This window comes from Pleurodeles waltl, chromosome 7, assembly GCF_031143425.1.
Source record: "Pleurodeles waltl isolate 20211129_DDA chromosome 7, aPleWal1.hap1.20221129, whole genome shotgun sequence".
NCBI lineage: Eukaryota > Metazoa > Chordata > Amphibia > Caudata > Salamandridae > Pleurodeles > Pleurodeles waltl.
The window spans coordinates 549,462,839-550,039,554 of record NC_090446.1 but is presented as its reverse complement, the minus strand read 5'-3'; the positions used below and the strand labels follow the sequence as shown (position 1 = coordinate 550,039,554).

General features: G+C 47.0%; 1 protein-coding gene across 1 annotated transcript; it reads right to left on the bottom strand.

The window, feature by feature from the left end:
- Nucleotides 1-95,274: 95,274 nt before the first annotated feature.
- LOC138246923 (vomeronasal type-2 receptor 26-like) lies at nt 95,275-566,737 on the bottom strand. The gene is made up of 9 exons (XM_069201670.1): nt 566,480-566,737; nt 480,962-481,798; nt 416,001-416,228; nt 382,466-382,658; nt 377,644-377,772; nt 324,291-324,802; nt 241,908-242,031; nt 104,794-105,447; nt 95,275-95,540 (listed from the first exon to the last, which is right to left on the bottom strand). Exons 1-9 carry the CDS (start codon nt 566,735-566,737, stop codon nt 95,275-95,277), a joined length of 3,201 nt encoding a protein of 1,066 aa, XP_069057771.1.
- Between the last annotated feature and the right edge of the window lie 9,979 nt (nt 566,738-576,716).

Genomic DNA, 576,716 nt, shown 5'->3' with positions numbered 1-576,716 from the left:
TGTTGTGAATGGGAAGTTTTGGGGTTATCCATCAGGCAGGGGCTGAGAAAAAGGGGGAAGGGTAAAAAAACATTTGTTTCCCATGTTAATTTTCATAGGAGTTTTGAACACAGCTGCATCCCGAACCACTGGTTGGAATCACACCAAATTTGTAGGAAAGCTAGCTTTTGGTAGGTAGATTAAGCTTATGCTTATTTGGTGTAAATCAGTTCAGTGGTTTAAGTGATATTAAAGGGAAAACAAATTTCTTTATCTAGGGCCGCAGATCCTTACCGACGACTTCGCGTATAATAAGAGCTAGTGCTCCTGATTGGCTGCCAGCCCTTCAAACCGGAAAATGTTGGCAGCCATCTTGAGATTCCGCTTCAGCCGAGTCCCACAAAAAAAAAGTAAACAAAATAAGACAAGAGGCCAGGGTAGAGTCACCCTAGCGCCTTAGTTTTGGTGCTAGGGTCCCAGAGGGACCCCGCCACGGCTAAAAAGCACTTTTTAAAAAAGAAAATTGCTTTGTTTTTGCGACGATTTTGCAAATTCACAGGAACAATTAAAAAAAATACAGGCACAGGCTGCCACGCTTGTTTTTAAGAAGCACCTGGCTGGGCCAGGCCCTGGGGTATTGACATTTTGAATGCAGTGGGCCGCCCGCAGCCCTGAGAACCGTCACCTCCCCAGGGATAAAATATTATGTGTAGGGGGGACCCCTACCACCCCACTGCCCCAGGGACCGTCCATCTCCTGAGTCACAATTTTTAAACAAATGCAGGGTAGACACCTGGCCTCCCTGCAGCCCTGGTGACCCCCACCTCCCTGGGGCACAATTTCTATATAAATGTGGGAAGTCTGCCTACCCCCCCCCCCCCACTGCCCCGGGGACTGCCACCTCCACAGGTCGCAATTTTAATAATGGAGCGGGTCAGTTACAGACCCTGAACCCTAGGGACCCCACATCTTCGGGCTTTTTAAGTTTGATTACGGCCACACGGCCCCCCTCGTAGAGACAATGATGGCCCTGGGGACCAACAACCCTCCAGGGCCGGCTCCTGCAATGTCCTGGGGTGCCCAAACCCCAGGCACAGCTGTTTGCTCTTGCATGGCAGGAGCTTTGACAGCTGCCACCAAGTCAGAGCAAACACTTCACTTTCTTTTTTTCTCTGTTTCCCTGCACGCAAATATGCATGCAGGGAAACAGATGAAAACATTGCTCCCGAAAGCAGGAAGCTGCTATTTCAAGCAGCTCCCGGCTTGTGGGAGCAATGCTAGCTCATACAGGATGCAGGACGCAGGCTATGACTGTGGGGGCCTTGAGGCTACTCCCCCAGTTTTGTGATTCTCTCTTTTCCATCCCATAATGGGATGGAAAAGAGAGAGAGAGAAAGTTATTGCAATGATATCTCCATGCAATGACTTCAAGGAATCAGATTATCAATGTTTTTGGTACCAATGTTATAGTTACATTTGGATGCAGAGCAGAACAGAGTCACTTTTGGCCTAATGGTCAAGGTCTTGTGCTGTCACTCAATAGGCTGAAGGTTCAAATTCTACTATTGCTTGAGAGTGTATCTGTTTATTGTTAATGTTTTCACTGTTAAAACATTCTTAGTGATGGAACATTGAAGTCTTTTTACCCTCAAATTCTGTAGGTTGAATGCCTTAGCCAAGTCTGGACACTGCACAGTAAGGAGTCACCTCTGGCCTAATGATTAAGGTCTCAGACATGCACCCTAAAGGTTAAGGATTCTAGTTTAGATGAGTCTTTGGTCATTTCCTGCTTTATATTCTTTCAACTATAAATATTTAAGTTACATACTGAAAGGTGATCTCATTCTTTAATGGACAAAAACAATTTTCTTTTCAATTTGTCTGCAATGATCTCATTTTAAATATATCATTCATCAAAGCTTAAATCACTGTCTCTCACTTTCTCTCTCTCTCAAGGTTGGATGGGTGGCTGCAGGCACTGCAGTGAACCCCACCGAACATGGCTAAAGGCTGTGCACGGCGTAATGTTGGGTAGTTTTAGGGGGTTGGCCACAGACCCTGCAGCCAACAGCCGCCGTGCACAGCCTTTGGCCATGCACAGAGATGGTTGCATTAATGTACAGTAATGAAAATGACTACATGTTAAAAAAACATAGTAACTGACCAAAAAGAAAACAAGCGTTACAGGGACATTATAGTTAGGGGATAGAATTAAAAAACATAGAAATTCACTTAAAAAAACAGAGGTTACAGGAACAATATGGCTAGGCTCACATTTTAAATGTACAAAACCATAGAAGATCACCTGTTATAGTTATCTCAAGTAACTATAACTTGAGCCCTAAGGTAAATATAAATCGTGCCTTCCTCATGCACTGCTAATTAGCCTACAAATTATGGCACTCATGACATCTTTGATAACATCATTGATAATATCAATGTAATATTTGCAGTAAAATTTTGACCAAAAAACTGTGCATGGCAGGGGCACGAGTTTTAGTTACCTTAGGGCATGAGTTATAGTTACTTGAGTTAAATCTAACAGGTGAATTTCTGTGGTTTTGTATGTTTAAAATGTGGGCTAAAAGCGTCCCTGTAACTTTTGATTTTTTAAGTGAATATATATATTGATGGCCAGTCGAAGGCTAGGGCCGAAATGTTTAGTGAATAAGAACAGCTCGTGCAATACTATGGTGTTACAATAATAAAACAATAGTACAGATTCTGACTTGAATTGCGCTGCCTTCATCTACAATTTTCGTGAGGCTGAAATTGGGCCACATGAGAAGCTGGAAAGGTGAATCCAAAATCATAGATACATAGATAGATAGATAGATAGATAGATAGATAGATAGATAGATAGATAGATAGATAGATAGATAGATAGATAGATAGATAGATAGATAGTGACAAGGTACATACATCTGGAGTTAAGAAAGTAAATCTGTACTTATACATATGCACTTACCTTCCAAATATATGCAGGCTAATATGATTTACTCTAAGCAGTTTGGTGATATCCTGGACACAATTTTCCATATCTGCATTTGGAACACATGCTACTAAAGCGAACAAATGCAAACATAAATGCTGGTTGGATATGTTTGGACGTTTAAGCGTATGCTTTCAGCTGTTCAAATGCTTGTTTTTTTCATTTACTTATGGTGTCTGTAATTGCTACTGTATTGAAAGGTTGCACTTTTTTGGTCTGGAGGTAACAAAAGATGATTTTTGCTTTTTCGTTTATTTAAGCAACTAAATACGCTATTAAATCGAAAAACAAATATGCATACTGTGACACTGCCAGAAGAACTAGGTTTTCATTTGGAAAAATCATATGCAGTTGCAGCAGGGACAAGAGCGAGACATGAGTTGCCATAAAAGCAAAAAGGGATCATCTTGCATGGTACAATATGGAATGCACATAATCAGGAAGAATGCAACATCGATCTTAACGGGGATGTCTGTACATGCAGAAGGTAATGTAGGTTAAACCTTTTGAACCTTTTATTTCAAAATAAGAACTGGACAAAGGACAGTGGGGCAGCAGGCTACGGTAACGACAAGTCACCATGTATATTGTACAAATAATCTAAATAATATTCTAACACACCTTTACCAAGAGTGGGAAACGGGTTTGGTTGCAACCATTTGTGTGGTTTTGCTCTTACAACTGCAGCAGAGCTCTGCACGAGGCAGGCTTTAATGTGCTGGTTGGACAGGGCCAAAGGTTCCGAACCTTTCAATAAAAAGGAACCCACCATTGCCGAAAATGTGTTCCTATTTCAAACGAAAACCTGCATTATTTGAATGCATGGAGATTCACATAGGACAACTTATTAGTGTGTTAGTTTTTTCAAGGTGCAAAGTCCTTTTTTTTCAATAGTACACAAAGCACAGCTGATACTGCAAGTCATTTTAGTACCCGCAAGCATGCATCGACATCTGTAATGGACTACGATTCGGTAAAAAGCTACATTATCTCAAAATGTTGTTTAACGAGACGATGTGAGGTTTAATGGCATCTAGTTATTTTTGGCACAACTGTGGTACTTGAAAGTTAAAGGTTTAAAATAATCCAACAGCCTCCTAGGGCAAAAGAAACAGTGAAACGTGATGTTTCTCACACAGGATCATGTGTGTGAGATGGAGACACGCACTGCACAGAACCCAATCCCCACAATGAGAACCGCATAAAGCAATGGACCTCTAAGAACAGAAAGAAAGCTGCACTGTTGGCATCCCCGAGAGTCCCTTGTGTGTGTGCTTTATTCTGGTATCAGTGCAATGCCTAATGAAAACCAAACCTCAAACTCAGGCTTTAGCAAATGAAGAACATTTTCATGTTTTATGCCACGATCCAGAGTTCTTAGATTTCTTCTTGTTTCACTGTGTGTGAGCAGGTGGGCAAAACGTTTCTGGGGTCAAAGTTAGCAATAGCCAAATGATCGAAAGGGGACCTTTTACCATCTGCTACAGGAAATCTTTAATTGTAAATCATTCTTTGAAATGATTTTATTAAGCAGGTAAACAAATAAAGCATGCGAGTAAATATAATTAGCTGTTCAACTTCATATTTTCACAAAGACACCATTTTGCAATAATCATGCTTCCACGTCACTACAGATTCACAGACAGTAATGACAAATCCCACCATCACACTTCTTCCATCACCACTGTTCTTTTACCAGGTGACACCCTCACAAAGCACGACACAAATGTGCCGAATAGGTAAGTGCTAGAGCTTAGTTATGCATTTGTTTGTTGAAGAATAAAACAGCTCTCACGTATATTCAGTAGAACATACAGATACGCAACACACACAAACATACACACAGAGGCACAAGCACACACACACACAAATACACGCACATCCACCCACTCTGGCATAGGCACAAATAAATACACACAAATGCACACACACTTTAACACAAAGAAAGGCATTTGCACGCATATTCACACACACAGTCAGGCAAACACATGCACACAGGAATACACATATGCACAAACACATGCAGCTACGCAGGCATACAAACATACGAATTCTCAAATACATAAATTCCATAGAAATTAGCTGTTACACTTGCCATAAATTCACGAATCCGATTTCCCTTTAATAATTATATGTTTTTCCCCTTAGGATCTTACATCATATTATGAAGAACATGGCAATGGACGTTCCGCTTTTCTTTGCAGTTGGCTCCATTCCATCTCTCTTTTATGCACTTGCCAAGCTCTTACTGGAGGCCTGCAAACCTCCAAAGGCCTCAGGAGTAAACGAACAATGTCCTATTCTTATTCTCATGACAATATTTAATTGCTCTAGTGGCGTGACTGTTGCAGTTAATAAAAGAGTGGTGTGCACAGAACAGTAATTACACGACAGTAGTGCAAGTTATAGCCATTATCTTTGATTTTTTTGTGCCACGCATCTTAAGGACAACCACCCTTGTCTTGTTCGAATTATATGTTAGTGCGCACAGGTGTTATTATATTTTTCCTTATCCAGAACATCCATTATCGGTTTCAAGGAAGATGTGTGAGTGGTGTAAACATTTCCTTTTGCTTGCGGCCGGAGAGTGGGGAATAAAGTAGGGTGGGCAATGTCAGTAATGTTCAGTTAATGCTAATAATGCGTACCCAGAAAGTGGCTCTTAAATACTTTAAAGTGCACTCAGTAAAATGTGACAGGTCGGAGTTAAATACTTTATACCCAAACATGAATATGTTGATATTCGTTTTGCAGACACGGCATGGTTTTAAAACTGAGAATGGCAGAAAAGCATTTACATTTTCGTATGCAGTCAGGGAGCTGCATATCCAGCTATTGTGAGCAATTCTGTGCGGTGCAGTCTCTGTGAGTCTTAAGGCTAACACATTGTGCCCTTGTCTGCAGCACAAAGTTTTGCAGACTTTCAGAAAATGTGGTTTTAGGATGTACTTTCCAGCGCAAATCCCGATTTGCTTTGGAAAGTAGCCCTGAAGCAACACAAAGTAGTGCTCCTTTGTTCTACTTTGGGTCAAGCGGGTGTTCCAGGAGTTGTACACTGACGTTCCCAGGCAACCCCCAGGGGTTAGGAGGCAAGAACAGTAAGTACACATGAACACCACGGCAGTGGTGTTCAGTGGGAACAGGCAGTTGTAAAGAAAGGGTACATAATGCAGCTTTGCAAAGGTGGGCACCTCAACCTATAGGCCTTTGAGAATTTCACTTACACGTCTCGGTTATTGACACATGATCAGGGAGGTCTTGCTCTTGATGGGCAAGGGCGGACTGGCCGTACCAGTTATCGGGCGTTTTCCCCGGGGCCTGGGCGGGTGGGGAGCGCTTTGGTTACTGGGGCCGATTTTGTAGCAGTGCAGCATTTTCAAAAGCACTGCAGAGTTCATCATGTATCCAACAGTTTTCATGCAGCAATATTAGTGCCAATATACCTCTGATGATTAATGTGCCTGCTGCTGATTTTGTCTAGTGGCAGGTTTGACGCATCTAAAGCAGAACTGAGGGTTCATATGTCTGCTGCAAAGAACGTGTACTACGCAGATCACAGAACACACTTTTGTGTGCATAACTCAGTCATATACTGTTTCAGTCACATAGCTCCTTTTGTTACTGTGCATTTCATAAACTGCAACCATGATGTAGCACAGTGAGCTATAAACTGCCATCAAAGAGCTGCATGCCAACTGCATGGTACAGGTTAACAACCTATTTTAGTTTTCTCAGCTTTTGATTATGCTAATTTTGCTAGAAAGGGGTTGCATGGGTAGAAATCATTTATTAGTAAAGTCAACCCTAACCAATGTGTTACGTTCTGAATCCTGAGTTTATCAAATCAAATCAAATCATTAACATTTATAAAGCGCGCTACTCACCCGTGCGGGTCTCAAGGCGCTAGGGGGGAAAGGGGGGGTTATCGCTGCTCGAACAGCCAAGTCTTTAGGAGTCTCCGGAAAGCGGAGTGGTCCTGGGTGGTCCTGAGGCTGGTGGGGAGGGAGTTCCAGGTCTTGGCCGCCAGGAAGGAGAAAGACTCCCACCCGCCGTGGAGCGGCGGGTGCGAGGGACGGCAGCAAGTGCGAGGCCAGAGGAGCGGAGGGGGCGGGTGGGGACGTAGAAGCTGAGGCGTCTGTTGAGGTATTCCGGTCCCTTGTTGTGGAGGGCTTTGTGTGCGTGGGTGAGAAGACGGAAGGTGATCCTTTTGCTGACTGGGAGCCAATGCAGGTGTCTCAGGTGTGCGGAGATGTGGCTGTTGCGGGGTACGTCGAGGATGAGGCGGGCCGAGGCGTTTTGGATGCGTTGCAGGCGGTTTTGGAGTTTGGCTGTGGTCCCGGCGTAGAGGGTGTTGCCGTAGTCCAGGCGGCTCGTGACGAGGGCGTGGGTCACGGTTTTTCTGGTGTCGGCGGGGATCCAGCGGAAGATCTTACGGAGCATGCGGAGAGTGAGGAAGCAGGCGGAGGACACGGCGTTGACTTGCTTGGTCATGGTGAGAAGAGGGTCCAAGATGAAGCCGAGGTTGCGGGCGTGGTCTGCGGGGGTCGGTGCGGTGCCGAGGGCCGTGGGCCACCAGGAGTCGTCCCAGGCGGACGGGGTGTTGCCGAGGATGAGGACTTCCGTTTTTTCAGAGTTCAGCTTTAGGCGGCTGAGCCTCATCCAATCTGCGACATCCTTCATACCCTCTTGTAGGTTGGTCTTGGCGCTGGCGGGGTCCTTGGTGAGGGAGAGTACAAGTTGGGTGTCGTCGGCGTAGGAGGTGATGATGATGTCGTGCTTGCGTACGATGTCGGCGAGGGGGCTCATGTAGACATTGAAGAGTGTCGGGCTGAGCGATGAGCCTTGAGGTACGCCGCAGATGATCTTGGTGGGTTCTGAGCGAAACGGAGGGAGGTAAACTCTTTGGGAGCGGTTAGCGAGGAAGGAGGCGATCCAGTCCAGGGCCTGGCCTTGGATCCCGGTGGAGCGTAGGCGGGTGATTAGGGTGCGGTGACAGACGGTGTCAAAGGCAGCCGAGAGGTCGAGGAGAATGAGGGCGACTGTTTCACCGTTGTCCATCAGGGTTCTGATGTCGTCTGTGACTGAGATGAGGGCGGTTTCCGTGCTGTGGTTGGTTCGGAATCCGGTTTGTGAAGGGTCGAGCAGGTTGTTGTCTTCCAGGAAGGTGGTCAGCTGTTTATTGACGGTCTTTTCTATTACCTTGGCTGGGAAAGGTAGAAGAGAGATGGGGCGGAAGTTTTTCAGGTCGCTTGGGTCAGCCGTAGGTTTCTTTAGTAGGGCGTTGACTTCAGCGTGCTTCCAGCATTCGGGGAAGGTAGCAGAAGAAAAAGAAGAGTTGATGACGGTCTGGAGGTGCGGGGCGATGATGTCATCGGCTTTGTTAAAGATGAAGTGCGGGCAGGGGTCCGAAGGGGCGCCGGAGTGGATAGAGTTCATGATGGATTTGGTTTCTTCCGTGTTGATGTGGGTCCAGTTGTTGAGGGTGATGTCCGGGGAAGCGGGTTCAGTGGTGTATGGTTGGGTCTGGTGTCCGAAGCTGTCGTGGAGGTCGCTGATCTTGCGATGGAAGAAAGTGGCGAGGGATTCGCACAAATCCTGTGAGGGCGTGACGGCGTTGGCGCTGGCGCTGGGGTTGGAGAACTCTTTGACGATGCTGAAGAGTTCTCTGCTGTTGTGGCTGTTTTTGTCTAGTCTGTCGGTGAAAAAGTTCCTTTTGGCAGTGCGGATCAGGTGGTGGTGTTCGCGTGTAGCGTTCTTGAGGGCGGTCATGTTGTCAGCGGTGTGGTCCTTGCGCCAGGCCTTCTCAAGGGCACGACAAGTTTTCTTTGATTCTTTGAGGGTGTCAGAGAACCAGAGAGGTTTTTTGGTGTTGGTCTGTCGATGCGTGCGTTTGAGGGGAGCAAGGTTGTCAGCGCAGTTGGAGATCCAGTTTGTGAGGTTGAGAGCTGCGTCGTTGGGGTCGGTGGTGAGGGTGGGTTGGTTGGCGGCGAGAGCGGAGAAGAGTTGCTCTTCAGGGATCTTGTTCCACTGTCGATGAGGGATGGGTTGAGTGCGGAGGTGGGAGGTCTCGCGTCGGAATGTGAAGTGGACGCAGCTGTGGTCGGTCCAGTGTAGGGCAGAGGTGTGGCTGAAGAAGACGTGTTTGCTGGCGGAGAAGATAGGGTCGAGCGTGTGTCCGGCGATGTGGGTGGCGGTGTTCACCAGTTGTTTGAGGCCGAGGTTGGCGAGGTTGTCGAGCAGGGTGGTGGTGTTGGGGTCGTTGTTTTGTTCCAGATGGAAGTTGAGGTCGCCTAGGAGGATGTAGTCCGGTGAGGCGAGGGCGTGCGGGGAGATGAAGTCGGCGATGGCGTCGCTGAAAGAGGCGCGAGGTCCGGGAGGACGGTAGACGAGGGATCCTCTGAGGGTGGTCCTTGGGTCGGTGCGAATCTGAAAATGCAGGTGTTCAGCGGCGAGGGGGGGGTCTTCGGTGGAGGTGGTGACGCTGATGGAGTCTTTGAAGATGATGGCGACACCTCCTCCTACTTGGTTGGTGCGGTCTTTTCTGGAGATCTTGTAGCCTTCGGGGATGGCGGGTAGCGATGTCTGGAGCAGAGGAGGCGTTCATCCATGTCTCCGTGATGAAGGCGACGTCCGGGGCTGTGGAGTCCAGGAGGTCCCAAAGTTCAACGGCGTGCTTGTGGACGGAACGAGCGTTGATCAGGATGCACTTGAGGTGGTTGATGGCGCGTGGGCTTGTGGTCGTGGTAGTTGCGTGGTGGAAGATGCGTTTGCAGGAGTTGCAGGCGAAGGGTCCATGGGTGCGTTTGGGGTGAGCTAGGAAGCAGGTTTTGGAGTGCCCTGGGTTGAGGGCGTGGAGGGTGGTGGGGTCGTAGCGGATCAGCGGGGCTTGGGGGAGCTGGGGACCAGGGGTCGTGGCGCTGGGCGCGGGCCAGGCGCAGACGGGTGCAGACGGGCTTGCCTCTGGCGCGCCTCTGGCGTGCCAGCGGCGTGCGCGCTGCGCGCGCCCGCTGCGCGTAGGAGGGGGGGGGAGGGGTCAGCTGGGGGCGAATGGGAGCTGGGGGGCGGGGGCGTGCAGGAGGTCGCGGTGGGAAAGCGCGAGGGAGGGGGGGGGACAGGTAGAGTGAGAGGAGCTGGGGGAGGGGGTTTAGGGTGGAGGAGGGTGAGTGTTAGGAGGTTTGGAGATTAGGGAGAGAGATAGGAGTAGGGTTGTGAAGATAGGGGAGGGGGGGTTGTAGAGGTGGGTGAGGGAGAGAGGTAGAGTGAGAGGATAGGGAGATAGGTAGTAGAGGGGGTGGTGGGAGGGGGGGAGAGATAGAGAAATAGATAGAGAAAATAGATAGAGAAGTCGATAGATAGGGAAATAGATAGATAGACAGATAGGTAGGTAGGAGGAGGTGGAGAGTGGGGGAGTTAGATAGTGAGATAGGGAGCTAGAGAGATAGGAAGATAGGAGGAGTGAGGGAGGTAGATAGCGAACGGGTTAGCTAGGGGTGAGAGAGGGGGAGGCGAGTGAGGGAGGGGGATGAGGAAGGAGCAGGAGGGCAGGCTCGGGGGAAGAAGACGGAGGAGGTAGAAGAGCCGAAGACAGGAGAACAGAAGACAGAAGAACAGAAGACAGAAGAACAGAAGACCGGAAGAGCAGAAGACAGAAGAACAGAAGAACAGAAGAACAGAAGAACAGAAGACAGAAGCACAGAAGATCGGAAGAGCAGAAGAACAGAGAAGAACAGAGAAGAACAGAGAAGAACACAGAAGAACCGAGAAGAGGAACACAGAAGCACCGAGAAGAACAGAGAAGAAGAACACAGAAGACCGGAAGAACACAGAAGAACAGAAGGGAAGAACAGAAGAACAGAAGAGAAGAACAGAAGAACACAGAAGAAGATTGCAGAGGGGGAGCGAGGAGGAAGAGACAGAGAGGAGGAAAAGAAGCAGGAGCAGGAGAGAAGGTGAGTGGCGCGGGGCAGGGTGAGGGGCTGGGAGGAGGGGGGTACTTACAGTTAGGTGGGTCTCAGGAACACAGGAACTCGGGAACTTGGAGGAGCTGCAGCGGCAGGGGGAGCGACCTACCCTTGGGTCAAGGGTCGCTACCACTGTCGCGCAGCGGCCGCCATAAGAGGTAGGAGGGGGGGGAGGGGTCAGCTGGGGGCGAATGGGAGCTGGGGGGCGGGGGCGTGCAGGAGGTCGCGGCGGGAAAGCGCGAGGGAGGGGGGGACAGGTAGAGTGAGAGGAGCTGGGGGAGGGGGTTTAGGGTGGAGGAGGGTGAGTGTTAGGAGGTTTGGAGATTAGGGAGAGAGATAGGAGTAGGGTTGTGAAGATAGGGGAGGGGGGGTTGTAGAGGTGGGGGAGGGAGAGAGGTAGAGGAGAGGAAGTTTATACTTCCCTAGATCAAGCACTATTGAAAGTGCCTACCATTATGGGTGACATGTGGATCCTACACCTTGTAATACCCTTTGTCAACATTTTCTACACACTGGTTTACACACATATGATTAATTGTCTGTGTGTGTGTGATGCAAAGTGCTCCAATCACCTACACTGGCAAGGGAGGTGCTATAAAACAAATGATATACATGTGAGAGAGGGGCTAGGGAGCGAGGAGAGGCCTGCTAGAGTGTAATGTGAGGGAATCATTGAAGAACCCCAATAAAGATTGCATGTGCATCATTTACGTGCTTTAAAAACTTATACAATCAAATATATATTGAAAAATGTGCTGTGGATGCACCATTTTTGCAATTTTTTCCCAAATTTTCTTCAAGCCCCATTGTAGCGGTCAGGCTCGCTCGCTATGTACCCTTTGGGGGTTGGTCTGGCAAAATTTGCCAGGGCTGCTTTTGGTTCCCAGTCCAGCTCGAGTTATGGGCTGGCTAGAGGCAACAGCTTTCCCATCTTTGAAGGATTATTTTTAGAGGCAGAAGGACATCCCTACAGGGCTTAAAGCAGACTCACCATCACAGTTCTCAGCATAAGTTAAGGCAGTCTCTGAGCATGCATGACAGCCTACCCTCTTTCCTTCGGGTCACAGAAATGTCAATATATCTTATTGAGTCCTCTAAATGGAGGTGAGCAACTTGGAAAAAATGGCATTGGTTCAGCCCTTTCTCTCTGCACACACCGATTTGCTAAAGTCAAAAGATGAACTCAGATTCTGAATGGAGGGGCCAGGCTATATCATGAGGTTATAGTGGTTGATGCCAGGCCATCTGGCGAATCAGACCTTATAATGCACTCAAAGGTTTTGAAAGAGTCAACCAAATTCATATTATCATTTAGTGCCCTATAAAAGATGAAGTTTCTAAAGATCTATGGTGATTAGAAATATTCCCTAACACCGGCAGGCAATATGAATTCACTCCAGGAAAGTTTCAGGCAAGTATAGACTGTTGCTGGGGCTCCAGCTCATCCTCCAGGTAGGCAGACAAGACACAAAGGATTCATATGGGGTACATAGTTTGCTCTCAGGTGAGAAATAAGCTGTGTCCAGTGTCTGTTCCTTTCTCCATGTATTACTTCTAGCTGCATACGGGCACCTGCTGGATCCTCTCTACACTGGTGGGAAAAACACAAAGTTCTCCTCAGTGCTGTTTTGTAGCATTTGTTGACCCAAATCATACACACAAAAACTTTGCTGGGTGGCGGCCATATGAGATGCACAGTGATATGAATGGGGTAAGGGAGACAGTCTTTAAAAAGGTCTACAACTTTCTTCAGTGGCAATCAACAATCTAGGGGCTACATACCTGGAGAAAAGTACTCAGAGGTACCCAAAGGTGTAAATATTCACAAAATGTATATTACATAGCTCAAGAGGCAATGAAGGATTCCAGCCATTATAGATTCTACAGTTTAATCAAAGGACAATCGTAAAGTACTCTCACTATGAAGCTTCAAATAAGTATTCTGAACTCCATTCATTCAATGAACTGCCACCAACCATCAGTCTAATCTTGACCTGGGCATGGGGACAGCAGTCATCTAGGTTGAAAGGAAATCCACATAGTGCGCAACTCCCATCTCCAGGAGGTCGTGGTATGCAGTAAGGGAGCAGCATATGTCACTGTGGAGTACCACTCCAAGGGCACATAACACCGGGTTTGTAAACAGGGAATACAGTTGAATAGCGTGGGGGTTTGTGGTGTAGATTGTAGTTGCATACAATGGAATAACGTATACTGTAGTAGTAAAGAGTGGAGTGGCGTACAACGAGGGGCATTGACTGAAGTGACGTAAAGTGCAGTGGCACACAGTGGAGTTGTGTACAGTGAATTAGCATACACTGGAATAGCATACAGTGGAGTGGTGGAGAGTCACGTGGGGTACAGTGGAGTGAGGTAGGGTGGAGTTGCTTGCAGTTCAATTGTGTACAGTGGAGTAGCATAGTTAGAACAGTGCACAAAAGAATCACATACACTGAAATAGTATAGAGAGCAGTAGCATAGAGTGTAGGGGCGTACAGTGGATAGGCATAGAGTAGAGTGGCATACAATGGAATAGCATACAGTGGAGTGGTGCACAGTTGATTTGCGTATAATGGAATAGCTTAAAGTGTATTGGCATAGAGTGTAGTGGCATACAGTGGAGAGGCATACACTGGAGTGTAGTGGTATACAGTAAAATAGGGTATAGTGGAGTAGTGTAGAGTGCAGTGGCTTCTTGTGGAGTGTGGCATAGTACAGTGGCATACAAAGGAATATAAGGTGAAGTGGCATAAAGTGCAGTGTCATAGAGTGGGGTGGTTCAGCATGGCATATCATACAATAATGAGTATATTGTATAGTGTAGAGTAGAGTGGCACAGAGTGGAGTGATGCAAAGTGTAGTGGCATACAGTGGAATAGCATAGAGTGGAGTGGAATGCAATGCAATAGAGTACAGTGGATTAGTGAACAGTGGAGTGGTGAACAGCTAAGTATGATATAGACTTGAGTGGCATAGACTAAAATAATGTAGAGCTGAATAGGGTACAGTGTAGTTGCATACAGTGGAATAGAATATAGTGGAGTGGCACAGGGTGGAGTGCTGGATCTTGAGGAGTGTAAGGTGTAACAGTGTGCATGGGAATAGTGTAGAATAGAGAAATGTAGAGTGGAGCAGCGTACAGTGGAGTGGCATCCAGTGGAATGGTGTCCACTGTTACGGTGTAGAGTGTAGAGGTATACAGTCTAATAGCTTACAGTGGAGTGGTGTAGACTGCAGTGGTTTACCGTGGAGTGTTGTATAGTGTTGTGCCATACAAAGGAATATAAGGTGGAGTGGCACAGAGTACAGTGTCATAGAGTGGGGTGGTGCAGCATGAAATATCATACAGTAGTGTGGAGTATACTGGAGTTGTGTAGAGTGGAGTGGCACAGATTGGAATGATGCAGAATTTAGTGGCATATAGTGGAATAGCATGGAGTGGTGCGGCATAGAATGTAGTGGCATACATTAGAGTGGTGTACAGTGGTATAGCGTATGCTGGAGTGGGGTAGAGTGGTGTCGAATTGAGTGGTGCAGAGTGCAGTGGCATACTGTGGATTGTGGGACAGTACAGTGGCATACAATGGAAGATCATAAGATGGAGTGGCAGAGAGTGGAGTGTGGGACAGTGCATTGGCATACAATGGAAGATCATGAGGTGGAGTGGCAGAGTGTTCAGTGTCGTAGAGTGGAGTGGTGTAAAGTGGAATAGCATACAATAGAGTAGAATATACTGTAGTGTGTAGAGCAGTGGTCTCCAAACTTTTTAATGCCGCGCCCCCCCTAGTTGAAAAATAAAAATCGTTGGGCCCCCCTCAGAATTTTTCACAATTGTTTTATAAAAATGGCAATGTTTAAATATGCCTAGACCTATTTAAACATTGCAGTTAAATACTGTTATCTTTTTAAAAATGCAATAACAAGCTTCAGCTTAAAACAAAGGCATGTTAGCTGTAAAATGTTTCTTTTGGCCAGTGTCTGGCGCCCCCCCTGGGATCACTTGAGGCCCCCCTAGGGGGGCCCGCCCCCAGTTTGAAGACCTCTGGTGTAGAGTGAAATGGCATAGAGTGGAGTCAGGTGTAGTGTAGTGGCGTACAGTGCAATAACATAAAGTGAAGTGGCAAAGAGTGTAGTTGTATACATCAGAGTGGCATACAGTGGAATAGCGTACACTAGAGTGGTGTAGAGTGCATGGCATAAATGGAATAGCGTAGAGTGGAGTGTGATACAGTGGTGTTACGTACAGTAGAATAGCACAGAGTGACAGTGGCATAGAGGAAAGTGGTATACAGTTGAGTAGCATTGACTGCAGTGGTATAGAGTGCAATCGCGTACAATGGAATAGCTTAGAGAGGAGTGGTGTATAGGGGCGTGGTGTACAGTGGAATAGCAAACAGTGGAGTGATGTAGGTGGATCGGCGCACAGTAGAATAGAGTAGTGTGGAGTGGTGTAGAGTGGAATGGCATACATTGGAGTAGGGTAGAGTGGAGTGTTGTACATAGTAAGCAAACAGTGGAGGTGCACAGAGTGGAGTAGAATAGAATGGAACAGAGTACATCAGAATAGCAGACAGTGGAGTGGTAATCAGTGGAGTGGGATATAGAGTTGAGTGGCGTAGATTCAAATAACTTAGAGTTGAGTATTGCACATTGTAGTTGCATTTAGTAGAATAGAGTATAGTGGAGTGGAATAGGGTGGAGTACTGCACTCTTGAGTAGTGCAGATTGTAACAGAGTTGACTGGAATAGTGTAGAATGGTGAAGTGCAGAGTGGAGTAGCTTACAGTGGTGTGGCATGGAGTGGAATGGCCTGGAGTGGAATAACACACAGTGGAGTAGCATCCTGCAGAGTGATGTACAGTGGAGTGGGGTAGAGTGGAGTGGCATAGAGTTGAATGGTGCAGAGATGAGTGGTGTGCAGTGTAGTTGCATACAATGAAATACCGTATACTCTAGTAGTGTAGAGTGGAGTGGCATACAGTGAAGGGGCATTGACTGAAGTCACATAGAGTGCAGTGGCAAATAGTGGAGTAGCTTACATTGGAGTGGTGTACAGTGATGTGGCATACACTGAAATAGCATATAATGGAGTGGTGGAGAGTTGCATGATGTACAGTGGAGTGGGGTAGAGTGGAGTTGCTTACAGTGGAATTGTGTACAGTGGAGTAGCATACAGGGAGTGTGTACAGTGGAGTGGCATACTGTACAATGGAATATAAGGTGAAGTGGCAAAGAACGCAGTGTCGTAGTGTAGGGTGGCATAGCATGGAATAGCATACAGTAATTTGGGGTATACTGGAGTGGTGTAGAGTGGAGTGGTAAAGAGTGGAGTGATGTATAGAGAAGAGGCATGCAGTAGAGTAGTATAGAGTGATGTGGTGTAGAATGTAGTGGCATACAGCAGAGTGGTGTAGAGTAGAATAGTGTATGCTGGAGTGGGTTAGAGTGGTGTGCACTGAAGTCACACAGAGTGGAGTGGCGTTATGAGGAGTATCATATAATGGAATAGAATACAGTGGAGTGGGATAGAGTTGTATAGAGTAGATTTGAGTGGTGTATATGTAGTTGTGTGCAGTGGAATGGAGTAGAGTGAGGTAGAGTGGAGTGGCATACATAAGAGGTATAGGCGGAGTAGCCTACAGTGTAGTGGCATAGAGTGGAGTGGCGTGGAGTGGAGTAGTGTACAGTGGAATAATGTACAGTGGAGTCACAAACAGTGGAGTGGGGTAAAGTGGAGTGGCCCAGATTTGAAAAGCGTGGAGTTGCTTGGTGCTGAGTTTATTTGGATGCAGTAGAATAGCATATAGTGGAAAGGAGTGATGTAAAGTGGAGTGGCATTGACTGGATAGGCGTACAGGAGAATAGCATACAGTGGGATGGTATAGAGTGGAGTGGCTTACAGTAGAATAATGTAGAGTGGAGTGGTGTAGAGTGGAGTGGGGTACAGTGTGGTGGAGTGGAATATCATACAAAGGAGTGACATACAGGGGAATGCCATTCAGTGGAGTGGCATACTGTAGAATAGAGAACAGTAGAGTAAAGTACACTGAAATAGTGTAGATTGCAATTGTGTATAATGGAGTGGTGTAGAAGGGAAAGGTGTAGACTGGAAAAGCTGACAGTGTATTGTAAAGTGGAAAAGTGTGGAGTAGTGACAGTGGAATAGCATACAGTGGAGTGGCGAAGAGTGTACTAGCATAGAGTGGAGTGGGGTAGTGTGTAGTGGCATAAATTGGGGTAGAGTGGAGTCACATAAAGTGGAGTGGCACAGAGTGAAACAGCATAGATTGGTGTGGTGTAGAGTGGAAATGCATACAGTTGGGTAGCATAGACTTGAGTATAGTAAAGTTGAGTGCGATATAGTGGAGTGCTCTAGAATGGAATAACATAGAGTTTAGTGCTGTAGAGTACAATAACGTTGAGTTGAGTAGCATGTAGTGGAGTATCATACAGTGGAGTGGCATAGAGTGAAGTGGCATAAAGTGGGATACCATGGAGCGGAGTGGTGTACAACGAAGTTGGTTATACTGGAACAGGTTAGAATGCAGTGGTGTAGATGATGGTGACTTACAGGGGAGTGGCATATACTGTAGTCTTAGAGTATAGTGGCATACAGTGGAGTAGTGTACAGTGGAATGATGTAAATTGCATTGGGGAAGTGGAGTGTATTACAGCGCAGTGGCATACAATGGAATATTATACAGTGGAGTGGGTGTAGAGTAGAGTGGTGTAGAGTGGAAAAGTGTACATTAGAGACACATACACTAGAGTAGTGTAGAGAGGAGTGTAGTGGCATACAGTAGAATAGTTTAGAGTGGAGTGGTGTAGAGTGGAGTAGCATACAGTGGAAAGGTGTACTCTGGATTGGGGTAGAGTAGAGTGGTATACAGCAGAATGGTGTAGAGTCGAGTTGCATACTGTGGAATATCAAAGAGTGCAGTGGCATTAAGTGGAGTGGTGTATAGTGGAGTGGCATACTGTGAAGTGAGATACAGAGTAGTGGCATACAGTTTAATAGCATTGATTAGAGTGGCATTGAATGGAGTTGCTGACGGTGGAGTAGCATAGAGTCTAATAGCGTACAGTGGAGTGGTGTACATTGGAGTGCGTAGAGTGGAGTGGCATAGAGTGGAGTGGTGGAAAGTGTAACAGGATACAATGGAGTGCTATAGAGTGGAGTGGCATGTAATGGACTGGTGTAGCATGCAGTGGTGTGCAATGAAATAGCATACAGTGGAGTGGCATACACTGGAGTGACAGAGTGGAATGGAATAGATTGGAATAGTGTAAAGTGCTGTGTGATACAATAGAGTTGCATGCAGTGGAATAGCATAGATTGGAGTAGTGTAGAGTGGCGTGCTGTATAATGGAGTGTCATAGAGTGCAATAGCCTACAGTCAAGTGGTGTAGAGTGCATTAGCATAGAGTGAAGTGATGTCGAGTAAAGTGGCATAACGTGTGATTACCTAGAGAAGAGTGGCATAGAATGGAGTGTGGTACTTGAAGCAGACAGTGCGAAAGTCGGTTACCGTATGAAGATGTAGTATGGCAGGAATGTTAATTATGAGGAGTAAATGTTAATTTTTGGTAGTGGTAGTGGTATATCATGGTAACTTCCAATCCTAACCCTGGCTACCTAATAAGACTGGTTTCTAATGACTGGATGTGCCTGTACTTGTCAGCATTTATCTTGACCTTACCTCACATGGCTGACAGTATGACTACTTCTTTGTGACAATTTTTACCCTGAAGGAGAGTTTCAAAGTGCTAAAGTGCTCACTGCCTAAAACATGGTAAAACTGGCTTACACCTGACTAGCATATTTACTTTGCTTATAAGTTCCTAGAAAAGGGGAATACCATACACCCAGTGCCTGTAAATTAAATGTTATTAGTCAACTTCAAATGCGAGAGTAACCAGGTGATGGATGGAATGCTTGAATTGATCTTAGACACTGGCAATTGCTTGGGGCTGCGTCCCAATCATCATTTTTGACCCTCTATGCCACCTCAGCTTTGACCCAGCCATATGCAAAACAGTCTTGACCTTTTTCCAGTGAGAACTGTTCGAAGCCAGGTCATCAGTGAATTGGAATTCAATGAACCTGGGACAGGTTTTACCCAGACAGGGGCTCCTCAGCCAAGCATAGCTTGATTATAGTGGCGCAGTGATCACAGGACCCATGTCTGGGCATACCCATCGCACTTAGGGCGTCAACTGCAATGCCAACAAAGTGATGGATCAAATACTTGACTTAGTCTCATCTAGTGGCAATCAGTCAGGTTACATCCCCATCCATCATTTTTCCCACCATGCCACCTCATTTTGGACCCAGCCATATGTGAATCAGTTTTAACCCTGCACCAATAGGAACAGTCTAGCCCAAACTGCCAAGCCAGGTCCTCCCTAAACTGGAATACAAACAACCTAGGACCAGCTTTGCACAGATAAGGGCAATTCTTTATTTTCTCTGCTAGTTCTCATTCTCAGGGAATAGTAGTAATTGGTTGGTTGATCTTAGGGTCTGGTGCTGGCCATTAAGGTCAGGAGGAGATAAGGCATTGGTTGAGGCGCACTAGGGAGTGAGGTGTCTATGTAAAAAGTGTATTTTCAACAAACGTTCACATCCTGAGATGATGAAAGTAGGAATACTCATCATAGCAGCTACAAGCTTTCCTACTGATAGGTCTGGCCAAGATGTTATAGTAATAGAACACTCAGTAATGAATATTTATTATGATTCAAACTGCAGCAGTAGTGATATTGGCATCGTTTTAGGTGACTGGTGGTTTGGTGGTTCAAGCACATATTGGAAGAAACAAATGATGCTTGGAATATGGCTTGAAACTGGCTTGAGTGTCTTCATTTGGAATATCTGTTAGCTCCACCAACATCACTTAGGTTTCTTGCCTTTCTAATAATGGCTATTGAAATTGGGGCTATTGGCTAACAATAAGCTATGGTGACAAGTTAGAGAATTATGTATTGAGGTAGGGGTGAAATAAATTATACTGCGGGGATATCAAATTAGGAAGAGTAGAGACAGGAGTATACCATAGGCAATAAAAAAACTCGTATTTGTAGCAGGTGATTCAACATATGTTTAGCACTAGGGAAATACACACATAATGACAATTAGTGTGGAGATTACTTTAAGAAAATTTGGCCAACAGCCACGAATACGCTAAATTAAAGGTGGGAGTTAGAGTGCTGTGATGGTCAGTATTACTCCATCAGAGACCACGGACTGAGATTTGAACTCAAACCTTGGCTATGATATGTTTTTTCAAAGTTGGGTATCATTTTCTCCCATTTGTAAGAAAAGGTACCACTGGAATCATGCAATTCTGTGGCTGCAGTTTTTAGGATAATTATGGATTTGCTGCATTTGCCATATATCCTGTAATCTGTGACATAATCTGCAGATTTTACAAAAATTGCTTCTAGTTATACAAGTCAAATGTTGCTAAAGACATTACTGCATGTGTTTATGTGTAGTGGAAGGCCCTTTGCAAAGGCTAACTGGTCACGTTTCAGTTGCTTATTTCTGTATTTGCCTTTTAAACTGGTACTCAAAAAGTGAAATCCTTGCCCAAACAGTATTGGAGTATTGTGTGTACAAATGACACAATAATGAAGCAATATTATAATGAAATGCTGCATTATGCCACATAACTTGCTGTTTCTTGCTGCATAATTTAGGGAATGCTACTGCCTTATTTAGTTTGACATGGAGTAGAACATATGAGGCGGAGTCCAGACTTATTCATATTCCTCTAAATCTTCTCCTTACCAGGGCATAATGCCTGTCTATGAAGTCAGTCTTCAGGTGTTTTCTAAACAGAAGCATTTGAGTTCTGTTCTCTTGCTGAGCTTCAGGGCATGTGGGAGTCTGCCAAACCGTGATCCATTAAAAGTTGGTATCTGCCTGGAATGTAATGTTTTGAATGAAAAATATGTAATTGGTGCCAACGCAGGCCTTGTAGAGCATGCACATCACTTTACATTTAATTCTGGTACCCACTCGAAGCCTAATTATGTCATTTAAAGCCGGTTGCATGTGGTAGTGTTTCTGGAGGAAGAAGCAGAGCTTGGCTTCGCGGTTTCACATCCATTCTTTGCAACCTGCCGGCACATGTTTTCAGTAACCTATTGTGGATCATGTGATAGTTCACAAGTCGGCCCAATACTATTGTTTTAGGGTCATCTCAATGATTTCTGCAAATTTAGTAGGATATCCCTACAAGGACACTTTTCTGTTAATCCCACTGAAGCAAAAAATTGTGGGTTTAAGAAGGGATCTTTAATGGAGATTCCCCTCACTAGGTTTTTACATTTCCGAAATGTGGTTAATAGGGGAATAAAGCCCTTCTCTCTCACACAAAAAGAGAGTTAGAGGTTCATCCAACTACATGACATGAGATCACAAACAGATGCGATGTTGCTCAAGCTGATTTACTTTTCTGTCCTCAGTGCTTGACATGCAAAAATAGATGCTTATTTCTGAGAAGTGCCGATACTCTCCAATAAAAAGTATTACGTTTTTCTTGAAAAGTGCCGGTACTCTCCCTCTCAAAATAAAACAGTGCCGGTACTCCATACCAGAGAGTACCGGCCCATTTAAAGCACTGTCTGTCCTGCAACAATAGGTTATAGAAACAGCAAATTATACATTGGATGAGGAAGCCTCACTAACACTTTTGAGGTATGCTTATTTATAAGTGACCTCATCCCATCCTGATACCATGGTACTTTTACAGTGCACTCAAAGTCTGTGGGAGGGTGGTATCAGTAAGGATTAATGGATTAATCTAGGCACCTAGACTGGACTTTGCTGGAGGCCTCTGCCTGACACCCTGTGGGCCTCTAAGTGCCTCCCAGAAGTCTTAGATGCCTTAAAGATTTTCTTCTGCACTTGATTGGGACTTAAAAGACTAAGGGCCTAATTTATATGCTGGTGATAGGGAACTCCTTCAGAACGATGTTCTCTCCCCACCAACATATTGGCCTGCCTATCTGATTTAAATGCAGGCAGAGAATAATTTGGCCACGGTAGTGACTACTCCATCACCTCATGGCCAAACTTAGGCCCATATTTATACTTTTTTAGAGCCGCATTTGCGTAATTTTTTGATGCAAAAGCAGCACAAACAAACAAAAACAATTGTATTCTGTAAGTTTGCGCTGCATTTGCGTCAAAAAGCGGCACAGATGCGGCACTAAAAAAGTATAAGTATGGGCCTTACTGTAGCCCAAGTAAGGGCATTAGCAGAACTGGCTATATGTCTTTCTGCCAATTAGGATGGGCAGACATACAGTCATTTTTTGGTAAGGGACAATAAAAAATACTACATGCCCACCTCACCATGGCAGATGGCCATCATGTTAAGGGAGGCATTAGCTCTTTTATTCTCAAAAAGGAAATCCCGTTTTAGGTTTTCCTTTTCAAAAAGAAAGTAAAGGAAACAATTTGGTGCGGGGCTCAAACATGTTGATAGAGCACTGCACCCAACTGTAAATAGCAGTGACAGGAACCGCAGTGACTGCAGTCACTGCAGTTCTGGGCAATGCTTTAGAAATTACCAGTTACATGGCGGTCATTTCTAAATTTGGCAGGTGGCATAAAATAAATTAGGCCCTAAGCCAGAATTTAAAATATTTGACAAGAACGAACCTGACTACTGTATCCGACCTGCCCTTCAAATGTATCTCCAATTAATTAATCTGTCTTTCAACACCCAGAATCGCTGTCAGTTCAAGTTAAGCCATCCGCTACTTGCACCTTCACGTTCAGCTTAATTTACCAACCCATGTGTCTGTGGCTGTTTCTTTGTTTCTTGTTTGTTAATTTGTTGGCACTGTTTTAGTTTAAAACCTATAAGTTTGTTTTACTGGGAAACATCAATAATCTGGATGAGGTATGTTAGGAATGGAGTCTTTGGTTGGCTGTCAGGTTACCCCCTGTCCAAGCAAGGACCCTCACTCTAGTCAGGGTAAGTCACACACAATCCAAATTATCCTGTGCCTACCCCCTGGTAGCTTGGCACTGAGTAATGAGGCTTAACTTAGAAGGCATTGTGTAAAGGATTTGTGCCATAAATCATACAATAACACAAAATAGCACCACAAAAATACACCACACAGTGTTTAGAAAAATATATAATATTTATCTGATAAGATGCAGGTCCAAAAGATTAAAATGCATTAAGTAGATGTTGAGATATCACTGTAAAAGTGATAAAAAGTGTCTTAAGTCTTTGAAAAACAAATAAATGTCTCTTAAAAACAATGAAGGTCTCTTGCAAGCACAAAGTACCTGGTTCGCGTTCAAAATCTCCAAAAGGGACCGCAGAGGAGGCAATGCATGGAAAACGGGGAGGTGTGCGTCGGTTTCGCCCCTTCACACACCGACTTGCGTTGTTATTTTCCACGCAGGGGAAGGCTTTGTGTCATTTTCCGGCATGCAGACTTGGTTCCTCTTCGGATTGCGGGGTTTTCTGGCACCCCAGGGATGGTGCGTGGAATCCTGGGCTTGCAGCGCGAAGTCACAAGCGCTGCGTTGATCCAGTGGGAATTGCGTGGACATTTCTCCTGCACAGCAGGCCCTGCATCAATTCCTCTCTGGAAGTCAGGCTATGTCGTCCTGGGTCGGCTGTGTGTCGATCCGGTGGGCCGTGCGTCGATGTTCCGGTCTCAGTGCAGGCTCTGTGTCAATCTTCTCTTTGCGAAGTCGGGCTCCATCATTCCGGTTCGGTGTGCAGTGAATTTCTCACCGTGGGGCAGGCTGTGCATAATTTTTAGCAGGCTGTGCTTCGAATTTTCGCCGCACAAGCAGTCCAGTTGCAGGAGTGAAGTCTTTTTGGTCCTGAGACTTCAGGGAACAGGAGGCAAGCTCTATCCAAGCCCTTGGAGAGCACTTCTCAGCACAGCCAGAGAGCCGCAAGGCAGCAGGGCAACAGCAAGGCAGCAGTCCTTCTCAGAAAAGCAATCCCAGTGAGTCCTTTGGGTAGCCAGGCAGCTCCTCTTGGCAGGTCTGGTTCAGGGATTCTTGACCAGCAGGTTTCTTGTCCAGAAGTGTGTCTGAGGTAGAGTATTTACCCCAAGAAGTCTCTAAAGTCTGTGGTTTTGGGTGCTCTTCTTATACCCATTTTGGCCTTTCAAGTAGGCTTACTTTAAAGGAAAGTCTCACTTGTTTGTGAAATCCTGCCTTGTCCAGGCAAGACCACAGACAAACACCAGGGGGTTGGAAACTGCATTGTGTGAGGATAGGCACAGCCCTTTCAGGTGCGAGTGACCACTCCTCCCCTCCCTCCTAGCACAGATGGCTCATCAAAATATGCAGGCTAAGCCCCAGCCCCCTCTGTGTCACTGTCTGGAGAGAGGTGCAAACAGCCAACTGTCAAACTAACCCAGAAAGGGAATCCACAAATAGGCAGAGTCTCAATAATGGTTAGAGCAAGAAAATGCCCACTTTCTAAAAGTGGCATTTTCAAACACACAATCGTAAAAAACAACTTTACTAAAAGATGTATTTTTAAATTGTGCATTCAGAGGTCCCAAACTCCACATGTCTATCTGCTCCCAAAGGGAGTCTATTCTTTAATCATGTTTAAAGGCAGCCCCCAAGTAAACCTATGAGAGAGATAAGCCTTGCAACAATGAAAACTTAATTTGGCAGTATTTCACTGTCAGGACATATAAAGCACATTAGTATATGTCCTACCTTAACCATACACTGCACCCTGCCCATGGGGCTACCTGGGGCCTACCTTAGGGGTGTTGTACATGTAGGAAAAGGGACGGATTAGGCCTGGCAAGTGGGTACACTTACCAAGGCGAATTTACAGTTTAAAACTGCACACACAGACACTGCAGTGGCAGGTCTGAGACATGATTACAGGGCTACTTATGTGGGTGGCACAACCAGTGCTGCAAGCCCACTAGTAGCATTTGATTTACAGGCCCTGGGCACCTCTAGTGCACTTTACTAGGGACTTACTAGTAAATAAAATATGCCAATTATGGATAACCCAATTAACAATACAATTTATACAGAGGGCATATGCACTTTAGCACTGGTTAGCAGTGGTAAAGTGCTCAGAGTTCAAAAGCCAACACAAACAGGTCAGGAAAATAGGAGGAAGGAGGCAAAAAGTTTTGGGATGACCCTTCAAAAAGGGCCAGGTCCAACAAGGTAGATGTTAATTTTGATTTGGTTCAATGTGTGTTGCACTATACTTACATGGGTGTGTCCAAATTTGTTGATTTTTACGCTGAAAGCTCCTAGCCAGCAAACACCCTAGACTATTCTCATTCCATTGGTGTGACTATGTCACAATTCTTTTTAATTAGAATGAGGGTCCCATTTGGCACCTCCCACTTTCATTCACAAATCATCAAAATGATCCTGGGCTAAACTAACAACTAACACTATAATTATGTCTTTGGCATTCTTCAGACCACCAAACTCGTGGTGGTGGTTGGACCACTACGGGACTGCCACCACCTCCAGTATCATGGATCCTGAGGGGTTGGTGATGGTCGAAGTCGTGGTCAACCACGGCGGTGCTGAGTTCAGTGCCGTCGTGCTGATCACAACTTCCCTTTCTGTATGCCTTTTCATGGCGGGGTCCCTGGCATGTAAAGGTTCATGGAAAGACAGTGCTGGGTGCCACAGTGGGGCCCCTGCACTGCCCATGACCATGTTGTGGACAGTGCAGGGACCCCCCTGCCCAGCACCCTCGGAATGCACACTGTCTGCTACAGCAGACAGTGCGCATTCCAAGGGTTTTGGGGCACCCTCTGTGCAATGGCATTGGCCTCAGCTCCCCGAAGAGCCGAGGCCAATGCTGCTGCACTGTTTCCACTGGGCTGACTGGCGTAACCGGGTCAGGGGAGACTGCCACCTCGCAGTGGTCTCATCCCCACAGGTCTGGTGGCCTGATGATCGGCCCACCAAACTGGTAATCCTGTCCTAAGTCTTTTTCAAATGCCCTTGTTGATCCACCTTCTTTGTTTTCCAATTTCTGTGCACCAACCTCAGGTTTTAACAATTGGGTTACAGCAGCCTTAAATACTGCCTCATGTTTGTAGGATAACTGGTCAGCTTAGCCGTTCAAAATTGACAAGCAGCAATGTGGGATCCCCATTGGACCTGTGTCCTCAGAAGGTTCTCAGACTCTTTCCAGGTATTATTGTGTCAGCCTTTATATGCTTGTGTAATGTATCACTCTTTCTTTGCCTTTACAAAAAGCAGTTGTAATTCAACTACTCAAAAAGGCCAATGCATTCCCCAAATAATGCTAATTTTAGTCCTATTTATTTTCTTAATTTTCCAGCCAAAACTAAAGAGGGAGGGGCATAGCTTGGGGGGAGGTGTTTGGAGTGTTATACCACCTTAATAAATGTAATTTCTAATAAATCGTTGGGTACTGGTGCTTTCAGTCGGATATGGTGAGGTGTCTGTCGGATTTCACGTGAGACTTTAACATGTACAACCAGACAAAAACATACTTGCACACTCTCTCTCTCTCTCTCTTTCTCCTCTCTGAAGTTATAAAAAATGGTTGTTTTTTTACAAAATATTTTGTGTTAAGTATGGCTGACAATCCTCACTGTCATTCCTTTGCATTGACCCTGACACTTCCATAATGCTCCACTTCCCAGGCATGTATTTTACTAGGATTTGTAAGAGTGAGTTTTTGGAAAAACTGAAGCACCCCTCTCCACCCCCCCAATCTTACTGTCCAAGCTACACCCTTGTATAGAGGCTGCTGTGTATGCTCAGCTTTCTAATTTTTGGATGCACTGTTCTCTTTTCGATTCCAACCAAGCCAGTTTCTGTCCTGGCCACCATGGAGCCCAAGGTTGGTTACTGCCCTTGAAAATAGTTGAGCCTTTGACTCAGGAGCGTTAATAATTTTGATTCTTTTGTATCTTTCTGTCACTTTTGACATCGTCTATTGCATTAGAGAAGATCCTCCTTCTGAGGGTAAGAGTTTGTGCCATTAACTGTATGCAATCATTCCTTCAGGATAGGGAGCAAGGGGTGCAAATCCTCGCTTCTGTTACTCTTTTTGATCACTTCTCTTGGGTGCACAAAGATCATTGCAGAGATTTACTTTATTGAATATACATGTGTCCTCCAGTTGTCCTCATTAGATCATCTGCATGAGATTTCATGTGGTTTGCTGAAGATACATACCTCAAAATTCATATAAGCAACTTTCACTTCACTTTGGAACAGTTCACTGAACTCCAGAACTGTATGAGTGGTATTGCAGACAGAATGGCAAAAAACTATCTAAAATGTAACTCAGATAAGCCTGAGATTCTCCTATTTGGTGCTGCCAAAACTAACTGTACTAACATATGATAGCCCTTATCTAAAGGCCTGCACTAAATCATGTCATACATGCATAAAATAATCCCTCAATTGCATGTTTCTGTAGAAAATACTGCTACTCGGGTCCTCGGGTCTCTATACTTTGTTATGGAAATGCATTTACTTGAGACTGCTAAAATGGGTGGTCAGTTCCATGCAGGCTTTCAAAACGTTGTGGCTTGACTAATGATAGGACTTCCTAGAAGAACAATTATAATCATTGCAAAGAGCCACATTGGCAGCCTATTAGGAAATTGAGGGCCAGATTTACTAAAAAGTGGTGCAACGCGGGGCTGTGCCAAAATTAGCAGCGCCGCACTGCATCACTTTAGAAATGCAGGAAAGTGCAGGGATGGGATATTTATTAGCATATAGCACACCCCTGCAATTCCCCCTGTGCTGGCACTAAATTGAGCTGCCTAGTGCCAATGCAGGCATCCTTGCAGCGTCCTGCAAGGATGTCTGTGTTGGGTGGTTTGATTGTTTATGCGCGGGAAGGTGTCCCTTCCTGCACACAAACAATCACTAATGGCGATTCAGCACTTCTGTGTGTGCTGAAGAACTGCCAAAGCGTCATTTTGAAATGATTGTTTTTGTGCAGGAAGGGACACCTTCTCACACATAAACAATCATTTCTGTCATTTTGCTCTTTGTCTGCATGTTGCAGAATGCAGCACACAAAAAAGCAAACTAATGCCTGGGATGGAGTTAGATTTTGATGCTGCCTCAGGCTTACGAAAAAAGGAAAACCAAGGTAGTGTCAAAATGCAATGGGTGTTGCTGTGGCCTGCCCACAGAAACAACCATTGTGAGGCCCTTCCACGCAAGGAGCTGCGTGTGAAGGGGCCTTATTTACAAGGTGGAGTTAAGCCACAAAAAGTGGCTTAGCGCCACCTTGTAAATACGGTGCAGGGCATGGCACGACCGGAGCATCATGAAAAGTGACGCTCCGTTGGTTCTAGGGGCTCTTAAATATACCCCCGATTGTTTCTGAAGTCTTATGCATTCGTCCTAAAGCTCAAGCTAATGTTGTTCCCCTGTTTCTTCTGTCTCTTTTTATACACCATCCATGTCTTTCAGATCGAGCTCAGCTGGTCTTTTCCACATACCTAGGTTTGACTGTGCCACACCAAGATGTCACTCTTCATGGTACATGGTTGAAACTGTATGCCCATTTCCGGTTAGAATATGAGCAATTTCTTCTCCTTTCATAAAACCTTGCTATATGACCTGTTCTAGACTATTCCAACTTTACATCAGATGCACTCTGCACAATTAAACCTCAGTTGAGGTCAACATGTGCCATATACATTTTCATTCATTCATTCATTTGTATTCATTTATGCCTCCGTCCAGTTATCCATTTATTCTTGTACCAACATCTGTTGGTACAAGGTAAAGAAAATGCTTTGTAGACGTTGCTTTCTTTAAATGCATTTTGAAAAAAAGTAGATAGATAATTTAATAAACAAAATTACACCAAGACGACAAAAATCTGATAAGGTGTGTGGGTAGGGGTGCAGAGAAATGAGTTTTCAAATGTTTGAGCAGCCATAGTGCAAAAAAGCAGAAAACTCCAATGATATTCTATGATTCCGGTTGACCTGGACCTATGGCATTTTGAGGCGGATCGCAATGCATCTCAAGACCAAAAGTTTAAGAACGAAAATTCATGAAACAGCTGGACATGACTAAGAGTATCATAAAGCCTTCTAGCCCGACATAATCTCTACTGGAGAATATACAAAAATTGTATAGATTGTTGATTCCTTTGGAAAGTGTGTGTGTGTAAGTGCTTACAAGCAAAATTAAACATGCATTTGCAAAGCAGGTTTGCATTTGTGAAAGTTAGAGCTCTTAGTGTTGAAAATGCATTTTTTTTACTTTTGCGCTTTTACTACAGCGCTATTGTGATTCGTATGACCTTGCAGCGCTGGAGAACCAGAAAGTGGGAAATAGGTTACGAGGGAAGCGGAGACAAGAGTAATATGCTGGCTGAGTAAAAAAAGTAAGTAACACCATCCTGGAAAAAGCAAACACTCATAGAGAATGCAAGATCAAGTAGAGCATGTGAAATGCAAGCAGAAACAACATGGTTACTTTAAAGGTTTTACACTTCTAATATGCTGGCTGAAAAAAACCTGCAAAATTTACAGTTGCTGGGCTGAAGAGAGCCTGCAGAGGCTCCCAGACTGCCTGGGAGCGCCCTTGATGGGTGCTCCCAGCCAATCCTGATGCTGCTCTAATCAGTGTCAGGATTGGTCTCAGGGCAGGCTGGGAGACTGTGCCTGCAGCAAGAAGAAGGAGGAGCAGAGCGGGGCGGCGCAACGGCGAGGAGGTAAGGTTTTTTTTTCTTAATTTATTTAATTTTTATTTCGCTCCCCCTCCGCACGCCGCCCTGCCACTTCTGTGCCCAACGAACCAACACTGTCGTAAGGTACCACAGAGGGTTAATATGCCTGCTGCAAAGAATGGCAGTGCAACCAGTGCCAACGCATCAGGTGTTGACTTCGGGTAAGGGCACAGTTTTTGCAAGTGTATTATAGTTTTGAAAGCACCTGCTATTGGCGTTTCTTGGCATCAGCTATTTTCAGGCAACAATAAAAATGTCAAAATAACTCTGTGATTAATGTTCTTTCTGGAGAGAGATAGGAAATCTGTCTAGTGTAAGTTTTGACTCTATTGTAAGGTAGCTCAGTGGGTTAATGTGCCTGCTGCAAAGAACAGTGGTGCGACCGCTGCCACTCTACTGGGTGTTGACTTCAGGTGGGGGGATTGTTTTCACAAGTGCATTATCATTTTAAAACCACTGGCTGTTGGCGTTTCTTGGCACCAACGTTTTTCAGGCTACAATACAAATGTCAACACAACTCCTTGATTAATGTTTTTTCTGGAGAGAGATAGGAAATCTGTCTAGTGTAAGTTTTTACTCTATCATAAGGTAGCACAGAAGGTTAATATGCCTGCTGCAAAGAATGGTGGTGCAATCTGTGCTAACACACCAGGTATTGACTTCGGGTAGGGAAGTAGTTTTTGCAACTATATTATAATTTTAAAAGCACCTGCTGTTGGCGCTTCTTGGCACCAGCTATTTTCAGGCAACAATAAAAATATCACAGTAACTCTGTGATTAATGTTCTTTGTGAAGAAAGATCGGAAATCTAACTAGTGTAAGTTTTGACTCTATCACAAGGTAGCTCAAAGGGTTAATATGCTTGCTGGAAGAAACAGAATTGCAAGTGGTGCCATCTCACTGGGTGCTGACTTCAGGTAGGGGCACAATTTTTCCAAGTGTATTATAATTTGAAAAGCACCTGCTGTTGGTGTTTCTTCCCACCAGCTATTTTCAGGCAACAATAAAAATGGCAACATAACTCTGATTAATGTTCTTTCTGGAGAGAGATTGTAAATCTGTCTAGTGGAAGTTTTGACTCTATCATAAGGGAGCACAGACAGTACTCCATAAATTATGAAATAAAGCAAATCAGAGAAAAGAAATGCACAGAAAATGATTACTGTGTTGGAACTGTGGCAATGTGAGCACTGATCAACTGGTAATTTTATCAATATAAGCATAGAATCAGAATCCCAACGAAAACAAAATGTTCCAAAACTGAAAATTAAACTGTTTCCAAATGTGTGAATTGCGTATTTAAACAAAATAAACAATACTAGTAAAACATGAGCCAGCGTTTGTAATTCTATGCAAAAGCAAACAGTCATAAAAGCAGATGGCTGAAAAAAACCTGGCACATTTACTGTTCCAATGTACAGGAAGCAGGGAAAGTTTGCAATACCACAGACTGTCCCTAGTTGTCACTTGGGGCACTTTTGGCCACATAAGGTACTGCACCCTGCAATCATGAGTTGAACACATCACCAATGGCTTTCCGATGCAATGCTGAAAAATGAAGCGCAGTGCCTATTTTGTGAAAAGTTTTACTTTGTGCCTTCAGATAATGAAGGAGGGGAGACAAGAGTAATATCCTCGGTGAAGAAAGTAAACACTCATAGAGAATGCTAAATTAAGTAAAGCATGTCAGATGTAAGTAGGTACAATGTATGGTTTCGTTAGCTGAGAGCAAGAATGCTGTGGAAATTAAAAGGTACCTCAAAGAACAGCTAAGTATGACATAGCATAATTATACAGTAGTTAGTCATTGCTCCCAAAGAGAAAAAGGAGGGAGAAAGAGGCATGACTGACCACTAGCAAGCAAGGTATTTTAAATGATACTGTAACAAACAAATGAAGTAGCTTTAAGGCCACAGAAGTATTAAAAAAGTATACAAAAAGCCGTATGCTTACACTCAAACTTCAAATGATCACTTTAAACCACTGAAGAAATAGGACAGGATGGCGGGCCTAAATTTGTAATACAATCCTAAAGATAGGTCGTTATAGAGAATGGAGATGTTCAAACTGAAAAAATACATGTATCTGCTAATGGAGAGGGTAGTTTATATAAATAATGTCTTGTTAAAAAGAAGGACTCTATAAGTAGCTGCCACAAAATATTTGTGATCTGTAAATCAGTCTGGTGGACAGATAGTATCAACAAGAATGTGAGCTGATAATTATACTTCAAAACTTTAAAATATTTCAGAACACAAGGCCGAGATGGAATACCTCAACACAGAATGTACAAATGATGGCTTATTAGCTTTTTGCTGCAGTCTGTAATGAAGGCCTCTTGTAAGGTTTGATCTATACAGATCATCAAAGGAAATTCTATGCATTCCTATTTATAAGAAAGGACCAATGACAGTCCCCAGCAACTATGGAATGATTTTACATATTATGCATAGCTCGGGAAAAGCACTTTCTAGGCATATGGATAAATACTGCTATCCAAGGCCAAACATCAGGAGATACATACAGCAGTTAAAATGAATTCACCAACATTCTGACCCGCCTCTCTCTCATTTGAGCTGCAGTATGCCACCTATGCTTTGGACCCAGAGGATATAATTAATACTTCAAAGAATGGATAGCACCACAAAGTCCAAGATTATCACTGGCTTCTGGGTGCCTTGAAGCTCCTGAACCATTTGATTAAAAGCATGAAGAGCATGAAGCCTGTGAAGGCTGCACAGGAACCCTTAAAAATATAAAATACTCATCATCAGGAGCCAGCCAGAATAAATTAGGTGAACTAGCTAACTGAAGGCAACAAGGCATTATCACTTTCTAACAAAACTATGTTTAAAAGTAAAGTAAGGGAACTTGCTGAAAATGTTTTGTAGGCTTTTTTACATCCCAGAATCATGGGATAGTAGCAAACACCTCCCTATCTACACGAAAGGGCCAAGAGGAATCCAGAGGAACTATTGTATGATTTCTATCATGGTTATCACATGAAACATATTTGCTAGGCATATAGATTAGGGGAGCTGGGATTGTGGGTATAGGACAATAATATCCTGGTGGAGTATCAGATAGACTTAAGGGCAAAAACTCTCAAATAGATGGGTGCTCAATCCTGCATCAGCTGGTAGAATTAATGCCATGAATAAAAATGTGCCACTTTAAGTGGCATTTGAACAAACTTGCCACAGCTTTTGACTAGACCCGGGAGTAGAACTATGCTCTGCTGGCAGAGTTTGCAGAATTTGGACACTCCGTGCTACACATAGTAGCACAGAAGTCCCGAATTCTGCAATTTGGTGCTGAGCGGAGTTCGTTTCTGTGCGCAAGGTTTGGTTTTGGTGCTCTCTCGCGAGTGGCACAGGCCTCTAGGGCTGCTATCGAGTACGCACAAGACTTTCCGTTCAATTGCGCTGTTTCTGGTCTGTACACGCGAGACTTCTCATTTACCCGTGTTGCTTCCGGCCACGATGGCGGCCAAACAGTCCCACTTGTGAGCGCAAATGCACCTGGAGTAGATTTGCTACTCGAGATACATCTAAATCTAGTCAAAAATAGGTTTTTGAATGGATTTTCTTTTCCAATGGGCCCTCCAAGTTGTTTTTTAATGTGAGAAGCCTTTTTTCTTTTTTTTCAAACAGGAAAGACGTGCCCTAGAGACTCCAACTTCCTGTTCCTGTCCAACAGGCTCCTCCCAGTGCTTTGTGCATCGCCTGGTTACTTTTCACCTGCATTTCAAGGTGGAAGAATCCCTCTTTTTGTCTCCTGGATATACCTTTGGAATTAAGGACTTTGTTTTAATTTGATTTTAAAATGGATAGTGGTGGGTGGCCTGGACAATGAGTATGGGCCTACTTATTTCTTTTGCATTTAATTGATTTTTTTAAATCTTTTGTAAAGGAAAATTGTTGCACAGCTCAGTACTTTTTGTAAATGTTTGTAACATTTGCAATATTATTTTACTAAATGGCCTAGTTTTCCAAATGACCATCTAGCCAGTAGGCCCATTGCTAATAGTCATCAGTGCATGAAATAATTGTTTCAGTGGTATATGTTTTCTAGACTTCATTTAGCGAAGGGGTGGCATTGGATTCAATAAAAAATGTTGGGTATTGTTTGCATTTAATTTTTTGTTGTAAAACGTGTATATGTTATGGGGTAATATTTAATGGTATAGAAGAATCTGCACTGTTGTTGTGAAACTTTTATAGCTCAGTCAATTTTACTGTTTTTCATTGCTGAATTCATGTTAGTGTTTTTTCATTGTGACCACCATGCCTCCTTATGGCCAGTGTGTGTGTTTGTCATTGTCTACCATTTGTCTTTGTTCTCAATGCCGTATGGCTAGGGGTGATTTTGTGTAGTCTATGTCCGTAGGCTTGCATGTGTTCCCAGTTCTACATGCCACCTTGTTCACAGTTGTTGTTTGACCATCTGGTTGGCAGCCATTTTCTGCATCCAACATGTGTCCCTTTGCCATTGGCTTACATGTGTTCTTTGTTTACCATGTCACCTTGCTGTTCTTTTACCATGTTGTTTTTTACAGCCATTTTGTGCATCTACCCAGTGTGGTTTTTCCACGGGCTTGCATAGGTTCATCTTTGCTCCCCAGGCCTCCTTGTTCCTTTTTGTTGTTGTTTAACCATGTGGCGGGTGGCCATTTTGTCCATCCAGCCATTGTCCCTTTGCCATAGGCTTGCATGTGTTCTTTGTTATTGTTGTTATTTTACTATGTGGCTGGCAGCTATTTTGGGCATCCAGCCAGTGTGTCTTTGCCATAGTCTTGCATGGGTTCTTCTTTGTTCCCCATGCCTCCTTGCTCCTTGTTGTTCTGTTTAATCATGTGCCTGGTGGCCATTTTGTACATCAAGCCAGTGTCCCATTGCTAAAGGCTTGCATGTGTTCTTTATTTGCCATGCCTCCTTGTTGTTAATTTACCATGTAGCTGGCAGACATTTTGTGCATTCAGCCAGTGTGTCTTTGTTAGTGGCTTGTAGACAAACATTGTAAATTACTGATCATTTGTTTATTTCAAGTTTGCGTTTTAATTTTACATGTCAATGTTTTAATTCAATTTTATTTGTTTTATTTTATTTTTTATTTTAATTAGTATTTTTATTTTAACTTTTCTGTTTTAATTTTCTTTTTAATTTCTTGTTTTTCTATTTTAATTTTGTATTTAATTTTATTTAGTTCTGCTTTTTGCCTTGATTCATCCATCCATCTATCCACATCCATCCATCCATCCATCCATCAAAGGCGCACAGCCACGCAACATCATTCGGCTTCTTTAGGTGTATAATAATTCCATTTCCTTCTGGAAACCCTGACTGCATAGCACTGTAGGCAAATCATCAGCATAATTACTTTTTTTAATGATTATTCCATTTCCCCTTGACCACCTTGCCCCCATTGGTTTTTAAGGATTATTCAATTTACCCATGCACTTCTCTCACTACCACAGGTGTCTCATTTAAAACAGGTGGAACTAAAGCAAGGAGCTATAGCTGCATGTTGTGCTGCCTGATTTGAAAATAAAGTTTATGGTGTGTTGGTGTGGTTTCGACTTTACAATGTTTGGTTAAGTTGGTATTTATTACATAAGTAACTAACCACACAAACATTGCATTTGTCTGTACTATTTCAACCTGCAACAATGCCACGTTTCAATAACTACATCTTTTTCTTGCTTGGTTGCTTTTAGGTGCACAAAAGAAGAGATGTCACATCCAACGCAGTGCTGCCAAAGAGAAGGCCTGTACAGTTAGTCCTCCAATCTCTTCTGCTTGTGCCTGAGAGTTTTAAGATGGCCCCAAAGAAAGTTACTCCCAAGAAAGTGGTTGGTGAGAAGAAACAGCCTTCCCCCAGTGGTGTGACAATGGCAACCTTTTTCAGGGAAAACGCATGCCTGCCAAACCTGCCTCCAGAGAGGAACCTGAAAGCACCTAAAGCACCACCCCAACCTAAGCCCAAGACCATGTCTGTCAGTGAGGCAGCCACTGCAATCATGGCGACTTCGACGAGCAGTGATCTTGAATTGGATTTGTCCCTTTAGCAAAGTAGTACCCATTCATTTCTGGAAACAGCGCAAAGTGGACAGCAGCCACCGCCAGCAATAGTAGATCTTCCTGAAGATGGAGCAGAACAGGAGGTCGACATTCCTGCCGAGCAAGAACCTCATCTTTTAGAATCAATGGCTCTCAGATCTCCAGCAAGAAAAAGGAAAGGTACTACTTTACCATCAGGTGGTGAAGGTGAAGAAAGACAGGAATCCCGGTGGAAGGTGAGGAAGAAGAGGGTGACAACCTCACACAAAGCATCCCTCTCTTCAGCTATGCACCAGAATCACCTGCCTCAGTGACCTAACCATGGTGCAGGAAGACTCAGAGTCAGATGAAGACACCACAGAATACGGTGACTGCACCAGGACCTACATCTCAAAAGTCGCCTGCATCAGTGGTCCAGCAAAAGCAGAAAATCCAGTCAAATATTATGGGCATGTTTAGGCAGGAGGGGACCTACGACCACAACCACCCAATGGCACGTTTGTTCAATGGGAAGCTGGGAAAAATTTTAGAAAGTTCCAAGTCAGCCCTATTTTTGCCAGAGTTGCTGTTCTAATGCTGCATCATGATGTGTTGCAATGGCTGGACAAGCTTTGCAGAAAAGTGTTGTCCGCACTAACCACCTGATGACAGTTATGTGGGCTACTTGTCAGGCTACTGATTACATGGGCATCGCTGCATACCATACTGGATCTTTTTTGTGGGATCAAGCAACAGCTATCTACAGGTCTTGGACGTGAAGAAAGTTTGAGGAACATTCGGCGGAATGCAACAGTAGCCATGTTCACCACGGAAAATCACATTTAGCTGCAAACATCTTGGGGAAATGTAATAACAAGGTGTCTGGATGGCTGCAACCTAGAGACCTCAGAACTGGATTGCTGCCACGCACAATGACAATAACATAGTCAAGACCATGGCAGACTGTGGCTATTTCAGGGTCCGGTGTTTGACAAACTGCATCAACCTGCTTGTGCAAGACTTTCACAAAAAACAAGACATAGCCTGCAACATCCTGACCACTTGCAAACCAATCTGCATTCATTTCAGCCATTCTTTTAAAGCCAAGAAGCAGTTGTGGATTATTCACCATGCTAACAGAATACCAGTTAAAGCCCTAATACAGGAGCTGGCAACACTTTGGAACTCAACCCATAATATGTTGCACTGTCTGTTTGAGCAGTACATACAGATTGATGACCATGTCAGTCGAAGAGGAGGGGATACAACTGGGAAAGCTATGACCATGGATGCGAAAAAATATGGCCTAGCCAAATGCCTGGCACAGATGTTGCTCCCTTTTGAGGTTTTCTAGTGGGAAGTTAGCAAGGAGGACAGTACAATGGGCCACGCTATCACGTTGAGGATCTGTTACAGGAACATCTAAAGAAGATGTCTGAAAGGTTTGCATTCAGAGGTGTGATGAAAAGTCAGAAGAATATGCCTTGGTTGAGAGCCTAAGCTATTGCCGGACTTGTAATGCAAGGCTGCAGAATGACATTATCAAGTCCAAAAAGTACATCTGTGACACCATCCTTGATCCACACTACAAAACAAATTCTTCCCACTTTCATTCCTTTTTCTGACGGGAATGTTTCAGAATACAAGAGTTGGATTGTTGAGCAAACCAGAAAACTGGAAGAAGAACGGCTGAACCTTAGAGTCCCACTTCGCAGTTCTGGGGTGCAGCCTTCAACTTCCAGAGAGGGCAGTCTTGCCACACAGCAGTTTAAACCAGCAACAAGAACACCGGCAATAACAGCATCAGATAAATCAGACCCAACCTCTGCATTGGCTTGGTTTAGAGTGGTAGGTCTAAAGTCCAGTGCAGAGGCGAAGGCAAAAGAGGTTGAGCAAGTGGCTTACTTCAGAGGACAATCCAGGAGCATCTGCATGACTCAAAAGAGGTGTATAAGGCTTGAAACACACTGGTGTATTGGTATGGGAAGATGTGCAAATGGTCACGTCTCAGCAGATTGGCAAAGTATCTGGCTTGTACTGAGCCAGTGTGTCTGCTGAACCTGTGTTCAGAGCAGCTAGCGCAGTTTTTACAGTGAGAAGGACCAGTCTCACCTCAAAACATGGACATATTAACCATGATCAAAATGAACAACCATTTACACCACCTGTTTACACTGTTCCTGAAACACCACAGAAGGAGGAAGAGAATGATTGGTCAGAATCAAGTGTGTTTGCTGACCAACGTCTGGATGAACCACCTGAGTTTGAATACAAATTCTTCTTCCTGGACTGAGTATGCCAGTGCCACCATAAAACTTTTAAATTATTTATTTTTAAACTTCTTTCTTTTTTTATTTCATTTAAAATAAAATAGTGGAACATTGTTTATGTCAGATTCATGTTGCCCCACCGTTTATAATAATCACATATATGGCCGGATTGGAGTTGGACCCATGTGCAGTGAAGAAGCCACCACATTCCCTTCAGAACATTCAAGACAATGCCTGCCTCCCTCATATGACATTGCCTCCTTTTTAATTTTTTACATCGTCTAGCTGTGCTAAGTCAGAAAATCATTATTTAAAAGACTGCCAGTGTCAATGCCAAACTCCAATATGTTGCTACCATCAAAGAGGAGATAATATTTTGTATCAACAACCATGGATGGATTGGAAGCGGTAACTACTATTGCACAAATGAGTGGTGATATACTGAGTGATTGTGAGTGATGATTGTTGATGTATGCGGGGGCTGACAGTGACGGAGGGAGTTCAACAAATTTGTAAACTTGATTTTTATGAGTTGCAAAGTTTTGGGACTGATGGGTGATCATTTTTTTCTGAAAGTGATTGGCCTTTCAAACTTAGTAAAATGTACCTGCAGGGTCCACTCATTTTTTCTGGTTACCAAACACAAACCTGCACAAAATACTCCAATTCTGTTTCTCTATTTGTTCTTCAAAAGCAGTGCACTACACCGGTCGACCTCGCTCCGTTTGGGACTGCGATGGAGCTACTCAGAATCAGGTGAAGGAGAAGGAGGATGGAAGGACTCAGTGTGGGACTACCTCAACAGTAAGAAGTAGAAAGTTATCGACTTCAACGAGAAACCATGATGATGGTAAATACTCTGAGGCCTAGTTCTCACTCAGCTCTGTGGACTAGAGAGAGGTGCATTGATTTGGGAAATGCTGCTGAGTGTGTGTTTGCTGCACTGCTGACTCAAAAGTGAAAATCCGTATTGTACTATGTTCTTGCTCTGCCTCCGAGTCTTCTTGGTACACCCCTGACTCCTTACAAAGCTTACCTTGCTTCAGTTTGTCCTTCTCCTTTACTCTATAATGCAGTTGCTGTTTTTCAATATGCATGCCTTCTTCTGCCTCTCGACCGCATGAAGAAAACTTGGTAAAAGCTCAAAACAGCAGCTTACTTACCAGACAGTTTCAGCCAGGCACCTAAGAGTAACGGACATTCCAAGAACAATGGAGATGCACTGTCAAATTTGTCAATAGAGTATCATTTTCCTTTTAACAATCATAATTTTTAGAACTGGGTTGGTTAACTTCAATCCTCCATAATTTGTATTTTTCAACCCTAGAAGACACAACATTTAGAGCTATACTATCTTGGGTCTCCCTGAGGCAGAATGTCTGTTTGCAATGCATTAAACTGAACTGTGTCATTCTTATCCCTTTATCATTTCCTTCCAAAGCAGATTGATGATAGTGTGCTGCTCAGTGCCCCGATGATTATTATTGTTGTGATTTCTTTTGTGTAGTGTTTGCCTTTGTCACACCTTTCCCCAAATCCCCTTTCCCATCCATACATCAAGCCCTAACCTTTTTCCCCCCGGCTGTGTGATTTATTGAGGTTTGACTACATTTTTAACCGTAAATGGATCACTCACTTGCTGGGAGTATGTGGTGAAAGTGACATCAATTCACTGCATGTCCTTCTATTACCGGAGCAATATTCTACACCTGCCCCATCAACATCATCATCAAGGCCCTGTGCTGTGTAAACGCTTAACCTTGTCGTAACGCTCCTGACTCTGAGCCCTCTATTCCTGGCTCAAGAATCTCATTTCCTAAATTTATTTTTTAAATACTAGCTACCCATTGCTCAGAAGAAAATGTTATTGCTAGTTTTTTACTATCCTATCAGGTCTTCTTTGTTGTATGTCAAGTACTGTCATTGTGGTAGTCTGGTCTCAGTCTTCCGAAAGTTATAATATATGACTCACTAACTAAGTTATATTTCAATCTAGTTGACAGTGATGGATAACCCTTTGATTAAGCCTGCAGTTGGAGTTCGCATAGGTGGGAGTGGCACCTTGGGTCTACCCTCTAAGCGCACTAGCCTGCTACTACTACTTCCACGTCCTTAAGATGCCACCTTGGAATAAACCCTGCAATAAGAAGATTGAGGTACTATTACCCCTGGTTTCATCTATTCAGGTAAGAGAAGAACTATGCATTGAAGTGAACTGGTTTAATTAGTAATTAACTTCTACTGAAGAAGATGCTGTTTGTGTGTATCTATGTTTTTGTAGGCAAAATAGGCAAGAGCAGTCATCCCCTAGTAGTCAATATAGCTACAGAGGGCAGTAGAGCAACCGTAGAATTAAATAACATACACATTTATTTACTCAGTGTCTGTTTATTGCATTTTCAAATAAGAAAATTTGCAGTCAGAAAAAAAACCAAAGTCAAAAAAATCCACATACACGAGGTACAGCATAGGAACATGAGGACTGATAACAAACACTATCATAAAATCAATGTGAGCTGACCATGCCCCATGGAGTTAATCCCAATGATGCACTGGGGGAGACGCGTGCATTTGTCATCCATTATCAAACTGTTGATGCAGTGTGGTGTGATTTACCCTGAAGATGGGTGCCTAGGGACAGAGGCCTTGATGTTGAGATACAATTAGTAAAGGGGCCCATGGATAAGAAAGGATGTGTGGGAATATTATGCCCGCAGCTTCGTAAGCCAAGGCCCCATCTCTGTGCTGTCATGGAAAAAGTTGAGAACACTAACAGTCTAACAAGAAACCGGAGGGGGAGGAGGGAAATCTGCTGTGATTAAGGCCAGAGGGAGGGCTACATCATCAGATGCTAAGATATAAGGAGCAGAGGCGAGTTCATGAGCTCGGGCCCAGAGGGAGAAAGTGACACATTGTGGGAGCCTCAGTGTCTAAGAAAAACACTAATACCAGAGCAGGGGCAGGGATTTTCAAATTTTATTGTGGTGGGCAGCCTGCATCTCAGGCCTAGTTATGGTTTTACATAGTTTTACTTACAATTTTTCTTATATAGAGGAAAAATGTTTTACAGTTCACTACATTTTCTCCATGTTTTGTTTTGTAAATTTGCAGTATTCATCTAATTCACTATGTTAATGCTAAGTGGCCTAGTCTGCTAATTGAATAAGCCTTCCAACTGTAGGCTCAGTACTAGTCATAGGTACATGCTAAGATAACTGTTTGTGGTGTCTGCTGAACTGAAACATGGACGGCATTGGATTAAATATAACAAAATGTTGTTAGGCGGAATTTCACTTTTTTTCTGCAAACAGTGTATGGTGGGATAATACTTGATACCTTTGAATGATGTGTGGTGTTGTTGTAAAAATGTTTAGCCCCTTTAATTTTCATTTTTGGAATTACTGATGTAATGCTGTTGTTTTCTCCTATACCAATGCCTTCTTTGTCTGGCAAGTGCGTGACAGTGTTTGTCACAGGCCACCATTTGACTTTGTTCCCCATGCCATGTGGCCAGGGGCCCTTTTTTGTATAGTCAATTATAGTCATATACCTATATGTATTTTTTGTTTTCTAATCATTCTTCTTGTTTGTCCATGTGGCTGGTGACCATTCTGTGTAGGCAGCTAGTAGGCCTGCATGTGTTCTTCTCTGTTGTGGTGGCTATGCCTCCTTGCAGGTTGTTGCTGTTTGACCATGTGGCTTGCGGACATTTTGTATAGGCAGCAAGTGTGCTTTTAGGCCTGCATGTGTTTTTGTTGTAGGCATGCCTCCTTACTGGTTGTTGCTGTTTGACCATGTGGCTGGTGGCCATTTTGTGTAGCCAGCCAGTGTGCTTTTAGGCCTTCATGTGTTCTTCTTTGTTGTGGGAGCCATGCCTCCATGCTGGTTGTTGTTTGACCATGTGGCTGGTGGCCTTTTTGTATAGGCAGCCAGTGAGCTTTTAGGCCTGCATGTGTTCTTCTTAGTTGTGGTGGTCATGCCTCTTTGTTGGTTTGTTGTTTGACCATATGGCTGGTGGTCATTTTGTGTATGCAGTAACTCTGCCTTTAGGCCTACATGTGTTCTTCTTTGTTGTGGTGGCCATGCCCCCTTGAATGTTGTTGTTTGACCATGTGTCTGGTGAACATTTTACGTAGGCAGTCAGTGTGCTTTTAGGCCTGCATGTGTTCTTCTTTGTTGTGGTGGCCATGCCTCCTTGCTGGTTGTTGTTTGACCATGTGGCTGGTGGCCATTTTGTGTGTTATGCTTGAGGCCTAGTACGTCAATGCTTATTGCTAAAGGTACTGTATGAACAACGTTTTATATTTTAATATATTCGTTTTTTTGCATTATTCACCTTCACCTCCCAAATCCCTGTGGTTTTTCACGGTAGTCCCATTGCCCTAATACCTCAGCAATTCAATTGTATATTTTTAAATTGCATTCTTTTAATTATTTGTTTCACATACTTTATTTTATTTAGTTTTATATTAATATTAATACAAATAATAATGGATACATATGTTATATTTTTTTCCTTGATTTTAGATCTCTTTCAAATAAATTACAATTTTTTATGTCATTTGTTTATGATTAAATTATTTTTTTTCCATTTCCCCATTATCCCTTTGTCTGCCATAGGTGTACAGCTGCACAGCATTACATTATTCAATGATTAATTCGTCATCAGCACCCCACTGTGTACCACATGCCAATTCGATGCATATAAAGCTAACAGTTACACTCTGTATGTTGTAGTTGTTTCTCTTTCATATCTTTCCTGAGTTTACATGATAATGAAAGTTAATGTTGGTGTGGTTTTACAAATGGATTACACTGTAGTATTTCATAATTATTTATAATCTAAGTAACCACTAAATTATATTGTTTCTACTGCTAATGCAACTGCAACAATGCCACATTTCACTGATATCTTTTTTGCATGTTTGCTTTTAGGTGCACGAAGAGAAAGGGACATCACCCACAGTACTTCCAGACCGAAGGCCTGTGCACCACATGACGCGTGACCACCCTCACAACAACATCTCTTTAACATATTGAGCTAAATGCTAATACCTACTGAGAGCTTCAAGATGGCCCCAAATAAAGGTGCTACCAAGAAAGCGGCCAGTGATAAGAAGGAGCTTCCCACCACTGTCATGTCACCCCAGACCTTTTATGGACAGAAACATGTGCCTGCCACACCCGCCTCTGAGGAGCGAGCTGGGAGTGGCACTCCCAAATTAGTGGTCCCACTGCAAACTAGGCCCACGCACATGTCTGACACAGAGGCAGCCTCTCTAATCACAGCAAAGCCGACAAGCAGTGACATTGAAATGGACTCATCTCTTTCTCAAAGTAGTACCCAATCATTGCCAGAAACTCAGGCCAGTGGACAACAGCCTCAGCCAGCAATAGTAGTTCCTCCTGAACTAGGAGCACATCAGAATGTGGAGCTTCATGCTGTGGAAGACGAAGAAGCCCCTTTTTCACAAGAGCCACTAATATCTCCATCTTTTTCTTAAGCCCCCCTTCTAATGATCAAGACTCCACTTCGATGACACCTCTCCTGAGACACGCCAGAGGAGGCAAGGAGTAAAAAGGAAGGTTCCTGAAAGCCTTAGAGTTATGGATGAAGAAGAGGAGGATGAAGAGTCTGGCAATAAGCCAGTCAGCATGGATTTTCACCCATCCTCAGTGGAATCTGACATTACCCCATCTTCTCAACCTGCTTCGAGGGATGTAGCACAGATACCAGCACCTCCACCTCCACCAACTTCCATATTTACAAGCCTCAGCAGTGACCTATATCCACAGCCACCTCAGTAGATACTGCAGAGAGGCAAAGGTTATCAAAGCAATACCCACCTACCACCACTTCTTTAGACATTGGCAGTGGCACCAGTGTTACATTGCCAGATTGTCCATTTGCAGAACAAGTGTTAGTCGGGGTAAGCTTGGTACAAACTATGGAACCGGAGGCCAAACAACCCATTTGAGAAAACACCACGCAGTGCATAGTATTGTTGCCCACATCTACAACATCACAATGGAACAAGAAGACTCAGAGTCAGCTTGAAAGTGAAACACCAGCGCAAGACCCCCTAAGACGTATATTGAGCCTACCACCACCTTCTGCTTTGATGGCGCCTGTATCAGTGACACCAGTAAAAAAAAAAGATCCAGGCTACTATTACTGCCATGTTTAGGCTAGAAGGGCAGCACAAACGCAGCTGCTCAACAGCACATTTGTACAATGGGAAACCTGCTAAAATGTTAACGTTTGACCTCCTCCCTTTTTCTTTTGGGGAATAAGTTGGTTTTCTAGAACTTGTGGTGGCCATTTGCCAAAATGGATTGCTCCCAGCTGGACCTATTTCACCAGAGTTGCTGTTCCAGTGCTACATCCCAATGTGCTGAAATTGGTTGGACAAGCAGCTTTGTAGCAGAGTGCTGTCCAAACAATCCACCTGATGACAGATATGTGGACCAGTTGCCAAGCCACTGATTACATGTGTATCACAGTACACTGGACCTCTTTTGTGGGGGCTAGAGAGTTGATATCTGCAGGTGTTAACACTGCTGAAATGTTTAATGGTGCTCGAAGCATGCAACTATAGCTATGTCGCCATCAAGAAATCCCATACAGCTGCAAACATCTTGGATGACTTTAACAAAAAGGTTTTTGAATGGCTGCACCCCAGAGGGCTTAACTTTGGAATTGTTGCCACGGACAATGGCAATAATATAGTGAAGACCATGTCAGATTGTGGCTGTTTCAGGGTCCTGTATTTGGCGCACTGCATAAACATTATTGTAAAGGGCTTTCTCAAAAAAGAACCCCTGAGTCAGCAAGTTACTGCACTCATTTTAGTCATTCTTTTAAAGCCCGCAAGCTGTTGAGGATTATCCAGCGTGATAATAGAATACCAGTTAAATCCCTCATACAGGAGGTGGCAACACATTGGAATTCAACTTATTACATGTTGCAACATCTGTTTGAGCAGTACAGACCGATCAATGGATCTGTCATGCAAAGAGGGGATGCAATAGTGAAAGGCATGATCATTGAGATGGACCAATGGGGCCTGGTAAAATTCATTACAGGGATGTTGCTTCCTTTTGAAATTTTCACACAGGAAGGCAACAAGGAGGACTGTACCATAGACGAAGCTATCCCATTGGTGCATGTGCTGCAGAAACAGCTAAAGGAGGTGTCTGAAATGTGTGCAAGTGTGGATGAAAAAACATATGTGCAAGAGTTAGCCGAGAGCTTAATCCTTCGCTTATTTTTTAATACAAGGCTGCAAAGAGACATTGTATCATTCAAAAATTACATCTGTGCCACAATTCTTGCCCCATGGTACAAACAATTACTGGCCACTTTCATTCTTTTTTCTGATGCAGATGTTTCAACCTACAAGACATGGATAGCTGAGCAAGCCAGCAACCTAGAAAAAGAATGGCTGGGAATTAGAGGCCAGGTTTTCTAGGGTGCAGCAAAACCCATTGGTGAATTGGTATGGGAAGAGAGGCCAATGGCCAGTGGTCAGCAGGTTGTTAATAAATTATCTAGTTTGTCCTGCAACCACTGTGTTCAGTGCAGCTGATGCGGTTGTCACAGTGAGAGAGACCGGACTCTTGCCCCAAAAGGTCGAGGGATTGACCATGATCAAAATGAATCAGCACTTTATACCCCCAAATTACAGCATACCTGAAGTACAACAGGAGGTGGACGAGGCTGATTGGTCAGACTCAGGCCATGGTATTGTGTTAACTTACCAATCTCTGGGTGAACCACCTGGGTTTGAGGACAAACTCTACTTCCCGGGCTAGACCTGGAACACCATAGAACTTTCTACTTTTTTCTATTGATGAACTGCTTTGAGAAAAAAAAAGAATATAGCTAGCTGAGGTGACACTATTATTTTATATTGTTTGTTGATGTCTAAATGACTAATGAACCACAACCATTTTAGGCACATGTATGGCTGGATTGGAGTTGGACCAGTGTGCAGTGAAGAAGCCCCCCACACCCAAAATCACTTCATGGAGATTTGAGAGACAATGTCTGCCTCCATTCTGTGCCTATCCTTCCCTTTTTTCCCTAGCAGAACTGCCCCAGATATTTGATTTACAACTTACCGGCCAATGTCTGTTTAATTTCGTGAATCAAAGAGGACCAGCAATCAATCAATCAATCAATAAATTTGTTGAGCGCACTACTCACCCAGTATGGTCTCAAGGCGCTGGGGAGAAGGGGGGCTCCTACTGCTCAAAGAGCCATGTTTTGAGGCATTGTCTGAAGGACAGGAGGTCCCAGGTCTTGCGTAGGTTAGTGGGGAGGGAGTTCCAGGTTTTGGCGGCGAGGTGGGAGAAGGACCTGCCTCCGGGCGTGGTGCGTTGGATGTGAGGGACTGTTGTGAGGGTGAGGTGGGCGGAGTGGAGCTGGCGTGTCGGGATGTGGAAGTTGAGTTGGTTGTTGAGGTAGGCCGGTGTGGTGTCATGGAGGACTTTGTGAGCGTGGGTTAGGATTTTGAAGACAATCCTTTTGTTGATGGGTAGCCAGTGTAGGGTTCTGAGGTGGGCGACGATGTGTTTGTGGCAAGGGAGGTTGAGGATGAGATGTGCTGAGGCATTCTGGATGCCCTGGAGTTTTCTCTGGAGCTTGGCTGTAATTCCCGCGTAGAGGGTGTTGCCGTAGTCCAGTCTGCTGCTGACGAGGGCGTGGGTGACCGTTCTTATGGTTTCTACGGGAATCCACCTGAAGGTCTTGCGGAGCATGCAGAGGGTGTTGAGGCAAGAGGACGATATTGCGTTGACTTTCTGGGTCATGGGGAGAGAAGAGTCTAGTACAAAGCCGCTGTTGCGTTCGTGGGTGATAGGTGTCGGGGTGGTCCCAGGGTGGCCGGCCACCGTGAGTCATTCCATGTAGACTTGTTGGGTCCAAAGATGGTGATCTCAGTTTTTCCTGAGTTCAACTTGAGGTGGCTTGCTGTCATCCAATTAGCGATGGTAAGAGGCCCAGTGTGGAGGTTGTTCTTGGCTGTTGAGGGGTTTCTCGTGAGGGAGAGGATGAGCTGGGTGTCGTCAGCGTAGGAAATAATGGTGAGGCCATGGGGTCGGACGATGCTGGTGAGCAGAGCCATGTAGATATTGAAGAGGGTGGGGCTGAGCGAGGATCCCTGGGGGACTCCGCATATGGTCTTGGTAGCTTTGGACCGGAATGGGGGAGGCGAACTCTTTGGGTTCTTTCAGAGAGGAAGGAGGTGATCCAATCCAGGGATTTGTGGTGAATTCCGGCGTTGAAGAGGTGTGTGCGAAGGGTTTGGTGACATGCAGTGTCGAAGGATGCGGAGAGGTTGAGAAGGATGAGGGCAACGGTTTCACACTTGCCGAGCCTGGTCCTGATGTCATCGGTGCAGGCGATGAGGGCGGCCTCGGTGCTGTGGTTTTTGCGGAATCCAGACTGGGAGACGTCGAGTATGTTGTTGTCCTCCAGGAAACGGGAAAGTTGGTTGTTGACTATATTCCCTATGACCTTCGTGGGGAAGGGGAGTAGAGAAATAGGTTGGTAGTTTGTGAGGTCCTCGGGGTCGGCTTTGGGTTTTTTGAGCAAGAAGTTGACTTCGGCGTGTTTCCAGATATCCGGGCAAGTGGCAGTCTCGAAGGAGCTGTTGATGACGGACCGGTTCTGGGGAGCGATGATTTGGTTGGCCTTGTTGAAGACGTGGTGGGGCCATGGGTCTGTTGGAGAGCCTGATTTGATGGTGCTCATGGTTTTGGTGGTTTCTTCATTGTTGACGGGGGTCCAGGTGCTCAGTAAGTTGGTGTGGTAGTGTGCGGCGTTGTTGACCGTGTCAGTGGTGGTGGTGGGGGACGGCGTTGTGAAGCTTTCATGTATGTCTGCTATCTTGTGGTGGAAGTAGCTGGAGAGGGAGTCGCAGAGGTCTTGTGAGTGGTGAGGGTTGATGGCGCTGAATTTGGGTTTAGTGAGTTCCTTGATGATGTTGAATAGTTCCTTGCTGCTGTGTGCGTTGTTGTGTTGCCGCTCTTTGTAGAAGGACCTTTTGGTGGTCCAGATGGGCTGGTGGTGTTTGCGTATGCCTGATTTGAGGGCGGTGTAGTTGCTCATAGATTGCGCTTGGCACCAGGCTTTCTCAGTTTTCTGGCATTCACGTTTGGAGGCTTGGAGTTCTGCGGTGAACCAGGGAGCTTTATTGTTGATGCGGGTGTTGTTGGTTATTTTGAGTGGAACAAGGGTGCTTGCACAGTTGTCGAGCCATCATTTGAGGTTGAGGGCGGCGGTGTTGGGGTCATTGGTTTTGGGTGGTGTAGATTCTGTGAGAATGGAGATCTGGTGTTCCTTGGAGATCTTGTTCCACTTTCGGTGAGGTATCGGATGTCGTTGGTGGTGGGTTTCAGGAAGGAGAAGTGAACACAATGGAGTTCGGTTGTGTGGGTGGAGGTGATGTGGCTGCTGGAGGAGAATATGGCACAAGCCTGTGTCCAGCTGAGTGGGTGGGGGAGGTGGCCAGTTGCTTGAGGCTGAGGTTTGTGAGGTTGTCCAGCAGGGCAGTGGACTTGCAATTCCTGGCGTTCTCCAGGTGGAAATGTAGGTCGCCGAGGAGCAGGTATTCCGGGGAGGTGAGGGCGTGGGAGCTGATCGTGTCAGCGATGGCATCACAGAATAGTGGTTGCGGGACTGGTGGTCTGTAAATGAGGGTTCCTCTCAGGGTGGTGTTGATGTTGATGTGTATCTGAAAATGTAGGTGATCTGTGGTGTCCAGGGTGTCGCTGGTATTGGTGGAAATCGTGATGGAACGTCTGTGTACTATGGCGATTCCTCCTCCTGGTTTGTTGACACGGTCACTTCGGGTGATTTTGTATCCCTCCGGGGCGGCTATGGCAATGTCAGGTTGAGATGAGGGGTTCATCCATGTTTCAGTGAGGAAGGGGATGTCGGGTGAGGCTGTCATGAGTAGGTCCCAGAGCTCCATGGCGTGCTTGTGGACGGAGCGGGTGTTGAGGAGGATGCAGCTAAGATGGTTTGCTGTGTCTGGTGTTGTTGTGGTGCTTGTTGGCTTGATTGCAGGGTAAGCTGCATGAGTGGCAGGCGAAAGGTACTTGGGTGTGTCTGGGATCTGCCTGGGCGCAGGCGGTGCACCATCTGGGGTTCAGAGCGTGGAGCTCTGCGGTGGTGTAGAAGCGTTTGGAGGCGTGGGAGATGTTTGGCTCGGGGGACAGGTGCTGGGCGCGGTCCAGGCACAGACGGGCGCAGACGTGCTTGACTCTGGCACACCTCCGACGCACCAGCGGCACGCCCGCTGCACACGGCTGCACGACAGCCGCCATTAAGAAGGGGAGGTGGGAGGGAAGAGCACCTGGGATGCGGAAAGGAGTGTCGAATAGGGGCTTGAGGGGGACAGGTCTCGAGGGGGGCGGGGCTGGAGGGAGGCAGGCCGCAGGGGACGCAGCGGCTGGGACGGGGAAGCCAGTAGGAACCTGAAGGCAGGAAAAATGGTCACAACAGTAAACAGAGCAAAAACGGAGCAAACAATAAAATGGGCAGGAATGCTAAATACAGGACAACAAGACTAAACACAATAAAATGCCTACCACTAGACACCAGGGATGAGGGCCTTGAACTCGCGACAGCAGCGAGTGCGGGGTCAGGAGCATGAGGGCAGTCCGGTGGAGCTGCTCATCACGCAGAGTGGTTCCTGGCCTTCAAGCAGGTCAGGGGTCACTCTGGGCAGCTCGCATCGGCCACCATTAAGAAGGGGAGGTGGGAGGGAGGAGCAGCTGGGAGGCGGGAGGGAGTGTCGAATGGGGGCTCGAGGGGTGGGGGCCGCAGGGGACAAAGAGGCTGGGATGGGGAAGCCGGTAGGAACCGGAAGGCAGGAAAAATGGTCACAACAGTAAATGGAGCAAAAGTGGAGCAAACAGAAAAATGGGAACAAAAGCAGAAATGCTAAACACAGGAAAAACAAGCAGAAATGCTAAATAGAGGACAACAAGACTAAACACGATACAATGCCTACCACTAGACACCGGGGATGAGGGTCAGGAGCACAAGGGCAGTCCGGCGAAGCTGCTCATCGCGCAGAGTAGTTCCTGGCCTTCAAGCAGGTCAGGGGTCACTCTGGGCAGTGTGCAGCGGCCACCATTAAGAAGGGGATGTGGGAAGGAGGAGCAGCTGGGAGGCGGTAGGGAGTGTCGAATGGGGGCTCGAGGGGGGCGGGCCGCAGGGGACTCAGCGGCTGGGACGGGGAAGCCGGTAGGAACCGGAAGGCAGGAAAAATGGTCACAACAGCAAAAGGGGCAAAAACTGAGCAAACTGAAAAATGGGCACAAAAGCAGAAATGCTAAACACAGGAAAAACAATTGATACATCAACTTATAGGCAGACTCCTGGTGTAGTACGCTACCGTGAGTTTTTGGAATTTCCCGCCATAGTATTTCCCACTGCTTCTGTGTGATTTCTGTGTCTGCTTCTGACTCCCACTTTCTCTGGTATGGGTATCTCGGAACCAACCCACTTTGTCTGGTATGGGTGTCTTGGAACCAAACGAGACTGTTGGAGAACACTGTAGATCTTGGAAACCAGCCCTGTGGTGCCCTTATTGAGATGGATCATGAACTCAAAAAGTTTACGTAAATGGGTCGCTCCCTCCATCATGAAGGGGTTGAGTGCCCAGTGATGGAGCTAAAAATATTGATGTCTAAGTTTTTTAGGTATATTGAGTTTGGTTTTACATTGTTCGAATGATTTGATTTGAGGGCCCTGGAATAAATCGCCTAGTGTCCTGCATCTCCCTTCTCTCATGCCAGATGGGATTCCACAGGTAGTCCAGGCGTGAACTCTGGGTATTCAGCAAGGGAAATGAGGTCAGACCATAGGGGAGTGCAGTCCTATCCTAGACCTCCACCACTGTTCTAGTGGTTGTTGCCAGATATGAACTACAGGGCGGTAGGGTTTGGCTAACCAAGCTAAGTCCTATAGAGGCCAGTAGGCTACTGCCCAATCCATATGTGATCAATGTTTTCGCTCTCTCTCTGACTACCCATTCAGAGATAAATGATAGATGTGCCGCTATGTAGTACTCAAGCAAATTGGGGCATGCTAGCCACCTCTGTCCCTAAAGAGCAGAAGTATGTTATTGGATATGTGGGGTTGTTTCCCCTTCTGTATCAAGGCATGTACGTCCTTCTATACTCTGTTGGTACAGAGGTCGGGAGGGCCTGACACAAATAGAGCATGTGGGGTAGAATGTTAATTTTAATTACATTAATAAATCCTAACCATGAAATGTGTAGAGGTTTCAACTTGCTCAGGTCTTCTAAGATAGCCTTAGAATAATGAGACCAATCAGCATGAGTCTAGATCCAAAAGGAATTAGTGATATTGAGACCCAGATAATGAATAGACTTTGTAGCCCACTGGAATGGAGCTAGACTCTACAAAGCTGGGAGGTGCTGTGCAGGTATAGTGAGGTTAAAGTCCTATGATTTTAACATGTTGATTTTGTATCGAGAGACAAGTTTGAATTTGCGGAGCGCCTGAGTAACCACTGGTAGAATTGTCTCAGGATTGGTAAGTATCAATAGTAAGTCATCCACATACACCAGCACCTTATGATTCTGTTCTACAAAGGGAATGCCTGAGACGTTAGAGGCCTAACAGAGGTGAATTGTCAAGGGTTCAACTACCAAGTCAAAGAGGGGATAGAGGACAAGCCTGGCGAGTACCCTGTCAGAGAGGAACAGAGGCGGTAGTCTGGCCATTCACTCTGACTGTGGTAATCCGGGCGGTATAAGAGGCCATGATCTTGCTAATCGTTACATGCCCTAAGCAAGTTTTAACAAGGACAGCATGTAGAAAGGTGGCGAGATTATGCTGTGGGCCTTCTCTATCAGATGTGTCAGGCATCTAATATTATCAGGGCATTGGCAGTGACGTATAAAGCCTACCTGGTCCTGGTCAATCAGGCCCAGGAGTAAGTCTTACTCTTGGCCTTACTGGTTGGCAAACACTTTAGCATATATTTTGGTATCAAAGTTCAAGAGCACTATTGGCCTATAGGAGGAGTGTGTTGCAGGATCCTTGCTAGGCTTAAGAATAAGTGAAATTTCTGCTGCTGACATCATAGGCATGAGGCCAGTCAAGTGAGTGAAGGTGTTGAATAGTTTAAGTAGATGAACTTTCAAAGAAGAGCTTATAAAAGGTAATTGGTAAGCAATCAGGGCCAGGAGTCTTCCCTATTGGCCTTCTCCAAAGTGTTTTTTTAAGTTCAGATATCTTAAAGGATGCTTCTAGGTCTCGGGCATGTTGAGTGCTCTAGGACGTCCCCGGACAATCTCTTGAATAGGTCTGGATAGCCTCTGGGTCTTCTCCTCCATTCACGTAGAGGGCGTGATAATGCTCATGAAGGGCCAGATGTAGCAAATAACCAATTTGCGACTTGCAAAGTGCGAGTCCCTACGACTCGCAATTTGCAAGTCGCAAATTGGTATGCAGTACGGTGTCTCAGACACCGTCTGCGACTCGCTATGGGGTCGCAATGTCCCACCTCATGAATATTCATGAGGTGGGTCGCAAATTGCGGCCCCATAGCGAGTCTAGGCACTCGCAAACATGGAGGCCTGCTGTAGTCAGCAGACCTCCATGTTCGTGACTGCTTTAAATAAAGCAGTTTTTTTTTTTTAAGTGTAGCCCGTTTTCCTTAAAGGAAAACGAGCTGCACTTAAAAAAAAATCCGAAACCTTTAATTTTGTTTTTTTTTCAGGGCAGGTAGTGGTCCCTTCCTGAAAAAATATTTGTGGGTCCATTCACAAAGTGGAAGGGGTCCCATGGGGACCCCTTCCAATTTGCGAGTGGGTTACCATCCACTTGAAGTGGATGGTAACTGCGACACCATTTGCGACCGCATATGCGGTCGCAAATGGTATTGCATACCACTCTGAATCGCAAATAGGAAGGGAACACCCCTTCCTATTTGCGATTCTGAATTGCATATTGCGAGTCGTTACCGACTCGCAATATGCATTTCTGCATAGGGAAACGCGAATAGGGAGTCACAAACAGCAATTTTTGCCGTTTGCGACTCGCTATTTGTTTCCTGCATCTGGCCCGAAATACCTTCAGCTTGTCAAGTTCTTTAATTGCATACCCTGAATTTGCTATCCAAATTTTGACTACGCATGTATGAGCATATTGCTGTGGTAGGCGATAGGCCAGCAGGGAGCTCACCTTCTCTCCCCCATCGTGATACTGTTGCTTGAGTGCTAAAAGCCAGTGTTCTGCCTTATTGACCCTGTGTATGTGTAGCTGTCATCACAGCAGTGCCAACTGTCGCTTAGTGTGCATGGAGAACATCCATTTGTCTATACCCTCTAGGTTCTTAATTTTGCCTGTTAACTTGGTCTCAAAAAGATGGGCATCAGGGGTGCGTGTTATGGCAATGGATATGATGACCCCATGAATCGTTGCCTTGAAGCCGTCCCAGAGCATATACAAAGGGGTGAAGGGTAAAGCGTTAGGTTCAAAGTATTCCAAAATTGTGTCATTGATAGTGAGTCTATCTATCGGGATTCGCACACGAGAGGGCCAGATTAATGCAATATGAACATGGTCAAAGATAGAAATGTCTGCTATCTGAGCTGATTCTAAATGACGCAGCAAAGAGTGTGTGACAAATACATAATTGATGCAGAAATATGTGCAATTTACATGTGAATAGAAGGAATATTCCTGAGTATCAGAGTGCAAGTAGCGCCAAGAATTAATTAGGCCTACATCTCCAATTTCCATCTTTAGTTGAGCGGACATGGCCTTCATCCCTTGGAATTGGGCAGAACTTCTATGTAGTGCTGGGTCCCAATCTGAGTTAAAGTCACCTCCCAGTAGTATCTCACCCCAGGCCAGGGTGAGTTGTTCTTTGAGAATCTTGGAGATAAAAGTATCTTGACATTGATTAGGGGCATATAGGTTAAAAAAGAATAGGGTGGTGTGTCCCTTTTCTATTATTACCAGTAGGAAGCGTCTGTCTGGGTCCCTAATCACATGTCTGTGTGGAAACGAAGCCTCGCTTGAACAGTATGCCTACCCCTGCTGTTTTGGTCTCAGTGTTTGCCCAGTGCTGCAAGGGATATCTAGGATGATACATGCGATGACAGTCTTCCCTAAGTAGGTGGGTTTCTCGCTAAAAGTTTATATCAGGGTCACATTGTAGGAGGCAACACCATATCTGTTTCCGCTTGTCGGGGGAATTGAGCCCCTTCACTATTAGAAAAAGGAGCTGAATCCTTGCCAGAGACCCCATGTTTAAGTTATACAATATAAAGCAATAGCAATATCCTAATAGCAGGGTGGGTAGTGTTCCATGTCCACTGGTGAGCAGGACTATTGTAAATGAAACCCTGACTGTTGACGACCCTCCCCAGTACCTCCTGTGTACGCAGCGGAGGGACCAAGGTAAAACCCAAAAGGAAACTAATGGGCCAACTGAGCCCAACATGATGGGGCTCTCTGTCATTGGACGGAGGAAGGAGACCTCAAAGTCTGCTGAGGGTATGCCTTGATAGGATAAGATAAGCACCCCTTTAGAAGGGGGGCAGACAGGAGACCAAAAACAGTGAAATCACAATAGAATACCATCAGAGAAATGTAACAACACAGTCTAATTTACCACTATGAATGGTGCATGGAAGTTCTGCTCCGAGACCACAGGACCTTATAAGAAAAAGAAGAGAAAGCATGCAGAATGAATAAGTGTAGTGTGGCGCTCCAGTCAGTAAATGCAGAATTGAGACATCCGGCTACAACAGCAGTAAGTCCTCTTGACAATCCGGTTGATCCACTTCCTGCTTCATATTCTGAAGGTGAGAGATTATGTCACCTTTTGCTAAGAGTAGACCCCTTTCTTTCGATTGGGGATCTCTAGACCTTTGTCCAACAGTGGTCCAGGATGTCATCTCCTTCTGCGGCCCGTGGGATACCGCGGATGTGAAGGTTATTTCTATGGCTGCAATTTTCAATGTCCTCTTGCTTAGCATGAAGCTCCGCATGTCGGTCCTCCAAAGCCATCACCCATTGCATAAGCATTTCTTGATCTTCCGTGAGGGAGTCCATTGTGTGTTTGAAATCATCAACATGCATTCCCACTACAGTTATGTCTCTCCGGGGAGCCTGTATGCAGGTTTTAAAGTCTGCCCTTAAGGAACCAATCTCCTGTTCAATATCATTGAGGATTTGAGCCATGTAGTCCTGGGTAATTAGAGGGGGACTGGATGTTTAGGAAGGTTGGTGAAGAAGAAGACCATTTCTTTGTCATGGGAAGTGAGGAAGTTTTAGACCACAGGGACACCATTGAGCTGTCCCTGGAGGATTTATCTCTTGGCATAGTGCTGCTGCAATCAGGAAATGGTAAATGTCTCCGCAAGGCTGTGAGGGCCAGTGGCAATAGAGTACAATCAACCCCAACAGCTCCAGAGGGCGGGGGGACGTGGGACGGCGATGCTGCTGTTAGCTAAAGTGCAGGAGCAGCTGCTTTTAAACAGTTGAGCACACTAAGGTGTCATTATGACATTGGCAGTGACTGTTAAAGTCACGGTAGTAACGCCAACAGGCTGGCGGTAATTACCGCCAAATTATGACCAGGGCGGTGAGAACTCCCATAGACAGCCATTGCACCACACCATCCGCCAGGGCATTAACACCATGCACCACGGTGGTAGCCATCAACAGCCAGGGAGAAGATAAGGTACCGCCCACCATATTATGACATAGCACACTGCCACGATTTCCGAGGCAGTACCAATGTCATCAAAAGCCTGGCGGAAACACATAACAGAAGCCCAAAGACTCACCAACAGAGACTCAAAGAAGCTCAACTCCGCCATGGAACCGAATCTTCAGATCTTCCCGATGCTCTAACGCCATGTCCATCTGGAACACCAACACCAACGAAGACAACGATGGTGAGTACAACCACCTAGCACACAAGGGAGCGAGGAAAAGGAGAGTGACACCCACACGTGACTAACTATGCACAAAACTGTGCAGGGGCAACATCACTGAAGTGGACAGGTAACTCAGCTGAAGTCGGAAGCTTGCCCACTGGTTCAGGAGTGGGCTCCATGCCCATTTCCCAATGCTGGGGAGTGCAAGGTCACAGTCTCTGAGGTGGGGTACTTGCCCCCCGGCTTCTGGAGGGGGCTCCATGCCCATTTCCCAATGCTGGGAAGTGCAAGGTCGCATTCTCTGAGGTGGGGAACGTGGCCACTTATCCTGGAGGGGGCTCCTTGCCCATTTCCCAATGCTAGGGAGTGCAAAGTCACAGTCTCCGTGATGGGGAACTTGCCCACTGATACTGGAGGGGGCTCCATGCCCATTTCCCAATGCTGGGGAGTGCAAGGTCATAGTCTCTGAGGTGGGGAACTTGCCCACTGCTTCTGGAGGGGGCTCCATGCCCATTTCCAAATGCTGGCGAGTGCAAGGTCACAGTCTCTGAGGTGGGGAACTTGCCAACTGATCCTGGAGGGGGCTCTTTGTACAACAGTCCTTGGGGGGGTGGCCTACATGCCCCCTGCTGGAGGTGACGGCTGCATTGTCTCTGCTGGGAGAGGTGTCTCCTGGGCAGCCTCTGCTGGAGGTGAGGGCTGCATTGTCTCTGCTGGGGGAGATGTTTCCTGGGCAGCCTCTTCTGGAGGTGAAGGCTGCATCGTCTCTGCTGGGGGAGGTGTCATCTGGGCAGCCTCTGCAGGAGGTGAGGGCTACTGTGTCCCAGATGCCTGTCATTGGTGGTTGAGTAGGAAACTTTTCTTGCATTGGTGGTTGAGTGGGAACCTTAGCCCTCCTGGCTGGTGGAGTGAGATCCTTCCCTTTCCTGCCTGGTGGAGTTAGATCCTTCAATTTCCTGGATGGTGGAGTGAGATCCTTCCCTTTCCTGGTTCGTGGATTGGGATCCTTCCCTTTCCTGGGTGGTGGAGTAGGATCCTTCCCTTTCCAGGCTGCTGGAGTGGGATCCTTGACTGTTTTGCCTCCAATACTAGGAGGTGCCTCCACTGTCCCCGTGGACTGTTTGCCTGAGGGGCTGGGCTGGGTCGTTGGGACCCTGCTCTTACAGGCAGGACGGGGGGAGGGAAGATGACAAGATGTGCAAGGAAAAGGTTCTTACGAGCATTGGGAAGGGATGTGGGAGGAGGGATGGGAGTGGATGTTGATGGAGTGGTTGTTGGAAGAATAAGTCTGCTGGACTTGGGTGCAGGTGCATGGGCAGTGTGCTGATGTGAGATGGATGGCTGTTGGGTGTCTGAGTACCTGCGTTTGTGTCCTTTAGGAGGGGGAAACAGACAGGGTGGGAGAAAACATAGGGGATACATGGATGGATGTTGTGGAGGTGTCTGATAGTAAGATGTGCGTGCTGCTTGGTGTGGTGATGCCGGTGGTGGCTGTTAAAGCAGTGCATGCAGGTGTGAGTGTGAACGTGACTGTGAGGGAGGTGGAGGAGGAGGAGGAGGGGCAGGCAGTGGAGGCAGTGGATGTGTGTGCAACTGTCTGGTGTTTGTGTGAGGGTTTGTGTACTGAAGTGCGGTGCCTGTGTTTTGCTGTGCCACTCTTGTGTGATGTCTTGTGTGTATGCTCGTCTGTACATGTGCATTGCATGGGTTGAGGAGACTGGGGTTGGGACTTGGAAGTGGTAGTTGGAGGGGGACGGTAGAAACAGGGACAATGGCTGCCATCAGAGAGGAGGCCATAGCCTAAATCGATCTCATTTGGACCACCAATCCACTGTGGATGCCCTCCAGGAGTGCATTGCATTGCTGCGTCTGGGATGCCAGCCCCGGGATGGCATTCACAATGGTTGACTCCCCTACAGAGATGGATCTCAGAAAGTCAATAGCCTCCTCACTCAGGGCAGCAGGGCTCACTGGGGCAGGGCCTGAGGTGCCTGGGCCAAAGGAGATGCCTACCCTCCTGGGTGAGCAGGCATGGGCAATTCCTTGAGGGGCTACTGGGAGGGCGGTGCTGGTACAGGGGGTGGTGGCTGTACCTGCAGCTAGGGTGGTCACAGAGGTGTCCGCCACCACAAGGCAGCTTCCATCGGAGGAGGTATCTGAGTCAGTGTTGTCACCTCCTGTTTCCGTTGAAGTGCTCCCCTCGCCCTTCGTCCCACTGGTTACCTCGGCATCAGTGGACTCTGCCTCCTGGGTCCTGTGGGATGAAGCTCGTTCTGTCGCCGGTGCCCCTGATTCTCTGGCAGATGATGGTAATGTACACATGAACAGGATGACAGAAGGAGAAAGGGGGTGGTAGGGAGAGAAAAGGAGCACTGGGTCAATTACAGCACCAACACCACAGTTGGCATCCGCAGTTCCATCACACATAGGGATCAGGAATGAGCACTATGCATTGCACTGGCATTAAATAGGCTAGATGCCACAGCAAGATGAGGGCCAACCACCACTAACTGCACCCCTCCTGGGACCCACAAAGCCCTGACTGACATATAATGCAACCGAGCTAGGTTACCTGCATTTGCTATAAATGTAGGAGGCTGGCCTGGTTTGTAGTGGGTACCTTGGGCACTTACACCTTACACCAGGACCAGTTATCCCTTATTGGTGAAGTAGTAGTGTTCTAGCAGCTTAGGCTGATAGAGGTAGCTATAGCAGAGCAGCTTAGGCTGAACTTGGAGGCATGCAAAGCTCATGCAATACCACTTATACACAAGTAAAGACAATACTCAGTGTTACCAAAAATAAAGGTAGTTTATTTGGGTGACACAGTACCAAAAATATCTTAGAGGCAATACTCCTTCTGGAGGTACGTATTATACACAATATATACACTAGACAGAAAAATAAGGCAAGTAGTAAGACATAGGATAGTGCAAACAATAGGAAATGCTATAGACTGCAATGGGAGAAAATAGGTCTAGGGGCAACACAAACCATATACTAAGAAAGTGGAATGCGAATCATGAATTCCCCCCTAGACAAGTGTAGTGTGTGTAGAATCGGTGGGAGAGTAAGAGAACAGTAAAGGTAAGTAAATTACCCTACCCCAGAGCCCAGAAAAGCAGGAGTAAAGTCCTGCAAGTTTCCTTAGGACACACTACACCTCGTGATTGGAATATTGCAGTAACCAACCAAGTCTGCAAACAACAACTGCTGGATTGCTGGACCTGAAGACCTTCAAAAGAAGGGGACCATGTCCAGAAGTTGTAAGAAGTTCCAGGAAGGACAGGAGCCCCTGCCAACCTAGAAGATTGTGCAAAAGAATAGTCCTGGTTGGACGAAGATGGCAGAAATGCACCCTAGGAAGATGCCAGTGGGTTTTTGCATGATGCAAACGATGTCCCACAACGTGAAGATGGATGCAGACGTGATTTCGTAATGGACGTCACCTACAAGCCTTGGTTACAACAAAGTTGCATTTTGCATCAAAATGGCACTGGCTGGAACTTAGGAGGGACCTCGGGGCCTCACTCTTTGTGAGGAGGAAGAGGAGGCTCTCAGCACTCCAGAGAGCCCTCAGGATGCCAGATAGCACCCATGGGAGACCCAGGACATAGGGACAAAGGAGGTGCAAAATGAGGTTGGTGCGGCACTGCAAAGAAGGGTCCCACGTCGCCAGAGGTCAACTCAATGAGTTCAGCATCACAGGATAGACTACTGGGGACCTGGGTTGGGCTGTGCACAAAGGAATTTTGCAAATAGTGCACAGACGCCTCAGGAGGTGAAGAAGACATGGTGCACAGGGGTATTGTCACTCTCAGGGAAGGCAACGTCTTACCTCCTCCAAATTGCGTCAACAGGACCTCAGGACAGTCTGTGTCAATGGGGTCTACCGTCTGGGTTCCAAGGAGCACGCTCGTCTCTGTGAGAGGAGTCCAAGAGTACTGGTTGTCCACTAAGAAGGGCCTTCGTGAGCAAGGAAGTGACTCCGTCACCCCACAGGAGATTTCTTCGGTCCTTCTGGTGCAGGGTGAAGACAGGGAGTCCTCAGAGCGTGCACCCCATGGAAACTGTTGCAGTTGCTGGCTGGAGCTGAAGTTGCAGAAGAAAAGTATCCCTTGTGGATACTTTGTTGCGGTTACAGTGGTTCCTGGAGCAGGCTGCGGTTGATCCGAGGTCAGAGGATGAAGTAGTAGTTGTAGAGGATTCCTGCTGGAAACTTGCAAGTAGAATCTGAAGAGAACCCACAGGAGAAACCCTAAATAGCCCTGAGAGGGGGATTGGCTACCTTATCAGGTAAGGACCTATTAGGAGGGATCTCTGATGTCACCTGCTGGCACTGGCCACTCAGAGCCCTCCAGAGTGCCCCCACACCTTGCAAAGCAAGATGGCTGAAGTCTGGGACACACTAGAGGAGCTCTCAGCACCACCCCTAGGGTGGTGATGGACAGGAAAATGGTCACTCCCCTTTCCTTTGTCCAGTTTCGTGCCAGAGCAGGGGACAAGGGGTCCCTGAACTGGTGTAGACTGGCTTATGCAAGGAGGGCACAGATGAGCATTTCCATAGGCTGGGGGAGGCTACAACTCCCCAGCCTGTAACACATATTTCCAAAGGGAGAGGGTGTAACACCCTGCTCTCAGAGGAAATGCTTTGTTCTGCCTTCCTGCGACTGAGCTGCTCAGACCTCAGGAGAGCAGAACCCTGTCTGTGAGGTGGCAGCAGCTGTTGCTGCAGTGCAAACCTCAGAGAGCTGGTTTGGCAGTACTGGGGGTCCATAGTGGAGCCCCCAGGATGCATGGAATTGGCTCCCCAATACCAGATTTGGAATGGGGGGACAATTCCATGATCTTAGACACCTTACATGGCCATATTCGGGGTTACCGTTGTAAAGCTACATATAGGTCTTGACCTATGTGTAGTGCACGCGTGTAATGGTGCCCCCGTACTCACAAAGTCCCGGGAAATGGCCCAGAACTATGTGGGGGCACCTTTGCTAGTGCAAGGGTGCCCTCACACTTAGTGACGTTGCACCTAACCTTCAGCAAGTGAAGGTTAGACATATAGGTGATTTAGAAGTTACTTAAGTGCAGTGGAAATGGCTGTGAAATAAGGTGGGTGTCTGCAATGGCAGGCCTGTGGAAGGGTTTTTCTGAGCTCCTTATGGGTGGCAAAAGAAATGCTGCAGCCTATATGATCTCCTGGAACCCCAGTGCCTTGGTTACCTAGGTAGCATATACTAGGGACTTATAAGGGGGGTCCAGTGTGCCAATTGAAATTGGTAAATTAAGTCACTAGCCTACAGTGACAAATTTAAAGCAGAGAGCGAATAAGCACTGAGGTTCTAATTAGCAGAGCCTCCGTGACACAGTCAAGCACTATACAGACATACACATTAGGCCATAAACTTTGAGCACTGGGGTCCTGACCAGTAGGATCCCAGTGAGACAGGCAAAAACATACTGACATACAGGTAAAAATGGGGGTAACATGACGAGGAAGAGGGTACTTTCCTACACAACCCCCCAAACGAGGGACAATAAGGCCAATCTTGCCCAGATGAGGCTTCATTGTCTAAGTGAAAATATCTGGAGAGTCCATATGCATTGGAGTGGGTATTCCCAGGTCTCTGTTCCACTGTAAAGTCCATACTCTGCAGGGAAATGGACCACCTCAACAATTTAGGGATTTCACCTTTCATTTGTTTAAACAATAATATATTTTTGTGGTCTGTCTGGACAATGAAGTGAGTCCCAAACAAGTAGGGTCGCTGCTTTTTCAGTGCCCAGACCACAGCAAAGGCCTCCCTCTCTATGGCAGACGAACGCTTTTCTCTAGGGGTCAACCTCCTGCTAAGGAAAGCAACAGGTTGATCCTGGCCCTTTGAGTTAAGTTGTGATAGTACAGCCCCTACCCCTAATTCAGAAGCATCTTTTTGAACGATGAATTTTTTGGAGTAGTTTGGGCTCTTCAAGACAGGTGCAGAGCACATTGCCTGCTTAAACTCCTCAAAAGGTTTTTGACAGCTAGCTGTCCACAATACCTTTTTAGGCATTTTCTCACTGATGAGGTCATTAAGAGGGGCGGCAACGGAGCCATAATTGTTAATGAAACTCCTGTAATACCCAGTAAGACCTAAGAAGGCTCTTACCTGGGTCTGTGTAGTAGGGGGAGCCCAGTCCATAATGGTCTGAATCTTCCCCTGTAGTGGTGCAATCTGTTCTCCACCTACCAGGTGGCCCGAATAAACCACTTTCCCCAGCCCTATCTGGCACTTTGAAGCCTTGATAGTTATGCCTGCCTTTTGTAGGGCCTCCAAAACTTTCCAGAGGTGGACCAGGTGATCATCCCAGGTGGAGATAAATACAGCAATATCATCTAAGTATGTTGCACTGAAAGCTTCCAAACCTTGGAGGACTGCATTCACCAGCCTCTCAAAAGTGGCTGCTGCATTTTTCAAACCAAAGGGCATAACTGTGAATTGATAATGCCCTCTTATGGTAGAAAATGCAGTTTTTGCTTTAGCATCTTCTGACATTTTGATCTGCCAATACCCTGCAGTCAAATCAAAAGTGCTTAGATACCTGGCAGATGCCAGTGTATACATTAGCTCATCTGCCCAGGATATAGGGTGAGCATCAGTTTTGGTTACTGTATTGAGACCCCTATAGTCCACACATCTCTCTTTCCTTCTTTGCTATGCTGTTTCGGGACACGCACCACAGGGCTGGTCCAGGGGCTATCAGAAGCCTCAATAACTCCAAGGTCTAACATTTTCTCAACTTCTGCTTTTATGCAATATCTGAGAAGGTCAGGTTGCCTGTAAATTTTACTTTTGACAGGTAAACTGTCTCCAGTGTCAATTGTATGTTCGCACGAGGTAGTTGTACCAGGTGTGAGTGAAAATAGTTCAGAAAACTGACCAAGGAGATTTTTACAGTCTTCCTTCGGCTCAGCAGTAAGGTGGTCTGCAAGAACCACTCCTTCCACTAAGCCGTCAGCTTCAGTGTTGGAGAAGAGATCAGGGAGAGGGTCACTATCTTATTCCTGTCACTCATTTGTAGCCATGAACAGGGTTAAGTCAGCCTTGTCATAGTAAGACCTTTGGCGGTTGACATGAAGCACCCTAAGGGGGCTTCTGGCAGTGCCCAGGTCCACCAGGTAGGTGACCTCACCTTTCTTTTCTACAATTAGATGGGGTCCATTTCATTTGTCATGGAGTGCTCTTGTGGCCTCGGGTTCCAATGCCCACACCTTATGTCCTGGGTGGTACTCTGTCAGGACAGCCTTTTGGTCATGCCACTGCTTTTGGAGCTCTTGGCTGGCCTGACGGTTTTTGCTGGCCTTTTACATGTACTCAGCCATTTTACTTCTCAGGCCAAGTACATAGTCCACAATGTCTTGCTTTGGAGGTTTTAAAGTTTGTTCTCAACCCTCCTTAGCAAGAGCAAGGCGATCCCTAACAGGGTGACCAAATAGGAGTTCAAAGGGGCTGTAGACCACTCTTTTTTTGGGTACCTCCCTTTAGGCGAAAAGGAGGCAAGGCAATAGGACACTGTAAGAGGCTGGCCTGGCTTGTAGTGGGTACCAGAGGTACTTACACCTTGTGCCAGGTCCAGTTATCCCTTATTAGTGTAGAAGAGGTGTTTCTAGCAGCTTAGGCTGATAGAAGGTAGCTATAGCAGAGCAGCTTAGGCTGAACTAGGAGACATGTAAAGCTCCTACTATACCACTGGTGTCATATGCACAATATCATAAGAAAACACAATACACAGACATACTAAAAATAAAGGTACTTCATTTTTATGACAATATGCCAAAAGTATCTCAGTGAGTACCCTCAGTATGAGGATGCCAAATATACACAAGATATATGTACACAATACCAAAATTATGCAGTAATAGCAAAAGGAAGTAATGCAAGCAGTGTAAATTTACAATAGATTGCAATAGGAGCACATAGGTACAGGGGCAACACAAACCATATACTCCAAAAGTGGAATGCGAACCATGAATGGACCCCAAACCTATGTGAGCTTGCAGAGGGTCGCTGGGACTGTAAGAAAACAGTGAGGGTTAGAAAAATAGCCCACCCCAATACCCTGTAAGGTAGGTGTAAAGTGCACCTACAACCCCCAGAGAGCACAGAAGTCGTGATAGGGGGATTCTGCAAGGAAAACCAACACCAACAATGCAACAACAGTGGATTTCCGGACATGAGTACCTGTAAGATAAGGGGACCAAGTCCAAGAGTCGCAACAGTGTCGAGAGTGGGCAGGAGCCCAGGAAATGCCAGCTGAGGGTACAAGGAAGCTGCCACTGGATGGAAGAAGCTTGGTGTTTTACAAGAACGAAAAGGACTAGGAACTTCCTCTTTGGAGGATGGATGTCCCACGTCGTGAAAAAGCTTGCAGAGGTTTTCCCACGCAGAAAGACTGCAAACAAGCCTTGCTAGCTGCAAGGGTCATGGTTAGGGTTTTTGGATGCTGCTGTGGCCCAGTAGAGACCAGGATGTCGCCACTTGGATGAGGAGACAGATGGGGCACCCAGCAAGTCAGGGAGCCCTCACAGAAGCAGACAGCACCCGCAGAAGTACCAGAACAGGCACTTAGAAGAGGAGTGAACCGGAGTCCACCCGTAGTCAGAAAAGGGAGTCCCACGACGCCGGAGGACAACTCAGAAGGTTGTGCACTGCAGGTTAGAGTATCAGGGACCCAGGCTTGGCTGTGCACAAAGGAAATCCTGGAAGAGTGCACAGGAGCCGGAGCAGCTGCAAATCATGCAGTACCCAGCAATGTAGTCTAGCGTGGGGAGGCAAGGACTTACCTCCACCAAAATTGTACTGAAGAGTCACTGGACTGTGGGAGTCACTTCGACAGAGTTGCTGAGTTCCAGGGACCATGCTCGTCATGCTGAGAGGGGACCCAGAGGACCGGTGATGCAGTCTTTTGTTGCCTGCGGTTGCAGGGGGAAGATTCCGTCGACCCACAGGAAATTTCTTCAGAGCTCCTGATGCAAGAAGGAGGCAGGCCACCCTCAGAGCATGCACCACCAGGAAACAGGCGAGAAAGCCAGCAGGATGAAGCGATACAAGGTTGCAGTAGACGTCTTTGCTACTTTGTTGCGGTTTTGCAGACGTCCAGAGCAGTCAGCGGTCGATCCTTTGACAGAAGGTGAAGAGGGAGATGCAGAGGAACTCTGGTGAGCTCTTGCATTCGGTATCTGAAGAATTCCCCAAAGCAGAGACCCTAAATAGCCAGAAAAGGAGGTTTGGCTAACTAGGAAGGAGGATAGGCTATCAAGAAAGGTAAGAGCCTATCAGAGGGAGTCTCTGACGTCACCTGCTGGGCACTGGCCACTCAGAGCAGTCCAGTGTGCCAGCAACACCTCTGTTTCCAAGATGGCAGAGGTCTGGGGCACACTGGAGGAGCTCTGAGCACCTCCCCTGGGAGGTGCAGGTCAGGGGAGTGGTCACTCCCCTTTCCTTTGTCCAGTTTCGCGCCAGAGCAGGGCTGGGGGATCCCTAACCAGGTGTAGACTGGCTTATGCAGAGATGGGCAGCATCTGTGCCCATCAAAGCATTTCCAGTGGCTGGGGGAGGCTACTCCTCCCCAGCCATCACACCTATTTCCAAAGGGAGAGGGTGTCACACCGTCTCTCAGAGGAAATCCTTTGTTCTGCCTTCCTGGGCCAGGGCTGCCTGGACCCCAGGAGGGCAGAAACCTGTCTGAGGGGTTGGCAGCAGCAGCAGCTGCAGTGGAGACCCCAGAAAGGCAGTTTGACAGTACCAGGGTTCTGTGCTAGAGACCCGGGGGATCATGGAATTGTCTCCCCAATGCCAGAATGGCATTGGGGTGACAATTCCATGATCTTAGACATGTTACATGGCCATTTTCGGAGTCACCATTGCGACGCTATACATAGGTAGTGACCTATGTATAGTGCACACGTGAAATGGTGTCCCTGCACTCACAAAGTCTGAGGAATTTGCCCTGAACGATGTGGGGGCACCTTGGCTAGTGCCAGGGTGCCCACACACTAAGTAACTTTGCACCCAACCTTCACCAGGTGAAGGTTAGACATATAGGTGACTTATAAGTTACTTAAGTGCAGTGGTAAATGGCTGTGAAATAACGTGGACGTTATTTCACTCAGGCTGCACTGGCAAGCCTGTGTAAGAAGTGTCAGAGCTCCCTATGGGTGGCAAAAGAAATGCTGCAGCCCAAAGGGATCTCCTGGAACCCCAATTCCCTGGGTACCTCAGTACCATATACTAGGGAATTATATGGGTGTACCAGTATGCCAATGTGAATTGGTGAAATGGTCACTAGCCTGTTAGTGACAAATTTGGAAAGCAGAGAGAGCATAACCACTGAGGTTCTGGTTAGCAGAGCCTCAGTAAGACAGTTAGTCATCACACAGGGAACACATACAGGGCACATACTTATGAGCACTGGTGCCCTGCCTGGCAGGGTCCCAGTGACACATAGACTAAAACAACATATATACAGTGAAATATGGGGGTAACATGCCAGACAAGATGGTACTTTCCTACACAACCCCCCCCCCCCAAACGAAGGACAATGAGACTAGCCATGACCTGATGAGTCTTCATTGTCTAAGTGGAAATATCTGGAGAGTCTATCTGCATTGGAGTGGGTACTCCCAGGTCTATGTTCCACTGTATAGTCCATTCCCTGTAGAGATATGGACCACCTCAACAATTTAGGGTTTTCACCTTTCATTTGTGTTTAGCCAAAGTAGAGGTTTGTGGTCTGTCTGAACAATGAAGTGAGTGCCAAACAGGTATGGCCTTAACTTCTTCAGTGCCCAGACCACAGCAAAGGCCTCCCTCTCTATGGCAGACCAACGCTTTTCTCTAAGGGTCAACCTCCTGCTGATAAAAGCAACAGGTTGATCCTGGCCCTCAGAATTGAGTTGTGATAAGACTGCCCCTACCCCTAATTCAGATGCATCAGTTTGAACAATGAATTTCTTGGAGTAACATGGGCTTTTTAGGACAGGTGCAGTGCACATGGCCTGTTTGAGCTCCTCAAAAGCTTTCTGACAGCTAGCGGTCCACAATACCTGTTAAGGCATCTTCTTGGAAGTGAGATCATTAAGTGGGGCTGCAATGGAGCCATAGTTTTTAATGAATCTCCTGTAATACCCAGTGAGGCCTAGGAAGGCTCTCACCTGGGTCTGAGTTGTAGGGGGAACCCAATCCATGATTGTTTGGATTTTCCCCTGAAGTGGTGCAATCTGCTCTCCATCTACCAGGTGTCCTAGATAACCCACTTTCCCCTGCCTTGTCTGGCACTTTGACGCCTTGATAGTGAGGCCTGCCTTTTGCAGGGCCTCTAAAACGTTCCACAGGTGGACCAGGTGATCATCCCAGGTGGGGCTAAAGACAGCTATATCGTCCAGATATGCTGCACTAAAAGCCTCCAACCCTTGCAGGACTGTATTCACCAACCTCTGAAAAGTGGCAGGGGCATTTTTCAAACCAAAGGGCATTACTGTGAATTGGTAGTGCCCTCCAATAGTCGAAAATGCAGTTTTTGCTTTAGCATACTCTGATAATTTGATCTGCCAATACCCTGCAGTCAAATCAAAGGTGCTTAGATACTTGGCAGATGCCAGTGTATCTATGAGCTCATCTGCCCTGGGTATAGGGTGAGCATCAGTTTTTGTTACTTGGTTGAGACCTCTGTAATCTACACAAAACCTCATCTCCCTTTTTCCATCTTTTGAGTGAGGCTTTGGTACAAGCACCACAGGAGAGGCCCATGGGCTTTCAGAATGTTCAACCACTCCTAGTTCAAGCATTTTCTGAACTTCTTGCTTTATGCAGCCCCTGACATGGTGAGGCTGCCTCTAGAGTTGACTTTTGACAGGCAAGCTGTCTCCAGTATCAACTGACCTAGGAGATTTATGCAGTTGTCTTTCTGTTCAGCAGTAAGACAGTCTGCCAAAACTACACCTTCCACTAAAGCATCATTTTCAGTGGAAGAGAAGAGATCAGGGAGAGGGTCACTCTCTTCTTCCTGTCCTTCATCTGTTGCCATGAGCAGGGTGAGATCAGCCCTGTCATAGTAGAGTTTTAGGTGGTTGACATGGAGCACCCTAAGGGGACTCCTGGCAGTGCCCAGGTCAACCAAGTAGGTGACCTCGCCCTTCTTTTCAACAATTAGATGGGGTCCACTCCATTTGTCTTGGAGTGCTCATGGGGCCACAGGCTCTAATACCCACACCTTCTGTCCTGGTTGGTACTGAATGAGAACAGCCTTCTGGTCATGCCATTGCTTTTGGAGCTCTTGGCTGGCCTGAAGGTTTTTACTGGCCTTTTTCATGTACTCAGCCATTCTGGATCTTAGGCCGAGTGCATAGTCCACTATGTCTTGCTTGGGAGCTTTTAAAGGTTATTCTCAACCCTCCTTCACAAGTGTTAGGGGACCTCTTACAGGGTGCCCAAAGAGGAGTTCAAAGGGGCTGAAGCCCACTCCTTTCTGGGGTACCTCCCTGTAAGCAAAAAGGAGACAAGGTAACAGGACATCCCATCTCCTCCTGAGTTTTTCAGGGAGTCCCATTATCATTCCTTTGGGAGTTTTATTAAACCTCTCTACCAGTCCATTTGTTTGTGGCTGATAAGGTGTGGTGAATTTGTATGTTACACCACATTCCTTCCACATGGCCTTCAAGTATGCAGACATAAAGTTACTACACCTGTCTGATACAACCTCTTTTGGAAAACCCACCCTGGAAAAGATTCCCAGGAGGGCTTTTGCCACTGCAGGTGCTGTAGTGGTCCTTAGAGGAATTGCTTCAGGATATCTTGTGGCATGGTCCACTACCACCAAGATAAACCTATTGCCTGAAGCAGTAGGAGGGTCAAGGCGGCCAACTATGTCAACCCCTACCCTTTCAAAGGGAACCCCAACCACAGGTAGTGGAATAAGGGGAGCCATTGGAGTGCCACCAGTCTTGCCACTGGCTTGGCAGGTCACACAAGATTTACACAAATATTTTGTGTCCTCTGACATCCTAGGCCAGTGAAACAGGGGGACAAGCCTTTCTTATGTTTTTATCTGACCCAAATGTCCAGCGAAAGGAATGGTATGTGCCAGAGGTAGGAGGAACTCTCTGTACTGCAAGGGAATGACCAATCTCCTGGCTGCTCCAGGTTTTGGATCCCTTGCCTCTGTGTACAAGAGGTTGTCCTCCCAGTAAACTCTATGTGAGTCACTGACATCCCCATTTTGCTGTTTGACAGCTTGCTGTCTGAGACCCTCTAATGTGGGACAGGTTTGCTGTGCCACACTCAGCTCTTCCCTGGCAGGCCCTCTCCACCCAAAAGCTCAGCAGTGTCTGCTGCCAGCTCATCTGGTGAAGGTTCTGCACAGGGAGGAAATTATTCTTCCTCAGAAGGAGAATCATCTGTAGAGGGAGGGATAGTGGGTAGGGATTTACCCTTGCCACCCCAAGCTTTAGGGAGCCCTTGGTGCATTGTTCCAGGATCCAAATCACCCTGTCCTTTTTGCTTTTTGGGCTGAGCCCTTCTCAAAGCAAAAATATGCCCAGGAATGCCCAGCATTGCTGCATGAGTCTCCAACTCCACTTCTGCCCAAGCTGATGTCTCTAAATCATTTCCTAGTAGACAGTCCACAGGTAAATCTGAAGCAACCACAACTTTCTTTGGACCAGTAACCCCCCCCCCCAGTTGAGATTCACAACAGCCATGGGGTGGCTAAGAGTGTTGTTATGAGCGTCTGTCACTTGGTACTGGTGACCAAGTAGGTGTTGTTCAGGGTGTACCAGTTTCTCTATTACCATGGTAACACTGGCACCTGTGTCCCTGTAGGCCTGAACCTCAACACCATTTATTAGGGGAAGTTGCTTGTACTTATCCATATTAAGGGGACAAGCAACCAAGGTGGCCAAATCAATGGCACCGTCAGAAACTAACACAGCCTCTGTGGTCTCCCTAACAAGACCAACCCCAACTAAGTTACCAAAAGTGAGCCCAGCTACTCCCTTGGATTGGCTATTAGTAGGTTTCCTCCTACCACCACTGCTATTACTAGGGGCACTAGAATTTTCAGTAGGGGTTGTGGTAGTGGGAGGTTTGGTGTTTTTCTTTGGACAACTGGCATCAGTTGTCCAATGGCCTTTTACTTTACATAAAGAACACCAAGGCTTTTTGATTTGATTTGAAGAGGATTTGGACTCCCCACCCCACCAGAGTTTTTTTGTGGGCCTGATGAAGACTCATTTTTAGATTTGTCCCCACCCTTGTCAGAAGACTTACCATCCTTCTTCTTGACATCCTTGTCACCCCCTGTATAAACTTTTCTGTTCACTCTTGTTCTGACCCATTTGTCTGCCTTCTTTCCCAATTCTTGTGGAGAGGTCAGATCTGAGTCCCCGAGATATTGGTGTAACAATTCAGACTCACAGTTATTCAGAATATGCTCTCTCAGAATTAGATTGTACAGGCTTTCATAGTCAGAAGCTTTACTGCCATGTAACCACCCCTCCAAGGCCTTCACTGAACAGTCAACAAAGTCTATCCAGTCTTGTGAGGACTCCTTTCTGGTGTCTCTGAACTTAATCCTGTATTATTCAGTGGTTAAGCCAAATCCATCAAAGAGTGCATCATTCAAAACTGCAAAATTATTGGCATCACTTTCCCTAACAGTAAGGAGCCTATCCCTATCCTTTCCATTGAAAGATAGCCATAGAATAGCAGCCCACTGCCTTTGAGGGACCCCCTGTACCATACAGGCCCTCTCAAGTGCAGCAAACCACTTGTTAATGTCATCCCCCTCCTTGTAAGGGGGAACTATCTTGTGCAGATTCCTGGACTCATGCTCTCTCACAGGATTGCTATCAGGAATACTGCTGCTGCCACCATGGGGTCCAAACCCCAATCTCTGTCTCTCCTTCTCAAGGTCTAGGGATTCCCTGTCTAGAGCCAGCTGTTGCTGTTTAAGCTTCAGTCTGGTCTCTTGCACTCTCAACTTTTTGAGTTCCCTTTCTAACATATTGGCCCTGATTCTGACCCCGGTGGCGGGAGCACCGCCGACAGGCCGGCGGTGCCCCGCAGGGCATTCTGACTGCGGCGGTTTGGCCGCGGTCAGATTTGGAAAACCGGCGGTCTCCCGCCGGTTTTCCGCTGCCCTTTAGAATCCTCCATGGCGGCGGAGCGCGCTCCGCCGCCATGGGGATTCTGACACCCCCTACCGCCATCCTGTTCCTGGCGGGAACAGGATGGCGGTAGGGGGTGCCGCGGGGCCCCTGGGGGCCCCTGCAGTGCCCATGCCAATGGCATGGGCACTGCAGGGGCCCCCGTAAGAGGGCCCCACTTTGTATTTCAGTGTCTGCTATGCAGACACTGAAATACGCGACGGGTGCCACTGCACCCGTCGCACCTTCCCACTCCGCCGGCTCAATTCTGAGCCGGCGTCCTCGTGGGAAGGATGATTTGCCCTGGGCTGGCGGGCGGCCTTTTGGCGGTCGCCCGCCAGCCCAGGGCAAATCCCAAAATACCCTCAGCGGTCTTTCGACCGCGGAGCGGTATTTTGGTGGGGGAAGTCTGGCGGGCGGCCTCCGCCGCCCGCCAGACTCAGAATCACCCCCATTGTCTTCAGGGTGGGTGGGTTGGGAATGCTTGGACACTGAGGATATGTTGAAATTAACAGAGGGAGATCTGTCCCTAACAGTTTGGACTCTAACAACCTGGCCTTCAGGAACAAAAACATCCCTACTGTGATGGTAGCTTCTATTACTACCAGCATTGCTAGGAGGTCTGCTAGGGGGCAGATTTGGAAGAGAACCCCGTACACCTCCCTCAAGGGGCTCCCCTGAGTCATTATGTGAGCTATCTACTAACTTCTGAGATGAAGTGCCAGCTAGGGACTTATCATTCTCAATGAGCATGTTAAACAGAAATTCTCTAGAAGGGTTCTTTCCTACCACTAAACCTCTATCAATGCAGAGACTCCTTAGGCTCTTAAAGTTACGATTGTCACATGTTGTATTGACCATTTTAAGTGAAGTTCCTACATCAGACATGATAGAAGAAGGTTTAGGGACAGCGAGAAGATAGAAAAAGTTTCAGGACTTTTTAAAGAACAGGAACAAAACATTTTCAAACTTTTTTTAACTTTTAGAAAGTTTAGGAGTACTTTTTAGCACTTAGCAGAAAGTGTAAGAGAAGAAAAGCAAAACTTTTTGGTTAGGTGTACATACACTGAACTTGTTTTGTATATTTTTCTCTTATGAAAAGTACAAAATGACAAAGTGGTAAGTAGTTACAAGTACTTATCCCACCGCTGCACAACCAATGTAAGAGGCTGGCCTGGCTTGTGGTGGGTACCAGAGGTACTTACACCTTGTGCCAGGTCCACTTATCCCTTATTAGTGTAGAAGAGGTGTTTCTAGCAGCTTAGGCTGATAGAAGGTAGCTATAGCAGAGCAGCTTAGGGTGAACTAGGAGACATGTAAAGCTCCTACTATACCACTGGTGTCATATGCACAATATCATAAGAAAACACAATTCACAAATATACTAAAAATAAAGGTACTTTATTTTTATGACAATATGCCAAAAGTATCTCAGTGAGTACCCTCAGTATGAGGATGCCAAATATACACAAGATATATGTACACAATACCAAAATTATGCAGTAATAGCAAAAGGAAGTAATGAAAGCAGTGTAAAGTTACAATAGATTGCAATAGGAGCACATAGGTATAGGGGCAACACAAACCATATACTCCAAAAGTGGAATGCGAACCACAAATGGACCCCAAACCTATGTGAGCTTGCAGAGGGTCGCTGGGAGTGTAAGAAAACAGTGAGGGTTACAAAAATAGCCCACCCCAAGACGCTGTGAGGTAGGTGTAAAGTGCACCTACAACCCCCAGAGAGCACATAAGTCGTGATAGGGGGATTCTGCAAGGAAAACCAACACCAACAATGCAATAACAGTGGATTTCTGGACCTGAGTACCTGTAAGATGAGGGGACCAAGTCCAAGAGTCGCGACAGTGTTGAGAGTGGGCAGGAGCCCAGGAAATGCCAGCTGAGGGTTCAAGAAAGCTGCCACCAGATGGAAGAAGCTTGGTGTTTTGCAAGAACGAAGAGGACTAGGAACTTCCTCTTTGGAGGATGGATATCCCACGTCGTGAAGAAGCTTGCAGAGGTGTTCCCATGCAGAAAGACTGCAAACAAGCCTTCCTAGCTGCAAGGGGCACGGTTAGGGTTTTTGGATGCTGCTCTGGCCCAGGACGGACCAGGATGTCGCCACTTGGATGAGGAGGCAGAGGGGGCACCCAGCAAGTCAGGGAGCCCTCACAGAAGCAGGCAGCACCCGCAGAAGTACTGGAACAGGCACTTAGAAGAGGAGTGAACTGGAGTCCACCCGAAGTCAGAAAAGGGAGTCCCACGACGCCGGAGGACAACTCAGAAGGTTGTGCACTGCAGGTTAGAGTGTCAGGGACCCAGGCTTGGCTGTGCATGAAGGAAATCCTGGAAGAGTGCACAGGAGCCGGAGCAGCTGCAAATCACGTAGTACCCAGCAATGCAGTCTAGCATGGGGAGGCAAGGACTTACCTCCACCAAACTTGGACTGAAGAGTCATTGGACTGTTGGAGTCACTTGGACAGAGTTGCTGATTTCCAGGGACCACGCTCGTCGTGCTGAGAGGGGACCCAGAGGACCGGTGATGCAGTCTTTTGTTGCCTGCGGTTGCAGGGGGAAGATTCCGTCGACCCACGGGAGATTTCTTCAGAGCTCCTGGTGCTAGAACGAGGCAGGATACCCCCAGAGCATGCACCACCAGGAAACAGGCGAGAAAGCCAGCAGGATGAAGTGATACAAGGTTGCAGTAGTCGTCTTTGCTACTTTGTTGCGGTTTTGCAGGCGTCCTGAGCAGTCAGTGGTCGATCCTTTGGCAGAAGGTGAAGAGGGAGATGCAGAGGAACTCTGGTGAGCTCTTGCATTTGGTATCTGAAGAATTCCCCAAAGCAGAGACCCTAAATAGCCAGAAAAGGAGGTTTGGCTACCTAGGAAGGAGGATAGGCTAGCAAGAAAGGTAAGAGCCTATCAGAGGGAGTCTCTGACGTCACCTGCTGGCACTGGCCACTCAGAGCAGTCCAGTGTGCCAGCAACACCTCTGTTTCCAAGATGGCAGAGGCCTGGGGCACACTGGAGGAGCTCTGGGCACCTCCCCTGGGAGGGGCAGGTCAGGGGAGTGGTCACTCCCCTTTCCTTTGTCCAGTTTCGTGCCAGAGCAGGGCTGGGGGATCCCTAAACCGGTGTAGACTGGCTTATGCAGGGAAGGGCAGCATCTGTGCCCATCAAAGCATTTCCAGAGGCTGGGGGGGGGGGCTACTCCTCCCCAGGCATCACACCTATTTCCAAAGGGAGAGGATGTCACACCCTCTCTCAGAGGAAATCCTTTGTTCTGCCTTCCTGGGCCAGGGCTGCCTGGACCCCAGGAGGGCAGAAACCTGTCTGAAGAGTTGGCAGCAGCAGCAGCTGCAGTGCAAACCTTGAAAAGGCAGTTTGGCAGTACCAGGGTTCTGTGCTAGAGACCCGGGGGATCATGGAATTGTCCCGCCAATGCCAGAATGGCATTGGGGTGACAATTCCATGATCTTAGACATGTTACACGGCCATGTTCGGAGTTACCATTGTGACGCTGTACATAGGTAGTGACCTATGTACAGTGCACGCGTGTAATGGTGTTCCCGCACTCACAAAGTCTGGGGAATTTGCCCTGAGCGATGTGGGGGCACCTTGCCTAGTGCCAGGGTGCACACACACTAAGTAACTTTGCACCCAACCTTCACCAGGTGAAGGTTAGACATATAGGTGACTTATAAGTTACATAAGTGCAGTGGTAAATGGCTGTGAAATAACGTGGACATTATTTCAGTCAGGCTGCACTGGCAGGCCTGTGTAAATATTGTCAGATCTCCCTATGGGTGGCAAAATAAATGCTGCAGCCCATAGGGATCTCCTGGAACCCCAATAACCTGGGTACTTCAGTACCATATACTAGGGAATTATAAGGGTGTTCCAGTATGCCAATGTGAATTGGTAAAATTGGTCACTAGCCTGTTAGTGACAATTTGGAAAGCAGAGAGAGCATAACCAGTGAGGTTCTGGTTAGCAGAGCCTCAGTGAGACAGTTAGGCATCACACAGGGAACACATACATATAGGCCACAAACTTATGAGCACTGGGGTCCTGGCTAGCAGGGTCCCAGTGACACATAACAAACATGCCGACAACATAGGGTTTTCACTATGAGCACTGGGCCCTGACTAGCAGGATCCCAGTGCGACAGTGAAAACATCCTGACATATACTCACAAACAGGCCAAAAGTGGGGGTAACAAGGCTAGAAAGAGGCTACTTTCTCACACTAATATCCTATGCAAATAGACAAGTGACTGAGTTTTGCTTTGTTGAATCATGTACTAGTGAGACGTTGCTAAGTTGATTCATATTAATGATGTGCCTAAATATTGAATGAATATAGTCTATGCCTTGAGTAAATATGCCATGATTATTGATTTTGCAGTGCGCCTGATGTGGTTTATTGATGTTGAGAATAGCAGACATGATATTAGATTGTTACTAATAGGGAAATAAATATCCTAACACTTTACTAAACTGGTGTGGTTATTCATGACTGAGTGGTCATGGTGTGTTCAATTATCAATTCTTCTTGATTGTTTATTAATTAAGTGATTGTAATTATTGATTGCATATTGATTTGTTGATTGTTGATACCAAGAAAATATTTCGTACTGGGAAGTCCCCAAACGTGGTCCAAAGGTTTGACGACCTGAGCGCGTCCCCTTGTAAGTTTACCTATTAAGGCTCTGACGCGCTAACAGTTTTGGTAGCAGAGGTAATGGTTTGGCCCTTTGGGGCCCCAGTACAAAGGACCACGGTTTGATAACAGTTTTGTGGCAGTGCGGTTGGTTTGGCTCTTGGGAGCCCCGGTAAGAAAGATCAACAGTTTGGTAGAGATTGATGGGGTTGGTTTGGTGGGGGTTTCCTTTTCAATGATGCAAATTGGAGGGATGATGTGTCCCTAAGTCCAAAATGACTTTCCCGGAATCTCGGAGCTTGCTGAAGAGAGTTTGAGTATGTTCTCGACGTTCTAGTGATGGTGTGAATGAAGTAGGTTTTGCGCTTACATAGCTTATGCATATCGCAGGTGAATTGTGAGGTTTGTGAGGATTTTAGGCCAGATGATAATGTTTTAGTAGGAGTTGGTGTACTCCGCAGTATTAGATTAGGGAAGTCGGCAGGCTTCATGTGAGTGTGGCGCTTTGTGCTAAAAAATTGTCCATGTGGTTGTTGGTGATGTACGGACCCTGCGTGGTCTAAGACTCCAGAGTATACTGATAAGTGTATGAGACACTTGGTTTATGTTGTAATTTGTGCCGTTTAATAGGTCCATAGTGAAATCGACGAGTCAAGTTTGAGTCAAAGTGAGTGAATAAAACTTAGATGGAGATTTGGTGAGTTCTAAAGTGCACTAGAACAATAGTCCATTGACAAGTCGAGAGTAGAATTTACTGGTCAAATTTTGCTTGCGAGTGCGGGATCTGAGAAGGAGAGATTAGCGGCCGAGGCTAAGTGAAATCTCTGTAAAGTTCTGAAGCAATTGTGTTACCCTTTCCTGTAGTAAACCGGCAAATTTTGAGTTTTATTTTGGTTGGTGCACGCAATATATTGCAGCAGTTTTGTGTGGATCGAGAGTTGGGAAAACAAGCCGCAAGACTTTGTCAGCCACAGTGCATGTGAGTGTGACGTCATTGGAGCCGCGCTGGGATAGGTTGGTTAGTGAGAAGGGTCGCGCACGGATTGGCAGCCATCCGTGAGAGGCAATTGGTTGAGAAGGTAGGCGAAGAGAATTCTGATAATTAAAGTCACTTCCTGATTTGATTATGAACAAGATAAAAGACGTAAAGATTAAATTTTTCAAGGCTTTAAAGAGCGCTTTGAGGGGAGATGTATATATTACTGCGAGTGTAGTGGAGGTTACACCACCAGAGGGTACACCGGCTTATATTGTAATGGAGGAGAAGGGTGTCTTGCCATGTCTTTGGCTAAAGCAATGGTGCAAAGCCACGGAGAAAGAGGGGTGCTTAGCGTTTCCTGAGAACTGAATGTTTAATTTGAGGGTTTTGGAGAATTTGCAGAGGGTGCTATATGATCTGAAGCCACCTCCGAGACCAGCACAGTTTGAGGATTTGGCAATTTGGGAACTTATGGCAATACGGCAACAGCAACAGAAATTTGAGAGGAGAAAAAGGAAAGCAGAAAAGACACTGGTGGAGGCTAGATGGGATAGTGCATAGAGAATTTGGAGGAGAGAGACAATAGATGGAGTTAAGCTGTTCCCAGCGATAACCCAAGAGGGTGAAGGCAAAGGGAGGAAAGCTACTTGTAAGAGTGACAAAAGTCCTTCAGAGACAAAGAGGATAGAAAGCCCTTGACAGAAATAGATGACTCAGATGATGATGAGTTCCTTAATCAGTTACTGAATGATCGTCCACCACCATATGTGGCAGACGACAATGGCCCGAGTACCAGTACATGTCCTATAGGTTCGACAGAAGAGAAGGCGACAATGAATCTGACACAGGTTAGTCCTGTCTCGACATAAGTCCAGATGCAGAGTAGTTTTGGCGTGTCCACCACCCAGGTTATGCAGACTCAGTTGCAACCGCCACAGGTTCCGAAGATTTACCCTGATGTACACATTTTAGAGACTACTACAAATCTGATGGTGCCGACAGAGCAGGTATACACGAGACCAAAGTTGATTCAGACTGAACCAACTCTTCCTTTACTTCCCCAGGTGCAGCTGCAAATGATCCCGGGATATACTTTGGTCACAGGACCGCAGTCACAGATGACACCGGTAATGAGCCAGAATATGGGAGTTAGTCTTCCACAGGTTTTGGGAAACAGAAAGACACCAGATGCCATATCTTTGCCTATTACGGTTGGTCCACCAGTACCATTGTATGCGCAGGCGAAGCCTAGTGTATGCGATCAAGGGGTAATGACACAAAATACAACAAGAGGAGGGTTTGTAGGATGCTCCTAAGGGACGACTCCAGTGGCACCGACATTTGAAGGATCTAGCTCTCTGTTAGACTTCAGTCTGATTGGGGCTCCACCAGATGTCATGAGACAGTCAGGCTCAAGACTGCTGACACCACAGATCTCGAATGCAAATTTACCACAGACGCCTTTAGTGCAGGCTGGGACTATCTCATTGCAACGTTTAACAGCACAACAGCTGACTGACTAGTTAGACAAACTTCATACTCCACTGACTGCTCCTGTAGCGTCAGGGAGAGAAGAAGGAGAAGAGTACTTGAACCATGTGAGGTTGTGCATGGAAGCCAATGAACTCGTTGAAGGAAGCATGGGTGTGAACAGGCTACAGTCATACACAGAAGCAGAATTGCGGTACTTGTGCCCAAATATAACTAGAGAAGTGAGCAGGGTGCGCCAGAGATTGGCGAATTTGGCAGATAAATACAGCGTAGATTTAGAAAATACCAAGCATTTGAAGAGAAATTACAGGTTAGATTTTGAGCCAAAAGATTTTGAACACATGAGGTCTACTGGAATGAAAGCACACCTCAAGGAGATACTGCAAAGTGCACAAGTTTGGGGAGCCTTAGAGAATTGGGAAGGCAGATGGGCGAAGAAAAAAGACAAGAGGAAGAGTGATTGCATAGAGCAGTCGTCTTAAACATTACCTGATACAAGTACGGTAAAGATGTTACCAATGAGAGAGACTGCTGGAGCGGTTCTTGTCCGTGTACCGTGGACTAGAGGTGATATCCTGTCATTCACAAATGATTTCCCCAGGCTAAGGGAGAAATCAATAGAGTGGTATCAGCAGACAGACAGGTTTGTGAAGCTTGCGAAGTGTCTGTGGGAAGACCTGAATACTCTCTTTGAGATCATAGTTCCAGCTGATTTGTGGATTGAGTGCAAAAGGAGCGTAGATTGGCCTACTGAGGAACCGGCAAGGGACAGAAACACAGGGGCAGCATCTCCTGATGTGATGAAGTATTTTTATAAGGTGATTGAATTTCTGAAAACTAGAGTTTCGCCTAAGAATATTGATTGACAAAGGGATGATCGAATGGCTCAGGAAGTCAAGGAGTCAATACATGCCTATTATGAGAGGTTGTTGAAGGTGTTTCAACATTACAGTGGCACAGAGGTTATTGAAACAAAGGACATGAACCACCTTGTGTTCAGATTCGTGGAAGGGTTGAGACCTGAGATTGGCCAGATGATTAAGAGTCATTTGATTTGCTGGCAAGCAAAGCTGATTGATGAGGTATTGCAGTATGCGAAGTACTGTAGCGATGAGATTGAATTGAAGCAGAGAAAGTTGAAGGAGAAAGCGATGTGATGCAAATTAAGGCAGCGCAGACAGGGATGCAGGGAGGCTTTCCACAGCAGATGGTGCAGCAGCTGCAGGGAAACGGGATGTTTCAGGCACAAGTGAGAAGTAGAGGTCGAGGAGGTTTTGTGAACCGCAGTCCAGACTTGAACACTGTAGTAGTTCAAAACGATGCACAGGGAATGAAGAAGCTATTACATTGTCATGCTTGTGGGGTTGTTGGACACTGGAAGCGGCAGTGCCCAATGATGCTGCAGGATTGTGTTGTTCAACAAAGCAATGATGTCAGTACATTCCAAAATGTGAGAGGACCAAGATTGAGAGGTTCAAATCCAAATTTTCAGAATAATGAGAATCAGATGCAAGGTTTTCAATCCATACAGCAGGTGTAGATGCCACGTGTACAGCCAATACAGTTACAACAAATGCAACAGCAGGTTCCCATTATGCCTACAGAGCAAATGCAAGTGCCTTTAGCTCCAATGGAACAGCAACAGGTGATGCTTCCTTAACAGGTAACAGGTCAAAGAATGAGTCAGAATCACACAGTACAACAATACCCATTGCGTGGTGAGAATGAAATAAACAATGAATGGTCGGATGAGAGTTCAGACGGAGAAGAGTGCAGGCTTGCAGCATCCTTAGAGGTAGATTAGAGAGGACCCTTTGTTCAGGGGAAGGTTATGGGTCACAAAGTTTCATTTTTGGTTGACACAGGAGCTACACTCTCCACAGTAGAAGTGCAGAGGTTCCGAAACGGCCCCTTTCGGGATGGACAGTTAAGGTAGTAGGAGTAGCAAATCAACTCCTGACTAACCCAATCACAGATCCGGTTCAGGTTCAGCTTGGCACTTTCCAAGGATTGCACAGATTTGTGGTTTGCGATTCAAGTCCTGTATCCCTATTGGGAAGAGACTTATTGTGCAAGACGAGGTGTATGATCACCTGTTCCAATGAGGGAATCGAGGTCCAGACAGACAGTGATGATGAAGGGGAGGAAAAGGGTTCAGAGCCTGAAACTGAGACCACAGATGAGGAATATCCTCTGATTAACTTCTTTCCGATGTTCACAGTGGCCGATCTTCCGGCACACTTACAGGGAACAGTTCAAGAGAAGGTGTGGGGTTTGACAGGGAAAGAAGTAGGGTTGATAAAAGGAGTAGAGCCAGTCAAAGTCAATGTGAAGCCAAACGCTGTGTTCCCCCAGATACCGCAGATCATATGGCGCAAGATGTCCTCATAAGGGTTGCGCAAATCATTACAGACTTTGTGAAACAGGGAGTCTTGAAAGAAGTGTTGAGCAGTCCATGTAACTCACCAATAATGGGACTGAGAAAGCCTTGTGGGAAGGTTCGGATTGTCCAAGATTTGAGGAAGATCAATGACATAGTGGTGAAATGTTGCCCTGTGGTGCCAAATCCGGCTGTGATTATGTTCCAGATTCCATGTGATGCACAATGGTTCACAGTAATTGATCTGTCCCAAGCATTCTTTTCTGAGCCTCTTCATGAGGACAGCCAATTTCTCTTCTGTTTTAAATGCTTGGACAAGGTCTACACTTGGTGTCGAATTCCTGAAGGGTTTTCGGAATCACCTTCCATATTCAATCAGATACTGAAGAAGAATTTGGCGTCGTTGGAGCTGCCTTTCCAATTGACTTTAGTGCAGTACATTGATGATTTGTTGATCGCATCCAAAACAAGGGACGAGTGCAAGTATGATTCGATTGCCTTACTGAATCACTTGGGAAAGTATGGGCACAAGGTGTCCCCAAAGAAATTGCAATATGGTCAGAAAGAGGAGAAGTATTTGGGTGATCAAATTGAGAAAGGGTCATGGAAGTTGTCCAGAGAAAGAATAATTGCAGTGTTACAAATGAATCCCCCAACAACACAGAGAGATGTTAGGATGTTTCTAGGAATGGTGGGATACTGTCGTCAGTGGATCCGAATTTCTCAGTCATCTCTAAGCCATTGGTGAGGTTGATGGTCAAAGAGGGGCCTGATGCTATAGTGTTGGGAGAGAAGAAAATGAAAGCGTTTACTGAGTTAAGGGAAAGCATGTGCATTTTGATCTCTTTTGTCATGAACGTGATGCATGTTCTTTGTCTGTCTTGACGCAGGTCCATCGAGGTGTAAACCGACCAGTAGCATATTTTTCAGCTACTTTGGACCCAGTTGCAGCAGCCTTACTGGGTTGTCTGCGAGCAGTGGCAGCAGTTGGACAAAGCCTCACACAGTGTGAAGGCATAGTGATGGGACATTCTTTAACAGACATGGGGGGTCATTCTGACCCTGGCGGTCATTGACCGCCAGGGTCAACGACCGCGGGAGCACCGCCAACAGGCTGGCGGTGCTCCCATGGGCATTCTGACCGCGGCGGTTTGGCCGCGGTCAGAAGCGGGAAACTGGCGGTCTCCCGCCGGTTTTCCGCTGCCCATGGGAATCCTCCATGGCGGCGCAGCTTGCTGCGCCGCCATGGGGATTCCGACCCCGTCACCGCCATCGTGTTCCTGGTGGGTTTGCCCGCCAGGAACAGGATGGCGGTGAGGGGTGTCGTGGGGCCTCTGGGGGCCCCTAAAAGATTTTCAGTGTCTGCCATGCAGACACTGAAAATCGCGACGGGTGCTACTGCACCCGTCGCACCCGTCCCCCTCCGCCGGCTCCATTCGGAGCCGGCTTCCTCGTGGGAAGGTGTTTCCCACTGGGCTGGCGGGCGGCCTTTTGGCGGTCGCCCGCCAGCCCAGTGGGAAACCCAGAATGACCGCTGCGGCGGTCTTCTGTCGGTTCCCGCTTGGCGGGCGGCTCCCGCCGCCCGCCAATGCTGGAATTACCCCCATGGTCTCTCATTCAGTTGAAATCCTGTTGACATGAACTAAAATGCAGCACATGACTAATGCAAGATTAAGCAAATATGAAACGATTATATTGGGGTCACCAAATGGAACGGTTAAAGAGATGTACAGTGTTGAACTCTGCAACTTTGCTTCCAGGTGAAAATACAGAAGTTGAGAATCTGGAAGATGTAGAACATGATTGTCTTGAGGTAACAGAATGTGCACTAAACCAAGGCCTGATATTAAGGACCCCCAATTGGAGAAAAATGACCAAATTATCTTTGTTGATGGCTCATGTTTGAGAGACCCAGTAGGAGTGCTGCGAGCCGGTTATGCTGTATGCACGATTTCTCGTATCCTGGAAAACGTCATGGCTTCAAGGAGTGTATTCCTCTCAAGTAGCTGACCTTGTAGCTCTTACCAGGGCTTTCCATTTCTCTGCTCAATTGAGAGTCACTACCTATACTGATAGTCGCTACGGATTTGAAATTGTTCATGATTTTGGCCAACTATGGTCTCAGAGGGGTTATTTGATCTCTTCTGGTTCGCCAGTGAGGGATGGTGAAAGAATTAAGGAGTTGTTGCATGCGATTCAGTTACCTCATGAAATTGCCGTGGTGAAATTCAGTACACACCTGAAGTCACAAGACTTTGTTTCAATGGGAAATGGATACGCGGATCAAGTCGCAAGGTTTTGTGCATTGAACTGTATATCGTTCAAGGATCAATGGGAATTGCTACCTGAAAAAGAAAATGAGACATGAACAGGTTATGCATTAAGGGTGATTGACACATTAGAAGAGTTGAGATTGTTGCAGGGGCGTGCCAGCAAAGATGAGAAGCGTTCTTGGGTTAGGATGCAATGCCTACAAAGACCAGATGATTTGTGTGTTTCAGACGAAGGGAAAATGGTCTTGCCAAACAGTCTTTTGTCACAGTTTGCAAGGTTTTATCATGGCCAAGCACACATTGGGAGGGATGCCATGATTAGGTTGTTCAAGATTGACTGGTTTAACCCAACGTTTAGACAAGCTGCAGAGGTGATTTGCCATCGTTGTGTCATCTGCCAAAAGATGAACGCAGGGAAAGGGACAGTGGTGAATTTGAGCCACATTGGAAGAGCTGGAGGTCCATTTAGCAGAATGCAATTGGATTTCATTGAGATGTCTGTGTGTGGAGGTTTGAGATATGTGTTGGTGACTGTGTGTATCTTTAGTCATTGGATTGAAGCGTACCCTACACGAAGAAATGACAGCCTCACAGTAGCGAAATTACTGCTTAGGGAATTGATACCACGTTTCGGATTTCCGATCTCTTTAGAATTAGATAGGGGAAGTCACTTCAACAATGAGGTGGTTAGGTTACTGTGTGCCGCATTGAACATTGAGCAGAGTTGCTTTGTAGCTACCGCCCTGAAGCATCAGGATTAGTGGAACAGATGAATGGTACCCTAAAGTCAAGAATGGCGAAAAGGTGTGCAGCCACAAATTTGAAATGGCCTGACGCATTACCTTTAGTGTTAATGTCAATGGGAAATATGCCTAACAAGAAAACAGGACTGTCTCCGCATGAGATTCTCATGGGTCGAGCTATGAGACTGCCCGCAGTGCCTGCGACTGCTCTTGTGAATATCACAGATGATATGGTGTTGGACTACTGCAAGGGTGTAGGAAGTTGGCTCTGTATGTACTATTTCAAAGTAAGAAATAGCATGCACAGAGTCCAAAGGTTCCCCTTAGAGGTAAGATAGTGGCAAAAAAGAGATAATTCTAATGCTCTATTTTGTGGTAGTGTGGCCGAACAGTAGGCTTATCAGAGGGTAGTGTTAAGCATTTGTTGTACACACACAGGCAATAAATGAGGAACACACACTCAAAGACAATTCCAGGCCAATAGGGTTTTATATAGAAACATATATTTTCTTAGTTTATTTTAAGAACCACAGGTTCAAGATTTACAGATAATACTTCAAATGAAAGGTACTTCACTTAGGTATCTTAGGGACTTTGAATCAGCAAAATAGCATGTACAGTTTTGGCAAAAATGGCAATAAGCTATTTTAAAACTAGACACAGTACAAATTTCAACAGTTCCTGTGGGAGGTAAGTATTTGTTGGTTTTGCAGGTAAGTAAACCACCTGCGGGGTTCAAAGTTGGGTCCAAGGTAGCCCACCGTTGGGGGTTCAGGGCAACACCAAAGTTACCACACCAGCAGCTCAGGGCCGGTCAGGTGCAGAGGTCAAAGTGGTGCCCAAAATGCCTAGGCTTCAATGGAGAAGGGGGTGCCCCGGTTCCAGTCTGCCAGCAGGTAGGTACCCGTGTCTTCGGAGGGCAGACCAGGGGGGTTTTGTAGGGCACCGTGGGGGACACAAGTTAGCACAAAAAGTACACCCTCGGCGGCACGGGGGCGGCCGGGTGCAGAGTACAAACAGGTGTCGGGTTTGCAATGGAGTTCAATTGGAGACCCAGGGGTCTCTTCAGCGAAGCAGGCAGGCAAGGGGGGGGGGTTCCTCGGGGTAGCCACCACCTGGGCAAGGGAGAGGGCCACCTGGGGGTCGCTTCTGCACTGGAGGTCGGATCCTTCAGGTCCTGGGGGCTGCGGGTGTAGTGTCTTTACCAGGCGTCGGGTTCTTAGAAGCAGGCAGTCACGTTCAAGGGAGCCTCTGGATTCCCTCTGCAGGCGTCGCTGGGCGGACTCAGGGGGCTCAACTCTGGCTACTCACAGGGTCGCAGTTGCTGGGGAGTCCTCCCTGTAGTGTTGTTTCTCCGCAGGTCGAGCGGGGGCGTCGGGTGCATAGTGGAAAGTCTCACGCTTCCGGCGGGAAACGTGCAGTCCTTTAAAAGTTGTTTCTTTGTTGCAAAGTTGTTTCTTCTTTGGAGCAGAGCCACTGTCCTCGGGAGTTCTTGGTCCTTTTACATGTATGGTAGTCCTCTGAGGCTTCAGAGGTCGCTGGACCCTGGGGGACGCGTCGCTGTTGCAGTTTTTCTTGAAGTGGGGAGACAGGCCGGTAGGGTTGGGGCCAAAGCAGTTGGTGTCTCCGTCTTCTCTGCAAGGCTTTCAGGTCAGCAGTCCTTCTTCATCTTCAGGTTGCAGGAATCTATCTTGCTAGGTTCTGGGAGCCCCTAAATACTCAATTTAGGGGGGTGTTTAGGTTTGGGGGGTTAGTAGCCAATGGCTACTAGCCCTGAGGGTGGCTACACCCTCTTTGTGCCTCCTCCCTGAGGGAAGGGAGGCACATCCCTAATCCTATTGGGGGAATCCTCCGTCTGCAAGATGGAGGATTTCTAAAAGTCAGAGTCACCTCAGCTCAGGACACCTTAGGGTCTGTCCTGACTGGCCAGTGACTCCTCCTTGTTTTTCTCATTATCTCCTCTGGCCTTGCCGCCAAAAGTGGGGCCGTGGCCGGAGGGGGCGGGCATCTCCACTAGCTTAGGAAAAGAACACTGGTGCTGGGGCCTGGTCAGCAGGCCTCAGCACACTTTCAAATCATACCTTGGCATCAGCAAAGGCAAAAAGTCAGGGGGTAACCATGCCAAGGAGGCATTTCCTTACAAAGGGTCTGGCTGATGTGGTCTGCTCTTTTTCTCACCAGGTGGAAGCTACCACCCTGCCACCGATTCATGATCCAGAACACAACCTGAAAGCTGGTGACTGGGTTGTCATCAAGAAACACATAAGGGAGACTTGCTTAGAGCCACGTTGGAAGGGACCCTACCAAGTGATACTAACGACTACTACTGCTGTGAAGTGTGCAGGAGTTCGGAACTGGATCCATGCCAATCACACGAAAAAGTTGACGTATCCAACTGATGAGGAAGCTGAGTTGTTGAAAGTACCAACAACAGACAATGAAGTCGCAGGGCCGGAGAGTGATCGAAGGGGAACTGAGACAGAAGGAGAGCCTGTTGAGGACGGCTTGGTCACTCCAGTAAGAGATGATGGAGAAGAAATCCAGAGGGGTGATGTTGAGCCTATCTCAACTGAGGCAGCAGGAGAGCCTAGTCAGAGGGAGGTTCTCCCAGAAGTAGACGATTATGAGAATGAGCCAGAGCACTTGACAGACCCAGAAGGCGAAGGAGTTGAGGCGGAGGCGAGTCAAAGGGTCCAGACTCCTCCTGAGCAGATTGCAGGTCAATCAAGTGAAAATACCATAGAGCAGAGAGAGAAAGAAGGGTTGCCACAGGAAAGATCAAAGGCCAGAGAGATACTGAAAGGAGACAAGTGGCCAGAGTCACAAGTAAAGAGGAGAGAGGTGGATGTCGAAGATGCAATAGAAGAAAAGTAGACACCACAAGGAGAGACAATCTAAGTGAAGGAGAGTTGCAAGGTGATCGCAAGTTGAAAAGGAAGAGAGTAGCAAATAGAAGGTACGCAGGTCCTGAATGGGCGTATGCAACTACATCTGAATGGCAACAGGATTTCTTGGCATTTTGTTTTGATCGAGAAGTCCGAGGTCAATACTTTGGCACTTAAGGCTGACTGAAGAAATTGAAATTCGTGTAAAGATTGAGCTAAATAAAATTGAAGTTGAGAAAGAGACTGAGAATCTACAGGATGAGACCTTGCAAACCTGAATTTACTTTTCAAAACCGATTTTGACAAGCTGCTAACCTGAATTGACAAATGATCCTGGGAGTGAAAGTGAAAGCTGTAAATATATTGCTGAAAGAAGATTTTGCTTGTTTGACTTTGCTGCGGGAGAGAGAGATTTTTTTTTTTAACCATCCTCTTTAGTTGTTGTTTTAAATAACCATCCACCACTTTCTGATTCTTTACACGTCATGGCTAATACTAGGCAGGAGAATAGAGGGAGTAGACGTTGTAAATACTTGGGTGTTGGTTTAGGTATTGCGTGTGTGATATTGATTGTGGTTGTGATTGTGGGTATGACACTAATGGATAAGAGTGGGACTAATAATGCTTCAGTTCCTGAAACTACTACTGCACTAACAGCGTGGGAGAGGTTTGAGTTGGATGGGAGATACTTACATAAGGGAACTAATGCAAAAGGGGACCTTTCTACTAACATGTTCTATTGCTTGCTGAATGAGTATGTTAAGACAATGGAAGTGAAAGATTGCTTTGTGTGTACACAAATTCCTGTTTCGGTACAAGAAGGGGTTACCTATCATAGCTTGCCACTAACCTATGGGATAAGTTGTAGTCGGTTACTAACAAGATTTTATAACCAGGAGGAGATTCATTACTTCTATTCAAATCATGACCTTGTGTTTTCTTATGTACCTATAATAGAGGATTTGAGTGCTGTAGCTAGATACTATAGTGTAAAGTTAGTTAAAGGATTCTTTAAGCCGACATTGACAGTTAGTACATCTTATGCTCACCGCAATAATTTGACATGCTTGCTTATACCTGTAGAGAAAGGCTTTTTAGATCACACGGATGATAGAAGGAGAGCATTAAAGGGTAAATTAGAAAAAGGATTACAGCAGCAAGCTTTTACTAGTAATGAAGGGTGTGGTGTAATGAGAGAGCAAGGGTAGTTAGCTTTAGATGCATTACACGTAAGGAAGCTTTGTATATCAAGGCTGAAATCATATTATGACAATGTGTTTGTGGGAATGAGTGAATGTAAGCATGTGTTTTTGTTTCAGAGTAAATGGATGTTCATGTTAAATGGACAGGATCCGGCAATCCCAAGGATCTACTATATATGCGGGCTTAATGCTTGTTACCATCTCCCAAAGGGTCGGTATGGGACATGTTATTTGGGGATAGTTTTCCCAAAGATATACCAACTGGATGATTTAAAGAAGTTTCCGAGATTGTCTGAATTACATCGTACTAGACAGAAGAGAGAGACCGCTGCTGGTGTAGTGGGAGACATATTTGGGGCGATAATTCCTTCAGTGGGAGTTGTCTTGAATTCAATAAAGATTCGAAAGTTGTCTACTATTGTGGATAACATGCTGACAAGTTTTTCAGGAGCTATATTTCTAACGGATACTGAACTTGCTGCAGAGAGGGCTATGACTCTTCAAAACAGGCTTGCTTTAGACATTCTTTTAACGAAAAATGGTGGAGTTTGTAGAATGTTTAATGAGCGTCTTTGTTGCACATATATACCAGATAATAGTAATGAGATTAGAAGCATGCTTACTAACTTGACTAAGGATAGTACAGACTTGAAGGAATTGAAAGAATCTGGTGTTTGGGAAAAGGTTGGAAAAGGTTTAGCATCAGTGGGGAATTGGCTTAGCAACATTTGGCATGGGATATTGTCTAAAATATTACAGGGAATATTGATTGTTATAGCTTGTCTATTTGGATTGTGGGTGGCATGTAAAAATAGCAAAAGAATAAAATTGAATAAGGTGAAAAATAACAAGAGGAGGGAAGAAAAGGAAAAGGAAAAATTGTTTAGGGAAAAAATCAAAGGGGAAGCCAATAAGAGACCAGATTGAAATGACAGAATTTTAACCTATGTAAAATGTGTGAGGAAAGGTTTGTGTGATGACAAGAGTCATCAGAGGAGGGATTGTTGGAGTGTGTCTTTTAAAAGCAATATTAATATGAAGATTTGCAATATATTGTGTAATGAAGCCACATAGAAAATAATGCACATGTTTGAAATGTGCGGGAAGTGGCTACCAATGTATACGAAGGCTAATGAAAAGGCTTATTAATTCTGAATTATTATGCAATAATGTTTTGAAATCGTATTGGTATGTCACAATTCGAGTTATGTGTTAAGAGTTTACTTTATTAATCAACTGGCTTTAAATTAGCGAGGGCTTGGGCCTAGCTGCCTGGTCTCATATTAAATTGCATTTTCTAATGTGTAGTGTGCTGTTTCTCCTGAAGGACACAAAGCTGTATTTTTCCAAGAGTTATATGTGTGTAGCCGTAGTAAATTCTTTTGCATGAGAACCGGCTTGCTCAAGGCGATGTTCTTGCTAGATGCAACAATGTAATTCGTAACAGGTGTAAAGTTAACCGTACTAGGAGAAGACAATGAAGACACTGACTGGAGCGCAAAGTGTAACATTTTCTACCTGACATTCCAACCGTTGGGGACGTCAATAACATGGACCAATCAGTGACATGGGAACTGTGAACTGTGGAAAATTCTAGCAAGGTGCTTACCGAATTATTGGACAGAGATAATGAGGCACCAAACTTTATCCATGAGGAATTAGGGGATAGTTTGATTTAACGGCATGACTCAAGAAGAAACCGCACCACTTTATCCCCTTTATTCACTTTTGCCATAGCCCATTTTGTCATCTTCCTTTTGTGCTAGGACATTTTGCCATTTCCCTCTGCCATAAGACTTTTGGCTTTTGCTATCTTTCTCGGACATTCCAAAACCCATACTTTAGTCTTTAGTTGTCCTGTCACCGTTTAACCATCCTCTACCCATCTATTGCTAGAGATTATTTTCTCCTCTATCTGAGGGAAGTAATGTTCCATAGCTATGCTATCTGGAGACTTTGCCCCATCCCATCTTTGCTGATGCGGATGAACTGATGTCCTGAGGACGAAGACTGATGCTGCTTGCTGATCTGTTGGATTGGTAACTATCTGATGCAAATTGTGATTGTCTGTATGCCTTTTCTTTCTAGGTACCAACTGCTAGTTTGATAGAGGCCTTAGCATAGATGTTTTCTAAATTTGTGTTTACTAAAATGTTTTGCATGAAGCCCAACATGCTAATGCTAATTTGAGGTTAGTTAAGGTGTTCACTAATATCCTATGAAAATAGACAATTGACTAAGTTTTGATTTGTTGAATCATGTACTAGTGAGACGTTGCTAAGTTGATTCATATTAATGATGTGCCTAAATATTGAATGAATATAGTCTATGCCTTGAGTAAATGTGCTCTGATTATTGATTAGCAGTGCTTCTGATGTGGTCTATTGATGTTGAGAATAACAGACATGATATTAGATTGTTACTAATAGGGAAATAAATATCCTAACACTTTACTAAACTGGTGTGGTTATTCATGACTGAGAGGTCATGGTGTGTTCAATTATCGATTGATTGTTTATTGATTAAGTGATTTTAATTATTGATTGCATATTGATTTGTTGATTGTTGATACCAAGAAAATATTTAGTACTGGGAAGTCCCCAAACGTGGTCCAAAGGTTTGTCGACCTGAGCGCGTCCCCTTGTAAGTTTACTTATTAAGGCTCTGACATGCTAACACTCCCGTCATAGTTATGGTCCTCCACCTGTCAAATTTGGAGATGTCAATTGCCCCAGCAGACATCTCTGCACATGGGTATGAACTGCTCTGACAGTGGTTCCTGTTGATGCGTTAAAATTTTGACAGACAGCATTATCAAAATGACAGTCCCATCTTGCAAGCTTTTAACATATTTTTTTATTTTGAAAAGAAAAACCTCAAAACAGAATTTTGATTAAGAAAATACAAAAACTATTGACCTGAGAAACCATGATTTGAGAGTCATTTTGCAGTTTTCATTGCTCCTTACCACTAGATTTTATCTGGTGGTCAGTTGCACTGAAAACTTCCATTCAACCGCTCACTCTAAGAGGCAGATTTAAGAGCCACTAGCGCCTCCTTTCGCCACATTAACATAATTTTTTTTTATGCTAATGTGTCCCAACAAGGACAAAATTGCCACACCAGATTTACAAAGTGCCAGAATGCATGCATTACGCCACTTTGTAACCATTTGCGCCACATAATGCCTTCACCAGTTAGGGAGGTCGAAAAAATAGTTCAAAGAAATCTCTAAGAGATTTCTTTGCATCATTTGTTTTTGCCAATATACTTAAATCTGGCCCTCAGTATCCATTGCTGACATGCTTAAGGTCTGTCTATTTTTAAAATAGGCAAGCAGACTTTCAGTTTGACAGAGAGGGTACTCCATCTACCATACTCTAACTCAGCCCCTTAGGGCCAGATTTAATAGAAAATTATGGTGCGTGGCTCTGTGCCTATTCAGCAGCGTCGCTCACTGTTATTTTCAAAACGCAGGGATGCACCATATTTACTAGAATATGGCGCACCCTTGTGTTTCCCCCTGCACCGGCACTAAATTTGCTGTCATGTACCAATGCAGCATCCCTTGCACCATAGTGCAAGGATGGCTGCATTGAGAGGGAGATTGTTTTGTGCAGGAAGGAATACCTCCCTGCACAAAAACAATCTTAAGTGGCGATTTGCTCTTTCTGTGCGTGCTGCAAAATGCAGCACACATAAAAAGAGCAAAAAACCCAGGAGAAATGAAAGCATTTCTCCTTGTTGCGCAATGCTAACGCCACCCCTGGGGTGACGTTAGATTTTGGTGCTGCCTCAGGTTTATGAAAACTCGTAAATCTGAGGCAGAGTCAAAATGCAATGGGTATTGCGGTGACACGCCCACAGCAACACACATTGCACACCCCTTCCATGCAAAGTGCTGCATGTGAAGGGTCTGTATTTACACTTTTTGTGGCTTAACGCCACCTTGTAAATAAGGCACAGGGCGTTGCATCACCGGAGGGCACCTTTTGTGATGCTCCAGTGACACTAAGCACTGCTCCACATTAACAAGGAGGTGTAACACCACTGTTTGTGGCGTTACGATTCCTTGTAAATATGGCCCCTCCGACGCACTTTTCTGCGTCAGAGGGGCGAGCAATGGGTGTTGCTGTGGGCGTTTCACACCAACACCCATTGCTTTTGATGCTGCCTCATATTTACGAGTTTTTGTAAACCTGAGCTGTGGCAAAAACTAATGGCACCCCAGGGGTTGCATTAGCATGACAAAACGAAAGAAATGCTTTTATTCCTCCTCAGTTTTTGCTTTTTTTATGTGTGTAGCATTCTAATGCACACATAGAAGAAGCAAAATGCCATGGACGATTGTTTACATGCTGGAAGGGACACCTTCCTGCACATAAACAAGCATTCAAATTAAAGCTTTGGTACTTCTATGTGTGGTGCATTTTGCAGCACACATAGAAGTGCCAAATCGTCATTATAGATTGTTTATGACTCAGACACCCTTGCACCATGATGCAGGGATTCCTGTGTTGGTGCTAGGCAGCCTAATTCAGCGCTGGCGCAGGGAGAAATGCAGGGGTGTGCTATATTCCTCTATATAGGGTGCACCCCTGCATTTCAAAAGTGGAGCAGCGCAGTGCTGCTATTTTTGGTGCAGTACCGTGCTGCATCAGTTTTGCATAAATCTGGGCCTTAGTGTCCATATAAAACTCAGGACCATATTTATGCTTTGTTTGCACTGAATTTCCGAATTTTTTTGACGCAAATTTGGAGCAAACGTAACTCCATATTTCTATTTTAATGCTAGACCCATCTAGCGTCAAAATATTGGAGTTAAAGTCATTTTTTGGATGCGTGTAACCACCTTGCGTCAATGATATGCAAGGTAGGCTTTCCTGTCCAAAAGATGACTCAAAGCCCCTAGCGCCTTATTTATCCTCCTGTGCAAAAATGGTGCACAGGGGGAGGCGGGCCTAAATAATGGCGCTAAGCCTGCTTAGCGCCATTATTTTACACCTGGGTCAAGGCAGGCATTAGGGGACCTGTGGACCCATTTCCATGGTCTAACACCATGGTAAGAGCCCACAGGTGCCCACCCCAAGCCACAGGAACACCTCCACCCACACCAGGGGCACACCAAAGGATGGGGGGACCCCATCCCAGGTAAGTAGGATAGGTAGAGGTAAGTACTTCAAAAACATTTTTAAGTGCCATTGGGGGACCTGAAATGCCCCCCCCCACATGACACTGGGTGCAATGGTCATGCCCAGGGGACCCTTGTCCTCTGCGCTGGCCATTGGGGTGGTGGGCATGACTCCTGTCTTTTTTAAGACAGGAATCATGTGTTATGGATGGTTTTGCATCAGGAAATGACGCTAGGCTGGTTTAAAGGCATTTTTTTTGCCTCTAACCAGCCTAGCATAATTTTTTATTGTAAAACCCCCTTCCCCTATACCGCCACTTCCACCCAGCTCATGACATTTTCTCAGACGCTAGCCCACCCTTTGCTCGAGCTTGCGGGATTCCATAAATTTGGTGCCCTGCTGGCGCTCTGGAATGACGATTTTGCGCAGTTTTGCGTCAAAAAGTATAAATATCGGCCTCAGTGATTACAACTACAGTTTAGTCAGTTGTCCTCTGTCTATTTTGATTGTTAATTGGCTCATGTGTTACAAAAATGAGTGCGTATTCTGTAACAGTGAAAAGTGTTATGCTGGTTAATCTACGATGAACTCTGTAAAACAAAAGCAGTTATTTTTGGAATTATTTCTACAACAAGCTTAAAAAGGCGAGAGTCTATAACACAAAACTGCTGTTAACAATGCATAATATCACACAAAATTAATATTCTACAGAAAATGCAAAGCAACATGTCCACATCAACAAACATAGGAAAATAAGCCGTCGTTTTGGGTTCCATTTAAACGCCCTTTTAAATACTAAGAGCATGCTCATGTGTACCCCAACACGTGAGGCTGTCTTGATTAGCTTGACAGGGATATTAAGAAGGGGATGTATCATCGATATCCTATGTGTAGGCTCTCACGCCTTTTTTCAGCTCACTTTTGGTCTGAGATGGTCAGCTTTCGTGTTGACTTTACTTGTACTGTGTAATGCAGTCTTTCAACTTTAGGGACATTAATGCTTCTGTCCCAGTCCTTTCAAAAGGTAATAAATGTTCCGTCTTCTCAGGGATCAGATTGTTCGAGCATTGGGTTGGTCACGTGATCAGATGGTAATAGCTGCAAACGGCATTTCTAGTTCCAGTGTTCCTTTTGTACAAAAGTTATAGTAATTTTTTTAAAAATTAATGGCTAGCACTTTAAATTAGACCTTTGTTTTCCTCCGTTTCTTTTTTTTAAACTAATGCACACGACTCAATGTAACAGATTCAAACGAGGAAGACCACCATCAATGTCAGCATAATATGTTTTAATTTCAGTAATGGCTCTATCAACTAATATAGTGTATCAAGAACGTACAAAATAAAATATTACCCAATGCACCCTTAAACTACTAGTTTCTATAAATTGATAAATGATGATGTGCAATGGCACACTCACAACCTAAATCTTACATATTCACCAATGTGTTGTAGATACTGCAACTCAATAGAAAACAAACAGGTGCAAATATACAATTGCAAGGGGCATATTTATACTCTGTTTGCGCCGAATGTGCGTCAAAATATTTGACGCACATTCAGCGCAAACCCTGCCCCATATTTATACTTTGACGTCCGACGCAGCGGGCGTCAAAGTTCCACCATGTGCGCCATTTTTTGGAAGGGGGAACCTGCCTTGTGTTAATTATATGCAAGGTAGGCGTTCCCTTCCAAAAAATGACTTTAAGGCCTGTGCGCCTTATTTATACTGTGACGTCATTTTGACGCACAGGAGGGGGCAGGCCTTAAAAAACGGCGCCCAGCCTGATGGGCGCCGTTTTTTAACGCCTGGGTCAGGGCAGGCGTTAAGGGATCTGTGGGCTCAGAAGGAGCCCAGGGGTGCCCTCCCATGCCCCCAGGGACACCCCCTGCCACCCCTGCCCACCCCAGGAGGACACCCAAGGATGGAGGGACCCATCCCAGGGAAGTTGAGGTAAGTTGAGGTAAGTATTTTTTTCGGTTTTTTTTGTGGCATAGGGGGGCCTGATTTGTGCCCCCCTACATGCCACTATGCCCAATGACAATGCCCAGGGGACATAAGTCCCCTGGGCATGGCCATTGGGCAAGGGGGCATGACTCCTGTCTTTGCTAACACAGGAGTCATTTCAATGGGGGTTGGGCGTAAAAAAAAATGGCGCAAATCGGGTTGAAGCCAAAATTTTGCCTCAGACCTGACTTGACCCATTTTTTGACTCCCAAGCTCCATTTTCCCCTACGCCGGCGCTGCCTGGTGTGAGTAATTTTTTTTGACGCACACGAGTCTGCAGCGCCGGCTAACGTCATTCAATAAATAAGGCGCCCGCATGGAGCTTTGGAATGGCGTTAGCCGGCGTTAAAATTTTTGACGCACAACTGCGTTGGCGCAGTTGTGCGTCAAAAAGTATAAATATGGGCCCTAGTGTTTTATTTAACTTTCGTAGTTCCCTTAGTTTGTGAAGTTAAATATTCTCGTGAATTTCTCTCTGGCCTCCAAAATATTATAAATAGTTTGGGGGCAAATATACAAAAGAGGAGACCAGCGCTTGAGGACAAAATAGCAAAAATTTCAACAGCAACCAGGTACTTTCCCTTTGTGCTCAGGTAGGCAGGAATAAATGTCAACCAGACACTGACAAACACAAGCATGCTGAAAGTGATGAACTTGGTCTCGTTGAAGCTGTCAGGTAGGTGTGAGAAGGTAGCCTCTTTCTAGCCTTGTTACCCCCACTTTTGGCCTGTTTGTGAGTGTATGTCAGGGTGTTTGTCACTGTTTTCACTGTCTCACTGGGATCCTGATAGCCAGGCCTCAGTGCTCATAGTGAAAACACTATGTTGTCAGTATGGTTGTTATGTGTCACTGGGATCCTGCTGCTCAGGACCCCAGTGCTCATAGGTTTATGGCCTATATGTATGTGTCACTGGGACCCTGTCACACAGGGCCCCAGTACTCATAGGTGTGCATGTATATGTTCCCTGTGTGGTGCCTAACTGTCTCACTGAGGCTCTGCTAACCAGAACCTCAGTGGTTATGCTCTCTCATTACTTTCAAATTGTCACTAACAGGCTAGTGACCAATTTTACCAATTTACATTGGCTTACTGGAACACCCTTATAATTCCCTAGTATATGGTACTGAGGTACCCAGGGTATTGGGGTTCCAGGAGATCCCTATGGGCTGCAGCATTTCTTTTGCCACCCATAGGGAGCTCTGACAATTCTTACACAGGCCTGCCACTGCAGCCTGAGTGAAATAACGTCCACGTTATTTCACAGCCATTTTACACTGCACTTAAGTAACTTATAAGTCACCTATATGTCTAACCTTTACCTGGTAAAGGTTAGGTGCAAAGTTACTTAGTGTGAGGGCACCCTGGCACTAGCCAAGGTGCCCCCACATTGTTCAGAGCCAATTCACTGAACTTTGTGAGTGCGGGGACACCATTACACGCGTGCACTACATATAGGTCACTACCTATATGTAGCTTCACCATGGTAACTCCGAATATGGCCATGTAACATGTCTATGATCATGGAATTGCCCCCTCTATGCCATCCTAGCATTGTTGGTACAATTCCATGATCCCAGTGGTCTGTAGCACAGACCCTGGTACTGCCAGACTGCCCTTCCTGGGGTTTCTCTGCAGCTGCTGCTGCTGCCAACCCCTCAGACAGGCATCTGCCCTCCTGGGGTCCAGCCAGGCCTGGCCCAGGATGGCAGAACAAAGAACTTCCTCTGAGAGAGGGTGTGACACCCTCTCCCTTTGGAAAATGGTGTGAAGGCAGGGGAGGAGTAGCCTCCCCCAGCCTCTGGAAATGCTTTGTTGGGCACAGAGGTGCCCAATTCTGCATAAGCCAGTCTACACCGGTTCAGGGACCCCTTAGCCCCTGCTCTGGCGCGAAACTGGACAAAGGAAAGGGGAGTGACCACTCCCCTGACCTGCACCTCCCGTGGGAGGTGTCCAGAGCTCCCCCAGTGTGCTCCAGACCTCTGCCATCTTGGAAACAGAGGTGCTGCTGGCACACTGGACTGCTCTGAGTGGCCAGTGCCACCAGGTGACGTCAGAGACTCCTGCTGATAGGCTCCTTCAGGTGTTAGTAGCCTTTCCTCTCTCCTAGGTAGCCAAACCCTCTTTTCTGGCTATTTAGGGTCTCTGTCTCTGGGGAAACTTGAGATAACGAATGCATGAGCTCAGCCGAGTTCCTCTGCATCTCCCTCTTCACCTTCTGATAAGGAATCGACCGCTGACCGCGCTGGAAGCCTGCAAACCTGCAACATAGTAGCAAAGACGACTACTGCAACTCTGTAACGCTGATCCTGCCGCCTTCTCGACTGTTTTCCTGCTTGTGCATGCTGTGGGGGTAGCCTGCCTCCTCTCTGCACCAGAAGCTCCGAAGAAATCTCCCGTGGGTCGACGGAATCTTCCCCCTGCAACCGCAGGCACCAAAAAGCTGCATCTCCGGTCCCTTGGGTCTCCTCTCAGCACGACGAGCGAGGTCCCTCGAATCCAGCGACACCGTCCAAGTGACCCCCACAGTCCAGTGACTCTTCAGCCCAAGTTTGGTGGAGGTAAGTCCTTGCCTCACCTCGCTGGGCTGCATTGCTGGGAACCGCGACTTTGCAAGCTTCTCCGGCCCCTGTGCACTTCCGGCGGAAATCCTGTGTGCACAGCCAAGCCTGGGTCCACGGCACTCTAACCTGCATTGCACGACTTTCTAAGTTGGTCTCCGGCGACGTGGGACTCCTTTGTGCAACTTCGGCGAGCACCGTTTCACGCATCCTCGTAGTGCCTGTTTCTGGCACTTCTCCGGGTGCTACCTGCTTCAGTGAGGGCTCTTTGTCTTGCTTGACGTCCCCTCTCTCTGCAGGTCCAATTTGCGACCTTCTGGTCCCTCCCGGGCCCCAGCAGCGTCCAAAAACGCCAAACGCACGATTTGCGTGTAGCAAGGCTTGTTGGCGTCCATCCGGCGGGAAAACACTTCTGCACGACTCTCCAAGGCGTGGGGGATCCATCCTCCAAAGGGGAAGTCTCTAGCCCTTGTCGTTCCTGCAGTATTCACAGTTCTTCAGCCTAGTAAGAGCTTCTTTGCACCAACCGCTGGCATTTCTTGGGCATCTGCCCATCTCCGAGCTGCTTGTGACTTTTGGACTTGGTCCCCTTGTTCCACAGGTACCTTCAGACAGGAATCCATCGTTGTTGCATTGCTGATTTGTGTTTTCCTTGCATTCTCCCTCTAACACGACTATTTTGTCCTTAGGGGAACTTTGGTGCACTTTGCACTCACTTTTCAGGGTCTTGGGGTGGGTTATTTTGCTAACTCTCACTATTTTCTAATAGTCCCAGCGACCCTCTACAAGGTCACATAGGTTTGGGGTCCATTCGTGGTTCGCATTCCACTTCTGGAGTATATGGTTTGTGTTGCCCCTATCCCTATGTTTCCCCATTGCATCCTATTGTAACTATACATTGTTTGCACTGTTTTCTAAGACTATACTGCATATTTTTGCTATTGTGTATATATATCTTGTGTATATTTCCTATCCTCTCACTGAGGGTACACTCTAAGATACTTTGGCATATTGTCATAAAAATAAAGTACCTTTATTTTTAGTATAACTGTGTATTGTGTTTTCTTATGATATTGTGCATATGACACTAAGTGGTACTGTAGTAGCTTCACACGTCTCCTAGTTCAGCCTAAGCTGCTCTGCTAAGCTACCATTATCTATCAGCCTAAGCTGCTAGACACCCTATACACTAATAAGGGATAACTGGGCCTGGTGCAAGGTGCAAGTACCCCTTGGTACTCACTACAAGCCAGTCCAGCCTCCTACATTGGTTGTGCAGTGGTGGGATAAGTGCTTGAGACTACTTACCACTCTTGTCATTGTACTTTTCATAAGAGAAAAATATACAAAACAAGGTCAGTGTATATACACATAGCCAAAAAGTTTTGCATTTCCTCTTTTCACTCTTTTCTAAGTGCTGAAAAGTACTTCTAAACTTTCAAAAAGTTCTTAAAAGTTTAAAAAGTTTTTTTTCTGTCTTTCCAAAAAGTTCTGAAAACTTTTTTCTCTTTGTCTATCACTTTAACTCTCTCTAAAAATGTCTGGCACAGGCCAAAAAGTTGAACTGTCCAAACTTGCATATGATCACCTTAGCTGGAAAGGAGCAAGGAGTCTCTGCATTGAGAGAGGTTTGAGTGTAGGGAAGAATCCTTCCTTAGAACTGTTAATTAATATGCTTAGAGTACAGGATAAGGCCATAAGTGCCCAATCTGTAGAAAAAGTAGCTAATGGTTCTCAATCTGATCCAGGGACTCCCCCAGGAAAAGGTTCAGGAAAGAAACTTCTCAGCCTGCCCATTACTAGACAGTCTAGCATAGTTGGTACAGAGGTTGAATCACATCATACTGATGATGTGCTCTCACATTATACTGGTAGCCAAGCTGTTAGGGTGCCCTCTGTAAGGGACAGGTCTCCTTCTGTTCATTCCCATCATACCTCTGTATCTAGAAATGTCCCTCCCACCCACCCTGATGACAGATTGTTGGAAAGGGAGCTCAATAGATTGAGAGTGGAACAAACCAGACTGAAGCTCAAGAAGCAACAGCTGGATTTGGATAGACAGTCTTTAGAAATAGAGAGGGAAAGACAGAAGTTGGGTTTAGATACCCATGGTGGCAGCAGCAGTATTCCCCATAGTCATCCTGCAAAAGAGCATGATTCCAGGAATCTGCACAAGATAGTTCCCCCTTATAAGGAGGGGGATGACATTAACAAGTGGTTTGCTGCACTTGAGAGGGCCTGTGCTGTACAGGATGTCCCTCAAAGGCAGTGGGCTGCTATCCTATGGCTATCATTTAGTGGAAAGGGTAGGGATAGACTCCTTACTGTGAAAGAAAGTGATGCCAATAATTTTACAGTTCTTAAGAATGCACTCCTGGATGGTTATGGCTTAACCACTGAACAGTACAGGATAAAGTTCAGAGAGACCAAAAAGGAGTCTTCACAAGACTGGGTTGATTTCATTGACCATTCAGTGAAGGCCTTGGAGGGGTGGTTACATGGCAGTAAAGTTACTGATTATGAAAGCCTGTATAACACAATCCTGAGAGAGCATATACTTAATAATTGTGTGTCTGATTTGTTGCACCAGTACCTGGTAGACTCTGATCTGACCTCTCCCCAAGAATTGGGAAAGAAGGCAGACAAATGGGTCAGAACAAGGGTGAACAGAAAAGTTCATACAGGGGGTGACAAAGATGGCAATAAGAAGAAAGATGGTGAAAAATCTCAAGATAAGCATGGGGATAAGGGTAAAACCAAAGATCCCACTTCAAATCTTAAACACTCTTCAGAGGGTGGGGATAAAACAAATTCTTCCTCTTCTTCCCAACCTGCACACATTAAAAAGCCTTGGTGCTTTGTGTGTAAAAACAGAGGCCATAGGCCAGGGGATAAGTCCTGTCCAGGTAAACCCCCTGAGCCTACCACCACTAATACATCAAGCTCTAGTGCCCCTAGCAGTAGTGATACTAGTGGTGGGACTGCTGGCAACAGTCAAGCAAAGGGTGTAGTTGGGTTCACTTATGGGTCCATAGTGGAAACTGATGTAATCAGTCCCAAGACAGTTTCTGTCACACCTAGTGGCATTGGCCTTGCCACACTGGCTGCTTGTCCCCTTACAATGGATAAGTACAGGCAGACAGTTTCAATAAATGGTGTTGAGGCCTTGGCCTACAGGGACACAGGTGCCAGTTTCACTTTGGTGACTGAAAACCTAGTGCCTCCTGAACAACACATCATTGGACAACAGTATAAGATTATTGATGTCCATAACTCCACTAAGTTTCTTCCCTTAGCTATAATTCAGTTTAGTTGGGGTGGAGTTACTGGCCCTAAGCAGGTGGTGGTATCACCTAGCTTACCTGTAGACTGTCTCTTAGGTAATGACCTAGAGGCCTCAGGTTGGGCTGATGTAGAGTTTTATGCCCATGCAGCCATGCTGGGCATCCCTGAGGAATTGTTCCCTCTCATTTCAAGTGAAATGAAAAAGCAAAGGAGAGAAGGCCTGAAAACTCAGGATCCCTCTCCAGCAACAGGTAAAAAGGGTATCACAGTATCCCCTAACCACCCTACCATTCAGGATACTATTCCTGTGGTGGGAGAAACCTCTCCTGGGGTGGCACCTGTTCCAAGGGAATCATCAGCTGGCAAAGCTGGACTCCCTGAGGTGGAAGTACCTCTCTGTGGGATAACTAACATTGGTGAGAAAAAGAGCACCATTTTAGTTAACATGGAGCATCCCTCCAACCCTCCCAGAGAAACTTTAGTGCAGAAACTCTGCACTGCCTCACAACACTTAGGACAGCATCCCTGCCCTAGTGTGGAGCTGATAGGACAGCATCCCTGCCCTGCTCCAACTCAAGAGAAACAGCATCCCTGTTCTCTCTTCCAGCCAGATGGACAAAGTTTTTGCCCAGCTATGGCTTTTCTGAGACAGCATCCCTGTCTGGCATTTCCATCACTACAAATAGGTTCAGTGGACAATTCCCACTGCTCTAAACTAAAACTTACTGATAGAAACTCTGAAAATACATCTTCACATTGTTGCTTAGCTAAAAAACTTCAAACAGGGTGGTTTACATCCCCACAGGGAAGTAACCATATAGTGGATGATAAAGGGAGTAACCAGTCTATTGCAGAGCTACTCTCTACTTATCACCACTTAGACAATAAAGTCTCAACTGGCCAAGGTTAGCCTTATTGTCCTTCGTTTGGGGGGGGGTTGTGTGAGAAGGTAGCCTCTTTCTAGCCTTGTTACCCCCACTTTTGGCCTGTTTGTGAGTGTATGTCAGGGTGTTTGTCACTGTTTTCACTGTCTCACTGGGATCCTGATAGCCAGGCCTCAGTGCTCATAGTGAAAACACTATGTTGTCAGTATGGTTGTTATGTGTCACTGGGATCCTGCTGCTCAGGACCCCAGTGCTCATAGGTTTATGGCCTATATGTATGTGTCACTGGGACCCTGTCACACAGGGCCCCAGTACTCATAGGTGTGCATGTATATGTTCCCTGTGTGGTGCCTAACTGTCTCACTGAGGCTCTGCTAACCAGAACCTCAGTGGTTATGCTCTCTCATTACTTTCAAATTGTCACTAACAGGCTAGTGACCAATTTTACCAATTTACATTGGCTTACTGGAACACCCTTATAATTCCCTAGTATATGGTACTGAGGTACCCAGGGTATTGGGGTTCCAGGAGATCCCTATGGGCTGCAGCATTTCTTTTGCCACCCATAGGGAGCTCTGACAATTCTTACACAGGCCTGCCACTGCAGCCTGAGTGAAATAACGTCCACGTTATTTCACAGCCATTTTACACTGCACTTAAGTAACTTATAAGTCACCTATATGTCTAACCTTTACCTGGTAAAGGTTAGGTGCAAAGTTACTTAGTGTGAGGGCACCCTGGCACTAGCCAAGGTGCCCCCACATTGTTCAGAGCCAATTCACTGAACTTTGTGAGTGCGGGGACACCATTACACGCGTGCACTACATATAGGTCACTACCTATATGTAGCTTCACCATGGTAACTCCGAATATGGCCATGTAACATGTCTATGATCATGGAATTGCCCCCTCTATGCCATCCTAGCATTGTTGGTACAATTCCATGATCCCAGTGGTCTGTAGCACAGACCCTGGTACTGCCAGACTGCCCTTCCTGGGGTTTCTCTGCAGCTGCTGCTGCTGCCAACCCCTCAGACAGGCATCTGCCCTCCTGGGGTCCAGCCAGGCCTGGCCCAGGATGGCAGAACAAAGAACTTCCTCTGAGAGAGGGTGTGACACCCTCTCCCTTTGGAAAATGGTGTGAAGGCAGGGGAGGAGTAGCCTCCCCCAGCCTCTGGAAATGCTTTGTTGGGCACAGAGGTGCCCAATTCTGCATAAGCCAGTCTACACCGGTTCAGGGACCCCTTAGCCCCTGCTCTGGCGCGAAACTGGACAAAGGAAAGGGGAGTGACCACTCCCCTGACCTGCACCTCCCGTGGGAGGTGTCCAGAGCTCCCCCAGTGTGCTCCAGACCTCTGCCATCTTGGAAACAGAGGTGCTGCTGGCACACTGGACTGCTCTGAGTGGCCAGTGCCACCAGGTGACGTCAGAGACTCCTGCTGATAGGCTCCTTCAGGTGTTAGTAGCCTTTCCTCTCTCCTAGGTAGCCAAACCCTCTTTTCTGGCTATTTAGGGTCTCTGTCTCTGGGGAAACTTGAGATAACGAATGCATGAGCTCAGCCGAGTTCCTCTGCATCTCCCTCTTCACCTTCTGATAAGGAATCGACCGCTGACCGCGCTGGAAGCCTGCAAACCTGCAACATAGTAGCAAAGACGACTACTGCAACTCTGTAACGCTGATCCTGCCGCCTTCTCGACTGTTTTCCTGCTTGTGCATGCTGTGGGGGTAGCCTGCCTCCTCTCTGCACCAGAAGCTCCGAAGAAATCTCCCGTGGGTCGACGGAATCTTCCCCCTGCAACCGCAGGCACCAAAAAGCTGCATCTCCGGTCCCTTGGGTCTCCTCTCAGCACGACGAGCGAGGTCCCTCGAATCCAGCGACACCGTCCAAGTGACCCCCACAGTCCAGTGACTCTTCAGCCCAAGTTTGGTGGAGGTAAGTCCTTGCCTCACCTCGCTGGGCTGCATTGCTGGGAACCGCGACTTTGCAAGCTTCTCCGGCCCCTGTGCACTTCCGGCGGAAATCCTGTGTGCACAGCCAAGCCTGGGTCCACGGCACTCTAACCTGCATTGCACGACTTTCTAAGTTGGTCTCCGGCGACGTGGGACTCCTTTGTGCAACTTCGGCGAGCACCGTTTCACGCATCCTCGTAGTGCCTGTTTCTGGCACTTCTCCGGGTGCTACCTGCTTCAGTGAGGGCTCTTTGTCTTGCTCGACGTCCCCTCTCTCTGCAGGTCCAATTTGCGACCTTCTGGTCCCTCCCGGGCCCCAGCAGCGTCCAAAAACGCCAAACGCACGATTTGCGTGTAGCAAGGCTTGTTGGCGTCCATCCGGCGGGAAAACACTTCTGCACGACTCTCCAAGGCGTGGGGGATCCATCCTCCAAAGGGGAAGTCTCTAGCCCTTGTCGTTCCTGCAGTATTCACAGTTCTTCAGCCTAGTAAGAGCTTCTTTGCACCAACCGCTGGCATTTCTTGGGCATCTGCCCATCTCCGAGCTGCTTGTGACTTTTGGACTTGGTCCCCTTGTTCCACAGGTACCTTCAGACAGGAATCCATCGTTGTTGCATTGCTGATTTGTGTTTTCCTTGCATTCTCCCTCTAACACGACTATTTTGTCCTTAGGGGAACTTTGGTGCACTTTGCACTCACTTTTCAGGGTCTTGGGGTGGGTTATTTTGCTAACTCTCACTATTTTCTAATAGTCCCAGCGACCCTCTACAAGGTCACATAGGTTTGGGGTCCATTCGTGGTTCGCATTCCACTTCTGGAGTATATGGTTTGTGTTGCCCCTATCCCTATGTTTCCCCATTGCATCCTATTGTAACTATACATTGTTTGCACTGTTTTCTAAGACTATACTGCATATTTTTGCTATTGTGTATATATATCTTGTGTATATTTCCTATCCTCTCACTGAGGGTACACTCTAAGATACTTTGGCATATTGTCATAAAAATAAAGTACCTTTATTTTTAGTATAACTGTGTATTGTGTTTTCTTATGATATTGTGCATATGACACTAAGTGGTACTGTAGTAGCTTCACACGTCTCCTAGTTCAGCCTAAGCTGCTCTGCTAAGCTACCATTATCTATCAGCCTAAGCTGCTAGACACCCTATACACTAATAAGGGATAACTGGGCCTGGTGCAAGGTGCAAGTACCCCTTGGTACTCACTACAAGCCAGTCCAGCCTCCTACAGTAGGTTCCTGGCTAAGAAGGATACAAGGAAGCTCACACTGGCCAGAAGTCCCATGAAGGCCAACATGCTGTAGAACCATACTATGGAACCCTCGTTGCATCCCAGAATTATTTCTCTCATGGCAGGGCTCGTGTTGTGTTCTGGGAATGAAGGGGATGTTGCCAGCCAGGCAACACCAATGATCACTTGGACTAAAGTGCAGGTCAGAACGAGATTGTAGGCAACTTTAGGACCTAAGAACTTCTTGAGATTGCTGTTAGGCTTTGTGGCTCTGAAAATAATGACAACGGTGAGAGTTTTAGCAAGTACACAAGAAACACACAAGGAGAAGATGACTCCAAAGATGATTTGTCGCAACATGCAGGTTACTTCCATCGGCTGGCCAATGAAATTCAAGGCACAGAGGAAGCACAGCATGAGTGAAATCAGCAGGAGGTAACTGATGCCACGATTGTTAGCTTTCACCACTGGAGTGTCCCGATACCAGAAGAAGACCCCGAAGACACAGGTAGTATTTAGGAAGAAGAATATTGATATAAACACTAATATTGAACCCAGAGGCTCCGCGAAGGACAGAAAGTCAATACTTTTTGCTATACATTGGTCTCTTAAGTCACTCGACCAGTGATCATCGGGGCACTTCATGCAGTCAGTAGAATCTAGGAAGATATTAAAACGTTAAGTCACACAAGGGCCAATAAAAGAAAAACAAAACTGTATTATGGATATCACATTGCAATGACAGAACAAAAAGAAATTCATGGGATTCAACACCTCTACGGTATACATGAAAAACTATACCATATATCTTACAACATATAAACATATATATATATATATATATATATATATATATATATATATATATATATATATACATATATATATATATATATATATGTATATTCCACACCATGCCCACATGCATGCATAAAGAAGGTGCACATAACCCATTGCATGAGCTGGTGTCTCATTTGTGAATAAACCTAAAAGCTGATATGCAGTCATGAGAGCGCATGTCTTCATTCATATTCTGGGCAACTGGAATGTATTTGTGTGGCTGAGTCCACTCCCAGCACCAAGTACCACCCTTGCTGGATGGAACAGCTGTTAGGAGACTATATATATAAATGTATGTTCACTTAAAAAAAACAAAGGTTACAGGGGCGTTATAGTTAGGCTCACATTTTAAATGAACAAAACCATAGAAATTCACCAGTTATAGTTAGAGTTACCTCAAGTGACTATAACTCGTGCCCTAAGGTAACTATAACCTGCGCCCCCTGTAACCTTTAATTTCTTCAGTGAACTTCTATTTTTTTAACGTATAGTAATTTTCATTATTATACGGTAATCTAACCACCGCCACGCACTTATCTGGGCACATGCATAGCGGCCGTTCGCCACAGCCAGGTTTTGAGGCAAATCCCCTATAAGCACCCAACCTTGCACTGTTCACGGCATTCACCCATATGCAGCAAAGGCTGCCCGCAAAACCTGGCCTGCAGCTAGACCCTGCAGCCAACCTCCCCTTCACCAATCAACCCCATGCTGTGCACAGCCCTTTGAGCGTGCGCAGCAGGAGTTAACCATGGGCTATCTGGGTGTGAGAATAAGTGTGAGAGGGTGTATCTGCGGGTGAGACTGGCTGTGAGAGTGTCTGGGTGTGAGAGTGCATACATCAGTGTTGTAGTGGGTGTATCTGTGTGTGCGCAGGTCTCTGAGTGGGTGCACAAGGCTGTTAGTGGATCTGTGAGTGGGTGTGTGAGAGTCTGAGTGGGTATGTGAGTGGGTGCGTAACTATCTGGGTGGGTCTGTTAGTGGGTGTGTGAATGTCTGACTGGGGATGTGAGTGGGTGTGGGAGAAATTGACTGCAAGAGAGTCAGAGAGATTGAAAGTGTGATAGAGAGAGATAGCAAGTTTTTTACACATTGATGTTTGATATACTTAGAATGAGATATTTCTGCACAATTTAAAGTAAAAAATTTATCTGTTATTTTAAAAAAATTAAAATAATTTACACATTAAAAAAAAATAGGAAGCTAGTCTTGAACCCCGAAAGCGTTGTGTGAAGGACTGCAACCTTCAGACTGAGCTATCACTTTTTCTTCTTTTGCTGCTGGTGTTTTTTTAACACTTTATGCAGCTCCCAGCTTGCTGAAACATTTAATCTATGTTCCCTGCATGCCTGCAGGTCTCACTGTGAAAACCTGAAAGTTTGTTGTGACTTGGCTGAAGCTGCAAAGCTGCAGTCAAGCCACAGCAACAGCTATGTCCTAGGGGTGGGCACCCTGGGACATAGCAGGGCCTTCAGATGCTCCTTGAGGGCACATAGACCCGGAGAGTTGGTGGTCCCTATGGCTAATAGAGGTCCAAAAAGGACTTTCTTTACATTATTTAGTATGTGCCCCTGGAGGGTGGTGGTCCCTGGGCTCATAATTCATTGTAGCCCCGGGAGGTTTGTGGTCCCTGGGGCTGTGGGGGAGGCAATTGGGCCTCCCCCACATTTAAAAAACGTTTTTTGCCCTGAGGTGGTGATCCCAGGGCCCAGAGGGCCACGCCCCCACTCATATTTTATTACTAATCCAGTGAAGGATGGTGGTCCCCGGGGCTGTGGGGGACCAAGAGCCCCAATCCCCACATTTGAAAAGTAAACAGTGGCCCCAGGACCTGGCCTACCCATGTGCTTTTTTAAAAACAAGCGTGGGAATACCCCACTTGTTTTTTTAAAACATTTTTTACAGTGGATTCGGACCCCGTCATGATTCCAGGGTAAACATACTTTTTAAAAGAAGCCTCTGCGTCTATATATATATATATATATATATATATATATATATATATATATACAAATTTGGATTTAGCATTCTCTTTAATTGATTAGCAACCATTGAAATAATTTACACAAAATAGCAAAATGGGATCCATCAAAACCAAGAGCTAGCTTTCTGCCAAATTAGCTGTAATTCTGTCCAGTAGTTCAGGCGCTATCGCTGTTCAAAATCCCTATGAAAATGAACATAGGAAACGCTCCTTTTTTGACCTCTCTTTTTCTCTGCCCCCTCTTGACGAATCACTCCAAAACTTTCCAGACAGCAGCTGACGTGACTTTCCAATTTTTTGGGAAAAGACAAGAAGGTTCATCCTGCAATGACAAAGATATTGGCAATTGAAAAACTGCTTTTTCTTTAGAAACTAGGTCCTAACTATAACTACCTAGTGGTATCCGCTGCTAGGTAAGTAATATGGGGCCACCCAGCCCCACAATATCCCCGGGTACCACTATCTCCCTGGGGCAATGGTCATTGGAGAGGGGCTGAGCGGCCCCCCGTGGAGCCATTGATGGCCCCGGACCACTACCCCCAGGGCCGGCTCCTGCTTTGTCCCGGGGTGCCCACTCCTGGGACATAGCTGTTTGCTTTTGCTTGATGGGAGCTTTAACAGCTCCCACCAAACAAAAACCAACACAGTCTGCTTTCTGCAAGTGAGAGCAGCCAAACAGCTCTCACTTACAGAAATCGGAGTTTTCATGTCTTCTCTGAGCGCAAATATGCATGCGGGAAAGACAGAGAAAAACATTGCTCCCACAAGCAAGAAGCTGCTATTAAAAGCAGCTCCCTGTTTGGGGGAGCATTGCTGGATAGGACTGCGGGGCCTTGAGGGTCCCACCGTGTCCTCTCTCTCTCTCTCTCTCTCTCTTTAATTTAATGGAAAGAGAGAGAGAGAGTCATTGCAATTGTCTCTCCATGCAATGACTTCTAAAAAAAAAAGTCACAGCACATTAAGGGGTCACCTGTGGCATAATAGTTAAGGTCAAAATCCCCCCCACTGAAAGATGAGGGTTCTAGTTCAGGTGTGTCTGTCACTGTTGCCTTTAATTTATTTTCAACTTAATGATTAAGTGATCTTAATCTTTTCAATTGACAAATACATTTTTCTTTTTCATTTGTCCACAAATATCTCATTTTAAGTATATCATTCACCAAAATGTGAAAACTCTCTGTCTCCTCCTCTCTCTCTTTTGCTGTCGCTCCCAATTTCTGTGTTTCAGTCTCTTTTTCCCAGTCACACACACCCACTCAGACCCTTACACACCCACTCACAGACCCACTCACTCACGCACTCACTCACAGACTCTCTCAGACCTTTGTGCACCCACTCACAGACCCACTCAAACCCTTACTTACCCATTCCCAGTCCCACTCAGACACTCAAGCATCCACTCCCAGACCCACTCAGACTCTCACACACTCAGTCACAGGCCCACTGAACACTTCATGCACCCACTCATAGACCCACACGGACAGTGATTCACCCACTAAGACACTGATGCACACACTCTCACACCCAGACAGACACTCTCACAGCTACTGATTCACAATGGTAAACATAAATGTTCATGTAAGTTTAAGATTGTTTGCTATTTACAAAGGGATTTACACCTAATATCTTTATGAGTGCAGACTCTCCTCTTTTTTTTATGTACGGAGACTATGCACTCATAAAGGTATTACTAATAAATCTCTTTGTAAATAGCAAACAATTGTGAACCTACATGTTAGAACTGGGGTCTTTGGCTGGCAGTCAGGTTACCCCCTGTCCAAGCAAGGGCCCTCACTCTACTTAGGGTAAGTCACACACAATCCAAATTATCCTGGCCCACCCTCTGGTAGCTTGGTACTGAGCAGTCAGGCATTACTTAGAAGGCAATGTGTAAAGTATTTGTACATTAAATCATGCAATAACACAGTAGAACACCACAAAAATACACCACACAGTGTTTAGAAAAATATATAATATTTATCTGTATAGATGCATGTCAAAACGATTAAAATGTGATAAGTACATTTTGGAATATCACTGTAAAAATTATTGAAAGTGTCTTTAGTCTCTTAAAAGCAATAAATGTCTTTTGTAAGCACAAAGTACCTGGTTTGCGTTCAAAATCTCTGCAAAGAACCGCAGAGGGGGAGATGCGTGGAAAACAGGGAGGTGTGTGTCGATTTCTTGGGCCGCACACGACGATGCATCATTTACTTTTCACGCAGGGAAGGCTTTGCGTCGATTTCCGACGCTCTGTCTTGGATCCTCTTTGGGTTGCGGGGTTTTTGATGTCCCCGGGATGATGCATTGAAATCTGGCGCTGACAGGGGCAGTCACAGGGGCTGCGTCGATCCGGTGGGCGATGTGTGGAAATTCCTCTCTGGAAGTCGGGCTGCATCGTTCTGGCTCAGCTGTGCGTCTATCCAGTGGGTCATGCGTCAAATTTCCAAGTCTACACTGGCGCTGCACCGATCCTCTCATTGCAAAGTCGAGCTGCGTCATTCCGGTTCGGCGTGCAGTGAATTTTTCCCTGTGATGCAGGCTGTGCGTTGTTTCTGGCAGGCTGTGTGTCGATTTCCGCCGCACAGGGAGTTCTTCTTGCAGGAATGAAGTATTTTTGGTCCTGAGACTTCAGGGAACAGGAGGCAAGCTCTCTCCAAGCCCTTGGAGAGCACTTCTCTGCACAGCCAGAGAGCAGCAAGGCAGCAGGGCAACAGCAAGGCAGCAGTCCTTCATGGAAAGCAATCAGGTGGGTCCTTTGGGCAGCCAGGCAGTTCTTCTTGGCAGGTTGCAGGTTCTATTTCAGGTTCTCTTCTTCAGGAAGTGTCTTGATGAAGTAGAGTGTCTACTTCAGAAGTGTCTGAGTTGGTAGGGCAGAGGCCCTGTTTAAATACCCAAATCTGCCTTTGAAGTGGGGGAGACTACAAAGAGTGGCTTAGAAGTATGCAAGGTCCCCTTTCAGTTCAATCCTGTCTGCCAGGGTCCCAGTAGGGTGTGTGCCAGTTCTTTGTGTGAGGGCAGGCTACTGTCCTTTGACATGGAGGCGTCAGACCTTCTACCCTCCCGGCCCAGGAAGACCCATTCAAAATGCAGATGTATGCAAGTGAGGCTGAGAATCCTGTGTTTGGGGTTTGTCTGAGTGAATGCACAAGGGAGCGGTCAGCTGAACCCAGCCAGACGTGGATTGTAAGGCACAGAAGGATTTAAGTGCAGAGAAATGCTCACTTTCTAAAAGTGGCATTTCTAAAATAGTAATATTTAATCCAACTTCACCAGTCAGCAAGATTTGGTATTATCATTCTGGCCATACTAAATATGACCTTCCTACTACTTTCAGATCAGCAGCTACCACTCAAACAGTATATGAGGGTAGCCCTAATGTTAGCCTATGAAAGGAGCAGGCCTCACAGCAGTGTAAAAATGAATTTAGGAGTTTTACAAAACCAGGACATGTAAACTACACAGGTACATGTCCTGCCTTTTGTCTACACTGCACCCTGCCCTGTGGGTTACCTAGGGACTACCTTAGAGGTGACTTATATGTAGAAAAAGGGGAGTTTTAGGCTTGGCGACTACTTTTAAATGCCAGGTCGAATTGGCAGTAAAAACTGCACACACAGGTCTTGCAATGGCAGGCCTGAGACATGGTTAAGGAGCTACTTAAGAGGGTGGCATAATCAGTGCTGCAGGCCTACTAGTAGCATTTAATCCACAGGCCTTGGACACAAATAGTTCAGTTTACTAGGGCCTTATAAGTAAATTAAACAATCCAATTGGGTGTGATCCAATGTTATCGTGTTTAAAGTGAGATAGCATATGCACTTTAGCACTGGTTAGCAGTGATAAAGTGCGCAGAGTCTTAAAAGCAGCAAAAAACAATATCCAAAAAGTGGAAGGAGGCAGTCAAAAAGTTAGGGGTGACCACCTTAAGGCTGTCAGGTCTAACACTACACAAAAGTGTAAGTTTATTTTTGTGACTGGGTCCCTATAGTGTAAAGTAGAGTGCTATACACTGGTATTGACAGGAGTACATTGCTGTACCGTTTAGTGCTTTACAGTTAAGTATGGTGTGGTACAGTGGAGGTGCATAGACTGTTGACGAGTGAAGTATAGTGTTGAGTGGAGCACAATGTAGTGACATGGAGCGTAATTGGGTAGAGTGGGTTGGCACAGAATGGGGTAGCATACAGTGCAGAAGCATACAATGGAGTGGCCTATAGTGAAGTAAACTGACTTAGAGTGGAGTAGCACACAGTGGAATGGGGTAGAGGTAAGTTACATCCAGTAGAATAGCATGCAGCACAATCTCATAAAGTGGAGAGGTGAACAATTGAGTGGCATTGAATCCAGTGGCATAGAGTGGAGTGGCATTCAGCGAAATAGCATAAAGTGGAGTGCTGTAGAGGGAAGTGGTGTACCGTGGAGCAGCATACAGTGGAGTGAGGTACAGTGTACTTGCATACAGTAGAGTGGAGTGGAGTACCATATGGTGGAATAGGGTAGAGTGGAGTAACAAAGAGTGTATTAGCATACAGTGGAGTAGCGTGGAGTAGCATGCAGTGGAGTGGCATAGAGTGGAGTGGCATAGAGTGGAGTGGCATACAGTGAAGTGGCATAGAGTGAAGTGGAGTAAAGTGGAGTGACATACAGTGTAATAGTATACAAACAGAGTGACATACAGGAGATTTGCGTAGAGTGAAGTGGCATTCAATGGAATAGCATACAGTAGATTAGCATACACTGAGATAGCATACAGTGGAGTGGCATAGAGTGGAGTTCTATACAGTAGAGTGGCATACACTGAAGTGGCATAGACTTGCATCGTGCAGATTGACATAGCATACAGTTGAGTGGCATATAATGGAGTGGGAGACAGTGGGGTAGCATACAGTGTAATAGCGTACATAAGAGTAACATACAGTGGAGTGGGACAGAGTGGAGTGGTAGAGTTAAATAGCATAGGGATCAGTGGTGTAGAGTATAGTTGTGTAACATAGAATAGTGTATAGTGGAGTGGTGTGGTGTTACACTGAAGTGACATACAGTGGAGTGGTGTACAGTGGAGCGGCGCACAGTGAAATAGTGTGCAGGAAAGTGTTGGAGAGTGCAGTTGCAAAAAGTGGAGCGGCATAGAATAGAGTGTAATAGGTTGTAATATCATACAGTGGAGTACTGTAGAGTGCAATGGCAGAGAGTGGAGTGGCGTACAGTGGAGTGAGATATAGTGTAGTGGCAAACAGTAGCATAGCATGGAGTACAGTAGTGTAGAATGGAGTGGTGTAGAATGGAATAGCGTATAGTGGAGTTGCATACAGTGGAGTGGCATAAAGTGGAGTAGCCTACAGTGGAATAGGGTACAGTGGAGTGGTGTAGAGTAAATTAGTGTATAGTAAAGAAGCCTACACTGGACTGATGTGGAGTGGTATAAAGTAAAATAGCAAAAAGTGGAGTGGTGAGAGTGGTGTTGTGTATAGTGGAAAAGCATAGAGCAGCGTAGCCAAGAGTGGAGTAGTGTACAGTGGAGTGTCCTAGACTGGAATGGCATAGAGTTGAGTGCCATAGGGTGGAGTGGCATAGAGAGGTGTGGTGTAAACTGAAGTGGGGTTGAGTAGAGTGGCATAGCGAGGGAGTGGCACACACATAAATCACACTTAGTAGAGTGGCATACAATGGAGTGTAGTAGAGTGTAGTGGCATTCATATTGGGGTAGCATACATTAGGGTGTCATACAGTAGAGTGGCATGCACTGGAATAGTGTAGAGTGGAGTGGTGTGCAGTGGCAAAGAGTGGAGTGTGGTAGAGTGGACTGGAGTACAGTGGAATACCATAGAACAAAGTGATGTAGAGTGGAATGGCATAAATAGGAGTGGTGTAAAGTTGACTGGTGTACAGTGTAGTGGCTCACAGTCGAATAACATACAGTTGAGTGGCCTACAGTTGATTGGCCTTAAAGCAGAATAACGTACACTGGAGAGGGGTAGAGTGGAGTGGCATAAAATGGAGTGGTGTAGAGTGGAGTAACATAGAGTGGAGGGGCATAGAGTGTAGTGTAGTAGAGTGGAGTGTGACAAAATGTAGTGGGGTAGATGGTGCTGACATACTTTGTAATAATGTACTGTGGAGTGGTGTAGAGTGAAGCTTTATAGAGTGGAGTGGTGTACAGTGCAAAAAGGCAGAGAGTAGTTGCCTACAGTGGAGTGGCGTAGACAGGAGTGGCATACAGTGAAGTAGCGTATAGTGGAGTGGTGTAGAGTGGAATAATGTTGAGTTTACTGGTGTACAGTCTAGTGACATAGACTGTAGTTGCAACATAGTTTAATAATGTGGAGTAGATTGCTGTACAGTGGAGTGTCATACAGTGGAATAGTGCAGAGTATATTAGCATAGAGTGTAGCGACATAGAGTTGAGTGTCATAGAGTAGAGTGCTGTACTTGGAGTTGCGTCCACTGGAATAGCATACAGTGGACCAGCTCGGACAGGGGTGTACAATGGAGTGGTGTAAAGTGTAGTGGCATACAGTGCATTAGCATAGAGTGGTGTATGGTGGAGTGATGAAGAGTGGAGTGGCATTCAGTGGAGTGGTGTAGAGTGGAATGTGGTCACTGAAACAGATGTAGCTTGAACGTGTGTGAACAGATGTGGGTGTGATGGGAGCAGTAATATACATTATGAGGTGTAAATGGTTATTTTGGTAGTACGTGTAAACAGTGTAAGCAGTGTTAAAAATGTTAGATACTTTGTTATACATTGTACTGCGGTATGCCGCTGTAAGTTGACGTTATACTGAGATACATGCAGATGAGAAGGCAGTATGGGATTGTTTAATGGCTGTGTTTACCAAAAGTAAAATGCAACCATGTAGTTTTTAGCACAGTTTGACTGTGTTCTGTGTTTGGCTATGTTCTGGGTTAGGAACTTAGAAATAGTTAAGTAGTAGGTTTCATTATTGTTTTCTACCTGTCACCACTTAATTGTAAGTGGCAATAATTTGAGAAATATATCTAAAACTTTGTATATATTATTAGAGCATTTCAGGGAAAACTGCAAAGTTTAAAAAAAAGTGTTTTAAGTACTGCAGTAATTTGTAGTTATTACTGTGCTACTCTGTAGACATTTGGGAGCATATTTAAATGTGATAAAAAGAGAAAATAGTAGGACACTATGGCCCAGATGTAGCAAAATTGAAAATTGCGACTTGCAATTTGCGAGTCCTTCCGACTCGCAAATTGCAAGTCGCAATTTGCAATGCAGAACGGTGTCTCAGACACCGTCTGCGAGTCGCTATGGGGTCGCAAAGACCCACCTCATTAATATTAATGAGGTGGGTCGCAAATTGCGGCCCCATAGCGACTATGGGCACTCGCAAACATGGAGGCCTGCTGTAGTCAGCAGACCTCCATGTTCGTGACTGCTTTTAAATAAAGCAGTTTTTTTTTTTTAAGTGTAGCCCGTTTTCCTTAAAGGAAAACGAGCTGCACTTAAAAAAAAATCAGAAACCTTTAGTTTCGGTATTTTTTCAGGGCAGGTAGTGGTCCCTTGGACCACTACCTACCCTGAAAAAATAATTTGTGGTCCATTCACAAAGGGGAAGGGGTCCATGGGGACCCCTTCCAATTTGCGAGTGGGTTACCATCCACTTCAAGTGGATGGTAACTGCGACACCATTTGCGACCCCATATGCGGTCGCAAATGGTATTGCATACCACTGCGAATCGCAAATAGGAAGGGAACACCCCTTCCTATTTGCGATTCGGAAATGCATTTTGCGAATCGGTCCCGACTCGCAAAATGCATTTCTGCATAGGAAAATGCGATTTGTGACTCGCAAACGGCAATTTTTGCCGTTTGCGACTCACAAATCCTTTCCTACATCTGGCCCTATGAGTCTTATTACGAGTGTGGCGGTCTATAGACCACCACAGCTGTGGATGCGGTCTGGACCGCTGCCAATGCAGTGGTCTGACCACCACATTACAATCCTGGCTGTCGGACCGCCAGGGAACCACCAGCTCCACCAGGATCTTGGATCAGCTAGTGCCATTAGGGTGGGTATGGTCAATTGGGCAGTAAAGATATTTTTTAGGGTTCACGTGTGGGTGAGATTATAGGATGTTAAGCGTGTTTTTTACTGTGGGTAAGGGTGTAAGGGTATATGGGTGGTAAGGATTTTTTTGGGGTTTAGGGCAGATAAGGTTATTTGAGCAGTAAAGGTTTTTTAGGGTTCAGGGTTGGTAAATGTATTGGGTTGTAAGGATGATTTTAAGGTTTAGGGATGTGTGAGGGTATTGGGTGCTAAGGGTGTGTTTAGGGTTTAGAGTGGATAAGGGTATTTAGTTGCTAAGGGTATTTTGGGATTTAGGATGGGCAAGAGTATTAGGGGTGTGTAAGGGTATTTGCTGGTAAGAGTATTTTTAGGATTTAGTGGTGAGTGAGCTTAGGGGTTGATAAAGGACATATATATAAATATATTGTAGGTAAGTACCCACACATAGCAATAGGCCACTAACCCCGCTAGGTCCAGTCAGGTCTCAATAAATTAATCCCCGCTCAGCCCTTGGTAGCTTGGCAATGAGCAGTTGGGCTTAACATAGGACACAAGTGTTTAAAACATTCAAAAATCAAAAACAGTAAATAAGTAAAACCCCAAACACAATAAAAATCCAACACCAATTTCTAACAATATATTATATTTTTATTTTTAAAATGACACCAAAATCATTAAAATAGGATATGGGGAACCAGAGATATGAAGTTTAAAGATTCAGGGGGTCATTATGACCCCGGCGGTAGGTGGTAATGTGGAAGTAGTACCGCCAACAGGCTGGCGATACATAGCGCCACATTACCACCAATTTACCACTCCTACTGCCATGGTGGTAGCAGCCCGCCGGGACGGAGATAGCAATCTCCAGCCCGGTAACCGATATAGTACCGCCGGTGGCATTTTGAGCCAGCCTACTACCATGGTTTACGTGGCGTTAGCAATGCCACGAAAACCAAGGAGGTAGGCCCTACCATTGACAGGGAATTCCTTTCCTGTCACTGGTAGGAGGCTCACCCACCTCCCCAAACACTCCCCAGATGTCCCCCGCCCACCTCTATCCACGCTCCCCCCTTCCGTTCTCCCACCCATCCATACACGCACACACTCGCAGGCCCATTTCTAACTATTGTGATTTTCACTATTTGTACTTTTTTCTGTTTTTACAGCTATTTCTGCATTCTAGTGTATGTACTGTGTATATTACTTACCTCCTAAGGGAGTATAGTTTCTAAGATATTTTTGGCATCTTTTTCACCAAAATAAAGTACTTTGTTTTTGTAACACTGAGTATTTTCTTTCATGTGTGTGAGTACTGTGTGACTACAATGGTATTACATGAGCTTTGCATGTCTCCTAGTTAGCCTTGGCTGCTCATCCACACTACCCCTAGAGAGCCTGACTTCTGGACACTGACTACATTTCACTAATAAGGGAGGGATAACTGGACCTGGTATAAGGTGTAAGTACCTTAGGTACCCACTACAAACCAGGCCAGCCTCCTACAACCTCTTCAGCATATGGAGTTGCTCCAAATGTCTCCAAACATCTGGATCTTCTTCCAGAAGTCCTTTTTGGGTCCATGAAGTGTCAACAACTTGATCCAAGGTTCCAGAAACTCTGAGTTGCTCCTTGGGAGTTAGGACTATCCCAAAATGCACCTGGCCATCTGAGAGGTCTGTGGCCAGTTTGAACACGGAAGCGAGTGGCAAAAAAGTATGGCCTCAACTTCTTCAGGGACCAGACCACAGCAAAGGCCTCTCTCTCAATGGCACTCCATCTCTTCTCTCTGGGGAGTAGTCGCCTGTTGATGAAGGCAACCAGCTGATCTTGGCCTCTTCATTAACTTGAGCTGACACTGCCCCAACCCCTTCCTCTGAAGCATCTGTTTGCACTATAAACTCATTGCTATAGTGAGGGGCCAGTAACACTGATGCTGAACACATAGGGGGTCATTCCGACCCTGGCGGTCATAGACCGCCAGGGCCGGGGACCGCGGATGCACCGCCAACAGGCTGGCGGTGCATCCAGGCCAATTCTGACCGCGGCGGTAAAGCCGCGGTTTCCCGCCGGTTTTCCCCTGGCCTGAGGAATCCTCCATGGCGGCGCTGCAGGCAGCACCGCCATGGGGATTCCGACCCCCTTCCCGCCAGCCTGGTTCTGGCGGTTTTGACCGCCAGAACCTTGCTGGCGGGAACGGGTGTCGTGGGGCCCCTGGGGGCCCCTGCAGTGCCCATGCCAATGGCATGGGCACTGCAGGGGCCCCCTAACAGGGCCCCAGAAAGATTTTCAGTGTCTGCATAGCAGACACTGAAAATCGCGACGGGTGCAACTGCACCCGTCGCACCCTTTCCACTCCGCCGGCTCCATTCGGAGCCGGCATCCTCGTGGAAGGGGGTTTCCCGCTGGGCGGGCGGGCGGCCTTCTGGCGGTCGCCCGCCGGCCCAGCGGGAAACTCAGAATTACTGCGGCGGTCTTTTGACCGCGCTGCGGTATTCTGTCGGGGGAACTTTGGCGGGCGGCCTCTGCCGCCCGCCGAAGTCAGAATGACCCCCCATGGACTTTACAAGACTGTCAAAGGCTTGTTGACACTCTGGGGTCCAAATTACTTTCTTAGACTGTTTCTTTGAGGTGAGTTCTGTCCTGTCAGAGGGCCCACTATGGTCCCATCATTCTGAAAAAAAAACACCTGTAGTACTCGGTTAGGCCAAGGAAGGCCCTCACCTGAGTCTGGGTTTTAGGAGCCTCGCAATCCAGGATAGTCTGGATCTTGGACTGAAGAGGCTGTACATTGCCTCCACCAACAAGGTGGACCAGGTAAACCACTGAACTCTGCCCTATATGGCACTTTCTTGCCTTGATATGCAGGCCTGCTTGGAGCAGGGCCTGAAACACTTCTTTCAGGTGCACCAGGTGATCCTCCCAGATAGACCTGAATACAGTTATATCATCCAGATAAGCTGCACTGAAAGATTCCAACACAGACAAGACTCTGTTCCACAACTGTTGAAAGGCGTCAGGAAGATTTTTCAGGCCAAAGGGCATCACTTTGAACTGAAAGTGGCACTCTGGAGGGCAAAATGCTGACCTCTCCTTTGCTCCTTTACTTAAGGCAATCTGCCAGCATCCTGAGGTCTGATCAAATGTACTCAGGAACGTGACAGCCCCCAGCCTATCAATGAGCTCATCAGCTCTAGGTATGGGGTGAGCATCAGTCTTGGCGACTGCATTTAGACCTCTGTAGCATACACAGAATCTTAATTCTTTTTTCCCACCTTTGGGATTGGGTTTGGGTACCAGTACCACAGGACTGGCCCAAGGAATATCAGAGGGCTCAATAACCTTGAGATCCAATATCTTAGCCACCTCTGCTTTGATATTGGTCTTGACCTGATCAGACAGCCTGTACAACTAGTTCTTGACAGGTAAGCTGTCACCGGTGTCAATATCATGGACAACCCAATTGGTGAATCTAGTCGTGAAAGAGAACAGACCAGCAAACTGCTCCAAAACTTGTCTGCAGTCTTTCTGCTCCTGGACTGTCAACTTGGGAGAGACTATCACTCCCTCCACTGACCCATCCTGAGCATTTGTGGAAAGAAGGTCTGGCAGAGGTTCACTGTCCTCCTCCTTTACCTCATCAGTGACCAAAAGCATAAGCATGGCTTCCCTGTCCTGGTAGGGTTTCAGTCTGTTTACATGCAGGATTCTATGAGGATTCCTGGGGTGCCAATGTCCACCAGGTAGGTGACCTCATCCTTTTTTCCCAAGATTGGTTAGGGCCCAGTCCATTTGGCCTGAGTGGCCCTTGGAGCCAAAGGCTCCAAACCCACACCAGCTGACGTGGGTGATACCCAGGCATGGTAGCGTTCTGGTCATGTTAGAGAATCATGAGCTCCTGGCTGGCCTCCAGGTTGCTGCTTGCCTTTTTCATATACTCAGCCATGCGTGACCGTAGGCCCAGCACATAATCCAGCACATTCTTCTTGGACTCCTTGAGAGGCTTCTCCCAAGACTCTCTCATCAAGCACAATGCGCCTCTTACAGGGTACCTAAACAGTAACTCAAAGGGACTGAATCCAACCCCATTTTGTGCACCTCCCTGTATGCAAACAGCAGCCATGGGAGGAGAACATCCCATCTCCTCCTCAGTTTCCCAGACAAACCCATGATCATGCCCTTTATGGTGTTATTAAATCTCTCCAACAAACCATTTGTCTGTGGATGATAGGGATGGTGAACTTATATGTAACACCACACTCATCCCACATTGTTTTCATACAGGCTGACATAAAGTTTGCGCACCTATGTGAGACCACCTCCTTTGGGAATCCCACTCTGGGGAGCACACCAAGTAGGGCCCTAGCCACTGTGGGAGCAGTGACTGTTCTGAGGAATATTGCCTCATTGTACCTGGTGGCATAGTCCACAACCACCAAAATGTACCTGTTGTCTGAGGCATTTTGCAGGTCTAGGGGACCAACAATGTCAATTCCCACCGTTTCAGAGGGAGTCCCAACCACTGGCAGTGGTATCAAGGGAGCCTTTGGCATGCCCCCTGCCTTGCCACTGGCCTGGCAGGTGACATAGGAGCTACAAACTCCTTGACTTTTTCTGACATGAGGGCCAGTAGCAATAGTTGACCAGCCTGTTCCAGGTCTTGGTCTGCCCCAAATGTCCAGCTAAGGGATCATGACTTAATGTTAGGAGGAACTCTCTATACTTCTGGGGGCCACTAACTCTCCTGGTTCTCCAAATTTCTGGGTCTTCTCCCAGATGTTCTTTTAAGGTTCTTTTGGGGTCCAAAGCTCACCCCAAGGGTCAAGAAGCTCTGAGATGATCCTTGGGGGGTGTGGACTACAACTCCTAGAATGCACCTGGCTCAAACTCCTTTTTGGCAACTGGGCAGTGGTCAGCTGGTTGATTTCTTCAGGAGTTGGTGCAGGGGACTCTGGTTAGCATTTTTTCACATGTAGCAAACAGAGAGTCCCTCCTTGAACCGTTTGAAGCCAGGCAAAGCCCAAGTGTGCAGCTGGTGCAGTCCTTCTGAGTGCAGGTTCCAGGTGCAGGCCAGGGGTCCATTAGGGCAGTCCTTTTTCTCCTTTGGTTCTTCCATGTTGAAATCTGAGGGGGATCTGAGGTGTGGGTGCAGGTCTGCCAGTTTATCCTTGCTCCTGGGTAAAAAACAGGGGGTCCTGATTCTCCAATCAGGTGCAGGGTCCTTCCCCCCGTGATGACCACTTCCTGGAAAATGTGGCAAAAATCAATCCCAGGAGGCAACATTCTTCAAAAATCCATCATGGCTGAAAATTATTTATGGAGGTTACATCTGGCTGAGCCCACCCACTGGTGTGCCTAAAAATCATAAACACACCCCTCTCCTGTCCTCTCCTAATCTAAGGGGGCACCTAGTTTGGAGAACTTTTGAAAAAAAAAGCTCCATAGAGGGACCGACCCGGCCGCGGCAACTCTAGCTGGCTTGCCTCAACCGCGACCCAGCCTGATTTGAAGGTTCGTCCCGGTGAAGAAAAATCTCCAAAAAAGAGACTAAGGTGGTCAGTACAACCCTGGCGGATGGTGTTAAAGTGGTGGTAAGACCGCCAACAGGCCGGCGGTAAAAATTTTGCAATTATGACCGTGGCGGAAACCGCCAACAAAGACAGCCACTTTAACACTCCGACCGTCATGAAGGTACAGACAAACAGCGCGGCGGTCACCGCCAACAGACAGGCGGGAGACAATGTACCACCCAAACTATTATGACAGGCCAATCCGCCACCTTTTCCGGGGCGGATTCACTGGGGATAAAAACACGGCGGAAACAGGCATTTCGAAGGGAAAACGCTCACCTCTACACACTCCATGAGGAACAACGACACCATGGAGCCGGAACTCCATATTCTTCCTGCGCTAGTCTTCCTGCTCCTGTACAAAGAGCACCAACGCCGGCGGCGAAGACCACGGTGAGTACTGCACCTATGACATAGGGGAGGGGGGAGGCAAAAAACAGGGACACACACACGCAACCCCCCAACCCCCACCCTCACCCACTACAACACACACACCAATGCATATCCAAACATTACAGTAACACCCCCCATCCCCCCCGGAAGAATGCAAAGACAAAAGGAAATGAGTGTAACCATTGTAATGTGTAAGCAAAAATATACGTATATACACTATTAACAAAATATACACCACGAATAGTAGTCCAGGTAATGCACCATTAATAGTCCGTGGACCACTGGGCCAAAAATGCATGGGCGAGGCCCACACAAGATACCCGAACATGATGGAGAGAACACTGCAGGGGCATCAGATGGAAACACAACAGGCACCTCAGGGGGAAGGGAAGGGGGGGCACCTCAGCCTGATGAGTGCACAACGCCAGATCCACGAAGGGGCTCCATGCCCATTGATGTATCCTGGGGAGTGCAAAGCCACAGTCTCTCAAGTCTCTACAGTGGGTGGTTTGCCCACTGTACCATCCTGGGGAGTGCAAAGCCACAGTCTCTCAAGTCTCTACAGTGGGTGGGTTGCCTACTGTACCATCCTGGGGAGTGCAAGACCACAGTCTCTCAAGTCTCTACAACTGTACCATCCTGGGGAGTGCAAAGCCACAGTCTCTCAAGTCTCTACAGTGGGTGGTTTGCCCACTGCTGCATCCTGGGGAATGCAAAGCCACAGTCTCTCAAGTCTCTACAGTGGGTGGTTTGCCCACTGTACCATCCTGGGGAGTGCAAAGCCACAGAATCTCAAGTCACTACAGTGGGTGGTTTGCCCACTGTACCATCCTGGGGAGTGCAAAGCCACAGTCTCCCAAGTAGATAACAGTCTCTACTGGTTCTGAAGGGGGACAGGTGCCCAGAGTGCCTCATCCTGTGCAGGACCGACGGAGTGGATGCATGTCTCCACTGGTTCTGTAGGGGGACTGGTGCCCAGAGTGCTTCATCCTGTGCAGGACAGACAGAGTGGATGCATGTCTCCACTGGTTCTGGAGGGTGACTGGTGCCCAGAGTGCATCGCTCACCCCGTGGCAGTCCCTGTTGCGTCACTGCCCCTGCCGCTCATGGGCTAGCGGTGCTTGACTTGGCGGTCCTTGCCCTGTTTAGCGGTGCTTGAGTTGGCGGTCCTTGCCCTGTTCAGCGGTGGTTGCCCTGTTCTGCGGTGCTTGACTTGGCGGTCCTTGCCCTGTTCAGTGGTGCTTGCCCTGTTCAGAGGTGCTTGACTTGGCGGTCCTTGCCCTGTTCAGCGGTCCTTGCCCTGTTCAGCTGCGCTTGAGTTGGCGGTCCTTGCCCTGTTCAGCGGTGCTTGCCTTGTTCAGTGGTGCTTGACTTGGCGGTCCTTGCCCTGTTCAGCGGCGCTTGAGTTGGCGGTCCTTGCCCTGTTCAGCGGTGCTTGACTTGGCGGTCCTTGCCCTGTTCAACGGTCCTTGCCCTGTTCAGCGGTGCTTGCCCTGTTCAGCGGGGCTTGACTTGGCGGTCCTTCATTGTCCAGCTGGGCTGTGGCTGACGGGGCCCTCCTGGGCAGCTGGGCTGTGGCTTGCGGGGCCCTCCTGGGCAGCTGGGCTGTGGCTGGCAGGGCCCTCCTGGGCAGCTTGGCGGTGGCCGGGCCCTCCTGGGCAGCTGGGCTGTGGCTTGCGGGGTCCTCCTGGACAGCGACAATGGGGCTGGCGGGGGCCTCCTGGCCAACGGAGATGATGGCAGTCTTCTCCACCGTGCTGGTCCTCCCAGACTTTGCGGGTTTCTTCTGCCCCTTCCCCACCTTGGGAGGAGTTACAGCTGGGTCCACACTCCCCCCGGGACCCCTGTGAGCAGCTTGGGTGGCTGGAGTCTTCCCCCTCTCCCGCCGGGCACTGGCCAACTTCTGGTCCCAGTGATTTTGTGGCTGAGGTGCTAGTACGGGACCTATGAGTTGGACGGGGGGGGTGGGAAATAGGATAAGGGTGGACATGAAAAGTTGTTTGGAGACACTGGGACGGGGAGCTGGAGGGGGTTTGGGAGTGGAGGAAGGGGTGGTGGTTGTAGGAGGTGTAACTTTTGTGGATTTGGGTGCAGGTGCATGCGCTGGAGGCTGTCGTGAGGTGGATGGCTGTTGGGTGGGTGTGTGCCTGCGTTTGTGAATCTTCGGCGGGGGCGTCACAGACACACTGGGAGAGGACACAGGGGACGTGTGAATGGTAGTGGGGCTGGTGAGTGCACATGAGCTTGGTGTGGTGGTGGGTGTGCTGGAGAGGGACGTAGTAGCTGTAGTGGTAGTGCATGCAGGTGTGAGTGTAGACGAGACTGGGAGGGAGGAGGGAGACGACGAGGAGGGGGACACAGTGGAGGCAGTGGATATTGGTGTGTCTGTATGTGTGTGATGCTTGCGTGAGTGCCTGTGGAATGTGTGGTGCTTATGTTTGCCTTAGTTACCCTTGTGTGGTGAGGTGTGTTCAGGCTGGTCTGATGGTGTGCTTGGGATAGGCAGAGGTACAGGGGATTGGGTCTGGGTGGAAGAAGTTGGAGGGGGAGGCTAGACACAGGGACAATGGCTGCCATCAGTGCTGAGGCCAGAGTTTGAACGGTTCGATGAAGGGCAGCCTGACCAGAATGAATGCCCTCCAGGAATGCATTTGTGTGTTGCAACTTCTGTTCTACACCCTGGATGGCATTCAAAATGGTAGACTGCCCAACAGTGAGGGACCTGAGGAGGTCAATGGCCTCCTCACTGAGGGCAGCAGAGGTGACAGGGGCAGGGGCTGAGGTGCCTGGGGCGAAGGTGATGCCCACCCTCCTGGGTGAGTGGGCACGGGGTGAAGGCTGAGGGGCTGCTGGGAGGGCAGTGCTGGTAGGGGGGGTGGCAGCTGTAACTGTTGAAGTGGGGAGCACAGATGTTGCCGCCACCACAAGGGAGCTCCCATCGGAGGACGAGTCCGTGTCGCTGGTTGCAGATCCTGTGACCGATGTGGTGCTCCCCTCGCCCTCTCGCCCTACTGGTGTATTCAGAGTCCATAGTGTGGGCCTCCATGCCCATGTGGGATGCAGCTCCATCGTGCTCCGGTGCCACTGCACCTCTGCCTGATGATGCTAATGCACACAAGAACAGGGAGACCACAAAAAAAAGGGGGGGGGAACAGAAGAAAGACAGGTTGAGTGCATGGATAACCGCTACCATTGGCAGACAAGACAGACACAGCAGCCCCCTGCACTACGTCGCGCTGTTGGGCTCTACAGTGCAATTCCTGGGAAATGGCCTACAAGGCTAAAGACGACATCTGCACACATAGATTACACAGGTGCATGAATATCTGTACTTGGCACTCTACAGAGGTGGGGTGGGGGGCCACAGGGCCATGCCTTACGAAGGGGCCTAGCCTACGGAACTCGCCCTGGCCTAGGGAAACCCACAGCCCTCCTCCCCCACCCAGACCCCTCCACTCCGCGCAAAGTCAGCAGAATGAGAGTGTACTCACCCCCTTGTGTCTGCTGTGATGCCCTCAAGCGCCCATCCAACTCAGGGTAGGCCACCGCCAGGATCCGGAATATCAGGGGGGTCATGGTTCGACGGGCACCCCTCCCACGTTGGGAGGCCATCCCCAGCTGAGCCTCCGCCGTCTTCTTGATCCAGCGGTGAATGCCTTCCCATCTCTTACGGCAGTGGGTTCTCCGTCTGTGGTGGACCCCCAGGGTCCGGACGTCCTTGGCGATGTCATGCCAAATATCCTTCTTCTGGTGGGCGCTGACCTACATGAAATGTACATTGGAAGAAGAGAAGTCATTAACAACTGCACCGTCAAAGTGAGTGGCCCCCATCCCTACCCTTGCCATGTGGCACATGCACCCACCGTCTTTCATGCACTCAGTACTCTGCCCCCTTCCTTCTTACAACCAGCCCTCTCCACACAGGCATAGCCCATACAGCATGCTCCCTGTGTACTTACCTGTTGGTCTGGAGGACCGTAGAGTAGCGTGTACTGGGGAAGAACCCCGTCGACAAGCTTCTCCAACTCCTCCGATGTGAAGGCAGGGGCCCTTTCCCCAGATGCATGAGCCATTGTCTCTTCCAGACCGAGGTCACAGCAGCACTTGCAGTGTAGGTCCTCTCCTGTCGAAGATCAGGTATTGAGTGATTCAACAGCTAGAAAATGGTGGTCACGTCCGCGGCGGTGCGTACCATCACCACCGGCGTACATTGTCATTGGCTCCTGGGACCCATAGGGTCCAATGTTAACCAATGCAGCTTTGCGCCGCGGTCTTCGACCGCCTACCGCAATGGTGTACAACGCCAGCGCATTGCCTCACATCCCATTGTCCCGCTTTAGAGGTCGCGGAGCCGTCATTTCAGGGGCCCAAATGGCCTAGTTACCAACTGCATCATACATACCTAGGCCTACTCTCAACACACATACAGGCCAGATTTTGTGTATGAATCGTGTTCTGTGTAGACTGTGGGTACATACCTCTGAGTTGTTTAACTCTGTGCTCACTGTTGTCCTTCCTAGGCTCCGTCCGCTGGGACATGTGAGGAGATGGCGGAATCCTCCGGTGTACCGACCGCTGGTTGACCTGTCGACAATGGAGGAAAGAAATTTGATCATCACCTACAGGTTTGACCGTGCCACAATCCAGGAACTGCGTACCCAGTTGGAGCCAGACCTGATGTCAGCAATCCGCCATCCCACAGGAATCCCCCCTCAAGTGCAGGTGCTATCAGTGCTCCATTTCCTCGCAAGTGGGTCTTTTCAAACAACTGTGGCCCTGGCATCAGGGATGTCCCAGCCTATGTTTTCCAACGTATTGTCCAGAGTGTTGTCTGCCCTGCTGAAACACATGCGGAGCTACATCATTTTCCCTCAGGTGGAGGACTTGCCTACAGTGAAAGGTGGCTTCTATGTCCTTGGACATATCCCCAATATCATAGGTGCCATTGATGGGACCCATGTGGCTTTGGTCCCCCCCCACAGGAGTGAACAGGTGTATAGGAACCGGAAGAGTTATCATTCCATGAATGTACAGATGGTATGTTTGGCAGACCAGTACATCTCCCATGTGAATGCCATGTTCCCTGGCTCAGTGCATGACGCCTACATCATGCGGAATAGCAGCATCCCTTATGTGATGGGTCAACTACAGAGGCACCGGGTGTGGCTATTAGGTGACTCTGGTTACCCCAACCTGTCATGGCTACTGACCCCAGTGAGGAATCCCAGGACCAGGGCAGAGGAACGCTACAATGAGGCCCATGGGAGGACTAGGAGGGTGATCGAACGCACCTTCGGCCTCCTGAAGGCCAGGTTTAGGTGCCTCCATATGACAGGTGGATCCCTATTCTACTCACCAAAGAAGGTGTGCCAGATCATGTTGGCCTGCTGTATGCTTCATAACTTGGCTTTGCAACGACAGGTGCCTTTTCTGCAGGAGGATGGTCCAGATGGCGGTGTTGAGGCAGCTGTGGAGCCTGTGGACAGTGATGAGGAGGAAGCAGAGGAAGAAGACATTGAGAACAGGGACTCAGTCATCCAGCAATATTTCCAGTGAAACACAGGTGAGAATACATTCCTGCCTACTACAAGTACTTTTACACTTCTACCTCTCTCCTGTTCTCCTGTCTGTCGATTTCACCTAGTGTATGGTCACTGAGTTGTCACTTTCCCTTACGGTTTCACAGGTGTGGGTCCCAACGTGTGTCATCTGCTTAGATTCCTCATGGACTAGAGGTGTGTGACATAGGTATGTTGACATTACTATTTCCTGGAAATTTTGTAACTGTAATTGCAAATACACTATTTCAAAATCACAGACAGACTCCAGATCTTTTGGTGGTTTAGGTGTGTTTATTTACGTACAAAATATTGGAGGGGGAAGTTAAATGGCGAGGGGTGATGGCGGAGGAGTGTCCATGGCAGAGTCCAGTCTATTTGTCTCATAGGTGCATTGCCCATATGGGCATAGGAAGTGGAGCTGGGGCAGTTCCAATATGGACAGGGTGACAAAGTGGGACAGTGTGTTGACAATCAGGATGGTCTCATTTCTTGGCGGGGGTCTTGGCATCGTGCTCTGTCTTGTTCCTGTATCTCAGGGACCACTTGCGGGGTGGTTCTCCATCTGCAGGGGGTGGGGTGCTGGTGTGGTGGTCCTGTGGCGGTGCCTCCTGTCCACTAGTGCCGGCAGAGGTAGTGGGCAGTTCATCATCCATGCTAGTGTCAGGGGCCCCTTGGAGTGCCACAGTGTCCCTCCTGATGTTGAGTATTTAGTTCAGCACCCCTACGATGGTGTCCGGGGCGGAGCTGATGGTCCTGAGTTCCTCCCTGAACCCCAAATACTGTTCCTTCTGCATGTGCTGGGTCTCCTGAAACTTGGCCAGGACCGTTGCCATCGTCTCCTGGGAGTGGTGGTATGCTCCCATGATGGAGGAGAGGGCCTCGTGGAGAGTGGGTTCCCTTGGCCTGTCCGCCCCCGTCGCACAGCAGCCATCCCAGTTCCCCTGTGTTCCTGGGCCTCTGCCCCCTGGACCATGTGCCCTCTGCCACTGCCCCAGGTCCCTGTTGTTGTTGGGGTGGTGGGTTGTCCTGGGTTCCCTGTAGTGGTGGACACACAGCTGATTGACATGTCCTGGGGACGGAGGTATGGGCCCACTGGGTGGGTGATGTGCTGGTGTTACCAGAGGGTGGAAGGTCTGTGGTGGCCTGTGCCTGTGTGAGGGGAACCGACTGTCCCGAGGCCCACAATGGTCCGGGCTGGTCATCTAGATCCAGTTGACAGAGCTGCTGTCATCACTGTGGGCCTCTTCTGTTGGTGGGGTGGAGATGTCTGGACCCTCCTGTTTGGTGACGTTGGGTAGTGGTCCTGCAGGGGTGGAAAAGCATGATTATTGCATCTGTGTGTGTCATGGTGTGCATTGGGTGGGTGACCGTGTACCCCAGTGCTTGCATTCTTGTGTGGGGGCTTGTGTGACAATGGTGTAGAGAGGTGTATGGGTATGTGCAGTGGGCATGCTTTAGTGATGGGTGTCCATGCTTTGGTGTTGCATGCAGGGCTTGGTGATGGGATGGGTAGTTTGTGATATTGGGACATTTGTGAGGGGTTGGAGTGATGGGGATGAGGGTGAGGGTGGGGTATGTGATGGTATGCAGGTAGGGTGGGGGATGTAATCGTTAAGATTTGTCCTACCAGAGTCCATTCCTCCACTGACTCCTGCAAGGCCCTCAAGATGCAGAATCGCCAAGACCTGCTCCTCCCATGTTGTTAGCTGTGGGTGAGGAGGTGGGGGTCTGCCGCCAGTCCTCTGAACCGCCTGGTGGTGTCTTGAGACCACGGAACGCACCTTCCCCCGTAGGTCGTTCCACCTCTTCCTGATGTCGTCCCGATTTCTTGGGTGATGTCTCACTGCGTTGACCCTGTCGACTTTTCTTTGCCATAGCTCCATCTTCCTTGCAATTGAGGTGTGCTGCACCTGTGCTCCAAATAGCTGTGGCTCTACCCACACGATTTCCTCCACCATGACCCTGAGCTCCTCCTCCGAGAACCTGGGGTGTCTTTGCCGTGCCATGGGGTGGTGTGGGTGATGTGTGGGATGGTGTGTGTGGTGATAAGTGTGGTGATATGTAGTGGTGTGTGGTGTTTTGTGCGTGGAAGTTGTGTGGGTGATGGTGTTGAGTGCCTGTGGGTGCTAGTTTGTGGATGGTGGTGTCCCTCTCTGGCCTTCTCTCTGTAATAGTGGTCATAGGGGTTTGTGGGTGATGTGGGTGTGTGTTTTATATTGTAATGGGTGTGTGGGAGTGGTGTGTGAATGTGTATCAGATGCATGTATTTCGAATTGTCCAATGTGGCGGTGTTTTGTAGAAGTGTGGGTATTTTGAGCGTGGCGGTGTGTACCGCCAATGGAATACCGCGGTTGGAAGACCGCCGCGTTGATTAGTGGGTCGTGATAGCATGGGCGTTTTTCTGTTGGCGTGACGGTGGAGGTTTTTTTCGCCAGTTTATCACTGACCTTTGGTGTGGCGGACTTGTGTGGGTGTCTGAATTTGTTCGGATTTCGAGATGTGGGTCATAATAGCTGTGGCGGAATTTGGCAGCGGCGGCGGTGTGTTGGCGGTCTTCTGCACGGCGGTAAGCAGCTTTTACCGCCAATGTTGTAATGACCCCCTCAGTCCAAACGTACGAAGTTGACCGGGATCTCCCAGCCAGAGTATCGGAGGAGGGCTCCAAGGACGTCGGATCAAGGTCCAGGTTTACCCGGGTCAAAGGATTTTCACCTCAAAGGTAAAAATCTCCACTGAGGATTTCCGTGACACGTATCCGGAGAAGAGTTCCAGGAGGTCGGATTGGACTGGCAGGTTTGTCCCGCTGAAGAAAGCCTTCCGAAAAATGACTAAGTGCGAAGGTAAACTTTTTACCGAGGCCTCCCGCGGCCTGTAGACGAGCCGGGCTCCATCGCGGTCGGCCTTAAACTTTGACTTTTCGCCCGGTCGAGGGGCAACCAGATGACCCGATTGGTGCTTTTTGTTTCTAGGTGCTAAAAAAACAATAATTCTTTAAAAATTCATATCTCCGGTTCCCCTTATCCGATTTTGTTTGTTTTTGTGTCATTTTAAAGATAAAAAATATAATCTATTTTGGATTTTTAAACTGTTTCCTGTGTTTAATTTAATTACTGTTTTGTGATATTTGAATGCTTTACACTCTGGCCCTCATTCTGACCCTGGCGGTCTTTGACCGCCAGGGCGGAGGACCGCGGGAGCACCGCCGACAGGCCGGCGGTGCTCCAATGGGGATTCCGACCGCGGCGGTAAAGCCGCGGTCGGACCGGCACCACTGGCGGGCTCCGCCAGTGTACCGCCGCCCCATTGAATCCTCCACGGCGGCGCAGCTTGCTGCACCGCCGCGGGGATTCCGACCCCCCCTACCGCCATCCAGATCCCGGCGGTCCGACCTCTGGGATCCGGATGGCGGTAGGGGGGGTCGCGGGGCCCCTGGGGGCCCCTGCAGTGCCCATGCCACTGGCATGGGCATTGCAGGGGCCCCCGTAAGAGGGCCCCTACATGTATTTCACTGTCTGCTGCGCAGACAGTGAAATACGCGACGGGTGCAACTGCACCCGTCGCACAGCTTCCACTCCGCCGGCTCGATTCCGAGCCGGCTTCATCGTGGAAGCCTCTTTCCCGCTGGGCTGGCGGGCGGTCTGAAGGCGACCGCCCGCCAGCCCAGACCGCGGAACGGTAATCTGACGGCGGGACTTTGACGGGCGGCCTCTGCCGCCCGCCAAGGTCAGAATGAGGGCCTCTGTTTCCTAAGTTAAGCCTTGTCGCTCGGTGCCAGGCTACCAAGGGTTGAGCTGGGTTTAATTTACTGAGACCTAACTGGAACTAAGTGGAGGTTAGTGGCCTATTGCTAAGTGAAGGTACCTACCTGCCCTTACCAATAACCCATTTTTCAACACTAGACTACTATCATTGTGGGTAGGCTAGCTAGATTAAGCTCCATGGTTCCCTAATTTTGTGTCAACAAAAACTTTTTGCGAAAATTGGAATCAAGAATTTAGAAAAATCACAAGATGCAATAATTGAAATTAATCCAAATTAAAAATCAAAAACTATGTTTGCACTAGGACAATTTGAAGAGTTTTTAATTTGCTTTACTTAAACCTGTAGTGTGATACTGAACACAAGTACTGGATCCCACCACTGCTCACCGAAAATGTTGGAAGGTGGTTTGTTGAAAATGGCAGGTAAATACCTACACTTAGCAATAGGCCACTAAACCCCACTAGGTCCAGTCAGGTATTAATAAATGAATTCCATCTCAACCTTTGGTAGCTTGGCATTGAGCAGTGAGGGTTAACTTAGGAGACAAGTGTGCAAAGCATTTAACAATCACAAAATGGTAAATAAGTAAAAAACAAAACACAATAAGAATCCAACACCAGTTCCTAGAAATAGATTATATGTATATCTTTAAAATGACACCAAAATGATTAAAATCATATAAGGGGAACCGGAGATATGAATTTTTAAAGAATTAATGTTTTCTAGTGCATAGAAGCAACTAGCTCTCAAAGTGTTAAAAAAGGTCACACTGGACAGGGAAAAAGTTCAGAGTTCAGGCCACCCATGAGGTAACACTGTTACACTTACTTTCAGAAGTGTTTCTTGATTCAGGAAAGTGGCCCACAGCACCAGCCAAGGGTTCAGAAGTTTTGGTTTGCCTCTTGGTCTCTGGGACTACAACTCCCACAATGCACCTCTTTAACTTATGGCATTGCTCCAAAACTCTCCAAATTTCCAGATCTTCTTCCAGAGGTCCTTTTTGGATCATTGAGGTGTCCACAACTTGACTCAAGATCCAAGGTTCCAGAAGCTCTGAGTTGCCCTTTGGGGTTGGGACTACAATTCCCAGAATGTACTTGGTCAGAATCCTCAAATAGCCACTGGACACTGATCAGCTGGGCTCTGCTTGTAGGACTTGATGCAGGGGACTCTGTGCCACTCCTTTGTATCTGTGTCAAACAGGGAGTCCCTTCTTGAAGCATTAAAAGACAGACAAACTCCTTTTAGTGGTGAAGCCCAAGTATGCAGCTGATGGAGTCCTGCAGTGTCGAGGTGCAGGTCAGGTGTCCAGCAGGGCAGTCTTTCTTCTTCTTTGTCTTGTTACTTGTAGGGATCTGAGGTGTGGGTGCAGCTCTGACATTTTTAGGGACGAGCCTGCGTTGCATGCCCTCGCGCATGCGTATCGCAGCGAGACGCTTTAGTCTTTAGAAAAGGGCTCGGAGCCCTGTCGACGTCACGTCAGTGTTTTTCATTGGTTCGTGGGCTTGCCTAATAAAATCTGCTTGCTTTCATTAGTCGAAGGCATGCATACATCATGCCTTTTCCGGTGGCTAGCCCTCCTCGAGCGCATCGACCAAGTACAGAAAACATGCGAGGCTCGCTGTTTTCTGTCCGGCTCGTGGACTACTATTTCTCTAATTTACTAGCGCGATTTCGCTTGGCAGAAGTCGAGCGCTTTACATAGTTAATTGCACTTTTTCGGGTTACGTACATAAATGCACTTTTGCCGATAGGTGAAAAGTCGGGTTAGGAGTATACAAGCTACCAGCTCTAACGTGAGCAAACGCGAGACCCGTTGCATTGCAAATGCTTGTTATTTCTTGCTCCTGGGGCGGAAAGCTATGGGGCCTGGTTGTCCAATCACAGGCAGACTCCTTCCCCCTTTGATGACCACGTCCTGAGAAGTGTGGCAAAAATCAATCTCAGAGAGCAAAATTCTTCAAAAATCAAATCTAACATGGCTGAAACTGATTTTTGGAGGTTAGATCTGGCTGAGCCCACCCACTGGTGTGGCTAAAAATCCTAAACACACCCTCTCCTGCCCTCTCCTAACCTAATCAAGAGGGCACCTAGTTATCTGGGGTTGCAGGAAATGGGGGAGGCTCTGAGCTGCTCAAAATGTCCTTCCCTGCCTTTGAAGACCAGTTTGGGTGCTCTCCACCCATCCTGTTTCACAATCTGCTGAGGGAAATCTGCTGCCCCAGGTACATCCTTTGTGTTCTGCCCAGGTGTAGGAGGCTGGCCTGGCTTGTAGTGGGTACCAGAGGTACTTACACCTTGTGCCAGGTCCAGTTATCCCTTATTAGTGTAGAAGAGGTGTTTCTAGCAGCTTAGACTGATAGAAGGTAGGTATTGTAAAGCAGCTTAGGCTGAACTAGGAGACATGTAAAGCTCCTACTATACCACTGGTGTCATATGCACAATATCATAAGAAAACACTATACACAGAGTTACTAAAAATAAAAGTACTTTATTTTTATGACAATATGCCAAAAGTATCTCAGTGAGTACCCTCAGTATGAGGATAAGGTATATACACAAGATATATGTACACAAACCAAAATTAGGTAAGTAATAGCAAGAAAAGTAATGCAAACAGTGTAGAACTACAATAGATTGCAATAGGAGCACATAGGCATAGGGGCAACACAAACCATATACTCCAAAATTGGAATGCGAACCACGAATGGACCCCCAAGCCTAAGTGAGCTTGTAGAGGGTCGCTGGGACTGTAAGAAAACAGTGAGGGTTAGAAAAATAGCCCACCCCAAGACCCTGAAAGGTAGGTGTAAAGTGCACCTACTACCCCCAGAGAGCACAGAAGTCGTGATAGGGGGATTCTGCAGGAAGAACAAACACCAGCAATGCAACAACAGTGGATTTCCAGACCTGAGTACCTGTAAGACAATGGGACCAAGTTCAATAGTCATGACAGTGTTGAGAGTGGGCAGGAGCCCAGGAAATGCCAGCTGAATATGCAAGGAAGCTGCCACCTGTTGGAAGAAGCTTGGAGTTCTGCAAGAAAGAAGAGGACTAGGGACTTCTCCTTTGGAAGACTGATGTCGCACTTCGCGATGAAGCTTGCAAAGGTGTTCCCACGCAGAAAGACCACAAACATGCCTTGCTAGCTGCAAGGGTCATAGTACAAGTTTTTGGGTGCTGCTGTGGCCAGGAGGGACCAGGATGTCGCCACTTGGAGGAGGAGACAGAGGGGGCACCCAGCAACTCAGGGAGCCCTCACAGAAGCAGGCAGCACCCGCAAAAGTACCAGAACAGGCACTTGGAAGGAAAGTGAACCGGAGTCCACACGAAGTCACAAAAGGGAGTCCCACAATGCCGGAGGACAACTCAGAAGGTTGTGCACTGCAGGAAGGAGTGCCAGGGACCCAGGCTTGGCTGTGGATGAAGGAAATCCTGGAAGAGTGCACAGGAGCCAGGGCAGCTGCAAATCACGCGGTACCCAGCAATGCAGTCTAGCGTGGGGAGGCAAGGACTTACCTCCACAGAACTTGGACTGAAGAGTCACTGGACTGTGGGAGTCACTTGGACAGAGTTACTGATTTCTAGGGACCACACTCGTCGTGCTGAGAGGGGACCCAGAGGACCGGTGATGCAGCCTTTTGTTGCCTGCGGTTGCAGGGGGAAGATTCCGTCGACCCATGGGAGATTTCTTCAGAGCTCCTGGTGCTAGAAGGAGGCAGGCTACCCCCGGAGCATGCACCACCAGGAAACAGGCGAGAAAGCCAGCAGGATGAAGTCATACAAGGTTGCAGTAGTCGTCTTGCTACTTTGTTGCGGTTTTGCAGGCGTCCTGAGCAGTCAGCGGTCGATCCTTTGGTAGAACGTGAAGAGGGAGATGCAGAGAAACTCTGGTGAGCTCTTGCATTCGTTGTCTGAAGAATTCCCCAAAGCAGAGACCCTAAATAGCCAGAAAAGGAGGTTTGGCTACCAGGTTAGGAGGGTTGGCTACCAAGAGAGGTAAGACCCTATCATAAGGAGCCTCTGATGTCACCTGCTGGCACTGGCCACTCAGAGCAGTCCAGTGTGCCCTCAACACCTCTGTTTTCAAGATGGCAGAGGTCTGGGACACACTGGAGGAGCTCTGGGCACCTCCCCTGGGAGGTGCAGGTCAGGGGAGTGGTCACTCCCCTTTCCTTTGTCCAGTTTCGCTCCAGAGCAGGGCTGGGTGATCCCTGAACCGGTGTACACTGGCTTATGCATAGATGGGCACCATCTGTGCCCATCAAAGCATTTCCAGAGGCTGGGGGAGGCTACTTTTCCCCAGCCTTCAGACCTATTTCCAAAGGGAGAGGGTGTAACACCCTCTCTCAGAGGAAATCCTTTGTTCTGCCTTCCTGGGCCAGGGCTGCCTGGACCCCAGGAGGGCAGAAACCTGTCTGAGGGGTTGGCAGCAGCAGCTGCAGTGGAGACCCCGGAAAGGCAGTTTGGCAGTACCCGGGTACTGTGCTAGAGAACCGGGAGATCATGGAATTCTGGTATTGGGGTGACAATTCCATGATCTTAGACATGTTACATGGCCATGTTCGGAGTTACCATTGTGACGCTACACATAGGTAGTGACCTATGTGTAGTGCACACGTGAAATGGTGTCCCCGCACTCACAAAGTCCGGGGAATTTGCCCTGAAGGTTAGACATATAGGTGACTTATAAGTTACTTAAGTGAAGTGGTAAATGGAGGTGAAATAACGTGGACGTTATTTAACTCAGGCTGCACTGGCATGCCTGTGTAAGAATTGACAGAGCTCCCTTTGGGTGGCAAAAGAAATGCTGCAGCCCATAGGGATCTCCTGGATCCCCAATACCCTGGGTACCTGAGTACCATATACTAGGGAATTATATGGGTGTACCAGTATGCCAATGTGAATTGGTAAATTTAGTCACTAGCCTGTTAGTGACAAATTTGGAAAGCAGAGAGAGCATAACCACTGAGGTTCTGGTTAGCAGAGCCTCAGTGAGACAGTTAGGCATCTCACAGGGAACACATACAGGGCACATACTTATGAGCACTGGGGCCCTGCCTGGCAGGGTCCCAGTGACACATAGACTAAAACAACATATGTACAGTGAAATATGGGGGTAACATGCCAGGCAAGATGGTATTTTCCTACACCAGGTCACTTCACAACTCATCAAGGCAACCTGGCCAGGCTGCCAGAGGCTAGCAAATCAGAGAAGTGCACTACAGCGCTGAAGTGGCAACTTTCAGGTAGAGTGTTAAAACTCTTTACCTGAACTGGTTATATTAATTCCAACAATGGCAAGTTGTGGGATTTATTATAACACATAGGCCCTCATTACAACATTGTCGGTAAATGGCGCTTACCGCTGTGCAGAAGACCGCCAGCACACCGCCGCGCCGCGGAATTCTGCCACAGCTATTACGACCCACAGCTCGGAATCCGCCAAAATCCAGACACCCACACAAGTCCGCCACACCAAAGGTCAGTGATAAACTGGCGATAACAAAACCTCCACCGTCACGCCAACAGGAATACGCCCACACTATCATGACCCATGAATCCATGCGGCGGTCTTTCAACCGCGGTATTCCATTGGCGGTACACACCGCTGCACTCAAAATACACACACTCTTACAAAACACAACTGCATTGGACAATTCCAAATACACACACCTTATAAACATACACACACCACTCCCACACACCCAATCCAATAGAAAACACCCACCCACATCACCCACAAACCCTTACTACCTAAAATATTGACGAAGGCCAGAGAGACAGCACAGCAAACACCACCATACAGAGGCACACAACTCCATCACACATACACACCCACGCACAAAATACCACACACCCCTAAACATCACCCCACACATCACAACACACACCACCTCACACATCACCCACACTACCCTGTGGCACCGCAAAGCCACCCCAGGTTTTCTGAGGAGGAGCTCAGGGTCATGGTGGAGGAAATCCTCCGGGTAGAGCCACAGCTGTTTGGATCACAGGTGCAGCACACCACCATAGCTAGGAAGATGGAGCTATGGCGCAGAATCGTGGACAGGGTCAAGGCAGTGGGACAGCACTCAAGAACACGGGATGACATCAGGAAGAGGTGGAAGACCTACGGGGGAAGGTGCATTCCGTGGTCTCAAGACACCACATCGCGGTTCAGAGGACTGGCGGCGGACCCCCACCTCCTCCCCCACAACTAACAACATGGGAGGAGCAGGTCTTGGCTACACTGCATCCTGAGGGGCTCACAGGAGTAGCTGGAGGAATGGACTCTGGTAAGTCAAATCTTTACTACTTCATCCCCACCCTACCTGCATGCTAGCACATACCCCCACCCTTGCCCTCACCCCCATCACTCCAACTCCTCACACATGTCCCACTATCACAATCCACACATCCCAACACCAGGCCCTGCATGCGACAACAAAGCATGGACACCCATCACCAATGCATGTCCACTGCACATACCCAAACAGACCCCTAAACAATTAGCACACAAGGTCCTACAAAGGAATACAAGCACTGGGGTACAGGGTCACCCACCCATTGCACACCATGGCACACACAGATGCAATAATCATGCCTTTACACCCCTGCAAGACCCCTACCCAACGTCACCGGACAGGAGGTTCCAGACATGTCCAATCCACCCACAGAAGAGGCCTACATTGATGACAGCAGCTCTGTCCAACTGGATCTAGATGACCAGCCCGGCCCATCTGGGACCTCGGGACAGTTGGTTCCCCTCACACTGGCACAAGCCACAACAGAGCCTCCCCCCTCTGGAAACACCAGCACAGCACCCACCCAGCGGGCCCATACCTCTGTCCCCAGGACACGTCAAGCAGCAGTGTGTACACCACTACAGGGAACCCAGTCTAACCCACCACCCCAAGAACAGCAGGGATGTGGGGGCAGTGGCAGTGGGCACACCGTTCAGGGGACAGAGGCCAAGGAACACAGGGGAACTGGGAGGGCTGTTGTGCGACAGGGGGAGGACAAGCCTATGGAACCCACTCTCCACAAGGCCCTCTCCAACATCATGGGAGCCTACCACCATTCCCAGGAGACGATGGCAACGGTACTGGCCAAGTTTCAGGAGACCCAACGGCTACAGGAGGAACAGTATTTGGGGTTCAGGGAGGAACTCAAATCCATCAATACCACCCTGGGCACCATTGTAGGGGTGCTGAAGGAACTTGTGAACACCAGGAGGGACACTGTGGCACAACAAGTGGCCCCTGACACTAACCTGGACAATGAACTGCCCACCACCTCCGCGGGCGCTAGTGGACAGGAGGCACCGCCACAGGACCACCACACCAGCACCCCAGCCCCTGCAGAGGGAGAACCACCCCGCAAACGATCCCTGAGATCCAGGACAAAGACAGAGAGCAATGCCAAGACCCCCGCCAAGAAATGAGACCACCCTGATTGCCATCCTTCTGTCCCACTTTGTTACACTGTCCATCCTTAAACTGCCATTGCTCCACTTCCTATGCCCCTTTGGACACTGCACCTGTGAAACAAATAGACTGGACTCTGAAATGGACATTCCTCCACCATCACCCCTGACCATTTTACAACTCCTCCACTATTTAGCACTTAAATAAACACCCTTAAATCACAAAACAATCTGGAATCCTTCTGTGTTTTCTCAAAAGTGTATTTGCAATAACTGAGGAAAAATGCAATATCCATTGTATTGTCAACATAACTATGTCACACAGCTCTAGTCCATGAGGTAACATAGCAGAGGTCACACAGTGGGACCCACATCTGTGAAATAGAAAGGGGAAGTGACAAATCAGGGTCCATACACTGGGTGAAAGTGACAGACAGATGAGAGGTAGAACAAGTGAATCAGATGTAGCAGGCAGTGATGTCTGTCTTCTTACCTGTGTCTCACTGAAGTATTGCTGGATAACGGTATTTCTGTTGTGGATGTCCTCTTCTTCTGCTTCCTCTTCTTCACTCTCCACAGGCTCCACAGCTGCCACAAGACCTCCTTCAGGACCATCCTCCTGCAGAAAAGGCACCTGTCTCCGCAAAGCCAAGTTGTGCATCATACAGCAGGCCACGATGATCTGGCACATCTTCTTTGGTGAGTAGAATAGGGAACCACCTGTCATATGTAGGCACCTGAACCTGTCCTTCAGGAGTTCGAAGGTCCTCTCTATAACCCTCCTAGTTCGCCCATGTGCCTCATTGTAGTGTTCCTCTGCCCTTGTCCTGGGATTTCTCACTGGGGTCAATAGCCATGACAGGTTTGGGTAACAAGAGTCACATGAAAATGTTGAGGGACAACTGTTAGACACACACTAACCCTTAGGGACAACCCCAGACCCAGACAACTATTCACACTGTATAGGGTCCATGTCCTCACCTAATAACCACGCACAGTGCCTCTGGAGTTGCCCCATCACATAAGGGATGCTGCTATTCCTCAGAATGTAAGTGTTATGCACTGAGCCAGGAAACTTGGCATTCACATGGGAGATGTACTGGTCGGCCAAGCACACCATCTGCACATTCATTGAATGATAACTCTTCCGGTTTCTGTACACCTGTTCGCTCCTGTGGGGGGAGGGGACCAAGGCCACATATGTACCATCAATTGCACCTATGATGTTGGGGATAGGTCCCAAAGCATAGAAGTCACCTTTGACACTAGGCAAATCCTCCACCTGAGGGAACACGATGTAGCTGCGCATGTGTTTCAGCAGGGCAGACAACACTCTGGACAACACGTTGGAGAACATAAGCTGGGACATCCCTGATGCTATGGCCACTGTTGTCTGAAAAGACCCACTTGCCAGGAAATGGAGTACTGACAGCACCTGCACTAGAGGGGGGATACCTGTGGGATGGCGGATAGCTGACATCAGGTCCGGCTCCAACTGGGCACACAGTTCATGGATTGTGGCACGGTCCAGTCTGTAGGTCACAATTACATGTTGCTCTTCCATTGTCGACAGGTCCACCAGCTGTCTGTACACCGGAGGATGCCACCATCCCCTCACCTGCCCCACCGGACTTGCTCTATGGAGGAGAACAGCGAGCAGAGGGTCAGCCAACACTGAGGTATGAAAACACAACTTTATTGCACATATTTTTCAATCCGCAATGTGCCTGTCTTAGTGTGTATGCAATGCCTAAATATGTGTGACACATTTAGAACTAATGCCATGTGGCCCCCTGAAATGGCGGCTGCCTGACCTGTAAGGTGGTACAAGGGGATATGAGGTAACTGCGCTGGCGTTATACACCATCGCAGTAGGCGGTCTAAGACCGCAGCGCAATCCTGCATTGGTTAACATTGGGCCCTATGGGTCCCAGGAGCCAATGGCGATGTACCCCGGCAGTGACGGTACGCACCGCCGTGGGCGTGACCGCCATTTTCTATCTGTTCACTCACTTGATACCTGATCTTCGACAGGAGAGGCCTTACACTGCAAGTACTGCTGTGACCTCAGTCTGGAAGCGACAATGGCTCATGTGTCTGGGGAAAGGGCCCCTGCCTTCACCACGGAGGAGTTGGAGAAACTTGTGGATGGGGTCCTCCCCCAGTACATGCTACTCTACGGTCCTCCAGACAAACAGCTAAGTACACTGTGAGCATGCTGTATGGGCAATGCCTGTGTGGAGTGGTGTGGATGGAAGATACAGGGGGGAGAATGAGGCGTGCATGAAACGACGGTGAGTGTATGTGTGTCATGGCAATGGTAGGAACGCAGGCCAATGACTGTGACGGTCCGGACGGTTATATCTTCTCCTTTTCCCCTGTACTATTCCTGTAGGTCAGCGCCCACCAGAAGGATATCGCCAAGGAAGTCCGGACCCTAGGGGTCCACCACAGACAGAGCACCCACTGCCGTAAAAGATGGGAGGACATTCACCGCTGGAGCAAGAAGACGGCGGTGGCCCAGCTGGGGATGGCCTCCAAACGTGGGAGGGGTGCCCATCGCACCATGACCCCCCTGATGTTCCGGATCCCGGCTGTGGCGTACCCGGAGTTGGATGGGCGCTTGAGGGCATCACAGCAGCCACAAGGGGGTGAGTACACTCTCATTCTGCTGAATCAGCGTGAATTGGAGGTGTCAGGGTGGGGGAGGTGGGCTGTGGGTACCACTAGGCCAGGGCGAGTTTTGCAGGCAATGTCCCTTCGTAAGGCAGGCCATGTGGCACCCCACCCCACCAGTGTTAAGAGCCAACTACACCTAGTCAGGCTTCTGTGACTTCCATGTGTGCAGCAATCAGGCGTAGGCCTTGTACCCCATGGCGCTGTGATTAATGAGGGAACTCTAAGTGCATGGTGTAGTGCAGAGGGCTGCTGTGTCTGTAGTGTCCGCCAACGGTAGCGGTATTGCATGCACTGAACTTGTCTTTCTTCTGTCTCCCCCCCTTTTTGTGGCCTCTCTGTTCTTGTGTGCAAAAGCATCATCAGGCGGAGGAGCAGTGGCACCGGAGCAGGAGGGAGCTGCATCCCACATGGCCCTGGTGGGCGAGACAACAGAGTCTGAAGGCACCAGTGGGACGGAGGGCAAGGGAAGTTCCACGGCAGGGACTGGAGCAGAGACCAGCGACACAACTCCTCCTCTGATGGGAGCTCCCTTGCGGTGGCGGGCCCCTCTGTGCCCCCCGCATCTACAGGTACAGCCGCCACTTCCCCTACCAGCAGCGCCCTCCCAGCAACCCCCCTCAGCGTGTGTCCTGTGGCCGCTCACCCAGGAGGGTGGGCTTCTCCTTCACCCAAGGCACCTCAACCCATGCCCCTCTCAGCCCTGCTGCCCTCAGTGAGGAGGCCATTGACCTCCTCAGATCCCTCAATGTTGGGCAGTCTACCATTCGGAATGCCATCCAGGGTATAGAGAGGGAGTTGCAACAGACGAATGCATACTTGGAAGGCATTCATTCTGGTCAGGCAGCCCAATAGCGAGCTTTTCAGACTCTGGCCTCAGCACTGATGGCAGCCATTGTCCCTGTGTCCAGCCTCCCCCTCCAACTTCCTCCACCCAGACCCAATCCTCAGTACCTCAGCCTATCCCAAGCACACCATCAGACCAGCATGCACACATCAACACACAAGGGTACCTCTGGCAAACATAAGCACAACACATCCCACAGGCACTCACACAAGCATCATACCCATGCACACATATCAACATCCACTGCCTCCACAGTGTCCCCCTCCTCCTCGTCTCCCTCCTCCCTCCCTGTCACGTCTCCACTCACACCTGCATGCACTACATCTTCAGCCACTACGTCCATCACCAGCACACCCATCACCACACCCCGCTCACTTGCACTCACCACCCCCACTACCATTCACACATCCCCTCTGTCCTCTCCCAGTGTGCCTGTGAGCCCACCTCCCAAGGTACACAAACGCAGCCACACACCCACCCAACAGCCATCCACCTCACAACAGCCTCCAGCCCATGCACCTTCACCCAAAGTCAGCAAACGTACACCTCCTACAACCACTACCTCTCCCTCCACTCCTAAACCCCCTCCTCCATCTACCCGTCCCATTGTGTCCAAAAAACATTTCCTTTCCAACCTTGACCTCTTCCCCTCACCTCCCCCACCCCTTCAGTCCCCTAGGGCCTGCCTTTCCAGGTCCCAACCCAGCACCTCAGCCACACCATCAGCGGGAACAGTGGTGCCAGCAGTAACCAGCTTCTAGAGTGCGCCAAGCAGCAGAGCAGCCAGTGTGCCAAGGAGCCAGACCACGGACAGTCCCCCACCTCAAAAGCATAAAAAGTTGGCCAGTGCCCAGCGGGAGAAAGCAAAACATCTACCACCAAAGCCTCTCCCAGGAGTACAGTTGGGAGTGGGAAGACAGCTGCGCCACCATCCAAGGTAGGGAATGGGCACAGAAAGACAGGCAAGTCGCCGAAAACCTGCATGGCGGACAAGACCGCCACAAGCACCACTGCCAAGGACACCGCCGCCACCAGCACCGCTGCCAAGGACACCGCCGCCACAAGCACCGCTGCCAAGGACACCGCCTCCACAAGCACCGGTTCACAGGACACCGCCGCCACCAGCACCGCTGTCAAGGACACCGCCGCCACCAGCACCGCTGCCAAGGACACCGCCGCCACAAGCACCGCTTCACAGGACACCACCGCCACCAACACCGCTACCAAGGACACCACCGCCACAAGCACCGCTGGCAAGGACACCGCCGCCACAAGCACCCCTTCACAGGACACCGTCGCCACCAGCACCACTGCCAAGGACACCGCCGCCACAAGCACCGCTTCACAGGACACCGCCGCCACCAGCACCGCAGGCCAATGAGCTCCGAAAACTTCAACGCTACTGAGGCCATCACGAGCATGATGAAGCACTCTGGGCACCAAGCCCCCTCCAGAACCACAGGAGAAAGACATCCACTACCTCAGTCCATGGCAGGATGAAGCACTCTGGGCCCAAAGCCCCCACCAGAACCAGTGGAGAAAGACATCCACAACCTCAGTCCTTGGTAGGATGAAGCACTCTGGGCACAAAGCCCCCTCCAGAAACAGTGGAGATTTACATCCACTAGCTCAGTCCTTGGCAGGATGAAGCACTCTGGGCACAAAGCCCCCTCCAGAACCAGTGGAGACTGTTATCCACTTGTGAGACTGTGGCTTTGCACTCCCCAGGATAAAGCAGTGGGCAACCCACACACTTGATAGACTTGAGAGACTGTGGCTTTTCACTCCCCAGGATAAAGCAGTGGGCAAACCACCCACTTGAGAGACTGTGGCTTTGCACTCCCCAGGATAAAGTAGTGGGCATGGAGCCCCCTCGTGGATCTGGCATCGTGCACTTATCCGGCTGAGGTGCCCCCCTTCCCTTCCCCCTGAGGTGCCTGTTGTATTTCTATCTGATGCCCCTGCAGTGTTCTCTCCGTTTTGATTGGGTATCTTGTGTGGGCCTCGCCCATGCATTTTTGGCCCAGTGGTCCACGGACTTTAATGGTGGAATACCTTGGACTTGTATTCTTGGTGTATATATTTGTTTATAGTGTATATATATATATATATATATATATATATATTTAGTACTGGATTTCAATAGATTACAAACGTTCAAATAATTTCCTTTTGTCTTTACATTCTTCCGGGGAGGTTGGGGGGTGTAACTGTAATGTATCATGATGTATTAGTGTGTGTTGTAGTGGGTGAGGGTGGGGGCGGGGGTGTTGCGTGTGTGTGTCACTCTTTTTTCCCTCCCCCTCCCCTGTGTCGTAGGTGCAGTACTCACCGTGGTCTTCGCCGCTGGCGTTCGTGCTCTTGGTAGAGGAGCAGGAAGACAAAGAAAGGGAGAATCTGGAGTTCCGGTTCCATGGCGTCCAGGTTCCTCGTGGGGTGTGTAGAGGTGAGTGTTTTCCCTTCCAAGTCCTGTTTCCACCATGTTTTTGATCACGGTGATTCCGCCCCAGAAAAGGTGGCGGATTGGACTGTTGTAAAACTGTGGGTGGTACATTGTCTTCCACCTGTCTGTTGGCGGTTACCGCCACAGTGTTTGTTTGCACCGCCGTGGCGGTCGGAGTGTTAAAGTTGCTGTCTATGTTGGCAGTTTCCGCCACAGTCGTGATTCCATTTTTTTTACTGCCGGCCTGTTGCCGGTTTTACCGCCGCTTTAACACCCACCGCCAGGGTTGTAATGAGGGCCTTAATCTTTAAAAGTTAGTATCTCAACTTCTACTTATTGGATTATTGTCGTTTTGGTTGTGTTTTACTCAGATAAATATTCTCTATTTTTTAAAATTGATGTAGAGTCTTTTTGTGGTGACTTTCACTGTGTTACTGTAATTAAGTGTTGCACAAATACTTTAAAAAATTGCCTCTTAAGTTAAGTCTGACTTCTCTATGCCAATCTACCAGAGAATGAGCACAGGTTAATTCAGGGTGTGTATCTGACTTACCTTGACTAGAATTGTGGTCCCTATTTAGACAAGGTGCATACCTCTGCCAACTAGAGACCCAGTTTCTAACATTGATGAAATAATTAGGGTTGAGCCCTAGTTATTTGGAGCACTGGTTCACACACCAACCACGAGCCAGGGAAGGGAAATATGGGGCAGAGTTGTTATTGAGGGAAATGCTGTCTTTAACATTAGACACTCACAGTAGCACGTACACAAGCCAACAGGGGAGAGTCCATTTCTTCACTTCCAGGGCAGTCCATAATTTCCCTGGCAGCTGATAGTGGGCCTCCTAGGCTCCTCAACCTCATGCCCTGGCAGGAGAATATTTTGTCCATACACCACACTGAAGGCATCATTGCAATCAACAGATCTATATTAATAATGTAATCACCCTCTGGAAATCCTCCGATCCCTAGTTCCTCATATAAATATCGAAACTAATGAAAACGTATTCAATGTTAGCTCTCTGATGTCCTTCACAACTAACTATATTCTACATGCATTTATTGTCTTCGACTTACTCTGGTACAACAGTCTCTTTAATGCAACAAACATAGGAAACACAATCAAAGCTGAGGTTTACATTTGGATAAGAATTTACTCCCATCATGTTTTGAAAATATCTATGAAGTTACTCATAACAATATAATTTCTACCAACTCTTATCAGATTCACAAAACTCTCTTGAGCTTATGCAATATAAATGCAATAGTTTGTGTCAGTATCACTTCAAACTGAATAATTAATGTCACCAGGACTATAGTGTTGCTGGTCAGTTGTTTTTAAATGTAAATATCACTGAATTCTGGTGTATTGTTGAATAAACACATGAATAATGTGAAAGATAAGGAATGGAAAGGTGGAGTAGTCGAGAATCTGCCCTTTATTTTCTACTAGGTAACACTGTTTTGAGACACAATGGTATCACACATATCACTTGCCCAATGAGTACTCTCTTGAGAAAAACATATGCAGGGGCTCATCTATATTGTTGTGGAAAAACAGTGATGCATATATTGATGAATCAACAACATTGAAATGTGGCCTATGTTTGCTGAACAGCGTAGTTCAGATCTCTCACTTAACCTTGGCACAACCTTTCAGAAAAATGCTGTCACAGATCGTACATAAGCTTTGACGGGTAGTGTTGCACTTCCACTGGGTATTCAGCTAATAGACGCAACTCTACAATAGGAGCTTGGTGGATTTACAGGGAAGAAGCTAACCTAGATGTCTTTGAATCACACCTGCATATTGTCAAACAGAAATTTATATATATTTTCCCTTTTTACATTTTACATACAGCACTGTTATTGGTTCCACAAGTCCAAAGGAATGATTTTTAACTTTTTTTAACCAGACTATGGTGGTCATTACAACCCTGGCGGACGGTGTTAAAGGTGCGGTAATACCGCAAACAGGCCGGCGGACAAAAAAAGGGAATTATGACCGTGGCGGAAACCACCAACAAAGACAGCCACTTTAACACTCCGACCGCCACGGCGGTACAGACAAGCAGCGCGGCAGTCACCGCCAACAGACAGGCAATGTACCGCCCATAGTATCACAACCCGCCAATCCGCCACCTTTTCCGGGGCGGATTCACCGTGGATAAAAACACGGCGGAAACAGCTTTTGCAATGGGAAAACACTCACCTTAACACATCCCACGAGGAAGGAGGACACCATGGAGCCAGAATTACAAATCCTACCTGCCCTTCTCTTCCTACACATCTACGAACACCAGCGCCGTCGGCGGCGAAGACAACGGTGAGTACTGCACCTACGACATAGGGGAGGGGGGAGGCAAAAGTCAGGGGGACACACATGCAACCCCCCCACCCCCACCCCCACCCTCGCATATTACAACACACACACCAATGCATTTACAAACATCACAGTAACAACCCCCAATCCCCCCGTAAGAATGCAAAGACAAAGCGAAATCAGTTGTAATGTATCAATATACATGTGTCAATTATATACAGATATATATAAACTCATACAAAGGTATATACAGTACGAGAAGTAGTGCAGATATGCACATCTCAATGTCCGTGCACCACTAGGCCAAAAATGCCTGGGGGAGGCCCACACAAGATACCTGTCCACAAACGGAAAGAACACTGCCGGGGCATCAGAGAGAAAAACAACAGGCACCTGTGGTTTGCCCAGTGTTCCATCCTGGGGAGTGCAAAGCCACAGTCTCACAAGTCTCTACAGTGGGTGGTTTGCCCACTGTTCCATCCTGGGGGAGTGCAAAGCCACAGTCTCACAAGTACATAACAGCCTCAACTGGTTCTGGAGGGGAACTGGTGCCCAGAGTGCTTCATCCTGTGAAGGACTGAGGTAGTGGATACATGTCTCCACTGGTTCTGGAGGGGGACTGGTGCCCAGAGTGCCTCATCCTGTGAAGGACTGAGGTAGTGGATGCATGTCTCCACTGGTTCTGGAGGGGCACTGGTGCTCAGAGTGCTTCATCCTGTGAACGACTGAGGTAGTGGATGCATGTCTCCACTGGTTCTGGAGGGGGACTGGTGCCCAGAGTGTTTCATCCTGTGAAGGACAGAGGTAGTGGATAGATCTCTCCAATGGTTCTGGAGGGGGAATGGTGCCCAGACTGGATTAGTCTCCCCGTGACAGTTCCTGTCCCGTCACAGTCCCAGCTGCACATGGGATAACGATGCTTGATGTGGCGGTCTTTTCCTTCTTCTGCGGTGCATGCCCTGTTCAGCGGTGCTTTGCCATGGCGGTCTCTGGACTGTTCAGCGGTGCTTGCCCTGTTCAGCGGTGCATGCCCTGTCCAGCGGTGCTTTGCCATGGCGGTCTCTGGACTGTTCAGCGGTGCTTGCCCTGTTCAGCGGTGCATGCCCTGTTCAGCGGTGCTTTGCCATTGCGGTCTCTGGACTGGGCATTGGTGTGTGGCATGACGGTCCCTCATTGCCCAGCGGGGCTGTGGTTGCCGGGACCCTCCTGGACAATGCCTATGGCGGTGGTCTCATGACCAGTGACGATACTTGGGCCCTCCTGGGCAATGCCTATGGCGGTGGTCTCCTGACCAGTGACGACGGAGCTGGCGGTGGCATCCCGGCCGCCGGGAAGGATGCCGCCCTTCTCCTCCGTGATGCTCACACCAGGCTGTGCAGACTTCTGGCCCTTCCCCACCTTTGGAGGAGTCACAGCTGACTCTGCAATCCCCCTGGGACCCCTGTGAGTTGTTTTGCCTCCAGGAGTCTTCAGCCAGTCCCGTCAGCCACTTTCCAACTTCAGAGCCTTTACAGGGGGTGGACTGGCAGTGCCTTGGCTCCGTGTCACACTGCCTGCCCTGGTGGCCGGTGCACTCCACACACCTTGAACACGCACCACTAGTGCTGGAGGCTTTTTGGCTGAGGCGCTACGACGGGACTGATGAATTGGAGGGGTGCGGGTGGGGGCAAAAAGGTCAACTTTGCAGAGGGACAGTTTCTGACGAACACTGGGATGGGTAGCTGGAGGGGGTCTGGGAGTGGAGGAAGAGGAGGTGGTTGTAGGAGGTGTCACTTTAGGTGTTTTGGGTGCAGGTACTGGAGGCTGTCGTGAGGTGGATGGATGTTGAGTGTGTGGGTGCCTGCGTTTGTGTACTTTGGGAGGGGGCGTCACAGACACACTGGGAGAGGACACAGGGGACGTGTAAATGGGAGTGGGGGTGGTGAGTGCAGGTGAGCGGGGTGTGGTGCTGGGTGTTCTGGTGCGAGTCCTAGTGCCTGTAGATGTAGTGCATCCAGGTGAGAGTGTAGACGACACTGGGAGGGAGACGATGAGGAGAGGGACACAGTGGAGGCAGTGGATTTTGCTGTGTCTGTATGTGTGTGAGTGCCTGTGGGATGTGTGTTGCCTATGTTTGCCTGAGCTACTTTTGTGTGTTGAGGTCTGTGCATGCTGGTCTGATGATGTGCTTGGGATGGGCTGGGGTACAGGGGATTGGGTCCAGGTGGAGGAAGTTGGAGGGGGAAGGCTAGACAGAGGGACAATGGCTGCCATCAGTGCTGAGGCCAGAGATTGCAGGGTTCGCTGAAGGGCAGCCTGACCAGAATGAATGCCCTCCAGGAATGCATTACCGTGTTGCTACTCCCTTTCTACACCCTGGATGGCATTCACAATGGTAGACTGCCCCACAGTGAGTGACCTGAGGAGGTCAATGGCCTCCTCACTGAGGGCAGCAGGGGTGACTGGGGCAGGGCCTGAGGTGCCTGGGGCGAAGGTGATGCCAACCCTCCTGGGTGAGCGGGCACGGGGCGAACGCTGACGGGCTGCTGGGAGGGCGGTGCTGGTAGGGGAGGTAGCGGCTGTACCTGTAGAAGTGGGGGGCACAGATGGTGCCGCCACCACAAGGGAGCTCCCATCGGCGGACGAGTCCGTGTCGCTGGTTGGTGATCCGGTGCCCGACGTGAAGCTCCCCTCTCCCTCCGTCCCACTGGTCCATTCTGAGTCCGTGGTGTGGCCCTCCATGGCCATGTGGAATGCAGCTCCCTCGTGCTCCGGTGCCACTGTACCTCTGCCTGATGATGCTGATGCACAAAAGAACAGGGAGAGCACAAAAAGGGGGGGACGACAGAAGAAAGACAGGTTGAGTGCATGGCATACCGCTACCGTTGGCGGACAATACAGACACAGCAGCCCCCTGCACTACGCCGTGCTCCTGGCCTCTACAGGTGCAATTCCTGGGATCTGGACTACATGGCTATGTTGGACATCTACACACATGGATGCCACAGGGGCATGTATACCTGTACTTGGCACTCTACAGCGGTGGGGTGGAGTGCCACATGGCCTGCATTACGGAGGGGCCTAGCCTATGGAAGACGCCATGGCCTAGGGAAACCCACAGCCCTCCACCCTCACCTAGACCCCTCAACTGCGCGCAAAGTCCCCAGAATGATAATGTACTCACCCCCCTTGTGTCTGCTGTGATGCCCTCAAGCGCCCATCCAACTCAGGGTAGGCCACCGGCAGGATCCGGAACATCAGGGGGGTCATGGTGCGACGGGCACCCCTCCCACGTTGGGAGGCCATCCCCAGCTGAGCCTCCACCGTCTTCTTGCTACAGCGGTGAATGTCCTCCCATCATTTCCAGCAGTGGGTGCCCCGTCTCTGGTGGGCCCCCAGGGTCCGGACTTCCTTGGCGATGGCACGCCAAATGTCCTTCTGCTGGTGGGCGCTGACCTACATGACATGCACAAGGGAAGAAGAGAAGTCATTACCAACTGCACCGTCGATGTAAGTGCCCCCCCTCCCTACCCTTGCCATGTGGCACATGCATTCACATGCATTCATGCCCCCTTCCCTCTCACAACCAGCCCTCTCCACCCAGGCCTAGCCCATACAACGTGCTCCCTGTGTACTTACATGTTGGTCTGGAGGACCGTAGAGTAGCGTGGCCTGGGGGAGGACCCCGTCTACAAGTTTCTCCAACTCCTGAGCGGTGAAAGCAGGGGCCCTTTCCCCAGACTCAGCAGCCATCGTCGCTTCCAGACCGAGGTCACAGCAGCACTTGCAGTGTAGGTCCTCTCCTGTCGAAGGTCAGGTATCGAGTGATTGAATAGATAGAAAATGGCGGTGACGTCCACGGCGGTGCGTATCATCAACGCCGGCGCACTTGTTCATTGGCTCCTGGGACCCATAGGGTCCAATGTTAAACAATGCTGCCAGCGCAGTTACCTCACAATACCATTGTCCCAGTTTAGAGGTCAGGCAGCCGCCATTTCAGGGGCCCACATGGCTTCATTTACTTTTGCGTCACACATAGCTAGGCCTACACTCAACACACATACAAGAATGGTTTTGTGTTTGGTGTCGTGTTCTGTGTATCTGTGGGTACATACCTGGAAATTTGTTGACTCTGTGGTCGCTGTTGTCCTTCCTAGGAACCGTCAGCTGGGACAATTGAGAAGATGGCGGAATCCTCCGGTGTACCGACCGCTGGTGGACCTGTTGACAATGGAGGAGCGACATTTAATCATCACCTACAGATTTGACCGTGCCACTATCCAGGAACTATGTACCCAGATGGAGCCAGACCTGATGTCACCAATCCGCCATCCCACTGGAATCCCCCCTGACGTTCAGGTGCTGTCAGTGCTCCATTTCCTTGCAAGTGGGTCTTTTCAGACAACAGTGGCCATGGCATCAGGGATGTCCCAGCCTATGTTTTCCAACGTGTTGTCCAGAGTGTTGGCTGCCCTGCTGAAACACATAAGGAGATACATCATTTTCCCTGAGGTGGAGGATTTGGCTACAGTGAAAGGTGACTTCTATGCCCTTGGACATATCCCCAACATCATAGGTGCTATTAATGGGACCCATGTAGCTCTAGTCCCCCACCACAGGAGTGAACAGGTGTACAGGAACCGGAAGAGTTATCATTCCATGAATGTACAGATAGTATGTTTGGCAGACCAGTACATCTCCCAGGTAAATGCTATGTTCCCTGGCTCAGTGCATGACGCCTACATCCTGCGCAATATCAGCATCCCTTATATGATGGGTCAACTCCAGAGGCACCGTGTGTGGCTATTTGGGGGACTCTGGTTACCCCAACCTGTCCTGGCTACTGACCCCAGTGAGGAATCCCAGGACCAGGGCAGAGGAACGCTACAATGAGGCCCATGGCGGACTAGGAGGGTGATCGAACGCACCTTCGGCCTCCTGAAGGCCAGGTTCAGGTGCCTACATATGACAGGTGGTTCCCTATTCTACTCACCGAAGAAGGTGTGCCAGATCATCATCGCCTGCTCGATGCTTCACAATCTTGCTTTGCGACGCCAGGTGCCTTTTCTGCAGGAGGATCGTCCAGATGACGGTGTTGTGGGAGCTGTGGAGCCTGTGGAGCCTGTGGACAGTGATGAGGAGGAAGCTGAGGAAGAAGACAACGACAACAGGGAGTCAGTCATACAGCAATATTTCCAGTGACACACAGGTGAGAACATTTTCATTTTTACCATTACATTCACTGTCACACGTCTTCCTCTATCCTGTGAGTAATTTCATAGCATTATTTGGTAACTGAGTTGTACCTTTCCATTACGGTTTCACAGGTGTGGTTACCAACGTGTGTTATCTGCTTGCATCCTTCAAGGACTTGTGATGTGTGACATAGATATGTTGGCTTTACAACTAGAAACACATTTTGACACTGTCATTGATAATACATTTTACCAAATCACAGACTGACTCCAGATTTTTTTGTTGTTCAAGGGTGTTTATTGAAGTGCTCAAAATTGGAGGGGGGTTGTACTATGGTGATGCGGGAAGGTGGAGGAATGTCCATGGCAGAGTCCAGTCCATTGGTCACACAGGTACACTGCCCATTTTGGCAAAGGAAGTGGAGCTGGGGCAGTTAAAGTATGGACAGGGTAACAAAGTGGGACAGTGGGAGGACAATCAGGGTGGTCTCATTTCCTGGCGGGGGTCTTGCCATCTTGCTCTGTCCTGTTCCTGGATCTCAGGGACCGCTTGCGTGGTGGTTGTCCGTCTGCAGGGGGTGGGGTGCTGGTGTGGTGGTCCTGTGGCGGGGCGTCCTGTCCACTAGCGCTGGCGGAGGTGGTGGGCAGTTCATCATCCGTGCTAGTGTCAGGGGCCCCTTGGAGTGCCACGGTGTCCCTCAAGGTCTGCTGGTTGTCCTTCAGCACCCCTTTGATGGTGCCCAGGGCAGAGCTGATGGTCCTGAGCTCCTCCCTGAACCCCAAATACTGTTCCTCCTGCAGGCGCTGGGTGTCCTGAAACTTGGCCAGGACCGTCGCCATCATCTCCTGGGAGTGATGGTATGCTCCCATGATGGAGGATAGGGCCTCGTGGAGAGTGGGTTCCCTTGGCCTGTCCGCCCCCTGTCGCACAGCAGCCCTCCCAGTTCCCCTGTGTTCCTGTGCCTCCGTCCCCTGGACCTTGTGCCCACTACCACTGCCCCCAGGTCCCTGTTGTTGTTGGGGTGGTGGGTTATCCTGGGTTCCCTGTAGTGGTGGACACATCGCTGATTGACGTTTCCTGGGTAGGGAGGTATGGGCCCGCTGGGTGGATGCTGTGCTGGTGTTACCAGAGGGTGGAAGGTCAGTGTTGGGCTGTGCCTGTGCAAGGGGAACCGACTGTCCCGAGGCCCACGATGGTCCGGGCTGGTCATCAGGATGCAGTAGGGCAGAGCTGCTATCGTCACTGTGGGCCTCTTCTGTGGGTGGAATGGAGTTGTCTGGACCCTCCGGTGTGGTGACTGTCCTTCGTGATCCTGCAGGGGCATAAGTGCATGATTATTGCATGTGTGTGTGTCATGGTGTGCAATGGGTGGCTCACTGTGTACACCAGTGGAAGCATTCCTGTGGGGGGGCTTGTGTGATGATGGTTGGGGGGTGTTATGGGTATGTGCAGTGAGCATGCTTTGGTGAGGGGTGACCATGCTTAGTTGTGTCATTGAGGGCTTGGTGTTGGGATGTGTGGTTTGTGTTATTAGTACATTAGTGAGGAGTTGGAGTGATAGGGGAGGGTGTGAGGGTGGGGGTGTGTGATAGCATGCAGGTAGGGTGGGGGATATGATAGTTAAGAATTGACTTACCAGTGTCCATTCCTCCACCGACTCCTCCGAGGCCCTCTGGATGCATGATGGTCAAGACTTGCTCCTCCCATGTTGTTCGTTGTGGGGGAGGAGGTGGGGGTCCGCCGCCAGTCCGCTGAACCGCGATGTTGTGCCTGGAGACCGCTGAACGCACCTTCCCCCGTAGGTCGTCCCACCTCTTCCTGATGTCTTCCCGATTTCTTGGATGCTGTCCCACAGCGTTGACCCTGTCCACGATTCTGTGCCATAGCTCCATCTTCCTGGCTATGGATGTGTGCTGCACCTGTGAGCCAAATAGCTGTGGCTCTATCCGTAGATTTCCTCCACCATGACCCTGAGCTCCTCCTCGGAAAACCGGGGGTGTCTTTGGCGTGACATGGGGTGGTGTACGTGATGTGTGGGGTGGTTTATGTGTCGATGAGTGTGGTGATGTGTAGTGGTGTGTGGTGTTTTGTGCGTGGATGTTGTGTGGGTGATGGTGTTGTGTGCCGGCTGTGTGGTGGGGTTGTCTATTCTGTGCTCTCTCTCTGGCCTTCGTCTCTATTTTTTGGTCGTAGGGGTTTGTTGGTGATGTGTGTGTGTGTTTTATATTGTGTTGGGTGTGTGGGAGTGTTGTTTGTATGTGTATCAGGTGTGTGTATTTCGAATTGTCCAATGTGGCGGTGTTTTGGAGATGTGTGTGTATATTGAGCGCGGCGGTGTGTACCGCCAATGGAATACCGCGGCTGAAAGACCGCCGCGTGGATTCGTGGGTCGTAATAGCATGGGCGTGTTTCTGTTGGCGTGGAGGTGGAGGTTTTGTTTTCGCCAGTTTAACACTGACCTTTGTTGTGGCGGACTTGTGTGGGTGTCTGAATTTCGGCGGATTCCGAGATGTGGGTCATAATAGCTGTGGCGGGATTCCGCAGTCGCTGCGGTGTATTGGCGGTCCTCTGCACGGCGGTAAGCGCCTTTTACCGCCAATGTTGTATTGACACCCTATATTGTCAATGTGAAAATCAAAGAGTGTTTTATCCCCTCACTAACGACTATAAGAATGCTAGAATTGTGAAGCTAGGACAGTTTAGCAGGACGAAAATTCAAATACAAGGGACTATTCTTCACAATGGGTTGCTAAGGTATATTACAATGGAGCCTGGGACAGGAGAACCAACAACCCTAAATTTTAAACCTCACACAAACTAGGCTACCACAGCTTGTAAAAATCCAAATAGCTACACTTTCCTCTGTATTACTCTTTCTGAGGACAAAAAAATCAGGATCCACAATTTAATCATTAATGTTAAAAATACTGGGACAGCTGACATTTTCAATATGAATAAAGGTGAAATATTCTAGAGTAATTAATTAGCTTAAAATTGGTATCAACTAATTTTGAATTAAACAAGTTTGTTATTTTTTAAGTCAAGGTGAAGCAGCAAGATCTGTCATCAGCCTGAACTGTATTTGCCACTCTCAGCGGCGGCGAATTGCAGAGATCTGCCATGACCTTTCAGACACTGCCCAAATTGTGACTGCGGCCACATTATAAACCCAGGTGTGGCTCCCCACTGGATAAACTAAATGTCTCTTCAGCTGTGGAGTGATCTAGGAGGGGCTGAAGGAAGAAGCACCTTCCCTGAGTAATTGCTGCAGGTAGCGACCCATCTGAGGTGATGTTGTGAGAGGATGTGTCTCTGGGAGTGCCATGGGCGTTCGTGCTCGAACTGTAACACTTAAAGAGAGTGGGGCTACTTGACTCTGCTTGGGAGCGGGTACCCATCTTGGAGAGGTATGTGTAGAAATGGTGAAGTGAACACCCCTCTCTGGAAATATTAAATGTTGCGGTGCATCGCCCCTACATGCGAAATGCTAACTAATCATGCCTTAGTGAAGTCATAAAATTTGTGAACGGACAAGCCTTAAGTGGATTACACTTTTCTTACGATTGAGATTGCTATATGCCTGGAGGCTCAACCTCCCTTAGCACGGCTATGGAGAGATTACCCTGTTGGATGTATAAGTGCTTGCTCTCTCAACTTCATTGTGGACCTTTGTTTGCCGATTCAACAGCAGTGGCACAAACGATACTCCCTGGTCCATGATGGGTGGAACACAAAAACACAGAGAGGAAACAGGCAGAAGCACTGACAATGAACCACAAGGCCAAGTTAGTGCCGTGAGTACTGTTAACTCCAAAGGAAATGAGGACAAGATGAATGCCATCCAGCCAGAGACTCCCTAGAAAATAAAATAGATTAATTTCTGGTGGACTTTGGCTTACTGTGGAACAATTTGAAGAAAATGTTTGAAAGGTTCCATAAAGTGGAAGCAGCAGTGTCGGAGCTCACCCATGCAGATGACCCTCAGAATTCTGTCAGATAGTCTGAGAACACGGGCATACTGGAAAGCAGAGTTGCATACCAAGAGGGGCGTAACAGAACGAATTAAAAAAGAGTGATAGGTTTACCAGAGAAGTACAAGTTAACTCCATGATATCCTTCCTTGAGCACTAGCTACAGAGGGTTGTTGTTTTGAGGGTCTCTCTAAATTCTACAGTCTGGAGAGAGTGCATACCATTCCAGTTCCACCATGTCCTGTGGTGATGCTCCTAATGCACATCCAGGACCTTGACTTTCTACTTCACCAGACAAGGATTCAGGGCCTCTTTACAGTCAAGAACACTAAGGTATCTATCGTCCTGGAATATACCGCTTTAGTGCAATGCCAATGGATGGCATGCATGTCTGTGAAGAAGAGGCTGTGGGAATTAGATTTGATCTGTGTTTTGCAGTTCCCAGCACAAATTAGTTTTCAAGGAGGAAAGCAAATGTTATTCTTTAATAACTCAAATGAAGCAATGACTGGATAGACAGAGTTGGGTCTGGTAGACATCCATTGCAAACCTTGGAATCCAGTTGACATGCAAGAGGCGGCACTCTAGATGTAGTGGGGTGCTTTGCCCTGTGTGACAACAAGCTGCAGCAGAGAGAGAACAAGCAGCTGCAAATGTAGCAATATTGAGCAGCCCGATAAAAAACCTTGAGGATACAATCACCAACATGGATCACTCTGGTTCAGTAGCTGAGAGCCTAACAGATTCTGACACTAGTGACATTGGGCCAGACCTGCAAGAAATTGGTGCATCACTGGGCCAAATATAGCGGTGCCAGGCAGCACCAGCTTTGAAATGCAAGGATGCACCATATTTACAAAATTTCGGCGCACCCCTGTGTTTCCACCTGCGCCAGCGCTAAATTAAGCAGCCTTCGCCAATACAGGCATCCTTGCACCATGATACAAGGGTGTCTGCGTTGATGGGAGTGATTGTTTATGTGCAGGAAGGGACACCTTCCTGCACATAAACAATCTACAATGGCGATTTGGCACTTCTATGTGTGCTGCAGAATGCCGCACACATAGAAGTACCAAATGGTCATTTTGAATGATTGTTTATATGCAGGAAGGGACACCCTCCTACACATAAACAACCATTCATGGCCTTTTGCTCTTTCTGTGTGTGCTGCAGAATAAAAGTATTCCTCCTCATTGTGCAATGCTAAGGCTACCCCAGGGCCTTCTAGTAAATCTGTTGCAGTGTCAAAAGCAGTGGGTGTTATGGAAGAACGCCCACAGCAGCACCCATTGCATGCCCTTCTGAAGCAGACAACTGTATCGGAGGGGCCCACATTTAAAAGGCAGCATTAAGCCACAAAAAGTGGCTCAGTGCCACCTTGTAAATCTGGTGCACTGCACAGTGCCACTGGGGCATCACTAAGAGCCAGATCTGCAAGAAAGTGCCACAGTGGTGTGCTGTGCCAAAAATAGCAGTGCCGCACTGTGCCAGTTTTGAAATGCAGAGATGTGGCGTATTTACAAGAATACAGCATACTCCTGCGTTTCCCCCTGCGACAGCGCTAAATTTAGCAGCCTGTGCCAACGCAATCATCCTTGAACCATGATGCAAGAATGTCTGCGTGGAGGGGAGTGATTGTTTATGTGCAGGAAGGAGTCCCTTCCTGCACATAAACAACTATTCATGGCCTTTTGCTCTTTCTATGTGTCTTACATAATGCAGCACACATGGAAAAAGAAAAAACCGAGGAGGAATAAAAATATTCCTCCTCGTTGTGCCCCTGGGATGCCGTTAGTTTTTGGCACTGCCACAGATTTATGTCTTCTAGTAAATCTTTGGCAACATCAAAAGCAATGGGTGTTGCAGTGAAACGCCCACAGCAACACCCATTGCACACCCCTTAGATGCAGAAAGCTGCATCAGAGAACCCCAATTCACAAGGCGGCATTAAGCCACAAAATGTGGCTTAGCGCCACTTTGTAAATTTGGTGCACTGTACAGCACCACTGAAGTGTCACTAAAAGTGACTCCTCGGTGGGCTAGGGCCTTGTAAATCTGGCACTAAAAGTGATGCTCCGGTGGCGCTAGGGCCTTGTAAATCTGGCCCTTTATGCCTAAAATAACTCTTGGCACGGCAGATGGAATTATATGAACACTAATTACATTTCATTAAAAAAGATGCTAAACATTTCTTTACTTAGTCATGGCCATGTTGGGCAATATCCTTTTTACCTATTTTCGTTTTTCCTGCCCATTATATTTGGAAATTGGCTTCCACGGACGGATGCTCCCATAGTTCTTACCTTTACCCCTCCCCCTCAGTGCTTCCTAGTTCGGCCTGATAATGGGTTATACTGGGAGAACAGGGATCATGGGAGAGGCGGTCTTTCCCAGAATGGGGATGAGTGATGTTGCAGGGAACTCTATATGTTGGGGGTGGTGGTGCCTTTGGATATTTAGCCTTAACCAATGTATAGTACAGTGCCAAGGATGGCACAGACTAATCAGCAGGTTGAAATACTAACCCAGAATGTTTGCAGCTTTTACTCCCCTTCCAAATGTTACAATGTACAGACCTTTGTAAAGAAGTCAGGAGTTCAGATTGCATTCCTCCAAGAAACCCAACTCGTGAGAGTGGAGGTTCAGAATGAACAGAAGAGGTGTCACAATACTGTGCATTACACAACATGCTCCGCATATATCTGCCTGAGAGTGCCTGTGCAGCTGGAAAAATGTATGTCTTGCTGCTAGCTCCACATCAGGGTCGTACTTTCTGAGCACCTCTCCAAAACATGCTTCTAAGATAATCCCCTTGTCCTGAAACTCCAAAATGTGACACCCTCAGAATGGTTATTCTTAGAAATGGGGTCTCTGGTTGGCAGTTAGTTTGTTCTTTGTCCTAGCAGGGAGATACACACTTAGAGAACCCATGCTCCCCCCTTGGTAGCTTGGCACAAGCAGTCAGGATTATCTCATAGGAAATGTGTAAAGTATTTGTACCAACACACACAGTAATACAGTGAAAACACTACAAAATGGACACCACACCAGTTTAGAATAATAGGCAAAATGTATCTAAATCAAACAAGACCAAAACGACAAAAATCCAACATACACAAGTCAAGATATGAATTTTTAAAATAAAAAAAAGTCTATGGAGTCTTACTCCATAGAAAACAATGAAAACATTGTTTTTACACAAAGTACCTGGTTTGAGTAAAAATTAGAGATGCATGCGTGAGCGTGCATAGAAAAAGTCAGCGGTAAGTCAATACCTTATTCGCAAGTGAGGCCGTGCGTCATTTCTTCTCCTGTCAGGTAGACAATGCATTGTTTTTCTCTCCGCAATAGAGCGATGGGTCGAAATCTGGACGGGGCACCTCCGATCCGTGCAGGTTCACAATGATTTTGATGCCCAGCGACAATGTGTGCGAAATCCAGCCGCACGGTGATGGAAAACTGCGCTGCGTGGGGTTTGTGTCGATTTTAACAGCCAGAAGCATATGTTGCGTTTAAATTATCCACTCACAGGTTTCTGTGTGTATATTTCCGTCCTTATTCTACCAGCTTTACTTTTCAAGGGCCCAAGGACTGGATAGGACACCGCTTGGCAGGGCAGGACTCTCAGCAGAGAGTCCAGATGCTGGCAGAGAAAATCTGTGATGGCCCGAGATGTCAAAACCGGAGGCAAGCTCAGTCCAAGCCCTTGGAATATTCTTCACAAACAGGAATATACCACAAAGTCCAGTCTTTGTCCTTTTTCAGGCAGAAGCAGCAACTGCAGGCCAATCCAGCAAAGCACAGTAACAGGCAAAGCGACAGTACTCCTCCAGCTCTTCAGTTCTTCTTCTTGGCAGAGGTTCCTCTTGGTTCTAGAAGTAATCTGAAAATCTGAGGTTTTGGGTCCACTTCTTATACCCCTTTCTGGCTTGGAAGTAGGCAAACTTCAAAGAAAAGTCTTTGTTGTTCACAAGATCCAGCCTTTCCCAGGCCTGGCTCTAGACACATGCCAGGGAGTTGGAGACTGCAATGTGTCAGGGGATGTACATCCCATTCAGGTGTAAGTGACCACTCCTCCCTCCACTCTAACCCAGGTGGCCCATCAGGATATGCATGCTACACCCCAGCTTCCTTTGTGTAACTGTCTAGAGGGGATTCACAAATAGCCTAACTATCAGTCTGACCCAGACAGGAAATACACAAGCAGGTGGAGTAACAGAATGGTTTAAGCAAGAAAATGCCTACTTCCTAAAAGTTTAATTTTCAAACTGACAATTTAAAAAAACAACTTTACCAAAAGATGTATTTTTAAATTGTGAGTTCAGAGACCCCAAACAACTGATCTCTATCTGCTCCCAAAGGGAAACTACATTTAAAAGATATTTAAAGGTAGCCCCCAAGGTAAACAATGAGAGAGATATGCCTTGCAACAGTGAAAACCGAATTTGCCAGAATTTCACTTTTAGGACATATAAAACACACCAGTACATGTCCCACCTTTAACATATACTGCACCCTGCCCATGGGGTTACCTAGGGCCTACCTTAGGGGTGCTTTACATGAATAAAAAGGGAAGTTTTGGGCCTGGAAAGTTAAGAATACACACACAGACACTGCAGTAGCAGGTCTGAGCCATGTTTACAGAACTACTCATGTGGGTGACACAATCAGTGCTGCAGGGCCACTAGTAGCATTTGATTTACAGGCTTTGGGCACCTGTAGCGCCTTTACTAGGAACTTACTAGTAAATCAAATATGCCAATCATGGAAGAGACAATTATAAATACAATTTACACAGGGAGCCCTTGCACTTTAGCACTGGTCAGCAGTAGTAAAGTGCCCAGAGTAACAAAAACAGCAAAAACAGAGTCCAGCAAACAGTCAAATGGGAAGCAGGGGAGACCACACCAAGGATGCCAGCTTTAACAGTCATCCTGACCTGGAGACTTAATACAAACTCACCAAATGACACTACTTTCAAAGGCACTCTGAGGGAAATACTAAATAATTACTTTATCGAAAATAAGCGGTCTGCCTCATCGGTGTTAGCAGAATGGTAGGCATTCAAGGTAGTGATAAGGATCCACTGTAAGTCAATAGAGTTGTGGTGAGAGCACAGATAAATGCAGTTTTAATTCAACAAGAACAATTATTGGATGGTACTGAGAGGGAACAGCTATGGATCCCACACTTATGTGTAGTAAAATAGAAGATGTTTTCTGTAGTGGAACAACTGAAGGGGTATGACTATATGTTGTATCTTGCTAGAGAACACAATGAAAGTGACTACGCTAGGAATCTTTTTTCATGGATTATTAACCACAACAAAATAACCCTCTCAATATTTTTTTCAACCTTTAAATTACTGATTGTACTCACCTAGGGAAGTAGCAGTCGATTATGAGTTAGTCAATTATGTGGTATCAATATCCTCCCCCAAAAGGGAAGTGTGAGGATACAACACTTTTTGGCGCTGGCGTAGCAGTGCAGGAGAGTTGTTCTGTGTTGAGGCTAGGGGGAAGATGCTGGGGTTAGACAGTCTAATTACCAAATTCTATGCAACTTACAGCCCCTAAGCTGGTCAATATCTTTATAGAATCCTGAACCGTAGTAATGTACTCCCTAAACTGAGAGATGGTGAGAGAGACAGTGGTTATGTTCCACCCAAAGAAAGATAGAGACAAAACACAGATGTCTGCTTATAGATCGTTCTCAATGCTTTCTGTCCTGACAAACAGACTGCTCCCCAGGATGAGCAGCCTTGTCTATCCCGATCAAAATAAATTCTGACCCAAGGGTAGCACAAAGCTGAATTTTTAGAGGATGGTTTAGTTAGTGGATGACCCCCTACATAATTGTTCCAGGACTCTTGTGGTATCCATCGACTCCCTTCACAGGCTCCTAACTTAGTCCAAATTACTGTACACAAATCCAAAGGCCTGCATTAAAACATCAAATATTGTCAGATTCTTGCCTCATTAGACAAGAATTCCTTCTCTGCCCATTCGTGTTAACTGGGCTAGTGGAACCATTAGCTATGGAAATTTGCCAGGAAAGGTACTAATCTGCTATAGACATCAGCAGAAGGCAACTGTATATTTCATTGGATGCTGACAAAATGTTTCTGTATCTGTGCGAGGAAAGGGGGAATGTGGGCTGAGAAATGCAGAACCTGGAGGCATTTGGAAGACTTTCAGGGATGAAAGTTACTTTGGAAACGTTGTGTGGGTACCTGGTTAGAACACTGATCTGACTTGACAGACCGAGGGAGACAGCGGACAATCTAAAATGGGAATCAACACAATAAATTATCTGGGCAACATATATTACCTTCTGGGCGGTCCCCAACAGGTAGTTATAGTAAGAACGTTTCTTCACAAAGTTTTCAAAACTTATATTTTGGTCAGCTCAGCTGCTGCCTTGATCAGGGTGATCTGTCAAGCGGGCCTGAGAAAAGGGAGGGGGGACAAAATGCATTTTCCCCATTTATTTTCCCACAGAGATTTTGAACACAATTACAGCCCAAACCGCTAGACGAAATTACACAGAAGACTTGCCCCTGTTCCAGAAACAGTGCTTTTTGTGATTTGCTGTAAATCTGTTTAGTAGTTCCTCCTATGGACCCCGCCAGGGCTAAAGAGCATTTTTTTATTTAAAAAAATGTCAGGAAAATCCATGGTTCCAGTTCAGCAGATTTTCACAATATTGTTTTTTTAAAAAGGGTGGTTTCCCACCCTTTTTATTTTTAAATTTTGCCCCCGGGTAGGCCAGGTCCCAGGAGGATTGGTGGATTGAAAAAGGAGGGGGGTGCACAGGGTCCCCTCCTAGGGCTTGTTTGAGTCCCAGCCCTGCCACCTCTCCTGGGTAATAACAGAGAAATACACGGGGGTTGCACGCCCCCCTTGCACCCTTGGGGAACACAACCTCCTGTGGCAAAACATTAATTTAAAAAAGGGGAGGTCTGTACGACCTCCCCCACAGCACCGAGGACCACCACCTCTCTGGGGTTAAATGTGACATGAATACGGGGGGTGCACAGCCCTGGGGACTGCCACCTCCCTGGGGCTGAAATTAAATAATTAAGGGAATCCATTGTGGATCCCTGTTCCCGGGAACTACCACCTCCCTGGGGCTATTTAGGCTGCAGCCCCCTCTCATGGAGGCAATAAAATCCCTGGGGACCACCATCCCCCAGGGCCGGCTTCTGTTATGTCCTGCAGTGCCTACTCCGGGGACATAGATGTTTGCTCTGACTTGGCAGGAGCTTTGACAGCTCCCTCCAAGTAAGAGCAAACACTCTGCTTCCAGTGAGCTAGAGCTGTCAAAGGTTTCCTCTGCTTCCTTGCCTGCAGAGATGCGGGCAAGAAAAAAGAGGAAAAAATTGCTTTTGCAAACAGGCAGCCGGATGTTTAGCAGCTCCCTGTGTGCAAAAGCAATGCTAGCTCCAACAGGAGGCGGGGAGCCGGCTGGGACCGCTAGGCCCATCAGGCTCTCCCTGCGGTCCAATTGCAAACTTGGTTCCCCGCAGGGCACCAAGGACAGATGATCGGGCCAAGGGGTCTGTGGGGCTGAAATCGGCTGGGGGAGTGGGGCTGCATGGCTTCCCTCCTCCATAGTTCTCCCTTCTATGATAATTCCCTTGTCTCTCTTTAAATTGCTAAGAATATGCAAATGTGCAGATCACCTGGAAGCTGCACCCACTAGGCCCGCACTGTTTACCTTAGTGGTATGCATATGTCTCCCCCCCCTTTTTGCTAGGATGATAGACAACTTCCCAAAGGGTCCCCGTGCGTTTTCCACTGATTTTAATTGCACGTTCTTTGCCCAGAGGAATATGAGGATGTCTCCACAAAACATAGAAGCACTTACTTTAAATAGAGAACAGAAAGGACCCTGGTTTGGTGGAGATTCATGTCTTTGTAGTCTCCTTTGCTTCTCTATAAGAGGGTTCATGTTGTCACAGAATTCTGGTGAAAGAGGCACAAGGATCAATCATATTGCCCTGTGCACACAAGGTCACTGGTAACATTTCCTTGTGCTCCATTACGCAGTTGTAGTGTAGAATACATACTAGACATTTACTCAAGGAGGCAGAAAGAACTCCACTTAGGTAGATATTTCATGCAAAGCTGTAGACTCTTGTTCAATAAAAGGGCAACTGAGGTTCCTTTGTGGCAGAGTCACTCACACAACTACTGACACACCCACACAGACATTCACACACTCACTCACAGACGCATTCAGACATTCACTCAAACATTCATGCACCCACTCACGGACTCACACACCCACTCACAGACCCTCATGCACTGACTCACACACCCACTTACACACCCACTTACACACTCACACGCCCACTCACAGACCCACTCAGAGACTTATGCGCCCACTCACTGACCCACTCAAATTCAAAGACTTATGCACCCACTCACAGACCCACTCAGACTCACAAACATATACTCACAGACACTCACAAATCCACTCACAGAGACACTCTCACACCCACTGTCACACCCAGAGACAACCTCTTACATCTACTTTCACACGCAGACAGACACTATCTCATCCACTTGCACACCCAGAGACACCTCTCACACCTATTCTCACACACAGAGAGACAGGCCCTGTGGTCAACTCCAACTGGGTTGGCTGCAGGGACTGGCTGCAGACAAGGCCCTGTGCCCAATTTCGGCTGTGCACGGTCGAAGGCCGTGTGCGGCGCAGGGGTGGTTGGTTAGAGAGGATCGGCCACAGGGCCCTGCAGCCAACCCATGCTGCACACGCCCGAAAGCCATGCGCAGTGGTGGTTGGTTTAATGTACAGCAATAAAAATTACTTTACGTAAAAAAAAACATGGAAATTCCCTGAAAAAACCAAAGGTTACAAAGACGTTATAGTTAGGAAATAGAATTTTTTTAAAGCATAGAAATTCACTTAAAAACCAAAGGTTACAGGGACATTATAGTTAGGTTCTGAATTTACTCGTACAAAACCAGCCGTTATAGCTAGTGAAGAAAAAACTGTGCATGGCGGGGGTGTGAGTTAAGTTACTTAAAATAATTATAACTATAACTGCTTAATTTCTGTGGTTTTCTGTGAGTAAGTTCAGAACCTAAATATAATGTCCTTGTAGCATTTGTTTTTTTAAGTGAATATATATATTAAAAAAACAAAGTGTCAAGTTGAGTCTCGTTGTGATTAGAAAGTTTTGAGGTGATCTGTCAAGTAGCGGCTGAGATAAAGGGGAGGGCCAATAAAAGTGTGTTTCCCATGTTAATTCCGATAGAGATTTTAGACATGTCTACAGCCCGAACCGCTGAATGGATTGGCACCAAATTTGGCATAAAGGTAGATCTTGGTCCAGAAAGTGCCCTTTCTGTTATTTGGTGTAAATACGTTTAGTAGTTCTTGAGATATTACAGGAAAACAAATGTATATTTAGAGGTACTCATCCTCCTCAGATCCTCCTCAGACCCTGACTGACTGGCTGCAACCTGACAGAAAAGTTGTGGCTACCACTTTGTGAAAAAATAGTGTAAAAGCACATATGGGGTCAGGCTACAGGTATCCTAACCCCATAGGCATATGGAGGCGTCCCTTAGTGACCTTTTATGCGCATAAAATTGCCCAGTTTTGTTTTTCCCTGATCTGCGGATCTGAGGATCCTCCATGAATCCTCCTCAGATCCAGGGGAAAAGCACAACCTTGATTGGCTGGCTGCAACCTGACAGAAATGCTAACATGTGTGTTAAGAAAAGCAGAAATTAAACGAAAAAACAAAGGTTTCAGGGACGTTATAGTTAGGTTGATGTTTTACCCAAACAAAACTATAGAAATTTAGCAGTTATAGTTATACTTATAGCTAAATTTATCTGAAGAAACTATAATTTGTGCCGGAAAGTAGCTTTGGGCAATGGATATAGTTTTTTTACATCAGTATACCTATGAGTATAACTATAACTGCTGAATTTCTAGGGCTACATATGGGACCAAAGAAATAAGGTACTTCAACCCCTTGTGCAGCTTCTATGTAGGAGTATGGACAATTGAGATAAAGAGGACACTCGGTATGTAAAAAAGTGAGAACTAGAGCATTTTCATTTTCCACAAATGAATGGTTTAATATTTAGTGTTACAAACTGTAAATTCCACAATTTTGCTCATAATTTTTGTTTATGTGTAATGTACTAAAATTTTGACTGTTGGTGTGGTTTTCCAAAGTATATGTGTTGATATGTTAAATAAGTGAAAAAAAGGTTGAATATATATCATGAAGTATTATGGTCATGCTAATTAAATTCTTTGATCACAGGTTAAGACCGCTTTCTGTTTGCCCACTGATTTCAGACAAGGTACAGTTTGTTGCTCTTGATTTTAATGTGGTCCAACCTTGCTAACTAGAATAGACCCAACCTCTTAGTTTCTAACCTTTTAAAAGTGCCATTTTCAGACGTACAATTTACAATCTGACATCACCATGAGCTGTGATTTTAAATTGTGAGTCTAGAGATGCCACACTCCTAAGTTCAACCTTTTCCTAATTGGAAGTTACTCTTAAATTGCTGCATCAAGGTAACCCCAATGTTAACATATGGGAGAGATAGGTCTTGCAGTAGCAAAAAATGAGTGTGATAGTTATTCACTACAGGACATGTTACCCTTAAAAGTACATGCCCAATGTTTTAAATACACTGCACCCTGCTAATACGGGTAACTAAGGGCTACCTTAGGGGTGACTTGTATGCAATAAAAAGGAAGGTTTTGTCCTGGCCAGTGAGCAGACTTGCCAAGTCGAAACAGCAGTTTAAAGGTGCACATGCAGGCTCTGCAGTGGCAAGCCTGAGACATGTTTAAAGGGTTACAGTAGTGAGCGGCACAATCAGTGCTGCAGGCCCAAAAGTAGCACTTAATTTACAAGCCCTAGGCAAATATAGTGTACATTACTAGGGACTTACAAGTAAATTAAATATGCCAATTGTGGTGAAGCCAATGTCAACATATTTTACAGTACAGAACACCTGCACTTTAGCACTGCTTAGCAGTAATAATGTGCACAGAATCCCAAAGCCAGCAAAAATGAAGTCAGAAAAACAGGAGGTCAGGTGGCACAAAGTCGGGGGAAACCATACCAAGGTTTGTGTCACCAATGCCCCACACCTCTCCCTTTTGTTTAGGACACAATATCTATTTCCCCAACAGAGTCCTACCTCCATTATGTACATCATTATCCCCACAGAGCACCATGTGGCCCCACACCCCCAGCATCTGTGGCCACCCCTGTCCTTTCTCCGCTGACAACCACAATCTTTACATCTGCTGTGCAATCATGTCACACTAAACATGTGGTCACCCATTCAAGATCACAGGGTTTTTTGGAAGAGGAAGGACCTGCCATGAGAAGGGAGGAGCAGCGTGCTGTCACCAGTTTAAACACCATGAATAGAGACCTGATGGATGCAGCTGCAATGTAGGGTGATCAGCACCTCATTATGCCTGCACCAGGCATAATGTATGTGAGGGGGGTGTTCTGGCATTAGGAGGCCCAGAAAAATGGCGAAGTGGAATCTATGAGATTCCACTGTGCCATTTCTAGCGTCATTTTTAAAACCTGCCAAAGGCAGGTGTTGAAATGAGTCTCCCATTGTTTTCAATGGCCATCCTTTCACTTTGCAGGATTAACGTCAATAATATTGGTGCTAATCCTGCAAAGTGCCCAACTAGAGTCAACATTTTTGACGCTAGTTCCCTAACTTGCGCCATGGTGCACCATATCAGAAATATGGTGCACACATGGTGGCATTAGGGGGGCGCAATGGGGCGCAAGAAAAGTGGTGCATTGTGACTTGATACACCACTTTACATAAATTTGACCCATAGAGTCTCACCACTCACCCAGCAGACTGTCATCACTCACTCTGCAGTCATGCAGGCACATTACTCACCAGTTAATGCTAAACCATATTTTTATTGTACCTTGTGTGCCTAAAACTTTAGTTTAATTACTATATTTAACCAGTTTTTACCTAAGAAATATGAAAAGCAGAGGGACCAGCAAGACCACCCAGCGTTAACTAATAACAGCCAAAGTTTAACTAAAAAATCAAAAATGTGTGCTGAAAGGCATTGGCTACTCATTATATTGTGTCGAAGATACAGAATAAATGTATTCTTTAAAAAATCAAAGACTCCAGATCTTAATTGCACCATAAATGTATCTCACTGAATTTGCTGCTAAGCACTGCTACTGGTAGTTAAACACTGGTGGTAAGAAAACAACAAGCTACAGACGAAATGCTGAACCATGTCAAACAGTCAACCCAAGTACAGAGATCTAGGCCTAAATTCATTGTTTTTTTGCTACCCATGCCATTTCAGGTTAGACCCAGCCATATTCAAATCAGTCTTGACCCTGCCCCCATGGGAACAGTCCAGCCCACTCTGCCAGTTCATGTCCTCCCTGGACTGGTGGTACAATGGTTTAAAAAAAAAAAATTATATATATATATATATATATATCAAAAACGAAGTTGTCCTCATGTGAAAGCACACTCCCAACAGGTTATATAAACGGGAAGAAAAAGCAAAGTCAGCAACTCACAGTGAATTCTTTAAGCAGTTTCATTATTCCAGGCCTTAAGTTATAAAATCATCTCTGGACACGTGTTTCTAGGTCAATCCTTTCTTCAGCAGAGAAAAATATAAAAGTGTTTCACCCTCGTAGGTGCAGCCAGTGCTGGAAGTGTTCCAGGCATTTCTTTCTTACTGAAAAGACCGGCATGGCTTCAGCTTGTCTAATTACAGGCACCTGATTAGTCTCTTTGAATACCAGTCCGCCCCAGTGGGCCTCTCAAGTGAGTAACAGTGCATGCTGGTTGTGGTGGTCCTGCAATTTTATCATTTTGCCCCAAGTGGGTTGCTGGAGCCAAACGAAATAATGAACCAAAGTGCAAAACCTTTGTAGGCGAATCCAAAGTAAAATTGTCAGATTTGCTGTGAATATCCCAACCTGACTGCTCTTATGTGACAATCCATTTTTAGTCACACAGACGTGCTTTGATGTGCAGTGGTGCTGCTTTCCCGACTGGACAGGCCGGTTAATTATCAAAAACGAAGTTGTCCTCATGTGAAAGCGCACTTCCAACAGGTTATATAAACGGGAAGAAGAAGCAAACCCAGCAACTCACAGTGAATTCTTTAAGCAATTTCATTATTCCAGGCCTTAAGTTATAAAATCATCTCTGGACACGAGTTTCTAGGTCAATCCTTTCTTCAGCAGAGAAAAATATAAAAGTGTTTCACCCTCGTAGGTGCAGCCAGTGCTGGAAGTGTTCCAGGCATTTCTTTCTTACTGAAAAGACCGGCATGGCTTCAGCTTGTCTAATTACAGGCACCTGATTATTCTCTTTGAATACCAGTCCGCCCCAGTGGGCCTCTCAAGTGAGTAACAGTGCATGCTGGTTCTGGTGGTCCTGCAATTTTATCATTTTGCCTCAAGTGGGTTGCTGGAGCCAAACGAAATAATGAACCAAAGTGCAAAACCTTTGTAGGCGAATCCAAAGTAAAACTGGCAGATTTGCTGTGAATATCGCAACCTGACTGCTCTTATGTGACAATCCATTTTTAGTCACACAGACCTGCTTCGAAGTGCAGTGGTGCTGCTTTCCCGACTGAACAGGACGGTTAATTATCAAAAACGAAGTTGTCCTCATGTGAAAGCGCACTCCCAACAGGTGTATATATATATTCACTTAAAAAACAAAGGTTACAAATCATAGAAACTCACCTGTTATAATTAGAGATATCTCAAGTGACTATGGTGGTCATTACAACCCTGGCGGACGGTGTTAAAGATGCGGTAATACCGCAAACAGTCAGACGGACAAAAAAAGGGAATTATGACCCTGGCGGAAACCGCCAAAAAAGACAGCCACTTTAACACACTGCCCGCCACGGCGGTACAGACAAGCAGCGCGGCGGTCACCGCCAACAGACAGGCGGAAGACAATGTACCGCCCACAGTATCACAGCAGGCCAATCCGCCACCTTTTCCGGGGCGGATTCACCGTGGATAAAAACACGGCGGAAACTGCTTTTGCTATGGGAAAACGCTCACCTTCTACACATCCCACGAGGAACGATGACTCCATGGACCCAGAACTCCAAATACTACCTGCCCTTGTCTTTCTGCTCCTTCACGACCAACAGCAACGTAGGCGTAGAAGATACCGGTGAGTACTGCATCTATGACATGGGGGAGGAGGGAGGCAAAAGTTAGGGGGACACCCACCAAACACCCCCACCCCCACCCTCGCATATTACAACATACACACCAATGCAGAAACAAAAAGAACAGTAACAATCCACAATCCCCCCGGAAGAATGCAAAGACAATGCAAATTTCGGTCAAACTTTGTAATGTGCCACTATACATGTCATACAAAAATATAAAAATATATGTATTCTAAAATCACTCATATTTACATATACAATCCGATAAGTAGTGCAGATATGTACACAACAATGTCCGTGCACAAAAAGTCTAAAAATGCATGGGCGAGGCCCACAATAGATACCTGACCAAAATCGGAGAGAACACTGCCGGGGCATCAGATAGAAACACTACAGGCACCTCACGGGGAAGGGAAGGGGGGGCACCTCAGCCATATGAATGCAAAGCCAGATCCACGACGGGGCTCCATGCCCATTGATGTATCCTGGGGAGTGCAAAGCCACAGTCTCTCAAGTCTCTACACTGGGTGGTTTGCCCACTGGACCATCCTGGGGAGTGCAAAGCCACAGTCTCACAAGTCTCTACAGTGGGTGGGTTGCCCACTGTTCAATCCTGGGGAGTGCAAAGCCACAGTCTCACAAGTCTCTACATTGGGTGGTTTGCCCACTGGACCATCCTGGGGAGTGCAAAGCCACAGTCTCACAAGTCTCTACAGTGGGTGGGTTGCCCACTGTTCAATCCTGGGGAGTGCAAAGCCACAGTCTCACAAGTCTCTACAGTGGGTGGGTTGCCCACTGTTCAATCCTGGGGAGTGCAAAGCCACAGTCTCACAAGTCTCTACAGTGGGTGGGTTGCCCACTGTTCAATCCTGGGGAGTGCAAAGCCACAGTCTCACAAGTTGATGCAGGTCCATACTGGTACTGGGGGATGACTGGTGCCCAGATTGGATGAGTCTCCCCGTGAAAGGTAGTGTCCAGTCACTGTCCCAGCTGCACATGGGATAAGGATGCCTGATGTGGTGGGCCATTCATTCCTACCCGGTGCAGTGCCCTGTTCAGCGGTGCTTTGCCATGGGGGTTCAGGACTGTTCAGCGGTGCTTTGCCATGGCGGTCTTTGCCCTGTTCAGCAGTGCTTTGACATGGCGGTTCAGGACTGTTCAGCGGTGCATAGCCCTGTTCAGCGGTGCTTTGCCATGGGGGTTCAGGACTGTTCAGCGGTGCTTTGCCATGGTGGTCTTTGCCCTGTTCAGCGGTGCTTTGACTTGGCGGTTCAGGACTGTTCAGCGGTCTTTGCCCTGTTCAGCGGTGCTTTGACATGGCGGTTCAGGACTGTTCAGCGGTCTTTGCCATGTTCAGCTGTGCTTTGCCATGGGGGTTCAGGACTGTTCAGCGGTGCTTTGACATGGGGGTTCAGGACTGTTCAGCGGTCTTTGCCCTGTTCAGCGGTGCTTTGTCATGGGGGTTCAGGACTGTTCAGCGGTGCTTTGCCATGGCGGTCTTTGCCCTGTTCAGCGGTGCTTTGACATGGCGGTTCAGGACTGTTCAGCGGTCTTTGCCCTGTTCAGCAGTGCTTTGCCATGGGGGTTCAGGACTGTTCAGCGGTGCTTTGCCATGGCGGTCTTTGCCCTGTTCAGTGGTGCTTTGACATGGAGGTTCTTGACTGTTCAGCGGTGCTTTGACATGGGGGTTCTGATATGGACATTGGTGTGTGGCACGACGATTTCCACACTGGACATTGGTGTGTGGCATGACGATCTCCATACTGGACATTGGTGTGTGGCTTGACGATTTCCACACTGGACATTGGTGTGTGGCATGACGATCTCCATACTGGACATTGGTGTGTGGCATGACGATTTCCACACTGGACATTGGTGTGTGGCATGACGTTCCATCAATGCCCAGCGGGGCTGTGGCATCCTGGCCCTGCCTGGGCTGTGACTCTGGGGGTGGTCTCTGGACCAGTGACGATACTTGAGCCCTCCTGGGCACTGACTCTGGCGGTGGTCTCTGTACCAGTGACGATACTTGGACCCTCCTGGGCACTGACTCTGGCGGTGGTCTCTGGACCAGTGACGATACTTGAGCCCTCCTGGGCACTGACTCTGGCGGTGGTCTCTGGGCCAGTGACGATACTTGAGCCCTCCTGGGCTGTGACTCTGGCGGTGGTGTCTGGACCAGTGACGATACTTGAGCCCTCCTGGGCACTGACTCTGGCGGTGGTCTCTGGACCAGTGACGACGGTGCTGGCGGTTGTGTCTCGACCGCCAGAAATGATGGCGCACTTCTCCGCCGTGACACTCACAACAGGCTGGGCAGACTTCCTCTGGACCTTCCCCACCTTTTTTGGAGTTACAGCTGACTCACCAATCGCCTTCGATCCCATTTCACTTATTGTCCCACCAGGAGTCTTGACATGGTCCCGTCGTCCACTCTCCAATTTCGGAGCCTTTACAGGGGGTGGGCTGCCGGTGCCTTGGCTCCGGGTCCTACTGCCTGCCCTGGTGGCCGGTGCACTCCAAAAACCTGGAACACGCACCACTGGTACTGGAGGCTTTTTGGCTGAGGCGCTACGACGGGACTGATGAATTGGGGGGGTGGGGGCAAAAAGGTCAATTTGACAGAGGGACAGTTTCTGACGAACACTGGGATGGGTAGCTGGAGGGGGTCTAGGAGTGGAGGAAGAGGAGGTGGTTGTAGGAGGTGTCACTTTAGCTGTTTTGGGTGCAGGTACTGGAGGCTGTCGTGAGGTGGATGGATGTTGGGTGAGTGATTGCCGGCGTTTGGGTACTTTGGGAGGGGGTGTCACAGACACACTGGGAGAGGACACAGGGGACGTGTAAATGGCAGTGGAGGTGGTGAGTGCAGGTGAGCGGCATGTGGTGCTGGGTGTCCTGGTGCGAGTCCTAGTGCCTGTAGATGTGGTGCATGCAGGTTTGTGTGTAGACGAGACTGGGAGGGAAGAGGGAGAAGAGGAGGAGGGGGACACAGTGGAGACAGTGGATGTTGCTGTGTCTGTATGGGTGTGATGCTTGTGTGAGTGCCTGTGGGATGTGTGGTGCCTATGTTTGCCTGAGCTACTTGTGTGTGTTGACTTGTGTGCATGCTGGTCTGTAGGTGTGCTTGGGATGGGCTGGGGAACAGGGGATTGGGTCTGGGTGGAGGAAGTTGGAGGGGGGAGGCTGGACACAGGGACAATTGCTGCTATTCAGTGCTGAGGCCCGAGATTGCAGGGTTCACTGAAGGGCAGCCTGACCAGAATGAATGCCCTCCAGGAATGCATTACCGTGTTGCAACGCCCTTGCTACACCCTGGGTGCTATTCACAATGGTAGACTGCCCAACAGTGAGTGACCTGAGGAGGTCAATGGCCTTCTCACTGAGGGCAGCAGGGGTGACTGGGGCAGGGCCTGAGGTGCCTGGGACGAAGGTGATGCCCACCCTCCAGGGTGAGCGGGCACGGGGCGAACGCTGAGGGGCTGCTGAGAGGGCGGTGCTGGTAGGGGGGTGGCGGCTGTACCTGTAGAAGTGGGGCGCACAGATGGTGCCGCCACCACAGGAGAGCTCACATCGGCGGACGAGTCTGTGGCGCTGGTTGGTGATCCGGTGGCCGGCGTGAAGCTCCCCTCGCCCTCCGTCCGACTGGTGTATTCAGAGTCTGTGGTATGGCCCTTCATGTCCATGAGGGATGCAGCTCCCTCGTGCTCCGGTGCCACTGTTCCTCCGCCTGTTGATGCTGATGTACAAAAGGACAGGGAGAGCAGGAAAAGGGGGGGAGACAGAGCAAAGAGAGTTTTAGTGCATGGCATATCGCTACCGTTGGCGGACAAGACAGACGCAGCAGCCCCATGCACAACGCTGCGCTCCTGCCCTCTGCACATGCAATGACATGGATATGGCCTACATGGCAATGGTGGAAATCTGCACACATGGATGCCACAGGGGCAACCATACCTCAACTTGCTAATTTTCTGAGGTGGGGTAGAGTGCCACATGGCCTACATTACGGAGGGGCCTTGCCTAACTAACTCGCCCTGGCCTACGGACACCCACAGCCCACCTCCCCCACCCAGACACCTCCACTGCACGCAAAGTCCGCAGAATGAGGTTGTACTCACCCCCTTGTGTCTGCTGTGATGTCCTTAAGCACCCATCCAACTCCGGGTAGGCCACCGCCAGGATCCAGAACATCAGGGGGGTCATGGTACGACGGGCACCCCTCCCACATTGGGAGGCCACCCCCAGCTGAGCCTCCGCCGTCTTCTTGCTGCAGAGGCGAAGGTCCTCCCATCTCTTCCGGCAGTGGGTGCCCCGTCTCTGGTGGGCCCCCAGGGTCCGGACCTCCTTGGCGATGGCACGCCAAATGTCCCTCTTCTGGTGGGCGCTGACCTACATGACATGCACAAGGGAAGAGGAACAGTCATTACCAATTGCACCATCAATGTGTGTGGCCCCCTCCATCCTCTGACCATGTGGCCCATTTATTCCCATGCTTTACTGTAGTATGACTTCTGCCCCCTTCCCTCTTCCACCCAGCCCTGTCCACCCAGGCCTAGCCCCTACAACGTGCTCCCTGTGTACTAACCTGTTGGTCTGGAGGACCGTAGAGTAGCATGTACTGGGGGAGTATCCCATCCACAAGTTTCTCCAACTCCTGTGCAGTGAAGGCAGGGGCCCTTTCTCCAGACGCAGCAGCCATTTTCGTTTCCAGACCGAGGTCACAGCAGCACTAGCAGTGTAGGTCCTCTCCTGTCGAAGGTCAGGTATCTAGTGATTCAACAGATAGAAAATGGTGGTGACGTCCGCGGCGGTGACGTCCGCGGTGGGGTGCATCATCACCGCCGGCGCACCTGTTCATTGGCTCCTGGGACCCATAGGGTCCAATGTTAACCAATGCAGCATTGCGCCGCGCTCTACGACCGCCTACGGTGTGCAACGCCAGCGCTGTTACCCCACAATCCCATTGTCCCAGTTTAGAGGTCAAGCAGCCGCCATTTCAGGGGCCCACATGGACTCATTTTCCACTGCGTCACACATACTGAGGCCTACACTCAACACACATACAGGAAGGGTTTATTGTCTGGTGTAGTCTTGTGTGTGACTGTGGGTACATACCTGGAGGAATAGTGACTGTTTCTTCGCTGTTGTCCTTCGTAGGCAGCATCAGCTGGGACATATGAGAAGATGGCGGAATCCTCCGTTGTACCGACCGCTGGTGGACCTGTTGACAATGGAAGAGAGACATTTAATCGTCACCTACAGGTTTGACCGTGCCACAATCCAGGAACTATGTACACAGTTGGAGCCAGACCTGATGTCACCAATCCGCCATCCGACTGGAATCCCCCCTGACGTGCAGGTGCTGTCAGTGCTCCATTTCCTTGCAAGTGGGTCTTTTCAGACAACAGTGGCCATGGCATCAGGGATGTCCCAGCCTATGTTTTCCAACGTCTTGTCCAAAGTGTTGTCTGCCCTGCGGAAACACGTAAGGAGATACATCATTTTCCCTGAGGTGGAGGATTTGCTTACAGTGAAAGGTGACTTATATGCCCTTGGACATATCCCCAACGTCCTAGGTGCCATTGATGGGATCCATGTAGCTCTGCCCCCCCCCCAGAGGAGTGAATAGGTGTACAGGAACAGGAATAGTTATCATTCAATGAATGTCCAGATGGTCTGTTTGGCAGACCAGTACATCTTGCAGGTAAATGCTATGTTCCCTGGCTCTGTGCATGACGCCTACATCCTGCGGAATAGCAGCATCCCTGATATGATGGGTCAACTCCAGAGGCACCGTGTATGGCTATTGGGGGACTCTGGTTACCCCAACCTTTCCTGGCTATTGACCCCAGTGAGGAATCCCAGGACCAGGGCAGAGGAACGCTACAATGAGGCACATGGGCGGACTAGGAGGGTTAACGAGTGCACCTTCGGCCTTCTTAAGGCCAGGTTCAGGTGCCTCCATATGACAGGTGGATCCCTATTCTACTCACCGAAGAAGGTGTGCGACATCATCATCGCCTGCTCCGTGCTCCATAATTTGGCATTGCGACGCCAGGTGCCTTTTCTGCAGGGTGGTGATCCAGATGACGGTGTTGTAGCAGCTGTGGAGCCTGTGGAGCCTGTGGACAGTGATGAGGATGAAGCTGAGGAAGACAAAAACGACAACAGGGAGTCAGTCATACAGCAATATTTCCAGTGAGACACAGGTGAGAACATTTTCTTTTTTACCATTACATTAACTTTCACACATCTACCTCTATCCTGTACCGACATTTCACTCACTATTTGTTAACTGAGTTGTCCCCTTCCATTTCAGTTTCACAAATGTGGTAACCTACGTGTCAACTGTTTGCATCCTTGAAGGGATTGTGATGTGTGACATAGGTATGTTAGCCTTCCAAAGGGTAACCCATTATAAAACTGTAATTGATAATACAGATTTACAAATCATAGACTGACTCCATTTTTTTTTAGTGTTTCAAGGGTGTTTATTCAAGTGCAAAAAAATGAAGGGGGGTTGTAAAATGGTGATGGGTGATGGTGGAGGAATGTCCATGGCAGAGTCCAGTCTATTAGTCTCACAGGTACATTGCACATCTGGGCATTGGAAGTGGAGCTGGGTCAGTTCCAATTTGGGCAGGGTAACAGTGGGACAGTGGGGGGACAATCAGGGTGGTCTTATTTCCTGGCGGGGGTCTTGCCATCTTGCTCTGTCCTGTTCCAGGATCTCAGGGCCCGCTTGCGTGGTGGTTGTCCGTCTGCAGGGGATGGGGTGCTGGTGTGTTGGTCCTGTGGCGGGGCATCCTGTCCACTAGCACCGGCGGAGGTGGTGGGCATTTCATCGTCGTGGCTAGTGTCAGGGGCCCCTTGGAGTGCCATGGTGTCCCTCAAGGTCTTTTGAATGTCCGTCAGAAACCCTACGATGGTGCCCAGGGCGGAGCCGATGGTCCTGAGCTCCTCCCTGAACCCCAAATATTGTTCCTCCTGCAGATGCAGGGTCTCCTGCAACTTGTCCAGGACCGTGGCCATCGTCTCCTGGGAGTAGTGGTATGCTCCCATGATGGAGGAGAGGGCCTCGTTGAGAGTTGGTTCCCTTGGCCTGTCCTCCCTCTGTCGCACAGCAGCCCTCCCAGTTCCCCTGTGTTCCTGTGCCTCCGTCCCCTGGACCGTGTGCCCACTACCACTGCCCCCAGGTCCCTGTTGTTGTTGGGGTGGTGGGTTAGCCTGGGTGCCCTGTAGTGGTGGACACACCGCTGATTGACCTGTCCTGGGTAGGGAGGTTTGGGCCCGCTGGGTGGGTGCTGTGCTGGTGTTACCCGAGGGTGTAAGCTCGGTGTTGGGCTGTGGCTGGGCAAGGGGAACCGACTGTCCTGAGGCCCACGATGGTCCGGGCTGGTCATCAAGATCCAGTGGGGCAGAGCTGCTGTTGTCACTGTGGGCCTCTTCTGGGGGTGGAGTGGTGTTGTCTGGACCCTCTGGTGTGGTGACGTTCCTTCGGGTTCCTGCGGGGGTATAAGTACATGATTATTGCATGTGTGTGTTTCATGGTGTGCAATGGTTGGGTGTGCGTGAACCCCAGTGTAGGCATTCCTGTGGGGGGGGCTTGTGTGCTGATGGTTGGGGGGTGTTCTGGGTCTGTGCAGTGGGCATGCTTTGGTGATGGGTGTCCATGCTTAGTTATGTCATGCAGGTCTTGGGGTTGGGATGGGTGGTTGGTGTCATGGGTAGATAGGTGAGGATTTGGGGTGATAGGGGAGGGTGTGATGGTGGGGGTGTGTGATATCATGCAGGTAGGGTGGGGGTTATGATGGTTAAGATTTGACTTACCAGTGTCCGTTCCTCCAACGACTCCTCCGAGGCCCTCAGGATGCAAGATGGACAAGACTTGCTCCTCCCATGTTGTTAGTTGAGGGGGAGGAGGTGGAGGTCCGCCGCCAGTCCGCTGTATCGCGATGTGGTGCCTGGATACTGTTGAACGCGCCTTCCCCCGTAGGTCGTTCCACCTCTTCCTGATGTCCTCCCTATTTTTTGGGTGCTGTCCCACAGCGTTGACCCTGTCCACTATTCTTTGCCATAGCTCCATCTTCCTGGCTATGGATGTGTGCTGTACCTGTGAGCCAAATAGCTGTGGCTCTACCCGGATGATTTCCTCCACCATGACCCTGAGCTCCTCCTCGGAGAAGCGGGGGTGTCTTTGGCGTGACATGGGGTGGTGTGTGTGATGTGTGGGGTGGTGTATGTGTTGATGAGTGTGGTGAGTGTAGTGGTATGTGGTGTTTTGTGCTTGGATGTTGCGTGGGTGATGGTGTTGTGTGCCTCTGTGTGATGGGGTTGTCTGTTCTGTGCTATCTCTCTGGCCTTCGTTCGTGAATTGTGGTCGTAGGGGTTTGTGGGTGATGTGGGTGTGTGTTTTATATTGTGTTGGGTGTGTGGGAGTGGTGTGTGTATGTGTATCAGGTGTGTGTATATGTAATTGTCCAATGTGGCGGTGTTTTGGTGCTGTGTGTGTATTTTGAGAGCAGCGGTGTGTACCGCCAATGGAATACCGCGGTTGAAAGACCGCCGCGTGGATTCGTGGGTCATAATGGCATGGGCGTGTTTCTGTTGGCGTGGAGGTGGAGGATTTGTTTCCGCATGTTTCTCGCTGACCTTTGGTGTGGCGGTATTGTGTGGGTGTCTGAATTTCGGCGTATTCCATGATGTGTGTTATAATAGCTGTGGCGGTCTACCACGGCCGGCGCGGTGTATTGGCGGTCTTCTGCATGGCGGTAAGCGCCTTATACTGCCAGTGTTGTAATGACCCCCTATATCTTGTGTCCCCACCATGCACAGTTTTATCATCAAAACATTTACTGCAAATATTACATTGATATTATCAAAGATGTAATGAGTGCCATAATTTGCAGGGTAATTAGCAGTGCATGGCGAGAGCATGAGTTATAGGTACCCTAGGCACGAGTTATAGATTTTTGAGATAACTATAGCAGGTGAATTTCTATGGTTTGGTATGTTTTAAAATTCTATTTTCTAACTATAACGTCTCTGCAACCTTTGTTTTTGTTCAGTGAATCTCTATGGTTTTTTTAATGTACAGTAATTTTCATTACTATACATTAATCCAAACACTGCGGTGCAGGGCCTTTGGCCGTGCCTGGGTGAGGTTGGCCGCAGGGCCTGGCTTGTGGTCAGTCCCTGTAGCCAACCCGCTATAATCACCGAACCTTGCACGACACACATCCCTGGGGTTGGCCATAGGGCCTGGCCTGTGGCCAGATCCTGCAGCCAACCCCCTAACCACCCAACCCTGTAAAAGAAAGAGAGCAAGCAAGAGAGTTTGAGAGAGAGAGAGAGAGAGATTTAAGCTTTGATGAATGATGTACTTAGAATGAGATATTTCTACATATATTGAAAAGAAAAATGTTTTTGTCAATTAAAAAGAGTGAGATCACCTTTCAGTATGAACCTTAAACTTTACAAGTTGAAAAGAAATTAAAGAAGGAAAATTACCATGAACACAACTGAAGTAGAACCCTCAATTTTTAGGGTGAGGGTCTGTGACCTTATCCTTTAAGCTATAGGTGACTCCTTACTGTGATGTTTCCATACATACCTATGATGGTCAACTATGCATGTGATAGGAAAGAAACGTGAATGTTCCATCACTATAAAGGTTTAACAGTCAAAACACTAGCAAATAAACAAACACATAGCCAAGTGATATTAGGATATGAACCTTCAGCCTACTAAGTGGCAGCACAAGACCTTGACCACTAGCCCAGAAGTAACTCTGTTCCGCTATGCATCCAAACATAAATATAACATTCGTACCAAACATCTTGTTAGTCTGAATCTGTGATGCCATTGTATAGAGAGACCGTTTCAATGACATTCTCTCGCTGTCTTTCTTCCATGCCTTTATAGGATGAAGACAGAGAGAGAAAGAGTGACAGGACCGTGGGGGAGACTCAAGGCCCCTGCGGTCCTAGCCAGCTCCCCATGTCCTGCAGTAGCCGGCATTGCTCCCACAAGCAGGGAGCTGCTTTAAATAGCAGCTCCCTGCTTGTGGGAGCAATGTTTTCAGACAGGTAAACAGATGTAAGCTTCACTTTCTACAAGCGAGAGCTGTTAGACAGCAGGAAAAGTTGTAATGGACCCGGCAGGGAAGTAGCGGGTAAGGCAACAACATCCCCGAATGAAGTTCGGTGGACAGGGTTATCCCGGGCATCCACCAAACTCAAAATGAGGCCATTTCTCCCCTTAGAAATGAATAAGAAATGCATAAATGTATCAAAAAATGATTAAACATGTAAATCGTGTTTAGAATGTTCTAAAAATGTTACAAATTGCAAAGCATAAATTAAAAATAGTTGTAATTTTTTTAATTTATACTGAAAAACATGTTAAAATAATGTTACAAATATGTAAATAAAATAATTTAAGCAATGCTAAAAAGTGTTAAGTAATGGCAACATTTAAAAATGTACGGCATACAATAGTATTTGCATATTGTAATTAATAATACAGTCTTTAAATATATTTTATTTTACTATATATAAATGTTTATTTTTAATTTGAAATATGTATGTTACAAAATGTAAAAATATCCATTAAATAAAGTTTAAAACATAAATAAAATATGATACATGCCTTTAGTCTATAAAAAATATAGTTAATGACATTATTGCTTGCAAACATACTACTATTATTTTGTTTACATTTCTAAACACCTACAATACTAATAAAATAACATACACTTTTTCTACTACATACAAATAAAAGTAAAACAAAGGAGTTCAGACTAAAATTATAAAATTAAATAATCACACTCTAACATAAACCATTTTTAAGAAGTTGTTGGGCTGTAAAGGGGTGATATTTACTATCCCCACACCAATCCAAGTCAATTTGGGGCCAGTGATGATCCTTAAAGAGGTGAAGTTTTATCATCCCTACTCCCATTCAGCCGTAATAGGGAAAGGTGTCTGGCATTAAAGGGGTTACATCTATTTTTCCCACACCAATCTAACCATATTTGACGAGTGAGTTGGACACTAAAGGGGTGACATTTACCATTCCTATACCAATCTAACCGTATTGGGGAAAGGTGTTGGACACTCAAGGAGTGACTTTTACTGTCCCCACTCTGATATAACCATATTGGGTGAAGGTGTCGGGCACTAAAGAGGTGACATTTACTATTCCCACTCCAATCTACACCTATTTGGTGGATGCTAAAGGTGTTCGATGCTAAAGAATATATATAAAGTAAAATTTAATCTAAAGACCCACTAACGAAAACTACAACACTATGGAGGTCATTACAACATTGGCGGTAAAAGCCGCTTACCGCCGTGCAGAAGACCGCCAACACACCGCAGCGGCAGCAGAATTCCGCCACGGTCATTAAGACCCACTGCTCGGAATCTGCCAAAATTGAGACACCCACACAAGTCTGCCACACCAAAGGTCAGTGATAAACTGGCAAAAACAAAACCTCCACCATCACGCCAACAGGAATACGCCCACACTATCACGACCCACGAATCCACATGGCGGTCTTTCAACCGTGGTATTCCATTGACGGTACACACCACCGCGCTTAAAATACACACACTCTTACAAAACACTAAAACACTGGACAATTCCAAATACACACAACTGATACACATACACACACCACTCCTACACACCCAATACAATATAAAACACGCACCCACATCACCCACAAACCCCTACTACCAAAAATTCTTAAAGAAGGCCAGAGACAGACACCACAATTTACAAACAAACATCCACAGTCACTCAACACCATCACTCATACAACATCCATGCACCTCACACAATACACCACTAAATATCACCCCACACATCACAACACACACCACCCCTCACATCGCCCACACCACCCCATGGCACGGCAGAGACGCTCCAGGTTCTCTAAGGAGGAGCTCAGGGTCATGGTGGAGGAAATCATCTGGGTAGAGCCACAGCTATTCAGATCACAGGTGCAGCACACCTCCATAGCTAGGAAGATGGAGCTATGGCGAAGAATAGTGGACAGGGTCAACGCAGTGGGACAACACCCAAGAAATAGAGATGACATCAGGAAGAGGTGGAACGACCTACGGCGGAAGGTGCGTTCCGTGGTCTCAAGACACCACGTTGCGGTTCAGAGCACTGGTGGCGGACCCCCATCTCCTCCCCCACAACTAAAAACATGGGAGGAGCAAGTCTTGGCTATTCTGCATTCTGAGGGCCCCGCAGGAGTAGCTGGAGGAATGGACTCTGGTGAGTCAAATCTTAACTATTACATCCCCCACCCTACCTGCATGCTATGACATACCCCCACCCTCGCCCTCACCCCCATCACTCCAACTCCTCACAAATGTCCCAATATCACAAACCACCCATCCCAACACCAAGCCCTGCATGCAACACCAAAGCATGGACACCCATCACCAAAGCATGGCCACTGCACATACCCATACACCCCCCAGACCATCATCACACAAGGTCCCACACAGGAATGCAAGCACTGGGGTACACGGTCATCCACCCATTGCACACCATGGCACACACAGATGCAATAATCATGCTTTTACACCCCTGCAGGACCTCTACCCAACGTCACCGGACAGGAGGGTCCAGACATGTCCACACCACCAACAGAAGAGATCCACAGTGATGACAGCAGCTCTGTCCAACTGGATCTAGACGACCAGCCCGGCCCATCTGGGACCTCGGGAGGGTCGGTTCCCCTCACACAGTCAGAGGCCACTACAGAGCTTCCCCCCTCTGGAAACACCAGCACAACACCCACCCAGTGGGCCCAAACCTCTGTCCCCAGGACACGTTAATCATCAGTGTTTCCACCACTACAGGGAACCCAGGCTAACCCACCACCCCAACAACAACAGGGACCTGGGGGCAGTGGCAGTGGGCACACGGTTCAGGAGCCAGAGGCCCAGGGAAACAGGGGAACTGAGAGGGCTACTGTGCGACAGGGGGAGGACAGGCCCAGGGAACCCACTCTCAACGAGGCCCATGGGAACCTCTCTCCACGCACATCATGGGAGCCTAGCATCATTCCCAGGAGACGATGGCAACGGTTCTTGACAAGGTTCAGGAGACCCAGCGGCTGCAGGAGGAATAGTATTTGGGCTTCAGGGAGGAACTCAGATCCATCAATTACACCCTGGGCACCATCATAGGGTGCTGAAGGAAGTCTTCAACACCAGGAGGGACACTGTGGCACAACAAGTGGCCCCTGACACTAGCCTGGACGATGAACTGCCCACCACCTCCGCCAGCGCTAGTGGACAGGAGGCACCACCACAGGACCACCACACCAGCACCCCACCCCCTGCAGATGGAGAACCACCCCGCAAACGGTCCCTGAGATCCAGGACAAAGAGAGAGAACGATGCCAAGACCCCAGCCAAGAAATGAGACCACCCTGATTGTCATCCTTTTGTCCCACCTTGTCACCCTGTCCATCCTCAAACTGCCCCAGCTCCACTTCATATGCCCCTTTGGACAATGCACCTGTGAGACTAATAGCTTGGACTCTGCCATGGCCATTCCTCCACCATCACCACTCACCATTTAACAACCCCCTCCGATATTGAGCACTTAAATAAACACCCTTAAAGCACAAAACAATCTGGAGTCTGTCTGTGATTTCGAATTAGTGAACTAGCAATTACAGTGACAAAATGCTCTTTCAATGGTAATCTCAATATACCTATGTCACACAGCTATTGTCCATGAGGAAACAAAGCAGATGTCACACAGTGGGACCCACATCTGTGAAATCGTAAGAGAAAGTGGCAACTTAGTGACCATACACTGGGTGAAAAGGACAGACAGTAGAGAGGTAGTAGTGTTAAAGTACATGTAGTAGGCAGGTTTGTCTTCTTACCTGTGTCTCACTGGAAGTATTGCAGGATCACGGAGTTCCTGTTGTCGATGTTCTCTTCTTCTGCTTCCTCGTCTTCACTGTCCACAGGCTCCACAGCTACCACAACACCTCCATCTGGACCATCCTCCTGCAGAAAAGGCACCTGTCGTCGCAAAGCCAAGTTGTGAAGCATACAGCAGGCCAAGATGATCTGGCACACCTTCTTTGGTGAGTAGAATAGGGAACCACCTGTCATATGGAGGCACTGGAACCTGGCCTTCAGGAGGCCGAAGGTCTGCTCTATAATCCTCCTAGTTCAACCATGGGCCTCATTGTAGAATTCCTCTGCCCTTGTCCTGGGATTCCTCACTGGGGTCAGTAGCCAGGACAGGTTGGGGTAACCAGAGTCACCAGCAAATGGCGAGGGACAACTGTTAGACACACACTAACTCTTAGGGATATCCCCAGACCCAGACAACTATTCCCAATGATTTGATTCCAGGTGCTCACCTAGTAGCCACACACGGTGCCTCTGTAGTTGCCCCATCACATAAGGGATGCTGCTATTCCGCACGATGTAAGCGTCATGCACTGAGCCAGGGAATTTGGCATTAACATGGGAGATGTACTGGCCTGCCAAACACACCATCTGCACATTCATCCAATGGTAACTCTTCCAGTTTCTGTAAACCTGTTCACTCCTGTAGGGGGGGACCAAGGCCACATGTGTCCCATCAATGGCACCTATGATGTTGGGGATATGTCCCACGGCATAGAAGTCACCTTTCACTGTTGGCAAATCGTCCACCTGAGGGAAAACAATGTAGTTCTGCATGTGTTTCAGCAGGGCAGACAACACTCTGGACACCACGTTGGAAAACATAGGCTGGGACATCCCTGATGCCATGGCCACTGTTTTTTTAAATGACCCACTTGCAAGGAAATGGAGTACTGACAGCACCTGCACTTGAGGGGGGATCCCTGTGGGGTGGCGGATAGCTGACATCAGGTCTGGCTCCAACTGGGCACACAGTTTCAGGATTGTGGCACGATCAAGCCTGTAGGTGATGATTACATGTCTTTCCTCCATTGTCGACAGGTCCACCAGCGGTCTGTACACCGGAGGATGCCGCCATCACCTCACATGTCCCAGCTGACAGTGCCTATGGAGGACAACAGCGAGCACAGAGTCAACCAACTCAGAGGTACGTAAACACAGTTTACTCAGAAAACTATTCATAACCCGAAATTTGCCTGTATGAGTGTTGAGCCAAGGCCTTGGTATGTGTGACGCAGTTAAAAATAAAGCCATGTGGGCCCCTGAAATGGCGGCTGCCTGAACTGTAAAGTGGGACAATAGGATATGAGGTAACTGCACTAGCGTTGTATACGTCGCGGTAGGCGGTTGAAGACCGCGGCGAAATTCTGCATTGGTTAACATTGGACCCTATGGGTCCCAGGAGCCTATGACAATGTACGCCGGCGGTGACGGTATGCACCGCCACGGACGTGACCGCCATTTTCTATCAGTTCAATCACTCGATACCTGATCTTCGACAGGAGAGGACCTACACTGCAAGTGCTGCTGTGACCTCAGTCTGGAAGAGACAATGGCTTGTGCGTCTGGGGAAAGGGCCCCTGCTTCAGCACGGAGGAGTTGGAGAAACACGTGGATGGGGTCCTCCCCTAGTACACGCTACTCTACGGTCCTCCAACAAACAGGTAAGTACACTGTGAGCATGCTGTATGGGCAATGCCTGTGTGGAGTGGGGTGGATGAAAGATGGGGGGATGAATGAGGCGCGCATGAAACGACGGTGAGTGCATGTGCCACATGGCAAGGATAGGGATGCGGGCCAATGACTGTGACGGTGCAGTTGGTAATAACTTTTCTTTTTCCCCTTTACAATTCCTGTAGGTCAGCCCCCACCAGAAGAAGGATGTTTGGCGTGCCATCGCCAAGGACGTCCGGACCCTCGGGTCTACCACAGACGGAACACCCACTGCTGTAAAAGATGGGAGGACATTCACCGCTGGAGCAAGAAGATGGCGGAGGCCCAGCTGGGGATGGCCTTCCAACGTGTGGGGGGTGCCCGTCGCACCATGACCCCCCTGATGTTCAGGATCCTGGCGGTGGCCTATCTGGAGTTGGATGGGCGCTTGAGGGCATCACAGCAGCAACAAGGGGGTGAGTACACTCTCATTCTGCTGATTCAGCGCGCAGTCGAGGTGTCTGGGTGGGGGAGGTGGGCTGTGGGTTCCCCTAGGCCAGGGCGAGTGTGCTAGTTAAGTCCCCTTTTTCAGGCAGACCCTGTGGCACCCCACCCCACCTGGGTACAGTGCCAACTACACCTAGTCAGGCTCCTGTGAAATCATGTGTGCAGATATCGGCCATAGCCTTGTAGGCTATGTCCCAGGGATTGAATAGTGGACCCCAAGTGCACAGCGTAGTGCAGGTGGCTTCTGTGTCTGTCGTGTTTGCCAACGGTAGCAGTAATGCATGCACTCAACATGTCTTTCTTCTGTCTCCCCCCTACTCTTTTTGTGGTCTCCCTGAACTTGTGTGCATTAGCATCATCAGGGGTAGGAGCAGTGGCACCAGAGCACGAGGGAGCTGCATCCCACATGGCCCCGGAGGACGAGACTACGGACTCTGATTTCACCAGTGGGACGGAGGGCGAGGGGAGCTTCACGGCGGGGACAGGACACCAGTGATACGGACTTGTCCTCTGATGGGAGCTCACTTGCGGTGGCAGGCCCATCTGTGCTCCCCGCATCTACAGGTGCAGCCGCCACAACCCCCTCCAGCACCGCCCTCCCAGCAGCCCCTCAGCCTTTGCCCCGTGCCCGCTCACCCAGGAGGGTGGGCATCACCTTCACCCCAGGCACCTCAGGCCCTGCCCCAGTCACCCCTTTTGCCCTCAGTGAGGAGGCCATTGACCTCCTCAGGTTCCTCACTGTTGGGCAGTCTACCATTTTGAATGGCATCCAGGGTGTAGAGAGGCAGTTGCAACAAACCAATGCATTCCTGGAGGGCATTCATTCTGGTTAAGCAGCCCTTCAACAAGCTTTTCAGACTCTGGCCTCGGCACTGATGGCAACCATTGTCCCTGTCTCTAGCCTCCCCCCTCCAACTTCCTCCACCCAGACCCACACCCCTGTACCTCAGCCTATCCCAAGCACACCATCGAACCAGCATGCACACACCTCAACACACAAAGGAAGCTCTGACAAACATAAGCATCACACATCCCACAGGCACTCACACAAGCATCACACACATGCAGACATACCAACATCCACTGCCTCCACTGTGTCCCCCTCCTCCTCGTCTCCCTCATCCCTCCCAGTCTCGTCTCCACTCACACCTGCATGCACTACATCTTCAGCCACTACGTCCATCACCAGCACACCCACCACCACACCCCGCTCACGTGCAGTCACCACCCCCACGACCATTCACACATCCCCTGTGTCCTCTCCCAGTGTGTCTGTGAGCCCACCTCCCAAGGTACACAAACGCAGCCACACACCCACCCAACAGCCATCCACCTCACAACAGCCTCGAGACCATGCACCTTCACCCAAAGTCAGCAAATGTACACCTCCTACGACCACTACCTCTTCCTCCACTCCCAAACCCCCTCCATCTACCCATCCCAGTGTTCCTAAGGAACTTTTCCTGGCCAGCCTTGACCTCTTTCCCTCACCTCCCCTCAGTCTCCTAGGGCACGACTCTCCAGGTCCCAACCTAGCTCCTCAGCCACAACATCGGCGGGACCAGTGGTGCCAGTAGTCACCGGATTATGGAGTGCACCAGGCAGCAGGGCAGCCAGTGTGGCAAGGAGCCACAGCACGGACAGTCCCCCACCTGTCAAGCATCAAAAGTTGGCCACTGCCCGGCAGGAGAGGGGGAAGACACCAGCCACCAAAGCCGCTCCCAGGGGTACAAGTGGGAGTGTGGAGTCAGCTGCGACACCTTCCAAGGTGGGGGAAGGGGCACAAGAAAACCGGCAAGTCTGGGAAGATCAGCACGGCGTAGAAGACTGCCTTCAGCCCCGCTGCCAAGGACTTGACCGCCAGCAGCCCCACTGCCCCAGACAGGACACCAGCAGCAGCCTTGCTGCCAAGGAGCCGACCACCAGCAGCCCCACTGCCCCAGACAGGACCGCCAGCAGCAGCCCTGCTGCCAAGGAGCTGGCCAGCAGCAGCCCCGCTGCCCAAGACAGGACCGCCAGCAGCAGCCCCACTGCCAAGGAGCCGGCCAGCAGCAGCCCCGCTGCCCAAGATAGGACCACCAGCAGTGGCCCCACTGCCCAAGGCAGGACCGCCAGCAGCAGCCCCGCTGCCAAGGAGCCGACCACCAGCAGCCCCACTGCCCAATACAGGACCGCCAGCAGCAGCCCCGCTGCCCAAGACAGGACCGCCAGCAGCAGCCCCGCTACCCAAGACAGGACCGCCAGCAGCAGCCCCGCTGCCAAGGAGCCGACCACCAGCAGCCCCACTGCCCAATACAGGACCGCCAGCAGCAGCCCCGCTGCCCAAGACAGGACCGCCAGCAGTAGCCCCGCTGCCAAGGAGCCGGGCAGCAGCAGCCCTGCTGCCCAAGACAGGACCGCTAGCAGCAGCCCTGCTGCCCAAGACAGGAGCGCCAGCAGCAGCCCCACTGCCCAAGACAGGACTGCCAGCAGCAGCCCCGCTGCCCAAGACAGGACCGCCAGCAGCAGCCCCGCTGCCAAGGAGCCGGCCAGCAGCAGCCCCGCTGCCCAAGACAGGACCGCCAGCAGCAACCCCACTGCCCAAGACAGGACTGCCAGCAGCAGCCCCGCTGCCAAGGAGCTGGCCAGCAGCAGCCCCGCTACCCAAGACAGGACCGCCAGCAGCAGCCCCGCTGCCAAGGAGCCGACTGTCAGCAACCCCACTGCCCCAGACAGGACCGCCAGCAGCAGCCCCGCTGCCCAAGACAGGACCGCCAGCAGCTGAACCGCTGCCAAAGACACCACCGCCACAAGCACCGCTGCCAAAGACACCTCCGCCACAAGCACCGCTGGCAAGGACACCGCCGCCACAAGCACCGTTGCCAAGGACACCGCTGCAACAAGCACCGCAGGCCCATGAGCCCCAAAAGCTCTGACGCTACTGAGGCCGCCACGAGCAGGATGAAGCACTCTGGGCACAAGGCCCCCTCCAGAACCAGTGGAGAAAGACATACACTACCTCAGTCCTTGGCAGGATGAAGCACTCTGGGCACAAGGCCCCCTTCAGAACCAGTGGAGACTGTTATCCACTTGAGAGACGGTGGCTTTGCACTCCCCAGGATTGAACAGTGGGCAAACCACCCACTGTAGAGACTTGAGAGACTGTGGCTTTGCACTCCACAGGATTGAACAGTGGGCAAACCACCCACTGTAGAGACTTGAGAGACTGTGGATTTGCACTCCCCAGGATTGAGCAGTGGGCAAACCACCCACTGTAGAGACTTGAGAGACTGTGGCTTTGCACTCCCCAGGATTGAACAGTGGGCATGGGGCCCCCTCATGGATTTGGTGTCGTGCACTCAACCGGCTGAGGTGCCCACCCTTTCCCTTCCCCCTGAGATGCCTGTTTTATTTCTATCTGATGCCCCTGCAGTGTTCTCTCCGTCTTGTTCAGGTATATTGTGTGAGCCTCGCCCATGCATTTTGGGCCCAGTGGTCCACAGACTTTAATGGTGGAATACCTTTGACTAATATTATTGGTGTATATATTTGTAAATAGTGTATGTATAATTTTTTAATACTGAATATTAATATATTACAATCGTTCACCTCATTTCCTTTTGTCTTTGCGTTCTTCCGGGAGGGGTTGGGGGGTGTAACTGTAATGTATCATGCTGTATTAGTGTGTGTGTTGTCGTGGGTGAGGGTGGGGGTGTTGCATGTTGCGTGTGTGTGTCACTGTTTTTTCCCTCCCCCCTCCCCTGTGTCGTAGGTGCAGTACTCACCGTGGTCTTCACCGCCATCATTTGTGCTCCTGGTAGAGGAGCAAAAAGATAAAGGCTGGAAAAATGTGGAGCTCTGGTTCCATGGTGTCCTGGTTCCTCGTGGGGTGTGCAGAGGTGAGCGTTTTCCCTTCGAAGTCCTGTTTCTGCTGTGTTTTTGTTTGCGGTGAATCCGCCCCGGAAAAGGTGGCGGATTGGTAGGTTGTAATTCTGTGGGCGGTACATTGTGTTCCGCCTGTCTGTTGGCGGTGTTTGTACAGCCGTGGCGGTCGCAGTGTTAAAGTGGCTGTCTATGTTGGCGGTTTCCGCCACGGTCGTAATTCCATTTTTTTTACCGCCTGCCTGTTGGTGGTTGTTAGAAATGGGGTCTTTGGTTGACAGTCAGGTTAACCCCTGTTCAAGCAAGGACCCTCACTCTAGTCAGGGTAAAAGAGAATCACCCTCAGCTAACCCCTGCTTACCCCCTTGGTAGCTTGGCAGAGCAGTAGGCTTAACTTCAGAGTGCTAGGTGTAAAGTATTTGTACCCACACACACAGTAACTTAAGTAAAACACTACAAAATGACACAACACCAGTCTAGTAAAATAGGAAATATTTATCTAAACAAAACAAGACCAAAACGACAAAAATCCGACATACACAAGTCAAGTTATGAATTTTTAAATATTAAACTCAAAAATAGCGCTTAGAAACAAAAATGCTTTGATGAGGTGTTAACACAGCGTCGTGACGGAGTCGTTCCCAACAAGCCGACACCAGCGGCGCCGGACACGGAGTCGCGTAGACCCCAAAGTACAGTACCTTTGGGGAAGAGTGAAAACAAGTTGATGCGCGAAGTCGGGGATCGCGGCGTCTGTGCGAAGGGTTGAATCCGCGCACTTCGAGCGGCGTCGGTCATGACGTGGTGCAGCGACTTCCACGGAGTCGCAGACTTCAGCGGGGCTGCAGCGGCGTCGGGCCTGCGAAGAGCGTCGTGTTCCAGCGAAGGTCAAGGCGTCGGGTGCAGGCGGCGTCCCTGATTCAGCAGCGGCGTCAGTCCGGAGTCGTCCGAAGTCGATTTCCTTGGATTTCCAGCAGCTTTCCTTTCAAGGGCCCAGGGACTGGATAGGGCACCACTTGTCAGAGCAGGAGTCTCTCTAGAGACTCCAGGTGCTGGCAGAGAGAAGTCTTTGCTGTCCCTGAGACTTCAAACAACAGGAGGCAAGCTCTAAATCAAGCCCTTGGAGATTTCTTCACAAGATGGAAGGCACAAAAAGTCCAGTCTTTGCCGTCTTACTCTGGCAGAAGCAGCACTGCAGAAAAGCTCCACAAAGCACAGTCACAGGCAGGGCAGCCCTTCTTCCTCGGCTATTCAGCTCTTCTCCAGGCAGAGGTTCATCTTGGTTCCAAAAGTGTTTCTAAAGTCTGTGGTTTTGGGAGCCCTTCTTATACCCAATTTCTCCTTTGAAGTAGGCCTACTTCAAAGTAAAGTCTCTTTTGAATGTCAAATCCTGCCTTGCCCAGGCCAGGCCTAAGACACTCCTCAGGGGGTCAGAGACTGCATTGTGTGAGGACAGGCACAGCCCTTTCAGGTGCAAGTGACCACTCCTCCGCACCCTCCTAGCACAGATGGCTCGTCAGGAAATGCAGACTACACCCCAGCTCCTTTTGTGTCACTGTCTAGTGTGAGGTGCAACCAGCCCAACTGTCAAACTGACCCAGACAGGGAATCCACAAACAGGCAGAGTCACAGAAATGGTATAAGCAAGAAAATGCTCACTTTCTAAAAGTGGCATTTTCAAACGCACAATCTCAAAATCAACTTTACTAAAAGATGGATTTTTAAATTGTGAGCTCAGAGACCCCAAACTCCAAATGTCCATCCGCTCCCAAAGGGAATCTACACTTTAATCAGATTTAAAGGTAGCCCCCATGTTAACCTATGAGAGGGCCAGGCCTTGCAACAGTGAAAAATGAATTTAGCAATATTTCACTGTCAGGACATATAAAACACATTACTATATGTCCTACCTTAACCATACACTGCACCCTGCCCTTAGGGCTACCTAGGGCCTACCTTAGGGATACCTTACATGTAAGAAAAGGGAAGGTTTAGGCCTGGCAAGTGGGTACACTTGCCAAGTCGAATTTACAGTGCACATTTACACACACAGACACCGCAGTGGCAGGTCTGAGACATGATTACAGGGTTACTTGTGTGGGTGGCACAACCAGTGCTGCAGGCCCACTAGTAACATTTGATTTACAGGCCCTGGGCAGCTCTAGTGCACTTTACTAGGGACTTAACAGTAAAACAAATATGCCAATCATGGAGAACCAATTACATACACATTTTAAACAGGAGCACTTGCACTTTAGCACTCGTTAGCAGTGGTAAAGTGCACAGAGTAATAAAAACTGCAAAATCAGAGTCCATCAATAACCTCGGGAACAGAGGCAAAAAGTTAAGGGAGACCACGCCAAGGATGAAAAGTCTAACAGCGGTCTTACCGCCGCTTTAACACTGACCGCCAGGGTCGTAATGACCACCTATATATTCATAGTTAAACATTGCATACTCACCCATTTTCTTATCAAGCCTACAATCTCCCTTGTGGATCACTGCCTCCAGGACCCCCCTTCACAGCAGCAAACCTGATCTAGAGGAAAACAACACTGATGGGGCAGTCATCAAGGTAAGTAGATTTCACATCTTATCACCCACTGACTGGACTGAACACATATAGGCCCTCATTACAACTCTGGCGTTAGGTGATAAAGTGGAGGTAATACCACCAACAGGCTGGTGGTAAATACTGCCAAATTATGACCATGGCGGTGAGAACTCCCATAGACAGCCACTTTACCACACCGACCGCCAAGGCAGAACAACTGCCACTATGGCGGTAGCCGCCTACAGCCAGGCAGAAGTCAATGTGCCGCCCACAGTATAATGACAATCCAATCCGCCACATTTTCCGGGGCAGTACCAATGACATCAAAACCCTGGCAGAAACACAGCACAGAAGGGAAACGACTCACCTTTGGAGACTCAGGGAAGAACCACGCTGCCATGGAGCCCGAGCTGCAGATTTTCCCTATGATCTTCTACGTCCTGCTCCACCACAAACACCAACGACGCCAAAGATGACCACGGTGAGTACAGCCACCTAGCACACAGTTGAGGGAGGGAGGAAAAAGAGAGTGACACACACATGCAACACACACACACACACCCACCCCCAGAAGTATATACACAATCAGATGCAGTAAGAAAACATATTTACCCTGTACCCCTCAGGAATAATGCAAGGACAACAGTAATATATGAAAGTGAGTGTAATAATATATCTACAGTAAAAATACGTACAACCAATCTAAAGTATATACATATGTACAAATCACGGGACACAGCCCAGTCCGCAATGTGCGTGGGCCACAGGGCCACATGACAAAGTCCAAGGCCCCACTTGTCTCCTGCAACAACACGGAGAGAACACTGCAGGGTCATAAGTTCGAAAATAGGCAGGCACCTCAGGGGGACGGGGAGTAGGGGGGCACCTCAGCCGGCAGATGGAACAACACCACTGGTCCTGGTGGGCCCAACATACCCTGTGCGCTGTCCAGGGGAGTGCAAGGCCACAGTCTCTCCAGTGGGTCATCTGCCCACTGCTTGGTCCTGGGGAGTGCAAGGCCACAGTCTCTCAAGTGGGTGAGTCACCCACTGGTCCTGGAGGAGGCATTGTGCCCTGTGATCTTCATCCCGGGGAGGATGGGGTGAATGGGTGTTTTTCCCACTGGTTCTGGAGGGGGCATCGTGCCGTGTGATCTTCATCCTGGGGAGGATGGGGTGAGTGGGTATTTTCCCCACTGGTTCTAGAGGGGGCATTGTGCCTGTGATCTTCATCTTGCGGAGGATGGGGTGAGTGGGTGCCATACCCACTGGTTTTGGAGGGGGCATTGAGCTTTGTGATGCAGATCTTGGGGAGTGCAAGGTTAAGGTCTCTCAGGTGGGTGTCATACCCACAGGATTTGCAGGGGCCAGGCCACACAACAGCCCATGAACGCAGGACTACACACTGTCTGCCGGCGGTGATGGCTGCTCGGTGGTGGTGCTGCTGGTGGTGGTGGGTCAAAGCATCTGCCCATCCCCTGCAGCCTTGGACGGCTGCCCACTGGTGGTGCTGCTGCTGCTGCTGTTGGTGGTGGTGGGGGGAAGCACATGTCCATCCCCTGCAGCCTCGGACGGATGCCCACTGGTGCTGCTGCTGGTGGTGGTGGGGGGGGAGCACCTGCTCATCCACTGCAGCCTCGGACGGCCGCACCACCATGGTTGGTGGTGGGGGTTCCGACTTAGTCCCAGCACCAGGCCCCTTGACCTTCCTTCCTGATGGTGCAGGCCCCTTGCCCTTCCTGGCAGCAGCTGGGGATGGCTCCTTGCCCTTCCGGCCAGCACTTGGGGCAGGCACCCTTTCCGTGAGGCTGCCTGGTGCCCTGGATCCTTTCCCACCACAAGTTGCTGTGGAGACTACTGTGCCCGTGGACTGGGTGGCTGAGATGCTTGCTGGGTTTTACCCACCCTGGCCAGACGGGAACGACGAAGGGGTAGGGAAGAGGTCAATTGTGGAGAGGAAAAACTTCTTAGGGACATTGGGGTGGGGAAAAGGAGAAGGTTTGGGAGTGGAGGAAGAGGGAGTGGTTGGAGGAGGTGTCTGTCTGCTATGTTTGGGTGCAAGTGCATTGGCTGGATGCTGTTGGGTGCCTGAGTGCTTGTGTTTGTGTACCTTGGGAGGGTGGGGCACAGACACAGTGGGAGAGGACATGGCTGTTGGGGTGGTGTCTGCCAGTGAGGTGTGTGTTCTGCTAGGTGTGGTGGTGATGGTGGTAGTGGATGAGGATGTAGTGCATGCAGGTGTGAGTGTAGACCCAACTGGTAGGGAGGTAGAGGACGAGGGGGACATAGTGGAGGCAGTGGATGTTGGTATGTCTGCATCTGGTTGGTGTTTGTGTGAGTGCCTGTGGGATGAAGTGTGGTGCTTGTGTTTGCCTGTGCCGCTCTTGTGTGTTGTCCTGTGTGCATGCTGGTCTGCTTGTGTGCTTGGGATAGGTTAGGGTTGAGGGGAATGGGATTAGGTAGAGGAAGTTGGAGGGGGGAGGGTTGAAACAGGGACAATGGCTGCCATGGGAGAGGAGGCCAGAGCCTGGATTGATCTCTGTTGGGCCGCCAAGCCAGTGTGAATGCCCTCCAGAAATGCATTGGTTTGTTGCATTTGGGCTGCCAGCCCCTGGATGGCATTCACAATGGTTGACTACCCCACAGAGATGGATCTCAGGAGGTCAATAGCCTCCTCACTCAGGGCAGTAGGACTGACTGGGGTAGGGCATGAGGTACCTGGGGCGAAGGAGATGCCCACCCTCCTGGGTGAGCGGGCACGGGCAACTCGATGAGGGGCTGCTGGGAGGGCAGTGCCGGTACAGGGGTGATGGCTGTACCTGTAGCTGGGGTGGTCACAGAGGTGTCCGCCACCACCAGGGAGCTTCCATCGGAGGAGGTATCTGTGTCAGAACTGTCCCCTCCAGTCTCCGCTGTGGTGCTCTCCTCGCCCTCCATCCGACTGGTGCCCTCACAGTCAGTGGACTCTGCCTCCTGGGTCCTGTGGGATGCAGCGCCCTCCATCGCCGGTGTCTCTGCTCCACCACCAGATAATGCTAATGCACATAAGGACAGGATGACAAAACAAAAAGGGGGGGAAGAGACAAAGGTAACACTTGGTCAATGGCTGCACCAACGCCACAGTTGGCATACACAGCACCCTCACAAACAGGGAACAGCCCTATGCAATATGCAATGCACTACCAGTAACAATGCTAGTCACCAGGGCATGGGGAGGGACACATACCGCCAACTGCAGCATACCTGGACCCACACAGCCCTGCCCAGTAGTGGATGCCTAGTAGTTAGGTTGGAGGAATATCAAATCAGAACCCTGCCCAACATGGAACCTACTCTGCAATGTCAGGCCTGGCCTAGGGGCACCCACAAATACACATTCCCCACCCGGATACCACCCCACCAGGTGTGAGTAGTAATGATGGGCACTGTACCCACCCCCTTGTGGCTGCTGTGATGCCCTCAAGTGCCCATCCAGCACTGGATAGCCAACTGCCATAATGTGGACCATCAGGGGGATCAGGGTTCAACGGGCACCCCTTCCTTGTTGGGAGGCCATCCCCAGCTGGGCCTCACCCGTCTTCCATGCCCAGCATCTCAGGTCCTCCCACTGTTTCCGACAGTGGGTGCTCAACCTTCCATAGACCCCTAGGGTCCACACGTCCTTGGCGATGGCACACCATATACCCATCTTTTGATGAGGTCTGACCTGCAGAGGCAATACACACAGGGAAAGCTATTAGTCAGCCCAACCTGCCTGTTCCACTCATGGCCCACCAGACCCCTTCCCATCCCAACTTGCACAGACATGGCCCAGCACACAAGCTGCACGCCGCCCAGGGGACATCCACCAACTCGCCCCACACGAGGCCTTCACACACACTACTCCATGCATTCATGCCCCATGCATTGTGCTCACAGTGTACTCACCTGTTGGTTTGGAGGCCCATACAGCAGTCCGTACTGGGGTAGGACCCCATCCGCCAGTCGCTCCAATTCCGCCGAGGTGAAGGCCGGGGCTCTCTCCCCAGTCACACGGGCCATAGTAGGTTCCAGGCACAGCTCACAGCAGCACATGCAGTGTAGTTCCTCTCCTGTTAAAGGTCAGTTAGCAAGTGAAAACAACAAGTTATGGACGGAATGCTGAATATTGTCAAACAGTCACCCCCTGTACAGTGATCTAGGCATAAATCCATCGTTTTTATGCTGCCCATGCGATTCCAGTTTGGACCCAGCCATATGCAAATCAGTCTTCACCCCGTTCCCCATGAGAACAGTCCAGCCCGAACTGCTAGGCCAGGTCTTCCCTGGACTGGAAACAAGCATCCTGGGACCGTTTTTGGGGTTTCACCCCTCATCAGCCAGGCTAGCTTGATTCCAGTGGCACAGTGAGCAAGAGACCCACGTCTGGGCATACCCTTCCCACTTAGGGCAACTTTAGCAACACAAAAGGATGATGGACGGAGTGCTGACAATGCAAACACCCCCAGTCACAGATCTGGGTTTAATCCATCATTCTTTTGCTCACCATGCCATCACAGTTTGGACCCAGCCATATGCAAATCAATCTTAACCCTGTTCCTCATGGGAACAGTCCAGCCTGAACTGCCAGGCCAGGTCCTCCTTGGACTGGAAACAAGCACCCTGGGACCGGTTTCGGGGTTTCACCCCTCATCAGTCAGGCTAGCTTGATTCCAATGGCACAGTGAGCACGGGACCTGCGTCTGGGCATACCCTTCCCACTTAGGGCAACTTTAGCAACACAAAAGGATGATGGACGAAATGCTGATAATGCAAACACTCATCCCCAGTCACAGATCTGGGTTTAATCCATCGTTCTTTTGCTCACCATGCCACCCCAGTTTGGAACCAGCCAAAGGCAAATTAATCCTGACCCTGTTCCTCATGGGAACAGTCCAGACCGAACTGCCAGGCTGTTTGTGGCTACAATGTACAGTGTATGACTGGCTCTTTTGCCCCATAGATTGCAACCATTGTGGTTGAATAGGAGATGGAGACATACCCTGCGTACAGACCCCTGGTAGACTTGGCAACAATGGAGGACAGGCACATTATCCTCACCTACCGACTTGACAGGGCCACAATCACGGATTTGTGTGCCCAACTGGAGCCTGACCTGATATCTGCTATCCGTCACCCTAATGGGATCGCCCCCTCTTGTGCAAGTGCTATCTGTGCTCCTTTTCTTGCCAACTGGTTCTTTTCAAGTGACAGTGGGCTTGGCAGTAGGAATGTCACAGCCAATGTTCTCAATAGTGTTGATCAGAGATCAGAGTGTTGTCTGCCCTGATTAAACACATGTGCAGCTACATTGTTATCCCCCAGGTGGAGGATTTGGCCACAGTGAAGGATGACTTCTATGCAATGGGACATATCCCCAACATAATTGGGGCAATTGATGGAACACATATTACATTTGTCCCCCCCCCCCAGCAAAATGAACAGGTATTCAGAATTCGAAAGAGTTTTCATTCCATGAATGGCCAGATGGTGTGCCTGGCAGACCAGTACATCTCCCATGTCAGTGCTAAGTATCCTGGGTCGGTGCATGATGCCTTTATCATGAAGAATAGCAGCATCCCAAATGTGATGGGTGAACTCCAGAGGCACAGGGTGTGGCTAATAGGTGAGCCCTGGTTCCCACCCAGTGGATGTTGGTGTATGGGTGTGGTATGGGCCATAAGGGATGGTGTGTGGCTAAATGTTGTCTCTCAATATTTGCAGGTGACTCTGGTTACCCCAACCTTTCATGGCTACTGACCCCGGTGAGGAATCCCAGGACAAGGGCAGAGGAATGTTATAATGAGGCACATGGGCAAACAAGAAGGATCATTGAACGTACCTTTGGCCTCCTGAAAGCCAGGTTTTGCTGCCTCCATCTGACAAGTGGATCCCTGTGCTAGTCACCCAAGAAGTTCTGCCAGATAATCGTGGCATGCTGCATGTTGCATAACCTTGCCTTTAGATGCCATGTGACTTTTCTGCAGGAGGAGGAGGCTGGAGATGGCCGTGTGCAGCATCAAACCCTGTGGACAGTGAAGATGAGGAGGCAAAGGATGAGGATGAGGAAAACAGAACTGCAGTGATTAGACAATACTTCCAATGAAACATAGGTAAGACAACTTCACATTTCATTGTCATTTATTTGTTTCACATTGTCACTGGCAGGCTGTGAATTCCCCCTTCTATGCCCACTCACTGTATCCCTTTGGCAACTCTTTTTGCAGATGTTGGTGCCCCACTATCGCTCCTGGTGTGTTCACTGCAGCCAACTACAGGTCTTTCCTATATGAACATTACTGTTCAGTTGAATTGCATTCTTTAAACCTTGTTAAACGGATACAGACTTAAATCATTGGACATACTCCATACTTGTGTTTTTTTTAAAGTGTGTTTACTGCAGTGGTAAGAAGAAAATGGGGATGCGCAATGGGCTGGGGTGATGATGGAGGAAAGTCCAGGGTATTGTTCGAGTCTGTTTATAGCACAGGTGCATTGTCCAAGGGGACATAGAAAGGGAGCAATGGCAGTTCAAGGTGGACAGGGTGACAGAGTGGGACACAAAGGTTACAATCAGTAGAGTCTCATTTCCTGGGGGGGTCTTGACAATAGTCTCTGGCTTCTGCCTGGATCGTAGGGAACATTTGCAGGGTGGTTCTCCTTCTGCAGGGAGAGTGCTGGTGGCCTGTTGGTCCTGTGGCGGGGCCTTCTGTCCACTAGCGGCAGCAGAGGTAGAAGGCAGTTCGGATGTCTGGCTAGTGGCAGGGGCCCGCTGTTGTAAAACTGCCTCCCTAATAATGTTTACCATGTCTGCCAGCACCCTTGCTTTGGAGACCAGGGTGGCGTTAATGGCCTTCAAGTCCTACCTGATCCTCTGGTACTGTCCCTCCTGCAGCCGCCTGTTCTTCTGCAAGTTGGCCACGATCTGGCCCAGCGTATCCTGAGAATGTTGGTATGTTCCCAGGATCTCAGTGAGGGCCTCCTGGAGAGTCGGTTTCCTGGGCCTGTCCTCCCCCTAGTGCACAGCAGTCCTCCCAGCTTCCCGATTGTCCTGTGCCTCTGTCCCCTGAACCGTGTGCCCACTGCCACTGTCCCCAGGTCCCTGATTGTCTTGGGTATGAGGTGTGCCCTGGGGTCCATGTAGTGGTGGACACACTGCTGATTGATGTGTCCTGGAGACAGAGGTATGGGTACGCTGGGCGGGTGCTGTGGTGGTGTTTCCTGAGGGGTGAGGCTCTGTGGTGGTGAGGGATTCTGCCTGGGTAACCGACTGTCCAGAGGTCCCTGGTTGGTCATCCAGATCCAGGCAAGCAGAGTCATTGTCATCACTGTGGGCCTCTGTGGGAGGGCTGGATAATGCTGGCACCTCTTCTCCGCTGACATTGGCTGGGATACCTGTGGGGATGTATATGCAATATTATTGTTTCTGTGTGTGACATATTGTGCATGGGTGGGTTGTCCTCTTTGTTTGTATTTGCCCTGGCAGCTTTCACTTGTGTATATTGGTATATGGTGTGATGATTAGTTTTCTCTAGTGTGCATGCTTTAGTGATAGATGGCCATGCAGGTCTGTGAGTGGTGTCCATGCATTGGTATAGCATGCAGGGCTTGGCATTGGGATGAGTGAGTTTTGATGATGGGGTGTGTGGGATGGAGTAGAGTGATGGGAGTGAGGGTGAAGGTGGGGGTATGTGATGGCATGCATGTAGGGGGGTGAAAATAGAGTTGACTTACCAGAGTCCAGGCCTCCTCCTACTCCGGCCAGGGCCTCAGGATGCATGATTGCCAAGACTTGCTCCTCCCATGTTGTTAGTTGTGGGGGAGCAGGTGGGGGTCCACCGCCAGTCCTCAGTAAAGTGAGTTGGAGTCTTGCTGCAATGGAACGTACCTTCCCCCGTAGGCCGTTCCACCTGTTCCTGATGTCATCCCTTGTTCTTGGGTGCTGTCCAACGGCGTTGACCCTGTCCACGATCCTCTGCCATAGCTACATCTTTCTAGAAATGGATATCTGCTTTACCTGTGCTCCAAATAGCTGAGGCTCTACCTAGATGATTTCCTCCACCATGACCATTAGCTCCTCCTCAGAGAATCTGGGGTGTCATTGTGGTGCCTTGGGTGTTGTGTGAGTAGTGTGGGTGAGGGTGTGTAGGGTGATGTTTTGGGGTGTGTGTTGTGAGGTGCGTGGTGGTGTATGGGTGATGGTGGTGTGTGGCTCTGGTCTTGTCTGTGGTGTCTATCTTGTGGCAATTGTTTGTAGTCGTAAAGGGTTGTGGGTACTGTGGGTGTGTGTTTTATAGTGGTGTGAGTGTGTGGGTGTGGTGTGTGTATGGGTGTTGGGTGTGTAGTTTGAACTGTCCAATGAGGTGCTGTTTTGTATGTGGGTGTATATTTTGAGGCGGCGGTATGTACCACCAATGGTTTACCGCCATTGACTGTCCACCGTGGTGATTCGTGGGTCATAATGTGATGGCCGTTGTTCTATTGGCGTAACGGTTTGGGTTTGGATACCGCCAGTTTATCACCGACCTTTGGTGTGGTGGACTGGCGTCTGTGGCTGAATAGTGACGGATTGGTGTGTGTGTGTCATAACATGGTGAATGGATATCCGCTGCGGCGGCTGTATGTTGGCAGCAGTCAGCATGGCGGTAAGTGGGATTTACTGCCAGTGTCATAATGAGGGCCGTAGTCTGGACTCCGGAATTGGAACAGTACTTGTACTAGGTATTTTTTATATGTGTCATGCATACGTATATATATGACACTTGTTTAGTTAGAATGTACACACATGCATTAACATATAAAAACTATCCATCAGGACCATTGCCGCAGGGCCAGCAGTTACATCATAACACGGCAGGCAGGAGACCACTGATACAGTGGTCTTCCTGGTTCTGCTTCTGTGGTACAGCGGTAAGGCTGCCAAACTCATAATCAGACTCTAAGTCAGCCCACTGTTGGCCTACTTCCTGGCTAGCTCACAGTGCAGTGTGAACTGGGGAGGAAGGTGATTATGCCATCCTAAACTTGACACCCTGACTCCCCAGGAAAGGAGTGGAAAAAGAGCTTACCCTTTTGTTGTTTTACTCATGTTGGCCATGGAGTGACATAAAAGAGATATAAGATAAGTGTCAATACATTGATTGAAACAATCTCAATCTAGCATACAGCGAGTGACCTGTCATGATTAGGCAGATGGAACAAATCAGCATTATAAACATGGAAAAGGAAATAAACAGTCCCACCTTGATGCATGTGGTTCTAGATCTTTTACGAGTTCTAGAGGTTTCTACCTTCCCTAAAACAATTTTCAAGAGCATAGTGAGGTACACTTCTTCTTGACCTGATCTGAGGGATTAGCCCCGGCCTCGTATGAGGATATTGTCAGGATTTGGCCTGTGGTGTAGACAGCAATCCTCTTGGGGATGGTAGATTAGCGGCAGCTGAACAGCATGTCAAACACTATTTGTCCCAGGTCGATCATGGCTGAAATGCCCTGAACCCTTCCCGGGTCAATGAAGCACTTATATAACAAAATCATGTTGAATAGAAAGCACAGCTCTGATGTAATGCTGTGTCTAGGTGTTAGAAGCTGTCGCCTAAGCGGGCAACACAAACCAGCATATAGTGTACCATATTCTTAGCCTTGGACAGATAGCACTGACTACATGTCATGCAAAGGCTAACTAAACAAGCAATGTGTTCTCTATATTCCTAGAATAAAAAAAGGTTCTTGCTAAAAGCAACCTTAGTAAAATGAATAAAATACGAAATGTAAATTGAAGCTAAATTAAACTAAAATAGGGGGAATCAACACAGGTCCAAGGGGTCCACATAACAGTATTATTAATTTAAAATATTTGTCACAATCATTATAAAATGTACAACTTTAATATAAAAAAATTGAATTAGCTTACTTTATTAAAATATTTTTACATATTTTCAGTTTTTTAAATATTTTCAGTTTTTTACATATTGTTATCATTTAAATATTTCAAATAATAATATGAATATATTTTATTTATTTATAAATTACAATATATTAAAATAATGTTCTGACAAAATAAACAGAATAATTGCAAAAAGTACATTTTCATAATATTAAAATATTTAACATAAAGTTTACTATAAAGTATACACTTTTTGAAAATCTCCCCACCTTTATCCACTAAAAACACAATATTCACCACTAATTTAAATTTTAGCAGTTTAATAACTAATAAATAACCCTAATAAAACACAAATAAAAAAATAAATAAACATATAGAATGAAACACTACAATTAATTACACACCAATTAACACTTAAGAATTATATTACATACAGCAATATTTTCTACATCAATATTTATTACGACAGTGTTAACCCCTTAGCTGCTGGGCCTTCCCCTTCACCCCACTGCAGAGCCCTTTTTTGGGTATTTGGGGAAGTTTAGGCTTAGGCCTTCATAACTTTTTGTCCACATAAGCTATCCATGCCAAATTTGTGTCTTTTTTTCCAACATCCTGGGGATTCTAAAGGTACTCAGAGTGTGTGGGTTCCCCTGGAGGAGACCAAGAAATTAGCCAAAATACGGCAAAAATTAATTTCTTTTTTTTTTTAAATGGGAAACAAGGGCTGCAGAAGAAGGCTTGCATATTTTTTCCCTGAAAATGCCATCAGAAAAGGGTTTGCAGTGCTAAAATCACCATCTTCCCAGCTTTCAGGAACAGGCAGACTTGAATCAGAAAACCACATTTTTCAACACAATTTTGGCATTTTATTGGGACATAACCCATTTTTACTATTTTTGTGCTTTCAGCCTCCTTCCAGTTAGTGACAGAAATGAGTGTGAACTTAATGCTGGATTTCAGAAAGCTAAACAAGGGGTCATTTGTGTAGATTGTACAAGGTAAACCTACAGACAAGAACAGCTGAATTAAAACAATATTGAAATTGAGGTAAAAAAAAAACAGCCATTTTTCTCCATGTTTTACTCTGTAACTTTCTCCTGCTATGTCAAATTTTTTAAAGCAATATACCGTTATGTCTGCTGGACTCTTCTGGTTGTGGGGATATATATGTCTTGTAGGTTCATCAAGAACCCTAGGTACTCAGAGCCAATAAATGAGCTGCGCCTTGCAATGGGTTTTCATTCTATACCGGGTATACAGCAATTAATTTGCTGAAATATAAAGAGTGAAAAATAGGTATCAAGAAAACCTTTGTATTTACAAAACGGGCACAAGATAAGGTGTTGAGAAGCCGTGGTTTTTGCACATCTCTGAATTCCGGGGTGCCCATACTAGCATGTGAATTACAGGGCATTTCTCAAATAGACGTCTTTTTTACACACTGTCTTACATTTAGAAGGAAAAAATGTAGAGAAAGACAAGGGGCAATAACACTTGTTCTGCTATTCTGTGTTCCCCCAAGTCTCCCGATAAAAATGGAACCTCACTTGTGTGGGTAGGCCTAATGCCCGCGACAGGAAACACAACATGGACACATCACATTTTTACATTGAAAACTGACGTCTTTTTTGGAAAGTGCCTCGAAAGTGCCTAGCTGTGGACTTTGATCTCTGGCTCAGCCGGCACCTAGGGAAACCTACCAAACCTGTGCATGTTTTAAAACTAGACACCCCAGGGAATCCAAGATGGGGTGACTTGTGGAGCTCTCACCAGGTTCTTTTACCCAAAATCCTTTGCAAACCTCAATATTTGGCAAAAAAACACTTTTTCCTCTCATTTCAGTGATAGAAAGTTCAGGAATCTGAGAGGAGCCATAAATGTCCTCCCTCCCAGCATTCCCCCAAGTCTCCTGATAAAAATGGTACCTCTCTTGTGTAGGTAGGCCCAGTGTCCGTGTCAGGAATAGATCTCACACTGGTCAATGTTGGTCCTTACATGAGGGAAACTGTTGACCCTGGGGTAATCCATTCCTGACGCAGGCACTAGGTACAGGCACTCAAGTGGGTAGCGTTTTTATCAGGACAGGTGGGGAAACACTGGGGGGTAGAAATTTTGTGGATCCCAGCATATTCCTGTAGATTGTGTGACAGAAATGCAAACAAAATAGAGTTTTTATTCAACATTTCAGCTTTGCAGGGTTATTCTGGGTATGAGAACGCTGGGGAATTCACATAAGTCACACTTATGTGGACTCCCCTGGATGTCTCGTTTCTAGAAATGTCTGGCTTTGGTAGGTTTCCCTATATGGCCGCCGAGCCCTGGACCAAAAACGCAGGTGCCTTCTTTACAAAACCAGTTTGGTTTGTGATAGATAATTTTGATGTCTCCACAATACGATTTGGACAACTGAACTAAACTAAATTGGGGAGCTCCAAAGAGAGCACTCTCTCTGTGCTTGCCGTCGCATGCACCTGCTCTCTGGGATGGGCTAACCTGCTATGTCCGGCTGCACAGACTGTGCTTGCGAAGGGACCTCAGGACTGTCCTAATCACCTCCCTCATAATCACTGGAAGAGGAGTTGTTGAATGGGTCTCCTCCGACTGAAAAATCACTCCAACAAGATCACTTATATATTTGGGTATGGTTTTCCTGTGGGCCGGTCGCAGCCCCCAGGGATACCACACATGTTGACAAAAGTGATCACTATATATATATATACACACACATATCTATATATAGATATATCTATCTATAGATCGATATATCTACATATATATATATATATAAAAAAAATTGTATGGTTTCCTTGGGGGCTCACGGGCGACCCCCTGTCCATTTCATTTTTTGGGTTTCAAATTAAAAAAAACATTTTTTAGACCCCACCCAGGGGTAAACCTACCTTTAAAAAAAAATGCCCTCGGGGGTTGGCCCCCTCGGAAAACAAGTGAAATCTCTGGTGTCTAGTGGGGTTTCCTGGACTGTGATAGAGGGCCAGGAAACCAGTTCAGGAAGGCCTCGTTTGAAAGGGGAGAGTCCCCCGGAGCAGGAAGCGGCCTTGCACAGGTTTTTTCATCAGAGGATTCTTTAACCCCCTACCTGGTGTCAGCCACTGGTCGTGACCCACACCAGGGAGGTAGTGTGGGCGTCGGCCCGTGGCCAACGCCTTAATGTAAGGGTTAAAAAAAACACTTGAAACAATGTTTACCTTTGATATTCCTGTAGATTATATTTTCGACATCCCAATATTCATGACATAATATTTTTGTGTCACAATATTTTTTTCTTACATTTAAACAACTCCACTTGACACTAGTAGTTCTGTCACACCTGCCCTCCTGTTACTTCTGCTGGCCCCATTCCAACCCTTAACAACATTATACACCCTGCAGCATTGAAGGCCCTGATTCTATTCCAAAGCCCACCCTAAATTATCCTTTTGACCCAAGTGCTCTACCTCTCTTTGCCAGTCCACCATTCCCCAAATATTCTCTTACCCCCAAATACTCCTATACTCCAAAACCACACAAGTCCCTCTGTCCTCTCTCCCGAGAAGCCTCATACACTGCCCATTCTCCAGCTGTTCCGGGTCAAGTGATAGATCTTTGAGGAGAATACTACTGTGACCTAGACACAAGAGAAAGGCATAAAGCCTACTGAAGATTATGAACCTGATTTATATATTGGCTGAAAGGGTACTCCATCGCAACAGCAACATAATTCCCCCCGTGACAATATAGCAGCCCACCCCCCAAATGTAATTGCAGGTGAGCCTTGGGTTTGGCCACAGTGAAGATTACTCTGTCTCCACTGTAGCCAAACTTCTATGACAGCCCTGTTGAATTAGGGCCACCTGGGAAATGGCTACATGTACAGCCACCCAATTTAGATGGGCGGGCATGTAGTCATTTCTTTACTGTTTCTCTCCAATAAAGCTAGTAGAAGTAACAAAAGTACACTGTTCCATAAAGGAAGAAAAATGCAACGATACACAAGGCTAATGATGGACTGTAGAAATAGGAGAGCCCTCACACACCCACTAGGATGTCAAGCTTCATCACTGGGCAACCTCCTCGTCAGACTGGCGTATGCAACGCCTGACAGGCCACACCTTTGTGGAGGTGATGGTACTTAGCCGTAGATCTTTTACCAAATCTGGTTGGATCTATGATGAATTCAGACCATCGGTCTATGCAGGAGTGAAGAAAAGATGAAAGGTTAAAATTGGCTCAGAACCATAGCCATCATATTTAATAGTTCAGATTTAGGTTAAGGTCAAGATTAAACAAAAACGAGGAGTGCTAATAGAGATAATGCTCAGCCGCGCTCCAATGAAGGAAACTAGGTAGTGGGACAGGAGGTTTCCCAGTGATGAAGCTGTACATCCTAGTGGGTGTGTGAGGGCTCTCCTATTTTTTTCTGACCATCATTAGCCCTGTGTATCTTTGCATTTTTCTTCCTTTATGGAACACTGTACTTTTGTTACTTCGATAGCGGTATTCCCTTCGGAGCACAGCCAAAGCACTGCTGGCACCACCACTGTAGTCAGACCGCCAAGGACGACTGAAGGCATCTGCAGGCCGGCTGAGACCATGTTTCCGCCGGACATATTACGAGGCTGCCCAACGCCAATATTTTCCACCGCGGTCACATCACCATGGAAACCCAGGTGGAAACGAACTCCATAAAAGGAGACACACCTTCAGGAAGCCATACTTGTCTGGAGCCACCAATGGAACTAGACATCATCCCGCTGCTCCTGCTCCCCGAAAGACTTTGGAATCTTCGACGATGACAGCAACCGTAAGTACACACTCTTACCTATTACTGTTGTGTATTAGTATTTTGTGTACACTTACACAAAATACGATCGGGTAGGAGGTGCGAGGGCGACACTCACACGTAGCTGTACACTGACACGCACATTCATGTACAGCCACACAGTCAACAGCACATACACAGTACACACACTGCAGCCAGCACATACACACACACACACATCAAAAACGCACACTTATGCACGGAAACACAGCACAGGCCCAGTCTCACAAAATACCACACAACACCACAACATGTCACAACAACACCACAACTGCACCAAAGTCAACACATTGGCAAACACCCATATTAGACACTACCCAAGGACAGATGACACATTCAACACAAAGTACAAACAACAGTCAACAAACACACACAATCATACAATATCATACAATATAAAATTCGACACCCACAACACACAGCACAGCACATTGTAACTATCATACCATGCACAAAACATGCACACTCACAGTCAAAGCACACAAAGCCACACAGCACAGCAACAAATACATGTCAACGCAAACACCAAACAATACCATGACAACAACATGTCTGCTACATACACATGCCTATCACACAACACACACCCTATTCCTCTAGGATAAAAGCACTGCACACACCCACAAATATCCACATCCAATACAGGAAGTACAAGCACCAAACACACGCAAATACTGACACACAACCAATGTCAGCCAGGAACAATTCTAACCTAGTAAAATAAATGTAGGACAAAGATGTAACCATGAAACCATTGTTGGTCTGAATATATTATCTGGAGAAACAAGAATTAAGTCAGTAGTCATAGGCAGTCCATTGTTCAATCAATGTGCACCAAAAGCACATACTGGTGTTCTGAACTTGACTCCTGACTGCCATGTAACCTCCACTGGAAGGGGCATCAAGGGGACAGGCAGGCACCTTTGGGATTATCTGGGCGTGTGACAGAGGTGGGGTTTGGGTTTAGGATTGGGAGGTGGGCCTCGGGATTTGGCTTGGGAGGTGAGGGGTTAGGTTTCAGCTCGGGGGAGGTGTGGGCTTCATGGGAGAGGTAGACGTCTGGGTGGATGAGGTGCATGGGTACTTGCAGGGGCGTCGGGGAGGCCTTAACGGTGGAAGTGATGGACTTGGGGAGGGAAACAGCATGTTTAAGGATTTCACTGGGTGAGGAGTAGGGAAAAGGAGTAGGGAAAACTCAAAGGAAAGATTTTTTACATACATGGGGATGGTCAGAGCGAAAGGGTTTGGGTGTGGAGGGAGAGGGAGCAGTTGTATGAGGTTTTGGTGTGGATGTCTTTGGATGTCTTTGGTGCATGTTTGTTGGAGGAATGCTTGTGGTTGGTGGGTGTCTGTTGGGTGGGTGAATAAGAGCATGTATGTGTTTTGGGCTGAGGCGGGGTGGAGGTGCTGGGACATGGCGTGGTGTGCGCGTGCCTGTCTGTTGTGGTGGTGACTGCGGGTATGGTAGATGTGCTGCATGTAGGAGTGTCAGTGGTTGTGGTGTCTATGGGTTTGATGACTGGGGTGGATGCCTGAGGGTCTGCTGTGGTGCTCTGTGGGTAGGATAGGTACAGTGGCTAGATCTGTGAATGTTGGTGTGGTGTCTGCAGGTGTGTATGGTGTGCTCTCTGTGATGCTGCGGGTTGTGTCGGTGTCAGGGCAGGTTGCTGTGTGTGCATCTGAATGTTGCTTGTGTGTATGGCAGTGGTGTGTCCTGTGGTGCTTATGTTTGTCTGAACTACCCTTGGATGTTGAGGTGGATGCATGCCTGTCTGTTTGTGTGCCTTGGCTGGGTCGAGAAAGAGGGCTTTGGGACTGGGAAGAGGGAGGTGGAGCGGGACAGAGACAAAGGGTGACTGGCTGCTGTCAGTGTGGAGGCCAGAGACTGAAAGGATCTCTGTAGGCCAGCCAATGCACTGTGAATGCCCTCCAGGAAAGCATTACTCTGTGGGATTGGAGTTGCCAGTCCCTGGATGGTATTCACAATGGTTGACTGACCCACAGAGATTGACTGCAGGAGGTCATTAGCCTTCTCACTGAGGGCAGCAGGGCTAACAGGGGGTGGGGCAAAGGTGCCTGCGGCAAAGGAGATGTCCATCCACTTGGGTGAGCAGGCACTGCCAACTGGGTGGGGAGCTAAAGGGAGGGTGGTGGTAGACAGGTGGGTGGCGAACAGAGATGGTGCTGGGGTGGTCCCAGAAGGGTCCGCCACCGCCAGGGAGTATCCACTGGAGAAGTATTGCAAAGATGATCAGATGGATCTTGTCTCTCTCGTGGCACTCCCCTCGACCTCCGGGCCATTGGTTCTCTCAGTGTCAGTGGTCTCATGACTTGAGTTCCTGTGTCCAGCAGCTTTCCCACTCAGCTGTGCCCCATCTCCTTTGCCTAGTGTTGCATATGCTGGAAAACAGAATGAGAGGTAGGGTCATCACATTCTTTTCATGCACTAACATCACAATGTATATATCATTTACATTACATCCAGTTGTACTACACCCCCAGGTAGAACCAGGTTTGTGCCAACATCATGTCACAACAAGATACAGTCTACACCCCTATATAAGAACAGTGTCACACACCAGCTAAGCCACCTATCTCACACCTACAATACCATGATACCAGTAGAGCTATCACACTAACCATTCCATGACAAGCTGACTTGGCAACATGAATATGGGTCCCTATCCACAGTAACATAGTCCACCAACAATCAAGCTATGGGATGTCGTGGTAACTTTGATTTCCACAACAAAATCTACACATACTTGCAATCTTACCTGATGTCATGTTCCAAGAAAGGAACCTTATCATATGTTGAACACAAGACAGCATGTTGCATACAAGCTCAAACCATTTCATGTCACAGAATCCACAACCTTCACAATTGAATTTTGCAAACATGCACCTACTATATTTGGCATATCCAATATTTGTAGTATGATAGAGTCCCAACACGTCACCAGCACATGTACCAATAGTGATTTGGGAAAGGATGATAGATGCTTTGTTTTCATGTGTAGAATGACTTAGATAGGTAGGTCAACAAAGTCTTGTACACTCATAGGGGCCTATCTAACCCAGAGCACTTACCCACAGACAACCACAGGTAGCATAACCACTCCTTAAATTCAATGGACACCTGTCAGGTGCATGAAGGCCACATACAGTTCTACATCTCATGATGAGTGGCAACATCAATAGCCCAATGTTTGAATGGCAACATCACTATCCACACTTCAGACATGAGCATTCTTACATCTGTACAGGAAAATGTCAATGAACAAACCACATCTGAGGATACCATGATAGAGACATACACCTTGAGGCAAGCCAAATGACTGACTACATATACCATTCCACACACATGTGAATATGAACTACCACACCTGTATCACAATGTAGTCAGTGCAAACAATAGGTTTCCATACTGAAAGCATTCAAAACATATCCATAATATCAAAATAAAGTATGTTTATGATACATTAAAATGTTTATTTATGACAGAACCTTACAATGTACACATGATGTTGGCAAAAACCAGTGAAGAATGTAACAGTTAATAAGATGTCTAAGGAAATAGCTGTGTAACCACTTACCATCCAAAGAACATGTACATTGTACTAACATGCAGAACTCTGATATAAATGTATGTGCTGCAAGGATCTTTGGGTGGCAAGGAACAACCAGCAGAGTACTTAAAACAGTATAGTGGTACACATATGACACAGTCACATGTGCATCATCATATGCTTTTGTACAGAAGGGATAACATAGGAGAGTAATATATCCCTATATACAATAGAATGTACACATCTGTGTAGCAATGTTGAGGACTGTACATCTATGTGTTCCTTGGAGATATTTGTCCCTTTGCACTTACCACATTGTCACTGCTTGGATTCTATCACTTCCTACACTGACCTGCCATAGGGATAACAATGTGTTAAGTCAGTACTTGCCCCCTTGTGGCTGCTGTTCTGCCCTCAAACGCCCATCCAACATCAGGGTAGGCCACCACCAATATGCGGACCATTAGGGGTGTCAGGATCCGACAGGCACCCCTTCCTCCTTTGGAGAACATCCCCAGCTGGGCCTCTGCAGTCTTCGGGCCCAGCGTCTCAGGTCCTCCCACCGCTTCCTACAGTGGGTGCTCCGATGGCTGTTGTCCCCCAGGATCCACACTTTCTTGGCAATAGCTTGCCAGATCCCCTTTTTCTGGTAGGCATTTACCTGCATGGAGGACACAGGCATGAGAGGAAAGTCATGTCCACATGCACCATCCTAAAACAAGAAGGGTGAAACAAACGTTAGTGCAGGTAGCCATACATACACTTCCTCCAACATCCCCTTCTATGTGGAATGACCATCTGCAGTTAGGCCATATGTGAAGTGGAGTCAGGCATACAACATGCATATTCAGTATCAGACATATTACTAGACCAAAACATGTATTTGAACATGGCACACGTGTACAATTATTTCAAACACCACCTTCAATTGTAATGTTCTACAGTTTCTAGGTGGGTGAGGGTACTTACATCCAACATTCCCTGCTTTGTATAAGGGCTCTAAACTATCTACTCATATGTGCACATGTCCATCTACCCACAGATATTGTCCCAATCCTTTATTCCACCACATTTCATCAACACCATCATAAACTCAACATTTCAAACATTGGTATTGCATTGTACTTACCTGTACCTCTGGGGCACTATAGAGCAGTCCACAAGCTTGTCCAGCTCCTCAGGGGAGAAGGCAGGGGCCCTATCTCCTGTGGGACATGGCATGATTGTTCCCAGAGGCACTACATAGGAGCTCAGGTCGTGGAGGTCTTGCTGGGAGCAGTGTCAGGAGTCAAGTGAGGCATGAAGTATGAGATGGCGGTCACATCTGCCACGTACAGGACTGTCACTGCCAGCAGACGTCGTCAACGGTCCACGTCCACCAAAGGCAGCAATGTGTTCCAATGACAATGTCCAAAATGGTTATGACCGCCTATCGCCATGACAACATCTGCCAGCGGAGTTAGTTCACTTCCTGATGTCCTGTGTAGTAGGTCAGGCAGCTGCCATTATAAGGCTCATATATGTACATTTAGCTTATGAAAGGTGCGTCAATGACTAAGAATCGTATTGATGATAATGTGTTAACTGCTGGCTTTATGCAAAAATGTAGCAATGTGCATGTAATATGTAGACAATGTGAAAATATATGTATCCTGAGTTATGTACATGAAGCAGTATATTGTCAGCAGAGTAATGACGATCAGAACATAGCATAGGTGTTCCAAACATGTTTCACACTTCCTAGTCAGTGTCAAAATACAGTGAAGCTACATCAGATTTCCACAATTTGAGGATTTGGCCCATGTAAGTTCTGTTTTTTATGCTTTGAGACACATTACACATTTGGCTGGAGCCAAAGATGGCACCCATGTAGCCTTGGTTCCCCTAAGTGCCAATGAACAGGTATATAGGAACAGGAGGAAAAACTTCCACTCCATCAACGTCCAAGAGGTCTGTTTGGCTGACCTCTATATTTCACAAGTTTGTGCAAAGTATACTGGGGAAATCCATGACTCCTTCATCATGTGGAATAGCAATATCCCACTGCTAATGACACTGTTATACACAGAGAGTGTCTGGCTGATTGGTAAGTCATATATGTCGAGTGTCTGTCCCTTTTATCTACTACCATAGATGTGGATGTCCAGGATTTATATTTGGATTGTTTTAACTATACCTTAAAGGGGACTCTGGCTACACAAACCGTCAATGGTTGTTGCCAACAGTGAGGTACGCAACCACGCCAGGTGAAGTCTGCTTCAATGAGGCACACGGAAGGACCAGGTGTGTCCTGGAGCAGACTTTTGGGCTCCTGAAGGCAAGATTTTGATGCATTGATAAGCGTGGAGGAGCCCTCCTCTACTCAACCAACGAGGTTTATCACATTATTGTTGCCTGCTGCATGCTCCACAACTTTGCCGTTAGAGGTCAGATATCATTCATACCAGATAAGGGGGAGCCAGAAAATCCTGTGGGTTGACATGCAGATTTGCCAAGTGAGGAAGAGCATGATGAGGATGAAGCTGGATACATCAGGACTGATATCACCAATCAGTATTTCAACTGACTCAAGGTATGTAATAAAAGTGAGTCAGTGGGGTATTGGTGAGGTTAGGAATGCCAGATAAGGTTCTTATAGTGTCCCTCAGATGGGTCATAAGTGGCTCCAAAGCCCATGACTCAGCTACGCATGCAGATTGTTATTTAGAGTTGTGTGCAGAACAGTTATGTACATAGCCTAATGTTTTCACAATGCACAATCAAAGTCACATATGTACATATGATTTGGCATTGTAATTTACATGTATCTATGTGGCCTACACCTTATGTCTGTCAATTACAGATGGCAGATTGACTGTTTGGCTCATCCTCATTTGGCAAAATCAGGCAGTGTCACAGGCAGATGAGATTTGCAGACAGAAATGTCTGGCATGAGATTTGTGGTGTGTGAGTTCAATGCCCAGACTGTCAGGTCAGTGGGATGGTAGTGTCCTTTTCCAATCTAGAGACCTGTTTGATATTGGAGGTGGGGCCAATGGTGCCATTTGTGTGTTTATTTGTCTCTGACACATCATGATGTGGTATCCATACCCTCTAACATCAAAATGGTTTGTGTTAGATGTGAACTAACTTGTACATAGCTGTCAGTGGGTTTCCACTTTGTAGTCCAATGTGCACGTGTCTGAAGAATAACATAGGTATGTGGCAAGCATACGGATACCTAACCATGGTAAGTGGAAGGTTTCATGAGTGGGGACATTTAGTACTGACCTCAGTCGGTTTTATGGGGTATGCTCATTTGGGAGCTATGGTATTCATATTTGATAAGGCTTTAGCTGATGATACATGGAACCAATCTGTTTGGCTCCTGGGATAATGAAAGACTGACATTTCCCTAACTTCAGAAGTCTGTGAGTTAGTATTGTATGACAACCATGCTGAAACACTGAGGTTAGCAGCAGTACTTCACTATATGGTAATTGGCATTCTCAAAAGAAATATGTGGAAAATGTATAATACAAGTGATTTGTGTCATGTATATAATACATTGCCAATGCAATATGTATCCTGGTTATACTGTACATGTGCAATGACCATGACAATTTTTTACATTAGAGATAAACATTTTGATCCAAGACTTGTCATACATGACAGTAGGATGTGGACACATGATCTGTTGTTAGGTATTTATTGAGGAGTTCACAGCAAAATGAGTGATGAGAAACAAAAATAACACAAACAAAACAGTGAAGGGTTGAGTCATGGTGGATGAAATCATCAGGGTAGCTGCTACACCAATTGGAAACACAAGTCCAGTTACCTTGCACCATAGGAAAATGGAGATAGGTCTCAGAACAGTCAAAAGGATGTATTTGTGCCACACAAGGGGAACTAATCAGTAGAGGTTCACTTCCTGGCAGTGGATTTGTTCTTGGCATCTGCTCCTCCTGGAGGTCTATGTGTATGTCCACGTTTGGGGGGAGGTTCTCCTGCTAAGGAGGGTGGGGTGTCTGAGGCGTCCCTTCCGCTGGCAGGGCCTCCATTCCTCTAGCAGCCATAGATGTAGAAGGACCTGCTGTTTCATTGGTAGTGGAAGAGGCCTGATGTTGGGTACAAAACCTACTCAGGGTCGTATTCATATCCCTCAGCACTCCAACATGAAAGACAGGATGGCATTTTGGGCCTGCAATGGCTACACGGATTCCTGGTGGTTGTCCCTCTGCCACTGTTGGATCTCCCCCATCATGGTCACTACCTGGCCCATCATGCCTTGGGAATTTTGGTAGGCTCCCATGACTTGGGAGATGGTGTCCTGGACAGTTGTGCCCATTGGAGCCCCCATCCTGTGGCCCTCACCATCCCTCCCATGCACCCTACCCCCATGTACCTGTACCCCTAACACAGTCACCCTCTCCCACCGGTGGCAGGACCATTATTGTCTGGATTTATGACAGGAGACTCAGGTTCCTGTACTGGGGGGCACAGGATAGAAGACATTGTCCTTGGGACACAGGTTTGGTGGAAAATGGTTACCTGTGATGTGGATGCAACACAGTTGTTGACTGACCAGGTATCCCTTAAGGGCCAGCTTTGTCCTCAGTGTCCAAACATCCAGGGGTGTATTCCACACTGGGACCTTCATCCCAAGGGGTAGTGGCAGTCTTTGGTGTCCTCTCTATCTTGGGAATGGCAAGGTTTCCTCTAGGAGAGGTGGAGTGTGTTGGTGTTTAGATGACTGCTGCTACTCTGACATCTTGATTGAGTAAAGACATGACAATGTACACTCCTTTCCTTGTAGATGTATGGCATCATTGATTCAACTAACAGCTGGATAATTCACAATGGTAACAGAGCTGGCAAACAGTATGGGAGTTACCATTACTCCTGGGCCTCTGTATGGATGTACTGCAAGTACATCCAGTTTCCCATATAGTTTTCCCCTCCAGGTGAGTGTGTGACATTGTTAGGAAGGTTACCTCAAAGGCCAGTTTGGTAGGGGACAGAGCTGTAGCTGTGTTTTGCTTGTAATAGTACTGGTAGTGGGCCATATCATTGCTGTCATTGCCATGAACTGTTAAACAGTTATGCATTCAGGAGTGGTTACATTTATAGTTTCACATGCAAGACATTTTAAAATTTAGTACTTCAAACCACAGTGGTTTGCACTGCCAATTGTTTTCGGCCATGGAAGAACCACTCTTGTGATTTGTGGATCATAATATGTTCGGAGGCCTGTTCGCGGGCTGTGGGTGCTGGTGGTCAAACCGCCTCTTTTCCATCCTCCAGTGTCCTGGCGGTTTTGGAAAATTGGCTGTTTTTTTGCGGACTGAGCTGTGTGACTCTTAATATGGTGGTCAGATCACCGCCAACATAGTGGTCTTTTGGCGGTTGTCACCATGGCGGTCTTGCCAGTAGATCACCAAACTCGTAATGAGGCCCAATGTGTGGCACAATTCAAGCACTATCTTTAATATGTAAGCACCCCAAAGGAAAGCCTCCTGAGCCCAGCGGGCAGGGTGCATTATATTAAAGGTGTGGACTTAAACCTGCAGGCTTATATGTCTCTATAGTGGCCTTTTCCATCACAGGCTACTATAAGTGAATGACAGTCCATAGTACAACATGGGCTGGCACCCCGGCAAACCCAAGGTTGCCAGCTCCATTATGGTACCTGTTGGAAAATGGGTTATTGGTAGGGCAGGTAGGTACCTACACCTAGCAACAAGCCACTAACCTCCACGTAGGTACAGTTAGGTCTCAGTAAATTAATCCCAGCTCAACCCTTGGTAGCTTGGCAACGAGCGTCAAGGCTTAACTTAGGAGACAAAGTGTAAAGCATTCAAATATCACAAAACAGTAATTAAATAAAACACAGGAAACAGTTTAAAAATCCAAATCCAATTTATAAAAATAGTTTATATTTTTATCTTTAAAATGACACAAAAACGATTAAAATCGGTTCAGGGGAACCGGAGATATGAATTTTTAAAGTATTATTATTTTTCTAGCGCTTAGAAACAAAAAGCGCCAATCGGGTCATCTGGTTGCACCAGGACCGGGGCAAAGTCAAACTTTCAGGCCGACCGCGATGGAGCCCTGCTCGGCTACAGGTCGCGGGAGGCCTCGGTTAAAAAGTTACCTTCTGACTTAGTCTTTATTTTGAAGTTTTTCTTCACCGGGACGAACCTGCCAGTTGAATCCGACCTCCTGGAGCCCTTGTCCAGATACGTGAAGTCGGTTTCCTCGGTGGTGATTTTTACCTTCGGACTTAGTCGTTTTTTCGAGATGAAAATCCTTCGACCGGGGTAAACCTGGATCTTGATCCGACGTCCATGGAGCCCTTCTCGGATACGATGGCTGGGAGGTCCCGGTCAACTTTTTACCTTCGGACTTAGGCCCTCATTCCGAGCCTGGCGGGCGGCGGAGGCCGCCCGCCAGGCTTCCCCCCTCCGAAATACCGCTCCGCGGTCGTAAGACCGCGGAGGGTATTCCGAGTTTTCCCCTGGGCTGGCGGGCGGTCTTCACAAGACCAACCGCCAGCCCAGGGGAAAACTCCCTTCCCACGATGACGCCGGCTCGTAATAGAGCCGGCGGAGTGGGAAGGTGCGACGGGTGCAGTTGCACCCGTCGCGTATTTCAGTGTCTGCTTTGCAGACACTGAAATACTTTTAGGGGCCCTCTTACGGGGGCCCCTGCCGTGCCCATGCCATAGGCATGGGCACGGCAGGGGCCCCCAGGGGCCCCGCGACTCCCCCTCCCGCCATCCGGTTCCCGGCGGGAGAACCGCCAGGAACTGGATGGCGGGAGGGGGAGTCGGAATCCCCATGCCGGCGCAGCATGCTGCGCCGGCTTGGAGGATTCCTTTGGGGCAGCGGGAAACCGGCGGGAGACCGCTGGTTTCCCTTCTCTGACCGCGGCTGAGCCGCCGCGGTCAGAATGCCCCGCGGGGCACCGCCGGCCTGTCGGCGGTGCCACCGCGTCCCACGGCCCTGGCGGACTTGTTCCGCCAGGGTCGTAATGACCCCCTTAGTCTCTTTTTTGGATGTTTTTCTTTACCGGGACGAACCACGAAGTCAGGCCGGGTCGCGGTTGAGGCAAGCCGGCTAGAATTTCCGCGGCGGGTCGGTCCCTCTCTGGAGCTTTTTTCCAAAAATTCTCAAATCTTTTCCAAACTTCTGGGGCTTCACCCAGATGTTCTTTTAAGGTTCTTTTGGGGTCCACAGCTCACCCCAAGGGTCCAGAAGTTCTGTGATGGTCCTTGGGGGGTGCGGACTTCAACTCCCAGAATGCACCTGGCGCAAACTCCTTTTTGGCCACTGGACAGTGGTCAGCTGGTCGCTTTCTTCAGGAGTTGGTGCAGGGGACTCTGGTTTAGCAATTTTTCACCTGTAGCAAACATGGAGTCCCTCCTTGAACCAGTTGAAGCCAGGCAAAGTCCTTCTTGTGGTGAAGCCCAAGTGTGCAGCTGGTGCAGTCCTTCTGAGTGCAGGTTCCAGGTGCAGGCCAGGGGTCCAGCAGGGCAGTCCTTCTTCTCCTTTAGTTCCTTTCTTGTTGATTTTTGGAGGGGATCTGAGGTGTGGGTGCAGGTCTGCCAGTTTTATCCTTGCTCCTGGGTGAAAAGCAGGGGGGCCCTGGTTCTCCAATCAGGCACAGGGTCGTCCCCCTGTGATGACCACTTCCTGGGAAGTGTGGCAAAAATCCATCCCAGAAGGCAACAGTCTCTAAAAATCCAACATGGATGAATCTGATTTTTGGAGGTTACATCTGGCTGAGCCCACCCACTGGTGTGGCTAAAAATCATAAACACACCCCTCTCCTGCCCTCTCCTAATCTAATCAAGGGGGCACCTAGCTGTCTGGGGTTGCAGGATGTGGGGGTGTTGCTGGGTGCTGCAAATGTCCTTCTCTGCCTTTGAAGACCAGTTTGGCAGCCCTCCCCCTTCCTGCCTCACCATCTGCTGAGGGGAGATTCTCTCCCCCAAGCACATTCCTTTGTGTGAAGTCTGGCTACTTCACACCTCATCAAGGCAGCCTGGCAGAAGCTGCTGCAGGCTGGCCAATCAGAGCACAGCAGCAAAAACAATGCAGAGCTGAAATTGGCAACTTTTTAGGTAAAGTCTAAACTTTTTACCTGGACAAGTTATATTAAATCCAACAACTGGAAGTTGTGGGATTTATTACAACAATCAATTTGATACCAAATTCTTGGTATGTAACATTTAAGGAGACTTTAAAATTTAAAATAAAGTCTGCCCATTCTAGCCTATGAAGGCCATTTACTTCAGTGAGGGAAAAACTAATTTGGCTGTTTTTACCTCACCAGGGCTTATAAATCTATTTTTATAAAGTCCCTGCTTATAGTTACATGGCACCCAGCCCTAGGGGCACATAGGGCACACCTTAGGGGTGACTTATATGTAAAAAATAAGGTAGTTTAAGACTTTGGAAGTACCTTTAATTCCAAAGTCGAATTTGCATATAACTTTAATTTAAAAGCAGCCAGCAAGGCAGGCTTGCTTTTAAAATGACACTGGGCACCTCAGCAATGCACCTAGGTGTGCACCACCTATGCTGTGGTCCCTAAACCTACATGCCCTACCATATACTAGGGACTTATAGGTAGGTTAACTTAGCCAATTATAATTAGCCTAATTTGCATATCCATTTTACACAGAGCACAGGCCCTGGGACTGGTTAGCAGTACCCAGGGCACCTTTATAGTCAGGAAAACACCAGCAAAAAGTGGAAAATGGGGGCTAAAAGTTATGGGGCCTCTGCAATCAGCCCTGTTTTCTCACACAACCCCCCCCCAGCCCACACGCCCAGGAGACTCACCCCAACCCTGGGAGAGTCTTCCTGGCTTGTTAGGCGAGGAAGACAGTGAAGAAAACTGGCTGTCCCTTTACAGGGCCTACTCTGCCTTATATCCTCCTGTCAGGGTCACTCCCTATGGGTAGTGAAGCCATCCCAACAGTAAAAGGACCCAACTCAAACTGAAACTTTCCTCTAGGGGGGTCTTCCTCCTTTCTCTCTGCCAACTTGGGTAGTGAGGTGCCCACCTCCCCTACTCCAAACTTTGCTAGGGCAACACCTAGCTTACCCAAAGAGGTCACCCAACACTTGAGCAACCCCACCATGACCAATAGAGTCAGGGGGCCTACTTTGCTATTGGCCCTGGGGTCTGCCTCCCAGGCCAAGTACAGTGCTGCCAGGAAGGCTAGCACCCAGCAGAGGCTACTGACAGCTGTCAGTACCCAGAACCACACCCTAAGCTCTCCACTGACAGGTGGCTGAGCTGCTTTAGGGGCAACTTTGAGGTCCTGGCACCCCTCTTGCTGTCTAGAGTGGGGGGCTACCACCTCCTGTGGCGGACACCCTCCTTCCACTCTCCCTTCTGTCAGTGCAGGGGCAACACCTTGCATCTGGACAGCTGCCTGACTACTCAGGACTTCCTTGGGGTCAGGTAAGGCCTCACCAGTGCCAACTCTGGGCTCCCCCCTTACTGGGGCAGAAGGCCCTTGGCTCCCTGGAACTCTCTTTAAGAGTGGACTACCCTTCCTTTTCTTCTTTCCTTTTCTTGGGGACCCCTGTCTCCTAACTGTAGGGACTGACTCCCCAGGACTTTGGGTTGGGGGGCGCCCTGGGCGACCACCCCATCTGTGACCAGACTCACCTCTGGGAGGTCATTGCCCAGGATACAATCTAGGGGAAGGTCAGCACTGACTACCACCCTAATCCAGTCAAGGATAACCTCCCTCTCTAGGGGCACTATGGCTACAGGTTTGGAGGTGACCTCCCCTGTGGCTATCCTGACTTTCTTTGTCTTTCCTGGGACATACATGTCTGGGGTCACTAACCGGTCACTCACTATAGTGTGACTGGCACCGGTGTCTCTCAGACCAGTGGTGGGGATCCCATTCACTTGAATGTGGTGGAAGTGCCTACTCCCACCCTCAGGGATCACCAGCTTACCATCTGGTCCTGTCTCCCAGCACAATGCTAGGAGGATTTCATCATCTGAGGAATCCTCCTCTATGGCTACACTGGACAGCCCAGTGCTAACCACCTTCTTTGGACAGGCTGCATCTCCTTTGAAGTGACCTGTCTGCTGACAGTCAAAGCAAGCCCTACTGTCCAAGAGCTTTTTTAACCCTGGGTCTCCCTGTCTCTGCATGTCAGAGTGGGAGTGGGATTTACTCTCCTCCTTCTTAGGGTTCTGGGGTACAGAGGGAGTCTCTGTGGTGGGCTTACCACCTCCCTCCTTAGGTTTTTGGGGACCTGTCCCCTCCTTCTTGGAGTCTCCCCCCTGGGACTTGACAACCACCCTGGTTCTCAACCACTCATCAGCTGCCTCCCCTAGCTCTCTAGGGTTGGTCTGCTTAGAGTCCACTAGATGCTGGCGTAACCTTTCTTGGGTACAATTGGTCAAGATGTGCTCTCTCATGATCAGATTGTATAACCCCTCATAAGTTTCTACTTTGTTACCAATAATCCAGCCCTCTAGTGCCTTTAGTGAAATGTCCACAAAGTCAACCCAAGACTGGGTACTGACCTTCTGGGTGTCCCTGAACTTCATTCTATATTGCTCTGGGGTAAGACCAAACTTCTTGGCTAAGCACCTCTTCATACTAGGGTATGAATCTGCCTCCTCCCCCCTTAAGGTCAGAAGCCTATCCCTCCCTGAGTTGGGGACCAACTCCCACAAAAGGGAACCCCAGTATTGAGGCCTAACCCTTCTCATTTGGAGTGCCCTCTCAAAGGCCTCCAGCCACTTATCTATGTCATCCCCCTCTACATAAGCAGGAACCACCCCCTTGGGTAATCTGGGGCAAACTCCCCCACCCATGGACACCTCAGCTTCTTTATCGCTGCTTCCATCTCTTTTTTCTTTGTATGCCCACTTTTTCTTTTCTAGGGCCAGCTTCTCTGCTTCCAAAGCTATGTATGCTAGCTGGGCCTCCAGCTCTCTTTCTCTGATGGATGGGTTCTCTCCTCCTGAAAGGACCCCCTTCCCACCACTAGCTTTGGATCTGCCCCTAGTGACTGTGTTTACTGAGGACCGTTCTTCCTCTTCCTCACTTAGGCTCGGATGCCTTCCCTCCCCTGAGTGGTTAGAGTTAGCATCTTCCCCTTTTTCTTCTCCCTCTGGAGCTTCCTCTGTGCCTAGCTCTTGGGCCTCAGCCCATGCTGTCAGGGATTTAATCAGGATTTGCTTCCTGAGATCAGTGGTTGCAGGCAACCCTCTTTCAAGACACAACCCCCTAAGCTGGACTACTGTCAGTGTGGGTAGGCTAGCCAGATCAAGCTCCATGGTTCCCTAGTTTTGTGTCAACAAAAACTTTTTGCAAAAATTGAAAATAAGAATTTAGAAAAATTACAAAAATTCAATAATTGAAATTAATCCAAATTAAAAATTAAAAACAATTTTTGCACTAGGACAATTTAAAGGATTTTTAATTTGTTTTACCCAAAACTGTAACGTGATATTGAACACAAGTACAGGATCCCGTCGCTGCTTCCAATTATGTTGGTAAATGGGTTATTGGTAGGGCAGGTAGGTACCTACACGTAGCAACAAGCCACTAACCTCCACGTAGGTACAGTTAGGTCTCAGTAAATTAATCCCAGCTCAACCCTTGGTAGCTTGGCAACGAGCGTCAAGGCTTAACTTAGGAGACAAAGTGTAAAGCATTCAAATATCACAAAACAGTAATTAAATAAAACACAGGAAACAGTTTAAAAATCCAAATCCAATTTATAAAAATAGTTTATATTTTTATCTTTAAAATGACACAAAAACGATTAACATCGGTTCAGGGGAACCGGAGATATGAATTTTTAAAGTATTATTATTTTTCTAGCGCTTAGAAACAAAAAGCGCCAATCGGGTCATCTGGTTGCACCAGGACCGGGGCAAAGTCAAACTTTCAGGCCGACCGCGATGGAGCCCTGCTCGGCTACAGGTCGCGGGAGGCCTCGGTTAAAACGTTACCTTCTGACTTAGTCTTTATTTTGAAGTTTTTCTTCACCGGGACGAACCTGCCAGTTGAATCCGACCTCCTGGAGCCCTTGTCCGGATACGCGAAGTCGGTTTCCTCGGTGGTGATTTTTACCTTCGGACTTAGTCGTTTTTTCGAGATGAAAATCCTTCGACCGGGGTAAACCTGGATCTTGATCCGACGTCCATGGAGCCCTTCTCGGATACGATGGCTGGGAGGTCCCGGTCAACTTTTTACCTTCGGACTTAGTCTCTTTTTTGGATGTTTTTCTTTACCGGGACGAACCACGAAGTCAGGCCGGGTCGCGGTTGAGGCAAGCCGGCTAGAATTTCCGCGGCGGGTCGGTCCCTCTCTGGAGCTTTTTTCCAAAAATTCTCAAATCTTTTCCAAACTTCTGGGGCTTCACCCAGATGTTCTTTTAAGGTTCTTTTGGGGTCCACAGCTCACCCCAAGGGTCCAGAAGTTCTGTGATGGTCCTTGGGGGGTGCGGACTTCAACTCCCAGAATGCACCTGGCGCAAACTCCTTTTTGGCCACTGGACAGTGGTCAGCTGGTCGCTTTCTTCAGGAGTTGGTGCAGGGGACTCTGGTTTAGCAATTTTTCACCTGTAGCAAACAGGGAGTCCCTCCTTGAACCAGTTGAAGCCAGGCAAAGTCCTTCTTGTGGTGAAGCCCAAGTGTGCAGCTGGTGCAGTCCTTCTGAGTGCAGGTTCCAGGTGCAGGCCAGGGGTCCAGCAGGGCAGTCCTTCTTCTCCTTTAGTTCCTTTCTTGTTGATTTCTGGAGGGGATCTGAGGTGTGGGTGCAGGTCTGCCAGTTTTATCCTTGCTCCTGGGTGAAAAGCAGGGGGGCCCTGGTTCTCCAATCAGGCACAGGGTCGTCCCCCTGTGATGACCACTTCCTGGGAAGTGTGGCAAAAATCCATCCCAGAAGGCAACAGTCTCTAAAAATCCAACATGGATGAATCTGATTTTTGGAGGTTACATCTGGCTGAGCCCACCCACTGGTGTGGCTAAAAATCATAAACACACCCCTCTCCTGCCCTCTCCTAATCTAATCAAGGGGGCACCTAGCTGTCTGGGGTTGCAGGATGTGGGGGTGTTGCTGGGTGCTGCAAATGTCCTTCTCTGCCTTTGAAGACCAGTTTGGCAGCCCTCCCCCTTCCTGCCTCACCATCTGCTGAGGGGAGATTCTCTCCCCCAAGCACATTCCTTTGTGTGAAGTCTGGCTACTTCACACCTCATCAAGGCAGCCTGGCAGAAGCTGCTGCAGGCTGGCGAATCAGAGCACAGCAGCAAAAACAATGCAGAGCTGAAATTGGCAACTTTTTAGGTAAAGTCTAAACTTTTTACCTGGACAAGTTATATTAAATCCAACAACTGGAAGTTGTGGGATTTATTACAACAATCAATTTGATACCAAATTCTTGGTATGTAACATTTAAGGAGACTTTAAAATTTAAAATAAAGTCTGCCCATTCTAGCCTATGAAGGCCATTTACTTCAGTGAGGGAAAAACTAATTTGGCTGTTTTTACCTCACCAGGGCTTATAAATCTATTTTTATAAAGTCCCTGCTTATAGTTACATGGCACCCAGCCCTAGGGGCACATAGGGCACACCTTAGGGGTGACTTATATGTAAAAATAAGGTAGTTTAAGACTTTGGAAGTACCTTTAATTCCAAAGTCGAATTTGCATATAACTTTAATTTAAAAGCAGCCAGCAAGGCAGGCTTGCTTTTAAAATGACACTGGGCACCTCAGCAATGCACCTAGGTGTGCACCACCTATGCTGTGGTCCCTAAACCTACATGCCCTACCATATACTAGGGACTTATAGGTAGGTTAACTTAGCCAATTATAATTAGCCTAATTTGCATATCCATTTTACACAGAGCACAGGCCCTGGGACTGGTTAGCAGTACCCAGGGCACCTTTAAAGTCAGGAAAACACCAGCAAAAAGTGGAAAATGGGGGCAAAAAGTTATGGGGCCTCTGCAATCAGCCCTGTTTTCTCACAGTACCGCTGAAGCAGGTCATGATTGGTATCGAACAACATGCTTTCTCATCCCTGACATAGATCTTGTGTTGAGGGTGAGTTGACACGGACCCAGAGAGCAACCTTAAAGGTTGCCCATTAAGTTGCCTGACTTTCCTTGTGCTCTGGCTGCCAGCTCACAAAGCTGCCGCCAAGACAGGATTCTGATCCCATGGGCAAAAAGTGTGAACACTCCCAGGAGTCAGGACAATGACCTGGACAGGAAGGAGGTCACACCTCCCTCCCTCCCAGGAAGGCTAGTGAAGTGGCACATTAAAGCTTCAAAAAGCACACTGCCTCCGATATGCAAGCAGGCTGTCCCCCACTGGAGGACAAATCAATTGCCTGCTCTGGCATATTTGCCCATGGGCAGGTAGGAAATTTAGTCAGGAGGCGTACACCCCAACCTGGTCTGTACAGCTGAGGAAGACATCTGCCATTTTGAAAAGCAACAAATAGAGCGTTCTGGGTAGACAATTTGCCACTACTCACCAGATGTGGTCACCTCAGGGGCCGTTTAACAGCTGGGGCTAGTAGCCCATTGGCTACCTGAACCCACACCCCTAACGCTCCTATAGCTAAGGTTTAAGGGGCACACCTAGCACTAGCACCTCAGTTCTGCAACAACTTGCAAAGAAAGGACACGAGAAGATCCACATCAACAACAACAGGAACCTGTACAAACCAAATGTGTGACACCTTGAACCTTTGGCAACCTTCCTGGAACTGTTCAACTGCAACCTTTCCTAGACCAAAGTTGAATTCCCCCAGCAAGAAGGACTCCTTTGTGAGCCAAAGGCAAGACCACACTTCCTTGGAATAGTGGTACTAGTCCCCTACCCTTTGCAGGTAAAAAGCATCTACTGGAACCAAAGATGCTCTGGCCATCAGGTCCTCTGAGAGATCCCCCAGAAGTGAATAGTCCAGCACATTGTGGGAAGTGTAGTCCAGCTCTACACCAAGTTACAGCTGGCTACCATTTTCCCCATGACCTTCAGAAGCAGAGATAGCTTCTTCTCCACCTTACCACTGCCATAGGCTTGTTGGATGACCAGCTCGGTCATCACCACCTTTCGCTCAACGCTGCAACATGAGGACACCCCTCAACCCCTTAATTGGATGTCATCAGTGGCTCAGTTGTTGAGTTTTTGCCTCTGTTTCTTCACCTACACCATCTCAATGTTAAAACCAGCAACTGCAGCTCCCGTTCAGAAAAACGGACAGTCAGGCACACCTCTTCACCCAAGGCACCCAAGTTAGGCAGAGTTGTTCTGCCTAATAAGCCCTGGCTCAGGGGCCCACACAAGATTAACCACCAGTGACTCCTACTAACTCAACCTTCCAGTGACCGAGTGTCACAAGTACCATTTTTCAGCAACTGCAGCTCCCAAGTGAAGCACAAAGCACAGCTTAGACACCTCCAAACCCACACTCCAACAAGCGAAGTAAAATTGGTCTGACTGTCGCAGGTTGGTGCTGGGACCCACACAACCTTAACTACAAGCGGACCTCCGAACTCACCCCTCAAATGACCGAGTGTCACAAGTGATTTTCCCATTAATCCCAATAGTAAAATAGCTTGAACTGTATTGAATTATTTTTCATTTGAAAATTCATAACTCCACTTACATGTATCTGACTTACTCTGTTTTGGTGTCTAAATTAATATACAATTTGCTTTATTTGTATAAATTAGTGTTGGATTTCTTTCAAGTCATGTCACTTACTTATCACTCATGTTGGTACCCAGTTTTTCTCTAGTAAAGCCTGACTGCTCTTTGCCACACTACCAGTAGTGAGCTAAGGTTCTATTAGTGAATCCAAAGGACCATCTTTAGGGTACTGTGAGAGTATTACACAGTAAAGCCTAGCTAGCATCACTGCATAATACTCCACTTTCCTACACCAATATGCTGCTCATGTTAACCTTTTACCTCCATTTTCAAGTCATGTGATTTCCTTTGTCATGCATTATGGAAGATGTAGTTTGTTCCTTTTCACATGTGTGTTAAGTGAGAGTTGTTGTGAGGGCCTAGTGTGTATCGCATTCATTGCAGTAGGGTGTGTGACTACATTTAAGTTCTTTTTTTTGTGATTAAATGTGTGAATTCCTTCAGATATTTCGGTTCACATAGTCAATGGCATAAAATTCATAAGTTCTTTGTTAACCCCCTCTACAAGACCCATAGCACCAGAAGTAAATTCCTTACATCAACCTGTTAGAAAACTCTTAGATTTTATCTGCAACCCATTATACAGTCAATGTCTACATTTATCAAAGACACATGTGCTTTTTTTATACTCAAGTGACAAGCAGACACTGAAATCATTAAAGACTAGTGCATATTATATAGACCATGGGTGTGAACTCTGGGCCATATATATGGCCAAGTCATGCAGCGCAGCAAGTCACCTTGCTGCACTGTGTGACAGGGAAAGGGCAGGATTGTGCCGTATTTTAGGCTATACAGCACATTCCTGTCCTTTTCCCTGCGCTGACACATAATGGGCTAACTAGCGCCAATGCAGGGACACTTGCACCATGGTCCAAGGAGCTTGCGTTGCATGCAGGATTGTATTTGTGCAGGAAGGGACACCTTCCTGCACAAAAACAATCTCCTGATGCTTTTTCATCTTTAATGTGAGCTTCAAAATCCAGCACACATAGAAAGAGAAAAAAACTAGGAGAAATAAAGATACTTCTCCTTGTTGTGCCTCATCTGGGGAGGCATATCTTTTTGGAGCATTCCCAGGTTTACCTGCTCTTGTAAATCTGAGAATGCATACAAATCCAATGGGGTTGTGTGGAAACACCAACGCAACACCCAGGGAATGTCTGCCTCGCACAGAGTAATGCAACCAGTGATTAGCGCTTTGTTTCATTACAGGAGATTTATGAAGCCACACAGAGCCACATAAGGTTGATTTGCATAGCTTCATAAAACTCATTTTTTATTTGCATCACTCTTGGACCACATTGTGTGGTGCAAGTGTGACTCAAAGGTGCACTTCCTTGACTTGCCTGAGCTTGCTGGGTGGAAAGTTGAGGGTCGGCCCACCAGAGAGGAGTTCTACAAGGCTCAGAGAGAGTACTTACTTACATATGCTTACTACCCCCTCCTGGGATTTAGGCCATCAACCAGGACTCTGCAGTCATCTCTGTTTTGGGCTTTTCGTTCAATCTGTCTTGAGGTGAAAACCATCTCCTTGCAGTCAGCCTTGAGGCCCCCACAGAAGGAGTTTTTTGCTTTCAACAGTTGGTGCCTTGTGAGTTTTGGTGCTATTTTTACCCAAATCTTTTTCACTTTCGTATCTTTGAATCTACTGGTTGGACTTTTATTGCTTTGGTCTTTTATTTATTTTTCTAAACTGGTATGGGACCCCTTATATGAGATGCTTTCATTTTTTTACTGTTCGAATTGTTGCAGAACTACTTTACACATTGCATCTAAGTTAAGCCTGGCGTCTCTGTGTCAAGCTACCAGGAGCATGAGCACAAGTCAGTTTAGGGTTTGCTTGTGACTTCATCCTGACAAAGACTGTGTTTTTGCTTGAGTAGTAGTAAATAAACAAAATGTAAGAATTTTTCACTACCAGGACATGTAAAACTTAAAAGAACATGCCCAGCATTTTAAATACACTGCACCCTGCCCTCTGGGTTCTCCAGGGCGTTCCCTTGGAGTGACTTATATTTATTAAAAAGGAAATGTTGTGCCCGGAAAAAGGTTTATTTTGCCACATCAAATTGGCAGTTTTAAAACTGCACACACAGGCTGCAGTTGCAGGCCTTACACATGCTTGAAGGCTACTTAAGGGGGTGGCAAAATGCTGCAGACCCATTAGTAGCATTTAATTTACCACCTTATGAATCACTACTTCAATAGCTACCACAACAAGGCTGTTAGGACACAAGTAACAGCCAATGCACAAGCTCTACCTACTCCGAATTGCAGTTTCCTAGACCTCTATGTATCAGTGTGATCTTGTAAATAGGTGTAAGACAAATGAGTGTAGCTTATTATTTTACAATTGGACTGTATATGTAAAGGAACTATATCACTAAAATATGCCAGGCATGTTGAAATAAAAAGAGAGATGAGGGGATCACTTGGGGCCTGATTATGAGTTCACCGTCTAACAAACTTCCGACGAGGAGGCTGCCGCCACAGTGGCTACCTCACCGCTGGATCCATTATGAGTTTCCTGTTAGGTCGGTGGGCAGATCCTTGAGTTTCTGCCTCCCGGCCTAGCTGGAAACATCCTACAGCACAGTCTCTGGCTCGTAATCGAGCAGGTGGCAATGCTGTAGGATGCAGGGTGCATCAGCACCCTTGCAATGTTTACTGTCTGCAAAGCAGACAGTGAACATTGCAATGGTGCTGGCCAGGGGGCCCCAGCACTGACCATGCCAAGTGCATGGGCAGTGCAGGGGCGCCCCTGGGACCCGCTACTCCCATTCTCTGCCAGCCTTTTTCATGACAGAGTTACCACCATGAAATTTCTGGCAGAGAATGAAGTTGTAATTCCTAGGACAGCGTTGCTTGCAGAACTGCCCTGGCCTATTAGGAACACCACAACCGCCAGACCGCCAGGACAACTAATCCTGGTGGTGCTGGCAGTCTGAAAGCGGCATGACCGCCACGGTCATATTGTGGCGCTCAGACCACAGCACTGACGAAGGTCCAAATGCCACCCTGAGACTGGCGGTCAGTAGACCGCCGGACTCATAATGAACCTCTTAATGTGGTCAATCTTCAGAGAGGGCAAAGTAAAAATAAAAATAAAAACAATAAAAATCATACCACAGTAACTCATTACATTTGTGTGTACTTTTGTTTAATTTTTTCTGATTATATAGCAGATTACGAAACTTTGAAATTAGGTATATATAACACACTTAGCACTGTAAGGTCCTCGCAGATGTTGGAGATACGTAGCTAGAAATTAGTAATTTACTGGTAATGAAATATCATCTAAATTAGAAATTCCTTTTGTTTTTCTGTCATGATGGCAGACGATGATGCACGCATACATAATTTGGCAGATTTTTTATATGTCCACAATGTCTGAACGTATGTACACTTCATTGAATTCACGTTTAGGTTCAACATAAAACACCTATTAGTTTGGTAGACATCACAATTAAAACATACATTTTAAATGTAAATGTAAAGGTTAAGATTTGCCACACTATCAACAGAATATGTTACATATGTGTACAGCCATGGTGATGGAGATTTTAACTCAATGACACACATTTAGTTGCACATGCCTACTATAACGGCACCAACATGGTGGGGCATCATCCATATTCAAGAGAAGGTATGCAGCACGTTTGAACAGAGGGATCAATGTGACTAATAAAGTAAAAGAGGTTAGCAAAGGTAGCTTACCATCTTTTATCCCCTGGAAACTGCCAGCTCAGGTGTGAAAGTTTAGCAGTCATGCGAACACCAACAGAGATCAGCATCATGATTAGGAAGGTGGAATTGTGGTGGGATCCAGCCTTCAGCCACTTCTCAGCTCTTACTATGTCAACTAAAGGAGTCTGTATGCAATAGTGACTGCAGGAGCCTGACCGTCTTTCGTCCATCAAACCAGCAACATATAAATGAGGTGGGAGAACTGTTCCAGTGGCAGACCATAGATTTTAGACGGTCCAGACAGATCCACCAAGATATAAATCAGGCCCAAAGTCCCTTTCTAAAGGTGAGTAATAGATGTTTTGAGTGACTGATCCTTCAATTTCATTGAGTATAAGTATTAGCTATTAGGAAACCTTCTGGATAATTTTAAAAAAACTATGAAGGAAGGGTACTTATTACATTTGTTGTTTCTTACCTGTAGAAAAAATGGAAATGCTAACTCTTCTTCTTTTCTGGCCCTGAAGGGTCCACGATGACCAGATTCCGGTACATCCTCAATTGTAGTTAAATCAGAAAGAAGGCACTTGTTTGGTCAAGATGACCATGGTAGACATTGATTGAATTCAGGTTTAACACTGTTTTATAGATTTTTTAACTAAGGTTCAATAAATAATATCCCAGCTACATCCACTGGCCGGTGGGGGACAAATAGGTGACAACTGCACATGTCAGAGGGCGATCAGGAAATTAGAAGACAGGGAGTTGAAGGGTAATCAGGAGGAGCAAAACAATTGCTCGACAAAGCCCTGAGAGGACCAATTAAAGCACCTAGGATGAGTATAGGAGGAAGGTATAAAAGAAGGTCACTCAATATTTCAAGCAGAAGGGGGGTTTGTCTGCATGAGGCAGAGTATGTGAAGATAGATTGGGCAGGTCAATTCCTTAAATTTACAAGATAGAAACTTTATTCAAGGAACCCAAGTTTTGTCAAAGCATGTGAATGTTTGGTTGGCCACCGCCATTAATTTCTCCATTCCTAGGAGTTCTCATAATTTGTGGAGTCAATCTAGTCTCGTTGGGACAGCTTCAGCACCACAGCGGGATAGCAGGACCTGTTTGGCTGCACTCCGGATTAGAGTAATTGCCCGCTCATGTGCAGAATTCAGAGGGTAAGTCAGTGCATTTGGAAGGCCCAGTAGAAGATAACTAGGGAATCTAGGCAATTCAGTGTTGTGTATCTCATCAATGTATGCCAAAACATCTGTCTAAAACAGTTGTATCTTGGGGCAGTGCCAGAGCAAATGTGTCAAGGTGCCTGCTTGACCGCACTGCCTCCATCAAGTAGCATCTCCACCTGGTCTCCACTGGGCCACCCTAGCAGTCGTGTAGTATGAATGATGTGCTATTTTAAGAAACATTTCTTTGCCCGATCTGCTGCAGGCTGAGGCACATGCTCAGTGCAGAATGTCATGCCAATCCCAGGGAGCGAATTTACATCCACACTCCAGCTCCCAACGCCACTGGCCTCGATTTTTGGCGGGGCGACTGGCGTGAAGAGGAAGGCGTAAATGTCCGATAGAATGCATGTATCAGATTGGCATGTCAGAAGCCATTTTTCTAAGGAGCCAGTTGGCATGAGGGTGAATGTGAGGGTGCATGACCCAATTGCGAAAGGTGAGGTATTACCAGTATGCAGTGGACAGAAGGTCATAATTATATTGAAGTTGTGTGAAGTCCATGATCCCATCCAACTCAAAGAGGTCTCCCACCCTCTTCCAATCCAGGTTGCCTAAAAGCAGAGCCAGGGGGGAAATATGGGAGGAGCAGTGTTGTTTCTCTACTCCATTCTCACATATGAGTGCACCTTCAAATATGTGAGTTCAGCATTTCTGCTGTAAATAAGATCCTCTTTTGTTTGATTAGATACACTAAGGGCCTGATTACAACTTTGGAGGAGGTATTAATCCGTCCCAAAAGTGACGGTAAAGTGATGGATATACCACCAGCCGTATTACGAGTCCATTATATCCTATGGAACTCGTAATACGGCTGGTGGTATATCCGTCACATTTGGGACGGATTAACCCCTCCTCCAAAGTTGTAATCAGGCCCTAAATGTTTGCTCTATGTATAATAAATTTAGCCCACATATAGGGTACACATAATCCATGCATGACCTGCCTCTTAGTTTACTAATAGCTTTGCCATTAGGGCAGGAGTATTTCTCAGTTTATGTTTAAACACTCACTTTTAATAAATATATTACTAAAGCATGATGTGGTAGCGCACTGTCATTTACAGACAGTAAATTTCCAAGGAATGTCCAAAAACCTTCCCACTAACTTGCACCTTTACAAATGAAACTATATAGTGTATTAAAAATAATCTGTGAAAACTGGGTTTTAGAAAACATTTATCATTTGCACATCACCAAGTAATGTGTTCTGACTTTTTTCATCCTATTAAGATATTTTTTCATCTCACAGAAGCACAAAAAACTGTCTCTCACAGCTACTGAAATATATTTTGAAATGTTTGTAAAGGTGACTTTTCACGGTGTCCCTGAGGGTACCAGTGCCACTAAAGGAGTTGTAAAGATAGGCCAAGCGGGGAGCAAGAATGGTTGCAAAAGGTTTATAGAATTCTGATGTTAACCCATCCTGCCTAGATGCTTTACCCGGCAGCAGGTATTGTATGGCTGTGAGTACTTCATCAGGTGGCATATCCTTATGCAATTTGGAAGACTCACTTTGAGGGAGTTGGGTAACAGGTGTCTGACTAAGTAGTTTTCGGCAGCACCCGTATTGAGCACTTCTGCTGTATATAAGGTGGAATAGAATTGTTCGAACTCCTGCACAATTTGTTCATCTTGAGGGATTTAATTGCCCTGTGCCCACTCAATTTTAGTGACTCTTTGCTATATAGTTTGGGCGTGAAGCCGTTAAGCTAATAAACGTGAAGCCGTTGTGCCTACCCATCATATTTCTGTTTCTGGTGCAGAAGTACATATTCCCTTCTGTCCATATCTAGGGCCGTAATTTGTTTTCTGCCTGTCAGAAGTTTTAGGGAGCCTATGCGCATATGGGCTTCCTGCAAATCCCTTAGACCCTTTTCAATTTAGGCGCGCATGTCCTGCCAATCACAATTTGAGATAGCAATGAAATGCCCCTGAACACAGCCTTCAGTGTGTCCCCCAATAAGGCAACAGGAGTGTCCTGCTTGTTGTAAGTATCCAAGAACACGCAGAGGGCTTCAGTTATCTTGGCTATATTAGAATCATATGAGAGTAGCTTGCGAGTTCTGCCTCAAGTGCACTGGTGAGAAGACAGTTAGGGCAATCGAAATGTTATAACTGGGCGAGTGTATCAGAAAGGGCCAATACCCCTATCTCTATTGCTGTTGTGGCTGTGGTGAAGTGCGGGAGGGCAAGAAAAGGTCTATCCATGCATATATCCATGTGCAGCTGAAAATAATGTGTAAGCTTTCGCTGTCGGGTTACACTGTCTCCACACGCCCACTAGCCCCATGTCTGACAGCTAGTTCTGGGTCTGCAACAAGAGAGTCCCCACTTGCCCCACCCTGTGTGCCACCCTATCCAGTAGGGTGATGATGATTATGTGAAAATCACCCTTCAGAAGTATGTCCATGTTAGTAGTGGCCACCACTAACCCTACCGCATCCTTGAGGAATGCCTCCTGATGCTAATCACAGCATATACAGTGGCAATCTTGGAAGTGTAGTCCCTCATTTCCACTCGCAGAGACAACAGCCTGCCAGGTAGCTTTGCTTGTGTCTGTAGCACCTTAACTGGTAAGTTTAAAGCTATCAATACAGTCATGCCTGCCCTGTTTCCAGGCACAGAGGAAAAGAACTGACAAACAAACCAGCGAGATGGTAGACATTTCCAATAATTACAAAGGAGGTGTCCTTCCAGGAGCAGGCAGATGTCACAGTTAGAATCTTTGAGAAAGGAAAGAAGCGCTATCCACTTTGCCAGTGCACTAAGGCCCCGGACTTTGGTGGTCATTACAACCTCGGCGGTCTTTTAAGAAGACCGTCGAGGGACCGCCGTGCGGAAGACCACCAGTAGTTGCGGTTTGCCGCGCGCCGTATTATGACCGTTGGCTGTCGTCCGTCATTTTTTCGACGGAGAGCTGCCAACAGCCATACTTGCGGGCGGCGGGGAAGTAGAGGTTGCTCCACCTCCACCGCCACGCCAACAGAACACCGCCGAGCTAATCACGTCATGTGATTCTGCGCGGTGGTGTTCTGTTGGCGGTGTGGTGTTGGCGGAGCTGCCCCCATGGCTCACGTCCCCTCCCGGAGGATCGACGGAACAGGTAAGTCGATCGTCTGTTAGGGGAGGGGGGTGGGGGGTGTTGTGTGTTGTGTGGGTGCATGGGGGTGTGCGTCTGTGTATGTAGGGGGGGTGTGTGAATGCGTGTATGCTTGCAGGGGTGATGCGTGTTTCGGAAATGTGTGCGTGTATGTCTGTATGTATGTCTGTATGGATGTGTACGTGAATGTGTGAATGTGGGTGTACGTGTCTGAGTGTGTGTGTGGATGTTGGCATGTATGTCGGTGTGTGTGCGTGTATGTGTGTTGGTGGGGCCTGCGTGCGTGTCGGGTGTGTGTCAGTAATGTTATGTCGGGGTGGGGAGGGGGGCCCTGCCTCCTTTGGGGGGTGGCAGGGGCGGTGGGGGTTGTAGGGGAGGGAGTCGGGGTGGGGGGTGGGGGAGACCCCTATCAGTGCCAGGGAAGGAATTCCCTGGCACTGATAGTGCTTACAGCCATGGATTTCATGGCGGTTCCTACCGCTGGAAATCCACGGCGGTAAGCCGGGTCACAATACCGGCGGCGGTATTGTCACGGCCGCCGGGCTGGAGACCCAGGTCTCCAGCCCAGTGGTCGTCTCTGCCCTGGCGGGCGGAACGGGAAAGCGGCGGATGGCCATGGCAGTAACCGCCATGGTCATAATACTGAAAAAAAGACCGCCAGCCTGTTGGCGGTCTTACCGCCGCTTTAACACCGTCCGCCAGGGTTGTAATGACCCCCTTTATGTTTTAGGACCCTAACCATGGAGTAAAACAGAGGGTGACTTTAAACTTTACAGGGCAAGGGGGTTTGTAACATGAAGCCTTCTGCACGTCTGCATAGGTAGATGTGTAGGATGCGTGCATGTCATCGTTAGGGCTACTGAGCAAGAATGGAGCGAGAGAAATATATAACAATAGACTGGGTAGATCCCCTCCTGGGAGCATAACAGCAAATAACCAAGGGTTCATGTCTCTGATAGGTATCGGCTCCATCAACAGGTATGGCGGGAGACAGGGAGCTCCGCCGATATTGGAATGTCTATCCGTAGGGGCGAGGTAGCAGCATGTGCGCCTTAATGTCAATTGTGCATCATGGCTTAGCCCATGGGGGAGGGGAGGTCCTCTGCAAGAGCTGAAGAACTGCAGATCTACTTTTACATTAGTCAGTGTCAGGTTTCAACACATTGTCCTATTGCTGCAATTGTCACAGGAGAGCAGCTCTTTCCCTATAACTTTTTGTGTCTGTAGGTTTGTGAACATTTTCCCTGGCAGGAGGAGAAGAACCATGTGGCCACAGATGGCTTTGCAGAGGATCTTGGTGAAGGAGCGCATTCCTTGTCTGGAATTGTGTCTATTGCCAGCAACTATCAGGCCTCTTGTAAGGTGCAGACACTGACTCTCCTTGCTCCATACGAAGATTAGTCTGAAAGGGTGTCCCTACATGTATAAAAGTTCCCTGTCCACTCAGGAATTCTGTGATAGGATGAAGTGTTCTGCGGTGCTGAAGAGTGACGGGGGAGAAATCTTGGTACAGCCAAATTTTTGTACCCTCACATTTTACTGCAATCTGTCACGCACTACCGCCATCATGGCTTCCTTTACCGATATGAGTGAAGGCAGGTGAGTATTTCCTGTGGGATGCCGGGGATTTGGCTTGTGTACCTACCCTCTATGTACGGTCCAGGACCATCTCTTTCTCCGTAAGGTCAGACACTGCATAACAAACTAAGCGGGTGACATGGTCCCCAAGTTTTCAGAATTCTGCTTGTATCAGAACCCCTTTAATTTGGATGTTAAAGCACCGGGACCTGTTTTCTAAATCTCCAAGTTGAGAGAGGACCTCCATATTTTTGTTCCTTAGTTCTATCACCTCCCAAATGTGTTCTTCTAGTTCCTCTTTTGGAGAATCACCTATGTGCTTCAGGGCGTTAACTCTCTGATTAAGCTCGCCAATTTATTTCTTCAGGTCTTTGACATCAGCTTACCAGCTTGAAGGCAGCTAGGTCTTCCCCTAAGGCATCAAACAGATTTTCAAAGAATGACTGCGTCACTGGGGCATCATCTTCTTGAGACCCTGTGTCCGGTGGTGATGTAAGAGGAGCATGGCTGAGGAAGAGTCCCCACTATGATTAGGTTTCTTAGAATGAGGTTTGGTGAACATGTCTTTGAGGGTACTCTCATTTTTGCCACTGTGTTTTGAAGACATAAGGGGTTATGGCAACTTTGGAGGTGGTGTTAATCTGTCCCAAAAGTGACGGTAAAGTGACGGATATACCACCAGCCGTATTACGAGTCCATTATATCCTATGGAACTCGTAATACGGCTGGTGGTATATCCGTCACTTTACCGTCACTTTTGGGATGGATTAACACCTCCTCCAAAGTTATAATAACCCCCATAGTGTTACAAGAGGTTGTTGCAGAGCCGGTTGAACATGTACACTCATTTTTCAATGGAGCTTCCCTTGTGTACCCAGAGGATGCACCAGACCTCTGAGCTGGTCAAAAGACACCGCACCGCAAGTGGGAGGAACAGAACCAGCAGGTCAGGGCGATGGTGACTGTTCTCTCCTATCAGCCATCGAGGTGTGGGACACTTCTACCTTGTAGGCTGCTTGGCAAGGCTGTGCTAGAAGGTCTACGGGCAACAACCTTGTGCACTTCGGAGCTGAGTGCTTGTATCAAAACTGGATTCCAGCTGATGAGATTGGCCCCTCTGCTTGGAGATGAGATGAAGTGCTGTCCCCAAAGCATGGGAAAAGAGTTTGCCGTTGTCAAGGAATGGAGCTTGGTAGGCTGTGTCCCTAGTGAATAAAGTCATGAAATCACAGTGACACCCAGTGGCTCCTCAATCAACAGCAGAGCACAGCACCCCAAAAATATGCACACTGTCATGGGGACTAAACCGTGAGGTGGCATAACCTCTCAGGGCTTTACTCCATTCCAAGGCCCACATATAGCTTATCTGCAGGCCTCCCCTGGGTATAGGTGCCAGGGGTGCTCAGAGGCAGATATATGGAGCCACCCTGAGTCCCCACGTTGCTGGTAGCAAGCAGGCAAAGTCTTTTAAGGAGTGTGGCACTTACAACAAGAGAGCACAGTATGCCTGGACATGTAGTTGGAAGTGTACCTTGTGGGAACTGATACAGGGCCAAGCCCTTACAGCCCCTGGAGAGACCAGTACCTTGTCTCTACCGCTGGCAGTTGTGGGGCCTCTCCTTTGGTGGATGCTTAGCAAATTGTGCTGCACTTGGTGTGACCTTTCCAGCACTCAGCGCCGCTTGGTGTGAGCTTTACAGCACTCAGCACCAATCTCCCCCAGGCCGCCAGTCACTCTGCACCATGTGGTCACCTAGGCCTGGTCCTGCAATAAGGGCTACTGCACTGCCATCAGAAGGTGAGCCACTGGTCAATTTCCCAGGGTGCCACTGGTGTGTGCCAATTGCCTCTACAGATCCCCGGTATTATAGTCTCTGCCAGCTCATTTCCAAACTTTTCCTTGGAGTGACAGCTCAAAGGGGATGGCACCGGGTCACCAATGATCACTGGTGGGGTCAAGATCCAATGGGCCAGGGGACCTATTGTAGGGCCCATGGCATTCTACCTCTACCCCATTGAGAGCACAACAAACAGAGCTCCGGCAAGACATGTCTACACTGGTGCCATGTTCGACATGTCCCCATTGATTGAATTTAGAGCAATGAGAGTAAACTGTTGAAATAAGTGCTCCAGAGGTCCAAACACTCCCCTGCCATCATTTATTTCCCGTATATGATATAGGGAGTGGGTCACCAAATGAGGTTTGGACCATTTATTCCTCAAATTGTTGCTTATACTACAAAAAGTTAGATGAGACCACCCAAAAGTTAAATGTTCAGGTTCTTCTTAGGCAATGCGCTGAAAGTTAAACTGTGTTGCCTTATTGAAGAGATGCCAACACAGAGGACAAGACCTTTCCTAAAGAAGTACACTTTAATGCTGATTTCAGTTATGCTAGGTTATATATTATGGACACATCTTCTGTTTACTATGGACCTTTCAATGAACCCTTCTTTAGAATTGCCTGGCTTCCTAGGAATAAATAGCGATTTTATGTGCCAAGCAGTATATATGTAAGACATCCTCACCACAATGATTTGTTGGGTTATTGTTGGTAGAAAATTGTCATGAGTCATTAGTGGGCATAACTATTGTAATTGCAAGGGACATATAAACATATTAAACTCCAGAAATGATTTCAATATATTCAATTAGAATTGTGGATTGAAAAGAATATCCAAGAAAAACATGTACAAGTGAGTAACTAGACCATTTGTTTCTATTAATTTACACTAATGTCTACTCATTCATTCAACCAAATCTCTACGAGAGGCATGTATAAGCCAGGGCTTAGTGGTGGCCATCTAAATAATCAATCCTATAGCTCACTCATAATTATTCATAGGTGGTCAGAAGAAGTGTTAATAATTTGATTTGTTAATATATGTCATTATAGTTTGTATCAACTGATATCGAGAAATATTTCATTTCAGCACTGAGGGCCTGAAGCCAAAGATATCCAGAGAAGAAGTGTGCTTGAATTGAGAACACCGTCTCTTCCAAAGATCTACAGGGTGCTCCGAATCCTTGGAAAAGGCCTATTAACCCACTGAAATATCCTGCCAGAAACACAGAAAGATAAGTGATATTTTGAATGTTTATATAGTAGACACCATGTACTTTAAACGGAAGCTGTCAAATTAACACACCTCCGTGTTCTTTCTATTATTGACTTCAGAATTATTCAAGAGTGAATCACCTCTGCCTGCTTTTGAGCCGTTAACCTAAAGGTATCCCCAGCCTTTTCATGGCAAGGACCACGCCAAGAAAAGGCTGGCAGAAACCAAGTGCTGGAATACACACTGTCAGCCACCTCTGTGCTACGAGATAGCACTCGGCTTCTTTCAGTGAGCCAAGTGCTGTCTCGTAGCACTGTTCCTGCCAGTGTGACCGGCGGTAATTCTCTATTTCAAGGTTTCTGGTGGGGGGGTTGCCACCGCCATGGTGGTGGAGACCTCCCTGTGAGTTTGGCAGTCCAGTGGTGAGACTGCCAAACTCCTAATAGGACCCTATGGGTATGATTTAGGTCTTGTCGGAGGAAAATAGTCTGTCACAAATGTGATGGATATCCCGTCCGCCTAATTACGATCCCATTATTTTCTATGGAAATCGTAATACAGCGGACGGGATATCCGTCATGTTTGTAAGGGAGTATTCCCTCCATCAAGACTAAAATCAGGCCCTATGTCAGACATATTTCACACTGTCTCTCAGTCCTTCACTATGGGAGTTATTGGTACTAGTTTTATTAAAAAAGAAGAATGAGAGGCTGAGTACTCCTTGCCAGGTGCAAATTTAGACCTCCAAGTCACGAACAGAAATGCTGCTGTAGGTGTACAAACCTACTAAGATATCTTAAAGGTATTAGATGATCCAGTTACCTGAGGTAGTGCATGGTCGAGTGAACAAGTGCCACAACTGTTTACCTTTCTTACTAAGACTGAAGGATTGACCCGCAAGAGCAACAAAAATGATCTGAGCTTCCCTTCTGACATAAAGAGACTCCAATGAATGGTCCTACTTCTATGTGTGTTGTTTAATCCCTTGTAATGAGAAGCCCTTTTGGTCTAGCTACCAAAAAACAAGAAATGTAATGACTGAGAAGGGTACTGTCTAGCATCCTGGTGTCAATCTGACTCAATGAGCAACAGATAAACGCACCAATGTCAATCTCTCAGCCGAAATTACTTCTTTTCCACTGTGCATCTCAATGGCCTGCACTGATTCCATGTGCCGTTACCAACAGTAACATGCACTTGTAAAGCCGGTAGGTATGGCCTTCGCAATGTAGTGAAATAGTGATTCATTCAATTTATCGTTGCAATATTGGGCGACAAAATAAAATTTAAAAAAAACATGCAGCGTACTAGGGGCCATATTTATACTTTTTGACGCAAAACTGCGCTATCGCAGTTTTGCGCCAAAAAGATTAGCGCCGGCTAACGCCATTCTGAAGCGCCATGCGGGCGCCGTATTTATTGAATGGCGTTAGCCGGCGCTAGCAGACCGGCGCTGCCTGGTGTGCGTGGAAAAAAAACACATACACCAGGCAGCGCCGGCGTTGGGGAAAATGGCGTTAGGGCGTCTTAAAATGGGGCAAGTCAGGTAGAGGCAAAAAAATCGCCTCCACCCGATTTGCGCCATTTTTAACGACGCCCAGACGCCATTTACATGACTCCTGTCTTAGTAAAGACAGGAGTCATGCCCCCTTGCCCAATGGCCATGCCCAGGGGACTTATGTCCCCTGGGCATGGTCATTGGGCATTGTGGCATGTAGGGGGGCACAAATCAGGCCCCCCTATGCCAATTTTTTTTTTAAAAAACAATTTTTTTATACTTACCTGAATGTCCCTGGGATGGGTCCCTCCATCCTTGGGTGTCCTCCTGGGGTGGGCAAGGATGGCAGGGGGGGTCCCTGGGGGCATGGGAGGGCAGCTGTGGGCTAATTTTGAGCCCACAGGTCCCTTAACGCCTGCCCTGACCCAGGCGTTAAAAAGAGGCGCAAATGCGGGGTTTTTTGCCCCGCCCACTCCCGGGCGTGATTTTTGCCCGGGAGTATAAATACGACGCATTTGCGTAGCAGTAATTTTTTTAGACGGGAACGCCTACCTTGCATCTCATTAACGCAAGGAAGGCGTTCACGCAAAAAAATGACGCTCATTCCTCATACTTTGGCGCTAGACGCGTCTAACGCCAAAGTATAAATATGGCGTTAGTTTTGCGACGAATTTGCGTCGAAAAAAACGACGCAAATTCGGCGCAAACGGAGTATAAATATGCCCCTAGGAGCGGCACCATATTCTTGCAATAAACATTTGTACATAGAAAGTATTCACTGATATGGTCATTTTATTAATTGTATTGAATAATACGCCTTTGCGTTGTGCCATGCATTTTATACGTTTTTGTGAAGGAGATAAGAATGAATCACAACATAACCAAGCACTCATATTGCAGATAGGCGTAATGTTACATTGTCATGTATTCACTTTATGATAGAAAATGTAAAAAGATGGGCAATAAATCACCTCCTAAGAGGGCATTCAATGTGGAGACAAAGTGCATTGCTATTATTTAAAGTTAATATACAAATTAAAGTAAAACACATTTTGAAGCAGATTTGTCAATCCAGGAGAGGGGCTATTTCCACACCAACGTAAAAAATGCTGAAGTTAAATGTTCTGCATGCAGTTATTCCTTAAACATCTTAAATATTTTAATGTGACCCACCTGTTTGGTTGCTAATGTGCCCTTCTGAACATAGGATGCATTCAAAGCAACATCTAGGTTTCCCATCTATAGCTGCCTTTCTATAACCTGGACGACACGGCTTACTGCAAACGGAGACAGGTACCTAAAGATCAACGAAATGGGTAGTTGTGAAACGAAGAATATGAAAAACTGTCAAATCGATGTACATCTGTAATGCCAAAAGCAGCGGAGTTTCAACTGTAGTAAATCCAAGTTAAACATTTTCTTACATCTGTGTGCTATATATGGGAATGCAACTTTGTGGACATCTACCAATAGTGCCCCATACTTGCTAACTTACTTTTTTGTAGAATTATAAACCCAACTCACAGTTTCAACCAATGCCTTGCTTCTTACGATCCCAGGCCCTGCCTTTGAGACTTATGAGCTCAGAAGTGGCAACATGAGAGCCAGGAACACAGGGGAAGCTTTGCTCTGTAATGGGTGTAAGGTCTCTACTATCTTTTTTGTGCCCATTTTAATTATTTTATTAGTAAAATTGAATTTTAGTTTAATAAACGCAAGAGCTGTGATGACGCGGAAATGAAGGTTTTACATTTATTAGCGCATAAACGTAGTGCCGCAATAATCAAGTGTGACTTTAACCGAACTAATAAAGATTGTACGGGGACAAATGTGCCCTCAGAGTAGTTGGCCAACATTTATAAGCGTGCTTTATATAACGTGATGTATTAGAATTGTACTAATATGACATAACCGTAAACGTGTGCCATGATTTGCTTGTGTGAAATGTTTTAACTTAGCATAACTTTAGTGGAGGCTTCGGCCTAGTTGCCTTGTCTCACGGTTTAGATGCTCGTGTTTTTCTAATGTGCTAACAAAACGTGTATTCTTGCTTGAAGCTGTACTTTTCCAGTGAGATCGGTTCACATGCTTATCTTTAAGGTTTCGTGCCAGCCTGGCATCTTCTACTTTGCTCCAAGGTCAATCTGCAGGTGCAGACAATGGAAGCTCAGAAAGTGAGTTAATTGGTAAAATATGTTGCAACTTACGTTCCCGACTCCAAGGATAATGTATGCCTAGGTAGAAGCTTGTGAATTGTTGTTTTTGATTGGACAATTTGAAGCCAACCTATGAACCCTCCAATGGAAGACCCTACTGGATTTGAACTGTTGTTTATTTAAACCCGGTGCACAAGAAGAAAGTAGCCATTACCAGCGGACATTACCCATCGGACATTAGACATTATCGCCATTTGCCAGCAGCCATTTTGAGGACATTACCCGCCATTTGCAGGACATTGCAGCCATTATGGTCCGTCTTGCCGATCTCGTCATTTTGCCATCTTCTACGATGCCAATTGATGTTCAATGAGACTTTGATGCTTTCTCTAATCGAGAGAAAGAGACTTTAAGTAATTCTCGCCCTAGAGACTTTAACTTTGATTTGCCCCTTTGCATGAAGTAGTAGTTTTGTCCTTTTATCTTGCCGCTGTGAGGCAATTGCCCCGTCCACCCTGCGCCTTTGCCCCTTTGCCCCATCCCATGCTGATCGGAAACCGGCACCTGTGAGACGAAGACTTCCTTGAATGCTGATTGAAATTTGGTAAATATGAAAGGAAAATGTACAATTGCATTGTGTTTCTTTTTAGGTAACCAACTGCTGATTTTTGATAAGAGCCCTAGTTAGGAGTTTTCCAAATTAATGTTGCTAAATTGTTTTTGCATGAAATCCCACATGCAGATGCTAATTTGAGGTTAGATGAGGATTCATTTGTTGCATGATGCAATTTGAGACCTTGTTATGCTGACTAATGCATGCAATTAGCTCATTACAGATTATAGTTTTAGTGGTTTGCGTTGCTATTATCGAATGCATTGTTATTCAAATGCTGCATAGATTGCATCTTTTTCGCCGTTATGGACAGCTATTAATGTTCATTTACATATATCATTTGGTGTTGAGACACATTTATATCGTGCTAGCTTTGTTAATATAGGGAAATAAATGCATTAACTTTGAATAAACTGGTGTGGTTATTCATGGCCGAAAGGTCATGGTTCGCCGAAATGTTTTCTGGATTAATTGTGAAGTGTTATGTCGATCAGGGCATTGCTTATGTTCGTTATTGATTATTGATTTGATTAAATTGATTACTCTCGGGTGAAGAGAGCCCCACTTGGTCAAAAGATTCATCGACCCAAGAGCGTCCAAATACAGGTAATTTATTAGGTCGGAACGCTCTATCAGTAGATGGTAGCAGAGGACGGTTTCGCCCTTTGAGACCTCACTCGAGAGGTAACGCTTTCGCCCTTTGGGACCTCCCTCGAGAGGTAACGGTTTCGCCCTTTGGGACCCCACTCGAGAGGTAACGGTTTCGCCCTTTGGGACCCCACTCGAGAGGTAACGGTTGCACTCTTTGAGACCCCACTCGAGAAGTATATGGTGTTGAATTAGATTTTTCTTGGGTAAAACAGATTGAGAGAATGATGATGCCCTAAGTCCCCCGCGACTTTCCCGGGATCTCGGAGCTTGCGAATGGAGAGAATGGAGGTGTGAAATCGGCGTTGGCGGTACTAGTGACGGTATGAGTGAAGTTAGGATTTTGCGCTTGCACAGCTTATTGCCGCAGATTGTTTGAAAAGGTTGCGAGGATTTTAGAGAATAGCGGAGGTGCGACTCCGAGTGTGAGAGTAGGGAAGTCGTCGAACTTCATGTGCATGTGGCGCTTTGTGCAGAAAAAGGTCCACGTGGTTGTTGTTGTTGAGACGGGCCCTGCGAGGTCAAGAGACTCCGGAGTATGTTGAAAAGTGTATGAGACACTTGTTTTATGTTGTGGTCTGGTCGGTTTAATAGGTTGACCGGGCGTGGTCAACGAGTCGGTACGTGTGTTAAGGGAGTGAAAGAAAACTTCGACTTCGGACTTTGACAAATTCTAAGTGCACTAGAATAGATCATTGACAAGTTGAGAGCAGAGTCTGCGGGTCAGAATTTGCTTGCGAAAGTGGGGACCGAGAAAGATGGATAACTGCCGAGGCTAGTGAAAAATCCCTAAGGTCCTGAAGCGATTGTGTTACCCTTCCTGTAGTAAACCGACAGATCTGTTTTATTATTATTTGGTTGCTCGCGATACATGCTAGAAGTTGTTACGAGAGGAGCTGAGTGAAGGAGGACAAGCCGCAAGGCTTTGTCAGCCGCAGTGTGTGTGGGTGTGACGTCACTAGGAGCCGCGCTCGGATAGGTTGGTTGCCGAGAAGGGTCGCGCACGGATTGGACGCAGTCCGTGGGGCTCGATTGGAAGGGGAAAGGCAGGCGAAGGGTATTCCGGGAATTAAAGTCACTTATTGATTACAAACTTTGTGAAATAAAAGACGAGAAAATGAAATTTTTTAAAGCATTAAAGAGCGCGATGAAGGGGGAGTCTTACATTAAAGCGAGCGTAGGAGAGGAGACGCCACCCGAAGGTACACCAGCTTACATTGTAATGGAGGAAAGGGGGGTAGCTCCGTGCCTTTGGCTAAAGCAATGGCACAAGCTGACAGAGAAACATGGGAGCGTAGCGTTCCCGATCCATGGGACATTCAATATAAGGATCCTAGAGAATCTGAGATTCACGATGTACGACATGAAGGTACCTCCAAGGCCAGCACAGTTTGAGGCTCTAGCGATTTGGGAACTAATGGCTAGACAGCAACAGCAAAAGAAGTTCGAGAACAGGATAAGAAAGGTAGAAAAGACACTAGCGGACGCTAGGTGGGATAATGCACAGAAGGTGTGGAGGTCAGATATATTGCAGGGGATAAAATTGTTTCCCGCAATTGCTAAGGAAGAAGAGGCGACAGGCAAGAAAGCTACCTGTAAGACAAACAGGAGGTGTTCCAAAGATAGAGAAGACGAGTCAGATGATGAGGAGTTCATCATGCAATTGCTGAACGACCGTCCACCACCTTATGTAGAGAGTGAACAAGGTCCAAGTACCAGTTCTGCCCCTCCGGCACCAGTACAGAATAATGAAATTCCGAATTCAGAAACGCCATCGGGATCTAAGGACCCGAGTTTACTGTTCACCCCGCAGATACCGCAGGTTAGGAGAATATATCCAGATGTGCCTATATTGAAAACAGCAGAAAATTATCAGCCGCAGGTCCCAAGGTACTACAGCAGTGACAACAGTACGGGAATGATTCTAGATCCAACCGTAATGGGAGTACAGAATGGTCGCAACCCAACATTGGCACAAGCTGAGTCAACCCAGCTTTTGATGCCTCAAAAGCAGATGCAGGGGGGAACCGCACATGCTCAGATGACGGGGAGTCAGACGGGCATGCCGGCAATGATGACCCATAGTGTGGGAATGAACATGCCTCAGAACCTGGGGAATGGACAGAACCCAGATGCGATATCCCTACCCATTACTGTAGGTCCACCGGTACCTTTGTACATTCAGCCTAACTCAGGTATGAGCGGTCAAGGATCAGTGGTGCAAAATGGGACGGAAAGGAGGTGCATAGAAAACACTCCAGAGACAACTCCGATAGCGGCTCTGCCAACTGGATCTGGGTCCCTGATGGAGTTTAGTCCCATATGTGCTCAGTCAACAGTGGTGAGGTCGAGTCCCCCACTGATGATACCGCTATCATCGAACACTGAAAAGTTGCCGCAACCATCAATGGCAGTCGATGTGAATGCTACACTAATGGGGATGAATGCGCAACAGCTGACACAGTGGTTCAACAGTCTGAATTCCACACAAAGCTCAGCCAGTGGGAAGGGAGAAGTCTATCTGAATAGGGTCAGGTTGAATATGGAAGCAGAAGAATTGGTGGAAGGGACTATGGGTTTGAATAGGTTAGAGTCCTACTCAGAAGAAGAGCTGAGGTATCTATGTCCCAGGATTACGAGAGAAGTGAACAAGGTACATAGAAGGTTGCAAGAAATAGCTGACAAAAACGGGGTTGAGATAGACAAGACAAAACACTTGAGCAGGAGCTATAGATTGGATTTCAGGACCACAGACTTTGAACACATGAGGTCAGCAGGCATGAAAACACACCTTAGAGAATTGCTGCAGAGTGCACAAGTGTGGGGGTGCTTAGACAAATGGGAGAGCAGATGGGCAAGGAAAAAGGAAAAGAAGAAAGATAGTGTCCCAGAGCATAAGGAGAAAAGACCACAGAGTAGTGATGCAATAACCATGTTACCAATGAGGGAGACAGCAGGGGGAAAATTAATACATGTACCGTGGCACAGAAGCGACATTCAGTCTTTTACGGATGATTTTCCCAAACTGAGAGAGAAACCGATTGAATGGTATCAACAGACTGATAGGTTTGTGAAGCTTGCGAAATGTCTTTGGGAAGACCTGAACACCCTCTTTGAGATTGTGGTTCCGGCAGATTTGTGGGAAGACTGCAAAAGGGCTGTAGGTTGGCCGACAAGTGAACCAGAGAGAGACAGGGATACGGGTGCACCATCACCTATGTTAATGAGCTTGTACTATAAGGTGATTGAGCATTTGAAGACGAAGGTTGCCGCGAAAAATGTGGATTGGCAGAAGATTGATCGAACTGCCCAAGAGGCTAAAGAGTCGATTCATGGTTACTATGAGAGGTTGTTGAAGGCGTTCAAGAACTACAGTGGCACGGAAACAATAGAGGCGAAGGACATGCTTCATTTTGTGTTTAGATTTGTGGAAGGGCTGAGACCAGAGATAAGTCAGATGATGAAGACGCATTTGATTTGTTGGCAGTCGAAACCGATTGATGAGGTGTTGAATTATGCGAAATACTGTAGCGACGAAATTGAAGTGAAACAGAAAAGGTTGAAAGAGAAAGTGATGATGATGCAACTTAAAGCAGCTCAGACAGGTTTGCAAGGGTTGCAAGGGTTCCAACAGCAGATACCGCAGCCGCAGCCGCAGGGAAATATGGTGTTTCAGCCACAGGCGAGAGGCAGAGGCAGAGGAGGTTTTGGGAGTAATGGTCCGGATTTGAACACTGTTGCGATTCTGAATGGTGTGCAGGCAATGAAAAGGGTGATGCCATGTCACGTGGGCGGAATCGTCGGGCATTGGAAACGCGAGTGTCCGATGGTGGTGCAGGAAGGTGCAGGTGTTGGTCAGCAAAACAATGATGTCAATGCATTCCAGACAATGAGGGGACCGAAAATGAGAGGTCCAAACCCAAATTTTCAGACCATAAATCAGCTGCAGGGATTACAGCCCATGCAGCCGCAGCAGATGCAGATGCCCCGTATGCAGATGACGCAAATGCAGCCATTGCAACAGCAGTTTCCCATGGTACCTAATCAGCAAATGCAAATACCTTTGGCACCAATGAGTCAGCAGCAAGTGATGGTTCCTCCACAGGTCTCGGGTCAGGTGATGAATACAAATGGCACAGTACAACAGTTCCCATTACACAGTGAGAATGGAATAAACAATGTATGGGAGAGTGAAAGTTCAGATGAGGAGGGAAATTGTGTGCTTGCAGCATCCTTGGAAGTTGATCAAAAGGGTCCATATGTGGAGGGAAGAGTTATGGGTCATCGTGTTTCATTCTTGGTTGACACAGGAGCCACACGTTCAACTGTTAGGAGCATTGAAGTACCACTTTTGCCACTCTCAGGGAGAACAATTCAAGTAGTGGGAGTAGCAAACAGGCACCTGACAAACCCAATCACAGATCCAGTACAAGTCAGAATTGGTAACTATCAAGGGTTACATAAATTTGTGGTATGTGACTCAAGCCCGATAGCACTGTTAGGGAGAGACCTATTGTGCAAATTGGGATGTTCGATTATGTGTTCGGACGATGGAATTAGAATTCAGACGAGCAGTGATGGGGAAGAAGAGGACAGTGTAGAAGGGGATGAGATGGAAACTGTCGATGAAGAATATCCTCTGATTAACCTTTTTCCGATGATAACTGAAGAAGATATTCCAGCTGGATTATGGGAAACAGTCGGAAAGGAAGTGTGGGATATGACAGGAAAAGAGGTGGGATTGGTGAAAGGAGTGGAACCAGTGAAAGTGACCGTAAAACCCAATGTAACCTTTCCCCAGACCCCACAATACCACATGGCACAAGACACCCTCATGAAAGTCGCCCAACTCATTGACGAGTTTGTAAAACAGGGAGTGCTGAAAGAAGTGTTAAGCAGTCCATGTAATTCACCAATCATGGGACTGATAAAGCCGAGTGGAAAGGTCCGAATCGTGCAGGACTTGAGGAAAATAAATGACATCGTAATTAAATGCTGCCCTGTAGTACCGAATCCAGCTGTGATAATGTTTCAAATCCCTTGCGATGCCGAGTGGTTCTCAGTCATCGACTTGTCACAAGCATTCTTTTCGGTGCCTCTTCATGAGGACAGCCAATTTCTCTTTTGTTTCAAATTCTTAGACAGAGTTTACAGTTGGTGTCGAATTCCTCAAGGGTTTTCTGAGTCACCGTCAATTTTCAATCAGATTCTAAAGAAAGACTTGGAAGCATTAGAATTGCCATTCGAGTCAACCCTAGTACAGTACATTGATGACTTACTGATTGCATCTAAGACAGAAAGTGGCTGCACAGCCGACACCATTGCTCTACTGAACCATTTGGGAAGGAATGGACACAAGGTGTCTCCTTCAAAGTTGCAGTTCTGTCAGAAGAAAGTAAAATACTTGGGTCATCAAATAGAGAAAGGGTCACGGAGAATAATGAAGGAAAGAATAACAAGTGTACTTCAAATGAGTCCACCAAAGACGAGGAGGGAGGTGAGGAAGTTTTTGGGAATGGTGAGCTACTGTCGCCAGTGGATTCCCAACTTCTCAACTCTAGCAAAGCCTTTACTGAAACTGACCCAGAAGGATGCATTGGATGAAATTGAGCTGAAAGGAGATGAGATGGATGCTTTTATTGAATTGAAAGAATGCATGTGCAGGGCTCCAGCTTTAGGTATGCCTGATTACACAAAGCCTTTCACATTGTTTTGTCATGAACGTGATGCATGTTCTTTGTCTGTCTTGACCCAAGCCCATGGTGGCATAAACAGACCAGTAGCATATTTTTCAGCTACTTTGGATCCGGTTGCAGCAGCACTGCCAGGGTGTTTGCGCGCCGTAGCAGCAGTTGGTATCAGCCTCACTCAGAGTGAAGGAATAGTGATGGGACACCCATTAACAGTCATGGTCCCTCACTCAGTTGAGATACTTTTGACCTGCTCCCGAACGCAACACATGACTGGAGCAAGACTCACAAGTTATGAAACAATAATTCTGGGCTCACTGAATGTGCAGCTGAAAAGGTGCACTACGTTGAATCCAGCAACCTTGCTTCCCGGTGAAAATGCTGAAATTGAGAACGCTGAAGACGTCGAGCACGACTGCCTTCAGGTGACTGAATTTTGCACAAAACCCCGACCTGACATTAAGGATACTAAGCTTGATGAAAATGACCAAATTGTTTTTGTTGATGGGTCATGTTTAAGAGATGCATTGGGAATATTGAAAGCAGGATATGCTGTATGTACTGTAACAGGTGTCTTGGAAGCGTCCTGGCTTCAAGGAGTCTATTCCGCACAAGTAGCAGAGCTTGTAGCCCTTACAAGAGCATGCCAACTGTCTACATTGATGAAGGTTACCATTTACACTGATAGTCAGTATGGGTTTGGAATTGTGCACGACTTTGGGCAACTATGGTCACAGAGAGGTTTCCTGACCTCTTCAGGGTCCCCAGTGAAAAACGGGGAGAGAATAAGGGAATTGTTACACGCCATTCAGATGTCAGCCGAAATTGCAGTGGTAAAGTGTAGTGCTCATACAAAAGGACAGGACTATGTTTCCCTGGGAAATGCATATGCGGATCAAGTCGCAAGATTTTGTGCCTTGAACTGTATATTGCTCAGGGATGAATGGAATTTGATAAATGAGCCAGAGCTCGAACCAGCTGAAGCATTTGCCTTGAAGGTCGTGGATACAATAGATGAACTAAAAGCATTACAGAATAGCGTCAGGGAGGATGAAAGAGCTTCCTGGATTAAGTCACAATGTACAAGGAGACCAGATGAGTTATGGGTTTCAAATGAAGGAAAATGTGTTTTACCAAGTAGTCTCTTATCGCAGCTAGCGCAGTTCTATCATGGGCAGGCTCACCTAGGGAGAGATGCCATGATAAGATTGTTCAAAACTGATTGGTTTAACCCCAGATTCCGTCAAGTTGCAGAAGCAGTTTGCCATCGTTGTGTCATTTGTCAGCAGATGAACCCAGGAAAGGGAACGGTTGTGAACGTGAGCCACATTGGTAGGGCGGGTGGCCCGTTCAGCAGAATGCAGATGGACTTTATTGAGATGCCTGTGCATGGAGGTCTGAAGTATGTGTTGGTGATTGTGTGCATTTTTAGTCACTGGATTGAAGCATACCCAACACGTAGAAATGACAGCCTTACAGTTGCAAAACTATTGTTGAGGGAGTTGATACCACGTTTCGGATTCCCGATCTCTTTAGAATCAGATAGAGGAAGTCACTTTAATAACGAGGTGATAAAGTTACTTTGCGCAGCGTTGAACATTGAGCAAAAACTGCATTGTAGCTATCGCCCTGAAGCCTCAGGACTGGTGGAACAAATGAATGGTACACTGAAATCAAGAATGGCGAAAATATGTGCATCGACAAATTTGAAATGGCCTGACGCATTGCCTTTGGTGTTAATGTCAATGAGAAACACCCCTGACAAAAAGACTGGATTGTCCCCGCACGAAATTCTCATGGGCAGGGCCATGAGACTTCCTGCAGTTCCCGCAAACGCGCTTTTGAATATTACAGATGATATGGTGTTAGACTACTGCAAAGGCCTGGCTGACGTGGTTCGCTCTTTCTCTCACCAGGTGGAAGCAACCACCTTGCCACCGATCCAAGGTCCAGGACACACACTGAAAGCAGGTGACTGGGTCGTGATAAAGAAGCACGTGAGGAAGTCGTGTCTGGAACCCCGTTGGAGAGGCCCTTTCCAAGTGATCCTGACGACCACTACCGCTGTGAAGTGTGCGGGAGTTCCCAACTGGATTCACGCCAGTCACACAAAGAAAGTGTTGTGTCCCACAGATGAGGAAGTTGAAGCGCTGAAACTGCCAGTACCTGATAACAAAGTGCCGAGCGCTGAGACAGAGCAAAACAGAACTAGAAGCGAACAGGCAGAAATAGAGGAGAGAAAAATATTCTCTGAGGTTGAAACAACCGATTCACTTGGGGAAGACCCAGGAGAAGCCTCAGACAGCGACGAAGCAGCTGAAGGTAACAAAGAGCCTGAAGCAGCTGAAAGTGACAAAGAGCCTGAAGAAAGTAACGGTGACAAAGGGCTCGAAAGAGGTGAAGAAGCAGGAGAGCCTGATCAGAGGAGGGCTTTCCCAGAAGCAGACGGTACAGAAAAAGAAAAGGAAAACGAGGCAGAACAGAACGAAACTGTTCAAAGTTCTTCAGAAGAGATCGCAGGTCCATCAAGTGGACACAGTGCAAAGAGGAGACCAAGTATATCACCAGTAAAACTAAGAACTAGAGAAACGTTGAACGACAGTGAAGGGCCACGAGTGAAAGAGAAAAGAAAGGAAGTGTCTGTCGTGGTACCAACATCGAGTGAAGGAAAAGACTTGGCCAAAGAGGAAAGTACCAGTGAGGCAGAATCAAAGAGAGATGCAAAATTGAAAAGGAAAAGGATACCAAACAGGAGATATTCCGGTCCAGAATGGGCATATGTAGTCAATGACGATTGGACCGACGAATTTGTATCTCTTAGCCTCGAGAACGAAGAAGAAGAGATACCAATAGAAAAGAAAAGCTTTATGGACACTATTGACTGAGAAAAAAAAAAAAAAAAATGATAAATGACATTGCTTGCTATAATCTAACGTGATACAACCAGCTGAGACATTGCTAAACCGGATGAGACATTTGCTAAATTGATAAGACTTTGATAACCTGATTGACTCTTAAACCCGATTTGAGACAACGTTGCTAACTGATAAAAGACTGAGTTATTGCCGAATTGAGACAAATGCTGCTAACCGATAAGTGACTGGGCTCCTGAAGAAAACTGTGTGAACATTGCGCTCGTTCAGCTTTGTAACTAATTGCTAAATCGTTTCTTTATAAGTGCTTCTAGCTCTCTGATTCTATACAGATCATGGCTACACAAAACAGTAGAATGAAATATTGTAAATATGCGTGTATAGGCTTGATAACTGCATGTGTACTAATAATAATGGCAATAGTGCTTGCAACGCGTGGTAAGGGTGAGAATGAGAAAATTGATGCTTCTACTTCTGCTCCTGTTACTGTCACTGAACTAACCGCATTGAAAAGACTAGAATTAGATGAGAGACACTTGCATGATAAGAAGGAACTTTCGTATAATGTTTTCTATCTCCTACTAACAGAATATGTTGAGACTATGGATGCGAAAGATTGTTATGTGTGTACACAGATACCGACATCGGTAACGGAAGGGGTGACTTATCACCACATGCCTCTTACATATGGGATTACATGTAGTTTAGTAACTTCTAGATTTTATGGTCAAACTAACATTCAGTATTTTTACTCCAATTATGATGTTACCTTTGCATATGTTCCTATAATAACGCAACTAAGCCAGATTGCTAAAGATTGGGATGCTAAAATAATGAGGGAATTTTTCGAGCCAATGCAACCTTTTGAAACAGCTCACGCTCATAGGGAAAATCTTACCTGCTCGCTCTCTGCAGTAGAAATAAGCTTTTTAGATCGCACAGATGATAGAAGGGCACAAATGAATGCGAAATTAGAAAAGGAGCTAAGTAAGAGGACTTCAGTAGATAATTATGCTTTTGCCGCAATAAAAACACAAGGGAAAATAGCTTTAGACGCTTGGCATGTAGGGAAATTTTGTATATAACGTGGTGAATCTTATTATGATAACATTTTCGTGGGAGCGAGTGAATGTAAACATACGTTTATCTTTAAGGCCAAATGGACATTCATGCTGAACGGACTTGACCCTGTCATACCTGGTGTATATTACATTTGTGGGCATAATGCCTATTATCGTCTTCCAAAAGGATGGTGGGGGAGATGTTATTTGGGTATAGTGTTCCCAAAGGTTTATCAACTGGATGACCTATCGGTGATTCCAAAGACGTCTGGATCTCATCGTATCCAGAAAAGAGAGACCGCAGCTGCTGTGGTAGGAGATATATTTGGAGCCATGATTCCTTCATTGGGAGTTGTGTTGAATTCCATTAAAATAAGAAAGTTGTCTACTATAGTGGATAACATGTTGACAAAGTTTTCAGGTGCTATAATCCTGATGGATGCTGAACTTGCAGCAGAAAGAGCTATGACTCTTCAAAACAGGCTTGCCCTAGACATTCTTTTAGCAAAGGATGGCGGCATTTGCAAAATGCTTGGTGCGCGTCACTGTTGCACGTATATACCAGACAACAGTGTGAAGATTAAAACAATGCTTGCAAATCTAACAAAAGAGAGTGCAGACTTGAAGGAATTGAAAGAACCAGGAGTTTGGGAGAAGGTTGGAAAGGGAATTGCTTCAGTGGGAAATTGGCTTGGTGGCATTTGGAATGGAATATTACTAAAAATAATACAGGGAATACTAATAGTACTAATTTGCATCTTTGGGATTTGGTGAATAAAGAGGGGAATACTAATGATCATGGCAAGAATTAAGAGAAGGAAGGAAGAGAAAATTATGAAAAGAATGGCAGAAGAATACAAGGCAAGAACAAGGGGAACTAAAAGGCAAAGAGAACTGACAGAATTTTAATGGAATAAAATTTGTGGGAATGGTTTTGTGTGATGACAAGTAGTCATCAGAGGAGGGATTGATGACGCGGAAATGAAGGTTTTACATTTATTAGCGCATAAACGTAGTGCCGCAATAATCAAGTGTGACTTTAACCGAACTAATAAAGATTGTACGGGGACAAATGTGCCCTCAGAGTAGTTCGCCAACATTTATAAGCGTGCTTTATATAACGTGATGTATTAGAATTGTACTAATCTGACATAACCGTAAACGTGTGCCATGATTTGCTTGTGTGAAATGTTTTAACTTAGCATAACTTTAGTGGAGGCTTCGGCCTAGTTGCCTTGTCTCACGGTTTAGATGCTCGTGTTTTTCTAATGTGCTAACAAAACGTGTATTCTTGCTTGAAGCTGTACTTTTCCAGTGAGATCGGTTCACATGCTTATCTTTAAGGTTTCGTGCCAGCCTGGCATCTTCTTCTTTGCTCCAAGGTCAATCTGCAGGTGCAGACAATGGAAGCTCAGAAAGTGAGTTAATTGGTAAAATATGTTGCAACTTACGTTCCCGACTCCAAGGATAATGTATGCCTAGGTAGAAGCTTGTGAATTGTTGTTTTTGATTGGACAATTTGAAGCCAACCTATGAACCCTCCAATGGAAGACCCTACTGGATTTGAACTGTTGTTTATTTAAACCCGGTGCACAAGAAGAAAGTAGCCATTACCAGCGGACATTACCCATCGGACATTAGACATTATCGCCATTTGCCAGCAGCCATTTTGAGGACATTACCCGCCATTTGCAGGACATTGCAGCCATTATGGCCCGTCTTGCCGATCTCGTCATTTTGCCATCTTCTACGATGCCAATTGATGTTCGATGAGACTTTGATGCTTTCTCTAATCGAGAGAAAGAGACTTTAAGTAATTCTCGCCCTAGAGACTTTAACTTTGATTTGCCCCTTTGCATGAAGTAGTAGTTTTGTCCTTTTATCTTGCCGCTGTGAGGCAATTGCCCCGTCCACCCTGCCCCTTTGCCCCGTCCCATGCTGATCGGAAACCGGCACCTGTGAGACGAAGACTTCCTTGAATGCTGATTGAAATTTGGTAAATATGAAAGGAAAATGTACAATTGCATTGTGTTTCTTTTTAGGTAACCAACTGCTGATTTTTGATAAGAGCCCTAGTTAGGAGTTTTCCAAATTAATGTTGCTAAATTGTTTTTGCATGAAATCCCACATGCAGATGCTAATTTGAGGTTAGATGAGGATTCATTTGTTGCACGATGCAATTTGAGACCTTGTTATGCTGACTAATGTATGCAATTAGCTCATTACAGATTATAGTTTTAGTGGTTTGCGTTGCTATTATCGAATGCATTGTTATTCAAATGCTGCATAGATTGCATCTTTTTCGCCGTTATGGACAGCTATTAATGTTCATTTACATATATCATTTGGTGTTGAGACACATTTATATCGTGCTAGCTTTGTTAATATAGGGAAATAAATGCATTAACTTTAAATAAACTGGTGTGGTTATTCATGGCCGAAAGGTCATGGTTCGCCGAAATGTTTTCTGGATTAATTGTGAAGTGTTATGTTGATCAGGGCATTGCTTATGTTCGTTATTGATTATTGATTTGATTAAATTGATTACTCTCGGGTGAAGAGAGCCCCACTTGGTCAAAAGATTCATCGACCCAAGAGCGTCCAAATACAGGTAATTTATTAGGTCGGAACGCTCTATCAGCTGGAACATGACCTTCACTGGCATCCTGGCATCTGAAGTGAGTAATATATATATATATATATATATATCCCTCCCAAACGCCCCCTTGTTTCATTGTTTTGTCTTTACCTCCTTTTATTTCTCCCTTTCTTTATCCCCCTTGTCCTTTTCCTGTCTCCCCCTCTTGTCCCTTTTCTCCCTCTTTCACTTCTTCTGTAGCCTATGCCCCCTCTTTCTGTCTTATAGTATTATTGTTTGATACAAGTGTGTTGGAAGTGGCCCTTTCTGCAGAGCTATTCCCAAACCGTTTGCCTTTCTCCTATTTTTCTGACCTTCTTTGTGTTGTCTTTAGGACTCTGAACTTATTACTACTGCTAATAAGTGCTAAAGTGTATGTGCTCTCTCCCCTAAAATGTGGTATAATTGGATTACACCTATTTGGCTTATTTAATTTACCTGTAAGTCCCTTGTATACCATCTACCCAGGGCCGGTAAATTAAATGCTACTTGTGGACCTTCAGTGCTGATTGCACCATCCAAAGAAGTAGCCTTTCAAACTTGTCTCAGCCCTGCCACTGCAGGGCCTGTGTACCCAGTTCACTGCCACATTGACTTGGCAAGCCAAACTACATGCCAAGGCCTGAACTCCCTTTTTACTACACTTAGGTCACCCCTAAGGTAGGCCCTAGATGGCTCTATGGGCAGGGTGCTGTGTAAATAGAAGGCAGTACATATATTTTTATGTGTTACCTGTCCTAGTAGTGACAAACAGCCTATTTCGTTTTTCACTGCTGTGAGTGTTGCTTCTCACATAGGTTTGCATTGGGAATTCCCTTATATATGCCTAAGCAGTAATTTCTGATCTGTGGGGAGTAGTGTAGGCATGTTTGGAATGGTATTGAGAAATCCTGCTTACTGGTGTAGGTGGATTTAGCATTACTATTTTAGAAATGCCATTTTTAGAAAGTGGGCATTTCTGTGCACTTATAACTCTGATGCTTTGCAGCCTGACTCCAGTGCACGCCTAGGGCATAGTGACAGCTTAACATTTGTGCATATTCTCCAGACAGCCATCCATCAGGGAGGGTTAAGTGTGAAAAGGATTACATCTGCATTCATTTACATACTGATGGTCTTTCTGTGCTTGGATGAAGGGTTGTTCACACTTTACACTTGAATAGGCTGTGTCCTGTCCTCACACAAAGAGCATGTTTACCCCCTTCTGATGTCTGGAGCCAGAATAGGGGAGAAAGGAAATTCTTAGAATTGGTCTGATCTGGCTGGAACCTTCTCTCACCTTCTAGAAGCTGGGTGCCTGGAGTATGAGCACAAGGACTCTCACCCCATGATTTTAGAGCACTTTTGGGAACTGGAACTGAATCTCTGTCAGAAGGACTGCTGACTGCATACAGGACTCATCTGGACTCTTATGTGGTTGCCTTGCTTCCTACTGCTGCTGGGTGGCATAAAGGGCTCCATATATTGCTTTTCTGCTCCTTGCTCTGCTGTCAGCTGGTCCTTGACTCAGTTCTGCAAGGACATTGTGTGCTACCAGGAGGAACCACAATCAGAATTGCGGGCATAGTTGTGCTGCCTTGTGGCCTGCTGGGCTGCAAAGAGAACTGCCACTTGGTTATCAGAGACCCTGATGTGATGGCCTGTCTGCCTACTGCACCTTTTGTGCCCAAGTGTTCTCTAGGACGCGTTGTCTTATGCTCCGTGTCTGTTTACCCAGCACGTTGTGAGGAGTTCTTAATTTCCCAGTTGGTGCACCCCTTGTGCTTGGAGAGTGCTTTACCTTCCCCCAGAGTGTGGTGACCACTTTTCAAAATGTGGCATGTGAGGAGCACTATTATTTGTCCAGGAGGGGGTTTGAGCGCTTAACTCAGGAGTGCAGGAGGGGCGCTTAAGGCGAGAGGAGAGCAGCGTGTGTTTATTTTCCCTCGCCACCATCCCAAAGGAGCGGGAAGCTTCATTGACACAAGCCCTGCTCCTGAGGCCCAAGAGAAGCTGCAGTCAGGAAGCTGAAGGGTTGGCCAACAACAGAGGGATGCCATAGAGCAGGAAAGTGACTCCTGCTGGAGGTACATGTGAATGGAAGAGGTGTTGGAGAATTAAGGTGTCCTTTGGGGACCTGTGTGTCCTTCCTCGAGGCCTCCCCTGCCTCCCATAACCCACTCTGCACAGTCTGGGTGCGCTGAGTGTCAGAGCTGCACCACATTGTCCTGGTAACAGAAGTGCATCAGCCCCACCTTGGCACACCCCAGTCAGCTCCAAAGCTCGGAGACAGTGACCTGCCAACCTTCCTGCTATGCCAGCAAAGTGCTGTGGATGGCGATGACAGATCCGCCATAAGGTCCCGGCTTCCTAATGGTGCTATGACATCCTTGTGAGACCCGTGAGGTCTGTGCATTGGCCTGCACATGTTCAAATTTAATGTGGTCTCTGTCCTAACGAAGAAAGCTACCATAGTGATTCTAATAGACTTGCAGGCACTTTGGCAACCCACCCTCCGATATACACTGCACGCTCAGTAGTGGAGGCCCATAGGACCTATTGTATTTGCCCTGATAGGAGAATGGGTGTCCTAGCACCCAATGAGGGCATTCAGAGATTTTGTGTGTCTGCAGGGCCATGGCGCATTATGTATGCTAACCTTTGGGGATTGGTGTATTTTAACCACTACCCACTGCATTCTATGTGTTTTTGGGAGTTAAATGGTGATAATTATGTCCTCTGGCTCAGAGACACAACATGACACATAGGGGGTTATTCTAACTTTGGAGGAGTGTTAATCCGTCCCAAAAGTGACGGTAAAGTGACGGATATACCACCAGCCGTATTACGAGTTCCATAGGATATAATGGACTCGTAATACGGCTGGTGGTAAATCCGTCACTTTTCCGTCACTTTTGGGACGGATTAACACCTCCTCCAAAGTTAGAATAACCCCCATAGTTTCCAGTGATATGTTCCAAAGTACTGTATTTTCCTGGCATACAAATTCAGTGATGTTAGGGGAGTAACATATGATTCATGTGCTCATGTGGTACTGCCTGTGATGATAATTATGCTTTATTATTTCAAGCCCTACTCTGGGTATGGTTGTCGTTCTGATCCTTGTACAATACAGCATTTATGAATCTTGTCATGAATGATTACTGTGTGACTCAGTCCCACAGATACCATCATTTAAAAATAGTTTTGTATGTGCACTTTTTATGATTCATGTCGTTTTGGATTGCAACTATATATATGTGTATATATATATATATATATATATATATATATATATATATATATATATATATATATATATATATATATATATATAAATATATATATATATATATATATATATATATATATATATATATATCCTTGGTGGAGAGTCTCTTTTGTGGTATACTTATTGTGTCACTGGTGTGTGTGTGTGTTGGGCAAACTCTTTCCACATGACCTCTGAGGGTAAGCCTGACTGCTCTGTGCCAAGCTACCAGTGGTTGAGCACAGGTTATCTTTAGTTTGTAACTCACTGACTAAAGTATTGGGTTTTGCCTGGCTCAGGTGCATACCCTAGCCAACCAGAAATCCCATTGCTAACAAAGTGCATTTACCACATTCTGCATTTGTAGCTCAATCTGGTGTCCGTGTTGGATTTACATGTCATTGTTTTTGCAGTTGTTCCCCAGAAATGTATTCATGGCAATAAAAATAATCACAACAGTAAGTAAATCTGTTCAGTAGTTTTGGAGTTATTAAAGAAAAAACATGTATTTATATCTGCTGATGCAGAGGGTCCATGGATTGCAGAGATCTCACAATGAGATCTGATTGGCTGCCACCCCTTCAGCCAGGAAGTGGTGGAAGCCTATTTGGAACTGGGAGTAATCCAAGTCCCATGACAAAAGGTAAAAAAAGAATGTGGCATAATAGGAATACCCTGACCCCGTAAGGCTGGTGGTGGGGTCTCACAGGGACTCTGCCTAGGGCCAAAAATGTTGTTGTCAGTAAACCACAGAGAATCTGGGCAAAGTGCTGGGGGACAATACCTTTTATATTAATTGGGGGGGGGGGCATATGTGGCCCCCTTCCCAGGCTGATTTCAGACCTGGGGATACCATCACCTGGAGCCCAGACGATTACAAAAATGGGGCAGGGGGCTATGTGGCCTCCCTCCTGGGCCCTTTTCAGCCCCAGGGACCTAATTTCCCAGGGCCCAACAAATGTTTTAAGCCGGGAGCAGGGACACAAACCCCACCTCCTGGGCTACGTTCGGCCTCAGGGACCCCATCTCCCGGGGCCAGGACCATGCATGCCAAAGGGAGGGGGGCCTTAGGACCCACCTACTTGAGCCATTTTTGGCCTAGTGACCCCATACCCCAGGGCCAAGTTCCTGCTATGTCCCAGGATGCCTAACTTAGGGACATAGCATGTTTGCTCTCACTTGGTGGGAGCAATTTTAAAGGTCCCGCCAAGCGAGAACAAACACCAAGTCCACTCCCAGTGGGTTGAAGCATGTAAAATGCTCCTGCCTGCTGCAAACAGACTTTTTATTTTTGTTTTCCTGCTAGCACTGAAACAGGCAGGAAAACTGATGAATAAATTGCCCCCTCCTTCAGGGTGCAGTATGTTTAGCTGCTCCTTGCAGGATGGAGCAATGCTGGCACCCGCTGGAGACGGAGAGCCCGCTGGGGCTTCAGGGGCATTCGAGCTACCCAAGCTGCCTACAACAATCATGTAGTGGGCGCCATAAGGCAAGTATAACTAATTTCCTACCATGATTTGCTAATTACCTCACAGTTTACATCACTCATGACATCTTAAAAATTTGCTGTAAATGTATTAATGAGAAAATTGTGCATGGCGGTGGTGCGAGTTAGAGTTACCTGAAGGTGCAAGTTATGGTTTATTGAGATAACTATAAATGCTAAATTTCTATGTTTTATTGTATGTAAATTGTGAACCTAACTATAATGTCCTTGTAACCTTTTTTGTTTTAGGGATATATATATAAATATATATATATATATTACACTTTCAGGCTCAGAGTGGTGCATGCATTATGCTAATAAAGAACCAGAGAACTCTGGGTAGTTCTCAAGATGAGTTGGGGAGCAGCTCCTGTCTAAAGCACCCTACAACACGAGCAACGCTCTGAATCTGCTCATCTCAAATGTTTGTTTTTCTTGCAAAGTGTTCCAGCATAGAATTAGCAAAGTGCCATCTACTCTGATGACACTATAGTACGGCGAAACAAAATACAGCACTCACAAGGAAGAAGTGAAGAGACAATGGTATAACAGTTATAATCACTAGATATAAAAAAGGACGCAAAAACACAATATCACCAGTGTCAGTGACATCTTCATAAGTAAAGAAAAATGTATAAAGGCATTGCCATATCAAATATAAACACATTTGTAGCTCAGTACATACGGAAGACAGAAAAAGGGCAAGTCAAGCGGGCAAGCATCTCGCTGAAGTGTGAGTGGAGGGCAGATATTGTCACTTCTACACAATAAAGCCCCTGTGGGCAGCATGTTAAATACAGTATTGCAAAAAACATTCATAATATATAAGTGGATTCATCCCAAGTGGGCAAAGTAGCAGAAAGTGTGGGGTAAAGAACTGCATAGGTGTCAAGCCTCCAGGGGGTAGAGCACCCTGGATGACAAAGCATAATGTCAATCCAGCATGTTGGAACCAGCATTGAATCAACTGAATTAGTTACTACAAGGAAGGGAAACAGTACAAGAATGACATCCCAGTCGGCAAATAGCAGATGGGCTCCTTCTCATGTCTTCTCCCACATTCAAGGGGCGTGCAACAGATACCCAAGCAACACTTTCTAAAAAGAGTGCAAAAGTGAGTCCAACACCCTATAACCAACCAAGCCCATGCCATGCATGGCCTTTGGCTGTGTGTTCAGGAGCTGTCCACAGGGTCCCTCTCTCTGGATGTGAGAATAGGTGTGAGAGAGTGTCCCTGGGTGTGAGAATAGGTGTGAGAGTGTGTCTCTGGTGTGAGAGTGTCTGGGAATGAGAGAGGGTGTGAGAACGTCTATGTGGGTGTGAGAGTGTCTGTCTAGGTGTGAGAGGGTGTCTCTGGGTGTGAGAGTGTCTGTGAGTGTCTGAGTGGGTCTATGAGTGGGTGCATGAGACTCTGAAAGGGTCTGTGAGTGAGTTTCTAAGTGAGTCTTTTAGTAGGTTCATGAGTGTCTGAGAGGGTATGTGAATGGGTGCATTAGTGTCTGAGTGGATCTTCAGGTGGGTGTGTCAGTGCCTGAGTGGGTCTGTGAGTGCATGCATGAGGGTCTCAGTGGGTCTGTGGGTGGGTGAATCAGTGTTGAGTGGGTCTGTAAATAGGTGCTGGAGTCTCTGAGTGGGTCTGTGAGTGAGTGTGTCAGTTTCTGAGTGGATCTGGGAGTCATTTATCTGTGTCTGAGTGGGTCTGTGAGTGGGTGCATGAGGGTCTGAGTGGGTCTGTGAGTGGATGTGTGATGGTCTGAGTGGGTCTGTGAGTGGGTGCATCAGTGTCTGAGTGAGTCTGCTAGTGGGTGTATCAGTGTTTGAGTGAGTCTGTGAGTGGGTGTGTGAAGCTCTGAGTGGATCTGTGAGTGGGTGCGTGACTCTCTAAATGGGTCTGTAAGTGGGTGAATGGCGGTCTGAAGGGGTCTATGAGTGGGTGCATGCATCTGAGTGGGCCTGTAAGTTCGAGTGTTAGTGTTTAAGTGGGTCTGTGAATGGGTGTGTGAGGGTCTGAGTCTGTGAGTTGGTATGTGAGTATCTGAGTGGGTGTGTGAGTGTCTGTGTAGGCTGTCAGTGGGTGTGTCAATGTCTGAGTGTGTCTCTGAGGGGGGTATCAGTGTCTGAGTGGTCTGTGAGTGGGTGCATGAGCATATGGGTGCGTAAGAACCTCAGTGGGCTGTGAATGAGTGCATGACATAAGGGTCAGAGTGGGTCTGTGACTGGATGCATGAGTGTGTGGTTCTATGAGTGACTGATTTAGTGTATTAATGAATCTGTGAATGTTTTTTAAAAAAACATTTCAGTGTTATTTGCAAATTTGTCACAATGTTACATGGGAGCCATGCTGAGTGTTGCAAATATTCGCGAATATCGTACTGCATATTTTTAAGATCATTATTTCACCATCAAAGACCCCTATATCACAGCCCTGGGGTCAGGATACCTCCATCCTGACCCCTTTTGCTGCTTTTCATTTTATTTTTCAGCTCTGTGGACCATGTTCCAACACATTAAATGGCAGCCACAACTCTCTGATCAGGTTGCAGCCAACCAGTCACAGCATTCCTGTTGGTGCACGCATTCGCAAATACACCCTGATCACCGCAAAAACTTTGCAACAGATCAGCAGCCCTAGATATACAAATGTAATTCCTCTTTAATATCTCAAAAAGTAATGAACGGATTTACACCAAATATCCAAAAGTGTAATCTGCATATCAAAACCTACCTTTCTGCAAAGTTGGGGTAATTCTCTCCAGCGGTTCGAGCTGTAGTTGTGTTTAAAACTCCTATGAGAATTGACATGGAAACCGCATATTTTTTGACCCCACCCTTTTTCTCGGCCACCGCTTGACAGGTCACGCCAAAACTTTCTGTGTGCAACAAGAATCACCGGCATACAGCTCACATGGAGCTCACGTCATGCTCAGTGATTGAGCCCTCCGGGAGGCATCAAGACTGCGGGGTGCTACGCTTCTGAGGACGCGCTGAATTAAAGGGCTGTTTTTTTGTGGATCTGGCCCGAACCCCTCAGGAGCTCTAGGTGCAGGAGGATCCTGGCCCTTCTTTTTTTGTATTTTTTGTGTGTTCATGGCTGTGAATTGGCTGACAACGGAGGTCAGAAGGATCGACCTGATGTGCTCCACTAGGATACGATGGTGATTCCTGGCTGTTGCTTTCTCTTATGGCAGTCCTGATTGTGGTTCAATAGGATTCTTCAGTCAGAGGACTCGAGATAAGTAAAAAGACGCTGGGTCAGTGGGTCTTGTGGGATCATTTTTTAACCTGTGCTTTACTGATATAAGTAGTGTATTTTTATGCTCGCTTGGTCCTTGGAGTATCAAGGCATAAACTTGAAAACAAAGTTGAACATTAATCTATGGCACAGACTTGGCTATAAACAATATAAAATTGGTGCAGAGGTTATCCCAGGGCTCAGGTGGCCATTGGTCTAGTATACTTTCTATCTCTGCTCTTCTGGACTTTCAGGACCTGTGTGTAAAACAAGAAAAAAAACACATAGTAACCTGTTGGAGCAGCATTAGGCTACTCTTCGGGTCTAATGAGGAACCTGGAGGTTGGCAGAAGTGGTCTGCGGTAGCACAGATGTGGCTTGCTACTCCTCAGTCCTTCTTCAGCGCCCTCCTTGTACTGGTCCATTTTTTGCCAGGGCTTTTTTGATCCCACAATGAAACACATGCCGTGTGACGGAGAGTTTAAGCCATGTACTGGTGCTAAAACCTCTAAACCCCATTCATCTAAGAAACTGACCCCAGCTATGAGAAGACAAAGCATGGATCCAATAGGCAAGATCATCTGCATATATCCTCAAGAGACTCTGATGGGTTCCAGGGTATATTAATTACCCCCTTGGTTTATTCTAACTCTAGCCCAGTAAATGAGCAGGGAACAGCGATGCCACAGTCTTTCCAGACTATTGAAACATCTTTGCTATCTCCTATCTCTGAAATGAGCAATCAGAGTAGTAATATGCAGGCAAGCTGTTCAGGGGAAAATGTGATTATTGCTTCACTTCTTGCTTTAACTTCCACTATGGGACAGCTTAAGGATAAGCCTTATTAACCTCTTTTTTCTGTGAGTAACGTCAACACTAAGGGGGCAATAAAAGAGAAAGAGAGAGAGAAAAATATGGTTCAGCTGAGTGGGTCTTCATATGATAGTCAAACATCTCCTGTTATGGCAATGCATTCAGCATCTGAAGGCGTGTCTCAGTTGCTTTTGGACCCGAAGCCTGTTGCTGCTGCGTTGAAATTACCTCCTTGCGGGCTCGTTGCTCCCCTTCATTTATTCCAGATTCTGTGAAAACCTCAGGGAACGCAACCAATTGTTTTATCGATAGACGGTATGCTTAGTCAGATATTGGAGGAGCTATGTGCTATGAAAATCTCTCAGGAAGAGGCCCACAAGGACATCAATGAATAGCTGACCCAGCTAAATGTCAACCTAACCCATCTTTCTACTAGGGTTTCCCAAGCAGAGTAGAGCGTTTCAGAGTTGGAAGATACAAAAAACCAACAGGAGGAGGCAACATCACAGATCCAGACAGAGCTCGAGGAGTTACAGTTTAAACTTGATGAGGTTGAAAACAGATCTCAACGCTCTAATTTAAGGTTCATAGGAGTTCCCAAAGACCCAGAATCATCATCAACAGTGACTAAAGTGATCTCTAACTTCATCTATAAGTGTATCCTTCCTAACAAAACAATGGCCAAGGACAATCTCTCTATCATGCACATAGGGTTCTCCCAATGCGTCACACAAACTCAAAGTATCCTTGTACCATATTGGTAAACTTTGGTGGTTATAGGGTTAAGGAATAGATTTTTCCAATGGCTATAAGAATGAACAATTTCAATTCTGGTGATAATTTTAGCTTTCGTGTTTTTTTCCGACATGTCTATCTCTGCTGCACGATGGCATTGAGAATTTGTTGGACTCATTGATGACTTTAAGAAACTTGGAGCTCCAGCTGGCATTGTACAATTAGCTAAACTGAAAGTTTTTTATAAAGGACAAGCACATGTGATTCAGGGTGTACAGCAGGCAAAGGATTTTTTGTGGTAGCTAAGGAAATAATTAATGGTAAATGAGGAGACTATATTACAAGGGGATGAGGGTAAGAATAATAACAGCTTTGCGCTTCATTCCTTTTGCCCTGCCTCTTCTGCTCTCTCGAGGTTTAGGCTCTTAGAGTGCGATGTCATTGCACTCTATCATCGGGGCTGGGGGGATTATTATAGGTGAGGATAAGGAATCACAGGGTGGTGGGGTCATCACGGGTTGGGCCCTTGAGGGTGAGGGGGGAGCTATCCCTCCTCTGGCGGAGAGGGGGGTTTGCACTAGGGTGGGGAAAAGAGCAGGTAAAAAAGATAAGCATGGAGATCTTAGGTGGTATTGGGTACTAGTTGTGTGGCAGGATGATGAAGTTTGGAAAAGGGGGTAGGAAGTAATTTAAGGGTTATTTCATGTAATATTAATGGTGCTAATAATCAGATAAAGCTGAGTGCGATACTCAATTGGTTAGGGTGTCGCTATCCCACATTTCTCTTCTGCAAGAGACGTATTTGAAGCATCAAGGGAAAGTACATAAGCTTCCTAGGTTTATTGCACAGTCTTATTACGCATCTGCCAATGCCGCAGTTCAGGTGGGTGGCCATTTTAGTGACATACGAGTTTCCCAGGGTGGTATATCGGGTGTACAAAGAGCCCCAGGCACAATGGTTAATAGCTAGTACACTTATTTTAAATCACCATATATATATATATAGTGAGTTTTTATGGCCCAATCAAAGAGGATCTTAGCCCCCTTCAGGGTTTATTCAATGTTTTGATTACACTTCCTTTTCTTTTTATCATTTGTGGGGACTTTAATGTTATTCTGGATATCCAGATGGAGACCTGGCATAAGAATAAAACCCCGAATAAACCAATTTATTTAGCTCTGTGCCTATTTGGAGGGTGGACCATTCCCAGGATAACAAATTCACCTGTTTTTCCTAAAAATATAATATAGCTCCAAGAATTTATTTTATACTAGCTTCTTTTTCTCTGGCTAGGTGCGGAACCTCTATTTTTGCCAGTCCTTTTTCTAATCATTCAGTTCCTCAGGCTAGTGTGGGTCTGCCTGGTGAAAGGATTGACCACCTGTGCTGGAGGTTCGACAAGTCTCTTTTGGGAGATGAAGGGTTGGTCATGATCCTCAAAACGTCACTGATTTTTAAAATATTAACAAAGGTTCAGTTTCACTATTTTTCATCTGGGAAGCCCTTAAGGCTCATATAAGGGGAGTAGCAATATCTTATAAATCTCACATGGCTAAATTAGCCAAGGAGAAAGCAATCGAGCTGCCACAGGAACTCAACCAAGCACAAAGAATCTATCAGATTACCCATGATGTAAAGGCGGCTCTTAGTTTAAAAGAGGCACAGGGTAAACTGAGGGACCATTATACTTCCCGGGAGTCAGTTAACCAACATACAATCTCTCAGCAACTATTTGAAGAGAACGAGCATGTAGGCAAGTTCTCGACCTGTTCCATGAAAAAAAGTCTAATAAGATTACGATCTAAACCATATTTGATGAGGAACGGGGTATACTCGTTAATCACTCTGAAGATGTTGAAAAGGTGTTTTTATCACATTTTTCAAAAATATATTTTCAAAAATATATGCCTCTTCACCTCAAACCAATGTGCAATTGACAAATCAATATTTAGACGCTCCTAATTTAGCAGTGCTAGACAAGGTATCTCGAGGAAATCCATTAGCACCTATTTTAAGGTTTAAACAATGGGAAAGCCTGTAGAGAAGATGGCCTCCCAGTCGACAACTATAAAGCTCTCTTAGGTCAATTAGCTGAGTTTTTGGTTGGTCTTTTTAATTATACACTTCAGGGGCCAGAGATTCCAGCCTCCTTTTAGTTTTTTTTAAAAAAGCTAGGCCTTCTGAGCAACCTGATTCATATTGTGTGATTACTTTACTGAATTTTGCTTATAAACTACTAGAAAAGATTTTGGCACAAAGAACGGTCTCTGTAGCTCAGGGATTAATTCATGAGGATCAGTGTGGCTTTCTTCTGGGTAAGCTTTTAGCGACCAATGCTAATTTTTTAACACAGGCCATCGATTACTTCTCCCACAATAATAAACCTGCTGCAGTTAGCGTTTGATCTAGTTGAATAGGAAGTGTTGTTTATGATCCTTGATAGATTTATGTTTCCCATTCAGCGTATCCAGGTATTTCGAAAACTTTACTCCAAAGCTCAAGCACAAATTCTAGTTAATGCACGTGTAGCAGAGACTGTGCAAGTCTGCTGAGGTACGTGCCAAGCCTGCCCTTTATCTGCATTGCTTTTTGCACTTTTTATTGAATTGGTAGCTGCATCTTTGCTCCAAAACAACTCTATTCTTCCCCCACCTCATGCACCTAAATTGAAACTGTTTGCAGATGATATAATTCTCTACCTGCTAGCACAGCCTTCAAATATTGACAAGGCCTTTGCAAAAATCAAGGTTTTCGTGGATCTAGGTGGATATAGGATCAATCATTCCAAATATGAAGATCTTTTGTTTAATACCACTGATGTTATTCTTCCTTGTCCTATGAGAGCCCTATTCCATCTTGCTCACCCTATTAGGTATCTTGGTATATATGTATCGAACAACCTCTCTGATCTTTTTTTGCTGAATTACCTATCTACCCTTAAAAGGTGCAAAGCCTTCTACAGAAATGGCAAGCATGTTCAATGTAAATTATAGGGTGGGTGGCACTGGTTAAAATGATGATCCTTCCCCTCTTTTTGTTTATTTTTTCGATTGTAATCACTAAGATCCCTCAATTTTTTTTTTAAAGATCTGGATACGATGTTCTGACAATGTATATGGGACAGAAAGGAACCTCAAGTTCAGCTTGAAACTATAACCTTAGCAGTCGAGGACGGAGGGCTAGCTGTACCGCATTTTAAGAAGTATCATGAAGCTGCGTTTATGGATTGGGTTAGTAGAGCAACTTTATCTCCCAATTTTAATTATTATCTCAAGACTATGCTAGCAGAGAATAGCATGCAGCTGCCCCCCTTCCTCCAGCTTCCACAGCAGCCCAAACACACTAGACATAAAGTTCCCACTATAATTTATGCCAGGGTCTGGCAATTTCTAGAAAAATATCAGGTCCCTAGTTTCCATTCAGCATTATTGCTTTCGATGCATGTGTAGTGTGCCTGAAGCTGAACCCGGCCAACATAAGACAATAGGAGCAGCTGGGTTTTACTCGATTTTCTGATTTTATATTAGGTGACCGAATTAAGACCTGGTCACAATGTCAAGAAGTCAAAGTATATATTTTGGATACTCTCAGATTCTCTTATCTTCAGATTCAACATTTCTGCTCCCAGTCCCTCAAATTGCTGATTCATCCACTTCCATTATTTTCCAGTCTTACAATGGGAATCAGAAGGGAATATGTAACTGGTACTGGATACTGAGCTCTCAGGCAGCATCTTAATAAGTGGGGCTACTCTTAAAAGAGTGGCATTCAATTCAAAATGGATGCTTTATTATACCCCTGCTCGAATTAAGAAAGCATTTGTGGCCACTTCAGGTCTTTGTCCACATTGTAGTAATAATCAGGGTGACTGACTCCACTTATGTTTTACTTGTCCCCAAAATGGAGGTTACTGGATAGGATATTTCAGTGGATTAGTCTGAAGGTTCGGGCTGACCTCATCACAGATCTTTTCAGGCAAACCAAATTTTATTTATAGCTTCATTGATTGCCAAATCCTTAATTCTGCAGGCTTGAAAATCGCCTGTACCCCCAGAGATATGGGGATCCAGTTCTGATGCACCCACATAACAATTTCATAGTACAAGATTTGAGAATAGATGTTTTTGGATCCTTTTTGAAGATTGCAAAATTTAATATTTTCAACCTTTATTCTCTTTTATGGTTTCCATTTGTATTACTTTAGCAGCTCATGTGATCAGCGTGACATCTGAAGTAAATATATATTATGCCTTTAGCCATTTTTAAGGGTGAGCGCAAAGCGCTCCGTCCCATGTTGTAATCTCTCTTTGGGCTTCAAACCACCCCCATGTCACGTCAGTTTCTTTCATTGGTTTGTGAGCTTGCCTTTTAAAATCCCCTTGCTTTCATTAGTGAAAGGCATGCTTAAGTCATGCCTTTTCCGGTGTTTAGCCCGCCTCGAGCGCAGCGACAAAGTACTGAAAACATACAAGGCTCCACGTTTTCCATCCGGTTTCTGGACTACTTTTTCTCTTTTTTCGCAGCGTAATCTCTCTGGGCAGAAGTCAAGCGCTTTGCATGACATCCACCTTGTTACATAGTTAATTGCACTTTTGCCGGTTACATGGATGATTGCACTTTTGCCGATAGGTTTCACTACGAATGAACTTTTATTTCCCTTTGTTTGTCTGCTTTGCACTTATGGTGGCCGTCAGCTCGCTTATGTGAAACTTTTACTTTTCATTTATATGGCAAGAAAAGTCCAGTTAGATATGTGAAACAGTTTCCCTTTCCATTTGCAATTTATGTGGCAAGAAAAGTCCAGGTTAGGAGTTTACAATGCTAATTGCTCTAGCTCAAGCAAACGTGAGACCGGTTGCATTGCAAATGCCTGTTTAACCGGTGGTTAGAATCCATATAAAGCGCAACTCGTGGATAGAACTAATTTTTGGCTGAGATTTATATTGCTGCACTTAGGGCTTCTACCCATTATAGGCAATTTAATCCGACCTCCACCTTAGCACTGTAGCACTTTTTTGCGGTTTATAAAAGTAATTGTCTGGCGAGTTACGTACTTCCAGAGTTAGGGATGATATATACTACATGCACTTTAATGCGATTAGCATGTTAACGTAGCTCTACTTGATTTATACTTTTTATATTTATGCCTTGGTGCGAAACATGCCCTGACGATTATTGCAGTGCTGTATAGTATTCAATACTTTTTAAGCGTGGTTCAATATATGGCGGATATGGCAGGCTCGATGGGGTTTTGAGAATCATATAATTTAGTTAAATGTTACCTTAAGCATATGGAGTGGAATGTGGGCACATTTTAGATAGGCTTGCTATCTTGCTAAAGTATGTTAATCTGATCAGCATCTCTCTTTTCCCATGTAGTTTTTTTTTTACTAGCCTCTTCTCCCCGCTACTTCCCTTGTTTTGTTTTATTTATAGATTGTTCTACACAGAATTGGTATTTTGCATTGCATTATCTTAGGGCTTTTTTCTCTTGGACTGTTGCTATGCTCAATATACATATGGTATGGCCCAAGAATTTGGCTGTATGTTTTTTTCATGTACCCAATGCTCCCAAGATGATTTTTTCTTTGTTCTCCGAATGATTTGTCTTGTCTAAGTACTATGGTTGTATCTCCTCAAATAAATATATATATATATATATATATATATATATATATATATATATATCTCACCGGCACACTTTTTTTTTGGAACATTTGTGAAGATTCAACAAAGATATATGCATGTCAAAAAACACTTTTTCCTACAGAAACATGGCCTTAATTGAGCAAAAGATAAAAAAACAAATGAGTTATAAAAAATACACAAACATATGACCTTCAAATACTGCAACACTTGAAAGTTTGTGTTAATACTGTGCAACTTTAAATCTCAATATATCGTCCTAATACATATATTCCCTATCTACTTAATCAAGTATCTCTATATTTTTTACTTTAGTCCTACAGTACAAGAGGAAAAAAATCACTCTCTTCAATGCGCTACAGTGTCTCACCAGGTACCTCTCTCCAGCTTTCCTCTATGTCCACTCCCTGACTCATTGCAAACCTCATTCTACTACTATGAGCTCCAAAATAACCCTTCCTAGACACCTCCCTCCTCTCTCCCTCCTGGCTCAACCCAAACCTCATTTTACTACTACGATCTCACTAATCCCTTTCTACAGCCTCTTCCCTCCTCCATCTCTCCTTTACTCATCCTAAACCTCATCTTACTACTGTGTTCTCCCAATTAACACTAACTAGATTCTTCCCGCTTCTATCCATCCATTATTCTACTCAATCCAAATAACAGACTCCACATGTCCACCATCCAAATTAACTCTTATTTCCTTTTATTATTACTAAAACTATACTCATATTTCCCCTATGCTAATCTACCACTAAACCTTTTGGGTTTGGGAGTAGCGTGCTACTCACTGAAAAATGCTTTAACGCCTCGCCAGGGGTAGTAAACGCTATATAAATACAATTATAACATGTATATATGTGACTTTGAGGTTATTTTTGTATGTGTGAGCATGTGTGCGTTTGTGTAAGTGAAAGCTAGTCAGAACAAGTTACAGGTAATGAGTGCACATGAGTGGGAATGAGTGAAATTGAGGGCAGTGCGAGAGTGTAAGTCAGAGAAAGTGAGAATGAGTAAGTGAGAGAAACAGTGGATGCAATTGATAAGAATAAGAATGATGAGTAAGAAAGAGTGTGAGGGAGAGTTAGAAAGCATGAGGGAGTGTGACTGAGTTAGAATAAATGGCAGCAAGTGTAACTTTGAGAATAATTGAGCAAAAGTGTGTGAAAATAAATCAGAATGATTAAGAGTAAAAGTAAGTGGGAAAGAGTGTGAGTGAGAAAGTATGAGTGAGAGTGAATGCAAGTGAGAGTGAAAGATTATGAATGAACAAGTGAGAATACGTGTATTTGAGTGAGTGAGAATAGGTGAGGGTCAGTGAGAATGAGTGAGTGAGATTAAGAGTGAGTGGAGGTGAGTATGAATGGGTGACAAAGTATGATGAGTGACATTAAGAGTGAGTGCTTATGAACAAGTGACATGAGTGAGTGTAAGATTGAGTGCAAGAAAAAGAGTGAAAATGAACGCATTATCAACTGAAAATGAGTAAGAATTAATGTCTTAGCGTCTGAGAAAAAATGTGAGTGAGTGAATGTAAGTCAGCTTGAGGAATAATGTGGTGTAATGCTTGTGAGAGTATACATGGCTCTGTCATAATGAAGGTAATTCTTGTCTTATTGAAACACTCATAGCAAGATGCCTGTATTGGCACACTGCAGGCAATTCTTTGCATAACAGGCACCTATGACAAAATATGGGAAAAGGCATTCTAGTGGCAATAGTGGATATGTGGGAAATTCATGGAAAAATGTTGGCACTGTCATACTGGAGGGAATTCTTTTTATGGAGTATCTGATCCAAATTGCTGGTGCTGGTACATCTGTGGCAATTCTTTTCAACAGGGAGGACAAAAGTGGTGCATGGGAGGGTCAACCATGTTAAAAAGCTGTCCCTGACATACTAGCAGCAATTCTTGGCATATGGGTCACCCATTATAAATGGATTGCACCAAAGGGATAATTCTGGTAGGGGCACATAGTATGTAATTTATTTTTGACCTAAGGGCCTTCAATGGCATAAGGGGGCACTCTTATCAACATGCTAGCACAATAGAGATACATTTTGATATGTTGGGCTACTCATGGAACATTTATTTTTAAAATGGGGAGCCTCAGATTTCATTGGCTTGGCACATCATGAATGGACTTTAATGAGATCTCTTTCAAAACCTATGAATTCCTAGCAAATGTAAGTGAAAATATTGCTTTAAAAAATGCACTATTTGACTTCATTACTTTCAGAATGTTCTTAGGGGTGTTCACTACCACTTTCAATGACTCACCCACCCCTAGTGCAAGAACAGGAGGTAAACAGTGTCTTGATGAACACTGTTTACTTTCTGCAGATTGCATTGAGTCATTACTTCTATAAAATAAATGCTTTCTGCAAAGCAATGCAAACTCTTCTGATTCGAAAAAAGAAATAGAAAAACAATTTAAAAAAAAAATAATTGCCGCCGTTTTTCATTAGTCTGATCACATTAAAAGTTATGTGTTTCAATAAAATCTTCCCCTTTATGGTTCACAAAAGTGATAGTGCCTTGAAAATTATGATAAATTCAAACATATTAACAATAAAAGGAATGATTGAAGCCAATAAAATGTATAACTTTCAATATATGGTCTATTTCAAAGAATATATGTCAACATGTCGGCTTAACTACTATTTTTTTAAATCTCAGAGCTCTATTTACAAGGCCTTTATGCCGCTGTTGCATACTTTTTTTTGACGCAGCAGTGATGCTAGCAGTGCTCTACACTGCTCCAGATTTTCAAGCTGACGCATTGGGCCCAATGTGTCAGTTTGTAAACTCTTGCGTCACTTTACACCTGTACCAGGTTTAATGTATGCAGGGTAGGCATTCCCAGGGTAAAAGCGAAGCTGAACTGATGCAGTGAAATTTACAACTTTTCACTGCGTCATTCTGAGACTTCACTTCATCAGAATTTTACTGCATGCTCAAAGCAGGCATAAAATTGACACAGGGCTTTTCTCAATCAACCAATCAATCAGGCACTTGTAAAGCATGGCTTCTCACCCATGGGTCTCAAGGCGCTGTCATGGGCATGCTAATCAATCAAAAAGCCAAGGCTTCACATCCTGCCTGAACTGCTTCAGCGAGGCGGCCTGTCAGGTTGAGAGGAGTGTGTTCCTTGTCCGGGCTGCGAGGTGAGAAAAGGATCTGCCTCTGGCTATGCTCTTCCCGATTATGTGGATTGCAGTGAGTTGGGAGGAACGGAGTTGCCTGATGGGGATGTAGAAGGTCAGGGGGTGGTTGAGGTAGTCTGGTCCAGTGTTGTGAAGTGCCTTGTAGGTGTGTGTCAGTAACTTGAAAGTGATGCATTTGTCGACTGGGAGCCATTGAAGGCCTCTGAGGTGTTCCGAGATGTGGCTGTGGTGCAAGATATCTAGGATGAGTCTGGCTCCTGTGTTCTGGATTCTCTATAGACTTGCTTGTAGTTTCTTTGTGATGCCGGCGCAAAGTGCTCGCTGTAGTCCAGTTTAGTGCTGACAAGAGTGTGAGTGACCGTCCTTCTTGTCTCAGTGTGGATCCACTTGATAATCTTCAGAAGGAAACGCAGAATGCGGAAGCATGACGATAAGACGGTGTTGACTTGGTGGGTCATGGTAAGACTAGAATCCAGGATGATGCCCAGGTTGCTTGTGTATTGTATTGTATTGTATTTTGAAAGTTTGCTCTGCTTTTGCATCAAAAAATGACGGTAATGCGGCACAAAAAAAGTATAAATCAGGGCCCAGGAGTCTTTACAGGCAGAGAGGGTAGGCTGAGTATGAGGATCTCTGTCTTGTCCAAGTTGGCTTTGAGGCAGCTGGCTCCATCCAGGCAGTGACTGCTCTCATTCAGTTGAAGAAATTTCTCTTGGCCGTTGATGGGTCATTCTTCAGGGAGAGGATCAGTTGGGTATCTGCGGCATAGGAGAAGAGACTGTGCTGTCTAACAATTTTAGTGAGTGGGTCATGTAGATGTTGAAGGCTTAGTGAGGATCCCTAGGGTACTCCGCAGCAGTTTCTTTGGGTGCCGAGGTGAACGGTGGGAGTCTGACATTCTGGGTTCTTCCGGTGAGGCAGGATCAAATCCATTTCAGTGCTTTGCCATGGATGCTGGTATCGTGGAATCTGGTGCAAAGAGTGGAGTGGGAGACTGTGTCAAATGCGGCAGAGAGGTTGAGGAGGATGAAGGTGCCCGTGTCTCCGTCGTCCGGTATGGCACAGGTGTCATCAGTGGCTGCGAGGAGGGCTGTTTCAGTGCTATGATTGCTCCTGAATCCAGACTGGGAGGGGGTCTAAGATGTGATTCGACTCGAGGAACTTGGTGAGTTGTATGTTGATGGCCTTTTCTGTTACCTTGGTTGGGAAGGGAAACAGAGAGATGGGTCTGTAATTCTTCATCTCCTTTCGGTCAGCGGGTTGATCTCTGTGTGCTTCCAGTTGGATGGGAAGGTGGCAGTTTCAATGGAATGGTTGCTAGTTCGACAGAGCTTTGGTGCGATGTTGGCCAAGTTGAAAATGTGACGTGGATGCGGGTCTGAGGGTACCCCTGAATGGATGGAGATCATGAGTTTTTGGGTGTCTTCTGTGGAGATAGGGATCCAATGGTTCAGGGTCTGGTGCAGGGTGGGGTCCGTGGTGAGGCTGATGAGTGGTGGGGGGCGGATTTTGGTTCTTGGATCCTTCACATATGTCCTGGATTTTCCGGTGGAAAAAGGTGGCGACTTTGTTGCAGAGGTCTTGGTGGGGGGGATGTCTGAGGTGTATGTTCTGGTGTTCGTGAATACTTTGACTATGGTGAATAGCTCCTTGCTGTTGTGTGCGTTGGTGCTGATGCGTTCCTGAATAGCAGCTTTCTTGGAGGCTCTGATGTGCTGGTGGTGCTTGGTGACTTCATCTTTGCAAGCTGTCTGTTCTGCGGTTGTTTTTCTGTTACTCCATTTCTGTTCCAGGCTTCTGCAGGTGTGCTTAGACTCTTGGAGTTCTGCCCAGAACCAGCTGGGTTGCTTACAGAGCTTGTTTCCGGCAGGTTTTCTGAAGGGGTCTAAGGAGTTAGTGCATTCTGTGATCCAGCGGTTGAGGCTGAGTCGTTCACACTCAATGCATTCAGAGGAGAGGGGGGAATGACTGAGTGCTTCGGTGAGCTGGGCTTCAGTGATTTTGTGCCAGTTTGTGCTGGGGGCAGGAGGTGGGAGCGCGGTGGTGTGTGGTGGATTTCGTGAAGGAGAAATGGACATATCTGTGGTTGGTCCAATGGTGTTTGGAGGTGAGAGGTGGTGATGTTGTTTCCTGCCGAGAAGGCGGGGTCGAGGGCGTAACCTGCTAATTGCGTGGAGAGAATAACTAGTTGGTAGAGACCGAGGGTGGCGAGGTTGTCCAGGAGGTTTGTGGTGTTCGGGTCGTCAGGGTTCTTGAGGTGAAAGTTGAGGTCAATGAGTAGGATGTAGTCGGTCGAAGTGAGGGCCTGGGGGTGTGTGGGGGGGCGACAAGGTTGGCAATGGCTTTGCTGAACTGGGGCCGGGGGCCGGGAGGTCTGTAGATGAGCATGCCATGAAGGAAGGTGTTCGGTTTGGTCTGAATTTGAAAGCGCAGGTGTTCGAGGGTGGTTGTGTTCCTGTATACTATGGCGACATTTCCTCCTTGTTGATTGACTCTGTCTTTGTGGACAATTTTGTAGATGTCAGGAAGGGCAATTGCGATGTCTGGGGCTGAGTTTGGGGTGGTCCAGGTCTCTGTGAGAAAGACAACGTGTATGGGGGTCTCCTTGGATTGCTGGAGTAGCATCACTTTTTTGATGCTAGTCCAGCAATGTGTGCGTTTAGTGCTAACAAATTCATCAGAATTTCTGATGCATCTGTCAAAACGTGCCCATAGAGCTCTGTATTGTAAATACAGTGCATCCATTGTGTTGTTAGGGAATCATAGGGCAGCAAGAGAAATCTGACACCTTAGACCGATGTCAAGTTCTTGTAAATGAGGCCCTCAGTTTTAACTCTCCCTATAACGTATCAATTCATTTATTTTCATAGTAAACACAAAGGAGATAACTAAACCATGACAGTCAGTGACATGAATAATTTAGGTTCCCAGTGTTGTTATGTGTTTTATGGCACTATCTTATCTCAAACATTGTTTTCATGTCATGAAAAAGAGAAATGAGAAATGTTACCCTGGGGTATCATGCTACCATCTTCATGTAAATGTGATCTAAAATACACATTTGTCTGTGTTGTGATATTAATCATGTAGTTATTATGGAACTTCAGCAATGTCAATTATTGTGATGTCATCGGGGTTAAGTTCAGGTCCTATAATGTCCTATCCTGAGGTATCATGAAGGTCCCTGTCACTAGCACTACCCCCTGCCATCATGTGCATCAAGACTCAGCTGCTTTCTGCTAAAGGAGGTCACTAGCGTGATTACTGATGAAAACAATGTCCCCTAATTTACTGGGCTGAGAGGTTAATGCGGTGAAAAGACCTAGCAATTACTGTATTTACCCTTCCCATCATATTTCCAACACAGTTCATAATCAGAGCCAGTGTCGTAATTCTACTCAAAATTACCGCTCTCATTATGAAGTGCTTCTTCAGTGCCTTTTGTTTAATTAGCCTTCTGTTTTGTAGTGGCTCAAAACATCTCACCTCTTCCAAAGGGACGCGTGACAAATTATATAAAAGAGACGTACAAGGTAAAAAGTGAAAAATAGTCTGAAGCTACAAACGGCACCTTTGAACAAATGGCACAGTTATGAACCACTAACAAAACATTGCAGCCTGTGTGGCACCGTTTTGAAGCACAGTTTGTTTTTGCAAAAGTCGGCAAAAATGAAAGCACCCACAGAAGGCTCATTGCATTACGGTAAATGTGCAGTTCAACCTCAACACTCCCAAAATCAACCCTTCTAAATTGGTGCTTTTAAACGAGCAAAATGACCAAATGTTAAAAAAGTATACACTTTGAGAAACAGAGAAAAAACTGAAAAGTGGAGCCAAGTTGAAAAAGGAAGGGTGGCGAAGCTCACTTTTCTGAAGAGAAACGCGCACCTTATGTTATAATGAAGAGGTTTATTCCATGAACGGCATCAGTGCAGCAGCCCGACCCGTGGCCTGCTTTCTCTTCCGCCCATCCGTTCCAAAACGCCACCACCACGTCTTAGAAAAGGTAGCATTCTTTGCTGGTCACCTCTTTCAAACACAACCACACAACACATTTCCATTTTCCCAATACAGCAGCAACTAAGTATTCCATACATTATTATAACTATTTGAACTAACCCATTAACAACATTGACTGTAGAAGAAAACTTAATAATGCTGTGTATAAAATAACATTTATTCAATAGCATATTTTGCACCATGTATATTTTTTTAGTTTGTACTATGTAGTAGCACATTCACATATCTACAGCACTTAGCTAATATCATATGTTGTAAATAATTTATATATACAATATCTTATCCACAAATGTAACCTTGTAACCATTTCCGTTTAGACCTGATCTGACCTGGTGCTTGGACCAACCGATTATTAATGTTGTCATCAACAACATTTCCAGAAGTATCTCTACACCTCCACACCTTCCATTCCAATTCACTACATCCTGTTACCTTCCTTACAACCCACCATTTACCATCTCTCAAACGAATCTACCCTCTGCCTCATATACGTCTTGAGAGCTCAAACATTTCGAATCTCCTTTTTTTAATCACCCACACTTACAAGTACCCAATCTCCATTATTTATTGTCCTGCACTTCCTCCTCACTATTGCGTTATGTCTCATCTCAAATTGATCTTGATACATTTTAACCCTGTCTCTCACATGTTAATTTGCCCCAACTTAAGTCTTCCTTCCCATCCAGACTGGAGTAACTGTGGTGCAAGCCACACTAACCTTTACAAAGAAAAAGTATGTCTCACCTGTCACAGAACGCGGAGTGGTACAATAACTACACAACATATTTTTTACCTGTTGCTTCCAGTTTAAAACCCCAGTTATAGCAAATTGGATACATTCACTCAAAACCTGATCGAAACGTTCCACCAAACCATTCTCCAGTGTGGAAACTCTATCAGTACAATAGATGCCTCCCCAGAAGTGTAAGCTTTACCACTGCATGTCCATGCCACACAATTCCTGACAAATGATCCCTCGTCATTGTCCAACCCAGGCTACCAAAAAATCAAGACTAGCTTTTCTTTTCATGGCTGGCATTCCACCACGCCCTATCTGCAACTACGTTAACAACCAGGAACAGAGACTTGATGCTTACTAGCCTGCCACAACTTCTAATAATACCATTCACCACCAACTCCTCCTACACATTCTTTAAGTCACACAAAACATCTCTGTTCTTTTCTTCTGACCTCAAAGGTGGATTACTTACTACATATTGTAACGTTTGATTCCCAAAAATGCCTCTTTCCATTCTTCCTTTGAAATACCTCATTCACACGACTCCTTCCCTTTAGCCACCATCTAGTCAACTGTCTTCATATACTTCACGCCATCCAAGGGTAATTGTGAAGGAAAATCAGCACTGATATTTTTAATACCAGGTACATTCTTAATGGTAAATGTATGCTATTGTAACTGGCACATCCATTTGGCTATGCAGGGAGTTGCTGCTCCTGCACCTTTCGTGGAGAATAAGTCAACTAGAGGCTTTTGGTACATATGGAATTCAAATTGAGTACCCCACACAAATGTCCTGAAATGATGTATACCCACAGATACATGGAAATGCCTCCTTGTCAATGGTGGAATTTGTTTTTTCTGCACTTTTGAAGCATCTGTGGTGCAATGTCATAACTCTTTCTCGCCCTTTACATACCTGCATTAAAATTGCATCTAACCCATAATCACAGGCATCGGTAACAGCAATTGTGTGATCATTCAGATCATGTGGTTTCAAAACCACTGATTAAATGATAGTGTGTGCTACACTTTCAAAGGCCTGTTGACACTCACCTGACCAACAATATTCTATTCCTTTCTTCATCAAATAATGTAATACATGTACCCTTTTAGCAAAAATGTTCCACAAACTTAGAATATTATTCTGCCAATCCAAGAAAAGATCTCAACTCATTCCTATCCGTAGGTGATGGTGCTCTCTCAATGGTTTCCTTCAACTTTAATTTGTGTTCCAGTCCCTCATGCGATAATGTGTATCCCAGATACTCCACTTCAACTCCAAACCTGCAGTTCTCAGCACTAGGCATAAGTCGAGCAGATTCTAATTTACTGAGAACATTATCTAAAATCTCATAATGCTGTACCTTACCAGAATCCCAGACAAGTACATCATCCTGAAAAAATAAATAAGTTCGACAATACATTCAATGGACCAGGTGTACTAACATGCTCATTAGCTATTTCCAAATAGTGATTTGTTGGAATTGTTGTGAATTGCAATTAGTAAATTGAGAATGAGATTGTATGTAGAATTCCACCCCACAATTGGATACTCTGTCACTTTGCAAATTTGGTAATTGCAGTTATCGTTTTCCAATGAGGAAGCTAATTACGACCTTAATTAAAGGAAAAACACTTCTTGGTCATGAAAAAGGACCACTAAACTAGGAAGTGTCTCTCATTACCTGCCTGAAGACCAGCCATACTGGAAGTGGGGGTGGGGAGCAGCTGCAGTTTGGAACTGCAACACAGCACTCAATCACAGCAATGGCCAGCCAACATGCAGAGAAGGAGTCGGGTGGCAGAAATATTCTTCAGAGAAGGAACTGGAGATCATGACTGAAGGGTGCTGCAACAACGATGTTGTGCTCTCTGGAAAGGCCTCCATGCCTTTCCTGGAGACACAAAATCACAAATATGGCAGAAGATGCAGTACAGAATAATTGCTGTGCGAGTCACCCACCTCTCTCTTGAAGAGGACAAAAAGAAGTGGTATGTTCTCAGGTTGCGAAGAAAAAAGAGGATGGCAATGCAACTTATTGAGTCCCAGGCAACAGGAGGTGGCACCTCAACTGTACTCCCACCCACTACACTGGAGGCTATGGGTGAAAATTCCTTGGAGCCTGAGGCAGTTGCGGAATTCGGAAGCTTTGACACCCCAGCACCTGCAATATCACAAACTAAGCATTACATTTGCTTGATTGTGCACATCTTGTAGCCTACATCTATCCCCAAAGTCCAACCAAAATGTAACATAATCCAGAGGGTTGTGTTAAGGAGCACACAAAATGATCATCATAGTACATAATGCAATATGTACTCGATAAGCCACTCACTGTAGTCAGTATTAGAGATTTATTAAAAAAAAGTTCCCAAACTTAACAATTGATGTTGCCACCTTTCAAAAACTGATAATTTACACATATCACCCTCAGAAACAGGATGGTGGCATTGCAAGGGGCTTAGGGCAGATAATCATTACAGTTGAGACATTAGAAAATGGCAACATAACCCGTGGGGTTGCTGCTGGCCCTCCAGATAGTGAGGACATGTCTAGTGTGAACAGCATCTCTGCCACTGTTGCCTGTGTGCAGCAACGCAGACTCAGCCGTACTCCTGCTGGTGAACATGTGGGTCCAATCCATGTGGGATGTAGCTGAAGGAAGCCTTGAAGGACACAGCACAGGCTGTTTAACCCATGCTGGGTATTTGTTAGTCAACACTCATGACCATTTGCATGTGAGACTTTACTATTTGGTTTTGCATTTTGATAACAAACCTAACAATAAAAATTGCTTTACTTTGAAGCATCAAATCAGTTCAGCATTTTTTTAGAGTACTGTCACATATGACTTACCTTGAAACGTAATGAGCTGCAATGTGGCCCTGTCACTGTATTTCCTCCACTGCTGTACTCTCCTCTCTTGGCGGCTGCAGAGGTTGCTCAAGATCCTGATCCTCAGATTCAGAGTCAGTCATAGTGATGGATAGACTTCGCTTGCTGGCTCTGTATTACAGGTGGTATCTGAAGCATAGTGTAAGGCATCTCCACTTTTGTGAAGGCAATGGAATCGAGCTCCCAGAGACCAAATGGGCGCTCTATTACAACCCAAGTGTGATGAAGTGCAGTGTAAAAAAATGTCTTTCATTTGTGGTACCAGGGATACGTATGGTGTTAACAATGTCAGTGTATGCCACTGTTCGTGAAGATGAATGACTCCTGGGTATTGTGACATAATATCAGTGATTACTTTGTTTGCATCACACTCAACTTGAATATTGAAGGATTGGATATTTTCCTATTCATAAACAAGTATTCAAGATGCAATGGAGGACACATTGGATCATGTGTTTTATATATGCATGCTATGACATGGGGAAATCTGGTAACCCTATGAATTTCAATTTTGTGCTTTGCATTTCTTCACCATTTTAGGGTAGATATATGTACCAGTTGATATGGAGGAGCGTGCATCTAGAAATCTCCTGCAAAAACGGGACAGCGCCCTTTGGGTCACCCCACCATAACAGCAATTAGACACTGGTAACTGCTAGAGGTCAAAAGAAGTCATGAGCACAACACATGCATATGAGTGGGGATGGGATTGCTGTGCAGAGTACTGCTTTCTAGTTGTGGTATCAGCAACTCAAATCATATATTTCCTTTTCTGTTTGTTGCAAAATAGTGAAACTGGCTCTGAATGCCGTCTCCTGTCTTCTCCTACTCCTCCTCTGCTGGTGACCCAATTGTTGCATCCTCCTCGCAATCATATACAGAGCAACCATTCTGGAAACCCCTGATACATTCTGGGGCAGTTTTTGTAGCTTGTATACAGTTGTCACCTGAACTGAATTGGTGCTAATTTGCAAGTGCAAATGGACTTTTTTGTGACTAGTCATTATTTGCGATAAGCTGGAACATAAGGTTTGTGAGTTGCAAATATAGACTCAGTAATTGCTATTCACAATGATGGGTTGCAAAAAATACTGATTAGCAAAATGCTGCCATCGCTAAAAGCACATTATGAATGCCTTTTGTACACCAAAAACATCATTTTTAAGATCACAAACCACTTTTTGACTGATTTGTGAGTGTCACGATTCACCCATGATTCCCCCCTTCACTCCCTGCATTCTTCTGCCCACCACCAGGAGACCTACCTGTGAGTCTTTCCAATGTTCTAATATGCTTTTGGACCTTCCATAATGTGTATATACTGATTTACTGGAACTTAGACACTATTCAGAAATTCCTGTCCATTTCTGATCCACGCCAGGGATTGTGGAAGCAACTCTGCTCATGCTAAAACTCTGGGGTGTATTTATGAAAAGTGGCGCTGCACCTAGTGCGCCACTTAGCGCACCCCTAACTCCACTATTTGTGCGCTGAAAAGATGTTAATGCTAATCCTGCAAAGTACTCAGGCCCAATGTAGCAAATGGGAGCCTCTGTTTAACACCTGCTCAGAGCAGGCATTAAAAGTGCAAAAAAAAATTACGCAAAGAAATCGCTTAGATTTCTTTGCTCCATTTTTTCAGCCCCCAACCCCAAAAGGGGGAAACACCATCTTTGCGCAGCCATAACGACAAAGTTTGGAGTTAAAGCCATTTTTTGCTAGTGGGAAACTACCATGCGTCAATGACATGCAAGGTAGGCGTTCCTGGGCAAAAAATGACTCTAAGGCCCTAGCACCTTATAAATCCTCCCCTGCAAAAATGGTGCCTGGGAGGGAGGCGGGCCTAAATAATGGCGCTTAGCTTGCTTAGTGCCATTATTTAACGCCTGGTCAGAGCAGGCGTTAGGGGATCTGTGGACTTATTTCTATGGTGGAACACCATGGAATAAGTCCACAGGTGCCCTCCTCAGGCCCAGGGACACACCCACCCACACTAGAGGGAAAGCAGAGGATGGGGGACCCCATCCCAGGTAAGTAGAGGTAAGTATTTGTATTTATTTTTTAAAGTGCCATTTGGGGCCCTGAAATGGGCCCCCCTACATGGCACTGGGTGCAATGACTCTTGTCCGCTGTGCTAGCCATTGGGGTGGTCGGTATGACTCCTATTTTTTTATAAGACAGGAATCATGTGGTATGGTAGGTTTTGCGCCAAGAAATGCCGCTAGGCTAATGTCATTTTACTTGACTCTAGGCCACCCTTAGCGCCGGCTTGCCCCATTCCTTAAATATGGCGCCCAGTTGGCACTGTGGAATGGGGCAATCTGGCGCTATACTTTTTGACGCAAAACTGCGTTTCCACAGTTTTGTGTCAAAAGTATAAATATACCATTTAGTACTTCTTCTTTGAGTACCAGTCTTTCCTAGTTCTCACTCCATCTGCATCCTTCTTTACTACATCAGGTCGAGGAGTCTGGGACTTTCAACTGGTATGACCCAGCAGTGCATGTGGGGTACTACAGCAACTAATAGCTGTGACCAATTTTAATAGATTTCTGTATATTTACAAATTGATAACGTGTTTAATGTGGGTATGGCATGGTACGTCAAACCAAGGTGTTATTACATATTGAGTCAAGCCCACAAGCTTGAAATGTCTCTCCCAAAGGTGTAGTTCTACAAGGGTTGAACGTTCTTTCATTAAAAAACTAAGTTAAAGAAAATGGTTCTATATTTTTTGTTGAACTACTATTGACAAATTCCACCTTTAAGGAGGCTCCCACCTGTCTGAAAGGAATTATTGAACTCTCAATTTATCAGCATCTTTTTGCTCCTTTTCATTACATGCTTTATAGTTAGGGAGTATACTGGTAGACATTCCTACTGGGAATATAAATTAGCCCCAATTTTTCATTTTTATTCTTCAAAGTCCAGTACTTTGCTTATGTGAGGCACTGCTTTTGGACCCCCATACACATATTTTTCTTTAGTTAACACAATTTCACCTTAATCATTCCCAACTGGCAAAGGTTATTGTGGAAACAGCCCAGGAGCAAAATCAGCAGAATTTAAAGCGGCAGTCAATGCCTCAGAAATCATAGTTTATAATTAGCTGCATGAATGAGACAATGGGCCTAATGTGTGGTTTGGTGGTATATAAATTACATCCGCCACTCTGACAGACACATCAACTCCATATTTGGATATCACCACTCGCCAAGCAGTGATACTGTCCCTTCATAAAAACAAATAATTAACGATTCCATGGAGTTTCCTCTTGGTGTAATGGTCATTAGTTATGTATTATGCTTTCATAACAATCTAGGTTTCCGTGTGATGGACAGAGAAAAAGGACCACCACCTGTAATGTTTAGAGTCCATTACTGCTGAACATTTTGTTTTTTTTTAACAAGAGCTCGTGATGGAGGAGGTAGCACAGTTAAGGGTACTTAATAAATGTTACTAAATGTAAGTAACCACACAATCCAAATAATACAGTGCTCACCCTCTGGTAGCTTGGCACAGAGCAGAAAGGCTAAACTTAGAAGGCAATGTGTAAAGTATTTGTGCAATAACTCATACAGTAACACTGTGAAAACACCCCGAAAAGTACTCCTAATCTGTTTAGACAAATAGATAGTATTTATATGAATAAGATAAGGTCAAAATAACAAATGCCTAGTATGCACAAGTCTAGATATCAGTTTTTATAGGTTTAAAATAGTCTTAATCCTTAAGAATCAGTGGTTATATCCTTTTAACATACAGTACCTGGGATGCGCCAAAAATAATGATGCACGGAGGCCACAGATGAGGAGATGCTTTGAAAAATAAGACTCTGCATTGGATTATCCACTGCGGCACAGAGGATGGGTTATTTCTTTCCACGCTGCAAGGTGATGCGTCGATTTCCAGGAGCGCAGCTTGGGTTCCTCACTGTGATGCGGGGATATTTTGAGGGCAGGCCACTGGCCTTTGAAGTGTAAGAGAGAGCCCCACCACCCTTCCTGCCAGGTGGGACCCATTCAGTATGCAGATGAATGCAGTTGTGACTGAGTATCCTGTGTTTATGGCTGTCTGGAAGGAATGCACAAGGGGAGCCGTCAACTAGCATAGACCAGATGTGGATTGGAGACAGGCTGTAAGGCACAGATGCCAGTAAGTGCAGAGAAATGCTCACTTTCTAAAGTAGCATTTCTAAAATAGTAGCATTAAATCCAACTTCACCAGTAAGCAGGATTTTCTATTACCATTCTGGCCATATTGAGCATGACAGGGCTGCTCCTTCCAGATCAGAACACTTACAAGATTTTGAGGGCAGTTCTAATGCTACTGTATGAGAGAAGCAGGCCTCACGGTAGAGGGAAACGAATTTGTGAGTTTTTCACTACCAGGACATGTAAAACACATAAGTACATGTCCTGCCTTTTACTTACAGAGCACCCTGCCCTAAGGGCTACCTAGGGCCTACCTTAGGGGTGACTTATATGTAGAAAAAGGGGAGTTTAGGGCTTTGCAAGTAGTTGTAAATGCTAAGTCAATGTGGCAGTGAAAATGCACACCCAGGCCTCACAATGGCAGGCCTGAGACATGGTTAAGGGGCTACGTATGTGGGTGGCACAACTGGTGCTGCAGGTCCACTAATAGCATTTAATTTACAAATTCTGGGCACAGCTAGTACAATTTACTAGGGTATTACAAGTAAATTAAATATGCCAATTGAGTAGGAACCAATGTTACCATGTTTAGAGGAGAGAGCACATGTACTTTAGCACTAGTCAGCAGTAATACAGTGTGCAGAGTCCTAAAGCCAGCAAACAAAGGGTCAGAAAAATGGAGGGAGGCAGGCAAAAATCTGGGAGATGACCTCCCTGAGGATTTCAGGTCTAACAGTATTCAATAAATCGTTAATGGCCCAGCCAAGGCTAATTTGTTACTGCAAGCTTCAATTACAGCAGTTTACTATATATGCCACAATATCTCTTAAGAATATTTACTGCAACTGAATTATTTTAATCATCAAAAGCTACCACTATAGCAGGAAGTTGGTTTTATATAAATAAATACAATCTTTAAATTACCTTAATGGAACCCACCTCTAAAGGACACAGATTCAAATGTGCCCTCAAGGAGAAACATGGAGTATAAGGGCATCTTAGCTGGATGATAGGGAACATAAGTGTTGATAATAACCAAACAGCTGTAAAGATTTGGGACATGTTAACTGAGAAAATCAAAGTCAAGAATTAAAACTCTCATTGGCTTTGTAGTTGCTTCTAACAGATGATGTCAGCATTAGAGAACAACATTTTTCTTTTTTCATCATATTTCCGATTTCATATTGAAAACCCCACAGTTAGAGCAAATGAGAAAGACTGTAAACATTCATAAATGTGTGCTTAGTTCCCATTAATAGACTGAAGTCAATTAATCCACAAAAGTATCCTCCCTCTTAGAGTTCATTCTCTGTCACCTCATATTATTTCAATGGCTATATAATCAATTGCAAAAAAACTAAAGTCCACATTATTTCCTCAAGACATACGTTGTGCAGTAACATTGGCAATCCATCTTACCAATAACTATCACATGTTCACCAATCTGAGGGCCTAATTTATAGTTTGGTAGATAGGGTTTTCTACCACAAACATGATGGAGCACCCTGTCTGGCAAAGCTTAGGTCCACCACCTTATTTAGAATTAGGGGGACTGTCAGCTTTCCTTCGACAGAACCAAGGAACCTCCAACAGACTGACTGAATATAGGGGGTGATTCTAACCCCGGCGGTCTTAGACCGCCGGGGCCAGGGTCGGCGGGAGCACCGCCGACAGACCGGCGGTGCCCCGCAGGGCATTCTGACCGCGGCGCTTTGGCCGCGGTCAGTGCAGGAAAACCGGCGGTCTCCCGCCGGTTTTCCGCTGCCCCTTGGAATCCTCGAGGGGATTCCGACCCCCCCTACCGCCATCCAGTTCCCGGCGGTCCGCCCGCCGGGAACCGGATGGCGGTAGGGGGGGTCGCGGGGCCCCTGGGGGCCCCTGCAGTGCCCATGCCACTGGCATGGGCACTGCAGGGGCCCCCGTAAGAGGGCCCCTAAATGTATTTCACTGTCTGCTGCGCAGACAGTGAAATACGCGACAGGTGCAACTGCACCCGTCGCACAGCTTCCACTCCGCCGGCTCGATTCCGAGCCGGCTTCATCGTGGAAGCCTCTTTCCCGCTGGGCTGGGGGGCGGCCTGAAGGCGGCCGCCCGCCAGCCCAGCGGGAATGTCAGAATTACCGCCGCGGTCTTTCGACCGCGGAACGGTAACCTGACGGCGGGACTTTGGCGGGCGGCTTCCGCCGCCCGCCAAGGTCAGGATGAGGGCCATAGTGTGTTGAAGGAAGGACATTACACCAACTGCCCTATTCACTGTGGATGGTGTAATGTATTTTCTTTGCTGTCTGTCACATTTAGGAAAAACCTGGTGGTGAGGGACTGGAAAAAAGCAATGAAGATTCCTGTAGGCAGGGAGAAAGCTCCCAGGGATTGAGGGTCATTAGTTTTTTATATATCAAAAACTACCTCCTGCTTCTGAGACATCTGGTGTGTGACCGTCAAAATTGATGTGGATGCACATAAAATATCCTGTACATTGAGAGGAACCACCATTATAGCGGTTCCCTTCAATTTACATATATATCAATTGGGCCAGCAGACATCTCTAAACTTGGTAGATGGTAGTATTTCAGGATAGTGAATGTAATGCCCTTCTACACCCCGAAGAGTAGAGTTCCACAGCAAAACATAAAATTATGCCATTAGTTTTCAACTGACGTACAGCACTGCCCATGGACATCTTTTGAGATAGTAATTGAAAAACATAAATCATAAATGAACGATCAAGGAAGGATATGATCTTAAGCTTTTCCTGTGTGGTTACTCTGGCCCCAAATGTTTTAACACAATTGGAAGCCCACATTTTTCAAAGTCTGCTTAAATAAAATCCCACGGTTAAAGTAATTAGCCAGCTTGGATTTACTGAAATGGTCATAGTTTGCTAAAAGTCATAGAAGGTGGCTGTAAGGTATTATCTCAGCATCTCAGCATCTTTCAATGCTTCACTTTAAAATTGTATAGTGCTTGATGCTCAAAAGCAGTTGTTCCTTAGTAGCCACAGGTGATTGCTGAAAACATTGGGCCTGATTCACAAAGGTAATTTACACATTTGTGTGATATCACTACTTTTGGCTGTCTGCATTAACTATTATAAATGATTTCAGTTAACATTATTACTTATAGGGATTATTTCAATTCATTACCTCCACTATTTTCTATTGGAAGGTGGTATTGTACTAATGGTTGGCCATGTGAGGTATTGGGCTTACCACTCTTTGTTTTTAGTAGTAGCTTGCAGTCTGAAGTTACTTTTGTGAATCAGGCCTTTTGTGTCTCATGCTAAATTAAAATTGTATCCATCACATTTATAGTGAATTCAACAGTGTATTGAGCAGATTAGAATGATAAGGTCTTCTTGCAAAACTGGTTGTCATTTATCTGCTCTTCCCAATACATTTCTGACAGGTGCCAGACTTATGTATCTGAGAAAAAGTAATCTTTAGACCATCCAAGCCTTATTAAGTATTGGGCTTTCCTACATCACTGGAGTATACAGACCATCTTCAATGGCACTTCTGAATCAGAACAGAGCAGGGTGAACCACATCAATAAATTTGTCTGAGGCTCTATATTGTCTATATATTCAATTTGCAAATGTCATGTTTCACTGATTTTATTCCTGTTTTCATGTTTTTAGGTGCTCCAGAGACATCACACACAATACTGCAAGACAGAAGGCCAGCAGTGACACCGCCTGAGTCCTACTCTGTTTCCACTTGTGCTGCTAAGTGGCAACTGCCAGAGCTATGAATTTGAAGATAGGACCAAAGAAGGGTGTTCCTGCCAAGAAAGAGACCAGTAGCAAACAAAAGAAAATAGCCACCACTGGCGTGCAAGACCTCTGCCTTTTTGAGGAAACATAGGGGGTCATTACAACCCTGGCGGACGGTGTTAAAGCGGCGGTAAGACCGCAAACAGGCTGGCGAAAAAAAAAAGGGAATTATGACCGTGGCGGAAACCGCCAACATAGACAGCCACTTTAACACTCCAACCGCCCCGGCGGTACAGACAAGCAGCGCGACGGTCACCGCCAACAGACAGGCGGAAGACAAAGTACCTCCCACAGTATTACAACAGGCCAATCCGCCACCTTTTCCGGGGCGGATTCACCATGGATAAAAACACGGCGGAAACAGACATTTCAATGGGAAAACGCTCACCTGAACAAACTCCCTGCGCTTGTCTTCCTGCTCCTGTACGAACATCAGCAACGGCGGCGCCGAAGACAACGGTGAGCACTGCACCTACGACATAGGGGAGGCGGGAGGCAAAAGTCACGGACACACACATGCAACACCCCCACCCCCAACCCGACATTCACCCACTACAACACACACACCAATGCATTTCCAAACATCACAGTAACAACCCCCAAGCCCCCCGGAAGAATGCTAAGACAAAAGGAAATGAGTTCAAGCATTGTAATGTATCAAAAAACACTTAGCTCATATATACGTCAATATATACACATTCCAAATATATACATCATGATTAGTAGTACAGGTATGCACATTTCAATGTCTGTGGACCACTGGGCCCAAAATGCATGGGCGAGGCCCACACACGATACCTGTCGTGGAACGGAGAGAACACTGCAGGGGCATCAGATCGAAATACAACAGGTACCTCAGGGGGAAGGGAAGGGGGGCACCTCAGCCGGATGACTGCACCACGCCAGATCCACGACGGGGCTCCATGCACATTGATGTATCCTGGGGAGTGCAAAGCCACAGTCTCACAAGTCTCTACAGTGGGTGGGTTGCCCACTGTACCATCTGGGGAGTGCAAAGCCACAGTCTCTCAAGTCTCTACAGTGGGTGGGTTGCCCACTGCTGTATCCTGGGGAGTGCAAAGCCACAGTCTCTCAAGTCTCTACAGTGGGTGGTTTGCCCACTGTACCATCCTGGGGAGCGCAAAGGCAAAGTCTCACAAGTCTTTTCAGTGGGTGGTTTGCCCACTGCTGTATCCTGGGGAGTGCAAAGCCACAGTCTCTCAAGTCTCTACAGTGGGTGGTTTGCCCACTGTACCATCCTGGGGAGTGCAAAGCCAAAGTCTCACAAGTCTTTTCAGTGGGTGGTTTGCCCACTGCTGTATCCTGGGGAGTGCAAAGCCACAGTCTCACAAGTCTCTACAGTGGGTGGTTTGCCCACTGTACCATCCTGGGGAGTGCAAAGCCAAAGTCTCACAAGTCTTTTCAGTGGGTGGTTTGCCCACAGTACCATCCTGGGGAGTGCAAAGCCACAGTCTCACAAGTCTCTACAGTGGGTGGCTTGCCCACTGTACCATCCTGGGGAATGCAAAGCCACAGTCTCTCAAGTGGATAACAGTCTCCACTGGTTCGGGAGGGGGACTGGTGCCCAGAGTGCTTCATCCTGCCAAGGATAGATGGAGTGGATGCATGTCTCCACTGGTTCTGGAGGGGGACTGGTGCCCAGAGTGCTTCATCCTGTGCAGGATAGATGGAGTGGATGCATGTCTCCACTGATTCTGGAGGGGGACTGGTGCCCAGAGTGCTTCATCCTGCCAAGGATAGATGGAGTGGATGCATGTCTCCACTGATTCTGGAGGGGGACTGGTGCCCAGAGTGCTTCATCCTGCCAAGGATATATGGAGTGGATGCATGTCTTCACTGGTTCTGGAGGGGGACTGGTGCCCAGAGTGCTTCATCCTGTGCAGGATAGATGAAGTGGATGCATGTCTCCACTGGTTCTGGAGGGGGACTGGTGCCCAGAGTGCTTCATCCTGCCAAGGATAGATGGAGTGGATGCATGTCTCCACTGGTTCTGGAGGGGGACTGGTGCCCAGAGTGCTTCATCCTGCCAAGGATAGATGGAGTGGATGCATGTCTCCACTGATCCTGGAGGGGGACTGGTGCCCAGAGTGCTTCATCCTGCCAAGGACATATGGAGTGGATGCATGTCTTCACTGCTTCTGGAGGGGGACTGGTGCCCAGAGTGCTTCATCCTGTGCAGGATAGATGGAGTGGATGCATGTCTCCACTGGTTCTGGAGGGGGACTGGTGCCCAGAGTGCTTCATCCTGCCAAGGATAGATGGAGTGGATGCATGTCTCCACTGGTTCTGGAGGGGGACTGGTGCCCAGAGTGCTTCATCCTGCCAAGGATAGATGGCGTGGATGCATGTCTCCACTGATTCTGGAGGGGGACTGGTGCCCAGAGTGCTTCATCCTGCCAAGGATATATGGAGTGATTGCATGTCTCCACTGGTTCTGGAGGGGGACTGGTACCCAGAGTGCTTCATCCTGTGCAGGATAGCTGGACTGGATGCATGTCTCCACTGGTTCTGGAGGGGGACTGGTGCCCAGAGTGCTTCATCCTGCCAAGGATAGATGGAGTAGATGCATGTCTCCACTGATCCTGGAGGGGGACTGGTGCCCAGAGTGCTTCATCCTGCCAAGGATATATGGAGTGGATGCATGTCTTCACTGGTTCTGGAGGGGGACTGGTGCCCAGAGTGCTTCATCCTGTGCAGCATAGATGGAGTGGATGCATTTCTCCACTGGTTCTGGAGGGGGACTGGTGCCCAGAGTGCTTCATCCTGCCAAGGATAGATGGAGTGGATGCATGTCTCCACTGGTTCTGGAGGGGGACTGGTGCCCAGAGTGCTTCATCCTGCCAAGGATAGATGGAGTGGTTGCATGTCTCCACTGCTTCTGGAGGGGGACTGGTGCCCAGAGTGCTTCATCCTGTGCAGGATAGATGGAGTGGATGCATGTCTCCACTGGTTCTGGAGGGGGACTGGTGCCCAGAGTGCTTCATCCTGTGCAGGATAGATGGAGTGGATGCATGTCTCCACTGGTTCTGGAGGGGGACTGGTGCCCAGAATGCTTCATCCTGCCAAGGATGGATGGAGTGGATGCATGTCTCCACTGGTTCTGGAGGGGGACTGGTGCCCAGAGTGCTTCATCCTGCCAAGGATAGATGGAGTGGATGCATGTCTCCACTGGTTCTGGAGGGGGACTGGTGCCCAGAGTGCATCACTCACCCCGTGACGGTCCCTGTTGCATCACTGCCCCTGCCACTCATGGGCTAGCGGTGCTTGAGTTGGCGGTGCTTGCCCTGTTCAGCGGTGCTTGCCATGGCAGTCTTTGCCCTGTTCAGCGGTGCTTGGCTTTGCTGTTTCTGACCTGTTCAGCGGTGCTTGCCATGGCGGTCTTTGCCCTGTTCAGAGGTGCTTGCCCTGTTCAGCGGTGCTTGCCATGGCAGTCTTTACCCTGTTCAGCGGTGCTTGCCATGGCGGTCTTTGCCCTGTTCAGCGGTGCTTGACTTTGCTGTTTCTGACCTGTTCAGCGGTGCTTGCCATGGCGGTCTTTGCCCTGTTCAGCGGTGCTTGCCCTGTTCAGCAGTGCTTGCCATGGCGATCTTTGCCCTGTTCAGCGGTGCTTGCCCTGTTCAGCGGGGCTTGCCATGGCAGTCTTTGCCCTGTTCAACGGTGCTTGTCCTGTTCAGCGGTGCTTGCCCTGTTCAGCGGTGCTTGCCATGGCGGTCTTTGCCCTGTTCAGCGGTGCTTGACTTTGCTGTTTCTGACCTGTTCAGCGGTGCTTGCCATGGCGGTCTTTGCCCTGTTCAGCGGTGCTTGCCCTGTTCAGCAGTGCTTGTCATGGCGATCTTTGCCCTGTTCAGCGGTGCTTGCCCTGTTCAGCGGGGCTTGCCATGGCAGTCTTTGCCCTGTTCAACGGTGCTTGTCCTGTTCAGCGGTGCTTGCCCTGTTCAGCGGTGCTTGCCATGGCGGTCTTTGCCCTGTTCAGCGGTGCTTGACTTTGCTGTCTCTGACCTGTGCTGCAGGGTGTGCCATGGCGGTCCCTCATTGCCCAGTGGGGCTGTGGCTGCCGGGGCCCTCCTGGGCACTGACTCTGGCGGTGGTCTCCTGACCAGTGACGATAGTGCTGCCCTCCTGGGCACTGACTCCAGCGGTGGTCTCCTGACCAGTGACGATAGTGCTGCCCTCCTGGGCACTGACTCTGGCGGTGGTCTCCTGACCAGTGACGATGGGGCTGGCGGTGGCGTCTTGGGCAGCGGGGAGGATGGCAGCCTTCTCCGCCGTGCTGCTCTTCCCAGACATTGGAGACTTCTTCTGCCCCTTCACCACCTTGGGAGGAGTCACAGCTGACTTGACACTCCCCCCGGGACCCTTGTGGGCGGCTTTGCCGGCAAGTGTCTTCCCCCTTCTCCCGTCGGGCACTGTCCAACTTCTGGTGCTTCCCAGGGGGTGGACTGGCAGTGCTTTGGCTCCGTGTCACACTGGCTGCCCTGGTGCCCAGTGCACTCCACATACCTTGAACAGGCACCACTGGTACCAGAATCTTTTTGGCTGAGGTGCCACTACGGGACCTATGAATTGGAGGGGGGGTGATGGGACAGAGGTCAAGGTTGCTCAGGAAAAGTTTCTGATGAACACTGTGACGGGTAGCTGGAGGGGGTCTGGGAGTGGAGGAAGAGGAGGTGGTTGTAGGAGGTGTAACTTTTGGTGATTTGGGTGTAGGTGCATGTTCCGGAGGCTGTCATGAGGTGGATGGATGTTGGGTGTGTGTGTGCCTGCGTTTGTGTACTTTGGGAGGGGGCGTCACAGACACACTGGGAGAGGACACAGGGGACGTGTGAATGGTAGTGGGGGTGGTGAGTGCAGGTGAGCGGGGTGTGGTGCTGGGTGTTCTGGTGCGAATCCTAGTGGCTGTTGTCGTAGTGCATGCAGGTGAGAGTGTAGACGAGATTGGGAGGGAGGAGGGAGACGATGAGGAGGGGGACACAGTGGAGGCAGTGGATGTTGCTGTGTCTGTATGTGGGTGATGCTTGCGTGAGTGCCTGTGGGATGTGTGGTGCCTATGTTTGCCTGAGCTGCCTTTGTGTGTTGAGGTGTGTTCAGGCTGGTCTGAAGGTGTGCTTGGGATAGGTTGAGGTACAGGGGATTGGTTCTGGGTGGAGGAAGTTGGAGGGAGGAGGCTAGACACAGGGACAATGGCTGCCATCAGTGCTGAGGCGAGAGATTGCAGGGTTCGATGATGGGCAGCCTGACCAGAATGAATGCCCTCCAGGAATGCATTGGTGTGTTGCAACTCCCTTTCTACACCCTGGATGGCATTCACAATGGTAGACTACCCAAAAGTGAGTGACCTGAGGAGGTCAATGGCCTCCTCACTGAGGGCAGCAGGGGTGACAGGGGCAGGGGCTGAGGTGCCTGGGGCGAAGGTGATGGCCACCCTCCTGGATGAGCGGGCACGGGGCGAAGGCTGAGGGGCTGCTGGGAGGGCGGTGCTGGTAGGGGGGGTGGAGGCTGTACCTGTAGAAGTGGGGGGCACAGATGGTGCCGCCACCACAAGGGAGCTCCCATCGGAGGACGAGTCTGTGTCGCTGTTTGCTGATCCGCTGACCGCCGTGAAGCTCCCCCTCACCCTCCGACCCACTGGTGTATTCAGAGTCCGTGGTGTGGCCCTCCATGGCCATGTGGGACGCAGCCCCCTTGTGCTCCGGTGCCCCTGTACCTCCGCCTGATGATGCTGATGCACAAAAGAACAGGGAGAGCACTTAAAGGGTTGGGGAAACAGAAGAAAGACAGGTTGAGTGCATGGCTTACTGCTACCATTGGCGGACAATACAGACACAGCTGCCCCCTGCACTACGCCGTGCTCTTGACCTCTGCAGAAGCAGTTCCTGGGATATGGCCTACTTGCCTATGAGTGTCATCTGCCCACATAGATGACACAGGGGCATGTATACCAGTTTTTGGCACTCTACAGAGGTGGGGTGGGGTGGCACATTGCCTGCATTACGGAGGGGCCTACCCTACGGAACTTGCCCTGGCCTAGGGAAACCCACAGCCCTCCTCCCCCACCCAGACCCCTCCACTGCGTCCAAAGTCATGAGAATGTGAGTGTACTCACCCCCTTGTGCCTGCTGTGATGCCCTCATGCGCCCATCCAACTCAGGGTAGGCCACCGCCAGGATCCGGAACATCAGGGGGGTCATGGTGCGACGGGCACCCCTCCCACGTTGGGAGGCCATCCCCAGCTGAGCCTCTGCCGTCTTCTTGCTCCAGCGGCGAATGTCCTCCTATCTTTTACGGCAATGGGTGCTCCATCTCTGGTGGACCCCCAGGGTCCGGACTTCCTTGGCGATGGCACGCCAAATATCCTTCTTCTGGTGGGCGCTGACCTACATGAAATGTACAGGGGAAGAAGAGAAGTCATTTACAACTGCACCGTCGATGTGAGTGGCCCACATCCCTACCCTTGCCATGTGGCACATGCATTCACAGTCCTTCATGCTCGCATAACTGTGCCCCCTTCCTCCTTACATCCAGCCCTCTCCACCCAGGCATAGCCCATACAACTTGCACCCTATGTACTCACCTGTTGGTCTGGAGGACCGTAGAGTAGCGTGTACTGGGGGAGGACCCCGTCCACGAGCTTCTCCATCTCCTGTACAGTGAATGCAGGGGCCCTTTCCCCAGACGCACGTGCCATTGTCTCTTCCAGACCGAGGTCACAGCAGCACTTGCAGTGTAGGTCCTCTCCTGTCGAAGATCAGGTATCGAGTGATTGAACAGATAGAAAATGGCGGTCACGTCCGCGGCGGTCACGTCCGCTGCGGTTCGTATCATCACCGCCGGCGCACTTCGTCATTGGCTCCTGGGACCCATAGGGTCCAATGTTAACCAATGCAGCATTGCGCCGCGGTCTTCGACCGCCTACCGCGACGGCGTACAACGCCAGCGCAGTTACCTCACATCCCATTGTCCCACTTTAGAGGTCAGGCATCCGCCATTTCAGGGACCCACATGGCTTCATTTACAACTGCGTCACACATACCTAGGCCTGGACTCAACACACATACAGGAAGATTTTAGTATTTTGTGTCGTGTTTTGTGTAGCCGTGGGTACATACCTCAGAACTGGTTGACTGTGGTCGCTGTTGTCCTTCCTAGGCACCGTCAGCTGGGACGTGTGAGGAGATGGCGGAATCCTCCAGTGTACCGACCGCTGGTGGACCTGTTGACAATGGAGGAGCGACATTTAATCATCACCTACAGGTTTGACCGTGCCACAATCCAGGAACTGTGTACCCAGTTGGAGCCAGGTCTGATGTCACCAATCCGCCATCCCACAGGTATCCCCCCTCAAGTGCAGGTGCTGTCAGTACTCCATTTCCTAGCAAGTGGGTCATTTCAGACAACAGTGGCCATGGCATCAAGGATGTCCCAGACTATGGGCCTCATTCTGACCCTGGCGGACGGCAGAGGCCGTCCGCCAGGGTACCGCCGCTGAATTGAGCCGGCGTAGTTGCAGGGGTGCGACGGGTGCAGTTGCACCCGTCGCGTATTTCAGTGTCTGCTTAGCAGACACTGAAATACTTTTCTGGGCCCTCTTACGGGGGCCCCGCGGCACCCCCTACCGCCATCCTGTTCCTGGCGGGTGAACCGGCAGGAACAGGATGGCGGTAGGGGGTGTCAGAATCCCCCATGGCGGCGCAGCAAGCTGCGCCGCCATGGGGGATTCTAAGGGCAGCGGTAAACCGGGAGACCGCCGGTTTGCCTCTTCTGACCGCGGCCGAACCGCCGCAGTCAGAATGCCCTGCGGGGCACCGCCGGCCTGTCGGCGGTGCTCCCGCCGACCCTGGCCCCAGCGGTCTTAGACCGCCGGGGTCAGAATGACCCCCTATGTTTTCTAACGTATTGTCCAAAGTGTTGTCTGCCCTGCTGAAACACATGAGGAGCTACATCGTTTTCCATCAGGTGGAGGATTTGGCTACCGTTAAAGGTGACTTCTATGCCCCTGGACATATCCCTAACATCATAGGTGCCATTGATGGGACCCATGTAGCTCTGGTCCCCCCCCACAGGAGTGAACAGGTGTACAGGAACCGGAAGAGTTATCATTCGATGAATGTACAGATGGTATGTTTGGCAGACCTGTACATCTCCCAGGTAAATGCTATGTTCCCTGGCTCAGTGCATGACGCCTACATCCTGCGGAATAGCAGCATCCCTTATGTGATGGGTCAACTCCAGAGGCACCGGGTGTGGCTATTAGGGGACTCTGGTTACCCCAACCTGTCATGGCTATTGACCCCAGTGAGGAATCCCAGGACCAGGGCAGAGGAACGCTACAATGAGGCCCATGGGCGGAGTAGGAGGGTGATCAAACGCACCTTCGGCCTCCTAAAGGCCAGGTTCAGGTGCCTCCATATGACAGGTGGTTCCCTATTCTACTCACCAAGGAAGGTGTGCCAGATCATCATCGCCTGCTGTATGCTTCACAATCTTGCTTTGCGACGCCAGGTGCCTTTTCTGCAGGAGGATGGTCCAGATGATGGTGTTGTGGCAGCTGTGGAGCCTGTGGACAGTGATGAGGAGGAAGCAGAGGAAGAAGACATTGATAACAGGGACTCTGTCATACAGCAATATTTCCAGTGACACACAGGTGAGAAAATTTGTTTACTAATATATTTACTTTCACACTTCTACCTCTATCCTGTCTGTCAATTTGAAGCAGTATTTGCTAACTGAGTGGTACATTTCCATTACGGTTTCACAGGTGTGGTTACCAACGTGTGTCATCTGCTTGCATCCTTCATGGGCTTGTGACGTGTTACATAGGTATGTTGACATTACATTTTCGAACGGATTTTGTCATTGTCATAAATAATACACATTTTCAAAATCACAGACTGACTCCAGATTGTTTTGTGGTTCAAGGTTTTTATTGAAGTGCTAATTATTGGAGGGGGTGGCAAAATGGTGATGGCTGATGGTGAAGGAATGTCCATGGCAGAGTCCAGTCTATTAGTCTCACAGGTGCACTGCCCATATGGGCATAGGAAGTGGAGCTGGGGCAGTTCCAATCTGGGCAGGGTAACAAAGTAGGACAATGGGATGTCAATCAGGGTGGTCTCATTTCTTGGCGGGGGTCTTGCCATCGTGCTCTGTCCTGTTCTTGGATCTCAGGGACCGCTTGCGGGGTGGTTGTCCATCTGCAGGGGGTGGGGTGCTGGTGTGATGGTCCTGTGGCGGGGCGTCCTGTCCACTAGCGCCGGCAGAGGTGGTGGGCAGTACATCATCCAGGCTAGTGTCAGGGGCCCCTTGGAGTGCCACGGTGTCCCTCATGGTGTTCTGTATGTCCTTCAGCACCCCTACGATGGTGCCCAGGGCGGAGCTGATGGTTCTGAGCTCCTCCCTGAACCCCAAATACTGTTGGTCCTGCATGCGCTGGGTTTCCTGAAACTTGGCCAGGACCGTAGCCATCGTCTCCTGGGAGTGGTGGTAGGCTCCCATGATGGAGGAGAGGGCCTCATGGAGAGTGGATTCCCTGGGCCTGTCCGCCCCCTGTCGCACAGCAGCCCTCCCAGTTCCCCTGTGTTCCTGTTCCTCCGTCCCCGGGACCGTGTGCCCACTGCCCCCAGGTCCCTGTTGTTGTTGGCGTGGTGGGTTATCCTGGGTTCCCTGTAGTGGTGGACACACAGCTGATTGACTTGTCCTGGGGACGGAGGTATGGGCCCGCTGGGTGGGTGCTGTGCTGGTGTTACCAGAGGGTGGAAGTCAGTGTTGGGCTGTGCCTGTGCGAGGGGAACCGACTGTCCAGAGGCCCAAGATGGTCCGGGCTGGTCATCTGGATCCAGTTTGCCAGAGCTGCTGTCATCACTGTGGGCCTCTTCTGTGGGTGGGGTGGAGATGTCTGGACCCTCCTGTCTGGTGGCGTTAGGCAGTGGCCCTACAGGGGTGTAAAAGCATGATTATTGCATCTGTGTGTGTCATGGTGTGCAATGGGTGGGTGAGCGTCTACCCCTGTGCTAGCATTCCTGTGTGGGGGCTTGTGTGATGATGGTTGGGGGGTTGTTATGGGTATGTGCAATGGGCATGCTTTTGTGATGGGTGTCCATGCTTTGTTGTGTCATGCAGGGCTTGGTGTTGGGATGTGTGTTTTGTGTTATTAGTACATTAGTGAGGAGTTGGAGTGATAGGGGAGGGGGAGAGGATGGGGGTGTGTGATAGCATGCAGGTAGGGTGGGGGATATGATAGTTATGATTAGATTTACCAGTGTCCATTCCCCCACCGACTCCTCCGAGGCTCTCTGGATGCATAATGGTCAAGACCTGCTCCTCCCATGTTGTTAGTTGTGGGGGAGGAGGTGGGGGTCCGCCGCCAGTCCACTGAATCGCGATGTTGTGCCTGGAGACCACTGAACACACCTTCCCCCGTAGGTCGTTCCACCTCTTCCAGATGTCCTCCCGATTTCTTGGGTGCTGTCCCACTGCGTTGACCCTGTCGACGATTCTCTGCCATAGCTCCATCTTCCTAGCTATAGAGGTGTGCTGCACCTGTGATCCAAATAGCTGTGGCTCTACCCTTACGATTTCCTCCACAATGACCCTGAGCTCCTCCTTCAAAAACCTGGGGTGTCTTTGGCGTGCCATGGGGTGGTGTAGGTGATGTGTGTGGGGTATATGTGGTGATGAGTGTGGTGATGTTTAGTGGTGTGTGGTATTTTGTGTGTGGATGTTGTGTGGGTGATGGTGTTGTGTGCCTCTGTGTGGTGGGGTTGCCTATTGCTGTGCTATCTCTCTGTTGCCTTTGTCTCTAATTTTTGGTCTTAGGGGTTTGTGGGTGATGTGGGTTTTATATTGTGTTTGGTGTGTGGGAGTGGTGTTTGTATGTGTATCAGGTGTGTGTATTTTGAATTGTCCAATGTGGCGGTGTTTTGGAGATGTGTGTGTATTTTGAGCGCGGCGGTGTGTACCGCCAATGGTATACCGCGGTTGAAAGACCTCTGCGTGGATTCGTGGGTCGTGATAGCATGGGCGTGTTTCTGTTGGCGTGACGGTGGAGGTTTTGTTTTCACCAGTTTATCACTGACCTTTGGTGTGGCGGACTTGTGTGGGTGTCTGAGTTTCGGCAGATTCCGAGATGTGTGTCATAATAGCTGTGGCGGAATTCCGTGTTGGTGTATTGGCGGTCTTCTGCACAGCGGTAAGCAGCTTTTACCGCCAATGTTGTAATGACCCCCATAATGTCCCCGCTGCACCCTTCTCTGGCAGCAGTCCAGCATCTACTGTACCATGCCAACCTAAGCCAAAAAACGCATTTCACTACAGTTATGGTGATGGGCAGTGAGTCTGAACTGGATTTGTCTCAGTCACAAAGTACCAAATTATCACAAGAAAGTGGACAACAAGAGACGCAGCCAGCAACAGTTGTTCCTGAAGTAGTAACAGAACAGGAGGTTGAGCTTCCTGTTGAGCAAGATGTTGTTCTTCAACCATTGTCTTTTCCATCTCCAGAAAGAAAAATAAATGATATTCCATCATCTTCTCCAAGCGCCCCTTCTGATGATCTGGATATGGATTGGACCGCAGCCGAGTCCAAAACCCACCATGAGAGAGAAGGGAAAATGAAAGTTCCTGAAAGCCTTAGAATTGTGGAAAGTGACAGTGACGACACACCAGTGATTATTAGTATGGAGGGTGCCTCATTGGATGCTAAGATTAGCCATCCTATTCAACCTGCTAAAAGGGGTGTGGTTACACCACCAGTGCTGGCTTGCATATTTGTAAGTCCCGCAACCGAGACCAGCATCCACCACTACCACAATTTAAGTACGTCCTACAGGGAGGAAAACAACACACCCACCTACCTTCAGTTCTTCGGCCTTTGGCAGTGGCAAACTAAGTAAATGTAGTCTTGCCAGTTCGGGACTTCTCTTGATTAGCAAGAAGGAGAACATTGCAATATGCTCCATTTTCATGGAAGTGTTTGTAAAGGTGAGCCAGGTTCACAGTATGAATCTGGAGGCCAAACGTTACATGTAAAAAAAATCACACAATCCAGTGGGAGGAGCACCTTAAAAAGGTAGCAGCTGATGGTGATGAGAGAGGAGAAGCAGTTCAGTTCGTAGTGACAGAAGAAGATGGTGATCAAGAGGAAGAGAAGGATGACCGCATTATACAAAGCAGCCCTGCTGCAATGAGTGTCCCCTACAGTGTGCCAGCATCACCCATATCAGCAAATTCCAAATGCCACAAGACTCAGATGCTGACACCGCCACATTACGGGATTCCCACTTTAAAATGCACATTGAATCTGCCATTTCCCAGTACCCTTCTCTGGAAGTTGATTGTCTCAGTGGCATCACAAAAGAAAAAAGTCAAAGCTACTGTTTTGGTCATGTCTAGCTAGAAGAAGCTCTACAAACATAACCACTCAACAACAATTTTGTATATCAGGAAGCTGGCTACAATGCTAGCACTGGACCTCCTCTTTTATGTAAGGAGTGGATTTTTTATTATTTGTGGTGGTCATCTGTCTGAATTGGAAGGTTCCCAGCTGGACCTATTTTGCCAGAGTTGCTGTTCCAGCACTCCACCATAAGGTTCTGCAATTGGTTGACTAAGCGATGTATCAAAGTGCTGTTCAGCCCATCCACCTGCAGAAGGACCAGTTTTCAAGCAACTGATTACATGTGTATCCCTGCACACTGGATCTCTTTTGTGGGGGTTAGGCAACCAATACCTGCAGGTATCAGCACTGAAGAAAGTTCTAAGGGCTTTAAATGGCATGCACCAGTAGCAATGTTTACCATGGACAAATTCCAGACAGATGTCAACATCTTAGAAGAGATTGACAGCAAGGTGTTTGAATGACTTCAGTGCAGAGGTCTCAGGATTGGATTTGCTACCAAGGACAATGGCAGTAATATAGTCAAGGCCATGGCATATGTTGGATATTTCAGGGCCCTGTGTGATTGTGCAGTACTTTTTCAAAAAAGAAGGCTTAGTCAGCAACATACTGGCCACCTCTTGAGGAATCTGCACTCAAGACGGGAAGCAGATGTGCTAACAGTTAAACCCCTTACACAGGAGGTGGCAACATGTTGGAACTCACCCTACTACATGCTGCAACGTCTGTTTGAGCAGAACAGACCAATCACCGACTATGTCTTTCAAAGAGGAGTGGATGCAACTGGAAAAAACCTGACAATGGAGGTAGGCAAATAGGGACTAGTCAAATGCCTGGAACAAATGCTGCTACCTTTGAGGTTTTCACACGGTTAGTTAATAACATGGACAGTACAATGAGCCAAACACTCTTGTTGTTGCAGATGCTACAGGACCAGTTGAAAAAGGTGGCACAAATGTCTGTCAGTGTGAGTGAAGAAGCATGTAAGTTGGCACAGCACTTAATCCTTCACTTGCTTGTTAATCCATAGCTACAAAAAGAGATTGCATCCCCAAAGAGTATATATGTGCCACAATACTTGATTCATGATACAAAAACATTCTGACCACTTTCATTACCTTTTCAGAAGGGGACGTTTCACTTTACAAGACTTGGATTGACAATCAATCAAAATACCAGGAAGAAGAATGGCTGGAAGTTAGAAGCCCAGGCAGAAGATCTGGTGTGAGCTTTCAACCTCTAGAAAGGGCAGTATTGTTGTTTCACACACACCACCATCACTAGCAACACCAGCAACAAAAGAAGCCAGCTGAACCCCTGCAATGACTTGGTTTCAAGTAACATGGTTTAAATCTAGGGAAGAGACAAAGGAAGCAGAGGTCTGGCAAGTAATTGCACCAATTCCCATTCAGAGGATAGTCAAAGACTATCTGGATGTATCAAAAGAAGTCTACCAGGATCAAACCCCATTAGTCTACTGATATAGGAAGATGTAAAAATGGCCACAGTTCACTACACTGGCAATTAAGTATCTGGCTTGTCTGTTAGTCAGTGTGTCATCTGAAAGTATGTTCAGTGCAGATGGCACAGTTGTCACAGTCAGAAGGATCAGTCTCACACCTCAAACATGGGGAATTGAGCATGATCAGAATGACTGTTCCTAAAACAGCACAGGAGGAGGGCAATTGGTTTAACTCAATCATGGTAGCTAATAAACTCCTGGGCAAACTTCCTGATTTTGAGGATAAACTCAACTGCCCTGCCTAAGTAACCCACAACAGAACCTGCACATAATGTCAAACTCCTCTGAAATATAAATATGTGTGGTATCTGGCTTATACTACCCCATTTGATGTGTGTGGACTAGGCCAGTGTACACACAATAAGTCTCCAGTCACTAAATGATTTGAAGACAATGCCTTATCTGGCTGCTAGTAAAGATCATTACACAAGACTGCCCTTGAGTGTATTGTTTCCATGGGAAAAGAGACACAATAGGCAAATGTGTACCATGTTTGGAACAGGTAACTATTGCACTAATGAATAATTTTAACTGACTGACGATCCATGTGGTGGTTGGGAGGGTGTTGTAACTCATTTTTATGCATGATTTGTGGTGTTTGGGGCTGGGAAAATTATTCTGCCTGAATGTGTATTTTCACATTTCACTACTTTTACGTACATGGTCCTTTCATGCACATCTTTTTTACAGGTTCTTCTGAGACCCATTAGTTTATTTCTCAAAAACACACAAAATGCTCATAATATTTTACTTTTCTAGTTCATTGATACTACAGGTCTATTCCAGTAGGGTCAGGAGTCAGGACGGGACTACCACAAAAGCCATAAGAAGTAAGCTAAGAACAATGCCTTCAATAGGAAACAAGGCTCAAAGAGACCTACTATTGTGGACTGAAGAGCAGTGCATTGACGAGGAAAATGCAGAATAGTAGCTCCAATATCAAACTATAATTAAATAGTTGTGGTCTCGGGGGACTGTCACTGGACACATGTCACATGATGGATGCAAACAGCTAAATGTTATTGTCATTTGTGAGATTGGTTAGCCAGGTATATGCAGCTACTTGTCTTGGATTGGTGGTGCAAGATTGTTCTCACTTCTTAGTTAATCACACACAACTGCACCAGCCTATCTGTGCCTTCTTGTTCTTCATCTACTATGAAGCTTACCTCGACTCTATACTATTGACATTTACTTTTTCGCCTTCCACAGGCCTTCTCTTCTTCTGCACGAAAACTCCATACCACTTCTGGTTACCAGACCAATTCAGTCATGCACCCACACCAGATATTCTGAGAAAAAGAATGCAGATGCACCATCCTTTTTGGAATTTCTATACAGTATAACTTTTCTTTTGCTTACAATAACACATTTTAGACTGTGTGGATCCTCCCTATTATGCCTTTTTCAACCCTAGGTAAAAATTTGATAACTTGGGATTCTGGGGGTGAAGGATTGTTTGCATTTGTTAGCTGAACAATTGTCTTCCCTCCATAGCAGATGTGTACTGCTCATCAACTTCATGAATGTTGTGGTTGTCTTTGTCTTACCTTTCCCTAGCTACCCCTAACACTCTTCCCACTGTTATGTGAAACATTGAGGTTTGACTTAATAATGTATACTAAAAATGGATAGCGCACTTAGTGGGGCAGATGTGGTTAAAGCAACATCAACTGTTACCTGATCTTCTTAACTAAACAATAGTGTCTACCAGCCATACTACCCACCCAGGCATGAAAAGGGTATCATCATAGTGCAGAGTCTTATAAGAATTTCTGTCCAGGGTTAGATAGTAGTAGTGTGCAAAGGTAAAGTTCCACTTTTGTTGTACATTTACTCGTACAGTGTAACTAACTGTACTACCAGTAACCTTACAATAGTAACTTTGTGAGTAGTAACTAAGTAGTAGTAGCTTCTTTTAAAATATTAGGAGTTACTACTTGAAAAATTACTAGACTTAAAGCTACTGATGGAAAAAGTACTAGTCATATACCTATACTGCAAGAGTAAAGTAATACTAAAAGTGTAACTTTATCTTTGTGAATCAGTCCCCGTGTGGCTTACGAAATCTATTTATCATGAACCGTCTCCTGAGTCCTGACTTCTTTGACTTGAGGTTTTTGTAAGCTTAGTTTTATTTTTTTAATAAATGAAATGCTAGCTTCCCAAATGGTTAGCTAGTTGGTGTTTGTTTGTCATTTCTGTGATGGTGGTCTCAGTCTTGGATTGTCCACTAACTGTGCTTTCTTTCAGTCTAGTTGCCCGAGATGGGTAATCCTTATTAATAATACTACAGTTGGAGTTCACCTAGCAAACATCATTCAGAACAGGTGGGACCTCATTTTGTGATGTCTTCGCTGTTAGCGCTAGTCCACTACCACCTGTATTAAGAAGACCATTTGGGAAATGCTGCAAAAAGGTTTGGAAAGATTGAGAGAGCTAGCAGACGTTGCTTAATCTGTTCAGGTATGAAGTTAAGAATGTTATACTGTAGTTGTTCACAGAAAGGAGAGATAGTGATTTTTGTGTATGTTGCATTAATGGTTGATAGTTACAGAGGGTAGGACAAGGGCAAGAACTAGTATAAAGTACAACTGATAGGTGGCTAGATGCTGCAAACCATCAAGTAGTTACGTTAACATATAGTCAGTTTTCCAGTCCCACTCTGGTAGAGGGGTATACTAGATTGAAGGAAGAGATAAGTAACCTACTAAAGAATAAGTACATGGCAAAATCCGTCAGGTAGAGAAAGTCTAGGGGGAAAGTGGATGGACGGTATAATGAGTGATAATTTCAGAGGAGATCTTCTAATTTTGCTCTTGTCACTAGATCACAATGCAACATTAGCAATGGGAAGACAGATACTAAAGATAAATAGACTCATTTATTTTGCTGGTAAACCACATCCCCCCATCCACAACAGGCCAACCCCCTTCCCCAAGCTAAACCACGGAAATGTCAGAAAAATGTGAATGTCCCTTTCCCCAACTGCCCTTCCCAAACCCTCCTCCTGCAATAGTCCCTCCCACCCAAAAACAAAAGAACAGTTATATTTTTGAATCTTTGAGGGCATCAAGTTCCTGCCTCATCCTGGGCATTTCTCAGGCCATGTTTTGCTGGCCCCACTTGATGTGTGCCAGCTCACCAACAATTTGTTGGAAGGGGCAGTGATTGGAAAACTGGGAGAGTGGCTCCGGTGGTCCAAGTGTCAGTCCCATTGCCAGATGGAAGCAGGCCTGGCTGGTGGCCCAAAGACGTAGAGGCTCTGGCCTCCTACTCCATGACCACCAGCTGGCCTTACTCCATAGCTATGGCCTCCAACTTCTGGCACAGAAGCCGAGTGGCTATCTCCCACCAGTTTTGATTACCCATTTCAGCTGCAGTAGCTAAATCAAGAAAGAAAAAAAACGTGAATTTTAATGTTCAGCAAAAACTCTTGTTTATACTATAGTAGCATAGTGGGTTGCAGAGATGTACTGGTCCCAAAGGATATTGGAATTTGTTATGTGATTTAGTCACAGGTCCAAGTTTTTCCCACACATGCACCAGGTAATGCACTTGCACTGACCGTAAGCCAGACCACCAACATAATCAAAAAGTGATTTTAGTTGAAAGAATTTCATAGAGTGAAACTGAACAGACACTTTATGAGTGTTAATAAATTAATTAGTGGGCAATAATGAGTAAGACAAAAGTGCTGACTGTCCTGCTACTCTTCAGCCTGTTTCTGGGGCAGCTGTAAAGGCATGTTATTAACTTATCATAAACTCCTGCTCTTCTCCTTCTCCCTCTTCAGTTTTACCCTGAGTCCAAACTTAAGGACTGATAGAGTATGACAGATGGGATACTTTGTCACACTTGTGATGGATATTCCGCTGTATTACAGTAGACAGGGCAAACAAGATAAATGATGCACTGCAGTACAGTGAATAGGATATTTTGTTTATCATGTTTTTCACAGAGTAGCCCATCTACTAAACTCCAAATCAGGCCATTAGTCCCACATTATACCCCTCTACCACAATTTATTTTTCAACAAATACCTTCACTTGGCAGTGGGAAAATTAGTCTATCATAAGAAAAGTTGTAGGTATCGGGCTAGGTAGAAGTTTAGCTATGGAATGGGTGGGTGTCACTGATTATGTACTATGCTTTTAATTTGTCACACGTTAACAGAAGGAAAAACCTGGACCAGTAAATCTGTAATCGAAGCCATGAAATAAGTCACTTAGGCAGAAAAATGTGGCATGTCCTGAAATGGAACTTACATTTTTGTGTAGGCTGGGGAAGAATTAATGATGAGCTGAAATAACAGAGTAGGCATTTGTAAACACACCTTGTATTTGGATTGTATGCACTGCAGACATTGTGCTGTGCTGTTAGCTGAAGCAAACCAACGTTTTGCCTCATACACTGCAGTGCAAAATTAAACTGCACTGCAGTTTTAGGTGGCAAAATGCCATGGGCAGGGAGGTGAAGAACGGGATAGCTTAACAAATACAGTAATGTCAGTGAGAAAGCAAGGTCATTTACCACCTCCCTCGACCTGGGCCTTCTACAGCTGACTGTTGCTGGTGGCAACACTGGTGGACTGTGAGCCTAGACAAAAACATAATCCACCCATTTTAGATAGCAGATTAACCACCTTATTATTTTACACAACAACACCTCACTAAAGTTAGGTTAGCTATCAGCTGTTGAAAGTGTCACTTTGGGAAGTTTGGTTGAAAACATTCTAAAATCCCAGTAGTCAACCAAAATATTTCTCCTAATGGAGAGATAAAGCTACAAACAGATAGGAAGGATACACACTGAAGAGGTGGAAGGGAATGCAAAGCACATACAGGCTCTCATTGTGACATTGGTGGTAAATCCGACTTACCACCATGACGACTGCCGCCAACATACCGCCGCCACCGGGGATATCTGCTTACCACATTATGACACACACATAACAATCCATCACTATACAGCCGCACACAAAAGTCCGCCAGCCCAAAGGTCAGTAATAAACTGGCGGTAGCAAAACCCACACTGTTACACCAACCGAAGTACTCCCACAACATTATGACCCACAAATCACCATGGCGGACATTTAATGGCGGTAAACCATTGGCGGTACATACCAGCACGCTCAAAATACACACACTCAAACAAAACACCACCACACTGGACGATTCAAACTAAACACACCTGACACCCATACACACACCACACCCACACCACTTTAAACAGACACCCACATTACCCACAACCCCTTACGACTACAAACAATTGCACAAGACTGACACCACAAACACAGACAAGACCACAGCCACATACCACCATCACCTATACACCACCCAGGCAGCCCTCATCACACACCCCAACACATCATCCTATACACCTTACCGACACCACTCACACTACACTCATGGCACCACAACGACACCCCAGGTTTTCTGAGGAGAAGCTAAGGGTCGTGGGGGAGGAAATCATCCGGGTAGAGCCACAGCTATTTGGATCACAGGTGCAGCAGATATCCATTGCTAGGAAGATGGAGCTATGGCGGAGGATCGTGGACAGGGTCAACACCATGGGAGAGCATCCAAGAACAAGGGACAACATCAGGAAGAGGTGGAACGACCTACGGGGAAGGAATGTCCCATTGCAGCAAGACACCAACTCGCTGTACAGAGGACTGGCGGTGGACCCCCACCTCCTCCCCCACAAAAAACAACATGGAAGGAGCATGTCTTGGCAATCATGCAGCCTGAGGGCCTGGCAGGAGTAGGAGGAGGACTAGACTGTGGTAAGTCAACTCTTTACTACTTTCACCCCCTACCTGCATGCCATCACATACCCCCACCCTTTCTCTCACTCCCATCACTCCACCACATCCCACACACCCCACCATTACAACCCACTCATCCTAACGCAAAGCCCTGCATGCACCACCAATGCATGGACACCACTCACAGACCTGCATGGACACCTATCACTAAAGCATGCACACTAGCGGGAAACAGCTAGCCCACCAAATAAAAGCTCACACAAGCCAAAGCTGCCAGGGCAATAACAACCATAGAGGGCAACACACCCATGCACAAGATGTCACATGCAGAAACAATAACATTGCATTTACATCCCCACAGGTAACCCAGCCAATGTCACCGGTGAGGAGGTGCCAGCAACATCCATTCCCCCCCAGAAGAGGCCCACAGTGATAACAGCAGCTCCGGTCGCCTGGACCTGGATGACCAACCTGGCCCATCTGGGACCTCCGGACAGTCGGTTACCCAGACACACTTTCACATTACCACAGAGCCTCCCCCTTCAGAAAACACCAACACAGCACCCACGCAGCGGGCCAATACCTCTGTTCCCAGGACACATCAATCAGCAGTGTGTCCACCACTACAGGACCCCAGGCACCCCACAAAAACAGGACAATCAGGGCCCTGGGGTCAGTGGCAGTTGGCACACGGTTCAGGGGACAGAGACACAGGACAACAGGGAAGCTGGGAGGACTGCTGTGTGACAGGGGGAGGACAGGCCCAGGGAACCAAACCTCCAGGAGGCACTCACCGCGATCCTGGACCATATCAACATTCCCAGGCTATGCTGGGTTAGATCATGGACAAGATGCAGGAGAACATGCAGCTGCAGGAGGGAGAGTACCTGGGGATCAGGATGGACTTGAAGTCCATTACCACCACCCTGGTCTCCCTTGCAGGGGTGCTGGCAGACATGGCCAAGAGTATGAGGGAGGCAATGGCACACAAGCGGGCCCTTGACACTGGCCAGAACACTGAACAGCCCGCCTCCTCCGCTGCCGCTAGTGGACAGGAAGCCCCGCCACAGGTCCAACAGGCCACTAGCACCCCTCCCCCTGCAGAAGGAGAACCACCCTGCAAACATTCTCTGCGATCCAGGCAGAAGCCAGAGACTATTGCCAAGTCCCCTGCCAGGAAATAAGACTCTCCTGATTGTCACCCTTGTGTGCCACTCTGTCACCCTGTCCACCTTGAATTGTTATTGCTCCCCTTCCTATGCCCCCTTGGACACTGCATCTGTGATACAAACAGACTGGACCCTAACCAGGACTTTCCTCCATTATCACCCCAGCCCATTGTACTACACCCTCTTCTTCAGAGCTCTGCAAGAAACACACCTTGATAAAATACAAGTATGATGTATGTCAAATGATTTCAAAATGTATTCCTTTAACAGGGTTCAGACATTGCAATTCAACTGTACAGTAATGTTTACCTAGGAAAGACCTGTATTTGGATGCACTGAACACACCAGGGGCTATAGTGGGGCATCAACATCTGCAAAAAGAGATGCCAAAGGGTACAGTGAGTGGGAATAATAGTAGGAATCCACAGCCTGTCAGTGTCAATGTCACACATCAAACTGTCTATGAAATGTGAAATAACACTGTCTTACCTGTGTGTCATTGGAAGTATTGTCGAATGACTGCACTTCTGTTGTCCTCATTCTCATCCTCTGTCTCCTCATCTTTACTGTCCACAGGTTCCACTGCTGCCACACGGCCATCTCCAGCCTCCTGCTCCTTCAGAAAAGGTACATCTCTGCGCAAGGCAAGGATGTGCAACATACATCATGCCACGATGATCTGGCAGACCTTCTTGGGTGAGTAGCACAGGGATCCACCAGTTAGTTGGCGGCACCGCAACCTGGCCTTCAGGAGGCCAAAGGGCCTTCCAATAATCCTTCATGTGCCTCACTGTAGCGTTCTTCTGCCCTTGTCCTGGCATTCCTCACAGGGGTCAGTAGCCATGAGAGGTTGGGGTAACCAGAGCCACCTGAAAATATCGAGGTACAACTGTGAGCCACACACTCACCCTTAGGGCCCACACCTTACCCATACACCAACATCCACTTTGGGTGGGAACCAGGGCTTACCGATTATCTACACTCTGTGCCTCTGGAGTTGGGCCATCACATTTGGGATGCTGCTATTCCTCAGGATAAAGATGGGCTACTGGGCAGGGGTCTGTGGGTCTCAGGTAGGCTACAATTGGCGTTAGGTGTCCCTATCCATGGGCTGGTGACTAGCATTGTGACTGGTAGTGCATGGCGATTGTGGAGAAGTGTGGTGCAATGGTTAGAGCGGCAGACCCTGATACAGAGATCTGCCCTGGGACCAGGGTTCAATTCTTGTCTCGGCGGGTCTGGAGCTCAACTCACTTGGACCAGATAAGCCTTGCCTTGGTGCCTAATTTTATTAATGGGTCACACTCAGTAACTCTGGGCAATAGCTTGCTTAATCTCCATAACAGCCTTGACAGTGCTTGGATACCTGGCTTTACCCTGGGGGTTGCCCAGGTGTAGGTGCCACACAGGGAAATGCCAGGAGGCATTCCACCGTGGTATGTGTACAGTGCCTTGAGACCCTAATGGGTGAGTAGTGTGCTGTACAAGTGCAAAGTTTACAGTGCATCGCCTAATGCGTAGGGCTGTTCCCTGAGTGTGTTGTGTACTCCAACGGTGGTGTTGGTGCCAACATTGACCAAGTGTATCCTTTGTCTCTTCCCCCCCTTTTTGTTTTGTCACCCTGTCCTTCTGTGCATTAGCATCATCTGGCTTAGGAGCAGAGGCAACGGTGACGGAGGGAGCTGCATCCCACAGAACCCAGGAGGCCGAATCCACCGGCAGTGAGGACACCAGTGGGACAAAGGATGAGGGGAGAACCACGGCAGAGACTGGAGGGGATAGTTCTGACACGGACACCTCCTCCGATGGAAGCTCTCTGGTGGTGGCAGACACCTCTGTGCTCACCCCATCTACAGGTACAGCTGCCACCCCTGTGCCAGCACCGCCCTCCCAGCAGCCCCTCAGCGAGTTTCCCGTGCCCACTCACCCAGGAGGGTTGGCATTTCCTTCGCCCCAGGCACCTCAGGCCCTGCCCCAGTTATACCTGCTGCCCTGAGTGAGGAGGCTATTGACCTCCTGCGATCCATCTCTGTCAACCATTGTGAATGCCATCCCGGGGCTGGCAGCCCAAATGCAACAGTCCAATGCATTTCTGGAGGGCATTCACACTGGCTTGGCGGCCCAACAGAGATCAATCCAGGCTCTGGCCTCCTCTCTGATGGCAGCCATTGTCCCTGTTTCTACCCTCCCCCACAACTTCCTCTTCCCAATCCCATTCACCTCAACCCAAACCTATCCCAAGCACACAGTCAAAAGAACAGGCACCCAGAACAACACACAAGAGTGGACATGGCAAACACAAGCACCACACTTCATCCCATAGGCAGTCACACAAACACCATCCAGAAGCAGACATACCAACATCCACTGCCTCCACTGTGGCCCCCTCCTCCTCATCGCCCACCTTCCTCCCAGTAGTGTCTCCACTCACACCTGAATGCACTACATCCTCATCCACTACCTTTATCACCAGCACACGTATCAGTACACACCCCTAACTGGCAGTCACCACCCCCACATCCATGCATACGTCCCCGGTGTCCTCTACCACTGTGTCTGTGCCCCCTCCTCCCAGAGTACACAAACGCAAGCACTCAGCCATCCACTTCACAACAGCACCCAGCCCATGCACCTGCACCCAAACACAGTAAACTGATACCTCCTACCACCACTCCCTCTTCCTCCACTCCCTAACCATCTCCCACTTCCCGCTCCACTGTCCCTAAGAAGCTTTTCCTCGCCACCATTGACCTCTTCCCTAACCCTCTCCCCCGTCCCTCAAATCAGGCCAGGGTGGTCAAAACCCAAGCAAGCACCTCAGCTACCCAGTCCACAGGCACACTAGTGTCCCCAGCAACTCCAGGTGGGAAAGGATCCCGGCCACCAGCCAGTCAGACGGAAAGGGTGCCTACCCCAAGTGCTTCAAGGAAGGGCAAGGAGCCAGCCCTAGCTGCAGGAAGGAAGGGCAGCTGCAGGAAGGGCAAGGAGGCAGCCCCAGCTGCAGGAGGGAACAGCAAGGGGCCAGACCCAGCTGCAGCAGGGAAGGGCAAGGGGCCAGACCCAGCTGCAGGAAGGAAGGGCAAGGAGCCAGCCCCAGCTGCAGGATGGAAGGACAAGGGGCCTGCAACAGCAGGCAGTAGATACAAGGGGCCTGGTGCTGGGATTCAGTCGGAGCCACCACCAACAACCATGGTGTTGCAGCTGTCTGAGGCTGCAGGGGATGGGCTGGAGCCTCCCCCCACCACTACCAGCTCCACCATGAGTACCGTCACCAGCACCGCCACTAGCACCACCAGAGTGGGTAGCCGTCTGAGGCTGCAGGGGAGGAGCTGGAGCCTCCCCCTCACCACTACCAGCTCCACCAACTGCACCGCCACCAGCACCAACAGCAGCAGCACCAGTGGGCAGCTGTCCGAGGCTGCAGGGGATGGGCTGGAGCCTCCCTCCACCACCACCAGCTCCAACAGCAACACCGCCACCAGCACTACCACAGCACCGCCACCTGCCCCAGAGGGCAGCTGTCCGAGGCTGCAGTGGATGGGCTGGAGCCTCCCTCCACCGATGCCAGCTCCACCAGCAGCGCCACCACTGCCACCTCTGAGCAGCCATCACCACCGGCGGACATTATGTAGTCCTGCGTCCATGTGCTGTTGTGCAGCTTGGCCCCTGCAAATCCTGTGGGTATGACACCCAGCTGAGAGACTGTGACCTTGCACTCACCAGAATCAGCATCACAGGGCAGGATACCCCCTCCAGAACCAGTGGAGAAGCCTTGCCCCCTCTGGAACCCGTGGAGAAGCCTTCCACTCACCCCAACCTCCCCAGGATGAAGCTCACTGGGCATAATGCCCCCCTCCAGAACCAGTGGAGAAGCCTTCCACTTACCCCATCCTCCCCAGGATGAAACTCACTGGGCATGATGCCCCCTCCAGAACCAGTGGAGAAGCTATCCACTTGAGAGACTGTGGCCTATCACTCCCCAGGACCAAGCAAAGGGCATGTTGCCCCCTCCAGAGCATGTGGGCAAGTCACCCGAGGCTGCAGGATATGGGCTGGAGCCTCCCCCCACCACTACCAGCTCCACCAGCAACACCGCCACCAGCACTACCAGAGCACCACCACCTGCCCCAGTGGGCAGCCGTCCGAGGCTGCAGTGGATGGGCTGGAGCCTCCCTCTACCACTACCAGCTCCACCAGCAGGGCCATCACTGCCACCTCTGAGCAGCCATCACCACAGGCGGACAGTATGTAGTCCTACGTCCATGTGCTGTTGTGCGGCCTGGCCCCTGCAAATCCTGTGGGTATGACACCCAGCTGAGAGACTGTGACCTTGCACTCACCAAGATCTGCATCACAGGGCATGATGCCCCCTCCAGAACAAGTGGAGAAGCCTTCCACTAACCCCATCCTCCCCAAGATGATCTTCACTTGGCAGTATGCCCCCTCCAGACCCAGTGTAGAAGCCTTCCACTCACCCCATCCTCCCCAGGATAATGCTCACTGGGCACGATGCCCACTCCAGAACCCGTGGAGAAGCCTTCCACTCACCCCATCCTCCCCAGGATGAAGCTCACTGGGCACGATGCCCCCTCCAGAACCAGTGGAGAAGCCTTCCACTTACCCCATCCTCCCCAGGATGAAGCTCACTGGGCACGATGCCCCATCCAGAACCTGTGGAGAAGCTATCCACTTGAGAGACTGTGGCCTATCACTCCCCACGACCAAGCAAAGGGCATGTTGCCCCCTCCAGAGCATGTGGCAAGTCACCCACTTGAGAGACTGTGGCCTTGCACTCCCCAGGACCAAGCACAGGGCATGTTGCCCCATCCAAAATCAGTGGAGAAGCCATCGACTTGAGAGACTGTGGCCTTGCACTACCCAGGACAGAGCACAGGGCATGTTGCCCACTCCAGGACCAGTGGTTTTGTACCATCTTCCAGCTGAGGTGCCCCAATTCCCCATCCCCCTGAGGTGCCTGGCTATTTTCGACATGATGCCCCTGCAGTGTTCTCTCTGTGTTGTTGCAGGAGTGAGGTGGGGCCCTGGACTTTGTGATGTGGCCCTGTGGCCCACGAACATTGAGGACTCAGCAGTGTCCCTACATTTGTAAATATGTATATACTTTTTGATTTGGATGCACATATTTCTACTATATTTATCTTATTACACTCTTTGTACTCTATTGTATTTGTCCTTGCATTATTCCTGAGGGGGATGGGGGAATATGTTATGTTACTCCATCTGCTTGTGTGTATGGTGTTGGGGGTGGGGGTGTTGCATGTTGCATGTGTGTGTCACTCTCTTTTTCCTTCCCCCCCCGTTTGCTAGGCGGCAGTACTCACAGTGGTCGTTTTGTGCCGTCGTTGGTGTTCGTAGTGGAGCAGGACGTAAATCAACATTGGGAAGATGTGCAGCTCGGGCTCCATGGCGGCATGGTTACTCCCTGAGTCTCCACAGGTGGATCGTTTACCTTTGTGCAGTGTTTCTGCCAGGCTTTTGATGTCTTTGTTACCGCTCCGGAAAAGGTGGCAGATTGGCCTGTCATAATACAGTGGGCAGAGCATTGTCTTCCGCCTGGCTATAGGTAGTTACCGCCGTGGTACCTGTTCATTCCGCCCTGGCAGTCGATGTGTTAAAGTGGCTGTCTTTCTGGGCTGTTTCTGCCATGATCATAATGCCGCGGGTATTACCGCCGGCCTGTTGGCGGTATTAACGCCACTTTATCACCAACCGCCAGGGTTGTAATGAGGGCCATAGGGTTGGGTGGTATCTCATTACGGCCATGCCATTTATGGAAACTTCTAGTATAAGACAACATTGAGGGTCCATGGCCATTTGGTCCCTGTATTTTTTTACCATTGGCTCAGGAAAATCTTCTTAACCAACATGTTTTGTGATTTCCTAAAGCTTGTGATCCTCTTTATGTTACCAAAAATCTGTTCTCTTAACTATAGTACTACACCAGCCATGTAAAAAAGGGGCAATATACTACTATTATAATAGTGGCAGCCCTTAAATTAGCTCAAGTGAGCACCTAGCTCACAGTGAACAGAATCCTGGCATGTCCACTCCACTGCTACAGTCATACAACACCCTCTCAGTCAAGCAGGCACCATGGACCACTACTGTGGATACCAGGGCCCAGATTTGTCAAGGGTTTGTGTTGCCCTTGTGCCACAAAGGTAGCACAAGGGCAATGAAAACCCTTAAGTGATATTTACCAAGACATGCAAAGCTACCTTCCATAGCCCTGCATGACTTGGTATATCTGGCGCAACATAACAGGGCAGCTCAAGCTGCTTCCTTGTGTTACTGTGCACCGGGACGGCATTACATGGGTAGAGAGTCTGTATTTCCTAGCATCCACACATGCATTGTGGCGCATTCCCAATTTTTCTATCACTGGCAAACCTGGGAATGTGTCAAAATTCTTCCTATTACAGGTGAAGCAAGGGGAGGTTTCCTCTTTCTACATTTGTTACATTCTACTGCAACACACTTAGAAAAATGAAAAAGCCTCTAAGGCTTGTTTTGTGCAGGATGGTGTGCCTTCTGGCACAAAAACAATCCAGGGTGTAACCTAGGCACCCTTGAACCATGGCACAAGTGTGCCTGTGTTGGTTCTAAGCAGCATTAAATGCGACAACACAGAGAGAGTCCAGTATTCCATAAATTCCGTAAATATCTATGTAAATATCTATGTCTCATTCGTGTTCTCTCGTTTTGATGCAGAATGGTGAAGTAAATTGTCTTGCTGCCCTGTGGTGTGTGAAAGTTGAATAAATCTGGGCCCTAATGCACTTCACAAAGTGTATAGATAAAGCCTGGCATATTACATGCCCACTCCATTTGAAACAAAGATAGTGGACACAAGCATTCTCTGATGCAATAAGTGCATGCAATTTATTTCTGTAAGGGGAACACACTAACAATAAAAAATGCTTGACGGAACATGGTACCAGGTTCATGAATGAAATGTCCTTTTTTCACCAGAGAGCACATGTAAGATACATTTAGGCACTCATTACAACCCTGGTGGTCGGTGTTAAAGCGGCGGTAAGACCGACAACAGGCCGGCGGTAAAAAAAATTGAATCACGACCATGGCGAAAACTGCCAACACAGACAGACACTTTAACACTCCGACCGCCATGGCGGTAGAAAAAAACACCACGGCGGTAACCGCCAACAGACAGGCGGAACACAATGTACCGCCCACTGTATTACAAGGCACCAATCCGCCACCTTTTCCGGGGCAGTACCGACACCATCACAAGCACAGTGGAAACAGTCTTTGAAACGGAAACCACTCACCTCTCGACACCCAACGAGGAACCACGATGCCATGGAGCCCGAGTTACAGGTGCTACCAATGTTGGTTTACCTCCTCTTCAACCAAGAGCAGCAAAGACGGCAGTGACGGCCACGGTGAGTACTGCACCTAGCACACAGGGGAGGGGGAGGGGGAGGAAAGAGAGAGTGACACACACACACACAACACCCCCACCCTCACCCACAACACCATACACACAAATACATGCCACAACATTACATATACACCCCTTAACCCCCTGGAAGAACACAAGGACAAAATGAAATGATTGCAACAAGTGTAATCATTGAAAATTCAGATATGGAAACAGGTCTGTAACAGATCATTATATACAAATATGTACAGCAACTACACAAGTCCGGATAGTGTTCCAATCATTGTCTGTGGACCGGTGGTCCCAAAATGCATGGGCGAAGCCCACAAATGATACCTGCCTCTAAACAGAGAGGACACTGCTGGGGCATCAGGTCGAAAAAAAACAGGCACCTCAGGGGGAAGGGGAGGGGAGCACCTCAGCCGGATGAAGGGACGATGCCACTGCTCTACGAGGGGGCTCCATGCCCCCTGCTTGGTCCTGGGGAGTGCTAAGCCACAGTCTCACAAGTCTCTCAAGTGGGTGGTTTGCCCACTGCTTTATCCTGAGGAGTGCAAAGCCACAATCTCACAAGTCTCTCAAGTGGGTGGTTTGCCCACTGATTTATCCTGGATTGTGCAAAGCCACAGTCTCACAAGTCTCTCAAGTGGGTGGTTTGCCCACTGCTTTATCCTAGGGAGTGCAACGCCACAGTCTCACAAGTCTCTCAAGTGAGTGGTTTGCCCACTGCTTTATCCTGGGGAGTGCAAACCCACAGTCTCTCAAGTGTGTGACATGTTCCACTGGTTCTGGATCGGGCTTGGTGCCCAGAGTGCTTCATCCTGCCAAGGACTTGGGCAGTGGATTCATTTCCCAACTGGTTCTGGAGGGGGCTTGGTGCCCAGACTGCTTCATCCTGCCAAGGACTGGGGTAGTGGATGCAGTTCTCCACTGTTCTGGAGGGGGCTTAGTGCCCAGAGTGCTGCACATGCTGTGTGGCAGGTCCCATTCCCTCACCTGGGTGTGTATGCCACGAGATTGCCTGGGAACAGGTAGCATGATACTCCATGGAGTCAGAGACACACTCCACCCTGCTGCGACTCTGCCTGCCAACTGCTGGTACTAACAGTGCTGGTTGTGGTGCCTCATGTACGCTGTGCAGGGTCCAGGACGTCTCCTGCAGCCTCGGCCTGCTGCACACTGGTAATGTTGTCCATGTCGGCTGTGGTGGCACTGTCTGTGCATGTCGCTGGGCTGGTGGCTGTGGTTGAGGCAGTGTCTGTGGCAGAGATGTTGCCAGTGGTGCATGTGTCAGCACCTGTGGAGGGAGACAGCAGGATGTCTCCTGCAGCCTCAGACGGCTGCCCACTGGGGATGATGCTGGGGCTATTGCTAAGGCAGCAGATGGCGGGGCAGGTGGCGGTGGTTGCGGCGGAGTCCACAGCCGTACAGGTTGCTGTTCTGTTTGCCAGAAGGGCTGACACCAGTCCCTCAGCCGGAGGCTCTGTGCCCTGTGCTGACTTCCCTTTAGCCTTGTGTCCCTTCCCCACCTTGGAAGTTGCTGCTGGGACCTTGGCACTGTTCCATTTTGGCTTGGGGGAGGCCTTGCTGGGTGGTTGGCGGGGCTTTTCCCTACGGCATGTGGGCCCCTTCTTTACCTTGGCAGGTGGTGGAATGGGCTGATCAATGGCCTCGCTAGGTGGCACACTGGCAGCCCTCATGAGTGCCGCCCACGATGTTACAGGACTGTATCTTGATGAATGATCAACCCTGAGGCCAACTGTGCCTACAAATAAAGACACTTTCCACAACATTTTCGGGATCTTCATGTTCTTGTTATCTCCAACTAAACTACACCTCCAGGGATATAAATCCTTGCTACGTTATTGGACTATTCATTTCTGTGTGCTGTGGTCACATTGTCTCTGAAGTTACAGGACTTGCAGGGACCACTGTGCTGGAGGATTTGGTGGCTGAGGTGCTGGGCTGGGATCTGGCCATTCTGGCCCTAGGGGAAGGATGGGGGGGGTGTAGGGAAGAGGTCAATGTTAGCCAGGAAAAGATTTTTAGACACACTGGGACGGGAAGATGGAGGGGGTTTGGGAGTGGAGGAAGAGGTAGTGGTTGTAGGAGGTGTACGTCTGCTGAATTTGGGTGAAGGTGCATGGGCCGGAGGCTGTTGTGAGGTGGATGGCTGTTGAGTGGGTGTGTGCCTGCATTTTTGTATTTTGGGAGGCGGGCTCACAGACACACTGGGAGAGGACACAGGGGATATGTGCATGTTAGGGAGGTGGTGATTGCACGTGAGCGGTGTGTGGTGATGGGCATGCTGGTGATGGAGGTAGTGGCTGAGGATGTAGTGCATGCAGGTGTGAGTGGCGATGCTACTGGGAGGGAGGAGGAGGACGTGGAGGAGGGGGACACAGTGGAGGCAGTGGAGGTTGGTGTGTCTGCATGGGAATGGTGCTTGTGTGAGTGCCTGTGGGATGTGTAGTGCTTATGTTTGCCATGTCCACTCTTGTGTGTTGATGAGTGTGCATGCTGGTCTAATGGTGTGTTTGGGATAGGCTGCGGTACAGGGGATTGGGTCAGGGAAGTGGAAGTTGGAGGGGGAGGCTGGACACAGGGACAATGGCTGCCATCAGTGCTGAGGCCAGAGCCTGAAAGGCTCTCTGTGCCAGAATGAATGCCCTCCAGGTATGCATGTGTTTGCTGCAAATGCCTCTCGACACCCTGGATGGCATTCAAAATGGTTGATTGCCCAACAGTGAGGGATCTCAGGAGGTCAATAGCCTCCTCACTGAGGGCAGCAGGACTGACTGGGGCAGTCTCTGGGTACCACCAGATTGATTTACTGAGTGCAGAATGGATAGAATCATACGAGTGTACAATTTTTCCCTTCAAGATGGCGCCCACACGGAGGTTCTGTACCAGTCTTCTGTTTTTTTCCGATGTACAAATAGTTATTGTATACGCGGTATAAGGGATTGACCTGGGGGTTTCAGCGTCCTTAATATTTATACTTACTGACGCCACGAGACACTGGGACTCTTGTCCTCTCTATTATTTCATACAAAGGTAAGCTGAGTGATCAGAGAATTGGTTTTACTATTACATATGGGGAGCGTATAGGGTGACTTGAGGGCAATTACGATGAGAAATGACTTTTTTCTAACTACGTGTTTTTTAATGGCAGATATGGTGTTCACTCACCGTTAGGGACACATATGAGATTGATCGGAGTACTTTCCTGTCTTAGGTTGCTACTTATGTATATTCATATCACTAGGTGTGTTATCTTTGATTGTAATAATTCACTTTTTTTTGACAGACTGACAAACATGTCAGACGGAATTTGTTCACTGTTTATTTTGGCCCTTTTTAGATTGAATCAATGCTTAAAATTTCAAGAGAAGGAGAAAGAAAACACTAATTTAGATTGTTCTTCTTGGTAATCTCATGTAAGGTATGTAGGGTGCGATCATAGTTGATTATAGGGTTTCTAGAATTTCACTTTGGGTGCTGGTGTGTTTTTCCTCGCTTTATCACTCTTGAATATGGGTTTGTCTTCTTTTTGATTTACTTGGGCGTCATTTCCCATATACATACATATGCTCAGAATCATGGCTTGCACAATGCTCTTCGCCCTTAAACATTTCACTAAGGAGTTTTTTTATCTATTTGAATTATTTTGTGAAAGCTGTTAATTTTGAATTTAATTGTTTGTGGCTTCATGTGTAATTAGAAATCAAAGTGTTTGTGTTGTTTTTTCCAATTTCAAATTTCTCACGAATTGTAACGTACAAAATTAAGTTTGGCACTAAAGTCACATGGTTGGAAATTTTGGGTATTTTAAATTTCTGACTATAATCGTGGTCATGACTTGAATTCTTACAGCCCTGATGAAGTCCATGAGAGCAAATCCTCTCACAGGATGAAACACGTGTTGGCTGTTGGCTGCTGCTGTAATCGGACATCATATTCCAAGAATAAATGGACAAAATCTGTGATTATTCTAGTCGGTCTTATGCTTAAGGACTGTGAACAAGACACCAAAATAAGGACACAAGGACAAATGTATTTGTGATTCACGAGTGCCCTGACATCTGTTTTCACTTGTTTGTTTCTTTACAGAAACCCAGGAGGTGTGGGGGGATCCTCCTGTCAGGAGCACCGTGTATATATTTATGTATCACATTACCTATGGTGATTAACTGTGAGCGCTGACTCCTATGACTATCCTCCTTTTTGTTGTCTTTTCCTAAATATTGCATTGATATTATCAATGATCTTATCAAAGATGTCATGAGTGCTGTAATTTGTGGGATAATTAGCAGTGCATGGTGAGGGTGTGAGTTATAGTTACCTTGGGCATGAGTGGGCACCATGTGCTTGTCTTGTGAGGTGAAGGGGGATAGGCAGACTTTCTGAGTACACTCTGTGAGGAAGGATGCCATCCATCTGAGCACATCATCAGTTATTCCACTGAGGTGCAGAGTGGGTGGTGGGAAAGCGTGTCAAAGGTGGTAAAGAGATGAAGCAAGATAAGGGCGGTGATTCTTCTCTGTCGAGCAGGGCACGGATGTCATTTGTTGCAGTGATCAGAGCTTCCTTGGCGACGTGGTTGGTTCTAAATACTGATTGGGAAGGGTCTAGTAGGCTGTTTCTCTCCAGATGCTAAGCAAGTTTGAGGTTGAAAGCCTTCTCCAGGACCTTGGCGGGGAGTGGACGCAGTGAGATGGGTCTGAAATACTGAAGCTCTTTGGCTTCTGCCAAGGCTTCTTGAGGAGGGGTCTGACCTTGGCGTGTTTCCTGGCATAGAGAAAGTTGGCTGTGGTTGGTGAGGCATTGATGATGGTGATGAGTTGGCAGCTGAGCTCATATCTTCTGAGGTTGAAGAGTTGGTGGGGGCAGTGGTGCTCTGGAGTGCATAGAACTCATGAGGGCGGTTGTGCCTGATGCGCTGAGTTGTTTCCAGGCATTGAGCAGATGGTTGGTTGTGGTGGTTGATTGGACGATGGCGGCGTTCGAGGTTTGGGGATCAAAGTTCTTGTAGATGGTTCCTAATTTGTTGGAGAAATGGTCTGTGAGGGTGTCACAGAGCTTCTGTGATGCAGGGATTGAGTTTTCAATTGCTGCAGGCAGGTGAACTCTTTGACAATGATGAAGAGTTCCTTGGTTCAGTTGGCACAGGTATTAATTCAGATGCCAGGGCCTCCCTCTTTGCTGCTCTGATCTGTCAGTAGTATTTGTTGAGGACTGTTTTGAAAGTGGCTGTGTTGATTTTGTTCCTGCTGGTGAGCCATCTTCTTTCAAGTTGTTAGCTTCTGCTTTTCATCTTGCTGAATTCTGGGGTGTACCAGTTAGCTTGTTTTGGCTGGTCTGTGCATTTGGCTGGTTCAGCGTTGATTATCCAGTTGTTGAAGTTCTGTACTAAGTGGTCCATATTGGTGGGGCTATTGGGATGTGTAGCACTGAAGGTGGCAGTCCATTGTTGCCGAGAGACCTTGGTCTAGCAGGGGAAGGGCATGCTGTGGTAGTTGGGGACAGAGCTGTAATGTCTAGTGATGGTGAAGTGTACGATGAAGTGGTCTGACCAGGTGAGGTCTGAGGTGTGAGTGTACCTGATTCTGTTGCTAGGCATGAAAATGGGGTCCAGCATGTGTCCTGCTTTATGCCTGGGGTCTGTGACTAGCTTCTTGAGGCCGATGTTGTCCAGTCTTTCCAAAGAGGTCGGTGGGGTCCTCTAGGTGGAAGTGGAGGTCTTCCAGAAAGATGTAGTATTCAAATTTGATTTCGAGAGGAGTGATGAATTCCGCTATGGCGTTGCTGATGACAGTCCATGGTCCTGGCAGTCTGTAGACAAGGGGGCCTTTGATGGTGGTGCTATTGTCGGTGTAGAGCTGGAAGTTTATGTGTTCCGTGATAGGCATTGTCTGGTCGCCGGTGATGGTGCAGGTAATCAACTCCTTGCGTATGACAGCGATGTTGCCTCCATGTTTGTTGGTGCGGTCATGGTATTTCATCTTGAATCCAGGTTTCAGTGATGAAGGTTGTGTCAGGGTGAGGGTGAAGATGGTGTCCCGGATTTTGATGCCATTCTTGCAGAGGGGTCTGGCATTGAGTTGATCCGGTAGGGTCTTGGCTAGTGCTGACAGCAATGTGTGGAATGCAGAGAGGGTGCTCAGTCCTGCAGTGGAGGTGAAGCAGCAGTGGAGAAACATGAATGGTCCTGCTGTTGAGTGGGGAGATGCAAGGGAACAGATATAATTCCAACTGGGGTCTAGAGTGCGAAGATCAGCAGCTTAGTACCTGTGGGAGTCCAGAAGGCCAAGGTTTCTGGTGCTGAGTGTGGTCCAGACACGGATGGGTGCAGACGGGCGCATATAGGAGCAGGGAGGTACAGATAGGGTTGCCTTTGGCACACCTTCTGTGCACCAGCAGCATGTCTGCTGCATGCCCATGCTATGGCCTCCATTAAATAGGTCCTGAGATGGGGTAGGGGCCTGGGGTGGCAGGAAAGCCGGAGAGCAGGAAAACTAGGAGCGGGAGAGCGAGAGAGGGGGCAATCCAAAGAGGGAGTCCAGGCTCCTGGGGGCAGCATGTCTTGCTACTGCACCAGGGCAAGAGGCAGAGCCTAGGCATAGAGCCAGGTGCTGACTGCTGCTGGGTGAGGTCAGGTCAGGTAGGCCTGTGGTCGCTGGCAGCAGTCAGTGAGAGCTGGTCAGGACCTCATTAGGCTCAGGACCTTATTATGTCATTACAAACCTCAAAAGGTTTTCTTTCTATTGTTACCTTAGAATATTTTTGGTAATACTATGTATGGATAGCATCATGTCTGAATAATTTGCTTTCATGATTTGTAGCCATAAAAAAGTAACCACATCCTTTTTGACATATAGGCTTTCATTATGACCCTGGCAGTGAGTGATAAAGTGGTGGTAAGTTCCGCCAAATTATGACCATGGCGGTGATAACCCCATAGACAGCCAATGTACCACACCAACCGCCAGGGCATAAACAACACTCACCACGGCGGTAGCCATCAACAGCCAGGCGGAAGACAAACCATATTATGACACAGAAAACCCCCACCTTTTCTGGGGCAGTACCAACGCCAACAAAAGCCTGGTGGAAACAGAACTCAGAAGTGAAAGGCCTCACCATTGGAGACACAGGGAAGAACCACGCCGCCATGGAACCCGAACTGCAAGTTTTCCCGATGATCTTCTACATAATGCTCCACCTGGAACACCAACACTGACGAAGACAACAACAGTGAGTACTGCTGCCTAGCACACAAGTGAGGGTAGGAGGAAAACGAGAGTGACACACACATGCACAACACACACCCGACATACACACGCCATATACACAACCAGCTGCACACGTAAACCAATGGTACAGGACACACAGCATAATAAAACATGGACCAGATTGCTGAAGTATTGACAATGTATTAGCATAGCAAAACCCACCACTCTCACCAAATATATTTACAGATGTACATAAAGGGCAATGCCCAGTCCAAAGTCATAAGGGTACACATGGCCACAGGGCAACGTCCAAGGCCCAACCTGTATCCTGACACACCCGTAGAGACCACAGCAGGTGCATAATTTTGCAAGTGGGAAGGCACCTCAGGGGGACTGGGAGGGCACCTCAGCCAAATATGAGAACTCCCTTACTGGTTCTGGAGGGGGCTCCATGCCCATTGCTCTGTCCTGGGAAGTGCAAGGCCACAGTCTCTGGAGTGGGTGACTTCCCCACTGGTTGTGGGGGGGCAACATGCCCATTGCTCTGTCCTGGGGAGTGCAAGCTGCAGTCTCTGGAGTGTGTGACTTCCCCACTGGTTCTGGAGGGGGGCAACATGCCAATTGCTCTGTCCTGGGGAGTGCAAGGCCACAGTCTCTGGAGTGGGTGACTTCCCCACTGGTTCTGGAAGGGGCTCCATGCCCATTGCTCTGTCCTGGGGAGTGCAAGGCCACAGTCTCTGGAGTGGGTGACTTCCCCACTGGTTGTGGAGGGGGCAACTCGCACAGCAGCCCCTGGAGTGTGGCCTACATGACATCCGCAGGTGTTTGACAGCTGCACTGCTGTGGTGGATAGAGGAGCCTCCTGTGCAGCCTCTGCACTCTCTGATGGCTGCACTGTAGTGGTGGATGGAGGAACCTCCTGGGCAACATCTGCACTATCTGATGGCTGCACTGTGATGGTGGATGGAAGAGCCTACTGGGCAGCCTCTACACTCTCTGATGGCTCCTCTGTGGTCGTGGATTGAGGAGCCTCCTGGGCTGCCTCTGCAGTGTCTGATGGCTGCACTGTGGTGGTGGATGGAGGAGCCTCCTGGGCAGCCTCTGTACTCTCTGATGACTGCACTGTGATGGTGGATGGAGGAGCCTCCTGGGCAGTCTCTGCACTCTCTTAATGCTGCACTTCCTCTCCTGGAAGTGGGGCCGCTGTGACAGCTGGTGGTGGGGGAGGTGTCAGCCTGACAGCCTTCGCTGGCGTAGAGCGTTTCGTCTCCTCCAGTACAAGCGGTGTGGATCCCTTAACCCTTCCTGGCAGGGGTGTATGGGCTCTTCCCCTCTCTGCTCCTCTCTGCCTGGTGGTGCAGGCTCCTTCCCCTTCTTCACAGGTGGTGAAGACCACTTTCCCTTCTTTCCAGGTGGTGCAGGCTCCTTCCCCTACATTACAGGTGGTGCAGGCTCCTTCCCCTTCTTTAAAGGTGGTGCAGGCCCTTTCCCCTTCTTCCTTGGTGGTCCTGGCTCCTTTCCCTTCTGCGATGGAAGTGTGGTATCCTTACCACCATGAGTAGCTGGTGCTACCACTGTCCCCCTGGACTGTTTGGCTGAGGTGCTTGGCTGTGTCCTTGGTACCCTGCCCATATGGGCAGGGCGGGGGAGAAGGGTAGCGAAGAGGTCAAATTGGGAAAGGAGAAGCTTTTTAGAGGTGGTGGGGTGGGAGGAGGGAGGAGTAATGGGAGTGGAGGGTGAGGGAGTGGTTGTTGGAGGTGTATGTCTGCTGGACTTGGGTGCAGGTGCTTGGGCAGTATGCTGATGTGAGGTGGATGGCTGTTGGGTGAGTGAATGCTTGTGTTTGTGCCCTTTAGGTGGGGGACAGGCAGGGTATGAGAGGGCAGAGGGGACACGTGCATGGCTGTTGTGGAGGTGTCTGCCAGTTAGGTGTGTGTTCTGCTTGGTGTGGTGATGCTGGTAGTGGATGTTGATGTATTGCATGCAGGTGTGAGTGTGGACGTGACTGGGAGGGAAGTGGTGGAGGAGGGGAGACAGTGGAGGCTGTGGATGTTGTCGTGTCTGCAACTGTATGGTGCTTGTGTGAGGGCCTGTGGGATGAAGTGTGGTGCTTATGTTTACCTGTGCAACTCTTGGGTGTTGTCTTGTTTGCATGCTTGTCTGTATGTGCCTGGGATGGGTTGGGGTTTTGGAGATTGGGAATGGGAAGTGGGAGTTGGGGGGGGGGGGGCAATAGAAACAGGGATAAGGGCTTCCATCAGAGAGGAGGCCAGAGACTGAATCGATCTCTGTTGGGCCGCCAATCCACTGTGAATGCCCTCCAGGAATGCATTGCATTGCTGCATATGGGATTCCAGCCCCTGGATGGCATTCACAATGGTTGACTGCCCTACAGAGATGGAACTCAGAAGGTCAATAGCCTCCTCACTCAGGGCAGCATGGCTCGCTGGGGCAGGGCCTGAGGTGCCTGGGGCAAAGAAGATGCCCACCCTCCTGGGTGAACAGACACGGGAAACTCGCTGAGGGGCTACTGGGAGGGCGGTGCTGGTATGGGGGTGGTGGCTGTACCTGCGCTGGGGTGGTCACAGAGGTGTTCACCACCACAACGGAGCTCCCATCGGAGGAGGTATCAGAGTCTGTGTTGTCTCCTCTAGTATCCGCCGTGGTGCTCCCCCTGCCCTCCGTCCCACTGGTTCCATCGGCGTCAGTGGACTCTGCCTCCAGGGTTATGTGGGATGCAGCTCCCTCTGTCGCCGGTGCCCCTGCTCCTCCGCCAGATGATGCTAAGGCACACAAGGACAGGATGACAAAACAAGACGGGGGAAGACAAAGGATACACTTGGTCAATGACTGCACCAACACCATCATTGGCATGCCCATCACCGTCACACCCAGCGAACAGGCTTAAGCACTATGCATTGCACTACCATTGATATGTCTAGTCACTAAGGCAAGATGAGGACCACTCACCGCCAACTGCAGCAAACCTGAGACCCACGATGCCCTGCCTGAAGTGGACTACTAACAAACTAGGTTACCTGTATTTGCCATACACCCATTACCCTAGAGATGACCTATGCTGCAATGTCTGGCCTGGACTTAGGGGCACCCACTAACACACATCCACCACCCAGATACCACCTCACGATCGAAAATATGCAATGAAACCCACTGTACTCACCTCCTTGTGGCTGCTGTGATTCCCTCAAGCGCCCATCCAGCTCTGGGTAGGCCACTGCCAGTATTCGGGCCATCAGGGTGGTCAGAGTCCAATGGGTACCCTTTCCTCGTTGGGAGGCCATCCCTAGCTGGGCCACCGCGGTCTTCCATCCCCAGCGTCTCAGGTCCTCTAACCGTTTCCAACAGTGGGTGCTCCGCCTGCCGTGGCCCCCTAGGGTCCGCACGTCCTTGGCGATGGTAAGCCATAATCCTTTCTTTTGATGGGCGCTGACCTGCAGAGGTAATACATAGAGGAGAACTCCATTAAACAAACAGTCCAGCCTGTCACACACATGGCCCACCATACCCGATTCCATCATCATTGGCACACACATAGGCCATCCCACAACATGTACACAGCCAACAGAGAATTCACCCCTTACCCTTACACAATGCCTTCACACACATCTCTGTGCATCCATGACAAATGTATCATGGCAAAAGTGTACTCACCTGTTGGTCTGGAGGCCCATACAGCTGTCCGTACTGAGGTAGGACCCCATCCACTAGTTGCTCCAACTCCACCGAAGGTAAGGCTGGGGCCCTTCCCCCGGTCACACGGCCCATGGTAGGTTCCAGACACAGGTCACAGCAGCCCACACAGTGTAGGTCTTCTCCTGTTGGAGGTCAGGAAACAAGTGAGGATTGAGTTAGAAAATGGCGGTCATGTCCCTGGTGGTGTACACCGTCACCACCGGCATACATCCCCATTGGCCACTGTACTCCATAGGGCCCAGTATTGTCCAATGAGGAATTGCACGACAGTGCAAGACCACCTACTGCCACAACACCCAACGTCTGCGGAATTACCTCACTTCCACCTGTCCTTCCATACAGGACAGGCGGTCGCCATTTCAAGGGGGAAACAGGCCTATGGACAGTTACTGCGTCACAGGTTAAATAGGCACAGACTTCGGCATTTATACTGTCCCAATACATAGGTGCACCATGTGGACTGATGTTGTGGTTCAGTTGTTCAAATTGTGACAGCCTACTCACTCTTGTGTCCCTTAGATACCTACTGCTGTGGATGAATAGGAGGTGGAGACAAACCCCCATGTACAGACCCCTGGTGGACGTAGCTACACTGGAGGACAGGCACATTATCCTCTCCTATTGACTGGAAAGGGAAACAATCACAGAGCTGGATGCCCAGTTGGAGCTGACCTGATATCTGCTATCCGTCATCCAAAAGGGATCACCCCTCTTGTGCAAGTGCTATCAGTGCTCCATTTCCTGGCAAAAGGTTATTTCCAAGTGACAGTGGGCTTGATAGCAGGAATGTCACAGCCAGTGTTCTCAATCGTGCTGGCAAGAGTGTTGTCGGCACACACATGCACATCTATATAGCTTTCCCGGGGTGGAAAATGTGGCCACTGTGAAGGCCAGATTCTATGCAATGGGACATATCCCCAATGTTATTGGGGCAATTGACGAGATATATATTGCGTTTGTCCGACACGCCAGAATAAACAGGTGTACAGGAATCATAAGAGTTTCCACTCCATGAATGTGCAGATGGTGTGCCTGGCGGACTAGTACATCTCCCACGTCAATGCTAAGTATCCTGGGTCATTGCATAATGACTTTGTCCTGAGGAATAGCAGTATCCAAATGTGATGGCCCACCTACAGAGGCACAGTGTGTGGCTTATAGGTGAGCCTTGATCCCCACCCAGTGTATGTTAGTGGATGCCTCTGGTGTTAACCTCATAGGATAGTGTGTGGCTAAATGTTGTCCTTCAATACCTGCAGGTGACTCTGGCTACTCAAACCTATGGTGGCTGCTGACCCCTGTGAGGAATGCCAGGACAAGGGTTGAAGAACATTAAAATGAGGCACATGTGCGAACCAGAAGCATCATCGAGAGAACCTTTGGCCCCCTGAAGGCCAGGTTCAGGTGCCTCCATGGGACAGGTGGATCCTTGTGCTACTCACCTGAGAAGGTCTGCCAGATATTCGTAGCATGCTGCATGTTGCACAATCTGGCCCTCAGATGCCATGTGCCTTTTCTGCAGGAGGAGGAGACTGGAGTTACCCCTGTGGCTGCAGTAGTTCCTGATGAAGTGAGGATCAAGAGGCTGAAGATGAGGATGAGGGCAACAGAACCACAGTTATCCATCAGTACTTCCAATGACACATAGGCGAGTCAGTGCAACTTCACATTTCAATGACTTTTGGTGTATTCTGTATGGCTGTGGCGTGATGGCATTACCCACTTTTTACCTCTACTTACTGTTGCCTTTGGATTCTCATTTTACAGATGTTAGTGCAATGACAACTGTGTACTGATGTGCTGACTACAGCCAGATACAGGTCATCATTTCTATGCTCTCACACTGTACAGTTAATTTGCAACAGATATAACTGTTTCCAATAATATACTGTTTCAACACATGGCATACAAGTATTTGAGTTATTCAAGCAAAGGGGGTGGAGAATGCCAACAGGTGCTCGCACATCATCAACAGGTATAACGGATGTTTGATCAGAAAATAGTATTTTATGTGAACAACATAGTAATGGGTGCCAAGCTAGCCAATACACCTGCCACCACAGGTGTCAGAGGGCCACACACTGAGGAGTGGGTGGTTGCCTATACAACGAGAGAAGAGTGGCCAGGGCACACCCGTATCATAGATCCAGATAATGTTCAGGAATTAAGTAGACATCCGGCAAGAAAGATGATGTTGGAAATGTATTATAGATGCAAGTGGGTAGTCAGAGTCTCAATCACAAAGACTACGTGTACAGTAAGTCCATGTATCCAAAACAGCCAGATGATAATGAATGGTCAAAGTTACAATCAGATGACCACATGCAACAAAAGTCCATACAGCAAAACAGTCAACACGTGTTTCGTCTTCAAGACTTTGTCAAGGCTGTGAAAAAATAGATGAACAATATATACAAATCGGTCAAGTAGACATTGTACAAGGAGTAATTAGACATCTAAAACCATTGTAAAAAAGTGGGGAAAGAGAACCAGAGAATATGTGCAAATGTGCTTAAAATGATGACGTGAATTGGAATGAGGGATGCGCAAAGCAGATGTGAAAATAAATGAGAAATAAGAGTGCAAAAAGGTCCCGTAACCAGCTAATCAAATAAGATTTTAAAAAAGGGGACAGCCAGGTCAACGAGGGGTGAAGTTCAACAGGCAACATCATGCGTGCTAACATAATCATGAATATGACTCGAGAGTAGGGGAAAGATAAAAAGATTATGAAGGTGCAAGTGCATCGCAAAGAGGAGAATAAGTAATTCTAATAGTAAAAGCATGGTTGGATAGTGTGCTGAAATGTGAGTAAAAATTAATAAAAATAAAAAGTAAGGGCAAGATACCTTAGGATATGCGAAATGATGGGGTAAATCATTTTTCAAACTGATGGTAGTCATGGATCTCTAGGTGCAGTCAATTAGCGGTGGAGAGATCAGTGATGGCCATGATAAGCCTGGAGTATAGAGAGAAATATAACAATTAGTGCCAGGTGGGTAATCGATGACATAATAAAGTGTTAGCCTGAGTGGTAGTGCCCAAAAGTAATAGGCATCAGGGGAAGAACCGATTAAGATGCCCTAAAAACGAGTGTTGGTAAACTATATAAATCCAAAATATCGCATTTAATCAGAGCTCGGCAAGGATTGTAAGAAAGCCGGAGCCTTCCCGACAGGAGCTGCTTGTTGGAAATGGAACCGGGGAAGTCCGTATAGGTATAAGTGACGGTTGGAATGCATCCGTAATACTTAAGCGTTAAGAAAAGTGAAAAACAAATAATGGGTGGGCGGTGGCAGTCCCCGCATTAACCGCGGTGAACTATAGCGCTGAGAGACCGGTTTGTAAACACGGTACGAACGCCAAGACCGGGAAGGTCATAAAAGCTGTATAGTGTGCCGAATCCCCGTATGAGGGAGCAGCCGTTAAAAAGACCTACCTACCTACCTACCTCGTAGGTCGGAAAGGGGAACCCGTGCCGATCGCGTTGGGATTTGAAAGTGTATTAACACATCGTGTGTGGCTGTACCATTTAAAGGCTGAGAATGGAGAGAGAAGCTACGTGGAAATAAAGAAAGGACTTAGTGCGGCAAGAGAGGCGATTGTGAAACCGAAAGTGGGGGCCATTTTGAAACGAAGTTCACACTCATATATAATTGTGTTAGGAGCAAGTAATGTAAGGGCCAAAAGAGGTGTAAAAGTCTGATGCAAAAGTAATGTGAATAAGTTCCACGGATCATAGGTATTCTGTTAGAAACACACAGTAAAATTGATTAAAACAATGAAATGATCACTGTGGAAACAAAGGTAAACTAATGTATGAACATGCAAAACCAAGCACACGGTCATGGAAAAGATAGATAAAGAACAGAAACACTTTGTATATCATTTAGCTTTCTTGAAGTCAATTACAAAAGTTGCTATTGGCAAGAAACACATATAAACATAAGCCAGAGTGCCTAGAGTGTTGTTTGAGTGAGTATTATATTATGCAGGGTATTAAAGGAAGGTGTGTAGATCTTTGTCAATATTTATGCCCTCCTCCACAGCTCTGAGTCTAATGATCCAGCTGCTTTCTAATTGTCTAAGAAGCAACGTTTTATTACCACCTCTGGGTGGTGTGTTGACCGAATCGATACCATGTATACTAATGCCCAGTATCTCTCGCTGACCATGCTTGGCATTGTAGTGGACCGCAAAGGGATAATTGACATTGTTATTGCGGATGGCCCTGATGTGTACTTGTAGTCTCTCCTTAAGTGGTCGGATGGTGCTACCAACATAAATGAGACTACAGGTGCAGACTATGCAGTAAACCACATATTTGGTGATGCAGTTGATGAACTTATTGATCTTGTATGTGACTGGTGTGTTGTATTGAAACTTAGTCAGCTTATCTTTGATAAAGCAGCACATATTACAATGTCCACATTTGTAGGATCTGTGTGGTGCTGGCGGTAACCAAGTCTCTATTTGCTCAGGTGGAAGGAAACTGTGGCACAAGTGATTTCGTAGGGCAGGTCCCCTGCTGTAGGTGATGTTGGGTTTAGGTGGGAGACTTTTTTGGAGAAACCCATCCACTAAAAGAAAGGGCCAGTGTTTGTAAAGAATCTTATATATGTTAGAGCTGAGTGCATTGAAGGGAGTAATGAAGGATGGAGGTCTACGTGAGTCACTCTTTTTAGTAGATGAAACCAAAAGATCTGATCTTCTATTACTAGCTCGTAATAGCGTGTTAGGTGAATAGCCCCTCCGTAAGAAACTTGTGTTCATTAATTTAGATTCATCATGGAAGACTGTGTCTTCACTGCAGTTTCTCCTGATCCTGGTGGGCTCTCCATATGGTATGGCCTTGATTTGAGAGGCCGGGTGAGAGCTATTTGCATGTAGGATTGCATTACATGCTGTGGGGTTTCTGTATAGTTTGGAGCAGATTTTGTCGCCTTTGATGTAAAGTGTAAGATCCAAAAAGTTGACATGTGACGTGCTGTGTTCCCCAGAAAAGGTGATTTTAAAGGAGTTGGTGTTGAGATGATGTAAAAAAAGTTCGAAGTATCCAAGCTCCCTGACCAAAAGAGGAGGACGTCATCAATGTATCTGCCCCAGTACAGTATGTGTTGCGTCAAGTCAGGTGGGTACTCTCTCCATATCTGTAACCATTCAAAAAGCCCATGTACAGATTGGCAAAAGAGGGGGAAAATTTTGCCCCCATTGCCACACCTTGGATCTGTTTGAACCACGTTCCTTCAGGGACAAAAAAATTATTATCCAAAACCAGTTCTATCAAATCTAGAAGCATTTTGGAGTGTTCTAGGAATAAAACTTCACGTGTGTCTAGAAAATGCTGAATAGCAAGAAGGCCTTTGTCTCTTGGTATACATGTATGAAGTGAAGTTACTTCTAAAGTCGCTTGCAGTATTTGAGTTATGTTCAGGGATGTTTATTGTAGTGCTAAGAAATTGAGGGGAAAGTGCAATGGAATGGGGTGATGATGAAGGAAAGTCCAGGGTATTGTTCTAGTCTGTTTGTAGCACAGGTGCAGTGTCCAAGTGCCCATAGGAAGGGGAGCAAAGGCAGTTCAAGGTGGACATGGTGACAGTGTGGGACACAAGGGGGACAATCAGGAGAGTCTCATTTCCTGGCGGTGGTCTTGGCAATTGTCTCTGGCTTCTGTCTGGGTCACAGGAAACATTTGTGTGGTGGTGCACCTTCTGCAAGGGGAGGGATGCTGGTGGCATGTGGGTCCTGTGGTGGGGGCTCCTGGCCACTCGCGGCAGTGGAAGTGGAGGGCTGTTCAGTGGAGTGGCTAGTGGTAAGGGCCTGCTGATGTGCTGTTGCCTCCCTTATGATGTTGGCCATGTCTGCCAACACCCCTGCTATAGAGATCAGGGTGGTGTTGATGGCCTCCAAGTCCTCCCTGATCCCCTGATACTGTCCCTCCTGCAACCACCTTTTCTCCTGCATGTTGTCAAGGATCTGGCCCATCATATCCTGGGAATGTTGGTAGGCTCCCAGGATCTCGGAGAGTGCCTCCTGGAGAGTCAGTTCCCTGGTCTTGTCCTCCCTCTGGCTCACAGCAGTCCTCCCAGTGTCCCTGTTGGCCTGTGCATCTGTTCCCTGAATGGTGTGCCCACTGCCACTGACCCCAGGCCCTTGATTGTTTTGGGGGCGAGGTGTGGCCTGGGGTCCCTTTACAGGTGAGCACACTGCTGATCGACATGTCCTAGGGGCAAAGGTGTGGGTACGCTGGGTGTGTGCTGTGGTGTTGGATCCTGATGGGGGAGGCTCTGTGGTGGACTGTGATTGTGCTTGGGTGACCGGCTGTCCAGTGGTCCCTGATGGGCCAGGTAGGTCCTCCAGATCCAGAAGTCCAGAGTTACTGTCATCACTTGGGGCATCCTTTGTTGAGGGACTGGATATTCGTGGCACCTCCTCTCCACTGACATTGGCTGGGGTACCTGTGGGGATGTAAATGATGTATTATGCTTCATGTGTATGACATATTGTACATCCCTGGCTTCCCCTCTATCGTTGGTGTTGCCCTGCCACCTTTTGCTTGTGTGTGGTAATGTATTGTGGGAATGTTAGTTTCCCTATGATGTGCATGCTTTAGTGATGAATGTCCAGTGCGGGCTGGGAGGGGTGTCCATGCATTGGTACAGCATGCAGGGCTTGGCATTGGGGTTAGTCATATGTGTAGGTGAAGTGTGTGGGATGGAGTGGTGTGATGGGAGTGAGGGTGAGGGGGTGTGATGCCATGCAGGTATGGGGGGGTGATAAGTGTTAAATGTTGACTGACCAGTGTTCAGTCCTCCGGCTACTCCAGCGACTCCCTCAGGATGCAGTAATGCCAGTACCTGCTCCTCCCATGCTGTGAGCTATGGGGGAGGAGGTGGGGGTCCACCGGCAGTTCTCTGTATGGTGAGCTGGTGTCTTGCTGCTATGGAACGTACCTTCTCCCATAGGTTGTTCCACCTCTTCCTGATGTCATCCCTTGTTCATGGGTGCTGTCCCATAGTGTTCACCCTGTCCACGATTCTCCACCACATCTGCATCTTCCTGGCAATGGAAATCTGCTGTACCTGTGCCCCAAAGAGCTGTGGCTCTACTGTGACAATTTCCTCCACCATGACCCTTAACTCCTCCTCAGTGAAACTGGGGGGGCCTTTGTGGTACCATGGGTGTTGTGTGGTGTGTGTTGGTGAGAGTGTGTTGAGTAATGTGGTGGGGCGTGTGATGTGGAGTGCGTGAGGGATTTATGGGTGTGAGTGGTGTGTGTGTCTAGTTGTCTCTTTACTGTTAGTGTCAATCTCCTGACGGTAATTGTTGTTGGTAAAGTGCTATGGGTAATGCGGGTGTGTTTTATAGTGGTGTGGGTGTGGTGCTTGTATGGGTGTCAGGTGTGTTTTTTTTGTATTGGACAATGTCGTGCTGTTTTGTATGTGGGTGTCCATTCTGAGTGCAGCGGTGTGTACGACAATGGTTTACCACCGTTGAATGTCCACTTTGGTGATTCGTGGATCATAACGTGATGAGCGTTGTTTTGTTGGCATAACAGTATGGGTGTTGGGTCCGCCACTTTTGCACTGACCTTTGGTCTGGCGGATTTGTGTATGTGGCTGTATTCTGTCGGTTTGGGGTGTATGTGTCAATAATACGGTGAACGGATATTCGCCACCACGGTGGAACGTTGGTGCCCGTCAGTATAGCGTTAAGTGCCATTTACTGCCAATATCATAATGAGGGCCATAGTGATGTGTACTTTGGTGGGCGGAAGACAGCATGGGTAAATATGCTTCAACACTACCTTTCATATTCATGAAATATTGTCCACTTCAGAGTTTTTCCTAAAGAATCTTATAAATATTTCCACTCCCATATCTGCTTGCCTACTTCTTTGTCTGCAGCTCACTGTCCTATTTTTTAGTTTTGGAAAGTTGGTCATCCTTGCATTGAGACAAAGTGTCCTTGTTTACTGCTTCCCGAATATGAAAAGTGAAAGAAAAAAATAATTGATTGAGTAATACAATCTGTAGTGTAAATTGTGGTAAGTAAAAATCCTTAATTCCAATAGTCTAATTTTGTGGCATCCACCATTCTAGCATTTCAGTTTAAGAATATAAGCAGTTAATTTTCAAAAAAGTCAGTTTATGTCCTCTTTCTACAGTGTTTTTCTTCAGTTCTTTTCTTAGTGTTTTACATGGACAATTCCCCCTCTCACCACCATAATCACCAAAATTAGAGCATCGCCTGAAAATGTACACCATAATAGTAAGTAGCAGGACCATATGGTAGCTCTACCTGGAGATCAGTGAAGCAAATACACATTATAGAAGATCATAATCTCATAAGTACAAAGTTATTCTAGAGATATTGAAGTGCAAGATGATGTAGACACAAAAGAGGGACAAACATTTGACTCAGCCAAAAGAGAATTGCTCCTATGAGATGGCATTTATATCAAGTAGCAAAATCCCTTGGGTCCCCTATGTTTAGAATATTTTTTCTCCTGGGGTACAGAAAAAGAATCACACTTGCAAACAAGATAGTAAAGTTTTGGAAGTTCCAAATGGGTGATTTTGTTTCAGCTCTCTTCAGAATATTTCATTCCTAATATGAACAATCAAATCACACTGGTGGTTAATCTTTAGCCTATCTGCTCTCCTCAAACGTTGTTGCCACAGGAACAGCAAGACACTTGACACAACATTAAGTGCAGCTGAAAAATTTGTGGACTCCTTCTCCCATCAGACTCATATATAAAGAGGCACAATTCTAATACTCACACTGTTTGACACACAAAACACCAAACCACCATCCAGTGCTCTAATCCAAATGAGAGTGAGTCTAGCAACAAAGCTAATTGCTGAAGATAGTTGCCCTATTCTTTCACTCAGTGTATGTTGTACTGTGGAATGACAAAAAGTCTCTATATGTATACAGGGAGTGCAGAATTATTAGGCAAATGAGTATTTTGACCACATCATCCTCTTTATGCATGTTGTCTTACTCCAAGCTGTATAGGCTCGAAAGCCTACTACCAATTAAGCATATTAGGTGATGTGCATCTCTGTAATGAGAAGGGGTGTGGTCTAATGACATCAACACCCTATATCAGGTGTGCATAATTATTAGGCAACTTCCTTTCCTTTGGCAAAATGGGTCAAAAGAAGGACTTGACAGGCTCAGAAAAGTCAAAAATAGTGAGATATCTTGCAGAGGGATGCAGCACTCTTAAAATTGCAAAGCTTCTGAAGCGTGATCATCGAACAATCAAGCGTTTCATTCAAAATAGTCAACAGGGTCGCAAGAAGCGTGTGGAAAAACCAAGGCGCAAAATAACTGCCCATGAACTGAGAAAAGTCAAGCGTGCAGCTGCCACGATGCCACTTGCCACCAGTTTGGCCATATTTCAGAGCTGCAACATCACTGGAGTGCCCAAAAGCACAAGGTGTGCAATAATCAGAGACATGGCCAAGGTAAGAAAGGCTGAAAGACGACCACCACTGAACAAGACACACAAGCTGAAACGTCAAGACTGGGCCAAGAAATATCTCAAGACTGATTTTTCTAAGGTTTTATGGACTGATGAAATGAGAGTGAGTCTTGATGGGCCAGATGGATGGGCCCGTGGCTGGATTGGTAAAGGGCAGAGAGCTCCAGTCCGACTCAGACGCCAGCAAGGTGGAGGTGGAGTACTGGTATGGGCTGGTATCATCAAAGATGAGCTTGTGGGGCCTTTTCGGGTTGAGGATGGAGTCAAGCTCAACTCCCAGTCCTACTGCCAGTTCCTGGAAGACACCTTCTTCAAGCAGTGGTACAGGAAGAAGTCTGCATCCTTCAAGAAAAACATGATTTTCATGCAGGACAATGCTCCATCACACGCGTCCAAGTACTCCACAGCGTGGCTGGCAAGAAAGGGTATAAAAGAAGGAAATCTAATGACATGGCCTCCTTGTTCACCTGATCTGAACCCCATTGAGAACCTGTGGTCCATCATCAAATGTGAGATTTACAAGGAGGGAAAACAGTACACCTCTCTGAACAGTGTCTGGGAGGCTGTGGTTGCTGCTGCATGCAATGTTGATGGTGAACAGATCAAAACACTGACAGAATCCATGGATGGCAGGCTTTTGAGTGTCCTTGCAAAGAAAGGTGGCTATATTGGTCACTGATTTGTTTTTGTTTTGTTTTTGAATGTCAGAAATGTATATTTGTGAATGTTGAGATGTTATATTGGTTTCACTGGTAATGAAAAATAATTGAAATGGGTATATATTTTTTTTTGTTAAGTTGCCTAATAATTATGCACAGTGATAGTCACCTGCACACACAGATATCCCCCTAACATAGCTAAAACTAAAAACAAACTAAAAACTACTTCCAAAAATATTCAGTTTTGATATTATTGAGTTTTTTGGGTTCATTGAGAACATGGTTGTTGTTCAATAATAAAATTAATCCTCAAAAATACAACTTGCCTAATAATTCTGCACTCCCTGTATGTATTATTAATATTTTATGTATTTTGTTGTGATTACAAGAGGTTGATAGGCCTTGTAATAACGAGGCGGCATGGTAAAGTTGTAGGTCTTTCTTCTTAGCCAGTTTCTATCAGAATGTTGTCAATTTCTACAATGTCTGTTGAGGCTTCCCCCAACATTCTATAACTCAACCTTGTGTGGGCCCCCCACTGCGACACACAAAAGGGAGGAAGGATGGGGAAGAGTGACAGAGCAAGGGATGGAACAAGGTACATTTCAACATATAGCTCAAACTAACATATAACACCATCTTGCACTTAACATTGATTGATTCCAGAACTATGAGCCCAATTTATATTGACTTAGCGTCCACCAATCTGACACTACTCCACCTGCCAAATTAAGAAATTACTGCCAAGCTGGCAGTGTTTTCTAAAGAACGGAAACTATTTGCTTAGTGCAAAATTCACCCTCGCGTCCCAAATTAATGCAAGAGTGCTTTTTGTGCTAAGAAATAGCACTAAATGGCATAGAACACGAATAGCATGCATGAGCGGCTGGCTGCACCTGCTAACTGTGCTCTCGTGGCAGGAGTAATTGTTCATCAAAGAATAATATGAAATTACCAAAATTACTCTGATTACTCCAGCGTAACTGAAATTACTACCAGCTCTAGTAGCAATGTAAGACTCAATTGATTCAGCAGGTGCTTGATACTGGTAATAGAACTTATATCTCACCATTATTACCCTTATAGCAGTATCAAATGATTTTGCATCTTACTTTGCTTCATTAAAGATTTCACATTCATGGCCCTCCTCCTCCTTTTCAACTGGTGAAACATGATCAAATAACCTTCTACCTTCCACCTCAGAACATTTGTGCATCATTACCTGCTACCTTGCTGGGTTATAATAGGTTCTGTCAATTTTCTCTACATGTTTTTCAAAACTCTTAGGCCCAGAAATAATGAAGGCTTGTGTTTCCCTTGCCTCATGCATGGTGACGCAAGGGCAATGCAATCTTTAAGTCAGAGTTACCAAGGCTTGGTATATGTAATGATGAGCAGGCAAGGTAAGGTCTTAGGTCTTTATTCTTTGCCAGTTCTTAACATAGTGTTGTTAATTATTTTTCTCAACACCCTTTAATTCACCCCCCAACATTACGCAACTCAACAGTACATGAGCTCTGTGCACACACACATGAAAGAGAGGAAGGACTGGGATTGGGAAAGGCAATAGAGAGATGGAAGTAAATTTCAACAAATAGCTTAACTGCAACCTTGAAAACCGGTACAAAATCTATGAAGGAGCTGACTTTGTGTTAAATGTTGACTGATACAAATGAGGTACTCAAGTTTGAACCATAATTTAGTGAGGTATTTTAATGTCAGGTAATGTGATCAAACCTTTTCCTGACCTTGCAGGAAAAGCTATCAAAGTTTTCTGGGGTGCCAAAGGTGTTTTGGGGAGCCTGATTAGCGTCACATTGCCTTGTCTACCAATGTTTGTACAACTGACCAAACATCATTTGGTTTCATGGATGGACATGTATGTGGTGGTCAATACCAAAATAGATGTTTTTTTTGGTGCTTACTTATACAATTTTGTTTGTTCAACAAACAAGGTTTTTTATAGCAATAGTTAAAACCAAGGGTAGAATAACAATTTAAAATGTCGTCCTATGGCCTGTGTATTTAAAATAAAAATCAGTATAAGAATGTCTGTTAAACACTGTGTAAATGAATGGGCAGTGTTAAACCATTTTCAGTTCTCTATTCCAGCACTCCTCTTTGAAGAGTACTGGGTTGGAGAGTGCAGTCTACTCAGGATGTCAACACATACCACATTGTTTCAGTGAGCAAGTCAACATAACATGACAAGCTTATGTCAGTGTCAATAGACCCACATGTGCATAACTTCCTGCGCATTTTATACTGCCACACCAATTGGGAGTTTGTGATCCTAGGTATAGCAGGCCCTACTTTTAAGCTATAAATATTACCATCAAGGGTCTCTTTTCAAAGAGTACATACTACTGCTTATAAGTACAATAAGGTAGTAATTATTTATACTATGAGCATAACTTACTTAAAGACTCCATATCTTTAACAAAGGAAATAGTTTTTATTGCAGTTTTCATAAATACTACACATTCCAGAAGGTTTTTCAGGAATCCTCAAACTTGGAGCACTTTCAAGTTCCCTGGCAACACTGATTTCACATCTAAGCTTCCTGCCTAATTCAACATTCATTGCAAGAGCCCATGATACTTTGCCTTGAAACAGCCTGTTCCAAAAGCGAGGTAGAACAGGCAATTCTTTTAAATACGTTTTCAATTTTAGGCTTCTGTGACGTATACAACTCTAATTTAGTGCCAATACAATGCAAGCTCACAAGAAATCTATGTAAAAGGGATACTGCTTTTCAGATTCAGGGCCATCTGCCAAATGTCTCCTCAAATTTATCTAGTACTCACCCAAGTAGTAGTAGTAAGCCTTTCAGAGTACCAACCCATAGGCTTCAGCACCTTGAAGGGCTAGTGGAGAGATCTTACTCTTGTAGATAATTGGTGTAGGTATGATAGAGCTTTTCCCATATCTTTGAAAAACTTTACGACTTGATGGGGCAGGCCTGAAGCTCCCGTACACTGATGACTTGCTTGTGGTCCCCAACACACGTTTGCTGAAAAGCCATCCCTAGATAGATAATTTCACAAACCTCTTCTAGGTTTGCATCCTTTATATACAATGGTTCACTAAGAGACTTAGGTCAAATTTTCATGGCAACTGATGTTTCATATGTATTAATGACTAATCATTTAAATTGTTGCATCTGTCAATCCTTGCAGGCCACCATCAGCACAATGTGAATGCCAAGGATTTTTGGAGCTAATCCATCAGTTGATAGGAGATATTTTGGGTGATGAGATAAAGAATATGTTAAACAAAAGGAGGTCAATGAATAGCCTTGTTTCAAACCCTTGTTACTATTTTTGGTGTAATTCCTTTGGAAAAATTATGATGATGGATATAAGTGTTAGAGTGTATGTCTACGCAAAATTATCAACTCAAACAAAACAACATTTTGAATTTGTAGTTTTGCCCCGAGATGTACTCTAGAAAAGAAATCAAAGCCAGAGGACAAATTGACAAATCAGGTATACCAATTGTGCTGCATTTTAGCAGAATATCATGGTACCAAATGGTTCGGCCTTAAAGACAGTTTGTGCCTTACTTAATATTTCGAATGCCCAGTCTTCTGGATATTGAAGTAAACTTTGGCAAAAATATGCCTCATTCTATATAGAAGGGCTGTTGCCTATAGAATACTGGGTCAACTTGAGGATCCATGCCGATCTTGACTCAGCCTTTCCAGTTTTGGGGATGCTGTCTGAAATCACACAATCCTTGAGGAGCCTTGATGATATGGTAGCAACATGTGATAGTACTCTTTAGAAGCACCATGTTTAAGACATTAAGGGGGTCATTACAACATTGGCGGTAACAGGCGCTTACCGCCGTGCAGAAGACCACCAACACACCGCCGCGGCCGCAGAATTCCACCACGGCCATTATGACCCACAGCTCGGAATCCACCAAAATTGAGACACCCACACAAGTCTGCCACACCAAAGTTCAGTGATAAACTGGCGAAAACAAAACCTCCACCGTCACGCCAACAGGAATACCCCGACACTATCACGACCCGAGAATCCACGCGGCGGTCTTTCAACCGCGGTATTCCATTGGCGGTACACACCGCCACGCTCAAAATACACAGACTCTTACAAAACACTACCACATTGGACAATTCAAAATGCACACACCTGATACACATACACACACCACTCCCACACACCCAATACAATATAAAACACACCTCCACATCACCCACAAACCCCTACGACCAAAATCCCGAAAGAAGGCCAGAGAGAGACACTACAATCTACAACCAAGGATCCACAGGCACACAACACCATCACCCACATAACATCCACGCACCCCACACAACACACCACTAAATATCACCCCACATATCACAACACACTTTCCCCACACATCACCCACACCACCCCATGGCACGGCAAAGACACCCCAGGTTCTCTGAGGAGGAGCTCAGGGTCATGGTGGAGGAAATCATCCGGGTAGAGCCACAGCTATTCGGATCACAGGTGTAGCACACCTCCATAGCTAGGAAGATGGAGCTATGGCGCCGAATAGTGGACAGGGTCAATGCAGTGGGACAGCACCCAAGAAATAGGGATGACATCAGGAAGAGGTGGAACGACCTACGGGGGAAGGTGCGTTCCGTGGTCTCCAGAAACCACATCGTGGTTCAGAGGACTGGCGGCGGACCCCTACCTCCTCCCCCACAACTAACAACATGGGAGGAGCAAGTCTTGGCGAATCTGCATCCTGAGAGCCTCGAAGGAATAGCTGGAGGAATGGACTCTGGTAAGTCAAACCTTAACTACCTTATCCCCCACCCTACCTGCATACTATCACATACCGCCACCGTCGCCCTCACCCCCATCACTCCAACTCCTCACACATGTCCCACTATCACAAACCACGCATCCCAACACCAAGCCCTGCATGCAACACCAAAGCATGGACACCCATCACCAATGCATGGCCACGGCACAAACCCATACACCCCCCTAAACCATCATCACACAAGGTCCCACACGGGAATGCAAGCACTGGGTTACACAGTCACCCACCCATTGCACACCATGGTACACACAGATGCAATATTCATGCTTTTACACCCCTGCAGGACCCCTACCCAACGTCACCGCACAGGAGAGTCCACACATGTTCACACCACCCACAGAAGAGGCCCACAGTGATGACAACAGCTCTGTCCAACTGGATCTAGACGACCGGCCCAGCCCATTTGGGATCTTGGGACAGTCGGTTCCCCTCACACAGTCACAGGCCACCACAGAGCTTCCCCCCTCTGGAAACACCAGCACAGCACCCATCCAGCGCGCCCATACCTCTGTCCCCAGGACATGTCAATCAGCAGTGTGTCCACCACTACAGGGAACCCAGGCTAACCCACCACCCCAACAACAACAGGGACCTGGGGGCAGTGGCAGTGGGCACACCGTTCAGGGGACAGAGGCCCAGGAACACAGGGGAACTGGGAGGGCTGCTGTGTGACAGGGAGAGGACAGGTCCAGGGAACCCACTCTCCACGAGGCCCCCTCCAACAACATGGGAGCATACCATCATTCCCAGGATACGATGGCAACGGTACTGGCCAAGTTTCAGGAGACCCAGCGGCTGCAGGAGGAACAGTATTTGGGGTTCAGGGAGCAACTCAGATCCATCAATTCCACCCTGGGCACCATCGTAGGGGTGCTGAAGGAAGTCCTCAACACCAGGAGGGACACTGTGGCACAACAAGGGGCCCCTGACACTAGCCTGGACGATGAACTGCCAACCACCGCCGCCGGCGCTAGTGGACAGGAGGCACTGCTACAGGACCACCACACCAGCACCCCACCCCCTGCAGATGGAGAACCACCCCGCAAACGGTCCCTGAGATCCAGGACAAAGACAGAGAACGATGCCAAGACCCCCGCCAAGAAATGAGACCGCCCTGAATGTCATCCTTTTGTCCCACCTTGTCACCCTGTCCATCCATCAACTCCCCCAGCTCCACTTCCTATGCCCCTTTGGGCAATGCACCTGTGAGACTAATTGTAAAGAAATGGCTCCCTGTTGCAGTTACCCCCCACTTTTTGCCTGATACTGATGCTGACTTGACTGAGAAGAGTGCTGGGACCCTGCTAACCAGGCCCCAGCACCAGTGTTCCTTCACCTAAAATGTACCATTGTATCCACAATTGGCACACCCTGGCATTCAGATAAGTCCCTTGTAACTGGTACTTCTAGTACCAAGGGCCCTGATGCCAAGGAAGGTCTCTAAGGGCTGCAGCATGTCTTATGCCACCCTACCCTAGAGACCCCTCACTCAGCACAGACACACTGCTTACAAGCCTGTGTGTGCTAGTGAGAACAAAATGAGTAAGTCGACATGGCACTCCCCTCAGGGTGCCATGCCAGCCTCTCACTGCCTATGCAGTATAGGTAAGACACCCCTCTAGCAGGCCTTACAGCCCTAAGGCAGGGTGCACTATACCATAGGTGAGGGTACCAGTGCATGAGCACTGTGCCCCTACAGTGTCTAAACAAAACCTTAGACATTGTAAGTGCAGGGTAGCCATAAGAGTATATGGTCTGGGAGTCTGTTTTACACGAACTCCACAGCACCATAATGGCTACACTGAAAACTGGGAAGTTTGGTATCAAACTTCTCAGCACAATAAATGCACACTGATGCCAGTGTACATTTTATTGCAAAACACACCCCAGAGGGCACGTTAGAGGTGCCCCCTGAAACTTAACCGACTGTCTGTGTAGGCTGACTAGTTCCAGCAGCCTGCCACACCAGAGACATGTTGCTGGCCCCATGGGGAGAGTGCCTTTGTCACTCTGAGGCCAGTAACAAAGCCTGCACTGGGTGGAGATGCTAACACCTCCCCCAGGCAGGAGCTGTGACACCTGGCGGTGAGCCTCAAAGGCTCACCCCTTTGTCACAGCCCAGCAGGGCACTCCAGCTTAGTGGAGTTGCCCGCCCCCTCCGGCCACGGCCCCCACTTTTGGCGGCAAGGCTGGAGGGAACAAAGAAAGCAACAAGGAGGAGTCACTGGCCAGTCAGGACAGCCCCTAAGGTGTCCTGAGCTGAGGTGACTCTAACTTTTAGAAATCCTCCATCTTGCAGATGGAGGATTCCCCCAATAGGGTTAGGATTGTGACCCCCTCCCCTTGGGAGGAGGCACAAAGAGGGTGTACCCACCCTCAGGGCTAGTAGCCATTGGCTACTAACCCCCCAGACCTAAACACGCCCTTAAATTTAGTATTTAAGGGCTACCCTGAACCCTAGAAAATTAGATTCCTGCAACTACAAGAAGAAGGACTGCCTAGCTGAAAACCCCTGCAGAGGAAGACCAGAAGACGACAACTGCCTTGGCTCCAGAAACTCACCGGCCTGTCTCCTGCCTTCCAAAGATCCTGCTCCAGCGACGCCTTCCAAAGGGACCAGCGACCTCGACATCCTCTGAGGACTGCCCCTGCTTCGAAAAGACAAGAAACTCCCGAGGACAGCGGACCTGCTCCAAGAAAGGCTGCAACTTTGTTTCCAGCAGCCTTGAAAGAACCCTGCAAACTCCCCGCAAGAAGCGTGAGACTTGCAACACTGCACCCGGCGACCCCGACTCGGCTGGTGGAGATCCAACACCTCAGGAGGGACCCCAGGACTACTCTGATACTGTGAGTACCAAAACCTGTCCCCCCTGAGCCCCCACAGCGCCGCCTGCAGAGGGAATCCCGAGGCTTCCCCTGACTGCGACTCTTTGAATCCTAAGTCCCGACGCCTGGGAGAGACCCTGCACCCGCAGCCCCCAGGACCTGAAGGACCGGACTTTCACTGGAGAAGTGACCCCCAGGAGTCCCTCTCCCTTGCCCAAGTGGAGGTTTCCCCGAGGAACCCCCCCCTTGCCTGCCTGCAGCGCTGAAGAGATCCCGAGATCTCTCATAGACTAACATTGCGAACCCGACGCTTGTTTCTACACTGCACCCGGCCGCCCCCGCGCTGCTGAGGGTGAAATTTCTGTGTGGGCTTGTGTCCCCCCCGGTGCCCTACAAAACCCCCCTGGTCTGCCCTCCGAAGACGCGGGTACTTACCTGCAAGCAGACCGGGGCACCCCCTTCTCTCCATTCTAGCCTATGTGTTTTGGGCACCACTTTGAACTCTGCACCTGACCGGCCCTGAGCTGCTGGTGTGGTGACTTTGGGGTTGCTCTGAACCTCCAACGGTGGGCTACCTTGGACCAAGAACTGAACCCTGTAAGTGTCTTACTTACCTGGTAAAACTAACAAAAACTTACCTCCCCCAGAAACTGTGAAAATTGCACTGTGTCCACTTTTAAAACAGCTATTTGTCAATAACTTGAAAAGTATACATGCAATTTTTATGATTTAAAGTTCCTAATGTACTTACCTGCAATACCTTTCAAACAAGATATTACATGTTAAATTTGAACCTGTGGTTCTTAAAATAAACTAAGAAAAGATATTTTTCTATACAAAACCTATTGGCTGGATTTGTCTCTGAGTGTGTGTACCTCATTTATTGTCTATGTGTATGTACAACAAATGCTTAACACTACTCCTTGGATAAGCCTACTGCTCGACCACACTACCACAAAATAGAGCATTAGTATTATCTATTTTTACCACTATTTTACCTCTAAGGGGAACCCTTGGACTCTGTGCATGCTATTCCTTACTTTGAAATAGCACATACAGAGCCAACTTCCTACATTGGTGGATCAGCGGTGGGGTACAAGACTTTGCATTTGCTGGACTACTCAGCCAATACCTGATCACACGACAAATTCCAAAATTGTCATTAGAAATTGATTTTTGCAATTTGAAAAGTTTTCTAAATTCTTAAAAGACCTGCTAGGGCCTTGTGTTAGATCCTGTTTAGCATTTCTTTTAGAGTTTAAAAGTTTGTAAAAGTTTGAATTAGAACCTAGAACTAGTTGTAGATTCTTAAAAAGTATTCCAACTTTTAGAAGCAAAATGTCTAGCACACATGTGACTGTGGTGGAACTCGACACCACACCTTACCTCCATCTTAAGATGAGGGAGCTAAGGTCACTCTGTAAAATAAAGAAAATAACAATGGGCCCCAAACCTACCAAAATACAGCTCCAGGAGCTTTTGGCAGAGTTTGAAAAGGCCAACCCCTCTGAGGGTGGCAACTCAGAGGAAGAGGATAGTGACTTGGAGGAAAATTCCCCCCTACCAGTCCTATCTAGGGAGAACAGGGTCCCTCAAACCCTGACTCCAAAAATAATAGTCAGAGATGCTGGTTCCCTCACAGGAGAGACCAACACCTCTGAAATCACTGAGGATAACTCCAGTGAAGATGACCCCCTGTTAGCCAGGATGGTCAAAAGATTGGCTTTGGAAAAGCAGCTCCTAGCCATAGAAAGGGAAAGAAAAGAGATGGGCCTAGGTCCCATCGATGGTGGCAGCAACTTAAATATTGTCAGAGATTCTCCTGACATCCTAAAAATCCCCAAAGGGATTGTAACAAAATATGAAGATGGTGATGACATCACCAAATGGTTCACAGCTTTTGAGAGGGCTTGTGTAACCAGAAAAGTAAACAGATCTCACTGGGGTGCTCTCCTTTGGGAAATGTTCACTGGAAAGTGTAGGGATAGACTCCTCACACTCTCTGGAAAAGATGCAGAATCTTATGACCTCATGAAGGGTACCCTGATTGAGGGCTTTGGATTCTCCACTGAGGAGTATAGAATTAGATTCAGGGGGGCTCAAAAATCCTCGAGCCAGACCTGGGTTGATTTTGTAGACTACTCAGTAAAAACACTAGATGGTTGGTTAACTGGAAATGAAGTGTGTGACTATGTTGGGCTTTATAATTTGTTTATGAAAGAACACATTTTAAGTAACTGCTTCAATGAAAACTTGCATCAGTATCTGGTAGACCTAGGTCCAATTTCTCCCCAAGAATTGGGAAAGAAGGCAGACCACTGGGTCAAGACTAGGGTAACCAAAACTTCCACTGGGGGTGACCAAAAGAAAGGGGTTACAAAAACTCCCCAGGAGAAAGTGGGTGACACTAGAAACAAAGAAAAAGAGTCCTCTGTAGGCCCCCAAAAACCAGAACAGGTGGGTGGGCCCCAAGACACAACCCAAAACAAAGGTGGGTACCAGGGTAAGAACTGGGATGCCACTAAGGCATGGTGCCACAACTGTAAACAGTCTGGGCACCACACCAAGGACACTTCTTGTCCCAAAAACAAACCCCAGAACAAAATTCCAGGGGTAACCAGTGTAGCCATGGGAGATGACTCCTCAGATGAGGAGGTCTTCATAGCCTTCAACTGGAAACAGGGCCCAACAGGTGAGTTGGAGATTCCAGAGGGAAGTAGACACTTCCACCCCCTACTGGTGAATGGAATCCCAACCACTGCCCTGAGAGACACTTGTGCCAGTCACACTATTGTGCATGACAGGCTGGTGCTCTCAAACCAGTACATCCCAGGTGAGACTGCCAGGGTAAGAGTTAGCCTAGACAGGGTCACTAAGAGGCCTGTGGCTTTAGTGCCCATAGAAGTGGGTGGCACTCTTAGCTGGAGAAGGGTAGTAGTCAGTACAGACCTCTCCCTTGATTGTCTCCTTGGAAATGACTACCCAGAGGTTAATCAGAGCCCAAGAGAGGAACTGGTCCAGTGCCAGTCCTCTCCCAAGGATTCTGGAAGTCCTGCCTCTGCAGTAAATGCAAGCAGGCCCCAGAAGAAGAAGAAAAGAAAACAGAGTAGGAAGGGTGGACAACCTTTAGCCAAGGTTACAGCAAGCCAAGGAGATTCTGCTCCAGTAGGGGAGAACTCCAAAAATGGCCCTGATAAAGTCCAACCTGACCCACAAGAAGTCCTGGCTAGTCAGGCAACTGTTAAACCTGAGTGGGTGGCTCCTCAGCTAACAGAAGAAAGAGTGGAAGAAGGGTGTTTACTACAAGATGTGGTAACCCCCCACTCTAATACAGCAGACAGGCAACCTGAACCCAAAGAGGCCTGTAACTTAGCCCCTTCCCTTTTAGGTGAAGAGCTAAAGGTGTGGTTCTGGGCACTGACAGCTGTCAGTGGCCTCTGCTGGGTGTTAGCCTTTATGGCTGCACTATCCTTAGCATGGTGGTCTGACCCCCTGCCAAATAGCAAGTTAGGCCCCCTGACCCTATTGGTCATGGTGGGGTTACTCCAGCTCTGGGTAACCTCTCTGGGTAAGCTAGGGGTAACCCTGGCCAAGATAAGGTTAGCAGAGGTGGATACCTCTAAGACCAAAATAGAAAGAATGGGTGGAGACATTGAAGAGGCAGACAAGAGGCAATTCAGACTAGGTCCTATCACTGTGGAAGTAGGTCAGTTCCCCAAAGGAAATGACCTGAACAGAAGGATGTAAGGCAGAGTAGGCCCTGCAACTAACCAGCCTATTTCTCCTACTCTTCCTCGCCTGACAGACTAGGAAGACTCTCCCAGCTTGGGCTGAGTCTCCTGGCCTGTGGGCTGGGGGGGGCTTGTGTAAAGAAATGGCTCCCTGTTGCAGTTACCCCCCACTTTTTGCCTGATACTGATGCTGACTTGACTGAGAAGAGTGCTGGGACCCTGCTAACCAGGCCCCAGCACCAGTGTTCCTTCACCTAAAATGTACCATTGTATCCACAATTGGCACACCCTGGCATTCAGATAAGTCCCTTGTAACTGGTACTTCTAGTACCAAGGGCCCTGATGCCAAGGAAGGTCTCTAAGGGCTGCAGCATGTCTTATGCCACCCTAGAGACCCCTCACTCAGCACAGACACACTGCTTACAAGCCTGTGTGTGCTAGTGAGAACAAAATGAGTAAGTCGACATGGCACTCCCCTCAGGGTGCCATGCCAGCCTCTCACTGCCTATGCAGTATAGGTAAGACACCCCTCTAGCAGGCCTTACAGCCCTAAGGCAGGGTGCACTATACCATAGGTGAGGGTACCAGTGCATGAGCACTGTGCCCCTACAGTGTCTAAACAAAACCTTAGACATTGTAAGTGCAGGGTAGCCATAAGAGTATATGGTCTGGGAGTCTGTTTTACACGAACTCCACAGCACCATAATGGCTACACTGAAAACTGGGAAGTTTGGTATCAAACTTCTCAGCACAATAAATGCACACTGATGCCAGTGTACATTTTATTGCAAAACACACCCCAGAGGGCACCTTAGAGGTGCCCCCTGAAACTTAACCGACTGTCTGTGTAGGCTGACTAGTTCCAGCAGCCTGCCACACCAGAGACATGTTGCTGGCCCCATGGGGAGAGTGCCTTTGTCACTCTGAGGCCAGTAACAAAGCTTGCACTGGGTGGAGATGCTAACACCTCCCCCAGGCAGGAGCTGTGACACCTGGCGGTGAGCCTCAAAGGCTCACCCCTTTGTCACAGCCCAGCAGGGCACTCCAGCTTAGTGGAGTTGCCCGCCCCCTCCGGCCACGGCCCCCACTTTTGGCGGCAAGGCTGGAGGGAACAAAGAAAGCAACAAGGAGGAGTCACTGGCCAGTCAGGACAGCCCCTAAGGTGTCCTGAGCTGAGGTGACTCTAACTTTTAGAAATCCTCCATCTTGCAGATGGAGGATTCCCCCAATAGGGTTAGGATTGTGACCCCCTCCCCTTGGGAGGAGGCACAAAGAGGGTGTACCCACCCTCAGGGCTAGTAGCCATTGGCTACTAACCCCCCAGACCTAAACACGCCCTTAAATTTAGTATTTAAGGGCTACCCTGAACCCTAGAAAATTAGATTCCTGCAACTACAAGAAGAAGGACTGCCTAGCTGAAAACCCCTGCAGAGGAAGACCAGAAGACGACAACTGCCTTGGCTCCAGAAACTCATCGGCCTGTCTCCTGCCTTCCAAAGATCCTGCTCCAGCGACGCCTTCCAAAGGGACCAGCGACCTCGACATCCTCTGAGGACTGCCCCTCCTTCGAAAAGACAAGAAACTCCAGAGGACAGCGGACCTGCTCCAAGAAAGGCTGCAACTTTGTTTCCAGCAGCCTTGAAAGAACCCTGCAAACTCCCAGCAAGAAGCGTGAGACTTGCAACACTGCACCCGGCGACCCCGACTCGGCTGGTGGAGATCCAACACCTCAGGAGGGACCCCAGGACTACTCTGATACTGTGAGTACCAAAACCTGTCCCCCCTGAGCCCCCACAGCGCCGCCTGCAGAGGGAATACCGAGGCTTCCCCTGACCGCGACTCTTTGAATCCTAAGTCCCGACGCCTGGGAGAGACCCTGCACCCGCAGCCCCCAGGACCTGAAGGACCGGACTTTCACTGGAGAAGTGACCCCCAGGAGTCCCTCTCCCTTGCCCAAGTGGAGGTTTCCCCGAGGAACCCCCCCCCTTGCCTGCCTGCAGCGCTGAAGAGATCCCGAGATCTCTCATAGACTAACATTGCGAACCCGACGCTTGTTTCTACACTGCACCCGGCCGCCCCCGCGCTGCTGAGGGTGAAATTTCTGTGTGGGCTTGTGTCCCCCCCGGTGCCCTACAAAACCCCCCTGGTCTGCCCTCCGAAGACGCGGGTACTTACCTGCAAGCAGACCGGAACCGGGGCACCCCCTTCTCTCCATTCTAGCCTATGTGTTTTGGGCACCACTTTGAACTCTGCACCTGACCGGCCCTGAGCTGCTGGTGTGGTGACTTTGGGGTTGCTCTGAACCCCCAACGGTGGGCTACCTTGGACCAAGAACTGAACCCTGTAAGTGTCTTACTTACCTGGTAAAACTAACAAAAACTTACCTCCCCCAGGAACTGTGAAAATTGCACTGTGTCCACTTTTAAAACAGCTATTTGTCAATAACTTGAAAAGTATACATGCAATTTTTATGATTTAAAGTTCCTAATGTACTTACCTGCAATACCTTTCAAACAAGATATTACATGTTAAATTTGAACCTGTGGTTCTTAAAATAAACTAAGAAAAGATATTTTTCTATACAAAACCTATTGGCTGGATTTGTCTCTGAGTGTGTGTACCTCATTTATTGTCTATGTGTATGTACAACAAATGCTTAACACTACTCCTTGGATAAGCCTACTGCTCGACCACACTACCACAAAATAGAGCATTAGTATTATCTATTTTTACCACTATTTTACCTCTAAGGGGAACCCTTGGACTCTGTGCATGCTATTCCTTACTTTGAAATAGCACATACAGAGCCAACTTCCTACACTAATAGACTGGACTCTGCCATGGACATTCCTCCACCATCACCCCTCCCCATTTTACAGCACCCTCCAATATTGAGCACTTAAATAAACACCCTTAAAGCACAAAACAATCTGGACTCTGTCTGTGATTTTGAAATAGTGTATTGGCAATTACAGTGACAAAATGCTCTTTCAATTGTAATGTCAACATACTTATGTCACACAGCTCTAGTCCTTGAGGAAACAAAGCAGATGTCACACAGTGGGACCCACATCTGTGAAATCGTAAGGGAAAGTGTCAACTCAGTGACCATACACTGGGTGAAAAGGACAGACAGTAGAAAGGTAGTAGTGTTAAGGTACATGTAGTAGGCAGGTTTGTCTTCTTACCTGTGTCTCACTGGAAGTATTGCAGAATAACCGAGTTCCTGTTGTCGATGTCCTCTTCTTCTGCTTCCTCGTCTTCACTGTCCACCGGCTCCACAGCTGCAACAACATCTCCATCTGGAGCATGCTCCTGCAGAAAAGGCACCTGACGTCGCAAAGCTAAGTTGTGAAGGATACAGCAGGCCACGATGATCTGGCACACCTTCTTTGGGGAGTAGAATAGGGAACCACCTGTCATATGGAGGCACCTGAACCTGGCCTTCAGGAGGCCGAAGGTCCTCTCTATAATCCTCCTAGTTCGCCCATGGGCCTCATTGTAGCATTCCTCTGCCCTTGTCCTGGGATTCCTCACTGGGGTCAGTAGCCATGACAGGTTGGGCACCTGAAAAAGGCGAGGGACAACTGTTAGACACACACTAACCTGTAGGGATATTCCCAGACCCAGACAACTATTCCCACTGACTTGCTTCCAGTTGCTCACCTAATAGCCACACACGGTGCCTTCAACAGGAGAGGACCTACACTGCAAGTGCTGCTGTGACCTCAGTTCGGAAGAGACAATGGCTCGTGCATTTGGGGAAAGGGCTCCTTCCTTCACATCGGAGGAGTTGGAGAAACTCGTGGATGGGGTCCAGTACACAATACTCTACGGTCCTCCAGACAAACAGGTAAGTGCACTGGGAGCATGCTGTATGGGCTATACCTGTGTGGAGTGTGATGGATGAAAGATAGGGGGGGAGAATGAGGTGTGAATGAAACGACGGTGAGTGCATGTGCCACATGGCAAGGGTAGGGATGCGGGCAAATGACTGTGACGGTGCAGTTGGTAATAACTTCTCTTTTTCCCCTGTACAATCCTGTAGGTCAGCGCCCACCAGAAGAAGGATATTTGGCGTGCCATCGCCAAGGACGTCCAGACCCTGGGGGTCTATCACAGACGGAGCACCCACTGCCATAAGAGATGGGAGGACATTCACCGCTGGAGCAAGAAGACGGCGGAGGCCCAGCTGGGGATGGCCTCCCAACGTGGGAGGGGTGCCCGTCGCACCATGACCCCCCTGATGTTCAGGATCCTGGCGGTGGCGTACCCGGAGTTGGATGGGCGCTTGAGGGCATCACAGCAGAAACAAGGGGGTGAGTACACTCTCATTCTGCTGATTCAGCTCACAGTGGAGGTGTCTGGGTGGGGAGATGGGCTGTGGGTTTCCCTAGGCAAGGGCGAGTGTGCTAGTTAGGTCCCCATTTTCAGGCAGACCCTGTGGCACCCCACCCCACCTGTGTACAGTGCCAACTACACCTGGTCAGGCTCCTGTGACATCCATGTGTGCAGATGTCGGCCATAGCCTTGTAGGCCATGTCCCAGGGATTGAATAGTGGACCCCAAGTGCGCGGCGTAGTGCAGGGGGTTTCTGTGTCTGTTGTGTCCACCAACTGTAGCGGTAATGCATGCACTCAACATGTCTTTCTTCTTTCGTCCCCCACTTTTTGTGGTCTCCCTGTTCTTGTGTGCATTAACATCATCAGGTGGAGGAGAAGTGGCACCGGAGCAGGAGGGAGCTGCATCCCACATGGCCCTGGAGTGCGACACTACGGAGTCTGATTTCACCTTTGGGACGGAGGGCGAGGGGAGCTCCACGGCGGGGACAGGAGCTGACACCAGTGATACGGACTCATCCTCTGATGACAGCTCCCTTGTGGTGGCAGGCCCATCTGTGCCCCCCGCATCTACAGGTACAGCCGCCACCCCCCCTACCAGCACTGCCCTCCCAGCAGCCACTCAGCCTTTGTCCTGTGCCTGCTCACCCAGGATGGTGGGCATCTCCTTCGCCCCAGGCACTTCAGGCCCTGCCCCAGTCACCCTTGCTGCCCTCAGTGGGGAGGCCATTGACCTCCTCAGGTCCCTCAATGTTGGGAAGTCTACCATTTTGAATGCCATCCAGGGTGTAGAGAGGCAGTTGCAACAAACCAATGCATTCCTGGAGGGCATTCATTCTGGTCAGGCAGCCCTTCAGCGACCTTTTCAGACTCTGGCCTCAGCACTGATGGCAGCCATTGTTCCTGTCTCTAGCCTCCCCCACCAACTTCCTCCACCCAGACCCACACCCCTGTAACTCAGCCTACCCCAAGCAAACCATCAGACCAGCATGCACACACCTCAACCCACAAGGGAAGCTCAGGCAAACATAAGCACCACACATCCCACAGGAACTCACACAAGCATCACACACATGCAGGTATCGCAACATCCACTGCCTCCACTGTGTCCCCCTCCTCCTCGTCTCCCTCCTCTCTCCCAGTCTTGTCTCCACTCACACCTGCATGCACTACATCTACAGCCACTACTTCCATCACCAGCACACCCACCACCACACCCCGCTCACGTGCAGTCACCACCCCCACTACCATTCACACATCCCCTGTGTCCTCTCCCAGTGTGTCTGTGATGCCACCTCCCAAGGTACACAAACACAGGCACACACCTACCCAACAGCCATCCACCTTACGACAGCCTCCAGCACATGCACCTTCACCCAAAGTCACCAAACGTACACCTCCTACAACCACAACCTCTTCCTCCACTCCCAAACCCCCCCATCTACCCGTCCCAGTGTTCCCAAGAAACTTTTCCTGTCCACCCTTGACCTCTTTCCCTCACCTCTCCCACCCCGTCAGTCTCCTAGGGCCCGACTCGCCAGGTCCCAACCTAGCACCTCAGCCACGACATCGGCGGGATCAGTGGTCCCAGAAGTCACCGGATTCTGGAGTGCACCAAGCAGCAGGGCAGCCAGTGTGGCAAGGAGCCACAGCACGGACAGTCCCCCACCTGTCAAGCATCAAAAGTTGGCCAGTGCCTGGCGGGAGAGGGGGAAGTCACCAGCCACCACAGCCTCTCCCAGGGGTACAGGGGGGAGTGTGGAGTCAGCTGCGACACCTTCCAAGGTGGGGAAGGGGCACAAGAAACCCGGCAAGTCTGGGAAGATTAGCACGGCGGAGAAGACCGCCATCTGCCCCGCTGGCCAGGAGGTGACCGCCATCAGCCGCGATGCCCAGGAAGCGACCGCCAGCACCAGCCCCGCTGCCCAGGAGGCGAATGCCATCAGCCCCGCTGGCCAGGAGGCGACCGCCATCAGCCCCCTGCCCAGGAGGCGACCGCCATCAGCCCCGCTGCCCAGGAGCAACCGCCATCAGCCCCGCTGCCCAGGTGGCGACCGCCAGCACCAGCCCTGCTGCCAAGGAGGCGACCGCCATCAGCCCTGCTGCCTAGGAGGCGACCGCCATCAGCCCCGCTGCCCAGGAGACGACCGCCAGCACCAGCCCCGCTGCCCAGGAGGCGACCGCCAGCCCCGCTGGCCCAGACAGGACCGCCAGCACCAGCCCCGCAGGCCCAGACAGGACCGCCAGCCCCACTGCCCAGGAGGCGACCGCCAGCACCAGCCCCGCTGGCCCAGATAGGACCGCCAGCACCAGCCCCGCTGCTCAGGAGGTGACCGCCAGCACCAGCCCCGCTGGCCCAGACAGGACCGCCAGCACCAGCCCTGCTGCCCAGGAGGTGACCGCCAGCACCAGCCCCGCTGGCCCAGACAGGACCGCCAGCAGCAGCCCTGCAGGCCCAGACAGGACCACCAGCAGCTGAGTCATTGCCAAGGACACCGCCGCAGCAAGCACCGCTGAACAGGACACCGCCGCCACAAGCACCGCTGAACAGGACACCGCCACCACAAGCACCACTGCCAAGGATACCGCCGCCACCAGCACCGCTGAACAGGATACCACCGCAACAAGCATCGCTGGCCCATGAGCGCCAAGAGCACTGATGCTACTGAGTCCGCCACAAGCAGGATGAAGCACTCTGGGCACAATGCCCCCTCCAGAGCCAGTGGAGATTTACATCCACTACCTCAGTCCTTGGCAGGATGAGGTCAGAGTGGGCACAAAGCCCCCTCCAGAACCAGTGGAGATTTACATCCACTACATCAGTCCTTGGCAGGATGAAGCACTCTGGGCACAAAGCCCCCTCCAGAACCAGTTGAGATTTACATCCACTACCTCAGTCCTTGGCAGGATGAAGCACTCTGGGCACAAAGCCGCCTCCAAACCCAGTGGAGATTTACATACACTACCTCAGTCCTTGGCAGGACGAAGCACTCTGGCCACAAAGCCCACTTCAGAACCAGTGGAGATTCACATCCACTACCTCGGTCCTTGGCAGGACGAAGCACTCTGGGCACAAAGCCCCCTTCAGAACCATTGGAGATTTACATCCACTACCTCAGTCCTTGGCAGGATGAAGCACTCTGGGCACACGGCCCCCTCCCGAACCAGTGGAGAAAGGCATCCACTACCTCAGTCCTTGGCAGGATGAAGCACTCTGGGCACAAAGCCCCCTCCAGAACCAGTGGAGATTTACATCCACTACCTCAGTCCTTGGCAGGATGAAGCACTCTGGGCACAAAGCCCCCTCCAGAACCAGTTGAGATTTACATCCAGTACCTTAGTCCTTGGCAGGATGAAGCACTCTGGGCACAAAGCCCCCTCCAGAACCAGTGGAGATTTACATACACTACCTCAGTCCTTGGCAGGACGAAGCACTCTGGGCACAAAGCCCCCTCCAGAACCAATGGAGATTCACATCCACTACCTCAGTCCTTGGCAGGACGAAGCACTCTGGGCACAAAGCCCCCTCCAGAACCATTTGCGATTTACATCCACTACCTCAGTCCTTGGCAGGATGAAGCACTCTGGGCACAAGGCCCCCTCCAGAACCAGTGGAGAAAGGCATCCACTACCTCAGTCCTTGGCAGGATGAAGCACTCTGGGCACAAAGACCCCTCCAGAACCAGTGGAGTATCACATACAGTACCTCAGTCCTTGGCAGGATGAAGCACTCTGGACACAAAGCCCCCTCCAGAACCAGTGGAGACTGTTATCCACTTGAGAGACTGTGGCTTTGCACTCCCCAGGAATGAACAGTGGGCAAACCACCCACTGTAGAGACTTTTGAGACTGTGGCTTTGCATTCCCCAGGATTGAACAGTGGGCAAACCACCCACTGTAGAGACTTGTGAGACTGTGGCTTTGCACTCCCCAGGATTGAACATTGGGCAAACCACCCACTGTAGAGACTTGTGAGGCTGTCGCTTTGCACTCCCCAGGATTGAACAGTGGGCATGTGGCCCCCTCGTGGATTTGGCGTGGTGCACTCAACCGGCTGAGGTGCCCCCCCTTTCCCTTCCCCCTGAGGTGCATGTTTTATTTCTATCTGATGCCCCTGCATGTTCGGGTACCTTGTGTGGGCCTCGACCATGCAGTGTGGGCCCAGTGTTCCACGGACTTAAATGGAGCAATACCTGGACTTCTATTCTTGGTGTATATATTTGTTTATAGTGTATATATATTTTTGCGTACTGGATTTTAATAGATTACAATGGTTACAGTAATTTCCTTTTGTCTTTGCATTCTTCCGGGGGGTTGGGGGGCTGTAACTGTAATGTATCAATATGTATTAGTGTGTTTGTTGTCGTGGGTGAGGGTGGGGGTGGGTGTGTTGCATGTTGCATGTGTGTGTCCCTGTTTTTTCCCTCCGCCCTCCCCTGTGTCGTAGGTGCAGTACTCACCGTGGTCTTCGCCACCGGCGTTCGTGCTCCTGGTAGACAGTGGCAGCTGGATTGCCGCACTCCAGGCAGTCTAACGGCCACATTATGACCCTGACATTTGGACTGCCAGGGGACTGCCGTCCCCACTAGGAACATGGTACCTGATGGGCTGACAGAGGTCTGACTCATTCTGACTCATTCTCAGTCACTGCAGCACTGAGTTGAGCACTGCCGTGCTGATAGCAAGTCCCCTTTCTGCCAGCTTTTCCATGGTGATTCAACCATCTTGGAAAGGCTGGTGGAAAGGCTGTGCAGGGGGCAACGAGGGGCCTGCACTGCCCATGCCATGCTGGTGTGCTATGGTATTTCCCTCCGCTCCCTTAAGGGAGTCGAGACTAACACCATAGAACTGTTCCTGCCCGACTGAACAGTGGGAACGGCATAATGAGATGTTCTTGCCAGTCAGCCCGGTGGGAATATTGTAATACATCGGGGGGTGCGGCAGCTAGGTTGACGGCAGCCTCATCCCTGCAGGTTTGGCGGTCGCCTCTTCTGACCCCCAAGCATATATTCAGACCCTAAATTCCACAGCAGAAGGAACTTTTTGCATCTTGGTCTTCCCGACCATAAATGGTGTAAAATGGAAGGCAGTATGCTTGAGGATTTGGACGTCTAGGAACTTTAATTTCTATCTCTAATCCACCTGCTTCCTACCCATTAGGATCTGAGGCAAAGACCTAAGGCCTCATTATGAGGTTGGCAGATGGAAAACTCTGTCCACCAAATTCCAAACAGGGTGGCTGTCACCTACGCGGCGACCTCCCCGCCAAAGCTATTATGGGTTTCCTGCTAGGAAACCTAACTTTCCGCACACTGGCCTAGCAGGAAACAAGCTTCAGCATTATCTGTGGTTCGCAATGGAGCTGCCAGCAATGCTGTAGCCCACAGGGTGCACGAGCACCCTCGCAAAATTTACTATTGCCAAAGCAGAAAGGCCTGGCCAGGGGGGCCCCAGCACTGCCCATGCCAAGTGCTGGCATTGCATGGTCCCCCCTGTTGCCCCCTGCACCTGTTCTCCACCAGCCTTTTCATGGCGGTGTTACCACCATGCAACTGTTGGTGGATAACAAGGTCATAATCCCCATGCCCTGGTGGATTAGGATCTCCACCACCACCAGACCGCCTGGATCCAGGATCATGGCAGTTCCCTGGTATTCTAACGGCCAGGGTTGTAATGTGGCAGTCAGACTGCTGCATTGGCGCCACACTCCTAATGAGGGCCCTAGTGTCTAGTAGTGTAATCTGTCAACTTTTCTAGTCCAGTTTTCCCAAGGGCACTTTCACAGGTTTAACAAATATTTCATCCACTAGGCCTTTGCCTATCATACACAAACACATGCATGCACTTTCTTGAAGCAATGTCTTCTCAACACTTGCACTGTATTTTTCAAAAACAGATACTTCATATAGGATTATAATCGATATTCTATGTTTATTTATCTTTAGCTATTATTATGTCCCTGGGTGAGTTACCTTGGCAGGACTTGCCTTGGTACTACTGTGACATTCAAACACTCTTGACTGATCCAGTTGCCAGAAAAAAAGGAAAAAAAATATTCGTGACATGGGAAGACTGTGCTTTTAAATACAGATTTGGAGCCAATTAATCACAGCTGTTTCTCCGTATGTATAGGTCTTTATTGACAGGTTATGAGATAATGATTCAAAAATTAAGAAAAAATGCATCTGGGTATAGCAAGCATAGCTTATGAATATCCAAAAAAGGCCTCAAGATGCTCTCTTTGGACACGCTGTTAGACTTGACACAGACACTTGTTAGTGAGGTGTCGAGAAACTTGGCCATGACTGGAGTGCTAACCCCAAATCGGCACAACCCTGGAGCTTGTACCATCTTATTGGTATATAACATTTATAACAATTTATACGGTATCGCGGGATGTGTAAATTCCTTATGGCACCACCTTTATCATGTTCTGGCCTCCATCCCAATTTACTACAATATCACCTGTTTGTTTGAATGTGGGACTGCTTTCTTACTCACACTGTTTTACAGCATCACTTTATTCGTGGGTGACTGTCCTGACTGGATTTTCTCTTCGCAATCACCACATTGTCACACTCCTTCACCCCTCTGCTCTCAAACTGTGCAATTCAAGGAGCCTCAAACTGTCACTGAGCTGAACTAATCTCCCCTTAACCCCTTGGAAGCCAGCAATCATAATCAAATAATGCACCTGAGAAACAATGAGGAACTGCTTTGTAGGTGGTTCTCAAGTAGTTCGGCTTCCTCCTTTGGCAAATCCTTCCAAGGGAACAAAGAATCATAGGATAACAAAACCATAACAGTCGGACTTCACTCACTATACACAAATTGCCTCTACAAAAATATTCCACATTTCTACACATATGTCTTTTGTGTGAAGCAACACATTTTCTTCTCTTTGACGTTTGAGACTTTTAACACCATCAGCTGTTATGCTCCGTTTCCTAACTGAACTTACTTTATCAGCTCTATAAAACATTTTCTTGTTTGCTATCATGACTGCAGAAAGCATGTCACAACTTCCACCATTTTTGTATTATTTAGACAAAACCGTCTTTTCTTGGAAACAATGGGTGCATGTTTTTGAATCCTGTTATAGAGGTAGGAGAAAAAAAAGTCTTCAGACCTATGAAACCAACACATTTTACTCCAATAACTTAGGGGTGGAAAGAAGGACAGTGTATAAGGATCTACCAGACTAAAATACGGGTAGAGGATAGGTTCAATATGCTCCACTAAATGTTTATCAAATTACTTTGCGGAAACTAGAAACTAATTTGGAGAGAAAATCAATGTAGTTTTTAAAAGACACACATTTATGGCCAGAGTTCAATATCAAAAATGAAAAGGTAGCCATCTATGCATAGAGGGCACATCAAATCTGCACAGTAGGAAGGGTACCTGGGGTTGTGCTGTCAGACACTTTTCCCTATGGCGCAACTCAGTGGAATTTCTTGGAAGAGATGGCAGTTCAAATGCAGGCTTTGGTCTGTGGGTCTGCCAACAACCAAATACAGCGGGTGGTCCGTTGCAGTGGCAGACAGGTTTTCAGTGGTAAATTGGTAAATTCAATGGCAGGATTGTTACCGCCAAGATCTATATATATATATATATATATATATATATATATATATATATATATTTATATATATTACCTCTTGCAACTCACCAGTAGGTGTAGGAAAGTACCATCTTACCTGGCAGGTTACCCCCATTTTTTACTTGTGTGTCAGTTTGTTTTTGCCTGTCTCACTTGGATCCTGTTAGCAGGACCCCAGTGCTCATAGTTGGGGCCTGAATGTGTTCCCTGTGTGGTGCCTAACTGTGTCACTGAGGCTCTGCTAATCAGAACCACAGTGCTTATGCTCTCTCTGCCTTTAAAATTGTCACTGCAGGCTAATGACCATTTTTACCAATTCTTATTGGCACACTGGAACACCCTTATAATTTCCTAGTATATGGTACCTAGGTACCCAGGGTATTGGGGTTCCTGGAGATCCCTATGGGCTGCAACATTTCTTTTGCCACCCCTGGGGAGCTTAGACTATTCTTACACAGGACTGCCACTGCAGCCTGAGTGAAATAACATCCACGTTATTTCAAAACCATTTTACACTGCACTTGAGTAACTTATAAGTCACCTATATGTCTAGCCCTCACTTAGTGAAGGTTAGGTGCAAAGTTACTAAGTGTGAGGGCACCCTGGCACTAGCCATGGTGCCCCCACATAGTTCAAGGCAATTTCCCCAGACTTTGTGAGTGCGGGGACACCATTACACGCGTGCACTACATATAGGTCAATACCTATATGTAGCTTCACAATGGTAACTCCGAATATGGCCATGTAACATGTCTAAAATCATGGAATTGTCCCCCCATGCCAAATCTGGTATGCAGGTGCCAATCCCATGCATCCCTTGGTCTCCAGCATGGACCCCGGGTACTGCCAAACCAGCTCTCTGGGGTTATAACTGCAGCTACCGCTGCGGCTAACCCACAGACAGGCTTCTGCCCTCCTGGGGTCTGGGCAGCCCAGTCCCAGGAAGGCAGAACAAAGAGTTTCCTCTGAGGGAGGGCGTTACACCCTCTCCCTTTGGAAATATGTGTGAAGGGCTGGGGAGGAGAAGCATCCTACAGCCTCTGGAAATGCTTTGAAGGGCACAGATGGTGCCCTCCTTGCATGAGCCAGTCTACACTGGTTCAGGGATCCCCAGCCCCTGCTCTAGCGCAAAACTGGACAAAGGAAAAGGGAGTGACCACTCCCCTGTCCATCACCACCCCAGGGGAGCTCCTCCAGTGTGTCCCAGATCTCTGCCATCTTGAATGCAGAGGTGTGAGGGCACAATGGAGGCCTCTAAGTGGCCAGTGCCAGCAGGTGACGTCAGAGACCCCTCCTGATAGGTGCTTACCTGACTAGGTGGCCAATCCTCATCTGAGGGCTATTAAGGGTCTCTCCTGTGGGTTTTTCTTCAGATAACGAATGCAAGAGCTCACCACAGTTCCTCTGCATCTCCCTCTTCGACTTCTGCCATGGATCGACCGCTGGCCGCTCCAGGACGCCTGCAAAACTGCAACAAAGTAGCAAGAAGACTACCAGCGACATTGTAGTGCCTAATCCTGCCGGCTTTCTCGACTGTTTCCTCGTGGTGCATGTTCTGGGGGCTGTCTGCCTTCACCCTGCACTGGAAGCCAAGAAGAAATCTCCCGTGGGTCAACAGAATCTTCCCCCTGTTAACGCAGGCACCTGACTTCTGCTTCACTGGTCCTCTGGGTCCCCTCTCATTGTGAAGAGCATGGTCCCTGGAACACAGGACCTGGATCCAAGTGACCCCTACAGTCCAGTGGTCCATCTCTCCAAATTTGGTGGAGGTAAGTCCTTGCCTCCCCACACCAGACAGTAATCCTGTGTACTGTGTGAACTGCAGCTGCTAGGGCTTCTGTGCACTTTTGCAAGGAATCCTTCATGCACAGCACAGCCCAGGTCCCCAGCACTCCGTCCTACATTGCTCAACTCGCTGAGTTGACCACTGGCTTCGTGGGACCCTCCTTTGTAGTGTTGAGACGACCGCCGTGCTCAGTTTTCTTGAAGCTGTGTTAAAGTACTTTCTTTAACTGCAACCTTTGCAGCTAGCAAGGCTTGTTTGTGGTCTTTGTGCGTGGAAACAACTCTGCATCCTCCAGCACGCCGCTTGACATCTTCTGTGCAATGGAGAAGTTCCTGGCATCTTCCATTGTTGCAGAATCTTCAGCTTCTTCCACCCAGAGGAAGCCATTTTGCACCTTCATCAGGGGTTTAGTGTGCTCTGGCCAACCCTGGACACTTTCATGACTCTTGGACTTAGTCCCCTTCCTTTGCAGGTCCTCAGGTCCAGGAATCTGTCTTCAGTGCTTTGCAGTCAGTTGTGGTCTTTGCAGAATCTCACAACTTTAGTGTGTTTCTAGGGAAGTAGTATCACTTTACTCCTACTTTTCAGGGTCTTGGGGTGGGGAATTTTGGACACCCTTAGTGTTTACTTACACTCCCAACGACCCTCTACACACTACACTAGGCCTGGGGTCCTAAGTGGTTCGCATTCCACTTTCTTAGTATATGGTTTCTGTTGCCCCTAGTCCTATTGCATCCTATTGTATTCTACAGTGTTTACGCTACTTTTTTAACTTCTTACTTACCTGATTTTGGTTTGTGTGTATATTTTGTGTATTTTACTTCTTTCCTAAGGGAGTATATCCTCTGAGATATTTCTGACACATTGTCACTAAAATAAAGTACCTTTATTTTTAGTAACTCTGAGTATTGTGATTCTCATGATATAGTGCTATATGATATAAGTGGTATAGTAGGAGCTTTGCATGTCTCCTAGTTCAGCCTCAGCTGCTCTGCTATAGCTACCTCTAACAGCCTAAGCTGCTAGAACACTACTAATCTACTAATAAAGTATAACTGGACCTGGCACAAGGTGTAAGTACGATCAGGTACCCACTATAAGCCAGGCCAGTCTCCTGCAGTAGGTAGGTGTAGTTAGGACCTAGTTTCCATTGAAACAAAAATTTTTTTGACTTGCCTATACATTTGGCACTGATTGACTAATCTTCACAAAAGTTTCCCAAAAAAGTGCTCCCTATTATCTTGTTCTGCTAGGAAAGCTTTGGGGTGATCTGTGAAGTAGGAGCCGAGAAAAAGGGGAGGGTAAAAAAAGTGCATTTCCCATGGTAATTCCTAAAGACTCTTTAGACAAGCCTGCAACCCGAACTGCTGGATTGCATTACACCGGATGTGGCATAAACGTAGCTCTTAATCCACAGATGAACCTTTTTCATATTTGGTTAAAATCTGTTCAGTAGTAAGGGAGAAATTAAAGGAAATCAAAATTTGTATATTTAGGGTTGCAACAACTTCGCAAATACTGATGATCTCATGCTGAAATTCATCTTCAGCCATGTCTAAAAATAAAAATAAAAAAAAGGAAAGGGGGCAAGTTACCATTACCCTACCCCCGTAGCCTTGGTGCAGGGGTCCCCTAGGGTCCCTCCCCAAGGGCTAAAAAGCATTGTATTGAAAAACATTATGGAGAAAATCATGATTGTTTGCAAATTTCACTGTGATTCTTTTTTTAAAAAGAAAGTGGTCTACCGTGCTTGCTTTTATTATTGCCCTTGAGTGGGCTAGGTCCCGGAAGCATTGCAAAAATATAGGTGGGGGTGCACGGGGCACTGTAAATTATGCAGGTGGGCCTGCTGGGCCCACCTTTGCCCTGGGGACTGCCACCTCCCTGAGGTAAAAGTTCTTTAATGAATGTGCGGGCCCACCCCCTTCCCTAGGGACCACCACCTCCCCGGGGCTCAAACAAATAATGTAAGGGGTCCGCTGCAGAACCTCGGCCCTGGGAAACACCATCTCCTCAAAGCAACAGACTAGCAACTATGTGGGAGGGGAGACTGCCTGGCTCACCCGCAGCGATGGGGACTGTCACCTCCCAAGGTTAATAAGTATAATAAATCGGGGGGCCATGTGGCCCCCAATGCCTTGAGGACTGCCACCTTCCTAGGGCAGTCCCTACAATCTATGGGGGCATCTGCATCCCCCTAGAGGCCAGAAACTGCCACCATACTGTGGCCAAAAGAAAATAATGGAGGGGGCCTGTCACAGATCCCTGGCCCTGGGGACCACCACCTCCCTGGAGCTAAAATAAACTTTAGAGCCATAGACGGCTCATGAATACGCATGGCAGGATTTATTCTGGCGCAATGCTCAATTTACAGCAATTAAACCTCAGCAGCAAGGAATTACACATACAAACAAAGCAGGTGCCCACTTTGAATCTCCATTTCTGTCAAGTACTAATCAGCCTAACTTTGTGTGCATTGTCAAGGTGTACTTTCCCTGCATTTCTACCTTGAAAAGTTATCTGTAATCCTTGATGGAAGTGCTTGCATCCTTGCCTTTTTTTAGCGCAATATCTCTTATAGTGACTCTGAGGATTGGGTTATTTTTTGTCAACTGCTGCTGAGAGCCTATCCCGCCATGCACGGCCAATGGGCGATGAGAGGTTGGGTGATGATAGGGGTTTGGCTGCAGGCAGGCCCCTCCAGCCAACTCCTGCAGTGCACGGCAAAAAGCCTTGATCGATGCAGTGTTTGGTGATTACAGGGTGTAGGCTGCATGGCCTGGCTGCAGGCCAAACCCTGCGGCCAACCCGTGGCTCTCAAGGCCGAGGGTCGTGCGGGGTGATGGTTGGATTAACGTATATTAATTAAAATTACTCTACTTAAAAAAAACATTGAAATTCACTGAAAAAATTAAAGTTTACAGGGACTGTATAGTTATGAAATATAATTTAAAAACCATTGAAATTCAGTTAAAAAAACAAAGGTTGCAGGGACGTTATAGTTAGGCTTACATTTTGAATGTACAAAACCATAGAAGTTCACCTGTTAGAGTTATTGCAGGTAAGAGAGAGAGATTTTTTAGCTTTGATGAATGATATACTTAGAATAACATATTTTTTAACAAAATGAAAACATTTTATTTGTCAAGTAAAAAGAGTGTGATTCCCTCTCAGTATGTATCTTAAATATGTGAAACTGAAAAGAAATTAAAGGAGGGAAATTACCACTGACACATCTAGACTGAAATCCTCAACACTTGGGGTCTGAGACCTTAACCAGTAGGCCACAGGTGACTGTTTCCATTGCAGTGTCAAGACATACCTACAACATTCAAACCAAAGCTCATGATTTGAAAATGACATAAATATTCCAACACCAGGAATGTTTAACATTCAAAACATTAGCACATAAACAGTAACACTACCATGAGATACCAGGATTTGAACATTCAACCTATTGAAGGACAGTCCATGAGCTTTACAAGTAGGCCAGAAGTGTCTCTATTATGGGGTGCATCAAAACCTAACTGTAACATTGATACCAAACGTCTTGCTGGTGTGATGCTTTGAAGTCATTGTATGAGAGACCATTACACAAACAATCTCTCTGTCTTCCATCCCAGTATGGGATAGAAGAGCGAGAGAGAGAGAGGAGAGAGAAAGTGACAGGGCCACAGTTATCCTCAAGGCCCCGTGGTCCTAGCTGGCTCCCCACATTCTGCGGAAGTGGGCATTGCTCCCAAAAGCAGGGAGCTGCTTTAAATAGCACCACAATGCTTGCAGGAGCAATCTTTTCATCTGTTTCCCTGCATGCATATTTGCATGCAGGGACACATATGAAAAATGTGCTTTCCGCAAACAGGAGATGTTTGGCAGCTCCGGCTTGCTGAAAGTGGAGTTATGTGTGCTTTTGCTTGGTGGGAGCGGTCAGCGCCCACCAAGCAAAAGCCAACAGCTAGCTCCCGTGGGTGGCCACCTTGAGAGGTGGGAGGAGCCGGCCCTGGGTGGTCCCCAGGGTCATCTATGGCTCCACGAGTGGGTTCCATACAGCCCCCACCAATGTTTATTTTAGCCCAAGGGAGGTGGTGGTCCCCAGGGCCAGGGTTCCGCGATGTACCCTCTTAATTATTTTCATTGAACCCCGGGAAGGTGGTGGTCCCCAGGCCTCCAAGGGGGCTGCAAGCCACCCCATAATTTACATGAATCTCCCCAGGGAGGTGGTGGTTTCCAGGCCACGAGAGGGTGCACCCCCAGTAAATGATATAAATTGTCACTGGGAGGGCCCCCCATATTAATGTAAAAACATTGCCCCGGGGAGGTGGTGGAATATGCAATAGTATAGAAAGGGTTGGACTTAGATATAATAATAACAGTTCAAATGGTTCAAGTAATTTATTAAAGCTATTTTAATACCTAATAAAACAAAATAAAATATAGTACATAGAAAATGTGAACACATTATTTTTCAAAAAAAGACATATATTTTAAAATTGTAAAAACAGGTATAACATTGGAGAGGGGCATTTTGGTACAATAGTTGTCATACATGTCAGTTGTTAATGGGTGATACATCACACTTACACAGGATCTATGATTAAGTGGTATTTATTGGGGAGGGAACATGAGTGAATTGAAACAAAAATAAAATGAAATTAACAGTTAAGGGTTCAATCATGGTGAACAAAATCATCAGGGAAGCTGTTACACCATTTGGAACACAATTCCAGTGTTCTTGCACCATAGGAAAATTGAGTTAGGTATCAGAACAGTCAACAGGGTGTATCCGTCACACACAAGGGGAACCAGTCAGGAGAGGTTCACTTCCTGGCAGTGGGTTTGTACTTGGCATCTGTTCCTCCAGGATGTCTGGGTTGATGTCCATGTTTTTTTGGGGGGGTTCTTCTGCTAAAGAGGGTGGAGTGTAGCAGGGTTGGGGGTCTAAGGTATTTCCTTCCCCTGGTGGGACCTCAATTCTACTATAAGCCACAAATGTTGAGGGGTCTGATGTCTTAGGGCTAGTGGAAGAGGCCTGATGTCATGGTAGTGTTGATGTCCCTCGGCACCCCAGCAATGGAAGCCAGGATGGAATTTTGTGCCTGTCACTGCTGCATGGCTTCCTGGTAGTTAACCTCTGCAGCTGTTTGATCTCCTCCATCATGGCCAGTACCTGGCCCATCATCCCTTGGGAATTTTGGTAGGCTCCAAAGACTTGGAAGATGGTCTCCTGCTCAGTTGTATCCCTTGATGCCCCCATCCTCTGGCCCATACCTTCCCGCCCACGTACCCTACCCCCACGGACCTGTGCCCCGGGGTCAGTGTGCCCACTCCCACTGGTGGCTGTACCATTATTGTCAATGGTGACATGTGGAGACTCAGGTACCTGTACTGGGGGCGCACAATGGAAGAGACTATCCTTGGGACACAGGTTTAGGGGCGAAGGGTTGTCTGTGATGTAGTTGGAACAGTGCTGGGAGGAGTCGTTGCGGGCAGGGTGAGGCTGACAGTTGTTGACTGACCAGGTGTCTGTGATAGGCCAGCTTTGTCCTCAGTGTCCAGACATCCAGGCCAGCTTTACTGGGGCCTTCAGCTAGAGGGATAGTGTCTGTCTCTAGTCTCCTCTCCATTTTGGGGATGGAAAGGTTACCTGTAGGAGAAGTGGAACAGACAGTTGTAAGTAATGCAACAAGTGTTGTATTAATTAGACAACTATACATGGTATGTGAGTTGCACACTGCCTCTACATGATCCCTTGACATGACAATGACAGCTGCTATTTAATCTGGGTTAGTGCAATGTGGGACACACAGATTTGCAACTCCATATAGCATGCTCCATGCTCTTGCAGTATGTTGGTGTTTAAATGGCTGCAAATACCCTTATATCTTGTCTGAGGGAAGACATGACAGTGTACTTTTCTCTCCTAGTAAGGTGTGTGGCATCATTGAGCCAACTAGAAGCTGTACAATGCACAATGTGTCCTGGAATTTTCCGTGTGCCTCTGTCTGGTTGCACTGCAAGTGCATTGAGTTTGTCATTTAGGTGTACACCTCAGGTGAGTATATGACATTATTAAGGATGTTTTCTCAGAGTGCGGTTTGGAATGGGACACAGCTGCAGCTGTGATTAGCTTGTAATGGTACGGGTAGTAGGCTATTGCATAGCTGTCATTGCCATGAAGTGTTAAATGGTGGACCATTAGGGTTGGTTAACTTTGATTGTTATTTTCACATGCAAGGCATTTCAAATTTGGTGCACAGTTCTGGTTTTGTAATGCTGGAACAGTGGATTCACTGGAGTTGTTGTGCTGTCAGTTGCCGGGTCTTCACATGCTATTCCCAAACACTGTGGCCCAAGGTGAGTTTACTTGACAAGCAGCATGACAGTGAGGGGTATTTGGAGATTTGGACTGGGGGTTGTGGGTGGTTTGGTCATTGGATTGGAAAAGGTGATGGGTGAGCATGCAAGCAAAACTGTTTAGTGACATGAATGTTGTTGTGACTTACCCAATTCCATTCTCCCAGGTATTCCTGTCAGGCTCTCAGGATGCAGGATGTCCAAGACCTTCTCCTCCCATAATGTGAACTGTGGGGGAGGAGGTAGGGGCCCACCACCAGTCTTGAGTACCGCCAGCTGTCGCCTGGATACAATGGAATGGACCTTCCCCCTGAGGTCATTCCATCTCTTCCTGATGTCCTCCCTTGTGCGTGGGTAACTGCCTACTGCATTCACCCTGTTGGCTATTCTTTACCACAACTCCATTTTGCTGGACCTGTGATCCGAATAGATATGGCTTTACCCACCATAACCCTCAACTGATCATCAGTGAAATGTGGGTGTTTTTGTGGGGACATGGTAGTGGATGTAAATTGTTTGCGATGAGTTGTGGGCGCTGTGATGTTAGTGGCTGTCAGTTATTGTATATTGTGTGGTTTTGTAAATTGTGTGCTGTGTATGTTGTGCAAATGTGGGATGTGTGCTGAGTGTTATGTGTAGCGGCGCCTATTGTCTGTTTGGCTAGTTATCATAAATTTGGCTAGAGTCTGGCTGTGAGTGGAGTTCTGGTTGCAAAGGATTGTGGTTTTTGTAGGGGTGTGCTTCATAGTGCAGTATGTAGGTGTGTCGGTGTGTGAATGTGTGTCGGGTGTGAGGTATTCGAACTTTCCAATGTGGTGTAGTCTTCTGACCGATGTAAGTTCAGACCTCCACGGTTCGCACCACCAATGGTTTTCCCCCATGGAAGAACCGCTCTCATAATTTGTAGATCGCAATTAGATCCGTTGATTTTTATCGGGCTGGCGGTGCTGGTGGTCTGACTGCCTTTTATCTGTCTGCAAGTGTACTGCGATTTTGGGAAACTGCCTGTTTTTGGCGGTCTGTGCTGTGTATCTCTTAATACAGCAGTCGGATGACCTCCAACATGGCGGTCTTTTGGCAGCCGCAACCACGGTGGTCTTGCCGCCAGACTGCCAATTCGTAATGAGGCCCATATTGTGGGTAAACTTTGCTAACAGTGGTTACACTGTTCCATATTAGTAGCTGTCTAAGAACACCTTAGTCTCCTTTCAGAAGAGGTCGACTTACAAAATTTCTTGCTGGGTCTTAGAAAACCACGCTAAATACTTTTTCTGTATGTCATATATAATGAGGTTTGGAAGCTTTCACAAATGAAAGCTGCTCCACGTTTAAGGCAGATTGATAAAGCGAACATGTAAAAGGATTTAGTATAATAGTATGAATACATTGTCCAGCTGCATTTACATGCTAAATAACATTGTGTCATCTGCAATAGACATAATTCAGAATGATATGTAATTTTTACATCATGGACAAAATCAACTTAGGTCCATTATGAAGCTGGGTTGGACACTGCAGGTTCTTAAAAGTGGCCACATGCCCTGGCAACACATAAACTCTACTGACTTCATCATCATCAAAATACTTTATTCGATTGGATTTAACAATCATAAAAGTCATTACACATAAAAAAAATATTAAAAAAAAGGCGAATGCTAATATATATATAGATATAAATATAAGTACAACCAACAAAAAAAAAAAAAAAAGAAGTTAAAAAGGTTAATAGACAATTTGGTAAAAACAGATAAGAAGGTCTCAGATATAACGCCTAAAAAATCTCACTCATTTGTCTCAAGGTGTGATCTAGCCTTAATCACTGAGCACAGGAATAAGGCTAGTCCATTGCAGACCAAGATAGACGGAAGGGACAAGAGATACAAAAAAGCTGAGCGACATTGTTTAAAATGCATTAGTTTTAAAAATGGTATCACAAACATTTTCCTCGAAGTTAGATAATATTTACAAAAGAGGAGTGTATGCATTGTATTTTGATCGGAGACATTGTCGCAAGGGCATTTTCCCAGTTGTGGAGTCCAGTCATTAATCAAGGGAAAGCTAACAAGGCGATGAAAAGACTCTAATCTACACTATGGGGGTCATTCCAACTTTGACGGGCGGCGGAGGCCGCCCGCCAAAGTTCCCCCAACAGAATACCGCTACGCGGTCAGAAGACCGCCGCGGTTATTCTGTGTTTCACGCTGGGCTTGCGGGCGACCGCCAGAAGGCCGCCCGCCAGCCCAGCGGGAAACCCCTTCCCACGAGGAAGCCGGCTCCGAATGGAGCTGGCGGAGTGGGAAGGGTGCGACGGGTGCAGTAGCACCCGTCGCGAATTTCAGTGTCTGCTAAGCAGACACTGAAATTCAAAGTGGGGCCCTCTTACGGGGGCCCCTGCAGTGCCCATGCCATTGGCATGGGCACGGCAGGCGCCCCCAGGGGCCCCACGACACCCCTCACCGCCATCCTGTTCCTGGCGGTCAGGGGCTCGGAATCCCCATAGCGGCGCAGCAAGCTGCACCACCATGGAGGATTCAGCAGGGCAGCGGAAAACCGGCGGGACACCGCCGGTTTTCCTGTTCTGACCGCTGCCTTACCGCCTCGGTCAGAATGCCCTGCGGAGCACCGCCAGCCTGTTGGCGGTGCTCCCGCCGACCCCGGCCCCGGCGGTCCTTGGCCGCCAGGGTCAGAATCACCCCCTATGTTTGTTTCTCTCTACATCCCATCTCAATTCGGCCAGGTAGGTGAGGCAAATATTTTTCAAGTTTTTCCTGGAGATTGTTTTCAATTTATCTGGAGTAAAATACAGCTCGGGGTGGCCCAGTTTAATAAGGAAGTTTTTTATGTAGTTTAACTGTGGGATTTTGAGCGTGTAAGTAAGTGCTAGGGCGTCAGCTATAATGGCCCTGTTCAGCCTCGCAGGGTCAGAGGTCCAAACTGTATGCCAAAGTAGAATCTATAAGGTACGTTACTCCCATTTTTGAGTGGCATACTAATGTAGAGGTTGATTGTGGGACGCTTAGGACTGTTTTCAAAAAAGCGTTTTCAGTCAGCTGCAGAGTAGTGCAGTCCCGATAACCCCAAAGTCCTTCCCCGTACATTGCTACTGAGACATATTTTGCGTTGTAGAGAGTCATCATATCTTTAGGAGTTGCTCTCCCCACCCTTTTAGAGAAGTTTTTTATTGCCATAACGGTTTTTGTAAATAGCAGTTTTCTCGCTTTTATAGCTTGTACCCATGTTCCTTTATCGTCAAACATAATGCCTAAATACGAGAATGTCCCTGTATCGGCTAGTTTTGTGCCTTTTAACTCAATATGACAATTCTATGAACGGCTTCTGGAATATGTCATTGAGAAGGTTTTAGTGTGATTAATTTTAAGACCCAAAGCATCCATACAATTGTCAAAGGTTGTTACTAATCGTTGCAGAGCCACTTGAGTGCGGGCCATCAAAACAGCGTCATCCGCGTACAGGAGCGCCAGGATCTTCCGAGGGCCTACTTGTGGGAGATCGCTACAGGCATCGGCTAGAGTCCCTTCTAGGCTGTTGATGTATAGGGCGAACAGTAGGGGAGCTAGCACACAGCCTTGACGCACCCCTCGTTCAATGGAAAAAGATGAAGTACATTCCCCCTGGCGCCCATAGCGAACCTTGGCATTTGCTCTGATGTACAATTCCCTAATAAAATGGACTATAGTAGTATCAACCCCCATGTCCAGCAGGATAGGACACAATTTTGAATGCACCACACAGTTAAAAGCGGAAGTCAGATCGACAAATGCAAGGTATAGGGCTCCGGGCTGGGCCCTTGTATATTTACCAAGTATGATCTCTAGGTTAAGAGCCTGTTCCGTTGTCCCCATACCAGCCCTAAACACATATTGTAAATCAGAGAGGATATGGTTTTCCTCTGTCCAGTCTTGCAATCTATTTAGAATAATACGTCCCGCAATCTTTGCGAGTGTATCGAGCAATGAGATTGGACGATAACATGCAGGATTATGGCGATCTCCCTTTTTATAGATTGGAATAATTATAGACTCAGCCCAGGTCGGGATGAAAGTTGTTAAACAGCAGGCACGTATCACCTGCTTCACTAGTGGACCCCAGAGAGACACATTAGATTTATAGATGTCAACTGGGACTCCATCAGGGCCTGGGGCTTTTCCGCTTTTGCTTGCGTTAATAGCATCAGTGACTTTGTTTAGAGTAAATGATGAGATGGTGGCATGAGAGTCTAATTTAGGGGGATTTGTTTCCAATACCAAATTTTCTGAGGAGTATATGGCAGAGAAAAAAGCAACCAGGTCTTCTTCAGTGATGGCGATTTCGATTTTTGGTATTTCTCCGTCACATAATAGCGGGGAGTTCACGATTTTCCAGAACTTAATGTTGTCATTTCGGAGACTTGCGTCATGGAGGGATTGCCATGCCTCATTTTTTAAATTCTGTTTTCTTTTCTTTATTGCGTTTTTATACTCCTTCCTCTTTAGGCTTAGTTGGCATTTGTCCAGATTTTGTAAGCGTAGGTGACATTTTAGATTCTTGCGGGCTTGTGTGCATTCAGCATCAAACCAGCCTTTATCCTCCTTCGATCTCGATTTACTAAAACTAGTCTTAAGAAGCTGTTTTATACCAGCGGTAATTACAGTAAAGCCTTTAATGCAATCTCGTGGGCTCGTGTTAACTGCGAGGCAGATATTAAATTCTTTAAAATAATTAGTCACTAATTGTTTCATAAAACCTGTGGGTTCAATCTCTGACCACCTGATAACCGTTTCTTGCTCCCAATTCGATATTTTCTACTATCTCTTCCGTTTCCCTGTGTTTGGGAATGTTTTGGGGAAGTGTGAGGCCTACGGTTTGAGGGTTATGGGCATTGAGTGTAGTATCTTGGATATTATAATCGAGTACGTAGGGAAGAAGATTATTAGAGAGTAAAATAAAATCAATAATCGTATTGGCATGCCTACCATTAAACGTGGGTTTCAGTTGTGGTCTACCATGGGTCAGGCTATTGCACAGGATAAGATCAGAGCTAAATAGAACTTCATTCAACAAATTGCCTGGGTTATTGTGTCTAAAATGTAGTAGGTCATCATTGCCGTCCGGGGCATGGGGGCAGTGACCCTTAATCGTTCCAGGGCACAAATGTATATTAAAATCACCTCCCCACACAATATAGGACTGTTTATTTGAAGAGTCACGAGCTCGATCTATGTCGTCCTGAAGAAGGTTAAGTACTAATCAAAGATCTTGAAAGGGTACATTATTATAGAAATTGATGACCACCAATTGTGCGATATTTTTTAAATCACATGTGACCACTTGATAAAACATATTAGAAGTTAAAACAATGTCCTTGATTATGTCACACTTATTAGAAATAAAAGTACACAAACCGCCCTTAGCCTGCCCCGTGGAGAGGGAACGGCAGGAGTATGTAGTGTCCTATAGCCATTTATATGAATCGGGTTCACAGACCAGGTCTCTTGGAGACACACCCAGGGAAAACGCTGGATATATTCGGACCAAACCTCAGTCTCCACTTTAGCTCGGAGGCCTGCCACATTCCAAAATAAAAATGAAAGGTGGTCTCTATTCATTTTTTTAACCTGCCCTGTAGGGAGCTTATCAGCTACCTGAATCTTCCCTGAGATAATGTTGCTTTCTTTACCAATCAGAGGAGTCAGTGCACAGGTGGGGAATTTTTTTGGCAAGGCTCTTTAAAACAGTTCATCTTTGACAAAATGGCTGAGGGAAGGTTCCATATCCAATCGTTCTTCTCCAAAGTCTGCAGGCAGGTTGTCAGCGCCCAGTTAGGCGGAGTCTAGTGGTTCTATAGGGTACTTGACCCTGGGAGGTTCCTTATCAGGTAGTAGTCAATCTGTATCTTCCAGGCTGAGTCCCCAAAATCTATTCGCAGTAGGAATCATGTATTGCGACTCAGACCTGATTATTTGATCCTCAGGACGAAGGCCGGAACCGTCTTGGCTTTTAGTACTCGTATAAAAAAAAAACAAGGGAAACAGGGCAACGCCATGGTCGGTAATCTGTTGTGCTGTCAAATTTCTTAGGATGTTTCATACCAACGTAGGGGTTTTGAATGAGAGAACTACACAATCGCCCCTAAATGTTTTATGGTTTCTACCCACCCATTTCACCCTTCTAACCATCTTAATGTCTTCAAACAGTTTATTAGTCAAATCAGGTTTCAGACGGGTTGCAATCCAATTCAGGGCCTTGTTCCTCAAGGCTGCCCATGATTCCCCCTGTGCTTCAGATAAAGTAGGAACGTTGGCAAGAACTACCACATAGGGGGTTGCCGCAGGCGGGAGGTCAAGTATGACTCTCCCTGTTAAGGGGGTGCCCTGATGGGCTTTAGGAGTAGTCACATGTTGCCCACTTTTTGGCGCCATTTTATGAGATTGGGCATTACCAATTCTATCGGGTAGATCAGGAAAGCCAACTTGTTTTTGGGTAATCTGAGGAATGGGAGGTTGGGTCTGATGCGCTGGAGGAGAGCTAGCATTAGGATCAATGTCGCCAAGTTGCTGTATAGTTGGAACTAATGGGTTTAAAGACTGTGGATTCAGTAATTTAAAAAGATAGTCCATTTTTCCCTCCTATTGAGTTAGGCCTTCTATTACTTGGTCAAAGCATGAGCGAACTAATTTTTCTAAAGCAGTCGGCAGCTCTGTGGCGCTAGTTTTCCCTTTCGCCATGTGGAGTTTGTTCTTGTAGTCAGGTTTTGCGTTTTGGGAGCGAGTTTTGGCATTTTGAATGGGTACGTTAGCATGGGCTTCCAGGGAGCCAGGTCTAGCATTAACAGGTGGCTCTTGTCCAGATGCTGTGTCCTTCCTTCCTGGTTGGGGTTTCCTCTTACGTTTTGGTGAGGGGGATGCTCTTCAGCATCTGAGATAAAATCAATTGTATCTTGAATGCAACCATTTATATTTTTGGTCTGGGTTCCACTTTCAAAAGGCTTTGCCAAATAGTCAAAAGTTATTGTAAGTGAGGGGGGATTAGGGGATACTAATAACCTATTCTGGGTGAGTATTTTTCCCTCAACATTAGTAATCTGTTTGTCGATTTCCCCCATGGCTCCTGAAATAAATTTCAATATTGACATATGATTTTTTTGAGACGAAATATCGTTTACGCTAGATTGCTTCCTTTTTCCCATTGTTGCTAACTGCCTTAGACGCAGGGGGTCTATAGTAGTTACCTACGAAATAAGAGTCTCTTGCGGGGTATGGAAGCTAACAATGCTTATGGGGAAATAGAGGCAAGGAGGAGTAAAAGATTTATCCCAGTATTTGGAAGTTTTTCAAAAGGACAGAGGTGCAGGCTATGGGAGTAAAGTCACAGGGAGTCAAGGAAGAAGAAAGCAGTACCAGTTTAGAGTCTTATAAGCCAAGTCCTGAGTTCACGGGGGAACTCCCAGAGGGGTGGCACAGCCCAGCCTCTGCCGGCCACTGACGCGATGCGGGAGCGCTGTGTTGGTTTTAAAGGGCTCCTGCCCTTAGCACAGTGCCTGGTGTCTCCTCCTCTCCCCCAGCGCGCGTCCCGCGAGGCGGGAGCGCTGTGTTGGTTTTAAAGGGCTCCTGCCCTTAGCACGGTGCCTGGTGTCTCCTCCTCTCCCCCAGCGCGCGTCCCGCGAGGCGGGAGCGCTGTGTTGGTTTTAAAGGGCTCCTGCCCTTAGCACGGTGCCTGGCGTCTCCTCCTCTCCCCCAGCGCGCGTCCCGCGAGGCGGGAGCGCTGTGTTGGTTTTAAAGGGCTCCTGCCCTTAGCATGGTGCCTAGCGTCTCCTCCTCTCCCCAGGCGCACGTCCCGCTAGGCGGGAGCGCTGTGTTGGTTTTAAAGGGCTCCTGCCCTTAGCATGGTGCCTGGCGTCTCCTCCTCTCCCCCAACTCTACTGGGTTATTTGCCACCTTCAATTTGACCAGACAACCACAAATAATGGCTAAGAAAGAAGCGAGTTACATAATTCTTAACATTGGAAAAGTTGTGTTTTACTGTAGCATGAAATCCGTTGGCAGTATGGCTAGTACACGTGATGATTAATCTGCCCATTTCCAAATTTCAGTTTAGCAAGTGTTTGAAACACTTTGCAGTTGGCAGATTTGAACAGTTAGCGGACAGTTATATCCACAAAGTGTGGGAGTTGCCTTTTGTTTTCAAATGTTTAAACTGTGAAACAGAGATCTTTCTCAGCGGAAGCAAATGTGAGATTGCTGTTAGTCATTCTATGATTTGCAAGCAGGCGTCCTTGCATGGCACTTGCAATGCTGCTGTAGCGAATTCGGCATGCTATCTGAAGGGTATTCCTGTCTCTTTGATTCACCCAGTACTTTAGATACCTTCAAATGAAAGCTTTGTGATGCTGAACCGTGAAAGCTGTTGCGGAATGAAGCCTGGAATTGCTTATGTGATTTCAGTTTCTCTAATTGTAACATGATGCGCCCATGTGTTACATCCCCCCACATGAGAGATAAAAGTAGCAGAAATGTGGCCGCACATTGCTACTTCAAATGTAAATTTAGACATGCTGAGCAGACTAAAGGTGCTATTATTTCAAAAACATGTGGCTCTGACCTATGACCTCCATCTAACAAGGTCATCAGCAGAGATACAGTCCTTATTAAAAAACAACTTCCCCAATCATTTTGGAGAGTTGGTGAGCAGAATGTTCAACACATCCAATACTTCGGGAATTGTGCACTACTTTGAGGCTGTCTGGTCTGGATTTGTTAGCAGCTTCCAGTCTGCATTTGAAGTGATACCTTCGACCATCCATTCTCTGTTTTTGAGTGTCTTTGGCGGATTCCCAATAACTTTGGCATTGATTGGGGTCCTTTTGCTGTTGTTATTTCTGATACGCAATGGCTGTCCCATCTCAACAAAGTGGAGTAATGGAGCTCCCACCAGCCAATCTGTGTTGTAATTGCATGATGCAGTATTTCAGAGTTTCACTGCTGGAGGAGCATGAGCTGAATTGGTCATTGACATTCTGACCAATACTGCTTTGTGTGTAGCTGATTTTCCCCTGCTTGTGGTGCTTCTTCGAGTATGCACCAAAGGTTTGTCTTGCTGGGCAGCCTGTACCACGTGTGGACATGGATCTGTTAATGTTCTTGTTGAGAGCTCATTCATGGGCATGTCCATTGAGACTACGTTTGATACGTGAGGCATCCTATGAGCCACCACTTGTGGATTTCCTGTCTCCTACCAGGAATATGGCCCCTCAGCTGGTCCTATGGTTGCCGCTTCTGCACACATAAGCTCTGTGGATCCTTCAGTTAACCTGCTGGTCAACTTGTCACCTGCCGAGGTGGAATCCTTCTTAGCTTCCATCCCCATTGAAGGAATTGGCGATTTACTGCAGGATCATATTTATTGTCAAATTCATTGATTGACATTTTTATTTACATTACTGAATTGCCCTTTACATTGGCCTGCCTATTAACCTGCCTTGCTTGTTATCTTCGCTATCTTATCTCTTTTATGTATATTTTAACATCCTTCTAGTGTTTTGGGATTTAAGAGCATTTTATATTTAGAATTGCAGTCTTGTCCCGACAATGGGGAGGGTGTCATGGGTTCATTTTACACCCTGCTTCGGCACGCATATTTTAGCTTAGCTTAGGCTTGCAGCCCAAGCCCTTTCCCCTGCATATGTGCTCTGATTTAATTTATTCAGTTTTATTCATTTTAGTTAGCCTGCTTTCAGCTGGAATGCTTTTATTTTCTAATCAGCTGTACTCTGGGATTCTGCAAAAGCATTGTTATTATTATTCTTTTCACCATTTACCTCTGACCAAGGCTGACAAGAACAGTACATGATAATCCAGCTAGCAATTGTCTCAACAAGAGTATTTAAACAGTATGACACTTAGGCACATGCCCATGTCAGGCCTTTTCACACAACAGAAGTGTGTATTTTATAAAAATACTGTATAGGCTAAGCGACAACAGGAAGGTAATTTTAGGCAGGTTTCTGTTTACACTGCATGCCATTTCATTGCTGACCTCAGCCCTGCCTCTGCAGCCAGCCAGCAGACGGTGGGCAGACCCCTGTTCTCAGGTAATGGGGTTGGCTGCTCCTCTCATGGACTATGTACGGACTGGTCTATCACTTCTATGCTCTCGCTTAGGAGTTAGAGATTAGGTGAAATTCATCTTTGTATTTTTATTCCAGTATGTTGGGAGTGTTTATTTACTTCACATTGGTCACCAACATTCCAATCCTGTTTTGTCTCATTGGCCTAAAAATTGCAGCTCATGTATTTTATTGTAGGTTGCAGTCTTTTATTGAAAACCATCCTGCATCTTTTTCTTTGGTCTACGTTTGTGTATGAGACTTTTTGTAATCAGAGAAAGGGGTGAGACATGCTGACCACGACTTCCAATGAGAAGCCACAGTCATGTTTCAGGCACAAATCACCTTTTCTTCCAGGTTTGAGTGAGATGCTACTAGCTACCAAAAATTGGTGGGCCGACAGCTGCTAAGACAGTGTGGGATTGACTCAGTCACCCACAGACAATGATGATGCCGGCCCGAATCCACCAGTCTCATTTCAATAACCAGAGTCCTTTGAAAACCACTGATTTTAGATACTGTCATTGGCATGTCTGGCATCAGCCATTTTTTTGTGTAATGAAAGCTTTAATTCCCATTTATTATAGGATATTATGCTATCAGGTTCATTCAACGACAAAGATTTATTTATTTGGGCTACCTGTCTGGAGCTGTACACGAGCCACATGATTATCTATATGTTATATACACTTAGACAATCCCTTATTATAGCTTTGAATTACTTGGTCTCTTATTTACTCCAAATAGAATGCCACAGCTGGAGGGCCTAATTGCTAAAATATCTTCCAGATAGTGCATGCCCAGTTGCATATGTGTTATGTAGGCTAATGTAGACTGTGATGTGGCAAGCAGACATTGAAAAAATATATATTCTCTTGCATTTGTAGAATAGTAGATTCTGTGAAGCCCCACAGCCCACTCCCATACAAAGCTGTGGATACACATTTGGCTCTATTAATTGAGACAATCTCCCGAATTGGCTTACAGACTAACTTATTGGCAAAACTACAAATGCCCTCGCAGGCACATGTCATCTTTAGCTTGTTATATTCAATGTGCTTGGACCAGGACCTGTTAGAGCTCATGAAAGTACCCAGGTAAGAGAATGAAGTGAATGTTTCAATTGGTGTGCCATTGATTTGGTGACCATGTGACTTACAAGCTCTTTTTCCACAGATCATAGTGTAGGTTTCCTTCAAATTAACTTGGACGTCCCTGCCCTCCATAAAGGTTGCAAAGCAGTCCATCAGTCTTAGCAGGCCATTGGCAGTCTGTGACAGGAGAACAGCATCACCAGCATACAGCAACATGGACTGCCCTTCTCCCACTTGTGGAGAATCAACGGTCACTTTCTGGGGTAAGATATCCACAACATTTATAAATAGAGAAAAAAGAAAGGGAGCAGTACATACACATGCCTGACTCCCCTCTGAATACTAAACAGAGGAGAGTGCTCTCCATTACGTCTATAACACACCCTGGCTGACAACATTTCTATGTAACTGTGATAGCAATGACACAATTTCTGATGAAGCACCCACTGAAGATAAGCTTTGCCATGGGATTAAGTGATTTACTAAATCAAAAGCACTTTTCTCTATAGCCTGTGTGACTTTGTCTAGGGTGATTGTTAGTGACGGGTTCTGACTGTAGGATGCACATATTTGGTTTACGGCCTTGTCTAAGTGGGCTGTTTAGATGATGCACTTAATATGCTAGAAAATGATCTACCCATGCTTGCATCCATACAAGTGATGCTAAATCAGGAGCTACATCCTCTTTCAGGAAAGGAGAATTAATTGTCTGCCAGAATAAGACACAATTATTTGAGGACACAGCTTCTTTGAGCTTTGACCTAGACTCCTCTTGTAACTCTTTTTTCCTGGACGACAGTGTCTCCTTGTATTACCTCCTACATAATGCAATCAGAGAATGATCTCTTGGAGATGGATTTAGGGCATGGCATAGTATGTTTGATGTGAGTGAGCAAGAATGGTCTTTCCAACCCTGCTGACCTGTCTTACAATTTCTAGCATTCAGTGTAATATGTTGATTAACTGAGTAAGTAATCCTCTCAAATGTCAATTGAATGTCCCTAAAGTTGTCTGCTTTGGTTACACAGAGCTCAAGGTACTGCCTATTAGAATCAATAACACTTTTGGTGAACAGTGTTGGTTCAATACCGGTCCTTTTAGGCCATGGCCCATTTGGTCTCACTACCCCAAAGTTATTCATGGCATTATAGTCTCACTATTTCGAAACTGTATTGTGAGGACCAGTGGGTTATGAATTCTAACTGAATGAGGTTTTATTGCAAGATTAACCAGATTTGGGATTCCTTTTGTTGACAGTATAATATTATCTACAATGGCATTTGCCCCCTGCCAATAAACGTGTGATAATGACCAGACTTGGCATTATCTATGTCTTCCAAAAGAGATAAATTATATTTATATTTAAATAAAATGCTATTCAAGTTTTTCCCATATGTATTAGTAGGAAAATGTAACTGACCTGTCCTGAGAGCATCTGTAATGCCACACACTTCATGGGCAGCAGAGAACTCTTTGAAATATTAAAATGATCAACTCAAAGGAGTGTGTATTGTGACACCTTAGAAGGAATAAATAAAATTGAGTCTTCTCCCAGCTTAGTGATTACTGCACAATGTGTAGAGAGATGTTCTTATAAAAATTAAGAATAAGCAAAAGGGCAATAGTTTTTAACAGAAATTAGATGAAATAGGTAATAGGGAGCTCCTGTAAAGGTCTTGATCATTTCCACTAAAAGCAATTTAGAGAGAGAAACTCAGAACTACTAGTTGTTGCTGTGGTAGCCCCTAAAGCACAACCATCAATGTAAACTCATCATAAATCCAAGTTTCTTGTGTGCAGATTATCTGTGCAGGTGTCACTGATGTTTGCAAGTCAAGGGATGATAACTTGCTCCTGAAACCAGCACATTTCATGAAGTAATTTGAATATTATTAGTCATATGAGGGCGATTGTCATGGACCATGGCACTAATATTGACTACATTGAGGCAATTGTGGCAAGAGGAAACTGAGGATGTGTAGTGTTGACAAATGCAGAAGTCAGAGCCCTATTGAAGAAACCAGCAGTGGAGCTAAACACCCTCAGCAGCTACAGACCCATCTTTCTCTTGCCTTTTCCAGCTAGAAAGCCATCAATGCCCAACTCACAGACCACCTAGAAATCTGTCAACTCCTAGACAGCTTTCAATCTGACTTTCACACCAATCACAGCACAGAAACATCACTCCTTATGGCCAACAATGCCATCAGAAGCATCCTTGTCCAAGGAGAAATGGCCAACCTTATCCGCCTCGACCTCTCTGCAGCTTTCAATATTGTCTCCTACAACTTATTCATTATAAAGCTTCATCAGATGGTGTCTGTGGACCAGCCCTCAAATGGATACTTCTTCATGGACGGATCTCAACTAGTTAGGCTTCCCCCCTATACCTCAGAACCCAAGAAACTAATCTGTGGAATCCCTAAAGGATCGTCGCTCAGTCCAACACTCCTCAATTTCTACATGAAGCCCGTAGTGGACATTGTCAGAACCCACAGCATGAACATAGTATCTTTCCCTGACAACACACAGCTCATACTCTTTCTAATTGACTTAACCAGCACCCCCAAAGCAAACTTCACCAACTGCATGAGCAACATCGCTACTTGGTTGAAAAAAACTGCCTCCAGCTCAATACAAACAAAATCAAAGGCCTTATCTTTGGCAACAACCACTGCCCCTGGAATCTTCTTGGTGGCCCTCTGAACTTGGCACCCCACCCACCAACAACAGACCATGCCAAGAATGTCTGGATCATCCTGGACACCAACCTCTTAATCAGCAGACAAATCAACGTTGTTGGTTCTTCATGCTTCCACATTCTGCAAATGCTATGCAAGATTTTCAAGTGGATGTCACTTAACACCAGATGAACAGCCATCCAGGCTCTTATCACAAGTAGTTTTGACTATGGAAACACCCTCTAAATTGGAATCCCAGCCTATGTTCTATACTGACTCCAAACCACCAAGAATGCCACTGCCAGACTCATCCTGAACAACCTTCAAAAGAATCACATCTTTCCACACCTCAACAATCTCCAATGGCTCCCAGCCCAGGAAAAATGTAAGTTCAAGCTACTCACCCATGCACACAAAAGAGTCCACAACACTGTCCCAGCCTACCTCAACCACTGGTTCAGCTTCTTTCGACCCACCAGGTAAATTCGATCTAGGTCCCAGGCACGAACACACCTGCTTCAGAAGAAGGCTAGAATTGGAGAATGGTCCTTCTTAAAGCCTAGAACTGGAATGACATCCTGCAACACCTCAGAACATCCTTCTCCCTCGTGGACTTCTGAAGGAACTTCAATACATGGCTCTTCCAGACAGGCATGATTGCCTACTCTCCCCTCAGGCCTGCCCTACTCAGTGGCTGGATACCCTCAGAGGTTATTAGCTGTGCTCCGCAAATCAACATAACATATAACATATGAGCAGATTAATAAAGTATTCTGTTGCAGGGTGCTCGTTACTAGAGCTGTTCTCCACCTAAACTTGGGAACTACCCAGAGTTTTCTATTATTTTTTGCATAATGTATGCGTCACTCTATCCCTGAAAGGGATTTGTTTTGACTTATACTGGGTGCTCCCTTGTGTCTGGACAAAGCTAAACCTCTCTGATGAGCTGTAATGAGAGTGAAACACATGTCAGGGGTTGCTTTTACTCATTCCAGGTTGGCTTGGATGGTATTTTACCAGTCCAAAGCTGTAATACTGTGCCTGGAGTGGTAAATGTCTTTTGTATTTTACAGCTCGGCAAGGTTGACACTGTGTCAAACCTATGCTTAAAGACTTTGCTGTACAAATGGCAAAAAGCTTTGTCACTATCTAGCTCGGTGTGGATAGCACTGTGGTGATCCTATGCTTAAAAACTTTGCTAGATAAACAGACATTTGAGGTGAGCAAATCTAGAGTGTCGCTGGTGTTGCAGGGTGCTCGTTACTAGAGCTGCTCTTCACCTAAACTTGGGAACTACCCAGAGTCTTCTATTCTTTTTTGCATAATTTATGTGTCACTCTAACCCTGAAAGGGATTTGTTTTGACTTATACTGGGTGCTCCCTTGGGTCTGGACAAAGCTAAACCTCTCTGATGAGCTCTAATGAGAGCGAAACACGTGTCAGGGGTTGCTTTTACTCATTCCAGGATGGCTTGGACGGTATCTTACCAGTCCAGATCTGTAATACTGTGCTTGGAGTGGTAAATGGCTTTTGTCATTTTACAGCTCTGCAAGGTTGACACTGTGTCAGACCTATGCTTAAAGACTTTGCTGTACAAATGTCAAAAGCCTTTGTCACTATCTAGCTCAGCATGGATAGCACTGTGCTGATTCTATGCTTAAAAACTTTGCTAGATAAACAGACATCTGAGGTGAGCAAATCTAGAGTGTCGCTGGTGTTGCAGGATGCTCCTTACTGGAGCTGGTCTCCACCTAAACGTGGTAACTACCCAGAGTTTTCTATTCTTTTTTCCATATATATATTAAAATATTTTATTGATAATGTTAAAGTACACTCTACATTTAAAGAAATCTAAAATTGGGATCTAAATATTAAGGGTCTGATTTAGGATTTGACCAACAAGTTACCTCTGTCACAAATGTGATGCCTACTCTGTTTGTCTTATTACAAGTGCATTATATCCTACTGCACCTGTAATAAGGCCGACAGGATATTTGTCATATTAGTAATGAAGCACCTGTCAGCCAAATTATAAGTCAGGCCCTAAGTTGGTTTCCTTTGATTGAATGGTGTGAGCAGTGCAGCAACAGAATGTAGAATGGATGGTTGATAGCCCTAACTGAACCACTAGTTTGTGCTGGCTAAAAAAGAGAGCACGCATTTGGACAAAAAATACAAACGTTCAGTATAGGCCTATGTCTTTAAGAAAAATAACCACATTTTGAAAAGGTCCAATCTTCCCATTAAAGTTAAAATCTGATCTGGAATTGCGTATAATTTTTGTCTGTGATTTAAACATTATGTATTTCGTCTGTATTGCTTACGCTGGGTTCCTGCCTTCCATTAGTGATTAAGTGGGGGTCTGCAGGAGCGAAAGGTTGATAAACAGCTGATGTGCAGTAAAAACTGCAGTTTGAAATCTCTTGTTCACTTACTTTGCGAGACTCTTCACCCCATTCAATGGCACTGCTGTTGATGATGATACCAATACAGAGATACCAATACAGAGGAATCCACAAGATCTGGCACCCCCTGGGAACTCACACATTTTTTTGCCAGCTAGTGGGCAAACCAGAGACATGTACATAGCCATCTACATAGTCAGAAGTCAACCTACCAGCAGAGTCCTGTATGAGCTTCTTGCAGGTACAGGAGCATGTCATCTGTGTATAGTAAAATCATTTGTTTGCCATTGTGAAGTGGAATTCCCCTACCATGGCCCACCACACAACACACAAGTTTCCACCGCCAGCGCAAAGATTAGGAGCGTCAGTGGGAAGCCTTGCCTCATGCCTCTGTGTATTTGAAAGGGGTCTGGAATGCAGCGTCCCATGTGCAGCCACACCTAGGCACCCTGGTAGAACAGTGTCAACACTTACCCAATCTCTTCCTCAGTGCCATCTTCGACATGGCAGCCTGCAAGTAGTCCCATCTCATTATGTCAAATGCTTTTCTGATGTCTAGTGAGAGTACTAATGCCCCTGCACGGAGGGCCTGTGGCATTTCAGACAAAATGCTTGGGGATAAACCCGTTTTCATCTTCAAACACAAGGTTAGGATGGTAGGGCGATAAGCAGTTGCCAGGACCATACTGGCGATTTTTTTAGTCTGTGTTTAACATTTATAAAGGCTGGTAGGCCACCATATCTGTAGCATCTCCAGAGGGCTTTGGCACCACAGGGCTTCCTTGGTTGCTGCCAGCACAGATCCAAACTCAGCTGGGAGGACATCCGTGCCCATGGTCCTACTGGACACCAGCTCTTTAATGGCTGCCCGAATCTCAGGCTCTGTAATCCGGGCTCCAAGCAATTTTGAAATCTCCACCATCAGCTGCAGCAGTATCACGCACGCTAAAAAGGCATCCATTGTCTGCCTCTGCACTTTCTCAGGTTTCCCGTAGAGTTTCCAATTGTGGTCTGTGAAGGCTGCTAGGATCTTTTCGCTGTGTAAGCAGCCTGTCACCTTCTCAGCTCTTAACTTGAGTGACGGGGCATCCCCTGCTGTCTGCGTGGACCAGCCTTGACAGGAGTTTGTCCACCCGTCCTTCCTCCGAGTGATCCACAGTTAGGTAATTACACCACTTTAGAGTTGCTCTGACACCACTGCGTATCTCTCCTACTCTTCCCCCATCGCCAGCCTAATCTGCTTGATCCGAGAGCTCATTCTAACAGGTGGATGCTGTCCTCTAGTGTGGTCAATTCCCCCTGAGTGTCTTTTCCAATCCCATCGACTGGCTGAGGCAATAGCCAAGGGTCACTACTTTGAAAGCATCGCATTCAACATTGGTATGAGAAGCAGCGTGGGTACTGATTGAAGTACTCCACTATTATCAAGCCTAGTGGGTCTCAGAAGGTAGGCTTGTGCAAATGAATAAGTGGGGGGCGTCAGATAGGGAAGGGCACCCTTAGGTTGTTCCACTGTATTTTGACTAATAGCGGATAATGGTCCATTACGAAACAGCCCAGATATTCTGTTCCCGTGGTCTGTGCTATTAGAACCTGGGTACATATCATACATATCATTCTGTCATAGGTGCACATGCATGTTGTGCACCAAAGAGTAAATGGAGTGTTCTATATCGCCTTCACTCCACACATCCCACATGCCCCAGTTAGTTAAAAATGGTATCACGAACATTTTCCTCGAAGTTAGATAATATTTACAAAAGAGGAGTGTATGCATTGTATTTTGATCGGAGACATTGTCGCAAGGGCATTTTCCCAGTTGTGGAGACCAGTCATTAATCAAGGGAAAGCTAACAAGGTGATGAAAAGACTCTAATCTACACTATGTTTGTTTGCCTCTACATCCCATCTCAATTCGGCCAGGTAGGTGAGGCAAATATTTTTCAAGTTTTTCCTGGAGATTGTTTTCAATTTATCTGGAGTAAAATACAGCTCGGGGTGGCCCAGTTTAACAAGGACGTTTTTTATGTAGTTTAACCATGGGATTTTAAGCGAGTAAGTAAGTGCTAGGGCGTCAGCTATAATGGCCCCGTTCAGCCTCGCAGGGTCAGAGGTCCAAACTGTATGCCAAAGTAGAATTGGTTGAACGCAAATGAGATCTATAAGGTACGTTACTCCCATTTCTGAGTGGCATACTAATGTAGAGGTTGATTGTGGGACGCTTAGGACTGTTTTCAAAACAGCGTTTTCAGTCAGCTGTAGAGTAGTGCAGTCCCGATAACCCCAAAGTCCTTCCCCGTACATTGCTACTGAGACATATTTTGCGTTGTAGAGAGTCATCATATCTTTAGGAGTTGCTCTCCCCACCCTTTTAGAGAAGTTTTTTATCGCCATAACGGTTTTTGTAAATAGCAGTTTTCTCGCTTTTATAGTTTGTACCCATGTTCCTTTATCGTCAAACATAATGCCTAAATACGAGAATGTCCCAGTATCGGCTAGTTTTGTGCCTTTTAACTCAATATGACAATTCTATGAACGGCTTCTGGAATATGTCATTGAGAAGGTTTTAGTGTGATTAATTTTAAGACCCAAGGCATCCATACAATTGTCAAAGGTTGTTACTAATCGTTGCAGAGCCACTTGGGTGCGGGCCATCAAAACAGCGTCATCCACGTACAGGAGCGCCAGGATCTTCCGAGGGCCTACTTGTGGGAGATCGCTACAGGCATCGGATAGAGTCCCTTCTAGGCTGTTGATGTATAGGGCGAACAGTAGGGGAGCTAGCACTCAGCCTTGACGCACCCCTCGTTCAATGGAAAAAGATGAAGTACATTCCCCCTGGCGCCCATGGCGAACCTTGGCATTTGCTCCGATGTACAATTCCCTAATAAAATGGACTATAGTAGTATTGTTGGAAAATGGGTTATTGGTAAGGGCAGGTAGGTACCTACTCCTAGCAACAAGCCACCAACCTCCACTTAGGTACAGTTAGGTCTCAGTAAATTAATCCCAGCTCAACCCTTGGTAGCTTGGCAACGAGCGTCAAGGCTTAACTTAGGAGACAGAGTGTAAAGCATTCAAATATCACAAAACAGTAATTAAATAAAACACAGGAAACAGTTTAAAAATCCAAAACCAATTTATAAAAATAGTTTATATTTTTATCTTTAAAATGACACCAAAACGAATAAAATCGGATAAGGGGAACCGGAGATATGAATTTTTAAAGAATTATTATTTTTCTAGCGCTTAGAAACAAAAAGCGCCAATCGGGTCATATGGTTGCACCTCGACCGGGGCAAAGTCAAAGTTTCAGGCCGACCGCAATGGAGCCCTGCTCGGCTACAAGTCGCGGGAGGCCTCGGTTAAAAAGTTACCTTCTGACTTAGGGCCTCATTCTGACCCTGGCGGCCGGTGACCGCCAGGGTCACCGGCCACGGGAGCACCGCCGACAGGCTGGCGGTGCTCCGAAGGGCATTCTGACCGTGGCGGTTCAGCCGCGGTCAGAAAGGGTAAACCGGCGGTCACCCGCCGGTTTACCGCTTCCCTTCTGAATCCTCCATGGCGGCGGAGCGCGCTCCGAAGCCATGGGGATTCAGACACCCCCTACCGCCATCCTGTTCATGGCGGGAAACCCGCCATGAACAGGATGGCGGTAGGGGGTGCCGCGGGGCCCCTGGGGGCCCCTGCAGTGCCCATGCCAATGGCATGGGCACTGCAGGGGCCCCCGTAAGAGGGCCCCGCAAAGTATTTCAGTGTCTGCTATGCAGACACTGAAATACGCGACGGGTGCCACTGCACCCGTCGCACCTTCCCACTACGCCGGCTCAATTCTGAACCGGCGTCCTCGTGGGATGGTTGATTTGCCCTGGGCTGGCGGGCGGCCTTTTGGCGGCCGCCCGCCAGCCCAGGGCAAATCTTAGAATCACCGCAGCGGTCTTTCGACAGGGGCATCAGATGTAAAAACTACAGGCACCTCGGGGGAAGGGAAGGGGGGGGCACCACAGCCACATGAGTCCACGACGCCAGATCCATGAGGATCCACCATGCCCACTGTACCATCCTGGGGAGTGCAAAGCCACAGTCTCTCAATGTCTCTACAGCGGGTGGGCTGCCCACTGTACCATCCTGGGGAGTGCAAAGCCACAGTCTCTCAATGTCTCTACAGCGGGTGGGCTGCCCACTGTACCATCCTGGGGAGTGCCAAGCCACAGTCTCTCAATGTCTCTACAGTGGGTGGGCTGCCCACTGTACCATCCTGGGGAGTGCAAAGCCACAGTCTCTCAATGTCTCTACAGTGGGTGGGCTGCCCACTGTACCATCCTGGGGAGTGCAAAGCCACAGTCCATCAGGTGGATGACAGTCTCCACTGGTCAAGGAGGAGGCAGGGTGGGCACAGTGAACCATAAACAGTGCTTGAGACGGCGGTGCCCAGCGGAGCGGTGCTTGAGACGGCGGTGCCCAGCGGAGCGGTGCTTGAGACGGCGGTGCCCAGCGGAGCGGTGCTTGAGATGGCGGTGCCCAGCAGAGCGGTGCTTGAGAAGAAGGGCCCAGCGGAGCGGTGCTTGAGAAGAAGGGCCCAGCGGAGCGGTGCTTGAGACGGCGGTGCCCAGCGGAGCGGTGCTTGAGACGGCGGTGCCCAGCGGAGCGGTGCTTGAGAAGAAGGGCCCAGCGGAGCGGTGCTTGAGAAGAAGGGCCCAGCGGAGCGGTGCTTGAGACGGCGGTGCCCAGCGGAGCGGTGCTTGAGAAGAAGGGCCCAGCGGAGCGGCGCTTGAGACGGCGGTGCCCAGCGGAGCGGTGCTTGAGAAGAAGGGCCCAGCGGAGTGGTGCTTGAGACGGCGGTGCCCAGCGGAGCGGTGCTTGAGAAGAAGGACCCAGCGGAGCGGTGCTTAAGACGGCGGTGCCCAGCGGAGCGGTGCTTGAGAAGAAGGGCCCAGCGGAGCGGTGCTTGAGACGGCGGTGCCCAGCGGAGCGGTGCTTGAGAAGAAGGGCCCAGCGGAGCGGTGCTTGAGAAGAAGGGCCCAGCGGAGCGGTGCTTGAGAAGAAGGGCCCAGCGGAGCGGTGCTTGAGAAGAAGGGCCCAGCGGAGCGGTGCTTGAGACGGCGGTGCCCAGCGGAGCGTTGCTTGAGAAGAAGGGCCCAGCGGAGCGGTGCTTGAGAAGAAGGGCCCAGCGGAGCGGTGCTTGAGACGGCGGTGCCCAGGGGTAGCGGTGCTTGAGAAGAAGGGCCCAGCGGAGCGGTGGTTGAGACGGCGGTGCCCAGCGGAGCGGTGCTTGAGAAGAAGGGCCCAGCGGAGCGGTGCTTGAGAAGAAGGGCCCAGCGGAGCGGTGCTTGAGACGGCGGTGCCCAGCGGAGCGGTGCTTGAGAAGAAGGGCCCAGCGGAGCGGTGCTTGAGACGGCGGTGCCCAGCGGAGCGGTGCTTGAGAAGAAGGGCCCAGCGGAGCGGTGCTTGAGAAGAAGGGCCCAGCGGAGCGGTGCTTGAGACGGCGGTGCCCAGCGGAGCGGTGCTTGAGAAGAAGGGCCCAGCGGAGCGGTGCTTGAGAAGAAGGGCCCAGCGGAGCGGTGCTTGAGACGGCGGTGCCCAGCGGAGCGGTGCTTGAGAAGATGGGCCCAGCGTATCGGTGCTTGAGAAGAAGGGCCCAGCGGAGCGGTGCTTGAGACGGCGGTGCCCAGCGGAGCGGTGCTTGAGAAGAAGGGCCCAGCGGAGCGGTGCTTGAGAAGAAGGGCCCAGCGGAGCGGTGTTTGAGACGGCGGTGCGCAGCGGAGCGGTGCTTGAGAAGAAGGGCCCAGCGGAGCGGTGCTTGAGACGGCGGTGCCCAGCGGAGCGGTGCTTGAGAAGAAGGGCCCAGCGGAGCGGTGCTTGAGACGGCGGTGCCCAGCGGAGCGGTGCTTGAGAAGAAGGGCCCAGCGGAGCGGTGCTTGAGAAGAAGGGCCCAGCGGAGCGGTGCTTGAGAAGAAGGGCCCAGCGGAGCGGTGCTTGAGACGGCGGTGCCCAGCGGAGCGGTGCTTGAGAAGAAGGGCCCAGCGGAGCGGTGCTTGAGACGGCGGTGCCCAGCGGAGTGGTGCTTGAGAAGAAGGGCCCAGCGGAGCGGTGCTTGAGAAGAAGGGCCCAGCGGAGCGGTGCTTGAGACGGCGGTGCCCAGCGGAGTGGTGCTTGAGAAGAAGGGCCCAGCGGAGCGGTGCTTGAGATGGCGGGGCCCTCTTCAGCGGTGCCTATCTTCACGGCGGGGCCCTGTTCAGCGGTGCTCTTCTGCACGGCGGGCCCTCTTCAGCGGTGCCTATCTTCACGGCGGGGCCCTCTTCAGCGGTGCTCTTCTGCACGGCGGGCCCTGTTCAGCGGTGCTCTTCTGCACGGCGGGCCCTGTTCAGCGGTGCCTATCTTCACGGCGGGGCCCTGTTCAGCGGTGCTCTTCTGCACGGCGGGCCCTGTTCAGCGGTGCTCTTCTGCACGGCGGGCCCTCTTCAGCGGTGCTCTTCTGCACGGCGGGCCCTGTTCAGCGGTGCTCTTCTGCACGGCGGGCCCTCTTCAGCGGTGCCTATCTTCGCGGCGGGGCCCTCTTCAGCGGTGCTCTTCTGCACGGCGGGCCCTGTTCAGCGGTGCTCTTCTGCACCGCGGGCCCTCTTCAGCGGTGCCTATCTTCACGGCGGGGCCCTCTTCAGCAGTGCCTATCTTCACGGCGGGCCCTGTTCAGCGGTGCTCTTCTGCACCGCGGGCCCTCTTCAGCGGTGCCTATCTTCACGGCGGGGCCCTCTTCAGCGGTGCTCTTCTGCACCGCGGGCCCTCTTCAGCGGTGCTCTTCTGCACGGCGGGCCCTGTTCAGCGGTGCTCTTCTGCACGGCGGGCCCTGTTCAGCGGTGCTCTTCTGCACGGCGGGCCCTCTTCAGCAGTGCCTATCTTCACGGCGGGGCCCTCTTCAGCGGTGCTCTTCTGCACGGCGGGCCCTGTTCAGCGGTGCTCTTCTGCACCGCGGGCCCTCTTCAGCGGTGCCTATCTTCACGGCGGGGCCCTCTTCAGTGGTGCTCTTCTGCACGGCGGGCCCTGTTCAGCGGTGCTTTTCTGCACGGCGGGCCCTGTTCAGCGGTGCTCTTCTGCACCGCGGGCCCTCTTCAGCGGTGCTCATCCAGCAGGTCAAGGGAGCCAGACCTGTGCTGCACTCCCTGCTCAGTCGCCCTCGGACCGTGACGTTTCTGGACCCTTCGGGGACGGACTCCTGGCCTCTTTAGTGTCCTCCTTCCCAGCTGGGATGTGACATGTGGGGTCCACCTTCTCCGCGCTCCTGCTGCCCTTCCGCTCCTTTGATCGGGCTCTCGAGCCCTTGCCTCCCCTAGATGGTGTGGCTGGTGAAGTGGCCGCACATTGCTCCTTGGGGGCAGCCCTGTCAGTCCTCGCACGGCGGCCCTTGTTTTTGCGGGTCCTTTTGACGGGGGGGGCTGGACGTGTCCTTGCTGCTGATCGATGTGTCACTGCTGGCAAAGGGTGGACTCCAGAACCCATGCACAACAGTGACACTCGAAGCTGGGCTGGTGGTGGCTGCGGTGCTCTTGGGACTCTTTGCAGATGGAGGGGGGAGCTCATCGGAGGGAAAGAGGTTAAGATTAGCCAGGAAAAGCTTTTTAGGTCCAAGGTAAAGGGTAGGAGAAGTGGTGATGGGAGTGGAGGAAGAGGATGTGGTTGTAGGAGAGTCAGGTGTGCTGTCATTGGGTGAAGGTGCTGGTGCTGTAGGCTGACGTGAGGTGGATGGCTGTTGGGTGGGTGGCTGCCTGCGTTTGTGTGTCTTGGAAGAGGGGGTGACAGACACAGTGGGAGAGGACACAGGGGACGTCTAAATGGCAGTGGGGGTGGTGACTGCACGAGTGTGGACTGTACTGGAGGGTGAGGTGGTGATGGAAGCACTGGCTGATGTTGGGGTGCATGCAGGTGTGAGTGTAGACATCACAGGGAGGGAGGAGGGAGACGAGGAGGAGGGGGACACAGAGGTGGTTGTGACTGCTGGAATGTCTGCATCTGTGTGTTGCTTGGGTGAGTGTTTGTGGGATCTGTGGTGCTTGTGTCTGGATGAGCTGCTCTTGGGTGTTGAGGTGTGTGCAGGCTGGTCAGATGGTGTGGATGGGATAGGCTGAGGAACAGGAGACAGAGACAGGCTGGAGGCAGTCAGAAGAGGGAGGCTGGAAACAGGGACAATGGCTGCCGTCAGTGCTGAGGCCAGAGCAGTGAACGCTCGTTGATGGCAGCCTGACCCGAATGAATGCCCTCCAGGTACGCATTGCTCTGTTGCACCTCCCTTTGCACACCCTGGATGGCATTCAAAAGGGTAGTCTGCCCAACAATGAGCGTCCTCACCAGGTCAATGAGCTCCGCACTGAGGGCAGCAGGGGTGACAGGGGCAGGGGCTGAGGTGCCTGGGGCGAAGGAGACGCCCGCCTTCCTGGGCGAGCGGGCACGGAGCGTAGGCTGAGGGGCTGCTGGGAGGGCGGGGCTGGTGCGCTGGGTGGCGGCTGTACCTGTAGAGGCGGGGGGCCCGGATGTTGCCGCCACCGCTAGGGAGCACCCATCCGAGGACGAGTCTGAGTCGCTGGTCTCACCACCGGTCCCCGTTGTGGTGCTCCCCTCGCCCTCCGGATCACTGGTGCCCTCGGTGTCTGTTCCTGGGCCCACCGGGGCCTTGTGTCCTGCAGCTCCCTCGTGCTCCAATGCCAAATCTCCTCCGCCTGATGATGCTAATGCACACATGCACAAGAAGATGAAGAGAAAGGGTGGGGGGAGAAAAAAGATGACCAGGTTGAGTGCATGCAATGTCAACACCGTTGGCGGAGAGGACAGACACAGGAGCCTCATGCACTAAGCCGCGCATTCGGGGTACACTACTCAGTACTACTGACTAGGACAACAGGCCAAGAGACGTCAAACGCTCACATGCGTGATGCTGGATCATCAATGGCTGTACTTGTCACCCTACAGAGGTGGGGGCCGGGGGCACAGGGCCATGCCTAAGGGAGAGGACTACACTACAGAAAGCGCCCTGGCCTAATGTCACCCACAGCCCTCCTCCCCCACCCAGACGCCTCCACTGCGCAGAAAGATAGGAGAATGTGCTGATACTCACCCCCTTGTGTCTGCTGTGATGTCTTAAAGCGCCCATCCAATTCAGGGTAGGCCACCGCCAGGATCCGGGACATCAGGGGGGTCATGGTGCGACTGGCACCCCTCCTAGGTTGGGAGGCCATCCCCAGCAGTGTTTCTACGGTCTTCCTTGTTCCGCAGCGGATGTCCTCCCACCTCTTGCGGCAGTGGGTGCCCCGTCTGTTGTGGACCCCCAAGTTCCGGACTTCCTTGGCGATGGCACGCCAAATCTCGATCTTCTGATGGGCGCTGACCTATTTGACATGTACAGGGTGGAAAGGAGGAAATCATCAATGACCTGCATGTTAGATGTGATTGCCCCCCCCCAACAACTTTGCCATATGGCACATGCTCTCATCTGTCGTGCGTTGCACTCCTCATTCGCCCCCCACCCCACCAACTTACATCCACCCCAATCCACACAGGCATAGCCCATTCCATGTGCACCCGGTGTACTCACTTGTTGGTCTGGAGGACCGTAGAGTAGCGCATACTGGGGGAGGACCCCATCCACGAGCTTCTCCAACTCTTCAGACGTGAAGGCAGGGGCCCTTTCCCCAGTCGCAGCAGCCATTGTCACTTCCAGACCGAGGTCACAGCGGCACTTGCAGTATAGGTCCTCTCCTGTGGATGATCAGGTCTCGAGTGATCAATCAGCTAGGAAATGGCGGTCACGCCCGCGGCGGTGCGTACCGCGGCGGTGCGTACCGCGACCGCCGGCGCACATCGTCATTGGCTCCTGAAACCCATAGGGTTCAATGTTAACCAATGCGGCTTTGCGCCGCGGTCTTCGACCGCCTACTGCCACAGTGTGCCCCGCCAGCGCATTGACCTCACATCCCATTGTCCCACTTCACAGGTCAGGCAGCCGCCATTTCAAGGGCCTACATGGCTTAATTTTGACTGCGACACACAGGCCTAGGCCTTGCATTGCCACACATACACGCCTTTCAACCCATTGCCATTCTTTAACTGTGCAAGCTGTCTGTACGTACCTGTGGTTTGCCTGACTCTGTGCTCCATGTTGTCCTTCCTAGGCACCGTCCGCTGGGACTTGCGAGGAGAAGGACGAATCCTCGCGTGTACCGACCGCTGGTGGACCTGTCGACAATGGAAGAACGCCATATAATACTTAGATACAGACTTGACCGTGCCACTATCCATGAACTGTGTGCCCAGCTGGAGCCAGCCCTGATGTCCCCCCATCCGCCAACCCACAGGGATTCCCCCTTTGGTGCAGGTTTTGTCAGTCCTCCATTTTTTGGCAAGTGGGTCATTCCAGACAACAGTGGCCATGTCATCTGGAATGTCTCAGCCTATGTTTTCAAAGATTTTGAGCAGAGTGTTGTCTGCCCTGATGAAACTCATGCGGAACTACATCATTTTCCCAGAGGAGGGTGACTTGCCTACAGTGAAGGGTGATTTCTATGCCCTTGGACATATCCCCAACATCATTGGTGCCATTGATGGGACCCATGTGGCTTTGGTACCCCCAAAAGACGATGAGCAGGTGTACAGAAACAGGAAAAATTATCATTCGATGAATGTGCAGGTGGTCTGTTTGGCTGACCAGTACATCTCCCATGTAAATGCCAAGTTCCCAGGGTCAGTGCATGACGCGTATGTTATGCGAAATAGCAGCATCCCCTATGTGATGGAGCAGCTACAGAGACAACGTGTGTGGCTGATTGGTGACTCTGGTTACCCCAACCTGCCTTGGCTACTGACCCCAGTGAGGAATCCCCGGACCAGGGCAGAGGAACGGTACAATGAGGCCCATGGGCGAACTAGGAGGATCATCGAAAGGACCTTTGGCCTCCTGAAGGCCAGGTTTAGGTGCCTGCATATGACAGGGGGATCCCTGATGTACTCACCAAAGAAGGTGTGCCATATCATCGTGGCCTGCTGTATGCTTCACAATCTGGCATTGCGACGTCAGGTTCCTTTCCTGCAGGAGGATGGTGCAGATGGTGGTGTTGAAGCAGCTGTGGAGCCTGCGGAGAGTGAAGAGGAGGAAGACTCAGAGGACGACACAGACAACAGGGAAAGAGTAATAGAACAGTATTTTCAGTAGCACACAGGTAATAATCACCCATGCCATTTTACATTTCCTGAAAGCCTCCTGCATCTCAACTTTGTCGATTTCCCCCCAGAACTATAAACATGATGTTTGATTTTCCCTTCCCTTTTCTGTGCTGTATGAGCCACTGCGTGACCTCGGCTTGGTTGGCCCATGGACTAATGCTAAGTTACCTCGGTATGTGTAATTCACAATGTTAAAAATACGTAATTGATATGTAATGTGTCATACATTTGTAAATAAGACAGGCTGAGTCCTGATTGATTTCAGGGCAATGTGTGATTTATTATTAGTGCATAGATATTGGTACATGATAGTGAAACAGTGATGGGTGGGGGTGGAGTAATGTCCATGGCAGAGTCCAGTTCTCAGTCTGACAGGTGCATTGTCCATATGCCTGTGGCAGGATGGAGCAGGGGCAGTTCAAGGTTTGACAAGGTGGCAATGTTGAACAGTGGGAGGACTTCAGGGGGTATGTGATGCTGGCGGGGGTCTTGACATCCTACTCTGTCGTTTTTTTTTATCTCAGGCTCCTTTTGCGGGGTGGTTGTTGTTCAGCAGGAGGTGGGGTTCTGGTGGGCTGTCGTTGTGGTGGGGCCTCCTGTCCACTAGCGCCGGCGGAGGTGGTAGGCTGTTCCTGTTCCTGGCTAGTGACAGGGGCCCTGTGTGATGCCACATGGTCCCGAAACGTGTCCTCTATACGGTTCAGGGCCTGGACTATGCTCCCCATAGCGGTTGAGATGTTGGTGAGTTGGTCGCTGAACCCCATGTAGCGTTGCTCCTGCTGTACCTGGATCTCCTGGAACCTGGCCAGTACCGTCGCCATCGTCTCTTGTGAGTGGTGGTAGGCTGCCATGATGGTGGTGAGGGCCTCTTGGAGAGTGGGTTCCCTGGGCCTCTCCTCCCCCCCCTGTCGCACAGCAGCCCTCAGAGTTTCCCTGTTTCCCTGGGCCTCTGTCCCCTGGACGGTGTGCCCACTCCCACTGCCCCCAGGTCCCTGTTGTTGTTGGGTTGGTGGGTTACCCTGGGTGCCCTGTAGTGGTAGACACACCGCTGCTTGACCTGTCCTAGAGACAGAGGCATGGGCCCGCTGGGTGGGAGCTGTGCTGTTGTTCCCAGAGGGGGTTGGGTCTGCAGTGGCCTGTGTCTGGGTGAGCGGAACCGACTGCCCAGAGGTCCCCGATGGTCCGGGCTGGTCATCAGGGTCCAGGTCGACAGAGCTGCTGTCATCACTAGGGGCCTGTTCCGGGGGTGGGATGGACATTTCTGGTCCCTCCTGACCGGTGTGTTGTCGTTCGGGTCCTGCATGGGGTAAGAGGGTATGGTTATTGTTTCTGTGTGTGCATTAGCTTGCGTTTTATGGGTGCCCTTGTCCCCCAGTGCTGGCATTCCCTTGGGGGAGGTGTTGTGAGGGTGTTTTGTGGGGGGGGGATGGGTATGTGCAGTGGTCATGCTTAGGTGATGGGTGTCCATAGTTTGGGGATGGCATGCAGGGGTTGGTGTTGGGTGGGTTGTGCTGGAGAGACATTCTCAGGGAGGATGTGTGCTGGGGGTTTGGGGGTGAGGGTGGGGGTTAGCATGCTGGGGGGGGGTGAAGTGGTTGGGCTTGTACTTACCAGAGTCCATTCCTCCGTGTACTCCAGCGAGGCCATCAGGATGCAGGATGTTTAGTACCTCTTGCTCCCATGCTATGAATTCGGGTGGAGTGGGTGGGGGTCCCCCGCCAATCTTCTGCACTGCGATGTTGTGTCGCGAGACCATCGATCGCACCTTCCCCCGTAGGTCGTTCCATCGTTTGCGGATGTCGTCCCTATTTCTGGGATGCTGTCCCACCACGTTGACCCTGTCCACGATCCGCTGCCAGAGCTCCGCCTTCCTAGCTATCGTGGTGTGCTGCACCTGTGTGCCGAAGAGCTGGGGTTCAACTCTTATAATTTCCTCCACCATGACCCGGAGTTCTTGGTCCGAAAAGCGTGGGTGCCTTTGTGGTGCCATGGGGTGGTGTGTATGAGGTGTGGGGTGGTGTATGTGATGATGTGTGTTGGTGTGTGGTGCTTTGTGCTTCTATGTGGTGTGTGTGATGTTGTGGTGTGCCTCTGTGTGTCTGGCTCTCTATTCTCTGATGTGTCTCTCTCTCCTTCGTCTCTGGTTTTTGTTGGTAGGGGTTTGTGGGTGATGTGGGTGTGTGTTTTATATGGTATTGGATGTGTGGGAGTGGTGTGTGTATGTGTTTCAGGTGTGTGCCTTTCAAATTGTCCAATGTGGTAGGGGTTTGTAAAGGTGTGTGTATTTTGACCGCGGCGGTGTGTACCGCCAATGGAATACCGCGGTTGAATGACCGCCGCGTGGATTTGCGGGTCATAATGGGATGGGCGTATTTCTGTTGGCGTGGCGGTGGAGGTTTGGTCTTCTCCAGTTTACCGCTGGCCGCTGATGTGGCGGACTGCAGTGGAGGGCGGATTTTTGGAGGTTTTGCAGTTGTGGGTCAGAATGTCCGTGGCGGCTGACCGCGGCCGCGGCGGTATTGTGGCGGCCTTCTGACCGGCGGTAAGCGGCTTTTACCGCCGAGGTCAGAATGACCCCCTTAGTCTCTTTTTCGGAGATTTTTCTTTACCGGGATGAACCACCAAGTCAGGCCGGGTCATGGTTGAGGCAAGCCGGCTAGAATTTCCGCGGCGGGTCGGTCCCTCTCTGGAGCTTTTTTACAAAAATTCTCAAATCTTCTCCAAACTTCTGGGGCTTCACCCAGATGTTCTTTTAAGGTTCTTTTGGGGTCCACAGCTCACCCCAAGGGTCCAGAAGTTATGAGATGGTCCTTGGGGGGTGCAGACTTCAACTCCCAGAATGCACCTGGCGCAAACTCCTTTTTGGCCACTGGACAGTGGTCAGCTGGTCACTTTTCAGGAGTTGGTGCAGGGGGACTCTGGATAGCAATTTTTCACCTGTAGCAAACAGGGATTCCCTCCTTGAACCAGTTGAAGCCAGGCAAAGTCCTTCTTGTGGTGAAGCCCAAGTGTGCAGCTGGTGCAGTCCTTCTGAGTGCAGGTTCCAGGTGCAGGCCAGGGGTCCAGCAGGGCAGTCCTTCTTCTCCTTTAGTTCTTTTCTTCTTGAAATCTGGCAGGGATCTGAGGTGTGGGGGCAGGTCTGCCAGTTTTATCCTTGCTCCTGGGTGAAAAGCAGGGGGGTCCTGGTTCTCCAATCAGGTACAGGGTCGTCCCCCTGTGATGACTACTTCCTGGGAAGAGTGGCAAAAATCCATCCCAAAAGGCAACATTCTCTAAAAATCCAACATGGCTGAATCTGATTTTTGGAGGTTACATCTGGCTGAGCCCACCCACTGGTGTGGCTAAAAATCATAAACACACCCCTCTCCTGCCCTCTCCTAATCTAATCAAGGGGGAAACCTAGTTGTCTGGGGTTGCAGGATGTGGGGGTGTTGCTGGTTGCTCCAAATGTCCTTCTCTGCCTTTGAAGACCAGTTTGGCAGCCCTCCCCCTTCCTGCCTCACCATCTGCTGAGGGGAGATTCTCTCCCCCAAGCACATTCCTTTGGGTGAGCGAGGCCACTTCACACCTCATCAAGGCAGCTTGGCAAAGCTGCTGCAGGCTGGCCAATCAGAGCACAGCAGCAAAAACAATGCAGGGCTGAAATTGGCAACTTTTTAAGTAAAGTCTAAAACTTTTTACCTGAACATGTTATATTAAATCCACCAACTGGAAGTTGTGGGATTTATTACAATAATTAATTTGATACCAAACTCTTGGTATGCAACATTTAAGGAGACTTTAAAATTTAAAATAAAGTCTCCCCATTCTAGCCTATGAAGGCCATTTACTTCAATGAGGGAAAAACAAATTTGGCTGTTTTTACCTCACCAGGGTTTATAAATCTATTTTTATAAAGTCCCTGCTTATAGTTACATGGCACCCAGCCCTTGGGGCACATAGGGCACACCTTAGGGGTGACTTATATGTAAAAATAAGGTAGTTTAAGACTTTGGAACTACTTTTAATTCCAAAGTCGAATTTGCATATAACTTTAATTTAAAAGCAGCCAGCAAGGCAGGCCTGCCTTTAAAATGACACTGGGCACCTCAGCAGTGCACTTAGGTGTGCACCACCTATGCTGTGGTCCCTAAACCTACATGCCCTACCATATACTAGGGACTTATAGGTAGGTTAACTTAGCCAATTATAATTAGCCTAATTTGCATATCCATTTTACACAGAGCACTGGCCCTGGGACTGGTAGGCAGTACCCAGGGCACAGCCAAGAGTCAGTAACCACCAGTACCTGTCCAAAACGTGTGGAGGTGATCAGGGCAAAAAAGGAGGACTTTCTTACAAGTATCAACCCCCATGTCCAGCAGGATAGGCCACAATTTGGAATGCACCACACAGTTAAAAGCGGAAGTCAGATCGTCAAATGCAAGGTATAGGGCTCCGGGCTTGGCCCTTGCATATTTACCAAGTATGATCTCTAGGTTAAGAGCCTGTTCCGTTGTCCCTATACCAGCCCTAAACCCATATTGTAAATCAGAGAGGATATGGTTTTCCTCTGTCCAGTCTTGCAATCTATTTAGAATAATACGTCCCGCAATCTTTGCGAGTGTATCGAGCAATGAGATTGGACGATAACATGCAGGATTATGGCGATCTCCCTTTTTATAGATTGGAATAATTATAGACTCAGCCCAGGTCGGGATGAAAGTTGTTAAACAGCAGGCACGTATCACCTGCATCTCTAGTGGACCCCAGAGAGACACATTAGATTTATAGATGTCAACTGGGACTCCATCAGGGCCTGGGGCTTTTCCGCTTTTGCTTGCGTTAATAGAATCAGTGACTTCGTTTAGAATAAATGGTGAGATGGTGGCATGAGAGTCTAATTTAGGGGGATTTGTTTTCAATACCAAATTTTCTGAGGAGTATATGGCAGAGAAAAAAGCAACCCAGTCTTCTACAGTGATGGCGATTTCGATTTTTGGTATTTCTCCGTCACATAATAGCGGGGAGTTCACGATTTTCCAGAGCTTAACGTTGTCATTTCGGAGACTTGCGTCATGGAGGGATTGCCATGCCTCATTTTTTAAATTCTGTTTTCTTTTCGTTATTGCGTTTTTATACTCCTTCCTCTTTAGGCTTAGTTGGCATTTGTCCAGATTTTGTAAGCGTAGGTGACATTTTAGATTCTTGCAGGCTTGTGTGCATTCAGCATCAAACCAGCCTTTATCCTCCTTCGATCTCGATTTACTAAAACTAGTCTTAAGAAGCTGTTTTATACCAGCGGTAATTACAGTAAAGGCTTTAATGCGATCTCGTGGGCTCGTGTTATCTGCGAGGCAGATATTACATTCTTTAAAATATTTAGTCACTAATTGTTTCATAAAACCTGTGGGTTCAATCTCTGACCACCTGATAACCGTTTCTTGCTCCCAATTCGATATTTTCTACTATCTCTTCCGTTTCCCTGTGTTTGGGAATGTTTTGGGGAAGTGTGAGGCCTACGGTTTGAGGGTTATGGTCACTGAGTGTAGTATCTTGAATATTATAATCGAGTACGTAGGGAAGAAGATTATTAGAGAGTAAAATAAAATCAATAATCGTATTGGCATGCCTACCATTAAACGTGGGTTTCAGTTGTGGTCTACCATGGGTCAGGCTCTTGCACAGGATAAGATCAGAGCTAAATAGAACTTCATTCAACAAATTGCCTGGGTTATTGTGTCTAAAATGTAGTAGGTCATCATTGCCGTCCGGGGCATGGGGGCAGTGACCCTTAATCGTTCGAGGGCACAAATGTATATTAAAATCACCTCCTCACACAATATAGGACTATTTATTTGAAGAGTCACGAGCTCGATCTATGTCGTCCTGAAGAAGCTTAAGTACTAATCGAAGATCTTGAAAGGGTACATTATTATAGAAATTGATGACCACCAATTGTGCGATATTTTTTAAATCACATGTGACCACTTGATAAAACATATTAGAAGTTAAAACAATGTCCTTGATTATGTCACACTTATTAGAAATAAAAGTACACAAACCGCCCTTAGCCCTGCCCCGTGGAGAGGGAACGGCAGGAGTATGTAGTGTCCTATAGCCATTTATATGAATCGGGTTCACAGACCAGGTCTCTTGGAGACACACCCAGGGAAAACGCTGGATATATTCGGACCAAACCTCAGTCTCCACTTTAGCTCGGAGGCCTGCCACATTCCAAAATAAAAATGAAAGGTGGTCTCTATTAATTTTTTTAACCTGCCCTGTAGGGAGTTTATCAGCTACCTGAATCTTCCCTGGGATAATGTTGCTTTCTTTACGAACCAGAGGAGTCAGTGCACAGGTGGGGAACTTTTTTGGCAAGGCTCTTAAAAACAGTTCATCTTTGACAAAATGGCTGAGGGAAGGTTCCATATCCAATCGTTCTTCTCCAAAGTCTGCTGGCAGGTTGTCAGCGCCCAGTTAGGCGGAGTCTAGTGGTTCTATAGGGTACTTGACCCTGGGAGGTTCCTTATCAGGTAGTAGTCAATCTGTATCTTCCAGGCTGAGTCCCCAAAATCTATTCGCAGTAGGAATCATGTATTGCGACTCAGACCTGATTCTTTGATCCTCAGGACGAAGGCCGGAACCGTCTTGGCTTTTAGTACTCGTATAAAAAAAAAACAAGGGAAACAGGGCAACGCCATGGTCGGTAATCTGTTGTGCTGTCAAATTTCTTAGGATGTTTTCTACCAACGTAGGGGTTTTGAATGAGAGAACTACACAATCGCACCTAAATGTTTTATGGTTTCTACCCACCCATTTCACCCTTCTAACCATCTTAATGTCTTCAAACAGTTTATTAGTCAAATCAGGTTTCAGACGGGTTGCAATCCAATTCAGGGCCTTGTTCCTCAAGGCTGCCCATGATCCCCCCTGTGCTTCAGATAAAGTAGGAACGTTGGCAAGAACTACCACATAGGGGGTTGCCGCAGGCGGGAGGTCAAGTATGTCTCTCCCTGTTAAGGGAGTGCCCTGATGGGCTTTAGGAGTAGTTACATGTTGCCCACTTTTTGGCGCCATTTTATGAGATGGGGCATTACCAATTCTATTGGGTAGAACACAAAAGTCAACTTGTTTTTGGGTAATCTGAGGAATGGGAGGTTGGGTCTGATGCGCTGGAGGAGAGCTAGTATTACGATCAATGTCGCCAAGTTGCTGTATAGTTGGAACTAATGGGTTTAAAGACTGTGGATTCAGTAATTTAAAAAGATAGTCCATTTTTCCCTCCAATTGAGTTAGGCGTTCTATTACTTGGTCAAAGCATGAGCGAACTAATTTTTCTAAAGCAGTCGGCAGCTCTGTGGCGCTAGTTTCCCTATCGCCATGTGGAGTTTGTTCTTGTAGTCAGGTTTTGCGTTTTGGGAGCGAGTTTTGGCGTTTTGAATGGGTACGTTAGCATGGGCTTCCAGGGAGCCAGGTCTAGCATTAACAGGTGGCTCTTGTCCAGATGCTGTGTCCTTCCTTCCTGGTTGGGGTTTCCTCTTACGTTTTGGTGAGGGGGGATGCTCGTCAGCATCTGAGATAAAATCAATTGTATCTTGAATGCAACCATTTATATTTTTGGTCTGGCTTCCACTTTCAAAAGGCTTTGCCAAAAAGTCACAAGTTATTGTAAGTGAGGGGGGATTAGGGGGTACTAATAAACTATTCTGGGTGAGTATTTTTCCCTCAACATTAGTAATCTGTTTGTCGATTTCCCCCATGGCTCCTGAAATAAATTTCAATATTGACGTATGATTTTTTTGAGACGAAATATCGTTTACGCTAGATTGCTTCCTTTTTCCCATTGTTGCTAACTGCCTTAGACGCAGGGGGTCTATAGTAGTTACCTACGAAATAAGAGTCTCTTGCGGGGTATGGAAGCTAACAATGCTTATGGGGAAATAGAGGCAAGGAGGAGTAAAAGATTTATCCCAGTATTTGGGAGTAAAGTCACAGGGAGTCAAGGAAGAAGAAAGCAGTACCAGTTTAGAGTCTTATAAGCCAAGTCCTGAGTTCACGAGGGAACTCCCAGAGGGGTGGCCCAGCCCAGCCTCTGCCGGCCGCTGACGCGAGGCGGGAGCGCTGTGTTGGTTTTAAAGGGCTCCTGCCCTTAGCACTGTGCCTGGTGTCTCCTCCTCTCCCCCAGCGCGCGTCCCGCGAGGCGGGAGCGCTGTGTTGGTTTTAAAGGGCTCCTGCCCTTAGCACGGTGCCTGGCGTCTCCTCCTCTCCCCCAGCGCGTGTCCCGCGAGGCGGGAGCGCTGTGTTGGTTTTAAAGGGCTCCTGCCCTTAGCATGGTGCCTAGCATGTCCTCCTCTCCCCAGGCGCGCGTCCCGCTAGGCGGGAGCGCTGTGTTGGTTTTAAAGGGCTCCTGTCCTTAGCATGGTGCCTGGCGTCTCCTCCTCTCCCCCAACTCTACTGGGTTATTTGTCACCTTCAATTTGACCAGACAACCACAAATAATGGCTAAGAAAGAAGCGAGTTACATAATTCTTAACATTGGAAAAGTTGTGTTTTACTGTAGCATGAATTCCGTTGGCAGTATTGCTAGTACACGTGATGATTAATCTGCCCATTTCCAAATTTCAGTTTAGCAAGTGTTTGAAACACTTTGCAGTTGGCAGATATGAACAGTTAGCGGACAGTTATATCCACAAAGTGTGGGAGTTGCCTTTCGTTTTCAAATGTTTAAACTGTGAAACAGAGATCTTTCTCAGCGGAAGCAAATGTGAGATGGCTGTTAGTCATTCTATGATTTGCAAGCAGGCGTCCTTGCATGGCACTTGCAATGCTGCTGTAGCGAATTCGGCATGCTATCTGAAGGGTATTCCTGTCTCTTTGATTCACCCAGTACTTTAGATACCTTCAAATGAAAGCTTTGTGATGCTGAACCGTGAAAGCTGTTGCGGAATGAAGCCTGGAATTGCTTATGTGATTTCAGTTTCTCTAATTGTAACATGATGCGCCCATGTGTTACATCCCCCCACATGAGAGATAAAAGTAGCAGAAATGTGGCCGCACATTGCTACTTCAAATGTAAATTTAGACATGCTGAGCAGACTAAAGGTGCTATTATTTCAAAAACATGTGGCTCTGACCTATGACCTCCATCTAACAAGGTCATCAGCAGAGATACAGTCCTTATTAAAAACCAACTTCCCCAATCATTTTGGAGAGTTGGTGAGCAGAATGTTCAACACATCCAATACTTCGGGAATTGTGCACTACTTTGAGGCTGTCTGGTCTGGATTTGTTAGCAGCTTCCAGTCTGCATTTGAAGTGATACCTTCGACCATCCATTCTCTGTTTTTGAGTGTCTTTGGCGGATTCCCAATAGCTTTGGCATTGATTGGGGTCCTTTTGCTGTTGTTATTTCTGATACGCAATGGCTGTCCCATCTCAACAAAGTGGAGTAATGGAGCTCCCACCAGCCAATCTGTGTTGTAATTGCATGATGCAGTATTTCAGAGTTTCACTGCTGGAGGAGCATGAGCTGAATTGGTCATTGACATTCTGACCAATACTGCTTTGTGTGTAGCTGATTTTCCCCTGCTTGTGGTGCTTCTTCGAGTATGCACCAAAGGTTTGTCTTGCTGGGCAGCCTGTACCACGTGTGGACATGGATCTGTTAATGTTCTTGTTGAGAGCTCATTCATGGGCATGTCCATTGAGACTACGTTTGATACGTGAGGCATCCTATGAGCCACCACTTGTGGATTTCCTGTCTCCTACCAGGAATGTGGCCACCTCAGCTGGTCCTATGGTTGCCGCTTCTGCACACATAAGCTCTGTGGATCCTTCAGTTAACCTGCTGGTCAACTTGTCACCTGCCGAGGTGGAATCCTTCTTAGCTTCCATCCCCATTGAAGGAATTGGCGATTTACTTCAGGATCATATTTATTGTCAAATTCATTGATTGACATTTTTATTTACATTACTGAATTGACCTTTACATTGGCCTGCCTATTAGCCTGCCTTGCTTGTTATCTTCGCTATTTTATCTCTTTTATGTATATTTTAAAACCCTTCTAGTGTTTTGGGATTTAAGAGCATTTTATATTTAGAATTGCAGTCTTGACCCGATAATGGGGAGGGTGTCATGGGTTCATTTTACACCCTGCTTCGGCACGCATATTTTAGCTTAGCTTAGGCTTGCGGCCCAAGCCCTTTCCCCTGCATATGTGCTCTGATTTAATTTATTCAATTTTATTCATTTTAGTTAGCCTGCTTTCAGCTGGAATGCTTTTATTTTCTAATCAGCTGTACTCTGGGATTCTGCAAAAGCATTGTTATTATTATTCTTTTCATCATTTACCTCTGACCAAGGCTGACAAGAACAGTACATGATAATCCAGCTAGCAATTGTCTCAACAAGAGTATTTAAACAGTATGACACTTAGGCACATGCCCATGTCAGGCCTTTTCACGCAACAGAAATGTGTTTTTTATAAAAACACTGTATAGGCTAAGAGACAACAGGAAGGTAATTTTAGGCAAGTTTCTGTTTACACTGCATGCCATTTCATTGCTGACCTCAGCCCTGACTCTGCAGCCAGCCAGTAGACGGTGGGCAGACCCCTGTTCTCAGGTAATGGGGTTGGCTGCTCCTCTCATGGACTAAGTACGGACTGGTCTATCACTTCTATGCTCTCGCTTAGGAGTTAGAGATTAGGTGAAATTCATCTTTGTATTTTTATTCCAGTATGTTGGGAGTGTTTATTTACTTCACATTGGTCACCAACATTCCAATCCTGTTTTGTCTCATTGCCCTAAAAATTGCAGCTCATGTATTTTATTGTAGGTTGCAGTCTTTTATTGAAAACCATCCTGCATCTTTTTCTTTGGTCTACGTTTGTGTATGAGACTTTTTGTAATCAGAGAAAGGGGTGAGACCTGCTGACCACGACTTCCAATGAGAAGCCACAGAGTGTCATGTTTCAGGCACAAATCACCTTTTCTTCCAGGTTTGAGTGAGATGCTACTAGCTACCAAAAATTGGTGGGCCGACAGCTGCTAAGACAGTGTGGGATTGACTCAGTCACCCACAGACAATGATGACGCCGGCCCGAATCCACCAGTCTCATTTCAATAACCAGAGTCCTTTGAAAACCACTGATTTTAGATACTGTCATTGGCATGTCTGGCATCAGCCATTTTTGTGTGTAATGAAAGCTTTAATTCCCATTTATTATAGGATATTATGCTATCAGGTTCATTCAACGACAAAGATTTATTTATTTGGGCTACCTGTCTGGAGCTGTACACGAGCCACATGATTATCTATATGTTATATACACTTAGACAATCCCTTATTATAGCTTTCAATTACTTGGTCTCTTATTTACTCCAAATAGAATGCCACAGCTGGAGGGCCTAATTGCTAAAATATCTTCCAGATAGTGCATGCCCAGTTGCATATGTGTTATGTAGGCTAATGTACTCTGTGGTGTGGCAAGCAGACATTGAAGAAATATATTCTCTTGCATTTGTAGAATAGTAGATTCTGTGAAGCCCCACAGCCCACTCCCATACAAAGCTGTGGATACACATTTGGCTCTATTAATTGAGACAATCTCCCGAATTGGCTTACAGACTAACTTATTGGCAAACCTACAAATGCCCTCGCAGGCACATGTCATCTTTAGCTTGTTATATTCAATGTGCTTGGACCAGGACCTGTTAGAGCTCATGAGAGTACCCAGGTAAGAGAATGAAGTGAATGTTTCAATTGGTGTGCCATTGACTTGGTGACCATGTGACTTACAAGCTCTTTTTCCACAGATCATAGTGTAGGTTTCCTTCAAATTAACTTGGACGTCCCTGCCCTCCATAAAGGTTGCAAAGCAGTCCATCAGTCTTAGCAGGCCATTGGCAGTCTGTGACAGGAGAACAGCATCACCAGCATACAGCAACATGGACTGCCCTTCTCCCACTTGTGGAGAATCAACGGTCACTTTCTGGGGTAAGATATCCACAACATTTATAAATAGAGAAAAAAGAAAGGGAGCAGTACATACACTTGCCTGACTCCCCTCTGAATACTAAACAGAGGAGAGTGCTTTCCATTACGTCTATAACACACCCTGGCTGACAACATTTCTATGTAACTGTGATAGCAATGACACAATTTCTGATGAAGCACCCACTGACGATAAGCTTTGCCATGGGATTAAGTGATTTACTAAATCAAAAGCACTTTTCTCTATAGCCTGTGTGACTTTGTCTAGGGTGATTGTTAGTGACGGGTTCTGACTGTAGGATGCACATATTTGGTTTAGGGCCTTGTCTAAGTGGGCTGGTTTAGATGATGCACTTAATATGCTAGAAAATGATCTACCCATGCTTGCATCCATACAAGTGATGCTAAATCAGGAGCTACATCCTCTTTCAGGAAAGGAGAATTAATTGTCTGCCAAAATAAGACACAATTATTTGTGGACACAGCTTCTTTGAGCTTTGACCTAGACTCCTCTTGTAACTCTTTTTTCCTGGACAACAGTGTCTCCTTGTATTACCTCCTACATAATGCAATCAGAGAATGATCTCTTGGAGATGGATTTAGGGCATTGCATAGTATGTTTGATGTGAGTGAGCAAGAATGGTCTTTCCAACCCTGCTGACCTGTCTTACAATTTCTAGCATTCAGTGTAATATGTTGATTAACTGAGTAAGTAATCCTCTCATATGTGAATTGAATGTCCCTAAAGTTGGCTGCTTTGGGTACACAGAGCTCAAGGTACTGCCTATTAGAATCAATAACACTTTTGGTGAACAGTGTTGGTTCAATACCGGTCCTTTTAGGCCACGGCCCATTTGGTCTCACTACCCCAAAGTTATTCATGGCATTATGGTCAATGTGCTCACTATTTCGAAACTGTATTGTGAGGACCAGTGGGTTATGAATTCTAACTGAATGAGGTTTTATTGCAAGATTAACCAGATTTGGGATTCCTTTTGTTGACAGTATAATATTATCTACAATGGTATTTGCCCCCTGCCAATAAACGTGTGATAATGACCAGACTCGGCATTATCTATGTCTTCCAAAAGAGATAAATTATATTTATATTTAAATAAAATGCTATTCAAGTTTTTCCCATATGTATTAGTAGGAAAATGTAACTGACCTGTCCTGAGAGCATCTGTAATGCCACACACTTCTTGGGCAGCAGAGAACTCTTTGAAATATTAAAATGATCAACTCAAAGGAGTGTGTATTGTGACACCTTAGAAGGAATAAATAAAATTGAGTCTTCTCCCAGCTTAGTGATTACTGCACAATGTGTAGAGAGATGTTCTTATAAAAATTAAGAATAAGCAAAAGGGCAATCATTTTAAACAGAAATTAGATGAAATAGGTAATAGGGAGCTCCTGTAAAGGTCTTGATCATTTCCACTAAAAGCAATTTAGAGAGAGAAACTCAGAACTACTAGTTGTTGCTGTGGTAGCCCCTAAAGCACAACCATCAATGTAAACTCATCATAAATCCAAGTTTCTTGTGTGCAGATTATCTGTGCAGGTGTCACTGATGTTTGCAAGTCAAGGGATGATAACTTGCTCCTGAGACCAGCACATTTCATGAAGTAATTTGAATATTATTAGTCATATGAGGGCGATTGTCATGGACCATGGCACTAATATTGACTACATTGAGGCAATTGTGGCAAGAGGAAACTGAGGATGTGTAGTGTTGACAAATGCAGAAGTCAGAGCCCTATTGAAGAAACCAGCAGTGGAGCTAAACACCCTCAGCAGCTACAGACCCATCTTTCTCTTGCCTTTTCCAGCTAGAAAGCCATCAATGCCCAACTCACAGACCACCTAGAAATCTGTCAACTCCTAGACAGCTTTCAATCTGGCTTTCACACCAATCACAGCACAGAAACATCACTCCTTATGGCCAACAATGACATCAGAAGCATCCTTGTCCAAGGAGAAATGGCCAACCTTATCCGCCTCGACCTCTCTGCAGCTTTCGATATTGTCTCCTACAACTTATTCATTATAAAGCTTCATCAGATGGTGTCTGTGGACCAGCCCTCAAATGGATACTTCTTCATGGACAGATCTCACCTAGTTAGGCTTCCCCCCTATACCTCAGAACCCAAGAAACTAATCTGTGGAATCCCTAAAGGATCGTCGCTCAGTCCAACACTCCTCAATTTCTACATGAAGCCCGTAGTGGACATTGTCAGAACCCACAGCATCAACATAGTATCTTACCCTGACAACACACAGCTCATACTCTTTCTAATTGACTTAACCAGCACCCCCAAAGCAAACTTCACCAACTGCATGAGCAACATCGCTACTTGGTTGAAAAAAACTGCCTCCAGCTCAATACAAACAAAATCAAAGTCCTTATCTTTGGCAACAACCACTGCCCCTGGAATCTTCTTGGTGGCCCTCTGAACTTGGCACCTCACCCACCAACAACAGACCATGCCAAGAACGTCTGGATCATCCTGGACACCAACCTCTTAATCAGCAGACAAATCAACGTTGTTGGTTCTTCATGCTTCCACATTCTGCAAATGCTATGCAAGATTTTCAAGTGGATGTCACTTAACACCAGATGAACAGCCATCCATGCTCTTATCACAAGTAGTTTTGACTATGGAAACACCCTCTAAACTGGAATCCCAGCCTATGTTCTATACTGACTCCAAACCACCAAGGATGCCACTGCCAGACTCATCCTGAACAACCTTCAAAAGAATCACATCTTTCCACACCTCAACAATCTCCACTGGCTCCCAGCCCAGGAAAAATGTAAGTTCAAGCTACTCACCCATGCACACAAAAGAGTCCACAACACTGGCCCAGCCTACCTCAACCACTGGTTCAGCTTCTTTCGACCCACCAGGTAAATTCGATCTAGGTCCCAGGCAGGAACACACCTGCTTCAGAAGAAGGCTAGAATTGGAGAATTGTCCTTCTTAAAGCCTAGAACTGGAATGACATCCTGCAACACCTCAGAACATCCTTCTCCCTCGTGGACTTCTGAAGGAACTTCAATACATGGCTCTTCCAGACAGGCATGATTGCCTACTCTCCCCTCAGGCCTGCCCTACTCAGTGGCTGGATACCCTCAGAGGTTATTAGCTGTGCTCCGCAAATCAACATAACATATAACATATGAGCAGATTAATAAAGTATTTTGTTGCAGGGTGCTCGTTACTAGAGCTGTTCTCCACCTAAATTTGGGAACTACCCAGAGTTTTCTATTCACTCTAACCCTTAAAGGGATTTGTTTTGACTTATACTGGGTGCTCCCTTGTGTCTGGACAAAGCTAAACCTCTCTGATGAGCTGTAATGAGAGCGAAACACGTGTCAGGGGTTGCTTTTACTCATTCCAGGTTGGCTTGGATGGTATTGTACCAGTCCAAAGCTGTAATACTGTGCCTGAAGTGGTAAATGTCTTTTGTATTTTACAGCTCGGCAAGGTTGACACTGTGTCAAACCTATGCTTAAAGACTTTGCTGTACAAATGGCAAAAAGCTTTGTCACTATCTAGCTCGGTGTGGATATCACTGTGGTGATCCTATGCTTAAAAACTTTGCTAGATAAACAGACATTTGAGGTGAGCAAATCTAGAGTGTCGCTGGTGTTGCAGGGTGCTCGTTACTAGAGCTGCTCTTCACCTAAACTTGGGAACTACCCAGAGTTTTCTATTCTTTTTTGCATAATTTATGTGTCACTCTAACCCTGAAAGGGATTTGTTTTGACTTATACTGGGTGCTCCCTTGGGTCTGGACAAAGCTAAACCTCTCTGATGAGCTCTAATGAGAGCGAAACACGTGTCAGGGGTTGCTTTTACTCATTCCAGGTTGGCTTGGATGGTATTGTACCAGTCCAAACCTGTAATACTGTGCCTGGAGTGGTAAATGTCTTTTGTATTTTACAGCTCGGCAAGGTTGACACTGTGTCAAACCTATGCTTAAAGACTTTGCTGTACAAATGGCAAAAAGCTTTGTCACTATCTAGCTCGGTGTGGATAGCACTGTGATGATCCTATGCTTAAAAACTTTGCTAGATAAACAGACATTTGAGGTGAGCAAATCTAGAGTGTCACTGGTGTTGCAGGGTGTTCGTTACTAGAGCTGCTCTTCACCTAAACTTGGGAACTACCCAGAGTTTTCTATTCTTTTTTGCATAATTTATGTGTCACTCTAACCCTGAAAGGGATTTGTTTTGACTTATACTGGGTGCTGCCTTGGGTCTGGACAAAGCTAAACCTCTCTGATGAGCTCTAATGAGAGCGAAACACGTGTCAGGGGTTGCTTCTACTCATTCCAGGATGGCTTGGACGGTATCTTACCAGTCCAGATCTGTAATACTGTGCTTGGAGTGGTAAATGGCTTTTGTCATTTTACAGCTCTGCAAGGTTGACACTGTGTCAGACCTATGCTTAAAGACTTTGCTGTACAAATGTCAAAAGCCTTTGTCACTATCTAGCTCAGCATGGATAGCACTGTGCTGATCCTATGCTTAAAAACTTTGCTAGATAAACAGACATCTGAGGTGAGCAAATCTAGAGTGTCGCTGGTGTTGCAGGATGCTCCTTACTGGAGCTGGTCTCCACCTAAACGTGGGAACTACCCAGAGTTTTCTATTCTTTTTTCCATATATATATATATATATATATATATATATATATATATATATATATAAATATTTTATTGATAATGTTAAAGTACACTGTACATTTAAAGAAATCTAAAATTGGGATCTAAATATTAAGGGTCTGATTTAGGATTTGACCAACAAGTTACCTCTGTCACAAATGTGATGCCTACTCTGTCTGTCTTATTACAAGTGCATTATATCCTACTGCACCTGTAATAAGGCCGACAGGATATTTGTCATATTAGTAATGAAGCACCTGTCAGCCAAATTATATATCAGGCCCTAAGTTGGTTTCCTTTGATTGAATGGTGTGAGCAGTGCAGCAACAGAATCTAGAATGGATGGTTGATAGCCCTAACTGAACCACTAGTTTGTGCTGGCTAAAAAAGAGAGCACGCATTTGGACAAAAAATACAAACGTTCAGTATAGGCCTATGTCTTTAAGAAAAATAACCACATTTTGAAAAGGTCCAATCTTCCCATTAAAGTTAAAATCTGATCTGGAATTGCGTATAATTTTTGTCTGTGATTTAAACATTATGTATTTCGTCTGTAATGCCTTCCATTAGTGATTAAGTGGGGGTCTGCAGGAGCGAAAGGTTGATAAACAGGTGATGTGCAGTAAAAACTGCAGTTTGAAATCTCTTGTTCACTTACTTTGCGAGACTCTTCACCCCATTCAATGGCACTGTTGTTGATGATGAGATTATTGCCCATCGATGAAATAGCCTCATATGTGCCCAGTTTCAGAAACCTGCTTGTGTCCTTCGATGTCATTTGCCAGTGCATAAAATCAAGCATTCCTGGGGCATCTCCAAATTGATCAAAAAATATATTTTTGACGACTGCGTTCCTTGCTCGGACATTCTTCAGGTAGTGCAGAAGCTGTAAAAGGAAAGAGTTTCCTTACTATAATTTAAGGGAAATAGATTCTTCTGATATACTTTCTTTACTCAAAAATAGCAGCAAAACAAACATCTTTAATAACTGTACTTGTCTAGAAAATGTGTGTGAATGATTCCGCCAATCAACCCAATGTTCATGTGTGAATCTCTGAAAATACTTAGCTCCCCATTTATTGGTCACTGGCAACTAACTGTAAATTACAGTAGTTTTAATCCTTAGCAAGAGGTTCAGCATTTACGCGATTCTGTTTTAGTTGAGGAACGGTGCCTTCAAGAATCATGTCTCATAGTCTTCTCACCCAAATCCAGTCATGAGGTCAGTGAGACAAATAGGAGTTCAGACAACTTTGTTTAGTATTACAAACAGGACGCTGCTGTCTCTCGGGTCATAAGACAAAGAGAACCTCCCCAGTGTCACACAGTTTTACATAGTGCATCTCCTCTGTTACGACTTCTCGGGGCCAGGTAGCGCTTGACGGAGCACAGCGCGGAAAATACAATAGAGAACTGCCTCAGCTGGCAGTGACGATGTCGAAGAAGTTGTCTGGACACAAAGATGACCAACACACTTCACACTGAGTGACTAATGGCGCAGCCCCACTATTTGCTTTTGTTAGGAATGTAATTTAGTTTTTTTCACATTTAAATATACGGGGGCATATTTATACTCCGTTTGCGCCGAATTTGCGTCGTTTTTTTCGACGCAAATTCGACGCAAAACTAACTCCATATTTATACTTTGGCGTTAGACGCGTCTAGCGCCAAAGTTCATGGAGTTAGCGTAATTTTTTTGCGTGAACACCTTCCTTGCGTTAATGATATGCAAGGTAGGCGTTCCCGTCTTAAAAAATGACTCCGATGCATATGCGTCGTATTTATACTCCCGGGCAAAAATGACGCCGGGAGTGGGCGGGTCTAAAAAAAACACATTAGCGCCGGATTTTAGCGCCTGGGTCAGGGCAGGCGTTAAGGGACCTGTGGGCTCAGAATGAGCCCAGAGGTGCCCTCCCCTGCCCCCAGGGACACCCCCTGCCACCCTTGCCCACCCCAGGAGGACACCCAAGGATGGAGGGACCCACCCCAGGGACATTAAGGTAAGTTCAGGTAAGTATTTTTTTTAAAAAAAAATTGTGGCATAGGGGGGCCTGATTTGTGCCCCCCTACATGCCACTATGCCCAATGACCATGCCCAGGGGACATAAGTCCCCTGGGCATGGCCATTGGGCAAGGGGGCATGACTCCTGTCTTTGCTAAGACAGGGGTCATTTCAATGGGGGTTGGGCGTCGTAAAAAAATGGCGCAAATCGGGATAAGGCGATTTTTTTGCCTCAGCCTGACTTGCACCATTTGTGGACGCCCATATACGCCATTTTCCCTCTACGCCGGCGCTGCCTGGTGTACGTCGTTTTTTTTAACGCACACCAGACAGCGCCGGCGGCTAACGCCGGCTAACGTCATTCAATAAATACGGCGCCCGCATTGCGCTTCAGAATGGCGTTAGCCGGCGCTAATTTTTTTGGCGCAAAACTGCGTTAGCGCAGTTTTGCGTCAAAAAGTATAAATATGGGCCACAATGTATGTGGTTTTCCTGAATGTTTTACTGGTGTTGGTAAAAACAACGTAGAATTTGATCATGAAAGCTCTTGGTGGAACATTTATTGTGATTGCTTGGTGATACTTATCAATGTACACTGTTAACATCCTCTTTTAAAATGAGTGTTTTGCCTGTTACACCCATTGTTTCCTTACAATCATTTTTTACATGGAAATAATTCTCAGCAAGGAAGCTAAAATGCTGAGAGCCAAACTTTGTGTCTCAAAGCAAAACTATGAAACTAATACTTTTTTAGCTCCGCATTTACGTCACTTTTTGATGCAAAAGCGGCACAAACTTGCAAAATACATTTGTATTTTGTAAGTTTGCGCTGTTTTTGCGTCAAAAAGTGGCGCAAATGCAGCGCTGAAAAAGTATAAATATGGGCCTAAGACATAAAAAAGAAATGTATTTTTATCACATAGTTGTATCATTTGTTTTGGCTATTTCATTATCAACTGTTAAGACACATTTAATGTATTTGTAAGAAGGAATATGAAAATGTATCGAAATGTTCGCTGTGTATGTTTGGCACTTTTAGGCCCATATTTATACCTTTTTAGCACCGCATTTGCAACGCGTTTTGACGCAAAAACGGCACAAACTTACAAAATACAATTTTATTTTGCAAGTTTGTGCCGCTTTTGCGTAAGAAAATGACGCAAATGCGGCACTAAATAAGTATAAATATGGGCCTTACTGTGGTACTGAGATTTTATTCAACAAATCACTACATTAAAGGAGTTATAACCTAGTTCGCTTACATTCAACCAACACCCCTGATAACAATGAATAGGAAACAGAATATCTAGGCCCTCATTTACAGTCTGACGAGTGGCCTGCTGTCTACCAGAGCAGCGGAGGTCATTACTTCCACCACTCTGGTGGACTATCAACCACCATATTTTGGGATCTCTGCCTTCCTGGTGGAGAACTCTGGGGCATATTTACAAGCAACCTAGCGCCATCTTAGTGTCACCATAGCATCAGTTATTTACGCTAATGTGGCTTTTCCACCACAACATATTAACAAGGTGGCGCAGTGCTTGCATTGTGCCACTTTACAACCCCTTGCCCCTGCGTCAGGCAAAATGTATCGGGGCGTTCCGGAGCAAGGAGGCCGGAAAAAATGGTGCATTGAAATTTACATTTCACTGCGCCATTTTTTCTGTTATTTTTAAGGCCTGCGCAGAGCAGGCATTAAAATGACGCACCCATTCTAATCAATGGGACTCCCTGTGCTATGCTGCACTATTGTCAACATTTTTGATGCTAATTTAGCAAAGCACCACAATAGCATCAAAAACTTTTATGCTATTGTGCTAACCTCCCCCATGGTCCTCTGCATTATAAATACGGTATCGTTAGGTGCCAGTAGGGGGGGGGGGGGAAATGATTCATCATTTATGATGCACCACTTTCTTGTAAACATGCCCCCCTGTGTCTTCAAAGGAGATGCCACAATGGTGGCTCTTCTGATGGCTCTAAGGGCCTCATTTACAAGAAACTGGGGCATTGTGATTAATGCACGAGTTTTCTTGCACCGCCCTGCGTCCCCCCCCCATGATAGAGCGCTGTATTTACAATACAGTGCTCCATGGCGCACAGGGTCCACAACTGTGTCAGAAATTCTGATGCAGTTGTGGCATTAAGCTTTAGCATTGCTGGACTAGCGTCATACATGTAGACGCTAGTCCCGCACTGCTAAGGGGACCCCATTGAAACAGCACAGTGTCACTTCAACACCTGCCCTGAGCAGGGGTTAAAAAATTATGCTGTGATGGTGTAGAATGGCGCAGTGACATCTTGTAGACTTCAGTGCGCCATTTCTGCAGGTTTTTTTGGGGGGGGAACAACTAACTTGCCTACATTATACCTGGCGCAGGTATAATGTGGCACAAGGCTTTAAAAACTGGAGCAATGGTATCATTGCACCAGTTTGTAAATGCAGCGCTGTTTGGGGGACTGTTTGCGCCGCCGTAGTGTAAAAAGAAATGATGCTACTGAAGAGCAAGGGGCTTGTAAATGAGGTCCAAAATTTGCTGAGTTGCTGCGATGGTTCATGCAACCACTCAGAAAACTATTTTGTTTTACAAAAATAAACTCCCAAAATTTGGAGTTTGTTTTTTGTAAAAAAAAAAACACTTTTAAAAACCCTGACACCCTTGGAGGTTTCTTGCTTTTTGACTGTTCAGAACCACTAGGCATTCCATAGAAGTCTAAAGCAGAAAAAAAGTAAAAAGAAAATGTTGCTTTAATTAGGGCAGAGGGTCTGATGTACTTACAGTGACTACCCCAACTCTGTTAGGATTATGGTTTCAGATTTCTGCCTGCAGAGCCAATGGGGACCTCCGATGAAAACATGGTTGTCTGTCTGACTCTAAACAGAGCAGGCAGGCAGTCAATTTGGTTGACATGGTACTTCACAAAATTTGTCCTCCAAACTCTAAATAGTCCCTTTAGTGGACTTGAAAACTGCAGCAACTGTCCAACAGCTGTTTCTTTGTTCATAACTCTGTCTCTTTGCCCTCGTCCAAGTGTTGATGCCTAGGTATGCTCCCCTCTAGGTTGTTTAGGAGGTAGTATGTCATAATAATATTTTCAGAATTACTGTCGGACATAAATATTGTGTCATTATCGTCATGTACAAAAACATCCTTTCACTGTGTGTAGATATTCTATTATTAACTCCATTAGATTGATATTTTTGTAAACAATATTTAAGGCACAGAGTTTTTGTCAGACCATATTTGTACAGTGATAGTCTAGCACCACCCAATTTAGGACTGTACGTATCTGTATATTTCTATATTTGCCCTATAGTCTGTCAGCCTGTGTCCAGTGGATCCTGGCTAGTCATGGTTTGTAATGATGTTTACTGAGCAGTCTAGCATGGTTCCTAAAAGTCTGTCAGCTCCTACATTTTCACACTTTGCTCACTCTACTTGATTTCCATTTCTACCTTCAATGCTCTCTCACCATCCCTTTATTCATGTTTACTTTTCTCTCCTGTTTTCACTTTGCCAATCAAGGCCTCAATTACAGATAGGGTGCATTGTTCATGTTTCCACTGTGGCATACCTTTAACACAATACAGATAAAGTACTGTCCTAATGCAGCTGCAATCTTGTGCTGTCATAGACGCAGCACACTAGTGAAAGGTGCAGTTTCTGAAGCAGGGGAACAGAGTTTCTCAAACGGGCCAGTGCTGTGAGGTATTGGGACCACTCAAGGATAGCCCTGGAGAGTGTACTGAGTTTGCAACACCTTTTTGTGGCACCCAGTAAGTTTGCCTCCTCATGGCCTCTTTTTTTCTGTGCACAAATCAATATAGAAAACAGTTATTGGATGAATGCTTGAATTAATCTCAGCCACTGGTAATTACTCTGGGCTGCACCCCAGTCCACCATTATTTTACACATCCTGCCACCTCAGTTTGGACCCAGAGATATGCAATCACTTTTGACCCTGCTCCATTGGTAATAGTCCAGCCTGAACTGCCAGGCCATGTCATCCCTGAATCAGAACAGAAGCAACCCCGGACCATGGGGACAATGCACAAAGTATAAGTATGCAAATATAATTTAATTTTAACATGAACAAGCATTTTCCGATGTCAGGCTGAAAATGGCAAAAGGCTGTGTCTCTATACTAGCCCAGCTTGAAAAGCACTGGCTAATCAAATGCATGAGAAATCAGCTATAAAACCAGATATCTCAGGGGTATAAATGTAGAATGTTGTTGATGTTATTGATGCACAACTACTAAAAAAGCAGACCTTAATCCAAAAACTGGGATGTGTCAAGAGTTTCCTGGAGAATACATAACAGGTAACTGTGTAATATGGAAAAATATTGCCATTGAGGGGTTCTGGTTTTATCATAAATCACGAGGCTGAAAGCGGAGAAGCTGAGTGCTTGTAAATGTCACCATAACCCAGGTAAAGCAATGGAGGATAATAATACACATGAAACCGTTTTTATTTTAGTCTAAATAACTTGAAAAAGCTGTTTTCTTCAAAGTGCATCTAACAATGCACACTGATTAGAATTACAATTGGGCTTTTGGTTAGCGTTTGTCTATTTGCAATTTGTGTAGATAGCCCCAAAGAATTTACTTTAGCACTAATGTATTATAATAATACTATCCGAGAATGGGTTGCATAATTTGTATTTTTGCTGCATAGTTGTGATAACCTTGCTATATAATTTAATGATCAATGCCACAAAATCCCAGCAGCCCAGACAATCTTAAACCTCTGTAAAGTAGTTTGGGGGCTGTCATGATGATGAATTTGTATATCACACATATGTGGGTTTTTATACCACTGCATTTTGAGCAGCGATAACGAATTTGTAGTTATGATTGGCTCCGAATTTTCAAAGAAAAGGACTTGGTTGATTTGTTAACAACTTTGCCGTTGTTTGATGAATCGCCATAAAACTAACCAAAATGGAAGTGAGGCTATTCAAAATTATAATTAGAGGTAATTTACCATGCCTACATGGTTGGTGCAAAAAGTGCCATGAGAATGTCACTGATAGGTAACATTTGTAATATGGTCTAATATTCCTATCCTGGGGCTCAAGTGACAGTTAGAAACCACTCAGACTGTATTACACAGTAAACATTAATGCATGCTTTCTGTCTGTCTCTCTCTCTCTCTCACTATATATAAAATATAAGATATATAGATCTACACACATTTTTTTTTTTTAAGTGAGCCAGTGATTTTTGTTCTACATGGAAAGCTGGGGCATGATCTAAGTGAAGGCAGAGAAAAACAGGGGTGGGGGAGTCACAAACGTTTTGTTTCCCATGTTATTCCAAAGACCAATTGAGTATGACTCCACCCGAACCAATGGACGAAATTACACCAAGTTGGGCAGAGAGCTAGATGTTGGTATGCAGATTGTGCTTTTGTTTTTTTGGTGTAAATCTGTTCAATAGTTTTTGAGATATTGAAGAAAAAATAAATGTGTATATCTGAGGTCGCAAATATTTGTGAATTTTCAAGACTGTGTACATGAGTAGAAGCGCTGTAATTGGCAGCCCATGACCTGAACAGAAAGTTGCGGCTTCCATTTTCAGGTCCCAGGAGATGGTTCCTGGGCCTGAAAAACGTAATGAAAAGTAGCATAAGGGGTCAGGTGGAGGTACCCTGACCCCTGGGTGTGATATAGGGGCACTTGAGGGTCAAATTATGGGTTTATAATATTTTTTCTTCACTAAGCACAATATTCGTGATTAATCAAAATTAATCGAGATTAATTGTGAATGAGCAAAAAAAAAAAAAAAAAAACATTCTCAGACTCATTCGTTCACTAATACATGCACTCAGAGACTTATGCACCCACTCACACACCGACTCAGACACTCATCTACCCACTCAGACCCACTCATAGACTCACACACCCACTTTCCCACTCAGACACTCACAGATCCACTGACAGAGACAGGCCTGTGGTCAACCCCGCTGTGCATTGCTAAAGCACATGTGCGGCGTGGGGATGGGTTGTTATATGTGCTTGCCTGCAGCCAGGGCCTGTGGCCAACCCCCACGGTGCTTGGCCTGAGGCTGTGTGCGGTGGCAGTTGGATTAAAGTATAGTAATTAAAATTACTTTTCATTAAAAAACCATAGAAATTCACTGAAAAAAACAAAGGTTACAGGGACATTACATTTAGGTTCTGAATTTACTTGTAAAAAACCATAGAAATTTAGCTGTTATATTTATTTTAAGTAACTATAACTCGCGCCCTAAGGTATTATAACTTGCGCCTTCGCCATGCACAGCTAGTTGCTCCACATATTATATCATTGATGACAACTTCTATGGCATCTTTGATATCATCACTGCAACATTTGCAATAAAATTATTGATGAGAAAACTGTGCATGGCGAGGGCGCTAGATATAGTTACCTTAGGGCACGGGTTATAGTTACTTGAAATAAGTCTAAATATAACTGTTGAATTTCTATGGTTTTGTATGAGTAAATTCAGAACCTAACTATAACATCCCTGTAACCTTTGTTTTTTTCAGTGAATGTGTATATATATCTGTATATATTCACTGAAAAAAAACAAAGGTTACAGTGATGCTACAGTTAGACTCACATTTTAAACTTACAAAACCATAGATATTCGCCAGTTATAGTTAGAGTTATCTCAAGTAACTATAACTCATGCCTTAAGGTAATTATAACTCGCACCCTCTCCATGCGCTGCTAATTACCCACAAATTATGCCACTCATGACATCTTTGATAAGATAATGGATAATTGAAATGTCCTATTTGCAGTAAAATCTTGACAAAAAAACTGTGCATGGCGAGGGCGTGAGGCTCACGCCCTCGCCATGCACAATTAATTACTCCACATGTTATATCATTGATGACATTTTCTATCCCACCTTTCATATTATCACTGCAACATTTGCAATAAAATAATTGATCAGACAATCATGCATGGCGAGGGCATGAGTTATAGATACCTTAGGACGTGAGTTATAGTTACTTGAAAGAACTATAACTGCTGAATTTCCATGGTTTTGTACGAGTAAATTCAGAACCTAACTATAAAGTCCCTGTAACCTTTCTTTTTTAGTAAAAAATAAAAAAAAAAAAGAAAATATATATATATATATATATATATATATATATATATATATATATATATATATAAGCTAGTGAGGTCATCAAGAATGTTGTGCAAAGGATAACACTGTGCAGATGAAAGGTGATGTCTTTGTTTCAGTATGTTGAACACAAAAACTTTGGTTTAGTTAAAAACTCCCCAACACAGTGAAGTTTCATTGTAGTTGATACTAAGGGCCTGATTTAGAGTTTGATGGAGGGGTTATTCCGTCACAAACATGAAGGATATCACATCCGCAGTATTAAACTGTCCATAGGACATAATGGAATCATAAAAGGACAGAAGGGATATCCGTCACGTTTGTGACAGTGCAACCCCCTCCGTCATACTCTCAATCAGGCCATAAGTTTTCCAAGCAGCCATGAGTGTTTTGAGGAAATTGTTTTAGCATGACAATTTCTGCGTAGGACAGAAGACTCTTTTCACCATGTACTTATCCATGTACATGAGCTGAATTAGCTACAAAAGGTGGGTTATCTGTAAAGTTGAAGCAGAGGATGAAGGCTATGCGTAATACAACCTTTACCATCTTCAGGTCTTGTGTATTTAGAGTGAGTATTTTGTGAGTGTTTCATTCCTCTTGAGGATTCGCTGTCTGCCAGCAGTTTCACCACAGAGTAAACTCTCTCTTTTTAGTGTCAACACTGTCTACAGTACCTCATTTATACTCATGTGCACTTCATTTCTTATGAGTGGCTGGGTAGCTGTGAAATTTTTTACAGAGGCTAAAGGCAGCCCATAGTTGGGCACTGGTTATGTAACAAGACTTGAGGGTCTAGAGGAAGTCGTTTTTTTAAATAATTGTATACAGATCAAAAAAGATGTGCAGTGGGGGGTTACTTATCTACATGTGGTCAATTGTCAACATGAGCTTTGCTACTCCTTAAGTGTATGGTTTAGGAATAATGTTGTACGTAACAAAAACGTGCTTTAACTAAGGGGATTGTTCATGTGGACCATAAATTATATGTAATATTATTCTGAGCTATTTGGTACTTACTTTCATACATTTAATGCTGTACTGCTTTATAGAATAATGTGCAAAAAAAGTAGCTTGAGCGATGTCATCAAGTATGTCATTTGAGATGTTATCAGTGATGTCATCAATGGTGTCATAGAACATGTCATGCATGATGTAATATGTAAAGTCATAAGCAGTGCATGTTGAGGATTGCAAATTAAAGTAAGCACTGCTAACTTTAACTGTTGAATTTCTGTTTTACTTAGTGAATTTCTAAGGTTTTTTAAATGTAAAGTGTTAGAAATGGGGTCTTTGGTTAACAGTCAGGTTACCCCCTGTTCAAGCAAGGTCCCTCACTCTAGTCAGGGTAAAAGAGAATCACCCTCAGCTAACCCCTGCTTACCCCCTTGGTAGCTTGGCAGAGCAGTAGGCTTAACTTCAGAGTGCTAGGTGTAAAGTATTTGTACCAACACACACAGTAACTTAATGAAAAAACTACAAAATGACACAACACCAGTTTAGAACAATAGGAAATATTTATCTAAACAAAACAAGACCAAAACAACAAAATTCCGACATACACAAGTCAAGTTATGAATTTTTAAATATTAAACTCAAAAATAGCACTTAGAAACACAAAATCGATGAGGTGTTAACACGGCGTCGTGATGGAGTTGTTCCCAACAAGCCGACACCAGCGGCGCCGGACACGGAGTCACGTAGACCCCCAAGTAAAGTACCTTTGGTGAAGAGGGAAAACAAGTCGATACGTGAAGTCGGGGATCGCGGTGTCGGTGCGAAACGTTGAATCCGCGCATTTCGAGCGGCGTCGGTAACGACGTGGTGCAGCGACTTCCACGGAGTCGCAGACTTCAGCGGGGCTGCAGCAGCGTCGGGCCTGCGAAGGTCGTCGCGTTCCAGCAAAGATCACGGCGCCGGTTGCAGGCGGCGTCACCGGGGTCAGCAGCGGCGTCGGTCCGAAGTCGTCCGAAGTCGATTTCCTTGGATTTCCACCAGCTTTCCTTTCAAGGGCCCAGTGACTGGATAGGGCACCACTTGTCAGAGCAGGAGTCTCTCCAGAGACTCCAGGTGCTGGCAGAAAGAAGTCTTTGCTGTTCCTGAGACTTCAAACACCAGGAGGCAAGATCTTAATCAAGCCCTTGGAGATTTCTTCACAAGATGGAAGGCACACAAAGTCCAGTCTTTGCCCTCTTACTCTGGCAGAAGCAGCAACTGCAGGATAGCTCCACAAAGCACAGTCACAGGCAGGGCAGAACTTCTCCTCAGCTCTTCAGCTCTTCTCCAGACAGAGGTTCCTCTTGTTTCCAGAAGTGTTCTAAAGTCTGTGGTTTTGGGTGCACTTCTTATACCCAATTTCTCCTTTGAAGTAGGCCTACTTCAAAGTAAAGTCTCTTTTGAATGTGAAAACCTGCCTTTACCAGGCCAGGCCCCAGACACTCACCAGGGGGTCGGAGACAGCATTGTGTGAGGACAGGCACAGCCCTTTCAGATGTAAGTGACCACTCCTCCCCTCCCTCCTAGCACAGATGGCTCAACAGGAAATGCAAACTACACCCCAGCTCCCTTTGTGTCACTGTCTAGTGTGAGGTGCAACCAGCCCAACTGTCAAACTGACCCAGACAGGGAATCCACAAACAGGCAGAGTCACAGAAATGGTATAAGCAAGAAAATGCTCACTTTCTAAAAGTGCCATTTTCAAACGCACAATCTTAAAATCAACTTTACTAAAATATGTATTTTTAAATTGTGAGCTCAGAGACCCCAAACTCCACATGTCCATCCGCACCCAAAGGGAATCTACACTTTAATCAGATTTAAAGGTAGACCCCATGTTAACCTATGAGAGGGACAGGCCTTGCAACAGTGAAAAACAAATTTAGCAATATTTCACTGTCAGGAAATATAAAACAAATTACTATATGTCCTACCTTAACCATACACTGCACCCTGCCCTTGGGGCTACCTAGGGCCTACCTTAGGGGTTCGTTACATGTAAGAAAAGGGAAGGTTTGGGCCTGGCAAGTGGGTACACTTGCCTAGTCGAATTTACAGTTAAAACTGCACACACAGACACTGCAGTGGCAGGTCTGAGCATTGATTACAGAGCTACTTATGTGGGTGGCACAACCAGTGCTGCAGGCCCACTAGTAGCATTTGATTTACAGGCCCTGGCACCTCCAGTGCACTTTACTAGGGACTTACTAGTAAATCAAATATGCCAATCATGGATAAGCCAATTACATACACATTTTGTAAAGGAGCACTTGCACTTTAGCACTGGTTAGCAGTGGTGAAGTGCCCAGAGTAACAAAAACAGCAAATTCAGAGTCCAGCACACATCAACAACCTGGGGAACAAAGGCAAAAAGTTAAGGGGACAACGTCAAGGATGATAAGTCTAACATAAAGTAATGTATTAATACCATACCTGTCTATAACATTGCTTTAACCTTTATTTTTTTCAGTGAATGTCTGTGTTGTTTTAAAGTAAAGTAATATCATATTACCAATTGTAAAACCAACTGCCAACCAGGTATATTGACAGCAAAATAAATGGATTGGGCAGGGTAAAACTAAAGGCAGACCTGTGTGGTCCTTGGCTCAAGCAAGGGCTCAGCTATTGTGGTGAACGTTGAAGAGTTAATATCCATGACACTGCAGGCACCTGCTAACTGTTCATCATTGACAGCAAGTGCTGTGAAACTTAGGGCCACATGTATAAAGATCCGGTATTGCGACTCGCAAACTGCGACTCGCAAAAACAAATGTACAACAGTGTACTTTACACTGTTTGTGATTCCCAATGGGGTCGCAAATGACTTACCTCATGAATATTAATGAGGTAGGTCACAATTTGCGACACCATTTGGAATGGCCACCCTCACAGGGATGGTGGCCTGCTGGAGACAGCAGACCACCATGTCTGTGACTTCTTTTAAATAAAGCAGATTTTTGGGGGGAAATGCAGCCCGTTTCCCTAAAAAAAGGAAAACAAGATGCATTTCAAAATCAAAAATAGAAAGTTTTATTTTCATTTTTTTCAGAGCAGGCAGTGGTCCCTGGGATCACTGCCTGCTCTGAAAAAATATTTTCGCTGCCATTCACAAAGGAGAAGGGTCCCATGGGGATCCCTTCCTGCTTGCGAATGGGTTAGCACCAGTTTGAAACTGGTGCTAACTTTGATTGTTTTGCGACGGCTTTCGCGGTCACAAAACAATCATACATACCATTTGGATTCAGTATAAGGAAGGGACGCCCTTGACACGCCCCTTCCTAATACGGAATCGCAAAACACAAACTGCGATTCAGTAACAAGTTACTGAATCGCAGTTCGGGCTTTGAACATCCCAAAAAACATTTTTCAAGTCGCAAACGGGCCGATTCTGCGAATCAGCCCGTTTGCGGCTTGAAAAATGCTTCCTACATCTGGCCCAAAGGCTTTAGAGTCATGGAAGTTTCAACACCACCGACACCCCCGTTCCCTTAAAAAGCCTTTGTTTTTTTAAATTAGGATATTCTGTCCTCATGGGTCAGAATGTTCTAATAGTCTTTTAGTCCGCCATAGCCAGACATTAAAGGCCCACCCTCTTACTAAAGGCCCATGACTCTGAGCACTGAAGCAGGCTTTTAATGGCTGATGTAGCCTGCTACATCGGGCAACAGGGCTACAAAAAAGTCGGAGGTAGCATTAGAAAATAATTATATTTTTAAACCAGAATACGTGACTCTAAAATTAGCCTTTTTTGTGTTTTCTTGATAATTTTATTAATTTTATTTTTTCTTAGGGGAAAACTGAAATATTGAAGCAGGAACAATTAACTTGGAGAAAACAATTACTGTTTTGAAGAACATTCGTGGTCCTGTATAAGTTTATCCCAAGCTGTTCAACTCAGCTCAGAGGAAAATATAGTGCTGCATATCCAGTAGTATCTTACTCTATTGAGGTTAGTTGGGTTGCTATCGGCATCCTTTGCTGCAACCTTGGGTGGTGCAGGGTGGCCTGGCTGTGCAGATGTTGCGATTCCAGAAGTGGATCCTACCTCAGCACTTCTCTGCATTCCAGCACAAGCCAAACGTGCTGGGTCCATAGCCCTTAAATGGTGCCACATTCTTGTGGTGCCTAAATTGTATTTCTTTTCTGTGCCATGGAAAAAAAAAAAATTACACAGTTTGCCCTTTACATATTTGGCTGAGAGTTTTTTGTTTGCTCAGGAGCAACATCAACAAAATCCCGAACAAGGGGCTTCCTGCTTGTTTTTGACAGGCTCGAATGTTGATGTTCCTGTCTTCTGGTCAGATTTCGAAGAAGGTGACATCTGATGCAAAAACACCCTAGAAAATCTTAAGGAAAGATGCTGGCTGGGCTGAGGAGTATATGTACAGACATCAATTCGCTGCTCCCTAATAAAACAAGTGGGTGGGTACTTCCTAGAGGTAAACTTAACCTTGATTTCATCCAATCAGAAGTCTTTCATAGGTGTGAATTTAGGTTGCAAGACTCTTGCAAGATCATATATTAGAATCTAGTATTGTGGTGTTCTAAATATATCATGTTCATGTTTAACTAAATGTTTTAATAACACCTATATGTCTAGGGCTTAATTTTAATGAGTGTATTACAGTAATTTGTACTCTCTTTGAAATTAAAACTTTCGCAACAGGCCTTTGAGAGCCAAGCACTCAATACCAGTGGTGCACTTCGAGGGGGCGGAACGCCTGGGTTCCACTTCTGCTGACTACCCGCAAGAGCATACTTTACTATGAAAGTTCACATTAGTTCTTTAAGTAATTTTAATTATATAGTCACCATATACCTTTTCATAAAAACATAAATAAAGGCTGGCCAAACTATATTATGAAAACAGTATTACTAATTTGGTTGAATTATGATCGCACAAGTGTCTCGTGTGAGTTTCGGGAGAGGACCGTGGGAGCGTAGACACACCCAAGAAAAACATTTAGGCCCATATTTATTCTTTTTTTGAGCCGCATTTGCGTAAAAAAAATGACGCAAATGCGGCGCAAAAAAAAAGTATAAATATGGGACTTAATTGGTTAAGATGAATGTCATGCTTTATTACAGGAAGTACCTACCCTCCTTTCCTCACTTACAAAAAGAATATTGATGTGCAGACATGTACTGCTGGACCCAGCATTGATCTTCTGATAACTTCAGAAGAAGTACTTTGGAGCAGAGCAAAACATGCCATCATTATCTGACACAGATCAGGAGGCAGGGCCTTCAACATCTGAGCCTGCCAAACCAAACAAAGGAGTCCTTTGCTTTGGAATTGGAGCAAAAAAAGCTTTGGCAAAACATGACAAATGGGAGATGTGCCACCAAGAATATTATTGTGGCACTTAAAATCATTACAGCTTTGGCACCACAGACACGTGTCACCATATGAGGGCCATGCACTTCCCACGTTTGGAAAAGCACAGAAGTGCAGAGCTATGACCATCATCAGGAACAGCAAGATGAGCGCAGCCAGGTGAAGTAGTGCCTCCTTATGTCCAAGCTAGATGGGATGATTGTAATCTGGCCTACACTTCCAAAGTGCTGTACTGCCGCAGCTGCAGAACTATTATTTTTTCCTCAGTGCTGAGCTGAGCAGCTTAAGACGGGCTTGGCAGCCAGTTTTTCCCTTTAAGTTTATCCTCAATATCAGAGTTACTGCTTTTCTAGAAGTTCTGCCTTTCATGTTTCTCCTCATAAATCCCAAAACAACAAAACAATTTAAAAAACAGTTAAAGAAAAGTCCTCGGAGCATACAGAGGAATTGATCCTACTCAGCAAATTGACACCTTCCAACAATGAATAACAATGTGGAGGAGTCTCGGTTTATGAGTCAGTGTAACTACTGTCCCCAACATCATCGCAGGAATCAACCCTTCTCTATGTCTGGTGCCAAAATCTCCAACCTTCTCCTACCCACCTGGCCAGCCACTGTATCTGTTGCTCATTGTACTAAAGTTCAAAATCAGGAACTCCAAGTCCCCCTTTATCCGTCTGCCTTTGCAATGAGCACAGTCCCATTCAATGTCATCGCCCATCCCAGAATAATTCCAGTTGCATAGCGTTCAGGGATCGAAATCAGGCTTTTGTGATCCACACTGGAAGTTTTCCAAAATAGTATAGGACACTTAGGGGCATATTTATAAGCCCCTAGCGCCACCTTGCGCCACAAGAGCGTAATTTTTTTACGCTAATGTGGATCAAGGAGGCCAAAATCCTCACACCATATTTACAAAGTGGCGCAATGCATTCTTTGTGCCACTTCGTAACCCTTTGCGCTTCATTATGCCTGCGCCAGGCATAATGTATGCAAAGGGGGCGTTCCCCCATTGGAGGGGGTGAAAAGATGGTGCTAGGAAATCTAACAGCTTTCCTTGAGTCACTTTTTAATGCACTTTTAGGCATTAGAAGGGGGCTTCCATTATTTATAATGGGCCCCAATGAACTCTGCAGGAGTAACGCCAAAATGTTGTCACTACTCCTGCAGAGTACATCAATAGCATCAATAAAAATGACACTATTGCCCCCAACCCTGTGCCTTGGTGCATCGTATCTTAGATACGGCGCACACATGGTGGCAGTAGGGGGGAGCTAAGGGGCGCAAGGAAAGTGCCGCTGTACTAGGTGCAGCTCCACTTTACTTTAATGTGCCCCTTAGTAGCATGCTCGTGGTAGCTAGGGCTACCCTCACCATTGCATGAAGCTAGAGCATCCAGCAAAACCAGATGCTATCCCTCAGTCTCCTGACTGCACCACCCTGATTCCCCTTTATCATATCTGAGTCCGTATGATATGCTCTTATCCCCAGCTACCTAAAGGTTCTGTGCACCCATTACACTCTGCTGCGCTACACCAATAATGAGGGGTCCACAAGATCTGGCGTCCCCTGGGAACTCACACTTTTTTGCCAGTTAGTGGGCAAACCAGAGACGTGTACAAAGCTATCTACACAGTCAGAAGTCAACCTACCAGCAGAGTCCTGTATGAGCTTCTTGCAGGTACAGGAGCATGTCATCTGCGTATAGTAAAATCATTTGTTTGCCATTGTGGAGTGGAATTCCCCTACCATGGCCCTCAGTACACAACACACACAAAAGTTTCCAGCGCAAAGATTAGGAGCGTCAGTGGGAAGCCTTGCCTCATGCCTCTGTGTATCTCAAAGGGGTCTGGAATGCAGCGCCCCATGTGCAGCCACACCTGGGCACCCAGGTAGAACAGTGTCAACACTTACCCCATCTCTACCCCAGTGCAATCTTCGACATGGCAGCCTGCAAGTAGTCCCATCACAGCATGTCAAATGATTTCCTGATGTCTAGTGAGAGTACTAATGCCCCTGCACGGAGGGCCTGAGGCATTTCAGACAAAATGCTTGGGGATAAACCCGTTTTCATCCTCAAACACAAGGTTAGGATGGTAGGGCAATAAGCAGTTGGCAGGACCATACTGGCGATTTTTTAGTCTATGTTTAACATTTATAAAGGCTGGTAGGCCACCACATCTGTGGCATCCCTGGAGGGCTTTGCCACCACAGGGCTTCCTTGGTTGCTGCGAGCACAGATCCAAACTCTAGCCTGTTTGTATACATCTCGGCTAGTTTCAGTTTGGGAAAACTCAGGTGGGAGGTCATCCATGCCGATGGTCCTACTGGACACCAGCTCTTTAATGGCTGCCCGAATCTTAGGCTCTGCAATCCGGACTCCAAGCAATTTCAAAATCTCCACCATCAGCTGCAGCAATATCATGCACGTTAAAAAGGCATCCATTGTCTGCCTCTGCACTTGCTCAGGTTTCCCCTAGAGTTTTCAATTGTGGTCTGTGAAGGCTGCTAGGATATTTTGCTGTGTAAGCAGCCTGTCACCTTCTCAGCTCTTAACTTGAGTGACTGGGTATCCCCTGCTGTCTGCGTGGACCAGCCATGACAGGAGTTTGCCCGCCCGTCCTCCCTCCGAGTGATCCACAGTTAGGTGATTACACCACTTTAGAGTTGCTCTGACACCATTGCATATCTCTCCTACTCTTCCCCCAATGCCACCCTAATCTGTGGTTGATCCGAGAGCTCATTCTAACAGGTGGATGCTGTCCTCCAGTGTGGTCAATTCCCCCTGAGTGTCTTTTCCAATCCCATCGACTGACTGAGGCAATAGACGAGGGTCACTACTTTGAAAGCATTGCATTCAACATTGGTATGAAAAGCAGCGTGGGTACTGAATGAAGTACTCCACTATTATCATGCCTAGTGGGTCTCAGAATGTAGACTCGTGCAAATGACTAAGGGGGGGGGGGCGTCAGGTAAGGAAGGGCACCCTTAGGTTGTTTCACTGTATTTTGACTAATAGCGGATTATGGTCCATTACCATACAGCCCAGATATTCTGTTGCCATGGTCTGTGCTATTAGAACCTGGGTACATATCATACATATCATTCTGTCAAGGTGCACATGCATGTTGAGCACCAGAGAGTAAATGGAGTATTCGCTACCGCCTTCACTCCACACATCCCACATGTCCCAGTTAGTTGCCCAGCCTTTAAAGCCTTGTGCCAACTGCACAGCTGGGGTATCTCAGAGAGGAGGGACATAATTGTACGGGGGACATCTGCTACATAGCTATAATCTCCCCTAGTAGTAATGGTATGTCAGGGTCTACCGACATAACCTTGGAGAGAGCATCCCCGAAGTGAGACTGCCCTACATTAGGAGCAAAAACACTCCTCACAGTTATCAAACACCCATTGAGATGGCCTGTCAGAATTACATATCATCCGGCCTAGTCTATGTGTGTCTTCACCATCTCAAAGTGGACCTCAGGATGCACCCACACCATAAATAGGCCTGGGCGGAGTTCACAGAGTCCAACTTCGCAGAATTCCACAGAGTTAAAAAAAAATCAGGGGAATTCCATTGAGGCAGAGTTCTGTGACCTATGGAGTCCTGAATGTGCCTGATTTCAGAAGCACTAAGCAGGGTCAGGCCTGGTGAGCCAGGCCCCACCCGGCTTAGCGTTTCCAAGATCGGGCGCATTCAGGAGAGAGCCTTGGCATTGAAAACTGCCATTTCAGGCCTCTTGTGCACAGGCCGGTGCACAAGTGGCCTGAAAAGGCAGCTTTCTTTTGTTGTCTTTAGCCCTGGCCTGAATTCAGGCCAGGGCCGTAGGCAGTGAAAGCTGCCAGGCCCCTTGTGCACCGGCCTGCCTTGTGTGCACTGCACAAGAGACCTGAAATGGCAGTTTTCACTGCCTACGGCCCTGGCCTGAATTTAGACCAGGGCCATAGGCAGCAAAAAAAGCCTTTTCAGTCCTTGGTCATGCACCAGTGTTCACAAATAACGACAAAAAAAGAGAAGAGGACTTATCTGGGTCTTCCTGGGGGCTCGTCATCTCCGACATGTCTGCCTCAGAGATGCTGCCTCCCTCCTCTGCTCCAGTGCGGGCTGCAGCCCAGTTATGGTGCAGATTCCAAGCAGAGCGCAGAGTTCTGGAAACTCCGTTAGCTCCACCAGCGGAGCAGAGGACCCTGCACACCCCTAACCATAACCCCCTTAGAGAACGCAGAATAGCCTGTGGCATAAATCTGTCCCCTCCACTTTCGTTGAAGATTTTTCACCTCCCCCTTCATCAGATGTGTCTCCTGAAGGAAGTCCACATCCACCCCCCTGCAGTGTAAGACTGACAGCACCATGCACCTCATAGTTAGTGATTCCACCCCTCTAACATTCTAATGAGGAAGGAGTAAGTGGTCACAGTGTTCATCCTGTAGAGCTATCAAACCAGTCATGAAGGCCCCTGACAATAGCATGCCCTTGAAGCACACCACCATCACACATTCAACTGTCACATCACTGGCCCACTACTCACCCAAGTTAAAGGAAACCAGCACATATGTCGAAACAGGGTAAAAATACTGCAACCAATTGCCAACTCCCTTAAGCCAGGTCAAAATGACAACAGCCCTCTGTCATAAACCATAAACATCAAACAGTGGTTCATAGCCAAACACCAATTCAGTGGTGAGAAAAGGGTGTAGGTGTTGGGGGTTACCGCCATAGCTGCAGAAGTCCATTCCCACCTTCGATCCCGCAGGGTCCCATCTCTGGCAGATTCCAATCAGCAGCACACTTGGAGCTGCCAGGTGCCAGATTCATTCAAGCGAGTAGTGCAACTCAGCATTGTCACCCTATTGTAATATGACACCATAGTAATCGCTATAATGCAGACTTCCAGAGAGAGAGGCGATATCGAAGTCTCAAAGATCGTTTTCCAGCCTGGGGGTTATATGAAGTCTTGTGAAAGACCCTCCAAAACCTTATCCGACTCTGCACTGTCTGAGGATGCCCTAAAGGTCCCCATCAAGTTGAATGCTGAAGCTTTTTCCTGTTCTGCCTGGTCCTTGGTGTCCATTTGCTTTATTTTCCGCTAAGACTTTGATCTCAGTGGTCCTGTGTGCACTTTGCCATCCTGCACTTTTTTGTGCTACTCAAGCCAATCTGATGTCTCAGTAGAACTGTTGAAAAACAGGGCTCGGTTGTCCACAATGACTTTGAAACGCACCGGAAGGAGGAGCACATATTGTATACCAACCTCTTGGAGCTCCTTTTTGACCGCTAGGAACAAGGTCCTTTGCTGTTGGACCACCAGCATATACTCAGGAAAAATTGTTGGGGATGCGTTTTCCAGGTCGATAAAGAATGGAGTGACTCTCTTTATAGAGCAGCAGGTGGGCCTCTGTCAGTTGTGGTGGTGCCCCAGGTGGGGCAGCGGCCTCGCACGGACCCTGTGCACACTTTCCAAGGCAAAGAATGGTGACAGTCCAAGGGGGGACCTCCCTGGAGAACCAGTCCGCCAGGAAGGTGACCATGTCTGTCTCTTCCAACTTCTCAGGGAGACCCACAATCCTAATTTTGTGGTACCTACTGCGCCCCTCAGTGTCCTCCATCCATCTGTCAAGGATCTCCACTCTTCTGGTCCGGTCTGATAGTCTGCCCAGGAACACTTGCTCATTTGCCTGCAGCTCTTCTATGACCAACTCAGCTCCTTGCACCTTGTCCATATCTTTACAATGATCATTGCAGAGAATCCTCAGGTCCACTGAGACTTTATCAACTTTAGCCTCCGGGATCTCACAGATGGCACTAACGGCACGAGAATGAGGTCTAGTTTGTCCTGTGGGGTCAAAGATTGAAGCAGCACACCACGCAGTTTCCCCTACATCGCAGTGCTGGTCTCAGCCAGCATAGTTCCAGGTGGCTCTTGCACCTTTAAGGGTGTCCATGGCCACCTTTATGTGGCTCATGCTATTCAAAAGATGTCACCACAGGGCCAGCTGACCTGTCTGCCAGCAAATTTAGCTTGTTGCCACATCATCCCCACACCACTCGACCATAGACAGTGGACAGAAGGGGAGGAATACACCAGCCCTCTTCCTCCTGGCAGTGTACCATCACTCCCTTTCCTGCCATGGTAATGCCTGCTGTTTATGACCCACAGCATCCACAGCACCTCAGATTGACAGGGCCTCTCCACATGGTCCAGTACCAGCCAGGTTGCCACACAGTCAAACCGTGGCCTCTGCTCCAGTCAGCTCCAGTCTCCAGAGAGCATTCCTCACTGTCCTCCTCACCAAGCCATGTATGTTACAGCTATCAATTGGCTGGCTGCAAATTCAGTAGTCCTCACCAGGGACATGGCAGCTCTGCACGGCAATGATACCTGCAATGTGGTCATCGATACCCTCTGACAGGTGGCTGCCTTGTAGTATGACATCTGGTAGTAGGCCACTTTCACAAGGGGACCCAATGCCCCGCAGGGTTCTGGTCCACTGCCCGAGCTGCAACTTCTTGCCCCTGCTTCGCCCGCCTCTCCTGGTTATCCTCCTAGGTTGGGGCAAAGGCATTTTCAGAGCAGCCACCTCGGCATCCAGCTGATGACTGTCAACTTGTGGCACACTCTCCCAGCATGGGGCTCCCCTCTCCTGTTGGCTCATGTCCTGCTTTGTGGGTAGCCGGACCTCTCCCCAGTGGCACCCGCCTCTTCCACTACAAATTTAGCATTTCTGACAGATTTTAGCAGCTCCTAACACAGCCATCTGCCAGGGATCGGAGGCAGGGTTGAGAACTCGGCCATCTTGGCGGGCAGTCAGACATGCCACCTCTTCTTTTAAAACTCTTTGGTATATATTTATCTTTGCTGCATTCAAATCTTACTCTTGAGATTTTTGAATGGTGACAGAATAGGCCAAACAGAGGAAACTATTCACTTCTGATATATAGGGCCTTACGAAGAGAAACCTAGCAGTGTACCTGCCAATTAATTGCCATCTTCAATATGGTCAAATTTAATTAAAATATAATTTTATTCTGCTTTATTGGGATATGTTATGTAATCTACCACATATCTCATAGCCCTATTGAATAAACCTTCCCCAACAATTAGATTTTGTCTTAAAATTGTTCTGCAATTCGTCCAGTGGTTTAGAGTGATTTCTAAACAAGCAGCATTTGAAAGTGATTTCTCAAGTGATTGCAGTTTCTGATCAGTGACAGAATATAATACTGGGAACAAAAATATTGTGTGTATGGAATATTGTGTCAAAAATATTGAAGACTAAAATATTGAGAAGGTAAGTGCAGATAGGTAAGTATAGATTTACTATTCTTAACTCCACATCTATGTACCATGAAGATTTTTACATATCCACATCTATGTACCATGAAGATATTTATGTAAATTAACATATACATATATATATATATCAAAAACGAAGTTGTCCTCATGTGAAAGCGCACTCCCAACAGGTTATATAAATGGCAAGAAAAAGTAAAGCCAGTGAATTCTTTAAGCAGTTTCATTATTCCAGGCCTTAGGTTATAAAATCATCTCTGGACATGTGTTTCTGGGTCAATCCCTTTATCAGCAGAGAAAAATATAAAAGTGTTTCACCCTCGTAGGTACAGCCAGTGCTGGAAGTGTTCCAGGCATTTCTTTCTTAGTGAAAAGACCGGCATGGCTTCAGCTAGTCTAATTACAGGCACCTGATTAGTTTCTTTAAAAACCAGTCCACCCCAGTGGGCCTCTCAAGTGAGTAACAGTGCATGCTGGTTGTGTTAGTCCTGCAATTTTTTCATTCTGCCCCAAGTTGGTTGCTGGAGCCAAACTAAATTATGAGACAAAGTGCAAAACCTATGTAGGCGAATCCAAAGTAAAATTGTCAGATTTGCTGTGAATATCCCAACCTGATTGCTCATATGTGACAATCCATTTTAGTCACACAACCTTCAATATGCAGTTGTGCTGCTTTCCCGGCTGGACAGGCCGGTTAATTATCAAAAACGAAGTTGTCCTCATGTGAAAGTGCACTCCCAACAGGTTATATAAACGGGAAGAAAAAACATGCACCATGGCTAAAAAAATCACTGGCAAAATCGCTGCATCGCTTGCTTCAGCGAGGATCCATTGCTGCTGTGCTTCTGAATTTTCCACACTTCATCCCTGGGCATCAAATCTTCTACATCAGGGCAAGGAAGCGAGGCTGCTTGCCCGGAAACCGACACATCGTTGTCTTGCGGTGAAAGAATCAACGCATCGCCTACCCCACGGGAAAAGAATTGATGCACATCCTCACTTGCAAGTAAGTAATCAATGTATCACTTGCTTTTCTGATTCATCTTCTCTCCTGCGGCTTTGTTTTTGATGCATACCAGGTACTTTGTGCTAAAACAACGCATCCATTGATTCCTATGGATTAAGACTCTTTTAACTTCAAAAATGTATATCTTCTCTTGTGTATGTTGGATTTTTGTTGTTTTAGTCAGATAAATATTGGCTATTTTTCTAAACTAGTGTGGAGTACTTTTCTGGTGTTTTAACTGTGTTACTGTGTGTGTGGGTACAAATACTTTACACATTGCCTCTGAGATAAGCCTGACTGCTTGTGCCAAGCTGGCAAGGGAGTAAGCATGGCTTATCTTAGGTATGTTACTCCTTTACCCTGATTAGAGTGAGGGTCACTACTTGGACAGGATGCAAACTGACTGACATCTAGACACCCCATATCTAACACTGGTGATCAGCAGTGAGGATAGGATTGTATTCGTACTTGACATACAGTGATTGGTGTGCACTATTGTCTTATTGCAGACCATTACGCAACTCCATACAGTTTTTCCTTTTTATGTTCTCTGGTGCCCTCCTCGATGTATTGTTGATACTTGGGACTCTGGTTAGTTGTTATACCTGTGAGGCCCTGGCAGAATGGAATCAACTTCTGGCACCTCTACATCTATACAATGAGGGAGCTTAAAGTTTTCTGCAAGGAAAGGGGGCTGGCTGTGAAGAGAATGTCCACAAAGGAGGATTTTGAGGCAGTCCTGTTTTGTTATGAGCTAAAACACTGGCAAGCAACACTACCAGATGATTCTGAGGAGGAGGACTGCTATGAAAGTGAGGGCAGTGGCCCTGAGAGGGAAACAGAGAGAGAGAGGGATGGCGTCTTGCTCATGAGAAGAGTCTGAGAGAGCTGGACGAAGAGCTTGAGAGAGCTGAGGCTGAGAGAACCCTAGCCAAGGAAAAAGAAATGTTTGCAGCTCAAAACCTGAGCTTTGGAGAGCTGAAGCTGAAAGCAACAAGGACTGAGTCCAGTTCAGATGGTAGCAGCAAAACTGTTATATCCAGTACTGTGAGAGAAGTGCAAATGCCCAGAGATTTGGTGCCCAACTTGAAGGAGGGGATGACATATACCAGGAGGCTCAGGTTTATGAGTTAGCTCAAGTAGTGTGCAGGGTCCCTGAGGTATTGGGAAACAGGCATGGGGAGTCCTATTCCTAGCAGTGGGAGGGACAATGCACTGACTCTAGGTGAGAGTGACAGGGAGAGTGGTTCCCCCTGTGAGAAGTCCTGGTAGTGAAATAAGGAGACACCCCAGAAGAGTGTGGATTGAGTGTCAGGAACAGTCAGATACAGTCTCACCAGTCTCAGGAGAATGGTGTGAGATACTTTTTCAAGACACTTGATGATGAGGTGGAGGGTACTTTACTTAACACCTGAGGGGTTGTGTGATGTGAGTGCTGGAGAACATATGTTCAGTCCCTGTTTTCCAAAGCTATGCCAATACCAGGTGGAGTGAGAGTTCTCTGACTCCCAGGGAACTTGCACTGGAGGCAGACCTCTGAGTGACTCAGGTCTTCCCCAATCAAGGGAGGTGGGGGAGGTTTGCAGTGACCCAGGTAGGTCCAAGTGTAGTGGGATGGGTGAAGGGTCCCATGTCCTGTCTCAGAAGAGAGAGAATGCAGGTGGGCAGAGGCCCAGTTTGCCCAAGACCCAGTCCCAAAGCCTGGAGGGTTCCATGAGATAGCACTGGAGAGTGGCCTAGTCTGTACCGAGAGACCATCTGCTGACGGGGACCCTAGAGTGACAGGAGAACTTGGGGGGCAGCTGTCACAAGCACCCCACCAATTCTGGTCTATGGCAGTACCACTCCTGGTGGGAGGCTGCAGAAGTCGTGAGAAAGAGGTGAGGGGAGAAGACAGTCCCCAATAGAAGGACCGGGGGGGTCAAGGGTTACCAGCTCTGATGTCGGAGCCCCTCAAGGCTGACCCTGGTGAGGCCATTTCTGGCCTGGAGGACCATTGTGCACTGTCAGATGGACAGGAGGCTAGAGACGTGTGCCAGGCAGACTCTTACCCAACACATGACAAATATGTTTCCATTGGGGGGGTAGGGTTACTCCCCCAGAAGTCCTGGCTTGCCAGGCACAGGTCCAGCCTCAGGGTACAGACCCTAGGTTGGAGGAACGGTTTCAGGGTGTCCACCTTGACCTGGAGGGTGGGGTGACTGAGAACAGTGGCCCTATTGTGTTGTCTCCTGGGAGTACCACTGTGGATGGGAGGGTGCAGAGCCGCAGAGGGAGGGGTAGGCGGAGGACAGCCTCGCCACTGACTCCTGCTCAGCCTAAGGGTATAGACCCTGGGCTGAGGGACCATTGTCAGGATGCCATCCCTGCACTGGTAGGAGAATTGTGCAGGACTGTTTCTACAAGCACTCTGACAATTCTGGATTCTGGGGGGCCATTCCTGGTGGGGAAGTACACAGCCCCAGAAGGAGGGAGAGGGAAACCTTGCCCTGAATCTGGTCCAACCTGAGGGTACAGACCCCAAGTTGGAAGACCAGTTCTGGTGAACACTCCTGCACTGGTGGGAGAATTGTGAAGGACTGCCCTAGCAATTCTGGACTCTGGGTATGCCACTGCTGGGGGGAGGAAACAGGGCCCAAAAGCGGAGTACCCATGCCAAACTGCCATCCCTGACCTGCAGAAAGGGAGAGTGGGCAAAGGGTGCTGGGCACCTGAGGCTACTGCCCCCTACCCTCTGAAGTCACAGTGGTTAGAGAACCCTGAAGGACCTAGAGTCTGGCTCTCACCACTGACAACTGTCAGTGGTCACTGTGGTTTGCTCCCATGGATGGATTGGGCCATACCACTGTGTTGGCTATGGTGGTACTGTCTGCCCACTGGGATACATCTGTGAGCAAAGTAAGGTTAGGTGCTGCACAGATGGTATCCGCAGGTGAGGAGAGGGGGCCCCCATGGGTTAGCTTAGTGGGGCCTGAGAGTATGAACAGAGGGCTCCAGCTGAGTTCAGGAAGGCGTAGTAAGGGAACGTTCCCCTGCTGTTTTAGGCCAGGGTCCATGTTCTATCGTCCCAAGCAGGGAAGCCCATCAAGGTATTGATTTGTCTCCCCTTGGCTTTAGGATAGTGGGGGGTTGTGTTGCTTCAGCAGCTCCCTCTCTGTGACAGCAATGCCTGTTCCACAGGAAGTGTGGAGCCTGATGGGACCCTGGGGGCTTTCTGGCTTCCCTCAAGGTCCCCAACATTGTGACTGGGTAGTTGGTAGGCACCCAGGTCATATGGCTGGGCCCCAGAGGATGGTTTACCCAGGGCTGAGATAAGCCTGGGGGGGCCACATGCCCTCCACTCCTCCCCCCCAAAAAATGTGGACTTAGGCCGGGCCCGAAGGATGGGATCCCTGGGATGAGATCAGCCCCCGGGGGCCACACAGATCCCCTTCTCCTCCCAAAAATGTAATCTTTGGGCTGGGCCCCAGGAGATGGGGTCCCCAGGGCCGAGATCAGGCGGGGAGTCATGCAGGGTTGGGTTGTTATAGAGGTTGGCCGCAGGGTCTGCCTGCAGGCCAGGCCCTAAGGCCAACGCTGCTGCTCATGGCTGAAGCCCACGAGTAACGCAGTGTTGGGTGATTATAGGGGTTGGCTGCAGGATATGGCCGCAGGCAATGCAAGTTCTGGCAGGATGTGAGGAGCCAGCTAGGACTGTGGGAGCCTTCAGGCTCCCCCTGCAGTCCTGTCACTCTCTCTCTCTCTCTCTCTCTCTCTCTCTCTCTTTCTGAGAGAGATTGTCATTGCAATGGTCTCTCCATGTAATGACTTCAAAGTGTCAAACTAGCAAAATCTTTGGAATGAATGTTATAGTTACATTTGGATGCAGAGCAGAACAGAGTTACTTCTGGCCTAATGGTCAAGGTCTTGTATTGTCACTGAGTACGCTGAAAGTTCATATCCTAGTATCGCTTGGCAGTGTGTTTATTTATTTAGTAGTGTTTTGACTGTTAAAGTTTCCTAGTGATCGAACATTCACTTTTCTTTCTAATGACGTGTGGGTTGACTGTCATCAGTATGTCTGGAATCATCATAGTAAGGAGTCACCTATTGGCTAAAGGTTAAGTTCACAGACCCTCACACTGAAAGTTGAAGGTTCTACTCGAGGTGTGTCCCTAGTAATTTTCCTTCTTTCATTTCTTTAAATTTCAAATGTTTAAAAGGTTCATTGTGAAAGGTGATCTCACTCTTTTTAATTGATAAATACTTTTTTTGTTCACTTTGTCTAGAAACACACAGAACCACTCAGACACTCACACACACATTCACAGACCCATTCAGACACTCACACACCAGCTCACAGACCTACTCAGACTCTCACACACCCACTCACTTACCCACTGAAACCCTCACACACCCACTCACAGACCCATACAGACACTGATTCCCCCACTAAGACACTGATGCACCCTCTCTCATACCCAGACACTCTACCAGGCACTCTCACCCCCAGATACACCCCATCACACCTATTCTCACAACCAGAGAAAAAGGCAGAGGCCAACTCCCACCACGCATGACCAAAGGGCCATGTGCAGTGTGGTGTTGGGTTGTTAGGGGGGTTGGCTGCAGCCCTGGCCTTTCAGTCAACCCCTGCCCTGCACAGCTGAAAGCCATGCATGGTGCAAGATTGGGTGCTTAAAAGGTGTAGGTGTCAGGACCTGGCCGCAGTCCCTTTGGCCATCCCCCGCCACACAGGGGCAGAGGCCATGCACAGAGGTGGTTAACTTAATGTATAGTAATAAAAATGACTATACATTACAAAAACCATAGAAATTCGCTGAAAAACCCAAGGGTTATGGGGACGTTATAGTTAGGAAATAGAATTAAAAAAATAGAAATTCACCTAAAATTCCAAAGGATACAGAGACATTATAGCTAGGCTCACACTTTAAACATACAAAACCATAGAAATTCACCAGTTATGGTTAGAGCAATCTCAAGTAACTATAAAAGGTCCCCTAATGTATCTATAACCCACACTCTCGTCATGCACTGCTATTTACCCCCCAAATTACAGCACTCCTGACATCTTTGAAACCATCAATGATAATGTCACTGTAAAATCTGTAGTAAAATTATTAATCAGATACCTGTGCATGGCGAGGGAGTGCAAGTTATAGTTACCTTAGCAAATTATAGTTACTTGAGATTACTATAACTAGAACAGATGAATTTCTATGGTTTTGTACGTTTAAAATGTGAGCCAAACTATAACATCCCTGTAAGCTTTATTTTTTAAGTGAATATATATATATATATATATATAGTCAAGGTACACATATGTAGTGTCATATATAATAAAAAGTTGCTTACCTATAGAAACCTACCTCCATTATGTTTTTCTCCTTGATATTCTTGCCATAATTTTGTGTCTACACTATTTTGTTCAGTATGTTGTCTAAACCCACACATTTCTTTACCACTGTTTGACATATTGGTAAGTTTAAACCTTGATGTTCCATTTTATCTATACTACTAAGTTAAACAATCTCATGCTTTTCCAAATGAAGCATTTCTGAGTTCAAATGAGCACACAGGCAGTGGAGTAACATTAGCCCCTACAGCCCCTTTGTTGCAGGGGGACGCCAAGCTCACAGGGGGCCCCCTCAGAACAGTACAGTGGTCCTCTGGCCTGAGAGCTTCTGACTGGGTCTGGGGGCAAGGGCCCCTTCATTATACTTTGCAGGGGGGCCCTTCACGTTTTGTTATGCCACTGCACATAGGGTTGGCATAGGGCACACACTTTTTTGTTACATTTCAAAAGACATCTTATTACACAATCAGGAGACTCTTTCTATGGAAAAGAGTGTTTATCATGCAACTTGCAAAAGCTTCCTGTACTTCTTTTCTGATTATTCCTGTTCTTAAGTATTTTAATATATTATGATATCTACATAGGCAGCCTGTCTCATATGTTTGGCCTGTCTGTGTAATGAAAATGTAACCATGTATTAACATTTTCTGTACTTCCTAAGAACGTTTTGGTTTGTTTATGGAGCAGTACTTAAAAAAAACTGGTTGAGCTTTCACAGATGTCAACTAAAGAAGGTCACACAAAATATGATGAGTTTATCACCAAAGAAAAAATCATACTCAGATCTCAGGACATCTTGCATCCTTTGTTGAATGAAAGCAAGTATTAGGTTTAACACCATGCTAACTTCATGACAAGCATCACCAGGTAACCCAAAGTAGTCCTGTTTATTGTCATGTTCCACAGGAAACAAAGGTAGGTAATGTAATGTGTTTTGTTTAATATTGGGAGCAGCTAATACAGTAGGTGCTGTCACAAAACACGACAGCTTTCAATTTGTCTTTGTGTGAACACATACAGTGAACACATAAATCACATATCCTTTACCAGCACCTGCCTAGCCACCAGCATACAAAAAACATAGGCTTGAATTCAGACTTCTCATTTAAAAGTCAATGATCAACTGATTTGGTTATTTGTTCAAAAACATATAGCTTTTCTTTATTAAGTACCCAATTTTCTAAATCAATGATGTCAGTTCTCTCTTGACCACTGGCATTTTCCACAGCATTCATAACTATGACTTCCTCATTTTCAGTGGTAGGCTGGCCAAGCAGATCTTGACTATAGGTGACTCTGATCTTGCTCCATGGTGAACTGTCCTTTGAAACCTCTGCTGCAATTGTTTCCTCTTGTTGGATTTAATCATTCAACATTTTCAGATCAATGGGAATCACTGCACACTGAATATTATATTTAACATCATTGAAAGCATCTTCCTCGCAGTTATGTTCTCCTAATATTTCATCCTCAGAATACCATGGTTTAAAACACTACAAAAGAGCCAAGTAAAATAACTTTCTTTTTAAACGGTTTTGCAGCTTAATTTACAATGATTAATAAGACTTGGTTTTGAGTGTCTCACTAAACGTCCATTACAGCCAGACTTTTAAAGTTTCCCTCCTTCAATATTTTTATCTTTGTTATTTTTGTATGTACAGTATTGTAGTATTTCATACAGAGAGGGGTTTTCTAAGTGGGCACTCTGATTGGGATTATAAGTGTCCATCATTTTGGTTTTAATTACCTGCAAGTTATTACATTTCTGGAAATGATTTAATCACTTGTGTTGTGTTGATGCTATGCATAAATTTACAGAAATTATGTATTTGGGCTTGTCACATAAATTAGCAGAATTCAATTTTTCCTAAACATTTTAGTTAACAACTTCTCTGCTGCTATCTCATTCCATAGATCATTCATGTATGTCACTTCAGACTTTGTTCTGTATGAAGTGACAAATCAAGCAACAATAGAATTGTCTGCTACAAAATGAATATCCATGTTGACATACCCTATCTAAACTGGATTACAGGATTGTAGTCATTGATAAATTTTGAATTGTCTCTTCTCTTTAGGTTGTATGTGTTCTTAGACAGTTTACCAGCAACAGTATGTCTTACTGAAGACATAAAACTGTTCACTCTTCCTTTAGAGATTACAGACCTAAGTAACAGTAACAGTCTCAGTACTGCCATGTTGGCGGTGGTGGTTGTGCCGCCAACAGGCTGGCGGAGAAGACTGCCAAATTGTGACCATAGCTGTATTCCCAAAAGAATACATCCAAATCACCGCTGGCACTGCCAGTGCGGTCAGGCCACCACAGTCGATGGTAGCCACCTGCAGGCCGACGGAGACCATGTTCCCGTCAGACATATTACGAGGCTGCACACTGGCAAGGTTTCCACTGCGGTCCAACCACCACAGAAACTCTGGCGTAAACCAAAAGTATAAAAGGAGACACTCACCTTCAGGAAGCCATTCTTGTCCGGAGCTGCCATGAAACAAAACTACATGTCTTCCAGTTGCTCCTGCTCGCCTAACGACTTCGGGACCAGTGAGGATAATGATGACAGCAACCAAGTGTACACACACACTTACCTGTCACTGTTGTAAAATGTCAAAGTACTTATGCACACACAACATACCATTCGGGAATGGGTGACAAGGCAGCACACACACGTAACCCCACATTCGTACAGAGGCACATACCCATATGCATTTAGATAGTACTCGCACTACGGCCATCACACACACGGCTAAAACACACATCAACCCTGTAGGAAAGTAGCCTCTTTCTAGCATGGTTAACCCCACTTTTGGCCTGTTTGTGAGTGTGTGTCAGTGTGTTTTTACTGTGTCACTGGGATCCTGCTAGCCAGGACCCCAGTGCTCATAGATAAAAACCTATATGTCAGTGTGTTTTGCCTGTCTCACTGGCTGGGATCCTGGTAGCCAGGACCCCAGTGCTCATAGTTTGTGGCCTAATGTGTATGCCTGTGTAGTGCCTAACTGTGTCACTGACGCTCTGCTAACCAGAACTTCAGTGCTTAGGCTCTCTCTGCTTTTAAATTTGTCACTGTACACCAGTGACTTCATTTACCAATTTCAATTGGCATACTGGCCCGCCCCCCTTATAAGTCTCTAGTATATGGTACCTAGGTACCCAGGGCATTGGTGTTCCAGGAGATCCATATGGGCTGCAGCATTTCTTTTGTCACCCATCAGGAGCTCAGACAAACCGTTACACAAGACTGCCATTGCAGCCTGCGTGAAATAGTGCACACACTATTTCACAGGCATTTTCACTGCACTTAAGTTATTTATAAGTCACCTATATGTCTAACGTATATATGCACAGCCTGGCCCAGGTCCCCAGCACTCCGCTCTGTGATGCTCAACTCGCTGAGTTGTTCTCCTTAGTTGAGGGACCTTCTTTTGTTGTGCTGCATCAACTGCATTTTGCACCTCCTTTGAACCCTGTTCCTGCAGCTTCTGGGTGTGCTGGCTGGCACCCTGAGGGCTCTCTAAAGTGCTGGGAGCCCCCTCTTCCTCCTCACACAGAGTTGAGGCCCCCAGGTACCTCCTGCGTCCTTCCCGTGCCATTTTGTTGAAAAACGCACTTTGGTCGTAGCCAAGGCTTTTTGGTGCCTTCCAACATGAAATCTTATCTGCAACAATCTTCACGCCGTGGGACATATTTTGCATCATGCAGGAACCCGCTCGCATCTTCTTAGGGTGCATTTCTGCAGTCTTCTACTAACTGGCGACTCTTTTTTTGCACCCTCTTCTGGGTTGGCAGGGGCTCCTGTCCTTCCTGGAACTTCTTTCGACTTCTGGACTTTGTCCCCTTCCTTTGCAGATATTCAGGTCCAATAATCCAACAGTTGTTCTTTGCAGACTTGGTTGGCTGCTGCAAAATCCCCAAAACGAGGTGTAGTGTGTCCTAAGGAAACTTGCAGTACTTTACTCCTACTTTTCTGGGCTCTTGGGTGGGGTAATTTACTTACCCTTACTGTATTCTTACTCTCCCAGCGATTCTGCACACACTACACTTGTCTAGGGGGGAATTCGTGATTCACATTCCACTTTTTTACTATATGGGTTTTGTTGCCCTTAGACCTATTTTCTCCCATTGCATTCTATAGGATTTCCTACTGTTTGCATTGTTCTAGGACTACTTACTCGTCTAATTTTGGTGTCTAGTGTATATATTGTGTAGAATACTTACCTCCAGAAGGAGTATTGTCTCTAAGATATTTTTGGTACTGTGTCACCCAAATAAATACCTTTATTTTTGGTAGCACTGAGTATTGTCTTTTCTTGTGTATAAGTACTGTGCAACTATAAGTGGTATTGCATGAGCTTTGCATGTCTCCTAGTTCAGCCTAAGCTGCTCTGCTATAGCTACCTCTATCAGCTTAACTGATAGAACACTGCTACATTCACTAACAAGGGATAACTGGACCTGGTGGAAGGTGTAAGTACCCAAGGTACCAACTGCAAACCAAGCCAGCCCCCTACAAACCCCCCGGTACACAGCACCTGCACAGTCACACACAACAACACCACTACACCACAACCGCAACACCACCAAAGCATCGGCAAGCACCCACAATAGACACTACCACTTGACAAATCATACATACAACACAATGTACCAACACAAGAGAACGAACACACACAATCACACATCCAAACAATGCAGCATACGTCATACTCCACGAACACACATCACAACGGATCTAACATACCAATCTCCACACAAACCCACCTACACAGTACAACCACACAAAGGCACCCAACACTGCAAATAACACATGTCAACACAAACATCACACAATACCAACACAACAACATGTCCCCTACATACACATGTCCCACAAACAATAGACACCCATCACTGGGGGACATATAATATGCACATAACCACACATGCTGCCAAGACACAACTGGTAGCACAACCACCACTCACAAAAAACTTACTCACACACAAACAAGATCAGCCAAGACCAAAACTGCCCTAATTAAAAAAACACCAGGACAAAGATGCAACCTTTAACCCAACAACAGGTTGACCCTGATATATATTGAATGTTAAAAATATATATCAATACATAAAAAGATCAAGGTCATAGGCCAGTCCAAACATGCACATAATGCACTTGTATGTTCCCCTAACTTGACTCCTGACTGCTATGCAACCTCCACAGGAAGGGGCATCAAGGGGGTGGCAGGCTCCTTAGGGATTAGAGGGGTTGGAGTGGGGGGATGGGCTTAAGGTTGGGAGAGGGATCTTTGGGGTTGGGAGGGGGGCTTAGGTTGAGGCCTAGGGGAAGGTTGGGAACTCTTGGGAGGGGTAGACTTCTTGGCAGGGGGAGGGGCATGGGTACTTGCGGGTGGCAGGGAAGGTGGTGGAGGTAAAAGGACTGGACTTGGGGGGGACACAGAGCATTTTTGGGGTCTCACGGGGTGGGAGAGGAGTAGGGAAAGGTTTTAACTCGGAGAGGAAAGCTTTCTTTGACACACAGGGATGGTCATGTCAAAAAGGTTTGGGTGTGGAGGGAGAGGGAGTGGTTGTCTGAGTTGTTTTGGTGGATGTCTTGGGTGAATGTGTGTGCGAGGTATGCTTGTGGGTGCTGGGTGTCGGTTGGGTGGGTGAGTGTGTGCGTTTATGTGTCTTGGGATGAGGGGTTGGAGGTGCTTGGAGATGCAGTTATGGATGGGTCACTGTCTGTTGGGGTGGTGACTGCAGTCATGGTGGATATGCTGGATGTAGGCATGTCTGTGGTTGTGATGTATGTGGATGTGGTGACTGGGGTGGGTGTCTGAGGGTCTGCTATTGTGCTGATTTTGGGTAGGATAGGTGATGTGGCTGGATCGGTAAATGTTGATGTGGTGACTGCAGGTGTGTCAGGTGTTGTGTCTGTGATGCTGGGGGTGGTGGGGGTGTCAGGGCAGGTAGTGACTGTTGATGTGTCTGCAGGTGGATGTTGCTTATGTGCATGCCTGTGGTGGGTCTTGTGGTGCTTGTGTATTTCTGCACTACCCTTGGATGCTGAGGTAGATGCATGCTTGTTTGTTTGTGTACTGTGGCTGGGTCAGGGAAGAGCGGTTTAGGATTGGGAAGAGAAAGGTGGAGGAAGGACAGAAGACAAAAGGTGACTGGCTGCTGCTAGTGTGGAGGCCAGTGCCTGAAAGGATTTCTGTAGGTGAGTCAGTGCACTGTGAATGCCCTCCAGGAATGCATTACTCTATTGTGCCCAAGTTGCCAGTCCCTTGATGGCATTAAAAATAGGCGACAGGCACACAGAGATCGACCTCAGGAGGCCAATAGCCTCCTCACTGAGGGCAGCAGGGCTAACAGGGGCAGGGGCAGAGATGCCTGCGGCAAAGGAGACTCTCACCCTCTTGGGTGAGCGAGCATGGACAACTGGGTGGGGGGCTACAGGGAGGGCGGTGGTAGAAAGGGGGGTGGTAGACAAAGATGGTGCTGGGGTGGTCCGAGATGGATCTGCCACCACCAGGGAGTGTCCACTGGAGGAGGATTACAAAGATGATGTGCTGGATGCAGTCTCCCCCATGGCACTCCCCTCGCCCTCCGGGCCACTGGGCCCCAAGCTGTCGGTGGTATCAGTTCTCCGGGTCCTGTGGCCAGCAGCATCCCCACTCAGCTGTGCCCTGTCTCCTTCGCCTGCCGATGCTGATGCACATCAACAGAGATGGGGGAGAGATAGAGAAATAGTGAGAGAGAGAGAGGGCCATCACATTCTTCACATACACACTTTACAACATGCACAACTGTAGGTATACATCTTCTGCAAGGTAACACATAGTGAAGCCCACAGATCCTACATCATATCAAAACATGTTACTTCAATCTCCCCCATTTGTCACCTCTCATACCAACATCATAATCCATGTAAGGGAGCACAACTGGAGCATCCCATCAAATCACCTGTCAGCAAAGTCAGCATGCTCATCATGCCCTGGCTAAAGCTGATATATCATCCTAATCCAGTTATTAACTTTCTATATTCTTATCACTTTAAGGAAATGTAGTTGACTGATAACACCATATCATGCCTAATCTGAATCTACCCCTGCCTAGTCCGTGAACATAATTAATGTTCCATGCAAGTAAAGACAACTCTCTTCACAAACACAGCACCTGTCATTCCAATCACAAGCCTAGCTGATCCCTCTGTACATAAATGGCACAATAGCAACAATTTCTGATGAAGACACAACATGTGGCAGTCCCATACAGTTGCCATCACAGATTTACATTCCATGCCTGGAGAAAAGCTGTGTCATTACATGTACCAAATCTAAGGGGAATAGCTCCAGTCACTATTTACAGACATTCCCTATTATACCATAATTGCATGTACTGCTACTGTGGCCTACCTAGCACACATGAGACATCCACTGACAATCACAGAGAGCATAGTTACAACTTCTAAACAATGGACAGCCTACTAATTCCTAGAAGGGCACATTACATTCCAACTGACATGCAGATTCGGAGACATGACATGAGTACATCAACATCACTCACAGCATTCCTGACATGTAATTTCCACTAGCTAAGTCCAGACAACACACATACCCCACTGAAAAGACGTACACATGATGTACACATGCACCTAAACAACTGCCATTGCACTGACAACACATCCCACAACAACAACACCTGTATGAGAAATAGTAGTACAACTAAACCATGACATCTTGAAATATGATGTGAGCCAATATCAATTCCTATCCAAAGTGCCCACATCAGCTAGGCTAGGGGTAGCAATGATTGCCCTACTCTATAATATCTGCCTCCAAGTAACCATTGAGACACAATGTAGGGAGCTATAACCATATGTTCCACTCCTATTGGTAGGGCATTGGCACATCTAGCATGGACAGTGCACATTGTGAAAGGGTAGGACAGCCTAGCCACTTACTTTCTCTACAACAAAGACATTGGCATAAACGTGATTTGTCCATATGTCAATGTAATGGAAATGCATGGTAAGAGCAAATAGACAAAATCAGACCCCCATGGTTGGATGTTATTTTGTCACAACCTTCACATGCTGCATTATATGAATATGAAGGGACAATGGGGACACTTCCACAAATCTATTTGAACAGTCCAATACTGGCCATACCTATTGACAGAATGAGATGCCAGCCTCACCTGGAGTCAATACCTATACCAGGACACAAGGTAACTAGGCACTGTACATAATATGTCAGGTCCTATGTAGCACCTACAGTTGATCTTTACAAATGGGAGTGGTCTGACACCTTAACGCTACATTTTTATATAATCTGATTAATGGACACATAAATTCTAGATGGGTAGAATGATACAGCAGCTTACAGATATATATATGGATGGGTAGAGTCACACATGTGGCACTGTCAAATGTGCTTCTCCACATGCAGTCATAGATATTCATTGACACAGGTGAGCTAAACATCCACAGGCTCAACCCTAAGGCCAGCTCTTCATCTTATATTCAGGCAACTCGAGTACTATGCATTCCCAGTAGTCAACATACATGCAGCACTTACTACAGTGTCACACCTGCAAAAGTGTGACACCAAACACCAAACTACCAGAGGAAAGTACATGGAGTCAGTCAGTACTTACCCCCTTGTGACTGCTGTGCCGCCATCAAACGCCAATCCATCTCAGGTTAGGCCACTGAAAAAAGCAGGCCATTAGAGGGGTCAGAGTCCGACTGGCACCCCTCCCTCATTGGGAGGACATCCCCAGCTGGGCCTCAGCGGTCTTCCGGGCCCAGCAGTTCAGGTCCTCCCACCACATTCTGCAATAGGGTGCTCCACAGGCTGTGGACCACCAGGATCTGCACTTGCTTGGCGATCCCAGGCCAAATCCCCTTCTTCTGATGGACGTTGACGTGCATGGATGACATAGACAAAAGCAGAGAGTCGTACACATGTGCCATACCAATAGGGGTGGTCAGTATACATCAGTCACTGCAAGTAGGCACACGCTCCCCATTGTGTCTGCACACACACCTTTACAATATTCCATCTGCATGCATCTACACCTTCACAAGTTCACAGTGCAACGTCACATAGAACACATATCACACATACCTAGGACATTGGACTCAACCTGCTCCTCTGGTGCCCAATATAGCTGTCCATACTGGGGAAGGACCTACTCCACTAGCCTTTCTAGCTCTTCTAGGGTGAAGGCAGGGGTCTTATCACCTGCAGGACGTGGCATGATGGCTCCCAGAGGCAGTACACAGCAGCTCACGTTGTGGAGGTCTTGCTGGCAACAGTGTCAGGAGTCAAGTGAGCAATAATGCAGAAGATGGCAGTCACAGCTGCCACGTGCATGACTGTCACTGCCGGCGGACATCGCCATTGGCCCAAGTCTGCCAAAGGCTGCAATGTTTTTCAATGGCAAGTTACACGGCGGTTGCAACCGCCTAGCGACATGACGACTTCCTCCGGTAGACTTAGGTCACTTCCACCTGTCCAGTACAGTAGGTCAAGCACCTGCCATTTTGGGCACATTTAATGGATGGAAGTGTTTACTAATCTGCGTCATTCACTTACTTCCCTAAAGTGCTGCATATCTGTATGTAGTGCCATCATGTTTGGGTCACATATTGTGCATAAGTGAAGTCACAGCTGCGTTGAGGGAGAAAATATGGTGATATCTATGTAAAGCTACTCAGAGGTTCTTATTCCATAGAAAAATATAGATTGAGTCCAAAAATATGTGTGATAGCTAAGTCTTACACACATATACTCTTACAGTCGTATCATATGTATAATCCCATTGTCATAGTTGTCAATGTGCACCAAGGAGGGTGTAATCGGATGCATATCTATGTGATGTACTACATATGTCTGACGTGCTAGGCGTCCTCTACAGATGTTAGGTGTGAGGAAATAAACAAAGTGTAAATGATGTGTGCATACTGCATGACTCATACTATTTTCACTTGTCTTCACATCGTTGTCCTGCCATGAGGAGAGTGAGACATCCACCAGTTACCATCTATTAGTAGACCTGGACTCCATGGAGGAAAAGGATGTCATCCAGACATATCATCTGAATTGTCATACTGTCATGAATCTTTGTACTAAGTTGGAGCCAGATCTGATGCCTGCCATTCGCAATCCCTATGGTATACCTCCCATTGTTCAATTCTTGTCAGTGCTACACTTCCTGGCCACAGGCTTCTTCCACAATACAGTGGTTCTAACAGCAGGGATGTCTCAGCCCATGTTCATTCTGATTTTGAAGGAAGTACTGTGTACATTGTTGAGACACCTGGACAGCTACATCAAGTTTCCCCACTGAGCCGATCTGACCTATGTGAAGGCAGACTTTTATGAGATGGGGCACATTCCTCATGTGGCAGAAGCCATTGTTGGCACCCATGTAGCCTTAGTCCCTCCCAGTGTCAATGAACAGGTGTATAGGAACAGGATAAACTACCACTCAATCAAAGTTCAGGTGGTGTGTCTGGTGGACCAGTACATCTCACAAGTCACAGTCAGGTTCTGTGCATGATTCCTACATCATGCAGCACAGCAATGTCTCAGAGCTAATGACATGACTCCAAAAAGAAAGGGTCTGGATGGTTGGTGAGTTTCCATTGTAGTGTGTGTTGGTGATTTATGTAGCCTGTCATCACAATATAGGAAATACCACACACGTTTGTGGTGTTCAACCATTGTCTTCACATTGTCTGACTCAGGCTATGCAAACCGCCCTTGGTTGTTGACACCAGTGAGGTACCAAATCACACCAGGGGAACTCAGTTACAATGAGGCCGATGGGAGGGCAAGGCGTGTAATAGAGCAAACATTTTGGCTCCTGAAGGTAAGATTTAGGTGCCTGGACCTATCTGGAGAAGCCCTCCTCTACTCGCCCCACAAGGTATGCCAAATAATTTTTGCCTTCTCTATGCTCCACAATCTAGCCCTGAGATGTCAGATACCATTGATAGCAGATGAGGGTGAGGCAGCTGGACCTGTGGCTGGAAATGCTGATATGGCAATTGATTAAGAGCCAGAGGAAGAAGGAGCAGGTGACCCTAGGGCAGATTGCATCAATAAATACTTCAACCGACATACAGGTATGTGAAGTGGACCTTTTGTTGCGATGAAAGTGTACAACCAGAAGCAGATGACTGCCACTACACCTCCTTTCTTGCGTCTTCTGTGGGGGTGTAATGAGCTCTAATGCGCATGTGTGAGTTGTGGATGCAGACTGATAGATTGTAATGTATACAGGACAGATTGTTTTGCTTTTTCATGTATTATTACAGCAGATGCTAACATACACTTCTGGTAAAGACTTCTCAGATGTGAGGTATGTTTTGTTCAATCTCCTATCCTCTTTTCCTTTCACTCACTAGTTTAGCTAGACCTTGTGTGGCTCTGCAACCTAGGCTTGAGGTATTCTGTATCAGTAGCCAATGGGAATTGCTGACCGACATAAGAGGTGTACCTGACAGATACCTGGTAATATGAGATTAGTTTCAGTGGGGTGGTACCTTGATAGTTTATCCTTCATAAAAGTGGGGTGGTAAGTGCTTAGTCCATTTCTTTCACCTGTGGGGTTGAGGAGGATGTAAAATGGTGTATAACGTGTCAGGTAAAGTTTCTGGCACATGTGTGAAGGTTGGATCATGGCCTCTCACTTCACAATGGGTGGAGTACTTTGTGATGGCCATGGGACCTAGCTGTGTTTGTGTTGTAACTTTGCAGTCCAAAGTGTATGTGACTGTATACTGACATAGGTGAAGACAATCCTACAGCTATGGGGTCAATGCTAGTGTATGTTTTCAGTACTGGGTTCCTCTGTAACGATCTTTGTGTGTTCCTTGGGATATTTGATTTAGTAGCTGTGGTATGGCTTTGTGAAGAGCCTATACGTGGAGATACATTTGTGCCTAACTTCTGTAACCTGTATATGTGCTTTTTGTTACACCATAGCTTATATCTAGATTGTACTCTCTGTCATGCTCTGTTTCCTGAATGCAATACTGACTATTAAATAGTGTAAACCTGGATTTCAACCTCTTAGACATCTTTCCTCTGACATTTCTGTTGCAATGTGTCTCCTGCTGAGTGAGCCTCTGTATGATGAGTATTACACTGGCTGTTCGATACAGGGGGGCATGACCAGACCACAGTTGGCAAGCATGACTATTGTACATGGATTGTAAAGGACACATAGACAGTTGCTATGTTCAAGTGTGATTTATTGTGCTTGTGAAAAGACTATCAGTGACAATAATACTAGATAAATGAACATAAAAGTGATGGATGAAGTCATGGTGGATGATTTCATCAGGGTAGCTGCTACACGAGTTGGTTACACAGGTCTAGTGTCCTTTAACAGAACAGTCAACAGGGTTTATCTGTGGCTCACAAGGGTGACAAATCAGGAGAGGTTCACTTCCTGGCAGTTGGTTTGGTCTTGGCATCGGCTCCTGTTGGATGTCTGGATGGAGGCCCACACTATCAGGGGGGGTTCTTCAACTACAGAGGGAGGGGTGTCTGAGGTATGGCCTTCCCCTGGCAGGGCCTCCAATCCACTAGCTGCTGCAGATGTAAAAAGGGCAGATTAAACGTTGCTAGTTGAAGGGGCCTGCTGTTCTGCGGCGAAGGTAATCAGGGTGGTGTTGATGTCCCTCAGCACCCCTACAATGGCAGCCGTGTGCATTTTGTTTGTGCTGCTGCTGCATGACTTCCTGGTGGTGTTCCCTCTGCAGCCTTTGATTTCCCCCCAACATGGTGATGATTTGGCCCATCCTGTCTTGGGAACTTTGTTAAGCTCCCAAGACATAGGAGATGGTTTCCTGGTCAGTTGTGTCCCTTTCAGGCCCAATCCTCTGGCCCACAGCATCCCTCCCATGCACCCTAGCCCCATGTGCCTGTGCCCCTGGCACAGTGTGCCCACTCCCACTGGTTGCAGGTCCATCATTGTCAGAGGTGGCAAGGTTAGACTCAGGTACCTGTACTGTAGGGCACACAATAGATTGAGCAGTTCTTGTGACGCTGGTTTGGGGGCGAATGGTTGCCTGTGAAGTTGATGCAACAGTGTTGGGAGGTGTTGATGTGGATAGGGTGAGGCTGAGAGTCATTGACTGACCAGGTGTCCCAGATGGACCAGGTTGTTCTTCACGGTCCAGACATCCATGGGTGTTTTCCTTACTGAGGCCTTCATCCTGAGGGGGACTGACAGTCTCATGTATCCTCTCCATGGTAGCAATGGCAAAGTTACATGTGGAAGGACTGAGACACAGAGTTCAGGTTAGAACATTTATTTGGTTGCTTTTGTATGAGATCCAGACGGTGGCTTGGCATGAATCCCTGCAATGACATTGACAGCTGCTACACAGCATCTCTTATTTATACTTACAAGTCTGTGACTTGTTTCGCTTACTCCATGTTGGGAGCGGTCATACTAAATGGGTACAAATATTAGTGCAGATGCAATCAGATTATGTCTGGTATGTGACATGACTGTTTGGCTCTGTTACCTAGTGTAGGGACAGGCTTGCCACATGTCAAACATGAAAGCTGTACAATGCACAATCTTGTCCTTGTGGGAACACAGTATGTGAGTATGCAAGGGTAATTGTCCTGTAAGTATGTATTGTACATGTGCATCAACTCTGCCATCTTCCTTTCCAACCCAGGTCTGACTATTTCTGGATTGGCATCTGAGATCTGTGGTCACTGAGCTGTAGCTGTGTTTTGCTTTGATTGCTGTTGTGGGTGTGCCCTTGCATTGCTGTCATTGCCATGTGATGGTCCTCACTAGAACCATCTAGATGGTGTAGCCAGTACTTTGGTTATACATTCATAACATGTGATGTACACTATCCAGGTTTTCACAATGATGGGTTAATGCATTCTGGAAGTAGTAGTGATCTGATCATCCTGTAGTTAACATGCCATTTTCAAGGACTGTGAGGGGAGTTGGGCTGAATGGAGAGGTGGCATACAAGAGAGGTACATTAGGTGATTAGGTGAGAGGTGTAGTGACTAAATTAGTTAATTAGGGAGACTTTGGGTGGTGAGGAAGCATGCAGGACTAGTCAATTGTGTGACATGAATGTTGTGGGTACTTACCAGACTCCAGTCCCCAAGGTATTCCAGCCAGACCATCATGATGCAGTATGTCCAAGACCTTCTCCTCCCAAGATGTGAACTGTGGGGGAGGAGGTGTGGTCCCACAGCGAGTCTTCTGCATGGCTATCTGGTGCCTGGATTCCATGGAACGCATCTTCCCTTGTAGGTCATTCCACCTCTTCCTGATGTCCTCCCTTATACGTGGATGACTGCCAACAGAATTGACCCCGCCGACTATCCTTTGCCACAACTCCAGTTTCCTGGCGATAGATGGTTGTTGGACCTGTGCTCCAAACAGGTGTGGCTCTACCCTGACAATTCCATCTACCATGACCCTCAACTCGTCATCAGTGAAACATGGGTGGTTTTGTGGGGAAATGGTAGTGGTTGTGTAGACGTTGTGTGGGGGTGTTGTGAGTGTAACGGTCCAATGTTGGGTAATTAGTGAGGTGTGGGTGCTGCAATGTGAGTTGAAGATGGTAGTTGCCGATTTTGTGTGTGCTACTGATGTGAGTATTTTGATAGTTGTGCTGATGTGGGGTGTCTGCTGAGTGAGATGTGTATGTGTGCCTATTGTGTCCAAGTAGAATTTGTTGCAGATTTATCTTCTCAGTAGATGTGAGTGACGTTCTGTTTGCAAAGGATTGTGGGTTGTATAGGGGTGTGTTATATAGTGCAGTGCGTAGGTGTGTCTGCTGTGTGGATGTGTGTCAGGTGTGGGGTATTCAAACTATCCAATGTGGTGTGGTGTTCTGACTGATGTGAGTTGGGACCGCAGCGGTTCGCACCGCCAATGGTTTTCCCCCATGGAAGAATCATTGTGGTTTGTGGATCGTAATCTGATGAGTGGATTTGTGTTGGGCTGGCTGTGCTGGTGGTGGGACTGCCTCTTTCCCATCCTCAAGTGTCCTGGCGGTTTCGGAAATTTGGCTGTTTATTGGCAGCCTTCACAGTGTGAGTTGTTATATTGTGGTTGGATTACCGCCAACATGGCGGTCTTTTGGTAAACCGTCAATGTGGCGGTCTTGCCAAAAGACCGCCAAACTCGTAATAAGGCCCTTAGTGTAGTATTGCCTTTTGCTCTGTATCTCCATCGACTTACTTCCCAAATTTGTGGGACTAGAATCATAAGACTTGTTTCCTAAGTGTTCTATTTTAAGATTGTCACATGTTACATACTGCTCAATAAATAATAACAGTGATTCATGATTCTTTTGTCCAACCTAACATTTACAGCCGGCTTGCGCCATACCAAGATGCCGCCTGGGCATCATATTTATGGTATGATGTTAGCTGGCGGTAAGGCCCGGATAACTTCGTAGAAAAGGACGCTAGTCGGGTGTTGTAGGCATAGGGGGAACAGGGGTTTGGCATCAGAGGCTGACGCTAGTATGGACAAAGGCAAAAAAAATTATCTTCCCAGACTAGCGTCATTTTCTAACATTAGAACCCCATGGACGTGACTCCTGTCTCAGTTAAGACAGGAGTCATGACCCCCAGCCCAGTGGCCAATCGCTTTGCATTTCTCTTCCGATCGCGCTGGAAGCTGAGCTTCCAGCACGATGGGGGCGACCTCTAATGAGGTCAGAGCGTGATTGTGCACTGATGTCATCAGATGTCACTGGAGGGGGCAGAGGGGATCTAGGGTGGAAGGGGAAGCGATTTCCCTTCCATTCCTGCCCTTCGGCCCCTGGGGGGAGCACTAGCCCCAGGGCCCAGTCCAGGAGGAGCTGGTCTCGTCCTTGGCACATGGCAACCATAGCTGAGGCGAGACTAGCTCGTCCAGAGCATCGTAGGGGTTAAATAATTTATGAAAATAAGATCTAGAGACGATCTAGAGTGATTTATCGATTGGGTGGGAATTCAAGATACCGCTAAACAGACAATAAGGAGAGACTTAGGGCCATATTTACACTTTTTGACGCAAATCAGTGCCGGGACAGATTTGTGTCAAAAAGTTTACCGCCGGATAGCGCCTTTCCAACGCACCAGCAGGCGCCTTATTTATGGAATGACGTTAGCCGGTGCTGCGACCTGGTTTGCGTCAAAATAAATGGTGGTAACCGGGTAGAGGAGACAAAGGAAAGACTGGGGGTTGTGCGCCAAAGAATGGTGCAAGTCAGATTAGAGTCAAAAATATTGTCTCTCACCTGACTAGCGTCATTTTTTGACACACAACCCCCATGGAAATGACTCCTGTCTTAGCAAAGACAGGAGTCATGCCCCCCTGCCCAATGGCCATGCCCAAGGGTCCCCTGGGCATGGCCATTGGGCACGGTGGCATGGAGGGGGGGGCAAGTTAGGCCCACTATGCCACTTAAAAACAAAAAATTATACTTACCTGCACTTACCTGCACTTACCATGGATTGGTCCCCCCATCCATGGGTGTCCTCCAGGGGTGGGCTAGGGTGGCAGGGGTGTCCCTGGGTGCAGGGAAGGGCACCTGTGGACTGCTTCCATGGTTTCCCACAATGGAAAAGAGCCCAAAGGTCCCTTATCGCCTGCCCTGACCCATGCCTTAGAGTCATTTTTTGCATGGGAACTTGCATGCCATTAGCGCAAGGTAGGTTTTCACGTACAAAAAAATGACTCAAACTCCATAACTTTGGCGCTGGGCGGGTCTAACGCCAAAGTATAAATATGGAGTTAAGTGTGCACCGAATTTGTGTAAAAAAAATTACGCAAATCCAGCGCAAACAGAGTATAAATATGGGCCTTATTTCCTGTAACAATCGCTCCATAGAGAATTAGGAAATTGGAAATAGAGCAACTTTATCAAAACTATTATTGGCAAGAGATTATGAGTTCTTTGTGTCCATAGTTGTGTGGGAAGGGACTGGATACTGGATACTCCACTAATGCCTCTGTCTTGCTTGAAGTGTAACTGTAGTAGGGTATAGGCAGGGACCAGCCGCTCTGCTTAAAACCCTCACCTGGGTTATGGGTGTCCATAGTAGGGTGTGGGGAAGGACTCACCTCTCTGTAGAGACCTCTCACTTGAATGATGGGAAAGCATAGAAGCATACGGAAAGGGACTGACCTATCTACTGAGACCTCTTGCTTAGACAACGGGTGTGCATAGTATGGTGTGGGAGGTACTGGTTTCTCTGCTGAAACCCATTCCCATGATAATCAGTTTCCATAGTACAGGGTGGGGAAGGACAAGTCTCTCTGCTGAGACCTCTCTCTTGGACAAAAGGTGTGCTGAGACCCCTCCCCAGGGTCACAGATGTGCATAGTAGGGTATGGGGGGACTGGTCTCTTCACTGACCCCTTTTACCTATATGTGCATAGTGGAGTGTGTGGATGGACTGCCCACTCCTTTTATTTTTCAACAATCCTACGAGAGTCCCTACAGGACCCTGGGTCAGCACATAGGTGATTTGAGGGAATGGGTGCATGGCCCCCTCCCCAAGCATCTGAGAGACCATGGGCACCCCATCACTGGGGGCTAATATTTTGATGAAGCGTAGGGTGCTGGGTGCCTCCAGAGTCTAAAAAGGTCCCAGGGATCCTTTTGCCTAGGCTGACATCTTTGCAATGGGGAGGGAGGAGCATGACCTGCTTCCCCCATTCTCTAAGAGGTCCCAGAGTCTCAATATACCCATGAGCCGAAATGCACTAAATGGGAGAGGGGGGCCAAACTGCCTCCTCCTCGAGCCTTTAAACCTTGGAGACTTTATCCCCTGGGGCTGCAGTGAAAAAAAAGGGAAGGGGCCCACAACCCTCCTCCTCAAGCCTATGTAGTCCTCGGGACTCCATACCTCAGGACTAAACTTGCATTTAATAGAAGGGGGGGGTCACACGGCCCCCCTCCCTTAGCCTTAAAAGGCTTCTGGGACAACACCCCTAGCTCTATTACTCTGTCCAGGGGAACCCCTCCCCATATGTTTGATCCTGCCTGGCGGGAGCATTTTTAAAGCTCCTGCCAGATGGGATTAAACATGATTTGCCTGCCTGCAACAGCAAGGGCAGCGAGGTCATGTCAGCTTCTATCCAGCCATAGAGTTAAACATGTTCCCATCAGGGAAAAGCAGACTTCTGTTTCTTCGCCCGCCCTCCTGCGGGCACAGAACAGAATAGATATTTCTCCCATCCCAATGGAGCAAGCATAAATAGCTGCTTCCTCCAGGTGTGAGCAATGCCTACTCTTGTGCTGTATAGGGAGCCAACTGGGACTGCGAAGGACCTTGGGTTCACCATCTTAGCCCCCAGCTTGAGGTTTGTGGGTGCCCCTGGTGGATACTGAGACACCCATCTGTGGGCAAGGGGAATGGGATCCCTGGGGCTCAAGAAGAAAGGTCAGGGAGGGGGTCACATGCTCCATCTCCTTAATTATGGAATTTGGCCCTAGAGGGAAGGGATCCCTGGGGCCTAGTAAGGCTCGAGGAATGGGGGTTGTTCAGCCCCCTCCCTTTTATTATGGATTTTGGTCCTGGAAATGAGGACCCTAGGGCCTAATAAGGCTCAGGGAGGTTAGTCACATGGCCATGCTGACTCCTCCCCATTTTAATGTCATGTGGCCCTTGGCTCAATGAGGTTGGCTGCCTGTGGGGGTGATTGACAACCTGTCCTAGCCTCTGGTAACTATAACTTGCACCCTCACCATTCACTGCTAAGTACCCAACAAATTACATCACTCATGACATCTTCTATGACATCATTCATAATGTTCATTGTCAGTGAAATTCTCACCTGATTACATATATACTTTAACGTTTTTCAGTGAATATATGTATATATGTATATCCTGGGGCAAATCATGAAATGAATGTGGGGGGCCCACGCAGCCCTCCGCAGCCCCAGGGACCACCACCTCCCCAAGGCTGTTTCTTTTAAATATTTTAGGGGGGTCCTTCGGATCCCCCTGAGCAGCGAGGACAGCCACCTCGCCAGGGCTACCATTGCATTATACGTGGGGGGCTGAGGGCCCCTGCAGCCACGGGGACCACCACCGCTCTGGGTGCTGAAAAAAATTAATGTAGGGCTTAATAGCCCTGGGGACCGTCACCCCCCCCGAGCCAAATCCTGCTATGTCCTGGGGTGCCCACCCCTGGGACAGAGCCGTTTGCTCTGAATTAGCTTTGACAGCTCCCGCCAAGTCAGAGCAAACATCCCGCTTCCAGAAAGCAAGAGCTGTCAAACAGCTCTCGCTTGCTGGGAGTGGAGGTTTCCTCTGTTTCCCTGTCTGCAGACTTGAAGGCAGGGAAACACAGGAAACAATTGCTCTCACAGACAGGGAGCTGCATGTTTAGCACCTCCCTGTCTGTGACAGCGATGCCGGCTCCTCCGCGGTCCCATTGCACACTCTGTACCATGCGGGGCACCCAGGACAGATGGCCGGGCCCTGGAGAATAGGGGTCCCCGGGCCGAGATCAGCCGGGGGAGGGAGTCGCACAGGCTACCTCCCCCAAAAGATATATCTTAAGGCTGGGCCCCAGGGGAGACGGCCCGAAACCTCCCTCCCCTCCAAAAAATATTATAAGACTCGGCCCTGGGGGATGGAGTCCCCAAGGCCGAAATCAGCCAGGGGAGGAGGGCCATGTGCCCCCCTCCATATTTAATTGTTTTGGGCCCCAGGAGATAGGGTCCCTGGGGCTGGAATCAGCCTGGGGAGGGGGCTGCAGGGCCCCCAACCCACAGTCTGGCCATTCATCCAATGAGGTAGCACTTAACTAACCAGTAGAAAGTGCTCCAGTTGAATAGACATTTTGTGCAAAACTGTGGACTCTTGTTGGATAAATAAGCAGGTGAACTTCCGTTCTGGCCATGATGCTCATTTCACTGAAATTAAACCTCAACAGGAAGCACTTACAGATATAAACATAGCAGGTGCCCAAGTTGAAGCTCCACTTTGGGACAGGACAATCCTAACTCTTGAGCTTGGCGAAGGTAAAACAATTGTGTTTTTTTCTGCAAATCCACATTGAAAAACGATCTGAATCCTTTGTGGTGGTGAATGCATCTTTCATCTATTGGAGGACAATCAGACACTCTCACTCCACTCTCAGATCTACATAGACCCTAACACACCCACTCTCACACCCAGACAGACAATCACACAGACACTCCCACACCCAGAGACACCCTCTCACACCTATTCTCACACCCAGAGGGACAGGCCCTAGGGCCAACCCCCATCGTGCACGTTTAATGTATAACAATGAAAATTACTAAAAAACATAAAAATTCACTTAAAAAAACAAAAATTACACAGACATTATAGTTTCTAAATTAACTCGCACAAAACCAGAGTAATTCAGCAGTTATAGTTAGAGTTATTTCAAGTAAATATAACTTGTGGCCTAATGTAACTATAACTCATGCTCTCACCACGATGGGGGTTGGCTGAACCTGTCTCTCTGGGTGTGAGAATAGGTGTGAGAGGGTGGCTCTGTGTGTGAGAGTGCTTGTCTGGGGCTGTCTGGGTGTCAGAGTGGGAATGAGTGGGCCTATGTTGGTGTGAGAGTGTCTGGGTGTGAGAGTAGGTGTGAGAGGGCGTCTTGGTGTGAGAGTGGGTGTAAGAGTGCCTCTGTGAGTGGATGTGTAAATGTCTGCTGAGTGGGTCTGTGAGTGGGTGCATGACTGTCTAAGTGGGTCTGTGAGTGAGTGTGTGAGCCTCTGAGTGGGTCTATGAGTGGGTGCATGAGTGTCTGAGTGGGTCTGTGAGTGGATGTGTGATGGTCTGAGTTGGTCAGTGAGTGGGTGTGTCAGTATCTGAGTGGGTCTGTGAGTGGGTGTGTCAGTGTCTGAGTGGGTCTGTAAGTCAGTGTTTGAGTGGGTCTGTAAGTGGGTGTGTGAGTGGGTGTGTGAGTGTCTGGGTCTGTGGCTCTGTCAAAAGCTACATGAATGTCTGAGTGCTAGAATAAGTGAATAAATTTGTGTATGAATGAGTGTGTAAATGTTTTATTTAAAAAAAATTATCTGAAATCCTTGAATTTGTTGCAGCGTTACAGGGGGAGCCACACTGAGCACGTATTCATGAATGCAAAATACTTTTAAGGACAAAATACACACCCTCAATGGTCAGTTTGCGGCCAGCCAATCACAGCATTCTTGTTACGATGCACATTTGCAAATACACTGTGATTGCCGCAAAAAAGTTTCAATGGATCCGCAACTCTAGATGTACAAATTTATTTCCCCTTTAATATTTCAAAAACTACTGAACACCAAAAGTGTAATCTGCATATCGAAACCCACCTTTCTGCCAAATTTGGTGTAATTCCATCCAGCGATTCAGGCTGTGGTCGTGATCAAACCCACTACAGGAATTAATATGGGAAACTCATGTTTTTTTATCCCTCCCCCCTTTTCTCAGCACCTGCTTTACGGATCACCCAGAAACTTCTAAAGCACGAAAAGAATCACTGGCACACTTTTAAAAATACAAAATTGTGAAGATTCATCAAACTGTGCCATTGATATAAGCAAGTCAAACATGGTCCTAACCAGTAGGTAGTTAATTGATGCAATACATTGCACATAATCCTTTACTAGTTTATCAGATTTGTCCTGCAAATTTGAAAATCAGGGAGCCTTTAGCCTTCCATTGAACAGTAATCATAGCTATAATAATTAATATTGCAAAAAAACATAATTTGCCTGCACCTTCAGGAGAAAAGAACAAGATTGCATCAGGTGTTGGGTTTGTTATAAACATTTAGGTATGTGTGAGAAACATTTTTGACAATATCCTGTAGAGACAGTCAGAGCCTTGCCCCTGCCCACAACTGTGCCCTTGCCTCCTCCCAGTTCTCTGACTATGCTCAGCTCTTTCAGGCCTAGCTCACAGCTCTGTCTAAAGGCTTCCACTCAACCTCCTCTCTACTCTTGACCTTCTACTCTATTTCCTGCTTCTTTAATCACTCTCACATTTTCTACAGGTTCTGCTCTCTACTTTCTCTTTGACATTTTTTCTCTCATATTTTGCTTTTTTGTTTCTGCCTGCTCCCTTACTCTTGACCGCGTAGTCCTTTCTCTTCAATTCGTTTTTCCCTTTTGTTCCTTTTCTGTGAAATTCATATTCTTGCACTGCTTAGGTACCTCTTACTGCTCCCTCCTTTTTGTCCCTTTCCCCTTTATGCCATTCGTTTCACTTTGGTCTTTTACTGCTCTCTCCTTTTTGCCTCTTTTACCTTTTTTGTCACTTACTCCATTAGCCTCAGCTGGACTTACCTTCCACCTCCACTCTTACTACTTTTTTGATACTTTGCTCCCCCTATAGTGGCTTTATCACCACTTTCTATATGCTGTGCTCCCTCCTGCCTCTAACCACTTGCCCCACTCCACCCATCATCAGCAAAGAGCTTCCCAATCCCTCTCTTGCTAGGGCCCTCATTATGAGCGTCCCGTAAATGGTGTGATCTTAATTGCACCTGATAATATTTGACTCTGCATTGTCAGAATTTATTGGTGAAATAAATATAGCCTGATTGCAAGTTTCTATTTACTTCTCCAAAATCTGCAGGTACTGATCAAAACCGGCCATTTTTCCCCTAGTACATTTTGACAGTTTCGACCTGTCAGAATTAATTGGGGAAAACAACAAGGGTATGATAATTATCACATAAACTCATAGCTCATTATTCCGATCCCTGTGCAAACGCAGATTTGCACCAGGATCAGAACTGAACCTCCTACTCGTAATGAGGGCTGCAATGGCAGCCAGTGTGCAGACCCACTTCTGACATGCACTGACATGCCTAACGCAAGCCTGTCTGCCCCTGTCTGTGCCCCACCGGCGGACAACGCCAGTAGTCCTGATCCTCACCCCACCCAAAGCATTCATACACTTACCCCACTGCAACCCTGCTCACACTGAACCCTAGAAGCACCTCCCAGCGCTGCGCCTAAGCCTCACAAACTGCCATTGAAGTTGCATTATCATTTACTACCTCCTACTTCTCTGGTGCTCACCTTCGCTTGACCAAACACAAGTTACACAGACCGCCCTGCACACCTTATTGTCCTCACTCTGCCCGACTCTCTGTTCTGCCTCCTCCTCAACATTAATTTCCTCACCAGACACCAGCTAAGTCAGGAACTTCCTACATAACCTCTCACCAGACCTGCTCCTCCTAACTGAAACCTGGCTGACCCGCACCTCAGCCCTTGACATCTCCATGGCAATTCGACCAGGATACATGATCATTAGACAGGACATGATGAACTAACTCAGAGGAGGACTTGCCAGGATGTTTAAAGAATACACCCCTTGCACCAAGAACGCCTTGAACAACACCAACAACAAGGAACGCCTAAACTTCAAACAACACATCACTAACAACTACACCCTGAGTGGCACTTGCCAAACTCTAGAACCATGCATGAATTTCACCTGCATTATCGCAGACTTCATTTCCTCTGGTACTCCATGCCAGTGCTTTCATCTTCCTCAGCGACCGCAATTACCAACAAGAGGACCACATTTGACCCCAACACCACCAGCTTCCTGGAAGACGTAAGGACTCAAAGCTTCATCAAGTGAGTGGATGACCCCCACCAGCCACCAGACACATACTAGACCCGATCTTCATCAGTATCAACAAAATCACAGTGGATAAGACCAAACCATTCACATTGACTGATCACGCTCTCATCTATTTCTATTTCCATGACAACATGGACAAGTGCACTTTAAGGTCAGCACCAAGATGATACCATCAGCAAATCTGAGCCATCAAAAGAGCCTTTCTCACCAACTGTATCGATAACAATACCAACAGCATCAAGGAAAAGGTTGCCATTTTGAATGACTTCTCTCTTACAGCTAGCTCTACTTGTGACACCCCGTCACAGCACCTCTGCACCCAGCTGCCCTACATTTTCAGCAGCAAAGTCAGTAACATCTACAAAAACTTCAAGCCCTATTCAGATCCACCCTCACAGCTCTCCTGCTAATTAAGACCAATATTAAGAAAACCAATTTGACTACATGGCCTACCATTGCCACAGATGAAACCTCATCAGTCATGTGGTTCATTCACTCTAGAGCACCCTCGAACTCCTGCCCTCACATCTTCACCAAAGTATTGGACCCCATTAGTGCTTCTCTAACCTGAATACTGAACAACTTGATCAACGCAGTCACCTTCCCCAGAAGTATGGCAGGATGTATCAGTGATCCCACTTCTAAAGAAATCCTTAGCAGAAAATCATCAATAAGCATCTAGCCAGCTACCACCCTCAATGACAACCACCTCCTCAACATCACCCAATCAGGATCCAGGCCTAACCACAGAACCAAGACCTAACTCATTGCTGTCGCAGCTGACATACATCTAATCATAGACAGGGGAGGCACTGCTGCATTCATCCTATTGGACCTATCTGCCACCTTCAACACAATCACCTTCACCGTCATCATTAAACACCTCCATGAAGCTTGCATGCAAAGGCCCATGTTCTGCTGGATCACACAATCAACATAATCTCCTATTCAAATGGCACCCAGATTATCCTTTTCCTCTTCCACGAACCACCAGACCAAACTTCACCTCCTGCATGTTCAAAGTCACCAGCTGAATGAAAACCTACAGTGCATAACTCAACAGGGACAACATGGAAGTTGTACTCATCAAGAGAGACACATAGATATGGAACTCCCCCCTCGTCGTGACCAGATCTTGGACCCACATCCCATCTGGCAAGCCAAATAAAGAACCTCAGCATAATGATCATCAACCAACTCACTTTAACCAGCCAAGTGAACACATTCTCTGCCTCTTGTTGACACACCCTTAAGATGCCCAAGAAAATCTCCAAGTGACTCCTAGTCAACAGACATAGAACCATCACCCAGGCCCTCATCAATTGTAAGGTGGTATACCGTGGCACGCTTTATTTCAGAATCAGCACCCAAATAACCAGGAGGCTCCAAACCACTCAAACCTCAGCCTCTTCAACTGCAAGGAAATTCTACACATGCACAGGACTCCTCTGCTCAGCTGGACTCCTTCTCACACACAACCCCATATGCAAAAGAATACCAAATTCGGGAACCACCTGGCTCTTCATGTCAGAGCCTAGTCCTCAGCACTTGAACGCTACAAGAAACTCAACTCCTGGCTTTTCACCTTCACTAAGAGATTGCCTAGGCACTGTTTGCTCTGCACAAATGGTTCATATTAATCAAATTACATCCATTTCCCATCTCTTTAAGATAGTCTCAATAAAATAGGGTGTCATATTGTTGTGTAGTAATTTTAGTTATAGCTCCATGCATGTTATTTTAACACACTAGGCCGCTGTGCACTTTAACCTAGATATATTTTATTCAGCTTCGTCTTAATATTGTTACAATAACCATTTTTAAGGTCTTGTTTAATTTTCCGTTCATCTAACTGCTTTTGCCTAGGCCAGCACTCTGTTCTCAAACAAGACATTCTTGATCACTCTGTGCTTCTTCCAAGGCTACAGCACGGTACATTGCTGGTGAACGTGGTAGGAGTTTAGTCTCCAACATTCGTAGAAAACACACATCCTTACGTAGGGACATTTTCTCAGAACATCAACTGTGCTATTATAAAAACACGTCCTTGTCCCTTACATGTTAGAGGGAGATTCCAGCCAGGGAATCACGACTGTATGCTGATTGCTGAATGATTCGCTACAGATGCTAACGCAGACCGCAGGCCTTTGCTCAGGTATGGGGGTTGATGTCTTCCCAGGGGAACCTGAAGGGCAGAATTAGAGCTTAACATGCTGTGTTCTATCATAGCCTAGGTAGGAGCTAGTCCATTGATTATAGTGACAATATGATAGCATTGTTTTATGCTTCACACTTCTCGTCACAATTTTAATACTGTCATGTTGTGTCGTCCTGGTTATTGCAGCTTACGCTTTGCTATCTAAGATGCAGTCGTTTTATTAAACTCATTATTGAAACATATACTGCTTCTGTTTGTCATTTATATATGAGACTGAATTGTTAATGAGAGAAACGGATGAGACCTGAGTGACCACGACTTCCCTGAGAAGCCAAGTATGTCATGCGCTTGGCTGCCCAGTGATCCCTATCCTTGGGTAGAGATGAGGCACTGCTATTTAGCCGGATCAAAACCCGTATTGGAGCGACAGGTGTCACCCGCAGGGGGTCAGACTTAGTCTCCCACGCCGCGGGCGATTCTGCCGCTCAAAGTCCAGTAGTCTCATTAGAATACTGTAATGAGAGCCTACGTGACAATATATTTGGCTTCATGTACAAATATAGCCCAATCACCAATCCCTGCAAGTGGAGGACTCTCCATATATTTTAGCCTCCTGAGATCTCATATTTTCAATATTTTGAGATGAAACATTGGACAACACATTGCGGCCTGCAGTTTCAGAATTGAAACCATCTCTTCCTTTGATGTGTTTCGTTTCTAAATTATTCCTTTTATAAACTGGCCTAAAATAAACCAATCACAAATCCCTCCCATGCCATCCCTCCCACACTGATTAACCTTGTTGTGGGACAATGCAGACAAACTATCCCAGTGTAGTCACAGTATTTAAAAAGATTTTGACGCTAATCCTGCAAAGCACATTGAGGCCCATTGAAAACAATGGTGAGCCCCCTTTTAACGCCTGCTGTGTGCAAGCGTTAAAAATTAAGCCATAAATGGCGCAAAGAAATCTTTTAGATTTCCTTGCGCCATTTTTGCGGGCCCCCTAAAGGGGGAGCGCCCCTTGCATACATTATGCCTGGGGCAGGTATAATGTGCAGCAAGGAGTTACAAAGTGGCGCAATGCATGCATGCATTGCGCCACTTTGTAAATATGGCGATGTGCTTTTGCCATAATATGGCCACATTAGCGTCCAAAAAATGACGCTATATATATGGCGATATATAGTGCTAGGCCCTCTTAAATCAGGGCCTAAATTGCTTTTGCCCTCCCTTTTAACTTTGCACCACTCATCAATGTACCTATACGGTATTTGCCAAATCCATGGTATTTTTCTGAAAAATATCATGTGGATTCATCAAATGACGTCACACGTATTAGCACATTAATACTTTTTTAATCAACCTTTTAACTATGCTCCCTTTATGAATCTGAACAAATGTGCATATTCTAATAGGAAGCTACATTTTCTTAGCATTTGCCACATTTCGTGCAATTTAGTCAAAGGGTGCTAGAGGTACAAGAAATTTAACAAAAACCTTTTTCAACTGTCGAGATATGTTTAACTTTTTAAGCATTTCAAGTCCACTGGACACATTTTTGCATCTCTATTTTCTCAAAAACGATTTAAAGGATTTACAGTAAGTCGAGCAAGGGCACTTCTCTAGGCAACATTACAATTTCCTTCCCAGTTTGGTGTAATTTGTTTGAGGGCCCGATGCACAAAGGTAACTGACAAATTTGAGAATGATTACACTTTTCATAACCTTTTTATTGATTTGTATAACATAATCATGCATCAACAGTGCGAGGTCACAGATACTCAAATGTCGGATACAATTATTGGTGTTACATTGAACAACATATCCCATCCTACCCAGACAATGAACGATATCTCATAGTTTATATTTAGTTGGTGTCGTATCGCTGAATCATTTACCGGGCCTACTGAGCACTGGCGCCTCATGTCTTCGTGTGTCTTTTGGCACAGGCTCTCCATTTGCATAGATCTGCTTTTTAGCACTGCAGCAAAAACAATCATACCTCTATACCATACAGTTGATGAGGGATGGTTGGATGACCTCCAGTTTTGGACAATGTCTCGTTTGACTGCAAGGCCTGGAAGCCTTCAATGGAGTGTATTATCTGCTCATCTGTTCATTATCCTCGGAAGTCTCCCCTTCGGGTTTAAGTCCGCCGTGTTATCCAATACGTGTTTGATCTGTGTGTGGACTGAGGTACAATAAGTATTTATAATGGGACAGGTCCCGACAACATGATCGAAGGACCCCTAAGGGTCACCACACAGTTGTCCAGAAAAGTGCGCTCGCAAGCCCGATCCTCCAGCGTCTGTCTGGGCTACGAAATAAACAATGGAAATATGAAAATTGAATTAGTTGGATGTTGGAGGGGATGGCAAGGGAACGTGCAGCGATTTTTGCATCCATCCAACCCTCATTGTCAAGTTCCCCTGGGTCAGTCATCGTGCTTTCTCTGAGTTTTAAAAAAGGGGGTCTGGGGTGTTGAGTATGATTGATCTATATAGTCAGGAGATCCCTTGGCGGCCTAGTGGACCAATCGTCAGTTTTGTCTCCAGTGGGTTGGATTCAGTAACCTGTGTAAGTAGTTCTTTGTATGTCATAAAGGTGTGTCACACCTGTAGAAACTTGAAGAATCGTGAATTTTGAAGGTTGTTTTAAGGTGGTCTAAGTATATGTCTGTATCCTATAAGTCGCTCAGGGCCATATTTATACTTTTTGACGCAAAACTGCGCTAACGCAGTTTTGCGCCAAAAAAATTAGCGCCGGCTAACGCCATTCTAAAGCGCCATGCGGGCGCCGTATTGATTCAATGACGTTAGCCGGCGTTAGCCGCCGGCGCTGTGTGGTGTGCGTTAAAAAAAACGACGTACACCAGGCAGCGCCGGCGTAGGGGGAAAATGGCGTATGGGCGTCCACAAATGGTGCAAGTCAGGCTGAGGCAAAAAAAATCGCCTTAACCCGATTTGCGCCATTTTTTTAGGACGCCCAACCCCATTGAAATGACTCCTGTCTTAGCAAAGACAGGAGTCATGCCCCCTTGCCCAATGGCCATGCCCAGGGGACTTCTGTCCCCTGGGCATGGTCATTGGGCATAGTGGCATGTAGGGGGACACAAATCAGGCCCCCCTATGCCACAAAAAAAAATAAAAAAAAATACTTACCTGAACTTACCTTAATGTCCCTGGGGTGGGTCCCTCCATCCTTGGGTGTCCTCCTGGGGTGGGCAAGGGTGGCAGGGGGTGTCCCTGGGGGCAGGGGAGGGCACCTCTGGGCTCATTCTGAGCCCACAGGTCCCTTAACGCCTGCCCTGACCCAGGCGCTAAAATCCGGCGCTAATGCGGGTTTTTTAGACCCGCCCACTCCCGGGCGTCATTTTTGCCCGGGAGTATAAATACGACGCATATGCATCGGAGTCATTTTTTAAGACGGGAACGCCTACCTTGCATATAATTAACGCAAGGAAGGTGTACACGCAAAAAAATGACGCTGACTCCATGGACTTTGGCGCTAGACGCGTCTAACGCCAAAGTATAAATATGGAGTTAGTTTTGCGTCGAATTTGCGTCGAAAAAAACGATGCAAATTCGGCGCAAACGGAGTATAAATATGCCCCTCAATGTGGAGATCCCTGTCCGGTCGCATCCCAAATTTATACTTTTCAATCAGTTTACTGCTTTTCGCTATTCAAAAAATCTGGGCCTGATTCACAAAGGTAACTTCTACTTTTAAGCACGTTCACACTTTTGAGTAAGTTTACTACTTTCTGGTATTTGAAAACTGAAGTTTTGTAATAAAATACACTTTTGTGGTAACTTAAACTTACCAGCACCACACATGACCAACCACTGGCACTGCAACACCCTACCATAGAATGCAACGGGTGTAGGGACTTCCTACAAAAGTTCAAGCTAAGATTCAAGTATAATTTTTTTTTTTAACTTGAAGCTTCTGAATATCAAAAAGTAGTAAACTTACTACAATGTGCAAGCTGCAACAAAAGGGCATTTTGTGAATAGCACTTTGCAGTAAGTTTTGCAGTACTACAAAATGTAACACAAAGTGCAGCTTGTGAATCAAGCCATCCAAGTGTAAGCTATTTTTTGAAAAAAATAGTAGTAAGTCCAGGACCACGCATTTACAATCACAGAGCTGCAGCAGCCTGTCATAAAAAATAATGGAGGTTACGACTTAAAATAAAACCCCATACTACATTTTAATAAACTACATTATTTATTGTAGTCAACATATAAATAAATATAAACTAATGCTAAAATGTATAAACATAGTACATATGCATTTTTTTATTATGAAATATGTTAATAGTCTATTTTTAGTTTAAGAAATATTGTAACAAAAATGGTACTAAAAATAATTAAAAGAATTGTAAATATTTTTTTAATTTCTTTTAATATTATTAATGGGAATTTACTTTTTAATTTAGACTTGAGAAAAATAATTCTAATTCAGTTTAATATATTTCCATGAATTAAACTTTTAAATCAAAATTAATTTAAATGGTTATGTAGCATTTTGTTTTATTGTGTTTTTTTTTGTTATACACACACACATACACACACACGCACCCCCCCAAACACCCAGACACACACACACAAGGTCACAGGCACACACAGACATATATCAAAGCTATTAATGTTGCCACCGTTTAGCTATACTAAATTAGTTTAATTAGATTTGCCAAATGCACTTTGAAGAAAGAAACAGTCTGTTAAAGCTAAATCCTCCAAAATAAACACTAATATATTAAATCATAAAATAGGTAACCATGTAATATGATGCAACAGTGCCATCCTGGGATTCTAGTGATCCTTACCAACTCCTTGATGGCTCTATTACACTAATGGCAGTGACAGTGTAATTATGGTTGTATTGAAAAGGTGTTTTTTTTTTTTTCTTAGTAACTTTGGTGCCATATAGCGAATGTTGATGAAATGCAAAAAAAAACAAAAAAAACTTTGAGTTCTGTTTGATAAGCTACATGCAGATCAATCAAGCACACAACAACATTAAAGGCAACATTCCCAAGAATGCCATTTCTCATTTTAATTCCTGAAGGTCTCTTTGGTGGAATTACTTCAAATTTAGAACAAAGGTAAAACTTTACTCAACAAATTCCCTTTTCTTCATTTGGTGTAGAACTAGTAGTTTTTGAGAAACTAATTAAAAATGGTGCTCAGATTTGGCTTTGAAAGGTTACATTTTGCAGAATATCACCAGATCCAAAATTCATAAAATATTTAGATCTGATTGTCCAAGGGAGCTTTTTTCTCTTGTAAGGCATTTCAGAACTGTGGATCTGGAAAAGTATCTGTAGTTCATGGATGATCTGGCTGGCTGGCCGCAATATTGGAGAAAAATGTTGTGACTGTCATTACATGATGCCGTGCTTTAGTCCCGGCGTTTGGAAACTGAAGGAAGGGCACATAAGTAGGTATGAAAAGCACATCCGGTCCCCAGGTCCATGTGGTGGGGGTCAATTGGGACTTCCAGCAGTCTATTTTGAAAAAGCTACTGATATTTTCCAGGATATGTGAATGCTCCATGGATCCCAACGTTGCCGCACTGAAGCCATGGTCCCATTTTTAGGTCCGAGAACCAGCATGTTTCACCGACCATCCAAAACCAAGGCAAGCATCACATACCAATCTTGGGGCCTCATTTACAAGGAAATGTTAGAGCATGGAGCTACGCCAAATTTGGAAGCTCTGCACCCTCGACATCTCAAACATGCAGTAATGCGCCCTGTTTACAACAATACGGTGCATCCCTGTGTGTTCCCTAGAGCTGGCACTAAAATTTGCTGCCTAGTGCCAATGCATGCACCTTAGGACTATAGTTCAAGGGTGCCTGCATTGCACCGAATGATTGTTTATGTGCAGGAAGATGTCCCTTCCTGCACATAAACAATCAATAATGGTGATTTGTTGCTTCTGTGTGTGCTGCAGAATGCAACACACATAGCAGTAGCAAATTGTCATTAATTAATGATTGTTTAAGTACAGGAAGGGACACCTTCTGCACCACACATAGAAAAAGCAAAAACAAGGAGAAAAAAAAGTATCTCTGCTCGTTCTGCCATTCTAATGCCACCCTGGTGTGGCGTTAGTTTTTGGTGCTGCCTCAGGTTTACGATTTTTCGTAAATCTGGTGCAGTGTCAAAAACAATGAGTGTTGTATGGGACCGCCCACAGCAACACACATTGCATGCCCATCTGCCGCAGAAAACTGTGTAAGGGGGGGGGCATATTTACAAGGCATTATTAAGCCACACAGAATAGCTTACCACCACCTTGTAAATATGGAAAAGGGCACAGCGCCACTGTACCATCGCTGAATGTGATGCTCCAGTGGCGCTAGGGGCTTCTAAGTGAGCCCCTACCTCTAGTGTAGGATCTAGAGCTCTACAATCGCAGATCTTTTACGCTGGCCAGAAATCAGGCTCTTTGGTGTCTGTGATCAACTCCCACTGCAGAGATTATGGGCAGGTGAGTTCAGATGCCTACATACTGGGGTTGCAAGGCTTATTGAAGGCCATATGTAGCCAGGGTCAAATATCCATGGAGGGTGGGAGGACAAGACCTGTGCCCAACCTCTCTGGGCATGGTAGAAGGTCCAGTGCAGCTGGAGTCCGATGTCTGAGGAGGGCAAGTTGAAGGACCTGACTGAAGGCCAAAAGTCACATGCAGTGTGGGCACTTCTGTGGAGGGTGGGTTGCAGGGCAAGACTGGAGAACAGGCCCTGTGACCTTCTGTTGCTACTTATGCGGTTAGTTACATAGTTTATTTATTACATTTGTAGGCTCTGGATACGAAGGACGGGATTCAGGTTAGCCTACTTTAGGATTTGCAACTCCAGTACTGCCGATCAGGCTGAATGTTGTGGCATGAGGGGTCATCCATCAGTGTAAACTAGGGTGCAGAGCCAGGCTGCAGCCCTCCGTGAGGACCAAATGCTCTGTACAGATGATAAGGGCCATCCACCAGCAGAGGGTGGATGTAGCCAGGGCAATGGTTGGCATGATGCTACACCATCATTAAACCCCATTGAAGAACATGCAAAGTTGGGGAGATATTCACGGAGGGTGTAATGCCCACAGATATTGGGTTGCAGGTCTTGCACCCAACTTTTGCTGCACATGGCTGATAGCCAGGTGCAGTGCGGGTTATCAGTCCAAGGAGGGTGGGTTGCAGGAGGTTGAGTCCTCCATCCTGTCACCGCTACAGATGTTCAAAGGCCATATGCAGCCGTGGCTTGATGCCCTTGTGAAAGACCAGACCCTATGCCCCACCCTCGCTGAACCTGACTGAAGACCTGCAAGGATCAACTTCTGAGGATAGTGGCGAGCTTGTGGAGTGTAGGTTGTAAGTCCAGCCAAAGGCTACAAGCAGCAGGAGTCAGCTGCCTGTGGGGATGGTTTGTATACCCTGAGCCACGCGCTTACTGTGCATGGCCAATGGCTGTATGCAGCAAAGGTCGGCCACCAATGTGGGATGGGTTGCAGGATCTGCTATGAGTTTGGGCCCTCCACCCCACTGCCAGTGCATCAGTCCAAAGGCCATGTACAGCCAGGGTCAGATGTTTATGGTGGGTCGATTATAGGGCCTTGCTGGAAGCATCCCCTCTGCCCCACAATTGCTGTGCACAGCTGACATTTGTGAGCAGCAGTCATCAGATAACTGTAAAGGCTGAAGTGCAGGACCTGGCTTGGGCCGGGCTCTGTGCCCCCCCAACTGCAGTCTGGGGGTCATTTGCCTGTGGAAAGTTAAGTCCACGGCTCTGGCTGTGCATGACCTTCAGATGGATGCAGCACAGGAGGGGTCTAGGACCTAAACCCTAGGCATGTCCTGCAAACCACACTCCATAGGTCAGGCCATATGCCACAACAAATCTGGAATGGCCAAAGGACAGGCCTTGTACCCCATCCTGCCTGTGAATGGCATGAAGCTGGGCCAGTCTCCCCACCCTGCCGCCCCTGGGGAGAGACCAAAGGTCACGTGCAGCGAACAATGACCACTTGTGGAGGTGGATTACAGGCTGGGCAGTCCCTTCCTCCCACAAGCATTGTGGATGGATGAAGATCATGCACTGTAGGGGGCAATGCATTGGTTGAAAGTAGGTTGCACAGTATGGTATGGAACCAGGCCCTGCACCCAACTCTTGCTGTGCAAAGAAGAAGGATGTCCACAAAGAAAACGTAAAACATGCTGCTCGAGTCCTTGTGTACCTTAGAGAATGATCAGCAAATTGAACAGCTTTCACCAAAAAGCAGTGATTTGATTAAAAAAATAAACTATTTCTTTAAGGTAATTGATTTGTGATTGGTTATTGTCTGCAAGAAAGAACAAAAAGTACAAGTAAACATGCAGTGGAGGGGTGGGTAATTAGTTGATTTTGGCTCTTCCCTCCATAGAAAACAGCTAAAACGTCTTAACTTTGCTAGAGAATATCACACAGTGCAATGTAAAATCTGTTCAGTGATTGGCTGTAGTTCTGATGTTGATTCAGACTTCTATTTCTGATATATTTATATGCTTGGATGAAGTTTAGAGCTGCTCAAGATGCTTATAGCATATAGTTCCATTGTTGAGAACATTGCTAGCTAGCTGTCTCTGCTCCTCTCAGTACAAGTCTAGCAATCATTCATGGCAAGTGGTTTGATATACAATACTGTGTGGCCAAGGGGAATCTCTATAAAGTGTAGAAAAGCCTTTTAGAGGATCGCTTGGTGGTTTCAGAATAAAGACCCGTTTATAACAAGCATTTACGATGCAACGGGTCTCGTGTTTGCTCATGTTAGAGCTGATCGCGTTGTAAACTCTTAACCCGACTTTTCACCTATCGGGCAAAAGTGCATTTAGGTACATAACCCGAAAAAGTGAAATCAAGTATGTAAAGCGCTCGACTTCTGCCAAACGAGATCGCGCTCGTAAATTAGAGAAAAAAAAAGTCCACGAGCCCGATGGAAAACAGCGAGCCTAGCATGTTTTCTGTACTTGATCGCTGCGCTCGAGGAGGGTTAGCCACCGGAAAAGGCATGACAGATGCGTGCCTTCGACTAATGAAAGCAAGCAGATTTTATTAGGGAAGCCCATGAACAAATAAAAAACACTGACGTGAAGTTGACAGGGCTCCGAGCCCTTTTCTAAATACAAAAGAGTCTCGCTGCGATACGCATGCGCGAGCGCAGACAATGCAGGCTCGACCCTAAAAAGCGTATCTGATCTGGGTTAGAGCTGGGAATGTATATAATTCTCAATCCTTCATGAAAGCCTGGGTTTATTCTGCTATTGGTACATCCTGTCTTTGTAACAAGTATTCCATGAAAATTATGTAGCACTTCATGTTTGTTCTGAGAGTTGACCTAGATTCCGTGCATATTAAGTATATCGTCCCATCGCAAAGGATCGCAAATCTACCAGCTGCAGGGCTGCATTTTCATTTCTGTAAAGACTTCATTTCATTACTGTTGCATGGTGTCACGTAATATTGGTGGTTAATTGTTGTGCAAGGTTAATTGTGCAAAATGTTTGCATTTATGAATGTCATATAATTATTGTATGTGTCTTTATGGTATTTAGACTGAAATAAACTAAGGTCCAGATGTATCATTTGATCCAATAGCGATTACTTAATTGCGTTTTTTTGCGAATTGCAATTAAGTAACTGCTATTGGAATGTATGAAACTCCAGGAGTTTCATACTGCGATTCGCAACGGCTCGCAAATGGACCTACCTCCTCAATATTCATGAGGTAGGTCGCAATTTGTGAGCCATTTCGAATGGCTACAATCACAGGGATGGTGGCCTGCTGGGCTCAGCAGACCACCATGTCTGTGATTGCTTTTCAATAAAGCAATATATATATTTTTTAAATGCAGCCCGTTTTCCTTTAAGGAAAACAGGATGTGTTTAAAAATGAAAAAGAAATAGTTTTCTTTTCATTTTTTGAGAGTAGGCAGTGGTCCGTGGGACTACTGCCTGCTCTTAAAAAACGTTTTTGCATGCATTCACGAAGGGGAAAGGGTCCCTTGGGAACCCCTTCCCCTTTGCGAATGGGTTACCACCAACTTCAAGTAGGTGGTAACTGCGTTTGTTTTGCGACTGCATTCACGGTCACAAAACAATCATACATTCCTCTGCGATTCGGTATCAGGAAGGGACACCCTTGACACGCCCCTTCCTAATTCCGAATCGGTATGTAGTCTCAAATCCAATTAGCGATTTGGGGCCAGATGTAGGAAAGGTTTTTACCCATTCTGTGTCTATGGGAAAAAGTGTTCGTACATATGGCCCTTGGTAACATGTTACCGAATCGCAAATTGGACTTGTTACATACCAAAATGCAGTTTTGCAATTGCAAACGGCCCGTTGGGCCGGTTGCGATTGCAAAAATGTTTCATACATCCGGCCCTAAACTACTGATAATAATATTATTGTAGCAGTGAGTGTCAGCCTCTACGAACCGCTCCAAAGCTTTCCCTACCTTAGTGCATCTCTACTCTGCAGAACAAGCATAGTCTTTGTTTCTAATGATGTTTTCAGAGCAGATAGTGACCTGACACCCCAAAGGAAAAACGTTTGGATTTATTGCTTCAATTAAAAAAAAAAAAAATCACTGAATCATAAAACATGCAAAATATCTAAATTGAGGTAAACACTTAAGAGATTCTCACTTGCCAAGGTTGAAAATCTGGGTAATCTGCACATGTCTTGTTAGAAAAAGGTCCGTTCATGGGTACACAAGACTTCAAATCGTGTAGCGCCTGTGCTAGGGCATAGACGGCATTATAAGCCTTGTAGGGAAATCTGAAGTTATTCACATCATAAACCGACACATCAAGAGTTTCCAGTTTTTCTCTTTGGGTACAAAGCCTCTTTCCATCCGTTTTATTTCCAGTAACTGTTATATTCAAATCATCTCTCCATTGACAGTTGAAGACTTGTTCCCAAAACTGCTTCATATAGACATCATTGGCAAACTTAGATGGATGGATGCTATACAGAAACTCCTTGAACATTGGAATCTCTCCATTGTACAGTCCAAATCCCACTGTGCCATGTAGAGTTGGCCATAAATCTTTGGTAGAAAATACCGGAGATGGAAGCCAATTAGTACTTCCAATCCAGACTTTGCCGACAATATTCTGTGCAGAGATTTCTTTTAAAAATGGGATCATCTGAGGAGCAAAGGTGAAGCACACTATGACTCTTGCAGTTGACTGTCGCACGACATTTACCGCACGAGATACTGACTTAGATGTTGCAACTGTGGCTAGTAACTGAAAGAATTCAATACAGATACCGCTTTTTGGGGCATGTGACATTAGATTTTGACCATTCTCTATTGCAAATTCACTGTCCGAGGCCAGAATTCCTATCCAAGTCCAACCAAAGTAAAGTAACAACTCAATGAAAGCAGGGATCACATAATTTCCATTAGCAGCAGTCCGGAGAAAAGATGGAAACTGCACTTTATCACTGAGTACAGCCAGTCCTGCGCCAAAGCTTATCTAGTTAAAAAAAAACAAAAAAACACAAAGGATTTATTATGAATATTTGATGCATTTCATATTTGTGAGCTAGTGTTAAACATTGTCAGTTACTGTGCTTATTTTCCACTTGTAGCAGTGCTCAATATGTAATCCAAATCCTGGAAAGGTTTGAGATATAAACTTAATTTTAGGGGCGGAAATAATGAAACCAAGGGCCTCATTTACAAGAAATAATGCACAACTGCGCCTGCGCAGTTGTGCGTCAAACTTTTTAACGCCGGCTGACATCCAATCCTAACGCCATGTGTTCCCCGTATTTGTAAAATGGCGCACCATGGCATTAGGATTTGGTTAGAGTAAAAAAAAAAATGATTCTAACCTTTGCACCAAGTAGTAAAGCAAAATGATGCTAGTGCTGCGAAAGTGACATTACATGATTAGCGACATGTATTTTGACACTAATCAATAAATCAATCAAAGAAATTTGTTGAGCGTGCTACTCACCCGTGAGGGTCTCAAGGCGCTGGGGGGGAACTGGTGGTGGGGGCCAGGGAGGGTCACTGGTTGAACAGCCAAGTCTTGAGGTTCTTTCTGAAGGCCAGTAGGTCTTTGGTTTTGCGAAGGTCGGTGGGGAGGGAGTTCCAGGTTTTGGGGGCGAGGTAGGAGAAAGACCTGCCTCCTGTGGTGGTGTGCTGGATGCGGGGGACTGTGGCTAGGGCGAGGTCAGCTGATCGGAGATTGCGAGTGGGAGTGTGGAAGTTTACCCTTTCATTGAGGTAGGTTGGGCCGGTGTTGTGGAGGGATTTGTGTGCGTGGATGAGGATCGTGAATGTGATTCTCTTGTCTATAGGGAGCCAGTGTAGGGATTTGAGGTGTGGTGAGGTTCGTTCATGTCGGGGGAGGCCAAGGACAAGACGCGCGGCTGTGTTCTGGATTCTTTGGAGTTTGCGTTTGAGTTTGAGTGTGGTGCCGGCATAGAGGGCGTTGCCGTAGTCCAGTCTGCTGCTGATGAGTGCGTGGGTGACTGTCTTTCTGGTTCCTGGGGGGGATCCATTTGAAGGATTTTTTTAGGATGCGGAGTGTGTGGAAGCAGGAGGAGGTTAGAGCATTGATTTGCTGTGTCATGGAGAGGGAGGGGTCGAGGATGATGCTGAGGTTGCCTGCGTGGGTTGCGGGGGTGGGTGCGGGCCTAGGGCGGTGGGCCACCAGGAGTCGTCCCATGTGGTTTTGTTGGGGCCGAAGATGATGACTTCGGTCTTGTTTGAGTTGAGCTTGAGATGGTTAGTGGTCATCCGGTTGGCGGTGTCTAGGAGAGCAGCGTGTAGGTTGGTTTTGGCGGTGGTGGGGTTGCGGGTGAGGGAGAGGATGAGTTGGGTGTCATCTGCATATGAGAGGATGGTGATACTGTGTGCTTGGAGAATGTTGGCTAGGGGGATCATGTAGATGTTGAAGAGTGTGGGGCTGAGGGAGGACCCTTGGGGGACTCCGCAGGTGATCTTGGTAGTGTTGGAGTGAAGGGCGGGAGGCGGACTCTCTGGGTTCGGTCGGTGAGGAAGGAGGAGAGCCAGTCTAAGGCTTTGTGGCAGATTCCTATGTTGTGGAGGCATGTGCAGAGTGTGTGGTGGCAGACTGTGTCAAAAGCTGCGGAGAGGTCTAGGAGGATGAGTGCGACGGTCTCGCCTTTGTCAACTTTGGTCCTGATGTCATCAGTGCATGCGGTGAGGGCGGTTTCTGTGCTGTGGTTCTTGCAGAACCCAGATTGTGAGGGGTCAAGGGTGTTGGTTGCTTCGAGGAAGTGGGATAGGCGAGTGTTGACTAATTTCTCTGCAACCTTGGCGGGGAACGGGAGGAGGGAGCTGGGGCGGTAGTTGGAGAGGATATCCGGGTCGGCTTGTTTTTTTTTTAGGAGAGCGGTAATTTCCGCATGCTTCCAGGGGTCTGGGTAGGTGGTGGAGTCGAAAGAGGAGTTGATTATGTTGTAGAGTATGGGGGCGATGGTAGGGCTAGCTTTGTTGTATGATGCAGTGTGGACAGGGGTCGGAGGGGGAACCGGAGTGGATGGAGTTCATGTTTTTTTCGGTTTCTTCATGTGTGGTAGGGGTCCATGTGGATAGTGTGGTGGGGGGATCTTGAGTGGGGGTTGAGTTGGGTGAGAGAGGGGTATGTGTGGTGGTGTGTGTGATATGAAGCTGTTGTCGATGTCCAGGATTTTGTGGAGGAAGTGGTTGGAAAGGGCGTCACATAGAGGCTGTGTATGTATGGGGTCTATGTTGCTGGCTTTGGGTTTGGCAAGTTCGTTGATGATGGTGAAGAGTTCCTTGCTGTTTTGGGAGTTGTTGTCAAGGCGTGTCTTGTAGTGATCTCTTTTGGCGGTGCGTATGAGTTGGTGATGGGTGCGAATGTTGATTTTGAGGGTGGAGAAGTTGGTTGAGAAGGGTTCTAGTCTCCATATTTTCTCAGCTTGGTGGCATTTGCGCTTGGAGTCTTGGAGTTCAGGGGTGAACCATGGGGCGTTCTTGATGTTGCGGGTGGTGATGTGTTTTCTGAGGGGTGCTAGTGCGTCTGCACAGGGAGTGATCCATTTGGAGAGGTTGTGTGCTCCTGAGTTGGGGTCGTTGGTGTAGGGGGGTTATGGGCCAGTTGGGAGTTTAGTCGTTCTGTGGGGATCTTGTCCCACATGCGGTAGGGTGTGGTGTGTTGATGGTAGTGTGTGGGGGTTTTGGTGAAGGAGAAGTAGACGCAACGGTGGTCTGTCCAGAGGAGTTCGGTGGTGTGGGTGTAGGCTATGTGTTGGCTTGAGGTGAAGATTGCGTCCAGCGGGTGTCCTGCTGAGTGGGTGGGTGCGGTGACCAGTTGTTTGAGTCCGAGGTTGTTGAGGTTGTCTATGAGGGAGGTAGTGTTGTGGTCTTGTGGGATTTCTAAGTGAAAGTTGAAATCACCGAGGATGATGTAGTCTGTGGAGGTGTGGGCGTACGGGCTGATGCTGTTGGCGATGGTGTCGCAGAAGGCAGAGCGTGGTCCGGGTGGTCTGTAGATTAGTGCACCTCTGAGGGTGGAGTTGTTGTTGATGTGGATGAGGAAGTGCATGTGTTCAGTGTTGCCGATAGTGTCTTGGGAGCTGGTGGTGACTTTGATGGTGTCTCTGTGTAGGATGGTGATGCCACGCCTTGCTTGTTTAGGGAGTCTTTGCGTTGGAGTTTGTATCCCTTGGGGGTGGCTATGGCTATGTCAGGTTCTGAGGAGAGGTTGGTCCAGGTTTCCGTGAGGAAGGCGATGTCAGGTGAGTGTGTAGTGATGAGGTCCCAGAGTTCTATGGCATGTTTGTGAAGGGAGCGGATGTTGAGTAGCAGGCATTTCAGGTGGTTGTGGTGGGTGGCGTTGGTGTGGTGCGTGAGGGTGTTGTTGCGGGTGTGTTCTGGTTGTGGGCTGGTGTGTGGCGGGGTTGGTTGGTGGGGGCAGGTTGGGTGAGTTTTGTGTTGGGGGCGTTGTGTTTGTTGAGGGTGGGGTCGTTATGGTTGGTGTGTGGTGTGAGGGATGATGAGCAGGAGAAGTGGCAGGTGTAGCAGGTGAGGGGGCCATGAGTGTGTGTGGGGCTAAATGTGGTGCATGTGGGACTGGGGCCTGGGTTGAGAGAGTGTAGGGTGAGGGGGGAGTAGGTGTGTCTGGGAGGGCCAGGGGTTCTGGCTCTGGTCCCGGTCCAGGCGCGGATGGGTGCAGACGCTGCGGCTGCCATAAGAAGAGGGGAGGGTGAGAGTGGCAGCTGGGAGGTGGGAGGGCCTGTCCAATGAGAGGGCTGGGGGGAGGGGCCGCAGGGGACTCAGCGGTGGGAAAGGGAAAAGAGAAAAGCGGTGAGAATAGGAGGGGGGGAGGCGGGAGGGGCCGCAGGGGACGCAGCGACGCGAAAGTGAAAAGAGGAAAGCGGTGAGAACAGGAATGGGGAGGTGGGAGGGGCCGCAGGGGACGCAGCGGCGGGAAACGGATAAGAGGAAAGCGGTGAGAACAGGAGGAGGGAGGCAGGAGGGGCCACAGGGGATGCAGCGGCGGGGAGAGAAGCAAAGTGAGGACGGGGAAAGGAAGTGGCGTGGAAGGCAGAGGCGAGGAGCGACCTACCTGCAAGCAGCGTTACTTTAGCACCAAAAGCATAAAAAACTGCTGTGAGATAACATTCTATTAAAAAAAACACAGGAGACACAGAAACAATGACAGGAGACCCAGAAATGGAGAACCCAGGACCAAACAGCACCCAGGGCAACCCCTACAACCTAGGTACCAGTCAGGACGTCCGTGGGACACCCAGGGGAAGGGGAAGAGGAAGTGTAGGTTCAGTGAGGACAACAGCATTTTGATCAGGAAGGTGACACAGCATCAACAACAGCCATTTGTCACCTCCAAATTGCCATTAGGGAAGAAGGAGGCAATATGGGAGTCAATAGTTGACAAAGTCAACAGTGTGGCAGAAATCAGGAAGACAGAGTTGTCAACTGTAAGAAGCCGTCGCACATTTGCAAGTGCAGAACGAAGGAGAAACTGGCCAACAACCGCAAGGCAGCACTGCAGACTAGAGGTGGAAGTCCAGCACCGCAGGATGAGCTTGATGACTTGGAGTAGATGTTGGCAGCTGTCATCCCTGAGGATTCAGTCACAGGAGTCCAAGGACATGACAGTGGTGCATATGATGAACCACAACAACCACAGGGTAGGTTGCACTGGAGGGCAATGTGGGAAATATGTTAGGTCAAAAGGAGGAGGCAGCCATGTCCCTGCATCAAAATGTACTGTCTGCAGGCTGCAGTGTAGGATGCTGGCATGCTTAAGGTCAAACAGCAAACAGATGTAGGGGCTCACCTACGAGTCTCTTTCGCTGCTGGTGCCTCACTTCATCAGGTTTAAAAAGGGAGGCACCGGCGGCGCAAGGGGCTTGGAAAGAAGCCCTGTAATGTGCATTGACCTACTACAAGTAGCATATCCTTGGCCAGAACCAGCACCTCACTTACCATATTGGGTGAAGTTACAGGTGTACCCCACTTTGGGCCTCATGTACAGGGCACTATTGACACAGTGCGCCATGGGAGTGTTCTTCACATTGACTCTTTGGTGATGAAGTGTGCCAGTCCATACTTACAAGGCCACACAAAGCCACCTTCCATTGTTTGTCATGGCCTTAGAAATATGGACACCTGTCACGCATAAAACTGTATAAAAGGGGCATTCCATGAGTGTTGCTTGGGGTGCACCCATGCAACACCCATGGAACCCAAAGAAACCTGATGCATACACAGGATTACAAGGCAGGGAATGTGCCACATTCCTGCACCGCCCCAGGGGTGGCATAAGAATGACACTATGGGAAGAAATGTCTTCAATACTCCACTTGTGGTACAATGTCTATGTGTGCCGCATAGAAAGACGATGACACCCCTTTGGGTAGCTCCTGTGCACGAAGGTCTCCCTTCATGCACATGAAATATCATCCCCACAATGCATGCATCCTCGCACCATGGTTCAAGGGTGTCTGTGTTGGCACTAGCCAGCAGTTCGTGTACCACTGCAGGCAGAAAGGACAAAAATGCATCCTATCTTGTACATCTGGAGCATCTCTGCCCCTTCCTGGTGGCTCAAGGCTGTGCAGGCAAGGTACTTGCTGCGCCGGCCTGCACCCACAGTTCCAAACTTGCTGTTCTACGCTGTGTCATGTAGAAAGTGCAGGCATGTGTTGCACATACCAAAATACAACACATACCAGTACTTTCCTCTGTGATGGTGTACTCAGTGCTTTCTAGTGCCAACACAGGCACACTTGCACCATGGTGTAGGGGTGCCTGCATTGTGGGTATAATTGCCCATGTGCTGAAATGGACACTTTCCCGAACTTGAACAATTATGTTTATCCTCTTCAACTTTACATGTGTGCTGGGCATAAGTTAGGAGCTCTGGAGGGGCCTACAAATAATCCTGTTAAATCTACACCCAGCCCTGGGGGCAAACCGCAATCGCAGAGCGGGAGAGCTGTGGAGGACACTGCAAAACCGTGGAGCCCGAACGAAGCGAGGCTGAGAGGCTCCGGTGCAGGTTGGGGAACTTCAGAGCTGTCTGCTTGGCGGGCCCAGTGCAGCCGGGGACCGAGTATGAGCACGCGGTCAGTGCTGAGATGACCGGCGGCGCTCGAGGAACAGGAGGGACCGGGAGCGGAGTGGCTTAGCGGGTGACGGCGCTTGGGCCAGAGGGCGCTCGCTGGACCGAGGGCGTGCTGCGGAGACTCGAGGAGCGAGCCCCAAAGAAACACAGCAGCAAGGAGGCGGGCAGAGCCAGTGGGCCGCGTTTGCCGGACAATCAGCACCTGTGCCCGGAGTCGGGCAGAGAGAACACGGGATCTGACCCTCTGGACACATAAGAAATACACGGGGCTGCACCGAGGAACAAAAAGGAGATGGCGGAGGCCCGAAATCGGTGCCCCGGAGTAGGGTGAGTGTTGCAAGTGATTCTCCTGGCACTCCGGCGGAGCCCCACTGGAACACACCTGCACCCCCAAAGATCAGATCAGCACCCTGACGGGGGCCCTTAAATAAATAAATAAATAAATAAATAAATATATAATAAACAGAGAGAGAGAAACCCCGGCGTGCTGTGGCGGACCCTGGTCCGAACAAGAGGGACCGGGAGCGGAGCGGCTTAGCGGGTGACGGCGCTGGGGCCAGAGGGCGCTCACTGGATCGAAGGAGTGCCGAGGGCGTGCTGCGGAGACTCGAGGAGCGAGCCCCAAAGAAACACAGCAGCAAGGAGGCGGGGGGAGCCAGTGGGCCCCGATCGCCGGACAATGGGCACCTGCGCCCGGAGTCGGGGCAGAGAGAACACAGGATCTGACCCTCTGGACACATAAGAAATTCACGGGGCTGTACCGAGGAACAGAAAGGAGATGGTGGAGACCCAAAATCGGCGCCCCGGAGTAGGGTGAGTGTTGCAAGTGATTCTCCTGGCACTCCGGCGGAGCTCCGCTGGAACACACCTGCACCCCCAAAGATCTGCACCCTGAAGGGGGCCCTTAAACAAATAAATAAACATATAATAAACAGAGAGAGAATAACCCCAGCGGGCGGTAGCGGAACCTGGACCAACAGGAATTCCGGCCTTGAACGGCGACGAGTAAAGAGACACCGACCATCTGTGTGATCCCGGCAGGCCTGGTACAACGAGTTGCGCGGGGTGTCGGAGGCGGAAGGAAGCCTGCGAGATCCCAGAACTTGGCCCAGCCTGAGTAGGTGGTCCTCCCGTGTGCCAGATGTCCCCTAAGAATCACCACAAAGGTAAAAATATTCGGCTATATGACACCCACTGAATGCAAAGAGGGAGAGCCACTGGACCCTCCCCAGCTTAAAGTGCAGGACACCTTAGATAAGATCCTGGGTGCAATTGAGGTCACTAAAACTACTCTACAACGTGACATTAACCAGGTCGCAGTTGAAGTTGGCCTGCTGAGGGCGGACCACCACAAGTTAGTGGATAGAGTAAAAGACATGGAGAATGTCTTAGCTGAAATTGCACCGCAACAAAAAGACCTAAAAGCCGAGGTGACGTGTCTAGTAGATAGGGTTGCGCGCCTAGAACAAAGAGCAGAGGACGCGGAAGGCAGAAGCCGCAGAAACAACATGCGAGTGGCGGGGCTGCCGGAGGGGGCCGAAGGAGCGCACATGTTGAAGTTTCTAGAGGAATGGTTCCGTACGGTCGTGGCCCCGGAGTGCCTGACCCCATTCTACACCCTGGAGCGGGCGCACCGGGTGCCTTCGAGGCCTTTGGCGCCGGGTCGTCCTCCGCATGTGGTGATCGCCAGACTCCTACACTATAGAGACAGGGATATTCTTCTACAAAGAGCCAGAGAAGCGGGCCCTTTTAAAGTCGCGAACGGGGAGGTGACACTTTTCCCTGACTTCACACTGGATGTTCAAACCAAGCAAGCCTCATTCCTGACAGTCAAGAGGGCCTTGAGAGAGGAAGGAATCCAATACTCGCTCCTTTTCCTGGCAAAACTAAAGGTGACTATGGACGGTAAGGCCACCTTTTTCCAGACTCCCGAGGAGGCGTGGGACTGGCTGGAGGCCCGAGGGACCCAAATGGTGCGACACGCAAATGGGGGAGTACGCCGGAGCTCGGGAAGACGACGAACCAGGAACAGACCCCGCTTGGCACCAACCCAGTCGCAAAAGGAAATGGGGAACAAAGCAACACTAGAGGCTGCTGCCTCCATGAGCAGAGAGGAGTCACCCCCCAGGGACTCAGGCGGAGAGTCGGACGGCATGGTGATGTCCTCGGTGGACGGGTCGAGCTGCTCGGTGCAGGCACCAAGGGTGACCCCCCAGACGGCGGATGAGCTTGGGTAATCGAAAAAGCAGCGCAGCCCTGAGGTGGAGGTGGACAGCGATCTGGTGGGCCCTCCGGGCGTGGTCCCCCCCACCAGAATCTCATCCATTCCAACAGTATGGCGAGAACCAGAGTTGACAGTTTGACTGAGTTGCGCAGTTGCACAATATTTTGGGCAGCCTTCTGTTTAGGGGGCGCCCTGGGGAAGGGGAGTTGGGGTTCAAGATTGTTAGTTTTGATGGCGCTCTGCAGTAGGTGGGTTGTTAGGATTAGACATAAATTCAGACACAGAAGGTCTCAGGCCAATGGGGCGGGCCAAGAAGGAAATGTTGCAAATGTCCTTCCGATATGGCAGAGTATAATATGCTAACATGGAATGTGCGGGGTTGGGAACACCAAACAAAAGACACAAAACTCTGTCCTACCTAAAAAGGAGGGGTATCCAAGTGGCGTTGCTACAAGAGACCCACTTAGCAAAGGGGGAAGTAGAAAAGATAAGGCGAAGATGGAGGGGTCAGGTGTATGCCACGGAGTATTCTGCATATGCTAGGGGGGCGCTGATATGGATACATGCTGGGGTTCCCTTTGCAGTAGAATCCACCAATATTGACCAAGAAGGCAGATACGTGGTTTTAGAAGGAAGGTTACACGGTGTGCCAATTACCTTGAGTTGCATTTATGCCCCTAACCAGGACCAGATCCCCTTTATGACACGGCTATCTGGTCAACTCACGAGTCAGCGGGGGGGAGGCCTCTTGATAGGGGGAGACTTTAACAGCGTGTTAGATATAGAACTAGACCGCTCCACCCCACCACTATCTGGGGCAATGACAAGCAGAGTAGCCCAAAAACTTAGAGAATGGCTAGATGCATGGGAATTATTAGACATATGGCATGAGCAACACCCTGCCGAAAAAGATTATTCATACTACTCAGGACTCCATAGGGTACACACAAGAATTGACAGGGTGGTTTGTACAGCAACACTGATGCAGGGGATGGTCCACTCTGAATACCTGGGACGTACGCTCTCTGACCATAATCCTCTACTGCTGACCTGGAGAGTGAAGGAGGTTAGGCCCCCCATTCCGATGTGGCGATTGGCCCCTGGAGCCTTAGACGACCAGGTGTACAGGGATGACCTTCGTCTCTTCCTGGCTGACCATATTAAAATTAACGAGGGATCCACTGACTCTAGATCTGTTGAGTGGGAGACCCTTAAAGTGACAACCAGAGGATACTGTATGGGACAGATGACGGGGGTGAGACGAACGCTGGAACGTGAACTGAACAGACTCGAGAAGAAATACATGAGGGGGAACCGAGACAGGGAACAGATGAGCAGGAAAGGGAAAAGTATGCCCAGGCACGGAGAGACCACTCCCAGGTTGAGGAACAACTTAGATGCCATAGTGTGCAAAACTATATGGCCTCATTACACTCTGAGGAGGGGAGATCAGGCAGAATGCTGGCGTGGCTGGTAAGACCTGGATGGGAAGGAGAGCCTATCACCAAGGTGATAACCATGGAGGGAGAGGGAAGACACAGTCTGAACACTATAAATGACGCTTTCATGGAATACTATGCTCATTTATATAGGAAACCCAGGGAGCTTGACGAACCTGCTCTTGGGGAGTATCTGCAGCAACTCCCATTGCCAACGCTGACAATTGAGGAACAGGAGGAGCTGGGGGCAGCTGTGACAGCAGATGAGATAAGGAATGCCATATCGCAATTAGCGGCCGGGAAGACACCGGGGACGGGCGGCTTACCTATGGATTTCTATAAGAAATACGAAAACTTACTGGCCCCCAGACTGGCGGAAGTGTACTCTGAGGCATTGAGCCGGGGTGTGCTGCCGGCCACACTGAGGGAAGCATTGGTGGTCCCACTGCCCAAGCCTAAAGCTAGAGAGACATCTATTGCTAACTTTCGCCCCTTGTCAATGCTGAACAATGATTTTAAAATACTTAGCAAAGTCTTGGCCAATCGGCTGCTCGGCCACATGCCCAAGCTGATACACGAGGATCAGAACGGTTTTGTCCCGCACCGGAGCACGTCCCTTAACTTGAGACGACTATTTGCCATTCTACATATGCCCAGGGAAGCGAAACCTTTGACTGGGGTACTACTCGCCGTGGACTTCGAAAAAGCCTTCGATTCAGTTAGATGGGACTACCTGAGGACAGTGATGAGAAAGATGGGGTTGGGAGAGGGTTGGGTAAAGTGGGTGGACCTGCTATATGCGTCCCCCCTGGCTAGAGTGAGGACAGGCAAGACGGTATCCGACACCTACCCAATCCACAGGGGCACTAGGCAGGGTTGCCCTCTATCGCCACTATTATTTGCACTGACCATTGAGCCGCTGGCAGCCCAACTACGAAGGGATGGCAAGTGCAGAGGGATACAATGGGGACAACCGGAGCACATCGTTTCCCTTTATGCAGATGATATACTTATCTACCTCGGGGACGGAGAGACGGGACTCCCCTGGACTCTAGATGCCCTGGAGCACTTTGGGTCCTTATCAGGACTGCGTCTCAATAGGGGCAAAACATATGTTTTTCCCATGCTACTGGGATGTGACCGGCCCGTTTCGTGCCCCGAGGATGTAGGCTGGGCGCTGAGGACATTTAAGTACCTGGGGATACAGGTGTTCCACGAGGTGGGGGACCTCCTTGATGGCAATCTTGGGAGGGCACTCCACTCCCCACGCTCCTCTGTAAAGTTCTGGCGCTCTCTGAGTTGCACTGTCCAAAATGATAGTCCTGCTCCGGTTACTTTACTATTTCGCGAACCTTCCGCTGCTGGTCAATTTGGCGTGGTTCCGCAAACTTAAAACGCTGATCAGAGAGCTTATATAGGACGAAGGCCGTAGACGTACGGCACTTTCGATTCTTTGTAGGCCGACACACATGGGGGGCCTAGGAGTCCCTGACTTTGAGTTTTATTATTTAGCATCACAATTGCAGTGGATTGCGGCGTGGATGGGAGGAAAGGGACAATTGGATAGATACACTGCTCAAGGAGAAATTGGAATGGAACGAATCATTGCGCGGATGGTGAATATGAAAGTGACCAAGCGAGCGGACAGTATGATGACGAGAGTAGCGGCAGCATGTTGGAATAAAAGTACGAGAAGAGTAGGAGTGGGACAGCCTTATTCCCCGGAGCTCCCACTCTCAGTACTGGGGGAAGGAACAGATGAGAGGAATCTGGTGGGCTTTGGCCTCGGACCCTGGAGGAAAGCGGGAGTGGAGACAATCGGAGCGCTGCTCTGAGAGGGGGTGCTGAGGTCCTTTTCGGACTTAACAGAAATGGGCGTCCCAAGGGGACAGTTTCGCCAGTATAGGAAACTAACACACACCCTCAAAGAGCACTGGGGAACGATCAATGCAGAGCCCCCTACCCACAGAGTACTACACTTACTACTAACGTCTGGTGAGGAATCTCACTTAATTGCTAGGATCTACAGGTCCCAAAATGAGGAATCACTGGATGCACTACAGCCCCGAAGAGAACAGTGGTAAAAGACAGTGAGCAGGGAATTAACAGACGCGGAGTGGGGCAGGGCACTAGCATATCCTCGGACGGTATCCAGAAACACTTGGTTGAGATATACAGTACAACTATATGCACAGAACATACCTCACCCCACACAGACTGACAAGAATTTATGGGGGAACCCCCAAGACATGCCCTAGATGTGGAAATGTAGCTGCAGACTTTGACCATATGGTATGGAACTGCCCAGAGCTCCAGAGGGGCTGGGCTGCAGCGCTGGCAGACCTTGAACAAGTGCTGGAGGTGGAGATTGGGCTATCCCCAACGTCATGCTTACTGGGTTTGAGGGCGCATGCGCCTTTAGGGAAAGTGAGGGGACGCTTCCTGGACCTGGCACTTGTTCTCTATGGGAGACGAATCACGATAGGCTGGAAATCTCCCAGCTGCCCATCGGCGAGCGAATGGAGGCGGGATGTGTCAAGATGGGCTCGAGCAGAATTGCAAGGGTTGAAAAGTGAGGAGGCAAGGGGTATGCACCAAACCCCCATTGCCCTGGCATGGGAAGAAATGCTCCTGAGATGGGATAGTCAGACTAAGGAAGGGGGGGTGGCAGAGGGAACCCAGAGTGACTAATAGGGCAGGGCACGAGACAGTGGGGCAAGATGGAGAAACCAAGAGAGAAGGAGTGGAAAGAGGGTGACCAGGACCACCTGGAGCAGGCAGTGAAGGGGATAGGATGGCTGAACCCCAAGAGACAGAACATGGATGTTCTCAGCCCCCAAGCACATCCATCTCAGTTTGAGGAAACAGAGACAATAAGCATAGGAAGGTACTGGCCCGGCCCCAATTGAATGAAAGAGGGGGAAAAATAAAAAAATAGAAGAACAAGGAAACAATGAGTAACACCCACCACGGCTGTGAATGTAGCCTGTTTGAAATAGCGCCATCAAGTTACAATAATAAGTAGTTTTAGAGAAGTTTGTGATACGGACAAGCGGGCACTCCAGGTTAAATGCGACCACAGGATAGGGATGTACCCCTAAGACAACGAAACAACCTAGGCACATTGCATCCCCAAGGAAACTGTACACGTCTAGGATAAAAAGAAATGCGGTGGGAGCATTAGAAAATGCAAGAATATGTTGTATATTCAATGATCAGTTATATGCACTAAATCGAAACCTGTTGATACCATCAAGAATGTTGCAGATGAAATGAAGTGAAAGTTAATAAAGATATATTTAAAAAAAACTTTACATGTGTGCTGCAGAATGAAGCACACATTGAAGCAGGAAAAATGGGGGGGGGGGGGTGGGAGGTGTTACAATGTCAGAACTCCCTGTTGCACCACCTCAATGCTAACCTTGGTGTGGTTTAGGAATCTGATGCATGTCCAGATTTCTAAATCTGTGAATGTGTATCATTCCTTAGGGAAACCATGGGTGTTGGGGGGAACACCAACACCGACACTAAAGGGACTCAACTGTTATGTAAAGTAAGGTGTGAAAGGGGTAAACATTTACAGGGCCATCACAAATAACACAAGTTGGTGTAGTGCCCACTGTGCCACTGGAGCATCAAAGTCACTGAGACTCCAGTTGTGCACTGTGGTGCTTGGACCTTGGAAATGAGGCTCCTACAACACTCACTTGGAAACCTTGGTTGTAAAGATGATCACTCCTGTCAACATCTAGAAGAGTTCAACACTGAGTTACCTCCATTTCATTACAGAGGACAACATACCTCCTGGCCAGCTGCCTGTCCTGGACTTCTCCAATGATGTGGATTACCAGCTGCAAACCATCAATGACAAGACCCTACAGGAAATCCTGGGTGCCATACAGACACCATCCCTGGTCACAGAGAGGCCAAGCATTGTTGCAGGGTTTCCAGATGACTCACCATACAAGCAAAAGACACCAACTGCCCGCTCAATTCCCGTCCTGGGCTCCCAGGATACAACAGTCACGTTCCAACAAACTGCAGTAGGAATCCAGTGGGAGTTGGCAGATACAGTGCAGGTGGAGATAGAGACTGTGGTGGGTACCATATAGGCGGTCCAGAGGTGCCTCAGTCCGAATAACAAAAATTCAGCATCCAGACTAGGCACCTACTCCACGCTTTGTGTGCTCCAGCAGTCCCTGGCCAATATTGCTAGTGCCATGAGGCAGAGACACGAGCAAATGCCCTGCCAAAGTGACACCAGCGAGATTGTCAATAAGCTAAGGACAATGCAACAGGTCTTGGAGCCCATGGAGCAGAGAAGGACTCCCTCATTGCCAACTTGGGTCCCTACCACCGTGACGATGCTGCAGTGTTGCGGACCTTGCAGGCCCTCCTTGCTGCCTCATGTATTCCCACAGATGAGAGCTGCCAGGGACACAGCATCCACATCTTCAGCCCCTGATGTGTGTGTGCCTCCCTCTACTGCAGCACCTACTATGCCCTTGTCACGGGAGGCATTACATACATCAGGGGATGAAGATGTGGAAGGAACATCTTTCACAAAGAAAACTGCCCATAGCTTATCTCTGTGACACAGGGCCCCTTTCTCCTGTGCTCTGTGCTTAACATCATGCCAGTGTCATAACATCTGGCACTGTCTTTAATAACCCACTGTTGCCCTCTCACATATGTGGATTTCCATTCTGGCCAATCTTTCCTAATGGCAATATGGTCCTCCTCCTCACTGAAACACTCCTCTCCTACACATGTCTCAGGACATGTTCACCCCCATGGACTCTGTCTCGACATCCAAAGGCTAAGTGTATCTGTTGGGGATGTTATCAAATGTGATGTACAGAATTACTTCATGCCAAATCACAGTTGTAAATAAATTCACTTAGCACAACCTTAGTGTCGTATATGTGTCAGAAGCATAAACAACATGAACATGTTGCAACATGTGAATCTAACACACTGACTGCTTTCCTAAGGGATATGTGTGGATTTGTGACAGACACAAAGTCACACGCACTGACTGAAACATAAGTGAGGTGACTGGTATCTATGTTGACTAGCAAGCAGTTCCTGAGGCTCCTAAGCATGGCATGCTACAGATAGCATGCCTGAATCGTGACAGCTATTAAAATCACAACACAAGTGGCTAGGTTAAGCTTGATGGTAGAAACAGGTCTACATTCATGTGACAAACAAATGATGGATGTCCAAGACTGTGAGGGGCAGCCATACGTTTGTCAGGAACAAATCCTTGATTTAGTGAGGGTGCAATTACAACAACATTTTAACAATGCATGTCCCTTGACTTCCCAACAAAGAGCAACTGTGTGTGAATATATGTTTTGGGATGTGTATCCATGCACATCCAGATTGTCACGCACATTGCTGAACGATGTCAGGAGATAGCTGATGTGACAGCATTGCCAACCTGACAGGTACTTGACCATAGAGGAAACACATAGACACTTGTCTCAAAGTATTGTTTGGAGAGCCAAAGACATATGCCTGTCATGACCTGTGCAGACATGCTACCACCTAGACAGTGAATCATGATGGAGACCATGCAGTAGATATCAACAAGATTTATTGAAACTATTACTATCAGCCTAAAATTACCTACAATAACTTACCTTCCTTACTATTGTTGTGTAGCCATTTTAGTTATAGCTCCATGCACGTTATTTAACACACTAGGCCACTGTGCACTTTAACCTAGATATATTTTATTCGGCTTCGCATTGTTATTTTTACAATAACCATTTCTACGGTCTTGTTTTATTTTCATTTTATCTAACTGTTTTTGCCTAGCCCAACACTATGTTCTTAAACAAGACATTCTTGATCACCCTGTGCTTCATTCAAGGATACAGTTTGGTACATTGCCGGTGAACGTGGTAGAAGTTTAGTCTCCAACATTCGTAGAAAATACACATCCTTACTTAGGGACATTTTCTCAGAATATCAGCTGTGTTGTTATAAAAACACCTCCTAGTCCCATTACACGTTAGAGGGAGATTCCAGCGAGGGAACCACAACTGTATGCTGATTGCTGAATGCTTCGCTACAGATACTAACACAGACTACAGGCCTTTGTTCAAGTATGAGGGGTTGATGTCTTCCCGGGGGAACCTGAAAGGCAGAATTAGAGCTTAACATGCTGTGCTCAGATTATGAGTTAGATAGGAAATAATCCATTGATCAAAGTGACAATATGACAGAGTTGTTTTTATGTTTCACTCTTGTCGTCACCATTTTAATACTGTCATGTTGTGTTGTCCTGGTTATTGCAGCTCACGCTTTGCTACCTAAGATGCAGTCGTTTTATTAAACTCATTATTAATACATATACTGCCTCTGTTTGTCGTTTATATATGAGACCAAATTGTAAATGAGACTGAATTGTAAATGAGCCCGAATTGTAAATGAGAGAACCAGATGCGACCTGAGTGACCACGTCTTCCCTGAGAAGCCTAATATGTCATGCGCTCGGCTGCCCAATCATCACTATCCCCTGGTAGAGATGAGGCACTGCTAGTTGGCCGGAGCAAAACCCGGATTTAGAGCGACAGGAGTCACACGCAGTGGGTTAGACTCAGTCTCCCCACCGTGGATGATCCTGCTGCTCAAAATCCAGTAGTCTCATTAGAATAATGAGAGCCTATGCAACACTATCCTCAGCTACACTATCTTATCCTAACTTTTAACCTCACATAACATCAACCCCCCACCCCTCTTAAAACACATCTGTAGACAAGGACAGCTGGAACTACAGCCAAACATAACCTAACTAAACATTATTTTTATTTTGTACACACATACCCAAAACAACACCCACCCCGTAGAAACACCAAAAAAAAGAGAAACCCCAAAAGCTCCCTCCTAAGAAGACCCACTATTTATTAACAACAATCTACACTACACTAACTAATCTAACCCTAACTCTCTAAATACCCTTACTATCTTTAAAACTTTGTATACGGGGAAGGGAAGTAGTGTCTAACCGAACCATTGTCCTCTCCAGTGCCTCATCAGCCTTGATCACCCTCAGCATCTGCATCATTTGCTCAGGTTTATGTTCCAATCTGTCAATCCAGTATTTTGGGTCAGCAAGCGCATTATGAAATTCCTGCACATAGGGTGGCTCAACAAAGGGAGGAACAGCCTGGGAAGTAGTAAGGGCACACATAGTTGCAGTTGAAGGTGATGGTCCAGCCCCTGTAGACTTAGCCCTGTTTGCGGCCTGAGACCTGCCTGCTGTGTGGGTGGTTGAGGTGGATGGTTCATAGGGTGGTCCCCCTTGAGGAAATGCCTCCCAGGAGCATGATGTTCGCTCCCTCTTGTAGAGCCGCCCCATCCTCCGGAAGCCTTCTGCACCAGAGAGATGTGGTGGAAGTGATCCAACCGCTAGTCAAACTCTCGCTTCTGGGATGGGGTTGGCAGCTAAAACATGAAGAGGACTTGTCAGTCGCATGTATATTAGGCAAATAAACAACAGGCATGCAATAGAAACACCATCTGCGGTCGTCACACATCGGTCAGCATAAATCACGACATCACAGAGGGCAAAGTTAAAACACATCTGCATACCAACCATCATCTACATATTGTTCATGCCCAAGGTATCAAGGATAACTAATGTCACACAATACCACTGAACCATCTTGGAACATCTTTACAGGACCATGTCACCATTTATTATGCTCATTATATACATCAGTTATGTGACAGTGGTAGGTAACACTCATCATGTTCGATTGCTCAACGTCCCTCCTGCATGCGCCATTGTCCTTTGATACTGTAGGAAAGTAGCTTCTTTCTTGCATGGGTACCCCCACTTTTGGCCTGTTTGTGAGTGTGTGTCAGTGTGTTTTTACTGTGTCACTGGGATCCTGCTAGCCAGGACCCCAGTGCTCATAAATAAAGACCTATATGTCAGTGTGTTTTGCCTGTCTCACGGGGATCCTGCTAGCCAGGACCCCAGTGCTCATAGTTTGTGGCCTAATGTGTATGCTTGTGTAGTGTCACTGAGGCTCTGCTAACTAAAACCACACTGGAACCCCTTTATAAGTCCCTAGTAAATGGTACCTAGGTACCCAGGGCATTGGGGTTCCAGGAGATCCATATGGGCTGCAGCATTTCTTTTGCCACCCATAGGGAACTCAGACAAACCCTTACACAGGACTGCCATGCAGCCAGCATGAAATAGTGCACACACTATTTCACAGCCATTTTCACTGCACTTAAGTAACTTATAAGTCACCTATATGTCTAACCTTCATTGGCTAAAGGTTAGGTGCAAAGTTACTAAGTGTGAGGGCACCCTTGCACTAGCAAAGGTGCCCTCACATAGTTCAGGGCCATTTCCCCAGACTTTGTGACTGTGGGGACGCCATTACACGCATGCACTACATATAGGTCAATACTTATATGTAGCTTCACAATGGTAACTCCGAATATGGCCATGTAACATGTCGAAGATCATGGAATTGTCCCCCCATTCCAAATCTGGTATTGGGGAGCCAATTCCATGCATCCTGGGGGCTCCACCATGGGCCCCCAGTACTGCCACACCAGCTCTCTGAGGCTTGCACTGCAGCTACAGCTGCTGCCACCTCACAGACAGGGTTCTGGGCAGCCCAGTCCCAGGAAGGCAGAACAAAGCATTTCCTCTGAGAGCAGGGTGTTACATCCTCTCCCTTTGGAAATAGGTGTTACGGGCTGGGGATGGGTAGCCTCCCCCACCCTCTGGAATTGCTTTAAAGGGCACAGATGGTGCCCTCCTTGCATAAACCAGTCTACATCGGTTCAGGGACCCATTCTCCCCTGCTCTGGTGGGAAACTGGACAAAGGAAAGGGGAGTGACCACTCCCCTTTCCATCACCACCCCTGGGGTGGTGCCCAGAGCTCCTCCAGTGTGTCCCAGACTTCAGCCATCTTGCTTTGCAAGATGTGGGGGCATTCTGGAGGGCTCTGAGTGGCCGGTGCCAGCGGGTGATATCAGAGACCCCTCCTGATAGGTCCATACCTGATAAGGTAGCCAATCCCCTTCTCAGGGCTATTTAGGGCCTCTCCTGTGGGTTCTCTTCAGATTCTGCTTGCAAGTTTCCTTCAGGAATCCTCTGCAACAACTTCAGACTCCTCTGACCTCGGATAAACCACAGCCTACTCCAAGAAATGCTGTAAATGCAACTAAGTGTCTGCAAGAGACACTTTTCTTCAGCAACCTCAGCTCCAAGTCAGCAACTGCAGCAGTTTCCATGGTGTGCACGCTCTGGGGACTCCCTGTCTTCATCCTGCACCAGAAGAACCAAATAAATCTCCTGAGGAGTGACAGAGTCACTCCCCTGCTCCATGTAGATACCTTCCAAGGCAATGACTGGTACCCTGGGACTCCTCTCACGGCGATGAGCATGCTCCTAAGGACACAGAGAGTGGACATCATTGACATAGACTGTCCTGAGGTCCTGCTGACACAATTTGGAGGAGGTAAGACCTTGCTTTCCCTGAGAACGACAGTGCCCCTGTGTTTTGTGTCTTCTTTGCCTCCTGAGGCCTCTGTGCACTCTTTGCAAAATTCCTTTGTGCACGGCTTGGCCCAGGTCCCCAGCACTCCACCCTGTGAAGCTCAACTCACTGATTGTATTCTGGCAGCGAGGAACCTTCTTTTGTTGTGCTGAATCAAACACATTTTACACCTCCTTTGAACCCAGATCTAATGGCTTCTGGGGGTGATGGCTGGCATCCTGAGGGCTCTCCAAAGTACTGAGAGACCCCTCTTCCTCCTCACACAGAGTTGAGGCCCCCAGGTCCCTCCTGGGTCCATCAGCACCATGTTGATGAAAAACACACTTTTGCCATAGCAAAGGCTTGTTGGTGCCTTCCAACACAAAATCTCATCTGCAACAATCTTCACACCGTGGGACATCTTTTGCATAATGCAGGAACCCACTGGCATCTTCCTAGGGTGCATTTCTGCAGTCTTTAACTAACTGGGGACTCTTTTTGTGCACCCTCTTCTGGGTTGGCATGGGCTCCTGTCCTTTCTGGAACTTCTTTCGACTTCTGAACTTGGTCCCCTTCCTTTTCAGGTCTTCAGGTCAGATAATCCAGCAGTTGTTCTTTGCAGACTTGGTTGGCTGCTGCAAAATCCCCAAAACGAGGTGTAGTGCATCCTAAGGAAACTTGCAGTACTTTACTCCTGCTTTTCTGGGCTCTGGGGTGGGGTAATTTACTTACCTTTACTGTATTCTTACTCTCCCAGCGATTCTGCACACACTACACTTGTCTAAGGGGGAATTCGTGTTTCACATTCCACTTTTTTAGTATATGGTTTGTGTTGTCCCTAGACATATTTTCTCCCATTGCAATCTATAGAATATCCTACTGTTTGCATTGTTCTATGACAATTTACTTGTCTAATTTTGGTGTCTAGTATATATATTGTGTATAATACTTACCTCCAGAAGGAGTATTGTCTCTAAGATATTTTTGATACTGAGTCACCAAAATAAATACCTTTATTGTCTTTACTTGTGTATAAGTACTGTGTAACTAGTGGTATTGCATGAGCTTTGCATGTCTCCTAGCTCAGCCTAAGCTGCTGTGCTACAGCTACCTCTACCAGCCTAAGTTGCTAGAACACTAATACATTCACTAACAAGGGATAACTGGACCTGGTGTAAGGTGTAAGTACCCAAGGTACCCACTACAAACCTGGCCAGCCTCCTACAGATACATTGGCATGTACCAACCTCATCTGATCAAGGACTGCAAGTTAAATGTAGTCTACAAACAGTTTGTACCTGATATTGTAAGGCCAGATGTCTGGACACACTGTTACATGGAAAATGGATGTGACAGGTATCATATGTGAAAATGGAGGGTAGAGCACTCACCAGTGTCACACAGAGGAGCATGACAGTACTCCCATATCCACTCAGGTCAATACCTGGTGAGCTGTTCCATGACGTGATGCAGAGTTCCATAGTTAATTGATGTGTACCACTATGCGGCCCATTGCCTGTATATGTGTACAAAAATCTCGACAGGGTGTTGTACAACACTCAGCACTGCCATCTCATACCTGCGTGCATGCATGCCCTACACCTTATCTGCACTGGGATCTTGGAATAGCACTGCCTAATGCTGTACATTATGTGAAGCTGTTTGCATTACATCATGGACACTATCGGGACCACCACTATCTGATGATGTTTTGAGTGATGGCATGTGGTATGACAATGTTGTATGGACATCCCTCAGGTAACACACACATTCAAGATCTGTGAGGGTGTCATAGGTTGGCAATGTTGCAACACAGGACACGGAGTATGAGGCATTGCACCACATGGGTGGGAAAATCTACCACATTTTCAAGTGAGGCATGTTGACCACTGCCCTCACATGCTCATTGATCCTACCAAGACCTGAGTTACTGTGTGCTACATGTGGGACACAGAGCAGTAACATGTTTAGTGAACAATATATTGCCACCCTGCATGTATGTGTAGGACCCTGCATTTCTGACATATGTACTTATTGTCATCACATACACCATATCCAACATTTACAAGGCCCTTGCAGCACATGTTGCCATCAGTGAATTGTTTTCTTGGACTGCACATCCGACACACAACCTCAACCATACTGACCATATCCATGTATAGGCCTATGTCTGTAGCAGCATACATGCACTTGGTACAAAGCATTGCACACAACATGCAAGATCACACACATACAGATTGGCCCTCACTAATAGCATTGTAGTCTGCAAAGCTTGCCATCTCTCCAATGGTATAAGGCTGAGGTCCACCTGCAAGAAATAACATGAGACATAGCACTGTGAATGTTGAACAATGAACACTATGGACAAATTTTGTACATTACACATGATTTGCTAACGGACATAGAAGAATCAAGTTACTGGATACCCAATTAGGTCATTAGACATGTCCCAGTGACATAGATTGGTAGGCCAGGCTGACATGTACATGTGTGCTGGAACCATATATACATGTCTCATCTACATTGTTCACATTTTGCAGATGACTTCTTACTGCGACATTTTTTCAAGCATAGCTAATTGTACTGCCACTCTGCACATACATGACTCACAGGACACACTCACCCATGACTCCCTTTACCCCTGCATCACTTTTATAATCACATGTACATGACTATGCAACATACAACAGTAGTCAGGCCCTTTGTGGACATGGATACTTGTTCCTGGTAACCATGAACCCTTGCACCATCACACAGGTGTGTCGGCATTGGTGCAGATCAGAATTTAGTGGCTAAATACAGGGTACAAGGACAGGAATATGCTGTGTGTCTACTTAATGGTGCATTGTTGCCCTTGCCATTGATTCTATTTGGTGCAGACACATCGCTCATAGCCCTGCCCTTTGTCATAACTTGGAAAATGAGGCCCTGTGGCCAACAAACATGTACTTGGATTGCAATACAGGGGTCAGCCACATAGATTGTGTACTCATCCACAGTTTCACTGACCTCGATTCCCAGGCAGTCCAGTTCCATTCCCTGGTGATGATGTCTGCCCATCGATGTTTTAAATGGTGGGCTGTGCACTCAACCTCAAAGACATGAGTCATGTGGAATAAGACCTTCCTCCACCGCAGCTTGCGTGCCTCTGTCCTATGTCCCTGGATCACTCTTCCCCCCATGGCCACCATATTAGGGAGGTAGTGTGTGATGAGCCCAATGAATCCTCCCAACTCATTGGTGTAGGAGGCTGGACTGACTTGTAGTGAGTACCAAGGGGTACTTACACCTTGGACCAGGCCCAGGTATCCCTTATTAGTGTATAGGGGTGTCTAGCAGCTTAGGCTGATAGAAAATGGTAGCTTAGCAGAGCAGCTTAGGCTGAACTAAGAGACGAGTGAAGCTCCCACAGCACCACTAGTGTCACTTGCACAATATCATAAGAAAACACAATACACAGATATACTAAAAATAAAGGTACTTTATTTTTATGACAATATGCCAAAGTATCTCAGTGAGTACCCTCAGTATGAGGATAGCAAATATACACAAGATATATGTACACAATACCAAAATATGCAGTAATAGCAATAGAAAACAGTGCAAACAATGTATAGTCACAATAGAATGCTATATATACTGTAGAACTGGAATGCGAACCACGAATGGACCCCAAACCTATGTGACCTTGTAGAGGGTCGCTGGGACTGTAAGAAAGCAGTGAGGGTCAGAAAAATAGCCCAACCCAAGACCCTGAAAAGTGGGTGCAAAGTGCACCTAAGTTCCCCAAAGAGCACAGAAGTCGGGATAGGGGAATTCTGCAGGAAAGACCAACACCAGCAATGCAACAATGATGGATTTCCAGACGAGAGTATCTGTGGAACAAGGGGATCAAGTCCAAAAGTCACGATCAAGTCGAGAGTGGGCAGATGCCCAGGAAATGCCAGCTGTGGGTGCAAAGAAGCTGTCACCAGATGGTAGAAGCTGAGGATTCTGCAAGAACGACAAGGGCTAGAAACTTCCCCTTTGGAGGATGGATGTCCGACGTCGTGAAGAGTCGTACAGAGTGTTTTCCCGCAGAAAGACCGCAAACAAGCCTTGCTAGCTGCAAAGCTTGGAGTTAGGGTTTTTGGATGCTGCTGTGGCCCAGGAGGGACCAGGATGTCACCAATTGCGTGAGGAGACAGAGGGGGGGGGCCAGCAAGACAAAGAGCCCTCTGAGAAGCAAGCAGCACCCGCAGAAGTGCTGGAACAGGCACTACGAAGTGGAGTGAATCAGTGCTCACCTGAAGTTGCACAAGAGAGTCCCACGCCCCCGGAGGACAACTCAGGAGGTTGTGCAATGCCGGTTAGAGTGCCGGGGACCCAGGCTTGGCTGTGCACAAAGGAAATCCTCGGTGAGTGCACAGGAGCCGGAGTAGCTGCAAAACACACGGTTCCCAACAATGCAGTCTAGCGTGGGGAGGCAAGGACTTGCCTCCACCAAACTTGGACTGAAGAGTCACTGGACTGTGGGAGTCACTTGGACAGAGTTGCTGAGTTCAAGGGACCTCGCTCATCGTGCTGAGAGGAGACCCAGTGGACCGGTGATGCAGTTCTTTGGTGCCTGCGGTTGCAGGGGGAAGATTCCGTCGACCCACTGGAGATTTCTTCGGAGCTTCTAGTGCAGAGAGGAGGCAGACTACCCCCACAGCATGCACCACCAGGAAAACAGTCGAGAAGGCGGCAGGATCAGCGTTACAAGGTCGCAGTAGTCGTCTTTGCTACTTTGTTGCAGTTTTGCAGGCTTCCAGCGCGGTCAGCAGTCGATTCCTTGGCAGAAGGTGAAGAGAGAGATGCAGAGGAACTCTGATGAGCTCTTGCATTCGTTATCTAAGGAATTCCCCAAAGCAGAGACCCTAAATAGCCAGAAAAGAGGGTTTGGATACTTAGGAGAGAGGATAGGCTAGTAACACCTGAAGGAGCCTATCAGAAGGAGTCTCTGACGTCACCTGCTGGCACTGGCCACTCAGAGCAGTCCAGTGTGCCAGCAGCACCTCTGTTTCCAAGATGGCAGAGGTCTGGAGCACACTGGAGGAGCTCTGGGCACCTCCCAGGGGAGGTGCAGGTCAGGGGAGTGGTCACTCCCCTTTCCTTTGTCCAGTTTCGCGCCAGAGCAAGGCTGAGGGATCCCTGAACTGGTGCAGACTGGCTTATACAGAGATGGGCACCATATGTGCCCATCAAAGCATTTCCAGAGGCTGGGGGAGGCTACTCCTCCCCAGCCCTGACACCTTTTTCCAAAGGGAGAGGGTGTAACACCCTCTCTCTGAGGAAGTCCTTTGTTATGCCTTCCTGGGCCATGCCTGGCTGGACCCCAGGAGGGCAGAAACCTGTCTGAGTGGTTGGCAGCAGCAGCAGCTGCAGTGAAACCCCAGGAAAGGTAGTTTGGCAGTACCCGGGTCTGAGCTAGAGACTCGGGGATCATGGAATTGTCTCCCCAATGCCAGAATGGCATTGGGGTGACAATTCCATGATCCTAGACATGTTGCATGGCCATGTTCGGAGTTACCATTGTTGCGCTATACATATGTCGTGACATATGTATAGTGCACGTGTGTAATGGTGTCCCCGCACTCACAAAGTCCGGGGAATTTGCCCTGAACAATGTGGGAGCACCTTGGCTAGTGCCAGGGTGCCCACACACTAAGTAACTTAGCACCCAACCTTTACCAGGTAAAGGTTAGACATATAGGTGACTTATAAGTTACTTAAGTGCAGTGGTAAATGGCTGTGAAATAACGTGGACGTTATTTCACTCAGGCTGCACTGTCAGGCCTGTGTAAGAATTGTCAGATCTCCCTAAGGGTGGCACAAGAAATGCTGCAGCCCAGAGGGATCTCCTGGAACCCCAATACCCTGGGTACCTCAGTACCATATACTAGGGAATTATAAGGGTGTTCCAGTATGCCAATGTAAATTGGTGAAATTGGTCACTAGCTGTTAGTGACAATTTGGAAAGAGAATGAGAGAGCATAACCACTGAGGTTCTGGATAGCAGAGCCTCAGTGAGACAGTTAGTCATAACACAGGTAACACATACAGGGCACACTTATGAGCACTGGGGCCCTGGCTGGCAGGGTCACAGTGACACCTACAACTAAAACAACATATATACAGTGAAATATGGGGGTAACATGCCAGGCAAGATGGTACTTTCCTACAATTGGCACTGAGGTGACGGGCCCTTTCCTTCTCCAAGATATCCAAACCAAACCCAAAGTATCATTAACAGATAAAAAAAGAACCCCAAAGACAAACACTCAACAATACAATTACCAAACAAAAACAATACAGAAATAGACAGGACAAAACAGACATCAGGGGCACTACAGAAACAGACGACAGCACAAAAGACACCTCTACCAGCACTCCTCAACACAGCTCCAACCCACACAACCTCTTTCCAACAAAGACAAAAAGACTGTGACTGTAAAAGAAAGTGAAAGTAACTTTGTAGCATGGCAGTTCCACTACCTTACTTCCTGTGGTAATGCGCCACGTTTTTGCTGATGTGTTGTTGTTTTAGGCAAGGCAGCAATGCATGTTTTTTTCATATTGCATGATGAAGCACTATAAGGCTATTCTGATGCATATCAGCGGATGTATCATTTTTGACATATGCAATGTGTTAAAAAAACATGCATTTGGACAATGCGCTCAATTTTTGCGACAATAACTGTAATACGTGTAAAGATGTGTGGAGTCATGTGAAAATTATTTTTACAGTCATGTGGATTGTTGTATTGCCTGTGTATAGTTATGTTCCACATACTCCTCTCTTTCCATGTGTCCAATGTATGTATTGTAAGTGTACATGGGTGAGAGTACATGCCTTACAAGGAACAGACAATGCATAGACCACATTTTCTATGATTCATGGACACAACACCTTTGGAGGGCTGCCTCATCTGCCAACTATGTGTTGGCACCTCAGTCCATTGCTTAGTTTACCCCCAGGGATGCCATGGACTAGACATGGAATGTGGCCCATACACCCACATGTAGGACTGCACACATGTAAAAAATATGTGCTTTGTCCCAAAGTGCAGACAGCAAGCTGACACAAGGGCGGGGGTAGGGGGTTTACAGTGTGTGGTGCATGCAAGTGTTGTGATACTTTGGCTCTCATTTACAAGACACTAGTGCCACAGGTGCTTCACTTTTGGCGACTTTCTGTTAGCACTGTGACCTGCACCATATTTCGAAGATGGCGTTAAGCCACTTTTCATGGCTTGACGCCACCTCATAATTTTGGAGCAGGGCACAGCACCACTGGGGCATCACAAAAGAGTGACACTCCGATGGCGCAAGGGAGTTGTAAATCAGACCCTTAGCACACACGTGTATGGATATGTAATTGGTGCAGTTTGCTCATGTCCCCCATGCAAGGGCCTCCCATCAGGGACCACATGGGCAGTTTGGCACAGGATATAGACCTGCACCTGGCACCATATTTGACGCACATTGGACAGTCAAAACTTCTCTGCCCTATTATCAACTAAGGACTAATAGGTTGTGCAATTCCACCTTGCCCTATTATCTACTGGGGACTTATAGGTAGTGGGATTCAACCTTCCCCTATTATCTACTAGGGACTTTAGGCAGTGTGATTCAACCTTGGGACTTACAGGAGTCAGTGGTTGTCAATTGTGCTTGTGCAAATCAGCTTATTCATGTTGTTCAGAGTAGTGGCCCTAAGCCTGATTATCAGCCCAAGGTTACAGCCAAGGTCAGTCCACACCATTTTCAGCGACTGAAAAATTATAGTATATGGAAACTGCATGACTTTCACAAACTGTGACTGAGCAGGTAATTTGGACACACAATGGTTTTGATGCTATGTGTGATCTTACATAAGTACACTCTTTCTTCTTATCATGTTCTTTTGACACTGTGTGAGTGACTCACGCATGCTCGACACACATGACTAGTTTTGGTGACTCAGCAAGTTTGCTGCTATTAATGTTACATGTTGGGCTTACTCCCGATCTTCCACATACTCATTCTCCAGCTGTTACAGCTCTTGTTGGGGAGTAGGGTAAATGGTCCCAAATCAAATCCTGACTCCAGGAATGATAGTGGGCTACTCTGGGAGTCCCCTCCACAGTGTTGCAGGTCCTGTTTAGGCCATGATTTACACTATGCTGGGCTTCCATGTTGGTGTGTTTGTGAGGAGTAGTCAGCCACAGCTACAGACTCTAAACTTTGGCAGATACACAATGAGTAGGGGTGGTTTTTGGGTAATGGTTTTTCCAGTTACTGTTTCAATATACATATATGTAATTCTATGTCCTGATGGACTCAGACCTATTTTCAAAAGTATGGGACATCCTATGACATCGATTGACATGATTGCAATATGAACATTGATTTTTGAGACACTGTGCTACACATATAAATGTACTGCAATCTGTGATACACTTACTATTGGTTACACATCTGAGTGCAAAAGATGTTGATGTTGTGAGTTGTCAGCAGTGTTACGAACCCTTCACACTTTCATTTGACACATATCTCCCTCTAAGCAACTGTTGTAGTTCCTGACTACTATTTACAGACTTTGTCATACAGTGTTGCCCTGGTGCATCACGTTGTGATACCTATCTATCTGTTTTCCATCAGGACAACAACAGTTCAATGGCAAGGCAAACATTACACAACACACATTTCAGAGCTCAGTGCATTGTGTCTGATATTTAGAGGATGACTACAGTGTTCACACTAAATTGACAAATCTTGGGGGCCTACTCATGGTTTCCTGGATGTAGATTTGTTTAGAAAATGGGACTATGCCAAACACTCTGAGACATATATTGTATATGAACATTTATTCACATGTTTGGCAGTCATGACTTACTCCACATGTAGTCAGTTGAAGAAACTCTGGACAACGTAGGTACCTCACCGTGCATCGGCAGCAGTGTTCCGAATGTCCAGATGATTTTGCATGTCATCCTCCTCCTCTTCCTGGGGAGGCTTCTGCTCTTCAACCCAGGGGACATTTGTTTTGACACAAATATTGTGCAAAACGACACACACCAGGATCATCTTGCAGACCATGATTGGGGAATACAGCAGTTGCCCACCTGATAAATCCAGGTACCGAAAGTGGGCTTTTAGCAAGCCAAAGGTCCTCTCCATTATGTTTCTGGTCTGAACACGAGCCTGGGTATAGGCCCTCTCCATGTCGGTTTCTGGATTGGCAAAAGGTGTCATTACCCATGGCTGGATGCCGTAACCTTGGCCTGCTGTAATGTTAGAGAAAAAATGTCACTGCTGTGGTTTACTGCATTTGCATTCATCCTGCACATGTATATTTGTTTTGTCATGCACTTCTCCCAGTTATGAAAACATGATATGTACATCATGGCAGGCTACTACCATTTCCAGGGGCCTATTCACTTACTATATGTGAGGTCCAATGCAGTGCCTGGGCAGCTACATCATACAAATCAACTTCCTGAAAGGCATATTTTACAGAAGGGTTGGGTGGTGCCTGATTTCCATCACTCTGGTCCACTCAATGTTTTTCTGTTGCCACTACATCTGTGGTGGGACAACATGTGGCTGTTGATTGTTTTTGTATGTCCAGCCTAGGTTGGTGGTGACATGCCAGGGTTGGCTGACACAGACACATGTATATGTCAAGCCTCCTCACCAGATGTTGTTATTGTCCTAGATTACATTTGCCCATGCCTTTGATTGTCCGACATTGTCCACAGTTGACATGATGCCATCCACAGAGTATGCTCTCACACATCCCAACTGAGTGACATAATGTGACATCTGCCATTTCCCAATCCATGTTTGCATTTCATGGTGCTGTAACATTGTGTACATGTGAGATAGATTGGTACCCAATTTGTGCACACGTGAAATGTATCCAGCAGATATGTGTGTGGTCATCTGTAGGACAGCTACACAACGTCCTGCACAGTACAACATCTCTTAGAAGGGGTACTGGTACACATTACTTGGGTCCTCATGCCAACTTAGGGTCCATAGGACTGGACTTACACAGATGTTGCCTTGCAAGCACACATTCACACTTGCATAATTGCTTGTAGGTCATTTCTTAGTTTTTGGGATGGAATTTGTGTGTGCAGGTGCACCTTCCATCCAAGGCTGCTGCCTCAGTAGCATGACAAGTGATGTCTGTGTGTAGCACTACACTTCACACATTTGAGATGTGAGTTATTTAACATTGTATTAGGCATTGGTACAATTACATGCCACCTGGCCATGGGTGTTGCTTTTTCATCTAGCACCTGGAGCCTCATTTATGAAGCCCATGGCCCAGGGTAGCCCGGCAAGTGTGTTGCTGTGCTTCCATGCATCATCAGGAAAGGCCATGTATACACCATGTCTATCAGATATGGCACCTCTCTTACCTCTTCCCATACATTGATGCCCTACACCAAGGCAGGTATCTTTACACTACGCTGCAAGGGTGCCTGCTTTTTGTGGTTGGTTATTTTTGTGCACGAAGGGGCACCTTCCTGCCCATAAACCATCACAGGAGGTGTTTACCTCTTTCTATGTGTGCTGCAGAATGCTGCACACATATGAAGAGGAAGGTTTGGGGAAAGATGTATATATTTCTCTCCGTTGCATCACTGTTGCACCACCACTGAGATGGCATGAAATTGTGATAGATTTCCAGAAGTGTAAATCTGTGATTACATCGATTAGGTTTGTCTTCCATGTGTGTTGCATGGGTATACCCCAAACAACACCCATAAAACAACACTTTCACACAGTGCTGTGCATGTACATTGTCCATGTCTACAAGCCCATAATAAGCAAGGTGGTTTTGCGTGGCCTTGTAAATATGGCCTGGCACACTGCGCCAGCGGGCCATCATACAAATGTTGTGCTGATGGCACAAAGTGATGCAAGAGCCTGGTGACTGAGGCCCCAAAACCCTGAAGTATGAGGCATGACACAGCTGATGTCCCATGTGTGTGTTGCATGTGACCACCCCTCAGTGTAGATGGTACACCTCCCTTGCACACACAGAAGTTGAGCAAGTTTCCTGTCTGTCATGCATGGCTGTGTGCCTTTACATTTTGCAGTGTCTGCAAAACTGTGTTGAGATGTGTTTACGTGTATGTCATGGTGAATTGCATTAGCTATGCATACAGTACCAGAGTGCTTGTTTGTGTGACAGGCCTCATTGTGCAGTTCCTATCTGGGCAGGCAGAGAGTGATCTGTGTATTTTGTCCCCCATATCTGTTAGGTACTTGCTATTTGCTTACATACAAGCAGGCCATCCCTGCATTGTCCATCCTGAAACCTCAGATTAATGATTGAGTCGCAGAAGATGTACACGTCATGGACACTGCCTGGGTATTTGGCCAGCACATTGAGGATTAAGCCACGATGATCCATGGTGACCGGAACATTCATTGAGTGTGTTTGCTTCTAGTTGCAGTACACGTGTTCTGTTGCAGCAGGTGGTACAAGTTGCACGTGTGAAGTTCATGGCTCTGAGGACATAAGGAAACCCAGCAATTGCATAGAAGACCTGTTTTATTTCCTGCTGCAATTGCTGGTTGTTGGGGAAGAGGATGTGTTGGGGTGTGAGGCAGATGATTGCATCAATAACAGGGGGCAGGAATGCAGACAGGGAGGGCTGCGATACTCCACCCACTCGTCCTGCTGAGGTCTGAAAGGATCCAGATAAAAGGAGGTGAAGCACAATCAGGAGTTTGGTCAGCAGTGAAATGTTGGTGGACTGCTCAACTGATGGCTGCAGATGTGGCGCAATGAGGCAGAGCAGCTGGACAATTGACTCCCTGTGCAGCCAGTAGAAGGCAATCAGGGATGCCCGCTGGTGGTAGACACGCTCCCTTCTCCTATGCTGCCTCTGTGGTCTGAGTGGTAGTGACTGTGGTGGTGCTGGATTTTGTGGTGGTGATGTTGGGGGTTGCGCTTGTCTCCTGGGTGCCCGAAGTTGTAACAGGAGTAGGTTGTCCATGTTGTCCTCCAGGTTGCCAAAGTGTTTTCTGAGTGTTCTCCCTCTGTACGTCTGCCTGGGAGTCATTGTAATGCCTTGTGTGACCAGCCATTAAATTTTGACACTAGTCAGAGTTAGCTCGACTTTCCCTAAGCGTGTATCATTTTTCAAAATGCTTGTAAATATGGCGCAAGCTGGCTAGTGTAATTGTTTAGGAGGGAGTGCCTACCTTGCATATCATTATCAGTATTTGACACAGTCAGATCTGAGGCTGATAAAAAAGGAGGGTAGCCCAGTAAAAGTGAGGCTGGAAGCCTATAGCATCACATTGTAGATCTGTCATTGATTTTGCATCCCTGCAGCATAAAAAAAATGACACTACCACAGTGCAAAATCCTTGTAAATCAGGCCCTAAGAGCTCCCTTGTTGTCAGACACCCAGGTATTGAAATATGACGCCATAGGCTGTTGCACAACAACAGTAATTAATACCCACACTTCTCAAGCACTGGGAAATCCATTGTATTCTGATATAAAGACCATCCTAATCTTGATAATGAAAGTAACTACATATTCAGTTGCATATCATTACAGACTGAACGAACACTGCAGAAATCACCGAGTTAGTCTATATGTAATGCAGTAATCTTTTCGTTTTTTAAAGAAGTCCATCCAACCCAATATGCTGGTTGAATTCATCACTTTTTCTGCTGTTATTTAGCTTGTGCTGACAACCTCAAGGTGTGGCTATTTGGGGGATTATTATGAAAGTTGTTGCCCAATAGATAACAAATAACTGTGCTCTTCACCTACTTGCTTACACCTTTCCATCAGTGCTGCTCTTCTTCCAATGCTCCTCCCATGAGAAACCGCTTCCATTCACCACTTCTTCAACAGCCAATTGAAGTGAGTATATCAAGAGCATTTTTACTTACATCTTCTGATAACTACATCCGCCTCTCGATGGCACTATGGACGTTACCTCTCAGTCCAAATGTGTAGCAGATGATCAATGCACTCAGGAGGATCAAGAAAAATTCACTTAATCCTATTTTCGTTGATGAACTTCATGAAGAGACCAATGAGGAGGCTACGTTCATCCAAAGTCGAGGGAGTGTCATTAAATGTCAACAATGAACATATTTTCATTTACCTTTTGCTCTCATATGGAAACATACATTGTTATTTATGTGGTGCTTTTATCTTAAACAACATGAATGTTTTTTTTGCTCTACTCATCTGTGATTTCAAGGATTGTATCACTGTCCCCCAGGTTAGAACAACACCCAAAATAACTTCCTGCATAGACTACATCACAAACACACTACACATGGCACTGACGTGTCTTAAATATCTTTATTGGTGCAGCAAAATTTATTCCACACAACCCCAACATCCTGTGACATCATTTACAGACAAAAATCTAATAAGTCACAGATATGACATATTGGTGGCTATTACCCGACACACAACAAAACTAACCAATACACATAGGAAGCCCCTAGGATCATCAGGACCAGGAGTGGGGGACGGTCCTTTGCTTTTCTAGGACCCAAGCTTTGGAACGCACTCCCACAGGACTTAAGACAAACCAAATCTGAACTAGCATTCAAGAAACTGTTGAAAATACGTCTCTGCTAACCTTTGATCTTATTGGTAGGGTACCTGGTAGTCAGAGCCTTGAAGGCCCTGTCGCACCAAATGAAGCACTGTTATATCGTATGTTGAAGCAATAGCACTAACCAAGACACTACACACACTCACACACACACATATTAAACATATTTCCCAGTCTCCAACCATGCAGCCAACATGTCCAATAGGTCAGTAGATATTAATCATGGTTGACCAACGGCACCCAGCATGGCCACTGAAAGTACTCGTGTCAGAACTACACCGTAACACAGGTGGAGTTGAACTTGATTTCAATCCTTTGTAGTGGTCTAATAATGCTTTGTTTGTACTCAAACGCCTTGTAAAAGCCATTCTCTGAATGTAAGACTAGCCCCTAGTGGAGAAGAAATGTCTAGAAGAGAGGCAATCTCGGAAAATGGGGGTGCGCGACCTGTCATCTTGTTCACTTCATGCTCAGCACATCTGTTACCATTGCCTATCATTTTCCCACTCCAGCATAACAGCATTCTTTAGTGAATTACTCGATCACACATAAGCCCTGCCAGTTGTTTCAGCTATCTTCACTGTCTGCAGAAATAATGAATCCTAGTGGCAGTGGACATTCAGGAGTCTGGTAGCAGCAGTAGGACAAACAAGCATTGGTAAATGCATTAGGTTTCGCCTATGTGATCAATGATAGTTTTTTGTTTTGACAAGTTATACGTTGGTGAGTGGTTGTGCAATATAAGGGGCAGAACAGGCGAAACCTGATCAACAGCACAATGCAAGCGCTGTGCAGGCAAAGCCTAAAAAATGAGGATAGGTGTATGGAGAAAATGACCCGAGATGGAGGGAAGAATAGAGAGTGAATGAATAGATGAAAGAGTGAGACTGTGCAAGGCGCATTTGAGTAAAACGCTTTCAGGGCGGTCGTCTCCTTTCCAAAATCGAAATGCACCTTTTAATGTCACTAATTACAGTGAATAAGTGGAAAACGCATTTCAACTGCTTTGTGTAACCTAGTTCATGGGTTTTATTTGCTGTATGGCTCAGAGTCCACCACTGTGCCTGTCTACAAGGGGAAAATGCTTTGTGAATAAGAGAGAGGACCTAGGAATATTTTGTTCAGCAGTGTCTCATTTAAAAAAAATATGTCGCTATGTTTTTGCGTGAAACACCCTGTGCTGCGGGCATTTGATTTGAATTCTTTGAAATTGTAACACCTGCCTTTCCCGCTGAGCCAAATTAAACGGCAAGCTCATAACCACCTCAAACCTGGTTCTACATATCGATTGTGCAGCATGAAGCCACTAGACACTAGGGAATTTTTTCTTTGTGGAAATTGTCATGAGGGGAGCGGCCCCTTGGGAAAGGGCCGCTCCCCAAGGGGGGCATTTTATTTAAGGCCATTTCTGCCCCCCCGGGTGCAGATCGGCTTATATTAAGTAGGCCGATCCGCCCCCCAGGGGGGACAGAAGCCATTAGGCACCAGCAATGTTTTAAAAAAAATATTGCTAAGGGGAGCGACCCCTAAGGCGAAGGTCACTCCCAGGGAGCAATTTTTTTATTAGGCTTTTACATTGGCCTATATTAATTAGGCAGATCGGGGCAGAAGCAACTGGACACCAAGGATTTTTTAAAAATTTATATTGATAAGGGGAGCGACCCCTTAGGCAAGGGTTGCTCCCCGGGGGGGGCTGCAAATTGGGCAGATCGGCCTATTTCTATTAGGCCGATCTGCCCCCGGGGGCACCAGGGATTGGTGTGTGTACATGTGTGTGTTTTGTTTGGGGGGTAGCCCCTTGGGCAAGGGTCGCTCCCCATGGGGGCACATTACTATTGGCCATAACTGTCCCCCTTTGAGGCAGATCGGTTTATTTGCAGAAAGCCTACCAGAGACCCAGGAAGATTTTTTTTCAAAATAAGAGGGTGGGGGTATGGCCATACCCCCACCCCAAATAAATGGGGCCAAAGTTGTTCTGCCCACCAGTGGGCAAATGGGGCAGCTATCCTCAATCCACACCCCAGTGGGGGCAGAGAGTCTACTAGATGCCAGGGAATAAAAATATATATATATAATAGCGTGGTGGTGGCTACCAGCCAGTATGGGCATGGTTATGCCCCCACCTCAACTGAAGGGGGTAACACTCTTTAAGCTCTCCCCCACACACTAAAACATCTTATCCCATGGCAAGCAAGAGGACATTTGATAATTTGGGGTTTTGGTTTTACATTTGGGCCATGAGAGCCTGGTTAACTCTCAAAATCATCCCACTTGGAATGGTGAGGGCTGCACTTTTTGGACTTTGGGATGCTGCCATGTAGAAAAATCCACAAGACCTAGACACATCGGACAACTAAACATCTGGGTGAGTCCAGGGTGGCGTGCTTCACATGCACCATGCACCATTTTCTTACCCAAAATGCCTTGCAAACCTCCAACTTTGCTGGAAATCAAAAAAAAATATCCCCCATATTTCTGATGGAACCTTCCGGAATCTGCAGGAATCCACAAATTTACTACCACCCAGCATTGTCTCATCTATACCGATAAAAATTCTACCCCACTTGTCAGCCTAAAAATGTTTTTTTTCAAACTGCCCTTTTGGACCCGCTATGGTTCCGCCTCAATTTCGACATGTTTTTGGTTCTTCCCTGTCACAGGCACTTGGCCCACCTACACAAGTGAGGTATAATTTTTACTGTGAGACTGAGGGGAATGTTGGGTAGTAGGAAATGTGTCCCGGTGTGGCCAACCCACACAGAAATGTGGAAAAAATGTGATTTTTTAATTAAATTTATGTTTTGCTTAGGATTCTGGGTAAGAAAACACTGGGGGATCCATGCAAGTCACACCTCCCCAGACTCCGTCACGTGCGTAGTTTTCACAAATGTCTGGGTTTGGTAGGTTTCCCTGTATGGCTGCTGAGCCTAGGAACAGAAACACAGGTGCCCCCACCCGCAAAAACAGGTAGCTTTGCATTTGATCATTTTGTTGTGTCCAGATAGTGTTTTGGGACATTTCCTTTCGGGGGCAGTAGGCTACCCACACAAGTGAGGTACCATTTTTATCGAGAGACTTGATGGAACGGTGGGTGTAAGGAAATTTGTGGCTTCTCTCAGATTCCATGACTTTCTCTCACCGAAATGTGAGGAAAAAACTTTTCGGGCCCAAATTTGCGGTTTGCAAAGGATTCTGAGTAACAGAAACTGGTGAGAGGATTCCCCTAGGTGTCTAGTTTTTAAAAATGCACAGGTTTGGTAGGTTTACTAAGGTGCTGGCTGAGCTAGAAGGCAAAATCTACAGCTAGGCACTTTCCAAGAAACAGCTCTGTTTTCTTTAGGAAAATGTGATGTGTCCATGTTGTGTTTTGGGGCATTTCCTGTCGCGAGCACTGGGCCTACCCACACAAGTGAGATACCATTTCTATTGAGAGATTTTGGGGAACGCTGCGTGGAAGGAAATTTGTGGCTCCTCTCAGATTCCAGAACTTTCTGTCACCAAAATGTGAGGAAAAAGTGTTTTTGGGGCCAAATTTTGAGGTTTGCAAAGGATTCTCGGTAACGGAACTTGGTGAGATCCCCACAAGTCACCCCATCTTGGATTCCCCTAGCTGTCTAGTTTTAAAAAATGCACAGGTTTGGTAGGTTTCCTTGGGTGCTGGCTGAGATAGAGGCCAAAATCCACAGCTAGGCACTTTCCAAAAAACAGCTCGGTGTTCTTTGGGAAAATGTGATGTGTCCATGTTGTGTTTTGGGGCATTTCCTGTCACGAGCATTAGACCTACCCACACAAGTGAGGTACCATTTTTATTTAGAGACTCGGGGGAACGCTGGATGGAAGGAAATTTGTGGCTCCTCTGAGATTCCAGAACTTTCTGTCACCAAAATGTGAGGAAAAAGTGTTTTTGGGCCAAATTTTGAGGTTTGCAAAGGTTTCTCGGTAACGGAACTTGGTGAGAGACCCACAAGTCACCCCATCTTGAATTCCCCTAGCTGTCTAGTTTAAAAAAATGCACAGGTTTGGTAGGTTTCCTAAGGTGCTGACTGAGCTAGAGGCCAAAATCCACAGCTAGGCACTTTCCAAAAAACAGCTCGGTGTTCTTTGGGAAAATGTGATGTGTCCATGTTGTCTTTTGGGGCATTTCCTGTCGTGGGCACTATGCCTACCCACACAAGTGAGGTGCCATTTTTATCAGGAGACTTGCAGGAATGCTGGGTGGAAGGAAATGTGTGGCTCCTCTCAGATTCAAGAACTTTCTGTCTCCGAAATGTGAGGAAAAGGTGTTTTTTTGTTAGATTTCCCTAGGTGCCAGCTGAGCTAGAGGCCAAAATCCACAGCTAGGCACTTTCCAAAAAACACTTCAGATTTCAATGTAAAAATGTGATGTGTCCATGTTGCATTTCCTGTTGCGGGCATTAGGCCTATGCACATGAGTGAGGTATTATTTTTATCAAGAGACTTAGGGGAAGTCAGAATAACAGAACAAGTGTTATTGCCACTTGTCTTTCTCTACATATTTTCCTCTGAATATGTAAGACAGTGTGTTAAAAAAGACGTCTATTAGAGAAGTGCCCTGGAACTCACATGCTAGTATTGGGAACCCAGAATTCAGAGATGTGAAAATAACTTCTGCTTCTTAACACCTTATCTTGTGCCCTTTTTGGAAATACAAAGGTTTCCTTGATACCTATTTTTCACTCTTTATATTTCAGCAAATGAATTGCTGTATAGTAGGTGTTGAATGAAAACCCATTGCAAAGTGTAGCTTATTTATTGGCTCTGGGTACCTAGGGTTCTTGATGAACCCACAAGCCCTATATATCATCGCAACCAGAAGAGTCAAGAAGACATAACAGTATATTGCTTTCAAAAATCTGACATGGTAGGAAACAGTTACAGAGTAAAACGTGGAGAGAAATGGCGTTTTTTTCACCTACATTTCAATATTTGTGTATATTAGCTGTTATTTTCTTTAGGAAAACCTTGTAGGATCTACACAAAAAAACCCTTGGTGAATTCAGAATGTTGTCTACTTTTCAGAAATGTTTTGCTTTTCAAGATCCAGCATTGGTTTCACATCCATTTCTGTCACTAACTGGAAGGAGGTCAAAAGCACAAAAATAGTAAAAATGGGATATGTCCCAGTAAAATGCCAAAATTGTGTTGAAAAATGTGGTTTTCAGATTCAAGTCAGCCTGTTTTTGAAAGCTGGGAAGATGGTGATTTTAGCACTGCAAACCTTTTGTTGATGCCCTTTTCAGGGAAAAAACACAAGCCTTCTTCACCAGTCCTTTTTTCCCATTTTTTGAAAAAAAACGAAATATTTGCTCTATTTTGGCTAATTTCTTGGTCTCTTCCAGGGGAACCCACAAACTCTGGGTACCTCTAGAATCCCTAGGATGTTGGAAAAAAGGACACACATTTGGCGTGGGTAGCTTATGTGGACAAAAAGTTATGAGGGCCTCAGCATGAACTGCCCCAAATAGCCAAAAAAAGGCTTGGGTCCTGAGGGGGGAAAAGCCTGGCAGCGAAGGGGTTAAGGTTTGTTTTCATGTTTTGTGTAACAATTCATTGTCATGATTATGTGATGTTGTTTTTTATGTGATGTGGGTTACACAACAAAATGTGAATTGATGTAATTTATGATGTTGTTGTTCCTCTGTCCATGACAGTTTTATGAAAAATTATTTAAAAAAAGTTTTTGCAAAAATAATGAGGTAAATACATGGTGAACAGCAAAATTTAGTTTTGTGATCACAAATGTAAATCATTGCTTTGTGGAAGTAAGGTCAGTACTGGCATTTGTTTGTTCTAAATGTTCTAAAAGTGGCATTTTCAAAAATCTAACTTTAATCTGACTTTACCATTGGTTAGGATTTTAAATTGAGATTCCAAAGACACCAAACATGAAAAGTCATCTCTTACAGTTTGTGAATTACACTTATAAGATGTATCAAGGTTATCCCAATGTTAACCTGTGGGAAAGGTGAGAAACAAATGTGATCGTTTTTCACCACCAGGACATGTAAAACGTAAAGGGACATGTCCAACTTTTTAAATAAACTGCACCCTACCCTTGAGGCTGCCTAGGGTCTACCTAAGTGGTGTATTATAAAAAGGAAGACTTGGACCTTGCAAAAGGTTTACTTTGCCGGGTGGAAATGTTATTTTAAAACTGCAGACATAGGCTCTGTAATGGCAGACCTTAGACAGGTTTAAGGTGCTACTCACAGTCAGTGTTGCAGGCTCCACGAGTAACATTTAGGCCAGTATTTATACTTTTTTTAGCGCCGCATTTGCGCCGCTTTTCGACGCAAAACGGCGCAAACCTACAAAATACAATGGCATTTTGCAAGTTTGCGCCGTTTTTGCGTCAAAAAACGACGCAAATGCGGCACAAAAAAAGTATAAATACGGGCCTTAATTTACAGGCCCTGGACACATGGAGTGCACTTTACTAGGGACCTAAAAGTATATTACCTATGCCGATTGTGGATGAGCCAACGTAACCACATGTAGGGAAAGAGCACAAGCACTTTATCACTAGTCAGCTGGGGTGTAGTGTGCAGAATCATAGGCCCACAAAAGCAAAGTCAGCAGAAACAGGAGGTCTGAAGGCAAAAAGTCAGGGGAAACCATGCCAAGGATGAGGGCTCTAAAAGCACCTCCTACTATTCATCTCATCATCAAGGTTCTGCTCTCTGACACCTAGATTTGGATCTCCGACACTCTCATATCTCCATCTTTTTCCTCCTTTTATGTCACTATCCTGCATCTATATCATGTCATCAAAAGTTCTCTGAGTCTTGAGTCAATTATCTCAATGACCTCCTCTCAGCTACTGTCTTTTGTTGTGACATATAGATTATCTGTCCTGGACTCCTCTCACTTGCACTTCCTGTTACATACCCAGCCATGCATCTCATGTCCTTTTCCGTCACCTGATCATTGCCCTCTCATTATCTGCCCCTCTTTTGTATCCTCTAGGCATAATTTCACCTATCTTGACGTCTCCTGATTATCAGTTCCTATCTCTCACCTATTCCCTGGCTGCCCCGTAGGATCATGCCTTTAAACTCCATCCCTCTCCTGACATGTGCTTATCATCCAATCCAACCAACACTAATTTCTTGCTTCACACATCATGTGCTTCTTCTATCCTCATCCCATCTAACTTCTGTCAACACATTCCAGCAACATTCTGTTGCCCCTTCCTCAAACCCCTGCTACCCATTCCCTATCAACTTGTCAATTAAACTGCCATTACTAGTCCCTGCTACATTATTTAACCAGTGCCTCAGTTCAGTGTCCTCCACTTCCACTCTTTCCCATGAACAGCCTACTTAAGCTACTGACTTAAGCCAACCATCACAAAATGCCACCTGTGGTCCAGCATGTTGTTCTACCACCACTCTGTTTACCCAATCTCTCCTGTAACCATTCTATCACCGACAGTCTCTCCAATGATACAGTAGACTGTTCAGAAAGTTACACTCTTGCTGCTGACAGTTAACTGCAGTTTATTCACACAAGTATGATTCCTTGCAAAGCCAACTCAGTCTTCCATCATTCAGTGGTCAGTAAATTGAATGTTCTCAAAGAGAGTAATAGTGACAAAGTTATGGCAGAAGTTATTATTATTGGAATTTCTCCATGAACTCTCAAGTCATATAACAATACCTTATGCATCTATCAAAAGGTATACCATGAGTCACACGTTCAATGATCCCTAATAATGAGAGTTTTTAACATGATGAGCAGTACCACATGGCTGAGAAGCAGATATGGTCTTAAAATGTGGTGCACTGTTGGTTGCAGATTTATTTTTCAGCAATGGAATACAATAGTACCCAAACACAGCCCAGTGGCAGTGTACTGCAGGGAGTGAATAGAGATAAAGGTTTATGGAAAAAAGATATAAGACAGGCAACCTGCTTAGAACATCAAGAGTAGATATAGTACACATCAACTGTGCAAGGAGTACCTGAGTGGAGTAGTTAGAGTGGTATACATTGCTGGAGAGCGGGTGTGACTTGTACCAGCTAATTTCAAGATACCATAGGGTCATATTTGCGAACCTCACTGTTTTTATGAAAAAGGCTCCTGCTTTTTTAGAACAATACAGATTACAGATTTATGGAAATAATTCTACTGTTTTTTGTGGAATATGTGGATCTAACCAAACAGTTAAAATAGTAACTTCCCTAGCAAGGGGCATACGATCAAGATTCTGAAGGCTACAGTGTTTTGAAATTCATCTCTGACAGATGCTTTTGGAGCTATTGGCTTAGAACTCAGACATCATGTGAAGAATGTTAAAAAGTAGGGCCACATAGTCACCTCTTACAAAGCACGGAGGTCTAAATTTACAAGGCCCTAGCGCCTCCTTGCACCACATTAGTGTATTTTTTTCCGCGAATGTGGCTCAAAGAGGCAAAAATCACTGCACCATATTTACAAAGTGATGCAATGTACGCATTGCGCCACTTTGTGACCCCTTGTGCCACATTATGCCAGCAAAAGGCATAATGAATGCAAGGAGGCGTTTGGCAATAAGAGGTCCAGCAAAAATGGGCCAATGAAATCTACAAGTTTCATTGCGCCATTTTTGGTTTCATTTTTAATGCCTGCTCAAAGCAGGCATTAAAAGGGCGCACCCATTGAAATTAATGGGCCTCCTTGCACCTTGCTGTACTAGCTTCACATTTCTGACACTAGTGGAGCAAAGCGCCACAATAGCGTAAAAATGTTTGCCGCTATTGGCCTAACGTGTGCCATGATGTGCTGTATTGTACCTATAGCGGACCCATGGTGTCATTTGGTTGAGGTGAGGAGGCACAAAAAATCTAGCTCATCAATAATAATGCTCCAGATTCTGTACATCTGGGCCAAAGCCTCCAATGTATAACAGTGGCCCTTTCATGTAGAAAAAAATGATTATGTGATCACCTAACCACTGGTGAATCATCACACTAAAGCTTCCTCTCATTACTATATTTCTTCCTCTCATTATCTATCACCATAGAGTTACACTTGATAACAATACACTTTTCAGACATCACAATAGGTATTTAGGTATTTTTGGAAATGGCCCTCTCTACAGGGTCACCCCCAAACTTTTTGCCTCCCTCCTCCTACTTTTTTATGGATGCTTGCTTGTTGGCCTGAGGACCAGTGCTAAAGTGCGTGTGCTTATTCCCTTAAACATGGTTTGTTTGGCATATACCTGATTGACATACTTAATTTCCATGTAAGTCCCTTGTATAGTATTATAGCAAATGCCCAAGACCTGTTAATTAAATGCTACCAGTGGCCTGCAGACCTTAATGTGCCACCCACTTGTCGCACCTTAAAACTTGTCCCATGCCTGCCATTGCAGCCTCAAGGCAGTGGCCCACTGCCATGTTGGCATTTAAACCCATTGCCAAGCCTTAAACTTTCCTTTTATTATGTATAAATTACTCCTATCATAGGCCCTAAGTATCCCATAGAGCAGGGTGCTGTGTAATTAAAAGGGAGGACATGTACTTGTTAGTTTTACATATCCTATTAGTGAAAAACCACCAAATTAATTTTCTCATAACTGAGAGGCCTACCACTCCCATAAGGAAACATGGGGGATTCCTTAATAATTTTAATACGTTGTAATTCCTATCCCAGCGGAGGTAGATATGTCATGTTTGGTACCTATGATAATGATAAGCCCTATTTAATGTTAAAGTTGAATTTATCATCACAAGTTTAAATGCTCCACTAGCAACCAAATAGTCTTAACATACCTGTATTGTCGGTGCAGCCAATTAGGAACCAGGGCAGGGGAGGCAGGAAATTTCTGGAACTTCAGATAACCTTTCTGGAAACTTCATTCATCTTCTAGTAGCAGGGCACCAGAGTATAAAAATAGGGCTCTTGAACCTGCTCCTCAGTCCACTACTGAACCTGTGGAAGGAAACTCAGAGGACTGCCTGCTGCTCTGACCTCTCGTGCACTCCGCCAGACTGCTGCTGTACCATGGAAGGACTGCTTTGTTGCCTCGAGTCTGCTTGGAACTTTCAGAGGCTAGCCCTGCAGTAGCACCCTGCATCGCCACCTACAGCTAGGACTTAAGAAATGACTACGAGGACTAGTTTAGCTGGTCTCCTGTTCTGAGCCAGAGGGACATAACAGGCTCCCACCATCCTACATCTGCACCTGGACCCAGCCTGAGTGGGCCTTGAACCCCCAAGAGGTCCTAATCCATTCCTGGACATTAGTTGAGGTGCTAAAGGTGCCCAGGTGGCTATTTTCCAGAATTGAGGACTTGCTATTTTAAACCTTAAACTTTAAAAATTCAGAACTCTGGCTGTATTAATTGGATTTCATGGTTTATATGTCAAATCATATATTAGAATGTTCTCTATTTTCCTACATTTGTTTTAGAATATCTATTGTGTTGTGCTTTCACTGTACTGCTGTTTGAGTGCTGCATAAATACTTAACAAATTGCCTCTAAGTTGTGCATGACTGCTTTATGTGCCAAGCTACCCAAGGTTAAATACAGGTTAATTTAGTTATTTTTTGTGGTTCACCCTACAAGGTATTGTGGCTGTTGCATGACCAGGGGTCAGACCCAGTCAACCAACAACCCAGTATCTCACAGGTATGAATGTATGTCACATTTATATAGTGCAAATCAAGCTGAGAGTGTTTCTAGAGGGGTGAGGTGACAAGGAGATATTGGAATGGGGTGTGCCCATTATGAGGCCATGATAGGATGCTCTTGCTAAATGCTCAATGCAGCCTCCCATTTTGGAAGACATTTTGGAGAGTAATCCGGTGACAGCCAATCGGTGGCTGGAAGGGCTGAAAGTCATGAAGCCTCACAGGACCCAACAAAATAATTCTAGGCTGATTAAGGTCCGTACTGAGTCTGTGATGGAGCGGGAACAGTACTGCTCAGAGGAGGATATGTAGCTACTGGTGCAACTGTCACACATGGATTAAGGTTGCCATTAAAACATCTCCTCAGCACTGCACCTCCCCCAGAACGTAGATGAAGAGGAATACCTAGTGCTAGGACCTGGTCCCTTGCAGGGCATTCTCTGCCTACCTCCATGCAAAGACCTGAATCATGGCCTGGATTGTGACAAAGCTACATGGTGGCCCCATCGTTTCTGCAGAAGCTTAAGCAAAGATAGGAGATGACTGAGCACTCACATGCCCTAAATTGAGCTCCCATAATTGTACCAGTGTGAGATTCAGAACTGCCAGCTTGGGGCCCACAACCTTTCCCCTCCACTTTGTGTGCCTTACGAATTGTTCCATTACTGGCCATAAGTAAATGCCGGATTGATGCACCACTCTGCCATTTGTATGCAGAGCAAGATGTTTTAAGGGGCAAATACATACCACAGATTACTTGCTCGTGTGCGGTGCAACACAACACACTGTGCTGCGATCTTCTCCACTAGCAGGTCGAATGCAGCCTACAAAGAGGGAGTGGCTCGCAGAAACAGTGCCTAGCCCATCAATCACCCATGAGGCTGTACAACAGGAGGAGTGCCCTGAGGCACAAGGCATTACATGAATGACCACCCAACTTTAATGCACGCCTGGGCTCCTTGAACTGTGCATGAATGATTATGTACGAAGTTGCAGTTATGCTATCCTCCTGCATTAGTGGCCCTGATGTGACTTTATTGCATAGAAATAGCTCCAGAACTGTTGTGTTAAGAATCAAGGCTGCACAATGGGTAAACCCAAAAAAGTAATGCCCAGGGGGACCAAAGGATTGTTTGACACCATAGCTCAGCCTTCTAAGATGCCAAACCACCTGGGGCCATATTATAGAATGCAGCGCATTCTCCTTCTTAATGCCAGGTGCACTTTCCAAAAGGTGCGTCCGACACAGACAAGGAAAATGCACTGTATTATATTGAATATCCTGCCCCAGAGGAGCATTGAACTCGAGCTGCTCTGGGGGAAATACATTCAAGTGAAAACGGAACGGCTGCTTTAAAGCCGCTCTGTGTTTAACTGTGCAGAGGGCAAGCAGCTTGCGCTTTTAAGGGGATTAGAGATCCCCATGTAGGCAGGTGCAGTGAGTAACTCCAGCCCTGCAAGGAGATGTCTGGGGGTTTCTCCCTCCAGAGAGTTGCCATCAGGGGACACACTGACAGTGCACCACCTTTTGGGGGGCACCCTGTCAGTGCGCCTCCTGACAGACTGCTTTTTTGCCTCTGCAACCTTGTCTATAATATGGTGTTGGCACAGAGGCAAAGGGATTCCCTCATTTGCATGACGCCATGTCCTCATGCAAATGAGGGAAAACCCTTTGGTGATAGCACTGGTGTTATATGGGCTCCAATGCTAGCAGCATTACAGAAGGGGCCACACAAGCATCTGTGGCCTTTTCTGTAATATCTAAATGCCCCAGGGGCTCACAAAGAAGGTGCAAATGCCCCCTTCCCCCCCCCCTGGGCACTTTATGTATTACGGTCCTTGGTACATGTGGGCTCGACACAGGAAGATTCTACCAGATTCTTTAGGCGATCTTACACTCCCAAGAAACTACAGTGTGATGGGGATGAAAGTCATCCTCCAGAGAGGCAATCATTGAAGTTGTTGGACAGACTGGAGAACAATGAGTCCGCTCTCACAGCACTGTGTCCTAGTGTCAAGGAAGCCAAACCCAGTTGGCTGTGTTAATGAAGAGTTTCAGACCCTTAAGATCAGAGCTGAAGATGTGGAAGGGCATTCCAAATGGAAAAATATAGGAATCGTTGGCATTTCCGAACTAACAGAAGTTCCAAAACTTGGACCTCCTCTTGGAAAAATGGCTACTGGACACAGCAGGGAAAGCAAAGCTCAGAATTTCATCTGTTTAGAGAAGACACACTGGGCACCAGGCCATTTGCCGCTTCTGGGCACTGTGCAGAAGTTATTGATAGGCTGTCTCCAGTGCTTAATTTGAGCCAGTGGTTTCTGGTGCTTAGCACCAGAACTTAATTTGCCAACACCAGCACTTGACTGCTGTCACATTGTGGCACTGTGTTTTGTAATTTAAAGATGAGCAGAGCAACAGGTATTTACTAATTCAATACACAACTAATATCTCCCACCTAAGTTATTCTTATAGCTTTGGGGACCTCAAACAGTGTGAACTGTCGCACTTGTAGCAGTGTGATGGCTAGGAGTTGTGTAGGTACTGTCATTGGAAGCGCTGACAGTGACAGTATGTGGTGCAAGATGCGTTGGCCTTCTGACGAGGACCCTGGCACTCATTTTCTTTTACAAATTTAGCACTGCCCATTTCTCTATTTTGATAATTTTGCATTTCTCTTGTGATGCACAATTACAGATAATTATGCAATTACACATATTCATGTTATTTTGGGGTATTCAAGGCAAAAATGCCTACTAAAGAGGAAAGGAACAGAGCACGAGCAGTTGCTAGCAGCTGGTTTGCCTGTTCTGATGCATTCAGCACTATTTTTTTAGCAGAAAATCAATCCTCTGGTTCATTTTAGATACAAGGGTGCATTTTGCACTAGAAAATAGTGCTACATAGAGGGTTTCACTCTTGCATAATTCCATGTAGTCTCACATAATTTTGCTGTAATTTGAGTAATTACGCTACAGCAAATTATAAAAGTTATGCCAACCCCTATTTTTTAATTCCATTGATGGAGACCTCATACTCCAGCTCACAAGAACAAAGGGGCCCTGGCATATTGACAGAAGTGTCCCAGACTACATGATGTAAGTGCACTGATGTCACATATGTGGAAGTCAAGAACCAACTGCAACAAATGGGGTCAAAGTGTGCCCTTATGTATCTTGCTAAGCGGAGAATCATTTCAGATGGGGGAACTCTTCTCTTTATGACCCCATATGATGCCTGGCAGTGGCTTCAGTCACAGGATGTGGAAATCCCACAAGAGGAATATGGCTCAAATGATGAATGAAATACGTAGCAATCTCAGAGGCAGAGACAAACGCAAAAAAACAGACACACATGACGGAGCAAGTGGCCAAGAAAGAACTTGCGTGTTGCCAAGGTCCTGATCAGTATTCAACATTGAGTTGTTGCAGGCATGTCAGAGCATGAAGATTCATCAGGATTGGGAGAGGACACACACATTTAACATCCTGAAGCAGATAGGGGTGGTGCTTTGACTCCCAGGACAGCAGATATGTTAATTTAAAGTTGCTGGTCTACCAACATGGAAGCACCATAGCCTTCTGGCCTAGGACAATGACTTGAACGATCATAAAAGGTCTGCGCTATGTCCTTGTAATCAGGGCATGGAGGACATCTGCACAAAAAGCAGTACAGAGTGAACTTATTGACATGGACTAGAGCATAGGTGACCCTCCATCTGTTCCAAAAGACATCAGCTCTAGACTTGACTACACAAGTAGTGGTCAATTGTCTCTAGTTTCAAAGGTAGTTGTTGTATAGCATGGGATGCTGGACCTGGGAATGTTGTGCTTTTTTGTTTTGTTCTTGGTTATTTTCTTTTATGGTTTTTCTTTGCGGTAGACACCTGATGCACAACTGCCACCCTTTTTGGTCATGGCTTGGGAGAGTGCCTTGTTGTGTTCATCATTCAGTTGTGTATAAGTTGTGTACCCTTCAGTTATTGCCACCTGGCAAGGAAGGACACCTACAATATTGTGGAAAAAAATCACAAGACGGTGAATAAGTCAGATGATTGGCACTATATATTGTGCGTTTGCCACAGGGGTAGTAGTATAGATATCTCCATGTACACCCTTTGTAACTCAATCCAGGAGAGTGGTTTCAGAGTGCAGGTATATGGTGGAGAAAGGACTACCTGACAGGGAACCATTAGTTTTGGCCACAGTGTCACCCAAAAAGCAATAAAAATGTATTCCTAGACTCCCTCACCCTGGCCCTGATTATTAACCCACATGCCCTGAGTATGTGAGGGGTATTTCAATTGTATTTTCAATGTAGACATAGACTTGCCTACCATACCGTTCTCAGGCATTCAGAAAGGTTAGGTGGCTGTGCTTTTTTGGGACTGGGGCATGGTTGGGGCCTGAGTGATGCCTAAAGGAATATGCACCCACAAAACGGAGTATTCTTATTATTCAACAGTACATAAGTTGCACACAAGACTGAACCTATTTTCGCATAATCACCAGTTAGGCAACAGAATATTGGACACTGAGGGGCATATTTATAAGCCCCTAGCGCCACCTTGTGGCACATTAGCGTCATTGTTTTTTTACACTAATGTGGTCCAATGAGACCAAAGTCCTCGAGCCATATTTACAAAGTGGCGCAATGCATTCATTGTGCCACTTTGTAACTGTTTGCGCTACATTATGCCTGCGCCCGGCATAATGTATGCAAAAGGGGCATCCCCCCGTTGGGTGGGGGGGTGAAGAAATGTCGCAAGGAAATCTAACTCCTTGTGTCATTTTTTACGGCACTTTTAATGCCTGCTCAGAGCAGGCGTTAAAAGAGGGCTTCCATTACTTAGGATGGACCCCTAGGTACTCTGCAGAAGTAGCACCAAAATTTTGGCTCTACTCCTGCAGAGTACGTCAATAGCGTCACCAAAAATGAAGCTATTGCCACCTACTCTGCAACATGGTGCGTTGTATCTCAGATACGGCGCACCAAGGCGCTAAGGGGCGCAAGGAAAGTGGCGCTGCACTAGGTGCAGTGTCACTTTACTTAAATATGCCACTGAATCCCTAAAATCACATGGATCAACCACAATCCTCCAAAGCTCGTGTTAGACTTTTCATTCTTGGTGTGGTCTCTCTTAACTTTTTTCCTCTGTTTCCCAGGTTGTTTATGTGTGCTGGTCTCATTTTTTGCTGTTTTTGTTACTCTGGGCACTTTACCACTGCTAACCAGTGCTAAAATGCAAGTGCTCCCTTACAAAATGTGTATGTAATTGGCTTATCCATGACTGGCATATTTGATTTACTAGTAAGTCCCTAATAAAGTGCCCTAGAGGTGCCCAGGGCCTGTAAATCAAATGCTACTAGTGGGCCTGCAGCAGTGGTTGTACCACCCACATAAGTTGCTCTGTAATCATGTCTCAGACCGGCCACTGCAGTCTCTGTGTGTGCAGTTTTAAACTGTAAATTCGACTTGGCAAGTGTACCCACTTGCCAGGCCTAAACCTTCCCTTTTCTTACATGTAAGATACCCCTAAGGTAGGCCCTAGGTAGCCCCAAGGGCAGGGTGCAGTGTATGGTCAAGGTAGGACATATTGTAACGTGATTTATATGTCCTGACAGTGAAATATTGCTAAATTCGTTTTTCACTGTTGCAAGGCCTGTCCCTCTCATAGGTTAAAATGGGGGCTACCTTTAAATCTGATTAAAGTGTAGATTCCCTTTGGGAGCGGATTGACATATGGAGTTTGGGGTCTCCAAGCTTGCAATTTAAAAATACATTGTTTAGTAAAGTTGATCTTAAGATTGTGTTTGAAAATGCCACTTTTAAAAAGTGAGCATTTTCTTGCTTAAACCATATCTGTGACTCTGCCAGTTTGTGGATTCCCTGTCTGGTCAGTTTGACAGTTGGGCTGGATGCACCTCTCACTAGACAGTGACACAAGGGGAGCTGGGGTGTAGTCTGCATTTCCTGATGAGCCATCTGTGCTAGGAGGAAGGGGAAGAGTGGTCACTCACACCTGAAAGGGCTGTGACTGCCCTCACACAATGCAATCTCCAACCCCCTGGTGTGTGTCTGGGGCCTGGCCTAGGCAAGACAGGATTTCACAATCAAGAGAGACTTTCCTTTGAAGTACTTCAAAGGGCAAAATTGGTATAAGAAGGGCACCCAAAACCACAGACTTTAGAACATTTCTGGAAACCAAGAGGAACCTCTGCCTGGAGAAGAGCTGAAGAGCTGAGAAAGAAGAGCTGTCCTGCCTGTGACTGTTCTTTGTGGAGCTATCCTGCAGTTGCTGCTTCTGCCTGTGCTAGAAGACAAAGACTGGACTTTTCGTGTTGCCTTCCTTCTTGTGAAGAACTCTCCAAGGGCTTAATTCAGAGCTTGCCTCCTGTTGTTTTAAGTCTCAGGGACAGTAAAGACTCCACTCTGCCAGCACCTGGAGCCTCTGCTGAGACTCCTACTCTGCCAAGTTGTGCCCATCCAGTTCCTGGGACCCTGAAAGGAGAAGCTGGCAGCCCAAGATTGAGAAATCCACATACTGACCGCTGTGCGGGGAAAAGATTGATGCAACTCCGATCTGCGGCTGAAAAATCGATGCGCCACCATCTTCACGGCTGAAAATCTACGCTCGCCTGCAACATGACCGGAAGATCGACGCCCACGGCTGGAGAAACAACGCACAGCATCGCTGACGGACGCTGGTGACATTTCAAACCGCGCTGTGTGTTTTTAGGACCATTGTGGGGCTGGATTTCTGACGCAAACACCGCTAGGCATATAAAAACGACACAGGGCCTGCCCGGACCTGAGAGTGCTGACCGGATCGATGCATCGCTCTCCTGCGGAGAGAAGAAATTACGCACGCGGACCCAACTAAAGGAGAAACAACGCAATGTCTTGCTTGTGAGTGATATTGCAAGCCCTTTTTGACACACACTCACCCGCACGTTTTTTTTTTTGATGCACCAAAGGTACATTTTCACGATAACAGTGTTAGTGTGTGTTTAAAGTTACATGAAGGCTCTATTTGCATTTCTAGTGATAACTTGACTTGTGTTTTGTGGATATTTGTTGTTTTGGTCTTGTTTTGTTTCGATAAATATTCTCTATTTTTCTAAACCTGTGTTGTGTCATTTTGTAGTATTTTCATGATGTTACTGTGTGTGTTGGTACAAATACTTTACACCTAGGACTCTGAAGTTAAGCCTAATGCACATGCCAATATACCAAGGGGGTAAGATGGGGTTAGCTGAGGGTGATTCTCTTTTACCCTGAATAGCGTGAGGGTCCTTGCTTGGACGGGGTAATCTGACTGCCAACCAAAGACCCCATTTCTAACAACTGGTGATTGGGATAGGGTAAACTCTATGCACAGATACCAATATGGAAGATAGGGGCCGGATTTATAGGCCCCTAGCGCCACAGGAGCATCACTTTTTGTGACTCTCCTGTGGCGCTAAGCACAGCGCCGTATTTAAAAGGCGACGTTAAGCCACTTTCTGTGGCTTAACACCACCTTGTAAATACGGCCACTTTCCATGCAGCACTGTGCGTGGAAGGGGCGTGCAATTGGTGTTGCTGTGGGCGTGTCACATCAACACCCATTGCATTTTGACAGTGCCTCAGATTTATAGAATTTCTTAAAACCTGAGGCAGTGCCAAAATCTAACGCCACCCACAGGGGTGGCATTAGCAGGGCCCAACCAGGAGAAATACTTTTATTACTCCTTATTTTTTGCTTTTTCTATGCGTGCTGCATTCTGCTGCATGCATAGAAAAAGCAAAATGCTAGAAATGATTATGTGCTGGAACATGTCCCTTCCTACACATAAACAATCATTTGAAAATGACGCTTTGGCACTTGTGTGTGTTCTGCATTCTGTAGCACAAAGACAAGTGCCAAAGCTCCATTAATGATTGTTTATGTGCAGGAAGGGACACCTTCCCACACATAAACAGTAACACCCCTCAACATAGACATCCTTGCACGATGATGCAAGGATGCCTGAGTTGGCACTAGCAGCTAAAGTTAGAGCCTGTGCTGAGGGAAACTGAGGGGTGTGCCATATTCCCTTAAATATGGTGCATCCCTGTGTTTCTAAAGTGACGCAGCGCACTGCTGCCAATTTTGGTGCTACGTCACTTTTCTTTAAATCTGACCCTAAATATCTTTGACCTAGCAAACCCCCCCTTCTAACATCCTGGGTAAGGTCATTGTTGACTACCTTTCTGAAAATGAGGGGACAGCTGGAGATGGGACGATCGAATAGGACGCCTTTAAAGTGGTGATCCAGGGGATTTGCATGAGGCCCATACTCAGGACAAGAATAGGGCTTATCAGCGACATATTCAATGAGGAGATTAGATTCACTTGAAGACTTGTAGATACCGAGGGGCATATTTATACTTTTTGGGGCAAAACTGCACTAACGGAGTTGTGCACCAAAACGTTTTGCACCGGCTAGCGCCATTCCTGAGCACAAGCCGGGCACCATATTTATGGAATGGCGCAAGCTGGTGCAAATGGTCGGCTAGCGTGAAAAAATTGACGTTAGCCTGGTGGGGCTGGCAGTATGGGAGAAGGGGGTTTTGCACCAGAAAATGACGTTAGGCTAGTTAGAGTAATGAAAGATGACTCTAACCATCCTAGTGTCCTTTTCTGACGCAAAACCATCCATACCACATGACTCCTGTCTTAAAAAAGACAGGAGTTATGCCCACTCCCCCAGTAGATAGCAAAGGGGACCAGTGCCCCCTGGGCATGGCCATTGCATCCTGTGCCATGCAGGGGACCCCAAGTTGGGCCCCCAATGGCACTTTAATTAAAAAATAAATACTTACCTGGGATGGTGTCCCCCATCCTCCGGTGTCCCTCTGGTGTTGGTGGGGGTGTTCCTGGTGCTTGAGGAGGGCCCCTGTGGACCTATTCCATGGTGTATAAACATGGAAATGGGTCCAGAGATCCCTTAACGCCTGGTCTGACCCAGGCATTAAATAATGGTGCAAAGCAACTTTGCAACATTATTTAGCCCCTTCTCCCACCCGTGCGTCATTTTAGCACAGGGAAAAATATGGGGCTATGGGATTAGCACCATTTGTTAGACTGGAACATCTACCTTGCATCTTATTGACGCAAGGTAGGTTCATGCACCTTAAAAATGGTGCAAACTCCAATATTTTGCCATTAGATGTGTCTAATGTCAAAATATGAATATGGAGTTAATTTTGTGCCGAATTTGGTAAACAAATGACACAAATTAGGCGCAAATGGGGTATAAATATGCCCCCCAGGGCCTTAGGGACCTTAGGAGGAAGCATAGGGAATCTGGTTGATAGTCTGGCTAGAGATAGTTACAGTACATGACCTGCCAGCATGCAGGTGGGGACAGGCCCAGATGGCTTGGTTTTCAACGGAAGAGTTTTACGGTAAGCCGATTTGAGCTATTAGATCTCCCAAAAGCATAGCGGTTTACTCCCAAGCTGAAATAACTTTAATATTTGCCAGCTACTTTCATAAGCCGTATGAGGAGCTCGAGGACTATAAAAGAGATAGATTTAAATGTACTTTGTTAGCATTGCTTCCCTGAGACTTGACTCTCTACAGTGTTGACTATCGATGAAGTGCGGGAGGGGATAGATAAGATGACAAGGAATATGACTTCGAGGACAAATTCTACATAACATAAAAAGCACACATGCCCCTAAACTACTCCAAATTTAGGCAGTGTCCAATCAGCTGGAGTGATTACTGGTTCAGTAAGTGAGGCGTTCCTAATGGCCCTCTATCAGGACTCAAAAGTAACAATGTGTGGCTATATGTGAAATTCACTCTAATCTATAATTAAAGAAAGGCCATGAAATGGTAGAATCACAGATGACTGTTGCCTTACCTCGTTTCTCAGCATTCAGTAGCCTCCACCTACTGCAGTATACATTCGGGAAACAAGAAAGAACTTAACATTCGTGAACGTCTTAGCTTTCTTTGTAGACAGGTTGTGTGTATCTCTGTGTCTGTGGTTAGTGGTTCAGATTGCAGTCACATGTAACATTATGGTGACTATTTAAAGGGAATTCAAACAGAACTCTCTACTTCCCAACTTACAATTGTATTTTGTAAGTTTGCGCTGCTTTCGCGTAAAAAAACGGCGTAAATGCGGCACTAAAAAAGTGTAAATATGGGCCTAAGGGGCATATTTATACTCCGTTTGCGCCGAATTAGCGTCGTTTTTTTCGACGCAAATTCGGCGCAAAACTAATGCCATATTTATACTTTGGCGTTAGACGCGTCTAGCGCCAAAGTATGGGCAAATAGCATCATTTTTTTGCGTGAACGCCTTCCTTGCGTTCATGAGATGCAAGGAAGGCGTTCCCGTCTAAAAAAATGACGGCGACGCAAATGCGTGGTATTTATACTCCCGGGCAAAAATCACGCCCGGGAGTGGTCGGGTCAAAAAACCCCGCATTTGCGCCACTTTTTAACGCCTGGGTCAGGGTAGGCGTTAAGGGGCCTGTGGGCTCAAAATGAGCCCACAGGTGCCCTCCCCTGCCCCCAGGGACCCCCCCTGCCACCCTTGCCCACCCCAGGAGGACACACAAGGATGGAGGGACCCACCCCAGGGACATTCAGGTAAGTTCAGGTAAGTATAAAAAAAAAATGTTTTATATTTTTTTTTTGGCATGGGGGGCCTGATTTGTGCCCCCCTACATGCCACAATGCCCAATGACCATGCCCAGGGGACAGAAGTCCCCTGGGCATGGCCATTGGGCAAGGGGGCATGACTCCTGTCTTTGCTAAGACAGGAGTCATGTAAATGGCGTCTGGGCGTCGTTTAAAATGGCGCAAATCGGGTTAAGACGATTTTTTAGCGTCAACCTGACTTGCGCCATTTTAAGACGCCCTAACGCCATTTTTCCCAACGCCGGCGCTGCCTGGTGTACGTGGTTTTTTTCCACGCACACCAGGCAGCGCCGGTCTGCTTGCGCCGGCTAACGCCATTCAATAAATACGGCGCCCGCATGGCGCTTCAGAATGGCGATAGCCGGCGCAAACATTTTTGACGCTAAACTGCGTTAGCGCAGTTTAGCGTCAAAAAGTATAAATACGGGCCTAAGTGTTTCTGACACAAGTTGTTTCGATGGTGTTTAATGTAGAATCAACATTGCCATCTAGTGACCAAAAGCAGAACTTGCAAAAATTCATTCTTGACTTAAAAATCAGCAGTCTGTTTTATCTGTTTGAAGGAAGATACTATTGCTCAGTGTATAGAATTAACAGTTTTGTAATTATCTTTGGCATGAAAGAAATGTCAAGGACTTAGATAATCTATAACCTAATAACCAGGTAATCATATCCAAGGCGTTTTGATATATGCTCTGTGAATGAATATATTGACATAATCCTTCTGTTCTTTGTTTAAGATTGCTGGTATCTTTTTGTTCATGTATGTTGTTAGAAATGGGGTCTCTGGTTGGCAGTCAGTTAGCAGTCTGTCCAAGCAGGGACCCTCACTCTAGTCAGGGCAAGGGAGATACACACTTAGTATAACCCCTGCTCACCCCCTTGGTAGCGTGGCACAAGCAGTCAGGCTTATCTCAAAGGAAATGTGTAAAGTATTTATACTAACATACACCGTAATACAGTGAAAACACTACAAAATGGACACCACTCCAGTTCAGAAGAATGACCAATATTCATCTAAATCAAACAGGACAAAAATGACAAAAATCCAACATATAGAAGTAAAGTTATGACTGCTTAAATAAAAAGAAGATTCATGCTCCTTAGAAAGCAATGGATGCGTTGATGTTATGCAAAGTACCTGGTTTGCGTAAAAAATAAAGCTGCATGGGTGAGAGTGTGTCAGAAAAGTCAGCGAGTGAGGCCATGCGTCATTTCTTCTCCAGTCGGGTAGGCGATGTGTCATTCCCCCTCCCCCACACAAGAGAGCGATGTGTCAATTTCCGGATGGGCACCTCGGATCTGGGCAGGTTCACATGGATTTTGTCATCCCATGGTGATGCGTGAAAAATCTGGCTGCATGACGAAGAAGGACCACACTGTATGGGGGTTGTGAAGATTTCAGCAGCTTCAAGCAGGTGTTGCATCATTTCTCCAGCCGTGATGCAAGTGGTGTGTCGATTTCCCAGCAGCGATGCAGGTGGTGCGCAGTTTTATCAGCTGTGATGTATGAGATGCATTGTTTTTGCACCCACATTGCAGGTGGTGTGGTCAAATGTTTCCCTGCACAGCTCCTGTGTGTGGATTTCTGACTTGATTCCACCGGCTTCACCTTTCAAGGGCCCAGTGACTGGAGAGGGGACTACTTGGAAAGGTAGAAGTCTCACCAGAGAGTCCAGGTGCTGGCAGAAGAAGTCTTCGATGGCCTAGAGACTTCAGAACAACAAGAGGCAAGTTCAATACAAGCCCTTAAAGACACTTTACAAGCAGGAATATACCACAAAGTCCAGACTTTGTCTTCTTTCAGGCGGAAGCAACAACTTCAGGCCACCCCAGTAAAGCACAGTCACAGGTAGAGGGGCAGTACTCCTCCTCCAGCAATTCACCTCTTGTCTTTGGCAGAGGTTCCTCCTGAGTCCAGAAGTAATCTGAAAATCTGGGGATTTGGGTCCACCACTTAAATTTATTTCTGCCTTTCGAATTAGGCAAACTTCAAAGGAAAGTCTCTGTTGTTCACAAGATCCTGCTTTGCCCAGACCTGGCCCCAGACACACTCCAGGTGGTTAGAGTCTGCATTGGGCATTGTGTGAGGGCAAGCACATCCCTTTCAGATGTAGGTGTTGGCTCCTTCCTCCCCATTCTGGCCCAGGAGACTCACCAGAATATGCAGGCTACACCCCAGCTCTCTTTCTGTCACTGTCTAGAGGGAATTCACAACAGCCCAACTGTCAATCTGACCCAGACATGGAATATACAAGCAGGCAGAGGCACAGAATTTTTAAGCAAAAAAATGACCACTGTCTAAAAGTGGCATTTTCAAAGTGACAATCTAAAAAACAACTTTACCAAAAGATGTATTTTAAAGTTATGAGTTCAGAGACCCAAAACTCCATATCGCTATCTGCTCCCAATGAAAAACTACACTTAGAAGATATTTAAAGGCAGTCCCTATGTTAACCTATGAGAGAGATAAGCCACTCAACAATGAAAACCAAATTTGGATGTATTTCACTGTCAGGACATGTAAAACACATCAGTACATGTCCTACCTTTAACATACAGTGCACCCTGCCCATGGGGCTACCTAGGATGTACCTTGAGGGTGCCTTACATATACAAAAAGGGAAGGTTTGGGCCTAGCAAGTGGGTACCCTTGCCAGGTCGAATTGGCAGTTTAAAACTGAACACACAGACACTGCAGTGGCAGGTCTGAGCCTTTTTTACACTCTACTTATGTGGGTGGCACAATCAGTGATGTAGGCTTACGAGTAGCATTTGATTTACAGGTCCTGGGCATCTCTACTGCACTTTACTAGGGACTTACTAGTAAATAAAGTACACCAATCATGGAAAAGCCATTTACACATACAATTTACACTTGCACTTTAGCACTGGTCAGCAGTTGTAAAGTGCCCAGAGTACCAAAACCAGAAAAAACAAAGTCCAGCACACAGTCAAATCATAGGAAGTAGAGGCAAAAAAGACAGGGGAGACCACACCTGGGATGCTAGGTCTAACATACGTATATACACATTTTTACAGCTAGGCAGACAGCCCAAAAACGTGTTAACCGATATTTGGGTTTCCATCTAGTTGCATATGCCCACTAAAGAAATATGGAAGTAGTACTGAGGATTTTGTCTTCTCGTTAGGTTTTGACCTTTGTGCTAATTTTTGACTGTTTTATTTTTATTCATTTTCCCCTTTCACCCTGGGACTCTGCACTCTAACATTGTTATTGGAGGTTAAGATTTAATGGGATATGGTGTGACTATTCTCCGACAGTCTATGATACCCTTGCAGCAAAGTGCATGTACAATACTATCTTTAGTTGTGATTGGTAGGAGCATGTGCCGCAATCCCCACCCTTGTTCAGTGTAGCAGATAATGCATGAGCAAAGAGCTCAAGGCACATGCTGATCTTCCTTAATATCAAAATGCCTTTAATATTCCTTTAATACTCCTGGGTGCGCTGGAAAAAATGGAGCTGGGTCCTTTCTTCCACAAATGGCTTCAAAAACAGTACACCCAACCAGTAGCGCAGATACACACAGGAAAAGTGATCTTGGATAAATAGAAAAATCACTCAGGGTTGCCACAACACATCTCATGTTGTATATAGCCATTCATTTGCTGGTGTTTCTACTGCACAACAGGCAAGCAAATTGGTGCATAACCTAGGTGATCATTGGCAGGCTGTATCACTATATGGCGATGATGCCCTACTATATAAGGCTAAGAGTTCCTTTAAAAGATTATGGACATTTCAAGCAACTTTGAGAGAAATTAGTGGTTGAGGATTAATTGGAATACATCTTGCTTGTTCCCACTCCGACAACTGTTGGAGGTGAGGTACACAACAATTTCACCAAAAGGGATAGATTTGAGGCTTGACGCCTTCAAATGTTTAGGACTGAATATCTATCAGAGAGTCAAGGATCTAATTGGTAGGTAGATTGATCACATTGATGCAGAAAACAGTGAATTTCTGGGATGCTTACCACTCTCCCCCATGGGTAGTATAGGGGCATATTTATACTCCGTTTGCGCTGGAATTGCGTCGTTTTTTTTGTCGCAATTCCGACGCAAAACTAACTCCATATTTATACTTTGGCGTTAGACGCGTCTAGTGCCAAAGTCCATGGAGTTTGCGTCATTTTTAAGCGTGGCACCTACTTTGCGTGCAAGGTAGGCGTTCACGTCAAAAAAATTTACTCCGAGGCATGTGCGCCGTATTTACACTCCCGGGCAAAATTCACGCCCGGGAGTGGGCGGGTCAAAAAAAATGACGTACGTCCGCTTTTGCGCCGTTTATTAGCGCCTGCAAAAGGCAGGCGTTAAGGGACCTGTGGGCTCTGAAGGAGCCCAGAGGTGCCCTCCCATGCCCCCAGGGACACCCCCTGTCACCCTTGCCCACCCCAGGAGGACACCCAAGGCTGGAGGGACCCATCCCAGGGACATTAAGGTAAGTTCAGGTAAGTCATTTTTTTTTTTTTTTGTGGCATAGGGGGGCCTGATTTGTGCCCCCCTACATGCCACTATGCCCAATGACCATGCCCAGGGGACAGAAGTCCCCTGGGCATGGCCATTGAGCAAGGGGGCATGACTCCTGTCTTTGCTAAGACAGGAGTCATTTCTATGGGGGTTGGGAGTCGGAAAAAATGGCGCAAATCGGGTTGAGGCGAAAAATTTGCCTCAACCTGACTTGCCCCATTTTTTGACTCCCAAGCCCCATATCCCCCTACGCCGGCGCTGCCTGGTGTACGTCGTTTTTTTCCACGCACACCAGGCAGCGCCGCCGGCTAACGCCGGCTAACGTCATTGATTAAATACGGCGCCCGCATGGCGCTTCAGAATGGCGTTAGCCGGCGCTAATTGTTTTGACGCAAAACTGCGTTAGCGCAGTTTTGCGTCAAAAAGTATAAATATGGGCCATAGTGACTTCCAAGATGCTGGTACTTCCTGAATTACTTTATTTTTTTTCTGCAATGGCAGTCAGATTGTTCAAGATTTTTTTGAGCCAGACAAGATCGTCTGTTCTGTGGAACTGGAAGGAAAAGGGTGAATTTTGAATTCAATCTGTTGTCTAGTTTTTCGTGTGGACCCCTCGTTGGACTGGGGGAGTGGATGGTGGGTAATTGCAGCATATTTAAGTGTTTAAAGTTTAAATTAGTGTGCTTTTTTTCGATTACTGATTCTGTGTAAAACAAAGATGTAACCATCTGACTAGCATCCCAGGGCAGCAATATGTGCTCCATGTTTTGAGGCATGGTCAAAGATAGGTTGACTTCAGACTGACTGTTGTATCCTGGGTTTATCCATCTGTAATGGATCTAAATATACAAACTGACTAAAGAGCATTTTTTTAAAAGAAGCTCTTGTATTCTGGGATGGGATTGAACTTTTAACTACATCATAATTTTGAGATGACTACAGGACGCCTGGTACCATAGTGGGGTTCCATGTTATAATAGGAATTTGAGACACCAAAATAAGAATTCTTAAAATGAACATGATTAGTCAAAAAAGTTAAATTAACTCATCTGGAAAGCACAATGGCATCCTCATACGGATTCCCGGCTTCACAATGCCAACCTTGGCACAGTATTTACTTTTCTGAAGTATACAATTCTTCAAATTCATCAGCTAACTAAAACAATCTAAAAAAGAAGGAACATGTAGCCCTACTATTGCTCTGATGAAGTGATTAGGTGAATTTCTTACATTTGTATTACGAAAGATGCATCTGCCTACATTCCGAAGTGAGTTATTAAGATAAAAAGAAGAAAAAGTGAACTAGCATGAACATCTCTGTTTCAAAATATGTAACTGTTACGTAGAAAGAATGTGTGGAAACCACAGCTGTTGGTCTTGTGCAAACTGATTATGTTTATCATATGCTAATATGATGGATCGCTCGCATAACTGGTTCAGCAAGTATGAGAAAATGACCCTTATTGCATGGCCATCCCCATTGTTGAAGAATATTATTGCTGCACACTGGGGCACTGCATTTCAGTGCACAATGAATGTCACAGTTAGTCCCCAGATGCCCATTGACTGCATTCTGGGGAATGAGTTACCCCTGGCGGCAGGAGAACTCAGAGGGGTGATCCTTAAGTGCACCCTGGCAGTTCAGTTGTCTGGCAGTACCACTCCCTAGAGGAGGGTACGGGAGCCCAGATGAAGGGGCAAGGTAAGGGAGGACTCAACCCTGTCCCCTGTTCAGCTTCAGGGTACAGACCCTGGGTTGATGGACCAGTGTCAGGGTACTACCCCTGAACTGGAGGGAGTTAGAGTGGAAGTAGGGTGCAAAGCCCCTGGGGCTACTGCCCCCACTCTGAGATGCCTCACAGGTCAGGGAAACCTCAGGAGCTCATAGGGAACTCCCTGCCAGCACCGAGGCTGGAGGAGAAACTTGCCCAATGGCCCCACTCAGGGCCTTCACTTAGCAGTGGATGGCCTGGAGCCTGGCTCTTGACATTGACAGCTGTCAATGGCCTCTGTTGGTTACTGTCTTTGTGGACAGAGTTTTCCCTGCGCTGGGGACAGAAGTCAGACCGAAGGAGTGGAAAGGGCCACATCACTTTGTTGGCCATGGCGGTACTGTCTGCCTACTGGGATGCATCTGTGAGCAAAATAAGGTTAGGAGCTTCACAGATGGGGCCCCCAGATGAGGTGAAGGGTTTCCCATGGGTCAGTTCACTGGTCCCAGAGAGTAAAGACAGAGGAGCCCAACTGAGTTCGAAAAGGCGTAGAACTGGCAAGTGGCCCTGCAGTAATGGGCCATTGTCCATGTTCTATCACCCTAAGCAGGGAAGCCAATCAAAGTATGGATTACTCTACCCTGGCTTTAGGCTGGAAGGGGGATATGTTGGAAATTGGCCTCTCTGAAGGGTCACCCAAAGCATTTTGGCTTCCTCCTCTTCTTTTTCTGACCTAATTTTTGCTGGCTTTAGGAATCTTGACACTTTACCACTGCCAACCAGTGCTAAAGTGCATGTGCTCCCTCCCTGAAAAAAACATGGTCACTTTGGCTCATACCCAATTGGCATATTTAATTTACTTATAAAACCCTAATAAAGTGCACTACATGTACCCAGGGCCTGTAAATTAAATTCTACTAGTGGGCCTGCAACACTGATCGTGCCACCAACAGAAGTAGCCCCTTAACCATGTCTCAGGCCTGCCATTGCAAGGCCTTTGTGTGCAGTTTCACTGCCACTTCGACTTGGCATTTAAAAGTACTTGCCAAGCCTTAAACTCCCCTTTTTCTACATATAAGTCACCCCTAATGTAGGCCATAGGTAACTCACAGGGCAGGGTGCTTTGTAGGTAAAAGGCAGGACATGTACACATGTGTTTTATATGTCCTGGTAGTGGAATACTCCTAAATTTGTTTATCACTACTGTGAGGCCTGCTCCTTTTATAGACTAGCATTCGGACTGACCTCATAAACGTTTTTAGTGGTAGATTCTGATCTGAAAGGGGTAACCAGGTCATATTTAGTATCACCATAATGGTAATAAAAAATCCTGCTTATCTGTGAGGTTGGATTTCATATTACAATTTTAGAAATTCACTTGAAACCATCTGTGCCTTACAGCCTGTTCCCAATCAAAGTCTGGTCTGTGTTGGTTGACACTCCCCTTCTGCATTTCACCCAGACAACCACAATCACAGGGCACTCAGTCACATCTTCATTCATTTGCATATTGAATGGGTCTTCCTTGGCTGGAAGGGTGGAGGGCCTGACGCTTCCATTTCAAAGGCCAGTGACCTGCGGTCACAAAATGGACTGATAAACTCCTCACTGGGGCCCTGGCAGACAGGACTGGACTCAAAGGGGAACTTGTGCACTTTAAAACTACTATTTGAAGTCTCTCCCACTTCAAAGGCATTTTTGGGTATATAAACTGGGTCCCTGACCCTACCAACTCAGACACTTCTGGAGCTACACCTGCACCCTGCCAGAGGAGCTGCCTGGCTGCCCAAAGGACTCATCTGGACTCATCTGGACTGCCCTGTTGTTGCCCTGCTGCCCTGTTGGCCTCTGGCTTTGCTGAGAAGGACTCTGCCGTCCCCAAAAGTGCTCTCCAAGGACTTGGATTGAGCTTGCTTCCTGTTTTCTGGAGTCTTAGGGCCAACAAAGACTTCACCTCTTCAAGAAATCCCTTGTGTGTTGAAAAATAACGCAACACCTGCAGAAAATTACACAAAGCCTGCATTGCAACTGAGAAATCGCCATGCAGCCCTGACTTCCCAACTGGAAATTCGATGCAGCTCCTGATAGCAAGCGAAAATTTGACGCATCACCTACCGGACCGATGCAGCGCCTGAAAATTTTTCCAGCGCGTCCAGGATTTTCAACGCATCGTCCATGGGCATCAAAATATCCCAGCGCTGCAGTCAAGAACCAAGACTGTGCAGCAAAAAACAACCCAAAACCCCTTGCAGCATGGAAAGAAACGACACATTGTCTGTGTTGCATCGGTAAATTCAACACAACACCTTATTTTTCCAAGCATTTCCTCCTCTGCGGTCTCCGTGCACCTTTATTTTTGACACATACCAGGTACTGTATGTAAAAAAGAGACAATTGTTTATTTCTAAGTATTGAGACTTTTTTAACCCCTTCGCTGCCAGGCCTTTTCCCTCAGGTGCCAGGCCTTTTTTCGGCTATTTGGGGCAGTTCACAATTAGGTCCTCATAACATTTTGTCCACATAAGCTACCCACGCCAAAAAGATGTCCTGTTTTTCCAACATTCTAGGTATACTAGAGGTACCCAGACTTTGTGGCTTTCCCTGAAGGAGACCAAGAAATTTTCCAACATACAGCAAAAGGTTTGTTTTTAAAAAAAATAATGGGAATAATGGGTTGCAGAAGAAGGCTTATGTTTTTTCCCTGAAAATGGCATCAACAAAGGGTTTGCGGTGCTAAAATCACCATATTCCCATCTTTCAGGAACAGGCAGACTTGAATCAGAAAACCACACTTTTTAACACAGTTTTGGCATTTTACTTGGACATACCACATTTTTACTATTTGTTGTGCTTTCAGCCTCCTTCTAGTTAGTGACAGAAATGGATGTGAAACTAATGCTGGATCCCAGAAAGCTAAATATTTATGGAAATTAGACAAAATTCTGAGTTCAGCAAGGGGTCATTTGTGTAGATCCTACAAGGGTTTCTTACAGAAAATAACAGCTGAAATAAAAAAAATATTAAAATTGAGGTAAGTAAACTGCCATTCTTTTCCACATTTTACTCTGTAACTTTTTCCTGCGATGTCAGATTCTTGAAAGCAATATACTGTTACATCTGCTGGACTCTTCTGGTTGTGGGGATATATAGGTCTTGTAGGTTTATCAACATCCCTAGGTACCCAGAGCCAATAAATGAGCTGCATCTTACAATGAGTTTTCCTTCTATACTTGGTATACAGCAATTAATTTGCTGAAATATAAAGAGTGAAAAATAGGTATCAAGAAAACCTTTGTATTTCCAAAATGGGCATAAGATAAGGTGTTGAGAAGCAGTGGTTATTTGCACATCTCTGAATTCCAGGGTGCCCATACTATCATGTGAATAACAGGGCATTTCTCAAATAGATGTCTTTTTTACAGACTGTCTTATATTTGGAAGGAAAAAATGTAGAGAAAGACAAGGGACAATAACACTTGTTTTGCTATTATGTGTTCCCCCAAGTATCCTGATAAAAATGGTACCTCACTTGCGTGGGTAGGCCTAATGTTCGCGACAGGAAACGCAACATGGACACATCACATTTTTTACACTGAAATCTGACGTGTTTTTTGCAAAGTGTCTAGCTGTAGATTTTGGCCTCTAGCTCAGCCAGCACATAGGGAAACCTACCAAACCTGCAAATTTTTTTTAAACTAGACACCTAGGGAAATCCAAAATGGGGTGGCTTGTGGGGCTCACACCAGGTTCTGTTACCCAGTATCCTTTGCAAACCTCAAAGTTTGGGCACAAAAACACTTTTTCCTCACATTTTGGTACAGAAAGTTCTGGAATCTGAGAGGAGCCACAAATTTCCTTCCCCCCAGCGTTCTCCAAAGTTTCCCGATAAAAATGGTACCTCACTTGTGTGGGTAGGCCTAGTGCCCACGAAAGTAAAGTCCCCAAAACACTATCTGGACACAGCAAAATTATCAAATACAAAACTACCTGTTTTTGGTCCTGGGCTCAGCAGCCATCTAGGGAAACCTACCAAACCCAGACGGTTCTGAAAACTAGACATATGATGGAGTCTAGTGAGGTGTGACTTGCATGGATCCCCCAGTGGTTTCTTACCCAGAATCCTCAGCAAACCTCAAATTTAGCTAAAAAAATTACATTTTACCCACATTTCTGTGTGGGATCACCGCACCAGGACAAAATACCAACCACCCAACTTTCCCCTCAGCCTCCCAGTAAAACTGATACCTCACTTGTGTAGGTGGGCCAAGTGCCTGTGACAGGGAAGAGCCAAAAACATGTTGAAATTAAGGGTGAACCAAAGCGGGTCCAAAAGGGCAGTTTAAAAAAAAACATTTTTAGGCTGACAAGTGCAGCAGACTTTTTATAGGTATAGATGAGGCAATGCTGGGTGGTAGGAATTTTGTGGATTCCTGCAGATTCCGGAAAGTTCCATCACAAAAATGTGGGAAAAATGTGTGATTTCCGGCGATGTTGGAGGTTTGCAGGCAATTGTGGGTAAGAAAATGGTGCGGGTGCATGTGAAGCACACCACCCTGGAATCACCCAGATGTTTAGTTTTCAGATGTGTCTAGGTCTTGTGGATTTTTCTACATGGCAACGTCCCAAAGTCCAAAAAGTGCAGCCCTCACCATTTCAAATGGGACGATTTTGAGAGTTAGCCAAGCTCTCATGGGCCAAATGTAAAACCAAAACCCAAAACAATGAAATGTTCTCTTGCTTGCCATGGGTTAAGATATTTTAGTGTGTGGGGGGATAGCTGAAAGACTGTTACCCCTTCATTTGGGGTGGGGGCATAACCAGGCCCATACTGGTTGGTAGCCACCACCCCACTATTTGTTTTTAAATTCCCTGGCATCTAGTAGACTTTCAGCCCCCCAGGGTGTGGATCGGGGGTAGCTGTCCTATCTGCCCACTAGTGAGCAGAACAACTTTGGCCCCATTTATTTGGGGTGGGGGTATGGCCATACCCCCACCCTCTTATTTTGGAAAAAAATCTTCCCTGGTCTCTGGTGGGCTTTCTGCCCCCATGGGGGCAGACGGGCCTTCCAAAAATAGGCCTATCTGCCAACAGTAATGTGCCCCCATGGAGAGAGACCCTTGCCCAAGGGGCTGCCCCCCCAAACAAAACCCCCACATGCACACACACCAATCCCAGGTGGAAAAGTGGTATCTGCCCCCCAGGGGGCAGATCGGTCTAATAGAAATAGGCCGATCTGCCCCCAAGAGGAGCAGAAATGGCATAAAATAAATTTGCCCCCAGGGGAGCTACCCTTGCCTAAGGGGTAGCTCCTCTTGCGTGAAATTGGCACAAAAAAATAAAAATCCCTGGTGTCTAGTCGTTTGTGCCCCCCTTGGGGGAAGATTGGCCTAACAAAAATAGGCTGAGGCAGAAATGGCCTAAATACAATTTGCCCCCCCCCCGGGAGCGACCCTTGCCTAAGGGGTCACTCCCCATATATAAAAATACAAAAGTAAACATAAAATAACAAAAAAGAAAAAAATCCCTGGTGTCTACTGGTTTTTGCCCCCTTGGTGGCAGATTGGCCTACTAAAAATAGGACAACCTGCCCCCAAGGGGGGCAGAAATGGCTTAAAGATAAATTTGCCCCCCCTGGGGAGTGGCCCTTGCCTAAGGGGTCGCTCCCCACACACATAACATAAAAAAAAAAATTAACCCTGGGTGTCTAGCGGTTTCTGTCCCCCCTGGGGGCAGACCCGCCTAATTATAATAGACCAATCTACCCCCAGAAGGGGCAGAAATGGCCTAAAAATAAATTGTCCCCCTGGGGAGCTGCCCTTACCCAAGGGGCCGCTTCCCTTTTTCAGTAACAAAACAAAAAACATTCCCTGGTGTCTATTGGCATTTCTGCTGGGGACAGTCTCTGATGAGGTCAGCGCGCAAGTGATTCCCCTTCCATCCCTGCCCAGGGGAGGGGGTTGCCAGGCCCCTAGGGGGAGCACTAGCTCTTGCCCCATGGACCCCTGTTTGGACATAACGGTTACGTCCTGGCCACCCAAGCGGTGCTGTCCAGGACATAACCGTTACATCCAGGGCACCCGAGGGGTTAAACCTTTTAAAAGTGATATTTCAACTTGTGCTTATTGAATCTTTGTGTTTTGACCTTATTCTATTGGGATAAATATTATCTATTTTTCTAAACCTGTGTGGTGTATTTTTGTGGGGATTTCACTGTGTTACTGTATGATTTATTGCACAGATACTTTACAAGTTGCCTCCTAAGTTAAGCCTGACTGCTCAGTGACAAGCTACCAGAGGGTGAGCAAAGGATATATTGGATTGTGTTGTATCTTACCCTGACTAGGATTGTGGTCCATAATTGGACAAGGGTGTATACTTCTGCTAACTAGAGACCACACTTCTAACAGACTTTTCAAACTTCCTAATTCGTCTTTATTAAATGGTGCAGAAAATGCACCTATGGAATAGAAAGCTAAATGTCAATTGTGGAATGCAGCACTTTTGATGCCATCCACTAGCGTGACGAGGAAAAGATGGCTCCATTGTAGCATGACTACCTCAGTTTAAGCCTGCAGCCCAGCCTGTCAAACATAACCCTTATGTCAGGGAAAAAAAACTTTCACCTAAATTCTAATGCCACCCCTATGTAGACTTGTAGCCCAAAAGTGGGACATGTAGGAGTAGATTTAAGAAAAATCCACTGGGTGCAGCATCACTTTTCTTGCGTTCCTTAGCGCCCCCCTACCGCCACCATGTGTTCACTGTATTTAAAATACCATGCACCTTGGCACAGAGTAGGGGGCAATAGCATCAACATTTTTGATGCTATTGATGAACTGTTCAGGGTTAGCACCAACATTTTGGCACTAACCCTGAACAGTACATAGAAGCCCATTGTAACCAATGGTGTGCCCCCTTTTAACACCTGCTCTGAGCAGGTGTTAGAAATGCCGCAGAAAATGGCACAACAAAATTTTTTAGATTTCTTTTCACCACTTTTTTAGCCCCCCCTAACAGGAAAAAATTCCCCTTCCACACATTATGCCTGGCATATTGTGGTCCAAGGGGGTTACAAAGTGGTGCAATGCATGCATTGCACCACTTTATAAATCTGGCGCTGTGATTTTGGCCTAGGTAGGCCATATTAGCATAAAACATTACTCTAAAGCGGTGCACGGAGGCGCTTGTCCCTCTTAAATCTGGGCTGTAGAATTTTAATGTTACCATATCAGTAAGGCGACAAGGATCAAAGCTATATTCATTATAATTCTGTATCGTAGATTTGGGATAAGCTAGAAAAATAATTCAACCACTCTTTTTAATATTTCTTTAAAACCCAACTCAATGGTAAAGTTTCATCTTTAATTAACATTTAGGAATAGTAACTGCCTGCCTGTAGCTCTTGGAGGCTACATTACCTCTTCATCTGTGATCAATGAAAAAGTTTGACCTTAATAAGGTCTCAAAACAGATCCCAAAGCAGGCATAATAGCTTGGGAGTGGTAAGGTGTTTTCTTACCCTGCAGGGAGGCCAGCTGAGGTGGGACCAGGAACTTAATTAACTTCAAAGGAGCCTGTCCTGTCACAAGTAAATGTTAGGTAAAATGGGAGGGCCCAGCCCTTGTTCTCATGGTCAGACTGGCACCAAACCCAGAGAGAGGAAACCTACCCCAGAACTGGTTTTGAGTGGCTACAGAGTAGGGGAGCACTCAGTACTCTGGCCACATTTCTAGATGGGTGCATAGGTTCTGTACAAGGGGAGAAGGGTGTCCCAATTTTTAATCCCCATGTGAGAGTGTTTGCTGCAGTGAAAACAGGAAGTGCTGCAAAAATGGGTAGGGCAGCCCCTGGGCACTTTTACCTCATTGGTTAATGAAGAGCCAAGATTCACCTCCACCCACGAGCTGGTGCTAGGCATACATGTGCCACCCCAAGGCACTCCCAAGTGCTGTTCCAGAGGCCCCAGAATCCCTGACTGAGTCTAAATGGACTTCTAGCACCCCTACAAACTGCCCCTTGCAAATGCTTTAATCTTCAACACCTCAGGAGAACTGGATGAAAACCCCAGCCTAACTGCCCAGGCACAACTTCACTGGATGAAGAAACAGGTTTCTCTCGTTGGGAGCAAATCTCATTCAGTGGGCTCTTGGTGAAAGGGTATCCGGCCTTGTGGAATCTGCCATTGGATACAGCCTGCAGCCTTGCCCTGCTGGAGCACCAGACCCCTGTGACCCCGCCGCCCGTATCATGTTCATTCTGTTGGGCCGGCAGGTGGAAACATTGTTTCCGCCCGCCGGCCCAGCAGAATGCCTGGCTGGGACATTGCCGGCGGCTCCACATGGAGCGGCCGTCAATGCCTCTGTGCGGCGGGTGCAGCTGCCCCATCGCGCAGGGGCACAGGGGCCCCTGCACTGCCCATGCCAAGTGCATGGGCAGTGCAGGGGCCCCCAGGGGGGCCCTGGAGCACCCGTCCCACCAGCCAGGGAAAGGCTGGTGGCAGTAGGGATCATTATCCGAGCAGCGCTGCCCTGTCGGATAATGATTCCTTCCACCGTCAGGCTGCCTGTCGGAGGCAGCATGGCGGTGGAGGAGGGCCGCTTATGGCAGCCCTCCATGTGTTCATTATATGGCAGTTCAGCCTGCCATGCCGGTGGCGGTCTTTTCACCCGCTGCCGGCATGGCGGGCTGAACCACCAGGGATCATAATTACCCCCTAAATTCCCAATTTACATCTTGGTGGTATAGATACTCTGCCACAATAGTGATTGAGTATATATATCGCCAAGATAATGATGTGCCTGCCAAAGTGATGGGCAGCCTAACCTTTAGTTTAATCACGGTGGAAACTACGCTGTCTCTGCCGTAATTAAACCCCTCTGTGGCCCTACGGAGTAGGGGCTGCCAGAGGCAGACCTCAAATTTCACCCCCCTAATTTCAATTGGTGGAATTAGAGGTCATTTTTTACTGCCCATTACCCATTAAAAACTGCCAAGTGCTCTCCTCACCATGGGAGATGACTCACTTGGCAAGAGGAGCATTTTCGTTGTTATTTTCAAAAAGAGAACCCCACTGCTTCAAGATTTTCTTTTCGAAAAAGAAAAACTGTTTGGTTCATGGCTCCGTCATGTTGCTGGAGCAGTGCACCAGACTGTAAACAGCATTGACAGGAACCACTGTGATGATGGTTTCTGCCATGCATTAGAAATTACCACTAGACATAATATAAATCGGGCCCTTACTATCAAAAATAAAAGTCAAAATACTGTGACAGGCCTTTGTCTGGCTTAAGTCCTCTCAAAGTTGTATAGACATAAGGCAAGGACCCTCCAAAGTTCTCATAATGAAGGGAGCATTTAGCTATTTTTACAGACCATTACCAACAGGGTTTTCCTAGTGGTGATGGGCAGTGAAAAATGACCTCTCAGCGTGGGCTGAACCTCTAGTGATTCTGGGCCAAATAATTTAATCTCCCCATGCCAATAAAGAGTGCATATGATCTTGTGTAGTGTGACTGATGTTCACATAAAGCACTAATACCTTCAGGTCTAGTTCATGTTCTATTAAAAAACTGTGGAAAAATGCACTAAGACGTAAAAGCAACACCTGCCGTAAAGAAAGACAAATAGATACACATTTACCGGCTGATTTGTACAAAGTGAAACCAGAAGACATGGATAAATCACATCTTCCCTGCTTAATTTGGTGATCTTAAGCAAACATTTTAATTCATAAGAATTTTATTTTTCATTACTGCCTATGAAAGCATCTCAAATATGTACGTTCAGACTACCAGTTGTACAAAACTATTACTTTTAATAAGTACTTCTCGGTGCAATCCTACAAAATGCCCTATTATTTTCAAAGCTTCCACATGTTCAAGAAATACACATTTTTTATATTTTTTATATTTTATCTGATGTTTGTTGTATGATTTTCATAGCAAATATTTTCAGGGCTCAGCTCGTGCATGGGCTCCAAAAGGTAAGCCAGCCCACTGGTTTGGCCATGGCTTGGTGCTCTCTCATAGTTTGCAAGCTCGCCCACCTCTAGGTTCTAAAAAGGCTGCCCAAAGAATTTATTTCTTTCACAAAGAAAAGCTGGACATGTAGAAAGAACAAGCACAAATGGCTCCTTGAAATAAGGACATAGGTGACAAGTTACATTTACTTTACCTTACTTCCATTTTTGGACAAAGTAGTTAATATCATAAAGGCCAAAGCATAGTTTTAAGAATTTGAGGTTAGTTTTTTCAGATAGTGACATCACCTTATGAGTGCAGGTTCCGTATAGGTGTCAGCACCAAACAATTTATGCTGTTTTGCTTGCAAGATCTGTAGATTGACAATTCCGGATTTTGTTTTAACCAATCTTTTGAGGATCAATTTACATTTTTCATAAGTGATATTGAGGTCCAATGGCAGGGCCATCTGTAAGTCGCCAACTCATGTCTGAATGGCCAAGACCCAAGGAGTGGTCTTAGAGTGTAAAATTGCAAGACCCAGATGATGTTTAAAGGTGCCTCTTTCCACCTTAATTAGCTAAACTGGAACTCTAATTAAGCAGCATTTTAAACCAAATAGTGCTCTATAAGACTGAACTCCAGGTGAAGTTGGGCTTCCCTTGCTGAGGTTGGTAAGCTGAAGATCCATTTCTACAACTTCAACTGTGCTGAGCTGAGCAATTGACCAAATTTGCCAGGGAAGGCTTCAAGCCTATATGTGAGCAACAGTAGATACTTGCTATTCAGGAGACAGGGATGCTACAGAATAGCCTGAAAGATAGTTCAATACTTCGGTGGTAAGGGACTGCTTAGGTTGGCCTGAAGCTTGGAATACCAACACAGGTACTTATATGAATTTGCACTATTGAAGGTAAGTAGACCCATCGTCTATATTTTCCTGGGTTTATTATGACTCCTTTTCTTTTTTCTTCATTGATTTCTAAATTGTTATTTCTGCAATAGCATTCCAGATTTCCCTTTGACTGTTAAAGGCCTACAGCTGAGTGGTCCAATAGGGCAACATCTTTGGTGACTTGCACAATGCGCTGCAGCTGTTTATTTTACTTTGGCAATCATGCTCTACAATTTGCGATTCATTCCTCCATGTTGGTGACAAACTGATTGAACAGAATAAGTGGTACTTACACCCATTTAAAACTTTATAGATTAAGGGGCTCATTCTGAGCCCGGCGGGCGGCGGGAGCCGCCCGCCTGGAGGGAGCCGCCAAATGACCGCACCGCGGTCAAAAGACCGCGGCGGCCATTCAGACATTTCCTCTGGGCCGGCGGGCGCTCTCCAAAAGAGCGCCCGCCGGCCCAGAGGAAATGCCCCTGCAACAAGGACGCCGGCTCAGAATTGAGCCGGCGTAGTTGCAGGGGTGCGACGGGTGCAGTTTGCACCCGTCGCGTATTTCAGTGTCTGCATTGCAGACACTGAAATACACAGTGGGGCCCTCTTACGGGGGCCCCTGCAGTGCCCATGCCATTGGCATGGGCACTGCAGGGGCCCCCAGGGGCCCCGCGGCACCCCCTACCGCCATCCTGTTCCTGGCGGGAGACCCGCCAGGAACAGGATGGCGGTAGGGGGTGTCAGAATCCCCATGGCGGCGGAGCGCGCTCCGCCGCCATGGAGGATTCCCCCGAGCAGCGGGAAGTCGGCGGGAGACCGCCGACTTCCCGCTTCTGACCGCGGCTGAACCGCCGCGGTCAGAATGCTCGTGGGAGCACCGCCAGCCTGTTGGCGGTGCTCCCGTGGTCGGTGGCCCTGGCGGCCACCGGCCGCCAGGGTCAGAATGACCCCCTAAGACTTTTGGTCAGGGTTCCTTTTGCCTCTAGATTTACTTGAATTCAACTATTGAAATATGGTGCTATAACTTCATTGAGTGTTTGCCTGTGACCCCTCGTATCATCAGCTTTGATCAGAGCAGGGTTATGCCTTTACTGTTGAATGATTTCTTGAAATCAATGAAGCATGCATATGGGCCAGGATTTGTTGTTAGTTATAGAAAGATAAACAAGCAGAACAAGACCCACAATATATGTTACTGGTGCTTTTATTTCCCCCAGATCCAGTTCAGAACTAAAGTTACTGACTTGCATGATAGACTTATTCACCCACTCCCTCACTTCTTGAGGATCAAAGAGGCCAATTTTTTGCCTCAACATCCAGGAGTGCTATAATGTTATGCCCCCCCTTTTTTACGTATTGAATAGATTTTGAATCCCTTCCAGGATGATGGTATTAAATGGGAAATATTGCAATTCTCGAAGGTGTGAATTAATGAGTTTAACCAAAAAGCAGGATTTATTTTGAAAATAAATCAGGGGTATGCCATTTGGTCCCAGGTCACCAACCCTCCAACTTTTCAAGATTATTTTTCACAGACTCTGGCGGTCATTCTGACCTTGGCGGACGGCGGAGGCCGTCCGCCAAGGTACCGCCGTCAGAACACCGCACCGCGGTCGAAAGACCGCGGCGGTGATTCTGACATTTGCCCTGGGCTGGCGGACGGCCGCCAAAAGGCCGCCCGCCAGCCCAGGGCAAATCAACCTTCCCACTAGGATGCCGGCTCAGAATTGAGCCGGCGGAGTGGGAAGGTGCGACGGGTGCAGTTGCACCCGTCGCGTATTTCAGTGTCTGCTGGGCAGACACTGAAATACTTTTTGGGGCCCTCTTACGGGGGCCCCTGCCGTGCCCATGCCACTGGCATGGGCACGGCAGGGGCCCCGCGGCACCCCCTACCGCCATCCTGTTCATGGCGGGAGAGCCGCCATGAACAGGATGGCGGTAGGGGGTGTCTGAATCCCCGCTCCGCCGCCATGGAGGATTCAGACTGGCAGCGGAAAGTCGGCGGTAGCCCGCCGGCTTTCCGCTTCTGGCCGCGGCTGTACCGCCGCGGTCAGAATGCCCGGCGGAGCACCGCCAGCCTGTTGGCGGTGCTACCGCCGCCCTCCGCCCTGGCGGTAATTACCGCCAGGGTGAGAATGAGGCCCTCTGTGTTTTCCCAGCGTACAGATTTTGTTGCTGACTTGGATGCTAGACTTGTTGTACATTGCTCATTATTAGTGATTTTAAAAGTTATTATCTCCATCCAAGAGTTTGTTTCAAGAAAGACGTTTTTGAGGTAAGGTTAAAAACTATGACAGTGTTTCTTTTTAGGCTCCTTTCTAGCCTAAAGGGCAGTTAGGTATTTCTCCAATACCATAGTGGTTGAACTATTATGAGGGGCAATCAGTTGGCAATGATAATTTGTGGATCCATCTACAAAATGCGTTCAAATCTTTAGAGGAGCATGCTGTGTGTAGAAAGGCCCAGATCCTTTGATCTTCAAATTTTCTGGGCTCTCCTATCAATTTTTTCAAAAGAATTTTTGTAGAGTTTTGTCTTACACAGAAAGGTATGTTGCACATATCGAGGCTTGTACATTAGCAACATTGTATCAGGCTTTTTACATCTTTGCAGGAGGTAGTCATAGGTTGTGAAACCGATTGTCACTTGAATTTTACAACACAGTACTAATCAATAATGCTGGACCCACGGTCCTATCCCCATCTAGATGTCTGCCATGTTTAACATGTGAGAGAACTAACGTAGAAGAACAAACCCTGAGGAGGAATAGGATGCAGGGGAATGGTCGACATAGGGGGAACGCCTTTACATTGGTGTGGGCATGGAAATCCCCTTGTTAGTACTATAGTCCTAGTAATACCAGGGTGGTAACTAGAAGAGCAATAAAGTGGAGTCCCCCCCCTGCATACAGACCTCTAGTCCTTGTCAGTTTGGGCCTTATATTAAATACTTCTAAAACAGCATCCAATGTTAAGGCAGTCAGGTGCTTCCGAAGTCCACAGTACTTTTTCCTGCGCAATGCATGCCCCTCAGCAGTACCCCATGTATTACCTCCTCCCGCTAGCTGGCCCTAAGAGGGGCACAGGAGGACTTCCAGCCCCTGCTGATCTGTTGTTTGGCCTGTCGAAGGGCCAGGTCAACAAAATGTGACAAGGTTTTAGTATGTTTGGATCATGGGTGCAAGCATAGGAGACAGTGCACCTGGTCAGCAGGACATCTAAGACAGTTAAGGGGCACTGTGGGAAATATTTTATGTAGTTTTTGCAGTGTGAAATAAGGCCTAAATCCTAAATAAAATTGGATTTGCCACCAACGTCCTTTTCCCAGCAGGTTTGAAGGGATGTTAGGGAAATATGCAGGTGTAAATGCAGCACCTTACACCGCCATTTGACCAAGTGCCTCGGGGTACCCATTTCATATACTGCCTGGATGAAGGAATGTGTCTTGGGTTCTGTTCCTGTGGGAGCTATGTGTGCCCGGATGTATCAGGAAATGGTAGCATGTGTCAAACAAGCATCTGCAATGCAATAGGTCTCACATTTGCGAGAGTTAGAGCTATTGGCATTGACAATGGTCCTTTCCTGCAACATAATTCCAGTGGCCCTGCATATAACTAAAGAACTTAAATTTACCTTCATCCTCTATCTGCAGCAGAAAATGGCTATGTTGTCATTAGGTTCCTAGTTTAAATATGCCATGCTGATTACAATAGAATACCACTTTCACCACCACACCATCAGAGTTGATGGCTGACTAACACAATTCCCAAAAAAAGACTCAAGACAGCCACGGAGTAGTAACAAGAGAGATAAACTAGAAGGGTCACCCGCACTCACATGGACAATTTCCTAGTTGAACGTGTTGGTAGAAAATTTTCACCAGTTCTACTTGCACGTCCATTCCAGAAGCTCAAAAAAACAATCACTGTTGCATGGATGTCCTTTATCAAATGCATACTCTGGCTTGCCAGTTGACACTCCAACCACTGCTCCCACTACCTCTCTGGAACAGAGGTTGCCACCTTTCTCAGGGAAATATACTGGACCCTTGTTTATGTTTTGAGAGTATAGAAATGCCCAGGGGTAGCACTTCAATAAGTTTTCAGGAAAGTGCTCTATTTTTTAACATGCCAATTCTGCTTAGTAATAATTTTATGACTGTTTAAATCATCATCATCATCTTCATCAAAACGCTTTATTCCATATGAAGATAATCAACCATGAAGATAAATAAACAATACAATTCATAAATCCTGGTGACAGTCCACCAGTATTTAAATACCATAGTAATCATTAAAAAAGATAGTAAAACAGTCAAGTTAAAAAATGTTAAGAACTTTTAAAAATACTTTAACTTATTCCGTCAGGTAATAGCACCCTTCAGAAAGGACCCAAACCCATGCCACACCAATACATCAGAAGCCATGTGCAGCCACAAAAAAGCTGACGATATTGCACAAAACCCTCTGGCCTCAGCAGGGGGAAATCATTTTAAAATACCCTTGAAATTATTTTGTCTTGGAATATTAGGATGTATGTTTACCTTTCAAATGGAAACAATAGCGGCTTTTGCCACCATCTGTGTCACTGAAACACGATTAGGTTTTTTTAAATGTAAAAGCCAGTATAAAAACATGTGTGTTGCGTGTGTGTGTGTGTGTGTGTGTGTGTGTGTAGGAGGGCGATCAGCACACACTACTATTTCTGCCTATGATTTAAAATTGTGTCTCAAATCTGGAACGACACGGATTGTGTGCCCCATGTTTATCTGCATGGGAATTTCCGATTACGTACGCACGATTTGGAGATCGTACGCATCAAGATGTGCGTTACAGGGAATATCATGCGGTAGAAACAGTCACAAAAGCATTAATCCCAACTGCATGGAAAAAAACTCATTCATGATAGAAGCCTATATTAAATAGTGCACTGGTGCCATTTTTGGTCCCGATTTGCACTGCACTCATTATGAAGCAGTAAGATTCTTGTTTGATTTCTATATTTCCACTCTTTGCTCTTATTCTAGACTTTGGACAGCAAATAAAAGGTATGGTATAAAGGCACTAATGTTGGTGCCCACCTGTGTAATGTTGTTACGTGCAAAAGGGTATTTGATGTCACTTCCGCTTCTGGTATTTTGGTGAATAGACATTCTTATGCACAAGTTAGTGGCACCCATGCAGATTTACAACATTTTTGGATGCACGTTTAAGAGAGAGTTAAAAAAAATAAATGTACATTATTCCAATTGACTTGTGTGTGCAGCGTTTAACCTGGGTTAAAACATCTGTCATTAATGCTTGTTTTTGTTTCTCAGACAAAAAAAAAAAGAATAAATAAGAAGCGCAATCACGCAGCCAGTTAATAGGGTGGCAGCAGCCAAGGTGTTTCAGCAATATTTTGAAACTATAACCTGATACTACTGTTCACATCCTGGAGCCTGGTCTGCACTCCCTTGCTGCATACTGAACTATTTGAGGCCCACAGGGTACAGAATGCTCTTGCTGTTTATTAATGTTAAGTCAGACAACGGATTTTCAACTGCAATCTGCACACACACCTCCACCCACACCAGAGCCAGCACAGTTCCTGCAAAACATGCAAGCCAGAGAACCTGAAACCCCGCTAATTTCAAAAACATCAACTCAACAGCTAAGAAGCTTGTGGCATACTAAAGCAACAAACTTTTATTAACTCAACAAAACAATACTAAGATATTCTAAGTCTGGCAAAAGGCTGACAGAAGCCCACGTCAAATGAGAATACCTCCGATCGAGTTCGCTCTATATGAAACTTCAAAGCGATAAGCCCACCATGGTGCGCAAAGGGGACAGACAAAAGACAAGCATTTGCATTGCAACGGGTCTCGCATTTGCTCGAGTTAGAGCTTTTAGTGCTGTAAACTCCTAACCGGACTTTTCTTGCCACACAAATTACAAACACAGTGCGATCACGCTATGTAAAATGCAGCATGATCGGGCTGAAATTGAAAACGGAAAAACCAAGCGCGATAGCGCTATGTAAACCCCAGCATGATCGCGCTGCGTGGAAAATAAAAAGATAAAGTAGTCCGGAAACCATGCTGAAAACACTGAGCCTCAAATGGTTTCAGTAGTTTACCAGTGCTCTGTAGGTGGGCTAAACACCGGAAAAGGTATGACATATGCATGCCTTTCACAAATGAACGCAAGTGGATTTTAAAAGACAAGCCCATGAACCAATGTAAGTGACTAACGTGAAGCCCAAAGAGAGATTACAGCATGGGACGGAGCACGTTGTGCTCGCCCATAAAAAGGGAAATGGACAAATCATGAGTTCGAGTAAAGTCCTGGTTGGACCTGGGTTCCCCATTCAGGAACAAGTCTCCCAGTGTTTGTATGGCTACAGACTCCTAGGATTCCAATCCAACAGAAGTAAGTGGGGCCATCAGAGTAGTAAACCTCAGAATTATATTTTCTCCTGTCAATTTTTCACATAGCTTTTGTTGCTTGACCAGTTGCTTTTGAATTTGTGCTGCATCATGATTTGCTGTATTCAGTTTTCTACACAAGTTACAGAATTGTCTTTTCTATGTTGAAAGGCTGAGCGTAATCCCGGAACTTATGCAGATTGATTGAGTAGATGTATTATGTTTCAGCACAGCACTATCATTTGACAGCTCATCGCCCCTAGACAATAGGTTACCCTATTGTCTTATTGCTTCCTCCCAAACAATATGGGAATGATGGGGCACACCAGAAGAGACAGTAGTTAGGAATTCTATCAAGTCTCCTGGAAGCAAGTTCATCCATTAAAGCAGTTGGTCCTCAACTGATGATAATCACTTGACTCATTTGGCCTTGGGGCAACAATTCCCTTTCTTTAGAACTGGAATTCTGTAAATTATAACTGGTGATGGCAAAAACGTTTATTTGCCGAAAGTGTGTGCTTTCCAACCAGGGTTCAATTTTAAATGATTTCACTTGGTTTATTAGATGCAAGGATACTATTGTTTAGTCCAACACAGCATTTCATTTTGGGGCCCCTTGAGAGAAGGCTGGACTGATTTACTGTGACATTGTATTTATCTTATATCTATGCTATTGAAAAATTGTATTAATTGCTTGCCAAGAGAATCCAGTCTCTGTGGGAGATAGAGTGAAGGTGGGACTTGCCAAATTAGGTTTTGCTCTATAGTTGTTTCGGTGTTGGAACCAAACACAGTGGGATTTAAATCTCTGGTGATTATGAAATCTTTGCTAGAGTGTGTAGTACATGTAGTAAATGATTCACCATTTTGCAAAGGAAGCTAAAGCCTGGTTTTCAATATAAATTTAATATAATACATTTTTGAAACTTCACATTCAGGATTCTCAATTTGACAGCAAAGATTTATGGTTTTCTGACATTATGGGCCTGATTATGAAGCCCGACCACCGCTGTGTTGGCTGTCCGACTGACGCAGTACGATGTTGTCAGTGTGCTTAACTAGAGACTGCCGGAGTCCTGCTGACACCGCCAGCCATCCACTGACCGCCTTGACAACAGCTGGGGTAAAGCAGCCGTCACAGGGTGGTATAGGCAAGGTGACTACATTACAATGTGCTGTTCCTCTGAGCTGACCATGGTAGGAGAGACCGCCAGTTATGAGATGACTGAATAGAAGGAAATGGGGGTGCTAGCTCCTCCATTTCCTTCTTTTCCCTTTGATCTCCAATATGGGCCCCTTCATCCAGGCCCTCCTCTTCACGGCAGCAACTTTGCCCCAGAAAAAAGAGGTAAGTACGTTTTACATTTTACTGCCATTGACTGGACTGGGCAAGTATGGCCCAGTCACCAGCAATGGATTAGTACATGCACAACATATTTTTACACATGTGTCATGCATACCTGTACCTTTTGGTCAAAATGTAAACACCTGCATCAACACAAATGTAAAAATTCACCTTGTATTGCTGACCGCATCCCCTGATATTTTCAGAGCCGGATTGTCATGGGCTTCATAGCCCTGCAGATGAAATGCCTCTGTTTTTCATTTCAATTGAAGGCATGCAATATCATAATTCTTATGGTATCTTAGGCCAGATGTATCTAGCAGTTTTGCCCATTCTGTGCCTATGGGAAAATGTGCTCGTACATATGGCCGCTTGTGCCTTTCTTATTGGTGATAAGTTGAGTCCATCCATCTATATTCCTTGAGCATAGTTGTAGCACATTGATTTGATGGTTTCTGGACTCACTACTTTTTTCTAACCCAATTTAGTTATGGGCTCTGATTTGTGAACCTGTTTATTACACATAACAAGTAATTGCTGAATAGAGTTTCTGGTAGCCATGACCAGTCTTGAAGCAGATCTTCTGAATGAATAAGCCTGCAAACCCTATTGCCCTGAATCCTAATGCTGATCAAATCTGCATTAGCCTCTTGGCAACTCGAGAGAGGGTCTTCAAACTTTCATGAGTGGTTGTTTGTGAAGGTTTAAATATACAGTAGGTTGGGTCCTCTTATGTTGGGCACCAATGTTCTTGGAGCATGCTTTCTACTAGAAAAATTGGACCTTGCTAAATTCCCATTTGTTCCTGAGCGCAATGTTACATTGTTCAGCAGAGGTTTTTAAATTGTTAGATTGCTTTTGGGTTCAGATGAGGAGATGTGTATCCACATATTATCAAACTATTGCTTCTGGGATATAATGGATTGGAGATCATTTCTTGACCTTAATAACAGTATTTCTGTTTCATGAATTTCTCTTTGTTGGTGGGGGGTGAATGCAATATTGATAATCGATTGATCAGAAAAAATTGAGTTATCTGGCAGTGATTTACCTGCTTTGGAATGTTACTACAATTTAGATAAACTTGTGGTCCTCATGAAATGTACAGGGCCTTTAATAAGATAATTAAGCCTTGATGAGTGCAATTGTTTTCCATTAGCTGATGTTGATGCTAGTGAGGTGCTAAAACATGTGCACATGACATATTGCTTAGTTCAAGGTCACCTACTCACTCATCATGGTTTTATGGAAATGCCTCACTGAGGGCAGGCCATGTTTGAGGTCTAATAGTAGGACAAATTAAATTGAAATATTATTTTGTTGGTAGAGCATGCAAGAGCACTTTGTTAGGAAAAGAGGCCCGAGATTATGGCCCTCATTACGACCCTGGATGTTGGCGGTAATTTGGGGAAAGGTACTGCCAATAGGCTGGCGGTACCTTTTCCCAAATTATGACATTGGCGGTTTGGCTCAAGCCAAACCGCCAATGTACCACTCCGTCCGTCAGGGTGGTAATGGCCACTGGGCTGGAGACTTCGGTCTCCAGCCAGGCAGCCTTCACAATCCCACCCTCGGGATTATGGCCCCACCACCACCATGGTTTTCGTGGCAAGCGTACAGCCACGAAAACCATGTCGGTAAGCACTATCAGTGCCAGGGAATTGCTTCCCTGGCACTGATAGGGGTCTCCCCCACCTCCCCCTTTCCAGAGTCTTCCCACACCCTACCCCGGCCGACCACACCCACGCATTTACACACCCACACTCGCACACACATACACACACACATACCCACATCCACCCACGCATGCACACATACTTATCCACACACCACAACTCACACTAACATACATTGTCGCACACACCTATTCACAGCACACAACATACACGTACACTACATTCACATGCAGGCATTCACACACTCATTCAAAGCAAATCACACCAGCATGCACGCATTCAAACAAACTTTATTCGGCTTTCAACAAGCCATAAAAGTATCAAGTAATAACACGTGTAGTAATAAATAAGTAAGAGTAAGAGTAAGATAATAAGTAATAAAAAAGGGAAAGGTAATAGAACACATCCTTAATTCATTCAAGTACAGGTATATAAAACTTAGTGAATTTACACCAGTGTAAAATCGAATTTCCTTGCAGTTTTTTCCAAGAAGTAAGGAGTTTACCGGAGATTCCAAATGTTCAAATAAAATTAGTCCAGTACACCCATAGACTTCCTTACAGAGAGTACTGTGCATAAAAAATTTGCAAACATTCCACACATTTCAATAGAGGATAAAATCTGTAAGCTAAAATACGTGTCACGACACTGACACAAATTAATCGATCTTAAAAAAGGCAATAAGAGACGTTTTCTAGATATATCATAAAATTTACAAAAGAGGACCACGTGCATTGTAGATTGGGGAGCCTTTGCATCACAAGGACACGCTCTTAAAATTGTACTCCAGTCATTCATGGTCAGAAAAGTTACTAGCCGATGGAAGATATCTAAGCGGAATTTTGTGAGAACAAATCGATGTCGAGGATTTACCACACTTACTAGATAAGGCTGGACAGCATCCGTAGACAGAATTAGTTGGTTAGACATTCCAGTGTTTTTTTTTTTATTCCACTTCCCATCTCTGTTCTTCCACGTGCTTCAATGTCAAAGCCCTCAATTCTCTCCTGGTTATTTTTTCCAATGATTGTGGGTTTAGGTAATAGTCTTTGCAACCCATATTTTTAAAGAAGGTCATAATGTATCTCAGCCAGGGAACTCTAAGCGAGTGTGTTAGCCTTATGCAGTCGGATAGGATGGCCTTATTTAGTCCAGTGTACTCAGAGGTCCACACTTTGTGCCATAATAATAGGGGCTTTATCTTTATCAGATCAATTACAAAGTGTACCCCAAGTTCCGCATGACTAATATATGATGATGTACTGTTTGGTGCCATTAGCAGGTGTCTGAGGAAATCATTTTCCGCTGTCTGAATCGCATAACAGTTGGTATACCCCGAGATACATGCTCCATAAGTAGGCATTCATAAACAGACACCCCCCCCCACACACACAACACCCCCCTACACACACACAACACCCCCATCCCCCTCTCCTGTTGGAGAACCCGACTTACCTTCTTGCAGGGGGGCCTACGGCTGGAGACAGGACATGGCGCTTCTGTCAGCAGCAGCCTCTGCCAGCAAAACACCTCCAGGCTGCATCATTGCTCAAGATATGGTAGGTGGGGTTTTGCTGGCAGGGCACTGCTGCTGACAGCAGTTCCACCTTACCGCTGTCCGCCGCCATTGTCGTTGGCAGTATTCCGCCAGCCTTCTGGCAGAATTCCGTCAAGGGTCATAATGGGGGTGGGCGACTGGTAGCCATGGCGACGGTATGTTGGTGCAGGTCCCGTGGCGGTAGGCGGCAGTTACCGCCAATGTTGTAATGAGGGCCTATATGTTTCTACTACATGCATTATTTCGACTAAGGCTATTTTTACTGCACATGGCTTATTCTGAAGTGCTGTTCTTTGTTGCACAAAATTCTCTTCATGCAGCTTTGCAGTAGAAGTACCTATTGATTTGTGCTGATCAGTTAAGGTCATTGAGAGTGTGATTGGAGTGGCATCAAGAGCAGGCACTTCAAAAGACAGTTTCTAGATAAGGCCCATTTTCAAGTATCAACAAAATATATATCATCATTGAAAAAATAAAAGAAGGATAAGGAAAATACAAATACAAAATCCATGAAATAAATGAAACAATGTAAAATCATTACTACACTAAGGGCCTGAGTTAAGAAAAGTGGTACAGCACCCGTTGCAACTCCACTTTTCTTGCGCCTCTTAGTTTCCCTCTAACACCACCGTGTGTGCACCATATCTAAGATAGGACGAACCTTGGCGGAAGTTAGGGGAACTAGTGTCAACATTTTTTACGCTAGTTCAGAGCTTTGCAGGATTAGCATCAAAAATGTTGACGCTAATCCTGCAATGCCCATTGAGGACCATTGTTAACAATGGTGTGCCTCCTTTTAATGCCTGCTCTGACCAGGCTTTAAAAGTGCCAAAGGAATTACACAAAGAAATCTGTTCGATTTCTTTGCACCATTTGTTCAGCCCACCTAACGGGGGGAATGCCCCCTTGGCATACATTATGCCTGAGCAAAGGGTTACAAAGTGACGCAATGCGTGCATTTCGCCACTTTGTAAATTTGGAGCAGCGTTTTTTGCCTCGTTGGGCATCATTAGCACCAAAAAAAATGGTGCTAATGTGGTGCAACGAGGCGCTATGGGTTCCTAAATCTGCCCCTTAATTTTTCAAAGTAGCAACCTCAAATCCAGAATTTGTTCCAGATGTAAGCGATAATAACGCATTTGTTAGCCGAACTGGCCCCTCCTACAAAAACATAAAAAGTTAGTGAAGATTGTGCTTAGATTCTCAGTCTAAAATATACATTTCTTGCAACTACCTGGGTAATCAGTTGTATCCCAAAGAACAATTCAGAGTTATCCCATAGACTACAGCTCCTTGATAATTATGTACATACATTTGACAATCTTCCTAATATGCATGTTTGTTGAACAGCAAAACTAATATTCAGTTGCCTTTAGGAATAGTGGGAAGACCATCCTTGTTAAAAATTAATTGAATGTATGTTCTACTTTGGGGAAGCAGCATCGGACAAGAGCAAAATACATATTTGTAAACAAAAAAACGTAGAGCCAGGGCCCAAAGTGTTTCTCGGGAAGCCTTTGGGGCTCACGCCATTCATTGCCCTTGATAGGTCTGGCAAATGGCAGTTCAGGGATAACTACTAGCTGTTAAACTGATACAAAAGTGACATGTTGCACAATTCCAGGCCACCTCAAGTGATAAGAATGGACAAGACGTGGTAGTTAATTATGTGTTTTCAACTACGTGGAACTGTGATGCACGTTGCCGTTTTAAAAAAAAATATATATAAGACCGTGCCACCATGTGGTGAACTGTCATCATCATTTTCCCGGTGTTTGTAAATAGGCGCAGGTGCCGAGCACTGGCAAACACCACTACATCTAGGCACTGGCATGTTCAATTGTTTCTTTACTTTATTTCCGGAGGTGGCACTGGTCTTTCACTTAACAAGTCTGCTTACAGGCCTCACACTGCAACACTAGAAACCAAAACAAACCTAAATCTGAGGAACTCATAACTGACCTTGGCAGTCACATTCATCAAAAACATGGCTAAATAGAAAGTAAACAATTATTTCCTGTATCAACCATTTTGCTTGTTTAAGATTTATCTCTGAACTTTTTTTTTTTGTTAGAAAATTCCAAACTGAAAGTTAATTATTTCAACCATTACCCTCCATATCGTCAAACCATGCAACTAATGTGTGCTAAAACAGCAATACGAGGGAAGGAACATATGACCTTGCTCTATATAACAATCAATGGCATGTCTATTTGACCTCTTCACAATTTCAGTGAAGAATTTACAAAGTTACTGAGAACTTAATGATTATACCCATTTCAATGTGTAATTGTGTGTACAGACCCACTAGACCAAAGTAACAAAAATGAATAGCTACGTACTATGGGATGTTATTAACATTTCTAAACAATGTAATGTCTTATCATACCTGAGGATGCCTGGTGATACCAAGGATTCTGGCTGTAGAAATGCAAGCGGCAGATGGTGCATCACCAATGATTACAGATATTTTGGGTTTGGTGGCACACCTGTAATTTGGGACAGCCATCTGCTGACCCGATAGCAATCCAAAAATCCCCTCGATAGCCCCTGGTTCAGAAAAGCAAGAGTCATATATCTTGAATCCAATGTTCACCTGGGGTAGAATAGCAGGATTGTTGTTAATTTCTTTGGTTGCAAAAACCATGGCAAGAAGACTTTGGTATTGATCCATATAAACGCTGTTAAAAGAACAAAATAACAATTAAAGCTTTTGTGAACGACCTTCACATTTTGCATCAAAATCCAGTAGTAGGCTACATACTGCCAGAGTAGGAGGGGGCAGGTAATAAAGGTGGGTGGTTTGCGGATGTTTCAGTAGAGTCACAGTCAAAGTCATTGCCAGCTGCCATTCCACTGGAGACCTGGTGTGATGCAGGCAAGGCTAAAAAACAGACATTTGACATGGCTTCCATCATGCATTCACCGATTTCAAAACTCAGATACTCACTGCTTTGAAGTGACAGCAATGAAATACTGTATTGTGAATGTAATGTTGTGGGATCTCTGATCCACTTCCGACTTTCCTGGGTCTGCACAACCCTACAGTGGGAGTGGGGTTGCAGGGACATGTGTTTTATCAGTTAATGCAGCAGGCATTGTTATAGCTTATCACCTCCTTCCCTGGCAGTTGGGATTCTAGGCCTTGCTAGTAAAGATTCTCATAGAGCCTCTGACTGGTCAGCAGCTCCCTGCCCTTATGTTTGGAACGGTAAAGCTTAGCTTAATCAGGGAGTAATAGGACATCTTTAGAGAGCGGTGGGGCATGGTGGAAGGAATCCGGGCATTACATTTTTTTATACTGGGATGGGACAGATGATAAAGTTCAGGGGTGGTGTGGGATGTTGCAAGGATGGCAAGTGCAAGGAAAGGGTGGTATGATACTAGGGGCCTCATTTAAGTGGCCCTAGCAGCATACTGCACCACTGTAGCTTTATTTTTTTAATGTTCCGGTGGCACAGTGTGCCAGCCCACATTTACAAGGCCATGCAAAGCCACCTTCCATGACATTTAATGGCCTTGTAAATATGGACCCCTTTCACACATAACACTGCGTGAAAGGGGCGTTCCATGGGTGTTGCTTGGGGTATTCCCATGCAACCACAATTGAACCTGAAGGAATATGATTCAATCCCAGATTTACAAGTCTGGGAATGCATCACATTCCTACGCAACCTCAGAGGTGGCATCAGATCGACACAACGGAAGTAAATAATTATTTCTTCCTGTGTTTCCTCTTTCTAGGTTTTCTGCATTCTGCGGCACACAAAGAAAGAGGAAAATACCTCTTGTGGTTGTTTTTGTGTAGGAAGGTGTCCCTTTTTGCACAAAAACAATAATCCCCATAATGTAGGCACCCTTGCACCACAGTGTAATGGTGCCTGCATTAGCGCATGGTCGTAATTTGTGCGCTAGTGCAGGGAGAGAATTGCACTATATATTGTAGATTCGGTAAATTTCTGCCCTTTCCTAGGCGTACAGGGTGTCACAGCAAGGCACTTGTAAATGAGGCCACAGATATTTAGGGCCAGATTTAAGTGAAAATTATGGTGTGCGTCACTGTGCCAAATTTGGAAGTGTCACACACCATCATTTTCAAAATGCAGGGATGCACTGTATTTACAATAATATGGTGCACCCATGTTTCCCTCTGCACAGTGCAAAATGTGCTGCCACGCACCAATGCAAACACCCTTGCACCATAGTGCAAGGATGGCTGCGTTGAGGGGGGAGATTGTTTTTGTGCAGGAAGGGACACCTTCGTCCACAAAAAAGTCTTCAATAGTGATTTTCTCCTTCTACTGTATGTGTGCTGCAAAATGCAGCACACATAGAAAGAGAAATAAATGAGGAGAAATGCTTTCTGGGACTCTGGGGTGGCATTAACTTTTGGCGCTGCCTCAAGTTTACAAAGGCTTGTAAATCTGGGGCAGCATCAAAATGCAATGGGTATTGTTGAGGCATGCCCACAGCAACCCCCATTGCACACCCCTTCCACGCAAAGTGCTGTGTGTGAAGGGGCTGTATTTATAAAGTGGCGTTAAGCCACAAAAGATGGCTTAACCTCACCTTGTAAATACCTTGCAGTGCATAGCACCACCAGAGCGTCTCTAAAAGTGACACTCCGGTGGTGCTATGGGCTCATAAATATGCCCCTTATTTATGTATCTTGGTGATAGGATGGTTTTCCACAGGGCACTATGGAGGTTAGCAGAATACCAGGTATTTTGTCAATATTTGGTTTGGATCAGAGTGAGGATTTGGCCAGAGGGTGGTGCGCATGCACACACACACCCATACACATACTCACACACATAAAGTGTTGAGGATATAGAGGTCATACCAGCAAGCATTAGAAGCTGAATTCTGATAAATAAAAATTACATCAATCAACACACTTCAAAAGGATAAAGCTATAGCTGAATAATTCAAAATTTAGAATAGCCTTTGGCAAAACTTGCTGAATCTTAATATCACTGTGTAGCGAGTAATTCTAAGAATGTTCATGGCAGAATAAACTCTCTGATTTTAATTGGAGTGTGACCTCCTTAAGGTGAAAAAGGGTGAAGAGTAAAGTATGATTTGGGGGTACAGAGATAAAATAGCTGCAATTGTGATGGCCCAGATAAAAATGCTTGATAAATAAGACACCACTAGTTTCACTTTATGCGGTGACTTGTTGAACAACTTGAAACTTCCCAGAAACTTCCACACCATTTTGATGGGATTATTTGCGAACAATTTATCTTATACCAAATGACCTGTCACTTTGTTTTTTAACACTAATAATTAGACTTTCTTTTGCTCTCTGCTGAGAATGCAACTTTTTAATTTCTTAAAATGCAGATTGCTGGTTTGGGCTAGCGCCAGAGAATCTCGGAGTGAATCGTCTGATTCAATGCCTTTGCCATATGTTCAAGGTTAGTTTCTTGGTCAATCGAGTGGCCACATTGGTCAGTTTATCTTGACTCCTGTAAATAATTAATAAGAAATCATATTATCCACGGCTTAATTTAAAGCCAGCTTTACTCCAACTGACTCCCCTGCTTCCCCTCAATTGTCTCCTAGTTTTTGTTTGGTTCTGTATGGTTTACACACTGTGGTCCCTGAGAGGGCATACCATTCTGAGCAAATACAACTTTCAGGTGTCTCCAGGCCCAGAATTATCAAGACCTCAAACTCTGGACCATATAATTCTTATCCAAATTCACCAGCCCGAAAGACTTTTGAGGTGCTGTGGGGCTGTGGTAGTTCCTGAGACTAGCCATCATCTGTTCTAAAACTTCAGTACGGGGAGCTCTCTCCTGTTGAAATTAAAGAAGCTGTGCCCATTTGTCATCCTTGACACCCCTACATTTCCCAGAGTCACAAAAAGAAGCCCCTGCTACTTTTACTGGCTGCTCAATACAGACGTATCCCTGGCTCACGGACACCATGCAGAATTAGACCCAATGTTAGTGGGTTTGCATGTTGCTCCTGTGAGAAAGTAGCCTCTTTCTAGCATGGTTACCCACATTTTGGCCTGTTTGTCAGTGTGTTTGATTGTGTCACTGGGATCCTGCTAAACAGGACCCCAGTGATCATGCTCTCTCCCCTCTAAATTTGGTTGTTGGATACTATTAAAACAGTATTCCACTCATAATTGGTATGCTGGTGCCCCCATATAAGTCCCTAGTATACGGTGCCTAGGTACCCAGGGCATTAGGGTTATAGGGGATTCCTAGGGGCTGCAGCATTACTTTTGTCACCCATAGGGAGCCCAGGCAATTGGTTCTACAGGACTGCCATTGCAGCCTGTGTAAATGGTGCATGCACCATTTCACAGCCTTTTACACTGCACCAGGTCACTTATAAGTCACTCAGATACCAGGCCTTCCTACCCTGAAGGCTGGGTGCAGAGTACCTGTGTGTGAGGGCATCCCTGCACTAGCAGAGGTGCCCCCACGTTGCCCAGGACCATTTTCCCAGACTTCGTGAGTGCAGGGATGCCATTTTATGCGTGCACTGGACATAGGTCAATACTTATGTCCAGCTTCACAATGGTAACTCCGAATATGGCCATGTAAGGTGTCTAATAACTTGGAAGTATACCCCAGTGCTGATTCTAACACTGGTTGTATAATTCCATGCACTCTGGGGGCTCCACAGTGGACCCCCAGGACTGCCATACCAGCCTTCTAAGGTTTTCCAGGCAGCCCCAGCTGCTGTCACTTCACAGACAGGTTTCTGCCCTCCTGTTGCTCAAGCAGCTTGAGCCCAGGAAGGCAGAACAAAGCATTTCTTTTGGAAGAGGGGTGTTACAACCTCTCCCTTTGGAAATAGGTGTTACAGGCATGGGAGGGGTATCCTTCCAGAGCCTCTGGAAATGCTTTGAAGGGCAGGGATGCCCTCCTTGCATAATCCAGGCTACACCGGTTCAGGGACCCCCAGTGCCCCCTCTGGCACAAAACTGAATGACCACTCCCCTCTCCATCACCACCCCAGGGGTTGTGCCCAGAGCTCCTCCAGAGTGTTGGTGGGTTTTGCCATCTTGGATTCCAAGGTGGTGGGACACACTGGGAGTATCTGAGTGTCCAGTGCCAGCAGGTGACATCAGAGCCCTCCCCTGATAGGTGCTTACCTGTGTAGCTGACCAATCCCCCTTTCAGGGCTTTTTAGGGTCTCTCCTCTGGGTGTTTCCTCAGATTCCGATTGCAAGACTCCATCAGGAATCCACTGCATCCTTTACTTCACCTTATACTTACGAAACTGCATCTGGACCCTCCAGGAACTCTATAAACTGCAACAAAGAAGCCAAGACGACTTCTGGAACACTGTATCTTCAGCTCCTGCCAGCAACAGAAACTGTTTCCAGGTCGTGCATCCTCAGCGGGCAGCCAGTCTTCAGCCTGCACCAGAAAAACAAAGGAATCGCCCTTGAAGTGAAGGAGTCACGTCCCTGCTTTAGCAGGCATCCCCCAGCAGCGATGACTGGTGGCGTGGGTCCCCTCTCCTGATGAAGTCCATGGATTCAGCAACATGGGTGGTGGACTGAAGTGGTCCTGACGGTCCTAAGTTCCAGCTGTCCAACTTTCGTGGAAGTCAGAGCTTGGCTCCCCACACAAGACAGTACCCCCATGCACCACATGTTTTTGCAGTTGCCAAGGCTTGTGTGTGACCTTCTATGAAGTTCTTTGTGCACAGCTGTTGCCCCCCGCACTCCTTCTGGTGACGCACAGCTTCCTGAGTGTTCTTCCGGCAGCGTGGGATCCCTTTGTGTAGTGCTGCATGGGCCTCCATTTGCACCTTCTTTGTCCCTGTGCTGTGGGACTCTTGTCCGTGCTGCCTGTTAATCTGAGGGCTCTATGAGTTGCTGAGGGTCCCCTCTGTCTTCCCCACCTTGGTAGAGGCCAACAGGTCCATCCTGGTCCCAGCAGCCCATTTTCCACTAACTACAAGCTTGGCGTGTGGCAAGGCTTGTTGGCGGAATCAAGCGATGCAAACCAGACTGCAATCATCCATCCAGCGTGGGACATCATCTGCATCAACCAGGAACCCGCATCCATCTTCTTGGGTGCAGTACTGGCTGTTCTTCTTCACAGGTGGTTCTTCTTTTGCAACTTTATCCGGGTTAGCAGGGGCTCATGTTCTCCCTGGACTCTTCAGTGCTTCTTGGACTTGGTCCCCTTCTTCCACAGGTCTTCAGGTCCAGGAATCCATCATTGATGTATTGCAGTCTCTTCTGGTTTTTGCTAATCTTCTATCACGTGTTCTTGTGTGTTCTAAGAAACTTACAGTGATTTACTCCTGCTTTGCTAGACTCTGGAGTGGATTCTGTAACTTACCTTTGGTGTTTTCCAACACTCCAAGCACCCCTTTACACACTACACTTGCCTAGGTGGGAAACCAACTTTAGCATTCCACTATTTTAGTATATGGTTTGTGTTCCCCTTAGGCCCATTTCTAACTGTTCTGACTTTCACTGTTAGCACTATTTGTTTTCTAACAGCTTTTACAGCTATTACTGCATTCTAGTGTATGTGCTGTGTATATTACTTACCTCCTAAGGGAGTATAGTCTATTTGGTGAAAAATGCGGCGCTGGGGCCTGCAGGATCGGCTTCTCTGCAGCATGGAAATGCTGTATGATAAAACTTGGGTGCAGATCAAGGTAGCAAATGGTACAAAAGTTTCAAGGAGGATTCCAACAAATATAGGCTTAAAACAAGGACGCGTTTTGGCCTCGCACCTGTTGAACATTTTTATGGCCGACCTCTCCCCAAAGTTAGATGCAACCAACTCACATTCTCTGAGGATGGGGAACCTGCTCATATCACATCTCTCATATGCTGATGACATTGTTTTATTGAGCCACACAAAAATTGGGCTACAGCGGCTAGTCAGCACCCTGGGCACTTTTGCAACGTCAAACAAATTACAAATCAATACTACGAAGACAAAAAACATTTCTATAGGATACTTCTCTAACACTGTAAAAAAAATTACGTTGGGTGGCATTAGCCTTGAAGAGACTCGTTGCTATAAATACTTGGGCTTTACTAAAGACAACAAGGCCAACTTTGCACAACAAAAGCAGTACATCGCTCAGAAATGCAAACCGCTTACATTTGCTTTCTGTGCCCTAGCCAAAAGGTTAAAAGGGCCTTCATACAAACCTTTACTGTCCGTCATGTCGGCTAAGTTCCTTCCAGTCACTACATACGGAAGCGCAGCAATATACCGGAAAGACGCTTCGTTCCTGGACCAGCAACAAACAAAAATCTACAAACAAGTTTTCAATCTTTCCCCTACTTCTTCCCTCACTCGAGTTAGGCTTGAATTTGGCCTCAAACCACAACAGTTGGACAGGAAAGTACATACGATAAAGACCTGGTGTTAGACCTGACAGCCTTAGGGTGGTCACCCCTAACTTTTTCCTGCCTCCCTCCACTTTTTAGATACTGTTTTTGCTGGTTTTAAGACTGCACACTTTACCACTGCTAACCAGTGCTAAAGTGCATATGATCTCTCCCTTTAAACATGGTAACATTGGATCATACATAATTGGACTATTTAATTTACCTATAAGTCCCTAGTAGAGTGCACTATATGTGCCCAGGGCATGTAGATTAAATGCTACTAGTGGGCCTGCAGCACTGATTGTGCCCCCCACTTAAGTAGCCCCTTAACCTTGTCTCAGGCCTGCCATTACAAAGCCTGTGTGTGCAGTTTCACTGCCAATTCGACTTGGCATTTAAAAGTACTTGCCAAGCCTAAAACTCCCTTTTTTTCTACATATAAGTCACCCTTAAGGTATGCACTATGTGACCCATAGGGCAGGGTGCTGTGTAGACAAAAGGCAGGACATGTACCTGTGTAGTTTACATGTCCTGGTAGTGTAAAACCCCTAAATTCGTTTTTACATCTGCTGTGAGGCCTGCTTCCTTCATAGGCTATGGGGCTGCCCTCATACATTGTTTGCGTGGTAGCTGCTGATCTGAAAGGAGTAGGAAGTTCTTATTTAGAATGGCCAGAATGGTGATACAAAATCCTGCTGACTGGTGAAATTGGATTTAATATTACTATTTTAGAAATCCCACTTTTAGAAAGTGAGCATTTCTCAGCACTTAAATCCTTCTGTGTCTTACAATCCACGTCTGGCTGGGTTTAGTTGACAGCTCCCGTGGCATTCACTCAGACACAACCCAAACACAGGATACTTAGCCTCATTTGCATACATCTGCATTTTGAATGGATCTTCCTGGGCTGGGAGGGTGGAGGGCCTGACACTTGCATGTCAAAGGACAGTAGCCTGTCCTCACAAAAAGGACTGCAACACCCCGTACTGGGACCCCGGCAGACAGGATTGAACTGAAAGGGGACCTTGTGCACTTCGAAGCAACTCTTTGAAGTCTCCCCCACTTCAAAGGCACATTTGGGTATTTAAACAGGGCCTCTGCCCCTACGAACTCAGACACTTCTGGGGTAGACACTCTATCTCACAGACACTTCCAGGAGAAGAGAACCTGAACCAGAATCTGCATCTGGCCAACAAGACCTGCCTGGCTGCTCAAAGGACTCACATGTCTGCTTTCAGTGAAGGACTGCTGCCTTGTTGTTGCCCTCCTGCCTTGCTGCTCTCTGGCTGTGGTGAAGAAGTGCTCTCCAAGGGCTTGGATAGAGCTTGCCTCCTGTTCCCTGAAGTCTCAGGACAAAATAAACTTCATCTCTACAAAAAGAACTCCTTGTGCAGCGAAATTCGATGCACAGCCTGCAACGCTGTGCAAATTTCACTGCACGTTGAACCAGAACGATGACGTAGCTCGACTTCCAGAGAGGAATCAATGCAGTGCCTGGCGTGCGGTAGAAAATTAAACGCAACGCCCACCTAATCAACGCAGCTCCTGTGACTTCATCCTGCCAGTGCAGGAAATCCACGCATCATCCCCGGGGCGTCCGAAAACCCCACAACCCAAAGAGGATCCACAACCGAGCACTGGCAATTGACGAATAGATGTCCCTGCGTGAAAACTAAGGGCCAGATGTAGCAAAGTTTTGCGAGTCGCAAATGGCCCGAATCGCTATTTGCGACTGTGCAAAATCGGAAATGGGATGCAAAAATCCCATTTCCGATTCGCAAAAAGCGATGCGAGCCGTTACCGACTCGCAAAAATTGCAACCCCATTTTGCGACCCGCAAATAGGAAGTCGCAATTTGCGAGTCGCAAACCATATGCAATTGCAACTCGCAAATTGCGACTGCTCGCAAAAAGCCCAGTTTGCATGTCCAATTTACCACTAACTCAGAGCAGGTGGTAACCATTACCAAAGTATAAAAGGAGACCCAGAAGGCATCTGGGTTACTCAAGATGGCTGAGATATACCTGATAGCAGTGAGGAGGAGAGTCCACGCAGCCCAGCAGAGGAGGAGGAGGAGCCACAGACAGGAGAAGATCTATAGAACAAGGCAGACTCTTTTTCAGCATACTGAGGAAGAGATATATGACAAATACCGCCTTAGCAGCGCAGCCATACTAGAATTAATTGAATTACTAAAACCACAGCTAGAACGGCAGACTCTGCGCGGCTGCGCCATCCCTACGCATGTACAAGTGCTATGCTCACTGCACCTCTTGGCCTCTGGGAGCTATCAGGGGGTCATTGCTGTGGCAGGTGGGGTATCTCAAAGTGCACTGTCAAGGTTCCTCAGGGCCTTCCTAGATGCCATACTCACATACATGTCTGACTTCATATACCTACCCAGGAATGAGGCAGGAATTAACAGCACCAAGCTGGACTTTTAACAGATTGCCAACTTTCCCCATATCATAGGGTGTGTAGATGGGACACATATTCAAATATGCCCCCCTGCAAACCTGGAACATCGGTTCCGCAACAGAAAGTGTACCCACTCACTCAATATTCAAGTTGTTGGTGACACCCATTATGTCATCACTGATATTGTCGCAAAATTTCCAGGCAGTACCCATGACTCCTACATTTTTAGGCACAGTGGGATACACCAACGCCTGGAACGTGGGGAGTTTGGAGACGGATACCACCTAGGTAAAGCTGCATACACCTTGCAGACATACACACAGGTCACTATGCACACCAACCAGGACTTTCTAACAGTGTAATGTTTGTGCCCAACAGGTGACAGTGCATATGCTCTACGGCCATGGACAATGACTCCGTTCTTAACACCCAGCAATGATTCAGAGAGGCGATACAACAGTGCACATAAGAGGACCAGGAACATCATAGAACGCACCTTCGGATTACTGAAAGCAAGGTTCAGATGCCTCCACCGCAGTGGAGGTGCCCTCCAGTATACCCCCATTACAGCATTCAAGACTGTTGTCGCATGCGCCATCCTGCACAATATTGCCACCCGACGTGGGCTACCTCTCACCCCTGCAGACCCAGATTCTGAGGATGAAGAGCAAGAGCACCCACATCGCCATCATGGGGATCGGAGTATAGCAAATCAAGGCAGACTGAGACGGGAACACATCGCAACCCAATACTTTGGAAGGTACGTGTCAACTTCAACCATACTCACCTATTGACCAAATAGTCCATTTGTTAAGTGGAACAAAAAAACTATTTAATATGTGCAGAAATTCAACTATTTACAATTACTAAC

Excerpts from the sequence above, each read along its gene's own strand:
- LOC138246923 (XM_069201670.1), bottom strand. The coding sequence starts at position 566,737 with ATGGTTTTTGCAACCAAAGAAATTAACAACAATCCTGCTATTCTACCC. Across the intron at positions 416,229-480,961 it reads CAGATTTTCAACCTTGGCAA|CTTCTGCACTACCTGAAGAA; the intron begins GTGAGAATCTCT and ends TTCCTTTTACAG. Across the intron at positions 105,448-241,907 it reads GCACATTAGCAACCAAACAG|ATTCTACTGACTGCATGAAG; the intron begins GTGGGTCACATT and ends ATATCTTCCTAG.